General features: G+C 46.8%; 1 protein-coding gene across 2 annotated transcripts; it reads right to left on the bottom strand.

Moving 5' to 3' along the window:
- Positions 1 to 103,846: 103,846 nt before the first annotated feature.
- LOC138566960 (atypical kinase COQ8A, mitochondrial-like) lies at positions 103,847 to 452,963 on the bottom strand. Of its 2 annotated transcripts, XM_069644743.1 has the most exons (15): positions 452,811 to 452,963; positions 322,817 to 322,989; positions 289,782 to 290,045; positions 249,162 to 249,228; positions 247,911 to 247,988; positions 193,383 to 193,502; positions 191,642 to 191,727; positions 181,280 to 181,420; positions 156,621 to 156,702; positions 154,522 to 154,615; positions 154,023 to 154,164; positions 127,537 to 127,644; positions 125,837 to 125,902; positions 123,879 to 123,965; positions 103,847 to 106,047 (listed from the first exon to the last, which is right to left on the bottom strand). In XM_069644743.1, the coding sequence occupies exons 2-15, from the start codon at positions 322,985 to 322,987 to the stop codon at positions 105,763 to 105,765; spliced, it is 1,791 nt and encodes a 596-aa protein (XP_069500844.1). In that variant the 5' UTR covers positions 322,988 to 322,989; positions 452,811 to 452,963; the 3' UTR covers positions 103,847 to 105,762. The 2 variants fall into 2 exon arrangements, with proteins under 2 accessions (XP_069500844.1, XP_069500845.1); XM_069644744.1 differs by lacking the exon at positions 247,911 to 247,988 and having other exon boundaries at positions 452,811 to 452,946.
- Positions 452,964 to 576,716: the final 123,753 nt, after the last annotated feature.

The following is a 576,716-nucleotide window of genomic DNA, read 5'->3' on the forward strand; positions in this document are numbered from 1 at the left end:
CCATCATGCGGCAGGCTCGGCGCCACATGTTCCATCCCACCAACAGCATTTTAGGGCGCTCGCTCATATCCAAGCTAGCCACCCAGATCATTTCCCGCAAGTAAAAAGGAGCACAGTCCCTCCCGAACAACCTGTGTTCAGGGGTCTCCTCATCAGAGAGCCACCTAGCCACATACTGCAGTTGTGCCGATACATAATACGCCTCGAAATTAGGCAGTTTAATACCGCCTTTCTCATAGAAGTTCTGCAGCTTCCATAATGCAACTCTGTGTCGGGTACCATGCCACAAAAAGTCTCTGCACATACTGTGCAGCTTAACAAAAAACTTCCTAGGGATCATATAAGGGATATTGTTGAAATAATGCAAAAGTCGGGGCAGGACCACCATTTTAAGCATAGCCCCTCGACCCATCATCGCTAGGGGCAACCTTCCCCAAAACCTCATGCATTTCCCAATTTTTTCTATAGCGATTTCAGTGTTGTGCTTGTGTTCTTCTTCAATAGAGTGATACACGTCTATCCCCAAGTAGCGGAATGAACCTGTCGCCCACGGAATCTGCAACACAGGTAACCTCTCTACAGGCTTTCCCACGTACCTCCCCAGCGGGAATAGACAAGATTTTTGAGGGTTCACCGCTATACCGGACAGCTTGGCATACCGCTCCATCACCTCCAACACATACTGAAAATTTTCTTCCGGGTACCTTAGATACAATAACAGATCATCTGCGTACAAGGATATGAGATGCCTCTCCCCTCCTACCTCGATGCCGATCGGCTCATATTGTTGCCTGAGGTATATTGCTAGGGGCTCCAGGGCCAGAATGTATAACATCGGGGACAATGGGCACCCTTGTCTAGTGCCTCTGCCCAGCTGCCATCTCTCCGACACCACTGCACTCGTACGGACCCTGGCTAGCGGTTCGCTATATAGCATTCCAGCCCATTTAACATAGCCTGGCCCCATGCCATACCCACGCAGGGCCGCCAGCAACCACGGCCATTTAACAGAATCAAACGCTTTGACTGCGTCCAATGCCACAATCGCCATTTCACTGTCCTGACTGCACCCCCATTCAACCACTCGGTGGAGTCGTCTATGGTTGTGAGTGATGTTCCTACTCGGGACATAGCCCGTCTGGTCTGGGTGAATCAGCTTACCGATCACTCTCCGCATTCTGTTGGCCAAAACAGCTGTCAGGATCTTACTGTCCTGATTCAACATTGACAGGGGCCTGTAGGAGCCACAGCTATGTCCCGGTTTATTAGGTTTGGGGAGCGGTATAATAATCGCCTCCCTAAGCGACTCCGGCAACCGTCCTACTTCAAACGCCTCGTTGAGCATTTCTAGCATGGGTGGGAGCACCTCCTCCTCATACATTTTATAGAATTCGCTAGGGAACCCATCCGCCCCCGGAGCCTTGATGGTGGGCAACTGCCGCACCGTCTCTTTCAGTTCCTCAAGCATGATCGGTGCATCGAGCTCCTCCCTCTCCTCGTCACTCACCTTGGGCAGGCCTATGTCCTCCAGTACCTCATCAATCTCCTCTTGGCTGCTCCCCCCATCATCCTCATATAAAGCAGTATAATATTCCGCAAATGCCCTGTTTACTCCTTCTTGAGTGTCCACCGTCTCGCCCTCCTCACCGGTTACAGTTCGAATCGGGGACCTGGGGGCTTCACTCTTATATAGCCATGCTAGGAGCCGGCCCGTTTTATCTCCTCCCGCGTGTTGCCTTTCTATGTATTTTTTGTAGTTTAACTTACTGAGCCTGTCCCAGTGTTCCGCGCACTTCCGCTGTAATCTGAATGTCTCCTCCGTATCTGCCCCACCTCCCTCCAGCTCTTTCTCCAGTTCAATCTCAGCCGCCTGTAGTTCAGCCAGAACCCCACCCAGCAACCCCTTTGACTTCGCAATGGCAACCCCCCGCATCACCACCTTAAAGGCCTCCCATAGAGTGCCCGCCGACTGCACACTGCCAGTATTTATTTCGAAGTAAGCAATGATCTCATCTCTTAGATCCTCCCTGAAAACGGGGTCTTTGAGCGCCTCTGCCCGGAGGCGCCACGTCGGTATTCGCGCCCTGGGGGGGCAATACTGCCACCCCAGGACCAGGGGCGAGTGATCCGAGAGAACCCTCGCTTTGTATTCTATATGAGTACTCTCAGCAACCACGTCCGGGGTGGCAAAGATATAATCAAGCCTCGTGTGTAGCTTATGCGGGGCCGAGTAGTGCGAGTACTGCCTCCCCTCAGGGTGTTTCACTCTCCACACATCTGCCAAGCCAAAGTCTGCTAGCAACCTCTGCAAAACCCTGGCTGCTGGGCTGGGCCTGGCCGCCCCCCCATCCGACCTGTCTACTCCTGGATTCAAGACACAATTAAAGTCCCCTCCCCAAATCACCCCAGCCCCCACACCCACACTCAGCTTGGTACACAGTGTCCTAAAGTATGCCGCCGTGTTTTGGTTAGGAGCGTAGGTATTTACTATGCATACTTCTTTGTTCTCTAACAGCCCCCTAATTATCGCCAACCTCCCATCTGCATCCACAATTTCTTCAGTTAACTTAAATGGGACATGCGGCGCCACCCAGATAAGCACTCCCCTTGCATAGCCAGAGTACGACGAACCCACCGCTATCCCTTTCCATTTCCTCCCCACCATCTCCATCCTCTCCCTCGTCAGATGTGTCTCCTGCAACAAGGCGATGTCTATCTTCTGTCGCCTCAAGTACAACATAACCTTATTACGTTTCAGGTAACTGTTGAGCCCTCTAACATTCCATGTTAATATCTTAAGGTCCCCCATGGTCTATCGATGGTTCCCCTTCCCCTCCCCACGCAGCCCTCCCCCCCACACCAAACAGACTCTCAATAATAGAACTTCCACAAAGGCTCATATATAAACTTAAACACCCCAACACCCCAACCCAACTAACTGCCCAGCTCCATCCCTGGATCTCAGGCATACCCGCGTTTGGCTCTCTCTTGGCGACCCCAATCGAGAACCCGGCAGGGTGTCACCGCACTAACAGTGACCTAACTAAACTCTAAATGAGGGTATAAAGATCGGCCCCGGGAGGCTCCTACCTCACGCAGCAATCTCCGTGCACACAGCTCATGTTTCCCACCATTCAGGGCGTTCCAGCCGTCCAGCTGCATCAATGACTATAATCAAGTCCCACATTCCTCAATCCCACCAGTTCACCACTTTACTTGTCTCGTCCAGCTCCATCTTCCTTCTGAACATCTGGCTCTTGGGGGCAGCTCTGCATGTCTAGCCACCCCATGGCGTCTTCTGGAGTTTCAAAGAACAGCGTCTTGTTTTTGTAAAAAACCTTTAGCTTGGCCGGATAGAGCAGCATGTATTTGTGGCCAGCTTCCCGCAATCTCCTCTTGACCGATCCAAAGTTCATGCGGCTTCGCTGTACCTGCAGGGTATAGTCCGGGTAGGCAGTTATATTTGTTGCGCCACGTTGTATAGTTCCTCCCTTACGGAAGTGTTCAAGGATTCGCTCGCGATCCCGATAATTGAGAATCTTGGCAATCATTGGCCTGGGCGGGTTACCTGGCGGTGGCTTCCTTGTCAAGGCCCTGTGCGCCCTTTCCACAGCAAATCCCTGAGAGAGGTTCCCCCCGGTGATTTCCTGCAGCAGCATGTTTTCCACGTACTCCGTCGGGTTGTGGCCCTCAGCCCCTTCCGGCAGTCCGACGATTCGAATGTTATTCCTTCGAGCGCGCCCTTCTGCCTCCTCTGCCCTACTCTCCAGATTGCCCACTCGTTGCACCAGGGCATGTAGCTCCCGTTTGTGTGCAGCACAGTCCGCAGCAGTTGGGCTCATCTCCTTCTCCAGGGTCTCCGTGCGCTCTGCCAAAGTCCTAACATCCTGCCTGAGGAGGTTCACATCTTCCTGTACCGCCCCCACTTGAAGCTCCATCACCGTTTTCAATTCCGTCACAGCCAATTGAAGCTTGGACTCCCAGGCCGCCTTCAAATCCGCGATTGCCTCCAGGACTTCCTGGTTAGTACTCACAGTGGCCATTCCCCCTGCTGAGGTCTTATCCTTGCTCCTGGCTCCCTCGGGGCCAGTTGGCGTTCTGGTATATTCGTCCAGCGTAGGCTGCTTGGCCTTCGCTCTCAGGGGCTTGCTGGACATTCCTTCGGTTAGGAAAAGCTTGTCGTCCACACTTGTAACTCCAGGGGCGGTCTGCCTTATGCGACCCGAGCGGACTGTGCACCACACCCCAGACAGCGCTGTTTCCCAATGATATGCCCAAGCGTGTCCCCGCTCACCATGGCCTGTTATCTTCTGTGGAGCTTGGCTCTTAACTGACCACACCGCAGTCCACTTCTGTGCTCTTCTCGGGCCGTGGCTTCCGCTGCCTTCTTTCAACCCTCCTGGGGCGAGTGTCTTCCAGCGCCAACAGTACAAGTTACCTCTCTTGATGGGTGCTATTATTATGAGTTATTGCCCTGCTGCCACCTCACATGACTTTCATTGACTCATCCCCTAGTGCGGCTTCAGGCTCGCCACATTTCTCTGTGTAGTATTTGTGCCCCCACGAGCCAGCAGTATCTTTGTTTTCCACCTGTAATCCTCTGTTATGGCCTGCTTGCCTGTGTTGTAAATTTATTTTGTTTCCTTAGCAGGCGCGAGTACCACCTTCCAATCCGATGTCAGTTTCACACTCTGTTCTCTTGCCGGCTCGCTCCTCGCAGCTCCATGCTGGCCACAATGTTGCAACTAACACAATCTGCATTGCTTTTGCTCTGATGACTTCGCTGCTACTGCTACTGTTTCCGCATCCCAGCAGCTGATCTTGTGGCTCCTTCAGGCTTCAGACTACAGGCGGCTGCGCTCACAATGTCCCACAGCTGATCCAGTGTTAACATTGGGCTGCATACGCTGATTTCTAATGATAATGTATTTGCCGTCTATGTGTCCACTGCTCCCATTGATGCCCCCAGTCTTCCGAATACGCATCCGCTACTCCCAATTACCAACTCGTTCTGTCCCACGTCGCTGCTGGCTTCCACTAGTCCGGCTGCCTTTCACACTGCTGTCGTCTCTTTGTGCATTTACTTTCCAGTTTTCCGATTGTTCGTATTAGCGACAGGTTTCACTGCCTTAGCCTTCTGCAACCTCCTCTCCCGGCAGTACGGCTGATTACACATCAGACCCTTTGTTCAGTGGGCGCCATCTTGTTTTCACCCACCGCCCAGACACGGCAAGCTTTTTTCTTCCTCCGTACTTCCTTCTGGCTGTTAATTATCCCGAACTTCAGCCTGCTGCACACCTCATTTCTTCATGCTACAGTGGCTGTTTTTTTAGCACTTCACAGCTGACTTTAAATGCCTTTCATCCTCAGGATCATGTGCGGATCTGCAGGAGCTCCCAGGAATCACGTCCTACACCGCAGCCATTAAGCCACGCCCCCCCACTTTGGTCACTTAATCCCCTTACCCTGTGGTCCTGAACTCAGAAGCCAGAGTGTTGGGATGAGGTGTGACTCTGGAAAAGCACAGGTAAGTGCACGGTCTGGTGACTCCTACCTGCTCAAACTAGAAGGAGCTTTCTTTTACTGGCGTTGGCCCCATTTTTCCAAGGGAACGTGGTTCTGCTTCGCAAGGAAAATCCGGTCACTAAATCTTACAGCACCCACCATAGGGGATGAGAACAAAGTTCTTGTAGGCCGTTGCCACCATTTGAACACTAGGGGCATTAATTAAGACTCTTTTTCTGCCAGGTAAGTCACAGTGATTTACTTAGCTTGTCTCTCTTTCTAAGTTTCATTCCAAAGGGTCTGGCCTAGCCTGTCCTGTCGTAGACATTGAACACTAGGAAAAATGGCAATATAAGATTTTGTTTTTAACCATGCACAGTTTAGGGCCAAAATAATAAATTGATAGAGCCTAAACTAAAGTAGTTTGGACGGGTAATCTCCAGAATGTGAGCAATGCTTCAGGAAAACTCAAAGTTACTGTCCCCGAGGGAAATACAGCAATGTCTCAAACAAAAGACTGCTAGGAGAGGAGACTGCAAACATTTCTCAAAGAAAAGACTGCCAAGCCCAGGTCGTGGGTTCTCCCGACAGCTTTGTACATTAAATAAAAAGGGAAGTCAGATGTAGTTTTCCAAAACCAAAACTCTGTCACAATCTTCTTTCACAGTTTCAGTCTCTCATAACCTCCATGGAGGTTTCCCTTGGATGTCATGGGTAATGTGGGGAAGACTTCCTCTTGGCCTCAAATCCAAATGGGAGCTTGCTCTCTGGTCTGTTTTTCATGGTGTTGTAGGAGTTGCCCTTTGACCCAGGCCTTCAGGTTGCTGTGGACACCAGGGCACCGTAGGATCTTACCTAGGCTCTTAACTGTGCCCCTTTTCTAAGCATCCACTTGCATCACCTTAAAATCTCACCACCATCTTGTTTAATCCACCCTTTGCTTGCGCATCCCCTGGCGATTTAGGGTCCACCATCTTCACTTCACTACTAATCTCCCTCCTCTCGTTCAATATAAGAAGACCACCCTGTCCTCCAGCCGTTGGGCTTTTCTCTTCCAAATCTCTGTTCCTCTCTTTGCCCCAACCTTTTGGATCTCCGCTATAGCTTCCTGCTCTAGCTCAGTCTGTTCTCCTTTTCTGCCCTCCTCCAGCATTTATTTGGCATTTATTTGGCTTAAGGAAACTCAGGTATGTGGGCTTTGTATGGGGGACCTGGGAGTCACAGTTTGCTGTCTCTGTGAAGGTCTTTGATGTCTGCTGGACCACAACACCCCTGGCCCCCAGGTTTTGGTTGTGCTTGAAATACTCATGCACAGGCGCATTGGATGACCAACCACCAAGCAATCTGAATTGTTCTCCAGACCAGTATTGTCGTTCATGATCTCACTCTTTGTCAAGCACTTCACCAGTAGACATGACTCTGTGCCTAGTCTGCTAGTTATCGTTATTAGATCATTTGGAATCTTCAAGGCCCAAGAATGACAACTGTATTCCCTTGTTCCCTTCACACCTTGAAGCACTTCACTTGTGTACAAGCGTTATACAAAAAAACAATTACAACTTCCAGAACTGCGTCCATCACTTTTGAGTTCCTAACCCCCTCCTCTACACACATGGCCAGAAGACTGCACATACTTCGGCAGTAAGGGAGACCTTCTCTGACATCATCTCGGAAGTGCTCTGTACTGGGGATGGCTCTCCCTCTCAGCTTTCGGGTATGAGAGAGCCATGGTATAGAGAAGCCAAGATCCATCCTGTACAACGTCTTAAATGGGTAGGTGATGGATGTGGTAATCATGTGGAGAGTCCCAGCCTCCCACAAACAGAGGAAGGTGGGCTGGCTGGGGGTCCCCTCTAATCCCAGCCTTGGGTCCCGCTGCAATGCAGGGCATGGCCAGTGGTCACCTTGGGTACCTGCTTCCCCACAGCAAAGACCAGGCTGGGCACTTTGTCACAGGTCTAATTGCCTTATCCTTTCTTCAGGCCTATAAATCGGGTCATATTCACCCAAATGAGGACATTGTGCTTCCAATACTTCTCCTCCCAGGGAGGCCGATCTGGCAGATGTGCAAGCTAAGTGGATCAATGGATTATGAGTTAGCTTGATCCCACAGCTTCCATCTGAATCTCTGACTCTCCTAGTGTCTTTTGCTTTTGGTCACTTGGGGTCTAAACCTAGAGTTCCCATCCTTAGGTGGATTAGGAGGACAACCCCCCTTAACGTACAATCGTGCACGGTTTGCCATTCCAGCAGGGATTTAATCCCCCCTCTAGTTGTGGGGGCAGAAGCCACATAGGCTGCCTTTAGAGACCCTTCGCTGCTTGATATATGCTGTGTGATCATTCCTTCATTGCCCATTAGAAATGGACTTTGATTGGCTTATCTGCCTCTTTCGGGGTGAGTTAGCCATTCACCTATCTAGATAAAAATTCACTTGGTGTACTGCCATTGTGAGTTATGTGGCATTGGATCTCAAGAAGGTCGGGAGGATAGCTCCGGGGTAAGTGCTCACCTTGGGAACAAGATGATGCCATGAGTCAGATCCCTGGACAGGAGCTTGGAAGCTGGCTGGAGGAGTTTGCCATTAAGCGCCATATCAATGATCTATAAAATATAATACCATATATGACAAATATTACATACCTGTAATCACCTTTCTGATGCTTTTATCTGCTTAGATTCCCATGCTTTGCAAAGGCTGACGTCCAGTGGTTGGTGTGGAATATTACATGAATTGTTTTTTTCGAAATCGGAAAGGGACATCGACAGGGTGTGTTTTATAATACTATCCCTACTGTGACGTGTACTTTACCCATGGTCCTCCACGCATCAATGTCCTCAGTAGACTGTTTTGTTTCTGACATGTGGTTGTATGAAGTGTGTATTCAAGTACACAATACAAGTGAAGAAAGGTATAAACTGCATATGTTCCTTCTAATCCCAAAGAGGGGAGGAAGGTTGGGCGCATGTGAATCTAAGTAGATACAAGCATCAGAAAGGTGATTGCAGGTATGTCATATTTGTCTGCTGAGGCTTGTGTACCTGCTAAGAATTACATGCTTTTCATAGACTAGCAAGCAGTACCAAGAGAAGGAGATGGGTAGTTAGAAGGGACAGAGACAAAAAGAGGTCTTAATAAAGCTTGTCCTAGTTGAGAGTCGCTCCTAGTCTTTGTGCCCACACAGTAATGTGTGGGTGAATGTGTGAACTGAGCTCATTGCTGCTGCCCTCCAGAAGGCCTCTAAGGGCACATGTGGTGCCAGTACCACATGTAGAGTATTCTCTAGGTGTAAATGGTAGTTGTTTGTTAGATAACCTGTAGCATTGCTGTACGCACTTTACAATCCATTTAGAGATGGCTGCTTTGGAGACAGGATCCCCTTCCCTCCCTACAGCTAAGGAAACGAGGAACTGGTCTGTTTTCCTGATTGGTGTTATCTTTTCTTCGAATATCTAATGTATGGAGGGCTCTCTCTCCAGAGTTTTGTGGGGTTTGAAAAAATGCTGGCAGTTCAATAGATTGGTTGACATGGAATCTAGTAATGAATTTCAGTGCGAACCATGGGAGTGTTCTTAAAGCCACTGCTTTTATGTATCTTGACAAAAGGCTCAAAGACTAATCATTGTTGGAGGTCATTTACTCTCCTTATAGAAGTGGTGAATATAAGACAAGTGGCTTTGTAAGTCAGATCTCTGAGGCTTGCTTTATGCCTGGGTTTGAATGGAGGACCCACAAGCTTACTTAAGACAATGTTTAAATCCCACCCTCGGGGTGGATTTGTGGTCGGGGGGATAAATCCTCTTTACCCCTTCAATGAAGGCTTTGACGACTGCAGAATTCCACCATGAAACCTTGCTTTGTGTTGTAGTCTAAGCAGAAAGAGCAGCTAATGTAACGCTCACCTGGTATCCACGGGGACGTCACTCAGCCTGTTCTGACCTCTTACGACCTCTAACTCTTCCCTGGAGGCTATTCAACTGGAGACTGGGCCTGAAACACAGGATTGGTAGAGTTTAACTCCCTATTGTCTCTGTGTGCTTGAACCCCTTCTTCCCCGGGGTCCATCCCTTCCCTTTAATCCACAGCTCACCTTGTTTTCTTGGATAGTGTGCTCTCCATCCTGCCCTCAGCGCAGGGGCGTATTGATTGATGCAGGCTTGTTGCTGCCTAGTTACTTCAGTGGCAAGAGTCCGAAAGGTAAGTATAATATTTTGAACAGTTCTCTAACTTCGTTCCTTTCCTTCCTTAGATGATGGCCGGCGTCCGGGGATGGCGGCGTGCTGCAGAAATGAGTAGCGCTGAAGATGAGTGAGAGTGCGATGCGCGATGCACCCCTTTCGTATTTGCATTGAACTGAGTTCTTTTTCTGTGTCTTTTAGGTGCCGCGACGTTTTCAGCGTGGATGCCTGTTATGAAGAACAAATACGGTGGGTAAGCGTGGTATGCAGCGCCTCTAGATGTTTCCATGCTAACCTGGTGTGTCTTTTCCCTCTTGCAGATGGATGAGAAGTTCCGGAGACAGAGTTCCCCCAGAGCGGCTGGGATTAAGGTAAGCATTTGAAGCTTGTACAGTATTTAAAAATAAGCGAAGATTTGCAGAATGCTTACTAATGCCTTTTTTCTGTTCTTTTCCCTTTTCCTTAGGAAGCGGCGTGCCGGGATGGGAATGACACCGCCGAAGATGCCCGAAGAACAGAAGGAGCGATGACTGATGGGCAGAAGCGCCGCAAGGTAAGGCTGTTCCTAACGGTGTTCTTGTTCTTGCAGCAGCTGAGCGCAGAAGAAAGATGCAGGCCTGCTGGAGACCGATCTGAACACGGTGAGTGTCACGCTGCAGGTGCAAAAAACGCAAAGCATGTTTCTCAGCCTGGGTGTGGCTTAAATAGTCTCTGGGTATCCCAGGTGCCTTTGGGCTGAACCACACCCAAAAGACTAGACCGCACATGCAGTTCTGGGAACCGAAATATGTGGGGGCATCCATCTTGTCCCCATCAATGCACTACAAGTCCAATCCCCAACGTTATCCTATGGGAGTGAGTGAGTCTGGTGTCACAAGCGCCAAGTCTGACTCCAAGTGGGCCTTTGGAGGGATGGAGAGGCCCTTGAGGGCCATGTAGGTGATAGCGGCCTGGCTCTAGCCTGACATCTTGGAGGGCTGGGGACATGAGGGGCAGGAATCATGACAGCACTCCCCCCCCCCCAAGGCCCCTCTCAATGTGGCTCTTCTGTCTGGTCCTGGTTTGGTTGGATGGTTTTGATGAAATCGTCTAAGCAAGCGAGGTGCATGGATGCACTCACAAGGCTCCCATGTCCTGTCTTGTGGACCATACCCCTTCCAGTCTACGAAGTAGTATAATTTGGATCTGACGTACTTTGAATCTAGGATGTCCTTGACTTCGAATTCTGGCTCCCCGGCGACTACTACTGGCTGCGGTGGCGTTGCTACCCGGGTCCCAGGTTGAACAGGTTTAAGGAGAGACACGTGGAACACAGGATGAATCTGCATGTTTGATGGCAAAGCTAGTCTGACCGCCACAGGATTTATCATGGAGGTGACGGTGAATGGACCCAGGTATCTTGGACGGAATGTTCGGGCTTCTTTAATGGACACGTGTTTAGACGCCAGCCAGACTTTCTCCCACTTGGTAGTTGGGGGCCTTTGCTCAGAGTTGATCAGCAAACTTCTTTTGGCGATTCATAGCTTGAAATAGGTGTTCAGCTGCCCTTTTAAAGGTTTGAGAAATGGTCATGTGCAAGGTTTTGACTGCTGGCATTTCCAGGGTTGTAGGAACGTCCAACTCAGAAGTACGTGGGTGCCTGCCATACATGGTATAAAAGGGTGTCTGCCCAGTGCTGGTGTGTAGGGAATTATTAGAAGCATATTCAGCTATCCATAATAGGTCAAACCAGCTTCCTTCAGCTTGGTGTAACATGCAACGCAGATACTGCTCGAGCGTCTGATTGGTCCTCTCAGTTTGACCATCCGTTTGGGGATGGTGACAGGTGGATAGCTGGATGTCGATCTGAGCCATAGAGCAGCATTTTCTCCAGAAGTTAGATACGAATTGAGTACCTCGGTCTGAGACCAAAACTGAAGGAAACCCATGGAGCTGGACGATGCCTTCAAGAAATACCTTTGCCATAGTGGAAGCATTTGGGAGTCCCTTAAGAGGAATGAAATGTGCCCTTTTTGAAAATAGGGTCACGACCACAAGAATAGTGTTAAACCCTTGACTGAGTGGTAAGTCAGTAATAAAATCGAGTGACAACGTGTGCCAGGGTGCTGGTGGGATTTCCAATGGTTGTAATAGCCCAGCCGGTTTCTGCTTGGATGACTTGTTTTGAGCACACACTCCACAAGATAGGATGAATTGGATAATGCCTTTACGCCACGTGTGCCACCAATAATTTCGTTTTACCTTGGCTAGGGTTTTAGCGATTCCGGGGTGGCCCTCGATCAAGGAATCATGATAACCGGACATGACTTGTTCTCGTAGTTCTTGGTTTGGTAAGAATAAACGATTCCTGAAGTAGGCCAACTGATCTTTTATCATGTAATGTTCTCCTTGTGCACTCCACGTTTGTAATTGCTCCAGACTCATCAGGTTTTGGATTTCTACATGTAATTCTTTCTGAGTTATGATTGCTGTGATTCCTAGGAGCTTGTCACTCAGGATGATTGCTATTGGGTCAGGGGTCTGATACCCTTGCTCTTCTACCTCCATACGGGAAAGGGCATCGGCCTTCCCGTTTTTCACCCCTGGTCGAAATGTAATCACGTAGTCATATTCAGCAAAAAAAAAGAGCCCAACGTAGTTGTTGTGAGGATTGGGCCTTTGCCGTTTTTAGGTACTGGAGGTTCCGGTGGTCAGTTATTACAGTGATTGTGTGTCTGGCGTCCAAGAGGTAGTGCCGCCATGCCTTAAAGGCTGACTTAATGGCCAGGAGTTCTTTGTCTATGATAGCGTAATTGAGTTTAGAGGGTGTGAATGTACGTGACCAGAAGGCAACAGGGTGTAACTGGCCCGTTTCTGGGTCCTTTTGTGAGAGGACGGTTCCCATAGCCATGCTTGAGGCATCCGTTTCCACCAGGTATGGCAGATCAGGGCGAGGGTGGCGTAAGATTGGGGCATATGTGAATCTTGCTTTGAGTTCCTGGAAAGCCTCCTGGGCTTCTGTTGTCCACTGGAACTTTTTGTTGCTTTTCCTTAGTAATGACGTGATGGGATGCACAATTTGTGAAAATCCTGGGATGAACCGGCGGTAGAAGTTTGCAAAACCCAGCATACTTTGAACCCCTTTGAATGAATTTGGGGATGGCCAGTTCAGGATAGCATCTACCTTGTGTACATCCACTCGGATTCCATTCGGGCTGAGAATAAAGCCCAGGAATTCTACCTCGGAGACGTTGAATAGCACTTTTCGAGCTTGGCGTAGAGCTGGTGTTGACAGAGTTTCTCCAATACGGATCGGTCGTGTTTAATGTGGTCCTGCTTTGATGCGGAATGTACTAGGATATCGTCGATGTACACTAGAGCACAGACATCAATCAATTCCCGTAGGACATCGTTAATGAAGTATTGAAATGCAGCAAGCACGTTGCAAAGGCCAAAGGGCATTACTTGATATTCGTACAAGCCGTATTTGGTGTGAAAAGCGGTTTTCCATTCATCCCCCTTTTTTACGCGAACAAGGTGATATTCCACCCTCAGGTCTAGTTGTGTGTAGATTTGGGCATCTTTGACTTGATCAAGCAATTCAGGGATCAGTGGCAGGGGGTAGCGATTTTTTACGGTAATCTGGTTCAGTGCGCGATAGTCGATGCACGTTCTCAAGTCCCCCTCCTTTTTCGGTACGAAGAATAGAGGACTGTCTGCTGGAGACTTCGAGGGACGGATGAACCTGTTGGCCAGGTATTGGTCAAGATAGGCCTTCAGGTGCTGGTTTTCTGGTTCCGTGAGTGCGTAAATTCGCCCACAAGGGATTTTTGCGCCGGGTATCAGGTCGATTTGGCAATCATATGGTCTATGCGGTGGCAGGATATTAGCCTGTTCTTCCTGAAAGACATCTTGAAAGTCCTGGCATTCACTTGGTAGGGTGCTGATTGCCACAGTCGCAAGCGTGGAGGTTCTGGTGTCTATTGGTTGTTTCTCTTGGGGATAACATGTGTGGGCGAAAGTTTCGGGAAAGGCCAATTCTTTTGCTCGCCAATCGATTCGAGGATTGTGAGCTACCAACCATGGCATTCCCAAAATCAACCGGAACTGTGGTGCCTTAATGAGGTCAAAACGATAGATTCTTGGTGTACATCCTGGCACAGAAGGGTTAAAGCTGCAGTGCATTGGGTTACTAGACCAGAAGCTATTTCCGTGCTGTCGACAGTGGTAACAGTGTCGGTGGTTGATTTAAGGCGTAACGGAAGCCCCATCTTTGCCGCAAGATCCTGGTCAATGTAATTCCCAACGGCTCCACTCTCTATGTACACTCTTACTGCGTGCATCCGAGATGGTTGTTGGTGATTGATCAAGACCACAGATAGTGCAAAATGGGAGGTCTGTAGTTCACCTTCTTCGCTCGACAAGTGGACCCCTACACTTGACAGGCTGAGGAGTTTTCCCATTCCTTGATGGTATCTTCCTTGTCCGTGGCCCCTACCGTCCTCCTCGGTGCCTTCACAGGACACTCTTTAAAGAAATGACCTGACCTTCCACAGTACAGACATCACTGCTGCTGTCTCCTTTTATCCCTTTCCGCTTTAGTCAAGGGGGATCTGACCCCCCCGATTTGCATTGGTTCTCCTGAACCTTCCGTGTTTCAGGCAGTATTGTCCTTTGAACGCACATACATAGGGCGAGGGTCCGGTCTGATTCGATCTGCTCTTCGGTCCTGCAACCTATGATCCAGTTGAACAACAAGGTCAATGAATTCTGAGCAGTCTTTCGGCGGGTTCACTACTTGTGCGAGTACATCCTTGATCTCCCCCCGCACCTCCTGATGAAATAACGTGGTTCTCTTCTCCACTGGCCATTCTGCTTCAACTACGAGTCTATTTAACGTGGCTATGTATGTTAATAGGTCTTGATTCCCTTGGCGTAGGGACAGAAGTTCGTTGTCTAATGCCTGCCCATGAGTACGACGGACGAACAGCTTTTTCATCTCCTGCTGAAAGCCCCTGAAGTCATGCAGCAAAGGATCGTCTTGGGGTTCAAAGGGTACAGACCAGTCCGCGGTGCTGCCACTCAGGTAGGATAGCACAAAAGCGACCAGTGATTGGTCATTCGCAAAGGCCCTGGCCTACAAAGGAAGTGCAGGCGGCACTGGTTCATGAATGTTGCAAACCTCTTGGGATCCCCCATAAATCGTTCGGGCGGGTCCAAGGAAACTGCCCTAGGAAGGGTTATCTGAACGGGATTGGCTGATGGCGCTGGCATCGAGGGCACGCTTCCCGGCAATGATGCATGTCCTTCTTGTGACTGGAGAAGTTGCCGGCTTAAATCATCAGTGCGTTCTTTGGCTATCAGCTCTCTCCTCAGGGTGTTGGCCTCCTGCCTGGCTGCATGTACTTCGGAACGTAGCTGCCCCAACATGTGGGCTAACTGGTCGGTTTCTGACGTTTCCATGACGCCCAGGTGGATTTTGATGTGAGGCTTTGCATTCTGCAACGCTCACCTGGTATACACGGGGACGTCACTCAGCCTGTTCTGACCTCTTACGACCTCGAACAATTCCCTGGAGGCTATTCGACTGGAGACTGGGCCTGAAACACAGGATTGGTAGAGTTTAACTCCCTATTGTCTCTGTGTGCTTGAACCCCTTCTTCCCCGGGGTCCAACCCTTCCCTTTGATCCACAGCTCACCTTGTTTTCTTGGATAGTGTGCTCTCCGTCCTGTCTTCAGCGCAGCGGCGCATTGATTGATGCGGGCTCGTTGCTGCCTAGTTACTTCACTGGCAAGAGTCCAACAGGTAAGTATAATGAATCTTTTGAACAGTTCTCTAACTTCGTTCCTTTCCTTCCTTAAATGATGGCCGGCATCCGGGGTTGGCGGCATGCTGCTGAGATGAGTAGCGCTGAAGATGAGTGAGAGCGCAATGCGCGATGCACCCCTTTCGTATTTGCATTGAACTGAGTTCTTTTTCTGTGGGCCTCATCACGAGTTTGGCAATAACCCTTAAATGCGGCAGTCGCGCTATTACCGCCGGATTTAACGGTCTGCCAAATCAGGGTTTCGGCGGATTTCTCCCCAGCTCTGAGCTGGGGGGAAATCCGCCAAAAATCTGCGCTATTACCGCCGGCGAGAAACCCCCCAGCAGTAAGAGCGCGAAAATTCCCCATTGAGCCCAATGGGGAATGGGGCATTCCCGAATGGGCTCAGTGGGGAATGGGGAATTCCATTACCGCCAAACCCGTGATCCGGCGCTAATAGCGCGGGGGGGGTTGGCGGTAGGGCTAATACCGCCGGTGGTAATACCACTGGCGTTACCGCCCAACTCATGATGAGGCCCTGTGTCTTTTAGGTGCCGCAACGTTTTCAGCGTGGATGCCGGTTATGAAGAACAAATGCGGTGGGTAAGTGCGGTATGCAGCGTTCTCCTTGGCTTCCTTCTAGGGAGACCTGGAGCATAATTGTGGCATTTGGAGTTTTCTTCTGTGGCAAACAAATCTATGTATGGCTGACCCCATTGCACGAAAATGCTGTTCAAAATGTCTGTATGTAGCTCCCACTTGTATTCTGAGGGAAGGCTTGTCTTTGTGCTTAGTGTGTCTGCTAGATACTTGTTTTCCCCTGGAACAAGTTGTGACCCAAGGTCAATGTTTCTCTGGAGGCTCGATATCCAGATCTTCTGTGCTAGTCTAGACAGATTTAGTGAAAGTGTCCCGCCCCGTTTGTTGATGTATAACATGGTGGTAGGGATGTCTGTGAGAACGAGTACAGCCTTCCCTGTCAAGTGATTCTGAAAAGCCTGTAGTGCTTTGAACACTACTAGCAACCGCAACCCTAGGACATTGATATGCTTCTTTGCGAGTGTCTGTGTCCACATGCCATGTGCTGTATGATGGAGATAATGAGCTCCACAGCCTAGGAGGGATCCGTCTGTTGTAATTGTGGCTTGTGTTTTGGGGTGACAAAAGGTTTTTCCTTCTCTAGGTTGTAGTTTGTCCACCACTGAAGTACTTACACCACAGTTTGCAAAGCTACCAACAGATTGTCCCACTCTCCTTGTGCTTGAGACTTTTTTTTTTCCAGCCATTCTTGTATTGGACACATGCACAACCTTGCATGCGACACAGTGAAGATGTATGGTGCCATCATAACAAGAAGACGCATCACCTTCCTGACTGTTGCTTGCTCGATCTGATGCAGCATGTTCTGGACCCTCACGTTGGAGGGAAAGACTAACGCATCTTCTGTTCAAATTATTGCCCCTAGGAATTGTTTTACTTGACTGGGGACTAGGCTCGATTTTGTCTCGTTGTTGGAAAATCCTAGTTGAAACAAAATGTTTATTGTCACTTGGGTGTGCTGTTGATACATTTGCGGTGTGTCTCTTGTTCTGTACCAGTTGTCTAAATAAGGGTACACTGGGATTGATTGCCTGCGCAGGTGAGCCACTACTACCGCTAATACCTTTGCGAAAACCCAAGGGGCTGATGCAAACCCAAAGGGTAGTACTTTGAACTGGTAGTGTGCGTCCCCCACCTTGAACCTTAGGTGCTTTCTGTGGGCTGGAAGTATTGAAATATGAAAATATGCATCTTTCATATCTAGTGTTGTCATGTAGCCTCTTATCTTTACTAGAGGAATGACCTCCTGTAAAGTCGTCATTCTGAGTTTCAGAGGTATGACACATGTATTTGCAGGTCTCATATCCAACACTTAGCATTTGGGTCTTGCCTCTTTCTTTGGAACAAGGAAGTACACAGAATAATTACCCTAGTTTACCTTTGATGTGGGGACGAGGTCTATGGCTCTGTTTAATAGTAGAGATTGTACAAAAGCTTGGAGGATCTCCTGGTGTTCCAGAGACATGTTCTTGTGTCTTGGAGGATGATTGCACAGTCTTCCGAGGAACTCTATGCAATATCCGTCTCTGACAGTTTTTAGCACCCACTCCCGCACCCAGATCCCGCTCCCTTGTGCGGGTGAATAGAGAATTGCGACCCCTTATTGAGTCATTGCCTAGAGGGGGCAGCCGGAACCCTAGTGGACTGAGTTCTACCCCTACTATGCCCTCGCCAGAACTGCTTCTGAAAGGAGGATAGGGAGGTTGGAATTTGCCCTTGGCTGGCATACCATGAGCTGGTGCCCGCACTGGCAGAATAGCTGAACTGGGTTGATCTTGTGTATCCTTGTGCATGATAAATGCACTGGTTGCTATAAGGCCCTCTTTGTATAAAAGGTTTGTTGGCAATTTGAACTAGAGTCTTGAGGGTTTTGTGTTCTTTATTAGCAGTTTCCAGAGCGTCATTGACTGCCTTCCCAAACAGGACATTGGGCCTCATTACGAGTTTGGAGGTAGCCATGCCATTAATAAGGGCATGGCTATCCCCAAACCCGGGTCCAGGTCTGGGTTCCCTGAATGGGGAAATACCGGGCCATTCCGACCTTGGAGGGCCCGCTATTTCCTCATTCAGGGAACCCGGACCCGGTCCATCCCCATTCCCATTTGAGCCCCCATCGTAATGGGGCGGTAAGGGGTTAACGGCTTCGGCACCTTTACCGGCGCCATTAATCCGCTTACCGCCCTCCTCGTAATGAGGCCCATTGTCTTCTATGGGCAATATTGATCAGAGTGGCTTGTGTCTCGGGTTTGAAGCTTGAGTTCCTAAGCCACAACTATCCCTGCTGTGTCTGCAGTGTTAAGTTTTTTTTAATAATGGCATTAGCCGTTTGTTTGCCCTCAGCCAAAGTTTTAAGAAATTGTGATTGCAAAGTCTGTGGCACCCTGCTAACCTACTCTTCCACCTGATCCCGCTGGGCTCTGTTAAAGGTGGCCATTAGGGTTGTGTAATTTGCAATATGCCTTTGGTATGCTGCAGAAGTCGCAACCTTCTTACCGAGTGCCAACATCTTTTTGCTCTCTTTATCGGGTGGCGCTTCGAAGGAAGCTAGGGGGTCCTGCCCTTTTGTGGATGGTTGTAACGACTAGGGAATCAGGTTTGAGGTGACCATTAATAAAGAGAGGGTCCATTTGGGCAGTGTTAAAGTTCTTTTCGATAAGCAGGTTAACAGCTCTAGTAAGAGCAGGAGTAGATAGTGAAGGTAGGAGACGTCTTTTGATGGATTGTAACAGAGGGATGTACTGGCCTACCTGTTTTTTTCTCATTAAGGATATTATCTACAAAGTCAGTCTCTTCCTCTTACTCTTGTGTGTCTATTTTGAAAACATCTGCTGCTCTCTTTAAAATGTAGAGTAGCTGGTCATCGATGGGCTCTTGTGAGACATCTGGGGATGGTAAAAAATAGTCATCTGGCTCATCAGGATCTGTGTCTGGGTCGTCTTGCAAGAAGATGTCATCCTTCTCGTGCACATCTAACAATTCCAGACTCCTCATAGGGGGTCAGTCTGTTGTAGTGTGGGCATTTTTGCTGGAAGTCCCCCCTGCCCCTGCAAAATGTGTTTGCGCTTAATAGGGTGTTTGTTTAAAAAAAAAAAAATCAAACGAAAGAGGACATTTTGTCCATGGTGCTGTCGAATCTATTAGAGTACATTGTAGAGGGGAAAACGATTTCCTCCTTTTGAGCTAAATTAGACTTCTTTGGAGTGTCTCTGAAAATGGAGAGGTATCTCCTGTGTACCCTGACTCTTGTGTAATAATATTTGTCAAAACAGACTGTTTCGGTGGCTATTTCGGAAGCTGTGCTTGAGTAGGTGTTTGTGAATGAACGTTAGCGCAGAACCATTCTTGCTCAGCGTGTTTGTGTTTTGTGATCTGCGCCGAAGGATGAGCAATGGGTGCATAGGTCTACTGAGGCACCGAGCCACCTGCTGAGAGGCGAGGTTTTGCAGCGATTTGCTACTTTTCGGCAGGTGCACCGAACCGTGTGCTGAGGGTGTAAGATGTTTGCGTTTTGGCATCCTGTGGGACGCCTCCCCTTCAGTGCATTTAGTGTGCATGCTCTTGTCACCAGAGGAGCTCTCCACAGCACTGAGGGACCACTGCCTTCTGGAGCTGGGGACGAGTGCCTGGGAGTCTTCTGTCTCCCGCTCGGACGTTTCTCTGGCATCACTGGGGTCTTCCAATGATGCTTCAGCCTGCATCGCATAGGCTGCCCAGTGCTTAGACCATTGGTCTTTAAGTGTCTTCAGCCTAAAAGCATACACACCCTGCACAGAGTTTCCCGGTGGTCCTGAGGGAGGCAGTGGTTACACACGTCCTGTGTGTCCTTCCAGGGACAACATGGAGTCTTCTCCATGATATGCGCTGGAAGACAGCGAGACAGGATTAAAGGGAAATGGGAATGGAGGAATTCTCTAAATAAGAATGTAGAATGTTATCCCCCCCCCACTGTCCCTACTGTGAAGGCCGAAGGCTGAAAGTAGGCCGTCGAGGAGGTTGGTGAATGACCGGGCAGCTTTCCGCTTGGTCGAACTCCGCTGGGTGCATTAATCGTGGTCATAGAAGCTAGCGATAAGTATAAATAAGCAATAAAATGCTATAGATAATACATGCATAAGTCTCAGAAAAGAATGTTAAGTATAGCATGGAACTCCGTGAAATGCGACCAACACAATGGCAGGAAAAAACAATCCGAGGACCTTGATGCGTGAAAGACCATGGGTACAGTACACATCACAATAGGGATAGTATTACAAACACGCACTGTGGATGTTCCTTTTCGATTTTGAAAACAAGTTATGAAATGCTCTGCACCAACCACTAGATGGGGGCCTATACAAAGCATGTGATTCTAAGCAGATCCACAGACTCAGAAATATATAAAAACATACAAAAATCTAGGGCAGAATTGGTACTTTGTCAAGATTACTGTCTCTGTGGGACAATGTAGAGGCTCCGCCCATCTCCACAGTCCAGCCATTCGCATATATACACACACCGCATACACCCATTAAAAATAAACGCCGATATTATGGAGGACAGTAAACAGAAATACCTTACCTCGGCATTGAGCTTCAGTGAAGCGCAAGAAAAAAATCTAAACTGCATGTGGAATGGTACAGATGTCTCTTGCCGTAAGGGTGGGAGTGGCGAGCATTAAGAGCTCAGAAATGCAGTCTGTGAAGTGCAATTTGAAATGTCATCTTTGATTTCCTGGGTGTTAATCTTAGCAGTGCAAGGTGGTGGCCTGGGTTATGGTTGCATAGCTTACCATAACTGGCGAATATTTTTGGTTTTTCAATTTTACCTTGCAGCTATATCGTCCCTTTAACAAAGTTTTTTTTTCAATTAATTTCATAGCTTTTTATTAGTGCAACTTGAACATAAGGTCATTTTTTTCAGTGAATATAAGTTAGATGGTCCATTTGACCCAAGTCGCTGGAGGTTCAACTCCAGTTCCAAGCTACATCAGCAAGGCATTGTGGGAATGCAAATTAGCCCAAATGCAAACCTTTTTCTCCAAGAAATTGTCTTCGTCTTAGAAAACAGTGCTAATTTATACATAGCTTAAACAACCCAACACAGACATTTAGCAAGCCTGTGAGTACAACTACATACCTGGTTTGACCCTTATTGGGAATCATCAGGCCGTAGCCAAAGGCCATGGCTATTGCCTCCTTAATGTGTTCAAATATAAAGTGGGCACAGCTAAAGGCTGTGGCCACTGGTTCTGAGCAGTTACTGTTGAAATGTGATTAGTGATGTCATAGTTAATGTACTATGTGATGTCATCTCTGTGGTCAAAGGCTGCACAATAAAGGGCGCAAAGTTAAGGTGGCTTTAGATGAAATTCAATTTTTTGGTGTTAAGTTCTAACATCCCTGCAACTTAAGTTTTTTCTTTGAATTTCAAAGGATTCTTTTACAATGTATTGCTCACCTTAACACCCTTGCAGCTAAAGTTTATGATTGAATTTCAATTTTTTTTAAATTCCATAGACAATTTCCACACCACTGGCCATGGCATTCAGCCAGGTCCACTCTACATTTTAGAACACTACCACACCGCTAGCCAAGGCCTTCAGCCAGAGGCCTTGCCCACTGTATTTATTAAATCACTCCAAGACCACCCCCTTCTCCATCAAATATTTACAAAACGACTAAACAAAATAACCACAAACCACAAAAAAGCCTTGAGTCAATGCTTCCTGCACAAGTTGTTTGGGACCTGGTCCAAATCTGTCCAGCGGTTTGGGCAGTGCGGTCCGGCAAAAACCTATTTTTGTCTATGGCAAAATGAATGAGAAGTAAGCCGCAACTTTTTGACAAATTTTTGCCAAACTTTTCAGTCTTGGGGGCCGTCGCATGGGAAAGGTTAATAGCAATTCTTTTTTTCGGGTTTCCTATGGGAGTCAGAGTCTATATTCAGGAAAAAAAACGTTAGTTGCAGGTATGTTAAGGTGAACATTTAACACAGCAAAACCCCTGTAATTTGGCAGACAATTCAGGTAAAGCCACCTTAACTTATTGCCCCCTGTTGCGCAGCGTATGACCACAATGATGACATCAGATATGACATCATATACGATTTGACTAATAAATGCGTTGCTTACAATAATTCGATTTTCAAGTTTTAGGACTACTTTGCTTTACATAAAATGTATATACATATTTTTAAAGAAACTTTTATTCTACTGTAATTTTAAGGTACAGTTTATTCTGTTGTCATTTCTTTAAATCGAGTATATTGTCTACAGGTTGAAGTACATACAAAAATTTGTATAACAAAAAACAGTATAGTATATACAAATTAATTTTCTTCTGCGGGTTATCTGTTTTAGTGGAATAGTAAGTCATAATAAATTTAGAGAATAAATACCTGAAAGTAATATAAATCCAAATATATGTCTAAAAGTAAATCCTCATTTTCTAAGGTTAATTTCTGCATACTGGAACCTTCTGTGCCCTCGCCTCACCCCGGTGCGGTGCAGTTTGCTGTGGTGCAAATATCTCAGAAACGATGCATCCTAGGGCCTTGAGGGACCTTGAGTTTTGTTTCTCCCATCGAGATGCTTAAAATGATTCCCACCTTGATGTTTCATTGCTTCTAGGCAACCGTCTCATGTGTGCAAGGGCTGAAATCTGGGGAATGGGGTGGGGTGTCTACATGTAATGTAGGCAATGACGTCCGGAGGGTCCTGACAGGCAACTATGCCAAATCTGAGGCAGATTGGTGGAACGGTGGGGAATTGTGTAATCTGATGATTCCTGCGGAGTCCTCACAGAATCCCTGCCTAAAGTTTCCTCCCAGGAGGCCATGGTAAGGCAGCCGCTACCTGATCCTAATCTTGGGGGTTGGTATTAGCTAGGTTGGATCACTTGGGAGGAGAAGGCCCTCAAGGGAATCAGACAGCTCTGTTAGGAGAGACGCAGTATATATTTTCTTCAAAGTATGAAAAACCAGAGGGTGTTTCACTGCCTAAACCCCAGGGATCCCTTACTCAAGCGGCTAGGACACGGCCATCGCCTTTGGCTCCAGACCCTGGGGGTGGTCAAGTGTGGGAGGATCACTTGGGTGAGGTGTCCTCGGGGAGTGGGAGAGGAACGCCCGATGGCTAGACATGGTATCCCACCCTTTCCAAATACTCCTGTCCCATCCTATTTTATAGGATATTCCAACTTCCAAGATTCCCCCCTTCCCTAAACAAATGCTGAGCCGAGGAAGAAAAGGTCTGAGACTGAAAGGAGTACCACCCATGCAATACATTGGACATGTCCCACTAATAAGATCATGCAGGGTGAGGCACTTGATCTTAATTACATATACCTGGTACCTATTAGCTCTCTCCACATAGTTAAAAGGTGGAACACTGGACGGCCACCAGGGGGGCACACAGATGGAAGTCACCTGATAGCGCTCCTCCGTCACCCAGGCCTCCTTGCAGCATGGTTGCCCCTACCAATAGCCCCTGTGGTGATTTGAGGTCCCTTGGCATTTGACCACGGACCCCGCGGGCATCAGAGGGGCCAAAATCCAAAAGAAAACGGTGCTCCCCAGGTAGAGGGACAGCCTCCACAGGGAGTTTGCCATCCGGACAAGGAGGATCTGAGAAGGAGGGGCAGCTGCTCAGAGGAATGGAGACGCTGAGGTTGCAGCTGCCTTGCCCCAGGGGTGGGTCTGTCCTCCTCCCTCCAACCCCCCTCGGAGAGGTGCCGTTGGAGTCCAGTGGGACATGGGGGTCCACCCCACCTCCATGACAGAGTCTCCGGGGCCTGCAGGTGAGGTTAGGGCCCCCAGTCCTGGGGCGTCTGCCCACCTCTCCTGCCCTGACTCTGGGGCCGTAGGACTTCCGTCCTGAGGTGGAGGCTTCAGAGGATAATTGAGAGACAGAGCCTCCCCTCCCCCCCCGGAGCCCTCGGAGAGTCTGAGCTGCAGCTCCTGGATACAGACTGCCCGGGCAGCAGTGGTTCCAGCACAATTGACTCTATAATGCACAGAGGAAGCAGAAAGAGGTGAGGGCCCACAGTTCTGGGGGCGTGTGCCCGCACTCCGACCCGGGCCCAGGGGGGCATGTCCTGAGTGTACTCTTTGAGGCGACACAGAGTTGGTCGACAGTGAGGGTGGTTTGGGGCTTCCTTATCAGGATGCACCCTAGAGGTGACACTGCAGGGACATTGTGATTCCAGTTGTGCTTTGCTGTTGAGCTGTGGGATTTAAGAAATGTTTTAAGTATTGAATTGTTTAGCGATTTATTGTGGTCCAGGGGTAAGGGTGGGGGCATCCAAGTTGTAGTTGTTTCTAGGAGGGGTCCGGGTTATGGGCTTGTTTGGAGGTTCGGACTCGCCTGATGATGGTAACTGGGGGTGGGCCGGGCACCAGTGGGGGAGGTAGGAAGGGGGAATAGGGATGGGAACCAGGGGCTTGGGCAATTCAGTTTAAGGGGGAGGGAGGGACCATGTTGGGGAAGTTGGAAGGGGGGAGGGTAAAGTGTATATGACAAATTGGTGGTCTATTGTTGTGCATTGTCAGACATGTTCTGATGATACTGTTGTGGTTGAATTGCTTTGTCATTTCTTTTTCTGAAAATTCCAAAAAAACTGAAGTTTAAAAAAAGTCAAAAGTGGAACACTGAGACTCACTCTGGACAAGGTGAGCAAGGCGATGCATGAGAAGGAGCAGTTCTTCCAAGGTGACGGCGAACCAGGCAGAGCAGAGCGACAGCCCGAGGGACGGAACTGAGGTACGTAGAAACCTTGGACACCCCGGCAAGAGATCGTTATCTGTGAAGGGCCTTGAAGGTTGCGCAAGGAAGCCCTATCAGAGAGAAGAGACAAACCTCTTTTATGTTTCAAGGATACCAGCCACCCTCCCGGGTGAATGGCAGAGTTGGGCAGGTGTAGCAGCAGTTGTAGTATCAGCCTTGACTTCAGGATCAAAGCCGCAAAAGACAAAAATAATTAACACAGCCGGTGAGTTGAAAGCAATTAAAGTCTGGTCTGTGTTAAATGAAACTTGACGGAAATAGCATCCGATGAATGAAGGTTGTGCATGTGCCGATAAGACCCGAGAAAAAGCAAAGCATTGTAAAGTACTGTAACTTAAAGATGCAAAGTAACAGAGTGGTCTGGCGAAAAAAAGATTGCCCAATCAAAAAGTCTTCGTGAAATGTCTGATGCCGTAGAAGCGGCGGGAAGAGAAAGAAACTGAAATGCAAGATTTGAACTGTTAGGTTTGATCCCGGCAGTGGTAAACTTGGATCTGAGAGTCACTGTTGAACTTTAAAATAAGTACTGTGCTCGAAAGTACATTTACCAAGAGGCCTTCGTGTAGGAGAGAAAAAGTGGCGTTTCAAGAAAGAAGGTCGAAGTGGTCATGCCGAGATATGAGCAAAAGCCTCACAGTTTCAAAAGTCTTCGACAGTGGAAGGAAAATGAAAGGAGCCTTGCACCGACGGAGGGAAGCCAATCAAGGTGTGATTGAAGCTTGGGGAAGGGAAACCCACAAATTGTGATTGAAAGGTTTGAGCCCGGCGGAGGGAAACCTGTACTGAATTGGTAAGCAGAAGGAAACAAACTTTTGTTGAACTGTATTACAAGCTTAAAGGTGACCTGGGCTGGAGTGAGTGAAAGCCGAGAGGTCCAGCAGATAAATTAGTGACTTTTCGTGGAAGACTAGTGGGCCCTGGTCCACAAAATGAACTGCATCATTGTGTCCGAAGCCATAGTGTGTCGCAAAGGTCCAAGTGTGCCGCCTTACACCGTGCTACAAAACATGGGGAACAGAGTTTACTCAGCCATACTGACATTTCATCTGAACACTGATTTTCGTTTTTGCATTATACATTCCCTTTACACATTTGTTGTATTAGATAGAAGGCAGGCATTAGGTTTATTAGTATAGGCATTTTATTTTGACTAAGTACTGACTAGGTCTGTATTTTCTTTTTGTTTGATGGTCGAGACTACTCCTATCTTAGTTATAGGGCAAGATAGGAGTTTTCCAACCCCTTTTAAACCATCAATAAAGGTTTTGAAACTTGCAGCTCTTGTGTCAGTGTCTACTTGTGATACCATGTCTCCCTCACAAAAGGGAGATATTTCCATGATGCCAGAACATCCCAAAAGGACCAAAATTGTTGGAGGTGAAGACTGTTATACTAAACAGGGGATAAGTACTCGTAGGAATCAGGGAACACATACCCCTTCTTATGAGGGTTACGATTCCCCCTTGGGTGTGCACTATAAAGCCCAGAATCAATCATCGATTCCCTTACAAACTTCAGCTAAAAATATATTTCCAGAATCATTTAAACAATGTAAGACCTTTAGGCAAAAGAGCATTAGGGACTTCCAGTCCCATAATTCACTAAGTACTGGGACGAGGAAGAGGAGTTTCGAGGCGCAGAACTGCGATGTGCAGGCTAGTGGTCCTAATGACCCACTGCTGAGTGGGACTTCTGAATATATGGTGGCCCTTCAGGTGCAGGCCATTAGAAGAAGTGAGCAGCAGCAGTGGAAGGTGCAGAAAGACGACACTGGGTCCACCACAGTGAAGCTAAGACTTCATTCTGTAGAGGAGGCGCAGTGGGAAGCCGTGCAGCTGTGGGCTGTCCCTTGAGAGAGAGGAGCTCTCCCTCTACAGCATCCTGCTCTTGTGGTTGGCGTTCACCAGAGCACACGAAGGAAATCACAATCTCCTGTTTTAGCCATCGCAGGCAGCAGGAGTGACACTCGAGCTGTCAATCTCCAAGGACCCAACGTACGAAGATAAGACCGAAGCAGCAGCGGGTCGAGGGGACACGCAAGAGAAGACTAGTGAGTTGGCCTTAATAGGTGACCCTGCAGTGCTCTGTACTAGACCGCTGGCTGCTAACAGTCATATTGAATACTCAACTGATAAATTAAAGTACTTGTGGCCTAATATACAAACAAGAGGCAAGCGGGAGGAAAAGTATTGTAACAACCAATGCCAAAGTAAAGAAGGGCAAATAACTCCATAATAATCAGCATTGCCTAAGCCAAAGGAGTGCATTTATAAGAGAAAGGCAAAATCATTTCCCTGAAGAAAGATGTGAATAAGAGACATTGGGCCTCATCACGAGTTGCGCGATATCTCAACTGGGATACCGGCCAACTGTATTTGCGTTACCGCCGGATCACGGGTTGAGCAGTAAACATAATTCCCCATTCCCCATTGGGTCCATTGGATCCAATGGGGAATTTGCAGCGCAATTACCACTAGTGGAATTACTGCATGGTAATTGCACTGAAAATCAGCATTTTCCATTGTGTTTATCCCCAGCTCAAAGCTGGGGGTAAACACGCCATGCTCATGTTTGGGCAAAGCCTTAAATGCGGCGGTACTAGCGCTACCGTCACATTTAAGGGCTACAGCCCAACTCATGATGAGGCATTGTCAGTAGTTGACTGGTGTGGCAGTAGAAACCCAAAGGTGGCAGGACAGAACACTCCTTTTAGGAAGTCTCAAGGGGGGGATTGAAACATAACCGGCACTACATCTGGCAAACATACCAGTGGAACAAACAGCATCAATGTGTATTGCATCCTTATGAAAGAAGTTGTGAATTTCAATGATGGGGAAAGTCAAAGGCATTCTTTGAAGTTTGAAGCAAGCCACATTGCAGAATACTTTGCCATAGTAGAAGTAGGAGTTTTTAATCCTTGCAGGAGAGTATACCAGGAAAGGGATTTTTAAGGTTTGTCCTGGCAGGTTAGTGGACCAGGAAGGACATATTGAAGTACTGCATTGTGGTAGAAAGTGGTTGTGAAAAGAAAGTGGAAAGTCCACTAAGGTGTTTGATGAACTGTGTGGAAACTATTCGGACAAAACATTGTTGTACAGGAAAGAGAAAGTTGAAAACCATTGTTTACTAAAGCAGAGGCGTTACACTGAAATATTGACTGATAGTGTGAAGATAAAGCTTTGTGATTTGTTACACAAGAGTGGTGGAAATTTGACAAGTGTTCTGTCAATTGATGAACTTTGTCTGATGTAGAAAAATCTCATTGGGCCTCGTTACCTGGCTGCCGGTAGCCGTGCCTGTTGTACAGGCACAGCTGCCTCCGGTATTCATTTTTTCCGGAGCCCACAAAAGGGCAATTACCGGGTCATTATGATCTTGCCAGACCCGGTAATTGCCCGATTGTGTTTTTGGCGGGTGAGAGGCCCATTGAAATGAATGGGCGTGCAGGAGGCTTGGCGGGTGATTCAGCGCTTTACAAGGCAGGTGACACCCGCCAAAAGCGTGTGAGTTGAGACCTATGCCATTAGTGAATGAACATGTGTGCAAGTGTTTGGCTAATTAGTAAAAATCTGGTGGATGATTTAATCTTTTCTTAAAACAGTTTTATTGGAAAGTGAGAGATATTTTATCAAGGGGCACTAAGGGATGAAATGTTGTAGGGTACATCGTCTTTAGATAAGATTGAGGCGCGTGCTCTGTATTTTACAATTTGTTGCATTGTTCAAGACGAAGAGGTGATAACGGGGACTTCACCCCCCAGAACCACGTGCGCACGACGCCGGAAGAATGCGTAATTTCTTGCTGACACAGGCTTTAAGGGACTCGAGTCAGCGCGAGTCCTGTAATATGTTATTGCCATTAGCGAATGAACACGTGTACAAGTGTTTGGCTGATTAGAAAAATCTGTTGGATGATTTAATCTTCTTTTATAACAGTTTTAATGGAAAGTGAGTAATATTGTATTAAGGGGCACTAAGTGGTGAAATGTTCTAGGGTACATCACCTTTAGATAATATTGAAAAACGCGTTCTGGATTTTACAATTTTTTGCATTGTTCACGATGGAGAGGTGATAACGGGGACTTCATCCCCAGAACCACGTGCGCAAAACGCCGATATAACGTATCAATTCTTGCTGACACAGGCTCTAACTGACTCACGTCAGCGCGAGTCAGTTGATTCCTGTAATATTGTATTGCCATTAGCGAATGAACATGTGTGTGAGTGTTTAGCTAATTAGTAAAAATCTGTTGGATGATTTAATTTTTTAAAAAAAAAACAGTTGTAATGGAAAGTGAGTGATATTTTATTAAGGGGCACTACGTGGTGAAATGTTCTAGGGTACAACACCTTTAGATAATATTGAAAAATGCGTTCTGTATTTTACCATTTTTTGCATTGTTCAAGACGGTGAGGTGATAACGGGGACTTCATCCCCCAGAACCACGAGCGCACGACGCTGGTAGAACGTGTCATTTCTTGCCGACACAGGTTTTAACTGACTCACGTCAGCGCAAGTCAGTTGATTCCTATAATATTTTATTGCCATTAGCGAACGAACACGTGTGCGAGTGTTTGGCTAATTAGTAAAAATCTGTTGGATGATTTAATCTTCTTTTATAACAGTTTTATTGGAGAGTGAGAGATATTTTATTAAGGGGCACTAAGTGGTGAATGTTCTAGGGTACATCACCTTTAGATAATATTGAAAAATGCGTTCTGTATTTTACAATTTTTTGCATTGTTCAAGACGGTGAGGTGATAACGGGGACTTCATCCCCCAGAACCACATGCGCACGACGCCGGCAGAACTCGTAATTTCTTGGCAACACAGGCTTTAACTGACTAGCAGTCAGTTAAAGCCTGTTTAGGCCTGTTTGCGACCTGTGAGTCGGTAGTCGTCAGGACACGCTTATAATTTCCAGTTTTCCCTAGTAAGTAGACACTTAGGTAAGATGCCCCCTTGGGGGGAGAGATGGTTGGGTGGTGTTACTCAGCGCCTGCATCGGAGAGAGCTGGATTAAGGGAGGGGCAGTTTGGGTCTGAGGACCCTTAACAAAACTTGAATGCTCGGAATTGCTAAAGGAACTCAGGAGGCTAATGGGGAGAGGACCAACGAAGAGGAGCCCATAGTGATAAAAGCTGCATTAGTGAATGCAAAATCTTCTGTGGCACACGTGGTCTAGCTTGAGCTTCTTTTATTGACAGAAACTTGGTTTACAGAGGGGGCTCAAACCATCTATCAGAAATGAGTGCCCGAGAATTATAGCATCCAGACAATCAATCGAGTGGATAGGAGAGGGGGGGCATTGCAATAGTGTACAAATCCTTTCTCGCTATCTCACATATGGATAAGTTAGATTGGAGGAATGATGCCCAGATGGGGGATTTTATGATCACACTGTCCCACTCGAGGTCAGCAAAAAAGATCTTAGGGTACAGACCACCAGGTCAGGTAGAAACATTTTGGGAGAAACTGGATCTGTATCTAACGTTGGCTGGGAGTAAATAAAAAGGAACTCCTGTATGTAGGGGGCTGGAACATTTGGCTGGAGAGCACCACACATCCAGACTCAGCCCAATTAGCTGTGCTTCTGGATAATCATGGTTTGGAGATTATGGCCAGGGCAATATCACATAATAAAGGCCACTGTCTTGATCTGGTAGCAGCAAGAGGAAAGTCTGTACTATTCCCTGAGATGCTCCCAATATTATGGTCTGACCACTGTACCCAACTATTTGGGTTGGTTGGAAAGGGGGCGCAAGGAGAAGGTAGGGATAGTACTCAAGTGTGGATGCGAAAAACAGATGACCTGGCTAAAATTCTCGGAGAGGAAGTACAGTAGAGCTTAGCAGGTATTGATGCATGCTTCCATGTGAAGAATGTTTTAATCCTGGAATTGGTATCATGGAGGATATATGCCCCTTTAAAACTGAAAAAAACAAGAAATCCAAACCCTGGTTTGGACCTGCGGTGGCTCAGCTGCGTAAACAGTTAAGGCAAGGGAACAAGCTCTGGAGGTCAACTAACCCGAGTAAGGCAGCCTTCAGAGCTAAGGGGGTATTAAAAACTTACAAGGTGGCCTTGTTTGAAACAAAAAGAGATTTTTTACATTAGGAGATTGAGCAGGCGGCGAATCAAGCGAGGGCGGTGTTTGGCATGGTCTCTAGATATTGGAAACCAGCCTGCACCACAGGTTTTCTATCCCCCTCACAGGACCAAACAATTAAGGTTAATATCTTCTTTATGGAAAAAATTGTGACCATTCAGAAGAGCATTGCCAGTGAGAGAGCTCAGGAGAAATGGGGGGGGATCATATAAAAGAGGAGGATATATGGGAGAAAGAGGCAGTGAAAGAAGGTTTCTTCTTTCAGTGTGTGAGTGAGGAATTGATATACTCCCTGACTCTCCAACGGAAGCCAACTAATGTTCTGGCCTTTGCAATGCCGGCGTGTGCTGCCAAGCGATTGGTGGCTCATGTTACACCGTTTATAACATTATTTGTGAATAAGTCATTGTTGGAGGGCGAGGTCCCAAATGCTCTAAAAAGAGCATTGGTGAAACCCCTATTAAAAAAAAAAAAACATGGATCCAGTAGTTCTGAAGAATTATCGTCCGGTGGCCAATTTGATCTTGGCAGCCAAGATTTTGGAGAAGGCGGTGTCCGCCCAATTTCAGTCCTTTGTGCACAAAGAGGGACTGCTGGATGATTTTCAGTCTGGTTACCGACCCAAACATGGGAGGGAGACAGCGTTGTTAGCGGTACATGATGATCTGTTGGAGGCCGCGGGCGATGGGGGGTCTACAGAACTCCTGATGCTGAACCTGTCCACGACCTTCAACACAGTGGATCACCAGATTATGCTACAATGTATCAGAAATCTAGGGAAAGCATCTGAACAAGTAGTTAGATGGTTCGGATCTTTCCTGAAGGATAGAACGCAACGGGTGGTCCTGGGGGATTTTACCTCAGAGCTGGTGCTTTTGGATTGTGGTGTGCCACAGGGCTCATCTCTATTCACGTTGATCTTCAATCTGTATATCCGCCCACTGTTCAATATATTGAGGAGGTATGGTTTGAAGTTTCACTCCTATGCCGACAACACACAAATCTATATTGAGACAACACATATTGAGGATGCCTTTGAGAAAATCAATCACTGTATGGCAGATATCAACAAATGGATGGCATGTAATCAGCTGTAGTTGAATTCAGCTATGACTGAAGTGGTGTTCTTTGGCCCAAAGGGGAAAATGATAGCTGAGAGACAGGCTTCACCCCCTTTGATCTTGGGTGAGGAACTCCAGTTTGCTAAAAAAAATTAAGAATCTTGGCTGCATATGGCAAGAGAACCTGGGCAGTGAAGCACAGGTAGGGGCCAAAGTTAAGGCAGTATATTATTCATTGCAGATACTGAGGCATGTCCTCCCGTTCATCCCTGTAGAAGTTCATGCAGTGGTGGTGGGGGGCAATGATCAACACCCACCTTGATTATTGCAACAGCTTGAAGACAGGGTTTCCAGAAAAGCAAGTCATTAGACTACAGAAGGCCCAGAATGTGTCAATCAGATTGATTGGGCATCTAAGGAAGAGGGGTCATATATCTGCTCTCCATAGATCCCTTTATTGGTTAATGGTAGAGGATCGAATTCAAATTAAAGTGGCCTCACTGATGTATAAATGTCTCAATGGGCTAGCCCCAGACTATCTTAAGTGCTATGATTCAGGTGTATCATCTGAGTAGAGATTTACGCTCTGGAGACAAATTACTGGTTAGCGTACGGTGCTCTAAATTGGTTTCCAGGAGGGGACAGGAGATTTGGAGTGCTTGGCCCCAAATTGTGGAACCAGCTTCCATTGGAAATCAGAGCATGTCAGTCCCTGGGGCTGTTCAGAAAGATGTTAAAACCCTTTTTCTTTAGATAGGTAGCCTCAATCACAGATCGCACACATTGTTCATACACTGATAATTTCTCTTTAATAGTAGCCATCTGCACCCAAATACAGTTGTCTGTTTGATGCGCTATAGAAATATTAAAAATCAAAATCAAGTAAAGAAGGGCAAATATTTTGCAGTCAGTATTGCCAAAGCGAAGAGGAGGTAATACTGGAATTCACTAATAATCAGCTTTGCCTAGGTCAAAGGAAGGTAATTATAAGAGGAAGGGAAAATCATTTTCCTAAAGAAAGAGATGTGAATAAGAGACATTGGGCCTTATTACAACCCTGGCGGTAGCCGTGCCTTTCACACAGGCATGGCTGCCGCCGGAGTTGCATTTCTTCCGGCCCCTGGCAATGGCGACGTACAGGCCCATTCCAACCTTGGCAGACCCTGCATGTCTCCATTGCCAGGAGCCGGAATCCATTACTCCCCATTCCCATTGAGCCCCATGGTGCCGGTGCATCCGACATGCGGAGCTCGCGGGTGCATTTCTGCTCCCCAGGTCACAAGCGAGCACAACTCGTAGTTTGCCGGTCCGGGAACTACGGTACCGGCAAGCTTACTTAGGACAGAAGCTCTCCTTTTAGAAAGTTTCAAGGGGGGGGGGGGAACTTAACCTGCACTGCAATTGGAAAACATACCAGTGCAACAAACAGCATCAATGTGTATTGCATCCTTATGAAAAAAGATGTGAATTTCTATGATGGTGAAAGCCAAATACTTTTTTTGAAGTTTCAAGCAAGCCACATTGCAGAGTAGTTTTCAGTAGTAGTAGTATTAGGAGTTTTTATCCTGGCTGGATTCTCAGGAAAGGGACTGTTAGTGGTTAGCCCTGGCAGGTTAGTGGACCTGCAAGGACACATTGCAGTATTGCATTGCTTGGGAAAGTGGTTGTGAAAAGAAAGTGGAAAGTCCACTGTGTTTGATGAACTGTGGCAAAACCATTCTGATAAAATATTGTTGTTCATGAAAGAGATAATTGAACTTGGACTTGAACTTGGACTAGCAGATTGTAGTTCCAAAAAACCAATACATCCGTCTGATGAAAAAATGGTCTAGTTTTATTATTCCAAAAAATAGTAAAATTGTTGTTAGTCCATACATGAATATTACACCTCTTCATAGAAGGTTCATGTCTGCAGGGAACAGCAAGCGGACGCGTTTCGCCACGTTTCGTGTGGCTTGATCACAGTGACTGACTCATTACTATAACTTATTTAAAAAACACACTGCACATGTGATAACAACTTGTGATAAAAACAAACAAGGTGACTTTAACGTTTGCTTGTTGCTTTGGCTAAAACAGTACGGCCATCTCGGCTTGGGATAATAAATACATATGTCTGTATTCATCTTCACACAGTAATGCCTCATTAGGAAAACAGTTCGGGATATCCCCCTAGCAAACATTGTCAGTGTATAGTGCATTACAAGAAAATTACTTAATTATGCTTATTCATATCAAAAATAGAAAAAGTTATGAAGTTTTCGAATTGCATAATGCTTCTGTGCTGCACGGTACTTCGTAATGCATATCATCAAAGTCTTAAATGTGCATAAAATGCATAATTGTACTCTGCTAAAGTTATAAATAGGGATACCTTCCTGGCGAGCATTTGTAAAGTGCCTAGTCAATTGTATAGAAAAATCTTTATTAAACACGCTTACCCGTATCCCCGAACAGAGTATAAAAGATTGAAAATACCTAATTCTTATATGCTTATAGGATACCTCGTAACACAAATCATAGAAAACTCTTGTTAACACCATGCCATAATCCAATGATCTAACATATATCATAATTAATGACAAATAAAGTGCATGGTGTGTGCTGTAAATCCAGATAAAGATTACCCAATACATTGAAAATTGTCAAAGTTAATAGAATTCATACATCATGATGCCAACACCTAACAGATGGTAATTAGTATCTATATTACATGAGCCTATACGTGATACCCTCCCCTCAGAAAGTAATACCCTCCCGTATTGAAAGTAAAGTTTATACTCCATAATGCATATTGGAGTAACATTATTTGACCCAACCTGTATGAGACCAGATCAAAATTTGACCCGTGCTCTAGAATATAGCATTAGAGTCTAGGGAAAATGCCCTTATTCGAAAGGATTCAATACCCAACGATTGAGGCACAAAGAATCACACCAAGATCCTAACCCTTATGATGACACAAGATACCGAGAACTCTAAATTCTAGCACAGTGCTATACAAATTAAGATGGCATCATGGATATCAAATGTATACATTTTTCTCACCATTTATGTGCCTGCTAGGGCCATCTCTTTATTAGAATTCCAAAACCCCTTTAATGGATACTGTACTCAGTTAATACTGTGTGGTTTAGCTTTAGCAAAAGTATTCGGAGTTCTGTGAAGTGCAGTTACCAATCCTGTATCCAAAGTGGGCCGGAGAACAACAAAATTCCAAAAAGGGACGACAGAACAGCAGAGCAAAAGGGCAGAGAAGCATAGTAAAGAAAGGGAAACCAATATCTGGTATCCCATAGTGCTAGAGCAGTGGCGTAACACAAGATCTGGGGGCCCTCCTGCGAGCCATGCTGAGGGGGCCCCCCCAAAATCGGCAACAAATCACAAGTCGCGCTACACTCTGGGCCTGCCTAGATTACCATGCTTACGCAATACACACAAACGTGTTGCTGAAGGGGTATGCCACACACTGCACTAGGAGAAAGATATAAATAAGTCTTTTAATGCTATATACAGCACACTTTCTGAAAAGCCACAGTGTTTGCTATTGTTGTGTAGGGTAACACCAATCCAATACATGCAAGTCACCAACAGTGCACATGAACATTAATGCTTTGCTATTAAAAATACCATGCCACAATGAAAACATGTCCAACTGGCTGCACAATGTAGACCAGTGTAGACCCATAATAACATTACAGTAAAGCATGCCAGGCCACATTAAGACATACTTAGACTGGTTGCACCAAAATGCCAGTCGAAGCAATGAGACTCATCAAGAAGAGAGCCCACATTCAAGCCTGCGTCTCCGCGGCCTCCAACAACACAGCCAAACTCTTTAAAATCTGCAAGGAACTGGCCAATCCTGTTGCGGTTTCTACCTCTCCTGTTCCCTCAACAGGCCCTCTGTACGGCTTTGGCCTCTCGCTACTCTGCTAAAACTCAGGACATCCTGTCCACTATCTCCTCTTCCTCTCCATCTTCCTCTCTCTGCCCCCTTTGGTCATCTCTCCCTCTCCTCCTACTTTCTCCTCTTTCTCTCTAACACCTGACGAGGTTTCTAGACAAGTCCCATCTATGGAAGTGTCGTCAAAAATAGGTTCTCGCCTGCTCCTCCAGAACCATCAAGGACCACATTGACACCCTTGATCCAGCCTTGGCTGATTTCTGTAATCAATCTTTTGCCACTGGAACTTTCCCCTCCCCCAAACTCTTGGAAAAGCTGGCCAACTGCCAGCTTACTCTCCACACTGAATCTGTTGGTTGTCTCCATGACCATCAGTCTGGCTTAAAAGCTGCCAGAAGTACGGAAGCTGCTCTCCTGAACACCTGTGAAGATCTGATCTCTAACCTTGATTCCAGCATTCCTTCTGTCCTCATCCTCCTGGAACTTTCCTCTGCTTTCGACACAGTCAACCACGCCATACTGATCCATTGACTCTGAGAGAACCTGGGCATCATGGATCAGGCCCTGGAGTGGCTGACCTCCTTCCTCTTGGACCGCCCCTCCCAGGTCCAACTTGATCCCTTTCACTCTGCCACCTCTCTCTACATGTGGCGTTCTCCGGGCTCTATCCTCTCACCCTGGTTTTTCAACCTCTAGTTGGCCCCCTTGGCCCACCTGATCTCTACCTTCTCCTCTAAATTACAGTGTTATGCGGATGACACCCAGCTTTCCTCAGGCTCCTCTCAGCCTACTCTCTTCTCTCGCTCATTCCTTCCTGGTGTCATCTCCAACTCCACTCTCTCTTTCTCTCCTCTCATCTCGGACGTCGCCAAGAAGTCCCACTACCAGCTGCACCTCCTCAAAGGGACTCTTCCCTTTCTCACTTTCCCCCAAAAGCTCACTGTGTCTCCAGAGCTCTGGTTCTCTCTAGGCTGGACTACTCTGCAACAGCCACTTTCTCAATCTGCCTTCCTCTACTCTCCGCCCCCTGCAACTAATCCAGAACAGGACTGCGAGACTTATCCTTGGCCTCAAGCCCAGGGACCGTATCTCTCCAGCCATGAAATCTCTCCACTGGCTCTCGGTGGCTGTAAGGATCAAGTTAAAGACCCTTTGCATTGTCCAGAAGGCTTTGTGGGGCTGGGATCCGCACTACATCCAAAGCTCTCTTCCAAAATACCTTCCTTCTCGAGCCCTAAGGGTTAGATGCTTCTCCAGGCAGAGAGTGGGTGGTAGATCCTTCTCCCCTGCAGGTGCCTCCCTCTGGAATGGCCTCCCTACCCCTCCCAAACTTGAGCCGGACCACCTAAAGTTCCGGAAGCGGCTCAAAACGTTCCTCTTCTCCTCTGCTTTCTCTCTCTCCCTCCCCTGCTGACCTACCTGATCTACCTGTCCGCTGTACTAACTGGTTGCTTGGCTACCCTCAGGGTCTTTTTTGATCAGTCACCCTTGCACTGCCTCCGGGCCTACCACGCAGTTAGGGGCTGTAACTGTAACCCTACAGTCCCTTGTTCTCCTTGCTCTACCCAGAGCAGTGCTGCCCTGGCCGCACTTACTCAGAGCATTGCTGCCCTGTTTTCCCCTCCCCTTTCCCCTTGCACTTCTCATTCTCACACTTGCACGATCTGAATGACACAAGGCTTAGTAAGGTCATTTGTCTTGTCCTCCCTCTGTTTTCCTTCCCTTGTCATGTCGTGCCTAAAAACACTTGTGTACAGGTGCATTATATATGACTTATCATATAATTTTTTATCAAAGATGCCCAGAAAAATATACAGTGCCGCAGTAAGAAACAGCTAGACTGGCAGAACCCAAATGCCAGTCTAGCCAGGTAATTACAATTAGCAGGACTGCTTTATCAGATATTCCCAGTTAAAAAAAAGTAATACCAAACTGAGGAATGACTAGACTGTCTGCACCAAAATGCCTCTCTAGCCACTAATACCGCATATCATGCCTGCTTAGCATGGACATGAACGACCATTATGAATTATTGCACCCCAACCCCCCCGCTTCTCCCTCCCGTTCCCTACCCCAACCTCCAAAATCAGCTCATTGGCCCAGAATTATCTCCATGTCCCTCTTCCTTGTCCCAGTGCTTACGTATGAGGCTCCTTGCCTCACTGGTAAGTACTGGGATGAGGAAGAGTGAGACTAAGAGTAATGAAGATTACAGGTAGCTAAGTCAGGCATTACCTTCATGTACCTCTACCTTATCCCAGTACTTGTGTATGAGGCATAGTGCCTCATACACAAGTACTGCCTCATACACAAGTACTGGGATGAGGAAGATTAGGGCTAGGTGTAATGAATATTACCAATAAGTACTCAAGGCATTAAACAGAAGTAGTGGTGCAGCACCATTGAGCTGACTGGGCTTTAGCACTCTCCCCCACCCCCCATCTAAAATTGTGGGCTATGTTGACTTGACCTGGCTGACCTACAGAGAAGTTGCCGGACAGAAATGGACACAGATGTTAAACAGCACCTGGTTTCGCTGTTAACAAGGGCCCGGGCCAGCAATTACTAATGTACAGCATTTCACTGTTAGTACCTGCATTCAAATGCCACATTTTTTAAGCAATTGAAATTGTGATATGGGCTTAGTACTTGCATGTCAGGGGAGTGATTGGAAGGGCAGAGAGGGAACAGGAGACCAGTCATTCTCACAGCAGCCCATAAGTGGGTGCTTTCAGACTTAAAGAAGAGAGTGAACTGCTTGTAACATTGAAGCTGCACTAGAATAGTCTCATTAAAATGCATAAAGAAGTTAGATGCCCCCACACAAATAAGTTTGCTCCTCCGATCAACCGTGAAGTTAGTGCCTCTCCCAACATTTGAAGGGTTAGCTCCTTTGAAATGTAGGTTTTGTTGCGCCCCTGACCACAAGCACACACACCATTCACCATATATACACATGCACACCCAGCCATCCATATATTTAAGAGTGCACTCTTTCACCATACAGGCACACCCAGGCAGCCACCCATACATTTAAGTCTGCATCCTTTCACCATACACGCACACCCAGCCACCCATACATTTTTGTGCACCCTTTCACCATACACTCACACAGAAAATCACCTATACATTTAAGTGTGGACACTTTCACCATACAGGCACACCCAGGCAGCCACCCATACATTTAAGTGTGCATCCTTTCACCGTACACGCACACAGGCATTCCCAGCGACCCATACATTTGTGTGCACTCTTTCACCATACACTCACGTCATGGGGTTGAGGGGAGCCATAATACTTCAAAAATACATTTTCTTTTTGAAGTCACTCTGACTTCATAAAGAAATTATTTCTGTTAAGGACTGAACCATAACGGAAATCATTTCTTTATGAAGGCAGAGTGACTTCAAAAATAAACTATTTATTTTTGAAGTCATAGGGCTTCCCCCACCACATGACATGGAGGCCTCTAGCCTGGTGTCTTCATGTCATGGGGTGGGAGTAGCCCCCGGAATTCAAAAAGAAATGTTCTTTTTGTATTCACTCTGCCTTTATAAAGAAATTATTTCTGTTACAGAAATCATTTCTTTATAAAGGCAGAGTGAATTAAAAAAAAAAAGAAAATGTTGAAAAAACATGTTTTTTTCTTTTTTTTTTTTACTCCAAGTGGGGCCCCACTCCTAGAACATGTGGTCGCGGGGCCTCCGCACCGCAGGGGCTGCGGGGGCCCCTGTTACGCCAGTGTGCTAGAGGGCCCATTTGCGTAAATAGAACCCCTGCCATACAGAGAGAAAAAAAAGAAGAAAAAGCAAGAAGAAAAACAAGAAGAGAAGTAGGAGACAAGTAAGTAAGGAAGGCAGAAAAGTGAAAAGAAAAATAAAAAGAACAAAAAGGCACAGAAGACAAAGATAATTGAGTGAAATGCCCAAAGTGACCATGTCTCTGTGTAAAGATGTTCTGTACACCCCCAAGAAAGTATAAAGTTCTTCATCCACATTGTGACCACCAGGCTGTTTACTTTCATAGTCTATAATAAACCTGGTCTCTTCTTGTCGCAGTAGACATTCACAGGCCGATTCATGTAATTCCTCACAAAAGTGTCGCACGCGGCTGGTGCACAGCGTGCCCGTGCGAATGTCTGCGCCAGCCGCGTGCGATAAAATCAATTTCCGCGCACAGCATATTCATGGATTCTCGCCTCCAAAAGCAGACGTGGCGCAGCGACCCTGCAGCAGCGCCAGTTACGCCCCCAAGAACGCCCTCGCGCAAGGAAAAGCCATCAAGATGGCAAAACCATTGCAAAGGGCTGCGCCAACACTGTACCAGTTCACCGGACTGGCAAACAGCAAACGCAAAGCGGGGAACGCGTATTAGGGGTGTCTGGAACACACGTGCATGAGAAGATTCACACGCGATCGGGCCTGGGGGAGCATGTGGTTGTATTTCAGGGGTGCGCGAGAAGTTCCACAGGCGATTGGCCTGGGCGCGTGTATTTCAGGGGTGCGCGAGAAGTTCCACATGCGATTGGCCTGGGCGCGTGTATTTCAGGGGTGCGCGAGAAGTTCCACACGCGACTGGCCTGGGCGCGTGTATTTCAGGGGTGCGTGAGAAGTTCCACACGTGATTGCCCTGGGCGCGTGTATTTCAGGGGTGCGCGGGAAGTTTCACACGCGATTGGCCTGGGCGCGTGTATTTGCCCTGGGCGTGTGTATTTCAGGGGTGCACGGGAAGTTTCACACGCGATTGGCCTGGGCGCGTGTATTTCAGGGGTGCGCAGAAGTTCCACACGCGATTGGCCTGGGCGCGGGTATTTCAGGGGTGCGTGAGAAGTCCCACACGCGATTGGCCTGGGCGCGTGTATTTCAGGGGTGCGCGAGAAGTCCCACACGCGATTGCCCTGGGCGCGTGTATTTCAGGGGTGCGCGGGAAGTTTCACACGCGATTGGCCTGGGCGCATGTATTTCAGGGGTGCGCAAGAAGTTCCACACGCGATTGGCCTGGGCGTGTGTATTTCAGGGGTGCGCGGGAAGTTTCACACGCGATTGGCCTGGGCGCGTGTATTTCAGGGGTGCGCGAGAAGTTCCACACGCGATTGGCCTGGGCACGTGTATTTCAGGGGTGCGCGAGAAGTTCCACACGCGATTGGCCTGCGTGCGGGTATTTCAGGGGTGCGCGAGAAGTTTCACACGCGATTGGGCTGCGTGCGGGTATTTCAGGGGTGCGCGAGAAGTTCCACACGCGATTGGCCTGGGGGAGCGTTTGCGTGTATTTCAGGGGTGCGCGGGAAGTTTCACACGCGATTTCAGCAGGGTACGTGTATTTCTGGGGTGCCGGGGAGTCCTACATGTGATTTGGCAGTGTGGGTCCTCCCAGGTGTTCCCTGTACACTCTCCACGGCCCATGCAGGCAGCCCACACCACAGGGGGACTACCCTGCATCCCTGGTCATGTCCCGCAGGCAGCCCACCCAACATGAGCATGCCCCTCCGCAAAGGCACATGTCTCCTTGCACTAATGATCACCAACTCATGTCCCCACCACCCCCACCCCCCAGCACTGTGGGGCACCTGCCAGCAGGCCCTCACCCATGTCCAACTCATGTCCCCACCACCCCCACCCCCCAGCACTGTGGGGCACCTGCCAGCAGGCCCCCACCCATGTCCAACTCATGTTCCCCACCACCCCCACCCCCCAGCACTGTGGGGCACCTGCCAACAGGCCCCAACTCGTGTTCCCCAGCCAACATGTCATCACAATCTAGATCCCTGGTCCCTATGGTCAGCCTCCAAATGCAAAATACCCACCCGAGTATTGCATCCACCCACTCAGAAATGGCAATTACATGACAGAACACCAATTGCAAGTTTCGAAACAAACACATGTCCCTCACATACACCCAATGGGTGTCAGTGAATCTCAAAACCCATATCATGATATGCATGAAACCAATGAGATGATACTACACATTGAAGTTCGATAAAAAAAATATGTATTAAAGGAAACATAAATAGATTCAAAAATAAAGAAACAGAAATGGGAATGTACAAAAATGAAAAGAAGCATGTCCGTGAAAAAAAGCAAAACCAAAAATCATAATCCAAAGTAATGGTGTCCAAAGTCACTGTCCACAAAAGAAAATCCAATGGGAAATAATAATTGAAAGCCATTGCTCCATGGGTAAATTGTGAAAGAAAAATAAAATCCAACAGTGAACTATGTACAGACGAACAAGCCAGGGTCCATTATCCCAACAAAAGAAATGAAACCTATCTAACAACACTAACTAATAAAATAAACTATATACAAAAATGTGGCCAATGTCCAAAAGGTCCAAAATAAATCAAAAAACAAAGGAAACCTAACACTACCTACATAACTATGTACAAGGGCAGCGGGCTAGTCTGACGGCTCACTTTTGGATGTCCCGGCCCAGGGCATCATCCAACTCCTGCTCAATGTCCCGGAGGCGGTCCTCCTCCATGGCCCCGAGGGTCCGCAGGGCCGTCGACGTGTCCACCTCCAACCCCCTGCGGATTGCCTCGAGGCACTCGGCCCCCCTCAGGGCCCTCCGCATGGAGTTCTCCGCCCTGACCATTGTGAGCCGTGCCTCTTCCGCCCGCTGCCGCTCCGCATCTATGGCGTGGCCCAACCGCTGCCACACAGAAGACACTCTCTGTCCTGGGTCCTCCTGCCCTCCGGCCGATGCCTGCCCCTCCGATGTTGAAGGCCCCGAGCCTACATGGCTCCCACCACGTTGCTGCTGCTGCTGTGCCTCTGCCCGTGCACTGCCTCCTGCTGCCTGCACATCCTCCGCCGGCTGGGGTGCAGTCGTTGATGTGGCCACCCCTGCTGGACGTCCGACTCCCGACTGTGGCAGGGATGCCTCCTCCACCAGCCTGGCCGCACCGTCAGAGGCAGCTCCACAGGGCACCCAGGTGACTGATGGGTGGGAAGATGGCACGGAGGACTGGCGCGTAGGGGGTTCAGTTGAGGAGGGGGTCGTAGCAAGCCCCATCAAACGGAGGAATCCGGCCTGGGTGACCTGTCCCAGCAGGCTGACGTGGTCAACGAGCCATTCGAGATGACGTGCAATCTCCTCATGAAAAGACTGCAGGTCACCTCGCATGGCCCGTTGATGCAACGCCACACCAGTCAGGACAGGCTCAACCCGGACCCGGATAGCCACGTCCGCAGGCAGAGGAAGGCCAGTTGTCGTTTGCTCATCCCCTGCCTGAAAACGGGTCTGGACGTAGGCATCCCTGCTGGTGCAAGATGATGCAGGGACAGGATCAGGGACAGGATTGCACACAGGCACCTCCGCGGCGGCCTGTGCAGCCTCCTGTCCCTGGTCCTGCACTGCACCACTAGCACCAGTGGGATCCCCACCTCCAGACCCCGTCTCTGTTGCTTGCACGGCCTCCTCCTCCACCAAACCCCCCACCAACCTGGATGACTCCGTGCCATCTTCCCCCGTTGGGCCCTGTGGGGTCCCAGCTGCCCCTTCTGCTGCCGAGGAGTCCAACTCCAACCTCCGCCTCTTGGACCTCCCCCCGGCAGCTGCGGCCTGGGACGCGGCACCGGACTCCTCACTCCCCGACGAGATGACAACATGGGAGGGGAGCCGGGCCTTGCGTCTCCGGCTTGCGGTGGGATCCCCGCCGCTGTGCTCCACAGCACCTTCTCCGCCCTCTTCATCAGTTGACGCTGCAGACAGGGAGAAATAAAACACAGGCATCAGGGCACTGTACAATGGACACATACACACATGACAGTTGTACATGAGTGGCATTGGCAAACCTCAGACATGCCATCACAATCCCCAACACACATGTCATTTCAACTCGCACACATGAGTCATACCACAGCCATATCGCAACTGCCAGCACCATCCATACCCATGCAACAGCATGAGCAGGCAAAGCTGAGCCAGACATCACATGCAACACAGGAAGTGCACCACACATGTACACACACCACCACACTTGCATGCATGTGTACACCTCTGCCAAGTGTCGCAGTGTACAGATGGGCATCCATGTCACATCTGCCAATCAGGCTTCCACATCCCGCTGTCACATGCATCCATGTTGCATCACTGTTGCACCCTTGTCAAATACACACAAATGCACATGTACACAGTGCTGATACATGCAGCTGAAAACAACATACATGCGTGACATCACGGACATGTCTACTTACATACACATTCATCCAAACATGTGTGCCCACACAACTGCATCTGGCATGCAAGCCTACACACACAAGCACCATCCATGTCTCACACATTACAGCCCTCGCATGTGTTAGCCCCACGGCCCTGTACACCCCCACCCATACCTGACCCCATACAAACAGATGTGCAACCTGCACACTACTGAAACATCACCACACGCACAGCTTTCAATCATGATGCATGTACACTTACCGCTCGACTCCAGACGGGTCTGCCTCTCAAGGACCTGGACGTGGAGCGCTGGGGATATGCGTTCCAGGACCCTCATCTGAACTTCTGACAAGTGGCCCCGGCGCCCCTTGGCATCCGCTGCCTTCAAGAGGCGCCGGGCCTTGTTCAGGGTCCTGGACCTGAAGTCCTCCCAGCGCTTCTTGACATGTTGGAAGTCGCGGACTGCCACCCCCTCCGCGTTGATGGCAGTCACGATGTCAGTCCAGATCCGAGTCCGTCCTTCCTTGTCGGCGCGGGAACTTCCGAAGAGGGCATCATACTGCCCCAGGACTTGCTCCACCAGGACACCAACTTCGGTGGCACTGAAGCTGGTGCCCCTCTGCCTCTCTGGCCGGGGGTTGTCAGTGGTGCCAGATGTTGCAGTGCCCGACATGACAACCCCAGAGGCAGGAGTGGGTGGGCAACTGGGTCCTGGGGCTGGGCTGTGGAGCGATGGAATCCCAGTCGGAAGTCGTCGGTTCCAGCAGGGGTGGTCACAGCAACAGCACCCCTGGCTGATGTGCAGGCAGCAAATGGCAGGGCACGTGGGCAGCAGGCAGTCAGGCAGCAGCAGATGGCAGGTGGGAGCGTGCTCGGGGCTCTGGGGGGCAGTAGTTCGGCCTTCTGGGCAGGAGCGTGGTCTTCCATGTGCTTACGTGGGGCTAGCTTGATACAGAGTGATTTGGCACGTGAAAATTCTGCACGTCAGCGTGTGAATCGAGGAAAGGCCCTTAGCGCGTAAGCGCGTCAGCACGCATACGCGATTCCATTGGACCAAAGGCCCTTAGCGCGTATGCGTGTCTGTGACGTATCGCGCACGGGCGTTGCTTTTCGTGGGGTGCGGTGCGTGTATCTTGCAGGCGTTGGGGTTCACACGCTAATACTTCACAGCGGGTGGGTGTTGGCTACGCGTTCTTCTACACGCAAGGCAGACGGTGAGTGGTACCCTGCTCCCCCAGGCCCGATCACGTGTAAAACCACCCGCGAGCCCCTGAAATACACGTACCCCGCTCCCCCAGGCCCGATCGTGTGTAAAAACACCAGTGAGCCCCTGAAATACACGTACCCCACTCCCCCAGGCCCGATCTCTTGTGAAAACACCCTCGAGCCCCTGAAATACACGCGCCCAGGCCAATAGCGTGTGGAACTTCTCGCGCACCCCTGAAATACACGCGCCCAGCCCAATCGCGTGTGGAACTTCTCGCGCACCCCTAAAATACACGCGCCCAGCCCAATCGCGTGTGGAAATTCTCGCGCACCCCTAAAATACACGCGCCCAGCCCAATCGCGTGTGGAACTTCTCGCGCACCCCTAAAATACACGCGCCCAGCCCAATCGCGTGTGGAACTTCTCGCGCACCTCTGAAATACACGCGGCCAGGCCAATCGCGTGTGGAATTTCTCGCGCACCTCTGAAATACACGCACACGCTCCCCCATGCCCGATCGCGCGTGGAACTTTTCGCGCACCCCTGAAATACACGCACACAGGCCAATCGCGTGTGGAACTTCTAGCGCACCTCTGAAATACACGCGCCCAGGCCAATCGCGTGTGGAACTTCTCGCGCACCTCTGAAATACACGCGCCCAGGCCAATCGCGTGTGGAACTTCTCGCGCACCTCTGAAATACACGCGCCCAGGCCAATCGCGTGTGGAACTTCTCGCGCACCTCTGGAATACACGCACACGCTCCCCCAGGCCCGATCGCGTGTGAGACTTCTCGCGCACCTCTGAAATACACGCACACGCGCCCCCAGGCCCGATCGCGTGTGGGCTTCTCGCGCGTGTAGGACTTTGGCGCACATTTTTTTCCTGCGCAGGGACGCTACCGTCTGCTTTCGTGTGGCGGACATGTGCACGTCTTTGGCCGTGCGCTGTTTTTCCCTATTCAATTCCATGAATACGTGTTGTAGGCGAGCGTGTGGGCGTTCTGCGCACTTGCCTCCTGTACTTTCCCCGTGACGCCCACATTTTCACGAGTTGTTCCCCATTCTGCGTGTGACGCCCCGTGTTACGCCTACTTTTGTTATGTGCGCCGCGCTATGTGCGAATTCGCTGTGGCCTTATCGCACGGCGTTCGATGACCTGTGCGCCAGCGTGCGCCAGTGTGCACCGCACACTTTTTCAGCACACATCCCACATTTTGCGCGTGCACGGACTTCCAGGAATTGATGTGCGATGTTTTCTGTGCGATAATCGCACTTGCACTGCGATTTTCGCTATTTCACTGCGAATCGCACGTTTTCGCACGCGTGCGCCTTTTTTTTCGGCGCACATTAATTCCATGAATCGGCCTGTCAATATCACCACCTCTTGGTCCTTCATCAACTTTGTATATACCAAAGAAAATGAGATCTTTGTGATTTCCAGCATGCATTTCTGCAAAATGTAACCATTGGGTATGAGCTGTCCTGATTTTTTATAGCTCTAACGTGTTGTAAAATACATATTTTTAATTTGCACTTTGTGCTCCCAATATACCATTTAAGACACAGGCATTCCAACACATACACAACATATTCGGACGCGCAAGTGATTTTGCCTTTGATGTTGATAAGATTGCAGACAATAAGGTGAGGATACATATTGCAGTTGCGCGCATGTTTGCAAATTTTGCAAAGCCTGCACTTGAAAAAAACCTTCTGCACTTTTGGTCAACCAGTGGCTATTAAGTTCCGTAATACCTGGTGTCATAAAACTGTTGACCAATGTGTCCTTAACGGATATGCTTTTACAGAACGTTATATGTGCATGTGATTTGAGAGTCCTCACCAGATCATTATCTGTTTTCAGCAATTTCCAATATTTATTTACAATCCGTTTTATTGTGGGTGCATGGCTTCCAACGGTCAAGATCAGTCTAATGGCACGTTCATCTATATCTGAATTTGCTGCTATCGATGGTTTATTTAACACCTTTTGTCTATCCAAAACTTGTGCTTTGAGGTACGATCTTTCAATGATTTATTTCGTATATTTCTGTTGAAGAAATGCCAACGCTGTCATTTTACTGGCTAAATCATAATCTGTTATGTTCGTACAAATTCTTTGTATCCTAGTGAATTCCCCATAGGGAATACTCCAAATGAGGTTTTTAGGATGTCCACTGATGGCATGTAATGGGACATTCATGCCCATAGTTTTTCTATGTAGCTCACATACCACTTTTTGTGCTACTATTTTAACTTTGACATCTAAGAAGACAATTGACTGAGTACTGTGTTGTTCTGTAAATGTTAAAATGCACTCATTATTGTTTAGATGTTTAGCAAACTCCAGCCAATTATTTGTACTGCCATTCCAGATAATAAACAAATAGCGTAGCCATAAAACAATCCTTTCAGTGTAGATCTAATTTTCCTCAGTCCACATAATGAATTTTTCCTAGTAGCCCATGGTTAAATTGCCGCATGGAGGGGCAAATGTGCTGCCCACGGCGGTGCCCTGGATTTGCCAGAAAAACGAATTGTTGAACAAAAAAACATTATTCTTGAGACAAAGATCTATCATGACCATAATCAGTTTAGTATACTGCAAGAAATTCAAAGATACATATATATATATATATATATATATATATATATATATATATATATACACACACACACACACATATACATGTATATATATATGTAATTATGTACTATTCATATTTTTTATGGAATACCCATATTCAGAATTCTTATAATATATCCCAATATACAAGTGAACATACTTTCTTTTATATGTGTTTTACAACACATCTCATTTAGAAAACAATATGTCTATATGCTATTTTGATAATTACCACAATGGAAAATTTAAATCTATAGATTTAACATGTTCCAAACAATTGGGATTCAACAATTTTCTATTTCCATCTATTCCTATCATAATTTTTTTACTACTCTATATACATGTTATATTATATTTCAAATATCTCAAATATACTTCCCCCCAATCAGGTACATTCTATGCAATGGTCAATTTGAATTGCTTGGTATTAAGCAAAATTATAGGTATTTCTAAAGTATTACATATATTTTAAATTTCATCCTTTAATAAAGACTACAAATGAATGCTCCACAAGTACTTATATCATGCAAGTGTAGCCATGCATTGCTCTATACAATGTTCTCATTGTTTTTGAGTGTGCTGAAATAACACATGTGCCAAACATATTTTTTACATACCTAATGAGTAATCTCTTATCGGATGTCATATATGATGTAACAAGTGATATCACCAGGATATAATTAGTGATGTCACCAGTGATGTCTTCCATGATGTAATCTCTAATGTCATCCTTGTGGTCATACACTCTGCAACAGGGGGTCGGGAAAATAAGGTGGCTTTGTCTGAATTGTCTGCCGAATTTCAGGGGTTTTGTTGCGTATCATTTTTCACCTTAACATCCCTGCAACTAAAGTATTTTTCCTGAATTTGAAAGGTTTTGTTACAATTTATTGATCACCTTAACTTTTTCCAAACTAAACATTGTTTCATATAATATATTTAGATACAAAGTGTACCAAGTTGCCCAATTTATATTAATGTTAAAAGTTTGGTATTGCACATGTTTTGTATGTGAATTGTGAGGTGTGAGCATGTGCAACATCGTCTGTGACTCCATCCCACAGTAGCTACAGTATAGTGTATGGCATATATATGACATAAATTACTTACCATAATCATATTTCTGATGCTTGTATCTGCTTAGATTCACATATTGTACATAAGCCGACAGAGTGGTAGGTGCAGAGTATTGCATTCTGTTTTCGAGTTTCGAAAAAAGGGACGTCGACTGGGTACACTTGTAATACTATCTCTGTGTGACGTGTATTGTACCGATGATCCTTCACGCATCGAGGACCCTCCAATTGTTTTGTTTCTGACTAGAGGGAGCATGAAGTGATGCGCGAGTACAGAATATAAAGAAGATGTAAGATGTCTACGTACATTCAACTCCAAGAGGTGAGGAAGGCCAGGCGCATGTGAATCTAAACAGAAAGCATCCGAAATATGATTACAGTAAGTAATGCATGTCTTCTGAGGCTTGTTGATCTGCTTAGAATCACAGGATGTGTATAGTTTGGCGAGCAGTACCAGGAGATGGTGGTGGGATGTTAGAAGGTACAGTGGTAACAATATGTCTTAACACCACCTGACCCACCTGTGAATCACTGTTAGAATGCGCATCCAAGCAGTAATGTGCAAAGGTGTGACTAGAACTCTAGGTAGCTGCTTTACAATTCACATCTTAAGGTACATTTGCAATTAAAGCTAAAGTAGCCCCTGTGCCTCGGGTAGTGTGCACTCTGGGCGTAAAGGGTAATGTTTTCTTTGAAAGAGAATAACACATCTGGATGCATTTCACAATCCATTTTGAAACAGTCGACTGTGAGACAACATCCCCTTCTCTTCCAGTGGCTATGGAAACAAAGAACTTGTCTGTTTTCCGTAGTAGTTTAGTTTTATTTAGGTAATACATTACAGCTCTTCTGACAGCTAATGTATGGAGGCTTCTCTTTGTTGAATTTGTAGGGTTTTGGAAGAAAGTCAGAAGTTCTATAGACTGACTCACATGGAACTTAGAGATGAATTTAGGAAGAAACGTGGATGTGTGCGCAAAACCACTTTGTCCTTGTGAATGGTGACAAATGGATCTTGAACTGAGAGTGCCTGCAGTTCACTCACGTGCCCCGTAATGACCACAAGAAAAGCAGTCTTATAAGTGAGACACCCAAGACTGGTTTTATGCATTTGCTCAAAAGGAGAGCCCATAAGATTAGTAAGGACTACAATCAAGTCTGATCCAGGAGTTGGATTTGAAATTGGAGGGTGTAATCTTTTGACCCTTTCCATAAAGGCTTTAATGACAGGGACTTTCCACCGAGAAACTTTCTTTTGAGAGGTGGTGCAAGCAGAACGAGTAGCTGGATGCACTCTTAGTGAATTAAAGACTACCTCTGAATCATAAAGGTAAAGTAGGTAGAGAACAATGTGGGAAGGTTTGCAGTCAATAGGATTGATGCTACGTGATCTACACCAAATGACAAAGTGTTTCCATTTACTGAAACAGCAGTTTCTGTTACTAGGTTTACGTGCCTCTTTAAGAATGTCCATACATCTTTGAAGTAGATGCAAATGCCCAAACTCTTTGAATTCAGAGACCAAGCTGCTAATTCACTGTTTGAGGACAAAGATGCAGGGTTGATCCCTGATTCTGGGAAAGCATGATGAACGGGCATGGAAGTTTGACTGGACGACAAAGAGACAACTTCATTAGGTGTGAGAAGCATGTCTGCTGAACCCATATTGGAGCTATTAGCATATGTTTGACTTGTTCATGGTGCATTTTGTGGCATATCCTGTTGAGGAGATGAGTTGTCTGGGGGGGGGGGGGGGAAGGGGGTTGGGTCGCATAAGCAAATCTCCCTGTCCAATTCAACCACAGGGCATTCCCTTTGGATTTTGTCTGGGGATACCTGGAGGCGAAGTCTGAGCATTGCGTGTTCTCCAGTGTTGCAAAGAGATCAATATGTGGATGACCCCATTGTGTGTAGATGTTGGGTAAAATGTCAGCGCGCAACTGCCATTCATACTCTATGGGAAGTGGTACGTTTCAGCAAAGCACATCTGCTAGAAAATTGTGTTCCCTTGGAACATGTTGGGACAGCAGGAACATGTGGTTCAGCACCAAATTCCAAATGTTTTTGGCTACTTTGGACAGACCTGGAGAGTGTGTTCCACCCTGTTTGTTTATATAAAACATGGTTGTAGTGCTGTCCGTTAGGACTAGAGCTGTCTTCCCTTGTAGCTGGTCTTGAAAGGCTTTGAGAGTTTTGAACACTGCTAGACGCTCTAGCAGGTTGATGTGCTTGCTTGCTAGTGTTCGAGCCCACACGCCATGCACAGTATGATGGAGATGATGTGCTACCCACCTTGATAGGGAAGCATCTATCTGTGGTAAGAGTGACCTTTATTGCTGGTGTGGTGAATTATTTCCCTTTAAGAAGGTTTTCCCTTGACCACCACTGCAGATACAGAACTAAAGACTGTGAGACAACAACTAGATCGTCCCACTGACCGCTTGCTTTAGACCATTGTTTTGTGAGCCTCTCTTGCATCGGACGCATGCACAGGTGGGTGTGAGGAACTAGGTAGATGCAGGAAGCCATCATTCCGAGCAAGGCACATGGCCTGGTTATTAGATCTTTGGCTATGTATTGTGCAATGTGGAAAAGCATTTTTCGGACCCTCTCATTAGAGAGGAAGACTAGACCGTCCTCTGTCCAAAATAAGGCTCCAAGGAATTGTTTTACTTGACTGGGAATGAGACTTTACACAAAGGTCTCCTTCAGCCAGGCTCAGACTTCAAGTCCCAGAATGCATTGTGGTCTATTTCGCTTCCACTTCACAGCACCCCGTGGCTTTGGGAACTGCAGGAGTTCAAGTTCCTCCTCCTCCTCCTCCTCTTCTCTTGGTCTTCCTCCTCCTCCTCCTTCTCCTCCCTTGGTCTTCTTCCTCCTTCTCCTCCCTTGGCCTTCCTCCTCCTCCTCCCTTGATCCTCCTCCTCCTCCTCCTCCTCCTCCTCTTCCTCCTCTGTTAGCGGGTACGGCCTAATCAATACATGGACACCATCGTGGAGATTAACGTGTTGCTTTATTAACATACAACGTAGTAATGCCCCTGCGCTTCCTTTCCTCCTCCTCTTCCGTTTCCCTTAACGTCACTTCTGGCAATGACGTTCTCCTTTGGGAGGGCTGCCATAAAGGGGCAGCCTCCTGTAACATCCTCATCATCCTCCTCCTCCTCCCCCCCCTCCTCCTCCTCCTCCTCCCTTGGTCTTCTTCTTCCTCCTCCTCCTCCTCCTCCGCCTCCTCCTCCTGCTCCTCCTCCTTCCTTGGTCTCCCTCCTCCTACTCCTCCTCCTCCTCCTCCTCCTCCTCCTCCTTTGGTCCTCCTCCTCCCTTGGTCTTCCTCCTCCACCTCCTCCTACTCCTCCTCCTCTTCCTCCTCCTCCTCCTCCTCCCTTGGTCTTCCTCTGGCTCCTCAGCACCTTCCAGCATCCCCAGCTCGCTCCAAATACTGTTTCTGGCTACTGCCTTTATACTCTCAGCTAGAGTTGATTGGAGTCAGGTGTGAGTAGTTGTCCCTCCCTGCCTGACTCTGCCTGACCTCATTATCGGGACAACATGGAGACTGCCCTATAGGAATCCATGGCCAATGGATTCCTATAGGTAATCCTCATGACTCCCATCTGCCTCTTCTTCGTCCCAGTACATGGGTGTTTCAATAGGGGAATGGGATTATGGGAATTGTGGTGTTCTACAAAAAAAGGGATAAATATGTTGTAGATTTTTGTCAGGAAAAGAGGGTTGAATGTAGGGTTGTTGAAAAGTGGGTTTCAAGCAAAGAGAGGTAAAACTCATGTTGGAATTTAGAGATGGTCTTAGTTTTCCCTGATGGTTCTGCCTTTTCCTCACAGAAAGGTATGTGGGTGTGATAGGACTCTTACAATATCCCATGAGAGCTGAGGGGATGTCAGGTAGGGGTGTATCAGAACGGGAGGCATACCATGTCTAACCCGAGGGCGTGTCTCCCATAGTCCCCAAGGACCCCCTGCCCAGGTGATCCTCACTCGCTCATCCGCCTCCACGGTTGGGATCCAAGAGCGACAGCCCTCCCCTGGCCACCTGAACAAAGGATCACTGGGAATGACCTGGTAGAAACGCCTCAGGTTTATCACAGTAGTGCTTAGCTTCAAAATGAGTAAGGGACTGCCCCCCTCAGGCCATGTTGCTGTAAGTGGTCTTGTAACTTGGCCACACTTATTAGGCACCATGCCCTGAGGGGGCTGGCCTTTCCTCACTTTGAATCTAAGCAGGGTCAGTTCTGGTAACTGCATAGATGGGAGACCCAGGTCACCAGTGATTTTTCATCCTCAATGTCACTATAGCTGTAAACATATCTTTGTCTTTTTATTTTGTATAGAAGATTGCAAGCTTTGAGAACTCCCAATGTTTTTGGTTAATGCCCTGAGTGATTAAATGATTTGCTGAGGATCACACACTTTGGTTAGCCAGCATGCTACAACCCCCGTGTTTTATGGCCTGTCTTTTGGTGACTGTTATACATCACACAAACCCAACTAACCACATTTAAACAGCATATTAAAGGGAAATAAATAGCCAGCTGCAAAAATAATATATGCCCAGGAACTTGTGCCCCCTATAGTGAAAATCAAAAGCTGGCACCCATGACTATATGCACAGTAAGTGAACATATATCTTTAAGTGAAATATTCACTAGACCTACTCCTTAAACGAAAGTGTGCAAGACAATATAGCATTGGACTTTAAAAAAAAAGTATTGAACAGCAGAAAAATAACCTGAGAGAGGAAATGTTCCAATAAATATGCTGGCAAAGTGTTAAACGTTCCCACCTTTTAAACTCAGCAATCTGTTGTGAAATAGTCCCTGGAAAACTAAATCCCAATACGAAACAAGTGATTGTGGTCTTGTGAGTAAGCATCAACACTGGGAACATGACAACCTGAGTAAAATCCTGGTAGGCAAATACTTGAGCATGCATGCCAAACTAAAAAACAAAAAAAAAACCAAGGAGTTGCGTCTGCCATCTGAAAAAAAGTTACACTGTCCACCCACATGTGTACTTGACTGGTGCCATGAAATGCAGCCACAATCAGGGGAAAATAACTTCACCAGGGTCCAGGATTGCAAACTCTCTTGCCACATTGTGGGCAAATACTCACAATTTACATTCCCTCTCATCATTTCCCCTCCTCATCCGCAAGTCTAGCTTTCAAAAATACTCTGCTTTATAAAGCTAACTTGAAAAGTAAAGATACCATAGTGTCACTCAAATATATGAATTCTTATTGAGCTATGTTAGGCAAAAAGTGTACAATTGTGGCATTATTTGCCCCCCCCCCCATCTTGACTGTGAGACTACAACTACCAGAATGCAATAAAGCAAAAGGCAAAAAATAGTCTCTAAGTGCAAAACTTTCAAGGTATGACAGTAGCATGGTTACAAAATAATATGTGGATGCTGTGTGTTCTGAGATATTTAAAACTACGAAAGCACATGGCATTCAGGACTGTGGACGGTCTCCAATCCATGCAATAAACGGGACAGACACTGCTTAGTTTCAAAGTGAGGAAGGATCTAGCCCCCTTAGGTCATGTTTCTCTAAGCGGTCTATTAGGTAACATGCCTTCGGGGGCTGACCCCTTCCTCGCTTTGGAACCATGCAGGGTTCATCTCAGTTACTGCCAGGATGGGAAACTCACTGTTGCTATAAAAATAAAGACATTTTGTTTTTGTTATTATTGACTGGGAGACTACAACTACCAGAATGCAATTCAAAGCGGGACTGACCCTGCTTAGCTTCAAAGCAACAAAAGGGGCGGCCCATTTCTCTAAGTAGTCTTATAACTTTGGCTTATTTATCAGGCACCATGGCCTGAGGAGGCTGGCCCCTTCCTCACTTTGAAGCTAAGCAGGGCTGGTCCAGTTTACTGCATTGATGGGAGACCTGGATGGCAATCGTGTCTCACCCCCAACGTCACTATAGCTGTAAAAATATCTTTTGGGAAAAAAAACTGTGGGTACTGAACTACACATACCTTCTGTGATCCTGTATAGCCTCGAATTTAGGTGCGAATATCGACAAAACGGCCAGAAGAAAAATGCTTTCCAAGCCCTCACCAAGTTCCCCCTCATCTGTGCCAGCTCCCCCCACTCCCTGATATCCTCATCACCTACCCTGCCCACTCCCTTTCCCCCACAACACATGCTGTTTCTGTGACGCAGTTTGCTTTGAGATGACAGCTATTCAAGGCTATAGCCGAGGCTACAGAAAGCTTAATATTGCAAACTCAGCCCCTAGACCCCCTCCAACGCCCACACTTCACTTGGTGCCCTCTACCCCTAGCCTGATGGCATGTGCATATTTTCTGACCTGCAAATATCATTTTTCCTGTGTTTCATTTTCCTATAGCCGTGGATATCTCTCGCATCGAGAGAAAAACAATATGGCGGTCATTTCATTTCTTAAAAAAAACGGTTTTGGGTAAATCCCTGAGATATCTCTTATCTATTTTTGGGAAGGGGTACCCCCCCTTATCCTGCAAATATTTTAAAAAACGACTGTACAGAATAACCACAAACCAGGCATGGATCGCGAATCAACACTTCGTGCCCAAGTTGTTTCGTACCTGGTCCAAATCCACCCAGCGGTTTGGGTTGTGCGTTTTGGAAAAAAATGACCTTGTTTGTCTATGGGAAAATGAAAGTAGGCCGCACTTTTGGCAAAAAAACATTTTTGGTATGCTTTATAATTAATCTTTATGAAACTTTGCAGTCTAGGCGGGGCGGGGGGGTGCAGGTTTTTAATCACTTTTTCGAAATTTCAGCCAAAATCAATTCTCAAATCAAAAGTTATTACCAATAGAGTTTTGGGGTTCCTACGGGAGCCTGACTCAACTTAACTATAGGGTGGCTATCGCAGCCCTATAATGCTGTACCAAGTTGCCCCATTTGTTTTGTTAAAAGTTATGGACGTAGGCTGAAAACTGTGTTTTTATGTTTTCGTAATAACCTTTTCATTTTTTAACAAATTGCTTCCAAAATTTCCAGTTTGGGCAGACCTTTGACAAACGTTTGGTTTAGAAAATGTCATCCAAATTCATATAGCAAGTCAAATGTTCTTAGCCTCTCTGAACCTCTCTGCTGCAAAGCACCAAGACTGATATTAACCCCTTAAGTGCCAAGGACAAGCTATCTCGCCCTTGACATTACGTTTGTGTTGCCAAGGACGAGATAGCGAGTTCTTTTTGGCACTTGGTTGTGTGCTGCAAGGCAGCGAGTGCAGGGAGGCCCTGCAGGGTTCCCAACCTTTTCCGGAGTGAGAAGCTGTAACGCAGGCCAGCCAGAGCTCTGGGATAGTCAGGGGTGTTGTCCCTGGCCTTGGGCGGCTGTCTCCCATGTGGTTTGACCGTCCCCAAGCCCAGCGTTGGTTGCAGGGAGGCCTGGGACATCCCCCGTCCTTTCCCAGAGGGAGAAGCTGTAACGCAGACCAGCCAGAGCTCCAAGGTGGTAGTGGGTCATATCCCTGGCCTTGGGCAGCTGACTCCCATGTGGGTTGAACGTCCCCAAGACCAGCGTTGGTTGCAGGGAGGCCTGGGACATCCCCCGTCCTTTCCCAGAGGGAGAAGCTGTAACGCAGACCAGCCAGAGCTCCAGGAATGTCAGGGGTAATGTCCCTGGCCTTGGGCGGCTGTCTCCCACGTGGGCTGACCATGCCCAAGTGCAGCGGCAGTCTCAGGGAGCCCCGGCAAGGTCCCCCTGCCTTCCGGGAGGTAAATTCTGTAACGCCTCCCAGCCAAACCTCTAGGATGGTCAGGGGGTGATGTCCCTGGCCTTGGGCACCCGTCTCCCATGTGGGTCGACAATCCCCAAGCCCAGCCGCAGTTCCAGGGAGGCCTGGCAGGGTCCCCGACTTTTCCCAGAGGGAGAAGCTGTAACACAGCCCAGCCAGAGCTCCATGCTGGGCTTGGGGATGGTCGATCCACATGTGCGACGGGTGCCCAAGGCCTGGGACATCACCCAACCATCCTTGAGCTCTGGCTGGGTTGTGTTACACCTTCTCCCTCCGGGAAAGGACAGGGAGCCCGGCAAGGCTCCCTGAAACCGCTGCTGGACTTGTGGAAGGTCAACCCATATGAGGGACATCACCCCCAACAATCCTGGAGCTCTGGCTATGCAGCATTACAGAATTTCCCACAGGGAATGAATGAGGACCCTCCCGGGGGGCTCCCTTGGACTGTCGTTGGACTTGTGGACGGTGAACACTTTTTCTTTTCTGCCCACGTAGGTGCACCCACACATGTGAGGTAATGTTTTCATCCGGACACCTGTGAGAATGTGGGAAGGTAGGACATGTGTTGTTGGTGGCGTGTTTCAGCAGTTTCCAGGTGGGAAATATCTGAAAATTGTGTTTTTTTTCCTAAATATGGGAGTTTGCCGGGGCTTGTGAGTAATGCATTCTGGGGTGATTCGCGCAAGTCAGACCCCTGTGGATTTCCACAGGTGTCTTCATTTCTGAAATGCATGGGGTTCCCTTTTTTCCTTGGTGGCTGCGACACCCCAGGCCCAAATGTGTACTTTGGCTCCCCAAACCCTTAGGGGGCTTGCAGTGGTTTAGTCTTTTCCCTTTGTGCCCAGGTAGGTGCACCCATACATGTGGGGTACTGTTTTCGTTGGGACACCTGTCGGAACATGGTACGGTAGGACGTGTTGTTGGCAGTGTGTGTTGGTGGGTGGGCAGAGGAAAATGTCTGAAAATTGTGTGTTTTTTTGCCAAATTTCAGACTTTGTCGGGGGGTTTGTGGGTAATAAATTCTGGGGCGATGTCGCGCAAGTCAGACCTCTGTGGATTCCCACTGGTGTCTTCTTTTCGGAAATGCATGGGGTTCCCTGTTTTCCTTGGTGGCTGTGACACCTTAGGCCCAAACCTGTAGGTTGTCCACAAAAGGAAAATTCCTCAAAATCTGCTAAGCCAAAAGACTTGGGGTTACCAGTGGTTTAGCCTTTTCCCTTTGCGCTCAGTTAGGCGCAACCACACATGTGAAGTACCGTTTTCGTCGGGACACACGTGGGAACGCAGGAAGGTAGGACATGTGTTGTTGGCGGTGTGTTTCGGTGGGTTGCCAGAGGGAAGTGTCTGAAAATTGTGTTTTTTTGGCCAAATTTCAGACTTTGCCGGGGATTGTGGGTGATAAATTCTGGGGCGATTCATGCAAGTCAGACCTCTGTGGATTCCCACAGATGTCTTCTTTTCAGAAACGCATGGGGTTTCCTGTTTTCCTTGCTGGCTTCAACACCCGAGGCCCAAATCTGTAGGTTGTCCACAAGAGAAAATTCCAGCAAAATCTGCTCTGCCAAAACACTTGGGGTTACCAGTGGTTTAGCCTTTTCCCTTTGCACCCAGGTAGATGCACCCACACATGTGAGGTACCGTTTTCATCGGGACACCTGTGGGCATGTAGGACATTTGTTGTGTTTGCGTGGTTTTCATAACGTTTTCGAACATTTTCTGCTGCACTCTCATTTCACAAATGTGACCTACATTTAGTCACTGCTTTAGGCACTATACACTTCTGTAACCTGCACAAGTCCCCTACCCTTCAAAAGGTCTGCCTGTGCTCTTTCAAAAAATGTATGCGTACCCTTCCTCACCACATTTTTATTCTTTACTTACACATGCTAAGTACATCTGTTTAGGCCATAAACATAAAAAAACCTGTTTACCATGGCTCAATTGTTGGCTTGTGGTATTGCTTGTTTTGTGAAATATTACGAAAAATGTGTGATTTCCTAACTGGCAGAGTAGGAGGAATGTAGCGGGGAATTGCTTTTCTCAAAGTTCACAGAAGCCATTGCCTTATCGGGCCAACCATGTCCACCACATCCCTTTTTTTCTGTCCTTTTCCCGATTGTTGCCCAAAATATGGAATTTTTCCCTGCATAGTTGTTGCCTGATCTGTGCAAATCACCTCTTACTAAACTTGGAATTTTGTCTACTTTTCAGAAATGTATGCCTTTCTCTCCTCCTATTCAGCTTTCCTACCCTCCTCTTCCATTCTGTCCACGCATGTCCTATTGGAAAAAAAGGGCATAATCGCCTACCTCTCACAAAACAGCTGGTAACCATATGAAAATATGTCTTTTTAGTTTCCACTCAAACTGTTCTTGAAAACCTGGAAAATTGTGAATTCAGCACAGCAAACCATTTGTTCCTAGCTCTTACAAGGGAAAAAACACAGGCTTCTTTGTACATCATTTTATTGGCATTTTCTGAAAAAAACCCAAATGTTCTCCCTTTTTGGTTATTTTATCTCACCCCCCCTACAGCAACCTAGGATCCCTTGGTGGTGTTATGACCGCCTACATGTGGGGAAAAAATTTGGCTGGGATATCTCATGTAATAAAAAGTTACAAGGGATTGAATGGCGATATACCGAAATCACCAAAAATGGTCTTGGCACGGGGGTGGGGTGGGGGCGGTCGGGACCCTTGGCAGTTAAGGGGCTACAGGTTTTACGGTGCAGGGGGCATCCCGTTCTCTGTTGAATATTTTAAAAACCACTGAATGGATTTATCCCAAACCAGTCAAGGAATTTAAGTCCACGCTTTGAGTCCAAGTTGTTCCATACCTGGTCCATTTCCATCCAGCGGTTTTGGCTGTGCGCTTGAGCAAAAATGAATGGGCAGTGGGCCTAAACAGCGCCATCTAACTTTCTTAACGTTTTTAGATCTCTCCCAGAATTTCCTTTCGGGGGGGGGGGCCTTGTGCTCCCTCCCGTTTTCGCTCCTTCCAACTCCTAGCCCCCCTGCACTGGAACTCCCTATCTCTCGCAATCCGCTCTACCCCTACCTTCTCCTCATTCCGTACCTCCCTTAAATCTCTCCTTCTCCATTCTCCTCCTTGAAACCCCTTCCCCTTCCTGCTTCTCCTCCCCCTTTATCTTTCCCCTTGTATATCTCCCTCCCCACTCTCACCTTTTCCCCTTCCCTCTCCTTCTCCTCCTCCTCCTCATCCCTCCCCCTCCCACACAGTCCCACTCCACTACCCTCCCCATTCCCTACAGTTAATTGCTCTTCTTACTGTTTTGTTGACTGATTCATATTGTAATTTGCTTCTACCATTATATTGTTTGTTTTTCATGTATTAAGTTGTTCAATTGTGCAGCGCTTTGGTGTAAAGCGCTATATAAACAAATAAATACAAATACAATTTTGTTTGCACAATTTCAACCAAATCCATCATGCAAGTCAAAGGTTCTTAGCAATTCAATTTCAGGTTTCCTACAGAACTTGATACTCACCTTAACTATAGTTCAGTGGTCACTGAAAAAACCTTACTTAAGGTGCAGTTAAGTTGTGCAGATTGAACGCAACAAAACCTTTGAAATTTAGCTGATGTGTGAAGTCATGACCAGCTTAACTCAGCGAGCTCCTGTTGATTTTCCCCAAAATGCCATTTTGTATGTCATTGTGAATCCCTTCTCTTATGATATGTATGTGCTCATGGGCTTTGCAACGGGAACATGCCGGGTTAAGCAGGTGTTATGATGAGGTGTAGGGCTCTCTTGGATAATACACAGACCAGATGTGGAGCCATGTATATTGAACCAGGATACTTTAATATACATATGTAAAATTCCAGTTACTTGCAGGTATGTACATGTTTGCAAAATATCAGCCAAATCCGTCATGTGAGTCAAAAGTTATTAGCAATTCCATTTTTTTCAGGTTCCCTATTGAACTCGATAGTCAACTTAATCTTTATTTACATACATACATATATATATATCATACATTATTCACCGTAATCGTATTTCTGATGCTTGTATCTGCTTAGATTCACATGCTTTGCATAGACCGCCATCTAGGAGGCACGTCTGGAGTATTGCAAGACTTGTTTTCTAAAGTCCTTCAAATTGTTTAGTTTCTTGCACGAGAGAGCATGAAGTGTTTGTGTGGGTACACAAGAAGAAGTGTAAGGTATTTGATGTCTATGTACCTTCAACTCAAAGAGGGAAGGAAGGGTGGGCACATGAGAATCTAAGCAGAAGCATCAGAAATACGATTACTGTTAGCAATGTATGCCTTCTGAGGCTTATGGATTTGCTTAATGGATTCTGAGGCTTGTAGAATGCATAGTCTAGCGAGTAGTACCTAGAGAAGGTGGTGGGATGTTTGAAGGTACAGCAGCAAATGTTGTCCCACCTGTGATTCTTGTTTGGAATGAGCATCCAGACAATAATGCTGTGTAAAGGTATGTATGGAACTCCAAGTAACAGCTGTGCAAATGGCATCTAAAGGGACATTTGCAATAAAAGCTAAGGCACATGTAGTGTGTGCTCTGGGTGTGAAAGGTAGAGCTTTGTTAGAAAGGGACTAAAAGGGAGTAGCACATTTGAATGCATTTGAGATAGCAGACCTAGAGACAGGGTCCCCTTCTCTTCCAGTTGCTATAGGTAAAATAATTGTTCAGTCTTCCTGATTGGCTTTGTTTTGTTACAGTAAAATAGAACAGCCCTACTAACATCTAAAGTATGAAGGCTTTTCTCTGCCGAATTGGTTGGATTTTGGAAAAAAGTTGAACATTCTATGGACTGGTTAACATGGAACTTTGAGATACATTTTGGTGAAAAATGTGGGTTTGTTCTCAGTACCACTTTGTCTTTATGGATGGCAAGAAAGGGTTCTTAAACAGAGTGCTTGTATTTCACTGTCCCTTCCAATGGATGTAATGGCAACAAGAAAAGCAGTCTTGTAGGTCTGGTACATAAGACTGATTTTATGCATTTGCTCAAAGGGGGGAACCATGGGCTTTTTAAGTACCACATATATATACCATCCAGGAGTAGGGTTTGCAAAAGGTGGGTGTAACCTTTTTTACCCCTTCCATAAATTCTTTAACTACTGGCACTTTCCACCAAGAAAGATTTGTTTGAGAGGTAGTGTATGCAGGCAGTGCAGCTAAGTGGACTTTAAGAGAGTTGTAAACTAACCCTGTGTCCAAAAGGTAAAGCAAATATAGAACAATCAATTGGGTTGATGCCTTGAGTTTTGCACCAGATAACAAACCGTTTCCATTTATTGTAGTAGAAATGTCTGGTATTAGATTTGCCTGCCTCCTTTAGGATGTTCATACACCTTTGTGGTAAGTTTAAATGACCAAACTCTATGACCTCAGGAGCAAAACCGCTAGGTTCAGAGTATGAGGGCACGGATGATGTACTGTCCCCCTGATGTTGGGACAGCATGTTGCATGCACACAGAACCCTCACTGGTGAGCAAAGGGGCATTGCGAGTAGGTGTGAGTACCATGATTGACATACCCACATTGGAGCTATTAGAATGAGTTTGGCTTGTTCCTGGTGCATCTTGTGGACAACCTTGTTTCAAAGTGGTGTTGGGGGAAAAGCGAAGGCAAATATCGCTGGACGGTTCATCCACGGAACGTTTCCTTTGGACGCCGCTTGAGGGTGCCTGGACGCGTAGTCTGAACATTCTGCATTTTGTCAGGTTGTAAATAGATCTGTATCTGGTTGACCCCAGTTTAAGAAGATGTTGTGTAGAATGTCTTTGTGCAACTTCAATTTGTGTTCTGATGGAAGCTGCATGTCTCTGCTTAAGACATCGGCTAGACAGTTGTGTTCCCCTGGAATGTGTTGGGACAGGAGGAACATGTTGCATTTTAACACCGAACTCCATATGTTTTGTGCTAGTTTGGACAGACATGAGTGATGTGCCGTCTGTTAGGACTAGGACTGTTACCCCTCGAATTAGGTGTTGAAAAGCTTGGAAGGCTTTGAAAGCTGCTAACAACTCTAGAAGGTTGATGTGCTTCTTGTTAGTTATTGAATCCACTTGTCATGTGCAGTGTGATTGAGGAGATGTGCTCTCCATCCTGACAGTGATGCATCTGTGGGCAGAGTAGCTTGTACTGCTGGATGGTGAATGATTTCCCTTGCAGAAGGTTCTTTCTTGTCCACCACTGCAGGGATTGAATCAAGTTCTGTGAAATTACCACTAGATCATCCCATGGACCCCTTGCTTGTGACCATAGTTTTGCTAGCCACTCTTGCATAGGATTCATGCGCAACTGGGTGTAAGTTACTTTGTATATGCAGGAGGCCATCATCCCTAGTAGGCGCATGGCCTTCCGTGCGGTTATCTGACAACCGGCTACATAATGTGCAATTTGAAAAATTAAATTGTATTCCCTCTCCTTGGAGGGGAAGACTAGAGCATCTTTGCTTTGGATCTGGGCACCAAGAAATTGTTTTGTTTGACTTGGAACAAGAGTAGATTTTTTTCTTGTTGATTGAGAAACCTAGATTAAAGAGTAGGTAGATAGTCTCTTTGGTGTTTTGATGACACTCTTGAGGTGTCTTTCCTGTTATTAGCCAGTCGTCAAGATAAGGGTACACTGGAATGGACTGCCTGCTTGTGCAGGTGTGTGGCTGCCACTGGGAGTACCTTGCTGAATACCCTTGGCACTGAGCAGTTGCTGAAGGGAAGCACTTTGAATTGGTGCAGACTTTGAATCTGTGAGCTGGCAACATTGAATTATGGAATGTCGATGTTGCCATGTAATCGCCCTGTTTGAAGAGCAGGATTACTTCCTGAAGGGTAGTCATTCGGAATTGTGTGGTTTAACATGCATGCTTGCTGGACCAAGGTCTAACACGGGCACATAGTCAAATCCTTTTTTGAGAAAAAGGAAGTAAGTTGAATAAATACCCTTGTCTACCTCATGAGGAGGGACCAGATCTTTTGCTTCTTTTTGAAGAAGGGTTTGGATTTTTCTGAAAGAATCTGTAGATGTTCTTGATACATTTTGCGCTGTTTTGGAGGATGATGATTAAATCTAGGTATCAACTCTATGGGTACTCCTTTTGTCACAGTTGAGAGCACCCACTTGTCCAATGTTATCCCCTCCCATGTGTGGGTGTAATGTGATATTCGACCCCATACTGGGGTAACATGGCAGGGGACCTAAACTGGGTCATTGTTTTTGGGCAGTGGCACCTTTAAAGGCTGCCGCCCGAGATCTACCTCACCTAAACCCTCCTTGATAGGTGGGCTGAAAGGTGGTGGGTTGTGCCCTGTTTTGGCTGAATGTAGATTGAGAGGCTCTCGGGTAACGTTGGCCTTGAAAAAACCTACGTGCATTAAAGACGCCTCTTTGAACGTATGGTTTGTTTGAGATTTTGCCTAGAGACTTTAAATTCTCATGTTCTTTTTTGAACCTCTCAAGGGCGTCGTCTACCTCCTTCCTGAAGAGCGCATTGCTTTCAATGGACATATTTAATAGTGTTGCCTGTGTTTCTAATTTAAACCCGACTGACAGGCATGGCGTTTTAGTATGGTTCCCTCAGCAACAATTCTGCCTGCATCATCAGCTGCATCAAGGTTGCCTTTAATAATGTTATTTGCCACCCGTCTACACTAATATTTCGGTACGAATAGCTTTTGGGACAGAATCTACTGAGTTTGTATTTTATCCTAAAGGGACTTATTGTAACTGGAGAGCAGGGTTGTTTTGTTAGCAATTCGCACCTTGAATGCAGCTGATTTTGCTAACTTTTTTCCCAGTGCGAAACACTTTTTGCTCTTTTTATGGGGGTGCCTCAGTGAAAGCTAATGGTGTCTCTACTCTTTTGCGGGTGGTGGTAGTAACCACTAAGGAGTGAGGTTTAAGATGACCCTTGATGGGTCAGAAGGTGCAAGCTGCAAAGTCTTCTCTATTCAGGGGCTAACTGCCCCGGTGAGTGAAGGACAAACTAGAGATGGTTGTATCCTTTTTTGTGCTGACCGTAGTAAAGGTATGAATTGGCCTATTGCAGATTTTTCTTCTATCATTTCATCTACGAAATCTAGATCCTGGGGAACATTGTTTGTATTTTAAAGTGATCTGCTGCTCTTTTGAGTAGATCATTGTATAAGACCTGATCATGCAGTGGAGAATCAGCAACAGGCTGATCAGTATGTGGAGGTAAGGGGAGCAAGTATTGGTCATCATCATCATAAGTTTAATCATCCCCAAATTGATCATCATAATTGTCAGTATTGTCCTGATCTACATCAAAAACCTCATGTAATGAAAGAGTGGTAACATGGTGTTGTAAAAGGACACCCACCTGTAATGTGACAGATTTAGGTGGAGGCTCCCCTTGCATTATCTTCATTCGTTTCTCAGTTAGAGAATATTTTTCCATAAAGTTTACAAATGATGAGACTTTGTCCATGGTTTGTAGGAATTATTCTTTAGTCCAAGGATTTGAAGAATGGGTTTCTTGAAAAGGGAATGTAGCCTCTTTAGGGGTATGATGTGGGCTCTAACCTAAAGCCTGAGATAAAGGAGAAGTGGCTTCTGTGTAATGTGAAGTTTTGGCTGATGTATGGGGTTTTGTCGAAATTTGTGAAAGCGGGTGGGCATTGCTGTCGAAGCATGCTTGGTGGTGTGAGTAGTACTGGGGCAGGCGTTTGTTTCGGCGCATGTTTAGGAGAGTGCACTTTTGAAACTTGCAGCCTGTGTTTTATATGCACTGATGATCTAACGCTCGACGTATGTCTTTTTGTGCTGTCATGGTGCACACGAGGTGTGGGTGCAGAGGACTGCATTGAGCAGAACCGCTAGAGGAGCATTTCTGTTCCGCGTGGCCATGCTTTGACAAATGTTCTGTCCAAGGGCTAGGGGCAGAGAGAGAGTGAAATCCCCCACGTTTTTTATGTCAATGTGTCTCACTGTCACCGGGTGTGGTCCCCGTTGCGATGCCGCTGTCATTTCTTTCAGCAGGTGGGGGGGGGGGGGGGGGGGACAAGCACCTGGGAAGCAGCTGCTCCCAATTCATCTTCAGCGTCACTCTCTGCACTAAGCACCTCCTCCTCCTCTGACTCTCCGGCTCCTTCTGGCACCTCTATTGCAACCTAGCATGCATGGTGTGGGCTGCCCAACATTTAGTATTCCGGTCTTTGAGAGTCTTGGGTCGAAAAAGTTGGCTGGCAGCACAGTGTTTTACGTGGTGATCTTGGGGAAGGCACAGCTTGCAGACCTTATATGTGTCCTTTCAGGGATATTTTTTTATGGCAGATGGGGCAGAATTTAAATGGAGTGTTTTCCATAATAAGGGACAGTAGTAAAGGTAGGTAGAAAATAAAGGAAGTGAAAGGGTAGGCATACTCTAAGGGACACAGGGAATGTGACAACCCCCCTCTCTCTCCCTACTGTAGAGGCCAAGGCCTGAGGTAGGATGAAGCCACAATGGTGGTCAACGAGGAGTCTTTCTGCGATGCTCTTCGTCCATCAAAAGCGCTGCCAAGAAGAACCGAGTTACTCGTCGAACACAATACTAATTGTAAGTAATAACGATAATCAAAGGCTACAAGCCACGAGCTCCGCAACTTGCGACCGTCCACTATGGTGGAAAAAAACAATCTGAGGGGCTTCGATGTGTGAAGGACCATGGGTACTATGGACGTCACACTAAGGATCGTATTACAGACACATCCAGTTAACGTCCCTTTTCGACTTTCGAAAACAAGTCATGCAATACTCGGCACATACCAAAAGATGGCGGCCTATGCAAAGCATGTGATTCTAAGCAGATTCACAAGCCTCAGAAGTATACATACATATGTATTTTTGTTTTCAGCAGATGTGGGAGTGGGAAGTCATATCAAGCTTAACTCGCTGTTTTACCGTTTATGCCCCCTATATTGCCATTTTGCATGTCTTTCTGAATCCCTTCTCTTATAATATGTATGGGCTTTGAAAAAGGAACTCACCGAGTTAAGCTTGTCCTTACACCCACATCTGCTGAATTTCAAAGGTTTGGTTGCTTGAAATCTGCTCAACTTAACTGCACTTTAACTAAGGTTTGTTCAGTGAATTTCAAGGGTTTTATAATATCATAGTTTTTTTTAATGGGCCAATAGCGTCGGCCCTGTCCACTGTACATGTCTTTCATATCCACTAGTCGGGGCTTTTGGCCTTGCCCACTGTATATTTTAAAACACTACTGGTCCACTATCCATGGACTTCTGTCATGTCCACTGTACATGTTCCCCCAATATGTTTCTTTTGTACCGACTAGGTGTCTTTTGGGCCACTACTGAGCCACTAGACATGCCAAACCATTACTTTGTTGCCAAACACCCATTGCCCCATAGACGTAGAGACTGCACAAATGTTAAACCTTTTTCTTTCTAACACCTTATTCCTGCTATAATTTCACAGTAATCATTTCCAATAACAGAAATTCCTGCGGTAGAGTAGCAGTTTGCAGATTCCCACGATAACAGGAAAAATTGCTCAGAATTAAAGTTTTGCTCGACCTCACAGGCACTCAACATGTGTCCCCCTTTTTTTCCAGGTCCCCTCACTCCACGCAATTGCTTTTTCCCTCTCTAACCCTCTCCCATTAACCCCTATCAAAATATTTTTCTGAGCATGTCTTGGGGCATTGCGGCTGTAATCTTGTGAGATTCTTGCAGTCTTCCCCTGATAAATCAAAAATGTTCTACCCCTAACTGGCTCCTCAACCCACCACCAAATCTCCAACGTCACATGGTGTCTTCTTTCCTACTCCCAACCACTAGCTTCATGTGATTGCTATTGGTATTTATATGGTGGCTTCAGCCAGGCCATCTAAGTGCTGTGGTTCAAAACAATCACTGTTTCCATATGAGTGACTATATAAAAAGAAGAGTTTTGAGTCTCTTTCTATAGCAAGAACATTAGACTCTAAGGTCTTGGGGGAGTTAATTCCAAAGTTTGATGGTATACTTTTTCCTCCTCTAAATAGTGTTTTGAGTTCTCATTTGCGGCTTCTCCCGGTAATATCGCAGGAATCTCTCGCAACAAGCAACAACAAAAAGGAGACTTTATTTGTGAAAAGCCTCTCTGCTGCAAAACACCAAGCTGATATATACAAAGGTTTTAAGGAACAGGAGGCACCCCCATGTCAGTCGAATATTTTAAAAACTACTGGATGGATATACCCCCCGAACCAGTCAAGGAAATTAAGTCAATGCTTTGTACCCAAATTGTTTCTTGTTAGGTCCAAATCTGCCCAGCAGTTTTCACGTTACAGTTGTTCAAAAACTGCACTTTTGCTCTGTGCGGAAATGAGTGCGAGTAGGCTGAAAACAGTGTTTTTATGTTTTCTTAATAACAGTTGCATTTTTTTATGAATTTTTCCCAAAACCTTCAGTCGGGGGGGGGGGGTTATTGCTCGTCAAACATTTGGTTTAGAACATTTAATCAGAATCCATCCAGCAGGTCACAAAAATGAGTAGCCTCGCTCAACCTCTCTGCTGGAAAGCAACAAGACCAATTTAAAGGTTTTATGGTGCAGGGGGTACACCATTGTGTGTCAAATATTTTAACTACTGTATAGATTTACCCCAAACCAGTCAAGGAAATTAAGTCAATGCTTTGTGGCCAAAATGTTTCTTATTTGGTCCAAATCTGGCAAGCGGGTTTCACGCTATGGCTGTTCATAAACTGCACTTTTTCTCTATGGGGCAATCCCTTCTCCGTCAAATATTTTAACTACTGAACGGAATAACCCCAGACCCCTCCCGGAAATCCAGCCAATGCTTTGTGCCCAAGTTGTTTCGTACTTGGTCCAATTCCATCTAGCAGTTTTGGCTGTGCACTTCAGCAGAAATGTGACTTTCTCTGAGGTAAAATGAATGGGGATTAGGCCGTAACATCGTTTTTTTTTTTTAACTTTAATAACTTATTTTTTAACATATCTTTACGAAAATGTCTACGTCTGTTGGTGGAGGGAGGGGGGCATGATTGGGAGGTTGACAACTATTTTGTTTTCAAAATATCAGCCCAATCCGTCACTCGAGTAAAATGTTATTAGCAATTTATTTTTTGGGTTTCCTATGGTACTTGATACTCAACTATCGTGTGGCGACTGCTGCACTTATAATGTGTTTCGATGTTTTTCAAAGGCTTCATTCTATCCCTGCCTGAAGAATTGTGGACATTCCACAAAAGCTTGCAAATAAGAAAAATAAATTACTTTGTTAGCCTAATAAGATATCGACTCATTTCCTTTTGGATCAACATTATATTCAAACCTGGCTAACACTATTCAAGCAAACTGAACTATATATTTAAAAAAACTGTAGTTAAGGGACAGTTAAGCTGAATAGATTTAATGCAACAAAACCCTTGAAATTCAGTGGATCTGGGAAGTGATGATCATCTTAATACGGCGTCACCCCGTTGATGACCCCTAGGATCTAATGATGTTTTATTTATATAGCGTTTAGGACTAAGCGCTTTACATATAACACATATACATACAAAGTCACCCAACCAGAGTTGGTACTCATTTATCAAACTCGAAAGGATGAAAGGCTGAGTTGGCCTTGCCGGTATTCGAACCTGCGACTTGAACATCACACACAGATTGCAGCAGCAAGCGTTAAACCTGCTGAGCCATCTTGCCGGCCTCTAATTTTGTCTGTCATTGGCAATCCCATCTGTTATGTATGTGCTCAGGAGGCTGTGGGGGAGCATAGTTAAAGTTTTTTCAATTAATTGCAAGGGTTTTGTTATACCATAGTTTATTCAAGGGTCACTAACCATGGCCTTCGGCCGTGGCCACTGTACCTGTTGCACCAATAGGTTTCTTTAGGGCCCACTAGCCATGGCCTTTGGCCATGGCTACTGTGCATGTTCCACATAAAGGATTCCTTGCAGCCCACTAGGCATAGCACGGCCTTCGGCCATGCCCACTGTATATTTTAATACACTAGGTTTCTTTCAAGTGCACTCGTCATGGACTTTGGCCAGGCCAGTGGCAACTGCATGTGTGGCACCAACAGGTTTCTTTGGGGCCCACTGACCAGGGCCACTGGCACAAAGACCCATTTCCCCCTGCATAGTAGATGTGCTCACAACAGCATGCCCCCCAATTATTTATATTTTCCTCAGTGTCCATTCCCCCGATAATTACAGAGGTAATCTCGCGATAATAACGGTAATAACGCTTGAAAATTAAACAGTCCTCACAGGCACTCCCCCATGTCCCTCCTTCCTTTTCCCTAGGTCCTCCCACCCATCTCAGTTGATTTGTACCTGTGTGACCCCCTCCCATTACTCCCTTTCTCTCTTTGCTTCATGTGACACATTTTCGTTTGAGCGCGTTTTTTTATTTCTATTACCGCACAAGATGCCACAGGTATTCCCCGATAATGTGAAAACGTCCAAATTGTAACTTGCTCCCCAGACCACACCCAGCTCCCCAACTTCACATGATGTGCTCTTTCCCCCTCCCCACCTCTAGCCTGACATTTCCACTTGTTCCTCCTTCAAATAGCATTTTTTTTGCAGTTTTCGTATTCCCCAGATATCACCAAGGTAATCATCGCTCGCATCGAACCCCAAAAAATATGGCAAATGTTCATTTCTGAAAAGCTTCTGCTGCAAGGCACCATGGGAGAAATAGCTATATTTTTGGGACCCCGTCAAATATTTATAAAGTCAATGCTTTGTGCCCAAGTTGTTGTTTTTTATTTTTTCTTTCTTAATAACATTTTCATCTTTTATTAACAAATCATTCCCATAATTTCCAGTCCACGTGGGCCATGAAAGACCTTTTGTTTGGAAAATATCAGCCAGATTTGTCATGCAAGTCAAAAGCTATTAGCAATAGAATGTTCAGATTTCCTATGGCTCATGTCACTCACCTTAACTGTAGTGCGGCGACCGCTGCACTGATATATATTACTTGCCAGATGAAATAATAGCAAACAAAAGGTGTGTGGCAGAAAAACACTCCAATAGTTCATGTGTAACTAGAGTTAAGTAACTCCAGCGTCAAAGGGAATCTGCCTCTCATTTAAGTGTCAGAGGAATAATGGCTTCAGAATAGCAGAATCTCAGAGTATGATCATTGTTATACCTGTTCCACTGCTTACTATGACCATTGTATTGCCCTGAGAGCACAGCAGTGATAACAAATTACTCATCTGCCAGCACTGCAGATAAGGGGCATATCAGCCATGTTTACTCTCTAAAAAAGAAAATACTTCCAATTTAAAATGGGAATTTAAACTCTGGCCAAAATGAAAATGCAAAAGTAAGGACGCATAAAAGGCTACTCGTGCTTCTGCCTACAAAGTTCCCCTAATATTTCTGGATCAGTGGTACCAGCAGAACGTTGGCACAGGAAGGAGCTCAAATAATATTACTGACTTATCTATAGAGGAACTTTAAGGGAAAACATTTACTTTTTAATTGGTAAGAATTATTTGGTGGAAAGAATTACATAATAAATAAACAAACAATACAGATTACTAAAATATATTGGTTCTTACTAAAATATACCCTCAATTGGAATGCTGAATTACTTTTTACCTCCTGAAAACTGATTTTAATCAAAGCATCATAAAATTGGGAGTAGAACACTCCCACTTCAGGATCTCATCTGAAGCTATGCTTGTAAGCCTGCCATCAGAAACACACCATACAAAACAGACTAAGCGTTCACAGCTCAAACCCCACCGACACAGACAAGGAACACGCAAAAAAAAGCTATGAAACTTCCCAGAAATATCAGTTGAGGCTTTCGTCAAACTGGTAAACCAAAGCAACAAATCCGGCTCTCCTGAAGACCCTTGCCCCCCGGACATATACAAAACAATTCTCAAACAAGGAACCCCCATGGAATACCACAGGAACCTCCTCAATCTCTCAATCTCAATAGGTAAAGTTCTGCAGGCCTTCAAATCGGCTTATATCAAGCCGCTACTCAAAGACCCAACAGGAAACAGAGGACCTATCCAACTACAGACCCATCTCCAACATACCCTACATAGCCAAACTGCTAGAAACGTACGTCTACCAAATAACCCAAGAATTCATAGAAGAGCATTGCCTACTAGACCAGGCACAAGTTGGCTTCAGACCTATGAGAGGAACAGAATCGGCTCTCCTCTCAATATGGGACGACCTAAAAACAAACGCAGACTCGGACAACAGCACCGCCCTGATTCTCCTTGATCTGTCTGCAGCCTTCGACACTGTCAACCACGTCATCCTCATAAAGAGACTAGAAGGACTAGGGATAACAGACACTGCCCTACTATGGATCAAATCCTTCCTAACAAACAGAACAGAAACAATATGGGTGAAACCTTGTAAATCCAAACCCAGAGTCTCCACGTGCGGAGTACCACAAGGATTATCCTTCTCCCTGCTTCTATTCAACATCTACATGTACCTATTAATCAAACGCATCAAAAAACACGGCCTCACATGCTACAACTACGCCGATGATACTCAAATAATCTTCAACATACAAGACACCCGAGAAGAAAACACCACACTAGAGAATTGCCTTTGTGACATTCAACTGGATAAACCTCAACCATCTCAAAATCAACCCAGGCAAAACAGAGATAATGATTGTTTCAAAAAAGGGAGGTGACATCAACTACATCCCCTGGCCAAGAGAGCTCGGCACCACACCAGAAACATCATCAACTGTAAAAAACCTAGGGGTCCTGATGGATAACAATCTCACTCTGGAGCCACAAGTAAACTCGGTAATCAAGAAATGTTTCTTCATCCTGCTAGCAGCAAAAAGGATCCTACCGTTCCTGACGTTCGCCAACAAAACACTTACCATCATCGCTCTGATCATGTCCAGAGTAGACTATGCCAATAGCCTTTACCTGGGCATACCCGAACGACTTCTAAAAAAACTGCAACGCATACAAAATGCAGCAGCCAGACTCCTCCTCAAGCTATCCAGAAGGGAACACATCACACCTGCACTAAAAATACTACAAGGCCATGTGCATCACGCACAGAGCAATACACAAACAAGGCGCAGAATTCCTAAGCGACAAACTACGCCTACATCAACCGACAAGAACACTAAGATCAAGCACCGACATACGCCTGGAACCAAAACCCTACAACAGAAAAAAACTCAGAGGATCGTCTTTCTTTCACCAGGCACCCAAAACCTGGAATGACCTACCTGCGAACATACGGAAAACAACAAACCACCTAGCATTCAGGAAACTCCTCAAATCATGGCTCGTCAAAGCGTAACCACAACGGAGATGCACTAGAATGCCCAGACATTAAAACAATGATGAAAATAACACCAACCTCGGCCACTCTCAGATTGGACAAACACTCAAACCAAAGAACCAACCACTTGACAGAGCATAAGTCATCATGGAAAATAGCCACAAAGGAAGGCTGCAGAGACTGACCACATACCTAGACCCAGACGAAAGCCCTCAAGTGACTCTCCCACTCGTACGTACCGGACGAACATATCCAGACCGGCAGACACACCTAGATAGTCGTTGGCCTGCGTCACATCTGGATAGGATTGATTGAAGGATAACATGCCCGCGCCTAGAAAAATGTGAATGCTAGCATGTGCCACACTTAGAGTTGTGAACACCAGCCTGCGTGGCGTTCGGATGGAGTTGTGAATGTTAGCATGCCCACACCTGGACGGATCTCTAAACTCTAGCCTGCACCGCATCTAGATAAAAGTGTGAATGTTGGCATGACCGCACCTGGATGGGGTCCTAAACATTGGCCTGCGCCACGTCTAGATGGGAATGTGAGGGCCAACAAGTGCCACACTCAGACAGAACTGCGAATGTTAGCATGGTATAGGTCAGGTAACCCACTAACCAATATAAGCTCAAACTCTGCATACTTATCTAACTCAAAAAACTCACACAACCATCTCTCAACACAACAAGCCACACGCACTTCACAACACTGCAACAACACATAAGCCAGAACAACAGCACACGCGGACTGACTCTGATTCCCGCAACAAAGCTCAGCACCCGGTGTATACTGAGTTGAAGCTGCCAACAGAACACCACACCCCTCACTATCCTACTCCCTTCTTCACCTTACTAACCCATCCCACCTTTATCATTTACAGATCCGCCTAAGCGCCTGGGGACCAATTCCGTTGGTGACGGTGCGCGGTACAAATACCTTTAACATTTAACATCAGAAGGGAAATGTATGGGCACATAATATGTGTTATAGTTGGTTTTGCCCATCCTTCCTCATCCCTGTTTAAAACAATCTCATAGATCTGCTTTATGTGCAGCATAGCTCATAGGTATAACAGATGGGGTGCCTGATGTAAGCAGAGGTCCTTAGTCTGCAATGCACTGTTCGCATTTAAACAAGATGTGTGGGATGCTAGCGGCTTTAAACACAGAATACATGATTATATTGAAACACTCAGCAGTTGAGCATAGAAAAGAAAAAGAAAGTGCAGTTTCCGGGGCTGTTACTAGAAGTCATTCCCATTCCATGCAAGCAAACAACATTTTCTTCCACTGTACTGAATTGTATTTTGAAAGTGGCTCATTTGTCCTTCGGTCCCACGCCCACGCCTTACCTTACCAATCTGTGCAGACCTCTAATACTAGTTGACTGGGTATTGTAGTACCAAAACACTCAATGGGATAGCTGCAGTCTCAATACTTTGCACGCAAACAAATATTTAAAGCATCACCATGATATTATGGGACAGTTTAAGGAGAGGCATTAAATATCACAAAGCTACTTGCACTGTACACATTTATTGTTTGCAATATCTTTACGACTCATATTATTGGATTGCATTATAGAAGTACTCACTTAAACTGCGGACTACAGGGAAAATCTGAGTTGTCATAGCATTCAATAATGTTTCTATACAGTCGACCACTGAAAACTTGACGATGCAGATTACTTGAAAAGCATTGTAGATTTCTGAATATATAATGCCCTAATGGTAGGTATGAGTAGTGCCCGCAATAATTGTATAGCCTTAATGCTTTGACTGCAATGGTCCTTTCATCTTCTAGGATAAAGTTAGCATTGTAGGAGAGGCTACTCGAAATCATCAGAGGGATAATTAAACAGGTACATATGGTCACCTTCATATAGTGGAGGTAATGCAAAGGGGGCTATCCCAGGACATGAACACTAGTTAGTATAACGTAGCTTTCATAACAGAGAGCCCCATGGGTTTCCTCCCAGTCCCCTGGTTCTTGATTTCTCATTACAGCCCCTGGGTCTCACTCTCTCCTCCCAACCTCCTGGTCCTCACACTCTCCCACCAAGGCTACTTGGTTGCACTCTCTCCTCCCACGCTCCTGGGTTCCCCTCTCTCTATCCTCCATGCTACATGGGACTCTCTCCTCCCAGCCCCCTGGGACTTGACCTCTTCTTCTAGGGTCTCTTCTCAGTCCCCTGGGTCTTGCTGTCCCCTCCCAGCCCTGTAGGTTTTTCTTTCTCCTCCAAGCCCCCTTTGTTACCAGTCCCCTCCCAGCCCTCTGTATCCAGCTCTCCTCCTCCAAGCCCGGTCGGTGGTGTGGGTCTATCTGTCTCTCCCCCCTCTATGCTTCATCTACCTCCCAGGGCCCTGGGTTTTGTTCTCCTCCTCCCTCCCCTCAGCCTCCCGGGCCTCTCTTCCCAGCCTCCTGTGTTTATCTCTCTCCCTCTCTACACTGTCTCAAGTATCCCTCCAGTGCCTTCTCTCCCTGTTCCTCTCTCTCTCTCCCTAGCGCACCACGAGTCACCCACCTCTCCCCAAACAACCACCACCTGGGTCTCACTCACTCGGCCTCTCTCCCCCAACCCCTTGTCCTTTCTCTTCCCAGCCCCATGGGTCTCTCTATCCCCAGCTTTCTGCCACGGCCTTGAGGCTGCATTCCAGCCTTGCTTTGGATTTAGAAACCTCACATGTGCACTTCTATCAGCTGGTATGGCGATAGACTGATGGGCATAGCCCCCGAGGCTGGCTTGCATTTTTTAAGTGGGACTCGACTTTGGTTAATGCATACTCATAGGCAGTCCTCTCTCTGCTGGCCACACCCTGGCCCCACCCATGGGGAGTACAACCTTACCCTAACAGATCTTAGATATATGTGGGAGGTCTCTGCCCCCAGCCCAGCTCCTTCCTGCAGTTGTTTTGGACATTATGTCTGCACGCTCAGAAGAGTTGCTGAGAGAGCGAATGCTTCTGGCTCTGTGGGACCCCCTCTCGTTAATTCTCTTAAAAGGACAGGCGCTTCTGAGACAGTAATGTGACACACTCCTGATCCCTGGGTCTGGGATGGCAGAGGTAGCCATGGAATTCTCCCCAGGCTGCCACTGGACTAAGCATTACCCGAGGTGTGGCGGCATCCGGACCCCTTTGGCGGCAGCGCAATCAACCGGTAAATTCGGGCATGGGACTATGTGACAGGTCCCTGATGTTTTGCCCAACATTTTACATGTGAAACGTAAAAGCAAGTATGGGTCTGCAGTGTATATCACAAACGCCTATACCACAGAGAATGTTACAAATGGGGACTCAGACCATGTTGTGTGATCAATCGAAGAATAGGGGGTGAGTTTGCATCGATGGTCATGGTTGATTTAAAAGCTACAGTCTCCTAGTGAGCAGGTAGACACTCAGACCCATGAAAAGAGGATGCAGTGTGGGCTATCATTGAGACAATCTGTCCAGCAAATCGGAGTAGAACAAAGAGCTGGGTGACACTTGTTAAAACATATCTGCATATACCGCCTACCCGCTAGAACACTTTCAGATCTGGGAAGAAAGCAGAATAAGTCATTTCAGAGGCACCCATCATTGGAAGTTACCTTGGTGTGGAAAGTGTTCATCACTTAATAGGAACAACTACCTTTTAGGGTTGACTGAATGTGAAAGGAATGGAGCAACTCCTATGGTATTAATTCCAACACTAAGGCTCAGAGAGGTGAGATGGGCAGGGATTGGATTTGGATCTAGTTTTACCATGGCTGGTGGGTGATTTGTTAAGCACAATTGAACAGAGTTTGGAGTCCACTCGTTATAATCCCCCCCCCCTATCTGTTTTATCGCTATTGGATCCCCTTTGGGGGATGGTGGCAGCCCCAGCAGTATTACGTTACAAATGAACAAAGCTCCTAAAAAAAACTCAGACCATCTGCTTGGTTTGTTGCAGACTTTAGCAGTCAACGAGGGTCAACTAGAAATACTCGAGGCCTAAGGGAAAAAGGGAACCCAGAAAAGGAAACAGGCCAGGGTAGAATACAGGTTATTAATAAAAGTAAAGACACAGGAAGCACAGAATAGAGCATGATATGATATGGCATTTATAACGAAGGAGGCGCGACAAGACAAGGGAGGGAAGACAAAAAAACAATCCTGCTAGGCCTTGTGTCATTCGGATCGTGCAAGTACGACAACGAGAAGTGTAGGGGGAAGGGAGAGGGGAAGTGTAATGGAGAGGGTAGGGGAAGTGCGATCAGAGCAGCTTGGCTCTGAGTAAGTGCATCGCGTCTCTGGGTAAGTGCAAGGAGGCAGGGGGCTGTAAGGGGTACAGTTACAGCCCTTAAGAGCGGTAGGCCAGGAGGCAGTGCAAGGAAGACCGGTCATGGAGGAGCCTGGTACCCAGTGAGACTCTGAGGGTACTAAGCAACCAGTCGGCGTGGCAGACAGGTAGTTAGCAAGGAAACGAGAAAGAGAAGGCAGAGGAGAAAAGGAGTGTCTTGAGCTGCTTCCCGGAACTTTAGGTAATCCGGCTCAAGTCTGAGAGGGGCTGGGAGGCCACTCCACAGCGTGGCACCTGCAGAGGAGAGAGATCTACCCCCCACTCTCTGCCTGGAGAAGTGTCTGACCCTCAGAGAGTTGGAGGTAGCTGAGCAAAGGGCTGTAGAAGGAGCTCAGAGATGTGAGAAGAGAGCTTTCTGGCAGATTGTGGCCTTGGGTGTAAAAGATTATGAATCACTCTTGCAGCGCTCAATTAGAGTGGATAGGTGGTATTCCCAATTCCCCATTTTGTGTGGTTCCTAGTCAGACGGCAGAAGCAGTTACTTGTGTAAATCGGGTTCGCCACCTTTCTGTAAAAGGATGTCTTTAGCGCTATTGAGAAAGCGACAGTAATGCCCCAGGAACTTATCAGGTCTCAGCAAATCTCTTTAAACATTTAGTAGTTCTCTGCACCTGTGTCGCTTAAGGTGAGGAATGAGAGGTGTATCCTTGTTTCCTAGAAGATTTCAGATATAATCCCTGTTTTCAAGAAAGGCACAAGCAAATCACCCAAAAATAATGAATGTCTTCCTCGAAAGGATGAGACACGATTTTTGGTAAATCACTGCTAACGCTGGGTCTCGCTCTCTCCTCCCTGCTCCCTGTGTCTCGCTTTCTCCTCTCAGCCCCCTGGGTCCTGCTTTCTCCTCCAAGCCACCTGGGTCTCTGTCCCTCCTCCCATTCCCATGGGTCTCGCTCTCCATTCCCAGCTCCTAGGTCTCACTGTCGCTCCCCAACCTCCTGGGTCTCTCTCTCTCCAACAGCCACCTGGATCGCTCTCTGTTGCCCACCCCCGTGGGTCTCACTCTCCCCTTCCTCCTGGGTAAATCTCCCTCTTCCCAGCCTCCTGGGTCTTTCTTTCCACAAAGGCTCTTGGACTCACTCCATCCCCAGAGTTTCTCTCTCTTTTCCCATGCTCTCTCTCCCTAGGCCCCCTGGATCGTGCTAGCTCTTCACAGCTCCCTGGGCCTTGGTCTCTGCTCCCAGCCTTCTGACTCTTTTTGGCTTGTTCCACGTGGGTGATGGTCCTTCAATGGATTGCTCGAGGTTTAAGCAGATCAGTGGTGCCACAGACACTCTGATAGCCCCACCAAAAGCTCCAACCCTCGAGATACAGCTCTGCCATGAGATGTTAGTAGTTCAGCAGTACTGGATAGAAAAGAGGAATAACACCCCAACTTGCAAATAATTTACTACCAGACAAGTTGCCCTTATTTGTCATCCATTTACACCATTAGTCCTCAGAGACTACCTTTCACAAAAACAAATGTACGATACCAAAGTCTTATAGATTCATACATAAATCTAGGGCCCAATTGATACTTTGTCCAAAGTTCTTCGTGGGTCAGGGTAGAGATGCTCCCCATTTCCAGAGCCAAACATTCGCATATGTTCATCCGCTACATGATACTGGGGCCCAGATACATCAAACTACTGGACTTACAGACTGTGTCCTCGTAGTTAGCCTAACTGAGCAGCCTAAAAGCTGCAGGGAGAGAAGACTGGTGTAAAGGTGCAAATATAGGAATGTGCACACACAACAGAGGGTTTGAAATTGCCAAGAGCAATTGACCTACTGCTTGTAGGTAAGTACTTCCTGTTAAGCATGACACCAAGAGCTAACAGGATGCCACTTTTGACTCCCACGGCCCACTGGTGACATTCAAATGTTAGCTTTGTGACACAGACTGTCGTGTTTGGTAATGTGCCTTAAGAAGTATCAGGGACATTTCTAGAAGATGTTTAAACCATAATGGGCCATATACAAAGGACAAAGGGTTATAGTTTGACTCTTGTGGGATAGTTGGATTTGAAACTCGCTAGGTCCTTGCAGCTCATTCGCCAGTTAGCTTCTGCATACGCATACTGGGTAATGCCAGCTACCCAGGAGGGGCTTTCAGTTCATGCGCAGCAAATCCTTATTTCGATCACTAATCTATAGTTGTGCGAAAGTAAAAACCAAAAGACGTTTTTACAGGCAAGTTAATAAAAATAATTGTTCAGAATATAGGATAAAATCTGAATTGAGATCTCAGAAGGCCATGAAATGCTCACCCAAGTCCATAATGTCCAAATGGACTGTTAGTGAGGCTCACAGGCCTCTATAGAAACAATTACCCACTCAAGTCTCAGTGTTAGTCAACTGGTTAAAAGGTACCCATAGGAATCATGAGATCCATGATAACCAATGGGGTAGAAGGTGTGCACGCAGGCTCGACAACTAATAGGGACCTAAAGAACACCTTCCAGATCTAACCTATCCCCCTGGTTCTTCTACGCTTATATAGCTTCCCTAGCACGTGTGATTGCCACTTTCACATCGAACTTCCAGTGTTATGCGGATGACATGCAATTATCTTTCAGGTTCCTCACTCATATCTGACTGTCTGTCCACTATTCAGTCATGGTGTGCTGCAAATGACCTCTGCCTCAACACCAGTAAGACTGAGATCATTTGCATTGGGACCCCTGCTCCTGCTTTCCCACTCTCACTCTGGCCGGCCTCCCTTGGCCCTGAGCTCGCACCCACATGCGAGACTAAAAACCTTGGGGTCATCTTGGACTCCACTCTCTCCTTCTCCTCTCACATTTCGGACATCACTAAAAAGTCTAACTATCAGCTACACCTCCTCGGAGGCACTCTACCTTTTCTCACTTTCCCTCAGCGACTCACTGTCTCCAGAGCCCTGGTTCTCTCTAGGCTGGACTACTGCAACAGCCTCTTTCTCAACCTCCCTGCTTCTGCTCTGCTCTCTCTGCAACTTATCCAGAACAGAACTGCTAGACTTATCCTTGGCCTCAAGCTCAGGGACTGCTTCTCTCGGGCACTGAAATCCCTCCACTGGCTACCGTGGCTGCAAGGATCAAGTTCAAGGTCCCCAGCATTGTCCACAAGGCTTTCTGGGGCCTGGGACCTACCTATCTACAACAATGCCTACCGTCCTTCCCGAGCCCTCCGATCATCTACCTCCAACCTTCTGCGAGTGAGCCGGTTCTCCAAGCAGAGATCTGGAGGGAGATCTTTATCCTCAACAGGGGCCTTCCTCTGGAATAGCCACCCTGCTGCCCTCCATCTTGAGCCGATCTCCTTAAGTTCTGCAAACTCTTCAAAACTTTCCTTTTCTCTGCTCTCCCTCTACCGTGTTAAACTATCTCTCTGCTCTTTCCCTCTCTCCCTCCCTTTCCATAAAGCTTGCTGACTGGCCGCCTGGTGTACCTCAGAGTCTCACAGGTCCCTGTCACCCCTCACCAGTCCTCTCGCACTCGCCTCCGAGCCCTGCACTTGCCTCATCATCACTGCACTTGAACAATGATCCAAGAGAATGGCATCTATCTCCACTTACCACAGTCTCCACCGACTGGGTGCACTTGGCCCCCCGCACACCTAGGACTTGTCCTCCCCTCTCCACCTCCCCTTCCCCTGTAACCGTGTGTGCACTTGCGCAATCTGAAATTACCATGCATAAAGATCGTCTGTCTGTTCCCACATGTCTTCATTCTCTGCATGGTGGCGCCTTAATGCACTTGGAAAAACTGCAGAATCGTCGTCAGGCCTATTTGCTGTTATCTCCACTGTTAATTGTTTTATATACACTTACTTTGCCTGTGCAGATTATTATCGTTTCAGAATTTCAAGGGCTCTGAACGACTGTGGTTTTCCCCCTTGTTCCCTCCCTCCTTGACCGCTTTGAAACACTTGCCCTTGTGTATAGGCGCTTTACAAATAAATATCACCATTTACCATACCATTACATTACCAAGAGAGATGAAGGGACCCAAAACGAAGTGGTCCGGTCAGAAGGTATGCCACATCACTCCCCAGGACAAGAAACTGCAGATGTGAGCACTATTATCACCATCAGGGGCCAGTACATTTCTGATCTGAAAGGATCTTGCCAATGCAGTAGTCCTTTAGCCATGGAAGAATGGAAGCAAACACCAAAAGGTAAGGGAACCCCTAAACAGGCGATCCATGTCCAAATGTCTGCATGGAACAGCATAGGTTCAGAGCCTTCCGTGGTAGATTCAAGAGCAGCAGCAGGAGAGGTTGCAATTGTCATTTGGATGGACAGGGGTTAGCAGAGGAACCCAGCAGTTCCAGAGGAACTGAACCACTGTGCAGACTGTGGACCTCTAAAATGAGATTCAGTGAAAGGATGCAGTCTGAGGCATGCCATTGAGCAGTCTGTACAGGGAGGTCCTTGGAGCAGCAGTAGGAAGGTCACAAATGTCAAACACATTTGCAAGGTGAGAAAATGAAGGCCCTGATCCCAGAGGAATGTACCACCCCCCAATCCACCCAAAGTTAGAGGGATCCCACGAGGAAGGGCAGGGGACAAAATGGCAACTCAGCAATGTCTGAATAGTGACCCTTTCCGAAGGTCACAGTTCAAAGAAAGTGAGTCAGGACACAACACTGGGTGTCTCCAGACGTGAATGATGGTATCAGTGTTTCATTACAAAGTCTAAGTGTCAAACAAAAGGTCCAGCAAAAGCAACAGCCACGCTGGGACACCAGAAATATGTAGTGCTTAGATTCCTTAAAGCAGGGGTGCACAACTGGTTTTCATGGAGGGCCGAATGTACCTTTGAAGCTGCGCACAGTGGGAAGGTCTACTAATGTATGGCGTGGATCGGCGGAAGGGGAATCGTCAGGCAGGAGCAGGGCGGCGAAGCAAGGAAAATGAAATGCCAAAAGCATCCTGGTCATGAAGACAGCGCCCTCAGAGCGTACGTACTGTGATGAGGAAGAACAAGACTCCCCATCTCTCTACATGTCTCTCTCCGTCTCACTCTTTCTGTCTTTCTTGCCCCTCTTCCTCTCTTTCGCTCTTTTACTATCTCCGTCGCTCTTTTTCTGCCTTTCTCTCCCAGTGTAACTATTTGTATTGCACTTTTTCTTTCCCATATTCCTCTCTCCCTATGTTACTATTTCTGTCTTCCATCCTCTTTCCCCTTCTCTTTCTTTCTCGCTCTCTCTCCCATGCGAACAGGTGAGCCCCTGGAACCCCCTAGCCACTTAAAATCTTGAGCCTTGCACTCCTCTGCCCGCAGGCCCTGCGTGCTGCCTCGTACCCCCAGCCCCCTTCCCTCTACCAAGGAAGCAGGCCTAGGTGAGTTTACCCACGGAGCCTTGCCCCAGAGGCCTCCCAAACAATTTGAACACTGTAAACGTGTTTAAATGGCGTTTTTTATTCATGCGCTCGGTGCTACGGTAATCCTTCCCCATGCCCCCTTCCTTCCCCAGCCCAATCCTGCCTCCCAAACCTCCCCCTGCGCACTGATTGGCTACTTCCCCACATACCACCAACCCTCCCAGGACAGCCCTCTGCCCGGCAGCCCCTGCGGCTAAGGGCCCAAAGGCCAAGGGCAGCTCCTACGGTGGCGGCCCCTACAGTGGCGGCTACAGAGAGTGTCTGCAAGTGTCCTCAAGGGAAGCCAAATAAGCCAGCAACCAACAGACAAAACAAAATTGTAAGTGTGGCATGGGTGGGGTGTAGAGCAATTACTCTACACCAGAAAGCCCCTGCCACTCTGCCTTACCTTTACATAACGTAGACTTACACCATGCACACTTTGAGAGATTTGTGACCACCAGCCCAAATCTATTCATGACCGGACTGTAAATATTGCCTTGCATTATATATTAAAATACTTGGCAATGTTAACAAGTGCCACACCTAGAGAGAACTGTGAAGATTAACATGCGTCGCATTTAGACAAGAGTAACAAGGTTAGCTTTTGCCTCACTTAGATGGAACTCCGAACTTTAGCCTGCATCACACCCAGATAGAAATGTGAATGTTAGCATGTGCCACACTTGGTTGGAATTCTTAACCTTAGATTGCGTCACATCTAGACAGGATTATGAATGTTAGCATGCCTCACACCGAGATAGAAATGTGAATGTTAGCATGTGCCACACTCAGATGGAATTCTTAACCTTAGCTTGCGTCACATCTGGATAGAAATGTAAATGTTAGCATATGCCACACTTAGATTGAATAGTGAATGATAGCAGGCACCACACCTAGACATGATTGCAGGAACAGCAATGCCAACTGACCAATCCACTAACAATTTCATCCCTCTGCATACACCTCTCAAACGCTAACCAAACGCAGCCTTATACGCAGCAAACCGCACAAACTTCACTACACTGCCACAACAAAACAAACCGCACATAGACTTGCACAACAGCACACAACTACCGACCGTAAAACACCCCAAGCCCAGCAAACGGACCCACTGGGCTGAGGCTGCCAACAACACCTCACTGCTTTCTTGCACTTTTCCAGCTCATTCCCACTAACTCACCCCCCCTCTCCTTTTTCAGAGCCGCCAGAGCGCCAGGGACCACTCCGGTGGTGATAGTGCGTGGTACAAATATCCTTTAACATTAACAATGTTACTATTGCTGTCACTCTGCCTTTCTTTCTCTCCTCTCTCTCCCCTTCTCTTTCTTTCTCTTGCTCGCTCTCCCTCCCTATGGTAAAATGTCTCTCTTTTTCTGTCTTTCTATTTCTTCCCTTCTTCCTTTCTACCAATAATACTATTTCTGTCTCTTTTCCATCTCTCCCTTCTATTCTCTCGGCTACCCGCTTACTCTCTTGTATGTCTTCCCTCTGTATGAAAAGGACATGGCCTGGGATGACAAAGGGCAGAAGGCCCAAGTTGTTCAATGCAAATCCAAAGTCGTTTCTCAGGCTGGCTGGCAGCAATGGACACAGCAATCGAACCCTGGGAGCAAGAATAACCCCATCAAACATGCAATCAATCTCTCTCTCACACATACACTATCTATGCCCCTCTCCTGGCGCAAAGTTCCCCACCCCAACAACCACCATCCACCCACCCAGAGCGCCTCTTCACCCAGCTTGTGAAATGTGCGGGGATCGATCTCCAAAAACAGAGACTCACTCGGGGCATGCAGGGATATGTCCATTTCAAGGGGAATTTCTAGGCTTGGCTAAAACACACAAGGCTGTGTTATCTATGTCCTGTGCAGTGCGTTTTCTCTTTGGTCCACAGAAGACTTGATCAGGCACTGTAGGGAAAGAAGGGAAAAAGGACATGCCCACAATGCCATGCGTGGGAGGTGAGGAAGAGAGGTGGAATATGAAGTAGAAAACAAAGTTTCCTCAAGTTCGTGTCTGGGCTGAAGGCGGGATGACGGCTTTACAAGACACTTCTACAAGGGAGTCGAGGCCCTGCAAGGGGAAGATACTTTTGGATAAGAGTTTGGAGATGTAGTCCTGTTGACAAGTAAATATATGCAGGTAACTTTAAGTGAGGGAATTTAGTGATTCAGCTCCCTACTGAGTAGCAATCAATCCTTCTTTGTAAGCAAGTGGCTGACTCACCAGCTCATGATAATTGGCGATACCTCATCTTTATCTCCATTATAATGTATGGGGCATACATTATAATGGAGATGAAGAGAAGTTTAATCGCCGCTCGAATAGAGGTGCAGACTTGTCAGGAATGCCTGACCCCAGCAATGGTCCCAAGCAACTATTTACTTATGTAATTAAATGCGGCCAACTGCTTGAAGTGGGTCGTGTCTCATTACAAAAGTAAACACTCTTGGCGGGCCGCATTTTGTGGGATGGAGGGCCGCATTTGGCCCACGGGCCATATGTTGGGAACCCCTACCTTAAAGCATCTTGAGGATAACAGATCCAGCTGTCCCTTCCAAATAAAGGTAATGGAGCATCTTACTAAGTTCCTTCTGGTCTTCAGAGAGTCAGGAAAACAGGCTTTGGGTTCTTTGAGCCCATTCGCTCTTTGAGAAGTAGTTGTTAGCCAGGGGATGGTGTGTGTCGTAGCCCCTCACCTAACTGTACGTGCTTCATTCTACTGACACGTCTAAATATGCAACGCTTAAGAGCCCGCACTACTCGCGGGAAGGGAGACCTGCCGAATCATTGTACATGCGGGCTAACAGTAAGGGAGGATCTTTGCCACTTCCTTCTAATCTGTAAATGGTACCTGGATTTGCGGAGGGATATTTTAAGGCCCTTTTTTCTGAAAAACAACATTAGGGATTGTAAAGAGGCCTTGCACTTTATTTGGAACTGCGCGGACATGGATTTTATTTTTTACCTGTGTAATTATGTGAGCCAGGCTCGAACCAGACGTGGATGGAAAGGGCTAGTTTAGTATCCCTTTTTTAGGGTAGGTGGGTCATTGCGATTTGTATTGGGTTCGAGGGTTGTTCTGGGAGATTTTAAACATTGTTCAGTTTAATTTTTCTGTATCATTGAGGTTTTATTATTTTATGTTTTTGAATGCGTTTTATACGTGTATGTTAATGGAGATCAATTATTCATTCATTCAGGGAGTCAGAGCTTCACAGTCTGGTTTCTTGGTACCTAAATGATGCAGTTGCTGAACATCAGTCATCCTTGTGTCAAATCGTCTCTTTGGATGCTTCAGAATCAAATCCCAGCAGTTAAAGTACTGGAACCGGGTGTCCGTTTGTATGCCCAAACTGGACAAATGAGGGTGACCCAAAACTCCAATGATGCACTCATACACCATGCAAACATTTGGCAGCCAGCCAATTAGTGTTGGCCACCACAAAATGTTTCATTGGCTTTCTCATGGACAAATTCTGACGATGTAGATTCCTTAGGAATCCCAGACAGCTATCCCTCTCCGACACCCAAAGGCATAAACACAAAGTGTTTTGGCACTCCTGGAAAGGGCTCATATCAGGAAATGAACCTCCATGATCATTCCCGACTCCAAGTCAATCACACAAGATCAATAAAGTACAGCTGCCTGATTGCTAAATTTTAAACCTAGAGACTCCATTTTGAGAGCGTCCAGGAATAAAATGTTCTCCTGTGAGCTAACATGACTGCAAATAGTGCAGCCACTGTTTTAAAAGTACACTGCCACTAACCAGAGCCAGTACAACTATCTGGGTCAGGATACTGATCTACAGAGACTAACATTGGCATTAGCCAAGAACTTTATGGGCCGTATGGATGTCAAAGGGCAACAAACATTGAAAAGTGCCACCCCCAGTGAGATTTGGAGTACGTTTTTTTTTCTCTCCAGATAAAAGCCTTGAAACAAATTCAGAAAAATGTTCAGGGCACTAAAAACATAAGCAAAATTAGAATTACTGTCCTATAGAACCATTTCCAATACGTCTGATACAGAAGAAACAAAGTAAATGTGTCAAAAGTTTTCTGTACTCTGCTTATCTAGCCTTAAACAGGACATATATTTTATCATCACCACATTGTGGTGCTCTTTTCTTTTGCTAATCCACAACCTCCTAATTTATTTGTCTTTTACATGCACTGGTGATGAACGTATTTCGCGCGTAAAATATCATTGGCTTCAATTCTACTCCCATACACTTGCCACTATTTATACATGTGTTACGCTCACCTGGCTCCCACAGGGGCGTCGGTCGGATCTGGACGGCTGCGGTCTCCACCAACGTGATGCGTAGTGCAGAAATGACTGTCTGGACTGGCCCTCCTAATCTTGTCTGCTTGACCCATAGAAGTATTCTCCTCAAGTGGAGAGATGGATTTAGCCACCCGTGGATTCAAGTGATGGCACCCCCCACAGTCCTCCCAACTAATCACCTCTGAAGAGCCCTCTCACCAATCTAACCTTATATTCTTGAAAGATGAGCTCTCCATCCTGCATGGATTGCAGGGGCGCGTTGATGTCAGTTACTTTACTGGTTTGAAGGCGTGGGAGAGTTAGAGAGTATTGACTCTGAGGTTCCTGGCAGGGTCCGGTGAGTATCAAGTTCATAGAGTTCAATATGTCCGATGTTTCACTCTTGTCCCCCCTTCCTTCCTTGTGTTGCAGCTGAGATCGTGAGAAGATGCTCTTGTGGCAGCTGGTGGCGCTCAGGTAAGAGTCTGTATTACCCGACGCTGTCCGGTGAATGTTGCACGTGTTCAACGTGTTGTTTTCTCTCTCTTTGCAGGTGCGGCACATGAAGATGTGGAGAGTTATAGAATAATGCCTCCGGTGGTGAATCAGGTAAGTCTATGGTGATAAGAGTTATATTTGTTGGTTTTCTCGGCTCACCTTGTTGTTTTCTTTTGTCCCCCAGGTGTCCGAGTTCGGCGAAGAAATGATGGAGGCAGCGCCGAATCGAAAGATGCTGCGAGGACTGGTGAGTAAGGCGCGGTGCTGCAGCAGCTGGAGATGCAACGCGTACAGAAATTATGTTCTTTCCAGGTCCGTAGGCGAGATGGATCCGGAATCAGGTGAGGAATTCGAAAATAGTTTGTTTTCTAATCTTGTCCTTTTCTTTCCTCTTTGTTTTAGGAGCACCAGATTCGAGGCGGGCGTGGCAGAAGACTGGATGCAGACTGCAGGCACGGTGAGCGTTACGCTGCTGGACGCAGAATAACGCAAAGTGTGTGCTGCTGTTCGGGCGTGGTTTAAATAGCCTCCAAAGTAGTTCCAGGTAAGAAGTTCCCACGAACCACGCCCGAGTAAAAAATAGTCCCTGTAATAAAATAGTCCCATCAAGGCCTCACTTTGGTCTGGACTCACTTGCAGCATGGTCTGCATCAGGTAAGTAAAGTCTATGAGCCTGGCGCCTATGGCGCCAGGACTGAACCCAAACAGCCCCCAGGCGGGGCTGTTGGGGTTTTAATAAGTTTCTGGATGCCTGCTCCCGGAGCTGATGGGCTTGGTCCTGATGCCCGGGGGTAGGCATCATGACAACATGTAGCTCTTAAATATCCTTCATTTTATATTTTAATTATAGCCATTTTATATTTTAATTATAGCAATGTCACTTGTGACGAATCCCAAGTTGTTGTCACTGCTCTTGATGGGGGAGTCCCTTTCTATGAGGCTAGGAAGGTGAGGCTGGTACCCGCTAGTTCCCCTGGGAGTGGTACTCAGTGGGAGGATCTCATGGGGAGGGAGGAGCCTATTGAGAGTAGTGATCATCTTGGGAGAACACAGTATCCCTTTAACCCTCCTAGATTCTCTTTAAAACCTTCTCTTACCCACCCACCAGCTTCCCCAATATACTATTGTTCCACCTCTCAGGTAGAGATCACTGAAAATGAAAAACACTCATAAGGTATTCAATGACCCTTATGACACGAGGAGGAGGTCAAGAGTAATGAGGATCAATGCTGAGAACCAAGGCATGCACTCAAGTTGTCCGAATCAACTGATTGGTCCGCTGTCATTCAAAATGAGAGAGGGAACCAAACAATGGTGTCTTTTACCTCTCGGCATGGACCGAGAGCTCAGCAAGCTACACAGAGAATGTCAAACCCGAGAAGCAGAAGAAGTCAGGGAGAGGAGCTTGTCCGCAAAGGTCCCAGGAAGCAGGAAGCTTCCCACAGAAGAGACACTCTTGCCGGGGACAGAGGCTGGCGGAACACAGAAAACCCACTGTTGGGCTACTGGAGAGGATTGCAGAAAACTGGAGAAGGCTCCAGGTAGCTGGAGAAATCACAGACAATCCTAGGAGATCCGAAGACAACCGGAGGGCAACCGCCAAGATCCTGTAGGTATTAGGGTGGGCGAGCTCAGGGTTGGGCAGAACCAGAGAAGGCAAGAAACCTTAAGTAAAGTAAGGACTAAAATAAGGGAAACATTGCTCACCGTAATCGTATTTCTGATGCTTGTGATTCACATGCTGTGCATAGGCTGACATCTAGTGGAAGCTGCGGAGTATTACAGTTTGTTTTTCGAAACTCGAAAAGGGTCGTCGAATAGGGTGTGCCAGTAATACTATCCCTAGTGTGACGTCCCCTGTACCCATGATCCCTCACACATGTAGGACCCTCAGATTGTATTTTAACTGACATGAGGTAGCATGAGGAGTAGCGCGAGTACAGAGTATCCAAGCAGATAAGATAGATAAGACCACAAGCATCCATGTGCCTTCTCTCGAGGGGAGGACGGGCGGGTGCATGTGAATCTAAGCAGATACAAGCATCAGAAATACGATTACGGTGAGTAATGTATCCCTTCTGATGTTTGTGAAATCTGCATAGATCACATGCTGTGCATAGATTAGTGAGCAGTGTTAGAAGAAGGAGGTGGGATGTGAGAAGGATCATGAGCGAACAAATGTCTTGGAACTGCTTGTCCCACTTGTTTATCTGTCTTGGAATGAGTGTCAATACAGTAGTGCTGAGTAAAGTTGTGAACAGAGCTCCATGTAGCTGCTTTGCAAATACTGTCTAGTGGGACATTTGCAAGGAATGCCAGAGTGGCTCCTGTGCCTCTTGAAAAGTGAGCCCTGGGAGTAAACGGCAAAGTTTTATCTGATACAGAATAGCACAGTTGGATACAACTGACTATCCACCTAGATAGCGATCTTGGAAATGCGGTCACCTTCTTTGTCTGTGCGATGAAGGCAAATAACTGATCAGTTTTCCTTAGCTGTCTGGGCGTGTCTACGTAGTAGAGGACCGCTCTCATCACATCTAGTGTGTGGAGTTTTATCTCAGCTGAGCTTTTGGGTTCCTGGAAGAAAGCTGGTAGCTCGATAGACTGGTTTACATGAAATTTAGAAATGAATTTAGGGGAGAACCTAGGGTGGGTTCACAAAACCAGTTTATCCTTATGAATAGAAAAGAAAGGATCCTGCACTGACAGAGTTTGAATTTCACTTACTCTTCCTATAGAAGTGATAGCCACTAAGAAGGCAATTTTATAAGTCAGGTGTTTTAAACTAGATTTGTGCATCGGCTCAAAGGGGGGGTCCCATGAGCTTAGCAAGCACCACATTAAGATCCCAACCTGGCGGTGGATTAGAAATTGGGGGGTGAAGTCTCTTTACTCCCTCCATGAATGTTTTAATAACGGGTATCTTCCACCACAAGAGTTCACTCTGTGAGGTGGTGTAACCTGACAAGGCCGCCAGATGGACCTTTAGGGAGGTAAATACTAACCCTGCGTCTAACAAATGGAGCATATAGGTTAGAATGTGACATGAAGTACATTCTAAGGGGTTGATATTCCTTGACTGGCACCAGATAACAAAACGCTTCCATTTGTGAAAGTAACAGTGTCTAGTGTTGGGCTTTCTAGCTTCTTTCAAGATGTCCATGCATCTTTGTGGAAGGTTGAGGTGGCCAAATTCTGTGCCTTTAGGAGTCATGCTGCCAAGTTCATCGAGTTGTGCTGAGGATGCACTGTTAGCTCCTCGTGCTGGGAGAGTAGGTTGTACCGGCACGGGAGTTTGATGGGGTCGCACACCACCAGTTTGCGCAGGTGTGGATACCATGGTTGTCTCGCCCACATAGGAGCAACTAGGATGAGCGTCATCAGTTCCCTGTGGATCTTGTTCAACACTTTCCTCATCAGAGGGGTTGGTGGAAGAGCGTAGGCAAATATCCCTGACCAATTCATCCATAGGGCGTTCCCCTTGAAGCCTGGGCATTGCCGGTTTTTGCTTGTGGCGAATAGGTCTATAGTGGGGAAACCCCACTGGGAGAAGAGGTCTCCTACGACCACTTCATGTAGTCGCCACTCGTGTTCCTCTGGGAGGGCATCTCTGGTCAGAGCGTCTGCTAGCGAGTTGAGTTCCCCCAGAACATGTTGGGATGACAGATAAATCTTCCGTTTGATTGTCCATTTCAAAATTTGCTGGGCAAGCTTGGGCAGATATTGAGAACAAGTGCCCCCCTGTTTGTTTAAGTAAAACATTGCAGTTGTGCTGTCTGTTAGGATCTGAACTGACTGGTTGGATAGGAGGGGTTTGAATGCCCGAAGCGCTTTGAAGACTGCCAAAAGTTCCAGCAGATTGATGTGGTTCTGAGCCACCGTGTGAGACCAGAGGCCCTGAGCTGTGTGGTGAAGGTAGTGAGCTCCCCACTCTGCCAGGGAGGCGTCTGTTGTGACAACGGCCTGTATCTCTGGATCATAGAAGGGTTTCCCCTTGGTAAGATTCTCCCTTGTCCACCAGCAAAGACTCTGTACTAGTGTTGGCGGAACGACCACTAGATCGTCCCACTGACCACTTGCCCGAGACCACTGTTTATATAAGGGGGAATAGGGAACCTATATGGCCATCCCCCACTCTCCCTACTGATAGGGCCGAGACCAGAGGCCTTCCGAGGCCCGGCGTCCGTTGTAGCAGTCCCTGACGGTTGATTTCTCCGATCTTCACCAGCGTCAGTCTTCAATGTACGGTGGAAGGGGGAAAGGAAAAGTATTAACGCTAATTGAACTATAAAACGGCTTAGCGTGAAGGAACTCCGCAACATGCACCTGACTAGTATGGCAGAAAACAATCTGAGGGTCCTACACACGAGAGGGTTCATGGTTACAGGGGACGTCACACTAGGGATAGTATTACCGGCACACCGTATTCAATGTTCCTTTTCGAGTTTCGAAAAACAAACTGTAATACTCTGCAGCTTCCACTAGATGTCGGCCCATGCACAGCATGTGATCTAAGCTGATTTCACAATCATCAGAATTGAATATTTGCCAACGCATAGCTGCAAGCTTAAAGGGGTCGGAGTCTCCTATTTGGTTAACGCACCGATAACACAATGAGGGATACAAACTTCACACTTACGAATAGTGCTCACAGACCGTGGCATGCGAGTAAACCAAGGCTGAGGCACAAAGAGAACTGTGAAGCTAACCACATGAAGGGGGTCTGGGACCCACGCTGGGGAAGTGCACACCTGATGATAATAAAGAGAAACAAAGCCAACATGCATGGTTGACACTTGGCAGGAGAGTAAACCAAGGCTGTGGGTGGATGTGAACTCAACGAAAAGAAGCAGTGATAACGAGGACATGGAAAACCCCCACTTGGACTAAGGGAAGGTAGGGGGTACTGAGCAAGGGTCTGGTACCCACAACACTGCTTGGAAAGAGGCACCCAGGTTGCTGTTCTTCGTAGCAGCACCTGGGAGTCAGGTCTGCTCACAAAGGGTCTGGGACCATCAAGGCGGCTTGCAAAAGGTGTCCGTCCAGACGATTCTGTTTTGCCACAGACCCTGGGAAACAGGTCTACCAAGAAGGTTGGAAAGACCCTGGGGAAAGGGAATCAGTACCTTGAGTCTTGTGAAACATTGTTTTTAAAATGTTTTTTTTTTAAAAAAAATGTATTGTGCTTAGGTTCAATATTTGAACTTTTACACATATCCATTACAAAAATAACATTAAAACATGAATAATAAACAATCATATCATTTAAAAACAATAAAATACTTTCATCCTTTTTAACGCAAACATCATACTTTACTTATCATTATCTCTACAAAATAACAAAATAATAACATCCTACAAATTAATAATTCAGTAGCCATATAAAAATCTGCAAAGAGAAAAGAAAAAGAGAGGCATGGAATGAAAGGCTTTAAGACAATCACTGCTTTGAGTTAGTCAAACCAAGATTGTCCAGCATTCTTATCACTTCAGCGGTCAAAAACACCTCATTGCCTCCACTCAACCTATACCATATTTCATGAACCAGGTCCATCTTTCCCATCGTGAAAAATCACTTCAGAAAGCGCGTTCTAATTATTTTCAGAGCTGGCATTCGACCATAAGGTGGAATAGAGTCTCCTTATGTTTTTTTGCAATAGTGGCACACATCTATATTTTCAGGTGCATAAACTGATCTTTTAGCTAATATTTCTCATGTTGGCAATACGTTGAGACAGAAGCACAAAAATTGACTCCTTATTCTGGGGCACGGAAATTGCTTTAAATATGTTGGCAATGTTCCTAATGGTTTATCAATTCTGGCCCAAGTGGTATGAATTTTATAATTTCTAACCATATTAATGGTCTCAATCCATCTCTTTTACCTTTTTTTTTAACTGAGTCTGGGTTTTCTTGCAATTCTCTTCTACTCTTATTAGATTCGTATAAAATGGTATCAACAGTGTTGGCCATGTTCACAAGAAATGGGGAGTTACTTGACTCTAGCTCCTTATTCAAATTTTCAAAAAGAGTATTACTCATCAGATGAAATATTTTTTTCCACCAGGGTCAGAACTTTCCAATGGAACTAGTATGCCAGAGACAATAACCCCAATTCAAATCTAATTGACGGCATTGACGTCCCCATTGGAAGGTTCACAACCCTTTTCTATATATGTCCCTCAATCTTAACCCATGGAATGGTTAGGCTCACCGGGTTTATTTCCATCCCATACATTATCTTCCGGACCACCTTACCTACATAGTAGGTCAGCAAAGGGTTTATTGTAAACTTACAATATTTACTATGTACCTTCTTCATTTGGTTTATCAATTGCTCACTGTTGTTTATTATTAACTTGATACTGCCATCACGAGATGTTTTGTCCCATAACTGAAACCCTAGATAGATTAGCTCCTTCTGGGCAACTATCTTGATATTGTTTATCTGCCAATTATATTTTGCTCTGGCCATCTGAGTTTGGGTTAACTGAATGATCTGGCATTTCTTTTGATTAATAACTAAACCATTTCCTTCAGCATAATTGGTCATTTTAGTTATTAGGTGCTGCAGACCTACAGGTGTATAATTTATCAGGTCCAGATCGTCCACATAGGCCAACCAATTTATTGACTCTCCCCCAGTTTAGACGAGACCCGGCCAATATCTTTCATTGCCTGGTAGAAGTCTGCCATAAAGAGGTTAAATAAGCACATTGCCAAAATGCATCCTTGCTTTAACGCTTTAAATGTTCCAATTAGCATTGTTAATGCTCCTTTAGATTTCATTCTTATTTTAATCCAGGTTTTTTGGTGGATGTGTTCAAGTATTGCTAATAGCGAAGCTAGAATTCCCCATGCCTTTAATTTCTTCCATAACAGTTTTCTGTCGAGATCAAAGGCTTTGGAGAAGTCTATTAAAACCACAAATCCCGGTATCCGGCTACCTCTGTGACCCTTAACAAATCTATCCTTCAATACAGAGAAAGATGAAGCCGTTCAATGTTGTTCCCATCCCTTTTCGAAACCCAGTTTGTGCTTTGGGTAGGAGCTTTGTTTCCTTTCACCCAATCATTTAATTTCTCCAGGACAATTGTAGCAAATATTTTGCGTCCAGGCCCAGAAAGGCAATTGGATGGTAAGTCAATGGATCAGACCGGTCCCCTTTTTTGTGGATCAGTACTAGAATAGATTCCCTCCAGGATTGAGGGATTGTGTGTTTCTGGAGGATATCCTTAAATAATAAGTCCAGTAACACGGCCCATAGTTTTACATTGTTTTTAAGCACTGTGTTAGATAAACAATTCGGACCACATGCAGCAGACAGATGCTTTTGCTATAATTCTTTCAATGTCAGATGCCTCGAATTCTATTATCCACGGTTCGTTACCGTTGTCTACATTGCTGGAGCCTTCTGAGCCCATACCATTGTTTTCCCAATGTTTAATCCACAAGTCCTCAGACACACCTGTCGATTGCAGTGCACATTGTGGATGCTCATTGTCATTTATTATGGACCAAAATTGCCTTGTATCCTTTTTTATGAGTACCTCCAACAACATCTCCCCAGTTTTATTGATCATAAGTTGTCTACGGCCCCTTAGCCAGCGCTTATAGGTTAGTTGAATTTCCTTTTTTTAATCATATAGTTTCCTGTACCATTTTCATTAATTCTGAGTTGTCTCAGTTGATAATTTGCACTCCTTTTCTTTAACCAGACTTCTTTGTCAAAAGAGTATTTGTGTCAAGTATTTGTTGGACATATTGTGTTTGGAGTTTCCTGAGCCAGGAGAAACTTGTTAAAACCCTTGACTGAACAGTTATCTATCAGGATCTCACTGCTGGCATGCTCCACATACTTAGTCAGCTTTGCATTTAATGTCCTGCCCTTATTCCTATATTTTCGTATACGGTTTCCGCAGGATTCATCAGCAAATCTATCGGGCCTTTGGTGCCTGAATCATTTGTCTTTATCAGTAAGTGAGTAACTAGCATATTGTGATCACTCATTGTTTCATTCATGGCGAAATGGTTACACATGTCTAACAGCGCTCTCGAAATCACGACAATCAACTGTAGTTCGTGATTCCCCTCACTTCCATGTGCTGCCCATTGTTTTATTATTGGCCATTGCTTTATTCAGAATATGAAGGTACCAGGTAGTGCAGAGATTTTCCCATTCCTTCCCATTCACTCGGGAAAACAGCTTCAATCCAAGTCCGTCATTCCCACAATCAGTATTAAAAACTCCAGCTATCATCACCAGCCTGTCAACCTCACTCAGCCATTCACCCATTAATTGAAAGATGTGACCAATTAATCTAAGGTGTCTAGCTGATTATTCCAGTACACATTGAACACCAACAGCTTCCATCTCCACCTCATACATACCATCTCTATTTCCACAGCCAGAATACCTTCTATTTCATTGGATATTATACGTTATGACATTATTTTGGAGTTTCTTGTTGCCAGCAGTAGTCCACCCATAGGCCTACCTCTCTTTTGTTTCTTGGCCTCTTGCTGTAATATAGTAAACCCATCTTGGCACAACTTAGTACTGAGCCAGGTTTCAAGAAAGATAATGCCATACTCTTAAAAAATCTAATTTGCATCCTCAAAGCCTAAAAAGCTATTATATCCTCTTGTGTTCTAGTTTAAGCAACGTATGTTATATCACGGGTCAATAGCTTTGCCAGGCTACTGGCCTGCCTCAATAGAGTGAGGATAGTAGATCCATTAAGCACGATATTCAGATCAAAATATTGACATTTCAAAATACATAATATTCGGGTCTTGTGCGGACTTCGTCCTCCCATCACCATCAGGCCCCTTGTCAGTTTGTTGGCTTTCATGAAAAAATATTTAACGTGTTCTTCTTGGTACTATAAATTGTCTTTCTCCTTTGTTTTTTGTTGTGCACAAGAGATTCCTTTAGGTGATCCATTGGGAACACCCTGGGCTGATCTTCTGCATTTCCCACTATTTCCTCTGTCCTGTCCCAGACCTCCTTGTCTTTGTTTTGGTTGCTCAAATGTTCTGCCCCTGAGATCAAGTGTTCCGGGACAGAACCCTGTGTGAGCAGACTCTCCAGTTGTACTTGCTTGTGACATTCCTGACTCGTCGATATAGCAAAAAAGCGAGGCCCATTGTTTATTTGCATCTACCACCTTCATCCTTTCTTTCACCCGTTCTTTCGGGAGGCTTAATTTCCCCTGTTCCATGTTTTCTCGAACTGGTGATGGCGATCTATCAATACTTAGACCAATTGTCTTCATCTTTGGTGAGAACTGTTTTAGTCATTAGTCTCTCTTTGATTCCCAATTCACTCTTTTTCAGGGTATCTGACGAATCACTGTCCAATGTAATATAGTCCCCCACTTCTATTAGGCTTATTGAGTCTCTTTCTTTGTTCCTATCCATAGAGATCTTTTTCTACAATGGCCTCCATTACTGGTAACTTTCTTAGTTTACTGCTGTCTTCACCGTTGATTTTTTGAGCCTCATCCTTTTTTGGCAGCCACAGTCTTAAGTATTTTCTTGAATCTTTCTTCAATAGATTCCTCCAACCATTCAATGACTTTTTCTTTACTTTTCTTGAATTCTTTGGTGAAAATGTTGTTTTCTCCTGGTGTGCTTGTGTTGTAGTCATAGATATTTCCTCAGTCTTGTCGTTTGTTCCTACTGCTGTCTAACTTGTGCTCTGTGTAGGTTTTCGTGTGTTGAAGCAGCTAGTACTATGTCAATTAGGGTCGGCAAAGTACGTAGGAAGGAATGTTTCCTTGTTGCGTTTCCTTGTTGTGACAGACAGCCTTAAAGCACAGTGTGAGAAGAAAAATAAGATAAAATAAAATTGCTGTATCCGGTCCAGAATATAGCTTAGGTACGAATTCCGTTGGTGATCGCTGGTAATCCAGGGAAACTTGGGAAGAGCTTTATGGGGCATCACGTATACCGTAGCTCGTGGCAACTCCACTGGGCTTGCCGTGGCTTTAATTAGCAATGTCTGAGTGACACGGAGCACGGGGAGTGTGTGGAAAAGAAGTTGAGTCATGGAAGATATAATTCTTCCGGCTTACCTTACATATGCCTTACAGCTCCTTGCAACTCAGCGCCTCTGCACCTCGAACACCAAACACGCTGCTGCACACCACTGCTCTCCGCACAGGCTGTGTGTTGATAAAGGATCCTCCTCTTTGAAAAATGGAAACAGAAAGTAGACTCCTTGCACCACGAGTGTTCTGTCTGGCAGAAATTCACCAAACACACATTTCTGGATAAAGTTGGAAAGACTTTGGGGAAAGGGGATCAACCCCTATAATCATATGGAAATTACAAGTTACTCACCGTAATGACTAACGTGCTCTTTGTCCATAGTCCCCTTTCCTCCATACTGCATGGGTGTCCCTTCCAAGAGATGGGAGACAGAACCTTTTTCACCAGAAAAAAAACCTTCTTCCCCTTTAAACTTAGAGGCGCGCTACCCTGACTCCGCCCTCCGGTGCCACATCTCAGTCCCCATTGACGCGTCGACAATAGAATTAATTGGTGGAACGTATGGAGGAAAGGGGACTATAGACTAAGAGTACATTAGTCACTACGGTGAGTAACTTAATTACTCTTACGTCCCGTCCCCTTTCCTCCATACTGCATGGGTGATCACAACTGAATGTAGCCCCAGGGTGGAGAGGAGACCGTCCTTAAGCAAATAGGTTCCCGAGAAGCGCCTGTCCAAAAGCTGAATCAGATCTAGAGCCGGCATCCAAACAGTAATGCTTGCAGAAAGCCGAGGGAGTGGCCCAAGTGGCCGCCCTACTCATGATTTGCCAAGGGACATAGTGCTGGAATGCGATGGCCGTTGCCTTGCCCCCAACTGCGTGGGCATGCATGTTGGCAGGAAGCGCCCTGTGCTGGGCCTCGTACACTTCTTTGATGGCCGAGAGCATCCAGCGGGATATGGGGGCTTTGGAAGCCTGATAGCCTGGTCTTGAGCCTCCGTAGGTGACGAAACAGGGCATCCGATTTGCGGAAGCCCTTGGTCCTGTCCAAGTAGAACTTCAGGGCACGCCTGACATCCAGGCAGTGCAGCACTCTGTGGTTCGTCCTTAGGATCGGCAAAGTACGTAGGAAGGAATGTTTCCTCGTTCAAGTGGAAAGCAGACAGCACCTTGGGCAGAAATGCTGGGTGTGTCTGCAGGACTTCTTTGTCCCTGTGAAAGGTAGTATATGGTTCCGAGGCGTTGAGTTGATGTTGAGTTGGTGAGACTCCTTGATCTTGCAAATCACTCTGTGAATCAGCTACGTGGGCGGGAAGGTGTAAGCTTTCATGCCGTTCCACTGAAGCCGAAATGCGTCGCCCAGGGAGCTGGGGCCCTGTCCCTGCCAGGAGGCGAACTGAGGGCACTTTTTGTTGTGCCAGGTGGCAAAGCGATCCACCTGGGGATGACCCCACCTGTTGAAGATCTCCTGAATAACGAGGTTGTTTAGCTGCCACTCGTTCTTGTCTGCTCCCAAACTGCTGAGCCTGTCCGCCTCCAGTTTGGATTCCCCCCGGGAGGTGGACTGCCGTGAGGTAGATTTCATTTTCCAGGGCCTACTCCCACATGCTGATTGCCAGTCTGCACAGAGGAGGGGATCAGGTGCCTCCCAGCTTGTTGACGTAGTACATGATGGTCCAGTTGTCTGTCAGGATGAGGACAACCTTGCCCCTGAGAAGTGGTAGGAATGCTCTGAGCGCTAGCCAGATGGCGTTCAGCTCCAGCCAATTGATGTGGTATTCCTGCTCCTGTCGAGTCCAGGTGCTGTGGACCGAGAGCTCGTTCAGGGTGGCTCCCCAGCCCTCAAGTGAGGAGTCAGTGGTGATGGTGGCCTGCGGGTAGTACGGCCGAAAGGGCTTGCCCCTCCATAGGTTGCAGTCCCTGGACCACCATGTTAGGTCCGGATGGAGAGACAGAGGAACGTTGATCATCTCGGATTGGGAGCCCCACTCCTCGTTCCATGAGGCCGCGAAGTGCAGCTGAATCCTCTTCATCCACAATCTTGTCTCGTGTGTGGAACAGCTTATAGGACTGCCGCCAAGAGACCCAGGAGATGCTGGTACCACCATGCTGAGGTCACCTGTCTGCTGAGGAAGTGGGTGGTGGCCCTCTTGATGGCCGAGATCTTGTACTCAGATGGAAATACCTTCTCGGAGCACATGTCCCAGATGAAGCCCAAGAATGTCAGAGTCTGCGTGGGCTGCAGCTGCGACTTCTTGAAAATGAGCGAGAAGCCCAGATCGTGCAGTGTGTTCATAAGGGCATGGGAAGAGTGGTGAACCGCTTCCGGAGATGTAGCCCTGACGAGCCAGTCGTTGAGGTATGGGTAGATGTGGAGACCCTGCGCTCTGAGGAGGGCAGCCATCTGCCCCCACTGGAGACACGTGCACCCGAAGGGACGCGTCATGCCTTCTTTCCCTCTGAGGCCCCCCGCCCTTTTTGTTTCTTGCGCCAGTTCTGAGACAACGAGCAGTCTGGCTGCCGCAATCTCTGTTCCTAGAAGACGCAGATCCTCCATAGGTACGCCCCCTGTTGGAGCGCTGCTGTGACTGGGAGTGTGACTTGGGCGGTCTTTGTCAAGATGGATAAAGACTTGGCCTTTTGTGAGCTGTTTTTCTTCTTGTCTAGCTTCTGTGGTGGAGTGGAAGAGCCGCCGCCCCCCCCCCCCCCCCGAACGGTAGATCTAATATACATTCCTGGATGTCCGGGTTGAATTTCATGGCCCGGAGCCAGGCAGTCCTTCTCATGTCCGTGGCGATACAGATGGAACGGCCAGAGGTGTCCATATGGGCCACAGTGGATTCCATGAGGTCATGCGCCACCAGCTTGGCCTCTGCCAGCCCCGCCTTAAAATGTGATTGGCTCTGCACAGGGATTTCTGGGAGGAAGTCCGCAATTTCCCACCATAACCTCTGGTTGGCAGCAGCCAGCATGGCACCGCCATTGGCTTGACGAAGGTGCAGGCATGCGTTGGAATAGAGTTTCTTTTTGTACGCCTCCAAGATCTTCTCCTCCTTGCCTAGTAGAGCCGCAGAGGAGGCGGCTGAGGACGACTGAGGCTTGGAGTATAGTGATGCTGCAGCAATCAACAAGGAGTGTGGCTGAGGATGGGCCAAGAGCAAGAGTGTATCCCCCTCCATCTGCCTGTACTTGGCGTCCAGGCGTCGATTGACCGGTTGGGCCAAGTGGGGAGACTACATCGGTCTGCAGAGGAATCCCTGTCTTGGCAGAGGGCGTTGTGTGAGGACTTCAGCCAGAAACCCCTCTGCCGGCTGCCAGACCTCAGGCTGGGGTAGGCCCAGGTATTCCACCACCCAAGCAAGACGTTCGTGTAAGGCCCTGGCTGAGGATGGCATGTCCGAGTCCGCCTCATCGTCCGTGTCCTGCGGATCAGGTGGATCCTGCGGAGGTGGAGGAGTAGTTGGAGACGGAGGCTGGGGCACAGGAACCGCAGCCAGGGACTGAGGAGGCAGCTGGGGAGCCGGGACCAGCGGCTGCACCGGGGGGTGGGGTGCCAGTGGAGGGCACTTGTGGTGCCGCTAGCATAGTCGGGAGGACTTACCTGATGGCGTCCTTGAGGATAAGCCCCATATGAGGTGACTGCATGAGGCAGAGGAACCTCTTGGAGAACCCCTCCTCACTGGTCTGAGGGAGGGCTAGGGGGTACTGACGGGGTAGCCGGGGGCTGCTGGAGCTGTTGCATACCCTGTCTGTATGGACGCAGTGGAAAGCTGCCCTGCGCACAAGAAGGATAAGCTGTCGGCCACGTACCTGGTTGAGGCAGGTCCCACCTTGACACTCGTTCTTCGCCGAACTCCTGGAATGGCATTGGACGGGTGCTTCGGTTTGTTGCGGCGGCCATCATGTCGAGCTGCTTGCCACGTGCCTGTGACGTGTTGCTCGGCTCGCTGGGCCGAGCCTCCTCCAGGACTCTTGCATGAGGATCACAAGGCCTACCCCGCTCCTCGGGCCTAGGCCCAGTAGCTGCAACACCCTCGACCCGGGGTTCGGTAGAGCTGCGTTTAAGCGCCTCCTCAGATGAATTGCCGGTACTAGGGCATAGCCCCTCGGCCATAAGGGCAGAGCCCCTTGGATGACTATCTGGTACAAGAACCTTCCGGTCCCTCAACACTGCCACTGGGAGGATCCGAGGATCCCGAGGGCCGGTAGCTGAAGCAGCCTTGGTGCACATGCTGGTGCAAATACCTGAACGGTCCCTCCCACATGGGAGTCTCCTTGGGATGGAGTCTCCTTTGCGAGGTGCGATAGAAAATAGCGGCCCTACGTTGGGCCCTGTTCAGTGTTTCACAAAGTTCTTAAGGTCCTCTGGAGGCGACTCCTGGAAGAGCTCCCTCCACCTGGATAGTCTGTTCTTCAGCACTTTCTATGACAGCGAGCCACACGCAGAACAAGCTTGCCAACCGTGGTCTGAGCCAAGGCAACGTAGGCAGAGGGCATGGGGGTCTGAAGTTGGGAAGAGCCTGTTGCAGGATGGACACCTGCTGAACCTTGTGGAAGTCAACATGTGCCGGGGAGGAGCGTGGCGCCTGAGAACCGAGTACCTGAATGATAATAAGACAAAGAGAAGAAGTATCCGCGCATGGAATTACATGGCCGAAGCCAAACACAGGAGCGCTGGTGAATTCGGCCCGTTCCCGTCGACGTGGAAAAGGGGACTGAGGTGTGGCATCTGAGGGCACAGTCAGGGCAGCGCATGCTCCTTGGGCCGCACCCCCACGTGCCTCTAAATTTCAAGGGGAAGAGGTCTTTTTTCTGGTGAAAAAGGTTCCGTCTCCCGTCCCTTGAAAGGGACACCCATGCAGTATGGAGGAAAGGGGACGGGACGTAAGAGTACATTTGTTTGCTTTCTACACCTTTTGGAACTTTCATTTTTGAACTGCAAAGCTGGGCTGCAGACGGACAGCCAAGAGACATTTCCCATAGCACAATAAACTGAGTTCAGCTTGTGAGGAATAGGATAGGATTTGGACACAGGGATATTCTGACACAGACAGTTTACATTAGTTAGTTTTGTTGATGCAAAGAAACCCCTCATAGAGATAGGGTCAGTTAGGTTTTCTTCCAACTTCACCCGATTTATGTTAACAATAAAAGTCTATCAATCAACATGCCATCCTTGTGTCTATTACTCCTACACCTTCACACGCTTCATTTAGGTAATTTCTTTTACAAATAATTTTATTTGGTTTATTACAAACCTTTACAATATTTTTGTTGCTAAAAGTGAAAAACCAAGATTCGAAATGTAAATTTTTCATTGCTAAATCACTTATTTCTAAGTTTTTTCATCCAAGTTTTAGAGTCATTATCTTTATCATATATAAAAAAATGTAGGTAATAAGGAGAGGTTTGATGAAATGGTGCAAATGTATTTCAGGCAGTGATGCAATGATCTACACACTTAAAAGAGAAGCAACTGTGCATCTCTAAGTTTAAAGCTTTGTCAAATAAAAAACCCATTTCTGTTCGGCCAGTTATGCCCTTCCCACACCTGTCGTCATTGGATTATGCTTCCCGTTTATAGCGAGGACCCACCAAGTGATCTCTTCGTGCTGACCTTTACTGCATGATGCCTGGAGGCCACTGACCACTTCGCTTGAACAAGCACACACTCCTCATCCGCTGGCTGCCTCACTCAGTTTCGCCTTTTGCCCTGTGGTTTATGATGTCGCCAGAAAATGATCATGGCACAGGATCCTCGTTACTCCCATTAGCCTTCATTTCACACGCTCTGATGCCACCTGACATTTTTGAAAATGGCCTACCATTGGTTAATGACTATTGACATCTCTTCAGATGTCACACCCTCCCCGAATGTGCCCACGGTTGATGAAATGGTAACCTCTGAAAATATAGAATGAAAAGGCAAGAACGTTCAAAAATTTAACAAAACGTCCACAAAATGAAAACCTAAAATTTCAAAAGGCAGAGTAAACAAGAAAGTCTACTTTTAAAACAAAAGCCAGAGACTACATCGAGGAGGTGAGGTAGCCAGGAGTAGAAGTGATGAGTAGGTCTTTTGAGTGATCTGGTAGTACATAGAGGGAGAGGGGTTTACCAAACAATACCGTTCCTCATTGCTCTTCCTTATTCATACAGCATCTGGCTTGTTATTTCAAATGTTCTCTTCATTTAGTCAGCTTTAAAATCATGTTTTCTATATTTTTAATATGACTTTGAGCAACGGTTTTGGATCTAGATTTAAACTTTATAAACAGCAGTGAAATGATTGCACTGTGCCCCCCACACACAATATATTTTCAGGCAGCTGCTAAAAAAACTCACATTTATTTGAATTCTGTAGCGTCTGCAGTCACTGGATACTCGGTAAAGACGCTAGAGCCAGTAAGTACAAAAGTCGAAGTACTTTATTGTGTTACAGGGTAAGAGGTTAGGAGGAGGGAGAGAGGGAGCATGTAATATCCTACTAGTTTGGCTCCCACCCTGAATGTCCCAACTGACATTCCTGGAACCCTGAGGGAACCCAGGAATCCACCACTGCTGTACATTCCATGGCTTGCATTGCATAATGCAATGCAAGCACACACAACAAATTCTCACATTTCCAATGTGAAGAATTCTGTATCCCAAGGCAGTGAACACTTACACTCTGTCTAACATGGTTTCATTATTCTGCTAACACTTAATCGGCTTCATCGTAATCTTTTAATCAGTCACCAACAACATTTCTGATGGATTTTTTGGGAATGCACTCGTTCACAGATCTTTACCAGACTACTTTTGGAGTCTCATGTCCGACCTCCTTTCGCTTGTTTGCTGAATGGTGCAAAGATCTGCTTGAAATGTCAGACTGTTTCATCATTTCAGGATGACTACTTTTAGGCAGAGCTGAGCGCTTGTGATGGATTCACTCTTATTGCATGCCCCACACAGCACTGAAATAGATTTATGTACAGATGTGTAGTGGTCCAGACTGTGCAGCCTCCCAGGCTTACAATCCATGCACTCCGTTCTCTGTTACTATAGACCAGGAGTTTGCAATGTTCTACTGTCCAGACTACAGCTTTGGACTACAAATTTCATCAGCCCTACTCAGCATAGTCAATTGAAAGGTACCACAGGATTGGTCATCTAAAACATCTGGAGAGCAGCAGGTGGTAGGCACCGGTCTCTAGACTTTACTGTTCGATATCCTTTCAGAACACTCTCTCTAGGATCTTAAAAGAGAATTGTAGCATTACGAGCCAGCAGTCTGGCACTCTGTCTTCTTCCAGCCTCTGTCCTATCACACACTCCCCTTTCTCTGGCTTCTCTGAGGCACGGAACAGAGTCTTCTTGCAAACATTGAGAAACGTGCCTGACAATCATTAATTGCAAAATCATCCTTCCCATTCTACAGCCTGGCCTGTCTCAGCTCCCAAGTGAGCATTGAGCTAGGAGACTTTCAACCACCATCAGAAAGCAACTGCTAGATGCTACTGACATGTCCTCAGTGCGGACTGCAACCACTACATAGAACTCACATGTGTGCACCTCCACCCTTCGTGCCATTGGCATACTATTCAGTAAATGTGTCAAGAGAGGCTGCCGAATAGACGTGTATCATCAGTTCATGAAGCATCAAGCGTACGTGTCATGTTAGCACTGCTTTCAGAGTTGGGCAAAGATAATTGCCATGGATTTCTTTGTGTTTCAACACTCCCCGGTTTGACATAAAATAAAAAGGAGGTGCTGTTTTAACAGCTCACTGCTAGAATTCAAAGTTAATGGAGGTGGAATAAGCAGTAGTGATGTGAGGAGCTTGAATTGTGGCCGTGTTACTAACAGAGCTGAAATGAGAATGTTCCCTAAAAAGCAGAGGGCAGATCTGGTAGTATTGAGTTGCCACGTCCCCTCGGTTGGACCTCAAGTAAAACCGAGGTTTCATTGTAACTTGACGGTTCCTCCAACCGCATCTTACAATGCATCAAAGCTAGACGCTTGCAGGAAGAACAGGTGGACAGTTGTACTACTCTAGTTTGCCATGATCGCTGGAAGGGTTTCAAAGCAACCCTCCTCCCCCAATTTAAAAAAAAAAACATATGCACAAATGCACTGACATTTGCTTCTCTGGGGCCTGCCCCAGTGTACTCGGTTAATTCATGTACGAAGCCGTTAGCCACAGCCCGTCATTTCTGGAGGAAGAAGCAGAATCATTGGTTACACCTTCCTCTTCCCTCAAAAGCACCAAGGTGAGACACTAGAATGTTCCAGTGTTGCTCTACGCACGGAATGAAGATCCAGCAGCCATTCGACCTAAGTCTTTTCAGGCGTGGTTGCTATTGTCCCAGTACCGAGCATAGGCTTGATCAAACATATCCTTGCAGGAGACATGTGCCTGAAGCTTGGCGCAGATGAGGAAGGAGCCAGCCATCTTGCGGTGTAGGGAGTACGTCTCCTCAGGAGGCGGTGTCAAGCGGTGCTTCAGCATAATGGGGATTACACTGTGGATGCGTCTTGTTGTGGTCTGGCAGCCAAAGTCAAATGGCTCTGTTGAAGAGAAGGCCTCGCCTAAGATCATCACTGCATCCACATGCGCATCCATCATCGCCTAGGAGGGTGGAAAAACAAAATATCAGTTCTGGATCACAACGGGTCACCAGTGTATATCTGCTATTGACGGTCCACCCAAAAAAGAGATACATTTGCAAACATCATAAATGCAGCACCCTCTTGAGGAGTTAGCTTTGATCTATTGTGAGTGAATTAAGAGTGGGGAGGCTAGGAAGTAACATCAAAGAACAAGTTACTTACCAACTAGTAACTTTCTTTCGATTAGGTGTTCCTCCAATGTATTCCACATCTTTGACATGTAATGTCCACAGCTGTGTACTTTGGAAACTTTTTCGGCAGAGGGCGTCCTTCGTCGATGGCGTCAGGTCGATGTCCCTCGAAGGCCTTCGTCGAGGGCGACATCACTGGATATTATAAATATAAAGATAAAATGAAAAGAGGGGTGGAATTGCGCTCTACACCATTGAATTGAAAAACTATGATAAAAATGGTATTTTAATGACAACAAAAACAGCTGACACGTGTTTCGACACTCTGGTCGTCCTCAAGGCATGAAAGAGTCTAGTAAGCACGGAACTCTGTGAGAAGTAACTGGTAGATACCCGGAAATGTTTTGCCATTTGACTCTGAAGGCCATATTTCCAGGTATCTACCAGTTACTTCTCACACACAGTTCCGTGCTTACTAGACTCTCATGCCTTGAGGACGACCAGAGTGTCGAAACACGTGTCGGCTGTTTTTGTTGTCATTAAAATACAATTTTTATCATAGTTGTTCAATTCAATGGTGTAGAGCGCAATTCCACCCCTCTTTTCATTTTATCATTATACTAGTACCAACTATGTGTGGATAAGTTGGCGGGAGTTGGACTGCTGCTTACACCGCTTGATGTACTTTATCTTACCCAAGTTTGAGAAGTGACAAATAGCGCACAGGTGCACAGTTGCGAATCCACAATCCTTGTTTACCGGATGTTATAAATAGGATGAACGGCGCCCGTAGCCTCAGTTTATGTTTTTTCCCCCAGAACGTGTGGCACCAATCCAATGCCTGCTTGACTGAACATAGTTTTGCGGAAACGTAAGCTGCAATCGCATAGGAAATTCTGCAGAGGGGCAGGCTGGGAGGGCGATGTGGAATACGTTGGAGGAGCATCCAATCGAAAGAACGTTACCAGTTGGTAAGTAACTTGTTCTTCGAATGGATTGTGTCCTCCAAAGTATTCCACATCTTTGACAGACTACCAAAGCAGTGCCAGAAAATGGAGGAGGGGAAAGAATTCAGAGTACCCAATCAAATGGCAGAATAAAGAACCGCCTTACCAAAGGCCATATCTTGAACAAGGATCGTATCCAGCGAGTAATGCTTAACAAAGGTGTGGATAGAAGCCCATGTGGCTGCATCACAAATATTCCTAATAGGAACTCCCCTTTGTAGGGCTGTGGAAGTAGCCACACCCCTACTGGAATAAGCTTGCAACCCTTCAAGAGGGTCCTTACCCCCCAATCGGTAACATTCAGTAATGGTGAAGATAATCCACCTGGATAAGGTCTGCTTGGTAACAGCCTGGCCCAATCGGTGTTCAGTATATCCCACAAAGAGTTGATCGTCCACTCTGACCCTGGACATCCTAGAAATATAAAAGCTCACAAGCTCTCCTAGGATCCAACCTATGGAGTCGCTCCTCTTCCTTACCAGTGTGAGGAGGAGGATAGAAAGATGGAAGAACCACATTCTGGCTTAAATGAAAATCAGACACTACCTTAGGTAGAAAGGAAGGACGTACCCTCAGTACAACCCTATCCTTGTGAAACACAGTAAAGGGTGGCTTAGATGAAAGTGCCCGCAATTCACTCACTCTGCGAGCGGAAGTAACATCAACCAAGAACACTGCCTTGAAAGACAACAGTCTTAAAGGACAACAGTGCAAAGGCTCAGACAGAGCACCCATCAGGAATTTCAAAACCAAATTCAGATCCCAAACGGGCACCTGCAAAGGGGACGGTGGGAACACATTAGTGAGTACTTTAAGAAATTGGGAAATCAAAGGAATCTTAAAGTAAGAACATTCTTCAGGCGAGCGCTTAAAGATAGACCACGCCGCCCGGTAACCTTTAATGGTACCCACTTGAAGGCCCCTGTGGGCCAAAGAAAGCAAGAAAAACAAAACCACAGGAATGGAACACTGAAAAGGATCAACATTTTGTCCCCTGCACTAGTCGCAAAACTTATGCCAATGGCAACGGTACAGGGATTTTGTTGCTGGCCTCCTGGCCGAAAGCAACACCTCCATCACATCATCTGGGAGGTCCCAATCCTTATACCTCAAAATTTCAGATACCAAGCGTGAAGGTTGAGAGTCCGGACCTCTGGATGGAGAACCTGACCCCCCCCTCTTTTCCCCCGTCGCGCGAGAGCAGATCCTCTCGGTAGAGAAGACGGCATGGTGGGCAGGTGGACATTTCTAGAAGGTCTGGGTAACACGCTCTCCTGGTCCAATCCAGAACAATGAGGATCATGTTGGATCCGAACCTCCGTAACCTCCTTAACACTTCAGGAATGACAGGGACTGGAGGAAACGCGTACAGCAGTGGGAATGACCAATCCACTACGAATGCATCTCCTAAAGCTCCTCTCAGAGGAAATTCCCTTGAGCAGAATCTCTCGCACTTCCGGTTGGCACCGGTGGCGAAGAGATCCACTTGTGGGGTCCCCCAAGGGGGGAACATCTCCAGAAGTTCTTCCTGAGCCAACTTCCACTCGTGAGAGACCGTGCTCTGCCTGCTCAGAGCGTCCGCCGCCACATTCTCCTCTCCGGCCAGATGAACTGCCGAGAGGGTAATTTCCTGCTGGATTGCCCAAAACGAGAGCTGCATTGCCTCTCTGCAGAACGGGAGTGACCATACCCCCCCCTTTTTTGTTGAGGTAATGCATGACCACTGTATTGTCCGTCATGAGCAGGACACTCTTCCCCCGCAGAGATGGCAGAAAAGCCTTCAGCGCCAGCCTGATGGCCCTCAGCTCTAACAGGTTGGTGTGTAGTTTGGACTCCGACAGAGATCAACGACCACTGATGGTCAAGTCTGCGGCATGAGCTCCTCATCCTGTGAGGGAAGTGTCCGTCACTACAGTCACCTCCAGCCACGGTTGCCAAAACGGCTCCCCCTTCATAAGGTTCCCCTCATTGGTCCACCACAAAAGATCCTGGGAGACCGAGAGTGGAATCTGAACGGGATCCGACATCTTGCCTGAGAACTGTGACCGCTACATCTTGAGAACTCATTGCAGGGATCTCATCCTCAACCTGGCCTCTGACACCAGAAAAATGCAGGATGCAATGAGGCCGAGCAACCTCAAGAATTTGAAAGCCGGGAGACTCTGGGCATGTTGAAACTTGTCCCCTCCACCATCTGCACAATGTGATGAGCCCTCACCGTGGGAGGCGAGCACTACCCCAAGGACGTGTCCAACAGAGCTCCGATGTAAGCCCCGATGTACTGGAGCTGTTGGGAAGGTGTCAGATGCAACTTCTTGAAATTCAGGGAGAAGCCCAGCCTGTGGAGGGAGCGGCAGTTGAGACCGAGGTGATCCAATGCTTGCTCGGGAGAACGCGCACGGATCAGCCAGTCTTCAAGGTAGGGGTAGACGTGAATCCCCCCCTCGCCTGAGATACGCTGCCACCACCACCATTAGCTTGGTGAAGACCCTCGGGCGGAGGTCAATCCGAATGGCAGGACCCGAAACTGAAAGGTACTTCCTGTGCTTGGGATGAATCGGCACATGAAAGTAAGCATCCTGTAGGTCCAGAGGCACCAACCAAACCTGAAGTTGAAGGGCCTGGAGGACTTAAGAAAGAGTAACCATCTTGAACTTGTCCTTCCTGAGAAGTTTGTTCAACCAACGCAAGTCCAGGATGGGTCTCAATCCCCCGTCTTTCTTTGGAATCAAAAAATAAGCGGAATACCATCCCTTGTTCCTCTCCGCTACAGGCACCAGTTCTATAGCGCCTTTCTCTAGCAGGGTCAACATTTCCTGCACAAGGAGCGGATCTGGAAGCTTCAAAGAGAATCCCCGGTGGATTGTCGTGAGGCCACTTTAGGAAGGAAAGGCAGAAGCCGTGGGCTATGGTATCCAGAACCCACAAAACCGAAGTAATAGCTCGCCATTCTTCGAGATGCTGAGACAGCCTGCCCCAACCGGCGAACCATGGGACATGGCCTCATGACTGTTTTGGAGCGGCAGCGCCTGAAGGCAAAGAGGCAGCTGCCTGAACGGCTTTGGCACCTCGATTTCCCCGACCACCATGGGTACTTTTACGCTGAACCCTTTGACTGGCGGCTCCTCTCTTTCTACCAAAGGAGGAGTAGTAACGAAAAGAACCTCCTCTCCACTGCTGTGCCCTAGGACGAAAAGGCGGAGGTTGACGCACAGCTGCACTTAAAGATTTTGCTGCAGCTTTTGAGGTCTGCAACCTCTCAAGGCTCTTGTCAGCCTTGCTGCCAAACAAATGCGCGCCATCAAAGGGCATGTTCAAAAGATGGGCTTGCACATCCAGGGCAAAACCAGACTTCCGCAACCACGCAAATCTGCATATAACGGTGCTCGCAGCCATGGACCGGCTAACACTGTCGGCCGTGTCCAAACCCGACTGAAGGGATTCACACATGGCATCCTTGCCATTTTGCACAAGAGCAAGGAACCCATCCCTCTGTTCCCCTTCGGGAATATGCTCAGCCACAAGAAAAACACAGTTCCACAGAGTGTGTGAAAATCTTGCCAAGGTACAAGTGGAGTTGGCTGATTTTAGCGCCATACTCCCCGCAGAAAACACCTTGCATGCCCAACCGTCGAAGCGTTCATCGTCCCTATCAGGAGGGATGATGGGGTACGCCGCCTGCCTCGAGATGGCCGCAGCCACCTGAACCACCAAACTCTCAGGAGTGGGGTGAGTGGATAGGTAGCTGGGGTCGCTACCGGAAGGGCGGTATTTTTTGGTTAACGATTTGTTAACAGCTGGAAGAGATTGCGGTGACTGTCAAGCAGCTGCCACCCTTTTCTGTAATGTCAGATGAAAAGGTAACGCCGGGTCAGAGGACGGACCTTGATCTAAAATGTCCGTTAGATCATCTTGCACAAAAGCTTCAGGAGCACTGGACCAGCCCAGATACTCTGTGACCCTAGCCATGTAGCCATGAGCCTCCGGTAGGACGACTCAGCATGCGCACCAGGCTCGGGACTGCCAAATTCCACTTACGGAGAAGTGTCAAGGCCACTAGCATCACGAAGGGTTTGCCTCAACTCTTCTAATTGGCTATCCCCTGAAACGACAGGAGCCCCATCAGGCACAACAGGGTCAAGATCAAAATTTGACCTCTCCTCTTCCTCATAGATGTCATCCAGAGGGAGGAAAAAGTCCCGTCTCGGATCAGCCGAAGGCCTGGAGTCCATAACAGACCTCACAGACTTGAAAGTAGCCTTCCTAGGAGGATCCACATCACTAGGGATCTCCGATGGTAAATTTCGGCCAAAAGGTCTGGAAAGCGTCGAGGGCGCCGACGTCGACACGCCCAACGACGTCACCGTGGGCTGATACGAAGTCAAACCTTTGACGTCTGTATCCGACGGACACGTCGAAGCAGGTTTCTGCGGTCTTGCTGGAGACGAGGACTGAGACCTGGAAGCACATCTCTTGCGACCATCCAGCGCCTTGTCCGAACAGGACCTCTAAGGTTCCCGATGAGGATCGCGCCGAGGACCCAAGCTCAAAGGTGTGCGAGCCACAGATCGAGACTGTTTCTTGCCGGCTCCGTCAGAAGGCGTGGACGGAACTGTGCCCTGCGATTGGAAAATTGCCAACATCTGCTCCCTAAAGGCAGCCCATTCCTCCGGGGTCGGGACTTAGTCAGGCAAGTCGCTTTCCTCACGGCGCCATCCGAAGAGGAGGAGGGGGGGGGGGAAGGCGACCGGTGACGGGATACGAGGAGGACGAATGGTGGGAACTACTCTGGGACCGAGACCCCCGGGACTCCTTCTGATGTGGAGAGTCACCCCTCGAATCATCGGTGGAAATACCCTTGGCTATGGATTTACAGGACTTACTGGGTTTCGAACCCCTAGCTACCTGAAGCTTTCTCTTACGCTCCCGCAAGGCCTTAGCAGACAGCGACTGGCATTCGGAACAGTCATCGGTGTCGTGACTCTCACCCAAGCACCACAAACAAATGCGATGCGGGTCGGTAATCGACATTTTCGACTTGCAGTCCCGGCGAGTCTTGAAGCCGGACTGTGGAGTCGGAGGGGTTGAAGAAGAAGATATATTCACGAGGAAAACACGCGGCGTGCCGAGTCTCTGAAGCAAATAGTTTGCGAAAAAAATAGAACTGAGGCTACGGGCGGCGTGCATCCTATTTATAACATCCAGTGACATCGCCCTCGACGGAGGCCTTCGAGGGACATCGACCCGACGCCATCGACGCAGGACGCCCTGTGCCGAAAAAGTTTCCGAAGTACACAGCTGTGGACATTACATGTCAAAGATGTGGAATACGTTGGAGGACACAATCCATTCGAAAAACACATTTTACTGACAGAAAGGAGCAAACAAACATTTTCTATTAAAAGTAGTGGCAATAAAAACAATAAATTAACAGAAACTGCTGCAGTTGGATATATATCTAGTACTAGGTAACAGAGCTGAGAGGTAATAGAAGTATCAGGTGCAATATGCTTCAGTTGGCACATAGTGGGTTAAGTGCACAGCATGGATGAGGGGCACACTGCTCTATGAGAGGTCAGGCGGTCTAAGGTCACAGATTAGGAGAAAGGTTACAAGAAAGGCATGCACAGACCAGACAAGAGGACACTGATTGGGAGAATGTGAACACAGCATGTGATATAGGGATTAAACAGAGTGCCTTGGACAAAGTCTAGGTGAGAGAATCAGTGGGGTGAAAAAAATACTAAGTCTCCCGCATGGAGATTGCTGAAGAGGGGTTGAAGAGAAAGACCAAGTACTCCTCAGGACCCCTTTCTTATAGCATTCAGCCACACAGCTGCACCCTCTCTTGCAAACACCTGGCCTGTGGATGGGGCCTAGGTGGGCTTGAAAGACTGACATCAAACTGTGCTAACTGTGAGAAACCTGAAGGTGTCTCCCTAGATGGGCCCCGGGGATCTGTCATCCAGGTGGCTAGGACACGGCCATCGCTATTGGATCCAGTTCCTGGGGGTGGACCAGTGAGGGAGGATCACCTGGATGGGGGGTCCTCGGAAAGTGGGGCACCGATGGGTGAGACACAGTAGCCCCCCTCTTTGCACACATTTTCCCCATCCTACCACGTAGGACATTCAAAGCCACAGCCCCCCCACCCCCTTTTTCTGACACAAACACTTTCACACGACACACCAGAGAATGGACTAACACCAGAGCCGTTTACCTGACATGTCCCAATACAAGGGTCATGCAAAGTCAGGTAATTGATCAGAATCAAACACGTGACGGCACTTTCCATTCCCAATATGGATAAAAGGTGGAGCAAGAGAGCACAGTACAAGCAAGGCAGACCGTACGACGAGATAGCTATCCAGATCCGGCAATTCAAGAGGAGGAGAAAGGCAGTAAATATCGAGAGGCTGACGAGATACGACCTTGCCCTTTCCGACAAAACCCTGTGTACCCTCCGCTGAGAGAAACATAAGACAGAGGACAATAGCCAAGGTGTGCTGCTGCAGATGTCAACGGTACACAGAGTGTATTAACGCCGATAAGCCGGAGCGAGCAAGACTCCTGCTTCCGTGCTACCGGCCTTGACCAAGTAAAGAGGAAAGCCAAGCGGTTCATCACAGCCGGTGAGTCGAGGGGCGAGCTCATAAGAACCGGGCTGTGGTGAATGAAAGTCGCAAAGTGAGAACGTTCAAAGAACTGTAAAATTGTAAAGGGCAGACCAGCTGAAGAAGGGGGCCGGCACCATGGGGGTGCTGCTTCGAGAAACTCTGGCCGATCTCCATCGTAGTAAAACTGCAGAAACCAGAAGGCCGTAGGAGAGCCGCCAAGATAGGTAAAAGTGGTCATACAGGAGGTCAAGCAAAATCCCTGTATAGTCGAAAGCCTGTGATCTACAAACTATAAAGAGAGCAAGGGGAGTGAATCCCGCCACATGAGAAAGCAAGGGAAGTGAATCCCAAATACATTGAAAGTGAATGTAAAGATGAAGTTGGCAAGTGTGTACCCGGCCGAGGGATGCTGACGAGAAGGGAGCAAACTCTAAAGTCCCAAGAAACAGTGTGTTGATAAAGGTGAACCCGGCCGAGGGATGTCCACTGGAACCGTTTAAAAAGACATTAAGATTTGTGAGTGAAGGAAAAGCCATAGTGAACCCGGGGGAGGGAGGCTGAAAGTAAATAGGGGTCAGCGCCCGGAAGAGGGGGACCCAGGGATGAACAATCCTCACCCAAAGTAAAACAAAGAAACAAACTTTCATTGTTTTGAATGAACTTTTGTTTTGTTATTGAATATGTCAGGCCCTCAAAGGAAAGAGACTTTCAAGAGGAACAAGACTTAGCCATCGACGGTCCTGATAGCTGCAAGTGGAACTGTCGACTCGTGCTGGGAAAGCTTGAGTGTGTATTGTACTCCAAGATCCCATCTTACCCTGTGCTCAAAAAGTGGGGAAAAGGAGATCCAAGCTACTGCATCCTGACATTTTTGTGAACAAATATTTTTCTTGAAAACCATCCCACACCCTTTTTTGTATTCGTTGTAACGTTTGGCAATAGGTTTCTTAGTATAGGCCCTTTTTATGTGACAACGCCACAAGGACTGCCTTACTTTCATTTGATGGTCGAAGCTTGCTCCCATCTTAGATTTAGGTTTAGATTAGGCGTTTCCAAACCTGCATACAATTTAATAAACACCCTTGAACTGTGATCACTTGAGTCAGTCTTTACTGTTGCCACCATGAGTTCCTTACACAACTTAGTGAATTGTTCATTGTTGCAAGAGTTGCATTTTTGCTTAAATAAATCTAAATGATCAATTCTGATTCTCAAAATTGAATGGGAGACATAATCTTGTTTTCATTGGGGGAAGAGAGAAGAAATAGGCATGGCTGGTTTATGGGTTTACATCATGTACTTCTTGATGATATACTGGGCATTAGTGCTTTAGGCAGAGGAGGGCTCTCTCCTGTTTCACATGAAAGCCGAAGCGACCAAGATGTCATGAAACTGCCCTTGATAAACACATATATAGGACCCTGACAAACTGGATTTCTGACACCAAGTTAAAGAATAGTTCTTAAACGGTTTTGGGTGATAAGAGCACTGGGGGAAGGCCACACACGAGAATGCTGCCCTAGACTGCAACAGTCACACATAGGTGCACTCAGAACCTGTGTGTAGCTCCCTGTGTAATACAGGTGGTAAGAACAGTACATCCGTCACACAGAGGCAATGGTCTGTGGGCCCCCAGACCGTGACAGGCTGGACATATTGCGGTGTGCCACTACAAACAATCTGAAACTGCAGTTAGGCAAGGCCTGCCCCAAGAGCAGTGACCAAGAAACCATTTATGTGGGCAGTAATAATGGTGTTTTCACATTAAAAGGATGAGAAACAGTGTCCTTTAAATGTGCATTGAACAATATGTACAGCCATGTCTTTAAATGGGCTGTAATACATTCAGAGCCACAAAACTGCCTTGCCCCCTCCTCCCCAAACATTTGTCCTGCGTTTACTTCTTTGTTAGCACAAGTGGAATCCTCATATTGCAAACCATTCTTTCTGCCAACTGTGGTTCTCCTATAGTTAAAATTGCTTTCATTTTTCAGACTTCATGGCTCCCGGAAGAGAAGGAGGAGGAGGAGGCAGAGGAGGTGGTGGTGGAGGAGGAGGAGGAGGAGAATAACGCCCCCATCCTGTGACCCGATACTGGCCCAGTAGCTGCATCTGGCATTTGTGGACGTTTAATTATTTCACTTTATTTTATCATGCAACATTGTGTAACCCATTTCAATCCTTTTAATTCTAGTATCATGTTGTGCTGAAAAAGCATACATCCTTCCTGAACCCCTCCATGTATCCGTCATGGGTATTGTTCCAAAACCTTTGAAAAGCATAGCCATACCTTGGTTTGTAACACCCATTTTGACCCCGCCGTGTGAGCCTTTGAGCCTTTTGTTGCATCACCCTGTGCTTTCTAGAGCCTGTTCCTTCATCTATTTGTTCTCTGAGCTAGGCCTTGTGGCTGGGTGTTGTGCCCTGTGTTCTGTTCCATCATGCACCCACACTTGATTGCTGTTCTGGGGACTGAGGCACATGTGACCCCAGCTGCCACTGCCACTACTGCATGCCTGTCCTTTAAATCAAAGCCCTTAAGCCCCAGTAACTGTAAGGAGAAGTAAGGTTCTCCAGCATGGGGTCTTACATGGATTCACATGCTATGAATATTCCCCATCGTAAGGCTGGAAATGAACAGTAACATAAAGCAGTTTAGCTTTGGGCTACAAACTGCATAGTCGCTTCCATAGCCTATTGCTGTCACTTTCTGCCATACTGCCCCAACCAATGACACGCGTCCTTCTTTGCTCCACCCCTGGTGGCCTTCCGATTTTTAATGTACGTTTTTGTGCTGCAGTCCTTGAATTTCGCTCCTCAATTTCCTCAAGTATTTAGCCTATTTTCGATAGTTTTCTTTGCATTTTTTCTTCAGTCACTGTTGTGACTTGTCGGCAGTAGTGATCCGTTGCCGGTCTCGAATCCACCTTCCGTCAGATCACTACGTTGTGTGAGAACGCAAACTGAGTTTTGGGACTAGTACACGTGCCTTCTCAGAGGTGGCCAGAAGAATGTCTTTATGAAAGACAGACACCAAAAGTGTATTTACTGCCTGCACTCGGAACACGATGTGGAGGGACGCTCCATCTGCCAGTCTTTCTCCTCTAAGACAAGAAAGGATCGCCATCGGAGGCTGGCGTCATGGCTGGATGAAGGTAAGGCCTTTGATGGAGCATCTGTGTGCAGTAATGCCTCTGCCAGGGCTAGCAGGCCCAGGCCGGCGGTACCGGTTTTTATCACGTCTACAGGCTCATCGACAACTGTATGCACCATCTCTACGGTCACAACGCCCATCTCAAGGGTAGCATTGCCTCCAAGGTCTCTGTCAGTTCTGGCTGGGTCTGTTCCATTCAGACTACCTTCACCAGGTGCGCCTGTGCTTGGCATCTTTCCTAGAGGTTCCAGCAGAGAGAAGGAGGCACCACCAGATCACTCTTTTCTGCCAAAGCCCAAGAGGACCCTTCAGCTGCCTGCCACATCCCTCATTATATGCAGAAACCCAGCCAAACAGCCTTGCAACATTCAAACTGGAATCTCGCACTCGGGCTGCATTTCTTTGCTGGAAAGGGTTGCACTCAGCTCCTGGCCCGAACTGGAAACTTCCATGCATGTGCAGCTCCTGTGCATCTTCTAGTGGATCCAATGGTGGGAAAACCTACCTCCAGCAAACCCCAATCGACCAGCCAAGTCCTTTGAGAAAATCAGAGTGAGTAGTCGCAATGCTTAGTGGTGCCCCCATCTCCTCCATTATATTGTTTGTGAAGAACTTTTATTTATATTCCATTCCACTGCTTTTTGAACGTTTGTTGAAAAAGCTGCTCTGAATTATATGCATTGTATTGACCAACTGTGACTGTGTATATGTTTTATATTTTGAGTGTTGTGTGATAATATTACCTGCTGGATTCATTTCTATAGTATGTTTTTGGGCCTACAATTTGGGTACTTACCTGTCCAAGTAGAATCATTGTATAAAACAAAGGGGGGTCTGGGAATCTCTCTACCAGCACGAACACAGCCCAATGACCTGTTCTGAAACACGTGTATGGGGTTACTGATGGTACTCTTGTTCAGAGGAGAATTGCCTAGCATTTCGGCGCTGGACTGCCCCTGGGCAGGACAAAGGCTGATATGCAGGGAAATTTCTTCTCTGTGAAAGGGACAGTGAGCTAAAGACTTGGTAGAGTCTCTCCCAGGGGTTATTCACCCAAGAACAAGTCTTTGGGCTGTGTTCGTGCTGGTAGAGAGATTCCCAGACCCCCCTTTGTTTTGAATAGAATCATTGTATAGTTCACTGTGTGGACTCATTGTGGATCCCCGTTTCCTCTCCTGAGACTTAGCCTTGACCACTCTCCATGCTTATCTTGATCGGGTTTGGCTAAACTCCAAGAGTTCTCTGTTCACTATAACTAGGGTAGCCTCCTAAAATCTGACCACCAGGCCAGATTTTAGAAATCCATCTTAACAGGTACATACATATATTCTTAAGCTGTGTTCTCCTTGTGTGAAATATACAAAGTAGTGTAAAGGTAACAGTGAATGTTTGGAAATAATACAGTGTGCTGTATAAAGAATTATCTCATATGTAAAGTTTTAACTTGTTGTCTGTGGCTTTACCAAATAATGGTGATTCAGTGCATGACTAACTGTATTCTGCGCTGCAGACGTACTAGGATGAGTAGGGGCTAAAATGCCCACTCAGCCTGCTACAAACCAAGAGCCAACATAATCATACAGGTAAAACAGGCAGTTAAAAAGATATACCTCCTTCGCCTTTTGCAATAACATGAGCTGAGGGAAGGAAGAGCAGTCTGAATATCCTTCAGTAACGACCCAAACAGCAAAGCATAAGAGTCCAAAATAGAATGTTCAATCAATGTTCAATCAAGGTTCTAAAAAAATTGATATACTTTAATAAACCACAAAATAACTGCAAAATAACTAAAGAGAAAGACACTACCCAAAACACACCCCTGAAGAAAGAACAGAGCATAAGCAAATATAGCATGATGCAGCACTTGAGTAATGAATTAGGGGTGTAAGGCAAGTCAAAACCACAATGTTCTTTAAAAAGGATATGTTTTTTGGATGCTAAAAGGGATTAATGACCCAATCAGTCTCTTGAGGTCAAAACTGAACCAAGGCTTGTTGGTGCTGTTCCAGCAGTTTGAATCGGGTTTGACTGTCAGCGGTGTTGTCCAGACAGGGAGCAGGCATCGAGCCTGCAAGTTCGTTGCAGTTCAAAGAGGTGCAGATCACAAGGGTCACTAGTGTCGGCTCAAAAGTGACCCGGCTGGTGATGGCTTGAGTGCGATGTTCGATGATCACGGTTCGAAGGCTCCTTCAGAGTCTGATCGACTGCTGATTAAGATCTACAAGTTGCTGGTGGTTCAAAAATGGTGTGTGCAACAGTAAACTTCACGTTTGAGGAGGGGCAATGACTTACTCAGTTGGCATAGGATTTCGGCGAACTGGTTCGAAGGAACAGTTCGGCGATTGGGAAGCAGCAGTCAAGTTGTTATAGACAGGAGGCAGTGTCAAGCTGGGTTCGGACAGGGGCTCGCTGAGTTTCAAACGCAATGTTTGAGGAGGGTGAATCATAAGAGCCACCCGGGCGGTTCAATAGTTGGTTTGACTGCAAAGATGATGAAGACTGGACGCACGGTTCTACAGAATGGGTTCAATTGGGCACTTGAGGAGCTGTGGATCGTAAGGGCAAACAGGGTCAGTTAGCTGGTCGGTTCGACTGAAAAGATGCTGGAGACTGGATACGCAATTTGACTGGGTCGATACAGCGTTTGATGATCGGTGCTCGATGGACCACCAAGGATGGTTCGACTGGCAATGGTAATGGGCAGTGAAGATGCTGGCGGTTGGAGTGGTAGTTCAAAGGCGGCAGATGCAAAATGAGCGTGTAGTTCGAGCAGTGTGTGGAAGCTGTGAGAAACCAGAGGGTGTCTCACAGGCTGGACTCTGGGGATCTGTCATCCAGGTGGCCAGGACACAGCCATCACTTTTGATTCCAGTTCCTGGGGGTGGACCAGTGCGGGAGGATCAACTGGATGGGGGTACCTTGGGGAGTGGGTGTGGGACCCTAATGGTGAGACATAAATGAGTTTTGTGACCCCCCCCTTCCATGCACAAACACATATACATTCCCTTTACACACTGGGGAAAGACAGACTTGAACATGACCCGCTGTCGTTTGCCTGGAACAACTCACACCTGAATCCCCTTTACCTTCCCCACCTGGATAAAAGGCAAAGCACGGTAACACATTTGGAGCAAGGCAAGGAACGAGACGGAGCACATGAATTAGCGGCCTATTCCAGACTGCAGCTGAATCGAGGAAGCCGGCAGAAAGTCGTGGAATGAAACCAAGGAGGGAGAAGCCCTTGGGCCATTTGACAAGTAATCGCTGGGTTGTTGAAAACTCGGAAGCAGCACATGTGAGGCGGAGAAGTGAGGCCAGAGAATCCTGTAATGTGTGTACGAGATACCAGGGGCCCTCCTGCCTGACCAGTCGAGGGAAAAGTGCAGCCACCGTGGTATCGCCCTTGACTCCATGATGAAAGCCGCGAGCCGAACCTTGTATACAGCCGGTGAGTTGAAGTTAACTGTGTGAAACCGGGCTGCGAATGATCGAAGGTTGCGGGCGGCAACAAAGTGTCCTATGAAGTTGAATGTAAAAGGCTTTTGATAAAAGACGCAAATGAAAAGGGAACAGTGATAATTGTTTTCTGAACTTTGAGAAGTGAACGCATGATAGCGTAGCAGAGTGGTCCGGCACCGCGCATGTGCCCAATCGAAAGGTCTCTGCCTGAATGTATCCCGCTAACAGAACTTATGAAATGTGAATATGAGTTATGAGGAAGAGAATCGAAGTGGTCCTGCAAGGGTTTAAGTTAAACCCTGTGCACAATCCGAAGTCTTTGGTTTGAAGTGAACTGTGAAAGTGAAATAGGAGTCTGAGCCCGACGGAGGGGGACGCAAAGTGGAAGTAAAAGACGTTTGTTGCTTGAAAAGTAAACTCCCGAGGAAAGGAACTTTGAACAATCTTTGTTGAACTTTTGTCTTGTGAGGGAGAAGCCTTCCTTGATTTAGCAAGAGACTTTTGGTTGCAGAGAGCTGATCTATGAACTGGAACCGTGCCCTTCAGACGAACTGAAGTGTTCTCTAAGCCCAAGTGTACCGCCTTGTCCCATGGTGAAAACGTGGAGAAGGGGAATCCACCATCCCTTCATCCTGACATATTGTTTCATAACACACTTTTTGTTATCTACATAATTTCCCACGCTGTTTATTGTTTAGAAGTAGGGATTGGCAATATCTTTTTTAGTACAGGTCCCTTTATTTTGAGAAAGACACTATTAGGATTGGGTTAACTTTATTTTGATGGTCGTAGCTTGCTCCCATCCTTAAGATTTAAGTTTACATAGGCGTTTTTCCAACCCCCTTGAAGTTCAATAAACACCCTTGAACTGTGATCACTTATGTATGTCTTCACTGTTTGATACCATGCCTTCCTTACACAGCTAACAGGTTCAAACACACAGAATAGCAATTTGAGGTGGTAGAGTGCCACAACAGCTCCGGACGGTCCTGTGGGTTTGAACGGCGAACGGCTTGAATCACAGCTCACATTAGTTTGGTGGTAAGAATGCAGGTTTACTGTCTTTCTTGGTTGCTGTTGAGTACCAATCCAGGGGCTTCAGGATACGTTTTGGCCCTTGTTCTCCCAAGCAGTAGGGAGGCTGGTCCACAACTGCAGGAGTCTTACAACACAGTGAGGTCATTGGTACTGTTGTGGCTGGCAGAGAAGCAGGTCTTTTCCCAGCAGAAGGTCATCCCCAATGATCCCTGGGGATGGATAGGGGACAGAGCTCACCTCTGCCTTGAACACTCAGTCTTCACCTCACTACACTTTGGAAAGATCAACTCTCCCAACAGAGGTCCAATGAAATTTTCTTGCAAGATTGAAGTCTAAAATATGATTCAAAGAAGTGGTGTAGAACGGCTTCTTTTAAGGGTAAATGTCAACAGGGTATTGGACTAAAACTAGCCTGCTTTAGGGGTCCAATCCCTGTTCTTGAAAGAAGTGGACTTTGCCCATCTGGTCACCCAAAGTGCTTTGTGCAAGAGAAAGTGGAGGGGACAGGAAGGAGAGGCGGACACAGAGAGAAAACAAGATGGTGGAAGCTTCCCTCAACTGTACAGAGCTATTCTAGGCTACACTAATTCCGCCCCTCCCTTCTCAATATGATGAAAGGCCTTTAGATATGCAGCACCCTGGTGTGAGGCCAAGCCTTTTGGGAATGGGTGTGCCCCTTGATTCCTGTTCCCAGGCCAACTTCCTTTTTGAGTGACTGTTCCTGGGAATTGGTGTTACCTGCCCTAACAATGGAACAAAGATAGGCACACCCCTCCTCCCCACCCCCCAGGCTAGATTCCTTCCAGTAGGGCAAGACCCAGCCCGTCTGGAAGAAATACACATAACCCTTCCACAGCCTGCAGGGCTGACATGTGTGATATCAATTTGATGTGGCTGGAATGCTTATGAGCAGCTCCATGCACCATTCTCTATCTCAGGCATAGCTTATATTTAGAGTTTACCCTGCTACGAGCATGGGCTACTCATAATCATGATATTTCGGAAAAAGGCATGCATATTTTAAATGCCAACCCTGTGCTGCAGTGACTTGTGGTCACCACGCTGTCAAGAATGCACCTGTGACCTCATCCTGCTCTGAGCCACTGTATAGTAGGCGCTGCAATCAGGATAGTGATGCAGCAGGACACATGTGTACACCATGCTTTTGGGATGGAGCTCATGCAAGGGGAATCTGATCAGCAGATTACCCTTTCAGAGATGGAATTAGCTACATTATTTTATTAAATCAATTAAAAAAAATGTAAAACATGGCTTCTGCACTGTGGCCAAATGACAACCTGTCACACAGTGCCTTTGTTGAAGTTTACAGTATTTCATTTGGACAGTTTCAGTTGCCTCTGTATATCATTCTTATTGTGTACTGCCTGCATTTATTCCACCCTACTATTCAACCTGACAAAGTTTTCCCTATTGAACTGTGCAATTACTACTTTTACATCATCTCGCATAGGTCAGGATAAGCTGCTTTTATTCTGCCTTGCTGTATATCATTTGCAATTACCTTGAATATTATTCTTGCTTGCTGTGTATCACTTGCATTTAGCTTGCATGTAATTCTACTGTCTGTATAATATTTGCATTGACTTTGTATTGAATTCTGCAATTGGATTGAACTAAAACTACGTTCTGATCAGCATCTCAGGTGTCAGCCATCATCACCCTGTGTCTACAGTCATTCTTGCATGAGCATCACGTCTCCCATTACCGTGCGTTATTGTGAATGTGTTTCATTTGCGACAACTATACCACACTGTTCTTCATTGCCCATTGTATTACTGGTTGTGCTCCAAGGTCCCAATTCAGTAGTCCACTTCTTCCCCTATGCAGGCGTCCCCATTGGTGAGGCGTGCGCAGTGGCTATCACAAATATAGACAAATATCACAGACCACCCGGTATCTTTTCAAACTAGGAACATCATGAATGGGAGTCAGACAGTTGGTCTGAATCTGAGAGATCTTCTTTCAGAGGTATGCAAGTGAGAAGATTGAACTTATCCGATGTGCAAATGATTCTTTCCCAGGACATACAGGCACTTCAGATGCACCAAACTACATGGAAATTGCCCCATATCCCAATTGGCCAGTCTGAGCCGCACATTTAGAAAACATTATTAAGCTATCACAGACAGGTGCCGTCTTCTTAAGATGGTGTGGCATGGATAAGAAGCGAATAAACCAGAACCCGGAATGCACTTATTCTGCCAAAGCTTTAGGCGGCTTTCCAGAATTTTAACTGGGAGTCAAGCAAGGGGAGGGAGGGATTGCCCAGGTTGCAGAGACGTTTTTATTTGTCAGTAAAAAAAAAAAAAAATCTACCCTGGCGAGAGATACACATGAGAGAAAGAGGAGGAAGAGCCACTGACCTGGTTTTCAAAGCCTGTAAGAAAGTGCAGGTCAATGGACTTCTGAAGCACGCCTTCCCGGTCCCGGTCTGCAGCAGATTTAATTACCTAAAACAAGAAGTGACTGGCATTCAGTTAATACAGTCTCGACCAATCCTACCGTCAGGAGTCTGTGTCCTGAATTACCAGTCAAAGCGGACAAGCATAGCATGACCTTCACAACTAGTGAATTACATCTAGGAACTTTTCCATATCGATCAATAAGATTGGAGTACAACTCATAAGCTTACATGCCCCTAGTGTGCAACACATCTGGCGTCAATCCTCCATGGAGCTTATACAGTACTCCGACGGACTGCTGCAATTGCTGCTGGTTAAGAGAGGAACATTAAAACTAGGTTGTATTACTTTATTTCCCCCTAAACCAGGCCAGCCATGGATACACTTATCCTGACAGAGCTTGGATCTGAAAAGGCCTGTGCTTAAGGGATGGTACTCACTTCTTCAGTACTTGTCTTGATTTTAACTATTATTGGAACATAAGGTGAGGTTGGGAGCTATTCTGCAGTGATCTCTATCACTATAATTACATCCAAATCAAGCCACAGAGCGTCTCATCCAGGGCACACACAGAGGTTAAGAGCATATAAACTTCACTAGCAGCAGTGTGCTAGGAAAGTGCCAATCTACTGGATTGGAAATGCCGCCCAGGCCCAGAAGAGATGGAGTGTCCCCCAGCCCCTGTGATTCAGTGAACATTGGAGACCCCCTGCGTAATTTAGATGTATGCATTTCTGAATATTGTTTTTTGTCTTTCTGCAAAGCATATCGAAATGAGCCCTAGTAAATGGGGTTTCTGCGGCAGAAGTACAAGGATGTAATCAGTCATCTAATTTGAGCAACAGTAGGTTCAGAAAATCCCCTGACCCATAGGTCCTGCACTGGGCAGTGTCTCATGGTCTTCCAGAATCCTGCGCAGTTTCCCACTAAAGGCACATGGAGGTCTGGCAACATTCTAAAGCAAGTGGTTGACCGTACTAGAGTTTGGCCCACAGGAATGTTCAGCATGCCTTCCTCTAGTGTACCCATGGGACAGTCTTTTGACAAGGACCCAGACTGGGTAGAAGTGAAACAAAGTTCATTTGCTGATGACCTCATTGAAACCCATCTTTCGCCCTCTTTTAGACTACGATTTCAGTTTTTTGGGACTGAAGAGGACAAAATCCACTGTTCTTACATAACCTGTAATTACAGACACTCAATTTTGTTTCACTTTCCAAGATGTGTCTGAAGCCAAAATGGACCCAGAGGCACTGAAAGGAGCAAGGTTTGTGCTCAAACATAACCTTCCCTCACTAGATGCAGAGAGTTAAGATTAGAGTTTGGTCTGGGAGGACAGCCAATCCTCCCAGACCAAGTCTTGCTGGATTGGGGGGTGGGCGGATCTGCTTTGTGGCTCCTGCTTAAGGCTTTTCTGGTGAAAACTCTTACTTTAAAAAGGTAAGTTTTAAGTTTAAAAAGTCAGGAATTCCTCCTCCATTTCTGCCCTTCTGCAAGATAGTGCGTATCGATATTCTGATATAACTATGTAAGTGCCATTTTGCCTTTGAGCCTCCAATCTTCTTGAAAACGAGCCAATTAACCTTAACCTTAGGAACCCAGTGATATGGTTGGGAGGGCATATTGATACTCTCTCTACAGTGCTGATGCACTCACTAAAGTTAGATTGTATATTGACCAAGGGGTTTTGTATTGACTGCACCAGTTCCTGCTGGGAGAAGTGGAGATGTGTTGCTGGATGTCCTACATGCTCTCTTTCTCCCATCACCAACTGCTGCTGGGAGAGTGTGCGCTCTATATCCAGCCACCGGCCTAGCACCGTACCGCAGGCACAGCTCCCCTACTCCCACGCTTTGTCATGTTGTGCACCAGGGAGAAGGGATTGTATATTCCAGACGAGACAGGCCAGCAGGACAGACCTCAATGTACTGATCCGTGAACTTCTTCTCAAAGCTCCGAGTCGCTCCGAAGTCCAGTAGAGCAACCTGTGAAGACAAAATTGCAGATGGACCATCATTCCGCTGCCCATTCAGCCGCAAGGCGAGGAATACCTGGACCCACTACATTATTAACAACATTCTGCCACTTTACATCACCAGATATGTTTGAAATCGTGCAACGGTTGCTGTGATCAACTTCTCTGTGGGGACAATTTAAAAACTGACCAGCCTGCCAGACACTGAATTATTGAGTTAAAGTTGGCCAGGAGGCAATCCCAAACACCCTTCAACAGCTACAGAATCGTGATGAAACCATAAGCAGATTTCTCAGTGACCAAGATGTGTGGATTTTGGATTAAGTTATTTCATGGGTTATTAGGCAGGAATAACGCCCCAAATGGAGAAGCTAATCCTTATTAGTAATCATACTAGTCAGGTGGATAGGTTAATAGGCAAGGCAACGCTATCATGCATTAATAGAAAATATGCAATCCTTTTTAATTGGTCATACCCAAATGATCCAGCGATTGTCCACTGTGACACCCTACTCTTCAACTCCTCTGTACTAGCACCCTGAGGCCCAGTGTCTCACCATTCTGAATGTTCTGGCAGTCTGCATACCCATTTCAAACAACTTTTCAATAGGAGGTACCAGTCTTGGAAGCAGGCAGTCATGAATTTATCACTGGTCACAATCGAAATGTGAGGTTTGTCAGGGTTTATTGAGATCCAGGGATTGTGAAATGAGTCCAAGCAGCTTATGTGGTTGCAAAGTGTGAATGTTGGATGCCTATATACCCTCTTGCAGAAGACGGACTATTGCAGCTTTTGGGAGAGGCTCACCTACACCAACACCAGTGAGCGCCTGCGCTCAGAAGCAAACTCATGACTTCTTATCCTTTGCATAAGCCCCAGTTAATGCCTGCTCAGTACCCAGATCACAGTCTCCTCCGGTTCCCTGGACAGATGGTACTCTCTGCTTGGTCTACACACTGACCTTTACACACATGGTACCATGTCCTTCACTGACTCTTTGTTTCCAATTAGATGTACCTTCACATTCCCAGCGTTTGGCTCGCCACAAGACATCCCACCCTAAGCGTGTATTATCTCTCTCAATATACATTCTCAATTTAATCTTGTGTAACTGTATTTTACATACCCTCGCAAACATGGCTTCCTTTGGTGGGCTTACCTTGCCTCCCTCAGACTCAAATCCCTAACACAATGTACAGGAGGTACTTTTCTAGGCTTACGTCCTCATCTCACTCAGAGGACACCTTCCCACCCTCTTGAACTTTGTTCCCTCATAGGTCATAACTTCCTTTCCTAAGGCCCACGACTCCCATTGAGTTAATGCCATCTTAGCCACAGGCCATTTGCTTTAGAACAACATGTATCCTACCTCATTGAAGTCCTCAGCCACCTCATACAATGGGCCTGGTTATCTTCACCCCTCTGATGCCTCCCTCAATGAGCATGGTGATTATCAGGACACTGGCACACTCGCTCAATGGGCCTGGTTATCCTCAGCCCCTCGGCGGCCTCACAAGATTGACATGGTAGCTTTCAGGCCCTTTGTTCCCTCATAAGACCTGCATTGCTACCCCAAGTCCCTCAAACCACTCAAACAATAGGCTTGGATATCCACAGACCCTTAATTAATTCAAAGAACATACCTTTCCGCTCTGAGGGTCATAGAAGAAGTTGGACCAGTTGGGGTCGGTCTGCATGAAGCGAAACTCAAACAGCTCCCGGATGCACAGGTCCAGCACATTCCTGCAGATCTGCAGACAGTAAACAGCACAGAGTGTTACTATCGTCATCTAACACTCCTATGTCCTTCACAGCATTCCCTGCGATTCTATAGTAGTTGTTCACACACCTCTGTTCCAATGCTCCTCAGTGCGAACCCAAAGCACTCCCTGTTATTCAGGGCTTGGTTCCGAGAACCAGTCCGGCCAAGATAACCAAATCCTTATCCACAGCTATTACAGTATTGAGACCCAGACACTGCTCTGCCGTTGCTGTGGTATCAATGTGCAGAGTCCTAGATTGCCTTGGCATCCATGTCATGCCCTCTGAAATGTTGGTAGATAGCTATGCTTAGAATATAGGCAGTTATGTAGTTAGCAGACAGCAGTGCAAGTAGGACGGTAAATCACAAAGTGAACAATACAGACTAATCAAAGAGAAGGGACTGGGTGCCTTGGATATGTAACTCCACCTTAATCAGGTTACATAGCATCCTTTCATAATCAAGGACTGGGATCCCCTCTTTCAGTAACTACACTACAAATCCTTCTTCATATGTTGTGATTAATCAGGATTGGAGGTAAGCTTTGGCGTAATGGCAGAATTGCCTTTCTCCCTGGGCAGAGGCTGTGCTTGATGTCCCACGCCTATATTCATATGAGGTCCATTTAGGTGAATGGCACACAGAGGCAGGCCAGGCAGGGGCTGTCGACAAGTTATGTAGACTAACACCCACCAACCACCTGAGATACTGAACATATACTGGCATTTATATTAGGTTACGTGGGATTTGTGGGATTTGTGGGATTGCAAATCTTCCATTTACATCAGCGCGTGGTGGTGGCAATCTTCACGTGATTGTTAAATTCCTCAGCTGAGGCAGCCAGACATGGTGTGTATAAAGATTGGTATGGGGACAGTCGTGATGGGGAGGTCAGAAACCTAATGCTTCTTTGCATCACCTTCCAGTCAGGGTTTGATGACCTAAGGTGATGTGTGAGTGTTTGCATGAGTTGCTGTCTGGTGGTGTCCAATATGGAGGTTTGATACTTGAAGAAACCACCCAGCTGCTCCTAAGGACTGTGGTGGTTTGCGTCATTGGAGTTTGACAGAGTTGTTGACCAGGGGCAGGGAAGGCCATATTTGAAAACCTTGTGGATCTAATGTGTTCCATAATAAATGGAATGGGGTAAAACATGGCAGAATGGTAGGAACTTGACAAAAAGTTATAATATGCAAATGAGTACTACCATTAAATTAAATGCAGAAAAGCATACATTAGCAGAATAGAATAAGGAGTCATGTATTGGTAACTGTCATCATGGTAATGCTGTGGTTGCGATGTGGTGTGTGGATGGCATGGTCAGCTGCTAGTGCAAAGTGCGTGTATTGTTACCCCATGAAAGACTGAGCCGTGTTGCAGTCAGAATATTTGAGATTTCAGTGGCTCGTCAGCAGGGTGACACCGGCCACGAGACTGCCAATTCAAACCTAGGGCTTGCAAATGGTAAAGACAACAGTTTTCGTTTTTCAATAGGCAGACTGTTAGGGGAGGTTTCCTAAAGTCCACTTGAGGTAAGGCTTATAAAGCTATCCCTTGGGATGCAGGCCCCCAACTCTTAGTATAAGTCTGTACTACACAAAGTGACACACAGCCCCTTTTGTGCAGTGCCACTGTTCATTATTCTTTGGCACTGAGAAAAAGGAGCCAAAACACCACAAGACGGCTGAATCAAGGAAAATCCATTGCTGCAGATCCTTTCTCTCGGGTGCTGCCGTAGTAGCCCGCCAGACATCTTCCCTTTCGTCACCAAGTCCCAGGATCAGAACAAGGGTCTGCTACAGTGCAACAGGAAGGCATCCAGCTGGAACAAATTCTTCAGTTCACAAGTACTGTGGGGTACATCTACCTTTTGCCAATTGTGGTGCTTCCTACCCTGGGGAGTGCCATTTTACCCTCTTTAGAGTTGACCTCAACTCACTTGCACTGGCCTTTCAGATTGTGCTTTTTCAAGGTGGCTCCTCTTGAGCTCCTGTGATTTTCTATTTGAACTACTGACTTTTTAAAAACATTTTCTAAGAAGAGAGCATCAGAACTTTGAACTAGCCCATTGCCTTTGGCTGTCCTGGCTCCCTAAAGGCTCCCTTCTGGACCTATTACCTTTGGCAGTGCTTGCTCCCTTATAGGTTTTAATTGTTGAACACTATTATTGCTGAGAGAAAAGACTGCCTACATCCCTGTGGGGGAATCTAACTGTTTTTCAAAGTACAAAGTATGTTCTGGTCTAACTATAACCTTTCCCTCGTTATAACTCAATATGGCAAAGGTGATCACAATTAAGTGTTATTACTGACCTCAAATGACGTCACTCATAGTGCAGGAATATGTATAACATATGAAAGTTACTCACCTGCTTTATTGCTAAAATTGAATCCTAACTTTGGGATTAATGTTACTATTAGTTGCTACTTTTACAGATTGTCTAATTATCCCTGTCTATATATGGGATACATTACTCACCCTAATTGTATTTCTGAGGCTTGTGGATCTGCTTAAATTCACATGTTATACTTTAAGTGTGTAAGTGTTTACTTGGATACCTGTATTTAATGATTTCATTGTACAGCTCTACAGCTTACATTACCCATTTTAGGATAAGCTTGGCAAGCCAACTTGTGTAGTACAGGCCTATATTAAAAGGTGAGTTATCCAATACCAAGAGATAAGCCTTGTAAAGTCCCACACCAGTTGGACTCTACAAATTCTTACCTAAAATTTAGAAAGATAACACAAATAATAGGCAACCTGCGAAGGACTCCCTAATAGGACAAGCTGTCACACTGGAGCGACTCTTTGGCTTAAGGTAAGTTCTACTTTTAGCCCCACAGTAGCTTGGGTTAGAAGAAGTAAACGCAGCTGGATTCTTTCCTGTGCAGCGGCGACGGATCAGGTCTCCTGATGCCTCAGTCTGTTGACAAAAGGAAGAACTCTGAATGGGATGTCACAGCAACGGTCGTGAGGAGGGACTCTCAGCTTGGATTTCTACAGTCTCTCACGCCGGTCCGCGGTTTTGGTGCCTTTTATCAACTCCAACAAAGAACGGTTATCACCCAGTCGATCGTCCTGCCTTTTTCCGTCCTGCACTCTGGTGAGGGGACTTGGATGATCGGGATGGTGCCTTTGGCGGTCAAACTGCACCTCACCAAAGTTCTGGGCAGATTTGTCCGTGCCAAGATATTGCACTGCAAATGGGTCAGAGGTCTCCTGGTATTCGCGGTTTGCAGCCCTGGAAGATCACAGCACCTCAGGAGATGGCTTGATTTGTAGTTCGTTCTGGGCTGGTTGGTCCCACCAGCCAAAAGGAAGGAGTTGTCCTCTTCGGAGCTCCTCTGTTCGTAAGAAAATGGGGTCAGGACAGCAGTCGCAACTTCACGGTTACTGGAAGCGTCTGCAGGTGTCTGATCGTCTTCAGCCTCGGATCTTCTGTTCCAGTGGTCGACTTGCCTTCTATCTCAGGAACCTCACCTTATATTCGGATTTCCCATTCACTCCTCTGCAAATTCTCTCAGCGGTTTACAGAAAGGGGTGCGTGGCTGTCCAATCATGACAGGCAGCATCCCAGTGGGAATGGGTTCCATTCAGGCACTCTGGCAGACAAAGGACAGGGGAGTGTTAAACCCCTCCCCTGTTCCTGCCTTGGCAGGCACACTGGAGCCTAGGCAGGGATACCCAAGGGTGACCGCCAAAGGCAACACACAGACACCAACGTCCCCATCCCAGAATGGAAGAAGGGCTAACAAAGGAGAACCACACGAGAACTTGTGACCTTATTGTGCATAACCGAGATTGCGAATCCAGTCTGTCGTAAAGAATAACACAATAGTTGGTAGGACACGTCCACTGCCATCAGCCATAACTGTAGGGTTGTCACTGTGACTAGAAAGTCAGAGGCGCAGTGAGAGGGGGGTGTTAGTAATGATAAATCTTCCCGTCCTGTGTCAACCCCTGAACTTTGTGCTTTACTGGTGGATTATTTTTCCTTATACCCGAGTGGGAACCTTTTTCCACACTCAGGGCCTCATCACGACTTCGGCGGTGTCAGGCTGAGATCCTGGTGTCTGCGGAAGCTGCTGAACCCCCGACAATCCACCCAAAATGTGGCACTCTGAGCTGATAATATATAAAACCGCTCAGTTTACCTCACTTCTAGGGGGAAGGGACAAATTAACAAACACCAGGCTGGAAGCCATCAACTAGCTGGTTCTTTACCTGTAGTAAAAAACATAAACATATAATACACTTCATTACTCAATGGGTTACTATACTAACCTTAAAACTCTATATCCTTTACCAAAATAGTCAAAAAACCATACCTGGTACTTCTCTTCAGAATGCCCAGAAGTGATAAGCAGACAAGACTTCCTTACTTGTTGACCAGAATCTTAAAGATCATTCAGCCTTCTAAACAGGTCCATGAATGTAATATTTAACTTTGTAGTTCATCTTCTCTACCTCAAGATTCTTGAACAAAGTCTAAAGTTCTTTAAATAAGTTTAAGGAAGTTCTTTTATTTATTTTTATATTTTCTTTTTAGGCTGTCTTTTACTCTTGAACGATTTTAAAACTTGCGATGAAATCTTCACGTGGAAAAATCCAGCACACGCGCTAAAAATCCAAACCGCGGGTAAAACGCATACGCGCTGAAAATCCAAACCGCGGGGTAAACACATGCGCTTTAATCCATGATGCGGGAAATACGCACACGCGCCGAAAATCCAAACCGCGGGATAAAACACACGCGCTTTAATCCAGGTCGTGGGAAATACGCACATGTGCTGAAAATCCAAATAGCGGGAAAGACGCATACGCGCTTAAGTCCAAGACGCAATTAAACACACTCGCGCTAAAGTTCAACCCACGAAAAAATACGCACACGTGCAAAAACCAAATCGCGGGAAAAAGCACACGCGCTTTTATTTTATCACGTGACACTTCTGAGAGCTTGCGCGGAAGCTCCACATAGATTTGTTCTTGCGCAGATTCGAAACGCGTATTAAAATACACACGCGAACTCACGAAGCAAAACCCTCCCGTATATGAACAGTAAACGCGAGTCAAAAGTTCACGCCCGCACTACACTCTCACGCGCAGATTCACACGCGCAGGTTCAAGGTAACGGAAAAATCACACGCTAGTTTGAAAAGATACGTAGGAAAGAAAACAAACGTACGCGCTTCAGTTTTTAGATACAGGTTTGCGATTTCAATCCTTTAAAATGAATATAACCTTTTTACAAAGTTCATCAAAACATGGAAAGTCACTTATCTTGTGATTGAGTCTTGAAAACTTCTTTTCTCAAAAAATTTGAAATTTCTCACTCCTGTCCTGTGTATCCACGAACTCCATACACGACTCCTGTTATATTTTCAAAGATGCCGCTCGACTGCTTGAAACTTGACACCCCTGAACAAGTTAAGCAGGAGCAGCATAGCACACAACCTCTCAGCTGGGCAAAGACGATGAAAGGCAGTTTAGAATGTTCACTGTCCTCCCTATAAACAATCTCCAGCCAATTAGAATTTAGACTGAGAACCTCCATCTTGGCTTGGGGCACTTTCAATAGACTGCAATGAAGGTTAAGGGCAAAATTGACTGTTTTAAAATATAACCCATAATAACTTCCCAAAACCTTTCTATACTAAATATCTGTCTCCCCTGACCCAATGTAAATGAGTATATGATACTGTATGTAAAAGAATATGTCACTCCAACCTGACAGTACCTGACAGGCGGTAGCCCTTAAATCCGGCGGTAGCGCTATTACTGCCGGATTTAAGGGTCCGCCAAAGCAGGACTTCGGCGGATTTCTCCCCAGCTCTGAGCTGGGGGGAAATCCGCCAAAAATTCGCGCTATTACAGCCGGCAGGAAATCCGCCGGCGGTATTAGCGCACAATTTCCCCATTGAGCCCAATGGGGAATGGGGATTGACATTACCGCCGAACTTGTGATCCGGCGCTATTAGCGCCGGGGGGTTCGGCGGTAGGGCTAATACCGCCGGCGGTAATACCGCCGGCATTACCGCCCAAGTCGTGATGAGGCCCTCAGTCTTTTACTCTTTTTATGGGTGTCATTTGTAAGACTCTCCATGGTGCCTTTTTAATTTTATCTACCTTTGGCACCTATTGCCTATTTTTTATTTATTTATTTATTATATGCTTATAACAATTAAGTTTTACATATTTTATCACTTCATCACATAAATATTTCCATCTAAAATACTTTTCATTAGAATCATCACACATCTAATAATATAAAATATCTTTCGATAAATTTTAAAATTTCTAAAATCATCACATAACATTTCATCATATAAAAAATTATATTCAAATCATTTCCTTCTACTAGCTTTTCCCACAAAGTATGCATATTACAAGTATACATTGAATTGTCATAAATCATCAGATATTGTCTCCGTATTTTATCTAGACCCTTCGCACACACATAATATGGTGTGCTGTTTCTGAAACATTTATTCCACAAAGGCGACAAAACCTAGTTTCTCTGGGAATACCCACTCTGGCGCCTATTATTTCTAAAACATCGCAAGAATTAAATTTGACCAGCAAGTACCAACGAATGGTAGAGCAATTAGGGAATGCCACCTGATATTTAGGTTTCGTCACTCTTAATGTCAAGTGCTCTACAAATGCCCCACTGTTGGATTTGGTTACCAGATTTACTATTCTTTGTTCTCGGTCAATTTCACATATTCGTTTTTTCAGTTTACGATTTATCTGGGCCACAGAATATAACAGCCAACAGTGACTCATTGTTTATCAATTTGAGATAAATTAATCTCCATCTATCTATTGTTTCGAAATCAGTTTTAGTATCAATCACCTCATATTACTCCATCATTCGCACCATAAATGTATTATTAGCCTGCCATGTTAGTTTCACATAGAGCATGGCTGTAGACAGTTGCACTCTTCTTCTTACACTGGATATCTCGCATTCTAGCATAATATATTCATAGGGCCTGTTTTTAATGGGATGCTCTTGGCGCTCTCCTTTTAACTTTCTCTGGCTAACCTGGTTAGAACTACAGTTCCCAAGGGCAGAAAGGATCTTTGGATCCCTTTTACATTTTATTAGTTGAGATAAGCACCCCCCTCCTTTTTTGGAGTGCTGGGGAGATACTGGATATCCCCTTTCTCATTCTAAATGTAACATTTATGTTACAAGGACAACCTTACCCAATGGCTGGTGGCAGTGAATCTTTTTATTAATTCGGTGCACCTTTAACGCAGGCTGTTTCCCCGACCCGGTAAAGGCACCCATGGGTGCTCATTTTACCAAAATGCCCCAGTTCTTCTTTTTTCAACATTTTAGTGTTTCTTGTCCTTTCTTGCTCTTTCCCCTCACATCCAAGGTAGGAAAATTCTTTGTTTTAACTTAATCTTCGGCTGGAGACATCGGTCAAGCCCTGTCTGTGAAGGAAGAAAGGGAGGGAACGAGGTGTCCAAAACTGCACAGCCATTTGTCTTCCAGCCTGACTGCGAGAATCCAGTTCAAACTGGGAGGCTGGCTGTCCTGAAAGGACTGCCAAACCCTGTTTGGGAGAATTCTCATTTCTGTGCTAATTCCCTTCAACCTTAGAGACCCCAGGCTCTTTTGTTGGACTTTAGGACTTTGGAGTCCAACAAACTCCATAGGCATCTGCTTTTGTACTGTGACACACAGTACCTTCAGTGCAGTGTCACAGAGAAGTCCTTTGGATTTCTCATAAGGTTTAAATACCTTCTCTTGGGTGAACTACTGTTCCCAAGAGTAGTAAACTGAAATTGGATTTACTTACCTGTTTTTCCTATGTTGGTCCTGTACATCCCATTTTATGTGGAAGTACTGGGGGTTAGTTAGTAGCCCCTTTTCCTACTTACTCATTTAACATTTTTTATGTTACCCTCACTACAATTAATGGCTGGTGGCAGTGGTTTAATTTTCCTACCATTGTGTGTTTTTACCACAGGCTGAATCGTCAGCTGCAGTATTGCACCCAAGGGTGCCCATTTTGTCAAAATGGCCTGGTCGTCTTTCTTTGCCATTTCTTGCTTGTGAGTTCTTTCTTGGGTTTTACTCTGCGCACCAAAACAGGTTTAACCCTTTTGTTCATTTTGCTTTTGGCGGGCTTCAGTGCTGAAACATGCCTCTGGCTCCAGTCTGTCTGGCAGGGCAGGAAGCAAGGGAGGTGCCCGAAACTCCCTGTCCTTAGTCTCCTTGGTTACCTGAATGCACCCCGTGGTGATTGGCTGGCTGTCCTTGCAGGACAGCCACCCTGCAGTGTGAGTGACAGCTAGGCTGTGCATGAATGGGAGAAACCTGCATAAAAGGTGAGGTTTCTAGAACCAAAGACAGAGTCGACCACTGGACGAAACATCTAACGAAGGAATCTGGAAGAGAAGCTTGCTGCACCCTCCTGGACTGTTGAACTGCCCGGTGAGCGTTGCTGCTGTGCTGAAGCTCCAATTCTGAATCGACTAGAACAAACTACTTCTTCCCTTCGTTTGGTGGGACCAACGGACCTTGACCCCAAGTCGAACTGTGCTGGAAGACCTTTCACTGCTGGCTGTACTTCTTTGCTGCTACTGGAACCGAGTGCCAGGGGTCATGAAACCCAGAATCGAGTGCATCGTCTTTAAGCCGTACCTGAGCTCCAGGAAGATCCCGAGGACCCTCCTGAAGCAGGATAACCCAAGCCTGACCCACCTCACCAGACTGCTGGACCCCAGAAGCAAGGGAAGCCCATCAGGTGTCCAAGGACCACAGTGGTGTCATTTTCTGGAAGCTGAAACCGCAAAGTGCCACTGATCTGAAAAGAGACCGTAGCTGCCGCTGACCTTCAAAACGCAGTGCAGGAGTCCGCTAGATGTCCTTCCTCTTGTCCCCACGACTGAGGCCCAGCACACAGGGTCTGCAAGACTGCAACCAGAACAGAAGCCAGCTGGATGCTCTTCTTCAAACCTAAGGCACTGTGCTAAGGTCTGTAGCTTTCTTGTTCTCACTGGAGACTTGCAGTAGCTGTTTTTTGTAGAGTTAATTTCAGCTCTGCCCTTCACAAGCCTCACATCTTGTGGACCAACAGTGATTTTATCACAAACTCTGTAAACTTTGTGCAAGACTTCTGTGCTATGTATAGAAGTGCCTCAGCTCCTTAGACGTTGCTTAAATTGACTTTGGTTGTCCTGGCTCCGAGCAGACTCTTCTGACCCATTGCCTTTGGTTCTAACTGTCCCTCATAGGTGGTGCATACGTTTACCTTGCATTGCTGGGAAATATCTAATCTAGACTTCATTGGGAGATTGAAAAGTATTCACATGCTCTGAGAACCTGTTAACCTTTTTTTCCTTGCCTAATATTTTCCTTTTACACAACCTCAGAATTGCATTAAGTGTAAACAGTGATATATTAATGCCAAACACTGTCCTAGTAATTGAAGTCACCTCAGGGTGTAGGGAGTGTGTGCGAGGCATCCAAAAGGGGATCTACTTGCTTATCTTAAATCTGAGGTGTTCTTGTGAAGTGCATTTTTATTGTTGCAGATTGCCCTTTCTAAAGGCTTATTTAAAATGACTGTTAAATAAATAATTATTTTACTAGAAAACCTTGAGTGTAAGTGTTATTTGTAAGTGCAAGTGTTATTTGGAGACTTGTAATTGTAAATCTCAGTGTTGCACCCCTACAGCTCACGTGTATCCCTCTTGAGATAACTCTGGCTGCTCAGTCACTCTACCAACTTGTGTAGTACAGACCTATACCAACAGGTGGGTTACCCATTACCAAGAGGACAAGGCTGGTGTACTCTCCCACAAGGTTACTGCATCCAATCTTGACTAACAACCCCCCGCCCCAAGTTTGAATGTTGCATGAATGTTTGATTGGCTGGGATCCTGCATTAAAGCGTGATCCTGGAAGTTGAAGAGGTTGTCGACTACTGGAACCAAAACTGAAGAGGATGATGAAAAATACACAGCTGAGACAGTTTCCAGTGACCGGCGAGCCTGCTGTATAACCGGAGCCTGCTGTTCCTTCCATCCAATCGACCTGGGGACTCCGAAAAGGACGAACCCAGGCCTGAGCCTTGTGAAACCCACTAGACTCAAGTAGACCTGTATTCTGAGCCATTCCACATTGTGCTGCTACCTTGCATAGCTGCAATACCCCTATACCCTGGGACCTCGAGCTATTGTGATGTGCACAGTCTTCCGAATTCCAAATCTTGCTGAATCTTTGTGGGCATCCTGCTGAACCTCCAGAGATGTGAACCGAACTGAAAATTCTCCTCACCAGAGTGCTGGACCTTGCAAACGACAAGAATCCGACCAGCGACATTCAATCTTCTTCTGGCTCATAAAAAGAGTGCCAAAACCACAGAACCGCATCCAGACATGAAAAAACTCTTGCCTGGAGCCTTCTGCGTCGATCCTTGCTGAAAAATCCCATCCAGGGTCCTGTCTTCTGTCTTCATGGTAAGTAATTCAGAGCCTGGGTATTTGGCTGCAGATCCTGAAGTCGTCCTGCTGCAAACGCTTCTTCTGTCCTGAGGTACTGTGTTGGCTTGGGAATTACTTTAAGTCTCTTACGATTCCTGTGTAGCTTTCTGGTTTTTCCTGTGATTGGGAGTGTTCTCGTCCAGTGCACCCAGACTGCTGCTGAAATCCTCCTAGGGTGTCTTCTCTGAAGTCCCTGGACCCTCAACTAAATTTGAAAGTAGAATACTTACTTGTTCAACACTCTTCCCCAGGAACGCTGACTTTGCCTGCAACTGAGCCCTATCTCACCCTGCCTACAGCTGCGGCGTCCTAGATCCCTAGGGTCCCTCTTCTGGCTCTGAGAGAACTCATGTCATAGAATTGGGAAGGGCTGGATACTTAAAAGGGGACTGCCTTAAAAAGTAAAACAAGTGTTGAAAAGTTTACTTACTTGTAAAAGAGTTTGTTGGTAACTGTAGCTCTAAGAGTTAACAGTTACAACAGTTCTTACATACCTTGAAAGTGTTTTGCTGCTTGTAAAAGTATATGTAAAGTTATTACTGACCTTAGATATGTTTTGCTATTCTGAAAAGTATATATATAGGTTTTACCTACCTGGAATAGCTGTGTGTCATTCTGAATAAGTGTACTCAAAGTCTTACTTTCCTTAGAAACTGTCTTGCCATTTTAAAAAAAAGTAGATAGTAGGTTAATTTACTCACCTGTGAATTGGGCCCCCCTTTTCCCAAAAGTAATGCTGTTGGTTCCACTGTACTATTCCTGTTAGGATACACATGCTTGAGTGTCCCCAATTGGGTCTTGCCTCCCCTGACTTGTTAGCCTGTCCAGAATAAGTTATAGTTATAACTAGGTTATACTGATCCTTAAATTGCTGATAGCTCCTTTAAAAGAAAAAAAAATATATAGGTTTACTTACCTAGAATAGCTGTGTGCCATTCTTGCAGAGTGTTCTTTAGGTGTAGCTGACCTTGGTATGTATGGTGCAATCCTCAACTAGTGTAAACATTTCTTACTGATCTTAGACTGTGTTTCACTGAGCTGAAAATTAAGTTTAATTGTATATCACACCCCAAAGTCCGACTCCCCTAGAATAACTTATCCTGAATCAGAGTTATAGGTTTTTACTATTCCTGGAATAAGTGTTCCACTATTCAGAAAAGTATATTGTCCATCTAGTATACTAAAATTATTTCTTGCTGAGCGTCACGGTACAACTGATAGGGTTTACTACCCTGGCATTACTGAGAGTAATCTAAAAGTAACTATGGGTTTGACTTCCCTAGAGCTACTGTTAGGTATTCTAAATAAGGTCTTATGCTTTGGTCTGTGTACCTTCAAGCATAGTGGTCTGTTTTGATAAATGTGTTTAGGATGCTATAACCAGTACTTATCCCAAGACTTGGCCTATTTGCATTTATAATAAACCTTTATTTTTTTTAATAATACTTTTGGTTGTCAGTCTTTCTATTGAATCCTTGATGGACTACAGGTTCAACGTACTTCCCTACAGCCCTCTCTCCCTCATAAGACAGGCATGGCTGCTCTGTCTACGCTACCATCTACTCCGGCAGTACAGCCTTATACGAAGAGTGGAGTCTTGTACTCTCTCAGTTAAATGGTTTTACTAAGCTCTTAGTTGTACCACAGAAAAACGGTCCTAACGGGGGACTACTAGGTATCCCCTTAGCAATCAACATAAGGTGATGTGTGCTAATCTCTCATAGCATAACGTTTAGGGAAGAATACAAAGTATCCCTCTTTCCTTAAGAACAGTAGTTCTTATGGAAAGGGTCCCCAGCAACACTGCACATAAGGTGCTCTGTGCTGCAAAAGTTAAACACAGATGCCTTAAAGAGATATGGAGGAAAGCGGACTCCACAGTAAAGGTAAAACACAGAAAACAGAGTTCCAAAAGTCAGACTAAATAAGAATGAATGAGTGGAAAAAGGCTCCACTCATTCAGGATTGAAAGAAAAGGGACACAGAAGTCCAGCAAAAAGTGCTGGGGGTCTCACTAGGAGAGGGGATAAAGCATACAACTGATACATCCCCTCAACACATACACATTTCCCCCATATTGCAATATTTTTGACATAGCAATTTTCGCTTCATAATCATTGCATCAAATGCCATACGGGAGAAAAAAAGCACCAAATGCATGTTTTTAATGTTTTTTTAAAACCCATTTTAATAAAACTAAACCCTTTACATTTATACATTTAAAAAAAAAAAAAAACATTCAATACTTTTTTTTCTCGGTATGGCATTCGATGCGATTTCATTCGATGCCATGACCAGATACCCAATTTTCATATATTACAATTGTCTACAAAACATCCCAATAAAAGAAGTAGCATTTTACTAGTAATCTTTAACTTTTCTATACAGAAGTGAAACAATGACACAAGTTATGTACTTTAATTCAGGCCTGTTGTATCGGTTAAAAATCAAGTGGCTGAAGTTTTTTTTTTTAAAATCACATTTGGAACTGGTTGTTAGCTGCTGCAATTAAACAAGGCAAAAAAGGCTTAATGGGAAATAATTTGGAAAACAGAAAACTTACTAGGTGCAACTGGCCGTTTACCCTTCAGACAGGTGGTTTTTTAGGTCGAAATGGCTGTTTTAAAATCACCGGAATATGACAAGGATTTTGAGAGCACCGAGAACATTTCACCAGTCATGCTAATGGAATATAGGTCTGTGCACCTGCGAGAAATCACTGCCACATCTAAGGCACCACATCATTTCATGAATAAGTATTCCTTTCTTAAATGCTAGTGTTATACGCATGATTTAATTAGTCCAATCAATATTTGTATTTGGCCTGTGTCTCGCAAAATGCTCTGTGGCGCAAGAAAAGTGATGTGCAGGTGAAAATGGAAAGGTATATATCAGTGTGTTGCTTGAGAGCTATGGAAATAATCAATGTTACACAGAATGATGTCTTGTGAATAACAAAACAATTTACATACATGCACCACCTATAAATAGTTTCCCTTGCGCTCTATCAGTGCTATACATTAAACAAAGGTTCAACCAAGTTTACCTTCAGTGGTGTACACTAGAAATAACGTATTGCACGTAGAGTTAATCTGCTTCTCTGACGCATAAGGCCTTGCCTACTTCACATTCCAAATAATGTGCTCAGAAATATTGCGCATTCGTCGCAGTGATGCGGTAATCTTTGCATCCAGGCACCTCTAGTCACGCCTTTGTGGTAGAGAGCAAATGAAACCATCCAGGACGCCCCAGCGACGCCAGAAACTGTCCATTCATTTTGTTCGGAAATTCCACAAGGCGTCATTCAACATGGGAGTATAGGAGCGGTCAATAATGAACTCCTTATAATTGTGCCCCTCTGATTGCGCTGTCGTTGCTCTACTCTTCCGGCCCGGGAACCAACGCCATCAAAGTAAAGTGGAATTCAGATATGGGAACCAGTACATACCACCACTGCTCCTTTGTCTTATAAATATGTGATTTTTGGGCACCTCTTGGTAATCGAAGAAATGCTTTAGGCGACCCCACCGCAGGTGATTGGAGGAGGGCAGGGTAGGGTGCACGGCCACACACACAGTAAGGAAGAGTTGCAGGTTCCCACTCCCTGCAAAAAAGCTGTATTTTTCTTGATGCCACTTCTGTAATTTATATACGTATGTATTATAATATTTCCTCCCTGCCCCCCACCTGCCAGCTCCCTACCTCCCTGCTCCTTTTCACCAGGACACCCTATCCTTACCACAAAATAAAAAAGTGGTTACCAGTTGAAATAGTTAGTCTTGGTCTTACTGAAGCCTTGGCTTTTGGAGCAGCCCAGGTGAACTACTTTAGGTCTGAGGTCAGAAGGTATCACGAACCCGGGAGTCTCTGCTCTCAACCTCCAGAGGCCTTGGAGGATCTCTCTTCCTCCATGCTTCCCTTGTGGTTGAGCTAACAACTGCATGCCTTCATGACGCTCTCCAGGTGAAGTTTAATCTTGTAAAGACAGTTTTGGGAATGGTGGCTTTGGCCACCATGCGTAAGAACTCTTCACGGCCTCAGCTACAGCCTATAGCCCTGTTCGCCGGATATGACTGAGGCCAATGACGTGACAAGTGATCCGCCAGGTTATCTGCGCTAGCCCTGAACTGGAGCAAGACTGCGTAGCTCCGGAGTTGAAGTAACCACCTCTCTAGCCTAATGTGGGGTTGCCGTCCTGAGCCATGCATGATGGGCAGGAGGGGCTTGTGGATGGTGACCACAGTGATCAGGGGTCCGAAAATATAGAGGTGGAATCGGCGACAGCCCCACAGAACTGCCAATGCCTCCCACTCTATCTGCATGGGTGTGAGAGCCTTTCTCGCATAGGCTACTGGCCACCTTGCACCTTCCTGGTTGAGTTGTACGAGTACTGCCCCAAGGTATCCTGGACTAGCATCGACAATGATCTCTCAGAAGGCCTGCTAGGATTTATTTTTAAAAGGTATATTTGATCTGCTATTGGGGCATTCCAGGTGCAGTTGGATGACAACGGTTCCTTTGGGCCCCATGCCCATTATTTCTTTGTGAGTGCCAGCAACTATTCTGTCAGGTGCAAAAGTTCACAACACTGAGGAAGCTGTGTACCTCTGATGGGGACGCTGGCTGTTCTGCCTTTTTAATGTCTTATCTTGAGAGGGTCTACACAGATTGTTTGAACCTAAAACACAAACCCCAAGCAGCCACCTCTTCTCGGCATAAACTTACATTTCTTGTTGTTCAGTGTCAGTCCATGCTGTTTGAGCTGTTGGAAGACAGCAGATAATCACAATAAATGTTCTCTCCGACTAGGGATAGGTGAGCATGTCACCGATGATTAAGTGAGTCCTGCCAGCACAACCTGTATGGGGTGTTGGAACACTTCCGCAGCTCACGAGACTCCGAAGCTCAGCCAGTATCCGAAGAGGCCCATAGGTGATTATTTGTAGACATTCTTTGTGAAGTGGTTCCTGACGATATCCCAATTTCAGAGCTATTGTTGAGAATACGGTCAAACCTAGCAGGTCTACTAGGATGTCACCTAGTATGTGGCAGGTCTACTAGGATGTGGTGTCTACGGTCAAACCTAGCAAGTCTACTAGGATGTCATCTAGGGCGTGGTGTCTTTCCTGCAGAGGCCCGGTTTGGCAACCTCATGTTGACACAGATTCTGACTTTGCAGGACTGTTTAGGTTTTTGGGTCACAACAATCGCGAGAAACCCACGCCATAGGGCCATTTACTTTTGCAATTGTATTGCTTCTTCCAGTTGCTTGAACTCTGCCTCCACATTCCGCATCGTGTGGGATGGGATGGGGTTCTAGTGGCATAGTGCCACCGGCTGATCGTTAGGGTCAATGTACAGGCAAGCGTCTGCCTCATGTGGGATGGGTTCTAGTGGCATAGTGCCACCGGCTGAACGTTAGGGCCAATGTACAGGCAAGCGTCCTGCGGTTTTAAGCATGCCATTCCTTCAAATAGGCCTGGGTATGTTTGGAGGAATGACCAAATAGCACCCGGGTAGAAGGTAGATGCTTAAAGCAAAGTGGACCACCCCCGCTCTTTATCTGTGTCACAGTTTAACATGGTCTCTTTAGCTCCTGGTGGAGTCAAGGTTTAGCTGGGTGAGATAGTCCAGCCTGTGCCAATTGTGTATGAAATGCATCATCTAACAGGTGTGGGCAAGTGCCCCCATTTGTGAACACATGCATCTTGTGTGCCAGCTTTGATGGGGGCATGAGAAGCCAGAACTGTGTGGTGAGCACGACATTCACTGATGTCCCGGTGTCTATAAGCACCAATACCTGTTCCGACAACACTATCACAGAGCTCTGGGGTTGGCAACGCTTCTCTGCCTTTCCTTGGCAGATCTCGGAGATGAAGAATACCTCCCTCAAGGTCTGCCTCATTGTCGAGGTTCTAGCTTGATGCTTGGTCTTTGCTAGTGACTGTTGCCACCATGGACAGTTTTCGGTTCGTTTGTCAGTGTCGAGCTGGTTTGGCTGAGAGCTGACCAGGGAGCTCTTTGCAAAATGATTCGACTTGCCACATCTTCCGTAAGTTTGGCAAATTGCAGGGCATCCTGTCATGCGGGGAAGGGATCCTCCGCAGGAGTCGCATCTAGTGCATGACAGTTCTGAAGGTTTTGCTTCCTGGCCTCGAGATCAACCGGGCCTCTGCCTTGCTGCTGTGTGGCCGGGTGTGTCTTTATTGCATGAGCATCTCCCATCTTCATGGCTTTTATTGCCTCTTCCATGTGGGATGCTCGTGCAGTAGTTTGTGAGATCAGCTGATTTCCAAAGTGCATTGCACAGAAATATTGGTTTGCCTCCATTGTCTTCTTTGTCCACCAGCACACACAACATGGGTAGTCATAGGTGGGCGTGGAATGTGTCAAGGGATTCAGACACAAATTTACTACCGTGGTGTACCCGGAATCGTTCATATTCTTGCATACTAAGGGGTTGAAATATGCACAGAGGGTATCCTTTGTGGGTCCCATCTTCTGGCAGGAGCAACTCCTCCCATGTAGAACAGGAGCATTGATCTTTGTAGCATCATCCATCTCCCAGGGATGCAGTGAAAAAATGGTGTCCTTTGACGAGTGCCATCTGGGTCCTCGAGTTTCAGCGACACCAAATACAAATTCCAGGACTTGATTGCTTTGAAATAGTTGATGCAGTCTGTTGTCTATTAGATGCAGGGTACGTAGCGGGCGCTGTGCATCAACAGATGGGGGAGATGGCTGAGGATGACGATACACCATCACCCTCACCCTGATCATCGCTATCCATCATGGTGCCCTAGGATTAGCCCAAATCAATCTCTGGGGTGCCTTTGGTATTGCACTGCAGCTCTGGCCAACCAACACAGTTACTTATCAATTGGAACCACGTGATCTCTAGCACGTTATAACTTTTCCTTCTCCACCACCTGTGTGCCGGTAACATTTCATATTATGTTGGTTTTTTTGTGGCATAGTATTGTCTCTTGTTTTCGACATTTTATTCTTTTTGTAAGAAGTACGCCGCTGGTGTGGAAGATTGCTGGTCAGGAGGGTACCGTCAGGAGGGCTGCATGAGAAACCTAGGAGAGCTGCTGGCCAACACCCTGACATATACAGGATGGTCTCCTCACATGGACACGCATCACCAAGTGCACAAGCACTCCACATCGCAGAGGGTGGATACAGATGGGCGCGCAGCACCGGCCAAGAACCACGCCTGTGATGTCAGTTGTTTTAGGCCTACGCAGCAAAAGTAAGGATAAGGCCATACACACAGACCAGCCTCATGGGTGGGGATGGTGGAGGGGAGGGAGCGGTATAGACATGAGCTCGTCCAGGAATAGGTGGATTTTTTTTTATTGAACCAGATAACTCGTGACAGGGCGTCCAATGCCTGGGGCGTCTCATCTCAGAACATCTAGCAGAAGGCTTGGGATATAGTAGTGTCACGGTAGAATCCAAATCGTTGTTGTACAAATCAGTATATGATATTTCATTTATAACGCGGCCACACACGCGTGTTTCAAAGTGCGATGAGGCAAAAGGGGAGGGGGGGACAAGACAGCGATATTACTGGGCCCAGTGAAATGGAGATCGCGCAAGTGAAGGGGGATAAGTGCAGGACATAGGAACACACGAGACGAGAAGTGCAGTTAAGTGCAATACGACAAGTGATGAATAGTGCAGGTAGGGGGGACAGTAGAGTTACAGATACAGCTCCAAGTGCAGGGTTGCCGAGAGGCAGTGCAGGTACGAAACTGGGAGGTAGAGACCTGGGCCCATGGTTCTGAGGGTGGCCAGGTAACCAGTGCAGTATCAGACAGGTGATCAGCAGGGAATTTGAAGAGAGAAGGCAGAAGCAAAGAGGAAGGTCTTGAGCTGCTTCAGGTACCGGAGGATGTTGTGCTCAAGTTTTAGAGAGGCAGGGAGTCTGTTCCAGAGAGAGACGCCAGCAGTGGAGAGAGATCTGCCTATGGCTCGTTTCTTGGAAAAACGCCTGACCCTCAAGGAGTTGGAGGAGCGAAGGGCTCGGGTGGGAAGATACTTCAGAAGAGAAAGCTGGAGATATTTTGGTCCCAGGCCCCAGAAGGCCTTGTGGACAATGCAAAGGGTCTTGAATTTGATCCTTGCAACCACTGGGAGCCAATGGAGAGATTTCAGTGCTGGAGAGATACGATCCCTGGGCTTGAGGCCCAGGACAAGTCTTGCAGTCCTGTTCTGGATGAGTTGCAGAGGACGGAGTGTAGAGGTAGGCAGATTTAAAAAAAGGCTATTACAATAGTCAAGCCTAGAGAGAACCAGGGCTCTAGAGACTGTGAGCTTCTGGCGGAAGGAGAGGAGGGGGGAGGATACCCCTGAGGAAGTGAAGTTGGTAGTTTGACTTCTTAGCGACGTCGGAAACGTGAGGGGAGAAGGAAAGAGAGGAGTTGGAGATAACCCCAAGGTCCCTAGCCTCGCAAGTGGGTGAGGGGGGCAAGGGAGGCAGGCCAGAGAGCGAGGAGATAGAAGGGTGCTGGTGTGCCAATGAGGAGGATCACGGTTTTGCTGTGTTGGGAAGGAGCTAGTGCTTTTCTTCATTCCCAAGCTTCCCAAGCACTTTAGAATTAGGCAAGACTTCTGTTAACTGTTTTCTAAGCACTACAAGAGTCCAGGGGGGAGGTGGGTCAATAAATGGAGATAGTTAGGATTTAAATATAAGGTACAAATAACTATTTAGTGGAATATATTTGTAAAACTGTTAAAGTGTAGTTAGCTTTTCTCAAAGCACTGTGAATGCAGCCTGTGCTAAAAAAATAGATTACAGGCATTGCCTGGTGTAGGCTCTGCCAGAGCACCCGAGGTAACTCAGCAGCTGTTCCCTGTCCATCAAAAGCCAATGTAGACTAAACAATTCAATGCAAGACAAACAGAGTTCTATGGAAACAAGGTTTTTTAGGAGAATTACTGGACCAGATAAAATATGAGAATATTGAGTGAAGTGTTGAGAGTATGGCGGGAAGGTGTAAACTGTTTATAACAGACAATTATGCTAAACAAGAGCTACAATGTATTCCTGCAGAAGCAGCAGTATGTTAAGTAGGTTGTAACCTGGCCATTCAAGAAGGGGGACTGCAGCATGCCTTTTAAGGAAGAAGAACAGTTTTGGATGAGCTATGCCGGTATCCAGTGACCAAGTCAAACAGTATATAAAGGCGCCTGCTTGCCATCAGTCTGCAGGAGCCAGCCACGGAAGACAGAATGCTGGTTGGGGTGTGGAGGGGCAGAGTCCTCTGCCCCTCCCCCATCCTCATCTTTGTACGGATTAAAGTTTGCTATCCTTGCAAGATAGACTTGCAGCCTTAATTATCTAGAGGGGTGCATTTACTCTGGTGTGAGCGTGATTAGGGGTACCTGTATTTTAGGGGTACCCCTGTAAGTTGGGCTACCTTTCAGCTGGCATTCAGGCAGAGGTAATTGGTGGCGCACCACTCTTGGATTGCAGAGAGACAATCCGGGATGAGAGAGGGAGAAGGGGCGGCAGTAGAGAGCCTGAAAGCGAGCTGGGTGTCATCCGCATAGCATTGGAAGTTGGCGCAGAGAGCTACAATGCAGTGAGCGAGGGATCCCAGGTATTGGTTGAACAACCAAGGAGAGAGGTTAGACCCCTGGGGAACACTGCAGGTGAAGAGAGATAGATCAAGGAGAGGAAGGAGCCCAGTTGGACCTGGGAGGGTCGATCAGAGAGGAAAGAGGCTAGCCGGGCCAGAGCCTGATCAGTGATACCCAGGTTATCACAAAGCCAGTTGAGCAGGATGGCTTGGTTAACCGTGTCAAAGGCAGAAGAGGGATTGAGTGGGATGAGGAGTCCAGGTTGGAGAGCAAGTCTTTGCGGATGTTCAGGAGAGCAGTTTCCGTGTTTCTGGCTGCTCTGAAACCAGATTGATGGTCATGGAGACTGCCAACAGATTCGGTATGAGCATTAAGCTGGGAGATGGCCAGCTTTTCCAGGAGTTTGCCATGGAAAAGAGTGATAGAGATAGGGTTAGCCGGAAGGGAGGGGTCGGCCGAGGGCTTCTTGAGAAGAGGTTGTACAAGATAGTGCTTCAGGGGCGAGGGGAAGGTGCCAGAGACAAAGGAATGGTTGCCGTAGTCAGGCAGGACAGGGGTAAGGGAGTCAATATGGTCCTTGATGGGTTTTGAAGAACAGAGCAGAACCTGTTTGGAGGAGGTTTTCATAGATCAGACTTGTCTAGATACCTCATCAGGGGAGAAGAGAGGAAAGGCAGAAAAGGGGTGGGGGTGTAGGAGCCGTGGGGAGAAGAGAGCGTGGGGGAGGGGCAAGAGATTTAGAGAGTGTGGAGAGGATGTCCTGAGTTTTAGAGATGAAGTGGGAGGCCAGGGCCATGCAGAAGTCCTGGGATGGGACAGGAGAGGTAAAGACTGCATCGGGATTGGCCAGCTCCTTGCAGATTTTAAAGTGTTTGGCTGAGTTGTTTCTTGCCACAGAGACACAGGCTTGGGTGTGGGCTCTATTCTTGGGGAGGACAGAGAGTCGGTACTGCCTTTGAAGCAGCCTGCAGGTCAGTTTGTCAGAGGGTGTACAAGATGCCAATCATTTCCTCTCAGCCACCCTACATTTACCCTTAAGGGTGACGAGATCAGAGTCATACCAGGAATTGCACTTGAGTTTTGGCTTCATGCGGATCCGTATAACAGGGGCAAGTAAGTTGAGAGTATTAGAGATAGCAAAGTGGAGCTTGGACAGGGCTAGGTCAGGATGTATGTCAGACAGAGGCGCAGGAGGGGGAGAGAAGGGTGCATCAAATGCCTCAACTGACACACGCTTCATCGTCGAATGACTATGAAGGTGGGTGGCAGTGTGGGGGTGGGCTTGGCCTGAGGGGTAGGGAGAGAGAGAAGGGAGGAGAGGAGAAAGTGGTCACTCCAGAAGAAAGGAGTGGTTAGAGATTTAGTGAGGGGCAAGTCGGAGGAGATTAGAGCATCAAGAGTGTGCCCTGCAGAGCGATTCGGACTAGAAGGAAGAACAGAGAGAGAAAGGGAGTCGCAGAGGTCGTGGAAGAGTCCTGTGGAGGTACAAGAAGCATCCAGTGGATGTTAAAGTCACCAAGGAGGAGGAGTTGAGTGGTTGATGCCAGGAGAGCGGAAGTGAGGTCAGACCACTCTGAGAGGAAGTAGGTTATTGGACCATGTGGCCGGTAAATAGTGGCAACTGTGAGAGAGTGGTTAGGAGAGAGCGGGAGCCTACAGATCAGGTATTCAAAGGAAGAGTAGGCCTGCATAGGAATGATAGTGGCATGACTCCACTCCGAGGAGATCAAGGCTACACACCCCCAGAACGGTTGGATCTGGGCACGGAGAGAATCTTGTAGTGGTCAGAAAGGAGGGTGTCAAAGCTTGTGACAGAGCTGACCGAGAACCATGTCGGTGAGACCAAGGACATTGAGGTTCAAGTTCTTCACGGAGACGGCAGACATTCAAGGGGTGTTTGACAGCAGAGCGAGAGTTCAGAGTGGTGAAATGGATAAGGCTGCCATTCTTGAAAGGCTTCCGGGGAGGGGTATAAATCAGAGGTTCTCCCTGCAGAGGTGTAGAAGGAGCCAGAGGGAGGGCAGAGGAGGTGGGAAAAGAGGGCAAGGTAGCCGAGGCGGAGGAGGAAGGCACCAAAGAAGTGGCGGAGGGGAGAGGCAAGGGAGCTGAGGAAGGTAGATAAGGGCCAGCAGGAGAGGGTAGGACACTGATAAGGGAAGGGAAGCGTTGATCAAAGAGTAGGAGATTGGCTTGGGGTCCTTGGTTCAAGACACTGCCATTGAGGTAAACATTTAGAATGATCTTAGAGGAGAGGAAGGAGGCCAGGAGGGCCTCCCATCGGGTGCTACCATTATTGGGAGAGGAAGAAAAAGGAGAGAGCACAGAGATCATATGAGGAGTCCATAGGTTTGACGAGGGAACGACAGAGGATGTCAGGCTTTAGAATAGCTGATTAATGATAATATACAGTTTTCAATCGGCACACCCGATACTGGTAGCACCAAAGATCCTATGCAGGGAAAGTATATTATTTACTTTATATACTATATTATTTACTTTATATGACTACGAGCTTTAGACCCTAAAACCCTACTTCAGCAGAATGGAGTTTGTTTAAAGGGTATGCATTCTTGATCAATGCTGGACCATTTTGTATTTCAAAAAGACCTGCCAGGCAGTGGGTGCTTAGACCAGACCATTACTAAAGAGACCCTTTGATCTATAGCGGACAAGGTTGGGGGAAAGTGAAGAGGAGGGAAGAGGCCAGTGACCCAGAAAAGATGGATACTGCCATCTTGTGTATCATTTCCTTAGACCCCACATTACTTCCTGCAGAATTGGTGCTCTGGTATGATAGCAAAGGAGAGAAATAATTTTGTTTAAAAGGTTGGCTCCTGGCAAAAGGCTTAGAAATGCACTAATCCCCTGCCATGCTTTTGCTCCTCATTCCTAAAAATACTTTCTGGAACTAGATAGGATAGGAATCTAGATAGGATTGCAAATGTTAGCAAGTGCCACACTTAGATAGAATTATGAATATTAGCACCTGCCACATTTAGATAGAATTGTGAACATTATCCTGCGTCGCAACTAGATAGGACTGTGAATGTTAGCAAGTGCCACACAAATAGAATTGTGAAGGGTAGCAAGTACCACATTTAGATAGAATTGTGAACATTAGCATGTGCCGGACACAGACAGAATTGTGAATGATAGAAAGTACTACACTCAGATAGAATTTGTTGTGAACAGTAGCAGGCGTCACATCTAGACAGGATTGTGAATGTCGGTCAGCGCCACATCTAGATAGAATAGCGATTATCAGCCATTGCCACATCTACACTGCATTGGGAATATTACTGATGCCAGATTTAGATTGAATTATGAATGCTAGCTTGCTTCGCATATGGATAGGATTTTGAAGATGGGCCAATGCCACATTTTGATATAATTGCGAATATTGGCATGCGTCATATATAGACAGGATTGAGAATATTAAGCCGTGCCGGATCGAGATACAAATGCACAGATATTCACGCGCCACATCTTGAAAGAACGTGGAAATTTAGCACATCACTTCTAGATAGCGAGGCCAATAACCAACCCACTAACAATTTCACCCCCCTGCATACACCTCTCAAACTCTAACCAAACACAACTGTCAGGCAGAATTGCATGCAGTACCCTTTGGGACCACCACAGACAATTAGGACTACAGGTGTAAGTAAAACCAACCTTTGACATAAGTCTGTACTTACCAGTTTTTGGTAGCGAGCTGAGCAGCCAGGCTTATCTCAAGAGGGAATGTGAGCAGTAAACTATGTTACACAGAGGTCTTACAATCACAGTGCTTCAAGTAGACACTTACACTCAAGGTTTCTTGGTAAAACACTTATTCATTTATTACATAGTCATTTAGAAAACATTAACTAGAAGGAGGCAACTTAAGATCATACACAAATACACTTCAGTATCAAACCAATAAGATTGAGTAAATTAGGCTCCCCTGAAATAGGAGCAAAATGACATTTCAGTCACTTTAAATATGAGTACAAAAGGCACAAGTTAATAAAAATAGATCACAAATACTTTCTTAGGCAGTGCAAATCGTTTTAGTTCACTAGAGGACTCGATACAGTTCAAAAGGCCTAGGCCAAAGTCAATGGGCTAGTGTCTTGGATAGTAAAGAGCATTTCCTGTAGTAAACATTAAAGTCTTTGCCAAAGTTCTCAGAAGTAGTTTGTAGGAAAAAGAATCATATGTTGGGTCACAAGCTGATTAGGCCTGCAAGTTGGGAAAGTTTCACAAACTTTCACCGCGAAAGGTAAGTTCTCTCAATCGGGTTGGCACAGTACCTTAATATAAAGAAAAGATGCAGCTGAAGACGTTAGTTCCTGGCAGTTCCTGCAGATCTCGCTGTTCCTGAGCCTCAGTCGTGGGAACAAGAGGGAGGACGTCGGGGGACTCCTGCACTGCACGGGGACTGGTCAAACAAGCTGGCAAAATGGAAGATCTTCAGTTTAAGTAGCTGTAGTAAAGCACACAAGCTGGTGTTCATCTCCCCTAGTTAAACTTAGCCAGCTCCGAGAATGGTATCCAGGTGGCTTACGAGTTGATTGGTCCCACCAACTCAAAGGAAGAAGTCGTCCTTGAAGGGGCTTCTCTGTTGAGATGAACTTGGGAATTCGGACCTGCAGCAGGGCTTCACCAGGCAAACCAACGGTCCAGGAGTTGCAGCAGTCGTCCTCTTCCAGCTCGTCTTCAGTTCTTTCGTTCCAGTGGTCGACTCCGCCTTCCAAGCCAAGAGACTCGCCTTTTAAACAGTTTTCTCCCTTTCATTCCAGCCTAGCTGCCACTCACCAAGCAGTGTGGCTGTCCTTGCCGGAGAGTCAGCCAGCCAATCACGCCAGAGTGCATTTGGGTCTCCTAGGAGACTAAGCACAGGGAGTTTCGGGCACCTCCATCACTTCCTGCCCAACCAAAACACTCAGACACCAGAGGCGGTCTTCAGTCCTAAAGCCTGCCAAAGACATAGAAACAAAGGGACCAAACCTAGTTTGGAGCGCAGAGACAAACACTAGAAGAACCTTTCCAAAAAGAAACAGCAAAAAAAGAAGGCCGGGACGTGTTTAAACAAAGGGGCTTAAGGTGCCATCTTGAAAAACATGCCTCTCGCAATTCTTAGCTACCAGTGTTCGCGTTCGGGAAAAATCATGGTAGTTCTTTGTAAAACCACTGCCACCAGCCATTTTGATAGGAAAGGGTAGCATTTGACTGCTACATGAGTTTCTAGACACAGGGGATACTAGGTAACTCCTCCAGCCCTCTATTGTAAGATAGGGTATCCGGGGTCTAGGAATTTAAAAAGACTAGTAAAGTCAATTTAACTTTACATTCTCTGGGATACAGCAGTTTATCCCAGAGAAGGTATTTAAACCTTTTGGAAGTCTGGAAAGAGATCTCTGTGTCACTGCACTGAGGGTGCTGTGTAACACACATGAAAAGATGATGGCTATGGAGTTATCTTAAAACTCCATAATCAAAGAACACAAGAGTAAAATACACATCAAAATACATGAAAGAGTGGGAAAAAAGGCTCACACTCTTTCCAGGTAAAAAAATCAAGTCCTCAAAATCCAGCAAAGTTGCTCGGGGTCTCTAAGGTGAAGGGAATTAGCACATTTATGAGAATTCTCCCTAACAACAACCACAAACCTAATGCACAACAAACCGCACAAAGTTCACTACACCACAACAACAAAACAAACCACACAACAGCACATGACGGCTACCAACTGGAAAGCACCCCAATCTCAGCGAACAGTGTTAACCGAACTGAAGCTGCCAACAGCACATCACTGCTCTCTTGCATGTATCCCGCGCATTCCCACTAACCCTCCCTCCCACTTTCCTTTTCAGATCCGCCAGAGTGCCAGGGGACCACTCCGGTGGCGATAGTGTGCAGTACAAATATCCATTAACATTTAACTATTGATCTAAGTTAGCCCTGCCAGTGCTACACCGTTTTTCCTTATCCAGCATGGGTGGGTACACAATAGAAGCTTACATTTTCTGTTTCTGCCATGGGTTCTGACAGGCTTCTGAATCCCACAAGTTCATGGTGGGATTTGAGATCCCCGAGTGACCTGTGAAAATGTGATGGTCACTCAGATTGTATAGCGGTTGACCATCGAACATTTGCAAATCACGTTCTAAGATACAAAATAATCGATTTGTGGCATGACACCTGTTATAGACTCAGCAGCTTTTATTACCCACCATCTTGTGATTTGAAAGAGAAAGAATACGTGTCATTAATGAGCTCACCATGTTTCTGGTTTTCTGGTCCAGTCCATCGGCCTTGTCCAGTGGAAAGCCAGGAACAAGTTCAGTGGTGAGTACTCTCTTGTTGCTTAGTGAGTCGATCACTGATGGCACATAGAAGAACGGGTCATCTTTTACCAAGCGCCTGCAGTGCAAGAAAAGGATTGCGCATGTGACATGAGCGGAATGGTGTGCATAGAAGGCTGTGAAGGGGATGACCACACATCTCTGAATAATGAGTCAGACATGATAGGACTGCTGCTGAAGGTTTGTCTTGTGATTTAAAGCACAGACTGTAGGCCATAGACAAAGTTGTGAGGGAGCAAAGGCAAGAATCATTGGAGTTGCAGTAAGTGGAGCCAGAACAGTGCCTGCAGTGTGAATGGGGGATTCATGAAGCACCACCACAAGCCAAATAAACAAAGTGAAGGGGCTGAATCGAGGTGATGGCACTGCATGTGTAGGGCGGAGAGCAGGAAAAAGTGTGGTCATCCATACTTACTGGAATTTCCTGGTGCATTCTGCCTCCCGGTGATAATCGCACTCCAGTGCTAGCTCACGGCTCAACACTTCGATAGCATGCTCGGGAAAGAGCCCTGTCCAGCAAATAAATAAAATTGATGAAGCCAAACTGAAGATAGTTCAGAACAATCACTCCTCATGCATTCAAAGAAACACTAGAGGTAGCCATATGCAAAGTTGCATGAGAATCAAATGAGAACATGAAATCTAACTAACCCCAAAAGACACGTATAACAGCAATATTACAAAGAGAAGTCACAGCTCCAATGACATAACACCCAGCTAGTTACAAAAAGACAAATCTAACCAATTGTCAAGTAGCGCACGATGAAACAGCTCCTTAAAAACTGTATTACATTATTTCAACAGTGACCAACTTCCTACCACCACAAAAACACCAATTGTCCTAAAAAAGAGAATTTAACAAGGTGCCCCCTCCCCAAAACACTGGAGCACACAATCCGCAATAGACACATGACTGAAACAATCCAAGTAGCCACTTGTTGACGCATGAGAACAAATCACTCCAAAAAAGATACACAAGGCAAGCAGTCCATACAAGACACTACTAGAAATCAGTACCGCCTCCTAAAAAATAATAATAATAATAGAAGCCCACATCTATTCAAGAAATACAGAAACCATGGACTCCTAAAATACAACAAGGAACAATCATTCCCCAAAATATATAAGAACCAACATAGCCCCAAGAGCAACTATCCATGCGGAAATCTAAAAAAATAAAAAGTTGCTGATGAAAAAACGGCCATTAAATACCAAGACACAAGAGAACCACTCAATAAAAAAAGACAGCTAATCAGCCCTCCAACCAACCACTAAGCCAAAAGGTGAGAGGTAATTAATGTTTAAGGGGCAAGAGAGCAAATTCCTCTGTAGCAACATGAAGACCAACTATGCCACAAAATACACAATACATATAATCACTGATAGACCAGAGAAAAATATAGTTCCACTAGAAACTCTGCAACCAATTCTTCCAGAAGGGATACGTGAACCAGCAACTTCTCAAGAGACACAAACTCACAAATTGTTTACTTTTGTTAAATTTAGTTTAAGTAACTGGATCCAGCCACTAGATATAATAATGCACATCCTATAGCCTCATAGCAGTATTATGCTGCAAAATTAACCATTCTCCAAGAGAGATGACAACTCTCCACCTGCATGACTAGCCAAAGAGAGAAAACCTCTCTGCGATAGAATCAAAAACCTTTCAAGAGATATAAAAGCTGCCGTTTGACCAGACAAATTATTCAACAAATTATTCAACAAATTCCCAGGAAATTAGAAAACCAAACAGTTCTAGGGAGCCAACTTGTACCCATTTAATTAAATAACTATTATTAAACCTCTCCAAGAGATGAGACATGCAACTGCATTCCAGTTAAGGCTCTGCACATTAGAACAAACCCATCTTTTCTACATTACATATTCTGTAGTCCACCTAACAGGACAGACATGCACCCATGCTATTACAACATATTCTCCTCCCTGCCTCTGCTTCGCCTCTGCTTCCCTTTGTCTGTGGCATGTATGCCCTCCTTCCCATCCTCAGATCTTTAGCCTAGTTCTTTTTCTTTTACAGACCAAGATCGGGATATCCTTGCCGGAGCCCAATACACCAAAACTCGGACAAGCCTAGGTACTCTTGAGACTACAAATGTGGTGATTTGGCACAGTATAAAAAACTGTTATATCCCCCAATGGCTATAAGTATCTACCACTCTGCAAGAGAAATGCGATTCCAAAAGATGTCAATTTTTGGTCTTAAAAAAAAAAAAAGAACATCATACTGGATGGAAAAGGAGGACATTTTTTAATTCCACTAAGAAAGGCAATACATAACATGCATGAACTTTGCCAACTAACGAGAAAAGGTTTGCACGGAGGCAGGAATGGTGCCCACCATCACAAGTCATATTAGTGTATCCCACAGTGGACAGCCGGGGAGGGAGTCAGAGCCTTGGCATTTGCCAGGATCCTGTGTTTTAGCAGAATCCACTACCTGTGAGGCAACACAGCACTGTTTCCATGACAATATCCAACAGTACCCCATACCTTCTGGCAGTGCATTGGTCATCTTCATGAGACTCATCAGGTTGCGCACGTCACTGTCAATGCTCTGGGCAATTCCTGGGTACTGCAAGAGAAGACCAAACATGTCTGAGGGAACTTAACTCAATCCCAAAGGCATCAGTGATGTCAGAGTGGTGGCAACCTGGGAGCATGCTCAATATACACACAGGCATCAGAACCACTTACAGGGCAGGGTGCAGGCTAGCTGCCATGTATAGTCAGATGGGCTATGATATTTAGGGAAAGAAATAGGATTGATTCACCCGATTGAATGACCAGCCGCTAAATAGCACAGACTTCCTCTGGAAAAAACCAGTGTGGCCAACCATGGGCTAGGTTGCATCTGAAAATGGAGTATTTGAGCAAAAACAGTCATACGAGAACGAGAATGGCTCAGTGAATTTATCAACTATTCGGAAGACCGCTTGCCTCTTTTTTACATTATGCCGAAAGTGCACAAACATATGGAGAACCCTCCGGGACGCCCCATAGTTTCGGGGTGTGGTTCATTACTTGAACCAATATCAAAATACATCGATTATTTTATTAAACCCCTAGCAATGGCAACCCCCATTTTTCTCCTTGACTCAAGATATGTAATTAATTTGGTGGAATTTAAAACATTTGATTCTAGTACACAAATACTGGTCACTCTTGATATTGAGGTGCTCTATACAAATATACCTCAAGACAGAGCTATCCTGAGTCTAAAAACAATGTTAAATAGACAACCGTTACCACATGCTGTCCCTACAGATTTTCTTTGCAGGGCGGCTGAGTTGGTTTTAAAGAATAGCTTCTTTAAATTCAAGGAGGAATTCTTCCTACAATGTAAGGGCACTGCAACGGGTTGTACTTTTGCTCCCAACCTGGCCATTATTTTCATGGCCCTACTCGAGGAAGAAAACATTCTAGGGGTCTTCAACCCCTTTTAACCTCTTAAGTGCCATTGAGGTTCCCCCCCAGTGCCAATGGTTTTTTTTTAAAATCGCGGTATTCACCGCCCAAACCCGCCAGCATTTCCCCCCTCATTAACCCCTTAAGTGCCACCGACGAGCCGGCTCGTCGGTGGCAACCTGGAGCGGTTTTTACCGACGAGCCGGCTCGTCGCTGGCATTTAAAGGGTTAGAGACCAAATCAAGATATACCGACGGTATATCGACGATATATTTATGATCTGGGAGGGAACTCAAACATCCCTAGTGTCATTTATAGAATGGCTTAATGGTATCGACCTAGATATTCATTTCACTTTTGAATATTCAGTCTCCAGAATTGCTTTATTAGATTTATCTATTTTTGTTGAAGAAGGGTGTCTACGTACAGAATTGCATAGAAAACCCACAGAAAGGAATACTACATTAAACTATCAAAGCAAGCATCCTGCCAGTTTACTTCGCAACTTGCTTTATGGCATGTTCCTACGGCTATGCCGCAATTGCACGGACATTGCCAATTTTGTAAAACATGCAGCAATTTTGGAAAAAAGACTTTTGGAATGCGGGTACCCTAAACAACTGATAAAACATTCGAAAAAGAGAGCTCGATACACCAACCGAGACCAGCTCCTATTACCTAAACGCGATACTGAAAAAAAGGAGGAGCTGGTGTGTGTTTCAACCTTTTGCCAAAACAATAATGCCATCAGAGGCATTATTTTAAAAAAATGGCGTATTCTTAATGCCTCGGGCATCAGTTTGCCTAAACCGTTGTTTGCTTTCAAAAAAAGCAAACATTTGAAACAGAAGATGACTCGCGCAAGTAGAATGCCATTAAAAATTCCCACTATTCGAGACACTCATTTAAATCCAGTGGTTGGCCATTATCCATGCTCTTCGTGTATTGCCTGCAAATTTTCAAAGAAAACCATTTATTTTAGTGTGCAAAAGAAAAATTGGGACCTTTGTACATTTACCACATGCAGGAGTAAAAATGTTATTTATGCCATCCGCTGCCCCTGCCAGCTGTTGTATATTGGAAAAACAACTCGAGAGGTGAGTACCCGTATTAATGAACACCGTTCAAAAATTGAAACATGGAACTTAAATGCGCCCATGGTAATTCATTTTGTAGAGATGGGACACAATGCAGAACAAATACAATGGTTCTGTATAGAAAAGCTGTATGCCCAAAATCAGACTCAAATGATAAAAAACTTGGATTATAAAGAATAACTTGGGATCTTTAATTTTAAAACATTAACACAAGGTTTAAACACTTTGGAGCCTTGGCACCAGAATAATTAACATCAGCATTTTGAGTTTTCTACTCCTTACCTGTCTCCACCACAAGGGATTTTGCACACCCGCATAGCCGTGCAAATGCATGCCCATTTGGGACTACAGTGAGTGTAGGTCTTTAATCAAATTTAATGTTGGATCCAACTAATTTCTCTGTGCATGGTAGGGCTCCATGGTAGGCAGCCAATTGAGCAGCTAATTGCCCATGTCTATCCACGCAGGATCTTCGAATACAGATGAGACCACACCAGTTGTGGCCTCACATTAGATATAAGCCACTGCCTCTCGTGCAGCTCGATATTAGATCGCGCCACAATCAACGGCAGCATGTGTATGAAATAATGTTACTCTGCCGTAGCTACAGATTATTCCTTAAAGGAGGAATTGTCAGCCAAATTATAGTAATTGTCAGCTTGAGTTTTATCACTTTTGCCATAATAATCCGTATCAAGCGTTACGAGTCTCTACTCACCTTTGGGTGTTTACTTGTGCACGACAAGGCGTCGTCATGACATCGCAAGGTCATGTGACACAAACGCCGATCGTATGATTAAAGGGGACGCTATATCAGCTCTAAGCGAAAGCAACATAATGCTGCTGCCCGCACGCGTTTGTCCGAGCCCACCTGTTCCGAGTCATTTAGTTGGTAGTTGCTATTCGAGCAACACCCTGCTTTTGGCAAAAAGGTAAGGAGAAACTTGCTCCGAGCACCTTCGCTGTGGTACTTAGATTGCGGGCATGGATTAAACCAGACAGGCGAGGATGATGTATTGCTGTTTCTTTAAATATCTTGTTTGAAATTACAATACTACACTGACATGGGTCGTTGGGCCTCGACCTAACGGGTATATAGAATATATTTTTATTATTATTTCTCGTTCCATGTAATGACTAGTGGAATTATCACGTATGTCATAGAAAGATTTATGCTTGCCTGGCTATTTAGTATAGTGATTGGCCTCTTTGTTTCCTAACTTAGGGACGTACGATTCCTGTGTGGCCCAGCGAGAGATGCTCGCAGCCAGCATTTTCATCCCTAGAGCTGTGTTACTAACTTGACACTTTGGGTAAGCTCATATGTTGGGATAATTCACAGTGCAGATGGGATTTAAATGGAATTATACTTAATTATGTTAATAATCCCACACGGTGCTATCCTACTGTGAACTCAGTACATCTTTGGTGCAGGAACCAGTTCCTGGACACTGCCGATTCAAACAAACAGATTATTCTTGTAAACTTGTGCCAGTATAGCAAGCTTAAATACACAGGAAGGTTTATATGCAGATTGCTGTTCTTGAATATTCTACAACCATGTGGCATTTGTTTTTTGACCAGAGCTTGTCATCATGCAGCCTGAAAAAGTTAAACTTTTCTTCGCCTTGTGCTCACTATCCCAAAATTGAGAGGCTTTGATGTCTGTTACATTTAAAACAGAACATACCCATATACTGTAGTTTAGGACATCAATTTAAGTGGGTAGCACTTTTCCTGTCAGACGCCTACGGTTCGCTTCAGAGATGTGTACTCTGGGTGACAGCAGGTTACTGTTTTGTTTATACATTGATTCCTAATGTTGTATTTACTGTGCATCTGGTTTTAATACATTACACCATGTTTTCATCAAAGGAGAGGGGACTTATGAGTTCATGTCTCCCCTTCTCTCTTTTAGAATGTAATTTTGATCTCCTGAAGAAGACGTCACTATAATAAAGTATACACGTCGAAACCGGTAGAGAGAAACTTGTGATGAGGTCGTGGTTGAAGACTCTTGGGACCCATCTCAAGTTCTTGGCCACTTTTATTATCTGTTGTGGCTATGTATATTGATTTCACATTCTTTCTATAAACAATCCATTTGATGAATTAAATGTCATGATTTTTATAGATTCTACATTTTATACTCGTTGTTTGGGATGAGTGAATTGATGATTGACGGATGCTTGTGGATGAATGGGTGCACGCTTGAATAGTATGAATTTTATTTTATAGATGTGTTCTCAAAAGGTTTTTCCTGCTATGTAAATTTTCGCAGTAAGTGCAGATTAAATCATGAATTAAGTCATATTAAAAATGTATCCGGTCTAATAAACTCCTTTGATACCCATCTTCAAATTGTACCCTTTGGATATTTTTGCCGCAATTAACAGTTATATTAATACCCTAATCCAGAGCGTGGGGTTCTCTGTGTCTTTCAGAAAACATACCAGTGAGCCCACATGACAACCTCCATATTGGTTCCGACTGGATTAAACCAGTGCAGGTCCTTGGGCACTCACTTCAGGTGGGGGTCTAGGCTGAGTGGCAGTCCTAATGACCAACCAGTGTGGTTGGTCATCAGAACCCTCTAGTGATTAATGGGCTGGCATTTGGCCAGACCCTTTTTGTAGTGCTACTTAAGGCCCTGCCTCGTCATTCTCTCTCCTGCTCTACATATCTGAAGCATCAGGTCTGCTGACTGTCTGGCAGGGATTTTCCCCCAATTCCCGCTGTTTTTACGATTTCTCACTCATCCATTTGGCTCAGTGCAGTTATTTGGGCATATCCGGTTTGGGTTGTCTACTCCTGGGAGTCCAATCCAAGCTTGCTGAATTATCTTGCCATCTCCTCTTTTGCACCGAGTCAAGCCTTCTGTAAGGCAGAATCCTATGTAGTGCCCTTAGGGACCACTGCACAGAATTAAGACTACAAGTGGTAATACAAGTTCACCTTTGGTACAAGCCTGTTCTACGCAGTTAAAGTCGTAGCAGTAGCAGAGCAGCCAGACTTATCTCAAGAGCAAACGAGCAGTAGTAGAGATTACACAAATGACTACAATTACTGTGACTCTACACTGACTCAAGGTTTCTGGTTAAAAAAAAATATAAGTACATTTATTTTTAAACCATCTGTTCACAAAACACTTCACTTCTATTAAAATTAAACCACACTACACTACACAACCAATTCCCCTGGTGCAGAACAATTCAAAGGTAAATACCTGAGGATTGGACAGACCGGTGTTGTAAACCAAAGACTTTACCGGGAGTACATATGCGATCACTTTTTGACAGTAATGACAGTTCGGTCTTAAAGTTAAGTGTACCCGCGGGAAGAAATGTTACCGAGTCCAAACACACTTAGCACATGAATCAACACAAGAGAGTTGGGGATAAAAATCAAAGGCAATACTTTTGTCAAGGCAGTTAGAATCAGAGGACACCTTCTAACCAGTGGATAAAAGTCAATAGGCCTGCACCAGTGTCAAGTAAAACAGGGTTCCTGTTGCCAAGGATCACACGGTTTAAAACAGTTCACGATTCGAGATTGCCAGGAGTACTTGGATATTGTCAGAAAGGGAGGCAAAAGTTATAAGAGGGAAGGAAGAAAAGGACAAGTCTTTGGGGAAGAAGAAGGGTTCACCCCAATTCCTCGATGTCAGACACAGTACCTTCGGAGAAGAAAACTGGTGCCATGGCAGTTGTTCCTGTTAATTCCTGCAGACTCACGGTTAATGGAGCTTCAGTCATGGAGACAAGGACGACATCTGGAGTGATCTGCACTACCCAGAGATGAAGCCAGCAGCAGCGAAGCAACGGTGAATAAAAGGTGCGCTCCTTTAAAACAGGAGAGGCTCTTCAGATGGCTATCCGGACCACTACAGCTATGTGCAGCGATTTCGACCACGAAGAGGGTCCTCTGGCTGTGGAAGGTGAGCTGGATGATCCCACCAGGCTCAAGGGAAGAAGACTCCAGACTGGATCCTCTCTTGTCGTTTAAGGGTAGATAGCTCAGGAGTGCAGCAGGGCTTCACCGGGACTCGGGAGTTGCAGCAGCCGTCTTCTTCTCTGCTTCTCTTTGGTTCCTTGCAGTTCCAGTGGCGACTCTGACTTCCAGCGCAAGAGTCCTGCCTTTTATGCCAAAATCCCCCATTCACACAGCCTGGCTGTCAATCGTTCAGCAGGGGGGTTGTCCGGCCCGGACCACCACCTCAGCCAATCGACACAAAGTGTGACTTGGGTCTCCAAGGAGACACTTTGCAGGGGGTGACTAAACCCCTCCCTCACATTCAGCCCACCTAGACACCCAGACCCCAAAGGAGAGCTTCTGGACAGAAGTCCGCCAATGATCGGCGAACAAAAACAGGCAAACCTGGTTTGGCGCAAAAAAAAAAACACAAGAAGGACTTTAACAAAAAGAAATGGTGACTAAACCCGACCGAAGCAAAAATAAAAAGTATTTGGTCAAGAGGGTTTAAGTTCGAGGCTAATATAATAGCCTAAAACAGGGGGCGTGGCTTGGAGCCGATGGCGAGCGGTAGCTGATCTGCCGAGCTCCGGCCGAGACGCCGTTTCCTGATCCTTTTTCTCCGGCTCATGTGCGGCCCCAGCCCTTACAGAGGAATGCGCGGTTGGGGGAAGCGGTTCTGCATCTGAATAACCATTGGGCCCGCCGAATTGGACCCCCCAGATGCAGCTGTGGCCCTAAAGCGGCTCTCCCCCCCTGCCGCTCTGATCGGATCCAAGATGGCACCTCGCATCGCATAGCGGAGCCTATGAGGGGTATCCCTCCCCCAACGGATTTCCAGGTCGGGTGGGGAGAAGCGGAAGCACGAGAAAGGAAAACGACTTCCCTGGGTGCCGCCCGTCTGACAGAGGACTGGCCTGGCTCGGGTCACTCTACCGATCCAGCCCCACAAGATACCCCTCCCGCCTACCATTACTCTTCTGATACCCGACTCTGTGGGTCGCACAACCAGACACAGGGGCAAAACACAGCTTACGGCCCGAAATTTCGGCTAAGAAGAGGGCCTCACTAGCAACCCTGCAAGCGATCTATCCTTTGAGGCCTACGGCATCCGCAATCATCACCTCAAGATGGCCGCCAAGAATAAGACCAGAGCCGCCACCATGGACTCCTTTGTTTCCACCAAGCTGAAGACCCCCACTCAAGCCGGGGCCGGCTCCTCTGAAGTCGCCCGGACGGGCGAAGGGGTGGCCGCCGATAATCACTCTCAGATACTTGATGCCATAGCCTCCCTAAAAACGCATATAGACTCTAAGATCGACGAATTCAAAATTGATATCCAATTGATCCGCCAAGACGCTCGCAATTTAGCGGAGAGGGTCACGACCGTCGAACAGTCGACGGAGGAAACATCCACGACCACTACAGCCATGAAGTCAGAAGTTGCCCTCCTGAAGAGGAAAGTTGCCTTCCTGGAGGAAAGGGCGGAGGAGGCCGAAGGTCGGGCCAGACGGAGCAACATCAGGATCCTGGGCGTCCCAGAGGGGAACGAGGGGGCAAATACCACATCCTTCGTCGAAACCCTTCTGCTGCAAGAAATAGGGGCCGGCAAACTGACCCAGGGATTCTCGGTCGAGAGGGCCCACAGATCCCTCCAGAGGCGCCCTCCCCCTGGATCGCACCCCAGACCTATAATCGCTAAGATACTGAATTTTCAGGACAGAGAAACTATCTTACAGCGATCCAGGGAGGGGGGACCCATCGAAAGAGGGGACTCAAAAATTTCCATCTATCCGGACTACACGCAGAAGGTTCAGAGAGAGCGGAATTAATTTGTCCCGATAAAAGCTAGGCTCCGACAACTGAACCTAAATTATAGATTGTTATATCCGTCACGCCTCAGGGTCGTCCACAAAGAGAAAGTGGTATTCCTCGATAATCCAGAGGCAGCCAACATGTGGCTAGAGGATAATAACCTGGCGGATGGCAAGGACAACTCACGGAAAGAGGCCTAACTCCCCCTGATCCCACAAGAGACCCCCGAGTAACAGTAAGAACTATCGTACATGACGCTGGAACACAGAAGGTAATCCAACTTCAGTTTTTTACTTGGAAACGGCCTCGCTCGGCTCCGCCGCCAGGCCCTCGCCCCACCCCCAGCGTAGAATTCACCTGGTCTGGGCGCCTGCCTGACCTAGCTCGCGCCCGACTCCCGGATGGGCTCCAACGGCTCGAGAGCGCCTGAGCACCGCAACAACGTTGTAGTCGCTGGGCGCACCAGTTTGAGTTTTGTTATTAGTTTTATCAGTTACACAGTCTTCATGCTTCTTTTGCCAGCAAAGACCGAGATGGGTCCAGGACGCGACCCCGACGACCGGAATTCAGTGATATTTCCCCCGCAGCCCACCTACGGAGGACTAAAACAGAGCCGGACACCGGAGACCGAGTCCCGCATCAAATCCGAAACTCAGACCCGATGGCGGCACAGTTCACTGTGATGACATGGAATGTGAGGGGTATGGGCTCATACCTCAGACGCAATCGTATACAATCTTATCTCAGAAGGAAGAAAGTCTCAATTGCACTCCTTCAAGAGACTCACCTCACGACGGAGGCCATGTCCAAGATTGCAGACCGATGGGCTGGGACTGTGAGAGGGTCCCCATACTCCAAATACGCTAGAGGGGTGCTAATATGGATAAGCCCGGTTGTGCCCTTCCAGATGGAGGGGAGTGAACAAGATAAGGAAGGGAGATACGTAGCGATTTGGGGCACAATGGAACAGACCCCAGTCTGCTTGGTCAACTCCTACTTCCCACATCACGGAACACCGGCGTACTTCGCCACAATGATTACAAAGCTGATTCGGCACCGGGACCGCACTTTCATATGGGGAGGGGACTTCAATTGTGTTGCTGACGCAAGCACGGACAGATCGCTGCCCCCCCCACACCCGAGCAACCTTGCATCCCGTGCCCTGAGGGAAACTCTGGAGCAGCTCAATCTAGTCGACATCTGGAGGGAACACCATCCGGCCGATAGGATTTACTCCCACTACTCAGCCCCACACGGAGTCCATACAATAATTGACTACCTGTTTATCAACAAGGAGCTCGCCCCATGTGCTGCATCTACAGAGTATCTGGGCCGAACGATCTCCGATCACTCCCCACTGACCATGCTATGGCAATTGAGGGGCCCCAGACCCCCGATCCCCATGTGGAGGATGCCGACTGCAGCACTTGAAGATCCCGAGTTCAGGGAAGACCTTGCCGAAAAATTGGAAGATTACCTGGAAATCAACATGGGGTCGGTATCCTCCTGGGGCACATTGTGGGAGGCTATGAAGGTGGTGACCAGAGGGGAAATTATATCGAGAGCCGGCGGTACTCGCAGGCAGTTGCAGAGAACGCTCGAGGCACAGGAGGCTGAGATCTCCCGACTAGAGTCCGCTCACGACAACTCCACAGAGGCCGAGAATAAATTAAAGGAAGCCCGTGCAGAATGCCAACAAGCATGGGAAAGACTGGAGAAATTCGATTTCACCACGCATACCACCCGATCCCACAAAGAATCGGACAAACCAGGGAGACTACTGGCCTGGCTCTGCAAGCGGGAACACCCCAAACACCTCCCAGTGGAGATACGGGACGCCGATGGGACATCCCACACGACCCAGTTGGGGATCAATGAAGCCTTTGCCAAATTTTACACCGATCTGTATGCCCACAAGACGCAAATTCCTACTGAAGACATTATAGACACACTTGAGGAGATAGAACTTCCCAGCATCTCACTCGAGCAGAGAGAGGAACTGGAGATGGAGATCACTCTGGAGGACGTACAAGTGGCGATCAGGTCCCTCTCTAACAAAAAAGCCCCTGGCAGCGACGGCCTCCCACCTGAGTTTTACAAGACGTATGAGCCCATCCTTACCCCAGTTCTCCACGAGGTCTACCAGGAGGCATACACGAACGGGATTCTCCCCAACACCATGAAAGAAACCATAATCGTCCCTATGCTCAAGCCACACAAATCGCCCACCGACTGTGAGTCCTATCGCCCTCTGGCCATGCTAAACTACGATGCCAAGATCCTCACATCCATATTAGCTCGCAAGCTGGCCAGAGTTGTGGGATCCATCGTCCATGAAGACCAGAACGGATTTGTACCTGGGCGCAACACCACTGCTAACCTCAGGAGGCTACAGCATGTAATGGCTGAAACACACGAGAGGGACGAGGACCTGGCGGTGTTGTCGCTCGATGCTATCAAGGCCTTCGACTCCATATACTGGGAATGGATCAGGGAGGTCCTGAGAAGATTTGGCTTCGGAGGGGGCTTCATCAGGTGGATCGAGGTCCTCTATAATTCCCCAATGGCGAGAGTGAAAACGGGAAGAATGGTATCAGCAGCCTGGGAAATACAAAGGGGAACGAGACAGGGGTGTCCGCTATCGCCCATGCTGTACATACTGGGCCTGGAGCCGATTGCACTATACTTCAGGCAGCAGTTTTTCGACGCTGGTATCAAGGTGGGCACTGTACACCACATAATATCTCTATACGCAGACGACGTCCTCCTTTACCTAAGCACTCCCGAAGTTAATGCACCGATAGCACTGGAGGTACTAGATAATTACGCGAAGTACTCGGGGATCCGATTCAGCAGGAGCAAGTCCTCCGCCTTCCCCCTGGCGGGCCTATGCAACATTCCAGAAAGCAATCTTCCAGTGATAGGAATAGGTTGGCAACTGGTCAAGTTCCGTTATCTGGGGATCAACGTAAGCCATAACTCGCTACTCACGCACGAACACAACACTGAGGTCGCCATCATGAGTCTTCGACGCTCTATAAAATTCTGGTCCAAGCTCCCATTGGCCATGGTGGGCAGGGCAGCGATAGTCAAGATGATCGTACTCCCCCGATTCCTATATTTCTTCGTGAACATTAGCCATTACGTTCGACCGCCCTTCTTCAAGAAGCTGGAGGCTATTATCAGGGACTTCCTTTGGGGCCCCCACAGGCACAAACTGTCGCTAACTGTTCTCTCCCTGCCACACAAAGAGGGTGGAATAAAGCTACCGGATCTCCAGTTATACTATCTGGCTGCCCAGTTGAGTCACATAACGAAATGGCTCTCGGACGAACCTTCGGCTGAGACGGAACTACTGAGGCAATCCTCGAACAATGTGATCCCCAAGGAAACCCTGTGGCACCCCACACGACAATCCCCGGTCACCTCACAAGTGATTGACCTGGGAAGGAAGATATGGGCCAGGTCCTGCTACATCAGGCGAGTACAACATCCATACTCTCCGGATAATCCCATTTTAGCAGACACCTGCCGAACGGATGCAGACCTCTCCACAGCAAGGAGGTGGGAAGATGCCGGCATATACACATGGGGCGACATGTACGAGGAAGGAGAATTCAGGGACTTCAAAACTCTTAAGGCCGCCGAAGGAATACCCCCGGGCCAGTTCCTCTGGTACCACCGCCTTAAACAGACTGCCAAGAAACAATGGACCGGCTGGCCGGAGGAACCCTCCCCTGACCCTCTACTTCAAGAAATGCATGACCTCTCAGATGGCTGGAGACCAGTCTCCAGGCTCTACAGCAGACTATGCGACAAACCTAACCCTAAAGGCGAAGATCTGAGGGCGAAATGGGAAGCGGACCTTGAGACCCCGATCACGGATAAAGAATGGGAGAGAGCACTGATATTTCCCAAAAAAGTGTCCAGGAACACCAGATTCGGCCAGATTCAGCTGAACGTCCTGTATAGGACATACATGACCCCACATAGGGTCGCCTCCTTCAATAAGACATCCTCCCCTGCATGCCCATGGTGTGGGAATGATAAAGCGGACATGATCCACATGTTCTGGACTTGCACTAAGGCGATGACACTATGGTCCAAAGCCAAACAGACTTGCACGGACGCCGGAATGACGAGGTACGAATGGACCCCCGGAGAGTGCCTCCTGGGGAATTACCCCAGACCTAGCAAGTCCAAGCATACTGTCAGTCTAATGGACATCTCATGCATTCTGGCTAAGAGAACAATTGCGATGGCCTGGAAAACGCCGTCGGGCCCCAGGCATGAACGATGGCTCAAAGAACTCGAGAGATGGACAGTAGCTGAAACCAGGGCCTGGCAAGAAGGAATCATGTCAAGCGGCGAAACCGAGTGCAGCACCCTGGAATCATGGAAGGCCCTCCTCAGAGACATACACTTCAGCGCCGACCACAAACCCCCCTGAAATCTCGTAGCATCACACTGGCACTATCCCCTGATGCCAGCACTGGTAGGACAGCCTTTGTATGCGACCCCTCCTGCTTTCTGAAACTCTGGGTCGCAGGCCCTAACCCATCCATCTATTGTAAGCTCGCTGCAGCATGAAGACTGTTGTTGATTTGTTTGACCCTTCCCCTCCCCTATCCCCCTTGCACCGTCCCCTCCCTTGTTTGAACCACTGTTTGATTTCTCGTTGTATTGCACGTTTTTTTTTTTTTTTCTCTCACCAAAATCAATAAAATACGTTTCAAAAAAATAATAGCCTAAAACAGTACCACGTTTATATAGTATAATCTCGGTAGAAAAGTTAGGGTAGATACCACTGCCACCAGCCAAGTCTTAATGTTAAGAGAGCAAAACAAAGCTCAGAGAGGTACAGACAAGAAGGGGTAGCAATTAACCCTTTACAATACTCCATGTAAGATGGGGTGTACTGGGTCTGTAGTTTAAGTGACTATATAAAGTTAAAGGCAACTTTACATGTTTCTGGGGGATAGTAGTCAGCCCCAGAAAAATGGAGTCAGTGGGAAGTCTGAAAGACAACCCTGTGTTAATGCACTGAAGGTGCTGTGTAATGCACACAAAAAGTGGGGCTCATGGAGTGGTGTGGCTCCAGAGCCCAAGATCACACAAAAAATAGACATATACATGGCAAAACGCATGTAAGAGTGGGAAAAAGGCTCACACTCTTACCAGGTTGAAAAAATAAACCCCAGAAATCCAGCAAAGCTGCTGAGGGACTCACTAGGTGAGGGAAATTAGCCATAAATGAGAATTCTCCCTAACACCTTCTATATGCTGGAACCGTTTTCTGGGATGTTTACCACCAGGATCTTTTGCTTGGCCATGGGTCTTTGCCATCACCGAAAAGGTTTGGAAACACCTATACACTTCTTTGGGACTTCCTAGAATGCCCTCTGCTGTTATCCCTGTCCTGGGATAGTTTCCTGCTGGGCTGCCATTCTTTATTGCCTGCCAAGTCACCGGAATCCATCCTCACGGGTTCCCTCATCTTCCAAAAGTCTTTCTCTGTGGATCCTTCACTCCGGGCTTCAAGGTTGTCATTGTGGGAAGGCTGTTTGCTCTTCTTTTCTGTCATGGGGTCACTCAAGCACCTGGATTCTAGATCACGTAGAGCCCTTCTTGGAAAGAAGCCTTTACTTAGCCGGTTGTTTAGCCATGCTGGAGCAGTTTGAGGACATTGGGGCTGTAAGTACTGCTACTAGGACCAGCAACGGCCAAGCCAACCATTGCACTTTGGACCTCTACCTTAAACATCGACTGGGAAGATCTGAACTGGGCCGATTCTTCCTCTGGTCTGAAACAATCAACAGGTCTGAAGACCTACTCTGCAGCCATCATTTTTCCATGGTCTGCGTAGTCACCAGGTCTTCATTTGGCCTGCATCTGCCTGGAAATGGACTGCAGCTTTGCATGGGCTCCTTCCTGCCTCGGAGATGAACACTTTGCAGGTATCCTCAGAGCTCTGCTTGGTCCTCACTAACCTGCTGGTATGGTAATGTCTAACACAATGATAAAGAGCATACTGGAACCCTAAGTCTTGCCGCTTGGCTCCTGTGGCTTGCCGACCATGCCCTGGATGACGCCAAAGTCTGCAACTCCTGAGAAGTCCTCATGTGCTGCTAAAACTGAAATCAGGCCATCTGCACCCTGTTGAGGGAATTCCTGGAAGAGCCTGACCTAACCATCAGTGGATGCATCGAACCCACAGTCTGTATGCCTTCATTGACTTCATCCAGGGTGAGCCTCGTTATGCACACCTATTCACTGCCCTATGGTGTGTCTTTGGCGCTGCAAGTCGGAGATTCGAGGGGTTAAGATAACTTCCATCTCTTTCCATGCCACTATCACCATTGACTTGCTTTGGGGCGCGAAGCACTTCTCTGAAAAGCAGCGTCCTTAAACAGGCCAAAGGTGGTGGATCTGGGTCAGGAATAGGGGTAGGCGAAAATGCTGCCGGCAAAACTTTATTGGCTAAATTTTCAACAAATCCGTTCTCCTGCTGGGCGATGTTTCCACTTTTCTGCTGCACTGGACCTTTTTGTGCAGCAGAAATTGGAACTCTGTTATCTGTGTTTTACCTTTACTATGGAGTCTGCTTTCCTCCATATCTCTTTAACGGCCTCTGTGTTTAACGTTTGCAGCACAGAGCACCTTATGTGCAGTGTTGCTGGGACCCTTTGGGTCCTCCTTTGAGATTCACTGACTATCCCTAAAAACAACAGTTCTTAAGGATAGAGGGATACTTTAGATCCCTCCTAAAACTATATCCTATTATAGATTAGCACACACCATCTGATGTGGAATGCTAAGGGGATGCCTAGTATCCCCTTTCTCTCTGCTCCTGTGACTTTCTAGTCACTGAGACAACCCTATAGGTATGGCTTGTGGCAGTGGACTTGTTCTACCAACTATTGTGCTATTCCCTACCGCAGACTCTGGCAATCAAGCCATCTGCCCAGGAGAGAACATCGAGCCTTCTGCAGCACTTCCAACATGCCTGCATTCGGGCCGTTTCGGTGATAATTGCAAGATGGCTGATAGAAAAAACATCAAGATTCGACATGGGCCTAACAACCCTGCAGCCACCACTACTGCCGAGCCATCTGATTGGCTATCAGCAGTAGTAATGGGCTCCCAGCCCCGGAGCCAGAAGGCAGAGCCAGCCTTACACCAAGGCCCTTCACTAAGGCTCTCATCTGTGCCCGTCTTGGCCTGTCTGGGCTCTGGATGGGGTCCTAAACCGGTATGCGATGCCTGCCCTGCTGTCATGCTGCGAGGCCCTGGTGTATGGCTGGTGTATGAGGTGCTCGTCTCCGCCTGCCCCAGCATGGCTTTGTATACTCCAGCACCGGAAATTACTTCCAAAACTATTCACTTTGCTTCGCTTCTGGGCCCTTTCAATGGTGCACCATTGTTTGGGAAGTTTTCCTAAAGTTCTACTGGCAGTAAGACCTTAGCAAGCTATCCCAGTGGTTTGTGGATCTCCAACTCTTATTATCAGTCTGTATTAGCTCAGGACCTTGGTAGTGTAGCAGATCAGTCAGGCTTATCTTAAGAGGAAGATGTGAGCTGTAGGTAAGTACTCAATCTTAGACAGGCACAGCAAAGAAGCACTTACACATAGTTCTATAATAAGTATATATTTATTATATTTACACCAGAATCACTTTAAATACTTCAGAGGTTTACGGTAGACTTAGGAATACTAGATAATACACTTCAAAAGGCCCTTCCACTTTTGTGTTTGTTCGCAGTTACAGTTTTAGCAACGTTAGAAAGGGAAAAGACAATGTTATCATATTATCGGTAATTGCACACTTAAGCAGTTTTCAACAGGTCATACAGTAATGCATCTACTCTGCAAACACATATAGAAAAGTCACTTAAAGGGAGGAAAATAAGGGGTTAGTGCAACATGAGCTTAAATCAAGGTTCTAGAGACGGTTTCTTCACCTGGCAAGTCTTAAGTCCAAAAATACAAGCCTAGCTAAAGGCAGTTCGGAGAGGGCTTGAAGTCTTGACAAACAGCGAATAATAAAGAACTCCTGCAGATTGCTTCCAGTGTCTAGTAATAGAAGCAGCAGTTTAGCAGCTAACAAAGGAGACCTAAAACCAGACTTGAAAAGGGGACACAAGCAGCAGCTTGGGTCAGAGGTAAGAGGGGGTAGTCCTGGACACCTCTACGCGCACTCCAACACTCTGGGGCGACTTCTTGGAATCAGGAAAGCAATACATTTTTCCCTACAGTACCTTTGGTTTGAAGAAAGTTTTTGCGTTGGCTCCTCCGCGATGTGGCAGCTCTGGACCCGACCTACGGATTCCTTGGTCTGGTGACGAAAGGCAGGACAATGGACGGTGACTCTCAGCAGCAGTCTCGAGGGAGGACCTGTAGCTCGACTTTCAGCAACATCTTGGTTCACTCCGCAGTTTTGGCACGTTTTCAGCAGCGCCAACAAAGGACACGGATCGCTCGGTCAATCTTCTTCGCTTCCTTCAGTCCCACACTCTGGTGAGGGCATCTGGGCGAGTTGGATCAGATCTCTGGATTGTCCTTAGGGGCTGAGCACAGATTTGGATGGATGTAGCCTTTCCACAACGATGCACTCGAAATGGGCAGCAGGTCTCTTGGTATTGGGATTCTGCAGCTCTGGAAGCTCCTAGGAACTTGGGAGAGGGAGCGTTTCAAAGTAAGTCTTGGGACTGGTTGTTCCCACCAGCCAAAGGGAAAGAGTCCTCTTTGGAGCTCCTCTGTGGCATAGAAAATGGTGTCAGGACAGCAGTGGTTGCTTCACGGTCTTGCAAAGGGTCTGCAGGAGTCTCTGGTCATCTTCTTCAGTTACTTCTGTTTCCTGTGCTCGACTTGCTTTACACTCCAGAAGCCTCACCTTTTATACAGTGCCAGCACACACTCCTCTGAAATCTCTCTAAGCATTTTACAGCAGGGGCGTTTGGCTGTCCAATCAGAACAGCCAGACCGCCTGCGCGAGCTGGACCTATTCAGGTACTCTGGCAGACAAAGGACAGGGGGTGGAAGACTTCTCTGCCACTTCCTGCATGCCCAGACACCCTGGAGCCTAGGCGTGGATACCTACTGGTTCCCGCCAATGGCAAAACATACACACAGAACTTCCCCTCCCAGAAAAATAAAAGCGCTAACAAAGAACAACCACACACTAGTAAGGGGTACTTGGGTGCCCCTACTGTACACTACCAAGGCTATGGATATAGCCTGCAATACAAAAAATACACAGTAGTTGGTAGAGTCACAGGAGCTGAGAGAAGGGGGATACTAGGTATCCCTTTGGCACTCCACTGAAGGTGGAGCGTGCCAATCTCTCAGACTATAGAATTTTGGGAGAGACACTATATCCTTAAGAACTGCAGTTACTTAAGGCTATAGAACAAGAGTCTTAAAGGAGGACCCTAAGGGTCCCCAGCAACAAAGCCCATAATGAGCTGTGTGCTGCAGTAATAAAACACAGAAGCCTTTACAAGCTATGGAGCAGACAGACTCCATAGTACAGGTAGATTAAAAAAGAATAGAGTTCCAAAAGACAGAGCCCACAAGAATGAATGAGTGGAAAAAGGCTCCACACATTCAGGATTAAAAGAAAAAGGTCCAGAAGTCCAGCACAAAGTGGTGTGGGTATCACTAGGAGAGGAGATGAAGCACAATAATGATAAATCTCCCCAACAACCATCAGTGCTGAAACAATGTCATCATACATCACCGTATCCAGCAATCTGTCTCATCTCTAAAGGTAAGAAGAATACTGATTATTCTCCAGCACCCGACATGTTTGCTAAATTATGCTTGGACCTACAATGTTTGCATTGCCGCATTAGTGCTTTATCCGTTCTGCGGCAAAGCAGATCATCTCTATACCCTTTTATCCCACCCTGCACCCCCGCACTCGATTACACCTTGTCTGATACTCGGACAGTTCACATCTATGCCCACTCACCCTTAGCTAACCATTTGCCGATGATGCATAACCATGCCCATTCATTGCCATTATGGCTCCATGAAACACCTACCCTTCTGTCCCCACCCTCCTAGACCACTGGGTTTCCCCCTCTCCCACACTAGCACATGCTACACCTCTGCCATGCCGCCATGAAATGCTACTCACGGTATGCTCGATCTCAAATTACATGTCTAGCTGCATTTGAATGTCACATTCATCCCGCTGAAAGGGATGGTCCAGTAAAAAAATTTTATTTAAAAAATAGATGGGCAACATAACAAAAAAAACTAGCATTCTCTGTTTTAAAACTTCCTATGTAAACTTTTGAGCTATTCAAGCTCAAAATTCGCAAAAGCAAGCACATGGGCGTATCCATTTTGTGAAATGGAGGCCCTCCTGTGCTGGCTTTTGCTTTTGCGGCACTAATGAAGGAAAAGCCAGCCAGCTGTAGTAAACAAAAGCTACCGCTGGGTGGCTTTCCCTTCATTAGTGCTGTAGGCGGAGGACGGGGACCGGAGACCAGAGCAGGAAAGCTGCAGCTGAATCTCGGTAAGTGCTATTTATTTTTTTTAAAAAATAAGCACTAGCTGTGTTTTTTTTTCTAAGTTTTCCGGGCTGGAGGAGCCCGGAAAACTTAGAAATAAAATCGCAGCTTTAAAAACGTATTTATGTTTGCGGTCGCTTTTGAAGCGACCGCAAACATAAATACAACGTTATTGTATTGGAAAACGCTGCGGTTTTTCTTTCCAAGTTTCTCAGGCTCCTCCGGCTCGGAGGAGCCTGAGAAACTCGGAAAGAAAAACCGCAGCGTTTTCCAACACAACCGCGTTGTTTCTGCCTGAATCTGCTTTCCCATTTGGGGCTCTCGGGCAGGGAGCCCGAGAGCCCCAAATGGGAAAGCAGATTCAGGCAGAAACAATGCGGCATTGCGGAAAACAACCGCGTTGTTTCTGCCTGAATCTGCTTTCCCATTTGGGGCTCTCGGGCTCCCCACGGGGAGCCCGAGAGCCCCAAATGGGAAAGCAGATTTAGGCAGACACGACGCAGCATTTAGCATTTCCAGTTTGGGTCTCTCGGGCGCCCCAAGGGGAGCCCAAGAGCTCCAAATGGGAAATCAGCTGTAGGTAGAAACACTACGCTGCATGTAAACATAACCGCGTTGTGTTTCTGCCTGCTGTGGCTTTCACTTTGGGTCTCCGGTGCTCCCCTGGCCGGAGGAGCCTGAGAAACTTGGAAAGAAAAACCGCAGCGTTTTCCAACACAATAACATTGTATTTATGTTTGCGGTCGCTTCAAAAGCGACCGCAAACATAAATACAACGTTTTTAAAGCTGCGGTTTTTTTTCTAAGTTTCCGGGCTCCTCCAGCCTGGAAAACTTAGAAAAAAAACGCAGTTAGTGCTTATTTTTAAAAAATAAATAAATAGCACTTACCGAGATTCAGCTGCAGCTTTCCTGCTCTGGTCTCCGGTCCCCGTCCTCCGCCTACAGCACTAATGAAGGGAAAGCCACCCAGCGGTAGCTTTTGTTTACTACAGCTGGCTGGCTTTTCCTTCATTAGTGCCGCAAAAGCAAAAGCCAGCACAGGAGGGCCTCCATTTCACAAAATGGATGCGCCCATGTGCTTGCTTTTGCGAATTTTGAGCTTGAATAGCTCAAAATTTTACATAGGAAGTTTTAAAACAGAGAATGCTAGTATTTTTTTTTATGTTGCCTATCTATTTTTTAAATAAAAAATTTTACTAGACCATCCCTTTAATGCCTCCTTCCTCCCATCTCTTACTCCGCCTTGCACTCCTGGACCTAATTTTATGGCCCCTAACCAGGTCCTCACCTTGCTATCACAGCACCATGCAACAGCCTCCGGGCCCTCCCCTGCATTACGCTACACCAATATTCCTCCCCGCCATCCTCCTTCACCCTCCTCCCTTACCCCATGTCAGCAACCGAATGGACCGCCAGTGACCGCCGGCACACCCTCTGAGCTGCGATATGCTTCAGCCCACCTCCACCCATGCCTTCATCTCATCACACAGCCTAATGTCAGATGACCCTACATTCACATATTTGCAACACCAATCCAAGCCACTCCCACCTCCCGCCCTCTCCCTCACCTCCACTTTCAGACCTGCCACTTCTTGCTCCTCAACTAGCATCTTTCCCCCGCCCCACCATGCACTTACTTTCTGCCATCCCCCTATATAGCCTTCGCCCTCACCCCACCCCATTTCTGCCTTCCCTAGACCAGAACAATGTTGCCTTTACTACTGCCATCGGCCTCAGAACCAAAGCAGCCTGCGCCACTGCCTAAGTCGCCTTGCCCCTCCTACGTCTAACTCCCTTCCTCCAAGCCTTAGGCCAGAACAATGTTGCCTCTGCAACTGCCTGCTGCTTTACAGATGGAACCGGCATGTGCCACTGCCCTGAGTCTCCCTGCCCCTCCTCCTATTCCCTTCCTGCCAGCCTAAGGCCAGAACAATGTTGCTCCGGCAACTGCCTGCCCCCTGCTTTACAGCTGAACCGACCTGTGCCACTGCCCGGAGTGACCCTGCCACCACTCCTACTCCATTTCTGCCAGCCTTATGCCAAAACAATTTTGCCAACTGCCCGACAGCAAAATCGGCCTACGCCGCAGCCCTGTGTCAGCCTAACTCTCAACCCACGCCACCCCTGCCTGCCATAGGATTGAACAATGTTGCCCCTGCAACTGCCTCCTTCCCCACAGCTGAGGCGGCTTGCGCCACAGCCCTCAGCTGCCCTGCCCATCCTCCCACTCCATTTATGCCAGCCTTATGCCAGAACTATGTTGACCCTGCTACTACCCTCTTTATAGCAACCGATCCAACCTGCAACTCTGCCTTATACTCGTATAATGATGCCCCTACGACCACCATCAGTCTTACCATTGAGTCACCTGACACCACTGCCTTGAGCCGCCGGCTCCCTCCTCATACCCATCTCTGGCCAGCATCTTGCCAATACAAAGAGAACACGACCATTGTGCCGTGCCCCGTAACTGAATCACCCTGCGCAATTGCTCTGAGTGACCCTTGCCCCCCTTTCTTCACCTCCACCGTCTACAAAGCATTCATGGAAAGCTGCCCCAGTAACAGCCCTCGGCTCTACCAACTTGCCACTCTCACCTTATGACCCCCAGGCAACCAACCACTCCTCTTCACAGCTTTGTCAAGGCACCCCTTGGTTTACCAAACTGTGCTCCAGAGCCCCCCCTGAAATCCCTCTACACTACAACTCTCTCCCCATTTTGGGTCCAGCGAGAACCAATTGCATCTCTTCTCACACCTCAAAACCACCTCTCCCACCCAACTCCCCTTCATACCCCCCCCCCACATCTCACACCTCCCCTGCACCCGATCCACCGAAGGAAATAAGCAAGCACCTCAACAGAGCATTGATCAACACCTGATCTCTGTGCGCCCACGCCACCAACATCCACGACCATATTGACGAAAACCACCACGATTTCCTAACGATTACACCGAAACCTGGCTCCACAGTACCGCTAGACCCACCCTTACACTTGCTATGCCCCTAAACTACTCTATCCTCAGAATAGACAAAATAGGAGGCAGTGTTTACCTCATCACCAAATCCACTCTAGCCTTTAAAGAGACCCCCTGTTCCCCCCATTGCCTGGCTACAAACGCCTCCTGACCAAACTTCTTCTCAACCCTAAAACCACAATCTTTTTATCATCTACCGCCAACCCAACCACCAGAACAATCCAGAACTAGACATCCCCTTCTTTCTCTCACCCTTGATCAAACCCGCAACTAAATTCCTTGTCCTAGGGGACTTCAACCTTGGATTTAATGATGCCTCTAACACCAATTCTAATGACCTCACCACCTCTCTTAACGATATGCAGTTCTCCCAACTTGTCCATCAGCCACCCACTCCAAAGAACGTACCTTGGATTGGATACTCAAACTTAACACACCTTCTAACATCACAAACATCTCGCCTCTGCCATGGTCTGATCAATCCCTCATCGAGTTTGAGCTTCCTCCAACTCCTCAGCCACCCAACTCTGCCATCACCCAACCTCCCACCTTCAGCCATAATACCAGCAGGCTCATTGAAACCATACTCTCACCCACCCTCATTGAAACCCTGTCTGGAACCCCTCCCGCTGCAAATGACGCCCAAGCCCATGCATCCCTGATTCTCTCTGCCCTCGCTCACACCATGGACCAACACGCTCCACTGAAACCTTGTTAGGTAGCAATTAGTGCAGTCCAACTGGTGTGGGACTACAAAAGACTTACCTCTGGTATTAGGTAGCCCACCATTTAATATAGGCCTGTACTACAAAAGTTAGTAGTGTGACTGAGCAGCCAGGTTTATCCTAAGAGGGGTAATGTGAGCTGTAGAGCTATACAATTGAAATCAATAAGTACAAGTATCCAAATAACACGCACACACTTAGAGTTATATATAAATATTTCTTTATAATATACACAAGGTTTAAATTAGCATTCTTTAAAAGGCGTTAACTGCTAGTAACATTCAATCAAAGTTAGGATTCAGTTTTTTCAAAGACAATAAAAGTTGGTAAAGACTTTTTTTTATGCAAAAACATGTAAAGCACAAGGAGTGACTAGTAAAGTTCAGTATCGCACTTATTTTGGATACCAACTCAGTTATTGAGTTGTTAAGGAAGCAAAGGTTAGAACATACTTTCAACAGTTTGTAAAACAATTACAATCTCCCAAAGTGAGGCAGGTAGATTTGTATCCCAGCAATATTAGTGTCAACAATTAAAACCTCGAGGGAACAAGTACTACCAAAGCCAATAGGTTCACAAGGGTGCCGTTAGGGAGCCAGGACAGCCAAAATCAATGGACAAAGTCAATAGTTCTGATGCACTTCTTCTTAGATAAAGTCTTGACAAAGTTAGTAAGTTCAGAAGAAATCACTAACTCAAGTGAGCTACTTTGTAGAGAGCACAAGCTGGTAGGCCAGTGCAGGTGAGTTTGGATCACTTCCAAAGTGTAACGAAGGCACTTCCCAAGATAGGAAGCACAACTTATGGCTAAAAGCTGAATACCCCAAGCCCGACCTTGAAGAAAAAATGTTCCAGCTGGATTCCCCTTTGCTACGGCTTGGCAGACCATTTTTTCCGGGACCTTGGTCGTGGTGATGAAAGGGAGATGTCTGGCGGGCTCATGCAGCAGTACTCGGGAGAGGGACTCCCCAGCAATGGATTTCCTTTGTTTCAGCAGCACTTCAATGTTGTGGCGCCTTTTTCTCAATGAAGAACGAAAAGCTCTGGGTGGAAGTGGCTTGCTCCTTCGGTCCTGGACTTAGGCGACGGGACTCTCAGGTGAGGGGACTCTGGATCAATATTTCCTGCTTCTGTAGGGTCCTCTGGATGCCCATGAGGATTTAGATGGATTCGGACTTCACAAGACAAAGCACTCATCAATGATCACAGGACCCCTGGCATTAGGCTTCTGCAACTCTGGTGAGGCACAGCAAATCGGGGGATGAACCAAATGGACCCTTGTCTTGAGGCTAGATGGTCCCACTAGCCTAAGGGAGGAAGTTGTCCCGTTCAGGTCTTCCCAGTCAATTTGAAAATGGGGTCAACACACCTGCAGGGCTTCACTGGGCACTTTGCGGTCCAGGTCAGTGTTGCTGGCTTCCCTTCACGTCTTCTGCTTCGGATGTTCCTCTCCAGTGGTCGACTCTGCCTCTAGTCCCAAAAACCTTGCCTTTTATGCAAGTTCCCAATCATTCACAGTTTACGCTGTCAATAACACAGCAGGGTGGCTGGCCGGCCAATTGGAACTGGTTTCACTCAGGCACACCTAGAGACAAAGGACAGGATAGTTTCGGAACCCTCCCTCACTTCCTGCCCGTTCAGACACACAGGAGCCTTGGGCAGGCATTAGGGCTGAAGTGCGCCAAAGGCAACACACACAAAGGACTCAAACCTGTCAACTAAAACCCAAGAAATACCTCAAACAGAAAATGGCGAAGAAAGAAGACGGGCAATTTTGACAAAATGGTCACCCATTGGTGCTGTACTGCAGCTGAGGGTTCAGCATGCGGTAGAAAAGCACAATGGAACGAAAAAGTAAACTACTGCCAACAGCCATTTAAAGTAGTGAGGGTAGCATAAAAATGTTACACGAGACGATAGGTTAAGGGGCTACTAGGTAACACCCCCTAGCACTCCACATAAGATGGTGTGTGCTGGACCCACAAAGAGAAAAAGTAAGTAAAGTAAATTTCACTTTACTGTTCTTGGAAACAGTAGTTCACACAAGAAAATATATTTAAACCTTATGAGAAATCTAAAGGATTTCTCACTGACACTGCACTGAAGGTGCTCTGTGTCACCATACACAAAAGCAGATGCCTATGGAGTTTGTCAGACGCCAAAAACAAAGAAAACGCATAATCCAAATTAGGTCAAAACACATGAGAGTGAGAAAAAGAAGGTCTCACTCTCTCCAGGGTTAAAATTAAAAGTCTTAAATCCAGCAAAAGAGCTGGGGGTCTCGAAGGTTGAAGGGAATTAGCACAGAAATTAAAATTCTCCCTAACAGATGTTTACATGCAAATCGGAGGTGGAGAGAGCAGCAGCAGGGCCTTTTCTGACAACAGAAGACAGCTCAGACATTTGCAATGACAAAAAGACGTGTTTGAGTATGTCATGATCATTGCTTGGTTGTGTAAGATCATTTCCTAATCAATGTGAAGTGAATCTACAACGTTACCAGTCAATGAACAAGCATTATGTTCCTAGAGGCATGGTGAGCTAGACCTGTGTTGTGGCCAATGTACTGTATAAAGCAACTTTTCCTTCCACACTAGGAAGATGACTTTTCCAGACTTTGTCAATATATTCTTACCTGAACTTTCATGGCCACATCTCTCCCATCCTTTAGCCTTCCAAGATGCACTTGCCCAATGGAGGCAGCAGCAAATGGACGCTCCTCAAAAAACTCTAGTTCATTCTGCCAGTCGGGGCCTAGCTCCGAGTTCAGAACTCTCTGTTAAAAACAGAAAACAGAAGGGGGCCTCAATGAGCATCTGAACAAAAAGCCTCACATACAGCATCACATCCTAAACTCCCATAATTTGTAGAATACCTGTCCGTTTTACCCCTTAACATTAGGCAAATGTGTACAATAGCAACAACAAACAGGGAGCAACAGATATGCAGGAGTTTGCCCCTTATCATTTGCACAGGCGTGTTGATATGTTCAGATAGTCATCGTTAGCGAATGCCACACACAGAAATTTTTCTTATGCTGATTAATCTTAAAAGGAAGGGCACTTAGAGGCTGGACTCCGGCAAGAACCGAATTAAGATTCTTTTTAAAAATCATAGATAAATAGGTCTTCCAAAATCGCCTGCGTTTAAAATTAAAATAAACAGTTATTTTCCTAAAAATAACCTCATCAATGGGAACTACATTTTTACTCCCCGAAGAATTAAAAGTTCCAAAAGTAGCGAGTACTCCCATCCCAAGTCATGTCTGCTATCCTGGGTAGGAGTATTAACAGCTGCCAAATCTTTCCAACACATGGTTCTGTTAAGTCAATCAATTAACCCTCTCCCCATATACCATATTATTGGTTTCATTAACATAGGCATCCTGTATAGCAAGCACTTGGTAAGGAGTTTACAGCCTGCTTGGTGTCTTTTTGGAGGGATCAATCTTTGGTTTTAGTGCGATTTCTCATCTGTTTTTTGTGCTCGATTGCTCCTAGAGGCCACTGCCTTTGTGCTCCAATCCTTTGTTGGTTTCAGCCCTTTTTCCTCTCCACTCCGTTTCTAAGGAACTGCTCCAAGGGCAGCAGGCGAAAAGCAGAGAGTAAGAGCACCTCCTTAAGGTGCCAACCATCCCCATTTTGTCTGTTCGCCTGGCGCCCCAGTCCCGCAGGACTCCACACTCCCCTTCTACAGCCACATCCAGGTTAGGGACACTTCCCTTGCTCTTACAACTACTGTATTCTGCCACACCTCTATAGTGGTTACAAAGATGTTATAACTGGGTGTTTGTTACATTACATCTCACCACTTGTCGCATTTTGCCACACTTTCGCAGTTTAGATTACTATTTCAAAACTCGTCACCGTCTAAGTCTCCCACACTTGCATTATACCTCCCAAAGTTACCCAAATGTAGTGCACCACATTTTGGATTTTTCTGCTGTGTGGGTGTCACCATTCTAGAATTTTGATACTTTTGGGGTTACACCACATTTGAAAATTGACACAGCTTGGGTTGAATCGTAGCTGATTTTTGTTGCGGCGTGGGTCGCACCACATTAGAATTTCGCTGCTGCGTGAGGAGTCAGGAATTAAACTCTGACACAAGTGAGTCATGTTTTTGGTCAAGGACTTTTATTGGACACAAAAAGGGGTTGCGAAAATGCCTCTCTGACCCTGCTCTAAAGAGGAGTCTCCCTACATAAACCAAAAACTAAGGATCTGTCTGTCAGAATGTCCAAAACAAAACTGTCCTATGTCCTAAGTTCTATTCTGACCTTCACACTCTAATAAGGTATATTCTAAGGTGAAAATGGTAATGTCTTTGGCCTTGGGTGGTTTAGAAAATTGTTCAAAAAGGAAGAATAAATAACTGTTAGGTAAGAATTGGGGCATCATACTGTGTGAGACTACACAAGACTTATCTGCTTGGTATTAGGTAACCCACCTTTTGGTATAGGTCTGTACTACACAACTTGGTAGTGTGACTGAGCAGCCAGGCCTATCTCATGAGGGGTAAATGTGAGCTGTAGAGCTGTACAAATGAAATTCGTAAATAAATATTAATAGGTTAGTGGATAATCATTAGATATGCTCAATACATTTCTCCTTCACCCGGAGGTGATTTATTTGCATTTATATATCACACCAATATACTTTGTAGATACTGAGTTGCAGAAAGGAAGGGTTAAGGGAAAAAAAGGTTAGAACAGTTGCTCGGAAAATGTGAGATAAGCCTTTCCCCGTAGTAACAGTGTTTAACAAGCTACAACCTATGGGGGGATACGCAGTACCAAAGTCAATGGATTTAGAAGAGTGCCTTTAGGGAGCCAGGACAGCTAAAGACATTTGGACAAGTTCTGATGCACTTCTTGGATAAAAGTCTTGCACAAAGTTAGAGAGTTCAGAAAAATCATTGGCGGGACACAAGCTGTTAAGCCTGTGCAAAGGGAGCTCAAATCAACCCAGAAAGTAAGCATGTGCAAGTCTCAAGTGACGCAGCACAGCTGAAGGCAAGTAGGTAAGTACCCCCAAGTCTAAAAAAAGTACCTTTGGTTAGAAGAAAGGGCTCCAGCTGGATTCCGTCTTTCTACAGCCAAGCAGACCCTGGTTCCTGAGCCTCAGTCGTGGGGACAAGAGGGAGGATGTCTGGAGGGCTCCTGCGGCAGTACTCGGGAAGGTCGTCCACAGCTACGGGTCTTCTTCGGTTCAGCAGCACTTCGCGGTTTCAGTGCTTCGCAAACAGCACTGATGCAGAATAATGGACACCGGTTGGATTTTCCTTGCTCCCTCGGTCCTGCACTCTGGTCAGGGGACTCTGGATTGGGATTTCCTGCTTCTTGAGTGTCCTTAGGGTCTCCTGGAGTCGGCTCCTGGTATTCCTGCAGCGTGTCCACTTCCCGTGGCAGCTTTTTCTTCTTGGCTCTCGAGCAGTCGGCTCCACCATAATGGTCCCAGCCCTTCAGTCTCATGATTCACATGGAGAGGCGCAGCTCTGTCCCGCCAGCAGCACCCCTCGACTCTCTGCTTAAAATTTCCCAGTCACAGGTGTGTGTGCCCAACAACTACAGCCCTCCTTGTGCTTGTGGCCTCCTCCGCTCTACATTGCTCAGTTTGTCTTCCTTGTCCCAGTATTTTGGTAGTTATGGGAAAGGAAGTCCATTCTTGACAATTTGCACGATAAACCTGTGTAAACATTCTTAATGATTTTCAAGGGCAAGTCAGTCCTGGATTTGTACGTGGAAGTGAGAAGGAGTTTTATAAGTTTCACAAAGCAGATCAGAGTTTGAAGGTTGGTCTATGGGTCTTGGGAAACTGGTTTCAGAACCCTTCATAGGTGGAGGAAGAGACGTATGACAATAGGCCATGAGGGTATCAGTTATGGGAGGGTTATCATCAAGGGAAAATGGGGGATACCATGTTTCATCTGATGATGCCATGACACGTCCCTGGAAGGTGTCTCTTCCCCCCTCCCCCATGTGATCCTCGCTCATATAGTCGCCCCCAGGGCCAGGAGCAGGTAGCGGTTGCTGTCCCCATGCCACATGGGAGGAGGTCACCGTAGGGAAAGGAGTGATGACATCATCGGATTCATCATAGCTGGTTAACGCTGCTTTTGTTTTTAGCCACACTAGAACTGTACTGATTTGGAGTCCGCTGATTTTGAATTTAGCTACACTAAAATTGTAGCCCGTTGCTTTTCTATTTAGCCACACTAACATTGTACTGATTTGGCGTCTGCCATTTTTGAATTTAGCCACACTAACATTGTAATGATTTAGTTAATGCTGCTTTTGAATCTAGCCACACTAGAACTGTACAGATTGGGTGTGTTAGGGAGGTTTGTCAGTTGTATGCTTAATCCCCTCTCCTAGTAAGACCCAATCACGTGTTGCTGGACTTCTGGACCTTTTGAATAAGGTGAGCCTTTTTTCCCTCATTCATTCATATAGGTTTTGACTTTTGGAACTCTGTCCTCTGTGTTGTACTGTTAGGACAGTTTTTCTGAAGTCCAACTAAGGGCTTAGTAAAACCATTCAACTGAGGCAGTACAAGACTCCACTCTTACTATAAGACTGTACAACCTGAGTTTGTTGGTAGCGTAGACAGAGCTGCCAGGCTTATCTTAGGAGGGAGAGGCGGCTGTATAATCAGTACACATGAAATTGTAATACAAATGGCCCAATGAAACACTGAAACACTATGGGCCTGATTCGTGGAAGTGTTTTATAATGGTGCAATCCCATAAGAAAATGTTCAATGAATCAGGCCCTATGTATTGTAAAAAAATAAATGGTTTATTTAAATACAAGTACGTCCAGATAAATCTTGGGGGAAATAAGTACTATCACATTATATGTAATCACAATTATAAAAACACAACACTATGCTTGAAGGTACACAGACCAAAGCAGAAACCTTATTTGGAACACCTAACAGTAGTTCTAGGGAAGTCAAACCTTTTGATACACATTCAGTATAGGTCACACCTATTCTTGGGGAGTAAAAACCAAAGGTTACTTTTAGATTACATTTAGCAATTCAAGGGTAGTAGACCCTACCAGTTGTACCGTGACACTCAGCAACAAATCACATAATCAGTCAACTGGACAGTATACCTTTTGTGAATAGTGGAACACTTATTCTAGGTACAGTAAACACCTATAACTACTTTTGTGATAACAGTTATACTAGGTGAGTCAACTTCAAGGATGTTAATATTCAATTATAGGTGTTTTTCAGATCAGTGAAACACAGATTGAGATACGCAGTAACTCTTGGGACTTATTTTAGGATGGCACACAGCTAACTCAAGGTAAGTAAAACCCATATACTTTTTCAAGGAGCTATCAGCAACTTGGGGCATGCATACACCTAAGACTCTATTTGCGTCTGTCTAAAACAGACCAGGGAAAGCAAAACCCAATGTTACTCTTTATAAATGACTGAAGGTTATTCTAGGTAGGTAAAACCTAATGCAGACTTATTCTAGACAGACTAACAGCAAGTCAGTGGAAGCAAGACCCAGTTGGGGGACACTCATACAATTATCCTAACAGGAATAACAAAGTGAAACCAACAGCATTACTTTTGGGAAGGGGCACCACCAAATCACAGGTAAGTAATATATCATTTCTGTTAGAATGGCAAAACAGTTTCTAAGGAAAGAAAGATGTTACATATACTTTTCAGAATAGTGCAATACACATTCAAGGTAAGTAAGAACTTTTGTAACTGTTAACTCTCAGAGCTACAGTTACCAACCAACTCTTTTACAAGTAACTTTTAAACACATATTTTTCTTTCTAGGCAAAAGGCCTGATCTGTTGAAAGTCTTCCCTTATTCTTGGAGCACGAGTGTTCTCAGTGGCAGAAGGGGTGTCACTGGGGTCTAATGTCCAACAGGCAGTGTCAGGATAGGTTCTTAAATTGCAAAAGTCATCCTTAGGAAGACTGTTCGAACAGGTGAGATTTAGTTGAGAGTCCAGGGGCTTCACAGAAGACACCCTAGGAGGATTCCAGCAGTGGGACTGGGTGAACAGGATGAGAGGCCTCCCAATCACAGAAAACACCCCACAACTACACAGGAATCACAGGAGACTTAAGGTAAGTAAATACCCAATCCAGCACAGTACCTCAGCACAGAAGAAGATTTTGCAGCAGGAGGACATCAGGATCTCCAGCCAAAAACCCGGTCGGGGCCTTGTCATGGCGACTGAAAACAGGACCTTGGAAGGGACTTTGCAGCAGGGATGAACGTTTAAGGACCTAGGCACGGTTTTCCTCTTGGCTGGATGCAGCTCTGTGGATTTGGCGCTTTTTACAGGAGCACATAAAAGGACAGAATATCGCTGGTCGAATTCTCGTTGATACAACGCTCCAGCACTCTGGTGAGGGGACTTCTCAGGCTTGATTCGTGTCTCTGGAGATCCAGCAGGATGCCCACGAAGTTTCAGCGAGATTCAAAATTCGGAAGACCGTGCACTGCACAATGGCTTGAGGTCCCAGGGTATTGGGGTTCTGCTGCCCTGCAAGATCGCAGCATGGCGTGCGATAGCTCAAAATGCAGGTCTTCTTGGGTCTAGTGGGGCTCTGGGTCGGGGTCATCGTTTTCGGAGTCCCCAGGTCGATTGGAAGGAAGGGCTACTCAGGTTACACAGCAGGCTCTCTGATAGCTGGAAATCGTATCAGCCGTGTTTCCTTCCTCATCCTATTTGTTTTTGGTTCCAGTGGTCGACTTGTCTTCAGCTTCCAGGTTTGGAGTATTTAACAGAAACTACTGCACAACTTCTGCATTCTCTCCCTGCATTTTACAACAAGGGGCGGTCTGGTGCCAATCAGGACAGCCAGCCCCTCACTGAGATTTGTCACCATTCAGACAAGGAGGAAGACAAAGGGCTGTGGAGTTTTGAACTCCTCCCTCGCTTCCTGCCTTCACAGACAGACTGGAGCCTGGGCGAGGAGTCCAGGGGACTTTCCTGCCAAAGATATAAATAACACAAAGGAACTTCCCACCCTGGATGTCAGGGGAAGGAAGAAGGAAGGACAAGAAACACTAAAATGGCGATAAAAACAAGACAGGGCGATTTTGGTAAAATGAGCACCATTGGGTGCCTTACCTGCTGCTGTGAACACAGCCCGCGGTGAAGGTACACCGAATTAGTAAAAGGTATCACTGCCACCAGCTATTGAAGGTAAGCTTGTCCCTGTAACATAATTGTTACAGTTTTAGTGTGAAACAGGATACATTGTATCTCCCCAGCACGCCACATAAGGTGGGGTGTGTTGGTTTCACCAAATAAAATGTAAACGGGATCCAAAGATCCTTTCTACTCTTCGGAACTATAGTTCTCTCAAGGTTAGCCAGAGAAAGTTAAAAGGGGGCCCCCCCTAGGGCAATCCAGCAACAACAGGCACTTACTGCCAAAAAGTTGTCAAAGAGGATAACTTTTAAAAGACACTATGGAGAGTCTAAAAAAATGGCACCCATGAAAAGAGTGAAAGATTCTGTGAGTGTGGAAAAAGGTTCCCACTCACAGAGGTATACGGAAAAATAATCCACCAGTAAAGCAAAAAAGCTCTGGGGTTGACACAGGTCAGGAAGAGTTACCATTACTATGAAAATCTTACTTCACACAGTGCACTGTAATTATAAAAAATACTTTGGGAGACGGTTTTTTAGATGCGGAGGGAGTGCAATCCTTGATGAAAAAGAGTCTGATGTAATGGTAGGTTTCAGTTAAGGATGAGCTATAGGGTTTTGTCATTTCATGAAAAAGTCTCTTTAAGTTGAGGCAATGGGGCTTGCCATGTGAGGTTGAAATGTTGAGGATGAACATGTCATATCAGGAGTGGAAAGAATTTCATTAATTTTACAAGGTGGGTGAGCCTCTACGGTAGCCATCCATAAATTAGGTTGCCTAGAATCTGAAGATATCAATTAAATATTTGAATCATATATCAATTAAATATGCATGTGTGGTGCAATTGTGTTTATTTATGTGTGTTTATATAGAAAACCGATGGGGATTAATAGAAGGGCAATTACCTGTGTGTGGCTTCCGGACGCATACTAGCCAGCTTTCTCTCTTCATCACAAACAATGGACCCATTCATTCAAGCCAATACGCATTCTCACCATGGTGCCTAATCACTTGTAAATGATAGTAGACAAACCACTTTAAGCTCATCTGGAATTCTTCCAACTCTTAGCCCAGTCCAGACAGGCTTTTTTTGTCTTTTGAGATGCCATTTCAACACTAGCATTGGTTTTCACGGCTGTCTGTAGTGGCCTGAGCGGCTCCAGGGGGCAGGCAGCTTATCTAGATAATCAGTGGTCAACCAGGGCTAGGTTCACTACTCCTGGGCAAAAGTGGATTGGGGGGTGCCTCAGTGATTCCCACTGAACATCTATATGACACCACTTCTATAACTCCACTCATATTTGATCTTGTCCGACATTCTTATTACAATGACACTCAGATGTACGAAATACAGGTTCTGGCTGTGGATGAGTGGCTGTTGGCCAAGCTTCTGCAACTAAACACTAGGAAAACAAATATTATTCTACATGGGCCCAAAGGTCAGGACTTTCTAATTCCCAAAGCGAAACCTCCACGATCCTTCCCAAGCAAGAATATAATATAAATAAAAAATATGGCGGTTTAGTGGGGAACTAACCTATCCCGGTTCTCCAAAGTTAGATCTATGGTCGGCCAGTGATGCTGGAAAAACAGGACCAGGGGTATACAATAAGTTAATCTCCAGAGGAAATTGCCCCATGACCATATGGGCTTAGGTTTGATTAGGAGGATGACATGTGGGCCTAGGGAGCCATAAAGGGGGCTGTCGAAGGGGACAAATAAACATGGCATCACCTGGTGAATGGCCTAAGTTGGCTGGCAGAACGTGGGTGGGACTCTGGCAATTTGCGCCTGTGTTTCCATCCACATGATTGACCAAGCGCCCTTTCACAGCCTGCAAAGCGGTCCCATGATGCAATGTTGGAGGCAACCTCAGATAGCCCAAACGAAGAGCAGTGATAAGGAAGTGGTGTCCTACCACCCTTTTGGATGAAGACAGCTTCCAACCTCAAGGGGCACAACCAGGAGGAAGGATATTCTGGTCTGGAAAGACTGTGTGAAAGCAGGGGCGCACAGGGGAGTGGTCAAACATCTCAACAACTCTTCTGCTGAGGTGAGGTTCACAAGTCTTCTTGGCACTCTGCAACTTCCATTCGGGCATCCAGGAATGTTGAGCTGATCCAGTGTCGTTTAAAGTAGCTTCTTCCCAAGGTTGAACTCAGATGCTATCTTCCAACTAGCTTTTTACAGCCAGGTACGTTCTGCATCCATGTTTGTTTATTCATTTTTAATGCGCACCAGACCCAGGGATATCAGGGCGCAGCAGATTACGACAGATGCAAAGCTTAAATTATCTCTTACAAAACATAGGCACGGATACTACATATGTACAAATTAAACAATATTACAGGATATAGACAAGAGTACGGCAAATGCTCAGATTATACACACAGAAATCTATATACAGCAGACTTTAGGTTAAGGATATTTGATTGACTATACATATATAATACCGAGGAGTAGCCAGGCCTACCGGTCGGTAGATTTGAGCCAGTTGATGTAGTTGCCTCTAAAATTCAGGTATGGATGATCTTCCCTGAGTGGATGTGGCAGAGTGTTCCAGAGTTTGGCAGCTTTCACAGGAAAGCTATTGCCACCTACCTTAGTGAGTCTGAATCTGGGAATGGTGAGGCAGTTCCGGTTACTAAGTCTCAAAGGTCTGATGGATGTTCTACTGTGGAATCTATCCATGAGATAGCTGGCGGGGTTACCAGACATTTGGTTGACTGGACAAATGGTCGAACTAATTTGGTCGAAAGCCAAATGGTCGAATTTTTTTATTTTTTATTTTCACCCCTTTTGTGGGGGGGGGGTCCTCCCCAACCCCTTTTTTTCTAAAAAAAAAAACCTTTTTTCCCTAAACAAAAACCAAAAAAATACATATATAAATAAAAAATTCGACCATTTGGTTTTCGACCAAATTACATCGACCATTTGTCTGGACAGCAGCTGGCGGCAGCATTGTTAAGTGCTTTATGGGTGAGGGAAGCAGTTTTTAGGAGAATTATTTTTTGGGTCGAGAACCAGTTATTGTGGCGCCTAGTCACTGAGATATGTGATCTTGTGGTCACACACAGTGCAGCTCTTAGGGTGTTATTTTGGAGGATTTGTATCCTCTGAATGATACAATATAAAGGGTGTTGCAATAATCTAGCTTAGAAAGTATCAAGGCTCTGGCTAAGATCATGCAATTATCATTCGACAAAAAGGGTTTGCCTGTCCTAATGAGCCTACAGGTGTAAGCGGTGGCCACAGGCATTGACTTCACCTGTTTGTCGAAGGAGAGGGTAGAGTCAAGGGGTATCCTCTTTTCTCTGATTGGGCTATTCCCAGCCTCTTTGTGCTGGTGTCTCTGGATAGGCTCTGTTGCCAACATGTCGGTCCTGCTGTCTCCCAGAACCTATGGGCATGTCACTAAGGTGGCGGGTTACAGGAAGGGATAAAAACCTTGTCCACCATTTTGAATTGAACTTTCCCCTTGAGCAATAGCATGCAGGCTCTTGGCTTCTCTTGCCACACAGCTCGGGTTGGTGTCATGGAAGACTTCAGCTCTCCTCAAGACTCGCTCACTATTTGGTTGTGCACCCTTCTCTATAATCTGGATGAGTACTTGATGCGCGACTGTTTTGCACTGCTCACCACCATGAGGTTCAATCTGCTAGATGATGTTTACCAGGTAAAGCTCAAGAAACTGCCCAGTAGTTCTATTTGATAGCATGATTCTAGCATCAGGCGGGGTCAGAATACCATGCATGAGATGCTGAGGCTTTGAGAGAGGCTGTTTTGCACCAATCACATTAACTTCCTTCTTCTCACCAAAATATCCAATTGGCCACTTTTCTCCATACTTACCATCATCTGCTTGGTGGGCATGAAGTCAGCACCATGACGGACACGCTCGAAAATCTTCTGCAACGTTGGGTTGATGAAGGCATCATCTAGAGTGGACAGAGAGCAATTAGTAGGTGACTGACGGCTGATCTTCCCCCTTCTCTAATTGGGTAGTAGTAGTACCCTGCCAACCTTTGCAAGCCAGACTTCGAGGCACCTTGTACCTGCTTCGCCATGGCAGTTTTCTGCTTTTAGATTATTGTAATATTTATATGTCACCACATGCTTTGAATGGCAGCCTCAGGGCGCTTAGAACTTTGAGTAAGGGAGAAGAGAGCATAGCAAAACAAAAGAGTCACAAATCTGCAAGGTAAACCAGGGCCAAGCCTACAAAGACTTGTCATTATAGCACACACAAGTGTATCTCTTTGTCCCAATGGTGTACATCCATGCCCCCACCCAAAAAACGTTTATCCATATCCCCACACGTTTATTTTCTTAACAAGAATGGGTTATACGTGGTTTTAATGAAGTAAATTACTTTGTGGTAATTTACTTTGTCAGGATTACTTTGATTGTTTTTCCTGACGAAGTAAATATCCACCAATTAATTTACTCCGTTAAAACCACAATATATTCAAGTATGGTGTCTACATCCACATGTGAAGTTGGTATCTTGATCTGGTGGCTCTTAATGGCCACATTCCTACCTAATCATCTCTAAAAGGTCTCGTTTTGCCATCCATTCACATGCCAAGTTTTCATGACATGAAAGTACCTCTTACCGAATTAATCGAGCTACATTTTTTGATGTTCCCAGTATTGGGATACTGCCGTTTTAATGACCACATGTGAATGAACTACATTTTTTGAAGCGTTTTTTTCAAAAATGCGATTCGTTAAACAAACAAAATAAAAATATAAAGGTGGATTAGGGAAAGGGGAAAAGCCCAGTTATCAGGGTGACGCTTCATAAGGGGTACGTCAGGGCGAGAGGATAAGAATCAGGAGAATGCAGTGGTGAACCTGCAGGTTGGGAAACAGCATATTAGCAGAATATAGAGCCTGAGTAATGCCCATTTCAAAGAATGTATTTAAACAGTTTGACCATCTACTGTCCAGTCTTAATCCCATCTTTCTTTGACCATTTCCTAAAACACTGAAAGTACCACTTTGTCCTTTTGTCAACACTCTATGACATGACCATACCTGTGTCTGATGCCAGGAAATTAAGAGGTATGCATACTGTGGTGTCCAGAAGTGCCACCCGCGAGTAACTTTCTCCATTGTTTCTCTCAATATTTGGCTAACCTCCATTTCTGACCGGGCTTAAATTTGGGATACCAATGACTTTGTTGGAATGTTTTGTACATAACTCAGTATTCACTTTAAAACTACTGGCTACCCAAGAACACCAGATATCACCACCAACAATCCTTGCACGATGCATCAGCTGTGAGATCCCATAAATCCAAGCAGAAACAAGCATTTCCTCATCTTCCCGATGTACTCAAATTCCCTGTCAGCAGGCCATTTACTCCTTTTCCCTCCCTTCTTCTCACCACCCCTTTTCTTTCCCTTTCCATGCCGACAGACCCAGATCTGGTTACACCAGCAGTAGACACAATGCACACTGTGGACAAGCTTTGGCGATGGAAGGCCATCATGGTTGTAACTGGTGCATGGTTATCCCATTACATCTATGACTAGGTTCAATCACCCTTTCTCATGCTTTATACACCAAATGCCAATATGATCTTACCTTGGATACTCAGCATTTGGCCCAGCTTCAAGGCGGCTCCACGGACTTTGCATAGGGTGTTCACAATCTTCTCAGCACTTGCTTCGGTTAGGAGAGTGGTTACGTTCATACCTCGTCCATCTAAAAGAGTAAACACAAGTTTCAGGACCAAGATCCTATTACAGCAACACAGGAAATCAGAAGCAAAACTGGAGTACCTACTGTCCTTTTGCCTTAACTCAGAACTGTCTAGATAACAATTTCAAGAAAGACTAGATCACCCCTTACCCTAATCCTCCCTCCTCCATACTACTGAGAAACAGGACAAAATGGGCAGCAGAACACGTTAGCTATGATAACTAAGCTTTAACAGCATATAAATATGTCACCTTGTGATGCCGAACACCAAATTCGAGCCAGATCGCTCCATACAAGAGACACAAAATGGCCAGCATGAATTAATGAGAGGCACTGTGAGGCGACTAGCAGGTGGTTGACAGCACTTTGCAAAACAATATCATCACAGGTCTGTTCATTATGGACTATGCTAGGAGCTTAGTTAGCCCTGGACAGCCATGTCCTCTAGCACTGAATACTGAGAGGTACTGCTTTGGTGGACCAAGTTGATATCTAGGAATGATGGAAGGGTTCTATGTGATATTTCCGCATATTGAAGACCGAGCACAAATAAAATAAGAAATTTAGTCGACTTTGTGCGGCCCTCAATATGCCAAAATATCACATTACTTGATCCCAAACCCAATGCCCCCTTCTGCTCTGCCAGAAATACGAGCCCCCACCCCTCCCACACTTGTGATTGTCTTGTCAATCGGGGTGTTTCAGCCCCAAGCCTCCCTTCCTCCCACTCCACCCCCCCTTCCATGCCCAAAGCCTTTCTCCCACGCCACCTCCCACCACAGACACACTAGCCATGTAGCCCTTTCCCATGAGGCTAGGGAAGTGAAGCCGCTACCCGATAGTCCCTCTCCTAGGGGTGGTATAATGTAGGAGGACATCATGGGGAGGGACTCCCCTTCTGGGGATAAGGACAATCACATTGGGGTACAACACGTTACATAACATCACTCTCTCACATGCCTTAGTCCCACAGCCCCTCAATTGCCAACCACTATATTGAAAGTAAACCAGTGTATTTGGGTGGTGCCAGGAATACAACTAAGTTAGAAAGTACTAGGACGAAGAAGAACATAGAAAACATAAGGATTACTGACTTTCCTGGTACTGAGATAGGTGGCTCGCATTAGGAATACCAATTAGCCATTGACAACTGGTGTTGACGTTATGCTGGGGCGGAGAAAGTCCCATATGAAGGGAAGACTCGAGGTCTTCGCCTTCCTCCCTGGTTGGAGAACCTGTGAGTTTCGAATTACTTGGACTACCAGAGGAAAGGATTCTGCAGAGGTCACCAGCAGGAAGTTGAGAGTGTCTGCGACAGGTCCTGAATTGGCAGGACCGAGGTCAGCTGCAAGTAGGCAACGCAGTGGCACAACCTCCAGGAGGAGGTGACTCTGCAGCACCCGAACGTTACAGAGACTGCAAGAAGCCTCAACACGCGGAGACGCAGCAGAAGCAGAGACGTAGCCGTTGGCTGCAGGAAACGGGAAGGGGACCGACCCAAGTCCCTGGAGGGCCTGGCACCGTGCAAGCAAGTCACAGAAGTGAACGGGAAGAACAGGTGGGCCGGTAGGGACGTGGTTGGGGAGTTAAGAGGTCTCAGCTTAAGGCCAGGGCAAGTGCTTCAAAGGTCTGGGACCCCAACAAAAGAGTGCATCTGAGGGAATCAGAAGACCACTGACCACCAGAGAAGCGCCTGCGACCCGAATAAATGTAAAGATTGCATCAGAGGAAATCATCTTCGTACCAGTGGGGGTAAGACCACTGACTACCAGAGAAGAGTCTGGGACCCGAACAAAACTAAAGAGTGCATCTGAGGAAATCTTCCTCGTACCAGTGGCAGAATAAGTACACTAACCAGCAAAGAAGAGTCTGGGACCTCCACGAAAGAGAAGAGTGCATTCAAGGACATTTTCCTCGTATCAGTGGCAGAGATAAGCCCGCTGACCATTAGAGAAGGGTATTGGAACTTTGTTGATTCTGTGAAAAAGTGAAAAAATAACGCTCAAACATCAGGAGAAGTGAGTCATTTTCCTCGTGGGAAAAATCAAAGCCAGTCAGTACGCTGAAGAGGCGCCAGGAGAAGGGAGGGAGTCATTCCCCCTGGCATTGGAGAGTGTCGACATTCTCCTGGTATAAAACATTGTACAAAGTGCTGAAGTCACCAGCCAGGGCAAGGGAGTCATTCCCCCTAGCATTTGTGCTCAATAGGACATTTTTGGTATCATCATACCTACACCAGGTTAAGGGGGTTATTCTCCTGGAAAAATAACTTTCTGTTGAACAATATTAGTTTTAGTGTAAGGGTTAGAAGTAGGTTCTGACACAGGACGGTGGATTTTCATTTGGACAGGTATTCTGACAATTACTTGAGATTTAGTTTGAGGCAGGGAAACCCCCCTTTAGAGATAGAGATAGAGATAGTGAGGGTTTCTTAAGTCTTTAACCACAAAGATGCCACCTTTGTGTCAGTGTCCTTCTTCAACACGCTTGCACTGTCTCGAAGTGGTCTTTCTAAATCAGTATTTGAAGAAATCGATTTTCCATGACGTAGTGTCAATCCGTCGTGGGACGTGCAGAGGGGAACAGAACACAACGTTAAAACTCCAGCGTTCCACTGCCTTGGTGCTCCTCATTGGTCCTTTTACCCACAAGAGGGGTTTGGAGTGAGTTTCCTGTTTTTTTTTCACCTCGGTTTCTGGTTCTTCTGTTCTTCTGGACCCCTGGCTTGCTCCCTCACGTATTTAGTACCTGGATCTCCCAAATGGCCTTTGAATACTTGGTTTTTTAAACCCTTTTTTTTTGTTTTTTACTTTGCATTTGCTTCCTGGTTTGGGTTTCTTGAATTGTGCATCTGAATACTGTTGGAGGGTATGACAAACGTTGCTGCCTGTGAGGAAAGCCCACCCTGGGTGATTAAGGTTACACTTCTTACATTTGGCCTGAACTACCCAAAGTTATGGTAGCAATGGCAACATGGCCATGCATAGTCTAAGGAGGAAGGAGGGCTGTGTGATGCTAGAAATGCATTGGAGGGACAGGGCCTCCATGTCCTTGTCCTATAGTCCCTTATGTGTGTTCTGTGTTGTTTTCTGCACAGGAGTCCATGCGAGACTCATGGCAGTGCAGCTCTTCCTCTTTTTGGTTGTGGTGAACAGAGATGCTTGGGATTCCCTTATGGCACCCATGGGTGGGGTACAACCCTGTACCCCTAGTGTATGTTTTTGGGCACCTGTGTGTGGGCCATACAGCAGGGTATGGGCTGGTGGCAGCGCCATGCTGAATTTGACAGGTTCTCTGAGTAGCCTCCATTTTGGGATACCCAGGCCCTGCCATAGGAATCAGTGGATTCCTGATAGGAGTCAAGATGGCCCCTGTGGCTTCTTGGTTTCTATTACTGGCTACATTGTTTTCCCAAAGTCCTCGGAAGCCCTGACTCTGTTCCTTCCCCTGACTGGCTGTTCGGCGGAAGAACTATATATGGTATTGTGGGGGAAGTCCAGGGCAGAATGGCTGGAGCCTTCCCAGTGACTGTATGTTGTGGACCCTTGGGGGGACCTGGGTGAATGGAGTGTGACCAATATACATTCCACGTTATGGGTGTCTGTTTTTTTGTGTGTGTGTGTGTATGTGTGAGACACAAAGAATGAGACCGCCCTGCCTGAAACTGACATGAATGCAGTGTGGTGTGCTGAAAGGCTGGGTGCTTGCCACAATCCACATTCCTTGTTATGGGTGTCTGGGTGGAAGTGAATGGCCTGAATGCACTGTGAGCCTGATGGGCTGCCTACTTGTATGAATGCCCTTTCTGACTGATTGGCTGAGTGAGCCTGGCTCAGTATTGTGAATGAGGGACAGATCTGTATATCTGGGGACCTCTCACTTACCAGACTTGTTCTCAAGCTGAAGTTGAAACTTGAAGCTGCTTATCCTTGAAGCCCAGCTGAAGAAGAACTAGTTACTTTGTTCTTTCAAATGGATGTTCCTCCAACGTATTCCTCATCTATGACATGTAATGTCCACAGCTTTGCTGCTTCGGAAATTCTTTTGGCAGAGTGCGTCCTTACATCGATGGCATCGGGTCGATGTCCGTCGAAGGCCTCCATCGAGGGTGAAGTCATCGGATGTTATAAGTAGCATGCACAGCGCTCGTAGCCTCAGTTCATGTTTTTCCCCCTCACAACGTGAGGCACACATGCCCAGAACACAGCATCGACTGCACTTAGCCTTGCAGGACGTAAGTTGTAAAGGCATGGGAATTTCTTGAGAGGGGTAGGCTGGGAGGGCGATGAGGAATACGTTGGAGGAACATCCAGTCAAAAGAACGTTACCCGTTTGGTAAGTAAATTGTTCTTCGAATGGATTGTGTCCTCCAACGTATTCCTCATCTAGAACAGACTCCCAAAGAAGTAATAATGAGTGGAGGAGGGAAAAGAATTTAAAAATATCCAATTAAATGGCAGAGTAAAGCACTGCCTTACCAAAGGCAACATCCTGAGCATGTGAAGTATCCAGGGATTAATGCTTAACAAATGTGTGTATAGAAGACCACGTTGCAGCGTCACAGATATTTTTTACCGGCACACCCCTCAAGAGGGCTGTCGAAGTAGCGATGCCCCTAGTGCAAACCCTCCGGAGGGTCATTACCCGCTAACCGGTAGCATTCTGCAATAGTGAGGATAATCCACCTAGACAAGGTCTGCTTAGAAACATCCTGTCCTAAACAGTGTCCAGTATAGCCCACAAAGAGCTGGTCGTCCACTCTGAGCTTAGCCATCCTGGAGAGATAAAAGCTCAAGGCTCTTCTATGATCCAACCTAGCAAGCCTTTCCTCTTCCTTACTAGGATGAGGAGGAGGATAGAAAGCGGGGAGTACCACCTTCTGACTAAAATTAAATTCTGACACAACCTTAGGTAAAAAGGACGGACGTACTCTCAATACAACCCTGTCCTTGTGGAACAAAATAAAGGATGGCTTAGAAGAAAGTGCCTGCAACTTGCTCACTCTTTTAGCAGATGTGACTGCAATTGAGAAAACAGTTTAAAGTGTCAACAATCTTCATGGGCAAGAGTGCAAAGGTTCAAATGGAGCACCCATCAGAAATTTTAGAACCAAATTAATGTCCCAGCCCGGCACCTGAAACAGCGATGGCGGGAACACATTTATGAGTCCTTTCAAAAACGGAGTGATCAGTGGAATATTAAAATAAGAGCATTCTTCTGAAGAGCACTTAAATATAGACAGCACTGCCAAATAACCTTTAATGGTGCCCACCTGAAGACCCTTGTGGGCCAAATAAAGCCAGAAGGAGAGAACCTCTGGAATCGAGCACTGAAAAGGATCCACATTCCTTCCTCTGCACCAATCGCAAAACGTATGCCAACGGTAATGGTAGAGGGACTTGGCTACCGGCCGCCTAGCTGAAAGCAACACAACCATCACGTCATCCAGGAAGTCCCAATCCCTATATCACAACCTCTCAGAAACCATGCATGAAGATTGAGAGTCTTAACCTCTGGATAGAGAACCCGACCTCCCGCTCGCGAGAGAAGATCCTCTTGTTGGGGAAGATGCATTGGAGGACAGATGGACAAGTCTAGAAGGTCCTTGTACCACGCTGTCCTGGCCCAATCCGGAGCAATGAGGATCATGCAGGTTCCCGAACCTTCTCAACCTCCTAAGAACTTGAGGAATGATGAGGATCGGAGGAAACACGTACAGCAGCGGGAAAAGCCACTCCATGACGAACTCGTCTCCTAGAGCTCCTCTCGGAGGAAATTCCCTCGAGCAGTAGCTTTCGCACTTCCGGTTGGCACCAGTCACAAACAGGTCCACCTGTGGGGTTCCCCAAAGGGCAAAGAACTCCTGAAGGACTTCCTGAGCTAGTTCCCACTCGTGGGAGACCGCGCACTGCCTGCTCAGAGCGTCCTCTGCCATGTTCTCCTCGCCGGCTGGATGAACCGCTGATAGGGAAATTCCCTCTTGTATTGCCCAGAACCAGAGCTGCATTGCCTCCCTGCACAGAGGCAGTGACCCCTACACCTCCTCTCTTGTTGAGGTAATGCATTGTCACTGTGTTGTCCGGCATTATCAGGACATTCTACCCCCGCACAGACAGCAGGAAAGGCTTCAGCGCCAGTCTGATAGCTCTCAGCACCAATAGATTGATGTGAAGTCTTGACTGCGATGTAGACCAACGACTGCTGATGGACAGATCGTCGGCATGAGGTCCCCACCCTGTCAGGGAAGCGTCTGTCACCAAAGTGACATCCGGCAATGGCTGCCAAAAAGGCTCTCCTTTCATGAGATTCTTCTAGTCGGCCGACCACAGAAGCTTCTGCGAGACTAAGAGCGGAACATGAAGGAGATCCGACATCCTGCCCGAGAACTGGGACCATGGAGTCTGAAAAACCCACTGAAGGGATCTCATTCTCAAGTGGGCCTCTGGCACCAGAAAAATGCAGGATGCTATGAGGCCAAGCAACCTTAAGAATTCGAAAGCCAGAAGACTCTGAGCTTGCTGAAATTTTGTGACCATCTGAAGAATGATGAGCCCTGACCTTGGGTGGCGAGCACATCCCCATGGGTGTGTCCAAAATGGCCCCTATGTACTGTAGCCGTTGGGATGATGGCATATGTGACTTCTTGTAGTTGAGGGAGAAGCCCAGCTTGTGAAGGGAGTGGCAGGTGACGTTGAGATGATCCAAGGCTTGTTCAAGAGAACGCACCCTGATCAGCCAATCGTCCAGGTAGTGGTAGACGTGAATCCCTCCTCTGCTGAGATGCGCTACCACCACCACCATGAGTTTGGTGAAAACCCTCGGTCAGAGGTGAGCCCGAATGGCAGGACCCGAAACTGATAATGGGATCCATCAACTGCGAACCTGAGGCATTTCCTATGCTTGAGATGGATCGGCACATAAAAATAAGAATCCTGCAGGTCCAATGACACCAACCAATCCTGAAGTTGGAGGGCCTGAAGGATCTGAGGCCATCTTGAACTTGTCTTTCCTGAGGAACTTGTCCAAAATGGGTCGCAGTCCTCCGTCCTTCTTGGGAATCAAAAAATAAGGGGAATACCAACCCTTGTTCCACTCCACTACAGGCACTGGTTCTATAGCGCCCTTCTCCAGCAGGGCCAAAATCTTGTGCACAAGGAATGGATCCGGCACCTTCAAAGAGTGTCTCCCCAGTGGATTGTTGTGAGGCCGTTGGGGAAAAAAGGGAGGCAGTAACCATGGGCTATTGTATCCAGAGCCCATGCATGTGAAGTAATGGCTTGCCATTCTTTGAGCTGCTGCGACAGCCTGTCCCCCACCAGAGAACAATGGGACCTGGCCTCAGAGCCGTTTAGCAGCGGCAGCAGCAGTGCCTGATGGCAAAGAGGCAGCTGCCTAAGCGGCTTTGGCACCTCTACCTCTTCCACCACGAATGAATTTACGTTGGCCCCTTTGACTGGCCATCCCTTTCCCCTTTCCAAATGAGGAGTAATAGCGAAAGGAACCACCCCTCCATTGCTGTCCCATAGGACGAAAAGGCTGAGGTTGTCGGACAGCTGCGCCCAAAGACTTGGCAGCTGCATTGGAGGTCTGCAACTTCTCAAGGCTCTCGTCAGCCTTGTTGCCAAAAAGATGCGACCCATCAACAGGCATGTTGCGAAGACGGGCCTGCACACCAGGTGCAAAACCGGACTTCCACAACCACGCAAACCTGCGCATCATGGTGCTCATAGCCATGGACCTTGCAACACTATCCGTAGTGTCCAACCCAGACTGAAGGGATTCACACATGCCATCCTTGCCATCCTGCACAATAGCTAGAAAGCCAACCCTTTCCTCCCCTTCGGGAATATGCTCAGCCGCAAGTGAAATTCAATTCCACAGAGTGTGCGAAATTCAATTCCACAGAGTGCTAAAATTTTGCCAAGGCACAGGTGGAGTTGGCCGAATGCAGCACCATTTTTTTATTTTTATTTATTTATAGACTTTTAGTTTTGTAAAAGAAAACAAACTTTTTGTCATTCCCATTCCCAATCCCCTGTCCCACATCATTATGTATTTCACGTCTGGAGTTTTGCGGACGTGGGATGATCTACAGTTCTGTAGTTGTATTAGTAGTATTATCTGAGAGTTCCAGTATTTTCAACGTTTGTGGTAATATCATGTCCATAAAGTTAATTACACCACACGTTAGCTGCACATTTGTTCCCATAATCAAATGGGTCCACCATTCAACCACGTTACCATTTTTAGGGGCATAACGTTCTAGATGCAAGGAACGTTGGCCGTGATCTGCGGACACTCTATTAGATGTTTAGTGGATTCAAGCTCCTTCTGGCAGAAGCGACATTTGTCGTTCATTGTCGTAGAGTCTTTTATTCTCATCAGCTGCTCCTTTGTATTATAAAGATTAAGGCGTAGGTGCAAGAACTGATTCCGGTGGTAATTGGATGGAAATCTAGCCAAATACTTTGGCAGTACACCCATTTTTTGCACGCTCAGGCCTAAATCTATTGCTGAAGTTAATGCGACATGTTTTTCCGCATTTTTTATCAACTTCCATTGTTTGAATTTATCTCTTGCCAGTTGCGGTATCTTTATGACCAATGACATTTTTATGTTCGCTTCTTCTAAAATGTCTAATAATTTCTCTTCCCAGCTGTTTATTAATACGGCAGATGTGTCCTGGTTCCTATTGGCCAGAATAGAGTATGCCTTTGATGCTGGCGATATTCTCATTTTCCTTCGAAGTGCTATAGATTTCCACAATGCTATGGTATGTAGGGAATCCAGACCCAATTCGTGCCTCAATGCCACCATTGAGACGCATTGCGGCAGATGGAGAACTTTGCGCCAGAAGCAGCCCTCTAGTTGTGTCCAAAAATTTGCACTGATGTCCCACCCTGATTCGCTGCCAAAACATTCTGCTGGTGTCACTTTTTGCAAGTAAAAGGTCACTACAGGTTGAAGTGAGAATTTTCCATAATTTATGTGCAGTTTTCGTCCTTGCAAGGCAAACAGTCGCATACGAGAGTGGATTTCATTGGTCCAACTCCATTCTCTGATCGAGATATTAAAGGAGACGGCCAGGTATCGAATGGCATCTGTTCTGGATAGTATCTCATTGTATATTTTCCACTTGAAACTCACTTTTTTTTAATTTAGTTTTCTGTCCAAAAGCCATCACTTGAGATTTGTTCACATTAATCATTTGGTGATTAGCCGTTAAGTAGGTCTGTAGAGCTGACAGTGATCTTTGTAGGCCTATTTCAGTGCTATCGAGCAACACTACGTCATCCGTATAGATTATGTGGCTATTGTGAGATCCGTTTACTTTGGGAGGAAAGCACCGTGTTTGTGAAAGTGCCTCAGGCAAGTCAGCAATGAAAAGTTTAAACAGGGCTGCAAGAGGGCAACCCTGTTTTACACCCTTTGTAGTTTTTATTTCATCTGATAATTCGCCTTCTGCATTTAGGCGCACGCGAATGCTAGCATTAGCGTGTAGTGCCATCAGCGGTGATAACTCATTTGGGCAACCCCACGTCTTTAGTTTTTGCCACAGTAGGTTGCGATTGATGCTATCAAAGGCTTGTTTTAGATCAATAAAAGTTAAAAACAATCTTTTTTTGTGTTTTAAAGCATCTAGTTTAGCCAGATTTAATAGCAGCAGATTGAGTTCTACACCAACTCCTTTAGTAAACCCAGTTTGTCTCACGTCGTAGATCATATTATATTCTGCCCGTTTCGAGATTTTTCTTTGCAGGAATGTGGCAAATATCTTCCCCATAGTATCCAACAGCGCTATGGGCCGATAGTTAGCTGGGTCTTCTCGATTTCCTCTTTTAAACACCGGGACAATGATCGCTTTAGTCCAAGAATCAGGGATTTTTGATGTTTGGGCAATTTGGTCAAATAAGACTTTGATGAATTGTGCCTAATTTTCTTTATTTGTTTTTAGCATGACATTGGAGATCCCGTCAGGACCTGCAGCTCGTGATGATTTCAAATTTTAAAATGCTTTTTTAATTTCCCCAACTGATTCACTGACATCCCAGTTGCACTCTTCCAGTGTGGACTTTGGAAGGCTATCGGCATAGCCAGTGTTGAATACCGCGTTATAATGTTTTACCCAAGTGGCAGCGTTCACGCTATTTGCTAGGTAGTTTATTTGTTTTAGATTGCCACTATTTATGATTTTCCATATATTTGAGCTGTCTTTTTGAATTAATAGGCGCAACATTAATTCCGCTTGTTCCTGATCTCGTATGATGTTAAAGGACTTTATCCAATTTCGGTATTGTTGACGCCTTGTGGCTATTTGCTGTAACAAATGAATGACGCCAATTTCCTTCAATTTTTTCAAATCTTTCGCTAATGATTTTTTTGCTTCACATCATTCAGGACTAAACGGATGGGTGTAATCTCTAATCATCCTCTTGTTTGAACTAGTAAACTGTTTTAATAGAGATGCATATTCTACATGTCGCTTGATGGAACATGTATGAATGAAATCCATTGTCAATATATCGATCTGCTTGCTGTTTATTCGCAGTCGGTTTTGGGTATTATTGATGTCCAATTGTGCGGTATAACTTAACTGGTTTCCTGTGTTATGTGTATGCCAAGATAGAATGAGTACATTGTGGTCACTTATGGAGGATTTTTTCACGTGTAAATCTGAGATTAAAGCATGTAAGTTCTCAGACACCCACATGTAGTGTAGGGTTTTATTTATATCGCCTCAATGCCATGTTGCGGCTGCAGGAATATCACCTCTGATGCATCCATTCAGCAGTACGCAATTGTGTGTTAGTTCGTAAGCCCATTTCGTGCCACGATCAGAAGTTTCGGTTGGGATCTCTTGTATGTCATTTGAGTTGCGTTCTTTTATTTTGTCGAACCACGTGTAGTTTAAATCACCACAGACTAGTATAAATGGCTCGTCGAATGTTGCATAACAACTATCTATTTGCGCAGTTACAGACGCCAAGTATTCTGCGTCTGAAATCATTGCTGGATTCCAGTAGGTGTTTAATAACAGAAGATGTTGCTTTTGTGTATTTCCCAGTTGGTCGTACGTTGGAGATCGAAGCGTGATCGTTTGTACGAATAGGTTAGGATTTTGGATTCCAATCACTTCCTAACCTGAGGAATTTTTTATCATTGCGAGTAAACCAGAGAAAGGACGGCCAGTTTGATTTTTACCGGCCTCATTTAAGTAGATTGTGTAGCCGTCACAGGATGGCGTCTTTCTGAGCCAAGTTTCTTGCAGACAGATGAACAGACTTTTAATGTATTGAGATTTTCCTTCTTGAAATAAATGGGCAAAACCTCTGGTATTCCAGGATGTTAACAGTTGGGTCGTGCATCTTGACCCTGCATCATCCTATACGTTGCTTCTTTGTCTATTTGTGTCAGTTGCATACCCCGACTGTTTGAGTTGCTTCCTCAAGACTTCCCTTTTAGCAGTGTTAGACGTGTGCTGCAGGCCTTTTTCGTTGGTCAAATTGGGAGAAGATTGTTGCTCTTCTGCAATTGCTAAATTAAAGCCAAAGAACAATAGGTCATCCTTTGCATCGAGTAATGGTCTTGCTACCGTTTTTGTCCTCATGTGCAAGATTACCCAATCCGATCTTGACACGTTTTTGTATTCTACGATTCCGATGTCATCTGATCGGATATTTCGCAGTGCAGGTACATTGTGCAGCAGTCTCATCACATTGGCTCTATTTAGGTTTATTTCATTTTTATCCTCCAGAATGTTTTCAAGCTCCAATTTGCACCGACTTCCATTTGTTGACACCTGTTGCTCAGATCTACTTCGATTGCTTTGCTGTTTTTCAAGTTTCTCGTTTGCGCATTAGTGTATTTGGGGTTGAGTTTCAGTACTGGCTTTTCAGCGTTTGCTTTGAGTATCAGACCTGTCATTAGAAAAGGCAGGTTGGTCGTTTTCAAGTTCCAAGGACCGTACACCAGCTGGGCCCAATGGATAACGTTCATGTAGCGCGTTATTGTCTTTAAAGGTTAATTGTGTTGTTCCATCACCTTTCCTTGTCGAGTCAGCCCTTGCGTTTGGATCACCTTCTAATTCGTTGTCGTCTTCTACAGTATACGTAGATGGGTCACACAGGTTTATTGAATCGTCTGTAGATTGGTCAACAGATGGACTGATGTCATCACGTCCATGTTTTATGGTCTTTCCACGTTTTTACTACTTCAGGTCGTGGAGGCGTGGTCAAATTTCTTATAAATTTTTTGGCATCATTTGTGCGTGGGCGTTTTGGTGCTGGACCTTTTCTTGATGTTTTCAAGGTTTTGGATTGTTTTGCCTTCGGCATAGTTAGAGTCTTTGTTGATTTTATTGATTTTGCTGTTTCAGTAAATATATCAAAAGAGATATTTTTCTCTGCTGCTGTTGTGTTATTTGAAAAACCAGTCTGCGAGATTGACTTTTCATTATTCGCTGCTGTACTGGATTGTACAGAGGGTGCCTCATTGTTTACGGTTGTATTAATTTGGACATCAGTTGGTATGGAAGAGCGCTCTATTGTTTGTGTTTCATTGTTTGCCAATACAACGGGAATTGGAGCAATAGCATGTTCCTTGGTTATATTGATCGTGCTAGTGATTTTTGAACCACTGATCTCTTCTTCTGCTGCTTTTAACTCAGTTGCACTGAATGGCAACAGGAGATGGTCAAGTCGCACATTGGGCGATGGATTCGTGACCTGTTCAAAGTTATATTGGTTACAACTGCAAGACTCTCTCATTGTGTTGCCTCGGGGTTGTACAGCAACATTGTGCCTTATCCACTTAGTACATTCCACTAGAGCCTCGGCAAGATCTACTTTTTCATGGGCCTCCCTTTTTGTTATTTCGTTTAAACGAGAGTGCCATTGGTGTGTGGAAGCAACTTCTAAGTCTAGGCGACTGCTTAGCTGCTCATTACATTTTTCCATTGCCGTCAATTTGTTGTTTAGCAGTACCAAAATTGAATTTTGGTCACATACTGTATCATTTAGTGCTTCGTACAATTTCATGAATGGCATTAGTGCTATAGATGTTGCTGCTAGAACATTATTGTGAATCTGAATGCCAGCTGCGATGCAAATGTTTCCTTTCGTATTTGTGGAATTATCTACTGAGTTACTTACACTAGTTTCAAGATGCCTTTTTCCTGACAAATTGTGTTCATTTTGCCCTGTTTCAGATTCATCACAATTTTCCTTTTCCGTTCTCGATTTGCATCGACTTTTTTGCTGGAAGTCTTCTAACACGTCCAAGTTGAGAACATCCACTGTAGCAGTCGAGTCATGCGAGGCCACAGCTTTGTGGAATAAATGATTTATTTCTTTCCGCTGGGTGCTCACTTTGCGGGCTGGTGTTCGTCCCTTATCACGATTGTTGGTGAAACTGTCGTTTAAGCGTTCACGCATAAGGTGAAAATCTGCTTTTAAGCGTGCGGTCAGCCGTGCCTCGCGAGCGACAACATCATGGGACATTAAAGTACTCATTTTAGGTGTTAGCAGAGGTCGCGGCGAGGGCGCCGCATGCTCCTTTAATTCTAATACATCAGGCGTCTGGATTCCTCTCATTGACTCCTACATTTCCGCCAACATTATTTAAGGTGCATGGTAACTTTACTTCTAAGGCACTTGATTGAAATGCACCCTCGTGTGTGTCAGGCCTCGTAGCAATCTGTGTAATGATTTTTTGGTTTTCCTGTGTGTTAATGTGGCCATGCTGCTCAACATTTTGTTTTGTCAGTGCATCGGACTGCTTGGAACTTGTTTGCAATAGAGGTGATTTCAGTCTTCCAATTGATGGGGACCGCATTGCCAGCAGATCTGCGTCAGTTATATCAAACGAGAAGGTTTCCGATGCATCTAAGTATGATGTGGGTGGGGGCCCTAATGGGTCTTCTGCAAAGAGTTGGAGTTGATTTGGAAGTTCGCACATTGTGTGTTCGCTTTCACTCATTAGTAGACATTCTGTGATTGCATTTAGATCAGGAGTCAACTTCGGTTTCGGCGCTAACTGAAACAAAGTTTTTACAATCGGCTAGTGAGTGGCATCAATGTCAATATCGATATCGTTAATGGCTGCCGCTACTATGCCTGCAGACGCCGAAGAGTCAGCGGTGAATTCGACAACCTCGACAACCTCAGCTAACTCAGCTAACTCAGCCAGCTTGTCAGGCTTATCTGCCGGAGCGATACACAATCTCTCGTCGTGTCTTTTTGGCAGCGAGATAGCTTTCTCCAAAGTTACAGAAACAATTGCACGTGAATCGTCTCCCAATGGCAGCGTGTCGGCAATAATGCATTGTTCGCTTACCTTGGATTTTCCCAATTTGGAATGCTGCCTCCGCAGCTGTTGTAGACAATTTCGCGTCTGTACTCCGACGCCCAGTTGTGATGCCTCCAAGTCACCAGGAGGCATGTCCATCGTCTTGAGCACTGAAGACCTGGGGGCGGACTGAGGAGGACTGGGCAGACTGGACTCACTGCCGGACTCTGCGCCGCGCTCCGTGCGGTAAGAAGCAATATATAGTTGCAGTAGAAAGGGGACTGGATCACAGTAGCTGCAGCTCCTCAGGGACAGTCAAACGAAACAACCAGAGTTCTGGGCAGACTGGACTCACTGCCGGGCTCCCTGTCACTCCCACCTGCTCATGTGGGTCCGGGCCACGGACTTGTCTCTGTAGGCTCTCTCATTGCTCGCGCTCTCTGGGGGAGGCCTCCGTTGAGTTCCTGGGGGTGGCCTCCACTGCTCGAGGATCGGAGAAAAGACAGTAGAGTTTGGCTATCATACAGGAGGTGCGTATACCAGCGCTTAGTGGGGAATGGGAGGGTATGGTTGGCTTCCGGTTCTCGGGGTGGTGGGAGGCGACCTCCGGTCTTCTGCACACTCCTTCCCTGTCAGCGCGCGCTCTCTTCACAGCAGCCTCACCACCCCACAGCTGCCAGATCCTACGCACAAAACAAGCCCAACTGCCTCTCAAAAGAAGCTTGGCACCACACTCCCAGCAGAAAATAACTTGCACGCCCATCCATCTGTGCGATTATCGTCCCGATCAGGAGGGATGATGGGGTATGCTGCCTGCATCGAGGTGGCCGTAGCCGCCTGGACCACCAAACTCTCGGGAGTAGGGTGTGTGGACAGATAGCCAGGGTCGCTACTGGATGGGCGATATTTCTTTGACAACAACTTGTTAACCGCCGGAAGAGACTCCGGGGCATTCCAAGTAACAGCCACCCTCTTTTGCAAAGCCACATGAAATGGCAACACCGGGTCCGTGGATGGACCCCGATCCAAGATGTCTGTAAGGTCATCCTGATCAAAAGCAACCGGAGGCCTGGACCAACCTAGGTACTCTACAACCTTTGACATCAGTCTTCGATAGGAAGATTCAGCATGATCACCAGGCTCGGGCTTACCAAACTCCATCTCAGGAGATTTATCTAGGCCACTGGCATCATGCAAGGATTGATGCAGATCCTCAATCTGACTTTCCTCAGAAATGAGACATTCTGGAGCCCCAGGGGTCCCATAAGGAATACCAAGGGGCACATCCTCCTCCTCAGACCCCTCTTCCTCTTCAAAAATATTCTGGTGAGACTGAAAGAACTCCTTCCTAGGGAGAGGCGTACACCTCTTATCAGGGACAGGCTTCACAGACTTAGCAGCAGCCTTTCTTGGAGGTGCAACAGCCACAGGGTCTTCCACCAGTAGATTCTGCCCAATAGGCGCCGACAGTCCAGACGGCATCGGTGTTGACGTCGACAAAGGTGCCGAAGGCCTGATCGGGGGTAAAGACCTGACAGACTCACTCGATGGACAGCACCAATGGTGTCAACACCTTCTTCGACAAAGTCAAAGGCTTCAACGGTTTCGTTGGAGGCGAAGACCACGACCTGGACCTGGCATTTCTCTGGCGATCCCGATGCCTTGTCCGAATGGGACCTCAACTACCCGGGCTCGAGGGTGCAAAAGCATCGGACTGAGACTGTAACTTACCAGCTTCAACCAAAGGCGCGGACGAAACTGTGCCGTGAGATTGAAATATCTTTAACATTTGCTACTGAAAAGACTCCCAGTCCTCGGGGGTAGAGGATTTAGTGGGGCATGACATTTTCTTCGGGTAGTCATCATCCGACTAGGACGGGGAAGGCGAACGGTGACGCGGATTCCGGGACCGCCTCGACAAAGAGGAAGAGTGGCACGAACCACTCCGGGACCTAGATCTCCTGGACGTCTTCCGACGAGGAGACTCTCTCGACTCATCAGTAGACATACCAGTAGATTTGGATTCACGGGGTTTGGAAACACAGCCTACCTTCAATTTCCCCTTACGCTCCCGCAAAGCCTCGTCAGTCAACGACTGGCACTTCGAGCAGTCGTCCGTAGCGTGGTCCTCGCCCAGGCACCACAAGCAGATACGGTGCGGGTCCGTGATGGACATCTTGAACCCACAGTCCCGACATTTCTTGAAGCCAGACCACGGGTTCTTTGGGGTGGAAGAAGAAGACATAATCACACAATATGAAGTAGGAGACACGAGGCGCGCCGAGAACTCGAAGCAAACACATTTGCAGATAAAAACAGAACTGAGGCTATGGGCGCTGTGCGTGCTTCTTCGAACATCCGATAACATCACCCTCGACAGAGTCCTTCGAGGGACATCGACCCGACGCCATCGACACAAGGACGCACTCTGCCGGAAGAAAATCCGAAGCAGCACAGCTGTGGACATTAAATGGACAAGGAATACGTTGGAGGACACAATCCATTTGAATGTTGGCTGCTGTTCACTGGCGACAGAATCTGAAAGCTGCTGTATCTGTTGAGGACTGATCCAAGAGAGGACCTGTTTAGGAGACCACTCCCTGAGCTACGAGGGAACATCGTGCAGAAGCTGATCTTCAGCAAGGCACCCTGGAAGTCAGTCCCCACCAGCTGTCGACCGGAGACAGGGTCCACCAAGAAACACTGAAGTAAAGCATCAGGACATGGAGTCCGTCGACGTCCATCACCGTCGACCAGGGTTTGGGGGATCACTGTAACCTTGTCGACCAAAGCCACAATGCTCCACCATTGCCTATGAACATTTAAACCAAGGACTCCCTTGCCATCACAGTCGACCGCTTTGTCCCGCCAGAGAAAGTCGAGGTCGCTGATTACCGAGGAGAATAAGCTGGTGGGTTTCCCGCCACCTGAAGTCCACAAAGACGCAGACGAGTGAAGCTCCCGCCATGGTAGAGTCCCGACCGTCGACACCAACGCGGTCACTCGCTGTTGCTCTTTGCGGCACCGAACTCGGTCATCGAGGTGCACCGCACGCCTTGTCTATGCAGGGTAGTCCACGACCGGTCATCGACGAGCACAGCAGAATTGGAAAGCTGCTGTCCCTACAAAGGTGTTCACATTTTCTTCACGCCATCTCGATGACAGTGGCTCCTGATTTAAAGGGAGTCCGCTCACGAGCAATCTGTCGATGAGCCATCGGCAAAACTCTGCTAAACTCAGGTACATTAGGGTAGTGGATCAACTGCCGTCTTCAAGACTTCTCAGACCATAAACACTATGGCCATCTTCTTCAGCGGAGCTGATCGCGAATATTGAAATTGCTTATCTATCCATCCTCTGACCTCTAAAACTCTGCAGAATCAGCTTCTCAAAAGTCAAAGTTCACTTTGTAAACAGCCCCGACTGCGGTGGTTCAAACCATTTGTAAAAAGCCCACTACATTTAGATTCACAAATTCCCTATGTATATGTTTCCACGTGAATGCATGTTTAATAACCATCATATTTTCTTCACAGTGAGTTCTCTATGAACAGCCCTCTTCCTTGCACTCACATTAAAAATCTTCCCAGTCTCTGTTTCCACGTACTTCAGAGCACCCCATGCGTGAATTGTGTTATATATTTCATTTGGTAGTTTTAACATTTTATCTTTCTGCTCACGTGTAAGCTAATATGTATCGGTTCTAAACAAAAAGTAACTCCAAGTAACACTACAGTAATCTATCCCATCCATAATTAACTACATTGGATACATATGAAGTTGCAACACCATGCTCAGTCGCTGCCCCCCCACCAGTAATCCACCTTGCTCGTGGTGGCCTTTCCTGATCACCCCAACACCCCTCAGCACTCCACATAAGGTGAAGTGTGCTGATCTCACAATACCAAATGTAGAGAGGATACAAAGTATCCTTCTACCCTTGGGAACAGTAGTTCACACAAGGAACCCAAGAGAAAATAAAAAGGGAAGCCCAAGGGGCCCCCTACCAACAGTTCACAGAAAGTGCTTTGCGCTGCAATATAAAATGTAGATGGACCAAAATGTTATAGGAAAGTGTGATTCCAAAAATAAAGTGAAGTATGAAGAGTCACAGAAATGACTCCAATAAAATGAGTAAAAGAAAGTAGGGAAAAAGGTTCCCACTCACTCAGGAACAAATAAAAAGAATCCACAAGTCCACCAAAAAGTGTTGGGGGTCTCATAGGTGAAGGTGATTTGGCATAAATATGAAAATCTAGCCTAACAGGGACAGGAGAAGGGGACTTCGGTGGAGCTGGTGACAACTCTCATGCAGACAGACGTGCAGCAAAGGATCTTCATGTTCTGGCTTGTTGGCACCTTTTTCAGGCTTGGTGGAGCAGAGGTTGTTGCGGCAGTCAACTCTTCTCGATTCCTGAGTCCTCACCTCTGGAGAGGGGACTTTCAGGAGCGAGCTCAAGTAGATGCAGGTCTAAGAGGATGCCCTCGAAGTTTATGGTGAAACCGAGCTTCCAGAGACGATGCACAAAGGAGCAGCACAGGACCCCGGGGTATTGAGAGTTTGCAGGCCATGGATGTTGCAGCTCTTTCAGGGAATGGCGCAAATTGTAGTTCATCTTGGGACTTGTTAGGACTACCAGTCCAGGGGAGGAAGTCTGTCTTCTTTGGATCTTCCATGTCGCTTAGAAGGAGGAGGTCAGGACAGCAGCGGTTTCTCAACAGGCTCTGGGCGGTTATTGGAAATTGCTGGTGACGTCTTGCTTCGTCCTTATATGGAATCTTCTGTTCCAGTGGTCAACTGAGTTTCAGCTCCAGGACCTCAGAATGTATCCAGAAACACCGACAATCATGTCCCATGCACCATTCAAACTTGGCGATGGCTGTCCAAAAATGGTCTTTCCCCTTCTGTAATGGCTTGGCAGGCAAAGAACGATGGTCTGGAGGGTTGCCCCGAGCAATGCCAGTGGTTAAGATTCAGTCTAAACCTTCCAGCCAACACCTCTTTGTTTTTGCTTTGTCACCCCGAGTGGGACGGGTATGCCCAGATGTGGGTCCCGTGCCTGCTGGGCCTAGAGACCCAAGCTACTCCTCACTGATGAGCCCCAACAAGGGCAAAACATGTTTGGGGATGCTTGTGGTCTTGTGCAGAAGGGATGTGACCTAGCAGTTCAGGCTGGACTGCCCCTTTTGGGGTGGGGGCAAGCCTCATTTGCATATGGTCTTTGCCCTTCTGTAATGGCTTGGCAGGCAAAGAACGATGGTCTGGAGGGTTGCCCCGAGCAATGCCAGTGGTTAAGATTCAGTCTAAACCTTCCAGCCATCACCTCTTTGTTTTTGCTTTGTCCAATGGGGACACCTGGAAACAGGCCATGGTTTTGGGCCTTGTGTTAAATACAATAAATACAACTTACTTTGGCTACACCAAACCTACTGGATGGTTTCCGCTAGACATAAAGTACATCAATAATCAATGTAATGCAATCTACATTTATCCTACCGGTGCCACCAGTGTTGGGGCAGTTTTCTGAAGTCCAACTAAGGGCTTAGTAAAATCATTCAACTGAGACAGTACAAGACTCCACTCTTAGTAAAAGGCTGCACCACCTGAATTCATGGTAGCGTAGGAGGGAGAGAGGGCTGTAGAATCAGTACAAAGACAGCTCTAACTGTCACAAGTTTAACAGTTTGTGACCCTACAGATATTTTTCAACAACAAACTCTCTAACGTTGTGCAATACCTTTGCTATCTAAGAAGTGCCTCAGTCCATAAACTTTGCTCCAATTGACTTTGGCTGTCCTGGCTCCCTGCGGACTCTTCTATTTCATTGACCTTGATTCTTACTGCCCCTCATTGGTGATGCATTGGTTTTAAACTAATATTGCTGGGAAAGGTTTTTATCTAGACTTCATTGCAAGATTTAAAGTGCTCACATGCTTTGAGAACCTGTTTAACCTTTTTCCTTCCTTTAACCTTTCCTTTCTGCCAACCTCCGAATCTACCAAAGTATACAAATGATATATAAATGTCATTACTGTCCTAGTTAGTAAAGGCATCTCAGGCTGTAGGAAGTGTGCATGAAGCATCTCTAAAGAGTATCTTCTTGCTTTGTATTGATTCTGGAAAAATATTTTGAAGTTTATTTTTGTTACACATTGCCCTTTTTAAAGAAAGCTTATTTAAAAATAACCTTTAAATAAATAAATTATTTTAACTAAAAACCTTCAGTGTAAGTATTACCTGGATACTTGTATTTGTGTATTTCATTGGTACAGCTCTACAGCTCACATTTACCCCTCTTGAGCCGTCTAGCTGCTCAGTGACACTACCAACTTGTGTAGTACAGACATATACCAATAGATGGGTTACCTAATACCAAGAGCACAAGGGTTGTGTAGTCTCCCACAGGGTTACTACATCAATTCTTGCCTAACACTGCTGGCAGGCGGTGGGATAGACAGAATGGTTACATTGACTATTTGCTGTGCTTGTGCCCAACTAAACCAGCCACAAGGCTAAGCTTCATCAAAAAGTAAAGCAATTTTAACATGTCAAATATGGATAACTTCAATGAGGCAGCCCTGATTGTTCCTACAGTAGATCAAATGAAAGATGTGTGCAAAACCAGGGGTCTGACTCTGAAAGAGAAAACATGTGAATTGATTACAATGTTGTTGAATCACCAAAGTTTGGGTAGTAGGCCTGTAACACCTACTCACCCAAGTAATGTGGGAAATGATGAGGATGTCAGTTTAGAGTCTAGCTCCAATCTGCAAGAGGAGGTAGAAGGGTCTCAGGAAGAGAGACCCTCTCTGCCACAGCCTGCCATTATGCCTCAGCCTATTTCCATTGGGACCCCACAAGGTCCATGTAAGGCAGAATTGCATGCAGTAGCCTCTGGGACCACCACACACAATTAGGACTACAGGTGTTAGCCAAACCAACCTTGGGTATATGTCTGTACCACACAGTTTTAGGTAGCGAGCTGAGGAGCCAGGCTTATCTCAAGAGTGAATGTGAGCAGTACAAGTCATTACACAGAGGACTTTCAATCACAGTGATTCAAGTAGACACATACTCAGGTTTTCTTGGTAAAACACTTATTAATTTATTACACAATCATTTACAAAACATTTCACTAGGAGGCAACTTAATATTATATACCAATACACTTCAATACAAAACTAAGATTGAGAGACAGTTTAAGCTCCCCTGAAATAGGAGCCAAGTGGCAGTTCAGTTACTTAGAAGTGAGCAAAAAGGGACAAGATAAGTACAATATATCGCATATACTTGTTAGACAGTGCAAATAGTTTCAGTTCACCAGAGGAGTTCAATTCAGGTCAATAGGCCAGGCCAAAGTCAATGGGCTAGTGTTCTGGATAGGAAAGAGCAGTTCTGGTATGAAATGGTAAAGTCTTTGCAAAAGTTCTCAAGTAGTTTAGGCGAAAAAGAATCATATGTTGGGTCAAAAGCTGATCAGGCCTGCAAGTTGGGAAAGTTTCACGAACTTTCACCGCGAGAGTGGCGTTCTCTCAATCGGGTTGACACAGTACCTTAATATAAAGAACAAAATGCAGCTGAAGATGTTGGTTCCTGGCAGGTCCTGCAGATCTCACTGCTCCTGATCCTCAGTCTTAGGGACAAGAGGGAGGATGTCGGGGGACTCCTGCACTGCACGGGATTGTCAAAAAAGCAAACAAGAGGAAGTCAATTCAGTTCCAGTAGCTGTAGATTCAAGCACACAAGCTGGATTTCCCTCTCCCTGCTTAATCCCAACCAGCCTTGAGAATGGTATCCAGGTGGTTTATGAGTTGATTGGTCTCACCAACTCAAAGGAAGAAGTCATCCTTGAAGGGGCTTCTTTGTCGAGCGGAGCTTGGCAATTCAGACCTGCAGCAGGGCTTCACCGGGCAAACCATCGGTCTAGAAGTTGCAGCAGCCGTCCTCTTCCAGCTCTTCTTCGGCTCTTTCGTTCCAGTGGTCGACTTTGCTTTCCAGTCCAAGAGACTTGCCTTTTAAACAGTTCTCTCCCTTTCATTCCAGCCTAGCTGTCACTCAACCAGCAGGGTGGCTGTCCTTGCCAGACAGTCAGCCAGCCAATCACGCCAGAGTGCATTCAGCTCTCCTAGGAGACTAAGCACAGGGAGTTTCGGGCACCTCCCTCACTTCCTGCTCACCCCAGACACTCAGGCGCCAGAGGCGGCCTTCAGTCCTGAAGCCTGCCAAAGACATACGAACAAAGGGACCAAACCTAGTTTGGCACGCAGAGAGAAACACTAGAAGGACCTTTCCAAAAAGAAATGGCGAAAAAAGAAGACCGGAACCCGTTTAAACAAAGGGTTTAAGGCGCCATCTTGAAAAACATGGCTCCCACCATTTGTAGCTACTGGTGTTCGCTGTCGGGGAAAATCATGGTAGTTTGTTGTAAAACCACTGCCACCAGCCATTTCGATAGAAAAGGGTAGCATGTGACTGCTACATGAGTGTTTAGACATAGGTGATACTAGGTAACCCCTCCAGCACTCTATAGTAAGATGGGGTGTGCTGAGTCTAGGAATTTAAAAAGACTAGTAAAGTCAATTTAACCTTACATTCTCTGGGCAACAGTAGTTCACCCCAGAGAAGGTATTTAAACCTTTGGGAAGCCTAAAAGACAACCCTGTGTCACTGCACTGAGGGTGCTGTGTGACACATGAAAATATGATGCCTATGGAGTTACCTAAATTTCCATAACCAAAGAACACCAGAGTAAAACACACATCACAATACACAAAAGTGTGGGAAAAAAGGCTCACACTCTTTCCAGGTAAAAAAATCAAGTCCTCAAAATGCAGCAAAGTTGCTGGGGGTCTCTAAGGTGAAGGGAATTGGCACATTTATGAGAATTCTCCCTAACACTCGTTCCTCCCCCTCCCCCCCAGACTAAGGGACAGGAGGATTTAATCCACCCCTGGATGAATCTCCTTACTCCAGTTGGTCAAACATTCTGGAGAGACCATCAGCATTTTGGTGATTACACCCTGACCTGTGTTCAATGGTAAAATCAAACCCCTGTAGGCTGATTGACCATCTTAACAATTTAGGATTTCCCCCCTTCATCTGCATTAACCACCTCAAAGGTTGGGTCAGTCTGAATCACAAAAGTAGATCCATACAAGTATGGCCTAAACTTCTTCAGTGACCACACAATAGCAAAACATTCTCTTTCAATGGTTGCCCACCTTGTTTCTGGTTCCTTCAGCTTCTGCTGATGAAGATGGGGTGCTCCCTATCTTTCTCATCCAGCTGACTAAGAACTGCACCTATACCTGTATTGGAAGCATCTGTTTGCACAATGAAGGTTTGGCTGTAGTCAGGAGCTTTTCAGACTGGAGCTTGACAAAGGGCTTTCTTAAGTCCTTCAAATGACTTGTTGCACTCCTCATTCCATCTGACCATTTTAGGAAATTTGGGTGAGACCACATTAAAGGGAGAAGTTCTCAATTAAGTTCCTATAATAACCAGTGAGACCTAGGAAGGCTCTCACTTGGGTTTGACTAGTAGGGGTGGCCCATTCTTGTACAGCCTGTACTTTGCTGGGAAATGGCCTTATTTCACCTCCTCCTACCTCATAACCAAGGTAGACCACTTTGCTCTGACCAATTTGACATTTACTTGTCTTTATGGTGGGATGGGCCTGCTCAAGAGCCTGCAAAACATATCATAAGTGGTCAACATGTTCTTTCCAGGTAGGGCTGAACACTGCAATGTCATCCAGGTATGCCATGCAGAAGTCCTCCATCCCATTCAGAACTTTATTACCCATCCTTTGGAATGTTGCAGGTGCATTCTTTAATCCAAAAGGCATTACCTTAAACTGGTAGAGGCCTGCTGGGGTTGAAAATGCCGTTTTCTCCTTGGCATAGTTTGTCAGGGCTATTTGCCAATAGCCTGACGTTAGGTCAAATGTACTGAGGTACTTGACTGAACCAAGTTTGTCCAACAGATCACCTGTCCTAGGTAAAGGATGGGCATCAGACTTAGTGACTGCATTTAGAAATCTATAGTCCACACAGAATCTCCACTCCTTGGATACTGCCTTTGGCACTAGTGCAACTGGACTAGACCATGGACTGGTAGAGGGTTCTATTACCCCCGAGATCAAGCATCCTGTTAACCTCTTCCTTTATTTTTTTTATTTTTTTATTTGTGTATGTTTCAAATGGAACTTTACAAAAGAGTGTATGTGAGGGTTCGCTCATTTATTTCTGAAGATCCATGGGGCATCAACCCAACATTTTCATGGTTTGTTGGAGGGTCTTCACTAGTGCAATTTGCCAAGTTGTTCTATGTCCTTAGATCATTCTGTGCCACCATTGTTCCTCGTCCAGCTGGCCGTCGGTCTAAAAATGGTTGAGGTAGGCAATTCTTATCGAATGGTTTTTCGGACAGGATAAGAGCAAATGGCGGATCCTTTCATTTCCTGCGCCACACAGGCGACACTCACTTGTGTCTGAGGTGCCTCGTATTTGTTGGATTTCGTTAGTTTCCAGTTGGTTCAGTCATGCCCTCTAAGGATGTAATTGCGGGCTGGTCTACTAGGGAATTTTTTTATGCATCTCTGGAGCTCATTGAGCTTGCACTGTGTTTGCGGTAGATGGGCTAGGAGTTTGTTTGAGGCTGCTTCGTCTTGGGTTAACGACCAGTCCAGGTTTTTCAGTTTCTGGGTCACTCTGACCGGGTTAATGATTAGATCGTCGTCCGTGCAGGGGACTGAGGTCAATAGAGACTTGTTGTCGTTCTTCCAACTTGTTAGCATTTTGACCGTGTTGGTTTGCATTTCTTTACCTATCAGTGTGTAGATTTCTTGGCTACTTTGGATGGTATATTTACGGTAGAGGAGCACTGAATTTATTTTTATTGTGCCCATTAAAGACAGGAGGCTGAGTTCTCGTCTTATCGCGGGCATCGAGGTTGATTTAGGTAGGGACAAAACTGTCCTCCAAAAGAGGCCTTCAAGCCTTGGCCAGACTTTTTTTTGGTATCAGGGGCATTGCCTCAGCCCCATATGTGATGGAAGGGACCACTTTCATCTTGTAGAATTCGATTGCTGGAATGGTTGAAAATCTGCCAAATTTCAAGTCGATTGCTTTTCTTTGGGCTGCCAGGTTTTTGATTTTGGTTTTGAGGGTTTCTTGCATTGCAATTTCTTGTTCAGAGCTGTCGATGGTTACACCGAGGTATTTGAACTCTTATTTTTTCTATCTCGGTTTCCTCCAGATACCATTTGTATTTTTCAGATCTTTTTGAAGCAGACTCCAGGACCATTATTTTTGTTTTTTCTTTGTTGATTTGTATATTGTTTTCTGCAGTGTAGTGATGTAAGTTAGTTAACTGTCTCTGGAGACCTATCTGGGTCTGGTAAAAAAGGATAAGGTCGTCGGTGTACATGAGTCGACTAATTTTTGCGTTGGCCAGTTTCGGAGGAAAAGGTCTTCGGTTGCTCCAAAGTCACCCATGAACGCCAGAAACAGAGCCGGTGCGAGTGGTCATCCCTGTTTCACCCCTGTTCCAGTAGGGATTTCTCTGGAGAGGTGTCCTTGGTGGGTTAGTCGCACTCCAAGTATCTCTGTGTAGTGCTTTTATAGGCAAGAGGATCTCCTTTGGGCATTTCCATTCTTCTAATTTTGTCCAAAGACACGACCTGTCCACTAGGTCGAACCCTTGAGAGAGATCTATAAAAGCCACAAATGTTCTCGGTTTTCCCTCTAAGACCTTGCTATTTAGGGTACTGATGGTTAAGGTGTTAGCTGTCGTACCTACATTTTTCTTGAACCCTGTTTGGTAACTGTCATGGCATGGAGCTGTTTTGGCCCAGGCTTGAAATCTTTTCAGGAGTAAGGCGTCAAAGACTTTCCCAATACAGTCTAGAAGAGCTATTCGGCGCAAGTTCGAGGGATCGCTGACGTTCCCTTTCTTGTAGATGGGGACGATGTTTGCCTTAGTCCATGATGGTGGGATGGAGTTCAGTTGTGCGCATCTTACAAAGATTTTCTTTAGGAGATTTGTCCATTCAGTAGGGTTGTTTTTAAGGTCCATGTTGGATATCCCGTCTGGGCCGGTTGCTCGAGAGTTTGAAAGTTTTTTTTAGGTGGTCAAATTTTCTTCCTGGTCATCAAGGGAAAACCATCTCGTGAGGTTTTTGTCCCTGGGTTTGATTTCCAGCTGCGAAGGAGGTTTCAAAAGAGATGTGAAGTGGCCAATCCATTTCTGTTCGCCCATGGAATTGAGGATAGAGTTTTTTCTTGAAGGCGTTGTAGTTGTTAAGAGCGACCAAAATTGCCTGCCTTTGTTGCCACAAATTGCTTTCAAGATGTTTTCCGAGTCTTGCTGGTAAAGGTGGAAACCGTGGCGTTTTACCCAGTTCCTAAGGTTTTGGTGGCAGCTGTTATTTTTGCTTCTGCTTGTCTGGATGGGGTTTGCTTCATTTCCCTTTTGATTTTGCGCATTTCTTGTTTGTTTTTTTTCAGCTAACTGCATCACATGTATGGTTGTGGGTAAAGCAGGTGTTAAGAGTTTGTTTTGTTTTTCATGATGAACGGCACTAGAAGGGGCACATAGTCTAGTTTGTTGTTTGCTTCTGGGTGACCACTGTCGGAATATCTTTGAGTCAATTTTCTGACTGCAGCTGCTGTGAGTTTTAGTCAATTTCCCTGATTGTTTGTTATTAGCTGGTTATGGTCGCTTTCTGTCTTGCAAACCTCGAAAGTTATTATTTCCAAGAAGGGGCGAGATACGTAGATGTAGTCTATTGTAGCTCATAAAGGTGCCTGCTCCCATGTTGGTGGACGGTCTTTTTCCTCGAATATGGAATCAAGGTTTGACATATGTCTGGAGGACATTAGCTTGGACCAAAGGTTTCCTCTGAGCGGCCGCTGTTGGTTTGCTGAGTCTTCCGTCTTCGGCACAAAACTTTCGACATGTTGCATTGAGGTCTCTGCAAATTATGAGGTAAGACATCTGGAGCGTGGACTGTATATTGTCAATCGCTTTTTCCATCATTGATGTGTAGGATTTTGAGTCTGTAGTCGCAGGATTCCAATAGGTGTTTATGAGTGCAATTACTGGATTCAAGATGGCTGCCGGCAGCGAGTAGACGTGCCGATGGCTGCTCCCGCATCCTGAGGCCCTCGATCGGGACCCACCACCCCCCGAGGGCAATCGGCAGCTGCTGAGGAGCAGTGCTGCGCTGGGCGAGGCTGTGCGGCGTGAGACACCAGGTGCCGCGGACCCGGATCCCTTACAGCGGCGTGTGTCGGCAGCTGTGAGCGAGTGTCTACGCCTGCGGCGAGGGGAGCCGGCGACCAGTCCTTGGTGGGCGAGAGGGCCCCCGGCGTGGGGGGAGGGGCAGGCCTGCCTCCGATGTCTGCCCCCCCCGGAGGGTGGTAGCGGCGACTGGAGGGCGTCCCCATGCGAGCGGGGCAGCCCAACGCGGTCCCGTGGCCCGGGAGCACTCATTGGAGAGAGTGGGCTGCCCGAGACCCGGACCGCCCTACGGTGAGGAGCGCTGCCGGATTCCCCGACGGCTCAGAGGTGCGGCGGTGTGAAGAGGCGCCGGAGTGGAGTGCCGGGCGCCCGGGCAGGTGGGGAGCGGGCGAGCCTTCGGGGGGGGTGAGGATTGGAGGTGACCCCCCTTTGGCCTGCTCCGGACGGCAGGGGCGGCCTGAGTGGTTCGGCCGCCCTCAGGAGAGAAAGCAAGGCGGGAGAACAGACTTCTGCGGGCCCTGACCCGGTGCGTGAACTGGGGGGTGGGGGTCCCGGCAGAGTTGCATACCGGGCTCCTTCTCCACCCTGACGGCTGCAGAGTTCCCCTGGAGATAGCGGCTTTGGCGGAGGAACTGAGCTGGGGTCTGGGATCCCCTAGCTGGGACAGCCACAGGAGGGGGGGACCCTACTGACGCCGCTTGCAGCAATTAATGCCCCGACTGGGGGGTTGGCTGTGGAGGGGAGGCACTCACAGCGCTCTGAGAGGGACTTGGGGTGTGCAGCAATCTGCTTGGGATGGGGCGGACTTCCTTCTCCTGTGTCGACGGGCCCCCCAGAAGTGCGACGGAGCTGATGCCCTCCAAGCCTAGGAGTAGAGCGTTGCGCTCCAGCCAGCGGTCGGGGGACCCCCCGGGTACCCTCCCCTCCATGTGGTTGGCGAAGGAAGGCACGGGCATTGATGGAGCGGCTAATGGGCATCACAACATGCACGCAGCTCATGAAGAGGCCAGGAGCCGGGAACCTCTGACGAGGGGGGACTTCAAGGGTGAGATGCATGCCCTAAGCGAGACTTTAGCCAAAACCTTTCAGGATCAGTTTCAGCTGCTGCGATCCGATTTGAATACGGCCCTGGGGGAGCTGAAACAGGAGGTGGCCCACTTGGGTGAAAGAACGGACACACTGGAGAGGGGCCTGCAGGAAGTGGAAAAGGATGGTACGGCCAACGGGGAGGCTATCGATCGCCTGGACCTAGTGACTCGCAACCTAGAAATTCAACTGGAGGACCTTGAAAATAGGTCGAGACGGGTCAATATTAGAGTTAAACTCTTGCCGGAGTCGGTGGCGGACAGGGACTTGAAGGGAGAAGTTCAGAGAATTTTCATGGACTTGCTGGGCGAAGAGGACCCCGAGGCAATAGAGCTGGACAGGGTGCACAGAGTGGGCCGGCTCGTTCGCGGCCCTGACGCTAGACCCCGGGGTGTTCTGGCTGCGTTTGCGCGTTACGCCCAAAAGGAGGCGGTGCTGCAAGACGCCGTGAACCGGTCCAATATAAGGGCCAGGAGATCACTCTGTTTCAGGATCTGGCAAACAGTACCCTACTGAAAAGGAGGGCCATGCGACCTGTCCTCAGAGAACTCGCTAGGAAAAACGTCAGGTACAGGTGGACTTTCCCGTTTGGGCTGGTGTTCAAGTGGGAGGGTGTGCTGGGGGAGCCCACTCGACCCAGTCAATTCAAGGAGACAGGGTCAGACCTTGGGCTTGGTCGACCGTAGGGGATAAAGCAAGGAAGAAAAGGGCCCAAAGGCGGCCGCAGGAGGGAGGAGGGGTGGCCGCTCGAGGAGGGGAAGAGGAGAGGGAGTCCGGCCTAGGATGATTCTGGAGATATGAACTAGGATGAAATACTAAAAGGGGGTGGTGGGATGTTGGCTATTAGTGGAGTTGGGAGGTGAGCGGAGGAGCATTTCTTGGATCATGCAAGGACAAGTGAGTCCGGGGGTATGTGGGGGGTTTTCGGTCTGCCCTCCAAGTTGGGGTTGGGAGGGCGAAGGGTTGGGAAGGGGAAGGCTATTCTTTGGACGGAGGGAGAGGGGTGGTGGGAAGGGGGGGGGCTTGAATGGTGGTCACAGCACCCAACAGGGAAGCGATGCCCAGCGGTACCGGTAGCAGGGGCGTGGGCGAGTGTGGAGGAGTGGGGAGGGACCCTTTCCAGACAGAAAGGTGGGGATGGTGGCCGGATGCCTTCCTGAGCCTCTGGGAGGTCGACCGGTAACGGCACAATATGCCCGCTAGATACCTTTAAGTGGCAAACACATAATGTGAGGGGGCTCAACTCCCCCTTAAGTGCACGAAGCTGGAACAATTTGTTAGGTCTCACAAGCCAGATATGTTGGCGTTGCAGGAGACTCACCTGAGGATCAGGCTCGGCTGCGTCTTAAGGGTTTTCCCCTGATATGGTTCACGTCTGGCCCTACGAAGAGGGGGGGTGTCGCCCTTGCCTTTGGAAGGAGTATTGACTTTAAGCTGCAGGAGGTTCTCAGGGATAGTAACGGGAGATACGTGGTGGTAAGGGGGACTATAATGGATTCTTGCTACACCGTCGCGTCTATATACGGACCGAATGTAGGTCAAGACCAGTTCTTACGAGATACCCTGAGCACCATCGAGAATTTCGCCTGGGGCCAGGTGATTTTGATGGGGGACTTTAATTTGGCCTGGGATAGGGCTGGAGACCTCTCTGGACGCGGAGAAGGGTGGGGGGGGTAGCGTGGCCTCCCCCCAACTGAGGGAAAGGTGGGCAGGGGCTGGCCTCCGCGATGTTTGGCGCTCGCTGCGGGGAGGCAAGGAGGGCTTCACATTCCTGTCTGATGTTCACAAGACACAATCCCGAATTGATTATATTTGGATTTCCGCCAGTAATGGGAGGGGTGGAGTCGGTCGAGGTGGGCCCTCTAGGAATTGCCGATCATAGAGTGGTACAAATGGACCTGAGGCTGGGGAGGCGCAGGCCCGGGGTGTGGGGGTGGAAATTCCCGGGGGAGCTTCTAAGGGACCTGGTGATATGCAAAGAGCTGGACGACAAGATTCAGGGTTTCATTGTGCGAAACACGGCCACGGACACGAGTTTGAACACTAGGTGGGATGCTTTCAAGGCTACCCTGAGAGGGGACCTCATCGCCTTGAAGGCGGAGAGGAATAAACGATTGAGGGAGCTGGAGATCCAGCTAGAACGGGAGGTGGAGGCGGCTAGAGCCCAACTGCGGGAAAACCCCACGAGGAAGGTCTTTAAGGCGTATAGGTTGGCAGAGGGTCAACTAGGGATTCTGAGAAATAAGAAGGCGGAAGAAGCCAGGCTGAGGGTGAGGCAAACCTTTTACGCTAAAGCTAATAAAGCAGGCTCTCTCCTAGTCCTAGAGGGTAATCATGGCCCTTAGAGACCAAGGGGGTGGGCGAGTTACCCGTGCTGAAGAGATAAAGGAGAGAGTAGTCGAGTTTTACGAGGCCCTTTACTCCTCTCAGGGACCGGCCCCTCTCCCGCAGAGGGAGTTCTTGGGGAACTTGCCCCTTCCGCGGGTTTCCAGGGAGGTTGCAGAGGAGCTGGGCCACCCTATCACTGAGGATGAAGTAAGATCAATTATTGTCTCTCTCCCCCGGAACAAGGCTCCGGGCCCGGATGGCTACCCGGCCTCTTTTTATAAAGCATTTTCCCACCTTTTGGTCCCGCAACTGACGCAGTTATTCAACTCGTTTTGCGCCGAGGGCGGAATCACTCAGACGATGGAGGAGGCTAAGATCACCCTTATTTACAAGGTTGGGAAGGATCCGGAGGGATGTACCTCTTATCGTCCTATCGCCCTCATCAATACAGAGGCAAAAATCTTCACAAAGATATTGGCGAGGCGCCTAGAGAAGCATCTTCCCTCTCTGATTCACCAAGATCAGTCGGGTTTTGTAGTGGGACGGCAAACCGCTGATAACATTAGGAGGCTGGCTCATTTAGTAGAGAAGTCCCGTAAGACAGCCAACCCGGCGATCCTCTTGGCGCTAGACGCCGAGAAGGCGTTCGACCGGGTGGAGTGGTCGTTCCTATTCCAGGTGATGGAGAAAATGGGGCTTGGGGAGGGATTCATTAACCTGGTTGCTGCAAACTATAAAAATCCCACGTCCCGCATCCTAATTAATGGGGAGATGTCCCGGTCTTTTAGGCTTCGGAGGGGGACAAAACAGGGGTGCCCCTTTTCCCCGTTACTCTACGCTATCTACTTAGAACCACTTCTGTTGGCGATACGCCAGACAGCGGAAATCACTGGGATTCCCTTTGGAGGGGGGTAACATAGTAGCGGCTTTCGCCGATGATATGCTGCTCACACTGACCAAGCCGAGAGAATCTCTCCCAGCTTGCGTAGCGCTGCTAACTACTTTTGGAGAAGTTTCGGGTTTGCGGGTTAACTTCCAGAAGTCTGAGCTGATGAATCTCTCTCTGGGTGGAGGAGAGGCGAGGGAGGTAAGGGAGTTGTCCCCATTCAAGTGGAGCCCCTCTGGGTTACGGTACTTAGGCGTGAGGATCACCCCCTCACTGGCCGGTTGGTACGGCGCAAATTACGAGCCGGTGCTCTTAGCTATTAAAAAAGATCTACGGAGGTGGGGTACTCTCCCTATTTCATGGCTCGGTAGGGGGGCTGTTCTTAGGCTGGTGATACTCCCCAGGGTGCTCTACCTTTTCCAGGCCATCCCATTGAGGGTCCCGGAGAGCTTCTTTAAGAGGCTGGATAGGTTGACCAGGGGTTTTGTGTGGAGGGGGAGGGTATCGCGACTATCCAGACAGCTTTTAATGACCTCCAGGGAGAGAGGGGGCCTAGCCTTCCCCGAATTTCGTCGCTACCATGACGCGGCACAGCTCAGGATAATCAAAGAATGGTTTTCGAAAGATTACTTGAAGCATTGGGTGAAGATGGACAGAGCGGTGGCTCGGCATCATCTGGGGAAGTTCTCTGGCTCCCGCGACGGTTGCGACCTCCGCACCTCTATTTGAGCGATATTACGAAAAGCGTAGCGGATAGCTGGGATCGGGCTGTAGGGAGGTGGGGTACCACGACTTTTCCATCGCCGTTCACCCCTATTTTTCAGAATGGGGATTTCACTCCGGGAATGGAGGGTGGATCGTTTCTGGTCTGGGAGGAGGGGGGATGTAAGACCTTGAGGGACATGTTCATTGGAGATAGAGTGAAAACATTTGAGGAATGCAAAAAAGAGTTCAGTTTGGGAGAGAGGGAGAGGCATCGGTATTTCCAAATTAGGCATTGGGTGATGTCTCCGGTCATAAGGCTTGCGGCGACTGGTGATCTAACCCACTTTGAAAAGTTCTTAACATCCCATGAGGGCTCCAAGGGCCTTATCTCAGCCTTGTATAAGCAGTTAGAGAGAGGTCGCCCGTGCACTGGTTGGGCTTATATGGCTGACTGGGAGCGGCATTCGGGGGTCCGAATGGACCAGACTGACTGGGAGAGACTGTGGGCACGGATCCCCAGGATCGCGAAGGCCATCCAGGTGCGGGAGGTTTGGTATAAGTGCATGATGCGATGCTATTACACCCCCGCCCGTCTTCATGCAATGTACCCTGCTACCCCGGGGGAATGTTGGAGGGGGGTGCAGGGAGAGGGGTACGGCCCCACATATCTGGTGGGATTGTCCCGTCATCCAACCATTCTGGGACGGAATCAAACGGGCCACAGCCCAGGCTCTGGGGGGGGTGCCATTCGGGATCCTCTGGAGATTTTGCTGGGGAAGAGTGGGCTGGAGGAGGAGGGCGTAGGAAACGGCGCACTAAGGCGTCAGTGATATTCACCTTGGCGGCGATGACCCTCATTGCGCAGAGGTGGAAGGGGTCCGCGATCCCTACGGAGCAAGATTGGCTGAGGAAAATGTGGGACATCGTTTCGCTAGAGTGGGCCACATATGCCGCGGATAATAAACTGGAGTCCTTGCGCGCAGATTGGGGAGAGGCCTTGGACTACTTAAAGGGGGACTACCGAAAACAATGGTGCCCGCAAAGACTTAAACTCCTGGACATCTTCGGTTGAGAACTCAAGGGAGAAAGGCGGCTGCGGAGTGAGGCTCTTGGGTGCTGTGATACAGGGGCGAAGGGGGGTGGGGGGTTGTTCGACTCTTTCCTTTTCTTTATATTTATGCTCTTGTCATTGTTGACCTTTATTTGCTTTTTCGTAGCTAACGCAATAATAATAAAAAAGAAGTTTAAAAAAAAAAAAAAAAGAGTGCAATTACTGTTTTTTTTTTTTTTTTAAATTCGATTTTATTTGATTTTCAAAGTTAACATTTGTCATCAAGGCAAAACGAGGAAACATTTACATACAAGAATAAAGGAAAAAAGAATAAAGAAAATATCACCATCGTTTGTTTCACGCAGTGCAATATGGTTGGTTTACAATATGTAGAACTAGGAATGCCAAAAATAAGGGCTAAACCCTAGTTATTCCTTACTAATCTTAACGATTCTTCCCATCCCCCCTCCCCTGCCCCGAGAGAGACGTGTCGTGTTAGGAGTGAGGTGTTATGGTTGACAGCAAGGGTTTGGTCTTTGTCAGGCGCTTTTTCATACAAGGGTTCCACATGTGGGGGAATCGCTCCAGGGTTTTGGGTGATGTTTATGTGGTGATAGTGAGAAGGGTGCAGGCGCGTGTCAGGGAAATGGAGAACAGCACATTCCGGTCAAGAAACAAGATTCGTAACATTCATGATGGGGGGTCGTCAGTGTCTGATGTTGGGTGTTCAGTAGATGTATAAGCTCTTAAAAATTCTGACCATAGTAGTTCAGATTGTGTCGCTCTACCATGGAGGGATGCAGTGATTTTCTCCATGGTACAAATGTTCAACACCACATTGATCCACTCTTGTTTGGACGGGGTCGTGGGCGATTTCCATTTTGCAGTAAGTAAGGCTCGCGCCGCAAGCAACAGGTGGGGGGCTAGGCCACTCACCTTTAACCATTCCTCCTCATTTTTTTCAAGACTGAACAAGACTAGATATGGGTCAGCCGTTCTATGGATACCGTCAGTGTGTCTGATCCATCCCAGGACCTCATCCCAAAAAATCTTTATCTTCGGACACCCCCACCACATATGCCAATAGTCCGCAACCTGTCCACACTCACGCCAGCAGGAGGGGGAGGAGGATTGGTACATCTTGGATAGTCTATACGGGTCGTATTGCCAGCGGTGTAGAAGTTTGATGGAGTGGAGCTTATATTGGCATGATATTGAGGTACGTGAGGCCATGATACACATTTTGTCCCATTTTGTTCCACACATCATCATCTATTTCCGTTTCCATATCCTTTTCCCACCGTCGTCTGAGTTTAAGTATGGGTCCACTAGTCCCTTCCAGAAGTAGTTTGTATATTAGGGAAATCAATCCCTTCCTATCGGTCTTGGAGTCGAGCATTTTTTCGAAGGGGGTGAGATCTCTAGCTAGTTTTTCTTTCCACTCAGGTTTAGTCAGAACTCCCTTGATTTGCAAAAAATGGAAGGTGGAGAGGACTCCAATATTTAGGGCCTCTGTTAGCTCTGGGAGAGTAATGAATGAATCACTTCGGAGGAGTTGGCCTACCCTTTCTAAACCCGCGTCATACCACGCTTGGAACCTTTCGACATTGGGGATATGGTTGTTGATGCCCGGGGACCATAGGTGACTCAATGGAGATGGCCACGTCGTGATTCCCATCATTGCCGGGCCTTCTCGCCATATATCCCATATGGCGGCAAAGAGCGGGTGATCTCTTGTCCTTCTCAATACCCGGTTTCGTGGAGCCCATAACCATTCCCCGAGTGTTGCCGGGGCTAGATAATGATTATCCATCTCTATCCACTGCGGTTCTTTATGGTTGCGCAGATGGGGGACGAAGACACGTAATTGGGCAGCGGTATAGTACTTCCGGAGATCGGGAAGGCCTACCCCGCCTTTATCCTTGGGGAGTGTCAATAAAGAGTAGGCTATCCTGGGCCTTTTCCCCTTCCACAGGAATTTCAGGATTTCTCTCTTGATTTCTGTAAAGTATTGGTCCGGTATTTTAATTGGGAGCATCTGCAATTACTGTGTTTTGAGCGTTTGGGGAGCCTTCCCAATCTAAGAGGACTAACAAAATTGATAGGTTTGTGCAGAATTTATTTTATTTTCAGGCCTATTCCGTTTCTGCATGCCGTGACGAAGCCAGAAGGACGGCCTAGTGGGCCTTTTTTGCGGGAGCCAGAACCAGGACGTATCCGTCCAAACAGGTTTGTCTACTAACCAATTTTCTTGTAGACAAATGACGTCATAGGTTACTAGCTCTGCGTCACCCGGGTGGTCAGATGGAGGTGTCTTCGGGTGCTCCAAGAGCAGAGTTTTAGTGAATTTGACCTGCGGTCGGCTGGAGGGACGTCGATGTCGTCGGTTTGCCGACCTGCGGGTTGCTATTTTTTGTGGCTTTTAGACAAGGCCTTAGGGAGCCAGGACCAAATACCCTGAAGATTTTCTTTTAGTTGCAAGTTTTCCGGCGTTCTTTTTTTTCTGAGTTGTCATTGCACAGGGTTCGTTCTACTGACTTTTCGGGCGAGACCTTTTTGGTTGTGTTGCATGTGTTTGGATTGGGTTTTAATTCAACAAGTTTTTTGTGAGTTGAGCGTCTTTCGCTCCTTCTTTGTATTGGAGCAGAGTCGGATTTGGTTTTCGAATGACCTGAAGAGGGGATTTTGTTTTCTCTTTTATCGTGAGGTTGGTCCACTTCTTTCCTTTTCTTGGTCATGATGGTTTCCCTCCTTTGCAAGTACTTCTGAGGCTCGTTCCAGGGGATATGTGACCCTGAGGGCCAGGAGGGAGCGATGTTGACTGTTACACGGCTGTCAGGGGGAGTTGGAGAAAGGATTCTGTCAATATGTAGCCCAGTTTGAGTAATTTGTCCGCTTCTTCAGATATTTTAGTTTGAGCCCTCTTTGACGAGATATGCAAGTATGTCTTGGATCTTCGGTTGGAATGATAAGGGTCCACGATCTTCAAGTCGTCCGATTTAATCTGTCTGAGGGCAGGGAAGAGGACGAACATGGTCAGGACTCCTCCTCTATTGAGGATGATCTTGTCGCGATTTTCAGCGCATCGTTCTAATTTTAGAGACCAAATAGGCTTTTCTGTGTGCTTTGGCCGATAGTGATAGCTCTCAGTTCTGGATTTGTAGTGGGCAATTTGGTGTTTTGGCTTTTCAGGGGATGGGTTTTCTTTTTGCCTTTGCTGCTTGAAGTCCCGCGATGGTAAGTCTCTGCTGAATTTTCTGCCCCTCTCAGTGTGATTGGACGGGTGTCACAACTCAGAGGGCCTGTGAGTTGGAGAGAATGAATTTGTCCTTGAAGAAAACGATACTTTCCGTAGTCCATCGTTGGATGGTTTTCTTTTCGGAGGGAGATGCAGGCTTTTCCTTCTTTCTTCCAATGTACGAAAAGGGGGGCTGGATGATTTTCAGCAACTTGTCTGGGACGACTGAGATTTTCGCCTTCGGAAGTTCATTTTGTACTTTGGATTCAGCCCGATTTCTGATGGGTGTTCTTTTGGCCGATTCATTTGAGATGTTGGCTGATATTCATTGACTGTTCGTCTGCTAAGAAGTCTTCTGTTGTTCTTGGAGATTGATGATTGCATTTCTGTTTGGCGATCTGTAGGACAAGGCTGGTGCCTCGATGAGGAGTTCCGCTTCCTTTTTTTTAGTTGTACTTTTCTTTGACTGAGACGTCGTTGGAACATTAGGCGCTTGGTCAATGTATTCGGCCCGATTTTCTTTTGTTGAGGAAAATATTGAATATGCTCGATCTTTGCCATCACATTTTGATTTGTTTCGGGGACTTCTGGGTGACATGTCGCTGATGTGGATAACGTCTCTTTGCTCGGAGTTGCTGGCTTCAGCCATAGGCTCGGCGATGGGCTCCACACCTGTTGGTAAGGCTTTTGTTGGTGTGGTTGATCAAGCTTTACTTTTTGAGCGATGAGGATCCCTCTCTTGGTCTTGATGCACTGTGAGGTTGGGTGAATGGTTTGGATTTGTGTTGTTTATCTTTAAACGTTCATCCAAGGCGGTAATGTAACCTTCTAGGAAGATCAGTTTGGTGTGCATCGTCGCTTGTATGGTGGTGTGGTCTTTCAAGTTGTCGTTGATTGATTCATATAACTTTGTAAATGGTGCCAGGGCAATTGTGACCACAGGCATGATGGATAAGATGTCTAGCTTTTTTTTTAGGGTGACTCATTAGGGGTTCCCGGAGGGTAGATTTCTTTTTTAAAAGTCGAGTTGTTTGCACAGATCACATTCGTTGGCGCCTTTCTGACTGAGGAGTTATTGAAAAAGTTTTTAGAGTCACACTGGGCCCGGCTTGGTTTACTATTTGGTGTTTCTCTGATGTCACCCCCCTGGGAGTAACCTCTTGACAGCCTTTTGCTTGGATGCCTTTGACTTGTGTCTTGATTGTTTAACTAGGGCGGCTCTGGCGATATGGTATCTATGTCTACGACCTTTTCTGGTGGTCGCAGAGGTGGTAAGGGCATAGTTTGGCCGAGGTCGGCTGGAGGAGGCGCCAGGTTTGCATGAGGCGTATGTCTGTGCACCGGAGGGTTCTCCCCATTTTGGGGTTTTTCTTTTGAGGGCGTTGTGGGGGCCAATGGCGGCTCCCTTTGGTTTGAACATTGCTTGGCAGAGGGGCTCGGAAGTGGGGTTGGCTGTGTGCCGGAGGCCGGTGGTGACATGTTGACTTGTGACCGGGGAAGTGTGCCATGGTCGACTAGGCCTGGCTCTTGTGGCGAGGATTGAGGCATTTGTGGATCATGTAACTTGTTTTAGAGTACTTTGGCTTTCAGAGAGGGCCCACTGGGTGAGTCAATTTTTCTGAGGTGGTTGACAGATCTTAATTGCTTCTAAAATGTCAGCGTCTGTAAGGTCCTCCAAGACGCCCGGAGCCTGTGGGGCGAAGGCTTTAAAGAAGTCAGTTACAAGACTGGCTGTTGGCGTTTTGCCGGAATCCGGCATCCAAGTCTTTTTTGTTGCCCTAGCCCCAGGATTTTTGCTAGTGGAGAACAGTTGTTTTCTTTTTTTGTTGCTTGGTCTTTGTGTTTTCTTTTTGTTGTTGTCGACGCTTATTGCCTTTTTTGGTCGAGACGATCTGGCTCCAGTGGCGCTTTTTTTTTTTGGGAGGTTTGGGAGTTTGTGATGTCCACTAACTGGGGCGAGAGCGGAGGGTCTGCCACAAGAGACAGGGGCGAATTTGTGGGCTTTTGGAAAGTTTGAGGCGCCAAAGTCTTTTGAGATGGAAGTACAGACTCAGTTTGGCTTATATGGGTGTGGATAGTTGCAATGGTCTTGATCTTTGCAACTATCAAAAAACTTGATTTGACGTTGCTCCAGGCGGTGCCACTTTATTTCTGTCTAGGTTGCCTGGAGCTTTTTGGGATTTCCCGTTTGAAGACAAATCCGCTGACGTGGCTTGTGTGTCTGAAGACTGAAGCTTTCGTAGGCGAGGAACTGCTGTCGGACTAAGAGAGAAGGGAATGATCTCCTTCTGGAGTTCTTGCTCTGTCCTTGATGTGGATGAGGTGGATCCTCACTCATTCCTCTCGTGTCTACTCCCGAAGCTTCCCATGGAAGGAGTACATCCTCGAGAGCTCCCGTGCCCCTCCCCCTTTGCTCACGGCTCTCGGCCCTCCCTCCAGAGGAAGCCAGGAGTGCGGAAGAGGGAGCCAACGGGAAGCTCGTCAGAGGCGCTGCAGAGAGCGGAGACGTCACAGGGGTCGGCAAGCCCTTTCCCAGACCCTCGGAGTCCCCGATCACCGACTCTTCCAAGGGAGGTTTTGCAAACGAAGGTGAGGCGTCTTCTTCCATTGGACCGGCGGTCTTTTTTAGTCTTTGTCCACTAGTCGCCTCTGCACCTTTAGGGAGGTGGGGGTGATAGGTCTTTTTCAGGGATACGGTTGCTGAGTTGAGTGTTGTTGAGAAGGGTGCGAGGGCGCGTGATGCACAGCAAACTGCCTTCTTCGTTGTTTTCAGATTCAGTGAGTTTAGCGGAATCGGCAGTCTTGGCAGCCATGACAGCCAAGACTGCCACTCTTCGCCACTCACTGTTCCTTTATGTGGGTTCTGACACCCTGTAACCTCTGCTTTTTACAGGTAAACAGTCACCAGTGAGAATATCATGCTGCCCCCAACAGGTCAAGCCTGTTGATAGTGAAAACAGGGAGGCAAACTTATTTAACCGAAACCTGCACTCCTCCTGTTGTTCCAGTGTCAGATTGGAAGAGAGATTAACTCCTATTTTCTCATCTAAAGGTTGTCCCCTGAGGAGATTAGGTAGAGGGTCACTATCTTCCGCCTCTTGAGCTGAAGTTAGAAGCAAGGCTCCCACTTCTGGTCTGGTGACATTAGCTTTTAGACAGTTAGTGTGAAAGACCCTGGGGGCCACCTTAGAATTGCCTTAGTCCACCAGATGGTTGACCTCTCCAAGTTTTCCCACAACCTTGAAGGGTCCTATACATTTGTCCTAAGGCCCTCTGCCTTGTAGGCACCATAACTAAAACGTGCTGGTCTTGAGTAAACTCAACCATGTTGGCCTTCTGGTCATGCCAATGCTTCACCAGAGCCTGGCCTGCTTTTAAGTTATCATATGCTTCTGTCATCATGTGTGTCATTCTCCTCCGGAGACCTAACACATTGTCAGTGACTATCACTGACTTGGGTGAAGGAGCACTCTCCAACCCCTCCTTAATTAGGGCCAACGGACCTCTAACTGGATGACCATAGAGAAGCTCAAAGGGACTAAATCCAACTCCCTCCTGAGGGACTTCTCTGTAATCAAATAGAAGGCATGGCAGTAGAAGGTCCCACTTTCTTCTAAGGGGTTCCTCTAAAGCACCCCTCCTGCTCTTCATAGTACGTTTGAACCTCTACCAATCCATTTGTCTGTGGGTGGTAGGCAGTTGAGAACTTGTAGGTTATGCCACAGTTTTTCCACATGGCCTGCATGTAGTGGGACATAACGTTTGATCCCCTGTCAGAGATGACTTCCTTAGGAAAACCTACCCTGGTACAAATACCAAGTAGGGCCTTAGCAACAGCCTGAGCTGTAACAGTCCTCATAAGTATGGCTTCAGGATACCTAGTAGCATGGTCTACTACAGCCAATATAAATCGATTGCCTGAAGAGGTTGGAGGGTTTAAGGGACCAACAATGTTGATTCCTACTCTCTCAAAAGGTACTCCCTCCACTGGGAGAGGCACCAAAAGGTGCCACATTCTTGGCTCCACTCTTGCCAGATGTCTGACAAGTGTGACAGCTCCTACAGAATTTATCTATATCAGACCCCAACTTAGGCCAATAGAAATATAGAGAAAGCCTTTCCTTGGTCTTCTTGAAACTCAAGTGACCAGCCAAAGGCTTTTGGGTTCCTTAGTAACATCCTCAGCCTTGAAAAACAGATTCATACACTACAGTAATGCTGGCCCCAGTGTCTCTAATGGCAGGTGTCTCCTGACCATTTACAAGTACACTGCCCTTGTAATATTCTTGGTGTTACCTGGAATTGAATTATAGACATCAAAATTCTGCTGTTCCCACAGACCCAGGGAGACGAATGAAATATTGGCAGAGACTCCAATGGGGGTCTTCAGCCAGTACTTGAAAGTTACCACTTGCCACATGTACTTCTTTCTCTGTGGAGAAGGCTAAGGAGACAGTGTGGACCCCTGAAGGTTTACACTTGCATCTGGGATCCCCTTTCACATGGTCAGTAGACCCACAGGCATAACATTTTCCAAATATTTTGACAAATGGGAGTCTCTGCCGACCTCCCTCTGGTTTGGCACCAGAGGTTTCACTAGCCTGATTTGGTTTCCCTTGTGGCTTACCCTTCTTATGTTTAGGGCCCTCTTTTGGATTGGAGGTATTAGAATTCTCTTTGCCATCTTTCATTTGCTGGTTCCCATCCTCCTTCTTCTGAGTTGCCCCAGAATCCTTGTGAGTGGCCCTGTTGGCAACCCACAAGTCAGCAGCCTTTGCTAACTTCTTTGGAACAATTTCCTTAGAGTTAGCCAAGTGCTGTCTCAGCTCAGGAGAGCAGGCATCAAAAATAGATTCCAACAAAAGTAGATTTCTCATTCCTTCCAAAGTGTTAACTCTGTAACCCTGTACTCAACCATCTAAGTTTTTCAAACATTCACACACCCAGGTAGCTCAAGGGGTACCATCATGCTTTTTGAGAGCCCTAAACCTCTTAAGGTACTGCAAAGGGGTTTTCCCAAATCTAGCTATCAAAGCTAGCTTCACATTGTCATACTCCAATCTTTCAAGTTCCCCCGCCTCCATTACAACATCAGTTGCAACCTGGGGGAGCCTAGACAAAAGCCAAGGAATCAACTGATTCCCTGTGAAACCCTGAATCCCATAGTTCTATTCAAAAGCAGCCAATCAATCTAAAATATCAAGTCTCACCTCATACATACTCACAGCTTCTTTAGGCATGTGAGGCCTCTTAGGACTGGAAGACCTGGAAGACTCCGAGATAGAACCATTTTCAAGAGACAATTTCTTCATTTCAAGAGCATGATGCATTTCCATTTCTCTGAGTCTTGCATTTGGATTCTTTTGAACTCAAACTCAAGTGTCATTTTCTAAAGAGAGACACATTCTGGATTCAGTATTGGACCTGGTAGGGTCCCCGTGGTTACAGGTTGAGGACTTGAGGCAAGTAGAGGTGCCGTGGGGCCCACATCCCGAGACTCCTCTGACTCTTCTAACTCATCAATAACATTAGAGTTGGACTCTGAATCCTTATCATCCTTGTCAACATTATACACATTTGCTGAGGGGCTAGGGGTTATAGCTCTAACTCCCAGTCTTTGATGATTCAACAATTTCTCAATCAATTCATTTTTCTTGCCTTTAACAGATAGAGACCTGACTTTACACATATCTTTCAGTTGATCTACTGTTAGAATGATCAGGGCTTCCTGTTTGAAGTTATCCATATTTGGCATTATAAGACAATTGCTTTTCTAGTGGTGCTTAGCCTTGTGAAGGTTATTTGAACAAAAGTAAGAGCAGTACTCTCAATGTAATAACTATACTTTATCCTCACAGCTGTACACCAGTGTTAGGCAGAATTGCATGCAGTACCCTCTGGGACCACGACACACAATTAGGACTACAGGTGTTAGCCAAACCAACCTTTGGTATAAGTCTCTACCACACAGTTTTTGGTAGCGAGCTGAGCAGCAGGCTTATCTCAAGAGTGAATGTGAGCAGCACAAGTCATTAAACAGAGGTCTTTCAATCACAGTGGTTCAAGTAGTTTTCTTGGTAAAACACTTATTAATTTATTACACAATCATTTACAAAACATTTCACTAGAAGGAGGCAACTTAATATTATATACCAATACACTTCAATACAAAACTAAGATTGATAGACAGTTTAAGCTCCCCTGAAATAGGAGCCAAATGGCAGTTCAGTTACTTAGAAGTGAGCAAAAAGGGACAAGGTAAGTAGAATAGATCACATACTTGTTACACGGTGCAAATAGTTTCAGTTCACCAGATGAGTTCAACTCAAGTCAATAGGCCAGGCCAAAGTCAATGGGCTAGTGTTCTGGATAGGAAAGAGCAGTTCTGGTATCAAACGGTAAAGTGTTTGCAAAATTTCTCAGAAGTAGTTTAGGCGAAAGAGAATCATATGTCGGGTCATGTCGGGTCACAAGCTGATTAGGCCTGCAAGTTGGGAAAATTTCATAAACTTTCACCGCGAAAGTGGCGTTCTCTCAGTCGGGTTGACACAGTACTTTAATATGAAGAACAAAATGCAGCTGAAGATGTTGGTTCCTGGCAGGTACTGGAGTTCTCACTGTTCCTGCACCTCAATCGTGGGGACAAGAGGGAGGACATCGGGGGACTCCTGCACTGCACAGGATCGTCGAAAAAGCAAACAAGATGGAGTCACTTCAGTTCCAGTAGCTGTAGATTCAAGCACACAAGCTGGTGTCCCTCTCCCTGGTTAATCCTACCAGCCTTGAGAATGGTATCCAGGTGGCTTATGAGTCGATTGGTCCCACCAACTCAAAGGAAGAAGTCGTCCTTGAAGGGGCTTCTCTGTCGAGCGGAGCTTGGCAATTCGGACCTGCAGCAGGGCTTCACCAGGCAAATCAACGGTCCAGGAGTTTCTGCAGCCGTCCTCTTCCAGCTCTTCTTTGGTTCTTTTGTTCCAGTGATCGACTCTACTTTCCAGTCCAAGAGACTCGCCTTTTAAACAGTTCTCTCCCTTTCATTCCAGCCTAGCTGTCACTCACACAGCGGGGTGGCTGTCCTTGCCGGACAGTCAGCCAGCCAATCACACCAGAGTGCATTCACGTCTCCTAGGAGACTAAGCACAGGGAGTTTCGGGCACCTCCCTCAATTCCTGCCCACCCCAGACACTGAAGCACCAGGGGCAGTCTTCAGCCCTGGAGCCCAGCAAAGGCATACGGACAAAGTGACCAAACCTAGTTCTGCGCGCAGAGAGAAACACTAGAAGGACCTTTCCAAGAAGAAATGGCGAAAAAAGAAGACCGGGACCCGTTTAAACAAGGGGCTTAAGGCGCCATCTTGAAAAACAGGTCTCCCGTGATTTTTAGCTACCAGTGTTCGGGGTCGGGAAAAATCATGGTAGTTCGTTGTAAAACCACTGCCACCAGCCATTTCGATAGAAAAGGGTAGCATTTGACTGCTACAAGAGTGTTTAGACATAGGGGATACTAGGTAACCCATCCAGCACGCTATAGGAAGATAGGGTGTTCTGGGTCTAGGAATTTAAAAAGAAAGACTAGTAAAGTCAATTTAAGCTTACATTCTCTGGGGAACAGTAGTTCACCTCAGAGAAGGTATTTAAACCTTTGGGAAGCCTAAAAGACAACCCTGTGTCACTGCACTGAGGGTGCCGTGTGACACACATGAAAAGATGATGCTTATGGAGTTACCTAAAACTCCATAACCAAAGAACACCAGAGTAAAACACACATCAAAATACATGAAAGAGTGGGAAAAAAGGCTCACACTCTTTCCAGGTAAAAAAACATCAAGTCCTCAAAATCCAGCAAAGTTGCTGGGGGTCTCTAAGGTGAAGGGAATTAGCACATTTATGAGAATTCTTCTTAACAGTCCACAGTTGAGCCCAGAATATGTTTCTCTTGAAAGAATGAGATTAGAGTTCAAAAAGTTAAATGCCCAAGCTGAAGCCAAACATCAAGAGGTGAAACCAAGAGAAAGAGAGATGCAACATGAAATGGATATGAAAAGACTGTCCCTAGATTATGCTTCCATTTTAGGGTCCTCTAGGTCTGCTAGTTCCAAGAGTCCTCACCTGCCCAAAGAAGCAGGGAGTATGTATGAACCGAAACCTGATGTGTTGGATTGGCTGGGTACGTTTGAATACACCTATGGTCTTCAGTGAATCAGTGGGAATGATTTAATTCCATGGCTCATGTCTAGGCTGCCCCTTGCATGGCGGCGATGCTGTAATGGAGTTGGGTGCCATTGAGAGAACGGTTATGAATCAGTGAAGCTGGCATGAACAGCCAGATTTGGGAAAACTCCTTCCCAGTACCTTAAGAAGTTTAGGACCCTCAAAAAGATTGATGGTACCCCTTGGGCTACCTGGGTATGTGAGTGTTTAAAGAACTTAGATGGTTGGGTTAAGGGTTCCAGAGTGAACACCTTTGAAGGAATGAGGAATCTTTTTTTGTTAGAATCTATTTTTGATGCCTGCTCTCCTCAGCTGAGACAGCACTTGGCTGACTCAAAAGAGATTGATCCCAAAAAGTTAGCACAGGCTGCCGACTTGAGGGTAGCCAACAGGGCCACTCACAAGGACCATTGGGCAACTCACAAGAAGGAAGCGGCACAAGATAGAGGGAAAAGAGAATTCTAATTCCAACCATTCAAAAGAGGGCCACAAACATAGAAAGGGTAAATTCCATGGGAAACCTGGTAAGTCTAGTGAAACCTCTGGTGCCAAACCAGAGGGAGGTCAACAGAAACCCCCATTCCAGAGAACATTTGGGAAATGTTTTGTATGTAGGTCTGTAGATCATGTGAAAGGGGATCCCAGATGTAAGGGTAAACCTTCAGGGGTCCACGCTGCCTCCTTAGCCTTCATCCCTGAGGCAGAAGTTCGAATGGCAAGTGTCAACTTTCCATTACTGGCTGAAGACCCCATTGGAGTTCAAGCCATTGTTTATTTAGTGTCCCTGTGTCTGTGGGAACAACAGAATGTGGATGTGTACAACTCCATACCAGATAACATAAGAATATTATAAGGACAGTGTACTTGTAAATGGTAAGGAGACCCCTGCCACCAGAGAGTGGGGCAAGCATTACAGTGGTTGATGAACGTTTTCAAACCTGAGGATGTGGCTAAGGCACCCAAAGGTCCCACTAAAGGTACAGGAAGGCCTATCCACATGGTTCATATTCTGCCAGCTCTCATCCAGGACAATCATTTGACCGTTAGAATAAGTGTACAGAATGAAGTGCCTGAGAGTCCTGTTGGGAAATGCTTTGAAAACTCTTGGAGTTGTATCTAGTACCTCCAGGCCTCCCAGCAAAAGAAAGCAGGAGCAAACAAGATTGGCCAGAGAGGCTACCTTGAGAGACCCTCAGTGGGTGGTTGATGAGATTTTCAATACCCCCCAGTCCACAGGAAGGCCACCCTTCTATTTCCAAGTCAAAGAAAGAGACAAAGGGAAGCCCCAAGGTCTCTGGGAGAAAGGAAGGTCTTAAACCTAAACCTGTTCACAGGACAAGGACAGTCCCAGGTCACCCCAATGACCCGTTCCCCAGCGGAGGCTGAGTGGGAGGACCAACCAAACTCAACAGAGACAGCTACTGGTGACACAGAGCTGGGTGAAAGCCTTCCCTGCGTTGGAGATCTGGATCCTAGAGACCGTCCTGAGCTGCAGACTTTACTTGCAGAAGGTGAACCCTCTAGGGCAGACTTCAGCAGAGGGCAAAGAGAGTGTACCTCTCTAGAAGGTCTGCGTCAACAGACAGCTTCCCAGCTAGACGGGCAAGAGCTAGGGAAGCATAGGCTTTACAGGGAGGATGGCCTCCTCTACAGTGAACCTACTGAGTCTACCTCAGGGGACTACAGGAGACTGGTGGTGCCCCAGGGGGTGAGACAGAAGTTCTTACAGTTAGCCCACGAGATTCCTCTGGCTGGCCACTTCAGTTTCAAGAGGACCAAAGAGAGGCTATCAATGTATTTCTACTGGCCCAAGATGGGGGCTAATGTAGAAGAGTTCTGTAAGAGCTGCCACATTTGTCAGACGTCTGGCAAGAGTGGGACCAAGGATGTGGCACCTTTAGTGCCCCTCCCTGTGGTGGTAGTCCCTTTTGAGAGGGTGGGGAGTGACATTGTTGGTCCCCTAGACACTTCAACTTCTTCATGCAACCGATTTATATTGGTTGCGGCAGACGATTCTACCAGGTATCCTGAAGCAATACCTATGAGAACTGTTACTGCTCACGCATTGGGTAAGGCCCTCCTTGGTATCTTTACCAGGGTAGGTTTTCTAAGGAGGTCATTTCTAAGAGGGGGTCAAAGGTTATGTCCCACTACATGCAGACCATGTGGAAAAACTGTGGAGTGACCTACAATTTCTCAAAAGCCTACCATCCCCAAACCAATGGGTTGGTGGAGAGGTTTAACAGAACTATGAAGAGCATGACAGGTGCTTTAGAAGGTTCCTCTACTGCCATGCCTTCTCTTTGCTTATAGGAAAGTCCCTCAAGCAGGGTTTGGGTTCAGCCCCTTTGAACTTCTCAATGGTCACCCGGTCAGAGGCCTTTTGGCCCTGATCAAGGCAGGGTTGGAGAGTGCTCCTTCCCTACAGCCAGTGAGAGCCACTGCCTATGTGCTAAGCCTCAGGATGAGGATGGCACTCATGATGACAGAAGCGTCAGATAATCTGAAAGCAGGTCAGGCTCTGGTCAAGCATTGGCATGACCAGAAGGCCAACATGGTGGAGTTTACTCCAGACCAGCTCGTTTTGGTTATGGTACCTATAAGGAAAAGGGCCTTACAGGACAAATGGATTGGACTCTTCAAGGTTGTGGGTAAACTTGGAGAGGTCAATTATTTAGTGGCCCCTTGGGTCTATCACACTAACCGTCTGAAGGCTTTTGTTTTCAGAGCAGAACTAGGAGCTTTGCTTCTAGCCTCTGATCAAGAGGGGAAGGAGAGTGTGCCTCTCCCTGATCTCCTCAGGGGACAACCCGGAGATGAGACGATTGAAGGAGTAAAACTCTCTTCAATTTTGACTCTGAAACAACAGGAGTGGTGCAAGGCTCTGTTAAATCAGTTTGCCTCCCTGTTCTCACCGACACCAGGCTTCACCCCCTTGGGGCCAGCATGATATTCGCACTGGTGACAGGCACCCTGTCAACAGCAGGGGTTACAGAAGGTCAGGCCATGTAAGATCCTGTAAACTCCTGGACCCTCTCGCTCTTCAAAACCCCCTTCCTCCTCACCTGAGTCTTCTGTGGAAGATTTCTTTCTTCTTTCCTTCTTCTTGGGAGTCCTTTTCTTTGAGAAGAGGAATGGTCGTCCCCGGAAAGAAGCCACCCTTGGACCCTAAGAAGACCGGTTAACAAGGGACCCCCTTCCGAGAAACGCCGGTAGAGAGGAAAAAAGCAGTGCTTAAAAAAACCTCTCTGAGTGTTGAATGGCCGGTAGAAAGGAAAGATGTCTTGCTTCTTTTTCTGAAGATTCGGAAAGTTTGTCAGGTAAACAGAACAAGTGATTAAGGCTTCCAAAAATCGGAGTAATGATACTCGGAGACGTGGAGCTGGAGGATCATCCACCGTAGACAGAAGAATCCTGGAAGCAGAGCGGAAGCTCAACAAGACTCCGCCACCGGACGAAAGGGAGAGAAAACAAGAGTAAAAAAGAGAACCTGGAACTACAGAGGAATCCAAGGAAAGCGGTAAGTAAAGAAATAATAAAGGGAAAGCCAATAGCAATAAAGTAAGAAAAAGAAAAAAAACAGAGCGAGAGAGAAAGACAGAGACAGAGAGCGAGAGAGAGAAAAAGAAAAGGCAGCGCTGATCACACCGCGATAATGAAACCCAAGCGGTCAGCGAACGGCGGAAAGAATATAGGAGGGAAAGTAGAAGCAAAGGGAAGGGCAAGACGGGAGAGGGAAAGCTGGAGGAACCACAGAAAAAACTGTTTAGCAAAATGCTAAAGAGGACGAGAGAGCGACAGCAACCGGAGCAGAATGCAAAGGGATGCAACGCACCAGACAGAACGGTGGGCGTGGCTAAGTACCGGAAAGAAAACAAAGGAGGGAAAGACTAGACCGGGGAATAAGGAAGTGAAAACACCTAATTGGAAGTTTCAATGGCGGCGGAGCTTCCATCTACTCCATATCTGCCACGAAGGAGGGCGCAGACAGCGCATGACAGATCCCACATAAAGGAAGAGGTCAAGAAGATGTTATTGAGCCATCTACAAGTCCATGGGCTAGTCCAGTTGTACAAGTGCCAAAAGCAGGAACCAAAGAGTTGAGATTCTGTGTGGACTATAAAGCTCTTAATGCAGTGACCACAACTGATGCCCATCCTTTATGCAGGACAGATGAGCTGGTGGACAAACTTGGTTCATCCAAGTGCCTCAGTACATTTAACCTGACCTCGGGCTATTGGAAAATAGCTCCGACAGGCTATGCCAAGGAGAAAACTGAATTTTCCACCCCAGGAGGCCTCTACCAGTTTGAGGTTATGCCTTTTGGACTAAAAATTCACCTGCTACATTTCAGGGGATAGTGAATAAAGTTCTGAATGGGATGGAGGACTTCTGCATGGCATACTTGGATGTATTGCAGTGTTCAGCCCCACTTGGGAAGAACATCTTCACCACCTAGGATATGTTTTGCAGGCTCTGGAACAGGCCCATCTGACCATAAAGCCTAGTAAATGTCAAATTGGTCAGAGCAAAGTGGTCTGCTGTCACGACCTTATCTCCCTCAAGGGGACACGGGTGCTTACGAACCCTATTGGGGCCTCCTCGGATGCCCTGGAGCCAGTCCTGGCACTGCTGGCATAGTAGACACTCACTGGGACGGGCTTTCTAATGCCAATGGATTAGCATGGCCGCCCCCATGCGGAATACTGGAGAACTGTATGCTGCAGTCTAGCTTCCAGGGTGGGGCCCACCAGGGTGGGGCCCACCAGGGTGGGGCCCACCCCAAAGGCACCTGGGATACTATCTAGCTATTTAATCCACACCCGACCAAGAGCATGCGCTTCGCGTTATTCTGCCTTTGCAGCGTGACGCTCATCCTGCTCTGCATCCTTACCTGCTCAGCTTCATCCATTGTCTTCGGAGCCTTCATGGGCCTGACCAACGCCCCGCTTATCAGCTCAGCAGCATCCTTTGGCTTCGGAAGTACCCAAGGCAAGACCATCGCCATACTTACCAATTCAGCAGCATCCTTCGACCTCAGAGTAACCAAGGCAAGACCATCGCAATACTTACCACTTCGCAGCATCCTGTGGCTTCCTAGTCATCCGAAACAGGCATCATCTCAACTCTCTCCCGTTAGCTGCTTCATCTGTTCTTCGAAGCCGCCCAACTTGCGCTGCCCCCGATTTCTTCATTCCTTCGGGGGTTCCTCCAACTCCAGCCCGTCAAGGTCTGCAAGACAAAGTTAGCAGGTTAGTCATTTGCAAGGACGCTTTCAGCGCCGCATGGCGACTCAGCTTACCTGCTTGAAACAGTCTTCGGCTTTCTTCGCGACCTCCACCACCAGCAACAAGGACAAGAGTTAGCTCATATACCAAAGACTTATTCTCAACTATATACTCTCATCAATAAAGACACTAAGACTTACCTGAAGAAGGAGTTGCAGCCGGTAACTCCGGCCCTCGCCAATGAAGCAACTCGGCGGAACAGGCCCAAAATCGATGCGCCCCTGCCCGGAGTGGCAGGACAGAGAGCGCACCGTTAACATCAATAAGGTGAGAGTCGCCCTTAGGGAACCTGCACGGGAACGTGGGAGGTGGGCGATCTAGTAGGAAATCATCTAAGCTGCCCCTCCTGTCTTCTAGAACTGAATCTGCTTATCCAGGGGTCTGGGACGGGCGAGGGGTACCAAAGAGCCCTCAAGTGTGTGTCTTGAGACGTCCCCGTGGAAAAGAACAGGTGAGCGTTACATCTACCTCAAACATGAGGTAGGATGAGGTGAAATAAGGCCTTTGTCTAGCAAAGTACAAGCTGTACAGGAATGGGCCACCCCTACTAATCAGACCCAAGTGAGAGCCTTTCTATGTATCACTGGGTACTACAGGAACTTCATAGAGAACTATGGGACCATAGCTTCTCCCTTGAATGTGATCTCCTCACCCAAATTCCCCAAGAAGGTCCGTTAGAATGAGGAGCGCACAAAGGCTTTTAAAGGACTGAAGAAAGCCCTTTGTCAAGCTCCAGTCTTGAGAGCTCCTGACTACAACCTATCCTTAATTGTACTGACATGATGCTTCTCACACAGTCATAGGTGCAGTTTTGAGTCAACTGGACGAGAAAGACAGGGAACACCCTATCTGCTTCATCAGTAGGAAACTGAAGGACCGTGAAACATGGTGGTCAACTATTGAACATGAGTGTTTTGCCATTGTGTGGTCTCTGAAGAAGTTTAGGCCATACTTGTATGGTTCTACTTTTGTAATTCAGACAGACCACCAACCCTTCAGATGGTTAATGCAGAGGAAGGGGGACAATCCAAAATTGTTAAGGTGGTCAAACAGCCTCCAAGGGTTTGATTTCACCACAGAACACAGGTCAGGGTGCAATCACCAAAATACTGATGGTCTCTCCAGAAAGTATGACCGACTGGATTAGGAGATTCATCCAGGAGTGGATTAAAACCTCCTGTCCCTTAATCTGGGTGGGGGACGAGTGTTAGGGAGAATTATCATTTGTGTGCCAATTACCTTCAAACTTAGAGACCCCCATCTTTTTTGCTGGACTTTTGGACTTTTTAATGTTAACCCTGGAGAGAGTGAGCCCTTTATCTCACTCTCTCATGTGTTTTGTTTTGATCTGATTTGGATTATGTGTTTCCTTTGTTTTTGGCGTCTGACATACTCCATTGGCATCTACTTTCTGTATGGTGACACAGCACCTTCACTGCAGTGTCCCAGAGAAATCATTTGGATTTCTCATAAGGTTTAAATACCTTTTCTTGGGTGAACTACATTTCCCAAGAATAGTAAAATGAAATTGATTTTACTTACCGTTTCTCTTTGTAGGTCCAGCACACACCATGTTATGTGGAGTGCTGGGGGGTTACTTAGTAGCCCCTTTTCCTACTTACTCATGAGAAGAAATGTATGTTACCCTCACTACATTAAATGGCTGGTGGCAGTGGTTTAATTTTCCTATCATTTTGCTTTTCTACCGAAGGCTGAATCCTCAGAGTTGGAATCTCAATGGTGTGCTCTCCAAGCTCCTGGGGCCACCCTTCGAGCCTATGCACAAGGCCAGCCTAAAGCATCTTACCTATAAGACTGTATTCCTGGTAGCCATCACCGCCATAAAACGAGTCAGTGAGCTACAGGCTTTGCCTTTACAAGACCCCTTTTTCATCATACACAAGGACCAGGTTGTCCTCCGAACACATCCTAGGTTTTCATGCAAGTTCATTTCAAAGTTCCATGTAAACCAATCCATAGAACTTCTCACCTTCTTTCAGAATCCATCAACTCGGCAGAAAGAAGCCTCCATACACTTGATGTACGGAGGGTGGTCTTGTACTATGTGAACAAAACAAAACCCCTAAAGAAAATAGACCAACTCTTTGTTTCCATAGCGCCTGGTAGAGAAGGCGATCACATGTCAAAGGGCGCCATCTCCAGATGGATAGTCAAATGCATATAACTCTGCTATTCCCTATCCAAAAAGGTTATACCTTTTACCCCATGGGCATATTTTACCAGAGGTACAGGGGCTACCTTAGTTTTCATTGCAAACGCCCCTCTAGACGCCATCTGCAAAGCTGCTACATGGAGTTCCATCCATACGTTCACACAACATTACTGCATTGACACACATTCTAAAGCAGATTCACAAGTGGGACAAGCAGTTCTAAAACATCTCTTTTCCTCTGTACCTTCTAACTTCCCACCTCCTTCTCCAGATACTGCTCGCTAATCTATGCAGAGCATGTGATCTAAGCAGATCCACAAGCTCCAGAAGGGATACATTACTCACCGTAATCGTATTTCTGGTGCTTGTATCTGCTTAGATTCACAAGTGCCTACCCTTCCTCCCCTACTGGAGTAGAAGGTGCATGGATGTTTTCTGGGTTATCACTGTTCTGCTTTACAACATCTGTACTCATGCTATACTTCATGCAACCTCATGTCAAAAACAATCTGAGGGACCTCAACATGTGAAGGACCATGGGTACAGTACACGTCACACTAGGGATAGTATTACTAATCACGCCCTGTCGGCGTCCGTTTTTGAGTTTTGAAAACAAATCTTGTAATACTCTGTGATTTCCACTAGATGTTGGACTATGCAGAGCATGTGATATAAGCAGCTCCACAAGCTCCAGAAATATGTTTCTTTTATTTAGTGTTGCGTGATATCACATGCTAGTAGTAATTTCTCAGTGTTATATGGCCATAAATAAATAAGTACATTTATAACTGATTGTCAAAATTTGTTACATGAATTTTCACTGTGTGCACTCATTGGGGACCCCTTACAAGCTCACCTCCTCTTGAGACTTAGCCTAGACCACTCGTCCACCTACCGTAAACTGGTTTGACTACAGTTCCCAGAGTTATCCCTGTCAATAAACTAGGTTGGCCTTCTATACATCTGTCCACCAAGGCAAAGTCATGAAAAATCAGTCCTAACAGTACATATAACGCAACACTGCATTGGACACTGCCCGCAGGCATGGCTACCCACACACATCAGAATACAGCAAGGACTATGACAAAATTCGGTCGAGCCGTTCACATAATCCTCCGCCTACTTACACCAGATTATGCCTCAACACCTCTGACATCAGGATGCAGTGAAGACATATGACAAATTCGGGCACGCTGAACAAATAGTGAGCCTCTAGCATTCATGCCATCTCCCGACTCCTCTCTGCACCCATCCACATGCCTAACCGCACGTGCGGCTTTCCACAGGAGCCTGGCCAGCCTTGCTAAGCCTTATTTGGCAAAATGCAGACACACATCCTAATCTTATTCCTTGACCTCCAACACTCTGGAACTTCGGTCCACCGAGGGCGTTCCCACTGCCAGCGCATTGAGACTATAATAATGGTAAAAGGCACTATAAACATGACACATACAATACAATATCCTTGCAATATACTTCCTTTCTACAATCCAGACTTATGGTTCACCTTAACGGATCCACACACACTCAAGCTATCACAAACTTTCCTTTTACCTGACACATTAACAACCTCCCATTTTATGTTGCTCTTGCCCCCAATTTCCTAGTCGCTCTCCTTGTCCCGACTCCTTTTCCTCAACAAACTAAGGTCTGGACACCCCCGGCAGGGACACAATACTCCAACTTCGAAACAAGCCAGGTGCTCTGAGACTGCTATGCTATATGGAGCACTACAAAAGCCCTATAACATAACCGTTATATTATGTATAGATAGACTTCCTTGGTTTGCCTGCTAGAAGGGCTCAGTTGTGGTACACAAACGAAGGAGTTAGGTAAAGGTATACACTATAAAGGTTCTAAGGTGTTGTATGGACCAGCCAGTTTGAAGACTACCCTGGTCACAAGGTAACTTACCCTTTGTCGCCCCTTTAACCTGCAATGACGTCTTTGCCATCTCAACCAAAGCACCAACACCAAGGCTCACAGCCAAACCTGATGGGACAAAAAACAAAGATAATGGGCACAGACAGGGGAAATGGAAGCGACATTGGGCATAAAGATGAGAAAGAGAGGGCACACAAACACACACGAAAGGACAATGGGGACAAATAGGAGAAAATACATACTGGACACAAAAAGGGAAACTATCAGGACACTACACACAAGGAGAAAATAGCGACTAGACACTTGACACAACCGCGAAAAACAATGGGGACCAAGCAGAAAGAAAGGTGAAAAAAGAAGCTGTGAACATCAAACTGAGCAATCGGTGGATCAGCCCCTGACACAAGCAATAGAAAGAAGAGATATTTGGCATGAACAGAAATTAGAAGAGAGTTTGGCCACAAACCAGCAAAAGAAGACATTGTGGAAACAGTAAAAAAGAACAGAGGCATAGAAATAAAATAAGGAGAGAAGATATGCTGTTAACGAGCAGTAGAAAGAAGATGCCGTGGGAAGTTCTGGGAACAAACATTAAAATGACACTTGACACAAATAAGAAAAACAGAAAATACACTGAACAAAGATGAGATCATGGGCGCAAACAGAGAGCAGGCCCTGGATGCAGCTAGAGAAAGAAGATATTGGGCACAAAGTGGAAAAGGAGAAAGGACACTTGACACAAAGAGTGAAGGGAGTGGCGGCAACTAAGAACAACTGGAGAAACGGAAGAAATATTGGGCCGAAACAGGTATATAAAAAAAGAAGTGGGTCTGGGCCAAAACAAAGGAGGGTAGAAATACCATCTACACAAACAGAAGAATGTGAAGAGGCACTGGCGAAGTGAAGAAGAGAATCATTTAACAAGCAAGAAAGAGATGAGAACTGTACATAGAAGAGTAGAAGAGGACTGCTGCATGCAGAGGAATTATGTTGTGTTTGGGTTCCATACCCACTATAAGCAGTCCTGGCCAGTGCAAATGGGGCCCAAGACCCATAATCCTGCAACTGTGTGTCCAGTATATCTTTGGAAAGTCCTTCCTTGTAAATTGATCTTCACCTCCCGTCCCCCCCCCCAAACCCTGCCAGTTACACAATACAAAGGCCTTCTGTTTCACTGCCCAGCAGCAGTGCTGTAGACAACATAACGCAGTGTCTCCTCCCGCCATGACGTGAACCAATCCTATTCTGTGGGCCTGTGGTAGTATTATGGGAGGTTCTCACCTCCAAAGTTGGCCAATCTCCCAAGCCGCGTCGCTGGCACCTTCTTCTCCCGAGCCTTGTCATTGAGCTGAAACAACACAAGCAGCAGGGGGGGGCAAGAGTGAAAAACACCTTCTGGATATCATGCAGGAGCTGCTCATTGTGCCACCCTCACTCATGTCAATCCCAGCCAATGAGCACTGGATTCTATGTTCTCACTAAGCCCAACCATCCGCTCTATTAGATGGACCATAACATGGAGGGTCCTGAGCCAACAGAAGGCTGAGAAATTAGTAATCAGGCTTCTTGGCTACAAAAACACTTTCCAATAGTACCAATTGGAGCCCAACTTCACCTGATCCATTATTCGAGTTCCAACACAGGGAAGAGAGGGTGCAGGGCACAGATGTGAAGCGAAAGAACAGGATGGTTGTAAAAGCAGCAGTATAGCCAAGGTTACATCAAATGGTGGATAGATACATGCAAAAAGGTTCCCCATGTGAACATGCAATGTAATGTAATGCAAGAAATGTTTTCTTTTGTAACGTGTCTCCATTGTTATTTAATGGAGTCCCCTAGTATACCAGCTTTGTCTCCAGATGGTTGTTGATTTTGGGGTGAGTAATGTCCCTTTTGTTACACTCACCTGCATCCCTCACTTCGGTTGGGGGGGCACCACCGGTCAGTCCCTCTGACTACCAGTGCAGTGACATTTGTTTTTCAGCTTTATCAGTACAGTGTATCACAGGCCTCCTTCAGTAGAGGGCGGCACAGACAATTTGCGCCCCTTTCATTTTTCTTTAAGTAACATCCCAGTTACATTTGTGATGTGTACTGAACAGGCAGGTGGCTCTGAACTAATGCCCTTTTCCCAGTACACAGTTGCGCAACTTATTTTTTATCGTGATAATGCCTTAGGTACCATTTACTAATCTGCTCTGCGTGGCACAAGCCTTGTTCTTTGCGTCATGGTATAGGTTATTGATATTGATGTTTATATTTTATTTCTATCGTGCTCGTACACAAGTGTTTCAGAGCGCGACAAGGCAAGGGAGGGGAGGGGAACAGGGGAGAACAAAACAACGATCTTACTAGGCCCAGTGACATTGAGCACGCGCAAGTTGGCCACCTTCCTTACTCTTCGGGTCAGAAGTGTTTTTGGTGAGTGTGTTAACTGACTGAAACGGGGTGTTAGGACGGTCTAGTCCCAATCCACACTGCAGCTGGGGTATGTGTTTCTGCTGGGCTGAATGCGACGTGGCAGGCTGTCCCTGAGTGAACAGCATCCACCTGTTTGAATGTTGCATGTCCGTTCTATAAGTAGGCTGAGGTAGCCCCAGCCCGTATTCTGGATAGTAGGAGTGGACCTGGAGCCACTTCAGATTGGCAACCACAGGATTCTGCCATCTGAAGCTGAAAGATCGTCGGAGACCTGCCAGGTGAGTGCTGCTGCATCCAGCATTATCAAAGCCAACCGGGCACACATCTGCCTTCAAATCGACTGAGAGGGCCTGAAACGGGGGCCTTTATCATCTGGAGTGCTGGGGCCAATCAGCCTGAAGCCCTGCAGCCATTATTTTTCTCCAAGGTCGCCAGGTCTGCATTTTGCCTGCACTTGCCTGGATAAGGACTGCAGCCATCCTCAGTGCTCTGCTGTGACCTCTCCAACCTGCTGCTGCCATCTTCCTCTACACTAATAACTGGCCTCGTGTTACCCGAAGTCTATCCGTAATGATCCCCTGGGCCTACCCACAAACAGGCCAAATGCAGTATGATCGGAAGGATAGAACACAATTCAGAATATACTGCAAAATGAAAAAAATGTAGCAAAAACACACAAACATCTGTAGTCCCCAATATAAGCACAATAATTCAGTCGTGTGCACTAATGTCAGAGGGTTAACTAAATGAAAAACTGCTAAATGAAAAATATTCCCCTAAACACCCATAAACATCTACAGCTCCAATACACAGAAACACGCATTTAGTCATAAGCAGTAGGGCCAAAGGGACAAATAAAAATAATACAGTGAAATGAAATATATTGTACACAAAAAACAGATCTGATGATCTGCAGCAAAAAACTGAATTAAATGCATCCCGCACAAAGCACAAAAATGCTACCACCAGAGTATGACAATATTCCAGATATATTATGGGCAGTTTTCGATAATGATGTTGGCCTTATGTATTTAGCCCCAGTAAAAATAAAAATATGACAGGGAGCAATTTTTCCACGTATTCCTCAGTACAAAGTATCTCCTGAAGGTTAATCAGCCCTTGAAACAATTGTTTCTGACCTACTAAGGCAAGGGATTGTAAAAGAAACCAAGCAGAGCGTATGTAATAACCCCCTTTAACCAGTTTATAAAAAGGGGATACGAATTTGCCATACCGTCTTGTAATTGATTTGATATCAATCAACAAAATTGTAGTACCTCAATTTCCGATAGTTCCCGATATTATCACCATTTTGACTAGGATTCCACCATCTGCAGAATATTTTTCGTGCTCGATTTGAAGAGCGCATTTTTTAGTATCCCATTGCATCCGGATAGCAGATTTCTCCCTTGGTGGAAGAGCATATACTTCCACTAGAATACCACAAGGATATACAGAACGTCCAACCATATACAGTAGGGCACTTTAGGAACAGTTGGAATCCGTGAAATTGCCCGCATCTGTTACATTGATTCCATCCATTGATGATTTGCTTATTGCAGCTCCGACGGAGGAACTCTGCAAACATGCAACCTTATTATTGACATAGCTGGCTCATCATGGCCATAAAGCTTCTCTCAAAAAAATGTCAATATTGTAGACAGGAGGTAGCAGATTTAGGGTAGGAAGGTAGGAAACTAGCACCAGACAAAATACAAGCCATTTCCAACATGCTGCAGCCAAAAACACAGAAACAAGTTAGAGCACTGATAGGTGCTGCCTCTTATTGTAGACAATGGATACCTAATATTTTGTTTAATGTCAAGCTTTTGATACAACTCACAACCAAAAATGTATAGGATCCAGTGCCATGGACTGTTGAACATCAAGAAGCATTTGTTTTGTTGCGCACAGTGCTTTGTTCTGCTCCCGTTTTAGGGACTTTGGATTATGAAAAAGAATTTGTCTTGTTTTTTCATTAAGTTGATGGATGTGCTTTAGCTGTTTTGACACAGGAACATGGGGGAAGGAATAGACCCTGCGACTATTTTCCTCCACGTTAGACCCTGTTGCATGTGCTTTGCCTAAATGTTTACGAGCAGTAGCTACTGCTGCTTTGTCAGTGAAACAAGGTGAAGGTATGGTTTTAGGCCACTCTTTAACCTCAATGGTACCTCACTCAGTCGATGTCCTTTTAAATACGACTCAGACTATATATGACTACGGCCCCACTTACCAGATATGAATCTATATTGTTTGCACCACATTTCAAAATTAAGCGCTGCAACACACTCAAGCCCGCTGAGCTATTACCCATACCAAATCAGGGTATTGGGGACAATGAGGCAGCCGACCATGATTGTTTCTTCACAACTGAAGAAGACACCAAGGGCCGAATTGATTTGCGAGATATCCCCCTTCCGCAGGAGGAAGGAGAATTATACTGTGACAGGTCATGTTTTAAAATGCCCGATTTACAACCGCAGCATACGCGGTTTCTACTTTGAGAACTATAGTAGAGATCAAACAAATACCTTTTAATTCAGCACAGGCAGCAGAAATGATGGTCTTGATCCGTGATTGCGAATTGTCGGAGAACCTTTCTGTAAACACGCTCACTGATAGTAAGTATGCTTTCAGAGTAGCACATCATTTGGGGAAATTACGGGCAGAAAGGGGATTTCTGACTTCACATGGAAGCAAGATACAGCATGGTTCCTTAATATTGCGACTGTTGTCATCTCTAACACTACCAAAACAACTATCCATAGTTAAATGTGCTGCCCATCAGAAAACAAGTGACTGAAATTCATAAAGGAAACGATTTTGCTGATTCCTAAGCTAAACAAACAGCATTAGATTGTACCTCGGAGGATGTATAACGTTGAGAATATTAGAAGGGCCCAGGATTCAGGATGTATGTAGGAAACCTCTGTCAGCGTCAAAGAGATATAAGCAATGGCCACTGATGAGGAAATAAGGGTGTGGGAAGACAGCTTTGCTATACAGAATGAAGAGGGGTGTTGGGTCACAGGGTCAATAAAACAACGGATGTTACCAAATGCATATGTACCTTTGGTTGTGCGTATGACCCATGGACCCGCCCACATACAAGCTAAGGCTATTTGTAAAACAACTGGAGAATGTTTGGTGTAATTCATAGATTGCTACAACGGCTGAGAATGTGGTTAAAAATGTCATATGCCTAGAACATAATGTAGCTCGCAGGATATTTCCGCAGGAAATTTTGACCCTCCTACCTTCCCATTTGAAGTTTTGCATTTTGACTTTATTGAATTAGAAAGATGTAATAATTTGAAATATGTCCTAGTAGTAATCCGTGTCTTTAGCAAATGGGTAGAGGCTTTTCCCTTGAAAGACAGCACAGCCATTTCTACTGCGAAAGTCACGTTGAAAGAATATTTCCCCAGGTTTGGAAAACGCTGGGTAATCTAGTGAGACAGTAACCCCCAATTTATTGCAGAAGTAATAAGAAACATGTGTAAGGGATTGCAGATCAAAGAAATTTCACACGGCTAACCATCCTGAAAGTGCTGGGTTAATTGAGCACCACAATGGAATTTTAAAAAACAAAAACAGCTAAAGTGTGTGCGCACACAGGACTTAAATGACCAGACACTCTACCTTTAGCATTACTCTCTATGTGGACTAAAGTTACATCCAAATCAAGGTTGTCCCCTTATGAAATCGTTATGAGCAGACCAGTTAATGTTTGAGGTGCTCCTAGACCACAATCATTAAACGACATTGAGCACCCACTTCTTGTTGATTATTATAAACAATTGACTGAACAATTGCGTACTATTCACCAGCAGTTGAAGCATAGCTTGCCGGGCATACATTTGCGAGATGGACATCGGGTGGGACCTGGCGACCTTGTGATGGTCAAACACTTTCAAAGAAGCACTGCACTGGAACCACGTTGGCTAGGACCATAACAGGTGTTGTTGGCCACCCAAACTGTAGTTCGTGTAGAAGGGAAAAGGCACTGGATCCACGCTGCTCATATCAAATATGTTCCTTTGCCCTCACCCTCTGATGGAGATCATCCTCCGTCAGAAATGAAGGATTCTTGCACCCCTGTGAGTCTGTCAAAATCTGATATAAAGTCTTCAATACAGACGCCCACCTTGTTTGAAGACCATTCTAACGCAGGAGCGACCAGATACATTCCGAGACCCAGGAAGGAATAGGATCGGGCCCACCGGAAACCTACAAGTGCAGATCTGGTACTGATGTCATTCTGTACCCACCGGAAACATACGAGTGCAAGTCTGATATTGAGGTCAGCCCTGCACCCAGGAGAAATCAACGTGTCCTGATCCCTGTGCACACCAGGAGGTAACAGAGTATCTATGGACTGACGAAACCCTGCATTATGGAGTTTCATCCACTTGGTGATCAAATTCGAATAAAAAACAATGAAGTGACTACGGTCTTGCTCACAAAAACTATGGACAACGAAAGACTGAATAGCAATATTGACATTTTGTACGGTTTTAGTGATAGGACTGTCTGCCTTCTTTTGGTTCCTTGAACATGATTCTGTACATCTTTTAAAAGACCCTTCTTCCCAATGACACTGAAGCCACTACCGACCTCCCTTTTACCTCCCATGTTTTAACCCATACTCATCATCCCTTGAATGTATTTCAGAGATATGGCTACCAAAATAATTCATACGTACAGGTTTTGGACAAAATTCAAAAAGCTATTAATAGAACAAATTGTTGGCTTTGTGCACATGTCCCGCAGAGTGGAGTTGACGTAGGAATACCCTATTATGCAGTCCGAGTTCAGAGCTGTGTTAGGGTAGTAAAAAGAATGAAGCCCCTTCCCCAGAATATCATGATGGAAGGAATGCAAATTAAGGATTTAATGGATATTATATTGACGGTTTAACGGATTTAGATTTCTTATTCGAAGAATGAATTAGCTTAGGCTAAAAGGAGGGTTTGTTTGTTATAATAATAATATGCATTTTCTTAGCCCTAAGCCAATCCCTTTTTGCGATTAAAAGTCTGTTCCCTTAGTAATGTTCAAAAAGGGGTCGCATTTGTCAGTCTCACAGAATAAATCAAAATGGAAATGCGTTTGTGGCTTTTTCTGTCAGTCATTACAAGAAAAGACTTACTCCGTGTAGAGTGCATGTTTTAGCGGCCTGGCCTTCACTGATAAACTTAGGTTAAATAACATTAAAGGCAGGTCCTCCCATTCAGTCTTGTAAGAAAAGCTATTTCAATATGGTTTCATTCTCTTAGCTAAATGCCATGTAAAACCGGACTGCACTAAGCAGAGGTTAGTTACACACCAAGTCATAGTGTTCAGCCCTTCCATTTTTGTTAAAAGCACGAAAGGTATCTTTTAAAGGTTGTGCAAATAGAGGAACCATTGTTAGATTAAGGGCAGGTGTTTCTGTCTTTAAGGACATCAAACACAAGGCACCGTCGTGAACTGGGGGATAAAGCATGTGATTAAGCCATAAGCAAAGTAGAGACTCTTGACATAATAATAACATCTGCTGAATATGCAAAATTGTCCTACCCTCTTGGGATTAATTGGCTTATTGTGTATGCAGTTTAAATACATTACCGTTATTATCTTTTGCAAATGAATAACAAATTACCTATTTTGATGCAGGCTCAGCTTTGTATAAAAAGCAGCGTGGTGAACCATTCAGGCACTTCATTTGTACACTCGCAATAAATTGGTAGATGTTTGAACTGAGGTCTGTTCAAGTGTTTTTTATTTTGATGTATATTGTATATTACAAATTTGACCTGCAATCTTGAAACCCTATCTCAGATGTTCTATTTTGTTTGAAATATAGTGCTTACAAGTCTCAGGTTGGATAAGATTACCCTGGGAAGAGGAAAGAAGAACTATTTGTAACAGAAATAAAGGAAGAAATAATAAGTAATCAGACATCCTTGACAAGAAAGAAAGTATCCGTCCTTGGTTCAGAAAACCCCATGTTGAAAAGAAACAAAAGCCGAAAGAAGTGCTAAAAGAACTGCGTTAACTAATCAAAGAGGTTGCAAGAGACTATTTGAAAGTTCACTATTGATTGGAAGTTTGCAAGAAGTAAATCTCCAGGAGAAAGGAGTCCTTCTCCTTCCCTTAGTTATTAAGATAGTGGTAGGGTTCGTTTGGACTGTGGATGTGTTTTGTTGAGACATTCACCGACGACTGACTAGCACCTTAATTAGTTTGTTAGGTAGGGAACACCTCATAGAACGAGAGAGCGATAGGCATTATCCTTTTCTTTAATAAAGCTTAAACTTGAAATGTCTGACAAGAGTCTGCGTCCTTCTAAACCTTCTGAAACGCCACAGTAGGCATCGGATAGGCATTTGCCAGGCACTGCCTTAATAGTACTACCTGGCTAAAAGATGGCAACAGCTGGAGAATAGTTTGAGTACCTGGTCCTATAATATCAGTGGCTGTTAAAATCCATACAATTGTTGCCAAAGTCACAATGGTTACCTTTGCCAACGCTTCTTTATAAAAGGCCTTCAATGCAAGGAAGATGAGGATACATTGCTTCTAAATAAAGCGGCTGAAGGCACACTTGGTTAAGGCATTTGGATTACAATAGCAACTCATTTGCAGCACCAATTATGCCATACATTCTCAGAGGACTGCTTAGAATTAGCATTGGCAGGAACTATAGAGCACAAAGTTTAATGTTAAAAGGTATTTATACTGTGCACCGTCACCAATGGAATTGGTCCTCAAGCGGATCTGTAAAGCAAGAAGGCGGGGGGATAGGTTAGTCGGGTGAAGAGGGAGTAGGAAAGTGAGAGAAATGGTGTGCTGTTGGCGGTTTCAGTTCTGTTTTCACTGTGCGTGGAGCTTTCGGTGCGAGTATCAGACCGATGCAAGACCTTGTGTGCTGTTGGTGCGGTTTATGTGGTGTTTGTTGTTGTTGCAGTGTGGTGAAGTGCATGCAGTTTGTTGGGCGAGAAATGGTTGTGTAGATTTTTCGGGCGAGTTGGGTATGCAGAGATTTGGGTTTGGGTTAGTAGGTTATACATCCCAGTCTTTGCAGATTTTGTTCTATTTATCTAGCATTCCTGTAGGTAAGCTTAATTGCCACTTTCCTTTCCTCATTAATCTAATTATTATGATTGACAGAGTGGCGTGTTCCTGGCAGGGTTGTATTGAGCTCAGTGCATTTGTACGGGGCGTGCTGACCCCCCCCCCTCCCACTGGTATTGGTGCTGTGGATTAGCAGTCCCCTACTCTCTTGCCATCTATTCCGTCGGTGGTCTGTTGGTGCTTGTGCGTAATTGGAGTCCAGTGTGCTATTGATAAATTGTCCTTGTCCTTCCATCCTGGTCTAGCTCTGTGTTCATTTTTAGTTTGGTCCTGTCGTAACTATCTCTCGGTTGGCATGTTTGGTATGTCGTAGAGTGTGGGATCCGGGATCGGTTTCTTCACTCTTCATCGTTTCAGCTATGTATCGGCTCCTATGGGCGTAATTCTAGTTATGCAGTGAAGAGCCAGGATTTGAGGATGTTTCGGATATTGGGTGATTTCTTGCGCTATGTATGTTTTTGGTAAGTCGTTTCAGGTTTTTGGTGCGAGGTGAGAGAAAGAAGATCCTCAGAGTTTTCTTTTGTTGTAGGGTTTTGGTTCCATGCGGGTGTCGTTGCTTGATCAGAGTGTCCTTGTTGGGTGATGTAGGTTCTCTGAGGAACTCTACACATTGATTATGGATTGTGCGTGATGTACATTGATTTGCATTTGATTCACTGTTTTATTGGTAGCCAATGTAGTGTTTTTAGTGCTGGTCTGATGTATTCTCTTTGTGGTATTTATTTATTTTTATTTGTATTTGTATAGCGCAACATACAGCCCATGGGCATCGCGGCGCTTGCAAGTCAATGAAAGAAAGCTTAATTGTGAAACAGTGATACAGTCTTAGTTACAGGCATGTTAAGTAAGCAAAGATAGGCTAAGGCTTATACTTGACAAATCAAACGAATAGTCTGGTTTTAATGGCTTTACGGAAGGCCAGATGGGAGTCAATCATTCTGAGGTGAGCGGGAAGGGAGTTCCAGAAAGAGGCGACCATGGATGGGAAGCTACTGCCACCTGCGCGCACTCTCTTGCTTTTGGGCGTGGAGATCATGTTGGTGTAGGCCATTCTGGTAGGCCTTTGAGAGGAGAGTTTCTGAATTCTGGAGGCCAGGTAGGGAGGAGCTAGGTCATGGAGGCACTTGTGGGCGAGTGAGAGGGTTTTGAAAATTATCCTTTCTTTAACTGGCAGCCAGTGGACCTGCCTTCTTGTGGTGGAGATGTGGTCCCTCCTGGAGATCCCAGTGGCGGCCCTGTGTGCGTTGTTCTGGACCACCTGTAGTTTGGCAATGTTTTTGCTGGAGGTCCCTGCCAGGAGGGCATTACAGTAATCAAGACGTGAGCCGATGATTGCCCTAGCTATGGTGAGGCAATTGGGCAGGGAAAGGAAAGGTCTTACTGCATTGAGAAGTTTGGAGAAATAGGCCGATGAGGAGGCAATGGCGCTGATTTGTCTATCCATGGTCGGGTCTGAGTCAAGGTAGACGCCAAGTGTTTTGATCGTTTGGGAGACGGCAATGGGAATATTGTCGACAGCGAAGGTGAAGTATTGATTGCTTAGTTTGCTGAGGATGCATAGCCAGTTATGGGCCATCCACGATTGGATCTTAGAGTAGATCGAGTTGAAGGTGTTGCTATCGGCCTTGTAATCACCCGAGAGGGGAATGAGTACCTGAGTATCATCTGCATAATTAGTATATGAGATGCCGATGCCGTCCAACAATTTGAACAGTGGCCTGGTAAACAGGTGGTACAAGGTGGGTGCAATGCAGGACCCTTGTGGAACTCCGCACTTGATAAGGCTCGGTGTGGCACAGGCTGAGTCTGAAAAGACTTTCATAGCCCTGTCTTGCAGGAATGAGGTGATCCATTCACACGCTTTGGGGGAGAAGTTTGCAGATTTGGCAAGGTGGTGACAAAGTGTATTATGGTCCACCAGGTCAAACGCCGCCGATAAATCAAGGAGAAGGAGGAGCGCAGGTTTGCCGGCGTCTCTAAGGTCGTCCATTTGATTCTTAAGGTCAAGGAGAGCCATTTCAGTGCCGTGGCGGGGACGGAAGCCAGACTGTCGGAGACCTAAAAGGCAGTTGTCCTCAAGGTATTTCCGAACTTGCAGGTAGGCTGCTTTGTCCAGAATTTTTAAGAGGAACGGGACTGTAGTGATGGGCCTGTAGTTCCCTGGGACCAGTGGGTCGAGGGAGGGTTTTTTAAGAAGTGGGCGGACCCAGGCTTCCTTGAGATCAGATGGGACATGACCAGATTGGAAGGAGGCGTTAATGAACGCCGTGATGAAAGGTACTAAGGTGGGGTCACAGTCTTTAATGAGCTGTGCTGGGCACCCATCACCTTTACAATTAGAGGGTTTAATGGTTTTGAGGAGGGCAGCGACTTCAGTTTCGCTCATTTCCTTGAATTCGAAAAGAGTTGGTGATTTAGTTTGTGTGGTTTCAGGGGGGTCATTTTTAGGCTCAGTGAGAAGGAGAGTGCTTTTTGATGGGCGAGGATTTTTAGTTGAAGGGTGTTCAATTTGTCGAGCATGGCAGATTGAATGTTGTTGCACCATTTGTCATCTTTCGAGAAAGTAGGGGGGGGGCATGATGGCTTTTCCAGCTCCCGAAAGATGCTGAAGATTTCTTTGGTCTCTGATTTAGCATTGGCTATCCTGGTATTGAGGGACGATGCTTTGGCTTTGATGATGCTAGATTTGTATTCCCTAGATATGGCATCGAAGGCCTTTTTTGATCTTTCATTGGGGTTTGTTTTCCATGCAGAGAGTGCACGTCTCTTCTTAGAGCGGAGTGCCAGCAGCTCTTGAGAGAACCAGGTTTTGGAGTGTAACTTTCTTAGCTTTCCTCATGGTAAGAGGGGCGATGGTGTCAACGGCCTGGGCAAGAATGGTTCTGAAGGCCGTGGAGAGGATGTCAGGGTCCTTTGAGAAGGGAGGCTGCAATGAAGGCACTTCTAGGAGGGGGGAGATCTTTTCTGCAGTTAGTTGGCGCAAGCTTCTGGTGAGGGCAGCTGGGAGTGGGATCACAGGACCGAGAGACCCTGTAAGGGTATTGAGGTCAAACTGTAAGTAGTGGTGGTCAGATGGGAGTGTTGCCGGTGAGGCGCACAGAGCAGTTGTGGTGGATAGCCCAGTCGAGAGTGCAACCTTTGACATGGGTGGGTCCTGAAATGACGTGGGCGAACCCAAGTGTGGATAGGGCTTTGGCCAGGGCAGTGGCCTGGGGGTTGTTGAGTCCGAGGTTCAAATCGCCTAGGAGCAGGACCTTGGAGGATTTTTTCAGGTTATCTGAGAGGGCATGCAGCAGGGCGTCAAGGAAATCAGTGCTGGGACCTGGGGGTCTGTAGACTAAGTGGATGGTAATGGTGTGATTAGGGGATAGGTTGATTTTGAGTAGAAGGTACCAATCTCCCCGTCAATCTTTCTGACATTGAAACAGTCTTTAGTAATTAGGGCAACACAGCCGCCTCTTAGGTGGGGACGGTCTTGTCTGAATATGGTGTAACCTTCTGGGACGGTGAGGGTAAGGGCAGGGCCTGATGTCTCATTAAACCAGGTTTCAGTGATCATGAGGAGGTCAATGTTGTCCTGTAAAATGAGGTCATGGATATTTAGGGCATGTGCCGGTACGGAGCGGGCATTGACAAGGGCACATTTAAGGGTGGTGTTGGGCGTAAGGGTGTGTTTATCAGATTTGGGTGGTAGCAGGGGAAGGGTGGCGGGGGCAGTATTATGAGCAGGCGCAGCAGGAATCGTGGGCGCAATAGAGGTAGCAGGGGCACATAGGCTAACATGAGCAGCAACAATCATGGGCGCAGTAGAGGTAGCAGGGGCACATAGGCTAACATCATGAGCAGCAACAATCATGGGCGCAGTAGAGGTAGCAGGGGCACATAGGCTAACATCATGAGCAGCAACAATCATGGGCGCAATAGAGGTAGCAGGGGCACATAGGCTGAGATCAGGAGCAGGCAAAATGTCCAAGAGAGTGTGCGAGGTACAGGCGTTGGCTGCAGGGTGGCACCTAGCAAGGGGTGTCAGTGTTTTGATTTGGAAGTCCTTATGAAGTCTTGCGAATAAAAGCAGCCCAGATTCAACGAGTGGCGTGTCACAAGAGGAGGAGCAGGTGAGCGTGACAGGACCCTGATGTGTGACGAGGGAGCGAACGAGTCGCTGGTGAGCATCATGGTGGGTAGATTTAGTATCCGACAGTATGGGCAGGGTGGTAGTTTGAGGAGCAATCTGGCCGCCGCATTTTGTGTGTGTTGAAGCTTTTTTTTTTTAGAAGTCATTCAGGCATGCCCAGGTACATACTATTGGCGTAATCTACTCTGGACATGATTAGGGTGATGATGGTAAATGTTTTGATGGTGAAGGAATGGTAGGATCCTTTTTACCGCTCGTAGGAGAAGTAATCATTTCTTGAGTAGAGAGTTTACTTGTGGCTCTTGAGTGAGTTAATGTCACTACAGGCTGGACCTCCCCTATATGTATTTCAGTACAATAGTGGTGGCTTATAGGTGGTACTAGCGGCCAGAACTAGAGGGCGATTTAAGGTCCCAACAATGTTGGTTTCTGCGTTGGTTATATTTTATGGTGGGTTTGGGTTGTTTAAAGTACAGGTAGGTGCTTTTTTGGCAGCATAGACCAACTAGACTCATCTAACCCGACAACTGACAAAGATGGAACACTGCCTTGTCTTCAGAAGGGAAAGACTGAAGCAGCATGACTTAGAATGAAACCCAACAATTGTAGTGGCTAAGTGTGGTTAAAGTCTGATGCCAGAACAGATGACTGAAGGGCATGTGGGAGACGGGTCAAGAATGTAGACGGATAAAGTCAGGTCCTGGTCAGTGAAATAATCTTAAAAGTGCTGGGAAGAGCATGGAGGCTATTGGAAGTTTTAAAAAGTACTAAGATACAGGATATCTTGCAAAGAGGGCGTAGTTATTGAACTATTTGTGGCATTTCATTATTTTCATGTGGACCTTCAAAAGTTTTATTTACTGCCACAAAATCAACATCACACAATGGGTCAACTGATGTACGAACTTTTCAGGAATGTCAACAAAAAGGAGACTTTATGTGGGAAAATTCATAAATTGACTTGCAGGCACCAACACTAGAGGATCACTTAGTACACCTACACTAATACTCTCATATACAAAGCCCAAGAACAATTTGAAGTGAATCATTCTGCTGAGGTAATGCCTTTTACTGGAGAAACTCAGGCACTATGCTAATGTCACTGATTAAAGCATAAGCATTAAATAGCTCCATTGACTTCTTATGGCCCATGCTCGGAAAGCAATTAGTTCAAATGGTAAAAACAAGCGGCTGGTTTCATTCAGACAAGTACAGATGGGAGGGGGTGGAGGGGTGAGTGTAGACTATCATTTCAAAAGCGGAGTAGCAGGAGAAATGTATCATTTCTTTTGGGTCAGAGCAGCAAAACAGCACCCAGAGAAAACACTAATATTCCTGAAAAGAAACCAGTTTAAGGGTGTGACAGCAAGGAGGGCTCTGAGCAAGTCTAGGAAGGCATTACTCTTCACCTCTCTTCCAGCACCACTGGCGATCCACTGTACAGCAAACGCTTCCAGTCCGTTTTGCTTTTATGTCACACACCTGAGGGGAACACTCACTCCAGTCCTGCCCAGACCATCCCGGCACATTCACCTTCCAAACACCTTGTTATCTCTTCAGGGAGTACCTGGGAGGGGAGGGTGGTAGGATGCCGGCCAACATTTCCTGACGGAGTGTTCTAGATATGTAAGAATACCAATATGCTGGAAAGATGTTACTGTCTGAGTTGAAAACTAATGAGAGGAAACATTTTTATAAACCAATGTGGGCCACTAGCCTTTGTTGTCTCAAAATGATATGACATGATATATGATATGGCATTTACAACGTGCCTATACACAAGTGTTTCAAGGCGTGACGAGGCCAGAGAGGGGGAAGAGAGGGAAGACAGACAAGCGATCCTACTAGGCCAGGTGTCATGCAGATCACGCAAGTGGATGGGAAGGGGAAGGAGGGAAGTGCAGAGGGGCGAGGGGACAGTGCAGTACATGGGATAATAAGATAAATAACAATTAAAAGTACAGCCAGCAGGTGGCAGGTGCAAGGGTAAGTGCAGAGAAAAAGGTTTTAAGTGCTGGTAAGGGACTATAGTGACACAGAAACAGTCACCAAGTGCGGGGGTTGCCAGGAGGACAGTGCAGGAGTGCGACTGGCAGGGAGGGGGCCTGGGCCCGAGATCAGAGGGTGATCAGATACCAGTGGAGTAGCAGTGTCGGCCAGGAAGTCAGCAGAGGAGAGGAGGAGAAAAAGCAGAAGCAAAGAGAAAGGTTTTGAGGTGCTTCCGGAACCGGAGATGATTCTCCTCAAGTTTCAGGCAGGCAGGAAGGCTGTTCCAGAGGGATTCCCCAGCCGATGAAAGATCTACCACCAACTCATTGCTTGGAGAAGCGTCTGACCCGGAGGGAGTTGGAGGTGGATGAGCGAAGGGCTCGAGAAGGAAGATATTTAGGAAGGGAGAGTTGAGAAAACATGTATCGATAAAATCATGATATAAATCAGAATGAGAATGTAACGATAATTTGGATTCGGGAGCCAACTTGGATCTTAGCACAGCAACATGCCATATCATAACGGGAAAAACAAAGGAGAAAAGAACAAGAGACATAGTAAGTTTAGGGGAACAACGAAGACTGAAACATTTTCTGAAACATTTTCTTTATGGGTGGGGGCAATACAAAAAGGAGGCTCTCGATCTGTGTATCCCGTCGGGAGGGGGAGAAATTGCGATCTAGTGCAAGACTATTTTCAAGTTTGAGGGGCTTCCTTGCAAGATAACCTATCTGTAAAGTTTGAGAGGTTTTGAACTGCGCAATCCACTACCAAGCACGATTTCCTCTCTGGTTTGCACACTTTTCATGCCCCTCTGCTATGAAGGCCATATCATTGTTGGGACAGCTTTTTCTATTAGCCTGGCTAGAATATTGGTTCCAAAGGCGTCGCATGGTTCGAGTTTCCTGCCTTTTAGGATACTCAGGATTATATTCTTGGGATAATACCCCTATTCCTGTCTCTTTTTATTTTTTAACAGCTAGCATCGAGTCTTCTGGATCATAATACATCCAAGCAATCGCCGTTCTGCACAGGATGCTACATTCAGGTCTTTATAGAGTACTAGACCTCTCCACCTCCTTGGTGCTGGACACAGTGGACTCGGGAAATCCCAAATCCCTTTCTACCATGAAACGATAGAAAAACTTCACGTGCATGTCTGGTCTGCTGGTATGATCAAGGAGCCTGGCCACGTTTTGCCAGGAAGATTACTCTAGTTCTGCCATGTTGACTGAAAATACCCTTTGAATATTGCAGGGGTTGGTAGTGGTCTTTTCGAGCTGAAGCCCTTCCCCCCACCCTAGGAAACATCTAGTGCAAGTCTTCCTGTTTACTTTCCTTACCAGAATACCAGGGACTGCATCTCTTCTCATGCCACTGCTCTTGGCCTCCTGGTCTCTTAGTTACAGGAGTGTGGTCTCCTCCAGAAAGAACTGGGACTTTCGATTGGGGTCAGGCATGAACATCTAAAAAGACAGACGGTTCGGTTCCTACATCTTCCCGACATCATCCTCTCTCCTCACTATTTTCCACTCCCACCACATTCAAACATATCGGAAAAAAGAACTGGATGGTTGTTTTGGGTTCCTCCACCGTTACCACTAGCACACCTACATTTCTTCCCCTTCTCCAGTTCTGAAACTCATATGAAGACTGTACTTTTGCTTCTTCGGCCTGTGAATTCTTGGAGATTATTTGTGTCCATTGTTTTTAGAACCATTGGGCCCCACAGAATCGGCGATTTCTGACAGAACCTTCCGCGGGACTGCCAACCCGTTCACGTAATGCATACACTTCACAGGGATCTGTGAGAATCATGCTAATCTTTCTGTGGCCTCGTGTCCTGGGGAGCGGTGAACTGTAGCGTGGGGCGTTGATCTCTGGCAGTGTTCTTAAAGGCAGCCTTACCAGGAAGTACCGGCTGGACACACCTTTGGCCCATGTGGCGCTGGGTGGCTGGACTGAAAGCATCAGGATTTAAGGTGTTCTAGGGAAGAGGTGGGGAAGTTTGGGGGATTTCGGGGCACAGGAGATTAAATCAACACTTCTTTTGTATGCTCTTGTTGGGAGCCTGCTTCAGCAGTAGCGGCACCTGTGGTAACTAAAGAACTTTCCACTTCAGGGCTTACCATGCTTCCCTTTGGCCTCTGCCTAACCCTCACAGCTTTAATCCAGCACTCCTACTCAGTTCCCTTCCTAGTGGTTAATCTAGTGATTAATGTGTGATAGGTTTTCACTGGCTCGCCTTTCAAGCATTCTGCACTGCTGACAATGTTCTCCATTGTGCATCGCGTCCCCTGTGCCCAACGAGCCCTGGACCATTGGCAATATGCTGTATAAACATTGGGGTCAGACACCAGTCAGACAACAGCTTGGAGCACATAGAGCTAGAAAGAAACAATGGACTGGACTACAAGGATGTCTGGAGATTTCCCGGTGTGCCTCTGCACCATGAACCCCTTGTGCGGGTATTCACAATTTAGCACATCGCCACATAGTTTACTCGCTATGAGGATGAAACCCCCAAACAGATCTAGCCATACTGTACAGCAACTATGATATACAGATATCTGTTTATTTAAATGGGAGATGGGTAGCACTGACATTCCCTCCCAATGTGCAAGAGGGGGCCCTGGCATGAAATATGTGTATCCGTGAGGGTGGCCTGAAGCGAGAATGGAGGCACGATTAGCAACTCCCTACATATGCAGCCCTGCCAGTAGGGAAGTTATACTGCGATGGGTCCTAACTGGCTAAAGTATGACTTCTCTATTTCCACTGCCCTGGGAGAGAGGGATAAGTCAAGAGGCAAGCTAAAAGACACAATAAAAGAAGTCCAGAAGAAAGGATGCATGAAACTAGTGTAGTAAGTGAAATATATTAACATACAACACCCTCCCTGTCCCGTTTGAGTGTGTCAGAGAGCAAGTACGTATTTGTATCATGCACTAAGTGCTGATTGGCGATTATGTTAAGGAGACTTTGGGTTCTTGCTTGTAGAAACAGTGCAGTCTAGCATTCGCTCAGTCTCTGCTCCATCTCCGTTTTAGAGGGACTTTGTGACAGTAGGAGAGGCAAATGCAAGCACACATACCATGTGTTGGGAAAGATTCCTCTTTACTGCACCTTTCCTTTCATTTCTATGTGCTGCCAAACCTTTTCTATCTGACCTGCTCTTTTGGTAGTGCAGTGAAGCCTTAAGCTTCATTAGACTGACTTTGTGCTCATCTGTGATTGGGAAACTAACATGTCCTTCAGACTGTCAGTACTGGGAAACATTCCCTTAGTCTAGTTACTTTGTTACTACTTTTAGTAAATCGTTATCACTTGTGGTAACTTTTTATCACTGAACAATGCATCTTGCAATGCAGAACAATGAGGTACACTTTTTGCTTAGCCATTCACTAACACTAGAGGATGTTTGGTTATTCCAGGTGTGCTAAATGGACAGGCTGGTGGCAGCAGTTACTTTTTACAATTTTTTGTTGCTTTTCATTTTAGCCTTACTGCATTTACCGCGTTGGGCTACTAACGGTGGCAAGCGGTCAAACATGGCCATGCCACAAGGTTTTTCGCTTGTCCTTTGGCCTTCTTGTCTTTTAGTCTTCTTCCTGGCCTTTGAGGCCAGGAAAATACGTATATGGACTTCCAGTTGCCGGGAAAGCAAAGGCTTTTGGTGAGCTACTGGAGGGCTATGTGTGTTTGTTACCAGGAAGGGGGTTGGGGCTGTCTGGTCCCAATCCACAAAAACTGGTGCCAGTGTGTCTGAGTGGCATGCATGAGTTTTGCCGACAGTGGTCCTGATTGGACCATTGCTAGGGCGTGTGTGTGGGCCAGACCTTTCATTGGCTAGTGGGAGTCTCAGCTCTTACCTTTCTTTCGGGATAAGAAGAGGACCCCTGCACCCACTCTAGAGAGATCCTGGAAGAAACCAATGGAGCCAAGAATCCTGTCCAGATGCAAGACTTGCGAAGAGACCCTAGACCCTTTGGAAGAAGGCCTGGCGACAACATCTGCTGCTGTCCTGGAACAGCCCTGTCTTGTCGAAGATCTCCAGCAGTCCTGCGAAGGAACTGCAACCCTTGGAGTGGAGGGAACATCCATTCTCAACGTCAACTCAGAGTCCTGCAAAGAAGAGCCTTCGGAAGTGCCCCTGGATGGCCCAGCAGCTGACCAGCTCCGATTTTAGGCTACCGTGCTGCAGATGTCGCTTTTCCGAGTTGAGGAACCAAGGGGAATCTTCAGCTTGTGCAACGGAACTTACCTCTGCGAGATTTCGTGTCCTAGCATCAAGGGGGCCCAAGAGAGAAGGCGAAGTATGACCGCAACAAGTGAATCCCATTGCGTCGCGTGTATCAGTGGCCGTTGTCTGAAACGGCTTACCTGCATCCAGTCCTGCCCCAAGAGGGGCCCTGAATCGGGTTTTGCTGGATTTTTCAACTGCAAGACATTGCACCAGCATTAGTCACCGACTGGAGAAGTGCTCGATCCTGCAACACCTTGGATCAAAGGCTGGGGCTGTCAGCGGGAAAAGTGACCTTGGACCCTCTTCAACAGACCTGCCAAGTCATGTGAAGAATCTTGAGTACGGGGAGTGAGTAGTAGCAATCCTTACATGCACCCCTAACTCCCTTTTACAAGTTTTGATAACTTTTAGAAACTTTTGTATTGGTTTCGTTAGGTTTTTTATTTGTATAGCGCACACAGCCCTTGGGCAACTCTGCGCTTCACTTAGGCACGTGGTTACAATAAGTGTAGTACAGTAATGATATAAAGGCGAACATTAGGACTGGGTAGTGCAGCAGAATACATACATGGAAAAGCTTTGCAAATGTATGCAAAGAGCGATAGCTACAACAGGTACATACGAGGTCATGCAAAATGCAGCACAAAATATATGGTAGGGAAAGCTTGCCTCTTGTTATGGGAAACTACTTCCAGTATATATGAAGTCAAAGTAGGTACTGAGAATATGTCCGGGACAACTTGTCTCAGGTTACAGGGAGCTACATCAGGTACATCAGGTACATATTTGATCGTGAAAAGGGTGCTGCAAGGCAGCATCACACAAATACAAATGTCAATTAGGCTGTTTACCTACATGGCGCCTACCCCATGTTGCAGGGTGGCAGCATCACACAGATGCAATCACTCCTTCGCCTCAGGAGTCTTCCCTTCCCCCCTCAAGCACTCCCTTGTGCACCCCTTCTTAAGAAATCCTCCTCCGACCCCTCCTGCCCAGCTAACTATCGCCCAATCTCTATCACTCCGTTCCTGGGCAAGCTCCTTGAGAAACTGGCCATCTCCCAACTTAATCTCCATGCTGAATCTGTTGGTAGTCTTCATGACCACCAGTCTGGCTTCAGAGCTGCCAGAAGCACGGAAACTGCTCTCCTGAACATCCGTGAGGACCTGCTCTCTAACCTTGACTCTAACACCGTTTGTGTTCTCATTTTGCTCGACCTCTCTTCTGCCTTTGACACTGTCAACCACACCATCCTGCTCAACCGTCTCCGTGATAACCTGGGTATCACTGGTCAGGCTCTGGCGTGGCTGACCTCCTTCCTCTCCAATCGACCCTCCCAGGTCCAACTGGGTTCCTTCCTCTCTGACATCTTTTTCTCTACCTGTGGTGTCCCCCAGGGTTCTAACCTCTCCCCCTGGCTGTTCAACCAATATCTGGCACTTCCTGCGCACCGCATCGCTGCTCTCTGCCCCTACTTTCAGTGCTACCCGGATGATACCCAGCTCATTTTCAGGCTACCCTCGGCCTCCTCTTCCCCTTCCCTCATCTCTGACTGTGTCTCTGCTATCCAGGAATGGTGTGCTGCCAACGACCTTTGCCTTAATGCCAGTAAGACTGAGATTCTACTTATCGGCACACCCACTCCCTCCTTCCCTGCAGCTCTCTGGCCGGCCTCCCTTGGCCCTCTTCCTGCGCCTACCTGCAAGGCAAAAAACCTTGGGGTCATCTTCGACTCCACACTCTCTTTCTCTCCACACATATCTGAGGTCTCTAAGAAGTCACACTACCAGCTACACCTCCTCAGAGGGATCCTTCCTTTCCTCTCCTTCCCCCAGAGGCTCATTGTCTCCAGAGCCCTGGTTCTCTCAAAACTGGACTACTGTAACAGCCTCTATCTAAATCTTCCTGCCTCTACTCTTCGCCCTTTGCAACTCATCCAGAACAGGACTGCGAGACTTGTCCTTGGCCTCAAGCCCAAGGACCGTATCTCTCCAGGACTGAAATCACTGCACTGGCTCCCAGTGGCTGCGAGGATTAAGTTCAAAACCCTCTATTGTCCACAAGGCTTTCTGGGGCCTTGGGCCAAAATACCTTCAACTCTCTCTTCCTAAATATCTTCCTTCTCGAGCTCTTCGCTCATCCACCTCCAACTACCTCAGGGTCAGCCGCTTCTCCAAGCAACGAGCTGGGGGTAGATCTCTCTCTGCAGCAGGGGCCTCCCTCTGGAACAGCCTTCCTGCCTCCCTGAAAGTTGAGGAGAACCATCTCCGGTTCCGGAAGCACCTCAAAACCTTCCTCTTTGCCTCCGCTTTCTCTCCCTCTCTCCCCTGCTAAAACCACTGAACCTGCACTGAATCTGCTACTGGACCACTCACCGATCTCGGTCCTTGGCCCAGCCACCCTTCCCTTGCACTGCCTACCTGCACCACGGGACTGTCTCTGTATCCCACAGCCCCTTCTCCCGGCACCTACCTTGCACTTGCCACCAGCTGGCCCTATTATTTATCTTGTATTCTACTAACCTTTACTGCACTTTCCTTGCACTTGCCACCAGCTGGCCATATTATTTATCTTGTATTCTACTAACCATGTACAGCACTTTCCCCCTCTCCCCTTCCCCCTGCACTTTTCCCAGTCCCCTATACCCTTGAACTTGCGCGGTCTGAATGACACCTGGCCTAGTAGGATCGTTGTCCGTCTCCCCGTGTTACCCCCCCCCGCCTCGTCGCTCCTTGAAACACTTGTGTATAGGCGCGTTACAAATGCCATATCATATCATATCATACAAATGTCAATTAGGCTGTTTACCTGCATGGAGCCTAACCCATGTTGCAGGGTGGCAGCATCACACAGATACAAATGTCAATTAGGCTGTTTACCTGCATGGAGCCTACCCCATGTTGCAGGGTGGCAGCATCACACAAATACAAATGTCAATTAGGCTGTTTACCTACATGGCGCCTACCCCATGTTGCAGGGTGGCAGCATCACACAGATAGACATGTCAATCACCAAATGTCATATTACTTTGGCTTTGCCATTGCTTGTTCACACAAGCACTCCGATAGTTGGGGACATGTTTGTTAGTTACATCAACTTGTCCCCTAACCCTTCGAACTATTCATTGTACCCTAGAGACCCTACCTTCATTTTTTCCAGCTTCACAAAACTGTATGGAACTTTGCTGAACTTTTGGTCAAAAGGCCTCAGACATCTTAGGGATGGACCTCTGAAGTTAGGAGGGAATCTCTGAGGACCAGTAGTGTTTATAGTAATCTGTACCTTCCTTTCCGGGGTTTGATGTGTATTTTGCCCTACTCCAGTGATTGTGTATATGTATCTATTTTTAGTGTTGTGTGATATTAATACTTGCTAGTAGTAATTTTTCACTGTGTTATTTGGCCATAAGTAAAGACGTATGGTTATACCCGTTTGTCTAAGTGTGTTCCCTGACTGCTTCACTCTGTGTGCTCAATGTGGACCCCTTACAAGCTCACCACCTCTTGAGACTTAGCCTAGACAACTCTTGCTTTGCTACCTTGAACTGGTTTGGCTACAGCTATCCAGAGTTGTCCCTGTCTCAATAGTAGGTTGACCTTCTATAAATCTGTCCACTAGGCCAAAGTATAGAAAATCCGCCCTAACACCATGAAACATTAAAGACCAATGAGGCAGTGCTTGGCTATACCTTTTGTTACTGATTGAGCTTGAGCAAGCACTGCGCACAGGACCTTACATTTGCCTAAATGAGAATGGTTTCTTACTGTGTGGTGCTCCACGCCGCCCCAGTGGGTTAGGATACTTTTAGGCATGGAGGAATGGTCAGTAGGGGTACCATGTTCTGGGTTGGACTGCCTAAACTGGCAGAACCCTGGTTATGGGCACCTTTACCCATGCTAAGAAGCCATAGTTGGGACCCCCCCACCCCCCATCTCCCCCCGGAATACGCAAGACTTTTTGCACTTACCCGATGTGGGCAAAAAGTGCCAACCCACGCCTGAGGATTATGAACCCCTAATATAGCAAAACCATACTTTGGGTCTCTGTGTAGCTTCCACATTGATGCAGAACCTGCACCCTGTCATTCACAGTAGCCACAGTGTTAGCATAAAGGCGTCTGAATCCCACTACCCGCCATGACCATTGTGCTTTTGAAGACACTCTTACACTTCACATTCCAAGGTCTAGCAGTTCAGGCAGATACTGCTTGAGTGCAAACACACACTACTTAACTGTCAGTCATCATTCGCTTTCTCTCAGGTGTTCACTATTTCACAAATATGTCATGGTTACTCTGGCCCACCTTCGTCATTATCATTCTCGGTTGTCAGCTTTTGCACCTTTGGACAGAGGTTGCAACAGATCCTGTCTGTCTGGGGTCACTATGAAGGTTGGGAGCAGCACTAGGGGACACTTAAAATCTGCCCTCAGATCTCATTAACAATCAATGCCTATGAATATAGTTTCCCCCATAACCGAATAATCAGATGTGCACATAGGCTCCCAGTCCAAGCCCAACCCCACGCCCTGCCCTCTCTTGCCTTTTAGCTCTTTGAAGCAACATCTGTGCAGTGTTGATTGTTGCATAGTCAACCTAAAATTGATGCAGTCTGCTCTTCTTACACTCCCCTCCAGTCACCACCATCCCATTTCTCCCTGCCATTCTCACCCCCACAACACTTTGGAGCAAAGATTTTATTATAAAGCTTTCAGTATATTATCCTAGGCTTTTGATACCTTGTACTACTTGTAATGCCTATATAGGAATAAATGTGCTTGCAAGTAACCTTTTGGACCTCTTATTTCCAATTAGAGCTTTGACCCGCTCTCTGCATTCACTCCCACTGTTTAATAGGGGGCCACTCAAAAAAAAATGTTCAATGCACCGTTTGGTTTGCACCGTTTGGTTCCCAGTCTTGCCCTGTCTAGAAGGAACACTGGAGAAGTGTGGAAAGCCATGCCGCTGTGGAAAGCCATACCGCCCCCATAGTAGTCCATCCCCCCTGCTGCTTCTCCCACCGATATGCACACTGCTGACATGAAGATGACCCTCTCTTCCACCCCCAGACCAGAACTGATGAGGGCAATCCTTACCCAATGTCTCCAAAAAAGGAGTCAGACTGCAAAAGCCTGTGTTATGACGCTCCATCTTCAATTTGAAAGCCCACCAACCAAGAGTTTCTTTTATAATTTCCTTGCAAGACCAAGATCAATAAATAATTCAATCATGTCTTCAATTGGAGAAGTGATCACCGAGTCAGTTCAGCTGAGAGTGTTCCATAAAGACTGGTTCATCCTGGTTTGCAGTGCTCGTTTTTCTCAGATAGGAATTACTTGCAGAGTCTGGGATAAATCAACGTTTTGGGGGTAGCAGGTAAACTCTCTTAACTTGGACAGTCACATTGTTGGTAGTAGCAGTGGAGGTTTGCCGAAAAACATGCAAGCAGGTTTTGAATTAATTTCTTCTAAACAGTAGCCCCCTCTGCTGTAAGCAACAGAGCGGTTTGTAAAGTATTCTTGAAAAACAGATTTTAAAGTGGGGTAGTGCTGTATGCATTGCTCAGTCGCCCCATAGTACCTCTTCCGACATTCCTACGTCCACACTCCTTGTCCTCCTTCCTCTGTATTCTCTCTGTATTTTCCCCTTTGATTTGTAAAGCATTGAGCTGTTCACCAGCCAAGTTTGCACCCTATAATAGTCTCAAGGAAACATTAGTCAGTTTCCTCCTCTTGCATCATTGTAGATCATCTCCAGGTATTAAAGCTGTTCATTTATTCCTGACATTGTGAAATCAATTCTTTGTATAGGGAGCAAACAGATTAATCTATTGTGTTCACATAAGAACAGAGTCTATGGCACTGCCCGGTGGTAAATCAAGTATTTAGTAGGCCTGTCTGACACGTGAAAATCCACAGAAGGGTCAGCACTCCGTGCTTTCCAGTGGTGCTCGGCTACCACCACTGACGAACAACGGGGTCATATATACTCACACCCACCTTACGGTGTTGGGCAGCCACGTAAGCCTTACGCTTCAGAAATACTTTGCTCATGACACAAAATGCATTCACTGCCGCTAGTTGAATCCACTTCATTTATTTAAACTGATGATTAATTTGCCTGTCATATCAAGTAATCACATTTACTGTGCGTGATGCAACCTCCCAGGAAACTCCCTTCATGGAGGGAGGGACTGCAACAAAAAACATTAAAGGGAATTGGGTATTGGTTACTTCTAGAAGTGCCTTTTACACACAGGAATGTTCTAACTGTGCCGGCTTCCTGCCGATGATCTCTCCAACCTATGGCTTGGCACCACAATCCAAAGGCTCCAACAGGAACAGGAAACAGTCAGGTCACGTGGTGCAGTCTAGCTGTATTAAATACTATTGCAGCAATGTACATCAACAAAAGACTACATTCTGTGATGTGTTAATAATTAAAAGTGTTAAACCCAAACCATGTTCCATGAAATCAATTATGTATGCAATATCATTGAACTATTGTTGACTGCTCCTTAACGCTCTGCATATCAACTTCATGAAGTTCAAGAAAAAGTCCGAAGGGAAGTCCTTATTTAAACCACAAGGCAGCCGAGTGTTCTGGAAAATACCCAAAACATACCTCTCCATCTTAAATGTCCTTCTCCGTCAGATTCTTTTGGACGCCAAAGAATGCGTTTAAGAATTCAAAAAAGCGTTTGTGGCAGAGTATGCCTCTGGGATTCAAAATGGCTGGCAGCGAATGATTTAACATTCATAATGTGAATGTCCAATGTGTGCACAAGGTTAGGATTCTTTCTTTGGTAGCACGCGTGGATTGTCCAGCATTCCATAAGCCACACGGGCAGATCGCATATATGGTGAATTAAGTTAAGCATGTGGTAAATTGTATCAACTGAAGCAACTAGGAAGTTTAAGGATGGGCCCTTTCAAAACGTTATTTCAAACTAGACATGGCAGGCACGGGTAGGTGACTTTTTTGGTGCAGTTCAAATCTGGTTGTCATGAATGTACATCCAATAGGGCTGCTTTATCCAGAACAGTGCCAATATTTTGTTGACGTTTAAAGGCAGACCAGAGCTATGCATGGCACTGGACGCAACGTCCTCATCGGCTTGTCAAATATTAAAGCGCTGTGTTTGAATCTGCCAATGACGGGTCTACAATTATGGAGAACACCAGCATTTCTTGAGTTTGTTCCCTAATATGTATCTGTGCCATTGTTTAGGAGTTGGTTCTCGATTTCTGTACACTTTTGTCAAGCACTGTTTTAGGACATCCAGAATCTCTACAAGAACTGGTCACTGAATTCATTACCATGGCAAAAATCATCATCATCATTGTTCGACGAGATGACACGTGCCCTTAATAATTGTATGGTAATGCTTACATCAATATTGGTGCAAAGACACCAGTAATGATACATTGTGATCTGTAGACTTGCAAACTCGGGAAACTTTGAATTGATGTATCTGTATTTTAAACATCATATCGAAAAAAAACTGCTTTGTTTGAATAATTAAAAGGTAATTTTAATGGAATTGAATTTAAATCATTGACACACTGTGGTAATATTTTGTTCAGAGTTGTCTCATCGGGGGCGTGGCCAGGAGCAGAGCGATGAGGTAGTGAATCTCGGCAGCTCTGTGGTCCGCTGACTGACAACCTCCAAAAAAAATAAATAAAATCGGAAATATTCCGCAGCCGGACCATCTACCGATGGTACAACAGCGCCAGGACCGAGTGGGGACAACCTGAACCTAGGTTTTCCTGTGCTTAGAGGAGTTTATATGGCAGAGAGCGATCACTGTGCGTGACAGTGACTGTGGCCCGGTTGCAAGCCTAAATAATGGCCGCCTGGCGAACTAAGGGTGAGGCGGCTTCCAGAGGCGGCGGAGGAGCAGCAGAGTGCTTTTTGTAGCCGGGATTGGCGGTGGAGAAGCGATTCCCAGGACAGCGAGGGGCTACACCGGAGGGCGACCGGCAACAGGTGAGTGGAAGGCTCTGCAGAGACACCGAGCTACAGCAGCGGCGCTGCGGAAGGAGAACCTCAGTGGCAGGCCTCGCTGGGCCTGGGCAGGCAGAGAGGAGGTGATGGGCAATCAGGTATCCCTGCGTCGCAGACCTCTACCATGGTGAAGGGGCAACAAAAGAAGGACCAGTTTGTTGGAGCAAGGCCCAGGCAGGCGAAGCACAAGGGCGAGGCGGCAAGCAATCAAGAGCGGGTAATGGACACCCTGTAAGTAGCCACCATGGAAAACCTCCGAAGTGTCCTTGGAAGGGAAGATCCAAGAAATTGGAGTAGATGCAATCATGACACAGGCAGACATAAAGAAGATGAACGAAAGAGTGACGCACATGGAGCAAAGAGTGAGTAACATTGTGGATGCTCTGACTTTATTGAAGAACCAGGTTAGGGGCCTGGTAGGGGCAACCAGGATAGAATGCCGCTCTAGGAAATGTAGATTGGGGTGCCGGAGGGAGAAGAGGGCCTATGTATGGAGCTGTTCTTGGAGAGACTTTTTAGAGGACTTCAAGCTGAAGGGTGTCCTCGGATGCTGTCAAGAGGAAATTAGGAGACTAATTTGTCCTACATGATGTTCTTTCCTGCGAAATTGAAGGTGCTGGCAGATGGCAAATCTGTCTTTTTTCCGATGGTGGTGGAATTGTGGAACTAGTTGGAAACCAGGGGAGAAGCAGGAGGCTCGCAGAAGAGGGAGCATAATGGTGGGAAATGAACAGACAACTGGTGTGGGGCACGGCAGCTAGGACCCTCTGACTTGGGGGGTTGGGGGTAAAGGCAAATTACCTTGTGGGCCTTAAGAAGAGGGGAGCTGTGAAGAATCCTACGGATCCCTCACTGAAACCCTGCCTAAAGCCTCCTCCTAGGTGACCAGGGGAAGGCAGACGCTTCCAGATCCTAACATTGGGGTGGTGTACTGCAGGAGGATGACCTGGGAGGAGACAGGGCCCAGGGTGGTGAGGAGATTCTGTGGGATGAGACAGTATTTTTCCTCTGGAAGGAATAATCTTCCCACGGTCGCTAAAAAGGTAATGGCTTGTTGTCATTTTAATGTCCCCAGCTCTCATGTTAGATCTCAAATTGTGGACCTTAATGCGGTCAGATCTGAGCAACCTTTACCAAAAGAAAGATCCTTTTTGGTATCCCAAACTAAAAATCTTCCTCAAATCCAACGGTACACTATGAAGGAATGTGGAAGTGTTGTCCTTAATAAACTAGTTTCCTCTGTAAAGGGTAATCTTCACAGTGCCTCTCTTAATAACTAAGGGAATTAAACCTACCCTTACAAATAATTAAAATATGCTAAAACCTAACGTGGAAAGAAACTACAAGTCCCAGAATCCTAGAGGGACTGAGACTAGGAAGAGGCCTGAGGAGGAACGCAGTTGTCAAAGTCAGGCAATTAAGCCTAGTAGCCATTGCAGTAGTCAGGCAATTGAGGCTAACAGCCCACACCTAAAAATTATTCAGCATAAAAGGCCCCCTCAGGGAGAGAAAGGAAGAAGGAGTGGAAGGATCTGGAACAGGATCTGGGACGTTGACTGGAGTGCAGGCTGTGGTAGTGTTCGCAGAAGGAAGATACAAGGCTGAAAACCAGGCAGAAGTGGGAACACAAGAGGGACGTCAGAACAAGGAGACCGCAGATTTCACCTCCATGTTCTGAGAGAGTCCTGTCCTCCCAAACTCTGAAGTGCAGAGGTTGCGGATCGGAAGACCTGCTGGAGAAACAGTTTTCCCCATGTGAGCCTGATTGCTGTGGTTGCCGAGCTGTTAGCGTGTCGAACATTGAGGCAAGAAGTAATTGCCAAGTCTAGGGTCTCAGGAGTAGAGGAAACTCCCAAGAAGTGTGGACAGACTGAAGACACCTGTTCAGGAGAAGGGTATTGGTCCCCAGCGAGACAGAAGCAGTAGAAGGTGTAGTAGAAGCTGGAAAGGCAGTGTGACCTGCAGAGCAAACGCTTTAGAAGCCGGTGAGTGAAGCACAGTGTTGTAAAGCATTGTGCAAGCCTTGCCGGTAACAGTAACCAGCTCCTTTGCCACTCGCAGAAGAATTTCAGGAAGTAGAAGTGGACCGCTGTATTAAAGATTCTTTAAACAATGGAAATGTAACACACGCATATTGAGGAAAAGGCTTCTTGTTCAGGTAGGAAACCAACGATGATACAGCCCATTTTCCTTTAATGAAAGGCTGTTAATGCAGTGGTCGCGTGTTACTAGTTAAGAAAGGGGACCCTGCAAAGACCTTTGCAGAACAGTTAACAGTGACAATTTCAAAGTTACAATATTTATCGTGGGAAAACTACATTAATGAATGGTTGCGTATGCCTTATTTTGACTCCCCAAAGAGGCCTGAACACTAGCCTTTGCTTCTATGGGAATAGAATTTGACAACCACATTTAAAGCTTGAAAATGACATCAAAGAGTGGTCGTGTGTGCCCAATTGTGGTTTCTCCTGAAAGACTGAACTTTATGCTTGGTATACAAGTGACGTATCTTTCATTCACAAGAGTACAAGAATGAAGAAAAGAATAAGCATTGCCTAAAGCCAAGAGGTAGACCATTTTAATTGTGAAGCTGAACCTTTCTCAAGAGTTGAAAACAATCCAGCAACACTGGGAAGTTATTAACAGTTCATTGGCATAAACCGACAGGTATACAACTGTTGCCTGAGGCTAAGAGAGCAGCACCAAGGCTTCTGGGTAATTGTTGGGCTTAAAGCTGGCAGAAAGCTGTAGGTAAAGTTGGGGAAGGGAAATTGGCTGCTTGTGAAGAACATGTTTGAAGTAAACTCAACCTGTAATGCACAAGACTGTGGAGGCCAGAGAGAAGGGAGTCTTGAAGGCAAACACAGGTTACCACTGTTGACAGTAAGACAAGAGAGGATAAGAGGATGCCCCTTTGAAGAAAACTGTTGGAAGGAAGAGTGCCTAGCCTACCCGAAGAGGTTGAAGTATTGTCAAAGCTATCTTGTCAAAGTCTGTCTAAAAGTCATTAAAGTTGTGGCAGTAGTCCAAAGTATTGAAACTCTCGATGTACATTTGGTTGTCTGTAGATGATTCATGTTTTATTATATTTTTATTTATTTTGAATGTGCTGAAAGCCTGGGGCATCGGGGCATATTGCAGTTGTCAAAACCAAGGTGAGCTACTGGGGAACAAAAGTGACGGTTTTCATGGTAAAATAAGAAGTAATATAGTTGTTGAATTAGAAGCAGCAGTATTAAGAAGTCATCCTGGCAAATATACCATTTTGGCTGTTGAACCCATATTTCAAGGAATCCTAACTGTTAATCAAGAACTGTGTACCATTAACAATGTGGATGTTGCATTTTTCTTTTGAACTGTGGCAAATCTTGCTATGGGATTGACAAAGCATCGTGGCCAGGATTACCTTTGGGGCTATTTTGCTATAAGTGAAAAGTGGAAAACGTCACCAAAAAGGAGGAGATTTGTTGCTAATGGAACTTTTGGTAAAAGGAGGAAATTGTTACCATTGGAACTTTTTTTAATTAACTTTTGCTTTAACTTTACATCTTTAAGGACAGTGTTAAGACATTTCCTTTCCAAGGTTGAACATTGTGATGAAGTGACTTTAAATCGTGGGGAAGGGAAATCACACAGGACTTCAGAAGGTAATTTAGGAAATGTACTTATTGTTTATGTTCTGTTGAGTTGCCATACCTTTTATTTATGTGTTTGTTGTTTGTGTGGGTGCCAGTTATCCGGTATTAGAGTATGTTCCAATAGCATTTAGTATAGGCAGGGAATTCCTCAACAGAGTATGGCAAGTGAGGAATTTTGATACCATTTCTTTTTAAATAAAATGGCATATTTCAAACAGTTGTCCGCCTCGCATTACTGACCCTACACAGAACAGAAACTATGGGAGCAATTTGGTGTGGCTGAGAAGTCAGTGGAGCTACGAGCGGTGGCCAAGCACCCGAAACCATGCGGTTGTTTGCCCTGCATGGGGAACCCGGGAGGGGCAACAGGGCGCCACTGGTTATAACAATCTGCTTGAGCTGAGGAGGGTAGAAAGGATGAGCCACATTGCAGGGAGGAGGGTCAATGGGAGATGGGGGGTGGCAGAAATTGTTCTTTGAGAGGGGTGGTACAGATAGGGTGGCGAGATGTTATTGAAGGGATGGGGAAAGACTTGGGGGTGAGGGGGCACAGAAGTTGTTGGGAGGTTACAATTCAAACAGGTTTGTTGGTTTGTTTATGGTGCAGCTATTTTGAAGCTAATAGTGTGTTACGTAGCCCGAGCTGAGCGTGATTAGTGCAGAAAGGAGGGGTTTGGGTGCACAGGCACGTGGATAGCCGGGAGCCACAATAGTTAAAACTGGGACCTGGAATGTCAGAGGCCTGGGGAAGCGAGGGAAAAGAGTTAAAGTGGGAGCATTTCTGAAGCAGAATGCGATACAGATAGTGCTTCTGCAGGAAATGCATCTGTTATGCCCAGATCTGGCAGACCTCTGTTGTAAATAGGGAGGTAGAGTATTCAGGTCAACATATTCCTCCTATGCGAGAGGAGTCTTGATCTGGGTAAGGGGGGATACCCCAGCACACATTACGGACACATGGGCAGACACAGAGGGTAGGACTTTGATACTATATGGAACATTGGAGGGACAACCCTCTGTATAGTGAACTCCTACACACCGCACATTGACACTGAGACCACTGAGATCTACTTTAAATCAGTGCAGGAGAAGGTGGGGGTGGAGAGAATAGGGGGGGGGTCTTAATTTGGGGCAAGGATTTTAATTGCTGGTTGAATCCAAGTATGGACAGATCAGAGACATCTGGACCGATTAGGTCAAAATCTTCTGATTCACTTCATAAAGTTATGCAGGATTTAGACCTGGTATAATTATGCAGGGGATCCCATAGGGAGAAACAGGGTTAGTCTTTCTTTTCCCCAGGGCATGATCTGTACTCCCGGTTAGATAACATTTGTTGGGAGGGAGTATGTGCATTGGTTTTCCTATACAGAGAATCTAGGGTGGATATTGTCGGACCATGCGCCGTTGGTCACAGAATACAAATGGTCCAGCATGCATTCGGCGATACCATTATGGCGACTGAAAATGGAGGCATTGGAGTAGGCGCCCTTCAGAGAGGCGGTACAGGACGAGATTACTCAGTTCTTCAAAGTTAGCGAGGGGTCAGTGGAAGATGCAGCAGTTCTGTGGGACACTCTTAAGGTGGCCTTGAAGGGGGTATGTATATCTAAAATGGTGGGGTGCGTAGGACTCTCAATGAATCCTTGAAACAGGCGGAACAGAATCTTAAATGCATGTTAAATGCTAAGAGGCAAAACAGATAAGGGGACACCAGGCGTGGGAGGAATTAACTGAAAAATTGGAGCAGCATCAAGACCTGCAGGATGCGCTTCTTAGATACGACAGTGAGCGATACACCGTAAAGATACATGGGTAGGGGGATAAAGTGGGTCGCCTACTGGCGTGGTTAATAAGGAAGGAGGTGCCGAGAACTGCCATTACACAGGTCTATGACTCCGGGGGCACTCTGGTGACTTCACAGGAAGGGGCAATAGGGTCTTTCAGGAGTATTATGAATCCTTGTACAGCAGCAAGGGTCTATATGTGGAGGAGGAGGCAACAGATGTGCTGCATGAACTGCGGTTACCGTGGTTGTCGGGGGGCAAAAAACTCCATGCAGAGGAATAAGTCTCCGGGGACTGACAGCCTCCCGGTGGAATTGTAGCATAGTTATAGGGAGCAATTGGAAAAGGTGTATGAGGCAGCATTTGAGAAAGGGTTCCTCCCGGAGTCAATGCGGGAAGCACTCATTACGGTATTACTGAAAAGAGAGAAAGACCCTTTTATTGTGACTCTTACAGACCGATCTCTTTGATCAATGTGGACGCAAAGACACTGGGGAAAATCTTTGCGACAAGGTTGTGAAGGGTAGTCCCGGGCCTGATATATCCAGACCAGTGTGGGTTTGTGAGGGGCAGAAACACCTCAATGAACCTTAGACATCTCCACTATGTTATGAAGCACGTACACCTGGAAAAGGGGATATGGCCCTGTTGTCCTTAGACGCTGTTAAGGCCTTTGATTCGGTGGAGTGTGCGTGATTGTTTAAGGTCTTGGAGGCATTTGGTCTAGGCCCTGGAATAATACGATGGATCCAACTATATAAAAATCCCATGGCTAGGGTGAAAACTGGGGCAGGGGTGGGTCTCTCAACCCTGGGTACTCGAGAGGGGGGGCAAGGCAAGGTTGCCCAGCATCGCCCCTCCCCTTTGCCATGGCATTAGAGCCCCCGACTTGTTATTTCAGAAAGTGCGTGTCAGAAACAGGGATTGAGATTTGTTGTATTCGGCACAGCATCTCACTATATGCGGATGATGCCTTACTTTACATGAGCAACCCTCTGGTAAATGTATTGATTATGTTAAGAGGTGCTAGGGCAGTACTGAAGGCTGTCGGGAGTCCTCATAAATGCAGACAAATCTGTGCGGTTTCCTCTGACATCTATTAGGAGGAAAGGGAGAGAGAAGCTCTCAGATTGGGGCATTAAGTGGGAACTCGAATCCTTTCGCTACCTCAGGGTGCAGATTTTGAATTAAATAGAGGAAATGTTTGAATACAACACACGGAGGGCACTAGCAGGTGTGGGAGATGCAATTGACTTCTGCAAGACATTGCCGATATCTCTAATTGGGAGGTTAGCCTTGTGTAATATGGGGATTCTTCTCCGACTATTGTACTACTTTGTCAACATCCCATATCGAATAAAGAAAGTCTTTTTTAATATGCAGTAAAGTAGGGGAACTGCTGTGGGACAATGGGAGGTGACTCTGGGGACGCTCCGGAGGCCGCATCAGGATGGGGGATTGTCCCTTCCGGATTATGAGTTATATATTTTATGGCGGCACCGCTGTAGGCTACAAGAAGATGGGGTGATTCGAGTGAAGGGGAAGTGCAACTGTTACTGGGAACACTTCCAAGATACAGACAGGGAATCTTGTTGTTATGGGATTCTATAGGGCTGGTGAGATAGGAAAACCTACACAAGGTCCCGAGGCCAGTGTGGAGCAGACTGTAATTCCAAGGCTAATGGGTTGTACAGGGTATCCAGTCATTGCATCGAATACAAAGCATTGAATGCATTTTTTTCAAAGGTAAAGGTTTTATTAGAATTATACTGGGTTGTAAGGGGTAAAAAACAGTGGTTGGGGACCCCCCCCCCATTTAAAAAAAAGGAAAAAAATGAATGCAATGCTTTTTTTTGTTGCTTTTTTTAGATGCTAAGGCATTCGATGCAATCACTATAAACTGTTGTACAGTCCTGAACTCCCCCTAGGATTTAACAGCAGATTATGGGAGTTCGTGAAAAACATGTTTCTTCTCAGGTTGCGGAGTGGAGTATGGCGTAGATTAGGAGATTTTTTCGAACAATGGAAGGAGAAACATGATCTGCACTGGGGCTCCTTCCTGCTGTACATGCAGGTGGTGAAGAGTATGGCGGCCATGTGGGAGGGGATCCCGGAGGAACCAGGCATATACCCAGGATTACACGCCATAGTAGCACTGGGCGAGGGCAGGGGAGCCATATTGCGCGGCTATATAGGGGACTTCGGGACAGAAAAAACGAGATTGGATCTGAATGTCAAGGGGAAGTGGGAGAGGGATCTAGGGGAAGAGATAGCAGAAAGCACATGGGCACGAATCTGGGAGCAGGTAAAACAAAGTGTCTAGAAATGCATGTTTCCAGTTGATCCAATACAACTTCTTATATAGGGTCTATATGACCCCATCGAGGCTTCATGCCCTGGGCCACGGAGCCTCCAATAACTGTCATAGATGTGGAGAAAACTCGGCGGGCTTCTGGCATATGGTGTGGGGTTGTCCAGTGATTGCGCCATTCTGGGCAACTATGACGAATAAGATCAATACCCTGGAACAGGGACATACGGGTGCACACCAACTATCTGCTCGTTAGGACTGCTACCGGTTAGTTAAGATTTTCATATTTCTGATAAATCTTCCTGACCTGCATCAACCCCAGAACCTTTTGCTTTGACTAGGTAACTATTTTACCTTGTTCCTAGGTGAAGGGGACTCTTTTTCCCCTCTCACCCAGTCTTTTACTCTTTATGGGTGACCCTTTGAAGTCCCTCCATAGAGTACGGTTGAAGTTATAGTTTCCTACAACTTTTGGGTTTAGGCTAGGTTGCCCCTATGGGCTCCCCTGTTAAGTTCTCTTTCATGTACTTGGGTGAACTACAGTTCCCAAGTAGTAAAGAGGGATTTTCATCCCCCTTGACATTTTATATAGTGAGCCAGCACACCCCACCTTATGTGGAGTGCTGGGCGGATACAATGTATCCCCTTTCTTACCTACCTGTAACATTTTTGTTACAATTGGAAGTTTGCTTCAATGGCTGGTGGCAGTGGTTTTACCTTTATGACAGTCATTTCTACTTGCAGGCTGTTAATTCAGCCTCGTCAATGCACATAAGGGCTTACACTTTTAAAAAATGGTGGGCTCCTTTTTCAACATTTCTTGTGTGCTTGTAGTTTCTGGGGTCTTCCCCTACGATTCTAGGTGGGAACGACCTCAGTGGGAGTTTTGTCTTTGGCAGTAATCCTTTGTATTCCCTGCCAAGGCACCAGAGTATCTGAGAAGGCAGGAAGCGAAGGAGGAGTCCAAAGCACAGCCCTTTGTTTTTCGCCTTGCCTGAAAGGAGCCCAGTCTCAATAGGTGGCTGGCTATCGTCAATGGACAGCCATACCGGTCCTTTCTGTAAAATGCAGGGAGAGATTGCAGAGGTTGTGCTGTAGTTCCTGTTAAATACTCTGAACCTGGAAGCTGCTGTCAAGTCAACCACTGGAGCTGAAACCAAACAGGAAGATGAAAAAACGACAGCTGTAGCAATTTCCAGTGATCCGGAGAGCCTGCTGTTGGAGCATGCTGTTACCCTTTCTTCTAATTAACCTGGGGATCCCGAAAAAAAAGGACGACCCCGAACCAGTGCCTGGTGAGATTAATTAGACTCAAGAAGACCTGCAGTATGAGCCACCCCACATCATGCTGCAACCTTGCAGGGCTGCAATACCCCAATCCCCTGGGGCCTTGAGCCATCATGCGGTGCATAGTCTTCCAAACTCTGATCAAGCTGAATCTTTGGTGCCCTTCTCCAGGCTCTCCAGAGACACAATTTAAGTCCTTGAAGTCCCCTCACCAGAGTGCTGGACCAGATTAGAGACGAGAATCCGACTGACGATATTCAGTCTTCTCCAGGCTCCTGAAAAGGGTGCCAAACCTACAGAGCTGCATCCAGCCACGAAGAAACTGTTGCCTGGAGCCTTCCAGTGTCCCGTCTTCAGTCTTCATGACTAGGAATTCATCGACCAGGTTTTTGGCTGCAGATCCTAAAGTTTCCCCAGCTGCAAACTCTTCTTCTGTGCTGAGGTACTGTGTTGGCCGGGGTATTTACTTAACATAAGCCTGTGTGATTTCTGTATAGCTTTGGGGTGTTTCTTGCGATTGGGAGTCCTCTCATCCAGTTCACCCAGGCCCACTGCTGGAATCCTCCTAAGGTGTCTTCTCAGAAGTCTATGGACCCTTTCGACCTCTCTTTCAACCTCTCTGAAGTGAAATACTTGTTTGAATAGACTTCCTCAAGAACTCAGACTTTCCCTGCAACTGAACTATAATCTTACCCTGCCTACAGCTGGCTACTAGACCGCTAGGGTCCCTCTTCTGCCTGCCTCTTGCGAGAACTCATGCAATAGACTACGGAAGGACTGAATAAGAAAAGTATTCTGCCTTTTAAAGTATAACAAGTGATTAAAAGTTACTTGTGAAAGAGTTGGTTGGTAACTGCCCCTCGTGAGCAGTAGCAAAGGTTCTTACTTACCATCAGTAACTGATCTGCAATTCTGAAAAGTATATGTAAGGTTACTTTACTTACCTCTGAATTGGCTATGCCTCTCTCCCAAAAAGTAATGCTGTTGGATTCACTCAACTATTTCTTTCAGAATATTAGTGCATACATTTACCACCTGGGTCTTTCTTCCCCTGACCTTCTGTATAGCCTTTCTAGAAGAAGTCTGCCTTGGGTTTTACTTACCTTGAATAGCTGTGTGCAATTCCTAATAAGTGTATTGTAGGTTTTACTCACCTTGGTCTGCCTTGTTCCACCCTAAACTAAGTTAGAGAGTTACTGCTTACCTTAGTCTGTGTTTACTGATCTGAAAAGCAACTGTAACTGCCTTGGGTTTTAACTGCCTAGAATAGCTGTGTGCCATTCTTAAAAAGGGTTCTGTGGGTGTAGCTGACCTTGGTCTGCCTGGTGCAATCCTAAATTAGTGTAGAAAGCTATTGCTTAACTTAGTATGTGTTCCACTGATCTGAAAAGCAACTGTAATTGTATATTACACCATACGGTCTTTCTCACCTGGTATAACTGTGTGCTATCCTGAAGGTCGTTATAGGTTTATACTGTTCCTTGAATCTGTGTTCCACTATCCAGAAGAGTATCCTGATGAAGTGATGTCTTAACTGAGTGTCACTGCATGACTGACTGTGTCTACTACCCTTGATTTACTGTGGGGTAATCTGAAGGTAACTTATGGTTTTACTCCCAATGAATAGGTGTGTCCTATACTAAAAGGGTGTGATACGGTCTGACTTGCCTAGAAATAGTTTTTTTTTCTGTACATGGTCTATGCTTTGGTCTGTGCACTAGCATTGTGTTATGTTAGTATAATGTGTTTATGACTCTATGACAAAGTACCTACCCCAAGACTTAAACTTGGGCTTACTGTATTATTAATAAAACTTTATTTTTGTTACAATACTTCTGGTTGTAATTATTTCTGTTTAACCCTTGGAATACTACAAGTTCTTTGTACCTTCCTACAGCCCTCTCTCCCTCCTAAATTAAGCCTGGCTGCGCTGTCTACGCTACCCTACTAATTCTAAACAAAAGACGCATCGCGATATCTTGGAAAAAAAACACGGGCCCAGCGGTGCATGGACCAGAGATGGGGCTTTGCGGAGAGGACAGTATTAAGAACACAGATGGGGCCAGAGGAGGAACGGGGAGGCGAGGATGGATTGGGGACTGAGGCTCAATGATTTGAAATGGATGCCGGATTTAAAGCCACCTTGATCGATGCGGGACAGGATAAACGGGTCGGAGGGCTTTTGAAGGTTGGATACGGACACAGGGGTTAGAGGAGAGGGACGTATCACAAGGTTGAAAGGGCTTGGAATGGAAGGCAATGACTATGGGAATTATGGGAGTTCACAAGGGGAAAAGTGGAGGGCGGAAGGGGGGCAGCTGGGGAATGCGGTTGGGGATGGGATATAGCTGCACTTGTATTGGTTTATGCACCTAGAAATGCATCTACTGTTATTTTTATTATCGGTTAAGCGTCATGCACTATTCTATCCAAAAGTTAATAAGATAGCGGAAAGAAGGGAATGGGGGGAGGAGAGACTAGACTTGTGGGCTCGCGAGGAAGAAGTCTATGCTGATAGCAAATGATTGGATGTGCTGATAATACTGGGACCGAGTTGCAGGTTGTTGCTTTACTGCACTGTGAAAAAAATTAAACGGATTTAATTTAAAAAAAATAAAACAAATCTCATCTATATACAGGGCCCAATGTTTAACATCATGTTTCCACAAGGAATTGGTAAAGGTCGATGATTGTTCTAGACAGCTCATGGAAATGGTCTCCAGGTAAGACGCAACGCTAGCTCCCACACAAATAACCTGCATCATTGTGAGTAAAACACATGGGAGCTTGTTTTGAGCGAACTGTACCGGACGTTATCTGCATAAAAGCTTTGCATAAGTTTTTCCCACATATCATTTCCGGCACAGCTTATTTTCCTTGATTTGTACAGTGGAGAGGAGGGGCAGAACCTAACTTATGTTCCTCCAGTCCCCTCCTCTCTGCCATACAAATACCCCAGCATTTGTGCACAGCCGTGGATTTTCATGCTGGCGCAAATGCTGGGGATTTGTATGGAGTCCACCGTCCTTTTACAACAGCAAAAAGCAGGCGGACTCTATAGGGATTCATTGTAAACGCTGCCTGCCATGCATCCATATCAGGCAGCGTTCACTCAATTTGCACGGCGCAGTGCAAAAGGGGAGGGCAAAAGGCAGCGTACACACTTGTGCTCTGGCTTTTGCCCTTCCTTTTTGCACTCCTCTGTGCAAATTATGAAAAACTGGCAGCCGAGACCGGTGTACGTGAAGGTGTACACGTAACGGGTCCCAGCCGCCAAATTACGGGAGACTCAAAAATGAGCTCCATGGCTGGAGAGCTCATCAAAAGGTTAGCAAAAGAAAAGCAATTGCAACATACCCAACGCGGAGTCATTTTCATGTTTGCATTGCACTGCAGTCCCACCTAATGAAGACATTGCAGTACCACCTAATGAAGGCGCTGCAGTCCCACCTAATGAAGGCGCTGCAGTCCCACCTAACAAAGGCGCTGCAGTCCCACCTAACAAAGGCGCTGCAGTCCCACCTAACAAAGGCGCTGCAGTCCCACCTAACAAAGGCGCTGCAGTCCCACCTAACAAAGGCGCTGCAGTCCCACCTAACAAAGGCGCTGCAGTCCCACCTAACAAAGGCGCTGCAGTCCCACCCAACAAAGGCGCTGCAGTCCCACCTAACAAAGGCGCTGCAGTCCCACCTAACAAAGGCGCTGCAGTCCCACCTAACAAAGGCGCTGCAGTCCCACCTAACAAAGGCGTTGCAGTCCCACCTAACAAAGGCGTTGCAGTCCCACCTAAACAAAGGCGTTGCAGTCCCACCTAAACAAAGGCGTTGCAGTCCCACCTAAACAAAGCGTTGCAGTCCCACCTAAACAAGGCGTTGCAGTCCCACCTAAACAAGGCGTTGCAGTCCCACCTAATGAAGGCGTTGCAGTCCCACCTAATGAAGGCGTTGCAGTCCCACCTAATGAAGGCGTTGCAGTCCCACCTAATGAAGGCGTTGCAGTCCCACCTAATGAAGGCGTTGCAGTCGCGCTGCAGTCCCACCTAATGAAGGCGCTGCAGTCCCACCTAACGAAGGCGCTGCAGTCCCACCTAACGAAGGCGCTGCAGTCCCACCTAACGAAGGCGCTGCAGTCCCACCTAACGAAGGCGTTGCAGTCCCACCTAACGAAGGCGTTGCAGTCCCACCTAACGAAGGCGTTGCAGTCCCACCTAACGAAGGCGTTGCAGTCCCACCTAACGAAGGCGTTGCAGTCCCACCTAACGAAGGCGTTGCAGTCCCACCTAACGAAGGCATTGCAGTACCACCTAATGAAGGGATTATTCCAGAACCTTATGATTTTTGAATTTTTGAACTGCAACATGCACAAAGGACTACTTTGTATGAAGGGAATATGAAACTTCACTTTAAATACAAGTGGATTCAACAATCAACGGTGATGCCATGAAGTGTTCTTTTAGAAGTACATGGCATAAGTGATCAGCAAAAGGTAAACTGCTTCGTGTGTATCCGTATATCGGACCTCGGGGGGGGGGGGGCAGGCCATTGACCACACACACACACAGAGGCTTGGATTTCACCTGCACTTATAAATTGCCTGCGTGAATAGTTGTAGCATGTACCTTATGTGGTCACGCATGTTGCGCATGGAACGTTTAACTTCATGATAGGCTGTGGGGCAATGGAATGAGGTGCACGCAGACACGGAGGCCCTCACTAACGCTTTTGTTTCCCTTCAACTGCATGAGTTTAGGCGTCCAAGTCCTAGTATGACCAGTCAGGACGAGGACAGGGGCGGAGAGGGAAAGGGCTATGAAAGTTAGGAGGCCAGTGAGAGGTGGCGGCGCCCCAGGAAAAGCTGAACAGTACTAAACCCCTTACACCCGTCTATAGCCTCTGTGATGAAGGGTGCAGTGGCAGCATGGAGAGCGGTATTATCCCTGCTGTGTGTAATGCATTACCATCTGCTTGAAGGGTCGGTTGGCGTCGCGTTTGCACTCCCGTGCTTTCCGCAGGTCCTCCGGCGTCAGTCCGCCAATGGTCGCCGTGCTCTGGTGGTAGCGTCGCAGCGGCACCACGGCGGTAGGCCAGTCCTTCGCGGGCATAACAAGGTCCGTTCTCCTTTCAGGCCTCACATCAATAGACCAATGGGCACTGCGGCTTGCAATAGCTCCTGGTGCTGTGGCACAGTTCCGGCTCCTGGACTCGCACCTCTGAGGCAGGTCCTGCAGAAGGGACAGGGATCAGGGGTAAGTACACCTTGCAGCAAGTTTCATCCATGCTCTCTTCTCACAAAAACTCCACCTTGACACGCAACTATGGGAAATATCAGATGTGACTCTAATGGACATAATTTTAACCATTTAAAACAACATCCGAGTAGGTACTTTAGCGATTCAGATTTCTCGCCTGTAGGGGGCACACATCTCTGCAGCAAGACTTAATTATCCAGCAAGGAAACGAGCTTTTTCAAGATATCCAGAGAGTACATTTGCTCTTCCGGAGCACCTGAGGTCTGCTCCCACCCTCCCATATATCATCACATCACAGATAGGCCAAAGCGCTGCTGAACATGGAAAACACAGAACACTTCACACACATCTATATACATGTTCAGCTTTCTGTATGTAACTATTATTACCCAGACATTAGCACAAGACGCGCAGTCACAAAATTACATAAAACAACAAACCTGTTCTCGATCGGAAATAAGGATTACATCGAATATGGAGTCTAAACATCGTAAAACAGCAACGGAAAGTGCACAAAAGACATGCATCAACCATCTGGCACCATATGTAACGTTCTGCACAATTGGCAACATAAAAGAGCAGTAACAACAACAACAATTTCAACATCTTGTTGATATCTTGGCTGTGTGGCCACTTACATATTTGGCAGTGGTTTGGAGTGATAGTAAATTGCAAGGAAATAATTCAAATTGCCAACAGCTGCAAAGATCCTGGAGAGCGAGGCTCGGTTCACGGCACTTGAGGCAAGCTCTTCTACCGTGAAGTGTGTAAGTAACACGGCAAAGCTTAGGAATATTTTAGATCTTCGAGAAGAGGATGGGTTTAGGGACAGTTCAGCGCAGAGGTGTTCCCCGCCACCCACCCCCCTCACACCCCTTCCACCGCACCACAACACTGTATGGCCAAGTACCTAAAATGGGGAACCAATGTTAGGCACAGGAAATGACTCCCCTATTTTTGATTAGGATTATTTCCGCCTTTATTCAATAACTGTCTTAGAAGCACTAATGGATCAGGAAATGCCCCTTACCCGTGTGAAATGTATAGATTGGACAGCACTTTGCACTTCATCCTTCTTTTTGTTCCTTGTATGGAAAATGTGTATTTTGTTTATTTGTATAGCACACCGGGCCCAAGGGCATCTGGGCGCATATTTTAGGAAGCAAGTTTACGATTACATGCATGGAGCATTAGCAGGCTCTACCCGCTTACAGATAACATGGGGGTAGAACTAAAGGTCTGACAGAAATATATACAATGTAAAAACAACAAGCAAGAACAGGCAAGTGTGATATACAAGCAATTCCAGTGACAATTTAGAGCATAAAATATAGGATAACCACACGACAAAAAATAGGCACAGGAAGAATAAATTGCCTCTGTGCGAAGGGAATCTGCACAGAGCAATACAAGCGTTATATACCAGTGAGCTGAACGGTATAATGCTAAGGTGGGAGACAGAGATAGCATCCATAGTATACCGTCAAGTATATCATAGGGTTTGTGTTGATAGCCATACTTTAGTTTTGTTCTTAAAGGATTGGAAGGAAGGCTCAGCTCTGATGGCATTCGGAAGGGTATTCCAGAGCTTAGTGGCCAAGACCGGGAAGCCGACGCCGCCAGCCTTTTGTAGTTTAAACCTAGGGAGGGATAGACTATGGGCTTGGGCCGCTCTCATGGGCCGAGTGGATGTGTGGGGTGTGAGTCGGTTGGCTAGATAGATGGGGGCCTGGTTGGCCTTGTGAGTCAGGGCAAGTGTTTAAAGGAGATTCTATGCTTAACAGGAAACCAATGTAGATTACGACTGTGGTTGGAAATGTGGTTTCTAGGTATGTTTAATGCTGCTCTAATGGCATTATTCTGAATGACTTGGAATTTGTTAAGGTTAGGTTGACTAGTCCCTAGATAAAGAGCGCTACAATAGTCTATCTTAGACATAACGCGTGTTCGAGCCAAGATGGTACAGTTAGGAGTAGTCAGGAATGCTCTACATGCAGTGATAAGTTTACACATATAGGCAGACGCTGAGCTAACAGCATTGGTTTATCTGCACAGTGATAGTGTAGAGTCGAGGTAGATTCCTAAAGTGTTAGTGTCCTTGGATACCTTAATGACGCGGCCATCAATGATGAACGACTTGAAGGAGGGGTCAAGTTTGTTAAGACGTTGGTATGAACCCAGAATAAGGAGTTCCGTCTTGTCATCATTGAGGCAAAGTTCGTGCTTAGCCATCCAAGCCTGAATAACCATGTAGACGTCATTCAAGGCTTTGGTGTCCACTGCATAATCACCCGCGATGGGGAGGAGTATCTGGGTGTCGCCAGCATAGTTACTGTACAAGACACCCAGATAGTCAAGAACATCAAACAATGGCTTGGTGAACACATTATAAAGTGTTGTTGACACACAGTTGCCTTAGGGTCGCCACTGTGAATGGGAGCAGGGTCAGCCGATGCTGACAGAGAAAAGACCTGCATAAATCTGTTGCTTAAGAAGGATCTGATCCAGGCGGTAGCAGTGTCAGAGAAGTGGGCGGCTGCTGTGAGGTGCTGGCAGAGGATTTGGTGGCTAACCAGATCAAAGGCCGCTGAAAGATCAAGGAGTAATAGCAAGGCTAATTTTCCATTGTCTTTCAGTACTCAATCTGGGTTTTTAGGTCAATGAGGTCGGTTTCCGTCCCATACCTAGGCCAAAAAACAGATTGCCTTAAGCCCAGAATATTTTTAACTTCCAGATAGTCCTGGATCGGGAGGTAGGCAGCCCGATCAAGTATTTTAAGCAGAAATGAGACAGTGGTGATGGGCCTGTAGTTAGTATGTAGGCTAGGATCACGGGAGGGTTTTTTTAAGCAGGTGGATGACCCAGACGTTGTTTAGGTTGTCTGGGACTTTACCTGTTTTGAAGGCTGAATTTATAAAGGCAGTAATGAATGTGGCTAGATCATGGGAGGCCTCCTTGATAATGGGGGCTGGGCAAGAGTCGCCTTGACAGTTGGAGGGTTTAATTTTATTAATGATGCATTCAACTTCAGCAATAGTAAGAGGAGAGAAACTAAAAGGTTTAATGTTAAGAGTGGCCTGTGAGATAGCAGTCGTAGGGGTAATCAGTTGCTTGTCTGTCTGTAGACAATTTTGTTTAGTTTCGATTTTAGTTTGTAGGGTGGCAATTTTGTCCATGAGTGCTTTCTGTATGTTGGAGCACCATTTGCTGTCTTTAGTGCAAGAATCAGGGGGAGTAGCAGGCGATTGAAGTTCCTTCAGAATCTTAAACAATTCTTTGGTGTTAGAATCTGCTAGCATAATACGTTTGTTGAAGATATCTTTTTTAGCCTGGAGGATAGCCTCTTTGTAGTTGATGGAGGCTATGATGAGACCAATCTTATGGGCATCCGATGGGTGACTTTTCCAACGAGCTGTAGCACTGCATTTTTCTTTTCGTAGCACTCTCAAATGTGGTGTAAACCATGCGTTGAGATGTGCACAAGGTTTAGATTTCCTAAGTTTGATTGGGGCGATTGAGTTCAAAGCTGTGAGCATCAAATGGTTATAGGTTTCCGCTAGCGTTGAGGGGTCAGAACAGGAAGCTGACACTTTGCTAAGGGTGGGAAGAATCAATGGGAGAATTTTGTCACTTGTTATATCCCTTTTGTTCCTAGTAGGCAGGGCCGGTGCAATATTCTGTTTGGGGCATTGGACAGCTTCTGCTGAAGGTAATAGTATGATGGTCTGATCAGATGCTGGATGAATTGGTCTGGAGGCTAACGTTACAGTTGGAGTCGATAAGCCAGTCGAGTGTCCGCCCTTTAATGTGAGTAGATTCTGATTTTTATTTCCGTTTTTCACAAAATATGATAGAAGCCATTGCCTTGGAGCCATGTTCTGGTTGTTATGCCAGAAGACACCTCTAGCTGTTCTTTTGTTGCTTGTTTCCTTTTTGTCCTGATCAATTATAAAGACTTTAGCTTCCAGGCACCTCATGTGAGCTTGGTGTAGTCGAGACCCTCCTGGGCCTCGGTTTTTGTATTTCTTGCATGCCCCTAAGGTCCCCAGGCTGTACCTGCAGCCCTGTGTGCTCTGCTTCCTCTCCCTCCCTCCCTCCTCCCGAGTCCTGCCACCTCCCCTGATAGGCCAATTGCTCCATCTGTTGCCATGCTGTGTTGTTGCACCAGCCCCTGAGCGCCACTTCAGCTTCCCAGCACTTCAGCTGAGCTTGGTGTAGTCGAGACCCTCCTGGGCCTCTATTTTTTTTATTTATTGCTTGCCCCTAAGGCCACCAGGCCGTGCCTGCAGCCCCATGTGCTCTACTTCCTCTCCCTCCCTCCTCCCGAACCCACCCACCTCCCCTGATAGGCCAATCCACCTGGTCATAAGTGACCATTCCAGGGCAGCCCTCTGCCTGTGCAGCCCCTGCGGCGAAGGGCCCAAGGCAAAGGGCGGTTCCAACAGAGGCGGCTCCAGATCGTGTCTGCAGGTGTCCGCAAGGGAAGCCAGTGGCCAGCCATCAACCAGCAACTACTCTGACCAGTACGGTAGGAGCAGCGCAATTACTCTACCCTGGAAGCCTAACCGCTTAGCAAACCTATCTAAAACACTGATTATCTTCCACTGCCTCCCTCGCTCCCACACTATGAATTCTAGCTGTGTTTAGTATTGTACCCAACTGTTCATTTGACCCTCAAATCTAGCTGTTTTTAGAATTGTACTCAACTACTTAATTGACTCTCAAATTCTGCTGTTTAGGACTGTACTCAAACTGATCTGTTGGACGCAGGCCCCTCTCCCACTACACTGAACTCTCAAATCTAGCTGTGTTTAGGATTGTATTCAATTCCTCTGTTAGACATAGGCCTCTCTCCCACTATACAGGACCTTCAAATCCTACTGGTTCTCAGGATTGCTCTGAATTACTCAATTGTCTCTCAAAATCTAGCTGCATTTAGTCTTCTACTCAATTGTTCAATTGACTCTCAGGCCTAACAGCGTTTGGTACTGTACTCAATTGACACTCAATTCCAGTGGTGTTTGGTATTATACTCAATTGCTCTGCCAGGCGTAGGCCTCCCTCCCACTATACAGGACCCTCCTATCCAGCTGTGCTCAGTCACTACCTGAAGTCAGGCCTCTCCCGCTGTCCAGTCAACTCATGGAGCGCTGAATTATTCCTAAAACCCAGACCTTCCTCTAGCTACTAAGGGGTCTCGAAACCAGCTACTCGAACGACCGCCTGAGACCGTCTGAAACAGGTCCCCACCTACCCGTCAGGGCCCAATTGAAGCGTTAAGCATTACCTGCCATTATTGATCATCCACACCTGTGAAAGCAAGTCCCAACCTCCTGCGAACACCCATAATCTATCACTACTCACCTTATCGGAGTCCACACCACCCGACAGCCGAACGCCCACCTCCACAAACCTGACAGTGCACCCATAGGAAACACACCGGACAGGAAAGACAGACTGAACCTGAGAGCATCGAAGCATATCAAGAATAAAGAAACACCAATACTGTGCTTGCACAATAAATCACTGAGGACCACTTACCCTGCTACCACTGCACTGTGTACCAAAATGCCCCGACCGAGAAAGGGACGCAGAGAAAGAGCAAAATCGTGCAACAATGGCCACGGACACACAAAGCCAACAGCACCCAGCAGAAGCAGCCTCAAACTCAGGAAACACCCCGCCTAACACGGTTATCACCAGAACAAACCATGTAAGAAAAAAATCCTTATATTTTACACCTTACCTCATGACAACCACGAAGCGTTGCTACCTCAGCAACACTAAAATCTCAACAGATACAAAAAATCCCCCAAAACACCCAGAAAAAAGAAGGGAGCACCCAATAAGAGAGTGGGGTGATTCCAACTCCCTTACCCCTTACATCACAAGAACAGAGGGGCATCATCGATACCCACAACATACCAGACAAGATGACGAAGCCCATGTAACCAACAACCCTACCATTAACCTAACTGACCGATTCAATGAAGAAGAAGCCATCGCTGATTTTCAACCGATCGTCATCACTGGAGAAGCACCACAATTGAATAGCCATGCCATCAACCTAGTGGACCGCTTCAATGAAGAAGCAGCTGTCGCTGTTCTTCATCCAATCAACATCAATATGGAAACACCACGACGGAACAACTACAAACCTGAACAAGAAACAACCAATAAACAAAACCACACCAAGAAAATCCACTGTAATTTAATAAATGCAAGATCAATGTCCAAACATTCAACCGAAATATACAACCTCCTATCTGACAGAGGTATCGACATCCTATTTGTAACTGAAACATGGCTAGACAACTACAAGATCACCCTCAACAACTGCCTGCCTGATAACTTCAAATGCATCCAGGTAAACAGGAAAACTAAAAGAGAGGGGGGGCTGGCAATCATCCACGAGGAACTCCTGGCTATCAAACTGGAAGATCCATTAAACATCGATAAGGAACAAGTTACTTACCTGTAACCGTTGTTCTCCTGCATGGGTCTGGTATGGATTCACATGCTCATGAATATTCCCTGTTGTCAGGCCGGAAATACTCGGTAAGGAAAAAATCAGTATCAGTTTCGTTTCTGATCTGTCTTTCTCAGTAGTAACCAATCACTGGTCTCTGGGTCATACTGCCCCCAGCCAATGACTTCCCTCTCCCTAAGCCCCGCCTCTGGCAGCCATCCTCAGATTTGGTAGCACGTGAAGAGGCAGTATGACCAAGTGAAGAGCCGCAGAGGGGTAGGAGGGAGGGTTTGCATGTGAAGCCATACTGCCCCCAGCCAATTACTGCCCTCTCCCTAAGCCCCGCCTCTGGCAGCCATCCTCAGATTTGGTAGCACGTGAAGAGGCAGTATGACCAAGTGAAGAGCCGCAGAGGGGTAGGAGGGAGGGTTTGCATGTGAAGCCATACTGCCCCCAGCCAATGACTGCCCTCTCCCTAAGCCCCGCCTCTGGCAGCCATCCTCAGATTTGGTAGCACGTGAAGTGGCAGTATGACCAAGTGAAGAGCCGCAGAGGGGTAGGAGGGAGGGTTTGCATGTGAAGCCATGCCAAACCCATGCTGCAGAACAACAGTTACAGGTAAGTAACTTGTTCCTTCTCCAGCATGGGGTCTGGCATGGATTCACATGCTCATGAATATAAGAATACATAGCAGTACACACATGCACAACCACGGGAGGTGGCAAAGGCTCAACATTAAGCATTACATAAAAACTCAACATTAAGCATTTCCTACCTCCTCACCAGGCTCACCTTAGGCGAACAGGTTGCGCAGCACTGCTTGGCCGACCCTGTACTCCTCCCTGGAATCCCAGTCGACGCAGTAGAATCTCATGAAGGTGTGCGTCAACCTCCACGTAGCAGCCCTGCAGATGTCCAGCAGGGGCACACCAGACAAGAACACCGTGGTAGCAGCGATAGCTCTGGTCGAATGGGCTCTCGGGCGGCCGGGCAACAGTCGGTTTGCCAACCGATGACAGTGCATGATGCAGCTGGAGAGCCATCTGGAAATGGAAGCCTTCGAGAGAGCCTTCCCTTGGTTCACAGGTCCAAAGTACACAAACAGCTGTGATGCCATCCGAAAACTCTTTGTTCGGTCCATGTAGAACTTCAGCGCTCTAGCTACATCCAGCGAGTGCAAAGTCCTCTCGGCCGGCGACAAAGGCGACAGGAAAAAAAACGGGCAACACCAAGGGCTCGTTGAGATGGAAGTCCGACAGCACCTTGGGCATGAAGGAGGGGTGCGTCCTCAGCACTACCCTCGTATCGTGAAAAGTCAGGTATGGAGGCTTGCAGGAGAGCACCTGGATCTCTCCCACACGTCGTGCGGAGGTGATGGCCACCAGAAACGCTGTTTTCCACGACAGAAACTTCAACGGGGCCGAATGCAACGGCTCGAATGGCGGACCCATGAGCCTGGTCAGCACCATGTTGAGCTCCCACGCCAGGGCTGGTGCCTTCACCGGCGGGAATGATCGAAACATTCCTTTCATAAATTCCTTGACCAGTCGATGAGACCACAGGGATGACCGCCCTGTAGTCCTGGTATATCGGGAAATCGCTGCCAGGTGTATCTTGATTGAAGCGTGAGATAGTCCAGCTTTGGCTAGCGACAGTAGGTACGGCAATACTTGAGGGGCCGTAATCTGCAGAGGGTTAATCTTCTGTGCCCGGCACCAGATAGAGAACCTCTTCCACTTATGTCCGTAGCACTTGAGAGTTGAGGATGCTCTGGCCTTCGCAAGAACCTCTCTGCAGTCGGCCGGGATATCGTACCCTCCAAACTCTAGTGCTGCAGGAGCCAGGCCTGCAAGTTCAGCACCTCTGGGTCGTGATGAAGAATGGCGCCTCCTTCTCTGGAGAGAAGATCTGCGTCCGCCGACAGCTTGATGGATGGGGATGTCGACAAGTCCAGAAGGTGCGGGAACCAGATCTGTCTCGGCCACGCCGGTGCGACGAGGATCATCCTGCACTGGGAGTTCTTGAGCTGGTTGACGAGTCGGAGCAGCAACGGCAACGGAGGGAACGCATATAGGAACAGGCCATCCCAGGGGAAAAAGAAAGCATCGCCATGCTCCTCGGTTGGGGAAACCTGCTGGCGAACCTCTGGCACTTGAGTTCGCCGCCGTCACGAACAGGTCGATCTGGGGTTTGCCCCATCGCTGAAAGAGTCGGTCCACTTGGTCCTGGCGTAGTTCCCACTCCTGGCAGAAGCGCAGCTCCCTGCTGAGGGAGTCAGCAATGGTGTTTTTTATCCCTGCCAGATGAAACGGCACCAGAAACATCTCTTGAGCAACGGCCCAATGCCACAGATCCTGGGCTTCTCTGGATAGGGCTGGGGACCTGGTTCTGCCCTGCTTCCGGATGTAAAACATCCTGGTGGTGTTGTCGGTGAGGATCCTCACAACCTTGCCCTTGAGGGACGGGAGAAAGGACCTGAGGGCCCAGAACACTGCCCGGAGCTCCAGGATGTTGATGTGGAGCGGCTTCTCCTCCGGGAGCCAATGGCCTCTTGCGTGAAGACCTCTGGTGTGCGTTCCCCACCCCTCCAGGGAGGCATCCGTCATCACCGTCACCTGGTGGGGGGGGTCTGAAAATCTGTTCCTGCCGCCAGATGAGTGCGGGTGCCCCACCACCGGATCGCTCGATGGAAGGTCTCGTTGAGTAGCTGGATGGTCTTCGCTGTGTGTTCCACAGCGAGCTCCCTTGTCCTTGCGTGGATGAGCCAATCGTCCAGGTAGGGGTAGAGGGAATTCCCTGTAGGCGCAGCCGCGCCGCCACTGGAGTGAGGCACTTGGTGAAAACTCTGGGTGCCGATTTCAGTCCGAACGGAGGGCCTTGAACTGGTAGTGCCGCCCTTGGACCACGAACCTGAGGAACTTTCGGTGTCCTTTTAAAATGGGGATGTGAAAGTATGCATCCTCCAAATGCAACGACAACAGGAAATCACCCTCCTCCAGCTGTCCCAGCACGTGCTGGAGGGTGACTATCTGGAACTTCTGTGCCTTGATGTACTTGTTCAGTCGCCGCAGGTCCAGGATGGGTCGCCATCCTCCTGTCTTCTTTTTCACGAGGAAGTACCTCGAGTATACTCCGGAGCCCCAGAGCCTCTTCGGGACAAGCTCGATGGCACCTTTTTTGAGCATCGCCCTTACCTGCAATAGCAGTTGAGGGACGTGATTTTCCTTCCTGGCCATGGGCGGAATGCAGGGGCACTTTTTTAGAAATTCGACGGCATGCCCCTGGGCCAGGGCATCCAGCACCCAACGGTCGCTGGAGATGGACTCCCACACGCTGACTAACTTCGCCAGCCGGCCTCCCACCGAGGTGCTTCGGTCGGGGCCCGACACCACGGTCGGTTAAATCTTGCTTGGAGGACACCTTGCCGCCTTGGCCTCCCTGGCGATGACGGCGGGGTCCACCCGACTTGCCTCGTCCTCTATAGGCTTCCTGTGATGAGGAGCGGGCCGCTTGGCGGTACGTAGAGGAGCCACAGCCGAATCCCTTGGAGGCACCCTGCTTGCCTCCGGTGCTCCGAAAGGACGGCCTTCATTGCAGGAGAACGCCTAGGGCCTTAGCTGACTCCGTGTCCGCCTTGATGGCTTGGAGGGACTCATCCACTGTTTTCCCAAACAGATTGTTCCTGTCAAACGGCATGTCCAAAACCTTGGCTTGGATTTCCGCCAGGACGTACGTCACCTTGAGCCACCCTTGTCGTCTAAGGCAAACGATGTTGCCTAGCTGGCGGAAGCCGGTGTCGGCAATGTCCGTTGCCACCGTAATGGCGTGGTCCGACGCCACTTTGCCTTCTTGCAAGATCTCCAGGGCCTCGGCCCTCTTGTTGTCCGGTAGGAAGTCCAACAGGGGGGCGATCTTGTACCATAACTCCCTGCCATAGCGGGCCACGATCGCGAGGGGGTTGGCCGCCTTAATCGTTGTTGCCGTCGACGAGCTAACTCGTCCCATTGCGTACAGCTTCTTTCCGTCGTCATCCGGCGTGGAAGTTGACGTTGAAGCCGATCCCCCCCCCATGCTTTCTTCTTTGCCGCCACTGAGACGACAGAGTTAGGGGTCGGTTGTGCCCCAAGGCACAAAGGAGCCATGTCGGGGACCCGGTACTTCTTCTCGTACCGATCCCTCTTGGCCGGCGTCGTAGACTTATTCTTGAGGAGGGGGGGGGGACCCTCATCCCAGATGTCATCCAGCAGAGGCACGGCGAGGACTGTTTTCCTCTTGGCCTCACGCCGTTGGTAAAGGAAACCTTCCTTCTTCTCTTCGGGGCAGAGCAGGGTGGCGATCATCGCGTGGAAAGATCCAATCTCGTCGGGCGGGGAGGCCCGGGCTGGGGGCGATGGGAGCTCCGTCCCGTCGTGGCCGTTCCTGTGTCATCCCCAGGGACGGGGGACGGGGGACGGGGGCAAAGGTTGAGTAGGCCGCAAGGACTGAAAAGGCGGGGCTGGATGGATCCGTCTTCTCTTGTTTGGGGGGCTTCCCGCCGGGCCTGGCTCTGGCTCCTCCGTCGAGCCTGGTTCCGGTTCCTCCATCGGTGGTAAGGGCAATCTCGTCCTTATCTCCGAACATAAGGATTGTTTTTCCAACAAAATGGCCGCCGAGTTGTCCTGCGGCTCCAGAAGCGACGGGTGACTAGGACCCTCGCCGGTGCCGCCGTCACCTTCGTTGGGATCCCTCCCGTGGGAACGGATCGAGGCCCTCTAGGACTTCTACCAGCTCCTCCTCGGATGCTGTGTCGTTGTCCACAATGGCCACCGCCCCCCCCCTCTTATTCCTGCCAGGGTCTTCATGGGGGTCTTTTCGATGGGTCTGAAAGAGGCCTCCCTCTGGGGAGGCAGGGAGACACTGGGCCCCGAGGTCGTCTCTACTGGTGTAGCCTCCACAGGCTGCGCCAGGGCCGCCGCGACTTCCTCGATAGAGGCCTTAGCCGGGTGAATCAAGGCCTTTACCACCTTATGTGGGCCTGTGGCCTTCACCTCGGGGGGAGGGTCACCTTCTCGCTCCCCCTCCAGCCTTCCTCTTCCCTGAGCCAGAGCGTTGGCTCGTGGTTGATGGTGCTGGAGAGGATGCACCCTGCCTGGCAGCCGAGGAGCCCGACCGTTCAGCGCTCCCGGTGCCCGCGGACTCGCGGTGCTTTGCCTTCTGTTGTCGCCGGGGCACCCTCACAGGACTTAGAAGACCGCTTGGACGACGACTTCTTCTTCTCACCTGAAGGGCGCTTTCGTTCCAACCAGTTGGAGAGACGAAGGTGTCGATCCCCGATGGTCCGTTCCGACATGTTCCTGCAAAACGCACAGTCCTTCTCCACGTGCGTTTTGTCCTCATGAAGGCAGTAGAGACATTTCGAGTGCTCGTCCTCCTTGAACACATTCTGCAGCTGGCATCCAGGGCAAACCCTGAACAGCTTTCCGGGCGTCGAGCTTCCTTTCTCCTGGGCCATGTTCGGGTAGGCCGCAGAAAACTCCTGGACTCCTCCAAGAAGCATAACTCGACGAAATCTTCACCCTTGAGGGGCGTACAAAAATCCGACATGGATCCCTGTAAATCGGATGTAGAGACAGTGGAGCTTGAGCCTCTATTTGACCGGAAAATGAGAAATTCTCTTTGAAAAATGCGCGAAAACGCAGCAAAAGATCGAGAGCTGAACACGAGGACTCCCAACACGAGTGTGCGGTAAAAATCTGAGGATGGCTGCCAGAGGCAGGGCTTAGGGAGAGGGAGTCATTGGCTGGGGCAGTATGACCCAGAGACCAGTGATTGGTTACTACTGAGAAAGACAGATCAGAAACGAAACGGATACTGATTTTTTCTTTACCGAGGATTCCCGGCCTAACGACGGGGAATATTCATGAGCATGTGAATCCATGCCAGACCCCATGCTGGAGAAATGCAAATCCTTAATACTACGCCTATCAGTCAACCCCAAAACAAACCTGAAATTCATACTGATATACAGACCACCAACCTACGATGCAACCTTCGTAGACGACTTCACAGAAACAGTCACCATCCTAGCCATCAAGCACAATCATCTGATCATCCTCAGACATTTCTGGTTCGATGAAGAAACCACAACCACACAAAAATCTTTAATCGCCCAACTGGCAGCAATTAATCTACAACTAGTAAAAGGAGCAACGCATTCGGCAGGGCACACACTTGATGCAATCTTCGCCAATAAAGAACTCATTACCACGGCACCCCCAATTCAAATACTGTGGAGCACCTCATCATTTCATTCATAATCACTATGGCCGTTCCAATAAACAAGCAGCAAGACAAACCACCAATCACCATGAAAAGAAACTGGAGAACCATAAAAAATTCCAACCTAACTGAACTCCTGGACTCAGCAAACCACAAGCAACAAATATGGAAGAAGCTGACCTGGACAAAAAAGTAGCTTTACTCCACACCTGGATCGTAACAACCCTAGACGACATCGCCAAAGAAAAACCTTTCACTCCCTCACGAAAAAAACAATGGCAAAATGGGTCACCCCACTACTCAGCGCCATGAAAAGAAAAAAATGAAAACTAGAAGCAAAATGGAGGATCAACAACAATGCTGCAAACAAACTGAAATTTCTTCAACAGATCCCCCTCATACAAAAAGAAAATCCAAAAAGCAAAGCGGAAACACTACGATAACCAAATCTTCAAAGCACCAAACACCCAAAAAGAACTCTTCAAAATCATAAATGAAATTAAAAACCCACTGGGTTGCAACAACATGCCAATTCCATCAATGAAACTATGCAATGACCCAGGAGACCACCCCGCTTTTATTCAACATCTACTTATATCTATTAATCAAAATCATCAAAAGACACGGCCTCACCTGCTACAACTATGCTGACGACACACAATCTTCAAAATACAAGACACCCAAGAAGAAAACACAACACTAGAGAACTGCCTCCGTGATATATTCAATTGGATGAACTGGACCCAGCTCAAAATTAACCCAGGCAAAACAGGGATAATGATCGTCACAAAAAACGGAGGAGACATCAACTACATCCCTTGGCCAAGAGATCTCGGTACGACCCCAGCACCATCGCCGATTGTAAAAAATCTGGGGCTCCTGATGGACAACAATCTCACTCTTGAGCCACAAGTAAACACTCTACTCAAGAAATGCTTCTTTCTCCTGCAAACGGCAAAAAGAATTCTACCGTTCCGGTCATTCGCCAACAAAATGTCCAGAGTAGATTATGCCAATAGCCTATACCTGGGTATGCCCGAACGACTTCTAAAAAAAACTACATTGTATCCAAAAGGCAGCAGCCAGACTCCTTCTCAAACGACCCAGAAGAGAACACATCACACCCGCGCTAAAAATACTACTTTGGCTACCAGTAAAACAACAAATAAAATTCAAATCAATGTGCATCACGCACAGAGCAGTACACAACCAAGGCGCAGAATTCCTGAGACACAAACTACGCCTCCACCAGCAGACAAGAACGCTCAGATCAAGCAATGACATCCGCCTGGAACCGAAACCCTACAACAGAAGAAAACCCAGAGGATCCTCTATCTCACCAGGCACCGAAAACTTGGAATTACCTACCAAAGAACATATATGGAACACAATAAACCACCTAGCATTCAGGAAACTGTTCAGATCCTGGCTCTTCACTATGTAACTAGAAAACCACCCACAAGAACGCCCGCACCGCTAAAACAACAATGAATAAAGATACCGAGCCCGGTTCCCACCAAACAAGAACAGAATCCAAGGAACTCACTCCACGACAGAATCCAAGGAACGCACTCCACAACATACCATAAGGCATAATTAGAGATAGCCCCAAGAGGAGGACACTGACGACTGAAAACAGACAGATCAAGATGCAAGCTCTTAGACAACTCATCCATAGCATCCCGGCCAGTACCACACCCGAAGTTTCAGCAGACAAACTCACATAGATAGTAGGGAAGTGGACACCACAACTCCGACTCTGACACCCAAGGAGGACAATAGACACTCCCATCACACTATACATAGTTCACTAGAATACAACACTACACATCCATTGGAACACAACAGGGAGTGCGCAGCACTAAAACCTCAATTGTTCTGTTGGGCGTGGGCCTCTGCCATTATACAGGACTCTCAAATCTAGGTGTTCTGGCATCATTCAGGACTCCCAAAATCTAGGCATTCAGCCATACTGTGCTCCCAAAATCTAGGCATTCAGCCATACTGTGAAGATTAGCTGCAAAACACATAACCCACTAACGAAAAAGCTAAACATTTCGGTCTGCATACTTAACACACAAAAAACTCACACAACCACCTCTCGCAATGCAAGCCACATGCACTTCACTGCAACAACACATGAGCCGCACCAACAGCACACGAGGACTGATATTGCTCCAACACTTGCACCAAAGTTCAGCGCACAGTGTATATACCGAGATGAAGCTGCCAACAGAACACCACTCCTCTCACTATCCTACCCCCTCTTCACCCTACTAACCCATCCCGCCTTCTCGTTTGCAGATCCGCCAGAGCGCCTAGGGACCAACACCTTTGGTGACGGTGCATGGTCATGTATTACAGTATTGATATTCTTGTAATTTTTGAAAATTGTTTAATTTTGTCTTATTCAGAATATGAGTACTTTATTGAAATCACTGATTTTATGAATAAAGTCTACGATTAAGAACTTTTTATACTGTACTTGCTACTTAGATATTTGCCATTCTGTAGCACTGTAAATATATGGGGTTACTATTATACTATTCAAATGGTACTAAATGTAGTTTTCTTGGAAAGATAATTGGGTGCTTGCCACCGGGATTCAACCCTTTTATATGAAGACTAACCAGCAAGCACAACACGCAGGGCTAGCCTGTGTGGCCAAACAGAACATGTTCGGCTAGTACAATTAATGCAATTAAAAGACTTCAACGAGATCGTTCTAGATCTAGTACTATGCCATGGAAATATATGTAGTCTTCCCCTGTTTACTGGAGTCTAACTATCCCTGAATTCACATTGCCTCTTGAGCACATGCACCATTTAAACTGGTTCTACTGAAATCCATGTCGCCTGCTGGAGTTCTTAACCACAGGGCTAACTGTTGAATTCTATATATTGTGATGTTGATATGTAACAGATTCAATATAAATCTGAAATACTTGTATTCACTTAAATGTCAGGATGGTGTAACGCCTACCTTGCCCTATGCAAAGGGGGGCTTCCAAATTAAGGATAGTCTGTGTCAGTAAGTTTCAACTTAAACGTCTGTCTGTGTTCAAAACATATGCTTGCCCTCGAATCGAAAGCAAAACAATGTAGGGATGTCAACCATGAGCTAAACAGTGTTTCAAAAGTAAAGTACTCTGCTATTTCCAGCTTGGGGCTTCTTCAGCTCCCCTTCCCCAAAGTGCAAATAACTCCACCACAGTTTAAGTTATCGTCCCTTGATCTCAAAGTAATACAGTTCCACAAGAGGGCGCTAGAGTGCCGACCAAAATGGCAGCTCCCCTGTGAGCTCCCAAGAGGCTCCAAATTAATCCTGTGTAATCGCCGTCCCCCTGATATTGAGCAACCGGTTCCGTAACCAGAAGGGCTAAGGGAAACGGGTGCACACCTCGAAGCTGAAAATCACTGCAGTGAGCCCCTCCAAAACCTGGGATCCCTCGTGACCACCCGACTACACCAAGGCCCTGCAGACCGCCGCTCCAAGTGCGACCAGCCAGCAGACAAGACCGGCGGCACGCGGTGCCTCCACAAGGAAAAGCAGCGTCGCCACCGTATTACCCACGGAGTGGGCGCGTTCGGCAGCCCCGGAGCAGCAGCGGGGCACTCGGGGACACCGCGGCTCCAGCTGCTGGCGGTGACCTCTGGTTGGGCCCACCCCCCGAGACCCCTGAACAGACCCCGGAGGGAGGGAGGGCGCCGGTGGCTGCCCCCTCCCCCCCATACCCCCTCCCCGACACAAGCCCTGATAAATAGTGGCGGAGGCGAACACCCTGGGAAACACATAGCAGCCCACGGAAACGCGTCCAATAGAAGGACCCCCAGCAGAAAGCAGATGGCACCATAGAGGAGCATAAGCACTGTGACAACGGGAGAAGCAACGTGAGTTTGCAGTAAAGCAGATCACCCAGCGCCGCACACCCACAACGGCGTCAGCATATATCACTTTGAAACTCGCCCTCCATCCAGCGCCACGCCCTACTGTAAAGTGCAGCAACTAAACTCGGAAAACCTGCGGCTCAGCGCCAACTGCTGATCCCCACAGTGGGTGTGCCCAAAATCTACCAGAAGGTATCCTTAGCCTCCCACAGCGATTGGAAAGACTAGAGGTGGCCGGTGGGGGCTTTGCCCTCGACACCTGCCCGTGCCCACTTTGCCCGCACACTCCACCACAAAGAAAACCATAAACCGGTTGCAAGCCAATATCCGCCTGCGCAATCACGGAGGCCCCGCTGATGGGTAGATACTTGGCGCCCCCAAAAGAACTGAATACCCACTACTAAACAGCCTAACCCTACAAATTAGCGCCAACCGAATCTGCTGGACATCCTACATGCGCCTCACTGCCTGACTCCTCTTGGCCAACAGCCATTCTCAGATACGACCGGAGACATGAGAACTGGGCCCGGCATCGGACGCACAGCGCAGGGCCATACTACAGGCTTGGCACAGCCTACAACATGGGAAAATTCAGATAAATCCCAGCGCAAGCTTACCTTCGAACCCGGGGCAGTAGCCAAAACACCTAAGCCCACCAGCAGACCGGGATCACCCACGCAAGAGGAAACTCAAGAGGACATACCCCACCAATCACTAGACATTAAAGAGATCTTTCTTAACCTGAAAGCAGGGAATGGAAGCCTCGACTGCAAGATGGATACTCTGTCCTCTAAAGTGGATCAACTGCAACATCGTCTTGATAAACACACAGATAGAATCTTTACAGTTGAACAAAGGGTCTCCAACTTGGATGACACTGCATCATCATTAATAGCCAAGGTATCAACCCTAGAAGGCCAAACGAAAACAACCATGGCCAAAAACAAAGATTTTGAAGGTCGCTTCAGAAGAAACAATATACCTCTGGTCGGGATAAGTGAATGCCAAACGCAGCTGAGGATGGAAGATTATATCGAAAAAATGTGCACAGAACTGTTTGGCGCTGATGCACTATCCAAACAATTTCTCGTGGAGAGGGTGCACAGGATCCCGGCCACTTGTCCGGTCCTGGGGGCACCCCCACACCCGATAATAGCCAAACTGCTCAACTATAAAGATCGGGACACCATCCTGCGATTGGCCAGGGACAAAGGAGAGCTTCAGTTTGAAGGTGACTCCATTCAAATATACTCAGACTTCTCGCCAGCTGTCCAGGCACAACGTAGGTCCTTCACGGGGGTCAAGTGCTGCCTTCAAGAAAACCAGATACCCTACTCGATGCTGTTCCCTGCCAGGATCAAACATGGCGGGAAGGTCCAATTCTTCGAGACGCCAGAAGAGGCGAGCTCCTTCTTTGACCGTGCTGGCTGCAAACCCCCACCAACAACTGCAACCCTAGGCAACCACAAAGAGGCCAGGCCGGGAGGAACCCACCATGACATCACACACAGGTACACACTAGGAAATAGCAATGATCAGCAACTTCATCAGTAATTCAAACTCCTGATTTAAGTGTGGAGCCTCATACTGTGGGAGGCCACTAGCGCCCCAGGCGCAGCAATGTTATTTGTTTCACTATTTGGAGCGATATGCACTTCGGGCCAGTTGGGGGTTGGCCGCACTGGGGAGGAAATTTACCAAACATGAGGGATACGTGTCCCTGGGGTCTTGACCCCCCCGCCGCCCCACCACTTAAATTGCTTCGACCACATCACTATGCTAAACCAGACATTAACCACTGAGAACTGTCGTTGTGCCACCACAGAACTACGGGCAGCTTGCACGCCCACCATTGCCAAGAAATTAGTGGTCTACAATCCGCACTTGTCAAATTCAAGGTAGTCACCTGGAACATTAGGGGAGGCAATCTCCCAGGGAAGACCTGGAAAATCCTTCAACACCTCAGGAGACACAAAGCCGATGTGGCCCTGCTGCAAGAAATGCATCTTCTCCCTAACTCTGAGTCCCAGTTGGCCCGCGAGTGGGGCTGCCAGAGGTACTTTTCATCATACTCTTCGTACGCGAGGGGAGTCGCTATTCTTATCGATAGAAAAACCAATTTCAGCCTAATAAAATCCGAGAAAGATGAAGAGGGCTGAACGCTGTTAGTCAAGGGGATCCTGGCAGACAAGGAAGTGGTCTTTGTGAACTATTATGCCCCCAATGCAGATGGAGACAACAACTTCAACTGGGTCCTGTCCAAACTCGAGGGTTCGAGCTCTGCTTCAATTATCTGGGGTGGGGGGTGACATGAATACGCCAATCGACCCTGCGCAATGCCCAAGGCACATTGGTTCACACGGAAGACGAAAAATCACTAAGGCATTCCACACTTTCTACCAGGAACTATATAGCTCGAGACACACCAGCACTCCCGAATCCCTGCAAGGTTACCTGAATGATACCGAACTCTACTGGGTTGAGGGTGAACTCCGAGAACCTCTCAACCAACCCATCTCCCTCGAAGAGATTCAACAGGCTATGAAAAGCTTACCCAGCACTAAAACCCCTGGCCCTGATGGCCTAACCGGTGAATTTTATAAATCATATGCAGATACGGTTACCCCGCTTCTTCTGCGCGTATATGAAGAGGAGTTAGAAAAAGGTATCCTACCACCGACTCTTTGCGAAGCCAATGTCAACTTACTGCACAAAACAGGTAAACCACCCGAGGACTGTGCCTCTTACAGGCCAATCTCCTTAATCAATCTGCATAATAAAATACTAGCAAAAATCCTAACAGCCAGATTATACCCACTCATCCCGGGCCTGGTACTGGTAGGCCAAGCAGGCTTTGTTAACCAGGTGAAACACAACGTTTGGCATCAGAAGACTTTTTGGCGTAATGGAGGCACTTCACCCCTCACAAACAAGCAATTGCGGTACTACTCGACGTGGAAAAGGCATTCGACTGTCAAGTGGCCCTATCTCTTTGCAATCCTGAAACAAATGGGTCTGGGGAAATACTTTATTAAACTGATCTCTCTTTTATACAACCAGCCCCGATCGTCCATCAACCTGGGTAACACGAAGTCCACGCCCATAGACTTGCAGTGGGGAACCAGACAGGGCTGCCTGCTCTCCGTCCTAATATTCGCTTTAATCATGGAACCCCTGGCATCAGGACTTCGCTCCCGTCAGCTACAAAGAGGCCTCACTCTCGGTCCACACAAACTAATAATCTCCCTCTACGCGGATGATGTGGTCCTTTTCATTCGAGACCCGATCACCAACTTAAACCCCATCATGCACACAGTTATCAAATTCGGCAATGTGTCAGGCCTGAAGATTAATCAAACGAAGTCAGTAATATTCCCCTTAACACCAGACACTCTAAAATTCACAGACGATTAAGGGCTTGCATGGGAAGATGCTCATGTGCGATACCTAGGGATCATAGTGTTCCGCAATCATCAAGAGGTCTTCAAGGACAATTAAGAGAAGGTATTGAGATCCCTCCAAATGCAGACTGACCGATGGAAAAAGCTTCCGCTAACGCTACGGGGCAGGGCCTCGCTGGTCAAGATGGTGATTCTCCCCAAACTGCTACATCCGTTTGCTAACATACCGTTACTATTACCACAGACCTTCCTGAAGAAAATCAGGAGCCTGATTCTCGAACTTATATGGGCTGGTAAACCAGCAAGGGTAGCATACACAACACTTATGCTGCCAACACAACAAGGCAGTCTGGCGCTCCCGGACTTGGAGAGATATTACTGTGCAGCCCAGGCACAGTTCCTAAGCCACTGGTACACAATCCATTTCATCATACCGCACGTACAAGTGGAACGAGCCCTTGCATCTTCCAACTCACTAAGGGCAGTGATCCTAGGCCAACTTTCAGGGCCCCCAACCACGATGAACATAGTTCTCACCACAGATGCAATCTGGAGGAAACTAGCACAGAAATATGGCGTTCCCCTCTTGTTACCGATTAAGTTCATACCGGGAATCCCGCTAACTGCAGAGAAGGTCTTCCACCAATGGGCAGACAAACTAGAGCTGCGGACCATGGGCGACCTCTTCATAGACAAGTCATTCGTATCACCCCAGGCAGCCAAGGAAAAGGGAAGTAAGACATCCCTTGACACATTTGTGTACTTTAGACTACGCTACATCCTGCAAGCAGTCTTTCCAACCTTCCCACAACAACCTCCTACCTGGCAGCTATTGCACAATACTATCCAAGTCCAAGGCGAAGGTAAACTAATCTCAATGTTATACAAATCCCTGCTGACAGACACGCACCCCGAAATACCTGCACAAAGACAAGATGGGAAACGTCGTTTTCAACAAGATTCTTAGATGACAGCTGGTCGTATATCCTTTGACAAACTCAAAAAGTAGCGCTAAACACACGTTTCAAACAGATACACTTCAGTTTCCTCCATCAGACTTACTACACACCAGCCAATAAAAAACAGACAACGCCCGACTCGGAGGCCTCCCGCGAAAGATGCGGCGCACCAGAAGAAAACTTTCTTCACCTGGCATGGGCCTGCCCCACTGTGTCACGCTTCTGGTCACAGGTCCTGCAGACAACAGCAGCAATCATCGGAGAAGACCTTGCACCTGTCCCTGCCGTAGCCCTTCTTGGACTGACGAGGCACCTCTCCCCGGGGATGAGAAAACTAGCAGGTACTTTGATTCTGGCATGCAGGTTTGGCCCTAACATGGGGTAGGGGACCCGCACCCACCCTGGCAAACCGGTCATCACATACTGTCAAGATGTAGAAACAGAATACATTAGAACACTACCCCCTTGCATGCACTCCCCCCTGATATTTGGAGACCATATATCCTTTACCTTCTTTCTTTATCAGACGACAATACCTCTCTAACCCAGTCTCAAGGCTCGTCTTGAATGATCTAGCTAGACATTTCAACCACGGCCGGACCTTACTGCGAGTGAACACACGACAGCATTATATCCTTTGGTTGTAATGCTACGAGGAAGGGGGCAAAAGGGGGGGGGATCTTGGGGATGCAAATGTTGTTAAATCCACATGGATGTTGTAATGTTGTTACCTGTTGAAAACCCAAAAATAAAGTTTAAAAAAAAAAAGTAATACAGTTCCACACCTTTCTCGGCGTTCCCTTCCCCAAGGTCAACACAGTCTCATCACAACAAGTCTCGTGGTTCCCTTCCCCAAGTTCAAAGTAACAGTTATCACAGGAAAAAGGGTCTTGAGGCTCTGTCCTCAAGATAAGCTCCAACAATTCTTCACAGCTCAAGATTCCCTTCCCCAAGCTTTAAATGCACCAAGAGTAGTTTTCCTTCGTGACCCTTGGCACAGTTATCTTGATCTTTGAGCACGTAGCAACTCTCTGGTCTGGGGGCAGTTGTCAGACCGCACAGTCCACCCATCACAGGTCACGCAACCAGGAACCCTTAGGTCTTCTGCTCAGACATACGCTCTTCAGTATCTTGCCTCTGTGTTTCAATCTCCTTAATTTGGCTTCCTTGTTCTGTGCACATTTAGGGCCTGATTCATGGAATGTTTTCCTATGGGATTGGGCCATTATAAAACACTTCCATGAATCAGGCCCTTAATGTCGTACTGTATTTCAGGGTCTTATTCACACTTACATTATGGTGACCCTTTTTCCTCTTTATGCTAAGCTTTGCTCAAATATATAGATTATTGTCCTTTAAGCATGGGCTTAAGGTTTAATCAGTTCTATGTTCAACAAAGTTTCTCAAATTTGGCTCCAAAACAAATAATTTCTCAGACTTGACTTCAACTCCGCTGTCAGAGTCCTTAGTTCGACTTGGTTTACTACTTTCTTTCAGTTAGTTATTCAATATTGGCAGAGTTACTGCTTTCTTTCAGTTAGTTATTCAATATTGGCAGAGTTGCTATGCCTCACGCTTAATTTGCCTCTCTTGCATTCATGTAACATCACAGATTCATCTGTAACTGAAGCATTTATTCCTATGACACCGTTTTACACTTTCACAGCCCGCCCGGAGCACCCCAGTCTTTGGGTATCTTCCCCAGCACTCATTGGTTGTCCGGACCTCCTCTGGAGGCTCTCGCTGCAGTTCTCCTTCGTTCTCCCTGCTGCTCCTGGCTCAGCAAGCCCGACTCCTCTGTTGACTGGAGCTCGCAGTGACTTCGCCTCTACCAGCTCCTTTTGCTCCCACTTCACACTGGAGGGTCCCCACGGCTTGGGGATGTCGGTCAGCATCCCGTCTCTGCCTTGGGTCCCACCACGGCTGCCTCCAGACTACAGAGGAACACTGCTGGTCTCTGCCCAAGTTCCCCAGGTCTCTCTCCCTGTCCATCTCACTGTCTGTCAATGTATACACCTGTTGTCCTTCAATAGGCTGCAGGTGTATACCGTTATTCAATTCTGCCTGACTGATTGAGGACATGCCTGACCTTCATACCTTGCAGGCATCTTCTTCGTCCCAGTTCCAAAGTGGTGAAAAGGGGTGGTGTTCATTCCTTTCAGTTGGTTCGTCCTCGTCTCAGTACTAGAGTGGTGAGAGTGTGTGGTATTCATTACTCTGAGTCTCTTCCTCGTCTCAGCACTGTCAGGTGTCCCAAGAGGGGGTAAGAAGGGGAGCCGACCTATAATAACCCATAAAGGTCAGGCGAAGGTTAGTTTGATTATCACTAGGATAAGGGGAATTGCATGTCTCGCCTAAAGGAACCTCACTCCCAGTCCCCAAGGACCCTCCACCCAGGTGACCCTCCCTCACTTGTCCACTTCCAGGGTCAGGAACCAAAAGTGATGGCATTTCCCTGGTCACCTGCATAGAGGATCCAAGGGGAGTAGGAATGAGAATACCCTCTGGTTTCTCAGAATACGCATTTCATCTTGTAGAGCTTCTGCAGAACCATTCACTACCAAAACTTTCTGTGATGCTAAAAATTAAATGTACCCTCTTTTTGGTGGTTTAACTTATCATTATCCCTAAACAGGTGGCTGTCGGCGTCACCCATTTCCTGCATTAAATCACCCTTTAGATACTTCCAAAGCCAACAGTATCTGTATTTTATTAGAATCCATTTTACTGAGATTAATCCCAGTCCAACTGGGCTCACTGGATACAACTTCCATGGCCTCTCAATAGAAAATAAATCAGATATTCTGATGTGCGATACTGAGCCAATGATGCCAAGCCACTGATGCTATGCCACTCATGATACAGAGTCTCCAATGCTAAGTCACCATTGACAGTGACCCAATGAGGCGGAGTCACTGATGTTGCTATGTAAGCTATACTAAACCAGTGACCTAACCAATACATGACCAATCCGCTCACAAAATTGAGATCCTCATAACACCACGCTAATAACAAATCAGTGACAACACATCACCACTGATAACAGTGTACCTCTGATAGGATGTACGTTACAATACCGAATATGAAAAGCTTGAGTTACAGTCTACTTCCTCAGAGGGGTCAACTGCCCCCAGGTCTCTGTTCCTCAGAAGGGTGTACAGCCAGGCCCCTATTCCTCCAAAGGGTGTACTGCCAAGCCTCTGCTCCTCCGAAGGGTATACTGCCAGGCCTCTGCTCCTCCGCTGGGTATACTGCCAGGCCTCTGCTCCTCCGCTGGGTATAATGCCAGGATCCTGTTCCTGCATTGGGTGTACCGTAAGGCCTCTGTTCTTCTACTGTGTGTACAGCCTGTTCTCGTGCTGGGTGTAATGCCTGGCCTGTGTTCTCCTGCTGGGCATACTGTAATGTAGTTTGGCGCTGGAAGAAAATAGGCTATTTAAACAGCTCCTTAACCTTCCCAATAGTGCCTCAAACTTAGCAATTAAACTGGAGTTGGGCTGGTATGGGTAGAAGTATTTGATAAAGTTGCAACATTCATTATACTGGTTACAAATATGGCATAGTGGTAGGAGCCTGTGAATCAGATTTGTCTATTTTTTTGTGAAGGCCCTCGGGTTTAAGGCATTTTGCGAACAACCACATAGGAACTCTCCTGGGCCAATTCTTGATTTGCATATTGCAGTAAATACTCACGTCACTATGTTTTTTTTTACCAGATTTGCAGGCACGATTATGGAGACAAACTGTGGCCCTATGTCTTTGGAAGCCAGTATGTATAAATTGTTGATCTTTCCCCGCCGCCCCTGAGCCTACACTGTGGGGTGACTGATCAGCTTCTTCAAGAACACATGTACCAAAGTGAACGGTTTCCGAACAATGGATATTGAAAGATTAACTCACAGTTAAGGCAATAGAAATATGAGCAATACATGTGTGTACACAGCTGTGGTAGTTCAGGGTCAGTCAAAAGCCATTAATAAGTCTAATGCCTTTATTAAAATGTTTTATATTAGGAAGTAAACAACAAATGATTAAACATTTAATCCAAAAGTCAGCAACCTTCGCCGCTCAAGATATTTTGGACAGCGTACCTCAACATGGATTATGTTGGCTAGGGTTGATGAAAGTTGTAATCCAAAAAATCTTGAGAGCCAAAGGAGTAAATCCCACTCCAATGTATTGCATTCAAAATTTAAACCTGTTTAAATAGTTTTTTTATGACTGAATATGTAATAAGTCCCTACAAAATGTCAACATTATCTGAAAATAGGGATACTTGTTTTTAATCTAAAAATAAATCTATTATCTTTTAAGAAGGCTTTTAACAAGACAGACACATTTAACAATCCTAGATTTCAATACCATGCAGGTCCCTTTGTCCTCCAGTAACCAAGAAATAAATTACATTGCGTTAGCCTTTTAATGGCATTTCTATTGCAGCAGTGTCCATATTAAAAGAAAACTACAATTAGCTATGTTAGCTATGTTCCATACCAGTATTCACCCTACCTTTTGTAGCAAGAACCTAATAGTTCTATAGCAAAACTTATCTGACCAGTCCACCGAACTGATTTCAACTAAATGTAGGAGCACACCTTAACCCATCTACACTGGGGCAATACGGTAAAGGGGCAAAGGAGAATGTGTAAAGGGCAATAGATCCAATCAGATTTAGGTATAGAAACTTGTTTTCAATTGGCTACATCAATTAATGATCTTCAAAACTATCATTTCAACTAAAACAAAAGTATCAAAAGGACATATTTAATGATAGAAAATATAAAATCTATAAAGTGCTGAGAGTTCCTTTGGTGTGATATTTTAAATTACATGTTTAACAGAGAAAAAAGAAAACATAAATTTAATGAAATATACACTTTTCTCATACAACTTCAACAAATCTGAGGGAATGAAAAAAACAATCCCCCAGAAACTAAGTCTATTAGTGAGGCAAACACACCATATTTAATTAATATGGTGCATCTTAACAGCGATGTCTGCAAGTTTCAATGTAGACTCCATCAATTATTGGGAAAAGTCTTCTTCAGGACCTTAAGGGAATATTGCACCTACAGGTTTAACATTATTTTTATGTCCGAGACCGAGATACCTCAATTGAAATAAATTGTAAAAAGGTTTCTTTATTAAACATTTTTTTTACCTCAAACATCCATGGCTCAATGTGATCCAAGGTTTAATTTATAAACTTGGAGATAAAAAAAATAATGACCGCCTAGAATTCATAATCTGCTGTCATATATAATGTCATGATTTAGTGTGGGCTGATTTTTCATAATTGGTATCTGATCATTCTCACTCACCAATGATGGCGTCTTCTGGTTTCTCACACTATCTTTCCCTATCCTAACAAGGATGGTCCTCCCTAGCAAACTAAAAATAAAGGAAAAGAAAAATGACAGTGTCCAAAAGGTATCTGAACCTAACACTAATACATACAACCAAAATGTACAAGGTAAATAATTCTGTCTTCAGTTCAACAAAACAGTGCAAATGTTCGAACTTCTAGTTCTTACCAAGTATTCCTTGCAACCAGGGATCGGCTCCCTTCCCTTGATTAATTCAGGAAAACCCTTAAAAACTTTCCGATTCAACAAAGTTCTGTTCACTTCAACACAAAATGTCTTTTCCATCCAATGCGTCCTTCCACTTGATAAAGTAAATATCTCTTTCACAAAGCACTTATTCAAAAACCAAAGCAATTGTTTCCTCCACACAATATCCTTCCAAGGATCGAAAGCAAATATTAGAATATCGCAATTATTCTTCCAATGGAATATTTTTGCCAGGATAGCACAAACTGTAATGCAACAACTTGTCAGGATGACATGGTTAGCACTTTCTTTCCACAACACTTTTTTACCACAGCCACATTTCTTCAAAGTAACTTTCTTTCCTGCTATTCTCGTATGCCAGGACCAACTACAACTTGTCCCTTTCCTTGTTTACTCGCCTGCCAGAAAGAAAAACTCCTACTACTACAATTGGTTTCTTCTGTTAGTAGCAATATTTGTTCCAAGGTTTTCCACACCAGTCTCCCATGTGTAGAGGATTGAACAATGATTGCCTATCTTTAAAGTTTCTTGGCTGTTGGAGATGTGGGTTACCGATTTCCCCAAACTGGTGTCTCAGGAAAGGGGAACTGCGCTCATGTTGCCCTTTTGTTTCCTCGTTATAGCCCTTGGCTTTTGGCAATGTGGGTTACATATTACCCCAACTTGACATTTCATAAAAAGAGAACTGCAACATTTTTGCCTTTTAATTCTGCTTGCTCTGTATTCAAAATTGTCTGATATTAGTGAATGTTCTGTTTGGAGCACCCCAGGGTTTTTTTTTTTTAGTGCAGGCCAACTCACCGGCTTCTCTCAGTGGCTCCGCGTCACTCTTTGCTGTTGCAGCGGGCCTTCTGAGGATCAGCAATCCGGTTGACAGCTGTCCTGTACCTAGCACCACCTGCACGCTCCTTCTTTGGTGCTCCATCAGCTTTGGCGGGTCTCCGTGTCCTCCAGCACGTTGAGTGACTCGCGTCGGGAGCACGCCTTCCACAAAGCTGGGCTTCTCTTCCCCGCTATGTACCACAACTATGCTTCCTGCTGCGCATACTTTGCAAAATAGCACACCTTTTTTCCCTGTATCAGTTGCTGCTGGCACTCGCACTTCTGGCTCAGCTCCAACTGCTTCGGCCTCTCTCCCGGCGGCTTCTGCTACTCCTTCCCCTAGCTGTGGCTCAAAGTTCTTTCCGCAGCACCTTTGATCCTCATTACCTTTGTGTCCCTCTTCCTCATCCCAGTGCCACAGGCATTATGGATCTTGAAGTCCATAGTGGACTCGAATGTAACCAGAGTTTGGTGACGTTATGTGAATAGCGTTTCCATTGTTTGACTCAACCTTAGAATATGCCATCAATGTTTCAGGGTGAATAGAGGAATCATGAGTCAAAGGAGTTACTACTTCCTCCAGATACGAGTCTCCTCCCATGTCATCCTCCCTCATAATACCACCACCAGAGTCAGGATCAAGCAGTGGCTGCCTACCCCTGGCCACATGAGAGGAGGCCACTACCAGGATTGTAGTGACAATTTCACTGGATTCATCACATTCACGGTAGGCTTAGTCTCTGCACTGTCTTGTAGTTTGTTGAACACAGCATGGTAAAAGCCGGCAATTCAAACGATAAACCAGAAAATTAAGGTTGAAATTCTAAAATGAGGATCAGCACATCTGCATCCGCGGCCATTGTTATTTTTGATTCTTGGGCCGTGTGATCATTAAAAACTCACCACATATTCTATTGGAAGAACTTGGATGTATACTAGCTGACTCATTTAATATGCCATTGCGTGTCCTCCATTAAAACTCTAACCTCCGGGCCGTTTGGTTAACCAGATTCCGTTCTATAATTGCAGCGCAATAGCGATCGGCAAACAGAAACAGAATTTTCTTGATTGGGTATTTATAATGCGCCTATACAGCAAAAGGTGTGTCAAGGCGCAATAAAGTATAGATAAGCCAGTCTACATTCACAGCTTTTTAAAAATGTAATTAAACTCTACAGTCCAAAAAAGCATTACCCGCCGCAAACAATGGTACATATAAGATGTATCCCAGTTTTATAAAATTTGTGATAAAGGCTAAATGCAGCCTAATTGATGCCATTCATCCTGATCATTCAGGTCCAGAACATGGCTTTGAAGAGTGTAAATCCAAAACTGTTCTCTGCATGCATGTTCCTGCTCCAAATTGTCCCCCAAGGAAGTATTGATTTTCTAAAAAATCCATCATTTAAGGTCATCCGAGCTATGTGAATGTTCTACAAAATGCTGGACTGCAGGTTCCGTCATATTTGTTTACGAATTTTAGATCTATGCTCCCCAATTCTAGTGTTTGCCCATCGTGATGTCTTACCCACAAATCTTTTGGCAAGGGCATAATTTAAAATAAATATATTTATTACCTGTGCTATGTGTTTTTATTGGCCATTGTTCACCTGCCAATGAAAAAGTGTTGTGTTAGGAAGTACATTTACAGACACTGCTGGACCCGCATAGAAAACGGCATCTGATGGGTTCCAAGCCCCATGCAGTATGCAAAATATTAATGGGATTTATGGGGTTTCTTTTTGCAGAGACTAGAGATTTTCTGAGACCATGCCTTTTTTTAAATGCAAATACCAAGTGCTTCAATGTTGATTCATTTAGTTGTAATAGATTACAGTTCTTAATAATGAGTATTTTGTATTGCATTACTATGCTGGCAAAATGTGGTAACACATACTACGTTATCTGGAATATCTTTTGTTTTTTGTGAATGTAACAACGTGTTTCTATCAAGGTATCTTGGTTTTTTCTCAGACTTTGTCAATCAAGTTTTAGGGTATTTAAAATTACAATTATGGAGGATTGTTCTTCAAAATCAGATACAAGTGTGCAATTACGTCTAGCTCTAACCAGTTGGCTGAATGGAATGTTGTCTTTTACAGATTGTGGGTGGTAACTTCCATACTCTTGTATTGCAATCTGTTGGTTTTCTAAAGAAAGTCAGTCTTCTTTCTCTTTGAGAATCAAATCAAGAAACAGCATCCGCTTTGTATTTGTAGTGTAAAGAGAGTAGTGGTGCTAGAGTAGAGCGAGGAGCATTGGTAGTGTTTAGGAAGAGAAGTAGTAGCACAGAGGGAGGAGAAGCCATACGGGAGTAGAGAGAGGAACAGGCATAGTTTGCAGAGAAAGGTGTGATACTATGGGAATGGTAGGGAGTAAGGTTGAAGAGCGGAAGTAGACCATAGGAGAGAGGAACATTGTAGGGACAGAGAAGGAAGAACTAAGGGAGGGACGGTGGACGGAGATGGAGGAGAGAGAGCAAGAAGAAGGAGGGGTAGAGAGATACAGGGAAAGGAATCGTAGAGCACTAAGGACCAGAAACGGTTAAGACCTGTACGATGGGGGGCACAACCCTGAATATTGTTGGATAGGAACCCTAGCTTGTTCCCTGAGGGAGGCTGAATAGCTCAAGCATTTGCCTTTAGGTCATCACCAAAGCTAGATAGAGAAGGCCAAAAGGAAAACAAAATAAAAGCCTTGAAATAAGTTGGGATGCTTGAAGGCCATCTGTGAAACAAATTACTTTGACAAGTTTCACCAAGCCACTGGAATGGACAATAAAACATTTTTTGGAAAAAAAAGTTTACATTGCAGCAGTTCTTTTGTGAAAATACAACCATCATGCTGGGAAATGTAGTTTCGGTTGTAAATTTGGTTTGCTACTGAAAACTTTGGTAAAGAAAGTGAAACAGAATGCCACTGTGGCGTTAAATAAATGCCCTTGTACCATTACGTATGGGCAATCTATATTCTATTGCGAAAGAAAGTGATACAGCAAGGAATTGATGGGGCAAACCATGATACAGGAGACCTATAGTGGCCACTTTGTCACTTCGAAACTGTTACAAAGAGGAACACGTGTTGGGGACCTAGAATGATGCATAATCATATACGAGAAGCTCTATGAGAATCCATAATTATGTGCAAGGCATGAAATAAGCAGTGTCACATTTGCTATGCAATTCTGTAGGTTTGCTAATCAAATGAACACTTGTATAGCAAAGTTAGCTATTTAAGTTGCCCTCTTCAAAGAAAGCACAGCTTGCCCTGTAGTCCTCTCTTGCCCTTGAGGCTCTCTTGACCCTCTTTTCACTGTTAACGTCAAGTGCTAATGGAGGGAAAGTGCAGCAGTAATAATCTCCTCCACTCTGTGCCAAAGGCATGTGTACGAGTGCTAGGCAAGAATTTCTGTTTCAAATAATTGCAAACCAGAAGTAATCGGGATGATAATTTTATTAAGCTTTCTATATCCTGTCTGGCAAAGACCAGTACGTGTCAACTTTATATCTTTTAAAAAGGCAGACACGCAATTCCATTCCTAAAATGTGAGTTGTTACATAATGTATAATTACAGTATTGATACTGTAAAACACTGCATCATCTCCATTCTTTATAGTAAAGTTTAGGTTAGTGTATCTGAATTTCATAATGTCAACTAGATTTCATTTTGTTGGGGAAGATGCATCATGTTGACTAGTGAACTTTTGAAAATGTACATGATCCCATGATGAAATACTTTTGATGGCAAACCTAGTTATGTAATCTGCAGGTTGCATAAATCTTGCAACTGGTACACAACCCATGACTGAACCCATACTCCTTGAAATTCTACATTAACACCCTGTTGCTTTATACCAGGCATCCTGAAAGTGAGATGACCACAAACTACAATATTCCACCTAGTTTGGTCAGTTCTCTGCCTGCTAAGCAATCCACTCTTCTGAGTCTTTCTTTCCTCTTGCATAGTGAATACAAAAAGCAAACTAAATGTTTATGCAAAGGAGTGATCAATATTTCCACCAGTCTGTACATCCGCAGATCTACTGTAATACCAAACACTGTAGTTAGCCTCTAGAGCTCGCTTTGCTTTATGATTGTATTATATATTACCACCCGCAGGAAACAGCTGGCCAAACTGTTTTCAGAGCCTTTGTGTCCATTCATGTAGCTAACCTTTTACATTTTACAGACACTCACCTATGGCTCGTAAAGTCTTTTTTTCGCCCATTCGAGTAGATTTTATGAACACCGAGCAGCATTTACAAGAGATGTTTGAAACTTTTATTTAACATGTACTTGGTTTGCAATAAATGTCCACTAACAGTTTCACTGTGCATGGCTGGCCTCTGGGTGGCAGCAGTGTGCCAAACATTACGTGGGTTTGTAGTGGCATGCACCATTTTACAGAAATCACATTTTAAATTTGTTGTCCTCCGTTGCTATGGGTAAAGTGCATTTCTCTTAGTTTGAATAGGTAAACCAAGTTACCCGACCTGCAGGTCTAGCCTAAGTTTAAAGAATTTGCAAGGCCCGACTCCTCTCACTAATGTCTTATAATAACTGGTGACATTAACAATACAAGTACAAAATTGCTAATCAAATGGGTATGTTTGCTAATCAAAAATATTTTGATTAGCAAACTCTGCTAATCAATTTTTGAAAACTATGCCTTGATGTGTTATTAATATACGCACTGTCACCCATGAGCATTTAAGAAACCACCTTCAGATTACTCAGAACAGACTTCAGCATGGTTTATTTCACTATAAAATGGTAACAAAGCACAAAGATCCAGAGTTCCTCCTGGGATAATGACAGCTAAAGTAGTTTCCTCCATTACCCGCTTGACTCCCCCAATTGGTAGGTTCACAACTCTTGAAAGCTCTTAAGATTCTCTCAAATAGTTAGTTTATTGTCAACATGCACTACAATGATCTTAGCTTCACAGAAGATAAAGTACTATTTTCAATACATCTTTGTGTGGTGGCTACCCTTGCTGAATATTATATACCTTATGCAGTGCCACCACGACTGCTCAGCAATCACCACTCTAAGGGCAAGGGAAAAGCTTGCATGAAACCTTATGGCTTCGCTGTGCGGGTTGGTGCCTCTCACCTGCTGAACAAGCAGATGCGAGAATCTATCCCCCAACAGATCACCCCCCTCCCCCAGAGGCTGCACCCAGTTTCTTTCAGAGCTCCAACAGCAGCCAAGTCCTCAGCATTGGGTATCGAGGCTATGGAGCTTTCCCCGTGTTTGAAAGGTTCATACTGCAAAGAAAATCACGAGTACCATGAAACAAAAACCGGTTTAAATAATACGCTGTGCCATTCACTTATGTGCCAGCAGGCAGATACTAGGCAAATGTCCTAACCTTCATTCTCCTTTCGACAGGATCCAGCTGCCGACGGAGAGGACTTGCATCCTGCTTTGCCACCTCTGGAATGTAGACCTCCACAAGTAAACTTCTCAGAGGGGGGACCCCAAGCTCCGCCATGGTCCTCCTGCCCACCAGGGGCAGTCCCCTCTTCACCAGTGAGGCCATTCCTGCAGAAAGACATGTATGGAGAGTATCAGTATTTTAGTTCAGTCGCCATATACAAACAATTGGATAAGTGGGTGAGTGCATATAACAAATTCGGGCATTAAATGCTCATCACAAATGAATCAGGCCATTTAGTCTATCAATCTTAGAAGCCACGTAAACGCTTTGTGTTTTTTACTTGCAACAACTTCGGACCTCTGTCGGAGGGTCCTGAATTCGAATACTGTTCTTCATTGAGAAGCCCCAGCATACAATGACTGGTCAGAACTCAAGTTCTTGTGCCTTCAGTCAATGTCCACATATGGACTTTTCTCCTCCACATAGTGGAGTTCATTCAGTCCTCCGTTTGAAAAAACGGTTAACCCAAGTAGATATAAAAACATGGCATGGGTGAGACTACTGAGAATAAGTAAATAATTTGTCATTTACATAAACAGAGGAAAAAACAGAAAAATGACTGAGCATTAATATTTGCGAAGTTCAGATGTGTTGACAGATTTTGAAACTAGAACTATGAAAATCGGAAAACTCATAGTAGTAATTTCGCTATAAAAGTTGCCAAATCCACCAGAAGCAAATGTATAATGTTCAACTGTGCACTAGTTGGATCTTGGCTTTCCAGTACATTGCGCCAAGGGTGAAAGTCCTAAAATAGTTCAAGACACCCACTATTGCACCAGCATTTTCGTAGAATTGGGATGACCAGATTTCAAGACGGAAAACCGAGACAGTCAACAACATAAAATGAGGACTAGATCCCCCCCACAACCCGTCCTTCAACCATGCGCCAATCCCCACAACCACCCCATCTGCCCCCCTTAAACATCATTGTCAGAACGGCTCCTGCATATAAATAGCATGGTTTCGACTGTGGATATAAGCATAATAATAAAAAGGAGCTTTTAGTCTGATACAAATTACAGGCCTTTCTGTCTATGCGTTAACCAACTGGTCACTGTGGCACAATCAATTAATGAGTTTGGCTGGCACCTGTAAGGTTGGGGGTTCGAGCCCAGCCTGCCATAGAAACATTCAGAGTATATTGTAATGTTTATTTCCTTTATAATTGCTTCCCACCATCCCTTTCCCCAAAACAGGGGCAGCGTTTTTAAATGATTTGTTTTTTTTTAACTCACGGGAGGGGGACAGAGGGCTGAATTCCTAGACTGTCCCGGCAAAACCAGAACCAGTACATCTTGAAACAGTGCTGAAAATGGGTATGTCAGACACCACAGTATCGCGGGGCGCAAGGACGGGGTGGTGGAGGGCAGTTGAGTTACGACTTGACTTGGAATGGAAATATCCCAGCAGGTCAAAATTTCCATCTTGCACACAACCATTTCCTGCAAAATTACCATTTAGCGATTGCACGTGGTTGTGATGCCAACGTAAACTCTCCTGCAAATATTGGGAATAGAGTCTACACTCCAATGTTCTAAATATTTACAACAAGCGCAGCGGCACTTGGTGCACGTTGACCAGTAGTGGTGTCTGTGCAGGCCCGCCATCTTCGTGCTGCACCATCTTTGCACCAGGGTGAAGGATACATCCACCATGCAGAGGCAGGCAACCTTATGCTCATTCTGCCATCAAACCTCTATGGAAACAATGCAATGGCCTGAAATGCTCCCAACACTAAATTCAACATAAGCCTCTCTATGACTACAGTGTTCTCATGGTTGCTAGAAATGGCTGCATGTTTAATATGGGAAAAGCATTATTGGATATATGAAAATCCCTAATCCCTTCGCCACTTGGAGAGCAACTGCTTAAGTACTTTGAAATGTGATCTGCACTGTAACTCTGTGTTGTTATATAGTCTGGAGTGCAGAAAACATTTATAACACAGATCAGGCTTTCTTGGTGGCGCTGAAAAGCAGTACAATCCCAGCCATACACTGCAAGCTACAATACTCATTTTACATCTGTCCAATGTTCAAATAACTACAGGGTTTGTGCTATGGATGAGGTCCTGTTTCGGACCATTGCAAGTGTACCTGCAGACAAGCGTGGTGCTTGAAATTACTTTTTAGATTGTTACTGTAAATGCTGGATTTCGGAAGAATCATGGGACAGAGACTGCTCTTTTAGCACCAAAATCCCAGCTGCTTCAATCCTTGGATAACAGTCAAACATCCCTGCTTACGGACCTCTCGGCAGCCTTTAGCCTGGTGGATCATTCCATCCTGACCACCAGGTTAAGGGACATTGCGCACTTCTCAGATCAGGCCACTCAATGGATCACCCAATTCCTTAGCGGTAGACAGGTGAGAGTTGCTAGTGGGGTAGCAGAGGCGAAACCAGTGCCTCTGCTGTATGGGGTTCCTCAGGGAGCTTGTGTATCACCATGTCTCTACAACATCTTCATGGTACAATTTTTCCATATATTAGAACAAGAGGGGACCATATTTGCCAACTACGCAGACGACACACAATGTGTCATCCCTATCTCAGGGTCACATGGTATTGATGAAAAAAACATCAATAAAGCTGATCATGTGATCCATACTTGGATAGTCCTGAATGGTCTGGCGCTGAACAGCGAGAAAACAGAGCTCATGATTGTTGGCACTGACATAAAACTTGCAAAATTAGGTCCGATGTTCAACAATTTTAACATCGACAATTGTAACATTAAGGTGAAGCATAAAGTGAAGACACTAGGTATAATTTTGAACAAGAATCTGAATATGAAAGCTCAAGTGAACAACCTAGTTTCTACCTCATCTTACTATATCAAGTTACTACGACATCTTCACCGATTGATATCAGAAAAAAACACAGAAATCTTAGCCAGAGCCATCATTGGATCCAAAATGGACTACTGCTGCAGCCTCCTAGACGGCATTACGCAAGCGGATAATACCGCCTCCAGGTCATTTAGAATGGCGCAGTGAGGGTTGTGAAAGGCTGGAGTCGTAAGGCTCACGTGTCTGAAGCAAGACAGAGCCTGCATTGGCTTCCTGGTCAAGAAAGAGTACATTTCAGGATGTTACTCATCACACACAAATGTATTATGGGTTTTATTCGCAACTTATCTAGTAGAAGCCATTACAAAAAAAACATAGCTCCAGATCTCTAAGATACAAGAATAGCAACCTTTTAAAAACCACTTGCTGCAGAACTAATAAAGTTCGCAATGGAGCTTTTAGAGGTTATAGGTCAAAAGGTTTGACTGAAAAGGATCGAATCAAAAAGGACCGAAAACAGAAGGGTTGAATTTTTTTAAAAAAATGTTTTAATTTTTTTTTCTGGAGGCCCCCCCCAAACCGCCTTTTTTGTGGCAAAAACCACTTTTTTCCCTATATGAAAACCCCAAATAAAAAAATATTTAAAAAAAAAAAATTCGACCCTTTTGTTTTAGGTCCTATTGACTCGACCCTATGGCATTCAATCCTTTTGGATCCGAACCTTTGACCGGACACCGCTTTTAACATAGCAGCTCCATTAGGTTGGAATGTCCTGCCCCTGGATCTCAGGATTATTGAGTCCACAGACATGTTTAAGAAGAAACTGAAGACACTTCGATTCTGCTAGTCTGCTCAAAGCCTCATCACCCTGCAGCATGATCTCGGACTCCCCTCTTCTATGTGTCTTGTCTTGTTCTACGTTTTGTGTCCTTAAGCCTTTGGGTACCTGGAGCGCGGTAGAAATTACAAAACATAAACAACAAAAACAATGAATTACCCGGAATGAGTGGGGGTCTGCCGAAGTTGCTCCAATCCACATGTAAACTCCTGATCTAACCCGCCCCAAAGACCTTTGAGAGAACGTCCCCTTTGGCCAGTTTGACAAAACAAATTCACCACCAGGTTCCATGCATATCTGCCTACATTCCAGAATAAAAAACCCAGAAATCTACATCACCCAAGGGTGGACTGGGAACCAAATGTGGCCCTGGAAATAATTTTCAAAGTGGCCCCATATTAGACATTTTCAGTAAGCCCACTTGGAAATAAAATAGGCTACCACACAAAAGTGGACTAGGGTGCAGAAGCTTACTGGGAAATCTCAAGAGTTCCCTACAGGCGAGTCCACCCCTGATGTCACCACAAGGCCACGCCCACACTTTTGAAAGGGGGTAGTGATGTGGTATCGGGGCTAAAGTGTAACTTAAATTTTTAAATAAGAGTGGACATATTAATAAATGTTGCACTCCAATCACAAATAAGAATGCACTGTGAACACTTCATGATAACATGTTTGCATGATATTTTTTTCCTACACCCGATTACGTTTCCCCTTGATTATCCCATTGGGATAGAACATGAAACCCCCACCTGTGGCTCTGCCGTGCCCCGAATCCATTCTCTCTTCTTTGTTTGGGCCATAACTTTTGGCTGTCTGGCTCGGCTTGTGGTGGGGGCGAGCTAGAGCAACTCCTCACATCTTTCTCAGCAAAGTCCCCTTAAACAGAGTCAGATCATCTAATGTCGCCTTAAGGGCTTTATGAGATCAGCCCCCCTAAGAGGAATTCTCTCTGGGCCTTTGCCCAACGTCCCCAACGATGTGGAGCTGCAGATCCCAAAGAGAAGAGTCTATTTCAAATTGGGCGCAAAAAACAGCAAAAAAGGAATTGATTGGGAAAAGCGGAATTCTAATTGTGCACAGTTCCGCTCCCTCCATCTCAGCCCCCCACTCCATACACACAGGAGAGTATGGTAGCAGCCCTGAGAGTCCACAGTGCACGCACAAGCAGCAGAGCGACACATGGAAGAGGAAGGATGGTGCGAGAAGACATGAGGGGACACCGGAAAACCTGGAGAAGAGCGTTAAAAACACGAGTCTCAGGGCTAAACCCAGTGGTTAGGCGGGTATGGTTCCATTTCCTCTAAACGCCAAATATCACACAAAGGCAGTCTGTCAATCACCCCCGCACCACAACGCGGAACTGCCTAGGAAATCCCGCCAAACAACTACAGCTCAAAAGGGGAGTGTATGCACCATTGACCACATCTTTCCCGATCATACCATAATAAAACAATGGGCATGCATGCAGCTCTCTTATCAGTTGAGAAAAGTAAGTAAAACACTCAATTCAAGCCCAACTAATACACAGCACTGAATGTGTATTTAAGAGGAAACCCCAATGAGCCTCATTACGAGTTTGGAGGTAGCCATGCCCTTCACAAGGGCATGGCTATTCTCAAACTTGGGTCCGGGTCCGGGTCCAGGTCCCGCTGCTACTTTCCTAGTCTGCTCGCAGGTGCTGCTCTGCACGCCTGGTCTGACCAGGTATCCAGAGCGGCACCCGCGAGCAGACTAGGAATGTTGTGGCGAGGTAACAACAGCGCCAGTAGCACTACCGGCGCCGTTGTTGCCTTACCGCAACACTCCTAATGAGGCCCAATGTCTGATAAAGCATAATACTTCAAAAAGTACTCCTAACAACTGCGTAAATTGGCTTGTATATGTTGGAATTACATCATACTTTTTTTCGTGTTTCTGAATTTTAACAAATTGTTTTCATTTTTGAAATAATGTAGTATGTTACAGCACAGCTATAGCACGAATTGTGAGAAACCTGAAGGTGTCACACCCGCTGGTCCCACGGGATCTGTCATCCAGGTGGCCAGGACATGGCCATCACTAGTGGATCCAGTTCCTGGGGGTGGGACCAGTGCAGGAGATTTACCTGGAGTCGGGGTGGGGGATTTTCAGGGAGTGGAAGAGGGGCACCGGAGGGTGAGACGCGGTATCCCCTTCCTTGTGACACCTTCTACCAATCCTACCCGGTAGGATATTTAGAAATTCTACCCCCGGCCCTCTTTTCCTTCACGAACAATTTCTCACATTGTGAAAGACAACAGACTAACACCCGAGCCGTTTACCTGACATGTCCCAACACAAGGGTCAGGCAAAGTTTGTTTGTTTGTTTGTTTGTTTGTTTTATTTAGTATAGCGCTCCAGACCCAGGGGTAAATGGGCGCTTAAGGATAGGTTACATAATTACAGTAAATAATCAGTTATACAATTGTGGCGTTAAGATGCCAAATATAGAGTATACAGGCAGGCAGTAGGAGCATTTCAAGGTATGTACAATATATACAGTTGGTGCAGGTCTAAGACAATCATCTATTCAAGGTATGTACAGTAAACGCAAGTGGGACTGAGCTTAATTTATCTGGGGATTTCCTTCTCTAGAAGCCAGCTAATGACTGATCTTCTGAACAGTTGGAAGGATTTGGTCAATTTAATACTCAGTGGCAAGGTGTTCCAGAGTTGAGGGGCAAGGACACTAAAGCCAGGCAATTGCTGATAACTACACACACCTGAATGCCCTTTCCCTTCCCCACAGGGATAAAAGGCAGAGCACAAGAGCACACTTTGATCAAGGCCGAACGCACGAGGAAGCAGCTATTCCGTGACGGCAGTTCAAAAGGAGGAGAAAGGCGGTGAGAACTGAAAGGACAACCAGGAGGGAATTGCCCTTGCCCTTTTCATCCCAGACCCGCGAAGCCTCTGAGAAAGGAAACGCAAGACCAGGAATCGCAGCTGGCGAGTGGTGTGACGGATGTCAGCGGTACAAGGAATCCTCCGGCACCGATAGCCAGGTCGTGGAGAAGCGGCTGTCATTGTGGTTCCGTCCTGGACGCCAGCGGCAAAAGAAATGCCGAGTTCAGCACAGCCGGTGAGTAGGAAGAAATCGATAGAGGACCGAACTGTGTTAGGCTCAAGGTTGCAGTGGCAACATTTGTATATGAAGAAAGAAGATAAAAGACAAGAGGTCTTTTGTGAGTGAAATTAGTACCAGAAACAGAGTGGTCCCGTGCCACGTTGGTGCTCATTTGAAGGACTCTGGTTGATGCCCCTCTCCTGAACCAAGAGAATGTATTAAGCTAAGATTGGGGAAACTACCAGTAGCAATAGGCCTTAGGGGAGGCCGGTGAGAGGTGTCAAAGCCCCAGAGACGTTCCTCCATGAAGGAGGGAACGGGGAGAACGGGAGGAGCGGGATGCCAAAAGGAAATGGTTATACGAGTGGAGAAACTCATCCCAGGGAAATTGTTGAAACTCCAAAGTTGATAAATCTGAACTGTAACAAAATAAGAGGGAACTTCATATGTAAACCTGAGAAAGAGAATTTTAATCAGTGGATAGGACCACCCTGGGAAGAGGAGAGAAGATCCCAACCCTCAATAGGTATTAATTGGAGAGTAGTGGATTAAAAAAAAATATGACCAAGATAAGTATGAGCTAAGAAGGTGACATGATAAAATTCCTGAAGGGATAATTGTCGTACATGGCAAAACAATGTGGGTGTAAGGATGAAACAAACTTCAGAAAAGGGCGCCTGGAAAATAATCCCACAAGATAAAGGGAAGAGTCAAAGATCTTATCCAAGAATTGCAAGCCCCGGTACAGAAGGTGGCTACAGACTATTTGAAAATAAGGTGAAATATTCTCCTTACACAATTTAAATAACATTAAAAAAAATGTGAAACTATTCACATTGTCTAGTAAGGATCATTTTAGTGTGCCCCCTGTGGCAAACCGGAAGGAGTCGTTGGACTAAGAACTGACATGTTAAGTGTGTTTTTATTATTATTACCACTATGAGGGAGATTCCCTGCCTAACCAAACTAAAACTAATGATGCTTGTCGATTTCCTAAATCAAATTGTCCTTAGTCCGAAATCCTAATATCTAACTGGCCCTGCTACTCAGGAAAAATAATAAAAAGAAGGAAGCCTGTACCAATAGCCTCTATCCTTGGCTCTGGCCTGGATCACTCGTCAAACAAAAAATTTAAAAAAGTTTGTCAAGTCTTGGATCTTTTCCAAAACAAGAAAGGTTTGTAACAGTTTCAAAGTTTATTCTCCAGGGCTCTCCGAAGCCATTTTGCCCTCTGGTCGGCTTACTCTACTGGGGTTTCACTGGGGTGTCGCCCATATCTGGCATTTGTGTGTTTCAGGCTTCCGTAACCTTCGTGGCTTTTCCAGCCTCTATGATCAATGTCTCTTGACTCTCCCAGCCTCTCCAAAGCCCTTTAAGCCCCAGCTAGGCTTGCTTTACCGAGGCCTTGGTTGGACATCTGCCCTCTTACAGCCGTTGGGTTTTCTTGGCTCCGGTAACCCTTGTTGGCCCCTCAGCAGCGTTACATCTTTAGGAGTGGGCGCTTCCCTTGCTCTGCCCAGCTTGGCAATTGTTGCACGTCTCATATGGAGATCGGGAATCCGACTTCTCCACTGTGTATAGATGCGTTATAAATGCCATATCATATCAATGCAGTCTGTTCTCAGCGTCAGTTAACTGGCCCAGACCCACCACGGCTTCCTTGTGGTCACGCCACCAGTCGAAATGGCCTATCGTCTCCGTCGATGCTTCTGCTTCTGGACTGCTCAGCCTTCCAGTGTCTTGCTCGGGGAGCCTCGATGGCCAATCCCGTTCGCTCTCCACACTACCGTCAGCTCCACGGTCTAGCATGACTCCACCCCTCCAGGACATCCTTCCGTCGGAGGTGTTCTTCTGCACTGGATTTTCTCTCTGTGATTCAAAGTTCTCTGTGTTTTTATGTACGTCATCAGAAAGAAAAGGGGTGTGTCTGCGTTTTTTGACTCTGGAGTTCAAGTGAGATTCAAAATTACCTTAAACCAAAGAGTTTGAGGAAATGTCCCTATTCGGGAAGTCGAAAACAGAAGTAACAACAGTCTTCCAATTCCCATGTAGGCGGATAGCCTACGCTGGACTGGGAGTTCCTTACCGGAATGGGAGTCCTTGTTCTCATGAGGGGGGTCACTCCCAGTGAGGTCCCACTTGCCCAGACCCCTAGGTAGAGTCTTGCTAAGCAGGCTCACCTCCTGAGCCTCAAAAGGGGTGGCTCCCCTCTGGGGAGAAGGGACGAATATTCCAGATTCGTTACACCCCTTGCTCCAATTGTTCCTTTCTGTTGTACTATTTTTAGGAAACATTGCACAGTATGTTTATCAGTTGACTCCACATCCATAGCCTAAACTCACTGGCTCCACTGTGACTTTCATTTGAAATTGCTCACCCCGACATCAATGTTCTCTTTGTTAAGCCTTGCTGCTGTGGACCATCTTTCTCCACAGCATGCCACCTGCTTGCTGAAATGGCATATTGCCCTGCAGTTCCTTCTGTTTGGTACAACTTTCTGCATGTTCCCTGCACACTGAAGTTAGTTTTAAAATAAAAATGTGAAAAACAAGCTTTTCAAAAATTTCTTTGAAGCTTTTATGTTCCTCCTTTTCTTTAATGTTTGTGCTATATAAGGGGCAGTCACATATTTTACATGCACTCGCTTTAATCAACAACCCCTCTGGCCTTTACCGCCCAGGACGCGTCTAATAACTACATATGTTCCACTCTTCATGTCTGTACGGGACGCCGCCCAGCCCATATTGCTTAGACTGTCTTTACTGTATTATGCCTGTAAATGTAATCAGCGCCCAGATACGCTACGTTCGGCGCGCTCTACAAATGTAAAATAAATAAATACAAGGTTAAGCCAACCCCCTTGTGCAGTTGAAAGTCTTAGACACATTTTGGAAACAAAGTGAACTGTGTTTTGGTGGCAAACATGAACCCGACTGAGGGATGCCTACAAATTGGGGTGAATAGTAGCACACCTGTGCACATTGTGACAACAAGCGTGAACCCGACTGAGGGATGTCCATGGTGAAGTTGTGGGTCTGAGCCATACTGAAGGAGGCTAATGTTGAGAGAAGGATTGGAGCCCGGCTGAGGGGGGGGGGATCCAAGGGTGAAGAGTAATCGTCCAACGTACAGATTGACAGAAGGAGCTTTTTGTTGTGTTCTTTAGGATACATCAGACCCTCTGAAGCAAGAGACTTTGCATAAAAGAGACTTGGAGACAGAAGGCCCTTATATTGACAAAGGAACTGTATCCTTGTGCCAGAGAAGCCCAGGAGTGTGCTGCGGCTCAAGAGTCCTGCCTTGTCCCGTGCTAAAAACGTGGGGGAAGGGAGACCCTGCCCATAACATCATGAATTATCATTTTGTGAACACTTTTCTTTTCTTGTGAACATTATCCCACACCATTTTGTAGCATAGCGGTAAGGATTGCCAATATTTCTTTTTTTTATTATTTTTTAGCATAGGCCCTTTTATTGGACTAGACTCTACTAGGACTGTATTATTATTTGATGGTCGTAGCTTGCTCCCATTCTAGCAAGTTGTTTGTCCTCCACAAGTACCCTGCTGGTGAAATCTACCCAATTTTGCCCAGTTATTGATGCTAGAGGAAAGGACCCTCTGCCATGCCTCCACGTCCATCCAATTATAAGGACTATAAACCTGACCATAAACAAACAGTGGCTGCAACTGCTTTGTGTGTAATCCTGCGCGCCCTTTGATGCTATGAGAAAGGACCCCCCTATGGTGCCCCAGCGTTTATCTATGAGACCTGACGTTCTGGTTGCATGGCAACCATAAACAAAGAGTGACCTTGAAGGTGAGAAGGGCACAGCTGAGCAAGTCAGGTTCTAGGTTAAAGGGGACAGTCCTCAGGCCTTCCTTTAAAAATAAACTCGCAAAGAAGAACCTTCACAGCCAGGATAGCATCAGGGGACAGCACGCATTTGCAGAAATGCTACAGAACATAGCTCCATAAATTATGTTGTAGATAAGGAGAACCTCCTATACCATCGAAACGTTACCAGGGTGAGCATCATCTTAGAAATACGTTTGAAAACAGAATTCAAAGGGAAGACGAATCAGTGGAACAATTCATCATGTTCTTAATGGGACTGTTGAGTATGTGCAACTTTGGGCCGCAGACATAAGAGATTAGGGGACCAGTTCATGCTTGAGTGCAGGGACAGCAAAATAAGGTAATAGCTAGGGTCGAAATGTAATCCAGACTTAGAAGACGTTTTACGGCTAGCAAAAGAAGTGGACCATACGAATAAGTGTTTAAGAGCTTTCAAGAAGGAGGTGCTGCAGCACAAACCAAGTGAGTAGAAAGGTGAAAAGGGTTGCAAAACGGTGGCTGTTATTGCTGCAAAAGTTTAAAACTTCGAGCAAACAAGGCCAAGCAGTCAATACAGTAGACAAGTGCCTTCAGTGGATTCTCACAAAGAGGTGCAATAGGTGTGATTCGCCAAAGCATTTCGCCAATAGTCTGTGCTGTCTGGCCCTTGATGTCAAATGCACAAGTTGTAAGAAGAAAGGGCATCTGACCAAGTGTTGCAGATCTAGCACCATTAATATAGTTGATGAAATGTATGAGCACTCTGAAGAAGCAGTATTTACAATGGGAGCTGAAGAAGAGGTGGACGGCCGTAGGGATATGTTATAAATTAATGGACAGAAACTTGAGATGATCGATTCAGGTATGAAGTGCACCCATCTCCCAAGAAAGAGGTTTGACCATTTATTTCCAGGAAAACAACAGATGGCGGTGGACATTAGGTCTGTGGTTTATGGGGGAGCACAAATAAAGGTGGCAGGATGACAACCTTTGAGTTGAAAGAAAGGGCAGCTCCTGGGAAGGTATGGTACTGAGGGAGGATCAGTTCCCCCGTTAGGTTGGCTTCAACAAAAGAGGCAGGGCGATGAAGTTGAACCCAAATGGCGATGAACATGCTATCCATTGTGGAGACAAATATTCAGAGAAAGGGCAGGATGTCTGATGCGATTCGTTCATTGGATCCACGATCAGTTGTTCACAAGGTCAGGAATGAATGTTCCCATGCCAATTAGGGACAAAGTGAAGAAAGAACCAATCAAATTATAAAAAGACAGTGCAATTGAAAGTATAGAGGCATCTGAGTGGGTTTCACTTCTGTTAATTGTTGCCAAACCAAATAGAAAGCTGAGACTTTGTATAAACCTCAGATCACTTAACAGATGTGGGCTACCTGATAGGCATCCTCACCAAAACATAGCAGAAACGCTTTAGATGTTAGGGGAAGCGTGCGTGTGTTCTCATCTTTGAAGCTCACTTCAGTGTACTGCCAGATAAAACTTCATCAAAGTTCCAAAGAACTTATACGGGTTTCATATCCCTCCGAGGGTCTCTTCCAGTTTGTTTGCATGCCGTTTTACCCAATATCAGCATCAGCTTCAGTGTTTCAGAGAATAATGCACTAAATATTCCATGATGAATCGGGAGCTGTATGCTTCCAGGACGATGTATTAGTGTTTGGTGAAGATCGGAGAACTCATAACGAGAGGCTATGTAAAGTTATGAAAGTACTGGTTGAGCAGATCTCACACTAAGTGAAGAAAAGTGCAAATTCAGTCAGAAAGAGATCGACTACATAGGCCACACGATGTCTGCAGCTGGCATAAATGTCAAGCATAAATTGGTCAACAATATCAGAACGACAGTTGAGTCACAGAATAAGGAGGAACTACGATTCTTTCTGGGAATGGCTGAATATTACTTGAAATGTGTACCACATTTCGCAGATAAGACAGTGAACGTTGAAGGACCGCTCCACATGAGTGAAATATGAAATGCGCCAATGAGTTTGCCGGCCCTGGAACAAACACTGTTCTTAAAAAACTTCAAGGTAGGATGACAAACATTTATATCAACATGTGCCAGCAACACAGGACTAGGTGCTGTGCTGGCACAAGTTGAAGGAGACACGGAATACATCATTGCATTTGCATTGGCTTTGCGCGTTCTCAAATGTGCGGAAATCAATTACTCGACCAATGAGAAAGAACTTCAGACAATCAAATGGTCAACAGATAGGTTCAGGACATTTCTTTGGGGATCGAAATGTACACTCCAGAAGCAAGGCTTGGATAGAGTATCCTCAAGGATAAGGAAATGGTTGATTTCACTTCAATCATATGATTTCATTGTAGAATATGTGCTGGGAAAGAAAAATATCCCTGCAGACTTCTCGTCGCGTATGCCGAAAGATGGGGAGGATGGCGGTGATGAAAAGGAAGAAGATTGAGTCTTAAGTATTGAACAGAAAATGGTTTCGAAGGATGAGTGGATAATCAATATGGATAGTGATGAAGCTTTGAAGGGAGTGAAGAGTGAGTTGCAAGAGTGAGGGACCATAACAAAACAAAAAGGGTGCGGTTTTAGGAACTTAGAGGATTTGTGGACTATCGGAGATGAATTGCATGCGGGTGGGATTTACATTGTGAGGGGTGACAGGATAATACCTCCTTATGAGGTGAGGAAGAGAATTGTGGAGGTGGCCCATAAGGATCACCAAGGAATCACCAAGACGAGGCAGACTGTATGCTCCGATTAGGACTTGTAAATAGAGAGACCTTTAAGAAACTGCATTCATGTGAACTGAGTGAAAGGAGTTTAAAGTCCAGAGAGAGTCCCATGACACCAGTGACAATACCTCACATGCCTTGAGAAAGGGTAGGCATGGACATTGTAAGACCCATTCCACGCCATGGTGTACTCAAGTACTGCATTGCACTGGTGGACACACTATCCAAATGGGTGGAAGTTATGATAATGAGGAACGCAACGATGAGAGAAGTGATCGAAGTGAAGTGTTGACTGATAATGCGGTCCAAATTAAAGTGTAGGGAGATGCATTCATAGTATAGTAGCATATAGGTTCTCACTGCATATTGCCACAGGAATGTCTCCATTTGAGATGAGTTGGAAGAAAGCCAAATTGTAAGTTATGTCCTCTGTGGTTGAAGAGGGCACGTTGGACGTAGCAAAACGTGGATGATGCAAGGTCACATATCAGAGAAAGCCAAATAAGTAACACGATCAGGTATGATGAGAGAAAGACTGTGAAAGAGTGTTTTTACGGGAGAACGAATATGTGAAGCTTAAACCATCCGTCCCACTAAGGGAGGGACCCATGCAATGATCTAGACTACTTAAGGTGGAAAACGTTTTACATAACTCTCTCAAGACTGAGGTTGGAATGTAAATAGTGTGGTCAGAGTGAGACTAAACTGGGGTTGTGGTAGAGTTGTGGATGACTTGGATAGTAGTAGGGATGTGGATGTGTCGAGTGCGAGAAAACAAAATACAATTCTGTTGGGAAGTCAAAGACCGGTCAGACTCATGAGGCGACTGGAGAAGTGAAGGCTTTGTCATTTGTTGATGAAGGGGAGGGAGCGTAGTATGTTACAGCGCAGCTATAGCACAAGATGGAATGTGGGGCTGGAGGATCTAGAAGGCGATGACGGAAGACTGGGAGTTGGGAGGGACTGGGTATGGGACGGTCGCTGTTCTGCTAGTGGGTAATATGGAGAGGTACTGAAAATGAAATGAACCTAAGTTTTCCTCCTTTCCCGCAGTCCAGTTACTTCAAATTTCTATTTAATAACCCATCATAAAGCACTCCCTACTTATTCTAGAACTGGGTGAATTTACTATTCTAACTTCAGGTCCAGCACAGGGCCAGTTAAGTGGTTGATGGTGGCAACCATGATTAATCATCCACTTAATACAAGACTGGGAGCCCGATATACAAAAGTGGTTTACAATGGCCCAATCACATTAACATGGATCTTAAAGAGCAGTCGGGCAAGTTTGTTCCTTTTTTAAAACCCGCTCTGTTCCACAATAGAAAACTTTGTTTTTTTATGCGTAGGCAGGTTGTGGAGGGGTCTTATAAACTTTTTGAAGCTGAAAAACTTTTATGGTGATTCAGTGAACTTTACATCACCTACGGCCTGGATTTACAAAAGCATTTTAAATTGATGCCATCCCATTGAAAAATATTTGTTTGGATTACTTGGAGTTTCACAATCAAGTTTGCGCCATTATCCAGATATTTTATGTCAACATTTTGGCATGATAAAATTATAAGTATGTCGGCTTTGTGCAGGAATTATACTAGTGGGAAATTCCTTGCTCTAAAACCGACACTCAAAAATGGGCATAATCATTGACAACCATATAGTCTGGCTAAAAGCTATAGGACGCGTCACTGCACCAAAGTCAAATGCATTGACTTATATCAGGCTGACTCGAACCTATTGATTTTAGTATTTACAACAGTTTCCTGAGCCCCCACTGCTCGTTCCTGCTGATTTTCCTGCTGGAGTGTACCCCAGGCACCTCCGGTTTAAGTTCCATCAAGAACCGCAACCCATCTCTACCCAAAAGCGGATTGCGGGTCTCAGACGCCTTTGCGCCATCATGGCCTCCCGCCTACTCAAGCCCTAACGTGGGGGCGCTCTTCTGTGTTCCACTGCTCCTGCGACACTACTCCTTGCCTGCTTAAGATCGGACAGCGGGTCGCCATTGCGAACTGTTCCGGTCGGCCGGGCCCCCTGCTCCTGCCACCAATCGCAGTAAGTGCATCCACCAGTTGCGAACTGGTCTGGGCTACCGGTCTCCCTGTCCCCGTCACAATTAGCAGTGAGTGCATCCGCCGGTTGCCAACTGGTCTGGGCTGCCGGGCCCCCCGCTCCCGTCACCTATCACAGTAAGTGCATCTGCATTTCACTCCCCAAGGGCTCTCCCTTTTCCCACTCTGGACTTGTCTGCCCGGCGTTCGTTTGCGGGGCTGCAGCGGTTGACTTCTAACACACCCCCTCCTTCCTGAGTCCGTTGCATGCTCTAGTTCTATCAGCAGGCCACCGCGGTGCACTGGCCTGGGCCGCTGGGCCCCACTGCCCCCGACATCTACTGCTGTGAAGTGTACTTGCGTTCCTCACCTCCAACGGCTCACCTCTCTACCTGCACGGATCCCGATTACACTGCATTTGTGTTTGCCTGGGCTGTCCGGCCTCCCTACTCCTGACATCTATCCCAGAGAGGTGCACCTGCGTCCCACACCTTCTGTGACTCTCCTCTGCACCCGTTCTGAATCTGACAAAGCGGCGCTTGCACTAGTGCTGCGGTGGTCGACACCCTGCTACCCTCCTCTACCTGAGCCTGCACTGTGCGCTGTCCTGACAATTGTGCCCCCTGCTCCTTGTGCACATCATTCGGTGTGTTCCTCGGAGCTAACTGGGACTGCCGAAGTGATCGCCTGGCACATCTTCAGCATACCCCCCCTTCTGCAGCTCCTCCGCCTGTACACTGTGCCCCTGGCCTTGCTGCGAATCGGGTGGCTCTCTCCAGTCCTGCATTCAGCTAAGTTGAGCCCGCCACTGTCGACACTGTACCTCTGCGCTGTGTTCGTTTCTCCTAAGATGCCACCTTCCTCCCTGCTGTTGCTGTTCTCCGCGCCCCTTGGACTTCTCCTCCCGCCCTGTCACTGGTTGCTGTCTGGCGTCTCTTCCACCTCACTCTCCGCATCATCTCCCCGGACTGCATTTGTACCTCTGCGCATCATTTAATATGCTGCAGGCTGCATCTATCTCATCAGCCCCCTCACCCTCCCTTTCTGATCGATCTACTGCTCCATCCCTTCATCATCTCTCTCAGCTCAGTATCTCAAACCTCCTCATCCCCAACTGACTTGCCTGCTCCCCTGTACTCCCTTGCTACAATCTCCTGCCTAGGCCCTCTAGTTCCCGTTCTCCCACACTCCTGTCACGCACTCTGTGAGGTTTCCCTCCTCCTGTCCAAAACACACCCTACGGCTGCCCCCTCTGATCCTCTCCCCACCCCTCTGATTCCCAAAATCTACCCTCTCCTCATACCTTACCTCACATCTTTCTTCAATATCTGTCTCACCTCCGCTACCTTTCCATCAGATTTCAATCATGCTACTAGCATCCCTATCCTGAAAAAAACCTCTGCTAACCCCCTCCTGGCTTCCAATTTTCGTCCCATCTCTCTTCTACCATTGCTCTCTAAACTCCTGGAACGCATAGTCTATTCCCAACTCTCAGCATTTGTCTCCAACCTCTCTCTCTCTCTCTCTCCTCCGCCCTACTCAATCTGGATTCCGTCCCAAACATTCCACTGAAACTGCTCTCACCTCCGTTTTCAACTCCCTCCTCACTGCTCGCTACTCCAAGCATTCCTCTGTTTTCATCCTCCTAGACCTCTCCGCCGCCTTTGACAACGTCGATCACCCCTTACTCCTCAACACTCTTTCCTCCTTAGGTCTCAAAGGCTCAGTCCTTAACTGGTCCTCCTCCTACCTTTCTAACTGCTATTTTGCTTTGGTGTTCCCTAAGGCTCTGTGCTTGGCCCTTTCCTCTTCTCACTTTACACCTCCTTTCTCGCCCCAATCATCTCTTCCTTTGGTATCTCTTACCATTTCTATGCTGATGACACCCAGCTTTTCCTCTCCTTCACTCCTGACATACACCTAAAACTCTTTTCCTGTCTCACTGCTATTAAAAACTAGATGTACTCTCACTTTCTCGCCCTAAACACTGATAAAGCTAAAGTCTTATTCCTTCCTGCTAACACCCTTCCTCCTCCCCCCTCCCCATTTCTGCCTCTGCCCACAATCTAGGCCTCCACCTTGACTCCAACCTCTCCTTTACTCGCCATATCTCTTACCGCCTGAGCTCGTCACTACCACCTCTACGATGTTTGCAAAAATCCAATCCTTCCTCACCTTCCATGCCACCAAACTCTTAATTTCTTCCCTTAGCTTTTCTTGTCTATTCTACTGTTCTGCTCTCCTTTTTGGCCTCCCTGCCTCCCATCTTTCCCCCACTTAAATCCCTCTACCACTCTGCAATCCGCACTCCCTGCTCCCTCTCTCCTCATGACTCCATCGCCTCTTCGCTTTCCTCTCTTGGCTGGCTTTCCTTTCACTCTCAACTTAAATTCAACTTCCTCTGTCTTGTTTTTAAATCTCTTTATGATCTTGCCGCTCCCTACCTTTCCTCCCTCCTCTCTTTACTCACCCTCTCGCCCCATCCGTTCTGCTGACCTCTTATTTCTCACTGTTCCTCCCTCACCCTGTGCTCCTTCCCGCTTCGGTTTCTTTCAGCTCCTTGCCCCTCTACATTGGAACTCTCTACCGCTTACTATCCGCTCCATCTCTTCTTACTCTTCTTTCTGTTCCTCCTTAATATCCCACCTTCTTTATCCCCCTGCCCCTCCCAGACAGCTCTTCACTACTTTGCTTGTGATTGTTCCCTATCCAGGTCTTTATCTAATGATCTCAGCAAATTGTTCCGCTTACTGTTCTTGATTATTTGACTGAAGTCTTGCACTTATTGCTTCTAATGTATTCTTGTTGTTCTAATGTAAAGCGCTTTGGTTTAAAGCTCTGTATAAAATCTAATAAATACAATTGCAAATACTTCCGGCAGAGGTGAAAACTCTCCTTTCCTGAATATTTATTTTATTTATTGTTCGCTTGTTAGGCGCATACACAGTACGTCAATTCTGTTTCAAAGTGCCCATAGGGAAACGGGGAGGGAACATGGGATTGAAATGATAAATACAGTGGAGGGAAACAAACATACTATGCCTTGTGAGGATTCAGAACATGCAAGTGCAGCAAGGAAGAGGGGGCGAGTGCTGAGGCGTCCAAACTCATGGGTGAGCAACAGAAGGAGTGCATGGTATGATAAGTGCTATACAGTCGGCGCTGCCTTGAGTGGAAAGGTGCGAGCCTCCAGGACGGAGGCTGGAGGGTGCCGAGACAAGTTCTAAAAGGTAGACAGAAGCTGCTGCGAATGGGTGTGGAAGGTCAAGGGCCAGAGGATGGATAAGGGCCCTGAACACCAATCACAGCAACTGTGAGATTAGCAGGGCAGGGAAGAAGGGAAAGAGGAAAGTCTTGAGGAGCTTCCGGAATTTGAGGAAGTCCTGTCTAAGACGCAGAGGAAGGGAGAGGCTGTTCCATAGGATGGAGCCTGCTGATGACAGAGATTGGCCTCTTACCCACTGTTGAGCGAAATGCTTTACACACAGAGTTAGTGCCAGAGGAACGTACAGGTCTAGAGGGAGAGTATTTAGTAAGATAGAGTTGCAGATAGCGTGGTCCCGGGCCCTTGTGCATGATGCATAGGGACTTGAATTTAATAGGTGCAGTCACCGGAAGCCAGTAAAGATGTTTTAGGGCAGGAGAGATGTGGTCCCTGGGCTTAAGGCCAAGGATAAGCCATGCTGCCCTATTCTGGATTAGCTGGAGGGGTTGCCAAGTGGAAGAAGGTAGATTCAGGAGGAGGCTATTGCAATAGTCAAGCCTAAAGAACCAGGTCTCAAGTAACATTGAGCTTCTGGGGGAAAGTGAGGAAAGGGAGAATTCCTTTGAGAAGGAAGAGTTGAAAGTCTTCTTGGCAATGTCCTGGGTGTGAGGGAGGAAGGAGAGAGAGGAGTCGAAGATGACTTCAAGGTTTCTGGCTTCAGATGAAGGAGCAGGTGGGAGCCCATGGAGGAAGACCAGAGAGAGGGGAAGAAGGAGGGCGCAGGGGTCCCAATGGGAAGGATCTCAGTCTTGCTGGCATTGAGGCAGTGATTGTTAGAAGTGCACCAGTACTGGATGGCAGATAGGCAGTCAGTGATGATGGAAGGAGCGAGAGTAGGTCAGTAGGAAGTTTGAAAAAGAGTCGAGTATCGTCTGCATAACACTGGAAGTTGGAGGAGATGAGGAGTGCCAGCTGAGCAAGGTAAATACTAAAGAACCAAGGGGAGAGTTGGAGCCCTGGAGGACACCACAGGTGGAGAAGGAAGTAGGAGAGGAGAAGGTGCCCAAGACGACTTGGGAAGAGCAGTCAGTTAGGAAGAGGCCAGCCAGTCCAGTGCCTGTTCTGAGATACCAAGGGTATCGTGGAGCCTTTGTATGAGGATGGAGTGGTTGACCGTGTCAAAGGCAGAGGAGAGATTGAGTAAGATGAGCACAGCTGGGGAGTTAGAGTCCAGAGATGGAAGCAGTTCTTCCAAGGTGTTCCAAAGAGCAGTTTCCGTGCCTCTGGATGCTCGGAATCCAGATTGGTCACGAAGACAACCAACAAGTTCAGTGTGTGAGGTGAGTAAAGGCCAGCTTCTCCAGCAGTTCCCCCAGGAAGGGGGTGATAGAAATAGGGCGTTAGTTGGCTGGACAGGTACGGTTTGCTGAAGTTGTTTCAGAGGGGGTGCGCACAAGGAAGTGCTTGAGGGAGGTTGAGAAAGATCCAGTGGCAAAAGAATGGTTACAGAAACCAGCGAGTGCGGGGGCAAGAGAGCCAATGTTGTCCTTGATGGTTCTGGAGGAGCAAGGGGAAACCTGTTTGGAAGAGACCTTCATGGAGCGGACAACTCTGGTAACTTCTTCAGGCGTGACATGGACGAAGGAGGAGAGGGAGACTGAGGAGCCAAGGGAGTGAGGGAAGGATTGAGTGGGTGAGTAACAAGGGTGTTCTAGATGTCCTGGGTTTTTGTGGCGAACTGTGTGGCCAGTTCGTTGCAGAGGGCCTGGGAAGGAAGAAGGGGGGGAGGAGGAGACGGCAGACGGGTTGCCTAGTTCCCTGCAGATTTTGAAAGGTTCAGCTGTGTTGTTGGAGGCACCAGATACCCTACCAATACTCTACTTGGCCATTCTAAATAGGCGTCTCATTACCTCCCTTCATGTGAACTGGACGCCCAAGGTTCTCTCTCTGAAAGTGGATCCATGAATTGTATTATTTTTTTTTTTTAAAGGAGTTTATCAACTCACCATTTGATAGCTCTTTGTTGCACCAACACTGACAAAATGCTATCGTTAGCAGCCTAAAGCTGTACACGTGTTGATAAATGGAACTAAACCAGGGAAAGGAGAACTGCAGACTGTACAACCAGAGCCGGCCAGAGACATGGGAAGACTGTGCGGCTTCCGAGGGCCCTGTGGTCGCAACAGCCCAACAGGCACCAGCTACCTGCCTCCAGCATATAAAGTAATATTGTATTCAAGAGGATCTGTGCTGTCTCCATGTACAAGGTTCCTTTTTTCTTATTCCCCATAAGGCAACGCGTCACCTCTCAACCTTCTGCTGAGCTGCTCAAGAGACAAATACCTCCCTCCTAGTGGCCCACCAGGCGCTGCCGGCCCCTTAAGTACTGCTTTTTTTTGCGTTCCTTCTTTAAGCAGAGCATTTAAAATGGGAGGAGTTTACAAGTGAAGGCTCATTTAAGAGAGCATGGTTTTGGACAAGGCCGTGTTAAGAACTGCAAAGTGCCATTTTTGTATTTTGAAAGCACACACAAAGCACCAGTTAGCTGCCTAAATCTATGCCCTCCTGCACGACGATTAAAAGTATTGCACAAAACTGTTTTAAACAATCTGCATTATTTTCCCATGTTCATGTTTAAAACACCAAAAAGTGTTTATTTTAGGTAGAATGTAAAATGTTCTCACATTATATAAGGAGCTTGCCTTTGTCAAGCAATGAAACAAACAGATAACGCATCATAACAAAAGGTAATGTGTGAAAAGGCTAAGTCTTGAAAGTAAATTTTCAAACTCCATGGGCCATTTTTTGCATTCTGCTGAATTGCATTCTGGTATTTGTAGTCTTCCATAATACTGCCACAATTGTACACTTTTGGGCTAGCATATTTCTATAAGGATTGATATGTATGTGCGAGTAATTTACTATGGTTTGGGTACTTCTCAAGTTATCTTTATGAAACAGTATTGTTGAAAGCCAAACATGGAGGGAGAGGGGGAAATGGCGAGAGGGAAAGTGAGTCAGCAATATGTGCACAGGATTGGGTGGGAGAGGTTGCAGTCCTGCAGACTGGACGGGTTATTTTGTTTTACCTGGTCGTGGCCCTATACTGATTCTTGGAAGGGTTGGTGGGGGTTGTCTGCCTACTTTTTCAGAGGGCGGACGCAACACCTGTTGCGTGTTTTTGAGATTGTCATTACAAAAAAAATAAGTTTGCTTGCTCAAATGTTGGCTAAAAGGATTTCACCCCAGGTTGTCAGGTTGCCAATACAGATGCTTAACCACACGACCACATAAGAGTGTCATTAAAGCACGTCTCACATTTGAATTTTGTTTTGCATGGAATATTTCGTTATAAATTATTGTGTTTCTACTTTGCCAGCGTAGTTATTGGAGGTTATCGTCTCAGATTATTTTTCGGGGTGATACATTTTTTGAAGACAAATGCTAATTTGTCCTGTGCACTTCTAAGGGGAAAAGTCGATTGCACTACATTTGTATATTTCACTTAAAGATGTGTTCACTTAATGTAAATATATTAATGGGTGGCAGCTTTTGATTTGCACTGCGGGACAGAAATTCCCACACTGAGTGACGCGAAGGAGTTGTACCCATCCCCAGGTCGAAACAACACATTTTGCAGCACGAATAGGAAAAAAAGCTTTATGATTTGCAAGAAAGCCTAAACATACAACAGTTCAGCAACAGCCACCTAACGTGCCGAGATGTCTTTGCAGCATTTGGTTATAGCATCCCATGCTTCCCTCTGCTATCCGCAAAACAGATTTGATCTGCCCATCTTTTCCAATCAAGGGTCTGGTGGTCTATTAATGAGGCTTCCTTCCCATTTTGAAGTGAGCAGCACTTTCTAATTTTGCAAATTACATGCTAACACTTACAGAGCCTGAACCCATCAGGAGAGTAGACAAAAACATGCCACAGCCACTAATTTAAAGGAACATTTCAAGGAGAACAGGTGCCACTAAGCCCGCCCCATCCCCCCTACTCCGCACCTATGCATTTATTATTGAGCACGCCCCAAACCCACACAAACGTTTTTTTTTAGGACTTGAGCCCTGTTCATTTTGTTAACATTTGAAGATCTGAAACATTCCTTACTTCTCTACCTCAAAACCTCGCAGGGAAATAGGCTCTATTGCACTATGATGCAATCCCGCAGTAGACGCAACCGTCCTGTCTGCCCCAGGCCCAGTGGCCCCCTACTTGACTTTCTTGGAACCTGCTTGGAACCAATTTCTTTTGACAGCCAAAATATTCCTCATCTGTAGTTTCTGAAATAAAAGCATTTTGCTAGCTTGGACAATATGGCAAAATATATACGTATTAAAAATAAAAACAGTTGGGAAATGCCTGCAAACACAGCTGTTAAATTCAGTTAGCAAAAGACAAGCAGCACATTTTTTCAATGCCTCCCACAGTCAGATGGTGTTTTCAAACAAAAGTTTCAAAAATACCTTTTACAAACAGTAGATCTAGAAGTTACATCTAATGAGGTGTTCAGGTTCCTGAATTGTAGAATGGTCTGAAATCCCAGCTTCCACACTTTACCAAAGTGTCTGCTCCCTGCCAAATCCTTATACCTCACACCTTATCTGCCAAAATTGAAAGACTGTATAAAAGGTGTTCAGCTCAAACGGTTTGTTACTTAAAAAAAAAAAAACTCACTCTTGATATTTCCACATAGGTCAATATTAACAATGACAATGTTTTATACAGGACTTTATTAGCCTCCTGCCTTACTCACGCAAATAAGGGGGCGCCCACACACCTTTTGCTGCCAAGGGGCCCCGCAAATTCTAAGGCCTGCGTACTGCTGTCATTTATCTGCATACCCAAAAGAACATTTCAGGGAACTACAGGCGAAAGAAGCAATGTATGGTTTCAATGTATTATTTAAAGTATTGTCTCTACGTGGCCTCCATTTTTTCTATTGAAGGCTTAAAATGTCTTTCATTGTTTACTTTTAGCTTAAAACTGGACAAACAACTATATTTTATGCATATCTCCGAATGCTTTATAGAAAAAAGACAAATAAAGGAAGCCGAACAGAACTCGTGGGTGTATTTCAAGACCGAAGGCCTCCTATGGTCTCTGTGGTAATATCCTCTTTAACATGACTGGCTCCCAATAAAAGGAGCCCTGCAGGCACATGTGTAAAAACCACGGCAGACTCCATAAATGGCACGTCTGTCTCTGTCTCATTTTGGGGCTGCAGGCTGACTCTGTGACCACGGTAAGGCAGCCCCCGCTGGTCTGTGTGATCACACATCAGTATGTGTAACCTCGGTGCCCTCAGGCCACGTCCAGCCATGTGACAACAGACACACTGTGTTAGGAATGATTTTCTATACTCCGGCCTGGTGGACAGATGTATAGAAGGCCAACCTAGTTTAGTGACAGACAACTCTGGGAGCTGTAGCCAAACCAGTTCATGGTAGGTGGACGAGTGGTCTAGGCTAAGTCTCAAGAGGTGACGAGCTTGTAAGGGGTCCACAATCAGCACACACAGTGAAGTCAGGGAACACACTTAGACAATCAGTTATAAATGCACTTATCTATGACCATATAACACTGAGAAAAAAAAAAGACTACCACCATGTAATATTAATACACAACACCAAATAAAAGATATATTTTGATTGTAAGTGGAGTAGGGAAAAATACATAAACCCCTGAAAAGGAAATTATTATTATGCAGCACTACAGGTCTACAGAACTACCACACTATCTTTAGAAGTCCATCCCTAAGATGTATGGGGCCAATCGCCCAAAGGTTCACCAAAGTTTGTATGGGGCCAATCGCCCAAAGGCTCACCAAAGTTCCATATAGTTTGTGAGATGGGAAAAAATGAGTGTTGGAGTTCTGGGGTCCAATGAAGAGTTCCAAGTGGTAAAGGACAAATTATTCTAACTAACAAAAGTGTCCCCAACTTTCAGTGCTTGAGCAAGCAAGCAAGCAAGCAAGCAAGCAAGCAATGGCAAAGCCAAATCGGTTGTAAAACTTAAAGTCAGCAAACTTTCAAATGGGGAGTTAGTGGTTCAGGTAAGTATCGTTACAACGCACTCTCCATACTCTGATTCTTCTTAGGACTTGGCAGGTCTTGTTAAGAGGGTCCAAGGTCACTTTTCCCGCCATCAGTTTAAGCCTTGATGCCCAGGGACTGCAAGTTCAAACACTTCTCCGGTCGGTGACAAATGCTATTGCAAGGTCGGTTGGAGAATGCAGCAGAACTCGATGCAGGGCCCCTCTCAGCACTGGAATGGACGCAGGAAAGCTGTTGCGGACGACGCCCACCAATGCACAGCGACGCAGGAGGATTCACTTGCTGTGGTCAAACTGCCTCCTATCTAGGGTCCCCTTGATGCTAGGACCACAAAGTCTTGCAGAGGTGAGTCTTATAGCAGAGGATGACCATCCCCCCAAGTTCCAGGCCTTAACTCAGAACAGCGACGTCTGCAGCGCGGTAGCCTAAACTCTAAGCTGGTCAGCCACTGGGCAGTCTAGGGGCACTTCCGAAGGCTCTTCTTTGCAGGACTCCAAGCCAACGCCAAGAATGGTCGCAGCTCCTTCACAGGACTGCTGGAGATCTTCAATAAGACAGGGCTCTTACAGGACAGCAGCAGAAGTTGGTCACCAGGCCTTCTTCCAACAGGTCCACGGTCTCCTCGCAAGTCTTGCAGCTGGACAGGATACTTGGCTCCTTCAGTTTCTTCCAGGATCTCTCTGGAATGGGGTCCCCTTCTTATCCACAAAGCCAGTTAAGAGCCGAAACTCCCACTAGCCATTGACAGATCTGGTCCACACACACCCCAGCAGTAGTGCAATCAAGACCACTGGTGGCACAATGCATGAATACCCCTCAGACACACGGAAACCAGTTTGTCGATTGGGACCGACAGTCCCAACCCATTGCCTGGCAGCAAACACACATAGCCCTGCAGTAGCCCGCAAAAAGCATCTACTTGCCCGGGTACTGGAAGTCCATATAAGGAGTTTCCTGGCCTAACAGGCCAGGAATAACTGTTGTAGACAAGATGGCCAAGGGGCAAATAAAAAACCTTGCAACATGGCCACGTTAGGCCACTAGCTAGTTAGTAGCCAATCGCAGTAAACACGTTAAGTCTAAAACCAAGGGATATGGGTTGTTTGACCGTAGTCAGTTTGCGGCATAATGGATAGTGATCGATTCCGCCGCAACTCTGTTTGACCTTCAGTCAAACAACCCCAACCCCCTGCCCCAAAGCAGACCTATATTAATACCCCCTCCCCTACTTAACTTCTACACAGTCCCGGGTACTCCTTGCACTGCCTCGCTGCGTCAGTTCTGTCCCTCAAACAGAGGTCAGAGCCAATGCTGCAGGGTCCCCTTTTTTCTCTTCCTCCCCCCCCCCATGTCAAGGAAGCAGGGGACACCCTGGCAACCCCCAAAGCCTATTATATTGAACATAGGGAGCGGGGGATTACCCCCGCAGCACCTGTTCTTCAAGTTCGGTATATTAGGCTGCAAACAAATGGTACTACCCAAGTTCAAACAAAACGTCCATACGGACAGTTTTATTTGAACAAATTGGGTAATACCAAACAAAATACACCAAAAAAATGCAAAACAGTAACTGCTGCCACCAGCTTGTCCCTTAGGCACACCTATAGTAACCAATATTCGTCTGTTAGTCTAGAGCAGTGGTCTTCACACATTTTTGGCCTGGCCCCCCCCTGAGCAAAATCTGGGCAGGCCAGGCCCCCTCAAAAATGCCAAATGGACAGTATGTACAAATGGCTATCAACTATTGCGCACCATCACTGCACCCTACTCCCAGTATAGTCCCTGGGCTCTTCCACCTGCTCGCATCACAGTCGCTGGGCTCCCTCGTCCCACTCCTACCCAGTCCCTGGGCTCTCCCCACCCCATCACAGACCCTGGGCTCTCCCCACCCTGCTCCGACCACTGTGCCATGGCTCAAACCCATCCTGCTCCCACCACAGTCCCTGGGCTCCCCCTACCCCATTCCCAACACAGTCTTGAGGGCCAGTAGCGGCTGGTGAATTTTTTAAGTGTAGGGGCATAAATATTTCCCCGAAAATGCCATAGCAAACGAGCACAGCAGCGGGGCCCGAATCAATCAAGGGGGGTACGAGTGGTTTTCCGCCTGTGAATTGTTTTAAAATAATGGGTTAAAATGTGACATTGTAGTGCATACTTTAAATAAAAATGGATAAAAAGCCAAGCAGTTTGCAATTGGTGCTGCGGGTCCAGGGGGCAGGCATGACATTTTTTACTGCCCATCTATGATAGTTGGCCAGTAAAAAAGATACCATCCTTGTCCCCTGGGCCGCACTGGCTCCAACACAATTTACATGATTATGTGTATATGCAAGGCGCTGGGGTGCCAAGAGGGAAAGCATGGTATTTTTGACTGGACATTATGATAGATAGCCAGTAAAAAAAAAAAAAAATACCATCCCTGTTCCCTGGGCTCCACAGCGCCTCAGAAGGAGAGCTGTTTTTGGCAGGTGGGTGGGGGGGGGAAATTGTGCAACAAAGGTATTTAAGCATTTTAAAAAATCCTTTGTTGTACAACCCTCCTTTCCCCCTGTACCCCCACTCGCCAAAATCAGCTCAACGGACCAAAACACACACACACACACACACACACACACACACACACACACAGCAACAACTCTATCATTCACATGCACACCCATCACCATACACTCACACATAACACAAGCATACGCATATTTAAATAAAAAATAAATTAACATAAACGTACCTTCAGGCAGGCCTGCGTGTGGGTGCTGGAACGCCCCGCTCCAGGCTGCTCTGTCCTCATGTGCGACGAGGCGCAGGAGCTCCCCCTCGCACATACAGACATGCAGTGCCCCAGACAACATTTCCAATGAGCTATGCAAGGCTGGCGAAACAACGCCCCCAGCCTTGCATGGCTCAGTGAGCATGTGCGGTTGGGAACTGAACTGTCAAGTGTTTCCCTTTGACAGTTCAGCCCGCCCAGGAGCACTCGGCCAGCTGGAAAAGGCAGCTGAGGGAGTGCTCAGCGTTGCACTCGGCTGGCTCCTTGGCTCCTCCATTAACAAAAAACACCCCATTGGGTACTATTCAAACAGTCTGTGACTAAAGAAATGAATATCCATTTGCAACTGTGGGACACTTTTTCATTGGTGCCCGAAACAGTTTCATGCTCAAGCCAAGCCGACCATGTGAGCCGCCCCTGCCCATTTCCTCAGATCTAAAATGTTTGTTTTTTTACTTTTCATGCTGGACTCTCACACCCCCTCCAGGGATGTGGCTGCATCCCCCTGCGGGGCACCCTCTAGGCTTAGAAGACCTCTGGTCTACACCAAAGCAGAAAAGTCTACCGCATCGTACTGCATTGTACAATGATAAAACAATGTTTCGCAGTACTGACAGCTCGAAAGACATGTCACTTTCCCCATGATAAATCAGCAAAAGCCAGTGTAGTAAAGCTGAAGGCTTCACTGCACTACACAAAGAGCAGGTCAGATTCAAAAATAAAAGCAAAACATTGGGGGTCCATAGGAAAGGTGCTGTAAAGAGAAATCTTTCCTAACACACTGTCAAGTCAGGATGCCCACAGCAGCCAACTAAATCAGTGTGACCACAGCACTATGATTTTCAGCTGTGTGATCACAGCGGTTTCCTGGCGTGCTGGGTCCCCCCCACAGCACTGATCAGGCTGGCCTGTGTGACCACAGGTCCAGCACGCAACAATAGCGACGAGGGGTCTCTGTAGCCCCACAAAGCTGGTGTGGGCGTCCCTATTGTCTGTTGTGCCCTCTGTTTCAGAGTTTCAGTTTGATGGTTGGAAGGAGAAGCGCTGTTGGTGCGGTCCCCCACGCTCGAATTTCACTGCGGTCAGCAGTGGGAATATGCTCAGTGATCAACAAAGGATGTGAGCTTGCTTAGCAGTCTTCTTCATTTACTCGTCCAGCAGCCAAGTAAATGGTCATTACTGAATATCAGCTCCTACGTGGACAGGGAAATATTGGGAGTCACACACCCCAACCCTCTATCGATGCAGCTGAGTCTGTTGGGTGACAGCTGGAAGGTCTACACAAGGAATCGCCTCCCATCCCTCTTGTTGTAGCTAACGTGTCATCGGCACGTCAGCCTTCTCCCAACATGGCAAAGCCCTCTCTGAAGTCACAGAAAGGCAGTCAAAACCTCTCTTTTTTGTGTTTAAAGATTTTATTTACACCAAATCATACAAGGCATAAGAGGATTGTAACATAAATATTGAACATACTGAAAATAACATATGTACATTCAGAACTCGCCGTAGAAATACATGTAGGCCTAGCATGAATAGGAGGTCAGTGTTCATTAAAAACCCAATTTTGTATCAGTACGGGAGATGAGACGTACAATAAGAACAAAACAGAAACAGAACATATACAGAAGGGAGGCCGGGAGTGGCAGAGAGTAGCATTGGGATAATGCGCGAAATTTGACTTACTGAAGAGCAATTAAACAAGCATTACACAAGCTAAGAATTCAATAAAAGGTTTCCATTTCAGTTCATGTTTTAGTATTAAAGACGAGTAGAAGTGCTGCATCTCTCTAATCTATGAATATTGCAAATTGAGTTCCACTACACTTTGTAATGAAGTTGGTTCAAATGTTTCCAGTTAGACGTTATGGTTTTAATGGCTATTACAATAAAGAGATTGAACAAGAAACAATTATTCTTATCAATAACATCCTTTAGAATAACACTTCCAGAAAAAAGAACTTGAGGACAAGAGTCATTATAAGTTGAAGAGGTCTGAAAGCGCATTCCATACAGTGAGCCAAAAAGGTTGAATATGTTTACATTCAAGAACCATGTGCTTAAAGGAACCTGGGGATTCTAGGCAATTCCAGCAACTGTCACTTTTCATATGGCCACATCTAAAGAGTAAGGAAGGAGTAATGAATACTCTATGGTGGAAGAAATATAGGGTCTGCAATAAACTTGCTGATGTGGTGACTCTAGATATAGGATTCCAAACTTTAGGGCATTGTAGTTGATTGTCCAGGAGAGCACAATCTTGCTGCCAAGCCAGATAGCACTCCCGCTTACTTTCCAAGGGAGTTTTCTGAAAGCGTTTTGTAAAACAGCGAAGCAGTCATATTAGAATTATAGAAAGATTGTAGCCTGTCAACATTATGAGCAGTGTTTTACATATCAAGGAGTTGGTTTTCCATAATTGCATCAATGATAGATACATAATAATGCTGCGCCCCCTTATATCTCCGCTAGATTCTCTAAAGGAATCTCCACCTACCACACGAGAGCATCCAATGATCTTTGCCTAGAAGTATCCAGGTTCAAACTGTCCACAGCTGGAGGAGCCAGCTTCCCAGTCAAAGCTGCCATTGCCTGGAATAGACTACATACTGCCTTTAGAGAGTACCAGCCCTACTCTAGATTTAGACCCAACATTCAGAACTGGCTGCGCATCGAGGACAATTCACAAACCTAGACCTCTCACTGAATGACACCCGTCTCTGACATCTTGCTCCATGATTCTGTTTGTACTGGTACCTTGTATTTTAAATTCTTTGATTCCATGTATTTATATCTTGCTTATATATGTATTGTAATAACCATCTGTTGTAACTAAGCTCTAAATATTTTTATAACTGTTGGTGCGCATTATCAAATAAATAAACAAACAAATGTTTTGTTGCAAGTAGGAGATCGGGACGTGAAATCTAGCAGCAAGTTCATTAAAAGTTAACTGGGATTACTTGCACAAATAGCTGATCAAGATATTTAATACCTAGAGAGAGCCATGGCATCCAGAAAATGTACCTTTTCTTAATTTTAATTAATGGATTAAACCAAAGGTATGGCGAAATATAATGGGAGGAGTTTGAGGTGTGCGAAAACACATGGTTCTAAGGCAGCGAGTAGATAGGATAACACTGGTGCACTGAATAAATCTATTTTTCGTCTTGATGAAGTAACAACCAGCAAGAGGTAGATGGGACATCATAGCTCTCTCCAGACATAGCCAATGAGGTACAACATTAGATTGTTCATGAGTAAGCCACAACTGTACTCGTTTTAAAATAAAATCCACATATTTTTTTTAATCAGGAAATCCTACTCCTCCAGAGATACGTGGTTTCGTAAGTTTAAATAAAGATAGTCTATGTCTTTTTTCCCCTAGAGGAATTTCATCAATCAAGAATCTATGGATTTAAAGAGAGGAGGAAAGAGGGATTGGCAACATATAAAGGGAATACATAGTTGAGAAATCATAATTTAAGACTCTAATCTACCCCCCCCAGGAAAAGTGAAGAGGGGGACCAAGAGTTAGTAAATTCATGTATTCGAGTTATTAGAGAGCCAGTGTTATGTTTGATAATATCTTTGATAGGGGCGCAGATATGCATGCCGAGATATTTAATGCCAGTCACCATCTCATCCCTGAAGTTTGGAAGTGGTGGTTGGTACAATGTGCATTAAGAGGTCAAATTTCTGATTTGTCTGTATTCAGTTTATATCCTGAAGCTAAAGAGAATTGCGAAATAATGGCAAGGAGAAGAGGTAAAGAAATATCTGGGCCTTTGAGGAATAATAAGACAATCTGCATACGCCACAGATTTTATCTGTACATCACCACATATTGTTATTTTGTCCAATTCCTTCTAAGAAGGGTTCCAGGGATAAAATGAAAAGAAGTGGGGAAGAGAAAACATTCCTGGCGTGTACCTCTGAATAAGGGGAAGTATGAGGACATTTGCCCACTTATAAATATGGCTGTCTTGGGATTTGAATTAAGTACTTTGATAATGGAATGAAATGGGGAATCGAAACCATGCCATATAAGGGCTTCAAACATATAATTCCATTCAACCCGATCAAAAGCTTTTCCTGCATCGACAGCTACTACAGCATCAGGGTCTTTGGAGCCATGGATATGATCTAAAATGTTCAAAAACAGCCTTATCTTGGAGGAGGATAGTCTACCCTTAATATAGCCTACTTGGTCATGTTAATTAAGTTGGGTAGCAGAGGAAGGAGTCGATTTGCCAAGATCTTTGCAAACATTTTACAATCTGTGTTAATAAGGGAGCTAGGTCAGTAACTCTGAGGTATTTCGGGATCTTTCTCGGGTTTAGGAAAAACTATAAGCATAGCTTCTAAAAATGAGCCCCATGCTTTGTTGTCTAGGATACATTGAGAATAAAGCTCACCAAGTTTAGGTACTAAAAGGTTATTAAAATGTGCAAAGAAATCAGAGGAACAACCATTAGAGCCAAGGGCCTTCCTTTTTTTAAGATCCTTTATGGCTTTGTAGATTTCACTAGAAGAAATAAGGTTATCGACAGTCTTTAAATCAACTATTGGATAAGTAGTGTGAGGTATATTTTGAAGACATTTCTTAATGTGTGTGTTGTTAGAATAGGCCTCGGACGTGTATAATTTCTGGTAGGAGCTAGAGAAAACTTTAATAAATTTCTTATCTGAAAAGGTTCTGTTACCCATTTCGTCGTTGATGACCGCAATTCTGTTTTTTTCTTTTCTCTGTTTCAGGTATGAAGCAAGAGACTTACTTAATCTATTAGAAAATTGAGACATTTTTGCTTTATATTTTAAGAAATAAGCACAAGCACAGGAATATTGTGTGACAAACTTATAAATTTGCACCCTGAGCTTAAAGATATTAATTAGAATTGCTTCAGAGTTAGTATGTGTATATTGAGATTGCAGGGTTTTAAAGGTGCTTGAGAACATTGTCTGATTCTTGTTTAGGTTTTCTCTTCTTATTTGCAGCAAAGGATATAATACAACCCTTGAGAACCACTTTGTAGCAGTCCCAATTATTAACAACAGATGTATCCTGGCTTTTGTTCCCTGAAAGACATTGTAGTAACGTTGTTGGGTAATGAAGGGTAGGAATGATTCATCTTTTAAGAAGGCCGAATTAAATCTCAATCTATTGGACTTGCATGTATTTTGTGTAGAGGCAAGTTGAATGTGAACCAGAGCATGGTCAAACAATGCTATACACTCAATTCTGGCATCCAAGTGAAGACTAGCGAAGTATTTCGAGATGAATATATAGTCTAATCTTGATAGAGTCTTATGATGGTTAGAAAAGAAAGTATATTCTAAATCAGAGGTGTGACTAATATGCCGGGTGTCAACAAGACCCAGTTCTGAAACACAGTTTGTGAATTGTATATGAGATTTGGTATTTTTAAAGCTCACACTGGATTTCCTATCAAATAATGGATCCATAATCTTATTACAGTCAGCACAGATAATAAGATAATAAGGATTGGACAAGCAAATGTGATTTTTAAGTTGCGCCCAAAAGGAGGGATCAGGCGGTGTTGGGCCATAGATGTTCAAAATAGTATATTCAATGGAATCAACTAGTATTTGCTGTGCTAGAAAAAACCTGACCCACTCAGTGACGTTTGAGTATGGCAGCTTCTGCTTGCGAGAGGTGAGTTTCCTGAATACAGGCAATCGGTGGCTTAGCTCTATTTAGGCGCAAGAGTATTTTCTGTCTTTTCACAGGGTTATGCAAGCCTTTAACATTCCAAGAGGTTACACTGAATGACATTGCTTACAATAGAATAGCACATATATCAGAGTATTTCAGCTTATACACGCAATTGTTATTGTAAGAGAGGCTGTAACTGTAGTATCCAACAAGCTATTAGATAATTGTCTTGTATATAAGGTTTGAATTGTCGGCGCACATGATGATAACAGAAAGGTAGAGACACACAAAAAGGAAATGGAGAGAAACAAAATCAATATGGATAATATACAACCGTGAAAAAATGACACCAAACATGGTTGTGACCAACAGGGTCCAGCCACGTCGATCCATAGAGCAAAAAAGAAAATTGAGGTTGGAGAGCCACTGAAGATACAGCCACCTTTGCAACCCGCCCTGGTGGAAAACATTACAAGAATAATCCATTGTAACTATTTATAGCATTATGTAATGAAAATCAGGCCGGTAGTCTTAACGTGTCCATATCTTCTCCTTTATGGTTTTGAATGAAGTGTCTCAAGACTATTGGGTTTTGAAAAGCGGAAGTATGACTGTTAAGGGTAACTTTAAGAATGGATGGATGTATGATGCCATATGTCGCGTTTTGCTGCTTTAAGGCTGGTCTGAGTGCAAGTAGTTCTTTCCTTCTGGCGGTTGTTACGTTGGATACAACCTGGGTAATAAAAATCTTTACCATTGTCTAGGATACATGGTATTACATTCAACAGGCAACCATCCTCCCATACCAGCCAACCCCACCGCCTGCGGCCCCTACACAATCAACATTCGACTCCTTTAGTCCAATATCACCCGACCAATTTCTCAAACTTCTCTCTGCCCGCAAACCATCTGGCTCTCCGCTAGACCCGTGCCCGGCCACAACCCTCAAAGAAATTTTCGCTTACACCTGCGCAGGAGAACACGCAAGATCCATCATAAATGACTCCCTATCCTCTGATATTTTTCCCGACGCATTCAAAACGGTTCATGTCAAACCGCTATTAAAAAACCTTCCCTCGACCACCTCGAACCCAAAAACCACCACCCCACCTCAAACACCAGATTCCTTGCCAAACTCATTGACCAAACCGCCTACTCCCACTAAATGCCTTTGTTGAAGCCAACAATCTCCTAGACCCCTCACAATCAGGTTTCATAGCTCGTCACGGAACTGAAACCACCCTAACTTCAATCTGGGATGACCTTAAAATCACTACAGACTCCGCGGGATGCGCTGCATTAATCCTTCTTTACCTATCCGCCGCCTTTGACACAATCAATCACTCAATCCTCCTTGACCGCCTCCACTCCCTAGGAATTTGCGGAACTGCTCTCAAATGGATAGCTTCATGCCTCAAAGATAGATACCAAATAACAATACTCTCCACCTATTCCTCCCAAGCCCGACCAGTCGACATGGGAGTCCCACAGGGAGCATGCCTATCTGCCCTCCTGTTCAATCTCTACTTGACCACCCTCCCACCAATAATTTGTTCACACAACATCCTGTGTTACAACTACGCTGATGACACTCAACTAATTCTAAAACTCCTGAACTCAAAACCCAACTGCCGACCTGACCTCACCTCTTGCCTCCTTGACATAGAGCTCTGGATGACACAAAGCCACCTCTTGTTAAACCCCTCCAAAACCGAAATCATGATATGTGGTAACTCAGAACTTCTTCCACACCCGCTATCCTGGCCATCCGACATTGGCAACTCACCGACTCCCACTAACTCTGTAAAAAACCTTGGATGCACCCTTGACTCCGACCTAACACTCTCGCGCCAAGTCAACAATGTCTCCAAGTCCTGCCATTACCACCTTAAAACTCGTAGGCGCATCTTTCCTTATCTCTCCTTTCCCAACACACTCTCAGGGGTCCAATCAATTGTTATATCAAGACTGGACTACGCAAACCCCCTCTAACTCGGAGTCCACGCTTACCAACTTAATAAACTTCAAAGGGCCCAAAACGCTGCAGCCAAACTGCTACTCGCGCTTGGCCCGAGAGACCACATCTCCCCAGCCCTTAAGACTCTGCACTGGCTTCCAGTGGCCCGAAGGGTGACTTTCAAAACCTTATGCATTTCTCATGGAGCATTCCATAAAACCGGACCTTAATATCTCCAAGACAAGCTAAAACCCTATCACCCTCCACGTCCTCCAAGATCAAGCTCAGCCGGCCTCCTAGTCAAATCCAAAACAAACTCAGCCAAATTAGGCGGATCATCATTCTCAGCCTTGGCCCCCACGCTGTGGAACACTCTACCACCCCACATCCGCCTAACAGAAGATCTAATGTCCTGCCGCAAACTACTGAAAACTTGGCTGTTCCCCTAAAACTAACCCGTACGCAATCTAACCAAAACGGAATAACAGCAGCTCAATGACATCAATCCAACAAACTACTAGTTCCTGAATAACAATAAGACAAATAACAATACAACATCAAGATCCATGTGAGAAATCGACAACTAATAATCGCTAATGTAAACTAAAAGGACAAACTGAATAGAATGAGTAAAGCAGACCAAAGCAGTAAAGTATATAAAAAGAATAAATTTTACAGAAACAGTAATTCAGTTTAAACTCGTGGAACGGATGTGTGCACTGGGTGGATGAACGCATTGAGCAAATGAGTACGTAGATCGGATGAGTGTACAGAACCGATGAGTGTCCAGAACCGATGAGTGTCCAGAACCGATGAGTGTCCAGAACCGATGAGTGTCCAGAACCGATGAGTGTCCAGAACCGATGAGTGTCCAGAACCGATGAGTGTCCAGGAGCAAATGAGTGTGTGGAGCAAATGAGTGTAGAGCGGACGATTGTGTAGAGCGGACGATTGTGTAGAGCGGACGATTGTGTAGAGCGGACGATTGTGTAGAGCGGATGAGTGCGTAAGTATGGAGGAGTGTGTAGAACACAGGAGTACATTGAACAGATAAATGTGTAGAGCGGATGCGTATAGAGCGGACGTGGCTGCAGAGCGGATGAGTGTAGAAGTGCGGAGGAGCATGTAGAACGCAAGAGCAGATGAATGTGCTGACCGGATGAGTGTCTAGAGCGGATGAGTGTCTAGAGCGGATGGGTGTCTAGAGCGGATGGGTGTCTAGAGCGGATGAGTGCGTGGAAAGAACAACTGCATAGAACGGGTGAGTGCGCAGAGTGGAAGAGTGTGCAGAGCAGAAGAGTTTATAAGAGAGGAGGGGTAAGTAGGAACGGAGGGGTGCATAAGAGTGAGTGTGCCCATAGAGCGTGTGAGTTGTGTAGAATGGGTGAGTTGCGTAGAGCGGAAGAGTGCACAGAGCGGAAGAGTGCACAGAGCGGAAGAGTGCACAGAGCGGAAGAGTGCACAGAGCGGAAGAGTTTATGAGAGAGGAGGGGTGAGTATGAGCGGAGGGGTGCATAAGAGTGAGTGAGCCCATAGAGTGAGTGAGCCCATAAAGCGGGTGAGTTGCGTAGAATGGGTGAGTTGCGTAGAGCGGATCGGTTGCGTAGTACGGATGAGTTGCATAGAGCGGACGGAACGGGAAAAGTATGTGGATGAATGGGTGACATATATAGATAGAACGAGTGATGTATGTTGATAGAGCGGGTGATGTATGTGGATAGAACGGGTGACGCGTGTGGATGGAACGGGTGACGCGTGTGGATGGAACGGGTGACATATGTGGATGGAACGGATGACGAATACGGATGGAAAGGGGATGCAAGTGGATGGAATGGGGATGAGGTGAATGGAATGGAGAAGTATGTGGATTGAACAGATAAAGTAAGTGGAAGGTATGGAAGTAACATGTGAAAAGTATGGGTGAAATATGTGGAAGGTACAGATGAAAATATGGACGGGTGCATAAAACAACTTAGAATTCAAATTCGGAAAAGATCGAAGTACATGATCAGATCTGAGGGCATGAAACGGACTGGAGTGCGTGGAAAGGACGCAGAGTGCGTGGAAAGGACGCAGAGTGCGTGGAATGGTCTAGATCACATAGAAATGCGCGACATACATGAATGGTTTGGAAGACATGTAACGTTTGAAAGAGCAAGTAAACCATTTTATCACATCACTATGCTTACTCTCCTCTTTACACCACCACTCAACTAGAACACAGAGATACTATGACACCATTCGGTATAGCTGTTCTCATACCAACATCCGCCTCATACTCCACATCACTCTAACTAATCACTGCTGGTTTCACACTCCCCAGCCAGGCGTGCTCCTCAGGCCTAACACAGCCAGAACCAGTCTGGATAAATCCTGCCAGAACGAACACATACCCCTGATCTCTCAAACAACACACCTACCGCTATGAAGCAGCTATTACACGAATGCCACACCAGCTGCATACATATCCAGTGCTCACAAGCACCTTTGACTCTCTCTACTCTCTCTACTGATCTGAACTTCGGTTCCCGAGGGCGTTCAACCTACCAGCACCTTCAGACCATACCAATGGTACATAAGCCGCTACATAAATGCAAAATAACATAACATAACATTCCAAGAGTTGCCTTTTTAGTTTCGCTTTTTCCAAAATAAGCAGCATGTGTCAATAGTTCAGTAATGCAAAAACGAGGGTTCTTAAGGAATTGCTAGAAGATTGTGCAGAATTAATTGGACCTATTCAGTGGTCTCTTTGGATGTTCAGTTGGACCGACTTTGGTAAATCCAGGAGTTTAGTGACCATAATATTTAGAAACAGGATTGGATCATCTCCTTCAGTACCTTCAGGAAGGCCTACATACAATACATGGGTAATTTCTTCTGTTTCGGTGTTCCATGTTCTCTGCTTGTGTTTGCAAAGATTTGACTGTGTTTTCAAGTATAGGTACTCTACCAGTAACATCCTCAACATCACTGACTCCTCTCTCAACCTCGGTTATTCTTGTTTCAAAAGCAGACCATTTGTCATCAAGCTGCTGTAGTTTAACATTTGTGGCTTCCATAATCGGTTTCAAACCCCTAATTTCGGTGAGGATAGCTTGCATTGTTGGGTCGAGAGATTCTTCCTTAGGTGTTGGTGATTCACTTTTCTGCCTCTTAAGAGTATCAGAAGGAAATGAGGGAACATCTTTGATTTGCCCTTTTTTGAAGCCATAATGAACTGTGCAATATAGCACCATCGATATAGCTGGTAAACCCATGATTCTTCACTTGTATCAATGAAAAAAGCCTGTAAAATTAAGCTGACAGACTTTGGAGAGTTCTTTTGTAAATGAATGGCTTATGTGAGAAACCCAAAGGTGTCTCAACTTAGTCCCTTGGGATCTGTACCCCAGGTGGCCAGGACAAGCAGTATCAGAAAAGAGTGGTGGCAGACCCGAATGGGGCAGTGAGAGGGCAGAAGCCCTTTAGCCCGTTGTATGGTGATTAACTATCTCCGAATGGTCAGCGAACAGCACAAGCAAAACCTAGCAGGAATACTGAGCGAAGCTTTGAAATCTGTGCCCAATATCCGGGCCCTCCTGGACGTCTGCTGGAGGCAGAGAGGAGTTACAGCCGCCAGTGTATCATCCTTAGCTCGAGGAAAGAAGCCACAGATAAAGCAGCTTCATGTAACTGGTGAGTTGGAGGGAACTGTGAGATACTGGTGTGCTTTGAAGCAAAGGCTGCGAGCAGCAAGATTGTTGCAACATGAATAGCTTTTTGAAAGGCCCATATTGAGAGATGCAAGTGAAGACTAAGCGGCAAGAGGGAGTTGCTGAGCTACGAAAAAGACTCAAGGATATGCTAGTGTGGAGTGGTCCGGTACCTGGACTGCCCAGTCGAAGGTCTCGGATGGGGGATCTTTGAGTGAAAGTGAAAGTGCAGAACTGAATGAACTGAATTCAAAGTGGTCATGCAAAGCTCACAGCAAAACCCCTTTGCACAATCGAAAGGCTTCGAACTTCTGGTTGATCCTTTATGGTGAAGAGGCTTGAGCCTGATCGAGGGGAGACTTTACTTGTGAAACATGTGTGAGAAAGTACAAAGTCCATGTCAAAAGGAAGAGAAAGGTCGGAGCCTGATGGAGGGTGACCTGAAATATTTGTTGTTTGTGAAGTTAAAGCAATTGAACTGTACAGTGCATATTCACTGAGAGAGAGACTTTGCTTAGGAAGACTCTGCCTTGGGTAAAGGACTTCTTCCACGTGCCACGAGCTTAGAGTGTACTCCAAGCTCGACTCCTGTTCCGCCTTGTCCCATGTTGAAATGTGGGGGAGGGGGAAGCTACAGTTCAGCAGTCCTGAACTACAAAACACCATGGACCTTTTCATTTAGCTATATACTGTTTCTGTTATAAAGGTCATCATCCCACACCCTTTTGTTACATAGAGTAAGGTTTGACAATAGATTTCTTTAGTATAGGCCATCTTTGTTTTGACACGACATGACTAGGACAGCGTTTTCTTTATTTTGATGCTCGCAGCTTGATCCCATCGTTAGCAATTAGGTTTAGAATTGGCGTTTTCCAACCCATTCAAAGTTCAATAAAAACCCTTGAACTACATTCCTTGTGTCAGTCATGCATCCGATACCATTCATTCCTTCCACTTAACAACAGGTCCAATAACAGAGCTGCTATATACTAGCAGAGCAGTCTGACGTTGAAATCCATAGCCTCGTGGTGTTTCCAGCCATAAACCATGTGTAGAATTATACTTGACAGTATAATTAATATATAGTATAGGGATAAAATTCCTTTAGTGGATGTATTAACCACGAGTTTATGTATGTATATCAAGTTTACAATGTTGTGAGGATTGGTTATTATTTATATTACACGGGTCCAGAAATCATGTCTAGTGTTTCCTTTCACAAACAAATGTGGAATAGATAGCAGTCCTACATACTGCAATGATAGGTTTCACTCAGTAAATGAGGTTATAGCGTTATCCGTCAGAATGAAAACTTAAAATGTCCACCATGTGCATCTGCTTTTATAAAGAGCCTGTGTTATACAAAAAAACGTGTTACCAGCAAGTAATCGCTGCTGCGTCATGCCCGACCCGAGCAGTTGACTGGAGACTCTGGCTACCTTCCTCCCAGAACGTCGCTGTCGAAGGCCTCGCCCATGGAGCAGTTGTAAAGAGGGAACAAGTTGGCGCCACTACCTGAAAAAAGCACCACAGACCACCCGGGATAAAGCAGGTAATTTCACAGTTGTTTTCATGGATAGTTGTTTTTAGTTCATTTTTAGTTTTGAAAAAGTTACAGTAAACGCCACCGGAGCACATGAATTATGCGACCTTCTTCATCGGCGCTTGGCAATGCCCCACCAGTCAAAACCTCTCTAATCCCACTGTTTCTACAATAATACTATATCGCGGCCCGTTGCATGAACAGACGACATGTACGTGCACAGGATACCACTTACTCAAGGGGGCAACACCCTGCACCTGCGCTCGGTGAAATGGAAAGGAAAATAATTATGCAGACTTTGCAAAAATCCTGAGGAGACTGAATCCATTAGACACCTGCTGATGCACTGTCCTGCCCTGCACCAAGCCAGGATTGCCTTTTTTAGCCCCCTGACGGCAAACTCTTTCGTCTGCAATGAACTAACTTGGTGGAATCGCCTTATTACAGGTACAAAGACCCGATGGCATACCACAGTGGCTAAACTTCTGAATTTGGCAATAGACAGAACATCACAATCTGGGCTTTGCCTGTTTAATATCAACAGACTGTTGTCCAAACTTGATCGGAGTCTCTGTCGGGATTTCGTCGAGATTCCTTCTGGTTGGAAATCACTTTTGTAAAAATCTTTTTGGATTATATACAAATAAAAATTAAAAAAAATATAAAATAATTTTTTTAAAAAAAAAAACTATACTCAATACTATCATCATAGCACGTTCTGGGATGGGCGAGGTGGGGTGTCATGCAGGGTGGGCGTGGGACTCCAGGCCGTTTTGGGGGAAATATTTCTTCGTTTTCCCTGGCAAACAGGTGCTTTTTGAATTTTTACGGTTGCAACAAAATGACTACTGCTATGTTGCATGTTCAGGGAACCCAGAAAGTGATTGGGTCTTTACTCTGAATCAGGTTTGCATTGTCCGTTTTTAAGGATCTGTGTAACCTGTTTATGGCAAACATTTTGCCCAATGTTCTTATTACAGCTGCATACCGAGGTGGACCCGGCCATTTCTACTTCTGCATAGCAGGACAGTTCCTCAGATATTAAGGCGCGTGTAAAGTCCGTACGTAGCAATCCTAAATCGACACCCAGTCATTCCCACAGTTCTCCTCTGGGCAGGGATTGGAGCGAGCCTGGAAGGAGGCCCTGTGGCTTGGGAGGAGTGTAACTCCACTGCTTGTCCCAGGCCAGGAATCCACATCTCTTCCCTCAGGCAGGAGTTTGTTTTGATGAACTTGGTGGCCCACATGAGACAGTTGAACTACTCTGGGTAGCAGGGGTGCACCAATCTCTCAGGGAGAAGGCCTTCGGCAGTTTCCCAGAGTTCACCCGGACCAGAACAAGCTCATCACAGTTTGCCGTGACCTTTTGTTGTAATGGCAGTGAGCCTCCAGAAAGCCCTTACATTTTCTGAAGGATGGGTTGGGCGTGCTTCTGTTTGCAAAGGCACTTGTACCCAGTGGCTATTACCTCTTTGTTCGACATCGCTTTGGGCTTGGCACTGGAGGCCAGGAGAGTGATTCTGCTGTTGCTGCGCGAGGGCGGCGCAACAGAAAGTCTGCAGGATTGCAGGCACCTGGCCTGCAAATGATCTGAAATTCATATTCTTGTAGCCAGGCACCCATGCGAGAAGCATCTTAGGCGCCCCCCCACAACTCATCCACACATTTAACACCTTTTTGCGTTGCATGCTATGCTACACAGCGACCAAACACATCTACAATACAGACAGTACCCCACAATCGATCTAAAAACCCACAAGAATACACACAGTTTGTGGATAAAGGTCAAATAAATAAAGTAACTGCATCTTACAAATGTTGAAAACAGAGTAATATGGCCTAGGAGAAAGTGGCCCAATTGTGGACAGGATAATAATAGGAGCCCATCATTTACATATGATTGGCAGCGCCGGCACATGAGACAGATGAGATACTTCTGATGGACAGCCTCTACACGCAAGAATGAATTCTGTTGTACAGTCCATACATTGATAACTGTGACCGACAGCCCTGCACGTATTGTGCAGATACTCGTGACTCAAAGGTCCTGACAGTAGGAAATGGAACAGAGATACACTTGATTGTGCACAAAAGGCACAAACGAAAAGCACACTGAAAACGTCTACACAAAAAGGCAAATGACTAAAAGAAGCATCTAGCCAACAGCTCCTGAAATATGGTACATACTTGCGTGACATGCAAGACACATGGTAACCACATCTGACAGCCCCTGTATATGTAAAAATGTAGACCACGCAATCATTATAGGGACATGGTATGCTACGCTGTAAATACATGTTCATGTGATGGATGGACAGCAATGGTCTGATAACTGCACCTAGACCAGTGAGCCCTAAATTGTGAAAACCAGAGACATTGTGAAACAAGCCAAGGAGAAAGGTCAGTAAGCGAACTGGTGATGCAATCCAGAAGGCGGGTCGGGTTCACACACTGTTGTGTTGAACTTTTGAAAAGGCTGAAACAAGTATAAGTGGCTGAGTTAAAGTCTTGGGAACGGGAACCCTGAGGATTGTGTGGAACTGTATTGCTTTGAACCTGAGAAAAGTAATCTTGAGACTTTTGTGGAACTTTCTTGAACTTGGGGAAAGGGAGCTGAAAAGGAAGCTAAGAGCTAATGTGTTAATCACCATTTCTTTTATTATTGACATCCCTACACATTGGTTAGCTTTAGTTGTGAGGGCAAGGATAGGTTGTGGACACAGGCAGACTTTTACGTTAAACACCTTGACTCAGACTTTCCTTAGTTTCATTCATGTAGGGAAATCCCACTTTAGCATAGGGCAAGTTAGGCCTTCTATCATCCTAACATTTGATTTAATATATTATTTTATTTTGAACTTTGAATCTGTTGTGTGCCTTGCGGCATGATGCCTTCACAAGGGCTGGAGGCCGGAGGAGTAGTAATGATTAACGAGCAGATGGGCAGCTAGCAAAATGTCAAAGGGTTTATGGCCTGGTAGTTTTGCAGAAAGCAGATGTAATCTCTTAAGGGGATGGGAGCTTGCAGAGGGGTCGGGCCATTAGCTTTTGACCAACAATAAACGTGGGGTGAAGTGACGCTCGAGGCCAGGATGACTGATACACCCTGTGTTTCCTCAGGATGTGGCCAGAGGCCATGAGTGCTGAATTGGTAGTCGTATAAATTAGAATGTTCCGTACACACCAGCAGGATGGGGTGGGTGAGATGGTTATCGACAGTTCAAAGGGAACCTGTTTATTATTCTTCTCTGCATGATTGTTAGAAGTATTTGTGCAAACTATGTGCAATTAAGTTTAGGGTTAATGGTTTCAGACCAGCTCTGACTTGTAGTAAATTCTGTTCGTATATGAATGTGTAACGTACTATGTCCTGACCTACCACGTGTCAAATCCCATAAAGGGGTGTGTTGAACACATGAGCTGAAGATGGTGATTAAGATAACTGCGACCAATGGGAATGAAGGAATTGGAGAAAGATTGGCTTTCTTTGTATAGGTTTTGACCAATCATGTATGGGGGTTGATTGTAATAGAATATATGGGAGTGTTTTAACTGTTGCAAAAATGTATATAATGTGTCAACTTATGTGGTTCGGCGAGACTCTGGTTAGTTTGACTCTACAGAGTCATCTAGCCCCTCCCCGGATTATTGTACAATACACTTGCTTTATGCACAAAAGTGCACTCTTTCCTTAAGTGATGGGCCTGCTTTAGGTTAAGGTGATTAGATGCCCATCCATACACTGTGTTGCATAAAAGCAATGGCACCAGAGGGGTTGTTGATTAAAGCAAGTGAATGTAAAATATGTGACTGCCCATTATATAGCACAAACATAAACAAGTAAAGAAAAAGGGGGAGCGTAAAAGCTTCAAAGACATTTATGAAAGGCTTGTTTTTCACATTTTGAGTGTGCAGGGAACAAAAGCTGTACCAAACTGCAGAAACTGCAGAGCAAGGTGCCTTTTCAGCAAACAGTACCATGATGTACACAAGGACTGTGGCGAAGCCAGTGTTTGCTAGCTGAGAGCGAGGGAGCGTGCTTTGGAGAAAGATGGTCCACGGCAGCAAGGCTGAACAAAGAGACCGCTGATGTCAGGGTGAACAATTTCCAATGAAAGTAACCGTGGAGCCAATGAGTTTAGGCTATGGATGTGGGGTCAGCTGATAAACGTACTGTGCACTGTTTCCTAAAAACAGTACAACAGAAAGGAACAATTAGAGCAAGGGGTGTGACAAATCTGAAATATTCATCCCTTCTCCCTGGAGGGGAGCCACCCCCTTTGAGGATAGGGAGGTGAGCCCGCTTAGTAAGACTCTCCCAAGGGTCTGGGCACGTGGGACCTCACTGGGTGTGATCCCCCCTCTTGGGAACAAGGGCTTCCATTCCGGTAAGGAACTCCCAGTATGTTATCTGCCTACATGGGAATTGGAAGATTGTTACTTCTATTTTCGACTTCCCGAACAGTGACATTTCCTCAAACTCTTTGGCTTCAGGTAATGCTAAATCTCACTCGAACTCCAGTCAAAGTGTGCCGACACAGCCCTTTTGTTTCTGATGACGTACATAAAACCGCAGGGAACTTTGAATCAGAGAGAGAGAATCCCATGCAGAAGAGCGCCTCTGACGAAAGGAAGTCCTGGAGGGGTGGGGTCATGCTAGACCACAGAGCCGACGGTAGCGTGGAGAGTGAGTGGACTGCCCATCAAGGCTCCCCGAGCAAGGAACTGGAAGGCTGGTTTCCTGAACAGCCACGAAACCGAAGCATAGAGAGAGAGACGGAGACGGTAGAGAGGCTGTCTCTCCTGGTCGTGTGAGCACACGGAAGCCATGGTGGGCCTGGGCCCCGTTAACTCACGCTGAGACCAGACTGCAGTGGAGAAGTCTGATCCCCCATCTACATATGAGAAGTGAAACAACTGCCAAGCCGTGTAAAGTAAGGGAAGCGTCCACTCCTGAAGAGGTAGCGCTGCTGAGGGGCGCACAAGGGTTACCAGAGTCAAGAAAACCTGAAAAGCTGGAAGAGGGCAGACGCCCACCCAAGGCCCCGCTAAATCAAGCCTAGCTAGGGCTGAGAGGGCTTTGGAGAGTCAGGAGACATTGATCATAGAGGCTGGGAAAGCCACGACGGTTACAGGAACCTGAAAAACACAAATGCCACATTGAGAACCCTATAACGTAAACTGACCCAAGGGCAAAATTACTTTGGAGAGCCATGGACAATAAACTTCGAAACTGTTACAAACCTTTCTTCTTTTGGAAAAGATCCAAGAGTTACAAACGTTTAAATTCTTTATTTGAAAAGTGATCCAGGCCAGAGCCAAGGATAGAGGCTATTGCTACAGGTCTCTTTCTTTTTGTTATTTTTCCTAAGTAGTATGGCCAGTTATGTATTAGGATTTCGGACTAAGGACAATTTGATCTGGAAATTGACAAGCACCATTAGTTTTAGTTTTGTTAGGCAGGGAATCTCTCTCATAGTGGTAGGGGTAGACTGATGTTTTACTTTTTATCTTCAATAAAACACACTTAACATGTCAGTTCTTCTGGTTCACCACATGGGGCAAACTAAAATGATCCTTACTAGACAACGTGAATAGTTACACATTTTAAATTACTTTTAAAAAAAATGTGAAAAGGAGAAAATGTCACCTCCCTCTGCTCATGAAAAAGCAAACAAACACTTCACGCTCTACTTTCAGGTCATCAGTCCAGACCCCATTCACAAATACCTCAGAAACCTTTGAAAAAAGCACACCTCTTTTCTCTTGGAAATTCCAGTGCCCTGTACTAGTCCTGCTGTGCCGTCTCTCCAATACCACAATTAGTACATTGCAGTTCTTCAACTTTCTGCCAATGGTTCTGCAGCTCGGAACGACGACTGGCAAATCAGAGGCTCACTGATCCTCATCGGAAACTCCTTGGCCCAGCCTACAAAAACATTAATTAAGGTTGTGCTTTTGACGCTGTGGGCTTGAATGTGTCAACCTCAGCTCCTCCATACATATGTACCACATGGCACACATGCAAGCCGAGGCCGAGTAGAAGAAATGTTGCTTTAGAGTTATTTTAATATCTTATTTTCAAATAGTCTGTAGCAACCTTCCGTACCGGGGCTTTCAATTCTTGGATAAGGTCTTTGACTCTTCCCTTTATCTTGTGGGATTATTTTTTCAGGGCTCTGTTTGATCCTTACATCCACATTGTTTTGCCATGCACGACTGTGCCAGATATCTTCTCTTGGGTGGGTTATCCATTCAGGACTTTATCATGTCACCTTCTTAGCTCAGACTTAACTTGGTCATCTGTTTTTTATCCACTACTCTCCAATTAATCCCTTTTGAGGGTTGGGATCTTCTCTTCTCTGCCAGGGTGGTCTTATCCACTGATTAATATTCTCTTTCTTAGTTTTACATATGACGTTCCCTCTTATTTTGTTACAGTTCAGATTTATCAACTTTGCAGTTTTGAGTTTCAACAATTTCACTGGGATGAGTTTCTCCACCCTTATAACGATTCCCTTTTGGCATCCCTGTGCTCCCGTTCCCCCCCTCGTTACCTCGCTCTTCATGGGGGAACGTCTGCAGGGCCATCCGTCGTCTCAGGACCTTCCAGCTTGACTTCACTTTCTCTGTTATCTTCTCCGTTGGCGTCTCTTTGGCAGTTTCTTACTTCCCTTTCGTGCTACTGTCCGGCATCCCTCTTGGCAACCAGTGCCATAGCGGACACCTCCACGGGTTTGTGTTGGCGTAGTTGATTGGGCTCGGCTCCCACCAGAACTACTCGTGGTCAATGATTTTGGGTTCTCGGAGGCACCCATTTCTTGCCGATTTGGTATGTAGTCTTCTCAGCTGACACTGGAGTCTGACACTCCAATTCAGAGTCATTCTGAATTCTACACGCTACGCGACTCTCGTTGGCACCGCCTCTCCCATGCATTACTCTACCAGGGGACCTCCCCTGCTGCAGTAATATTCTCTCTCTCCTCAATTTCAGCATGTCCTCACCCTTAAACGTCCTTGTCGAGGTTTTTCCTTAAAGAGACTGCTTCTTTTCTCTGATACTCATAGTGCATGTTTATTTATTTATTTATTTGTATTCATTTATTTATTTGCATTTGTATAGCACGCTTACAGCCCAAGGGCATTCGAGGCGCTGTTACATGAAGTTTGTAGGAAATTTTGATTAAGTGGATACAGGTGACCGAAGCAGTCTCTAGGTATAGGTAGGTCGCTTTTTACAAGACAAGTAAGTAATTACATACATGAAAAGTGAGTCAGCAATCAATATTACAGCAGAGATAACAGAACATATACGAGTTAGCAAAGCAGTTTAGACAAAAAGCTTGGTTTTGATGCCTTTGCGGAATGCATGGTCGGACTCGATCATCCTTAGGTGGGATGGAAGGGTGTTCCAGTGTGATGCAGCCATCATGGGGAAGCTTGAGCCCCCAGCGCATACTTTCAGCATCTTGAGAGTGATGACCATGTTAGAATACCCCTTCCTGAGACGTCTTGTGGATGTGTGTTTAACGATTCTTTGAGCAAGGTAAGGTGGGGCCAGGTCATGAAGGCATTTATGGGTCAGGGGGAGTGTCTTGAATACGATCCTCTCTTTGACTGGGAGCCAGTGAGCCTGCCTCCTCACCTCGGAGATGTGGTCTTTCCTTGAAGTGCCCGTGGCAGCCCTAAGGGTGTTGTTTTGCACCAGTTGGAGCTTGGATAGGTTTTTACAGGAAGTCCCTATGCGGAGGGCATTGCAGTAATCAAGCCTTGAGCCAATTATTGCCCTAGCGATGGTAAGGCAATTCTGGAGGGATAGGAAGGATCTGGCCGCATTAAGGACTTTGGATTTGTAAGCCGAGGAGGAGGCAATGGCGTTAACCTGTTTGTTCATGGTCAGATCCGAGTCTAAGTAGACTCCAAGTGTCTTGAAATTATTGGATACCTTGATGGGAGCGTTGTCAATGGTGAAAGACACGTACTGCTGGTCAAGATTGCCCAAAGTAGTGGGTGAACTGATCAGGAGGATTTCCGTTTTTTCACTATTGAGGCATAGCCAATTATCCGCCATCCAAGATTGGATTGTGGTATATGGTCGTGAGGGTGATCATATCCTCTTTGTAATTGCCGGTGAGTGGGATAAGCACCTGTGTGTCATCCGCATAGTTGGTATACGAGATGCACAAGGAGTCGAGGATACTAAACAGAGGTCTCGTGAAGAGGTTGTATACGGTAGGCGCAATGCAGGAGCCTTGAGGGACTCTGCATTTGATGTGGCTAGGGGTGGTACAGGCTGAGTCAGAGAAGACTTTCATAGCCCTCCCTTGAAGAAAGGAAGTGATCCAGGCACAGGCTTTGGGGGAGAAGTTGGCTGCAGTGGCGAGGTGGCGGCAGAGGGCGTTATGCTCCACCAAATCAAAGGCCGCCGACAAGTCAAGGAGCAATAGGCGTGCAGGTTTGCCCGAGTCTCGAAGATCGTCCATTTCATTCCTTAGGTCAAAAAGGGCCGTTTCAGTACCATGTCGTGGGCGGAAGCCAGACTGCCGCAGGCCAAGTAGATGGTTATCTTCCAGAAATTGCTGGACTTGCAGGTAGGCTGCTTTGTCCAAGATTTTTAGGAAGAAACGGACAGTGGTGATGGGGCTATAGTTCCCCTGAACCGTTGGGTCGAGGGAAGGTTTTTTAAGGAGCGGGCGAACCCAAGCTTCCTTGAGGTCCTTGGGGACGTGGCCAGTTTTGAAGGAGGTGTTGATGAAGGCAGTTAGGAAAGGTACGAGGAGGTTTGCTGAGTCTTTAATCAGTTGGGCCGGGCAGGCATCGCCCTTACAATTAGAAGGTTTGATGGATTTTAGCGAAGCCATGACTTCAAGTTCCGTCATTTCTTTAAAGTCAAAAGGGGTGGAGGAGTTAGACTTGGTCACCACAGGCAGGTCGCCGTGCAAGTTGGCTACGAGAAGGCTAAGGGCTTTTTGATGGCCCCGAATTTTGGTTTGGAGAGTATTCAGTTTGTCTAGCATAGCCGACTGAACGCTGTTACACCAGTTTTCATCCTTAAGGAGGGATGGCGGGGGAGTGGATGGCTTTCCCAGCTGTCTAAGAATGGTGAAGATTTCTTTGGACCCAGATTTCCAATCATTAATCCTAGAGTTAAATGATGCAGCTTTGGTTTGGATGATGTTGGCGTTGTAAGTTTTCAAGATGGCTTTGTAGGCACTCCTGGTTGCATCCGAGGGGTTGGCTTTCCAGGCAGAGAGTGCTAACCTTTTTTTGGCGCGTTCGTGAAGCAATTCCTTAGAGAACCAGGCGTTGGAGTGTTGGACTCTCTTCGCTTTCTTAAGGGAGAGTGGGGCTATAGCGTCAATAGCTTGGGTGATGATGTCTTTGAAGGTGCTAGCTAGAATTTCAGGGTTTTCGGAGAAAGGGGCCTGCAATGCGGGGACCATTAGAAAGGGTGCAATGTTTTTTTCAGTGAGCTTACGTGAGCTTCTTGCGAGTGCTGCTGGACAGGGGGGAGTAGGTTTAGAGGAGCCTTTTTTGGATAGAAGGTTGAATTGAATATAGTGGTGATCAGACCATGGGAGAGGCGCGTTAGCAGTTATTTGGATGGTGCAGTTATGCTGACTAATCCAATCCAAGGTGTGTCCTTTAATGTGGGTTGGTTCACTGATGGTTTGGGAGAAACCTAGCGTTTTAAGGGCTTTGTTCAGGGTATTGGCATGAGAGTCCTTAGGGTCGTTGAGGCCTAAATTCAGATCGCCCAGAAGCAGGACTTGGGAAGTCTTTTTGATGTTGTCAGACAAGGAGAGGATGAGGTTTTCCTGGAAGTCAGTATACAATGTGCATGGTAATGGTGCAATTGTGGGAGATGTTAAGTTTAAGTCGGAGGTAGTCACAGTTGTGACTATGCGGACCTTCAACCTCCCTAATGGCAAGGATTTCCCTGGCGGTGAGGGCAACTCCCCCACCTCTCTGGAGAGCACTGTCTTTTCTAAATATTGTGTACCTTGTAGGGATGGCAAGTGACAGAGCAGGACTAGAACCTTCATTGAGCCAGGTTTCTGTGATTATTAAAAGGTCGAGGTTATCCTTGATAATGAGGTCATTAATGTCAAGGGCACGAGCTGGTAGTGAACGTGCATTAATGAGTGCACAATTGAGGGTGTTGTTAGGCAGAGGAGTGGGGGTAGGCAGAGGCAGGGGCTGAGCTGGGGGTGCAGGCATGGCTGGGCAGGCATCGGTGGCACGTGCGGGTAGTGGCAGGGGCACAGGCATAGGTACTTCATAGTGCACAGGTGGGGTAAGGCTAGTAGCATCAGCATCAACGGGTAATGGCATGGGCATGGGCACAACAAGGTGTGCAGGCATAGTAGGGCTGGTAACATCAGCATCAACAGGTAATGGCAAAGGCACAACATGGTGCGCAGGCATAGTAGGGATAGTAACATCAGCAACAACAGGTAATGGCATAGGCACAACATGGTGCGCAGGCATAGTAGGGCTAGTAGCATCAGCATCAACAAGTAATGGCATAGGTATGGGCACAACAAGATGCATAGTAGGGCTGGTGACGTGAGGTATGGGCATACTGGTGGTGACCTGATCCGCAGGAGGGATAGTGGGCACAGAACAGCCTTCCACAGTATGGGCATGTGTGTGTGGGGCACGCAAGGCGGGCCTGAACAGAGCGCCATTAGTTAATGTCAGACCCCAGCTGATCAGAGAGGGTGATCCAGCATCTTTGGTGAGGTCAGTGTCAGTGGAGCAGCTGAAGCATATATGCATAGGCTGAAGAGGAGTCTTTGAGGTAGTCATGCGTTGTGTACAATCCATGTAACCGGACACGTGGGAGAGAGCGGCTTGCATTTTGCTTGAAGCATGTGGGGTCGCAGAGCGTGTGGAGGGAGCAGCGACCCTCGTTAGGTGCTGTGTCTTGGACGGACATGCGCACATGGAAGGATCCTAACCCCCAGCCTTGAATTGTGAACTTGTGTGCAGGGTAAGTAGGAGATGGGGGAGGCAGGGCGGGTGCACGACCGGAGTCGCAAATTTCTGATGTGACAAGGTGGGCTAAAGAGGGTGGAGTGGCCAGCGTTTCCCCTGGGGGGGGATACATGCGGCAGGCGATGACCCCTCCGCAGAGTGTCGCAGCCTTACCTTTTGTTTTGCAGCAGGCCCCCCTCGGACACCGTCGAGCATCGGAGAGCAGCAGAGAGGGGCAAAGGCCTTATCCTCAGGCCTTTGCCCAGAAGCGGCTTTGCCTGGCGGCGAACCTCCTCTCCCTTTAAAGTGGGAGGGGAGGGGCTGCAGGCCGCGGAGCGCCAGTCAGCTGGCTCAGGCTCAGCTGAGTTGTGTCCTGAAACCATGGTGATGCGGCAGGGCTGCTCCTGTTTGTGTATTGCGGTGGATGCCACGTGGATGATCATGGTAGGGGACCCTCTCGTATCTGCTGTTGTGGGCGGGTTGGTCGTCCTGGGTCCTGGAGGCATGGTGAGCTCTCGCAGCAGAGCTGCAGAGAAGGGGCAAAGTTCTTATCCTCAGGCCTTTGCTCAGAAGCAGAAGTTAATGTGGTCTTCAGCCCAGTCTTGGTTTGTATTGCTGTTAAGCATCTCAGGTAGTTCCATGTATGCCATCATGGGAGAGGGGTTTAGGGAGTTCTTTAGAGGAATGGGAGTCCTTGTCCTCTAAAGGGAGAGTGCGGGGGTTATGGGGGGTGAGTCTCTCCCAGTGAGGTCCCACTTGCCCAGACACCTAGGGAGGGTCTTGCGGAGCATGCTCACATTCCTAGCTTCAAAGGGGGAGCTTGGGTAGAAGGGACGAATTATCGATTTGTCACACAGTGCTACCCCAGAGGGGAATGTGAGGAGTCAGTAATGCAAGGCGGACAACTGCCTTCTCAATATTAGACATTTTATTAAAGAAAATGTTTGAATTCCCTACCTATTCTAAAGGCTAAAGGAACAACTCCTAACACAGGCATAACTGGCCCTCACACTAAACAACAAAACATTCAAAGAATATAATAAAACAACATAGGAAAACACAAGAATCAAACAATATCTGGATGTCCTTCACCTGTCCTGGGTATATCCCTTCTCCAGGTTCTAAAGTCAGCTTCACAATGTTCAAAGTAAAGTCTTGAACCAGTTCTTATCAGTTCCAAGTCAAAACAAACGTTCATCAAACATAAATCCACTGGTAACAATTCTCTGGTTTCCGTTGAAAAGACCCCCTTCCATTTCCATCCAAGAAAATAGCATCAATGGTAATCCTGGATCTCTTCTTTCCAAGATTATTTGCCACAGTTCAAAGACTAGGTATAGAACAACTTCTTCTTCTACCACTTTACAATTGGTTAGGACCTCTACTGTACATTTTGTATAATTTTCAGGATGCTTCTCTTTGAGTTGCTGCTTCCTTCTTAACAACCATCCTTCTAGTGTTTCTATGAGAACAGTCACCTTGTTTGTCCCCACAGTATAGCACTACTCCAAACCACTTCAATGTGACATACACTGACAGTATTATACACCACCACCACAGTTCAGGTACTTCTGCTTCAATGTTATATTTGAGGAACTGTTAGGCATATGATGACAAGACACTTTAACCTCTGCAGGTAGGCAAGGCACTCTTCCTTTCTATGCTCCAAGAAAAGGGCCGCCTCTTTGGCTCCTTCGTCCATCTCACTGCCACAAATATAGCCTGCCTCTGCCCCAAGACGGACTTCCTCTCAGCTTCAGCAGTTTCCTTCATCTGCTTTACAAGCACCCACCTCCCTTCCCCAGCTTTACACGCACCTTTTGTTCCAGCAACTACCCCAAAGCTGTAGTGCCACTCTTTCAGCTTCAGGTAACAATGGCACACTTGTATCAGGGGCACTGGACCTTTAACAACTTTACAAATTAGGTGGATGGGTTTAAACAGTACTTGTTTCACTAGGAAAGTGTTTGCATCTTGGCTAAGGTGATGCTTGTTCTCCTCGTCAACTTCTAGGCTAAAGAATGATTGTTCAGGATACTATAAGGTTCAGTCATCAAGGGAAAACATAATTAGGCACACGCAACCACTCTTTAAGATAGATCTTTAACCGCAAAGTAATTGTGTTCTTGTATAATATCACCAATGATTTCAGACTTTTCTCGGGAAACACAATTGGCCGCACGTGACCTTCCGTTGATGCTGTATTCACTTGTAACTCTTGTGAAAAGTCAACGTTCGCTTTCGGAATGGTTTTAACAAATGTTCCCTTTTCAACCAAGGACACACAACCACTCCGGCAACAGTGAAAATGTTCAACAATGGATGTAATGTACTTTACTTCTTAACCGGGCACCACAGCTTTCACAATTAGTGCGCGCTTTACATTTCAATTGTTAGAGTTGGACTTCAAAATGAAAAACGGTTTATACTCACTTTAAGTATGCGCAAGTTCAATCAATAACAAGTTTATTCGGATATAATCCATGAAACACGAGCACAATAAAAAAAAAAACAACCACATTAATACCGATACAACTATTAAAACACTCAGAATACATCAAAAACATGCCTAAAACAACAGAAACATACTGTACAATACTGACGTCCTATGACAGTCCATTCAGTTAAAAGTCTCTACAAAAAAAGAAATTCTTGCTTGCCAGGCGCTCCGCAAATAGTTAAGAAAGCCCCAGGCTACAGCACATGGCTCTGTCTGAAGCAAAAACATTAGCGCTGGTCGACACTGGGTGAATTTCCACTGTTTCAAGATTGATAACAATGCCTGTATTCTAATGTCTTTATAATAGGGACACCATAGGACAAAACACAGGAGGTCCTCTCTAGGCGAGCCACAACATGGACACTCTAAATTTGGGGATGTCTGTGCCAGCTCGCAGTGTTTGCATGCAGTAATAGCTAATCAAAACGTGCTCTTGTCAAAATCCAGCGTTGAGCTGGAACGTCACCATACATTAAGTATGATTGCACAGAGTCCACTTTTGTGACAATATCATGTTTCCTATTTGAGGCCAGAAACAACCCTGTTAGTTCACATCTTTCATTGACTAACGTGCAAAAGTTCCTTTTATAAGCATTGCTCACCTGTCGGGTCAGCATGTTTGTTGGTCTAAAAAGGCCGGGCGCATTCATATTCATTATGCAGTCTGAAACGTGCTTCAACCACGGTATCTTTTACACAAAAACTGCATAACGGGGCTTTGACCACGTTCTGGGGTCGGATCGTATTGTTAACCAGTGTTCTATAGGGGCACAATACCAATCATCTTCTAGATGTTTTACTCCGAGCTCGGCATGAACTGCATGATTTGGGGCCTAACTCGGTAGGCCCAGTAACCTTAAAAAAAAGAAATGTCTATGGTCTGTAATGTGGCAACATTCTCATAGCCCCACAGAGAGGCCCCATAATTAGTAGCTGCCTTCGTCTGAGCATTATATACCTTCAAAATTATTCCTAGTGGTTTCCCCTGACACATTTGCATGAAGCGAAGTGCCCCTCCCATTGCCTGCATCATTTTAGTTCTGTCTCGATATGCGTGACGCCCCCTACCAATTTTCCTCAAACCGTATGCCTAAATAATCAAACTCTTGCATCTTTCGAATTAAGCAACCGTTACTGTATATTCCATGCATCCTGATTTTTTTTCAACCTCTCCCTGCCCTAACAGCTGATTTTGATGTATTAATTTTCAAATCTAAGTTCACCATGAAATCAGTGTAAACATTAGTTTTCGTAGGGCATTTGGAGTTCGGGCAATAATAACAGTATCATCTGCATAAGCTAAAAGGGGGAAAATTTTGTTACCCATTCGTGGAAAATCTGCCTTAGATTCTACAAGTGCTTTATAGAGACCATTTGTATAAAGTATGAATAAAATCGGGGGCAATACAAATCCCTGACGAACTCCTGTAACCACATCAAAATAACTAGGCATTGTCCTTGCTCCCCTATAGCTGACACATGCCCTAGTGCCTTCATGAACCAACCGCAGGACCCTCACTCACCCATTCGGGCACCCTAAGGACCCAAGCACCAGCCAGAGTTTGGTTCTATTAACCTTGTCAAACGCGGTGCTTAGATCCATGAAGGCCAGGTAGATTGGCTCAGCCGTCGCATCGAAAGAATGAGTCCCCAACAAGTACACATTTAGGGCCTGGTCGCATGTCCCAAGACCTGGTCTAAAACCATACTGTACTTCAGCCAACACTGATTTGGCTGCAATCCAGGTATCAATATAACCCAAGCATATACAACCAAATATTTTAAAAGAAGTATCCAGGATGGATATCGGCCAACTAAACTAAACTGTACACCAATGGACTCCCACAGTCTCCCTTTTAAATATTGGGTACATTATTGCGTCTTCCCACAAGGGCGGAAATTCCCCCATGTGCAAAAATGCATTAAAACATATGTTCAACAGCGGGGCCCATAGATTCCCCTCCCCCCCGGTATAGATCCCCAGGAACCGTATCAGGACCAGGTGCTCTATTGTTTGCTTGTTGAAGGATCACATTTTCTACTTCCCTTAATGAGAACTGGATCAATGTACCCTGTAACCCAACAGTAGGCCTCTCTACCAAGCCCCCATAGAGAGCTCAGAAACGGGCCACCAACACCTTAGGCTCGACGTGTGTTTTCCTCAATGTATGCTCTCTTTTAGAAAAGGCGGCACTTCCGCCACAAACTCCCAAACATTTTTGGAATCGTTTGTGGAAACAACAGTGAACAACTCCTTCCAAGCTTGTTGCTCCAAATGTGCTTTCCTTGTCTTCACTGTTAATTTATATTCGGCCCTGGCCCGAAAAATCTCTCCCCTACAGCTAGCCGGGTCCTTCAGGCCCTTCAACAAACACTTCTTCCTTTGTTTACATCCTTAGTCAAACTAACTGTTCTTCCCCCATTGTTCTTTTTAAAATCAGATTGTAGCTTGTTTGTAAGGGATCTCAGCAACTAACATTTTGAAGACTCAAGGTTATCAAAAATGGGCTAAATTAAGTGCAAGTTTGGGGACACAAGTTTATGCTGTGTGGCAAGTTACTTTAGAGCCGGTTACAGTTACCGGCAAGGCTTCCTGAGTGAACCTGAACACCAAGCTTCACTCACCAGCTCCAGGAACACTGCAGTTGTGGGCTACCTCATTCGGCCACCTGCCTCGACTTCTACTACTACTTTGGGCTCACTTGAGACCCACACCCTTCTGCAGCAGGGGCGTCTCTGGTACGGCCACGTTCAGTGGGAGTCTCCTTTACTCCCCAGTGCCTCGGCTTGCCTTCTGCTTCTGGCCTCTGGCTCCTTCAGCACAGTAACGGCTTTGCCATCAAAGCAACTCAGTGCAAATTGGGAAAACGTTACTCTCAGCCAGTCTTCTTCTGTGGAACCATGGCAATACAGGTTTTGAGTTCACAGGACCCTCTCAGAACTTGCAGGTGAAATCTGCTGTCTCCACGTTCCGGCGTCCATTCTGTGCTCCCACTTCCTTGTGAATTGCCTTGTGCTTCTCTACTACCAGCCTTCCAACTCCTGCTCTTGCTCCTTCCTCCTCTCCTTTCCTCATCCTGCCTTTTATGCTTCACAGGTATGACAATTAACTTCAGGTATTAGCCATTAGTTTCAATTGCCCGACTCCCGAAACAGCTATTATGCTTAATTGCCTGACTACTACATCTACATGCCTCTTCAGCCCTCTTACACGTCTCAGTCCCTCTAGGATTCTGAGACATGTAGTTTGTTTCTTTAAAATTAGGTTTCTCTACTTCATGAGTAAGGGTAGATGTAATTCCCTTAGTAATTTTAACAGAGCGACTTTGAGTTTTTACATTTATAGAGGAAGATGGTTTAGAGAAGACAAACATTTCCGCCATTCTTTGCAGTGTACCCTTGGAATTGAGACAGACATTTAATTTTAGAAACCAAAAACAGGTCTTTCTTTTGGTATAATATGCTTTGTTGTTACAAACTTAGGGTGCCCCTCCTTAGTTTTAATAGGTGGTTCAGAGACATTAAATGACAATAAGCCAAAACTCCTTTTGGCACATTGTCAAGAGTCTCCCTACCAGAGGAGAAATAAGTCTCGTCCCAAGGAATCTCCTCATTTCTCTGGGCCCCGTCTCCACCCAGGTGATCCCTCCTGCCGTACACCACCCCCACGGTTGGGATCAGGAAGAATCTGCCTTCCCCTGGCCACCTGGGAGGAGACTTTAGGAAGGGTTTCAGTGATTCTACACAGGGAGAAGGGCCCACCCCGGGACCTGTCCCTTCATTATCGCGCCTAGAAACACTGGTGTACAGGAGCGTTACAAATGCCATATCATATCATTATGTACCGCATTAGTGTCTATTGTACCACTCTTGATCACCCCATAGTTGAGTTTCAAGGTACTAGCCAGTTCCTCAGTTTTCTCTGGAAAGCTAGAGCTACCACCATGCAGAGCGGCAGACAGCAAGAGAACAGCCAACAGCAGCCTCCAGAGAGGGACCACGTACTAGCACACCCCAACTGGCAGCTACAGGAAGAACAACTACATGACATTGCACAGCCGATTACACGGAGTGCGTGCGCAGAAAGCCACAATCCACTCCCGAACAAAACAGTTCACCTGTGACAGAGCCCTAGAGCAGCTCACCAGCAAAGACTGCAATCCCATGGACATTGAGGGCATGAACTGCAGCATTTACCATAGCAGGCCGCCATTGTTGCACTGTGCATGAGAGAAGGGGTGGGGCTTACATCTCCTCGTGTGAACTTCGATGTTTGTAACATCTACTGGACAGGGAAAGCATCAGCATGGAAGAACCAATGGAGGCGGAAGAGGGAGGATAGAAGGGGCCACAGGAAACAGGAAGGTGTGGGTTGTTCGGATGAGGTCAGGGGAGGAGGAGGCAGTTCAAGAGAACAGAAAGGGGAAGACCGGTTTAAAGGAACTTGGGTGCAATTTATTTAAAAGGTGAGGTATTGGTGGGTTTGAGAAGGTGGCACTGCTTTGCGAGTATGCATGTAAGTGAGATTGGCAATGGGAGAGAAGGCAGTAAGTGAAATGGTCCCTGAGGGAGAGAAAGGAAGACGAATGAGGAGAAGGTGGGGAGGAGTAATAGTGATGTGGAAGACGGAGTAGTAGTGGTGTGGAGGCGGTAGTAGTAGAGGAGAGGAGGTGGGAGTAGTAGTGGTGTGGAGGTGGGAGTACTAGAGGAGGTGAGAGAAGTAGTGGTCGTATGGAGGTGGGAGTAGGGGCAGTGAGAAGAAGGGAGAGTAGTAGCAGTATAGGAGGGGAGAGTAGTAGGAAGTAAGCTTGGAGGATGTAAGCAGATCACAGAGTGGAAGTTCGGAGGAATAGAGGAGGAAGAACCGGGGAGAGAGAGGAGAGACGATGGGTGGAGTAGGAGGGAGGAGAAAGGGAGAGTGACAGCGAGATAACAGGATATGAATATCAGAGCAGGGAAGGACAGGATAGTGTTGAATCTGAGTGTCTGGAAGGCACACACAATGAAATCAATCACATAGGGATGTCATTGTATAGGAACACTAGATTGTTCCTTGAAGGAGGCTAGAGATAAAGTATTTGCATTTAGGCCATCACGTTGAGCTATATAGGATTTAGGCAGCAGGGGTACTGATCAATAGTGACCAGCATGGGGTGTAATGAAACCTGGGTTAAGAAGGGACTGACTGTCCATTACTAGTGCCCTTTTTAAAAATCAAAATATAAGCTTTTAACTGTCTCTGGGAGTTGGTGAGTTCTTGAGGCCATCTGGGACAAGTGGAACTGATATTGTCCTACCTCAAGAGAATCCAGAAAGGTGGGTATGTTGATATCAGGCATATCTGTATAAATTAATCATGCACACACAGCATAACTATTTGACCAAAGGAATAATAAACTGACATCACAGATGGGCAGAAAAGATATGCATGCTTATACGGCTGATGCCTGGAGTCCAAAAGAGGGGACAAAAGACAGCGTAGCCTTAACCGTATAAGCATTCTCGTTCTCACAGCCAATAGGAATAAGTTGTGTGTACAAAGGGAGTCACCCCAAAAACCGCAATTCACACTGGTTAAATCACAGCAAAAACTATTGGCGCCGATTCGACGTTACCCCACTGTCAACACAAATGGAATTTTAACTGAAACCATGTTGGACCTACAAGAATATTTCTCCTCATCATCCAGCAACGTGTGGGAGTGGAACAACAGGAAGGTATTTGTTACGTTATTTGAATTTATACCTCGCACTGCAGTAATTTGCATGGTCTCTAGGCGCTCTGGCGGATCTGTAAGACAATGGGTGGGTTTGGTTAGTTTGGAGAAGAGGGGAAGGCAAGACTGTGGTGCTTTGTGTTGAGGTTGCAGATCAGATGTATCCTGAGCTCTCTCTGCCTATAGGCTTCCTTGAAGTGAATTGCAAGAGGCATCAAAAGCTTTGTGTCCAGAGGGGTGGCCTTGAGTCTATAATGTGGGCACGTGTTGGCCCAGGGCAGAGTACGTCAGTTGTAATTAGAGGTGTGAGTTTGAGGTATTCAGGGTTTTTGTGGAGCCTTGATGGATGTCTTCCAGTCATATCTTCCTTTGCCCTATGAGTTCTAGGCAGACGGTCGAGTGTCGGTATGGCATTCTCTTAGGTTGAGTCTGTGGGTGGGCGTCAAACTATTGCAACTTGTCTTTTCTGATACTTGGAGTTTGTGGGTTAAACTAAGTTTTTAGATTTTTTTCTGAATATCAGGTGTTCCTTCTGGGTGAACATTTCCCTTGGAGACGTGTTCAAGTGCGTGGCCACAGTAGTGCAAAAGGCAAAGCCTCTGTCTTTCTCTGCCAAATCTTCTGGTTTCTAGTAGGGCGTTTCTTGATCTAGGTCTCTGGTTAGGGAGAGGGGGTAGAGTGATATTTTAGTTTGGAGAGATTCTGCTCCTTCACCTTCAGTGCACCGTTAGTGCTCTGTGGGCAATGCAGAAGGCCTTAAACGGAATCCTTTTTTTGATTGATACTCAGTGGAGTGCTTGGAGGGCTGGGGGGGGTGTGCTCATTCCTGTTGAGTAGCAGTAGTCTGGTTGCTGTGTTTTGGATCTGTTAGTGATGGGAGACTTTATTTTAGAAGCAAGTTATTTTACAACCAATATACACAGTCAGTAGGTAGGGCAATCACGTTCAAACATTTGATTTTATACGTTATATATAAAAGTAGAGCCCACTCTCGTATCATCCCCTCAGTTCATCATGCTCTTCAGGGAACTCAACAGGAGTGGGGGTGGTACACAGAAGTGACCACTGAAAATAAATATTTATCGGATGTTTCTATTAACATGTATCTGAATCCTGAATGATCAAGTGTCCTGGAAAAATGTTTGATTTGCACAAATAATAATGTTTCATAATCAATTCCAATGTTAAAGCAATGACTATTTGAAGTAATTGTTAAATTTGGTGTAAATTACCATGACGAAAAAGGAAGGTGGGGGTGATGTATGAAAGGGTCTTGAGGTAGCCTCATATTTTGTGCTGCAAACCATATTGTCAGCTCAAATTAAATAATCTACACATATATTTTGTTCAGTACCTTGTTCAAACCAAATTTATTTGAGAAATAAAATAGAAGTAGTGTTGCATCAAAACTGTTTGTTTTCTGCCCCAGCAGGCAGTGGGAATGTCTTATATGGTCATTAAATTGGGGGCACTCATATCCGTAGTCAATCCAATAAAGGGTAAACAACTCTGCTGTTTGAGTGGGTTGCTAAACCTCCAGGAGATGGGCGTCACCCTTTGAAAGTCTTACAACCATCCACGAGGCCCTGCAGCAGAAACTAAGTTCCTCTCACCTTGCAGCACCAAGGAACTTGCAAACGGTTCCTAGGCTGGATAGAAGCCATTTTGGCCATTCTGACTGGCCATTCTGATTGGCCCACAGATGGTTGTATAACTACATCACATAACAAAAAGTCCATTAACATTCAGGCATTTTTGCCACATCCTGCCTTTCGATAGGACCCAGAGTACCTTTTGAGGAGCCTGCAGTAAACGTGAAGTTCCCGTCACATTGTACCATCTGTAACAGCTTCCTGGACCAGGTGGAAAGCATCTTGCCCATTTTCAATGGCTCCCAGAGGGTCATTTGAAATACTCCCTCCCTCCTTAGCCATCGCCCTAAAACAGAGGTCTGTAACCTTTGGCTCGCCAGAAGTTTTAAACTACAACTCCCAACAACCCTAGCCTGAATAGTCAATGGTGAAGGGTTACGGGAGCTGCAGTACAAACATCTGGAGAACCGCATGTTACAGCCACACCAAACCTCATCCATCGCTTTCACCTTCTGCAAGCAGCACCTCCACCTCCCCCATTGAGCTGTACCTGAGACTTTGGAATGCCCAACCTCTCTGCGACAAAATTTCCTTCCTTACTGACCACTCAACTCCCACTAACCCTTCGTCCTCAGGGATGTCCATGAAACATGCATCCCCCCCACCCCATCTACATGACACTCCCACTCTTACTGCCTCCCACATGGACTCAACTACTTTTTCCCACTTCTCACACCTATTTAGTTATTTAATTAATTGCTTTTTTATAACAAGCAGAATAACCCGAGTTTGGTTTCTAAGCATGGATCCAGGATTCAAACCTCTGTTGCTCTGCATGGTTTGCTTCCAAGACCAGCGTGTTGCCCCTGTGCTATCCTCTGTTCACGAGAAAGCCACTGGTGTTGGCTTCATGATCAACAATGATAGAGCATCTGCACCCCTCTACTCATCTAACTTTCTCCCCTTTTCTCTAAAAACCACTGTGGTTAAACTTCTTGCATCAACTCCATTACCATAATCACCATACACCATGCCCCTAGAGCCCACTAAATCTCTTATTCCATGATCTTGTTGTCCTCCTCCTCAAATATCTGACCACTAATGTACCAGTCATACTAATGGGGGAATAACACCTCCCCCGACATTATCCAGGGCCACAAACTCCAGTTGAACTCCACTCTCTCGTCACCCGCCATAAGCTTCCACCCCACAATCGTGTGAATTTACTGTCATCTTCTGTCAATTCTCACTCAGTTTATTTGCCATCTCTGTTGACCCACGCTCTTCTACACTTCACTATCTCTGCCCACCCCCAACTCTCTCTTCGGACTACTTAAAATTACAAAATAAATACTCAGTCTATGTCCCCCTACATCAACCAAGTTAGGACTTACCTTAAAGCTCTCTCCACCTCTTGCCGACACCAATAAACTGGTATTTCTGGTGCTGGCATATCCCTTTGCACACCAGTACCCCAAATAATCCAACTGCTCTTCCCAGCCATCCAAAAGCGGAAGAGTAACGTGCTCTTCAACCTGTGCTTCTTGTGTGAATCCCACTCATCTCCTCTGCCTGCTTCCTACAAGGCCCACCCTAAGGATCCAATACCAGTGGCAGAACCAGAACTGGGGCCACAACCTGTACAGAAGGTCTAAACAACGGCGAAAAGGAAAGAAAAATGAATGTTGGAGAGCTGACAAACAGCAGTTAGGTCGATTCAGAGGGAATAAGCAGCAGAAAGACTGACAAGGGAGGATCATCAGAACCAATGCCATCACACACAAGGCACATTCAAATAACCCATAGCTAATAAGTGACCGAACTAAGGTGAAGACTTTCCTGCAGAAGAGAGAACATTCCTATTTTCCTTACAATCCCATCCCATTTGCTTCCCCGTCCTAACAGCCTCTCCCAACCAAACCCTCTTTGACTCTGTCCCACCTAGACATCCCTCCCTGGTATAACGCCAGTATGGCCCTGGCTCCATTCATCAGCAGCAGTAAACAAAGGACCTTGCAAAGAACATCTTGTATCATCGCAGAGTTCCACTTCCTCTTTTCCTCTCACTCTTCTTTGCCCTTTCTGACCACCCCGTCCTCACTGACCTTCGCTTCCCTCATTTCGCCCTATGCTATTTGCGTGGAGCAGGCTCGTGTGGCCCAGCTTGCATTTTCAGGGTTCAATTAATTTTTTTATGTGTATGCAAAGGCCAAATCGGGCGGAATTCCTGGCATGGAAATCTTGAGATCGATGCTTTTAAGAGTTCAATGCATCACCACATCAAAGTTTGCGATGAGATGTTAATTTAGTTTGTTTGCATCCTCATTTTCTGACATGTACCTTATAGATCAAGCCAATATTGTATGTACAAATGAGGCATAGGAAGTGAAAGTTGCCCACCGCACTTTGTCCAAGTGGTTAAACACAAACTTTTGGCATCAGAATAGAGCTGGGCCTATGACCTTCCCATGATCCCTCACCATTGTTAGGGCTCTGCCCGTGCCTCGGGCCGCTTCACACACACGCATACATGCACTCACACACAGAGAGATGGAGACACGTCTAACGCTGGTGAAGTCCCAGCGGCAACTGCTGTACGGGACGCCTTCATTGTAAACGCGCATGCGCGGCCCGGAAAGAGGCTCGCGCATGCGCACTCCACAACATCCCTTCTTTTCTTTAAACAGAAACAACCTTTAACAACATAACTTCAATCGGTCTCAACGTGAGTCAATCAGCAGAGCCTGATGTAGGCTCAGTCTCCTGAGTCCATGATATAGCCCTTGAAGCGCACCGGTGGATGAAGTCCCTGTCTCGCTGGGTAACGACCGCTACTCCTTTGGGCCGGCAGCGGTACGAAGTCGAGGGGTGGTATGTCCGCAGGCCTGTCTGCCTCGGGGATATCTGCACTACGCCTCTGATCTTGAGGGGTCCTTCTGCGCTCCTTCCCGGGACGCACCTCTTCTTTCTTGAAGAAGGACTTGTTGCGAGTTACTGCCCCTCTCTTGCTGGCCGCGGTTTCCATTGCCCCTTTTATGTGGGTGACTGTCCAGGGTTGCGGCTTATACGTGAGCGATAATTTCCCCTCCGGTCGGCGGTTCTTGACCAGCACAGAGTCCCCAACAGCTACCTCCTTTTCCCGTAGGCCTCTCCTCTCACTTTCCTTCTCGTTCTTGGCTGCTCTCTCTTGTCGAACCCTGTCGTCCTTGATTACGCACGGCTCGCGTCCCTCTATCTCTGGGATTAGCCCCCTCGGGCAGCGACCAAACAGTGCTTCAGTTGGCGCAACTCCTGTCGATTGGTGGGGCGTTGTTTTGTATTCTCGAAAGGAATTCAAACATGTTCTTTTTCAGCTCGCTTCCTCCATTTGCCGAGATGCAGAATATTTTATTCAATGTCCTCATGAATCTTTCAGCTTCTCCATTCGCCATGGGCCAGAGTGGTGTTACCTTCCTGTGCTGTATCCCCCCCTCTCCTTCATGTATTGTGCAAACTGGTTTCCTGTGAATGGTGGTCCATTGTCTGAGCAGAGAACAGTTGGGAATCCATGAGTTGCTAACATCTTTTCAAGTGCTAAGATGTTGTGATCACTTGCAGTGGAGTTCACTAGCTCTACTTCGGGGTATCTAGACCACTGGCCGACAACGGCCAGGAAGTACATTCCCCTTCCGTTCGAGCCAAAGTCTGCGTGAACTGTACGCCACGGAACTTCACTCCTGTCAATGGACTTTATGGGCGGTGCCCTTTCCGCTGGGCTTGCTGCTTGACACGGTAGACACCTCTGCACGTGTCCTTCAACCTGGATTTCTAGGTCAGGAAACCACACCTTTGGTCTCAGCCGAGCTTTCGTCTTAGCGACACCCTGGTGACCAGTGTGTGCCAGCTCCAGGACTCGGGATACCAGTGTGTGCGGGATAACAATCTGTCTCCCTCGCAACAGTAGCCCATCATCCGAGATAGAGAGTTCATCTCTTACCTTCCACAAGGCTTGTAGATATCTCTGCGCCCTCTCCTCTCGCCTCGTGTTGTTGTTCAGCACCTCCTTCCATTCTCCGCTCCGTATGGTTGACTGTATGATCTTGAAGACTTTGTCGTTGGTGGATTCTCTGGCTACCACCTCCCTTGACAGAGCCACCTACATGGCCCCTTCAACAATGTTGTGGACGAACTCCTGACACTCCACCTGCTCCCCGGGACCTTGTTCCCCTTTGTTGTTCGGGTGGCGAGACAGGTAGTCAGCGGGGTTATTTGTTCCGGGCCTATACACCAATTTCACTCCATACTCCATGAGAGCGAGCATCCAACATTCAATGCGTGGTGGGGGCTTTGACAACACACCAGCCAAAATTGGTATCAGCGGTTTGTGGTCGGATACCACCACTACTGGTTTCCCTAGGATGTAGAGGCTAAAAATGCCAGCAACCCCATAAAATCGCCAGTGCTTCCCTTTCAATTTGTGAATATCGTCTTTCGGTGTCTGTCAGGGCCTTACTTGCATAGGTGATTGGTCGCATGTTTCCCCGGGCGTCCGCTTGCAGGAGTACAGCTCCCAACCCCACCGGGCTGGCATCCTCCTTGATCCGAGAGGGTATTCTTTATATCCTAGAACGCCTCCTGCTCCTTTTTGTCCATGTCCATGGCACATCGTTCTTTGTCAGAGCACGGAGCGGCTTGGATGGTGAAGTGAGGACTTTTATGAAACGTCCACAATAGTTCACCATCCCGAGGAAGCTGCGCACCTCAGTAGGAGACTGAGGCGCAGCGGCCTCCCGGATGTCGTGGACTTTCTCTGGGTCAGGTGATATCCCATTTGCGTGAAATATGAATCCGAAGAATCCAATGCGATTCCGGAAGAACTCACATTTTCCGCGATGTAGCGTCAGGCCCAGCTCATTCAGTCTCTGCGGTGTCAACTTTAGCCGTTCATGTGTTCCATTTGCGATGACGCAAACACAAGAATGTCATCGCTCATGTTGAGCACTCCCCTTAGGCCTTCTAGCGCTCCTCTTATCGTGTTTTGAAACACTTAGGCGGCAGAGGACACGCCAAAGCTGAGGCGCTTGAATTGATAGAGCCTTTCGTGGGTGGTGAATGTTGTTATGTATCGCGAGTCCGGGTGTAGATCTAGCTGATGATACCCGGACCGCAGGTCTAGCTTTGAAAAGACCTTGGCCCCTTGCAACTCACTCACAATGTCGTCCAACGTAGGCGTGATGTGACGTTCTCGTTTTATAGTGGCATTGGGGAGTTGCATGTCCACACAGATGCAGACAGCACCTGGTTGCTTTGGCTAGGGCGCTACTACAATGGGCGAGACTCAGGGTGTTGGTTTCTCAACTTTTTCAATGAGGTCCATCTCAATGAGCGATTGGAGCTCCTTCTCTACTTGCGACCTGAGGTGGAAGGGTATCCTCCAGTGTTTGAGTGCTGTGGGTGGTATCGTCTCATCGATATGTAAGCGTACTGGGGCCGCTTTTAGTTTGCCTACCCCTTGAAAGATGTTGGTAAACTTGCCGAGGAGTTGTTCAATATCCGCTTGATACGCTGCCAGTGTAAAGTGCACGATGTTAAGGGCCTCCGATGCGGCGCAGCTCAGGAGCGAGTGTGGGCTGACGTCAGTGACATAGAAACACGCCTTGATTGCATTCGGGCCATGTGTCACTGGTGCAACGAATACACCCTGTATCGGCAAAGGCGTGTCGCCCCCAAATGTATAGATCCTCGCCTTTGATTTGTCTAGCGGCAGTGGGCCCAGGATGGCTTCGTAGTGTTCCGTGGCCAACACACACACACGGAGGCCCCTGTGTCAATCAATACTGGTGTGGGGGAACCCTGAATGTCTACGACACAAGTTGGTTGTCTCCTTTTCTTGGCTCCAGTGGCAAAGTTTGAAATAAAGAAGATCTCTTTGTCATCTTCCTCCTCCTCAGCAATGTTTAGTCTCGGAGCTTCCTGTTCCAGCGTGGCGACACTCTGCGGCCTCCTGAAACTACTCCTCGTGGGTCCTCTGTGCATCGTCACCGGAGATGCCGCTCGACACATTCTCGCGTAGTGACCAGGTGTACTGCACTTCCCACAAACCCTTGTCTTTGCCGGGCAGTCTTCCGTGTGTGGCAAATCGTACCCGCAGTACTGGCATACTGCTGGGGATCCCTGTGTAGAGGATGCCTCTTGGCGCTTTTGGCTCCAGCGTGCTTTCGATGGGGTTGATTTCCCTATGGCAAACGCTTCTCTTTTGCACGGGCGTACTGCAGCGTCCATTTTCGCGCCTCTGCTCTCTGCAAGCTCATACACCCTGCCATTGTCCAGGATTTGCGCTAATGTTATGCCTGGCTCACGCAAAATCTGCCTCCTTAGCTTGCTGGAGCTACATCCCTGTTATCAACTGGTTCCTAATCATTACCCTCCTCATTGTCCGACCTGCAAGTACTCGACAGTTGACGCAGTCGTGTGCAAAACTGGTCCAGGGACTCATCGCGTTGTTTCTCTCCACACATCACAAATCTGTCAAAATCCACATTAGACAGTGGGATGAAGTGGTTTTGGAGCGCAGTTTTGACAGCAGGATAGGTCACTATTTGAAGGTTCAAAGACTCATAGATGCGCAATACTTCAGTACCTGCCGAGTACAATATTGTCGCGACCTTCGCATCATCATCGTCCTCCCCTGTCGCTCTGAAAAACATGTCCAATTTCTTTATCCATATAAGCCACTTGGGCCCCAACTTGGAGGGTGGGCCGCAGGTATCGAATTCCTGCATGCGTGCCAATGATCCATGCTGTCACTGGGCTACTCTTGCCGACGCTGCCGTCTCGCCATCGCTGTCAGCCATGCCGCAGGTCGCACAGGCACCTCACTCCGAGATAGAGGCCGCAAATCTGTTCCTCCCAGGTGTCCCACGTCGTGGACCCCAGACCTGGGCGTGTAGACGGTGAAATATGGTAGGCCCCACCTTCAGTGACTTCTGGTGGTTGGGTGCCTGGGTCTGGTCAGCATGCTCTCCAGCAGGTAGCGATGAAAGGGTCCTCACAGACCAAAATCGCGGCCCTCTGGACTGGAGGACCACGAGGGTTCCAAAAATTGTGTAATAACAGTTCCTCAGCCTGTGGGCAACGCACGAGCACCCTCGCGGGCCACAACACCGCCACGAGCCGAAAATCCAAGATGGCAACCCGTTATCGTGTCGGGTCCGGGCTGCATCGGAGGAAGGGCATGTAATTGATACACTCGCGAATTAGCCTTCTCGTAGCAGCCGTCCTCATCGCCAATGTTAGGGCTCTGCCCATGCCTCGGGCCGCTTCACATGCACGCATATATGCACTCACACACAGAGAGATGGAGACACATCTAACGCTGGTGAAGTCCCTGCGGCCCGGAACGAGGCTCACGCATGCGCACTCCACAACGTAACAACCATTAACTATGGTTGCAGGGGCTGATCGGAGCTGTAGTCCAAGAAATATGGAGAGGCAAGGGTTTCAGGGCCCTAGACTACAGAAACACAAGGCGCCACCATGTTGCTTTCAGATTGTAATGCCATGTCCGAGGAAGCGTCACAAGCAGATCGTAGTAAAAGACAAACTCACCTGATTGGCCAGCATGGTGGGGCCTCAGTTACAAAATGTCTATTTTCTCTCCAATGTTCGTACTCACAGCTTTTGCAATCAGCGTATCCTCAGCTCTCCACGCAGCCACTAGAATTACCCCCAACACACTTTATGGAGTTTTTAAACAAATGTCTGTCTTGGTGCAATATCAGTGTTTGTAAGTAAGCTGTTCTCCCCAGTGCTTTAAGTGGCCTACCAAATCGAGCAGGGGCTCTTAGAGGGGCCTGAACGAAAATGGGCATGGCCTGGCAGGGGGGCGGTGCCAAAATTAAGAGGCAACACTTGCCTCAGCTTATGCCACGCTCAATTTTGTAAAAGGACCGTGGCCTAACAGGAGGCATTCAAATCAGGTAAGTGTTGCCTCCTAATTGTGGCACCGACCGCCTGCCAGGCACCACTTTGCATCGATGATCACCCTCGTACCTGAGGCGCACGGGTGAGGATCCCTGCATTTCTAATAAAAGGGGTGCCTTGCAGGGGGGTCTGTGCCGCAATGAAAAGGCAGGCAGGGATTTATTCCTCAAGCCTGAAGCTCTAGGATATACGCGAGAGCTTCAGGCTTCAGGCCTTGGCTTCTAGTGGGCTGGAGTTAGCAGGGCACGAAGCCAACGAGAGAAGGCCAGGAGAAAAGGCCTCCTGTGCTCTTTGCAGCTCCGCTGCGAGCACGTTTCCCCACACGCCAGCTGGATGCCTCATCAGCTGTTCTCCTTTCCTTCGGAACAACCGTGTGTTCCGAGGAAATCCCTGCCGCCTGGAGGAGCCACAAAATGGATGCCGTTGCCATGGAGACCTCGACATCAATAACTGCTGCCGCGCAGTTCACCGCCGCAGGCCCAGGCTCCCATTTGCTGTGTCCGCCTGCCCGCCCCTCCCCTCCTGCTTTAAATGGAGGGGGAGAGGGCCGAGAGGCGAAGCCGACGAGAGAAGGCCAGGAGAAAAGGCCTCCTGTGCTCTTTGCAGCTCCGCTTCGAGCACGTTTCCCCACACGCCAGCTGGATGCCTCATCAGCTGTTCTCCTTTCCTTCGGAACAACCGTGTGTTCTGAGGAAATCCCTGCCGCCTGGAGGAGCCACAAAATGGATGCCGTTGCCATGGAGACCTCGACATCAATAACTGCTGCCGCGCAGTTCACCGCCGCAGGCCCAGGCTCCCATTTGCTGTGTCCGCCTGCCCGCCCCTCCCCTCCTGCTTTAAATGGAGGGGGAGAGGGCCGAGAGGCGAAGCCGACGAGAGAAGGCCAGGAGAAAAGGCCTCCTGTGCTCTTTGCAGCTCTTCGCTGCTCATCTGCCGTTTGCCCGAAACCTACGCCGCACCCAGAAGGTAAGAAGCTCTACCCTTGCAAGCTTCTCTCCAACCCCTGCACCACCTCAAGGCGCTTCAGGTTGCGCGCCCGTACTTTGAAAGCTGCCTTCAGTTCACAGCCCATTCCCACGAGTAGCCGTAGTACGCGGCTATGCTCACGCACTGTACAACCCTCCTCACTCGCTGATAAGGCCAGGCACCCCCGCAAAACCTCAAAGCCTGCATCCACTTCAAGTACTAACAACACAGCCACCAATAAAGTACTTAACTTTTCGTATAATTATACCGCCTCCATAACCAATGTGATTACAAATGTGTCCACCACCGCTGAAATTGTGACCCCCAGTGTACAATCTGTGATTTGCAATTCTTCTACCACCATTTTGAATGCTAGTGTGCCAAATGCTATACCACATGTGTCCACCACCTCCGAAAATGTGACCCCCAATGTAAAATCTGTGATTTGCAATTCTTCTACCACCATTTTGAATGCTAGTGTGCCAAATGCTATACCACATGTGTCCACCACCTCCGAAAATGTGACCCCCAATGTAAAATCTGGGTTGTGCATCTCCCTTAACACCCAGAGCTCAACCCCCCCCCTCCACCAAACCCTCTCTCATCATGAACCCCCTCTCAGGCACTACTGAACCCCACATGAAATGCGCCATGATTAATGCTAGGACCATCAATGCCCACGCCCTAGACATACACGACCTCCTAACCTCCCACAACCTAGATCTACTCATGATCTCAGAAACATGGCTACATGAGGCCTCCGGCCCGGCACTATCCCTCGCCCTACCCCCTGGCTATTCCATAACTAGACAAGACCGCCTCTCCAAAGGTGGAGGTGTAGCAATTATTGCCAGAGACTCGCTCTCTATCAGAAAGATAGAGAAATCCCTGACCAACAACAACAGCGACTACCTCCAAGTTAAAATAACCCCCTGTCGCCATTGCACCATTACTGTGCACACCATTTACCGCCCTCCAGGCCCAACAGGAGACTTCCAAGCCTCTCTCATCCACCTCCTCTCCGACAACCTCAAAAAACAGTCTAAAGCCATTTTCCTCAGGGACGTCAATCTAGGGCTCCGGGATAGTAAGGACGTAGCAGCCAAATCCCTTGACTCTGCCCTCAATGCTCTAGGCTACAAGAACACCATCCTTAGCCCTACTCACACTCCGGGCAGAACGCTTGACTGGATAGCACAGCATAATTGCCCACTCATCATTACAGGTAACAATCCCACCCCGTGGTCTGACCACCAGATCATCACCTTTAGCATCCTCACCACTAGCTCCCCTGCTGCCCCCTTGCCTCAACCGCGCCCACCTTGCCTCGCCAGAAGCTCCCGCCAGCTCACTAAGGAAAGACTACTGCCCTTCCTCCAAGGCCCAGCCTTCAGACCACCTTTTTCATCAGACCCAGAAACACTCGCAACAACCTATGATACTGCCATCAAAGCAGCTATCAACTCCATTGCCCCTCTCAAACCACGCAAATCCAAACCCACTACCCATTCCAACTCTTGGTTCACACCTGAGCTCCTCACACTCCGCAACGAGAAAAAAGCTGCACTCACACAGTGGCAAACGTCCCACTCTGAAAAAGACAAGATGATCTTTAAAGCCCTATCCACCAAATACAAAAAGGCAATCACCCAAGCAAAGGACAAATCCTTTGAATACAGAATCTCGGAAGCCCAATCTAGCACAAAAGAAATCTTCGCCATTTTCAGAGAGCTCGAGACACCCACTCCAGTCCCCCAGAATCTCACCAAAGACAAAGACTGGTGTGACAAAATACAAACGGCCATGCAAACCAAATTAAGCCTCCTCAAAAGCAAAATACTAGCCACTAAACAAGCCCTACCCAGTAGGCATATCCCTATCCCATCACCCGCCCCGGATCCCCCCTACTCTTCTCCTAAAAACCCATCCAAGAAAAAGACATCATCAACATTATGAGGAACATCAAGCCCTCTAACTGCAAAGGTGATGCATGCCCAGCCTCCATTATCAAAGACTGCACGGAAGCGCTAGCGCCCTTCCTAACAGCCTTTGTGAATGCCTCCTTTACCACAGGGAAAGTCCCCGCCTCCCTCAAGGAAGCTTGGGTCCGACCTCTCTTGGAAAAACCAACTCTCGATCCCACCACCCCCAACAACTACAGACCTATCACCACTGTCCCATTCCTCCTCAAAATTTTGGACAAAGCAGCCTACTTGCAGGTCCAGCACTTCATTGAAGAGAACAAACTCCTTGGACTCCGCCAATCTGGCTTCCGCCCTAGACACGGGACCGAAACCGCCCTACTTGACTTGAAAAACCAAATGGACGATGCTAGAGACATGGGTAAACCAGCACTTCTCCTACTCCTTGACCTATCCGCGGCATTTGACCTCGTGGATCATGGCATCCTATGTCACCACCTTTCCTCCACCGCCAAATTCTCCCCAGAGGCCACAGCTTGGATCACCTCCTTCTTACAAGACAGAACCATGCAAGTATTCTCTGACCTAGCCACCGCATCACCAACTACTATACTTTGTGGTGTACCCCAAGGCTCCTGTCTCTCCCCCACCCTGTACAACATCTTCACACGACCGCTCTTCCTCATCCTCGAAGCTATGGGCATCTCATACACCAACTACGCCGACGACACCCAGATCCTCCTCACTCTCACAGGTAACTATGACATCGACTCCCTGACCCTCAACAACCTCTACAACACCATCTAAGCCTGGATGGCTGACAACGGACTATGCCTCAACTCTGACAAGACGGAACTCCTCCTGGTAGGTTCCCCCGACACGCTAAAAAACCTAGATGTCCAATTTAGCCACTTCACCATTGACTCCATTAAAATCCCGGTCTCCGATTCTGTCAAAACTCTGGGAGTCTACCTGGACTCCAGCCTATCCATGGATAGACAAGTCAACGCAATAGCATCCGCAGCTGCATATCATGCTAAACTTATCAACGCAATCAGGTCCTTTCTATCCAAAGAGAACTGCACCAACATAGCCAGAGCCATCACCGGCTCCAGGCTAGACTACTGCAATGTACTCTTTCTAGGAACCTCCAACAAAAACTTAGACAGACTACAAGTAATACAGAACAATGCTCTCCGGGCAGCCCAAGGCATTGCTAAAAGAGAACACATCTCTGAAGCCAGAAAACTAGCCCACTGGCTCCCAATAAAGGAAAGGATCGTATTCAAAGCCCTGACACTGACACACAAGTGCATTCACTTCACTGCTCCTGCTTACCTTTCTCAAAGGATCCACCCTGTCTCCACCACCAGGCCAACCAGATCCCCGTACACCAACATGCTCTCTGTGCCACTAGTAAAAAGAGTAAAAGCGGGTGGATCCAGCTTCCCCTACCATCGCGCCCACCCTCTGGAATGCCCTACCTCCCACCATCCGTGGCGAGGACTCCCTCACCACCTTCCGCAAAACACTGAAAACTACCCTCTTCACATAAGGACCGACACATCAGCACAAATACTTATCATTTATGTTTATAATATATGCCCAAATGCAATATTTGTAACAACAGTATGATTTCCTGTACTACTCATAATGTGTCAACAATCGCTATCATATGTACCATGTAACTAAGTTATTGCAAGTAACAGCGCCTCAATGCCCCTGGGCTGCTTGCGCGCTATATAAATTTAAATTAAAAAAAAAAAAAAAAAAAAAAAAACACATAACGGAGCCCCATTACTCCCCAGTCTTAGACACAATTGTCATAGCCTGCCGGGGCTAAGCCCCAGCCCACTTGAAGTCATGGTTCTTCCATTTGAGAGTCCTATATTGGGGCATTTGACCAGGGTCTCCTTATTCTAAAACTGACAACCCTATGTAGAAAAGGAAAGCCTACCAACCGGAGAACAGAATTTAATCCCAAATCTTTCTTTGATATCAGCAACAGGAATGCATCGCCACAACACAGTGCCCCACTTGTCTGTGTGGATTATGTGAGAATCCTGAGGGTATTCTCACTTCTGAACCCCTTGGATCCTCTGTGCAGTTGGCCAGGGAAAGGCCATCGCTATTGGATCCTAAACCTGGGGGCGGAGAAGCGAGGGAGGATCACCTGGGTGGCGGTACCTTGAGGAGTAAGAGTGGGGTATCCTTGGGCGAGACATGGTATCCCCTTTTCCTACTGACTACCAACCCAACCCTGCCCCAACCTCTATGAGCCATTATAAGGCACCTCCACTCATTTCTCCACCACTGACAATTGACAATACTGGGACGAAGAAAGAGGCAACTAAGAGCAATGAAGACTATGCTCTTTTACCACTCTAGTACTGGGACGAGGAAGATGCCTACTAAGAGTAGTGAAGGTCAGGCACGTCCCTTTAATTGTGGTCAGGCAAAGTAGAACAATCATCCACACCTACAGCCTGTTCCAGGACTGCAGGTGTAGAAATGGAGCCTAACCCAGTGGGGCGGGGGAACGAGAGAATGACCACCAGGAGGCTGGTGCAGGAAGCAGAGGACCCTTCATCCTGGCATGGGAGTGGAAACTCCCTGGAGCAGAGCAGGAAAGGTGAAGGAAGCCGTGCTGGAAGGCTGCCCCTTTCCTTTCACTTCAATGTGCTTGTTACCCTGTGGTGGAGGACCACCCCAGGAGAGTGTGAGGGGCAGGAACGGGTTTGTGTCCTCCTTCATGGTGCTTTCACAAATGGTGTTGGAAGAGGGATGCAGCTAAACCAAAGAGAGAAGGCCGCGTGATCTGTGCTGCAGAATCAACTTTCAAAGCGACCAGCGAGTTTCCAGAAATAGAGAAACCTGGTGCACGTGTGTTAACTTGAATGTTTCTTGAAATACTTTGTTTCGAAGTGGTCACGTGTAGAGAGATGCACGTTTTCAAAGGTCTCCGGACATTGAATGGCTCATTAAAGGGAAACTAACAAATGTACTTGTCAATTACTTAACTAAAAAGAGATGCTTTATACCGGAGTGGTCGAGTGTGGCAAAGCACACGTTTTCATAAGTCTCTGAATGCTGAACAAACTAATTAAAGTGAAATTACCACTTTTATTTGTGAACTATTAAACAAGGGGAAATATTTTACATTGGAGTGACAGTGGGTGGCAAGAAACACGTTTTTAAAGGTGTCCAAGCGTTGAACGATCTAGTTAAAGTGAAAAAAAACTATTGAATCAAAAAATGAAGGGAAAAAGAACCCTAATCTCAAGACTTCATTATTGAATACCGAATTGAATTAAAACTTTTACCATTAACCAGATGAAAGTCAATAATAGGAGTGGAAGTTTAAACCCAAGACAAACTATCATACAGTGAAGTGCTAAAATGAACATAATTTTAAACCAACCACGGTATGCTGAAATAGAAGGTGATTTGTAAAGAACAGTGACTTTGTTTTCAACATGTGTGAAAGCTACAAAATCAACCAAGCTGTGTATTTGACAACAACATTTAACTAAATTGTGGAAGACAAGAACATTTTGTGTTTTAGTGTGACATTTGGAGCTTAGGAAGGGAAACCTGAGTTTTGACAAAATGAACACTTCAAGGCTGTTTGAATTATATGACTTGGAACTTGGGGAAGGGTACCCAGAGTCGTAACTTGGGGAAGGAGACCCTGAGATCTGAAGAGACTAATTGTTTCTAACTCCAAGAAAGGGAAATTTGAGACTTTGCTATGTGAAACTGTTTTATACTTGGGGAAGGGAGCTGAAGAAAGCTGCGAACTGGAAGAAGCTCAGGACTTTGTGTTAAACACGGGTCTTCTTTGGGTTGCCGACATCCCTGCACATTTTATGGTTATAGATGAGAGGGCAAGCGTAGGTTTTGTACACAGACATTCCTAAATTGAACTCTTTGACTCCGATTTTCCTTAGTTTTAGGTAGGGAAATCTCACATTATCATACAGTAAATTAGGCTTTTCTCCATCCTGACATTTAAGTTGATAAAGTTTATTGTTTTGAAGCTGGAATCTGTTGGCTGGGTCCTCCTTCAAGATGCATTCAGAGATGGTCTTAGAAGTGGGATGCAGCTCCACGAATACAAGTTGGAGGACCCTAAAATTTGAAAAGTTGAGGGCCAGAGCATCCGACCCCTCAGTAGCAACTAAATGTTCTATCGGGTTTGATATCTGCAGTAGTAGGAATGAAACAATTCCCCCAGATGAAAGACGATGAATACCCACTGACCTAATAATGATTCCACCCCCAATACCTAAATCGGCCTAGCACCTAAGTTAGGGTTAGCATGAGAATATGGGATTGATGTTTTAGCAGTGGTGATAGACCCAAATTTCTGATGTGATGTTAAAGTGTTGTTACAAAATCACGGAAAGAAACCCTTTCAAGTTTCCCAGTAATAGAAAGAGCAATGCTTCTCGGATTTACAGGAGAAACAGAGTAGGAAAGCCTTGATAGGGAAACCCCATGGTCTGGGGCTGCGAATGAGTCCATGGCCTTTCCAACCCAAACCCTGAATTGGGAAAAAATATTCAGGGATAATCAACTACCCCTCCATAATTAGCCACAGCTCAAAGAAATGATCCCTTTCTGACCAAAGCCTTTTCACAAGTGGTTTCAGAAAGGGATGGACATGAAAGAGAGAAGCCCATTTTCCTTCCGAAACAAGGGTTTCTCTATAGATGAAGCACCTCCTCTGAGGATAAGGTGAAACTACATTTGGTGATCCCAGGGAGTCATATAAAGATGGTCTTGGAGAAAGCTGTCACATTTGACAGAAGTTCACCGAGACCACTGAAAACTTCAAACTTATTTAAGAGAAAGTTTCTTCTGATTTGGAATAGACGCAGACATTAAAACTATAATGCAGACATGCATGACTTGCCAGAAAACGAGCATTCCCATAGTATTGGACTGTTCCTCTAATGGATTAAACTCTCAAGGGATAGAGGTTGGCCAAAACTTTTTCTATAATTTTGGGGGGAAATAGCAACTTTTCCAACCAGAGGGATCATCCGATAGGTGACGTTTTCCAGGCTTTGAACACAGAGGCTAGCCTTCCTATTAGGAGGTCTGTAGAAGGGAATGACTTCCATCTTTTTTGTCCTCATGATTGTCGAGTTCCAGAGAGAGACAAAATAATATCGCTTTAGACGTACAGCTTGATTTTCCCTATGGTTTGGGCATTTATATATTACCACCTAAAGGAAAAGGATCACAGCTACAGGCTATGCTCTCATGAGCAGAGTTCAAATGCTGTCTCCTGAATTTTTCTGATGACCCCATTGAGATCAAACGTGGAGAGTTAATAGGAATTCCGAAGTATGAAGTCTCATACGAACCTTCTTCCTATCCAACTTCGAGAGAGAGTTATCGGAAGAAAGTCTACGATAAGGAGAGGCAAAGTCTTACCTCTGATCCTTTAGAAGAAGAAAAACAAAGATCCTGTGGGGGAGGTATATTGTCAGAATTACCCACTACTTCAGAAAGTTTGAGAATCCCAAAAGTTAGGGACAAAGAGGATGAGTACTTAACCTCACTTAATACTTTTCAAAGGGCCCTAGAGAGTCACAGTCAGTCATCATGTAATGTTCCATCTTCCCCATCAAAATTACTTGATATCCATCTTCATCAGATGATGATATCTTTAGGACAAGGGGCCATAAGAACTGAATCCCTGCAAGAACAAGTAAAGAAGGGAGAGTACAGGCAGTAATAAACCCATTTCTTGATCCATATCAGAATTGTTACTCTTGTAAAGAGTATGGGCATATTGTAAAAAGTTATCTATTGAATGTAGGCAATCTTCCCAACCTTCCGTCATCCAGGGAACCCGATCAGACTCAAAGAAGACCCAATGGGTTTTTATATACAAACGAGAAAACCTTATATAAAATTTCTGTTATCGTAGAGAAAAAATAATTCGGGCAAAATTAAGACACTGGAAATAAGGAGAGTGCCATAAGAACAGAGTTACTTCCCCAGGGGTGGAAAGAAGTGGGAGAAGAGAGGGTAACTTGTTTACATGGCCATACAAAAAGTTACCCGTTAACCCAAATCTCCATTATCATTTTGGGAAAGAAAATAGATCCGACTGTGGCAGTGATTTCAAGTTGCCAACTCAATTGCTCCTGTGGAGAGATATAGCCCAATTTGATCAATGGTTTTCGCGGGTAGCCCACGTGATTTCTAAAAATTCTATAGTTGGACCTCCTTGCCTTATGAAACTAGAACCTCCCCAATTGAAACGAAAAGCTAGTAAGGTGGAATAAGTTACTTTGTTAGAGACAAACTAAATATCCCAACAAAGAGTATCCAACCTAAGGAATATGCTGGGTTTCTTGGAGAGTCATCCTGGTTGCTCCACAGAAGAACCCTGAGAGGATCAAGAGCAAGATGAGGTACAATTCTCCTCTAGGTTTCCCTGTGAAACAGCCCTGGCCAACTCGCATTGGGAAAGGATATGTGAGAAACCTGAGGGTATTCGCACTTCTGAACCCCTTGGATCCTCTGCCCAGATGGCCAGGGAAAGGCCATCACTATTGGATCCTGACCCAGGGGACGGAGAACCGAGGGAGGATCACCTGAGTGGCGGGTTCTTGGGGAGTAAGAGTGGGGTACCCTTGGGCGAGACACTGTATCCCCATTTTCCTATCGACCACCAATCCTGCTCCAACCTTTATGGGCCATTAGTCTCCGGCGAGGGCGCAATCCGAATGAAAGCCATTCTGATTGGCCCTCGCCGAGCCATTACCAGGCCGGGAATCCCTCAGTCGGGATTCCACGGCCTTTGTCCCCGGCATGGGGCGTGGCAGCCCCTCAGCCAATGAGGATGCTCAAAGCGGGGCCATCCCTGCTCCGAGCCTCCCTGTGGCTGAGAGGCTACCTTCACCCCCCGCCAGGAACGGAGGTAAGGCTTTTTTTTTTCCTCCCCTTTCCTCCCTCCTCCCACCTCCCTACCCCACTTACCTTCTATCCCTTGCTCCCCGGTGGGGGACGATGACAGCCTCCTGCCGTGTGGAGACTCGGAGCGGGGTCTTCCCCGCTCCGATCCTCCTCATGGCTGGAGGCTTCCATCATCCCCCGCCGGGGACCCAGGCACTTTGTTTTTTTCCGCCTTCACCTCCCTTCCGCCCTCCCAACCGCACTTACCTTCTTTTTTGTCGGGAGCGGACGCGCTGGAAACGCTTCTGTTTCCAGCGCGTCCACTCCCGATGGCCGCCATGGAAAGGGAAAACAGACTCTGTTTTCCCTTTCCCGGCGGCCATTTTCTTTGGCTTATTTATTTATTTTTTTTTTAAACGCTGCAGCGTATGGGACCAAAAAAAAAGAAGCTTTTAGTAACCCGGGCGCACAGTTTTTGCAGGCCACCTTGTGGCGGGGGCATTACCGACTCTGGTAATGCCCCGTGGCCTTTGCTATAACTATGGGCCCCGGGGCATTACCTGAGTTGGTAATGCCCCTGCCGCTTCAGGCATTTTGCTTTATTACAAGTCAGCTCCCCTCATTTCTCCACCACTGACAATTGACAGTACTGGGATGAAAAAGAGATAACAAGGACCAGGAGGCCGGTGCAGAAAGCAGAGGACCCTGCAACCTGGCGTGGGGCCGTGCAGCAGAGCAGGAAAGCTGAGGGAAGCCGTGCTGGAAGGCTGCCCCTTTTCCTTTCACTTCAACATGCTTGTTCCCCTGTTGAAGGACCACCCAAGGAGCGTCTGTGTGATCTGCGCTGCAGAATCAACTTTCAAAGGGACCAGTGAGTTTCTGGAAATACAGAAACCGGGTTTGCGTGCGTTAACTTGAGCGTTTCTTGAAATACTTTGTTTTGGAGTGGTCGCGTGTAAAAAGATGCACGCTTTCGAATATCTCCGGACATATAGCATTGTACTGCTCGTAGTGTGTGAAGTAACAATCCTAAGAAATGTACGTATATTTATCTTCCTGCCTTGTTTTCAACTAATCTCCCTCTAAAGAGTGCATTAGGTAAGGTGATGACACCCCTGTACTGTGGAACGGTTTGAATGAGGGTTCTGAGGATGGCACCACTAAGAGGACAGGTAAGCCTCTCACGACCTGAACGTGAAAGGGATTGCACTACACGTCATCTTGTTGGAACTGCACCCAGAGAAACTGTGGAGCACTTTGCTGCAAAACGTACCTATGTTGCAGCCCCCCTCCTTCCTGGCCATATAAGACACTCGCTCGCTTGTCACTTTACAGTAATGTGTTCAACACAGACCCAGTAACATACCGTTTAACTCATGAATATCAAAGTTGCCATGCTTAAATCCTGTTTCTTTGTTCGTGTGAATCATATGCCAAGCTCTGTACTTGCCCAGTAATCCGTTGAGCAAACTGTGCAGCGCCAAAGCACAGCAGGTTTCTAAAAGAGGGCAGATCCCGCTCTGTTGAGTTAAATAGTTCATTCAATTTACAGTGGTTGGTAACTTATACGACTAACAGAAACTACAAAGTTAGGTGGCAGCATTTCACAATACATCGAGCCCTGTGTGCTCACTATTCCATAAATCGTGCTGTTTTCACAATTTAGTGCAAGCTTCCTTCACTCCATGCGTGTCAAGGACCAATGTCATTTTCGTTTTCTCTGGTTTTGGCCTGAATTGGGAACATTGTCGGGTGGTGGATAAACACTGCTGAAGAGAAGAGCCCTGTGGCGCTGCCCGATGACTGGGCGCACACGCGACGGCGTGACGTTGCACGCTGCTGCGTGCAACATAAATAAACGGGGCGTTCCCATCCGCGACACGACCGGGAAGCCCGAAACGAGAGGACGTCTCCGGCTGAGTCCTTCGGGGTTGAGGCTTACGGAAGGGGCTGGGGAGTCCCGACCAACCCCCAACAGTGGCGACAAGTGGGGGAAACAATGACTGGGCCCGGCGGTGACTTGACTGGCAATTTTTGTGTATTTGCAGCGAGGTCACCTTGAGACTTCGCTCCGGCCCGCAGGCCGTGCGTTACCCACGCGGCTGGCGGCCATTTTGTGGATCAGGCCGTGAAACTTCTCCTAGCTCCGGTTTGAGCTGAGAAGTGCATCCAGGCCTAATTTTTGGAAATCCTGCTAGCAGGCAGTGATACCTGCATGTGACTTTGCCCAGTTGGTGATTTGGCATTTTCCTGGGTCTCCTACGTCGAGTGCAGGCAAGAAGGAGGGCTACAATGGCTGGGCCTGCATAGCCCATATTTCTTTCTTGTCCTAATTTTTGGAACAGCTGGAAGCTGAGGCTTCTCTTCATCTTCTTCATCATCATCATCATCATCATCATCATCATCATCATCATCATCATCATCAGACTGGTGGCCTCACTGATCTTCATCCTCTTCATCATCACAGAGGTGTGGTGCAGCAGCTGTCTTTCTTCAATGGTGCTAGCTGGAGGCATTTGGACTTGGTGTTTGAGTTGCGGCCCCTGTCCTTCACGCTGGGGGTGCCTGTGCGCTCGAACAAATGAGTGATACTGAGGACCAGGACGGAGTCGCGGTGCAGCGGCCTCCATGTGCGCCAGCAGCACCTCAAGGTTTGCTGCCTCCAGTGCAGCCGGCACAGCAGCCTCCAGGTGGTCAGGCAGGCCCTCAAGGTCCTCTACTTCCAGCGCAGCCTGTGTCAGCACCCGTTGTTCAGCAGATTCTCCCTGTTATGGCTCAGGTACGTGCACAGGCGGCTCTGCAGCCCATCCCAGAGTTTGATGTATCGGGCCCACCTTCCAGCTTGGGGCCCAGATGGAGGAGGTGGGTGGACCGCCTGGACATGTACTTTCGGGCTGCCCAGGCGGTAGATGATGATACCCGGCTGGCAACTATGCTGTACTCGGCAGGTCCATCTGTCCAAGAGACTTTTGAATCGCTCCCGCCAGGGGATGGATCCTATGATCAGGCGAAGGCCGCCCTGCAGGCCTACTTCCTGCCTCTCGCCAATGCGGATTATGAATGTTTTGTCATGCTCTCTGCCAAACAGAAAGACGATGAGACTCTGGACACTTTCTATGGGCGCCTAAGGCGTCCCTCGCTGGCCTGCGCTTGGGGTGATGCGGAGGACATGATCAGGACGATGCTGATTCAGGCTTGCTCATCAGGCAAATTAAGGCGCCAGGTGCTAAGGGAGCCTGGAATTACACTTCAGCGCATCCTTGAACTGGGGAGGTGCCATGAGGTGTCGGAGGCGAGTGCTGCTAGAATGGAGGCCGGGTCGCGCCCCATCAAGACCGAAGAGGTATGTGCGATGTGGCGAGGTGGCAAGGGCACCTGAAGACCTGGCGGCAGTCCCCGGGATCGAGCCGGTAGGGCAGGAGAAATCTACCAAAAAATGTGGGTATGATCTGCCCCACCCTGCTGAGTGCCCTGCGGCTGGAAAGACCTGTGGACGGTGTGGGATGCCAGATCATTTCTCGAGGGTCTGCAAAGCCGCAATGCCAGTATTGGTACCGAGGGGTCGGGACGGTCCAGTCTCAATCGCCAGGGTCGACCATCCAACGTCGCTCAGGTAGATCAGACTGAGGAGGATGCCCAGGTGGAGGAGGCTGAAGAAGAGGAGGAAGAGAACATCTTCTTTGTCTCGAGTGTGGGGATCCTGAGAAGTAAGAACAGGAGACAGCCAAGGTGCGTGGTTGAGGTGAACCGATCTCCAGTCCCTGTGCTTGTGGACACTGGGGCGTCGGTAAATGTAATGGCCCGTGGACACTATGATGCCATGAACCAGCCCCCCAAACTGGCTGCTCCCAATGCCCGAATTTTTGCCTTTGGTGGTGTTGACCCCATCCCTCTGGACGGTGTGTTTGTGGCAAAAGTAGAACATGAGGGCTCCCAAATCACAGCACGATTCTACGTGACACCGGTGAGCACCAACACGCTGCTCAGTTGTGCTGCAGCAGAGGCCCTCGGCATCGTCAGCTTCGCATACTCTTGTCTATTTGGAGGACATTAATGACTTGCTCGAAAAGTATGCCGTGCTGTTCAAGGGGATCGGGCAGATGGCCGGTGACCCAGTGAGGTTACACATTGATGAGTCGGTGCAGCCCATTGCCCTGAAACAGGGTGCCGTTCCACCTCTGAACTTGTCGACAAGGAACTGGACAATTTGGTCAATCTTGACATTATAGAAAAGGTGGAAGGCCCGACACCCTGGGTGTCCCCAATAGTGGTGGCACGGAAGCCTAAACAACCCAATGCTGTGAGAATCTGCGTCGACATGAGGCTCCCGAACAAGGCCATTAAGAGAGAGAGGCACCTCACCCTGATGATTGACGACATTGCGGAGGTACAGGGCGCTCCCTTCTTTTCGAAACTGGACCTTCGAGCGGGCTATCACCAGGTTGTCCTCCACCCCGAGTCGAGGTACATTACCACCTTCACGACACACCGAGGGCTATACCGCTACAAGAGACTAAGCTTTGGTGTGTCCTCGGCGGCGGAGGTGTTCCAGAACATTATTTGGGGCGCCCTGGCTGATCTACAGAGCGTTTTAAACATAAGCGACGACATCCTGGTGTTTGCCAGAACGGAGGTAGAGCAACTGAGGCGGTTGGCGAAGACGTTCGGAAGACCGCAGTCCTTGGGACTCACCCTCCACAAAGAGAAGTGTGAATTTCTCAGACCATCGATAGAATTCTTTGGTTTTGTATTCAAAGAAGGGGGGGTGTCTTCTGATCCCCGGAAGGTGCAGGACATAAAGAAGGCGCAGCCTCCGGAGTCCGTTTCCGAGGTGCGAAGCTTCCTAGGCATGGTCACATACTGTGGACGATTCATTAAAAATCTGGCCTCCAGATCGGAACCGCTCAGGGCACTGACCAGGAAGGATGTCATCTGGAACTGGGGCCCGCTAGAACAGGCGGCTTTTGATGACATAAAGGGTGCCCTGACGGCTGAAGACACCATGTCCTTCGATCCTGCGCTGCCTTCAGAGATCATCGTCGACGCCAGCCCATTCGGCCTGGGCGCTGTGCTAACACAAATTGACAGTGGCGGGGGCGTCTGCCCGGTGGCATATGCCTGCAAGGCCCTGTCCGATGCGGAGCAGCGATACTCACAGATCGAGCGTGAGGTGCTGGCAGTACTGTGGGGATGCCGGCACTTCCGGCTCTACGTCCTTGGACGCCGGGTGACAGACCACAAGCCGCTGCTTCCCATCCTAGCAGGGTCGTCATCCAAACCACCGGCACGCATTGAGCGGTGGATGCTCGCCCCTTTGGAGTATGGAGTCACCTTGGTATACCGGCCAGGGGCGAACAACGCTGTAGACTATCTTCCCAGGCACCCTGGGGCGTATGCAGGCGAAGTCCAGGACGCATATGCAGAAGAAGCAGAAGAGCACGTCCGGGTGGTGGTGGAGGCAGCTGCAGCGCAAGATGAGTGCTTCCAGATCCTAAGACACTCGATGCAACAGGGCTCCTGGAAGTCGGTGCTGGAGGCTCTGGCGGGGCGCACCCAGGACGCCAGGACCGGACTTGAGCAACTATGGAAAGTCTGGGAGGAGTCATCGTTCTCGACATTTGGCCTTCTGCTCCGCGGATATCTGATTGTGGTGCCCTAATCGAAGGTGGACGAGGTGATCGCTTTGGCTCACCGGGGTCCTCAGGGTGCCGCCAAAACCAAGGCACGCCTACGGCTGAAGGTGTGGTTCCCTGAGCTAGAACGCAAGGTGGATGACTTTGTGGCAGCCTGCGTTTGGTGCCAGGCGGCATCTCCCCTGCACCGGGAACCTACAATAGAGACAATTCTGAGGGGGACGCGCCCTTGGGAAATCGTTCATGCCGACTTTGGATCCACCACCATGGGCACCCATTTCCTAGATCTGGTCGACGAGTACTCTAGATACCCTGAGGTGGAGTTTGTGGACTCTGTGGCGTTTGAGCACGTCGTGGTGGCCGTGGAGAAGGTGTTTGTGGCCCATGGTTTCCCATGCACGCTGTGCTCGGACAACGGGGCGCCATTCCAGAGCGAATGCTTCTCTGAGCTGATGGAGAGCTATGGGGTGGTGCACAGGAAAATCATGCCCCTCTGGCCCCGGGCCAATGGCGAAGTGGAACGGCTCATGAGGACTCTAAATAAGATCTTTAGAATTGCTCAGGGGCAGGGGCAGTCACTCCAGAGAGCCCTGTACCAGTTTCTGAGGGAGTACCGCACCACGCCACATGCATCCACTGGAGTGGGCCCGGCTGAGGCATTTTTCAAGCGGTGTCCTCAGGGTTTGCTACCGGAGGTAGGAGAGAAAGAACCTGGGGTGATCAATGACCAACAGGTCGAGATGGACCGGCGGCTGAGGATCGAGCAAGAGAACGCTCGGAGAGGACTTCGCCCGCAGCGGCTGGAGCCTGGCGATGAGGTGTTCATTCGGAATAGGCATCCCCATGGGAAGCTCTCCCTACCATATGAACCGGAACCGCTGGATGTCGTTGCAGTCCGGGGATCCATGGTGACTGCATCGGACAGACGGTCGGCGGTAACTCGCAATGTGAGTTTCTTCAAGAAACTGCGGGATCCAAGAACTTATCCACCTCCTGATCCAGACCCAGGAGAGATCCCTGAGGACAAAAGGGAAACACCCTGCCTGCCTGAGTCCCCGGCCCGGGGCATGCTCCTGGACAGATCACCCGTGCCGGAGGTGAGCAGGAGGTACCCCCAGAGGGCTGGGCGAGGGAAGCCTGCTCACCTCAGCGATTACGTGTTGGGTCACCTGGCTGTTTGTCCTGAGGATGAGGACTGTTAAGTAAGGGGACCCGGGTGGATGTCAATAAAGGGGTGTTTTGAACATGGGGTTTTCGTAAAGTGTTAAGGATTCATTTTGGTTTGTTTTGCAGTGTCTAGTGTTAGCATTGTTATTGTTCTCCTGGAAAAAGGAGGAGTGTGACGCTGCCCGATGACTGGGCGCGCACGCGGCGGCGTGACCTTGCACGCTGCCGCGTGCAACATAAATAAACCGGGCGTTCCCGGCCGTGACAGAGCGACCGGGAAGCCCGAACCGAGAGGACGTCTCCGGCTGAGTCCTTCGGGGTTGGGGGCTTACGGAAGGCGCTGGGGGTCCCGACCAACCCCCAACCCCCAACAAGCCCGCTGCAAGGAGAGCGTGTCTTCTTCCTTCCTTCTCTCTCACCCCATGGCTAGGCTATAGGGCTGGTGGTGCTGCTGCGCCAAAGAAAAGGATCAGCTGGTGCAAGAGGTCTCCCCTTCCCTCCAACCCTGTGTGAGGACTGCTACCACCTGGGTGATCATAGAGGTGAGGCATGGAGTAATGGGTGTGTTGGCTCCTTGAATCAAAACTGGAAGGCCTACATCTCCTTTGTATTTGAATGTTCTGTATGCGAACATGCTAGCCAAAGTTCCTACTGTTCAGGGGCGCCGAGTACGCGGGTGCTCTGGGGCCCCCTTCAGGAAAGGCCAGTGGCATGAAAGTCCCCATATGTTACAATGGCGATGTTCATTACCTAATATCTGGGCACCGCCAGGGAAAATCATTAGTTGGCTTCTGTGGGAAGGGGGTGGACACCGAAGAGAACGAAAGGGAAGGAACGGCAATGGAAAGTACAGTCCACAACACGGGGAACACGAAATTGCTTGGATGGTGCAGGACAATGTAGCCACAGGAGACAGAGGGGAGACATGATGAAAGCACATTGAGAAGAAGAAGGCGGAGGAGAGAGTCAAGAACGAAAACTCACCAGAGAGGGATACATTACACCAAACAAGAGGGCTCGTCGAGCCCCTGCACCGCATTTAAATGCGACGCCCAATAATTCCAAACACAGAACTGCACCCACGATGGAAACACGGATGCCTCTTCCAACCCCTTGCCACTGAGCGTCCATTCCTTCCCATCATATGCCCTTAACTTCACATTCTCGTGACCTGTCCCTTGCAATTATTTAGTGAAAGGGACATTGTTCCTGCCTCCCTGCCAGCGGAGCGTCTGACACCAAGATAGTAATTTGGGAATGCATGCATCGACTAACCCACGACGGCCCAATGATTAAATATCAATGGAAAACAAAAGCGCATGGTGTAGGTCCAAGATTGACCAGAAGAAAATAAAACGAATGAAAACAATGCATATAAACACTACTCGCGATAAATGGACTTTTCTGCAAGAAAGCATACAATCCAAAAATGTGCATAGCAAATGCAGAGCAGAGATCAAAAGAGCAGCCCTGGTTTGGGTACTGGTGGATACCTGGACAGTGCACAACAACGTGCCAATTGCCTCTGGGCACCGGCAACCCCAGGTTTGGGGCGGTTTATAAACGGAAAAATAATGTCCAGGGAAGGCTGCACGTAGCTTCAACCGTGTAATACGCGGACTACATCACACACATCTCTGTGGAAGGTGCATTAGCCAACCGAGGTACTTTATTGGCTTTCCAGTGCTCGGTTGTGATCGCAATCCCATTCCAGCCGCAGCAAAAACGAGTGCGTAGGAGAGATCGAGAGAGAGAGAGAGAGAGAGAGAGAGACGTGCCCTGGGAAGCGTCAGTTCGATGGGGCGGGATTCTGTTTTTATTGCGCGCAAACAAGGGATTGCGAAAGCTGCTGATTCGTGTCTGGTTTGCCCGCTGCGAGGCGGGGTTTAGTCTGGCGTTTTCTTTGCGTCCTCTTGAGGTGGACTTCAGATGGGTGCGTGTGTGCTGCGCATCACGTCCACACACGGGCCTCGCGGGGGGCAGGGGGAGAGGCGAGGTGGGGAGTAATGGGGGCTCGAAGAAGACGTCCCAGGCGGCAGGGTGGGGCAGAGGGGCTCTCAGCAGGGTACGGAGGATACAGCGCTCACGTCCCACATGGAGCAGGTGACCGGCCTTGGGGGAGGGGTGGAGGGTAATGAAAAGGGCGAGTGGGGGGCAGAAGAACACTTCACAGGTGCAGGGTGGAGCGGGGGCTTGTCCCCTCAAGGTGCACACGTAGAGGCGGCAGGTGACTCGTCTTGGAGGGGGATGGGGGTGGTGTGAAAAGTATGAGTGGGGTCGCGAAGACGACCTCCAATGCAGTGGCGTCGCCAGGAATCAAATTTAGGAGGGGCACAAGGGGGCGCCTATAAAAGGTCAATGTGGGAAGTCAGAAGCACTCCAGAAGAGAATCTTTGGTGCACACCAATTATCACACCCACTGCGCCTCCCCTCCCATCAGAATGTAGGCACTAAACCGTTAAGTCACTAATGAACCATCATTAGTGCACTCGATTCAGATTGGAGGGGCTGCTCTTGGCTGCAGGGGGAACTTAACAGCCTTTCCTTCTTTGTGTGGCTGCATTGATTGTGGCCTAACTGCTGACAGTGCGGAGAAAGTAGCCCAGCATGGGGCACAAGGGTGGCCCGGAGTTTCAGAGGAGGGGCCGACCCCCGGACCCCCAGCCTGCCTAGCAAACGCCACTGCTCCAAAGGGCTGGGGACAGGGATATGAACCTTCGGGTAAAGAGGGTAGAGCGCTCTGGGCACGTCACACAGGGAGACCACGTTCTTTGCCACGCACTGCCTGTGGGGCAGGGCGAGTGGGAGCACAAAGACGACCGCCTCCCAAGGGGCATTCTCTGGAAAAATCTTAAAACAACGGAGATAAGAGTATTAGCAGCTGCAGGCTATCAGGGGACTTGTTTATTGGGCTCTGCACAGTAAAACAAAGAAAGGTAGCCAGCAAGGAACTGAAACTCTAAATGACCACTTAAGAAAAGCTTTATTTGTCAGAGTCACAGTTTCCCCCGCCCCTAAGGTGTGGGGGCCCGTTTCAATTGAACATGAAACGAAAGGCACCAACGCCAGGCCGGAGGGCACAATAACAACCTCCCAAGGGGCAGGGTGGCACACGGGGCCGACCACTGAATTAACAGGAGCACAAGGGCCCGTCTTCTGTGGTTCAGGAAGGGATGACGAGTTGAATGGGCACGGACGAGACCACCAGAAGGGACACGCCAGTGGGATGGGGTATCTGGTCGACCCACTGGAAGATAAAAGGTGGGGGGGAACGGACAGAGAGCGACCTTTCTAGGGACAGGAGGGTACTGCAAGTGGTTGGCCTTTCAAGATGGCCCCAAAAGGTATGCGATGACTCCACAGCAGTGAGGGGTACTGGGACCGGACGTGGGCCAGTGCGGATGAAGGCACAAGGTAGAGGCATCCGTCTCACCCGAGAACAGCCAGGGAATTTGGGTGACGCGTGGCAGGCCCCTCACATGCACGCTGAGGAATGCTGCCCTGCGGAGATGGCCAGACCCGGAAAGGCTTCCTCCAGAGTCAGCGGACGAAGGATGGTCTAGAAAGGAGTGTTGTGCCCCCCTCATCCGTTACCCATTCTCGTGAGGAGACACGTTTATTCCCAAAAAAATAAATAAATAACACACAACTACCAACCAACACCCAACAACAAAAATAGGAAACAACAGGCCTGCCCAGCGTCAACTACGTTCAGACCACTGGTACCAGTAAAGTGTCACAAGAAGGAATTTGGATATTATTATTGCCTGATATGAAGAGGAACTTTGATAAAAATGCATCTCTTAATTTGCACGAATATCTAGGTGCAAAGTATGGATTTTAAAAAAGGTAACTGTAATAGAGTTACATTATATTTTTATTCACCCAAAAAAATACTGCCATTGAGAATAATTTTATTCTCACCTCCAGCCCCCCCCCCCCCGCTCAGTCCCCCTAAAAGAGGGCGTACAATATTACCACTTAAAAATTGTACCTGGAGTCCTGTTCCAGCAAACAGTGCGGGCAGAGGGCTGAAAGTCAGCGTCAGTGATAAAGTGGGTAAAAGAAGGTCTTCGTGGGTGGTAGGGATGTGGTTCTCTGCACCGCTTCAAGGAAATGGAATAGGCAGGCTTAACACCCAGGAGACCAAGGGGCAGGACATATCCCAGAGCTTAGGAAATTCACAGAGGGTCAATGCCAAAGTTTGACACTGGCAGCAGACAGTGAGGGCAAGATTGGTTAGCTGATCCCTAAGGGGCAGTAGCTGGCACCAGCATGGCCAACCGAACAGAAACAACAAAAAACACTGGAAGGAACCAAGCCCCCACCCACCGAACCGCCGGTTGAAAGATCAGGGCAGTGCAAGACTAGCCCAACAGGTTCACCTAACACAACAAATACACTGAAGGGGTAGGACGGCAGTGGCCCTGGAATCTTGCACTGTGGACAACATCAATGTCCAAACACTTGTACTGCCAGATTTTAAAGCAAAAGTGTATGGTGCCATTCATGGACGAGTGGTGTAAACAAATGTGCCCCCTAAATTGCCCACCTCCCACAGAGGCACCAATACAAAGCTTGAGGTCGTTGGCATGTGTAAGAATGGATTGTGAAACAATACTGTCTGATAGGCATCACTCAAGAGAGACCATTTTATTTCATAAGTCACTGAGGCCCACAGGCATCAGGGCGCACCAACATAGACACAAGTGAGATGGACACAAAGCAGACGAGACACCAAGAGCTCCAGCAGGATTAAGAACAGGAAATAATTTATTCAAAGATGAACGTTTTCAGTTTACGACGAAAGTTGAGATGGTTTTCCTGTCTCATATTAGAAGGAAGGGATTTCTATATTTTAGCTGCCACAACTGAAAGGGATTTACCGAGGCCATTGGTCCAATTGAAACAAAGATCTTACTAACCCCATCTCAGAGGAGCGCAGAGATCTAATCGGGACACAGGGCAGAATCATGGAATTTAGGCAAACGGGAGGTTCCATAAAGACAGTTGTGTACCAATATCGCTGGTTTGAAGGATATACAAGCAGTGATGGGAAGCCAGTGGAGTTAATGCCTACTCTTATAGATGTGGTTCCGCTTCGATCTGCTTTTGACAATTCTAACTGCATCGTTCTGGGAATTTTGAAGTTTAGACAGGCATTTCTTATTAGCTCCAATCAAAAGTGAGTTCCAATAATCTAGTCTAGACAAGATTATGGCCCAGATAATAGAGCTACAGGTTTTCTCAGATAGGAAGGGCCCATTGCACCAGATACCCTGAGGGGGAGTTCATAGCAGCCACCACAGTCATCCCCAATCTCGAGAAGATACAGATTCAGTCAACAAGGACAACGGCATACCCTTTCAGGGGCAAGGCTTCCAGACATTCATGAACTCACTGGGGATCAAGCATAAACGTGTCATACCCAGGTGGCCGAGCGAAAACAGCAATGCAGAAATGTTTATGCAGACTCTCAATAAATCGTTCCCGATTGCACATCCCAAGTCGAAACTGAGGCATGACCAGGACCCTGTACCACTTCTTAAGGGAATGTCACAGCATGCCTCACTCCTCGACATGGGTCATTCCATCCAAGCCTTTGATGGGGAGAAGGATGAGAGCCGCTCTGTCAAACCACCAGACTGATAATGAGCAGGTTTGGGTCAAACACATGGCAGCAAATACAAATGAAAGCCAACGGCATAGTTCCATGAATGTTGAGTAGAAGGCCCTTAGGAAGGAAAGTCACCCCACTCATAAATAGACTATCATTTGAGCCAACTGCCTGAAGAGTCACAGTAGAAAGAGAGTCCATGGTGACGGTCAAGTAAGGGACCCACACAGTAACAAGGAACTGCAGCTATTTCAAACAACTACCCCTGAATGCAGAGGCGGGACCAACTGTCCATCCTTAACTGTGCAGTGAGGGGCGGATCCAAGGGACAAGTAGACAAGACAACAGAGCACGCAGAAGTTGCACAGGAGGGTCGCATGAACGGTAGCAGAGACAGGAGATTCATGAAGACTCCTGGGAGAGAATAGACGACCAAGGAGTTTTGTCATATGATCAACAAGTCCCATATCCTGAAGACTCTTGCTAGCCAATGAGAGCAGGGGAAAGCCCCACCATAAGGGTTTCAAGACTCTATAAAATGGTGCTATATTTTTTGTTTTGTTTTTTATTTTATTGGTTTATTGCAAACCTTTACCAAACCATTCACAAAATTAATCATATCCTTTAGAAGAGGGCAAGAAAAAGAAAAAACAGTCCAGACATATAAAATCATTAAAACTAAATATTAACGGAGGAAAAAGGGGGGGGGGGAACGGAAGAGCACAAACTACAACTATCAACAACTCCAACATTCCCAAACAATCCATACACTAATGCTCACACAGCTTTCGCCCAGTTGCTATCTTTCTACACATCACTCACACCACTCCCCTGTTGCCCCATATATATCCAACCCAAAGATAGAAAGAAGAACAGTTATCCCAACCCCGCACATTAAATTCAACAGTGCAGAAGGGTTTCCTAATCATCATTTTTATCCTTTGTCAAGCCCTCAAGAAATGTAACCACCGCAAATGTCAAGGGTAAATAAGTTCCCTGTAAAAATCTCTGCCACCATTCATGCCTAGTCCATGTAGGAGCTAATGCCATTTTGTCTCCCAGGAATTGGCTGCGCCTAGCGGTCAAGCCTGTACGTGTGGCTAGTAGATGTTTCAAAGACCCTGTTTCATCGGATGATTTACAGAATCAGCATCTCATTTCCCTCAGGGACAACAGCTTACGGGCAAGTAGAACCTCTTTGGTGTGGTAGAGGTTCAAATGAACTCTCAGAAAGCTAGTCCTAATCCCAGGGTAGGGGCACCTTTCAAGATATTTGGGTATGACCCTTAGCGACTTGCATTGAAATGCATGGTCTTTCATCAGGGCCAGCCCATTTAACTTTGATTGTGTAGATATCCACATTGTCCATTTACTTTCATTTTACTGCTACAGGGTTACATATCAAGGCTTCCACAGAGGAGCCCAGATCCCACAAGGTATTTACACATTTCAATTTCCACAATTTCAAATGGTCCTGGCCCAAAAATAAAGGATTATCACCCAAAATACTCAATTGAGGGGCTGAGGATGAGAGTACTCTTTTACAGAAAAGAGATAAGGATTTCCATACGCAGACCTAATACAGAGACGGCAGCCCCAGTTCAAATCCTATACAGGAAGCTGGAAGACTTCTTGGAAGGCGCAATGTACGCTTCCAAAATGCACTCTCTAGTATTCCCTATGTACGACATGTCAAGTTCAAGGTAGATTCGGATCTGTATGTTATTATCAGGATCGCCTTTTGGGGTCAGGGAGAATTTTCCGAATCTCCTATGCAATAGCAAACCCTGAGAGGTAAGGTTTTTGATCTTCGATCTTAGCAGCTGTGCCAAGGGGCTTTTTGCTACACTTTGATTTACACAGACTCCTAAATAAGTAATGGTATAAACACGTTCCAAGGGATTGCTGTTTCAGTGCCATTTGAAAGCTTGTGTATGCTTCTTTCCCAACTTCCAAATAAAGATCAGAATTTTCCCAACATTAACTCTCAATGTATTCTGGGACACAAGAATGTAAGGCATCCAGGCACCTCTGTAACCCAATCGGGGTTCGGTCGATCAAGAGGAGGTCATCCGCATAGATGATCCACGGAATCGGTATCCCATTGATTTCGGGTGGAAATCCCAGAGCATCCTTTAACCACTCCCCAAATCGGAGATATATAGATGGAAAAGGATGAGTGCAAGCGCACACCCTGGCTTCAATCCCTTATCCACTTTAATAGCCTCTGATAGACTCCCCTCCTGATCCAGACGCACCTGGATTGTGCTGTCCTAATACAATGCCTTCATTGGCTCAGCCAGATTTTACAGACAATCCCACTCCCTCAATTTGGCCCCCAACCGGCCACGATCAACAGTGTTAAAGGCTTGCTCCAAGTCAATTGAAGCTACATACAACTTAGTTTTCCCCTCACTGGCTTGGAGCTTCAGTAGATTTAGCAAGAACAGGTTCAAGCTAGTACCTATGCCCTCGACAAAGCCCGATTGTCTTGGGTCTTGGTGGCCCGAGTCTGTGGCCCATTTTGTCAAATGACCCAGCAGGATAGTTGCAAGAACTTTCACCGGGCTGTGCAACAATGCAATTTGACAGTAATTGGCCAGTTCTGCCCTGGATCCTTTTTTAAAAATAGGGACAATCACCGCTTTTTTTCCAGCTTGGAGGAATCTTTTTTTCTCTAAGGATTTCATCAAAGAGAATATAAGCGAACTCTGACCATTCCTCAGCTGCCATCTTCAAAGCATAGTTGGGCAGCCCATCTGGGCCGGTGGCTCTCGATGTACTGAGTCATAATATGGTATCCAGCGCTTTTTGTTTATGAAGATTCCAGGACCATTGGCCAGCCTTTCTTTCTCGAGGAATCGTTGTTCAGTTAAATTAGACGTGAAGAGATGCCCAAAGTGGGAAATCCAATCGTGTTCAGCTACCATTTGTGTTTGAAGCACCCTCTGGGGCGTTCCGATCTTATTTAACCACTCCCAGGTAATCCTACAGTTCTTTTTGCTCAGGACATTAAGCATCATTTCACCATCAGCCTGCATTCTCACCATTCTAAAATAACGGAGCCAGTTCTTGTAACGTTGCTGTCTCCTTTTTTATCTCTGCCCATTAATCAAAGGGATCTTAAGATTATTAATGTCCTCCAGTTGAATATTGAAATTATGTTTTGAGCAAATTCTGATCGACCTCCTTTACAACCTACTTGCTCATACCGGGCTACAAGTGGAAGATAGACATTATTAATTATGTCCTGTTTTTATTGTAAGCCCCTTCAGTGGTTACATAAGTAATATCCAGTGGGACCATGCATAGTCTATTTCTTCCCTGTGAAACTAAAACCTTTGCGGTCTTGAGAGACACCAGTCTTATAGACAGAGCGTCCCAACGTACCCGCAACAAGTCGTGATCACTTTGCTTAGACTCCACAATAATCAATGACTCTATTCTCTCCTGAACATTACGGGAAACAAAACAATAGTCGAGGTCTGCTTTCGCTGCATCACGACTCCAGGTATGGCTAGCTGGGCTCTCTCCAGCTGCATTGTTATTTAGCATAAACAGGTCTCTCGCTTTCATTTCATTTCCTGGAGCCAAGAGTTCAACATGGTATTACTGCCCTCCTTCATTCCGTTCCCCCCCCCCCCGGGTTCTATCCCCTCAGCACTCACACTATTGATATTAAGATCTCCCATTCAAAAAAGATGGGGATCTTCATTATTCAGTCTAGCCTCATCAATTGCTTTTGTCACAGAGGTTATAAACACATCACAGGACACGTTCTTCCGGGTTTCAATAAAGATTAATACAAACCTGATGTTTTCGGGGGGGCAGAAGCCCCAATGGGCAGTTGGGTCATTGTAACCTGCACCCAGGGATTAGGGTTTTCATGGCTTAATATCCTTATGCGGGTATCAATCTTTACAAGTGTCAGTAGGCCCAAAAATGGAAGGCCACACCGTCCCCTTTGTGCTGGATTTAGAAGGGCCATATATCCCTCGCAAGAAGACACTTCTCGAAGCCAAGTTTCCTGGAATAAAAGTACATCATAATGAGACAAGTCTGTAATGAGACCAGTCTGTTGAGGCATTGTTCATAAGATGCAGACAACCCTGGGTGTTCCAGGAGCCGATTTGTAGATAGTCTGCCCCTAACTTTGCTGAGCACTATGGTTTTCAGTAGGCACCAGCATGAATCCACGACCAATCATCTTCCCGCTGAGACAGTGCCACCCTTGGAGAGCAAACTTCCACCTCCCGTTCACTCTGTGGCCTCTTGGAGAAAGTGATTTTCAAAAGGTGCGTTCGCCTCCGACAAAGGAACCGCTTCTTCTGCATCAGCAACAATATTGCTGAATTTGATGGCCCTCTCTTGGGTGCGCTCTCCAATTCCCAGTGCCTCTCTATCCAGGCCTCCCTTCAAAATTCCTTTAGGTTTCTGAGAAGATTCACAAGGGAGGGAGAGATAAATTAAAGCCCCGAGATCGAAAAGCCATGGACGAGTTCCAAAGAGTTTTCATAACTTGGTCTGATCTCAGGTGGAGCAAGACCCAGACTGTTCTATTTTCTTGGGCAAACTCCACAACCCGTATGTCCTTAGAAGAAAGAGAGCGCAAGGCAGGTATATGATGGAGAAGAATCATCACATTCGAGCGATTCAAAATTAGGCCATCACGTTCACATCTGTGCTGCTCCAGAGATAATATTCTGGGGGACACTTTGGGTAGCATCCAGTATGACTTCTCCCAGACTCTTTTTCCCCTGAGGCATTGGGACTTTAACAAAAGGAGGCGGCTCCGCTCCTGTCGGTCCAATTGTTTTACCAATAAAGATCTTCTCACGTCCAGGGTCATAAAGGATTCATCCACCTCAGACGACACACCGTGTTGTTGAGGACTTGACAGGGTAGAAGCCGGCAAACTCGCCCGGCCCACAAGCTGCCTCTGGGAGATGGACTTTGACTGTACTGAATAAATATCTTCTTCCAACTACTCAACCGAGGTTGATAAATCTAAAAAAGGAAGTGGAGTCATTTACACAAGATTCAACAGCCTCATGTCCATCTTCAATAGATCTAGAGTCTTTCGATATAGACTCTCATAGTGGGACCACCGGAAGGATTTCGTTTGTCAGGTTCTGCTCTGAGGGAAGCTGGATCCCCTTCTCCGGGCATTTCAGGTTTCTTATAAATGCTCTCGAAGAATACCATGTTCTTTGTTTTAATCCTTTGGAGAAGGGCCCTTCCCTGTTTGGCTTTCCGTTTTTTATTGAAAATAGCATATGTTAAATCAGTGGACTGCCTGCCCCTTGAAGTTTCTCTACTGGAATTCGAGGACCCGGCACTGGGATGCTCCTGATTTAGTGGCCCTTGTGATACGGCTCCCAGATCCATTGCCCGATCAAAGGAAACAGATTCCTCATTGCATACTGCCATAACAGGGGCCAATTTGGGCAACTTACTGCCAGGGGCCTCCGTCCTCCCAATAGGTGCCCGGCACTTGGGCAGTTCACTTCCCCTCACAAGGCTTTCACCTTCCTTATCCGGGAGGTCCGGACCCTCACGCCGATTCACCTTCTCCCCTCTTATTGGAATCATTTTTGAGGGGGGTCCAGATGCTTGCAGAGCCGGCCCATCCCAATCAGGCCAATTGCTCTGCTCGGTAGATTTGGGAATCCACCTGTGTGACTCCAGAACCGCTTCCATCAGAGATCTTTTGTTTGCCTGCTCCATACGAGCCATATCGCATAGCCTACTTTGCCATCAAATGGAGGCGTCCGCTTCCTGATCTAATCGCACCTGCATTTTGTTAGAGATTGGTTCTAAATAAATCAATTTAGAGTGGACCATAGCCAACAGGGTGGCTATGGTCCTTAAAGTCCTTGCTGATGGTTTCAAAAAGCTTCATGAAGGGGGCCAACGAAATTGATAACGATGACATGATAAGAGCTTGAATTTGCTGAGAGGATTGGCCGCCAGCATACAGCATTCCTTTAAGCAGTCTAGGAGAACAAAAAAACGAATCCCTCAGAGTTGAATCATCCGTAGCTTGCATAGAGTCTGTCAAGATTGCAGATAGTATTGGTGAGCGCCCCACAGAACAATCGGGCCTGGGGAAGTAACAGACTGATTTATTGTCACTACCCCAGTCCCCATCCTGGATTTAGGGATGGAGATTGCAATGTCTAGTGTAGTAGTTCTCAGCATGAGATGACGCTTTCCTGGGCCCTACAAAAGCAGTAGTGCTTATAGGCCCGCCTCAGCAAATGGGGGAAGCCAATTGCTTTAATAACTCATTCACCTGGGTTGATGGGTTATTCCTTTCCCAGTTAAGTTTTCATTCAGAGAGAGGCCTGAATAAGGGCAATGTCCGGGGATAAACAGAAAGCCAGCAATGATGAAGACACAGCCGAGTCGCACTGATCTCTAAAGGTAGCCGCATTCTCCACCACAGGGGGAACTCTTCAGCACAGGGCACTCTTTGTTCATATTAACCATGGTTTCACTCACAGACCCCACAGAAGGACCTAGCCCGCTGCCTGAACCCATAGGCGGAATTAGCCCGCTCGGGCGGTCAGTCTGCGGGCCTAGCAAGGTTGGAGCCTGGGGGGCCTCTCCAGGCAAAAGTACTGAGGTGACACCGGTTTCCACACCCGCAGTGACAGGGACCAGGTCCACAGCACTACTCGAGGAGTCCCTGTTAAGCGGGCCCTCACCCATCCAGTCTGCCAGATTCTGCCAGGATATGTTTTCTCTGCCTCCCCAATTTCATTCCACTCAAGGAGGCCGCTTTAGGGGGTAGCAACAGAAGGGAACATTCCTCCGTCCCAGACATAAGAGGCGTAGCAGAAATTGGGCAGAGTACAGTAGGTGCTATACATACTGTGTACTGAAAAATGTAAATTCAAAAGGTTAGATCGGGGTCAGCTGAAGAGGTCTCAGGGCAGCTCGGCTTCCATTTCAACATGTTTGAGGAGGCCCCTGCCTACAGCTTGGAAAAACAGTCTAAGGCCCCCATGGGGTGCCTAAACTACAATGGAGTGAAAAGGATCAAGTATGGAGTCAACAGCTGCAGATCATCACAGTACAGGCAGCCAGCGGAGAGCTGAAACACTAAATACCCGCTGGAAAGCCATTCATTGCTGCATTACCGGATGGCGCTAGTGTAGACGAAAACAGATTACAAAAGGCAACGTAGTGATAAGAATATTGCAGGGGGGCGACCAGTCTGAGAGCGCCAACAAAGGCAGCCTGTAACCTGCCAAGCCCACATTTAATGTCCAGAACTAAAGGAGTGTGTCGCTGTGTCATAACACTGCCAACACGGGGCAGCTGCTTCGGCTCTCTCACCCCTCTGTCCCTAAAATGGTACAAGAAATATATGATTTGAAAGTTCATGATGTTGTGGCACTTATTTGGCAGGGAAAGGGTGTCACAGTGTGGTGTGTGATGAAGCTAGCCACCGTTAGTTGGGCAATCACTGCGTCGGCTCCTTGGTGTCCCGTGTGGGGGAGGGGAGGTGGGATCAGGGATGGCAGGCAGACTGCAGGGGGGGGGGGGCAGGCTCGGAATCAGATTTGCCATCGATCATCCTCAGTCAGAGCGGAGAACAAGGCACAGCAGGCGCCCAGGACTGACAGCCGGGTGCATGCAGTGGGACAAGAAAGCAAACAAAGGCCGCGCAGAAAAGACTGGGACCGACTAAGCTACGATAGGGCAGTGCAGGGACCCAAAGGGAACGGTGAAGGTAGGAGTACACACCGCTCGGCGAGGTCCCAGGCAGTCAATAAAGAACAGGATCTGCATACAAGAACGGACCGGGGGGGGGGGGGGGAAGAGAGATAGGAGGGTGCGATTGTTTTAGCATATTTAAACTCTTGCACAGGCACGAGTCCAAGGAAGAGGAGAAATCGGGCCCGCCGGCTCTCCAGTAGCAGAAGAGGGGCACAGGCACATTACGGGGTTTACCCATCAGCTGCGAGGAGGCCATGGTGGGGGGGAAATGAGGTGTTCATTCAACTCACAGATTTAGTGTAAGAAGCAGGGAAGAAGCCTGTGGCCCCATGTCCTGGGACGCCTGGTTTTGCATATTAGGATAGGTTTCGCTAGATTGTCCAGTGGTAGGCTGTGTCATGCATGTCATGTCCTGGTTACACTAAACTATGTTGCGAATCCAGCACCTGCAATGCGTTATGAATTCGCCTAGGCCTCACATCCGACTGCCCACTGACACCTCAGACCAGTGTTGGCAATGGACGTTATTTACTGTGGGAACCTGTCAGCTATTTGGGGCGGGGGCGGGATGAGACGCTGTTCTCACCTCGCCCCTTAAACATTTGCCACACAGAAGATCATTCCAACCTGAAAAATAACCCAAGATAGGAGCGTTTGCTGTAGTATTACTGTCAAAGTATAAAAAGGTGCACTCATTTTAAAACGTGCCTGTAGAGTAACGTCCTAAGGAGAGATTTCCCAGGCACCCGGACAGGAGGTTATAGTGCTTTTAAATCTAGGTGCCTCGAGTCGACCCTGGTCTTAACGATCTGGGTTCAAGTCGTGGTTTTGGCACCGTTTAAAGTTCAAACACACAACTAAACCAATCGAAGGCCGCAAATTGACGTTTACGGATCCGGGGACACACTTAGCCTTACGGGTGTTCATGCAAAACAGCAAGACACACAGAGTAATATGGACCATTGATATCTGACCCTATTCTGCATGCAGTGTCCATATGGAGATCATGAACGTGCCACATGTTTACCATTATGCAATTCCATTTATTATGCAATGTCGGACTTGGTCCTCCCACAATGGTGCAAACTGGCACACCCAGTGTGTTTTATTAGAACTGCCTGCTCAGCTTCTCGCCTTCCTTTTCTGTCTCTCGGCGCTTGGATGCCCACGGGCTTTGGCGCGCTACAAATCGAATAACATAACATAACCCAGATTGGCAAAACTGCTATGGAACCATACAAAATGGAGACGAGTGAGCTACAAAATGACACAACACAGTAACAGTGAACAAACCCATGCTCTACCCTTCACAAGGCCAGTGGCATACCATTACCTCTCACCCATTTCAGGAGTGCTGTGGCCAGAAAGGGCCATCGTGGTCTCTTGTTGAATTCAGCACAGAGATCACCAGCAGCGCTCTCTAAAATGTGAGGCATGAGCAGTTTGGTGCCGCGCTAAGAGCATCATGGGAAGAGAATGCAATGTGATGAGGGATGGAAGCAAAGGAAGCAGGAGTTGCTGACAGACCTGGACTGGCCCACTGGACAGTGCCCGAGGACTGACCTAGCAGGCAACTATGGGCCCATTTTCACAACCAGTGTGGGCGCATTCGCGTCTCAATCCTCGTGCGGCTTGTTGTTTGGTGCCTGGAAAGGTGGACTGGTATTATGAATGCTGTAAATGTGGTTTGAGATGGTTTCATGATCCCCCACTGGGATGGAAATTAAGATTGGAGAAGCAGGAGCGATCGGCAGCTCATGGGAGTCCAGCATTAACCAGTGGCCATGAGCTACCACTGGGGAACCAGGAGCTAGTGCATAGCGGTAAGCAAATCTAACCTTCACAGGAGATGCCAACTTATCGTTTTGCCCATTATTTAGGACTCTCTATTCTTTAAACGTGGTATAGATGTGTCCTAATGTTTATTTATAGATTGTCCCAAATGCACAGAGTTAAGTTCACACAGTTGTGTTTTCTTCCGCATCAGTTGGCCTGGGGAGGCAAAAGTAGCTCCTAATCACTGCTGGTGGCATGCTAACCAGGCCCCTCTAGGCTACAAGCAGGAGCTAAATATATGCCCTATAGAGGGGTATACGGCATGGAGGTGGGTGAAAAAAAGCTCTCACTGAAGGAAAGGCCAGATATTGAGCAGCAGATAGTGGGAAGTGTCTGAAGAAAGGGTGGGCCATGTATCAGAGGTCGCCAGCCTCGTATTATGCAAAATGGGCAAATAAGCCCAACAGAAAGAAATCTGAAAATCCTCCCAGCAGAGCATAGCAAAGAATGAACACAGGGCTTGCCCCCTGCCTTCTCCTACACAGCTCTTTTGCTAGGCTTGGTCGGATCAGTGGTACCAGCAGAGCATAGCAAAGAATGAACACAGGACTTGTCCCCTGCCTTCCCGTACACAGCTCTGTTGCTAGGCTTGGTCGGATCAGTGGTTGCAGCAGAGCATAGCAAAGAATGAACAAAGGGCCTGCCCCCTGCCTTCCCCTACACAGCTCTGTTGCTAGGCTCAGATCAGTGGTACCAGCAGAGCATAGCAAAGAATGAACACAGGGCCTGCCCCCTGCCTTCCCCTACACCGCTCTGTTGCTAGGCTCGGATCAGTGGTACCAGCAGAGCATAGCAAAGAATGAACACAGGGCTTGCCCCCTGCCTTCCCCTACACAGCTCTGTTGCTAGGCTCAGTTCAGTGGTACCAGCAGAGCATAGCAAAGAATGAACACAGGGCCTGCCCCCTGCCTTCCCCTACACAGCTCTGTTGCTAGGCTCGGATCAGATCAGTGGTACCAGCAGAGCATAGCAAAGAATGAACACAGGGCTTGTCCCCTGCCTTCCCGTACACAGCTCTGTTGCTAGGCTCGGTCGGATCAGTGGTAGCAGCAGAGCATAGTAAAGAATGAACACAGGGCCTGCCCCCTGCCTTCTCCTACACAGCTCTGTTGCTAGGCTCGGATCAGTGGTGCCAGCAGAGCATAGCAAAGAATGAACACAGGGCCTGCCCCCTGCCTTCCCCTACACAGCTCTGTTGCTAGGCTCGGTCGGATCAGTGGTAGCAGCAGAGCATAGCAAAGAATGAACACAGGGCTTGTCCCCTGCCTTCTCCTACACAGCTCTGTTGCTAGGCTCGGATCAGTGGTACTAGCAGAGCAGGGCCACAGGAAGGAGCTCTAATATTATTACTGGCTGGTTTCAAAAGCAACTTTGAAAAATAACGTATCTTTCAATGTGCATGAACTACTTGGTGCAAAGAAGTACGGATTACAAAGAGACACCTGTTTACGGGTGAACATATGCTTTTCTATGGCATGACTCTCCAAACGGCGTGGACTAGAATTCCCATGACCTTTCACCATCAACTATGCTGGGTATATGGTTGATGGGAGGTCCAATAAAAAACCTCTGGAGAGCCAAAGGTTGCAAAGCGCCCCTATGAAAGCAAGACTGCATTGCACGCTGTTCCACCATTGGCATGGTGGTAGAGCCGATGCTGCGGTTAAGACAGTGGCATACATTGGAAATAAAATTAATAGTTGACCTCCTCCTGGTGCACATGAGTGATTTCCTTATTCTTGGTGTACCATTTGGGGTACTCTTTTACCCAGAATAAGCTAAATAAAGAAACTTCCAAGGTCTTTTGTGCGGGCTCTGAAACCTTCAGAACCTCTCCTTTGTAGTCGGTGCTTACAGGAAGGCCCGGGCACTACACCAAGCAATTGCCTTTTCGCTTGCATGATGTGCAGAGCAGGAAACTCCAAGAAACGTATAACTCGTTTGGAGGAGATGCTAGAGAACTTTGGGGTGCCCCTGGGGGACAGCACACAGCAGAAGTTCAGTCACTGACTGTGCTTGACCTACTGGCCTTGGTAGCTAGCGTACCACCAGAGCAGACGGGCAAGCTCAAAAGGCGTGGCAGCAAAGGAGAGAGGCACATGGAAATGAGAAAGCCGCATCAGATATGGACCGCTGCAAAGGGTATCAGGTAATAATATCGCCACATATATGGTCGCCGTAAAATATAACGCCGGGAAAATGTTGTGGCGATATTATTTGGGTGACCATATATATATGGCGATAGGGGCAGAAAAAAACAAACAAAAAAAAAATACATTACTACATGGAACCCTGCAAGTGTGCCAGAAGGGCAGCGACACCAGGGCGACCTTGCTGTACAAACATGGTTCTTGCAATGACTGGGGATCATAAACCCCAAACGTGATACACACTATGCATAGTACTCAAAGGCCTATCAGACCGCTTTTGGACAGTTAAGGTGGGCTGTACAAGTTACTGACAGGGCACTCATTTAAATCTCAGAAGTAGTTTAGTTTTCTACCCAGCAGGGGCCTTGTGATTGGCATGTGAAGTTGTGCACAGGAGGGCAGCCTGGCACTTCGCCAGCAGCGGAGCCAACATAGCATTCTAGTTGCCGAGTGACCCTGTGGAAATTGAATATTAGTTTCAGCATTGACCCTTTGTGAGTAAGCAGACTACCAGAGATGCATGGGTATTAAGACTCAGGAGCTTGCTTTGTTGTGACTGAAACTGAACATAAGGTTAAGGAGAAGCATATTGGAGGCGGGGCGTGATCCACAGTGTTCCAGATATGCATTCTTGTTCACAAATGTAAGGTTCTGTAGTGTGGTACCAGATGCAAAACTGTTCCACCACCAAATCTGATGCCTAGGCCCCAAGAACGGTGTAGCAATAAACACGCCCGCTCTCAACGCCCCATAGACGCTTGCACAAGAGACCACGAATCGGGAGACAAATAGACCAACGAAGCCTGCAGTCCTTGCTGAGGCACACCACAATAAACTCGCCCTCACCCATGCACAGCACATGCTGAGACCCTCTCACTAGAAATACCAGGAATAATAAGACCACGCTGCCCGCACTGGACAAAGATCGCTCCAGCCGAACAACTCTGAAGACTACGGTACGTATATCTCACACCACATCTGTGGACACAGGCCGCAGGCACGGCCAATCATCCATGCACCGTACAACGCAGCTACGGCTATGCTTTCCGGTCGGCTATGCTTTCCGGTCTAGCAGAACATATAGCCGTTCACACTGAAACACCTGACGTGCCTCAAAACCTCTGCCACTAGCATACAGCAACTACCTACGAAAAGAAATTCGATATAGCTGGCCACACATCGATTCTCTCAACAATAGCACTCTATCACAACCTCCAACAGCGCCCAACGACGTGGCTAGCCTCTTTCTGGGTTGCTTAGTCGAGCCAAGCCAGCCACCGAAGTCCTAGACCGGCAAAAAGGCACACATGCATCTCATAATCCAATCTTCTTAGAATTCTCCAGCATGCTGACTACGGTCACCAAGGGTGTTCCATCCGAAAAAGCACATTGAGCCCATACAAATGGGGAAAGAGCGCTATATAAATAACGGAATACAATACAATATATGAATATGTCATCATTGGGCGTGGAATTGATAGCAAAAATACATCACGGGGTACATACAGGCCAGTGTGGAAGGCGATTCTGAAGAATAAGGCTCTGGGACGAGGCAGAATGAGGCCCACATCATGCGATGAAGCCTATAATGGATTGGATTGGGAGGGAGCTGATCCCTGGGAACAAGAGCAAGGGAACAGATCTTTCAAAATTATCATTTTTTAAAAATGGTATTGGTTTATTTCTAAACTTATATAAAGCATACAGTGCATTTAATACATCACAATCTTTAAAATCAGACAAAAATGGAAAAATGAATAGAAAAAGAGACATTTCACTATCCTTTACATCACTAATTTAATTACATATGAAAGGCATCAACCAACAAAATTATTCCTGCTACTCTTTCTACATCTCCCAAATCTTTCTGTCATATTCGCGTCCATCTGGCCGTGGAGGACTGGTATTTGTACCGTTCATCCTTTGTACTTGCTCCCACTATTCTGACTCTTCCAGTCTTCTACTCGTTTGAATTCTCATATACATCCTTCTCTAAACCTCATCCTATCTCTTTTCTACTTGTCCATCGTCCACCTGTTGGGTCATTCTTGGATGAGATTGATAGCCTTCTTTCTTTTATTCTTCCTTCTACTATTCCTTTCATTCTCGTGGGAGACTTTAATCTCCATTTATCTTGCGTACATTCAACTCCCCCAATTCTTGACTCCCATTTTCTTTATTATCTTTCTACGCCTTCCTCGCATGTCTCAGGCTGTTGCTTAGATCTTATTTTTACTTCTTCTACATCTTCGATATCTGCACTTCCAGTCTATCTCTCTAATCATCATCATCATCATCATCATCTTTCCTTTTTAGTATTTCCATCACTTTCTGCATCTGATTCTTCTCCTCCTAGTAGAACATCTTATTGTCGGCGTGACTTACACGATTTTAATACTCGTTTGTCTCCTCATGTACTGCGGCTCTTCCAACTCATACTTCTCTTGCCACCTTATCTGCTGATGAGGCTGCCTCTACTTTGTCATCCTCTCTTTCCTCATCTTTGGACGCTCTCTATCCTACCACAACATTCTAGCCTTCTCGTAAACCCCCCCTCAACCATGGCTTTCTTCTCATTTCTGCGCTATGCGACGTACACTGCGTTGCCTTGAAAGACGCTGGCGCAAGTCAGGTCAGAGGGGAGGGGGGGGGGAATCAATTGGGTTATTCTTCGCTCTCTATGATGCTTTCAGCCAAACGTTCTTACTTTTCTGACCTTTTACATAATCAACCAGCTTATCCTAAACGTCTATTTCAAACTCTTTCACGACTTCTTTCCCCTTCTACACCAGATCACTCTAGTAATTCTACTTTATCTGCTTCTGACCTCGCTCTATTTTTCTCTTCAAAAGGTGGCATCTCTTCATACTGCTGTTGAGTCTTCCATTTCCCCTATTGCTACTACTGTTTCTCTTTTACTGCCAAACACTGTTAGGGAGAATTCTCTGTTTAGGCTGAATTTCCTAACCTAGTGAGTCCCCCAGCAGCTTTGCTGGATTTCTGGAGTTTGTTTTTTTCTCCTGCCAACATTGAGACTCTTTCTCCCACTCTTGGACACGATGTGTGGTGTTCCTTTGAATGTTAGTGTGTTTCATGGGCTATGGGGTCTTTTACTCCATAGGGTCTCATATGTTTTTTTCTATGTGTGTTACACCGCACCCTCTGTGCAGTAACACCGGGGCGTCATAGTGACCCCCCACCATAGACTCCATACCCTGGGACTGACTACTGTCTCCCAGGGCATGTAAAGTCACCATTGGCTTTACTAGTCCCAAATTACTAACAGAACCAGTACAAACCACCATATTGTGGACGTACTGGTAGGGGCAATTCGATTGCCCCTGGGTCTGTTGTTCGAGGGGGTACTTTCCCGTCCCCCCTCGTTGAGTTTTGGCTGGTGGCAGTGGATACTACTTTTTATATTCAACTGCGAATATATCTCTATGGGATTTTCCCATTGTTCGAGGCTAATACTTTTTTAACATAGCCTCTAACATACCGCCGGTTTATTTATTTAATATTAATTCACCGGTTGGTATTTTCTGCCAGAACTCGGTTTTAAAATGGCGTTTGTGTTCGCCTCTGTAACTCCAAACCAAAGGTCGAGTCCTTTGTTCCACTTTTGGCGGGCTTCTACACAGAAGCCCTCCAAAGTGGTGCCTCTCTGTCTGGGTACCACGGGGGGTGTAGGAGGGGGTTTAGGCACTCTGGACTGAGTTGCCTTGGCAACTCAAGTCGCACTCTTGTGTGATTGGCCCAAGCATGTTTGATTGACAGCTAGGCTGAATGAATGGGGGTTTCTTGCATAAAAGCAGGGCTTTTGGGACTGGAACTTCAGAAGTCGCCACAGGACCTGAAAATCCGACGAGGGAGAAGCTGAGCCGACCTGCTACGACGACACCACCGGTGGAGCCCTGCTGAACCGACTCACCACTCCCCGACGACAGAGGAGATCTCCTGGCTGGAGAGTCTTCTTCCCTTGACTGGTGGGCACAACCAGTTTACCTTCTTTGCTCGCATCCCAGGACGTCTTGTGGTCGAATTGCCCGTGCCAAGCACCCCGGCAACCGGATAGCCACTTACCACTGGATCGCAAATAAAAGGACCGCTCCTTTTAATTGAGAACTCCGCGGTTGGTTTCTTCCCTGGCAGTGCAACGGACTCCCGTTTTCCTCCACGAGAGCCTCTCTTCCCCCGGACGAAGCACCGACTTGCACCCGCTGCCAGGAACCACTGCCCCCGCTGGAGCGTTCTCACCATTTTTAAAGGTACCGTGTCCGCCAGGCATCCCTTTCTAAAGATTGCTACAAGGTAACAATAATCCCTTAACCTTCTGGACTGGGCTGGCCGCCTTGACCATCTAACTGGTCCCTTTCTATTGGTCCAACTCTTTCTGAACCCTTGTGAGACTTTTGGGCACTTTCAACCGTGTGACCTTGGACACATTTCGTCTGGAACCTCTTAAAGTGGGTCCGGCCTTGTTAACTTTGACTTTACGGTTTTAATCTGCCTTCTTCTCCTACTGTGTTCTTCCGAAAGTGTTGGGATCTGTTTCTATCTTTGCTCTGCCTTTCTCTCCCTTTTTAACCGATTGATTAGAGTGCCATCTTCGTTAAGCGCTCACCGCTGTCTGAAAGTAAGTGTTGCTTTACTTAAGACTTGTCTAAATAATCGTTGAAGGGAGTGTATATCTTTTAGTGACCGTGTTTTTGAACTGCTTAATATTTGTGACAGTGTGTTTAACTAGATGTGTTTTTAAATAAATAATGATATCTCTTTTACACCAAGCTCTGGTCATTGTTTGCTTTTTCTACTGTGTTCTTCTGACATATTGTGAATACTCTGTATACTGCCTAACTCTTCTTGAGAGAAGTCTGACTGCTCAGCCACAGCTACCAGGTAAATCTGGGTGGTACAGACTGCTACCAATTGGGTTTACTGCCAACCACCTGTAGTCTTAAATCTTTTGCAGTGGTCCCAGAGGGAACTGCACAGGTTTCTGCCTAACAAACACTACTATTTCTTGTTTCTCACCAATTTCTAATGAAGAGACTTCTTCCTTATTAACTCAAGCTCATCCCACTGCTTCCCCACTTGATCCCATTGCTTCTGTACTTATTCCTAAAATGTATCCCTCTCTTGCATCTTATCTAACTTCCTTTTTTAACAGTTGTCTTTCGACTTTTCTCCTCCTCTTTTAAGCATACATCTATTCATCCTATCTTGCTTCCAATTTTTGTCCCATCTCTCTTTTGCCGCATCTTTCCAAACTACTTGAAAGTTTAGTCTACTCTCAAGTTTCTACTTTGGTTTCGTTCAATTCTTTTCTTACACAGTTTCAGTCAGAATTTCAGCATTTTCACTCCATTGAAACAGCTCTTCTTTCTGTCTCCAATTCTTTACTTTCTGCATGTTGCTCTAAACACTCATCTCTTCTTATCCTTTTAGATTTGTCTGCAGCTTTTGATACTGATCGATTACCCTCTTTTACTTTCTTCCTTTGTGTTTTCTAGATCTGTTCTATCTTGGTTTAGGTCATACTTATCTCAAAGGACATTCTCAATCTCTTGAGCGGGCTCATCCTCTGATACACTGCCACTTGTTAATGGTGTTCCTCAAGGCTCTGTTGTTGGACCTTTTCTTTTTTCCCCCCTCTATACTTCTCCTTTGGCTGAAGTTATCTCATACTTCGGTCTATCTCATCATTTCTACGCAGACGACACTCAACTTTTTCTGTCTTTTTCCTTTTTCACCCCTGAATTTCGTGATAAAACTTTGGCACGCTTATTAGCTATCAATTAAACACTGCCAAAACCGAGGTACTTTTCTTTCCTGCAAATACCATTCCAACTACTCTTCCTCCGTTTATTTCCTTTACACTCCACCAGCTCGCTATTTCCTTCACGGCTCGTAACTTAGGCCTTTATCGTGACTCTGATTTATCTTTCACACATCATGTTTCTGTATCCTCACACGCTTGTTGTTATCACTTGTACAATATTTGTAAAGTTTGTCTGTTTCTAACTTCTGAGGCTACTAAACTTTTAAATTCTTCACTTATTTTTTCACTACTTTTTTACTGCTCAGTTTCTCAATTTGGTCTTCTTCTCTCTTGTCTTGCACCACTGAAATATGTCTTTAATGCTTCTATTCGACTTCTTTATCTCCTCTCTCCTCCTGACTATTGTTTACTTTCTTTCTACCCTTGGTTGGCTCTCATTTAATTCTCAACTTCAATTACATTTTTTGTGTCCTGTTTTTAAATCTCTTCACGGCCTGGCCCCAGTCTATCTTTCTTGACTGGTATTCTATATTCCTTCGCTCCCATTCTCAATTTCCTCTTGTAGTCCCTCGTGCTCCTTGTGCTCAATCACACTTTTGCTCTTTTTCTCTGTTAGCTCCGTTAGACTGCAATACTCTCGCATTTTCTCTTTTGCTCAATTTCTTCATATTCCTTATTCCAAGTCTCACTAAAGATGTATTTTCTCCAATCTCGACAAACAAGGTTGATTGCTTTTACGTTATTTCATTTTATTGTACTGTCTTAGGACTATGTACAGGGCTTTGGCTTAAGGTGCTATATAAATTGCAAATAAAACATAAAAATACAGATTTAAATGTAAAACAATCAAATATTTCTGGTGAAATAGATCATGCTATGAATTAATTTGAATTTAGCTAAAAAAAAGTTACTGATTGCATTAATAATGAAGTGGGCTGACCGGATGAAATGCGTTCCCAAAACACCAATGTATTAAAAAAGCACACCTCATAGACTTACTAAAAGTACTGCAGTCTTAGTTTTCGCAGCGAACAACAATCGATACATAAATGCTTCAAGGATTCCGATACTAGGCACAGCTTTTCTATGATGAAGCTGGGTCAGTCAGTGGCATTTCTGGGGCGGTTGATCTCCATGTTCGGCCCAGTATGTCTAGCGTCAGAGAAAAGATGATCAACAGGTTATATGCGAGAGCTCTTAAGGTGCCCGAGATGGACATGGGAAAAGAGTTTAAGTGATTTAAGAGGGATCAAAAAGAGACAACATAAGGGTGATGAGAGACTTGCACCAGTGCATATTCTGAAAATGTTTTGGGGAATTTGAGGAAAGAGTAGGAGGGGGGGAGGGGGTTATTTGAGAAACTCTTCGGTGAGAGGCCAGGTTATAGATGTGCTACAAAAGTCACTTGCCAAACTATGCTGGAAACCCAAGACTACAGAGCATATTCTTTTTGGGTGGGGATGTTTCAAAGATGGTTAATTTAGGGTTGAGTGGTGCTGGGAATGGGCAGATGGTTTCAAGGGAAAATATTTAGGACACGTGTTGGACTTAACCTTTTCCCCCATCTGCTCTGCTCAGTATGCATGTGATGTCAGAAGAAAAGGAAGTCTACTGTGAATACCCGACTTGCTACTCATTTTCAGAAGCAAAAAGGGCTGGCCCGGAGGCATATTTTGTTACAAATATTACATTCAGAGTATTTTCGTAGCATGACCCCTGCACGCCCTCTCACTTCAAAGGGCAGAGGAGAGCTACACATGGCACAATGGATCAGACATGGCGGGGAAGGGTGTTGTACAAAAGCATGCTGTGGTGTTGTGGGTACGCACAGATAGAGGGGAGGCAGAGGAATTGGGTTATCTGCACATGGCTAAAACCATACATGAAATCTGAAATTCTTTTGGCCAGGGACTGAATATATATAGGGGACCCGATTTCCTTCTGGGCGGTTAGAGACTTGCCTACAGGTCTGTAGGTGCATTACTGGAAGACAGATGTCCGGGTCTTTCCTCTGTTGCATACTTCAATTCCTGAGCTTTGCTGCATGTGGTACGTGCAAGTGTGCCGCTGCTTAGTCAGCTTTTCAAACCGGTTATTGGGTTTCTTTGTGGTGCCTGTGTCATAGATGATGACAGAGGTCTCGATTTGGATGCAGGCCTGAAGGAAGAGCCGGTGTTAATCCCTCGGGTGGCGCAATGTGGTTTTCCACTGATGGGGGCTGGGGGAAGGCTGCTCTGTGGATTATCACTAACAAGAGAAAATAGTGACATCAGGGAGTCGTGCGAGAGGAGCACACCCCCCCCAGGTTCAAGGTAAGGGCTTGATAGAACGTGTTTTAAAATGTATTTGAAGGACCCTAGGGTCAGGTGGTCCGTACCACCTTTGTCTGGTCACTGTGGCTCCAGAGGGCAGGGATGAAACCAGAAGCGGTTAATAAGGCAATGAAGATGGTGAACGGAGAGGGGAGGTCAAGTTATGGGCTGGGCTGGGATGTATTAAATATGCTATCAATGTTATGCTGGGTTTTAATAAAACAAGAAATAAAACTTCTAGCTATAATGTGTGAGCAGAATGTGCCATTTCAGCTAAAAAGCCACACAAGCACAGCACCACCCATTAGCCCTCAATGGAAGCTCATTATAAATCAGAGCCACACAGCAATGCACTAAGAGTATGCACATTAGTTATTAGTTCAAAAGCTCCCCTTTCTGCTCCTTAGAAAACGTGTGTCTTAAAGGACAGTATCATGTTAGACATAGTTCTCAAAGATGCAAAGACATTCATGGTCCTCCCTTATTTGGGGACTGTCAGTGTGGTGTGCGTGAAACCCTTCTTCTTCTTGGAACCTGTTCCATCAGGTATTAGGATGTGCAGTTGAAGCAGAGATGCGTGGGGCAAGGAGTTGACCTTTGTGGGACAGTAAGGTGTGGGAGAATGTGAGATGGTGCAGAAGGCAGACCTTTGGGGGGGGCCTGGGGGGGGGGGGCAGAGGGTAGGAACTCACTTCCCCAGGCACGATGAGTGGAGGGTAAGATGGAGCAGAGTGTCACAAAGCAAGGGCTTAGAGAAAAGGTGGCATGGCTCCAGGTGAGCTAAAGCTGGGGGGCGTGACTTATTTAAGAAAAGAAGGGATAAAGACATGATAAAAAGAGTGTACTGGTGTGACGTGTGTATGATAGGGAGGGAAAGTTAAAGGGGAGTGCTGAAGTGTGTGTAGTGTATGGTATGGAGGGAGAGAAGAAATGGGTGTGCTGTTAGAGAGTGTGTGTTTCAATACCATCTGCCCCGAAATTGTTGCCCCGAGAAATGCATTTGAAGAAAGGTGAAAAAGCAACAATTGGAATGTCAGAACGGCTCACAAAAAACTCTAGTGCATCCAAAATAATGCAGCAAGCATATTCCTGAGAGTAAACAGAAGAGACAACATCACACCAACCCTGAGAAGCCTACACTAGCTACCCATAAAAAAATAAAACAACGCATTAACTTGAAAGCCCCCTGCATTGCACACAAATCACAACACAGCCAAGGATCTGAATTCCTCCAGGCCAAAATCACCCACTACCAACCAAGAAGAACCCCAAGATCAAGCGATAACCTCTAAATCGAAATGAAACGCTCTGAAAAAAAAAAAAAAGTATTTCTCCTGTCCGATCGCCAAACTATGGAACTCAATCCCGAACAAAATAAGGAAAGAAGATCCCCTTCCCTTCAGAAAAAAATGGAAAACCTGGCTATTCAACTCACTGAGACTATCATTAAAAACGGGCACTTCCCAAAACTATCACCACGGACCCAAGAACATGATGGGACATTACGTGTCCTTGAAAACAACCACATTGTACTAACCACCCCTGCTCCTCACTCCTCTCCAGCATGCCCCACATGACCCAACGGCCAGCCCTACCACACACAAAACACACACATCTGCAAAAGAACAAGCTGCCGCAAAACAAACAACCTAGACACTGGACGTTGCACCTCCGGACACAATAACCACAGTGTGCACAATCCAAACACACTCAGAAAGCAGACACGCACAGGCGCCAGTTTCTCCAACAGAAGAGCACAACACTTATCATATCCATCGTCCCTCGCCAACCTGCCCAACCCACATTCTTACACAGCCACGGGAACGCCTGGAGACTATGCAAACAATAGCGGTGTGCAATGTAAATCAACTCAACATAACAATTCCTCACAAAAGAAACCGATTCTTCAAACACAATGTCGGGAATAAAATATGGGTTGAGCCCAAATTGTTACAAGAAATAACAAATATATTTAGAAGAGATTTATGACAGTGTCATTTGACAAAAAATGAGCTCTGCAGTGACAACCTATAGATATTCAATTATTAATGCGCTATATGCCTTGCTGCAAAACAACATGGTCCAATTTGGAGGAAATGGATTCCCTACATTAACCAAACAAGAAGTACTCGAACTTCTACAGTAGAAAAAAGCAAATAACACTAAAATGATCATTAAAACTACAGTTTACATTTTTTTCTGAACCGCAACTCATCTAAAGCATACCAAAGACATAGAAACAAATTCTCTCACAGACCTCAACAAGTTACTATACAACTTGTGTGCAGCATAATAACATCCAAAGAAAAAGAGGGGGTTCAAGAAAGGAATATGGCCTGCACACACAATATTACTTTCACTAGAGCACCTTAATATTGCCACTAAAACAATGTGGCCGAAACATGATATAGTTGTAGGGATCAAAACAAGGCTTTAAAGGAGCGGGCGCAGCAAGTAGCTCTGGCATATTAGACATCAGCCAGCAAGATGGAGCAACCCCTGGAGAACAAGGGGCTGGATCACAGTGAGCAGTAGCTCACTTCCACATGAGATGCAAACTATAACTATGTGCGCATTATATACATAGCCAATCAAGCTTTGAATATTAACAAGATGTATCGTAATGCCCCTTTGTAACCCCTAAAAAAAGTATGAATGTCACACTCGTATCTTTCTATGGTCTTAGTGGGCCGAGGGTTAAAAGGGAGGCCATAGTATCAACCCAACAAGGCTCCTGCAGGCTACAAGCAGGAGTTACACAGCTCCCAGACATTTCGAACCCTGTAACTGTAGTCGGGAGAATCAACCTCCCTTAAACAGAAATAATAATAATATGTAACGTGTACTGTAAGTGCAGTTATTACCAGACTACATTTAGTTTACTCTTTGCATGCTGGACGTTGTGGTTTCATAGTAAAATGATGCGTCTAACAAGTACCAGCAAGGATGCCAAGCGCGAGGCCAGATTGGCAGAAGGCAGCGTGCATGACACTGTGCCACTTGACAGCCATGTGTTTTTGTCTATGACATATTTGTAAAGCAACTCCTGGTCTAGGTGGAAAGAAGGTATTAAGGGATCCCAATGTTTGGAAATGTAAGCAGCCATTTCGTCTAGGCGCGCCTACACCAGTACCAATGCTAGATACATCTGTAAGGATGCTGGGACAGCCCAGTATCATCGCGTTATAGCCGTGCTCTTCCCACTGAAGCTGCAGCAGTGAGTGCAAGTGGACAATCAGGAACAGCTGGGTTACAAACAGCTTCTTCCATGATGCCCGTTTGGGTTTAAAGTGTTGGCTATTAAGTGGTGCTTCAGTGCCACCTATTAAACCAAAACTATTTGCCAAAGAGTTCAGATTGGGTGTGAGAAGGGAGATATGCCCCCCTTTGTGGCTTCGGCTTTACCCACTGCCGAGGGCCATGCTAATCCCTATGGCTAGTCCCACCCGCTAGTGTCTTCCCTGCCCAATATACACTGCCCTGGCATCTCTTTGGGCCAGCTCCGTCTTGCAATAACATCAAACTTGTATGGAACGGTCATTGTTAAATCCAAGCAGTCTTCTGAAAATAAGTAATGACTAACTTGCAACCGTAGAAATTCCTTCCCCGAGTGTGCCTTCAGCCACTTCACGTTTAAGCAATACGTGTATCCTCATATCTGTGCTTTGGATTAATGTCCTGGTAAAACATTAATTGGCAAAGTCAACAGTGTTGTCTTTTGTTACAGGCATCCGGTCTGGATATGCCAGGCACACTGCCATCATATGCCCAAGTCCTCAAACCATTTGCCTGCTGTTGCCATCTCATAGCCAGGTAGTGCCAGTATGGAAGTGTCTGGCAAATGCCTATGCTATGCAAACACAAAAGCCAAAACTGTTGGCTTTGCCAATGGGGATTCATAGCATAACTGAGATGTGATATGAAAACATACAGTATCGAATGGTGAACCTGATCATTAGTTGATACTGACTGGCTTTTGACCAATCACACGCCAGGAAAAATAACTGGGGTATGACAATCATTGCCTGTGTTTGTATAGTGCCACCCTCAAATATTAACTGTTCCCATATCTTTAAAACAGTTGTTGCGCTTAGAAGCAGCCATTATGTGATATCTTTACCCAGCAATGACCTGGAAAGCGGTAAAACGGGATCGTTAGCCCCTACCCCCTTTTTTTATGCCTGCCTTTTTCAAAACGTGAAATTTGTCAACAGTGCATTGCTAACTATTATAGGTAGTTCTATGCCTCCAATGCAGGAACAGCACTGGCTTTTCAACCCCTGGACCTGCTGTGCCACCTCCATTCCAGGGATCCGAGTTTGTCCATGCCACCTAATCACGGATTAGAATGTGGCCTTTGATCCGCGGCCCGCCCACCGCTGCTTCCGGCCGAGGTGGCCTCTCTTTTAGCAGCAACGTAACCCCCTCCCCCTGGTCAGAAGGGCAAGTAAGGGGCTTGTTTACATCACGGAAAGGCGCGGGGCCAGTTTCAAACAACATGTACCCTTCTTTTTGTCCGTGGCTCAGGAATTCGATTAGGTCATCCACCCCCACACCTAAAAATGTTTAAACATGATGTTAATTACTTGTATTTTGTCTTGTGTACACAGTACTACTCCCTAAGAATTTTCTCAGTAGAGTTACAGGCAGGCCTCCAGATAGGTGTTACTTGGCCTTTTTACACAGTCAAATCTTGGAACGAGAACACCTTTTCTCTTTCCACGAGCACAAGTACGCAGCAGCTGAGAGCAGAGGGCAGGGCAAAGGGCAAGTGACTTGACAGAAGGCCGAGGACATCTTTTAATTTTTATCTGTCTGGACGAAGTTGCAAGTCACAGAGGAGAGGTCTGAAAATGGGCATTTTTTTGCTTTCAGCTGTGTGCACTGAGTTTGCACACAGTGAGATAAGGAATGGCTTCAGTTCAACTTCTGCTGTGTTTGTTGTCTGAAGATTATCATGGAGAATGGAATTATGCATGCGTATTTATTTTCCTAGCTTTTTAGGATCTTGTCAGTATTGGGATGGAAACATAATTAAAACTGGAGAAGTATCCTTTTGTACAAATGATGCTTTTTCCACTGAATGCACGCTTGCATTGGACACACGTATCAAGTGTCTGTGCAGTGTGCATTCATTATTGTGCATTTGTACATATTAAATGTGTAGGAGAAGGTATTTTATAAATGTAATTGTTTGAAGCCAGACATCTTGGCTACACAACTGTTTTGTTGATAATGTACTCTATTTGTTTTCAAGTTAAGTCACGTTTTGGTGAGCTGTTGCATGTTTACTAGACTCTTGCGGAGGCTAATCATTTTTACTCTTGCATTTTAATTTTCACAGTCTAATTATACAAACAGTGGGCCTCATTGCGAGTTAGGTGATGCGGTAACAAAGGGACAGTAGTTCCTTGGTGGCAACAGAATCACTGTAACTGCACCACTGAATTGGCAGCAAAACAGCTGCTTTAATGCCAAACTCGTAAAGAGGCTCATTGTGTTTAATACTACCACCTCAAAACCTTAACTGGGTCACGGATGAGTACGCAATGTCTAGTTTAAACCTCCATTAAACCTTAACTTGGAGCCAATGCCGTAAATGGTACTATAAATGCGGTTCCTCCAACCTCTAAGCACTGTGAGACTTGCTACATCATTCAATAGTAAGTTCTCTAACCAATGTAAGGCTAACTCGGTTCAGCCAACATTTGACCACAAGATTATAGATTTTAGCACTGAGCATTCCATACTGTAGTATTCGTTCAAGGAAATTAGGACCTTTCATTAATCATCAAAAGACCATTCTGCTATCAAACCTCAAAACACATAATACAAGTCTTCTTGGCTTTACTTTGATATGATGTGGCATTTATAACGCACCTGTACACAAGTGTTTCTAGGCGCGACAAGGAGGGGGAAACAAGGGAGGACAACATAACAATGTTACTAGGTCTTCTGTCATTCAGATCACACAAGTGCGGGGAAGAGGGAAGGGGAAAAGTGCCAGGAGGCAAAGGGGAAGTGCCGTTAACTCAAAAGTGCGGCCAGCAGGTGGCTCATAAGTGCAGAGAGAAGGGACTGAATGGTTGCAGATACAGACCCTTAAATGCTGGGGAGCCCGGGGTCAGTTTGAGGGTAACTGGACATGCTGGAGTCTGGGCCAGAGTTCAGAGGGTGACCAGGTGACCAATGTGTGGAGCAGTCAGGTGCATCAGCAGGAGAGAGGAAGAGAGAAAGCGGAAGCGAAAAGGAAGGTCTTGAGATGCTTCCAGAACCGGAGGTGGTTCTGCTCAAGTTTGAGACACGCAGGGAGGCTGTAGCAGAGGGAGGCCCCAGCCGAGGAGATAGATCTGCCCCCAACCCTCTGCTTCGCGAAGCGTCTGACCCTCAGAGAGTTGGAGGTGGATGAACAGAGAGCTCGAGAAGGAAGAGGTTTTGGAAGAGAAAGTTGGAGGTAGAGCAGCCCCAGAAAGCCTTGTGGACAATGCAGAGGGTCTTGAAATTTATCCTTGCAGCCACGTGGAGCCAGTGAAGAGATTCCAGAGCTGGAAAGATATGATCCCTGGGCTGGAGGCCAAGGACAAGTCTTGCAGTCCTGTTCTGGATAATTTGTAAAGGTCGAAGAGTAGAGGCAGGAAGATTTAGAAAGAGGTTGTTGCAATAGTCCAGCCTAGAGAGGACTAGAGCTCTGGAGACAGTGAGCTTCTGGTGGAAAGTGAGAAAAGGAAAAATACCTCTGAGGAGGTGCCGCTGATAGTTCAACTTCTTAGAGACGTCAGAGATGTGAGGAGAGAAGGAGAGGGTGGAGACAAAGATGACACCAAGATTCTTAGCCTCACAGGAAGGAGCAGGAAGAGGGCCCAGAGTGGGGGATGGCGGAGGGGGGTAGAAAGAGAAAACAAGAAAGAGAGAGAAAGAGAGAGAGTCAGTGAGAAAGGAGGTCAACCAGGCCAGGCCTGATCAGTAATACCAAGGTTGTTCCAGAGACAATGTAGCAGGATGGCATGGCTGACCATGTCAAAAGCAGAGGATAGATCAAGGAGAATGAGGACAGAAGGGAGATTAGAGTCACAATTGGAGAGCAAGTCTTCACGGGTGTCCAGAGCATTTTCCGTGCTTCTGGCAGCTCTGAAGCCAGAATGGTGGTCATGGAGGTAACCAACAGATTCAGAACGTAGATCAAGCTGGCTGATGGCCAGCTTTTCCAAGAGTTTGCCCAGGAAAGGAGTGATGGAGATCGGCAGATAGCTATCTGGAGAGGACGGATCGGCAGAGGGCTTCTTTAGAAGGGGTTGCACAAGAGAGTGCTTAAGGGGGAGGGGAAGGAGTGGCAGGTCAGGTTTATGATTGGCCAGGTTTGTTTAGGTCTTAAAATATATACAAAAGAGATCAAATGTGAAGAACTTTGTAGAGGAATAATGAAATGTGTATGGAGTAACTTTTTCTCCTGCATAATATTAACATCCCATTTTGCAACATACTTTAGGAAATTAACCAGCTTTAGAGTGGCTGGTAGTTGGTACATAAATAATGTTGTTCTTAGGTTGAATTCCCTCTGAATTACGATTTGCTACTACATGGACCGTTTCCGATTCCAGAAGCAGAGTTAGCCTAAGTATTTCAAATAGTACCTTTATAGCACTGATACTGACTATCTGTGAATCGCTTGCACTGCAAAGGCAATTAACTGTTCCTGTTTGTGTAGGGGGTTCTCCTACTGCTGTGTGTTTATGCTGTACCCTTTCTATGCAAGAGGAGCTTTAATCACTGTGGCACATGCTGGACATGTTCTTTCTTAGGAGAAATTGGACTGCCAAGGCCTTTGTTGCTACTATTCCACGCATTGCTAAGGCCCTTCATTTACCTGTTCATTATGGGGCTGCTTGCATTGCTCCATCTCATGTAACTCCTATTATATGAAAGTGGAATTTGTACTGCTGTGACCTATAACTTATCTGTTCTATGTGTGGCAATTGCGTACTGTTGAGACCAGCAACATTCCTATTCTGTGTGAAGAAAGCTTTATCTACTGATCTATATTAAGCGGGGGAGTGTTCAGTCCTGCAGACTATGCTATACCGGTTCATTATGTTTTGAGAATCCACAGCGGAAACCTATTCCTTATGTGCTCTGCGTGTGGCAATCTCCTGTCTTTGCTTTGCCTTGCCCCGATTCACACTTATCTCTTCTACAAGACAAAAGCTTACATTGCGGGTGCTCTTGGTCGGCTTTCCTGTTCGTGTGGGCGAAACCTGCAGTTCTTCTCCAGCTGGCCTGTTCTGTGTGAGCGAAGCATTAACAAGCACATGCTACTGCTGTAGCTACTCCTTGAATGCAAGGGAAGCTTAGAGTGTCAGTACTCATCTCTTCCATTTGCGAGGGTGCTGTCCTACTGCACCCAATGCTTCATCTGTTAAAATTGTGAGAGAAACCTGCTTTTCTGTCATGATGTGGAACGCTGCTGCATGATGAGTTCCATAATTTCCTTAGGATAAAAGCGCTACATAAAGTGACAAGTTATTATTATTAGTTATTATACAATTTAAAAAATGTGGCCTTGTCTGCTGGATGTCGCATGCTTTGGACTCTCTTGTGAAGGAGAAAACTTATTTTGACTCCCATGAAATATAATTTGCTCTCAAAGTTTAAAAATAGGGTGCAAAATACTCCTCAAAATCTAATCTTGAGCCCTGGTCACAGGGTGCATCCATGAGCAAGGTACCGTTGGGGACCACAGGGGTATTGTGCAGACACAAGCAACGTGCACTCTGGGGTGCAAGACCTCAGAGAGGCTACAGGGCATAAGGGGAACGTTAAATAACGTCTAAGTAGTCTTACACCTCGGGAACAACAAAAAGCATATGGGGTCATGAGACAGGGGTACCAGACAAGAGTAAGAGATCACAAGACTGGGTACCAGTAATGGCAAGAGATCACAAGACTTGTTCACGGTCTGTTTTCAGCCTCTTCTACCTGGGAGGAGCCCAGTCTCTGGAGGACATAAAGCAGAGCGGTGATCGAGTGGTCTGTGATGGCTTCCCAGCATAGTTTAAGTGTAGTTTGCCATGTTTGATTCGTACTCCTGAAAGTGGTAATTTAAAAACTCCTGGGCTGTATTCAGATCACCACGGCTGCATTAATCATGGGGAGAAACGGGAGTGCCGAGCGCTCATTTGTGTGTTATCTCCACCTGGTGTACTTTCCGGTTTGCTCTTGACCCTCCGGTCTGACTCTGTGGTTCTTCTTGAAACCTATTTTGTTAAGCGGTCTTGCTTAGTAAGGCTGCCAATTTAAATCGTCCCATTACGGGATGTATGCGCTACGCAGTAAGGTGGCTTTTAAAAAATTGTATTTGGCTAATTCAAACCTTTACAAAAGGAAATTCACCATCATCACAAAATACATTAAAAAAACAGATAGCTCTACATTTAGCACAACATATTAAAAAAAAAAGAGATACATTCACATCAAATAAAAGAAATACCACCAATAATAGAAAATTGATAAACCAGCCAGAGCCAGCCCTTCCCGAATATCGAAGTTTTTTCGAGACAGTGTTTCCATATCAGATCTTCATCATAGAGATATGGGTTCATTGCTAATGGTTTCAGGAACTTAGCTCTTAGGCCCTGTAGTGAGGGGCATTCGAGAACCAAATGCCTTAAGGTTTCCAACTTTGTCATACAGAACCTGCAGGAAGCTAAATCCACCGGAATAAAGGATCTCCTGAGTTGTATTTCCCCAGTAGGGAGCAGGTTCCACCTCGCCCTCAGGAGCATACCTCTATAATGGCGGTAAGGGAATTGTAACAAGATCTTAGTCAAAATTCCTCTTCGTCTGTGCTCATGATTCAAACGACTCATCGACGAGTAGGAATGGAATACATCAGTATTCTGCGACCAGTCATAATCAAATAGGGCTCACTTTGTCCTCACAGGGTTAAGGATCAGGGTTTCCACAGACATCCCAATCTCATTTAAAATGAGCTCTGACCGAACTCTGAAGGCCTTTAGTACAGAGGAGTTGTCCAAGTTTCGGCTCATTAGTTGATGAAGTGAGTCAGGGATGGTGTAATGATTTTTGAATAGAGGACAAGCGGAGCCCATTGAACCAGAGCCCACAGCGACACCGCTCCCAGCTCAAAACGAATAGCTGAGATCGGTATTGCGTTAGGCACGCCCAGTATTCACCTCCATATTTTCCCCTCAATTCTGTTCAAGACTTTACATAAGTTATCCAATCTTAATTCAAGGCCATAGATCAATTTAGGCACTATTTTTCCTTCATAGAACATCATTGAGGGTTTGAGGGAGAATCTACCAAACTTACGATCGATTCGGATAACCTGGGCTTCTAAGAGTTTTGCCTTGTGTAGTAAGTAGTAAGATCTCATTTGCTGTTTTAAGGTCTTTACAAGCGGAAAAATGAAAGCCCAGGTACCGTACTCAGTCCGCCAATTTCAGCGGCATGGCTCCAACAGTACATGCAGGTCCTTTAATTGTCCCTTTCGTTTTTTTGAAGGCAAGAATCTAAGTTTTATTGGGTTAATAATTAGCCTGTTGTCATTGGCAAATGTCTCAAAATTATTTAAGGATCTTTGCAACCCAACTTTAGAACAATCAAAAATCAATACATCAGCATATATTAAGCATACAATTTTTTCGGTACCAATCTTTGGGGCAACCAATCCCTCTTTAGCCAGCGATAATGTCACATTAGAGAAATACTGGGTAAATAACCATGGGGCCAAGACACAACTTTGTCTCACCCCCTGATAGGATCGTATTCTCCTAGATATGTCCCCTTTTTGATTTAGTCGGACCTATATGCCACAGTTTTCGTACACCCCGCTGATAAGTCTTAACAGTCCATCAGGCAGGCCCCACTTAGTTAATTTGGCCCACAATCTGCCGCGGTCGATAGAATCAAAAGGGCGGTTAAATCAATCGAGGCCATATACGGACAGCCCTTAGGTTGCAGCCATACCTCCTCTTGTATACACTGAAGTGCCAAAGCCATTAATATTTGTGGAATGTCCCTTCCTGAAACCGATCTGGAATTGATTCAGCGGGTGGTAAATAGATGCCCACTCGTCCAAGTGTGAGAGCAGGAATGCCGAAAAGATTTTACAGTTGGCATTGATAAAGGAGATTGGTCTATAGTTGCTGGGATCTGTCCTGCCCCCACACTTTAAATGGGTATCACATGTGCCGTATTCCAGGAGATTGGAGTGTTCCCAGTAGAGATAATATCTCTAAATTGCAGGTACAGCAAATTTGTCTACAAATTACGATCTCCCTTAAAGGTGTACTTTGTGAGGCCATTAAGGCCGGGTGCACGAGAGGACTTACATTTGGATATTAGGCCATAGATAGTAAACAGATCCAATTGGGGATCCCATGTAGCATTTCCCTTCATTGGGATTACCATCGCGCAATTGATCATAGGGAGCCCGAATCTATATTCATAGTATTTCACCCACTCTTGTTCTGAAATTGATTTGAGCTGAGTTACAGCATAATTAGGGTCTTGCCAGTTAATAAGATACCAAAACTCGCTGACATCAGCTTTAATCAAGATGCCAAGCATCAATTCTGCATCTTGCTGTAGGGTGATATATTTACGAGATTTGCAGAGATTCCTATAGGACTGTCTTACCTTTCTAATTAATTCATTACAGGTAGCCTGTTTAGAGTTATTGGACTGTATCTTACGGATTTCCCTTCTCATAGATCTTTTTGCTTTAGCTGATTCAATGCTAAAGCCATGAGTATGTCTGGATAGTTGTTTACATCTACTCCCCTGACCTGCCCTTATGCCAGTCACTATTCCCCTAACAAGTTTTTGAAACTCATTAGTATTAAAACATCTAATCTTCCACTCGTAAGAGGGCAGGTCAAGTGCATGCCCTACCCTTAAATTCAGCAGAGGTATATTCTGGTTTGTCCATTTAACAGCATTCCCAGCCACATTAGCAGTTACTCGCGGTTGGGACAAATATTCCCTGGTGCTTAGCAACAAATCAATTGAAGCTGTCAAAATAGAATGGTCACTCCAATCAGTTTTCATCACCTCAAAAGACTGGCAGTGTTCATAAGAAAAGAATCTACAGAGATTTAGTCGATCAAAGAGGAGCTTAACCAATCTAATGGAATTGGACGCTCTTCCCACTAGTGGTTGGAGACCACGACCCTCGAGCCCTACCTTCCACTTGCTGCCCAGGGATCTCTTTGCTGAGTCACCACCAGTTAGGTCTTCCAAGTTCCATAAAGGACCCTGGGGGTCACAGTCAGCATTGAGATCACTGAGCACCATAACACTCCCATTCAAATTTCTCTCACTCCAGGTATCTATGGTGTCACCTATAGAACTTAGGAAGTCATCCAAAGATGCAATCCCCTTATGCCAATATATATTGATGATCAAGAGCTTAACCCTATCATCACAGGAGCAAAGTTCAATTGCCAGTGCCCCAAATGGAAGATTTTCAACTTTATCCCCACTTAAGCCTGATGTGTTGTCAATTGCAGTCAGCAATCCCCCTGAGGGTCTGCCGCCAATACTTTGCCTAGTTGGACAAATACCGTAAAGCCATCTAGAATAGGGGCAGAGGTAAGCCATGTCTCCTGGAGACAAACACAGTAAGCCAGTCTCAAATTATACACAAATTCCTGATTAGTAAAAAGATGCACATTACCTCGGGTGTTCTAAGATTTTACTGTTAATAAAATCTCCTCCCGGGCAGCTGTCGAACCAGTACTCTTATCACGGTGCCAATTTTTGCCACAGGGAGGAGATTATAGTTGCCCAATCTACATCTTTCATTTCCCCCATATCCACATTTTTTGATAACCCCGATTTTCCAGGTATACATAAATTATATTTTATGGCATGGTGAGCAGTTTCCCTCTTCTCCTCCTCCACCCGCTGGACTTCCATACAAATCACAGATAAGGCCTCCTTCTGGTTAAGCATTGGTGGTTCAGTGGTAAGGTGGTATTTGATCCTAACAAATTCCCAGATGCTCACTTGGGGGTGGCCTTGGCCAATGCTCTGGACATTCCAATAATACCCAGAAGCGAGACAATTACTGCTAATAATTCCACCCGGGTTAGTCTCCAAAGTAAGGGTCCCTTCACAGTCAGGACAGCGATTGCGATACAACCTGATTCTTGCCAAGCAGGTGGAAAGTTTGTATCACACTCAGCTATGCTGGCTTTTGAAACCAGCACCCCTGCCAGCATACCACCCATGTGTGACTTGAACACCAGCATGATTAATTCTGTGACAATGTCTGGGATGGGCGTGGAAAATGGACACGAGAGAGGAATGGGCCGCAGTGTCACATCAGTATGTCCCTTCATCTCATCTTTCTCACTCTCCCTCTCTGTATGCATCTTATTCTTTAGGGTTGGATGGGCCTTCTGCTTTTGCCGACAAAACCATAAACAATGACTAAGCCCAGACTTTTTTCTTCAACAACTACAAAGACACCTATGGATGCCGGAACTGCACCGATTCTTTGTGCTTTGAACTTTACTTTAACAAACTTGGTTAAGTCCTTTGAACTTTTGCATGAGGATTACGCCAATTCCAATGTTAACATGATGACGATTCTAAATAAGTTATCTTTTTTGGAAGGTTTTATATTGGGATTGGCAAAATCCACTTCCTTCCCACAGAGCAAGGATTTGTCACATTCTGTTATGAGTGTTGGAAATCCTGTTGATAACAGTGTGGAGTCCCTGCTGGTGTGTGATCAGAGTTTGAGGGAAGCTGATGGGTTAGTTGTTGACGATAAGGCAAGCGATTTCCCTCAGCAACAACACGAGACGGTAAATCAGGGTAAATGTGAAAGGCCAGTGATGTCAACAATCCCCCTCAAGCCCTGGTCATTGGTGAGGGGTCTACAATTAGGCAGGTTACCCAAACAAGTCACTACTAAAAACAAAAATCATCCAAACGACAATATTAAGCTAATCCAGCAGGTTGCTATGACTAAGAAATAAAAAAAATATGAAAAGTCTCACCAAAGTTAAAAACAAGGGTTCAAGAAAATGTTTGTGCCGATTACATGGGCTCATAGGAGTGGAAGCTAGTACAAATGAAACCAGTTGTATTCTGATGACAGACGTACTGTGGGTAATTTGGAGATGGGAAGAGGGGTGACAAACCCTGGGCAACACACAGCTGCTGAGATAAAATCCTAAAAGGAATTGTTATCCATACCAAATAAAGAGGGCAAAAAAGGGTGTAAACCGTTATCAGGTAAACGGGCTATTACCCACCATTTGAAACCCGCTAATAGTTGTAAAGAGTTTTCAAATTTGTTATTGGATTTGAGTATCTTAACTGTATATCCTGATGACCTTGGTGACATGGGTGAAGGGGTTTCTTTTAATGACCTCGGTCAAGACATGCACTGTCCCGGTATGCCCGTGAATGAAATGAGAATTCCCGAGTCACGTGATGTGGTAAGCATTGACTGTAGTCAGCCTAGGAATAATGGAATATTGCCTCCCTTGAAGACAGTGTTTGTGGGCCGTTCACAGGGTGATGTAGACAGTAGGTTTAGTGCTAATGAATTTGGGTTAGCCAAATATTGCACAACTGTCCCTATAACCAAACGGGCAGGAGGGGGGAACGTGGGGTTGTTCATAATTTTGGAGGAGAGGCGCCACATTATCACAGAACGGTTAGCCGCCAGTCCCTCCAACCAAGGCGCCCAAGTAACAGATGTTGCAATCTTGCCCTCACCATGGACACATATTGAGACCTTTGTGACTTTGGAAGAGAGACGCAGCAACATGGGTATCCCCAGGCGGGATGACTTGAAAAAGCAATATTCTGATAGACCAATTTCCAAAGGGCAAGGTCACCATAAATGGTATGGTAGGTTCCACAAGGACTCCAACTTAGTAGTTATCCACATTGATTCCTCCAAAATTACACTGTACATGGAACTTTTTTTTAGGACTATGTGTGGTTCCCCCCCTCAACAGGCAGTATGTGCTGACTCTAACGAAATACCACGGCTGAGATTTTTGAGGACCTCAGACATAATGCAGGTTGAATGTCAACACTGATAGGGTTGATTTAATTCAACTTTATGTTTGCTCTCGAATAGTGGCTTTTGAAGAAGCCAATTATTTGCATTAATATGGTTTTGATGTCTTTGAACAGTTGCCCTCCCCATCTCCTAAGGAGGGTCTTCTAAGGTTCCAACTTTCAATGGTATTGAGTCAGACAAAACTGGTGGTTTGACACCTCTAAAAATCTGTGTTTCAAATCATTACGTAGATAGTCGCTGGATCACTTTTAGGGGTCACGGACAAGAGACTAGAACGCAACCAGATGACTGGGAGCATATCACATGAACCCTACATACACAATGCCCCGTGGGTTTCGGGGACAACTGAAAGAGTGGTATAAAATTGATATGTTGGAATTCTGGGGGTCATGCTCACTATAGGTTCTCATTCTTTGACATTTTTTGTGGGGATGCTTATGACATTGTGTGCTTACATGAGACGTGGTTAGAGGTTATACCTGTAATTGATGGTTTTACTACATGTGTCGTCAAAGCTTGGCGAGGTTCTAAAAATCATCCCTACGGTGCTCTTTTATGCGCGGTTCAAAATAATCTAGGATACCATGCCACCAAGGTTGAGTTGAATAATCCTGACATTTTTGTTGTTAAATTAGGAGGTTACTTCTGCTATAGCCGAAGTTAGTTCCATCTTTATTCTGATTAATGTATATGTCAATCTCAAGAACTGTTCAATCTCACATTTTTTGACTCAATTATCTGATGTATTTGCTTACTGGCTGAAGAGTGCAACCCTTTCTTTTTTACTAATGGGTGATTTCAATAGTGAATGCCTGGAGGAATCATGGTATGCTCTAGAACCACGCTCAACCAAGAAATCAGCTTTGCGTGTGCGAGGTGTGCTTATTCTGGCAGAGCTCGATCTTTGGGATATGCGCTACCTAAATGGTGGCATAGTGGGGGACCAGCCACCGCAATTCACTTGGAAAAGTGCAAAAGCAAAATCGACTATAGATCATGTGTTTGTTTCAAGTGGCCTTCTACCGAACTGCTTAAGTCTGATGGCTTAATAAACATGAGCTTCAAATCCAGCATGGAAGTTTGGTCGCTATTCCTATGTAATTTTTTTCAAATATAATCCACTGCCACTCTATTCTGTTCTCATGGAAGGTTGCGCATATAGTTGTTATATTTTAAAAAGGGGATAGAATGAATCCCATCAACTATCGACCAATTTCCTTGTCAGTAGCAACATTTTCTCAGTGCTTGTTTTAAGAGACCTGGAAGCCTGGGCAAATAGGGCTTGGCTAGTCGATATGGCTCAATCGGGGTTCAGAAAAGGTGTGGGTACATCTTTGAATTGTCTGGTCTTGAAGTTTCTATCTGGGATAGCCTGGGCTTGCAACAGAGTGGTATTTTTTAGTTCTTTTGGATCTGTCGCAAGCCTTTGACTGTGTCAACAGAGACAAGCTCTGAAGCAAACTGAGGGATGCTGGTTGCCCAGGTAATTTGCTTAACATCTTGATTGTCAGGCATTCAAATACCAGAATACGAATCATATTGGACCGAATGTTAACTTCACAGAGTGGCTAGTGACGGATCGTGGATTCAGACAAGACTACATTTTGGCGCCTTTTCTGTTTAACTTTCACATCCACGATTTCTGTAAATGCCTCATTCTAACACCCCAAAAACTGGTCAGTTCCATCTACAGTTTATGGCATATGCAGATGATATAATATGTGATCAAACGGTTATTGGTCTGCAGTGGGGTATTGATGCTTTGACACAATTTCTGGCTGATTTGGATCTGACAGTTTATGCAGCAAAAACTAAAAGGATGATCTTGAAACCAAATAGACAAGCTCGTAATAGAAGTTACAGTTTTGGATTCTTGTTAAATGGAGTAAAGATCGAAACAGTTATGAAATTCAAGTATCTGTGTGCGCTATTTCGAGAACTTAAAACAGAGACGACACACTAAGAGCAGATGCCTATGATCACTTGTATGTCCGCCCAGTTAAGAGCGTTGGATAATCGTTTTGGGAGATTTTCAATTAAACCCATGATCCCGTTGTATATGCAAAATAGTGTTCCTAGATAGAGTTCATAGAATTCTCTATGTAGCCCAATCATTAGATGATAGTGCTGCGTGGGACAAAATCAAGGCTTCTCTGTGGAGGAAGATCTTGTCATTAACTCGGGGAACTTCGATTTGTGCCATTCGACATGAGTTGGGTCTCTAGTCTTTAGCAGCCTGTGTTGTGTGCCAAACCATGCAGCTATATGCCAAGACTCGGTTGCCTCCTTTTAACTCGCTATTTCAGGTAAATATGCGAGCGGTTGATTCAAGAAGCTGCAGGGTTTTAAACAAATGGGACAAGGCCGGTAGGAACTATCTTCTGAGAAACGATATTACTGTAGAAGACTTAATGTATGCACCTAATAAAACAAAGTGTAGACTATTTAGGGCTGACTGGGTTGAAAACCGTAGAAGACTGCTAGGGCTCAAAGTGTCTGGGCATTTCCTGTATGACATCAGAGCCTTAGGTTGCTCGCCTTGCCCGGGTATTTTTCAGAGCCGCCAGAGCGCCAGGGGACCACTTCGGTGGTGATAGTGCGTGGTACAAATGTCCTTTAACATTAACAGTAGACACGCGTCGCTCCATTTTAGGAAACAGTTTTTAAGATCACGTTTTAATCTGTAGCTAACAAATGAAGTAATTGGTGCTATAATGGGTAAACCCCACTCCAAGAGAGGTTGTAGATTATGCGGGGGAGATGCGGAAACTGTGTGAGACATCTCGTAATTGACTGTCCCTGTTTTATAGCTCTCCAAATTCAGGCGTTTACGAACTTTGTGAAATAGGGGGTGTGTGTCAAACATCAGAATATTTTTGGCACTATATTTTAAGCTCAGAAAGAACACGTTTGAGTATTGCAGTGATGAATTGTTTACTAATTGCTTTCAAGAAATTTGGAATACCTGGCAAAGGTTAACATTTTAAGTGCATTGATGATTTTCTCTCATGTTGTGATGTGTTTGTTTTATTTTTTAAATGTGTTACTTGCTATTATATATTACTTTTGTTGTTTTTTTAAATTGTTTTATGAAATTGTTTTGCAAAAGGTTTAACTTGTTTAAGCCATATTGCAATAAAATAAAAAATGTTACCAGGCTCCTTCTTTGGGGAGATTGAGGGGTTGGGGGGGATGCTGTGTAGAGGGAGGGAACTAATGAAAATATACTAGAGCAGTGCAATCGTGTACTAGCCCAATGTGTTGCCAAGGAAATGTTTCACAAAGTCGTCTCATATTACCATGTACTGAATACTTTGTGACACATTATTCACTTCATCCCATTCAAAAGAGGGCCACTGGGAAACCTCCAGATTGCCCTACAGGCCAGTCCACTACTGGAAAAAAGGGCTAAGTCAGTGTGTGCTGTCGTTGCTATGCCAGTCCGACCACCAGAACCGACCGCACCACGGCCAACTGCAAAGCACCACCGCCAGCCCCGCATGCCCCGCTTGAACCTGCAGTCCCTCTTCAATCACCGAGCCCTGCAGAGGTGCAATCCCCTATTACCCTCCCCTTTTCGAAATATGTTAATGAGATATGCATGTTATGGAAATGATATCTATAAATAAAGTCATCTTTATCACGCTCTTCCTAAACTGGGCTTCCAGATGCACCCCGCGCTCGTGACCATGCCACTCTATTCAGCCTCATGTTTACTAACTTGCAAAGAGGAGCGCCCTGACCTCACGGGTGTGTGTGTGTGTGTGTGTGTGTGTGCCTGTGCTCCTGTCGTCAGCGTGCTTCTTGTCAGCCCTTCATGTTCTGCCGATCCCTTTCTTACCTACAAACCCCAGTGGATTTCTCCTCTCGCCCTAGGATCCAGTCCTGAGTCTCTCTTCACCGTCCGGAACCCAAACGTTGGCTGTCTGCTCCTTACTCCCCCACAGTGCCTCAGCTGCTGCCTGCCTGCAGCAGCAGGCACGGTGTTGCTTCTCCTCAACTCCGCCCCTCTACTGCAGCGGCCCAATGGGATCACCGGACTAACTGTTGGTGCAACTTCTCTGAGCACGTATGACATGTAGGGAGGCTGGGAGTGAGACAAAGAGAAGCTGACGGGGGAGGGGTGAAGCATGGCAGAAAAGAGACTCGGAAACGTACGCAACGTGTCCCCACTCCCCAGAAAAGAAAACAGCAAATATAGCTCTCAACCATTTATGTCGCAAAGGCGGGTGAAAACACCCGATTTTATTTTTGGCGGGTGAGAGGCCAATTGAAACAAGTGGTCGTGCAGGCGGCTTGGCGGGTGAGCCAGCTGTTTACAAGGCGGGTGACACCCGCCAAAAGCGTGTGAGTTGAGAGCTATGAAAAAACGGACTGAATACGGGGCCAGTCAGTGTGTGAAACACGGTGCCACAAGAGCCTGTTTGCCACAATTTACCTTTGGGTGTTCAAGTTGACGCAATTCTGCCTTAGCGTGGGCACTCAGCGCCTTGCCTCCCCCCCCCCTTTATCCGTCCCTTTCTTACCCCCCCCCTCTACTCCTAATCAGTCATACCATGCAAGCAGTAGAAAATTGACACGACACCAGTTTGGGTTGGAAGGTTAACATGCCTCAGCAGCTTTATTTGCATAAAGTCTTGGAGTTATCTTACAGGCGATCCGTAATTCACCGTCACCGATACACTATTCCGAGTGCGGTTACCTAGGGCTCCCCCCCCTCCCCCCCAATCGTACTCGTCCGGTGGACGCCTCGGATTGAGCCCGGCCCTGGCTATCCCCCTCTCTCTACCCCGGCCGTAGTTGCAGTCAATTATGTGTGCCCCCCATTTCACCCTGCCCCTTGCTAGGTCTTGTAGCGGGTGCCCGACCCCCCGCACACTTGCCCCGTGTCCTACGGGCTCTAGCTAAAACCGGCAGCCACGCGGTGCCTCGCTAATGTTCAGGTTCCTATACCGGCACCATACTAGTGCCCTTACAATTTCCTATACCGGCACCATACTAGTGCCCTTACAATTTCCTATACCGGCACCACCACAAGTGCCCTTACATTTTCCTATACCGGCACCACCACAAGTGCCCTTACAATTTATTTACGTATCCGTATTTGGGCCGGCACCGCCCTCCGATGCCGGCCCCCACTTTCTGCCTGCCTAGTTGGCCGTCGCTTGCGACGTCCATCTAACCTTTTCTTGCCAAACTCTGCTCAGCCCCCCCTACGCCTTCGCGTAGTTCCGGTTATTGGCATCCTAGTCCTACCCCCGCTATGCCAAACCCCCCCCAGGTCTCCCTGCTGTGTCCCCGAGCCCCCCAGAAACATCGCCATTCCCTCTCACTCAAGGCGCCCCCCCCCTCCAACTGCCGCCTTAGCAGGTGTCCTCCCCCCCCTTGGCTGGTGTCATATCTCTTCCTGATTCCCTGTCCCTCGTACTGTCTTCCTTTCCCAACTGTCTCCCCCATTCCCCCGGTCCCCTATGCTGCGCCCCGCCAGGCCCCCTCTTTCCTGTCCTTGCTGGCCCTCCTTGTCCGAGCTCCCCCCGCCCCCGATGCTCCTACCTTTCTTCCTCCAGCTCCCCCCTCTTGCCCCTCCCCCTTCGTGACGACTTACCCCTGCTGTAATTTTTGGTCCCGGTAGCATACCCCCCCGTATTCTCCTCTTGTTCCCCTCCAACCAGCTTCACTTGCTGCCCTCTTTTTAGTTTGTGGTTCGTTCCCCCCCCCCCCGCAATTTGGGTCTTGGAATTGCCTCCCAAGTCCCCTACATCCCTCCCCTTTTTCCCCAGGGCCTCCCCCAAGCCTATAGCTCTTGGGGCGCCGTGCATCTAAACTCTTGGCTGCTCGTACCCCTGTGGGTCTGCTAGCAGTGCTTCGTAAAGGGATCGCAATGTAACTCCGCTGGGCGACCTGTAAGACAAAAAAGAACATTATTCACATACTTTTTATCGGGAGGGTGGGTGGGAAAACGACGCAGCTCTGGCAAGACGGGAAACCGAGGGAGGATGTGTGAGTGCTCACACCAGCACGGGCTTTTATGCCCGGCTCCTCCCCGGTTTCCCGCCCTGCCCCTGAAGCTTTCGCGCCCTGCCGGGGGGGGGCGGGTCCCCTTTTCGTCATCATCCGCCCCCCCGGCGCATTTTCCTTACAGGCCTGGGGGGAGGGGAAGGGCGGCCTGTACCGCCCCCACTAAGGGGCGGCGCCCGCCATGCCTGCTTTCGCTGGCGCGTTCGCCCGCCGTAGCGTGGGCACTCAGCGCCTTGCCTCCCCCCCCCCCTTTATCCGTCCCTTTCTTACCCCCCCCCCTCTACTCCTAATCAGTCATACCATGCAAGCAGTAGAAAATTGACACGACACCAGTTTGGGTTGGAAGGTTAACATGCCTCAGCAGCTTTATTTGCATAAAGTCTTGGAGTTATCTTACAGGCGATCCGTAATTCACCGTCACCGATACACTATTCCGAGTGCGGTTACCTAGGGCTCCCCCCCCTCCCCCCCAATCGTACTCGTCCGGTGGACGCCTCGGATTGAGCCCGGCCCTGGCTATCCCCCTCTCTCTACCCCGGCCGTAGTTGCAGTCAATTATTTGTGCCCCCCATTTCACCCTGCCCCTTGCTAGGTCTTGTAGCGGGTGCCCGACCCCCCGCACACTTGCCCCGTGTCCTACGGGCTCTAGCTAAAACCGGCAGCCACGCGGTGCCTCGCTAATGTTCAGGTTCCTATACCGGCACCATACTAGTGCCCTTACAATTTCCTATACCGGCACCATACTAGTGCCCTTACAATTTCCTATACCGGCACCACCACAAGTGCCCTTACATTTTCCTATACCGGCACCACCACAAGTGCCCTTACAATTTATTTACGTATCCGTATTTGGGCCGGCACCGCCCTCCGATGCCGGCCCCCACTTTCTGCCTGCCTAGTTGGCCGTCGCTTGCGACGTCCATCTAACCTTTTCTTGCCAAACTCTGCTCAGCCCCCCCTACGCCTTCGCGTAGTTCCGGTTATTGGCATCCTAGTCCTACCCCCGCTATGCCAAACCCCCCCCAGGTCTCCCTGCTGTGTCCCCGAGCCCCCCAGAAACATCGCCATTCCCTCTCACTCAAGGCGCCCCCCCCCTCCAACTGCCGCCTTAGCAGGTGTCCTCCCCCCCCTTGGCTGGTGTCATATCTCTTCCTGATTCCCTGTCCCTCGTACTGTCTTCCTTTCCCAACTGTCTCCCCCATTCCCCCGGTCCCCTATGCTGCGCCCCGCCAGGCCCCCTCTTTCCTGTCCTTGCTGGCCCTCCTTGTCCGAGCTCCCCCCGCCCCCGATGCTCCTACCTTTCTTCCTCCAGCTCCCCCCTCTTGCCCCTCCCCCTTCGTGACGACTTACCCCTGCTGTAATTTTTGGTCCCGGTAGCATACCCCCCCGTATTCTCCTCTTGTTCCCCTCCAACCAGCTTCACTTGCTGCCCTCTTTTTAGTTTGTGGTTCGTTCCCCCCCCCCCCCCGCAATTTGGGTCTTGGAATTGCCTCCCAAGTCCCCTACATCCCTCCCCTTTTTCCCCAGGGCCTCCCCCAAGCCTATAGCTCTTGGGGCGCCGTGCATCTAAACTCTTGGCTGCTCGTACCCCTGTGGGTCTGCTAGCAGTGCTTTGTTTCAGGGATTGGCCTGTGATTCCTCCAAGACTCTCTGCTGGCTGCCGGCGGCAGAGAGTTCCCCCCACCCCAGCTTGCTTCCACAGGGCACTCCCTGTATTTTAATGGCTGGCATCCTGGGAGGTGCCCCACCCCCCACTCGGGCCTCTCATACACATCCCGCATTTTTGAAGTGCCGTCATCCATTCTGATGACGTCAAAGCAGTGCCCACCTCGGACAGGTGGGTCCCGTCCCCTTCAAAATACCCTGGTACTTTTAAAGTGATGAGGGGATGGCGAATCCAGAAACATCCCCCTGCCTGTCAGAGAACAGCCCATGCGATTATTTGTTTAGCGAGGGATGAGAGGGGGGGGGGGCAACAACAGATAGTGCTCGGTAGTGTTATTTGTGCCCTAACCCTTGCCCCCCCACTTCGCTGTGTCAGGGTCTGTACCCCTTAATATTATGGCTCCCTTACTTCCCGTATCCCCAGACCGAGCACCCCCATTCCCCAGCCGCTTTCTGCTCGGGGTGAGTGGACTAGAAGCGAATGTGTGGTGCTCCGAGTGGTCTTGCCCCCCGGCCACGATGGCCTGTGGCCCCCCGGCTCGTGCGCACTACTATGTGCCCTCGGCTTCCCCCCCTCCCCCCGAGCACCCCACTCCCCAGCGGCTCTCTGCTCAGGGTGAGGGGGCTCGTAGTGTCATCGGCTTCCACACTAAACATACTGCCACTTGTGTATACTAAACATACTGCCACTTGTGTATACGCGTGTATAAATTTCCTAGTGCATGGACTCATGTGGCGTTTACTAGCAAACCTTACCTCACAACATAAATGCCTGATCGATGGCCGACCACAACACGCCGCGCGTTCTTACCTTGCCCAGCGTACCACTTGTAACCATACCCTAAATTACCCCTCCCTTAGTTGCCCGTTACCCGAATTACCGCTCCCTTCATTGACCTCACATGGTTGGAAACTTACCAAAACTCTGCCTAATGTCATACCTCTCTCTTCCTGTCATGTAGGCCAATCTGGTGTCGGTCGTACACTGTTTAAAGCGTGTAGTACATTCAACCTCTAGTATTGTAGTTCGCCACCGGCCACTCAGGCACACTCTACTGAACATATGCCTAGACGAACGTGCTTCTTTGCCTAGCAACGGATGCCGCACCATATGCCCAGAGTATGCTGAGCCTGGTGATGTTCACTAGTCCTTCGATTATCCCCGCTTTTCCTTACTCCCACTCCTTGGTCCCCCGGCCCCATCCCAAAATTACATACTGGGCACCCCCCCGTCCGAATCTTGCCCATACTCTTGAATGATGGCCTCAACACCTTGGGCAAGACCAGGCGCCATGGCGACGCTCCTTCCCGTCTGGAACCGGGCCCTCGCTCCTGGCATGCGCCCTCAGGCACCTCACTGACCCCCACCAGCTCTTCGGGTACCACAGGACCCCAACTTGAACAGCAGCACGCACGAAGCAGCAAAACAAGTGCCCTTAATGTGACCCCCAGGCTGACCCTGCATTACCAGCGGGCCCCAGAGCCCACCCCCATGTGTGCCTGGCAAATAACACTACGGATCTGTGACCCTGTCTGCTGCGCACGACCCTCGCTCACCTGTACCTTTGCTTCTTTTTGACTGGAACCGAACCCTGCTGGCGCTGGAAAACCCGGAAACCTGGCCTCGAACTTCTCCACTGGCGCTACGGCCACTACTGCAAACCAATTCGACGAATCCGGTGGGGGCAGGGGAACTAACACGGCTCCAAATGTCAGAATGTGGAAGTGAAACTGCATATATGGCCTACTGGCTGTGCTGATGGGATGAGGTACCCACTGGTGCTGAATTTGTACTTTTTTTTTTTTTTTTTTTCTTCTCCCCCCCCCTCTCTCCCCATTCATTTGGCTAGGGCAGTCCCTTCTACAGATGTCGTGTCCCCCCCAACATTTTTTGCAAAGTTACCCCTTGACAACATTCACCCTAATGACACCACTACCCGAATGTTCTAAGTGTGCCTTAAACCACCACAGTCCCAGAAAATCAACAAACAAGACCGCAGCGTTTTGTGTGTTGCCATCACGCCATACTGAATGTGTGCCTGTAACATGTGGCGTGGCGGCCACCCTGGCTAAAACAGTGTTCTCCTTAATTCGAAAAGAACGTGGCGCGACGGGCACCCAAACAGTTACACATGAGGCGAAATGAATGCTGGTTCATGCCGCTGTCCTAACCTGCGGGGCCTTCCCAACACCCCATCCCCAACCACACATGAGGCGAAATGCATGCCGATTAATTGCCACAATTCCTAAAGTTCCAAACTTGCCCCGCCGCATGGAGCTCTACACGCGATCCCTGGGACGCGGTATCATTCGGCACACTGGTCCAACCGGCACACGGGTTCGGTGGCCTGCAAAGCCGAAACATACACGTTTGGAAACTATGAAAATGATGCCCATTATGAGCCTGTTGCAAGATCAGGCCAAACCCTTGAGTTAAGAATTTGCAGAGCAGACCAGTTACAACACGTTCACATAAAGAGGCGGCCGTAAAGTCAAAACTGTGCAGATAAAGGTAAGAAATACCCTTCGAGCAAAAGTTACCAGGGAAAAACCTAATTCACCTCCACTTAAATTACTCCTGCGCCTGTGTCTGAAAAACCATCCCAACAGCCCTGGCATACAATTGCACCGCCTCGACTACTAAGTTACCTTACCCTAGCAACATGCGCCACGGAACCCCTGTGCATCGGCGGAACCCCTGTGCATCGGCGTGTTGCAAATAACGTGCGGCGCGAACCACAAAACCCTCTACTCACTTGGCTTGCTACTATTAGCCCGCCTCGCGCCATGCTCCCTAACGCCTGTCGCACCGCGGATGACTGATTCCCTTTCCCATATCTCCTTTTGTAATGCGCCGCACCCTTGTGCTGCCTGCCCCGTAGCCACCAAGCCCTAAGATCCACCTGCGTCGTTATGTTGGGGGCCATTCCGCCTGCAAGATGATGGCACACAGAACGTCCCGCCTGGTGACTTCTCTAACATGCACCACCTCACTCTTTACTGCTAAGAGCGCCTCGAAGGCACCCGTCAACCTCTGCACTAAACTATTTCAACGTAGCTGTGTAGGAGAATTGTAAGGTCGCTGTGTAGGCCGTACCCGTACCTCGCCTCTAAAGTACCAGCACCTGTTCAATGGAAAGGTACCACATTTGTTATCCGCCCGTCTTGCCTCAAACCCAATCCCTCACTGTCCCATCCGATAAACATACCAATTTGTCTTCCCTAAATTACATCACTTGACTTCCATAAATTACATATTACATCCAACGCTGTAAAATGGCTTTATCCCCCCGGCGTAATCTTTGTCATACTCAGCACGCCACCGGGCAAGGGCATGCCGCTCAGTAAGCTATGCATATTAAGCAGTCCGTAACGCGCTCAACTGGGCCTTTAGTTCGAATCATCTCTCCGGTACTAAAACACCTCGCATTGCTCTTTACAACCCATCCGGGGCCAGCTGGCCATCTCTCCACACATGGCGCTCTCGCATACCCCCACTATGAATGCAAAGCGTTCGTCCCATAACAAAGGCGACTACGAATTCCAGAATGCAGTTGGGCAAACAATCAGGTAACGTTGTACCGGAAGGCGGCCTGTAACTGGCCTACCCTACCGTGTCTGCAAATCCCTTTCAATTTCAATTCAGTGTTAACCCGGCTGCCTCTGTACTGCGGCCGTGTAGTGGTTAAATTGTGTGCTGTTTCCCTGGGCTTTCTTTACAATCGGTTGCCCTAACTTACAACGCCCATTCCCCTTCGCACACCACGTTACACTTTCCGACCACTGTACTGGCCGAAGAATGCCTTTCAATTTAAAATGACTTCCTACGTTACACGAAGCATGCAAGTATGTTATCTACTAAGCCTTACCAGTCTTTGGCGCAATCCCGCCAGTACCTAGAAACGCCAAAACGGCACGGGACCGCAAAATCCCCCATCTTTTTCCATGTACTTCTTTCGCGAGAGTTAAAAGGCCCTTCTTACTGCCTCAACCCATACACATCTCCCGAAGGGAAACGCAGCATACTTTCCTACTCACAAGCAGGACTCAAAGCGGCACAGCGACCGTCCTTCCATAATGCATAACGGCTACTCTTTTGCCCTCCAATACATCCGCCTCGTGTACCCTGCCTGTAAGTGACCCGCCATACACATACTTATTGCAGCTAACATTACTATTACGCCAAAACATACGCCCAACCTCCCCTTTCCTCCCTGACTGAAGACCAATCCCAAACGGTGCGGTCATTACCTTTGCTCTCTCTAAATCCCTCGAACTCCTCATCTGCCAGGAACCAGAAACACCCTCGCTGGGACACTGGAACCACCGTGCTGCATCACACGAACAAGAGCAGCCCTCCTTCCATCCATCTGGGCAGCAGAACGAAATCCTTCTTCCAGCAGGAAAACGACGCAGCTCTGGCAAGACGGGAAACCGAGGGAGGATGTGTGAGTGCTCACACCAGCACGGGCTTTTATGCCCGGCTCCTCCCCGGTTTCCCGCCCTGCCCCTGAAGCTTTCGCGCCCTGCCGGGGGGGGGGCGGGTCCCCTTTTCGTCATCATCCGCCCCCCCGGCGCATTTTCCTTACAGGCCTGGGGGGAGGGGAAGGGCGGCCTGTACCGCCCCCACTAAGGGGCGGCGCCCGCCATGCCTGCTTTCGCTGGCACGTTCGCCCGCCGTTTCATTTCCTCCCAAGTGCAATCTGTACGTATATATCTCTTCAGGGGGAGGGGGTGGGGGGTGGGAGGGTGCATGGGCCAGTTGGTGTTTTTCTAGAGTCCACCAGCCCATTGGTTCCCGCCCCCCCCCTACAAGTCTTTCCTGGGGAAGCAAAGGAGACCAAAACTAGGCCCCCACACAGTGTTGACACCTATGATGACATCATTGTCAGATACATCGCTGGGCATAGCGTGGCCTACTACATAATGCATAATATCTGATATACTTTGTTTACACACAATGAAATGAGAGAGACCTTCTGAAAGGTGTAAACGTATTACATTTTTGTAAACACATGGTCGCTTTCTTAGAGGCTTCCTATCGGGCGGCCTCAGCCCTACTCAGGCCATAGGAATGCCTGGCCCAAAAACATCGTCCTTTCCCGGGTGGCTTTGCCAATCCCGTTTTACAAAGTCCACTGTCAAAACCGGTGAGCCTTCTCACTTTCATTTCCGTTCTTGCGAGAACAGCCCACCCTGGTATCCGACAGCCAGTTCAGTCACTCCCATGTAGCCAATGCAGCGAACAAGGCCACTGTATCAGTTGTTGAGGAGTGCCAACCGTTCCTAGTGGTATCAGTGCCCGTGTCCCCCCATCCTGGCTGATGCAGCCTGTGGTTCGAGCTCGTGGAAAAACCGCAGCGTGCCTCTTTCTCTGGGACCGCCCTTTTAACTCTGCCTGCGGCAGAAAAAATTATTAGAAATAATGCTGCAATCACCTATGCGTAAATGAAAACTATTAACAATTGTCAGACATTATACAACCTGCACCAAATTGCAGAACAACATTTGACCCTACCCCTTAGCAAACACTAAATAATCCTTTCCTCCTCTTCCTTCACTTACAGCTTGGGTGGGAGGGTGGCTGCTGCTGCCTGGGCTGCAAGAGAGGCTTGGCCCTCTCAGCCCAGCTATTTGTGCGCCCCCAAAGGGCTAGCGATTTCCGGCCGGACTCAAGGCGGGACGCGCACTCCGCCCCCTCGGTGTAGGAGGCGAGTCCACGGATGGGGTGGCCAGAGGGGTGGCCCACTATGCCAGCTGCCCCCTAGCGCCCCCTGTGTGGGCTGGTGCACCTGCTGAGCTACTTCAAGATTCATTTGCTGTGGGAAGTGGCCCCGCCGCCAAAGGCAGCAGAGAAGAATCCCCCCTCACGCGCACAGGTGGGCACAATTCAGATTTTCCAGACTAACGTGCAGGAAAGTCATAATTCTATTAAAGACATGGATGCAAATTATTATACTTTGCTCTCTCTTATTACCACTCGAGCAGCATAGCAAACCAACGAGTTCTAAACATATCACATTAACATTTGCGGATTAAACACTTTCTAAAAGGACAGTCTTTAGATCAAAACTTGAATGTCCACAAGTGTTACTTCCCTCCAATCCGGGCACGCCTCCTCACATAACTGTCCTCGCATATACATACATGCCAGTAGCACCTGGGAGGGATATTTCATTAGAAAAATCGAGAGAAATGGATTTTCCAATAGGAATGCATTGGGGATATAATTATTTTAGCAAACAAAGGGGGGTCTGGGAATCTCTCTACCAGCACGAACACAGCCCAATGCCCTGTTCTTGGGTGAATAACCCCTGGGAGAGACTCTACCAAGTCTTTAGCTCACTGTCCCTTTCACAGAGAAGAAATTTCCCCACATATCAGCCTTTGTCCTGCCCAGGAGCAGTCCAGCGCCGAAATACTAAGCAATTCTCCTCTGAACAAGAGTACCATCAGTAACCCCATACACGTGTTTCAGCCTTGTTGGGCATCATCAGTGAGGTGAAACTGGTGCCTCTCTAAGAACAGTGAGCAAGGGGTCCACGTCTGGATCGCCCTGTTAACTTAGGGTGAAACCCAAAGTTAATTTATGCAAACAAAGGGGGGTCTGGGAATCTCTACCAGCACGAACACAGCCCAATGACCTGTTCTTGGGTGAATAACCCCTGGGAGAGACTCTACCAAGTCTTTAGCTCACTGTCCCTTTCACAGAGAAGAAATGTCCCCACATATCAGCCTTTGTCCTGCCCAGGAGCAGTCCAGCGCCGAAATGCTAGGCAATTCTCCTCTGAACAAGAGTACCATCAGTAACCCCATACACGTGTTTCAGCCTTGTTGGGCATCATCAGTGAGGTGAAACTGGTGCCTCTCTAAGAACAGTGAGCAAGGGGTCCACGTCTGGATCGCCCTGTTAACTTAGGGTGAAACCCAAAGTTAATTTATGCAAACAAAGGGGGGTCTGGGAATCTCTCTACTAGCATGAACACAGCCCAATGACCTGTTCTTGGGTGAATAACCCCTGGGAGAGACTCTACCAAGTCTTTAGCTCACTGTCCCTTTCATAGAGAAGAAATTTCCCCACATATCAGCCTTTGTCCTGCCCAGGAGCAGTCCAGCGCCGAAATGCTAGGCAATTCTCCTCTGAACAAGAGTACCATCAGTAACTCCATACACGTGTTTCAGCCTTGTTGGGCATCATCAGTGAGGTGAAACTGGTGCCTCTCTAAGAACAGTGAGCAAGGGGTCCACGTCTGGATCGCCCTGTTAACTTAGGGTGAAACCCAAAGTTAATTTATGCAAACAAAGGGGGGTCTGGGAATCTCTCTACCAGCACAAACACAGCCCAATGACCTGTTCTTGGGTGAATAACCCCTGGGAGAGACTCTACCAAGTCTTTAGCTCAGTGTCCCTTTCACAGAGAAGACATTTTCCCCACATATCAGCCTTTGTCCTGCCCAGGAGCAGTCCAGCGCCGAAATGCTAGGCAATTCTCCTCTGAACAAGAGTACCATCAGTAACCCCATACACGTGTTTCAGCCTTGTTGGGCATCATCAGTGAGGTGAAACTGGTGCCTCTCTAAGAACAGTGAGCAAGGGGTCCACGTCTGGATCGCCCTGTTAACTTAGGGTGAAACCCAAAGTTAATTTATGCAAACAAAGGGGGGTCTGGGAATCTCTGTGAAAAGGACAGTGAGCTAAAGACTTGGTAGAGTCTCTCCCAGGGGTTATTCACCCAAGAACAGGTCATTGGGCTGTGTTCGTGCCTTACCACCAACGAGGCGACCCGATCCAAGGGCTTGAAATAAAACGTGTTCAAGGTCGATTCATTGGACCAATCGGCTGCCTTCATTATGACTTGGAGGTGCACTCTGCTTACAAGGGCTTGTGAGGCCATCACACCTCGCACTGAATGAGCTCTGAGACTCTCTATGTCGATTCCTGCTTGGAGCATGATCCATTTGACCCACCGGACCAAGGTGGTCACTGACACCGCCTTGAAAGGCTTCACAATGCTATAAAGGCCGCTGGCCGCTCTCACCAGGGCACCTGAGCGGATTAATCTTCATCTCATATTCTTTGAGACTTCTAACTGCGCACAACTTAGGCTGCCCCGCGAAACTCGGGAATGACACCAAAGTGATGGCCATCTTGGTCATCTTCCTCAGGTGAAACGTCACTCCCTCCGGGGAGAAGGACTTGCTATCCACTTCCAGCGCCCCTATGTCTGATACTCTCCTGCATGCTACTAAACACAGAAGCATAGATAGTTTGGTATAGAGCTCCTTCCTGGTCAGCTCGTGATTGCCTGGCTACCTCAGAAAAAACTTCAACACGATATTCACGTCCCCCAAACGTGTTTACTTCGGTTGGGAGGTCGAATGGCCTTTACTCCCTAGAGCAGCCTTGAGACCAGGGCGTACCCCCCTTTAGGAGCACCTGCTATGTGCCCGTGCCCCGCTGAGATGGCTAACTAGAAGGTATTGACAGTCCTGAATGCCCTCCTGTGTGCGGCTCGGGCTGCCAAAAAAACTAACACATGAATCACATCCACTGAAGCCGGATCGATGTCCATAACCAGACACCAATCACGCTACTTCGCCCAGGCTGCTCTATAGCATTTGGTTATTTTGGGCACAAAGGATTCTCTAATGAGGTGTCAGCCTCCTCCGATAGGCCCAACTTTCTCCAGGCACCCCTGAAATCAACCAGGCCACCAATCGAAGGGTCCCGCCAGCACCAATGGATGGGGAAGCCGCTCCGAATCCAGAAAAATTCCTGGGTAATAGATTGTATAATCGCATGACAGATCCAGCAGATCGGGGAACCAGGCTTGACTCTTTCAAGCCGGTATGACGAGCACCAGTCTCAAGCGTTGCCTGCTCGCCTGCGCTAGTGTCCTCGCTATAATTGCGAAATGGCAGGAAAGTGTAAACTGGCTTTGTGCCCTATTCCTGCAGGAACGCATCAGTTGCGGCTGCCTTCGGGTCCGGCCTCCAACTGAAAAAGCGCATTAGTTGTCGGTTGAGCCCGGATGTGAACAGGTCAGTCTCGTAGGGTCCTACCCAGCTCATCAGGCTGCGAAAGACTTCCTTGTCCATCTGCCAGTCGCTGGAGTCCCTCAAGTACCTGGAGTTCCAATCCGCCACCTGGTTTGCCTACCTGGGCAAATACTCTGCTGTCACACTGATCTTCCTGGCTAGACAGAGGTGCCAGAATTATTTGGCTATCTCTGCTAGCATCCTGGACTTTGTTCCGCCCAGCCGATTGATGCACCTTACTGCTGAAACATGTCCATCTTCAACAAGACGCAGCAGTGTACTTTGTCCTGCGTGACACTCTGGATTGCAAAGTAGCCATCTAGCAGTTCCGGGCAATTGATATGCAGCCTGGTTTATGAGGGAAACCTGCACCCCCCGTCGGGATTGCTCCCCAGCGGGCTCTCTAGCCCCTGCGGCTGGTGTCCGATTCTATCACTAGGTCCGGTTGGCAACCGAAAATGGCCTCCCCAGTGCATTCCTCCATGTGCTGCATCCACCAATGCAGCTCTGTCCTTGCCTCCTGACTCGGTGGAACCTTGTGCTGGTACGATTGGCCCAGTCGCAGATGCTGTATCTTCAGCCGCTGCAGTGCCCGGTAGTGCAGAGGGTCGGGGAACATTGCCTGGATGGAGGACGCAAGCCTCCCAATTCTCCTGGCCAACTCACTCAACAGCACCTGTCCTTTGGAGAGAATACCCTTGATTTCCTTCCTGAAGTCCCTGACTTTCTGCAATGGCAGACTCAATGTCACCTGCACTGAGTCTACGACAAACCCCAGGAACTCTATCCTCCGGGTGGGGGTCAATTGGGACTCCTCCCAGTTAACCACACACCCCAGCAGTTGCGCTGTCTCAGCCACCTGCTCTTGTAGTAGCTCAGAGTCCTGTGACATAATGCATATATCGTTTAAATAGACTATCAGCCGCAATCTGCGCTGGTGCAGCTCTGTGACTACCAATTTTAGTACTTTGGTAAAGGACCATGGCGCTGAGGACACCCGAAATGGGAGGCAGGTGAATTGCCATATCCGACCTTCCCGTAGGAACTGAAGGAAACACTAGTACGGCTCGTACATGGGGACTGCTAGGTACGCATCTCTGAGATCCCTGCGCGCTAGCCAATCCCCCGCCTGTAAGATGTCTCGTAGTATGCCTTCCATCTGTAAATGCTGATAGACCAGGAAACAGTTGAGTCCCCAGAGATTTATGACAGACCTTATCTTTTCCTTCCTCTGCACCAGGAAGAGATTGCTCACTAAGTCTTCTGCTCCATTGGTGACTTCCCTGATAGCCCCTTTCCTTAAAAGCTTCGAGACTTCCTCTGACACCAGCCCTCTCTCCTGTTCGGAGAAAGCGAATGGTCTGGGCAGTTCTGTCAGCACAAGCTCTATGTGAAACTCTAGTTGGAAACCGTGGACTGTACATAGCATCCAAGCATCTCCGATGATCTCACACCATGCTTGCAGGCACGTGGCCAACCTGCTGCCTAAGGCAGGATTCACACTGCTGGCGCTCTCTGCTGTGGCTTGTGCTCTCACCTGGGTTATTCCCTTGTCCTCCATTGGCACCTCTCCAGTCTCAGTCTCTGCCTCTTCTCCTGCTGGGAAAGAAGGGGTTCGGTCTCCATGTGTCCTGTGCCTGCCAGGAACCCCTGTAGGAGGACCTTCCTCCTGCACGGCAGGCAGAGCGTCCTCGTCCTATGCTGGCCGAGCCAAAATCCTTAGGGGCAAACACCTTCTTCATTGACACCTGCGCCTTGTCCAGTGCCACAAAGGACTGCAAAAATGCACAAACTTTGTGACATCTGTTATATACTGTAAGGAAGGCATTGTATGAACATTAAGACGCACACAAGTTACCACAGTTCAAGGGTGTTTATTGAACTTCAACAAGGGTATGAAAAATGCATATCTAATCCTAAATCTACAGATGGGATGCAATCGAAGACCATCAAATAATAATAATGCAGTCCTAGTGGTGTCTTGTCAAAATAAAAGGGCCTATACTACAAAAACCTATTGCCAATCCTTACTTCTAAATACAAATAGTGTGGGGTTAGTGTCTATGAAAAAGAAAGAAGTGTTCACAAAAATGATATGTCAGGATCTTCAGGCCGTTGGCCTCCCTTACCCACGTTTTCAGCATGGGACAAGGCGGTTCACTTGAGCGTAGCTGTGAGAACAACGTAAGCACTAACCTGTTTGACTGTTCCGGAAGGAGGCAGGTGAACAGGTAAACCTCCCAGAAAATTCTTGTGGCTCCGTTTGGGTAACCGGAGAGTTAGGGGAACCCTCCAGGAAATCGGCAATGGGAAAATACCCTCTTGGGACAGAGAAACCCTTGTTTTAGCAGAGGCGGAATGTTGTAGCGAGGACTTTGAATGCTTCTGGCAATCCGATGTTGACAGGCTTCAATGATCAAGCATAACTTCAACATAGCGGCAGCAGGTGAGGGAGAAATGAAGAGAGAAGCCAGCTTAGGTGAAGAGGAGAGTCCAGAAGAAAGGAGGAAGGGAAGGGGAATCGCACGGAGCGGCACAGGCTCCAAGAACCAAAGGGAAACACAAGAAAGGGAGAAATCACAAAGCAACACGGGCTTCGGGAGAAATATAAAAAAAACATAGGTTAGACTAGCGTTAATGCCACAAGAAAGAAGCAACGCATTGGTTTACCGTTCTGTAAGCCCTTATGAGCTGGAGCTGTCATCTGTTTCGGTCTTCGGTAGCGGCGTGCCGCCATCTTGAGGAACATCTAGCATGCGTGAAGTGGTACAGAATGCAGGAGCTGTTCGCTGCCATCTTGGGATGAATAATGAATAGCAATATCGATGTCTCACCCATCAAGACCACACCGACCAGCAAGGGTGCTGCTGATTCCTGACAGTAGCACAATCTTTAGCACAAGGATACAGTTCAATCACTAGCAACAGGGCCTTCTGTGCCCAGGTCTCTTTGCCTATCAAAGTCTCTTGATTCAGAGTGCCTGACAAAACAAATGAAAAGTCATTTTCCTCTTACAAGTACTCAATTCAGGTGATTCACTCTTCACCCCGGATCCCCCTCAGCCGGGCTCAGATCCCTTTAATACAATGATCGTCACTTTGGATCCCCTTCTTCTGGGCTCAGACCCTCTTTCACAGTATTCATAGAATATTCTTTCTCTGGTTGTTCATGGTTCACTCCGGCTCCCCCTCAGCCGGGCTCAGATCCTCTTCTTAATACAATTAGTCTCCATCAGCCAGGTTCGGACCAATTTCAGTTAGTATCAACTATTGAAGACTTTCGAATGTGCACAGGGTTTGGCTTGACCCGTTGCAGGACCACTTTGATCTCACAATTCCTTTTTATATTTGCCAACTTTCAGTTGGATACCTAACAGAGACCTTCGAATGAGCACCCACGTGGCGCCGGACCACTCTGTTCACAGTATCTGTGTTGGCTTCAAAAGATCAGTCCCTCATCCGCTGTTGAATTATATTCACGTCCCTTCTCTCATAAGCTTCACACACAGTTCTCTTCAGTTTTCTCTACACAATGTTGCCACTTGCAACCTTAGCTTTAACACAGACCGCTCTGGTATCAGTCTCCCCAACTCAACGGCTGTGCTGACTTTACTGGTGCTGCTTTGTTGTGGGAGCCAAGGACAGTACCACAGTGGCAAACGTCTGGGGCTGCAGCAGATGGGGACAGCGGTAGAACCAAGCTGTAAAAGTCGTCAAAGTCAGCAGTGATTCAGGACATCAGAGAACAGGACAGCCACAATGGGCAGAACAGTGAAGACCAACAGTGACACAGGAGGTGAGAGCACAGTGCATGAGGCACCTGTAGATTCCTAGAGACCGTCGCTTAAGCCCGCTTCAGAGCCAACTGATAGCATGAACTGCGTGTGGTACGTTGACATCACATTTATCATAGATATTGCAACCAACCCGCTTCCCTGCTAAAAGACACGTTTCACCAACGTTAATCCTGTGCTTTGGAATGGAGCGCTACAAGTGTATGAGACTTTAAAAATAAGCCCAAGCAGGAGCTCCAGCAACACAGGGCTATGCGCGCCCACTGGTACAAACAAGAGCAAAGCGAACGCTGCTGCTGCCTGTGATATCAGAGCGAGCGCCCCACAACCAGGGTGCATGAGCTCTAGTTGAAATGACACATGCACGTTAGCACACAGCACAAGCATTGTATATTGATGTTGTATAGGCAACCCGCCTTCCGTACTGCGGTCCTCTCGGCTCAGTACAATACTGAGTTTAGAAAGAGGCGCAATTTGACACAAGAATAACTGTTCTCAAGCTACAAGTTTAAGCTTCTTCATTCAAGTTGACACATGCTGAAGCACTACAAAGAATATATCAACAATATATATTACATCGCCTGCTCTAGCGGCCCTGTAGTTATGGTCAAGTTGCTCAACTCATAGAAAGAGCACTCTTTGGGAGTGGCTTATGACCCCCCTCCCAACTTTCCCCCCAGGCGAACCCTCACCAAACTTTGCAAAAACATTATACGCCCCCCCTCAGAATTATTCTGCAAAGTTTGGAGTGGTTTGGGCCACGGGGGGCAAAGTTATAGGGGGGGTCCCAAAATGTGTGGAAATCCTCATAGACGCAATGGATTTAAAAAAAAAGATATATGTTAAATGTTAAAGGTATTTGTACCGCGCACCTTCACCAACGGAGTTGGTCCCCAGGCGCTCTGGCGGATCTGCAAACGAGAAGGTGGGATGGGTTAGCAGGTGAAGCAGGAGTAGGATAGTGAGAGGAGTGGTGTTCTGTTGGCAGCTTCAACTCTGTATACACCGGGTGCTGAGCTTGTGCGAGAGATGGTTGTGTGAGATTTTTGAGTGAGTTAAGTCTGCAGAAATGCTGAGTTTTTTGTTAGTGGGTTATATGAAGTTTAACATGCTAACATTCAGAGCTCTGTCCAAGTGTGGCGCTCGCCAATCCTCCCAGTCTCATCAGGGTGGGCGAAGGGGTTACGCCTGGCAGGGTTTTAGGTTTGTGTGAAGCGCTCCCTGTGCTGTTCTAACGTGCTCTGTTAGTGTTCTAATTGCTCCTCGCCGTTCTATTCTAGCGAGCTCTGTAGGAGTTCTAATGCTGATGGATTGATTAGTGTGGGTTGGGTGTCTATTCTCCTCCTTGGGTGCTGGAGCTGGTGTTGTGGTCTCCTCTCACAGACCTTCTATCTAAATGTGTCTGCTGGGGGTTTTAGGTTATGGTACGGCCGGGAGGCAGTGGATGAGTCATTTAGGGGTTTTCGTCTCAGTCTGAGTATGTGATCAGGATATGGTGACCTCCCTTTTTGGCTATTTCCCATAATATCTTATGGCCTGTCGTGGGGTCCGTTCTTTGGGTTCTGTGTCTGTCCATTTTGGGAGCGACCAAGGTTGGTGTTATTTTCATTTTTGTTTAACGGGGTGGGCATTCTAGTGCGTCGCTGTTGTATTTACGCTGTGAAGAGCCATGATTTGAGGAGTTTCCTGAATGCTAGGTGGTTTGTTGTGTTCCGTATATTCTTAGGTAGGTCATTCCAGGTTTTCGGTGCCTGGTGAGAGAAAGAGGATCCTCCAAGTTTTCTTCTGTTATAGGGTTTTGGTTCCAGGTGGATGTCGGTGCTTGATCTCAGTGTTCTTGTTGGTTGATGTAGGCGTAGTTTATCACTTAGGAATTATGCGCCTTGTTTGTGTATTGCTCTGTGCGTGATGCACATGGACTTGAACTTTATTCGCTGTTTTAATGGTAGCCAGTGTAGTATTTTTAGCGCAGGTGTGATGTGTACATGATAACACAAAAGAAAGAAGGATAGAACAACAAATAATAAGGAAAACACAGCACAGCCAACCCCAAACAATCTGGAGAAAAAGAACGACCTCTGCATAATAGGAACACACTGTTAAGTGTACAGAGACACCCAGCAATAACCACACCCACACACAGGATCAACGGACAATGGAAAATATTCTGGGTCCTGCATTCTTTCTATCTACCTCAAGCCTGTGGTGAGCCCATCATCAGATGGAAGGATCGGAAGGAAGACTTTCTAAAATGTATTCTTTCAGTATCTGGTCCCAATTACTCTTTAGAAAGAAAAGATGCTGTACTATATCACTGTTTAGGACATGGAGGCCCAGAAATATTAAGGAGACTTCCTGAACCAGCGATGGAAGAAGGATTGAATATAAGTTATTTTGATAAAAGTATTTTTAAACTGGATAAGCATTGCAAAGTGAAAGAGAATATAATTCAAGCGAGATATACGTTTGCCACTAGATACCATCGTAAAGGAGAAAGCATTAAGGAATTTCTCTCTGTTTTAGGATGCTTTGCTGTAAAGTGTAAATTCAAACCATGCTGTCAGGAGGAGCACAGTAGAGATCAATTAATTACCAAATGTGCGGAAGGCAAAGTGAGAGAGGAGCCGCGGAAGGTAAAAGACCCTGATGTTGAAAGAGCCATATAAATAGCTAAGAATGTGGACCATACAGCGTCTTGACATCAAAGAGTTGGTCAGGGAAAGCAAAGACAATTCTAGGAAGTCCCTTGAGCAGACTGAAACCAGCGTGGTAAGGAAGGATAAACCTGGCAGTAAAATAGTAGCAAGGGGAGAATCTGCACACAACAGAGACGAAAAAAATGAATGGAGATACAGAGGGAGAGACAAAGATACTGATAGAAACAGAGGAAGAGGAAGAGGCTTTTCAAGTAACAGAAGAGAAATGTCTGGTGGTTGCGGAGGACCTCGATCATCCTTTAGGGGTTGCTATAGATGTGGGAGTTCTGGTCACTTTGCAAGAGACAGAGAATGCACAGCATTACACATAGAGTGTAGACGCTGTGGGAGAAGAGGACACATATCCAAATGCTGTTGATTTTGGAATAGAAATGTAGGATTGATAGGAGAAGACAGCAATGACTATGAGGAGGTGTATGAGGGGTTGAATGTTGTACAAGTAGTGGATGCAGTGTGTGAGATTAAGATCAAGAAACCTAAAACTTTGATTCGAGTTAATGGCTCGCTCATTGAAATGCTGGCTGACAGTTGTGCATATTACACCTTGATTAGTAAGAAATCCTGGGAAGAAAGTCTATCCAAGTGCTTATTGAAAGAGGCCAGGGTAAAAGCCAATGTATATGTTCAAAATCCAATAACAATAATTGGAGAATTAGATGATACATTGTCGTTCAAAGGGAAAACCACCACAAGCAGCTTATATGTGACTAATGTGGGTGGGAATGTATTGTCTTGGAGCTGTCAGGCAGCTCTTGATATGCAGCTGGATCCCAATGGTAAATAATAGGTGTACATAATGGATGTATTGTAGTGACAAGTACCGTACAAGAACATGCTGCAATGGAATACCAAGAATTTAACGATAAGAAGGTAGCTAAGTGGTCTCCTAATGTGTTTAGACCTGATGTTGGGTGTTTAAAGGGATTTATTCACAGAATCGGGCTCAAGAAGAATGATGTTCCATTTGTTGGCAAACCTGGGCCTGTGGCTATAACATGTAGAAAAGAGGTAGAACTAGGAATTGAAAGGATGCTTAAGGAAAGGACCATTGACCGGTCAGAGACATCAGAATGGGTTAATCACATTGTGATTGTACAACAGCCTAATAGATCAATAAGGTTGTGTATTGACCTCAGACAAGTCAACAAAAAACATTGTGACAGAGAGATTTCCATTACCCAAGACTGACGAGATGATTGCAGATCTGAGTGGTGCCAAGATGTATTCCCTGTTGGACCTCAAATCTGCTTATCACCAGATTAGGATACATTCTGCCTCTCATGATGTGCTTACCTTCATTACACATGTTGGTATTTAAATGTGTCAGGATGCCGTATGGCCTATACCAGCGGCTAGTGTTTTTCAACGAGTGATGCACAATATTTTAGGTGGTTTAGATGGTGTAACCCAGATGACATTTTGATGTGCAGGAAAGACCAAAATGAACATGATGTCAGGTTGCAACAAGTGTTGAAGAAATTGGAGGTGGCTGGAATGATGTTACCTTTGGACAAATGCATATTTGGGGTGCCACAAGTAGACTATTTAGGCTACAGTCTATCTGGAGATGGAGTTCGGCCCAAGTTGAGCACTGTGTGGGCCATAATGGAAATGCAGTCACCTAAGATCAAAACTGAAGTTTCATCTTTTTTAGGGATGATTGAGTACTATGCCAAATTTGTAAAAAATCTGGCAAGTAAAACTGTGAATATGCAAAAGCTGACCAGACGAGTGAAATTTGAGTGGGATATGAGATGCGAGGAGGAGTTTGTAAGGATCAAGAAAGACATCATTAAGACCCTGGTTGTGCAAGGATTCAGGGATAGTACACACACCATTATATTTACTGATGCCTCAGAGCTTGGTTTAGGGAGTGTTCTGAAACTAGAAGATGGAAATGGTTTGCACAATGTCTGCCCACATGAATCCTTCTTCCTCTGTCCCACCCTCTCCCCTCTTCTCTTCACTATATACTCAGCACTTATGCTATTCAGATATGTCTCCTGACCTATATAATAGCTACTTGTGTGTCTCCCAACCCCCTCATTTTGGCATTTCCTTCCTCTCCCCCCCAGCATTATCTGAAATGCCATCAGACCTAGTACGATAGTCGCTTGTTTTGTTCTTCTCCTACCCCCATACCCGTGCCCTCCCACCGCTTGTAAAATTCCAGCACTACCTCAATTGTCAGGCATAGTAAGGTAGCCACTTGTCTGTCTCTTATTCCTGCCAACCCCCCCTCCCCTCCGCATCAATGTCAATAACTCTTACTCTTTCACTAATGTCTCCCTACCTGTTTGATAGATTTGTTTGTCTCTCCCATCCTCATTTGTTCTCCTACCTCTCCCCCTCCAGCACTATCTGAAATGTCGCCAGGCCGATTATGATAGTTACTTTTCACATTCTGATTGTGTCAAGGACTTGTAAGAATGTCACTGTATTCTCCCTTGTTCTCTCCCTGCCTTGAAGCGTTTGAAACACATTGTGTATAGGCGCTATACAAATAAACAATCAAATCAAATCAAATGTACATAAGTGCACATCTAACATGTAGAATCCTATCAGCTTGTGACATCATAGAGAACTTCATGATCCCTGAGCAGCCCACAGAATGTTAAGTTTGGAAAGCTGACAGTTGGAAGCTGCTCAAGGATGAGAAAGGCTGCAGCCCTGTATCACTAATATTAATAAAGCTTTTTACTTTACCATCATCATCTATGATGTGCTACCTCAACATCCTTGATGAGTGCATCTCCAAGAGGCACCCCTTCGATGAAGCGACCACTTCTGACGCTGCCAATTCCCCCAATTTGGGTGCGATTTTTACTCGGATGGATCGCCCTTGGCACCCATCCTGCCAACACCTGTGGGCCGATTTCGCTTTTGAGCCACTTGGCCTCCTCCGCCATCTCCATGATTTTGGTGAGCAGCACCAGGACAGCCAGCAAATTATCCTGGCATGAGCAACAGGATCTATGGATTCCCTTCCTTATTTCTTTTGCATTTTTGGCCATAAATGTCTGCATTTTAGGGTCAATCACAGGTGTATCCACTTGTCACAACTCAGGGATTGTTTTCTGGTCGTTGCAGATAATACCTCCCCACTCTTTTGGGGAAGTTACCTTCACTCAAGGAATATGAAATCTTTATGGTGATGTGCCAAAGACTTCCCTCCCAAGAGCTCAGCCTACAGGGATCAAAACACCTGGCAGGCCGGGGGCTTGAGTGAAAAGGCCGGAGCAGAATCATCAGAGCTAGAGAGACAAAGAACAAAACAATTGTTCAGGTAATGCAGCCAAGTAGTGCCGGAAAACAAACAGCCAACACCGCCCACAATTACCCACTCTTACCTGCTCCGTAGAAACAATATACCAGTAACCTACTAGTATCGAAATGCAGAGACAAGGAGGATGCCTGGTGAAGGGAAGGTGTGCCAGTATCCTAGGAACACCACGGTGAAAGCAGCAAAGCATCCAAAAGGTGTTCAAAGCAATCCAGAGTTAAAGCAGCAGAGCGTCCCAAAAAAGTGTTCAAAGCAATCCAGAGTTTAAACAGCAGAGCATCCCAAAAAGTGTTCAAAGCAATCCAGAGTTTAAACAGCAGAGCGCCCCAAAAAGTGTTCAAAGCAATCCGGTGTTAAGGCAGCAAAGTGTTCCAAAAGTGTTCAAAGTAACAGGAGCAGACAAGGAAAAGAAATGAAATGACCAAGGAAGCAGGCGTTCACCTCACGCTAGTTCCCTTACGGAAATGTTCGGGTTATCAGGTCACCAAAACTTAAGGATTCAGAAATGGGAGGTCAATAATGAGTAAGCCGGGTTCATATAATCCAAGGGGGACGATCGAGGGAGGCAGGCGTCGGGAGGCAGACAAAGACAAGGCAGAGACAACAACTTGATTCGAGCGCCGGGTAGTCAAGGATTTAAACAGGAGTCCGGGAACAGAAGCTCGTAACTAACAACAGTTTAGGAGCACCCGATCTCCGAATAGCCGGCATTTAAATACGATCCACAATGAAGGAAACACCACAACGTAGTGCACGTGTCACGTGACTACAAGTAGCAGGAGTTGTGGGAATTGTAGTCTCAAAGGGTTCTGCGTGTCGGGTAGCGCTCGGACAAACGCCATGGTAGTCTCCAATTTAACAGGGATGTGACAGTACCCCTGCACAAAGGACAACATCTTCTGTGTTTCTGTAAGCATTGCAACCAAAAGGCACGCAACAAACGGGGTGCATTCAAATTAGAGGCCGATTCCCAGGACCTGTCCTCTGGACCGTACCCCACCCAGTCAATCAGGTAAGTTCGAACCCCTCGAAAGAGGCGAGTGTCCAAAATCGCACGTACCTCATACTCATCCTGTCCTTTGACATTGACTGGGGCTGGGACAGCAGGCAACCGTGTGCCGGGAACAAAAGGGCGAAGCAAGGAGACATGAAACACAGGGTGCACCCGCCAATGAGGTGGAATATTTAGACAAACAGTGACAGGGTTGAGGCACCATAGGATGGTATAAGGTCCCACAAAACATGGCAAAAGTTTCCTTTTGCCCCGAATGGCCAGGTGCTTTGTAGAGAGCCATACACGGTCGCCACAAGAATACGAAGGAGCTGGCGAGCGCCGCCTGTCAGCTTGCATTTTGGTGCGACGTTGCGCAGCTTGCAGATGCGTTAAGACCGATTTACGGATGGCGAGCAGAGAATCCCTCACAGCATCAGCTGCGGGGAATTGTTTTAGGGAAGGCAAGACAGGTGGCAGAATTCTAGGGTGTAGTCCATATAGGGCATAAAACGGAGAACAACCAATCGAAGAGTGCTTGGAATTGTTGTAGGCAAATTTGGCTGCACCTAGAAGCGATAGCCAGTTTGATTGATGCTGTAGACACAGACAGCGAAGAAACTGTTCCATGGTACCATTGGTACGTTCGGTCTGGCCGTCTGTCTGAGGATGGTAGGCCGAAGACAAGCGAGCATCAATACCCAAGGAGGAAGTGAGAGAACGCCAGAAACGTGAGGTAAACTGAGACCCTCGGTCGGAAATCAGGACCGTAGGCAATCCAAAAAAGCGTATCACATGGTCAAAAAACAAGCTGGCTAATGTAGAAGCAGTATGTAATCCTGAGCATGGTATAAACCGAGCCATCTTGGTAAAGACGTCCACTACCACCAGAATGGTGGACATTCCCTCGACACAAGGGAGTTCCACCTCAAAATCAAGGGTAACCATATGCCATGGATGCGGTGGTAATGGCATGCTCATTAGAAGACCTATGGGTTTACCCGGCTGTCTCTTGCACTGAGTACATATGGCACACTTAGAGACGTACTGTTCGGCGTCCTTCTTCATACCCGGCCACCAGCACCATCGGTGTAGAAGATCATAGGTTTTGGCCTGGGCAGGATGAGCGGTTAACGGGAGATCGTGGGACCATTCGAGAGCCTTCCGTCTGGTTTGGTTGTCAGGCAGGTACAGTAGACCCTTAATATACGGAAGGCCGGTGATAAGTTCGGCGCCCATCTCCTCAAGAACAGGAACATGATCCCTAGCCCACCTCCTTAATCCGTCTAGGATGGATGGAGAGACCGAACAAACACATACAACAGCCCCTGAGGGTAATACCGGGGTAGTCTGCTTCACAGTTTCCATATCCGTACCAATGCGGGTTAAAGCGTCTGCCTTTCCATGTAATGGACCAGGGCGATATGTCACTATGAAATCAAACATGGTGAAAAACAAATGCCAACGTATCTGCCTGGCATTGGTACATTTCGCATGGGATAAGGCCTGGAGATTTCGATGGTCCGTGTACACAGTAATCGTGTGCCTGGCACCTAAGAGATGGTGTCTCCACTCCTTAAATGCCACCTTTATTGCCAGCAGTTCTCTTTCCATAATCGTATAATTACGTTCGGCCGACGTACGTTTTCGAGAATGGAAGGCCACTGGATGTAAGCGTTGAGTAGCGGGGCAGATCTGTGATAGGATGGCCCCTACTGCAACAGCAGAGGCATCAGCTTCCACAATAAACGGGAGAGATGGATCAGGGTGCTGCAATACCGGAGTGGTGGTAAAGGCTTCTTTCAATGTCTGAAATGCGGATTGCGCTTTGTCATCCCAAAGGAAAGGGACGTTCGGACTGGTTAACCGGGTTAGTGGGGCTACTATCTCGGAAAAGGAGGCGATGAAACGCCTATAGAAATTAGAAAAGCCCAAGAAGGATTGGAGAGCTTTTACTGAGGTTGGGTCAGGTCAATCCAATACTGCCTGGACCTTGGAGGTGCACATAAGTACTCCCTTTTGGGAAATTTGAAACCCCAGGAACTCCACAGAGGATGCATGGAACACACATTTCTCTAGTTTTGCAAAGAGGGAATGCTCCCTTAGACGAAGTAGGACAGAGCGCACATGTTGTACATGTTGAGACAGGGATTCTGAATATATTAGGATGTCGTCCAAATATATTACGACGTAGCAATCCAGCAAGTCTCTGAAGATGTCGTTTACAAAATGTTGGAATGTCGCAGGGGCATTGCAAAGCCCAAAGGGCATTACATAATATTCATAGAGCCCAAATTTCGTCTTAAAGGCAGTTTTCCATTCGTCCCCCTTTCGTATCCTTACCAAGTTGTATGCTCCCCGCAAGTCCAACTTGGTGAAGATAGTAGAGGAGGTCATTTTATCGAGGAGTTCCGTGATGAGCGGCAGTGGATATTGGTTTTTAATCGTGACTTTGTTGAGGGCCCGATAATCCACACAGGGGCGTAAGTCCCCTTCCTTCTTCGGCACGATAAAGATTGGGGAGGCCGCCGGAGAACGGGACGGAGTATGTGTCCTAAGCGCACAGCATTGTCCACATAATCCCGTAGATGTTCCTCTTCCTTCTGAGTGAGCGAGTAAATACGACCATGTGGAATTACTACCCCAGGTATCAGGTCAATGGGGCAGTCATAACATCTGTTTGGGGGCAGTTTTTCTGACAGTCCCTTATCAAACACATCCGAGAACTCCCGGTATTCCAATGGAAGTGCAGGGACTGGATTAGATGACATGGCGCTGACGGAAGGGACGCTAGTCACCATCGCTAGGCAAGGAGAAAATGCTGCTACATCATGGGATCCAAGACATTTCTGTATGCAAAAACAGGAGGAGAACCGCACTGTTTGTTCAACCCAATCAATTACAGGATTGTGAATCTGTAGCCAAGAAAGACCCAGAATTATGCCGAACTGAGGGGCCGTAATAAGGTCAAAGGTAATGGATTCCGAATGACCTTGTGCGGTGGACATTTGTAGTGAAGCAGTTTGCTCCGTTACTTGTCCAGATACCAAGCAGGAACCATCTACTGCATGAATGTCCTCAGGTCGTGTTTTGGGAAATACGGGTAGTCCGTAATGTTCGGCCAACTTGAGATCCATATAATTCCCACTAGCCCCTGAGTCTATCATTACAGGATTGGAAAAGGTTTTAATGCCAGGAGCCTTGAAACGCATAGCAAGGTAAACATGTGAAGACGGAAAACAGTTATCCGAGCCCGGGTTCATTTGACTCGTCCGGAAGGCCCGGTTTAAGGACGAGTCTTGGGGTTTCCCGCCAACTTGGCAGGTCTTTTAGGACACAAACGAATAAAATGACCTGACTGGCCACAATAGAAACACAGGTTATTCACCGCCCGTCTTTCTCGTTCAGTTTTGGATAACGGACCCCTGATGGCCCCGATTTGCATGGGTTCGGCCTCGCCATGGGAAACAGGAGTAGTTCCATCTGGTCGGGAAGAGGTGCAAATATCGGGGTACCGACGTTCGCCACGCCTTTGCCGAAGCCGAGCATCGACTTGCAGGACTAGGTCGAGCAATTCGGGAAAACCAGGCGGAAGGGCGGGTACCACTGATAGGGCGTCTTTTAGGTCATCCGACAAACCTTTATAGAAAACAGCCACTTTCTTCTGTTCTGGCCACGTGGTCTCAGCCGCTAATTGGTTGAAACGAGCCAGATAAGTCAAGAGATCTGTCTTGCCTTGACTAATAGCCAAGAACTCCAAATCCGAAGTTTGTGCTTTGTATCGCATATCAAAAACGCTATTCATGGCTTGGATTAACCTATCAAAGTCATATAGAGCTGGATCATTAGCTTCCAGCAAAGGATTAGCCCATGCTGCGGCAGAGCCACCTAGATGGGAGAGAACGAAGGTCGCCTTAGTGGTAGCGTCTGGAAATGCCAAGGGACGACAAAGAAAGTGAAGGCAACATACACCTTGGGATCCCCCAAAAAGTGTTCGGGTGGGGCCAAAGGAAAGGGCCCAGGAAGGACAACTGGAGCTGGAGCCGGAGGGGGTACAGGAGGAGGTGCCACTGCAGCGGCATCACCAAATTCCTCATCATGGGGTAATGGCTGCACGTAGCTCTGTAATACATCCATGCGTTGATGTAAGGTCACATGTGCGGATGCCATATCGGTACGTAAGGCAGAAAAAGCCTGCATGAGAGCTGCCATTGGGTCTGATGCAGCCTCCATAACCAATAGGTGTTTTTGTAAGGCTCCTAAATCTGTCACAACTCAGGGATTGTTTTCTGGTCATTGCAGATAATACCTCCCCACTCTTTTGGGGAAGTTACCTTCACTCAAGGAATATGAAATCTTTATGGTGATGTGCCAAAGACTTCCCTCCCAAGAGCTCAGCCTACAGGGATCAAAACACCTGGCAGGCCGGGGGCTTGAGTGAAAAGGCCGGAGCAGAATCGGCAGAGCTAGAGAGACAAAGAACAAAACAATTGTTCAGGAAATGCAGCCAAGTAGTGCCGGAAAACAAACAGCCAACACCGCCCACAATTACCCACTCTTACCTGCTCCGTAGAAACAATATACCAGTAACCTACTAGTATCGAAATGCAGAGACAAGGAGGATGCCTGGTGAAGGGAAGGTGTGCCAGTATCCTATGAACACCACGGTGAAAGCAGCAAAGCGTCCAAAAGGCGTTCAAAGCAATCTAGAGTTAAAGCAGCAGAGCGTCCCAAAAAAGTGTTCAAAGCAATCCAGAGTTTAAACAGCAGAGCGTCCCAAAAAGTGTTCAAAGCAATCCAGAGTTTAAACAGCAGAGCGTCCCAAAAAGTGTTCAAAGCAATCCGGTGTTAAGGCAGCAAAGTGTTCCAAAAGTGTTCAAAGTAACAGGAGCGGACAAGGAAAAGAAATGAAATGACCAGGGAAGCGGGCGTTCACCTCACGCTAGTTCCCTTACGGAAATGTTCGGGGTATCAGGTCACCAAAACTTAAGGATTCAGAAATGGGAGGTCAATAATGAGTAAGGCGGGTTCATATAATCCAAGGGGGACAATCGAGGGAGGCAGGCGTCGGGAGGCAGACAAGGACAAGGCAGAGACAACAACTTGATTCGAGCGCCGGGTAGTCAAGGATTTAAACAGGAGTCCGGGAACAGAAGCTCGTAACTAACAACAGTTTAGGAGCACCCGATCTCCGAATAGCCGGCATTTAAATACGATCCACAATGAAGGAAACACCACAACGTAGTGCACGTGTCACGTGACTACAAGTAGCGGGAGTTGTGGGAATTGTAGTCTCAAAGGGTTCTGCGTGTCGGGTAGCACTCGGACAAACGCCATGGTAGTCTCCAATTTAACCGGGATGTGACACCACTCCCCTGTCCGGCTGCAGGGGTCTGGGGCACTCCACCCGGAGGTTGCTGCAAGCTTCCTTTGACAATTGCATCTTGAGGTGCTGACTCAGGTAAGTCGCCACCTTCCTGGATGGCTCCCACTCTGCTGACCTCGGATGCACTAGGAGGTCGGGGGTCAAACTCCCTCTCTGAGTGTTCTGACTAGCTATCGTGACTCTTACGCTTGCCCTTCACTTTCTTAGGCTCTGAGATGGACCTTGATGAAGTTTTCTATGATGTCCGACCCCTCATCCGCAGAATAGCCAGGAGTGCTGCTTTCGATCTCACCCATTCGCCCCTCCTCTGGGTCAGAGGGCACGTCCCTGTGCAAAGCACGGTTCCTGGACTCAGGCAGTCTCTTTTTAGAGCGCCCGTGCTTGCCATGGCATTTGGGTGGTGGACCCGGAGGCAGGAGAGGGTCAAGGCACTCTCTGCCCTACGGGTCTTGCGCTTCTTGGCGCAGTCTTCCCAATGCTCTCCTTTGCTATTCACTGTCTTCTGCGAAGGCTGAAACGCTCTGGGGCCCTGTGAAAAGGAGAGCCAGTCTTGCAGCAGGTCTGCTTTGCTGGTACTAGGCCCCATTCCTGCCCAGAGCAACATTTGGAGCATCCTCGCCTGGCCTACAGACAGCCAGTGTGCGCTTGATGGTCCTGCCCATGGGGACTCTGATCCAGAAGTGGAGCCTTCGCCATACTCCATCATCTTGCTGCCTGTGCACTGCGTTTTAACACTATAGGGTGCTGTTAATATGTGGCAGCTGGATATTGTTCAGGTTTCTCTGCCCCGTCAGAAACTGGCTGGACAAAAACTGTAACACGTGGCCGTACTTGTGCAGTATATTGCACTCTGCTGCAATAGAAAGTGTAAGTACACAGGCTGTATGTGAGGTTGTATCTCTCACTTCCCTCAATGGGGGCGTTGAAAAAAACACTTTCCACGATTTTTAGGGAGAATTTCTCTTTACTGCACCTTTCATTCCATTTTTATGGACCCCCAAACCTTTTGCTTGAATATTTTATCCTGATCTGTACTTTTTACAGTGCAGTGAAGCCTTGAGCTTCACTACACTGTCTTTTGCTCATCTGTTATGGGGAAACTGACATGTCCATCAGGCTGCCAGAACTGGGAAACAATGTTTCCCTTAGTCTTGCGACTTTGTTACTACTTTTAGTAACTTGTTATTACTTGTGGTAACTTGTTATCATTGTACAATGCATCTTACAATGCAGTACAATGGGGTACACATTTTGTTTTGCCCTAGAATAACGCTCACAAGATTTTTGGTTACTCTAGGTTTGCTAAATAGATAAGCTGGTGGCAGCACTGACTTTTTACCATTTTTGGGTGTGTTTCGTGTTAGCCTTACCGCGTTTGACTACTAATTGTGGCAAGTATCCAAACATGGCCGGGCCTAATGGTTTTCACTTGTCCTTTGGCCATTTTGTTCTTTAGCCTTCTTCCTTGCCTGTGAGGCCAGGAAAATCTTTATATGGACTTCCAGTGCCCGGGAAAGCAGAAGCTTTTGGTGGGCTACTGGAGTGCTCTGTGTGTTTGCTGGCAGGATGTGGGCTGGGACTGTCTGGTCCCAATCCACAAACTGGTTTGAGTGTGTCTGAGTGGCATGCATGAGTTTTCCCACCAGTGGTTCTGATTAGACCACTGCTGGGGTGTGTGTGTGGCTAGTCCTGCTATTGGCTAGTGGGAGTTTCGCTCTTAGCTGGCTTTTAGGATAAGTAGAGGACCCATGCACCCATTCTTCAGAGATCCTGGAGTAACCTGAAGAAGCCAAGACTGCTGTCCAGCTGCAGGACCAGTGAATAGACGGGAGACCCGAATGAAGGAGGCCTGGCAACCAACTTCTGCTGACCTGGTGGAGCCCTGTCTTGCTCGTGATCTTCAGCAGTCCTGCGAAGGAGCTGCAACCCTTGGAGTGGAGGTAACATCCATTCCTGACACCTGCTCAGTACCCTGCGAAGCAGAGCCGTCGGAAGTGTCCTGGGACCGTCCTGTGACTGACCAGCTCTGAGTTTGGGCTACAGTGCTGTCGCCATTCCGAGTTGAGGCCTGAAACTAGGGGATCCACAGCTTGTCCTACAAGACGGAATTTTGGAGTCCTAGCATCAAGGGACTCAAGATAGGAAGGAAAGTCTGACTGTGACAAGTGAGATCCTTTGCGTTGCTGTGCTGCAGTGGCCACCGTCCAAAAGAGCTTACCTGCATCAAGTCCAGTCCTGAGAGGGATTCTGCATTGTGTTTTGCTGCATTCTGTCACCAAGAGTCCTTGCACCAGCGAAAGACACCAACCGGAGATCAGCTCGAACCTGCAGCCCTGTGAATCAAGGACTGAGGCTGACGGCAGTCAAAGCAACCGTAGACCTTCTTCAATTGACCTGCCAAGTCCTTGGAAGAATCGGAGTATGGGGGGTAAATTACATGGGTTCTTACCTGCCCCTAAACTCCCTTTAAAAGTTTTCCTAACTTTTACAAAGCTTTTACTATACTTTGGTTTTACCATAGCTTGCTGGCGAAGCATTCCAAATGTTGGGGACACTTCTATTAGTTAGAATATACTGTCCTCTAACCCTTGGAACTGTTCATTGGACCTCAGAGACCCTAGCTTCATTTTTTCCTGCATCACAAACTGTGTCAGTACGTCCCCGAAATTTTGGGCATAAGTCCCCAGACAATTTAGGGAAGGACTTTTGAAGATAGGGTTAACTATTTGTGAACATGTAGTACATAACCTAATTTGCACTTACCTTTACAGGGCTTTGATTTGTGTTATGCCCTACTTCAGTGACTGCATATATATAATCTATTATTGGTGTTGTGTGATATTTGTACCTGTTAGTAGTCATTTTTCATAGTGATATTTGGGCATAAATAAATAACAGTATTTTTTTACATACTGTGTACAGGAGGGCAGAGCGACCTCTGATGGGCCCATGGGATCAGAGCTCACCCTCAAGTACTTTAAGATGAGATAGCTGCACCTTGTGGAGGATGGGGTGCAGGATTCTCTTACTCCAACACTAATCAATAAGGCCTACTCAATTGTTTGACAAAGGGAAGTCTGTTTAATGACAAGTACAAAAAACGGGGAAAGAAATGGAAATCAGCAGTGTTGTGATCGCCTGTCTCGCTTCAACTTCCACGATCTTCAGTCAAACAGTAACATTTATACCCAAAATTTGTCATCCTTGACGTGCAACACTCATAAGTTTGTTATACAATTCTATTGGTCGGAAAAGGTAATTTATGTATAGGTGCTATATCTGTATATGGTAACATAGCATGAGGATTGGATAACTCTTATCGGGTGTGCGTCTATGCCGTCCGTCAACATCACTCGTGATAGACGTCACTACAAGTACGACATCTAATTAGTTCTACAAGCTATGGGACGCTAGATTATTTGGTCCATTGTGATTGGGTAGGTTACACCACTACGCATAAATCTCCACTTTAATTAGCAGCATGCAGAATGGACACCCAGATGCGGAGTGCCCCAAGATTCACTCTGCCTCCCTTCCATCAATCAGTACTTTAGGGCTGTGTGTCAATTAGTTGGCTGAGGACGGCCTCGAAACTGTAGCTTCTTATCAGGATAAGTTATGACATCCTCGGGTTCTGGGTGACATCAGACGTTGGTACATCTTCGCACTTGGCTGATCATGTGTCTGTTCACCATGAATCTGCTTCATTATCCTGTTATTCGTGTATTTGATTCTTCCATAGCCTCGCCACCTGCCTGGGGCCTCTTTATCTCGACCTTCACTGGCTGGCTGGTATGCTCTAAAGTTTCGATTCTTCGAAGCTGCCGGTCTCCTCCCCTCTTGGAGTTGACCTCAAATTCCCAAGCATGAGCTACTTCTTACTGAGTTTCGATTGCGCTTTCCCCTTCTGGCTTTGGCTGGAATATGAATCTTGGCCTGTTTTATCCCTTGCGGCCTGGGCTTAATTCTGCTTTACAATATAAAGTCGCACTGGTATAATGTGCTTCATTGAGGTAGATATATATTGGCGCTTGCCGCTCTATTCTTCTACTAAGCATTGCAAGCAGTACCGTTTCCTTGACTTCTTGCGTTCCAAGCCTATTTACAGGCATTTGTTAGTTGCATAGTTTCATCTCACTTCATGGTTACGTTTCTTTATATGTCAACATTGTTTCTTCTTACACGTCCATTACATCATTATTCTTTGCATTTCGCCCTTGTGTGTCATCTTTCGATCGTCATTTATGTTCATCTGTACGTCTGTCTGGGCTCTTATGTCGTCACCATTTGTCCTCCATTAAGGCCCTCTGGGTCTCTTCGGGGACAGTCTGTAAGTAGTCTTCACTTCATGCCCATACATGCCAACCCTCCTGATTTAGGCGGGAGACTCCCGAATTTGTCGTGAAAAATATTGCTATTTTTCACGTTCTCCCGCCTAAAATAAATCTTTGCCCAATACATTCCTATGGGAAAATCTTTGTTTCCCAATTTTTCGGATGTAATGTCCCGCACAGGTGGGTTGAAATGTTGGCATGTATGCATGCCAGCTGCTGGTACGGTTGCCTCAGCGGGTACCGAGCTGCCCATGGTTGTCTGGTTATAGGCACTTCAACAGGTATTGCTCTTCTGATGGGTACTGGGCATAGGCCCAGTGCAGCTCTCTGTTGGTTCAATTGTTACTCATACATCAAGTACCTTGGTGAGTATGTTCCTGGTACCTCAAACTGTGGGGCTGGGGTGTAGGCCATGTCTGGGACCTCCTCTACACTCCCCCCTGTGGTCGGTGCATCAACCACTTCTGCTTCCTCCTTTGGATTCGTCTTACTTGGTTCTTCTGTATCTTGTTCATCGCCTTCTGGGTTTGTACATGATGGTGTGAACGTATGTCTCTTTGGAGTCCATATTTTTATCACTCCTTTCAGGATTCCTGCTGTTTTTACGTGTTCGTCTTTGTTCCAGGTCATAAGCTGGCATTGTCCATTTGGGCTGCAATAGATCCATTTTCCTTCATACTTTCTTCGTTTTCTGGGACCACACAAACTTTGTTCCTTCTGGCGCAAATTCGCTGGCCTTCACAAAGTCTTTTATTTCTTCATCAGTCAAGTCTCTGGGCTTCCATCCTGGTTCGACATCGACCATGATTTTCATCCTAATGGCTTTCTTCGCAGTTTTCTGGCACTGTGTGATGATTATCTTGATAACAGAGAATCCTAGCAGTATCACTACCAGTAAGGCTCCCAGAAACTTGAATATATCCACCATCCACTGTGTGACCCATGAGAATAGTGCTCCAAACAAGCTGTCTTCATCCACCTCGTCGGTTTCGTTGATCATCTGGTTCTTTAGGTTCGTCAGCATACTTATGGCTTCTGTTAGGGTTCCATATTTTTCGTCATGTGAAGGTATAAATGTGCAACAGGATTCTCCACTTTTTGCGCAAACACCTCCATCCATCGCTGTGATCATGTCAAGTACATATCTGTTCTGGAGGGTCATCAATCGGATTGCTCTTAGTTCTTCTTTGATCGCGTTGAATCCCTTTATGGTTGTGTTGATGGTCTGCAATAACTCCCATCTGGTTATCTGCAACCATTTAGTATTTACTCCAATTTGGATCTGTGGCAAGAGTATTGTTCTGAATACTGACGAGGTGAGGCTAAACAGCCTGTGTTCATATGGGATTGCATAAAATGCTTCTTCTGATTTGGCAGAAAAGTAATTCTCTCTTTTCATTCGGGATACCAGTTCCACAGACCTCTTCTTCCTTAGGTGAGTATATGCTTTCGGGAAACTGTTAATACTGAGGTCACTTTTTGGGATCACTAATGCAGGAATGTGGACGTTCATTAGTGTGCATATGCCTAGCCAGTTTTTCGGTAGTCTTATATATGCCTTGGATCCACACACCCAGTAGTGATCCATAATTACTGTGGTCCCGGGAGCTTCAAAGATTCGTCCACAGTTTTGATTCTCCCCCATCTTCCTTGTGCCATTGTTTCTGAAGCACAATTTCGGGCTTTCCAGTGGTACTATTTGCAAGGGTCCTCCTTTGTCTTTGACCCAGGTCAGTAACTTTACCAACTTTGGCCATAGAGGTTTGTACAGTCTTTGTGAGTTTTCTATCGCTTCTCTGCAGGCTCCAAGGACCATCCAAGCTCGGCAGTTCACCACTCTTTCTTCCCACCCGTTTGGGGAAACCACTGTTCCCCAGATCTGCATTTGGCCTCTATTCTTCCAAATTTGAGCCTCTTTTGCAGTCTTTCCTTGGACGTTCAGCCTCGGGTTTATTTCCCATCTTGTTCCTGATCCTTTCACTTCAGGCTTCTCGTACCTGATCACGTGATTCTTAGTGTGCGCTCTGTTTCTTGTCTTGATATCCTGGACGTAACCGTCTTCATCGGGATACTCTGTTTCAGTTGCCCATATCAATGAGGCATCTCTTCCCATAAATTGTCCTCTGGTGTTGCACATTGCTACGTGTGACATACAGTGTGCTGTAGGGACATCGATTTCCACAGCCACAAAGATCTTGTATTTTCCCATGCTGTATGGTAGAAGTGCACAAATGAAGCATTCTCCTTCAGCTTTTCTTCTTCCGACCTCTTTCATGTGTTGGTACCAAATGTTGTTTCCTAAATGTGCTGTGCTGTGCTGTCCAGGTAATCGTTTAGTTCATTGCTATCTTCGTGTGGGCTTCTCTTGATTCTTAGTATCTTTTTGTAGTTAGCTATAACTACATCTCTAAACGTGTCGGTGTGACTCTTCCTTGCTGGAGGACTCTCGGGCATTCTGGTCTCTGTGGTTCTGTTTTTCAATTCCTCCTGTAGTCTCCTTGCTCTGGTTATAAACGGGAATAAATGATCTATCAGCATTTGTGTCCTTGCAGTGAATTCTCTCGTAGCAACTTCTGTCTTCTCAAGGGCTTTTGCTATATCTCTTTTAGTTGGTCTCTCACTCGCTTCTTTTTGGTCACCTTTATAATTTTCTGGGACCAGTTGTTCGGTAGGCAGTCTCGTACCCTCTGTTGTCTTTGTTCGAGGTTCTGTAGCCATTGACACTTGCCCTTGTTCGTGTGCTGTCATGATGCCTGACCCCGGGAAGCCAGACCAGGCCCAGCAACCCCGGAAGCAGGCATCATGCCATTTGGAGCATGCCCAAAAACCCCAGTTAGGGGCTGTTTGGGTGCAGTCCTGGCGCCTATGGCGCCAGGCCCATAAGGATAAAATCAGTCCTGGCGCCATGGGCGCCAGGCTCATTACAGAAAACCTACCTAATGCAGACCATGCTGCATACTCACCTGGTGCAGACCATGCTGCACGAAGCCACAAGCCAAATGGGATTAGGAGGGACTATTTTACCTAAGGGACTACTTTTTTCTCGGGTGGGGGCTGTGGAAGAATACTTATCTGGGACTTCTTCCTAGGCTATTTAAACCACGCCCGGACAGCCACACATGCTTCGCATTATTCTGCATTCTGCAGCGTAACGCTCACCATGCCTCCAGCATCTTCCAGTCTTCAGCCACGCCCGCTTCAGTCCTGGACCACCTGGAAACAAAAAGAAAGAAGGAGAAGAGGTTCAAACTTGAAACCTTACCTGAATTCTTGAACCATTGCGCCGTCGATCTTGAAGAAGGAGTCATCGCATGCGCATCGTCACGCACCTCGCAGCGCCGCGCTGTACTCACCATCCAGTGCAGCTTTTCCTCACTCCATCGCGGACCCTGCATTTCCAAACCGCTCTCCGATATCTAAGGGGACAAGAAAAGCCAGGTGAGCACTGGAATGCAAAAGGGGAATACAAGCTACCCCCAAAGATTTACCGGATTACCACGGGGGTACTCACCTCATCTCGGGTCGGCGCAGTTAACTCTGCATGACCGCCGCACCCCGGCCCCTAAGGGGAAACCACTGGACACTACAAGCTACCCCCCAAAGACTTACCTGATTTACCGCAGGGGGTACTCACCTCATATCGGGTCGGCGCAGTTAACTCTGCATCATCGCCGTACCCCGGCCCCTAAGGGGAAAACCACTATAGACTTACCTGACTCTCACCAACTGCCCTTTGGACTCTTCGTGGTGGTTAAGTCGGCAACCTACAAGGAATCGGAAAGAGTGAATATCAGACATTTGCACACTTACAAACTATTGGATCCTAGAGTCAATACTGGAACTCACCAATTCCTCCACGCCAGTGAAGTAACTGGGCGTCTACGCGCCCCTGCGCTTGATGCAGGATGGAGAGCTCACCTTTCTAAACCATCAGAAAGATATTCATACGAGCTGACAATGAAGTAAGTGGGGGTGTCCAGTCAGTCATCTCGGCTTTACGTGGCACCAGGCCAGTCCAGATCGACGTCCCCGTGGGAGCCAGGTGAGCGTAACAGAACGCAAAGCCTACCCACAAATACCCACCTGGGCGTCATGGAGACCTCGGAAACGGATCAGTTGGCCCAATTATTAGGGGAATTAAGGGCCGAAGTGCATTCCGCCCGTCAAGAAACTAATGCCCTCAGGAGAGAACTGATAGTATCAAAAGAACGAACCGATGATTTAGCCAGACAACTATTGCAAAGCCAGGCTGGACAAACACCTCTACCAGGACTCGGGGCAAGTCCAGCTCCTGTACCACTGAGTAACCCGGTGCAGATAAATCTACCTGGAGCCGTTCCCTTGGCTCCGCCTGAACGCTTTGCCGGAGACCCAAAGAGGTTTGCTATATTCATGAATCAATGCCGCTTGCACTTTTTATGTAGACCTGGAGCCTTCCCGAACGATCAGGCCAAGGTGGCCTTTGTGCTGTCATATCTCAGCGGCAGTGCGGCGGATTGGTCTATTCCACTAGTCAATCAGGATGACCCGATTCTTCGAGATTTCCAGGGTTTTCGAACAAGCATGGAAAGACTATTCGCCCGACACTCCCAAGGACAGGCTTTGGATAATGAACTTTTATCCTTACGGCAAGGTAATCAGGATCTTTTATCTTACATTGCAACCTTTAACAGATTAATAGTGGAAACCGAATGGCCTGAAGCCAAGCGAATCACATTATTCCATCGAGGGCTCCGAGGAGAACTCAAAGATGTTTTAGCTCAAATAGTGAGCCCGCCTCAGGACTGTGCTGAATATATAGATTTAGTGGTCCAGTTGGATCACAGACTTCAAACCAGAAAGGCTGATCGAACCAAGTTTGAGAATAGGGTGTTGATCAAAACCCACGTAAACTCCAAGGGGGTAGATGCCCCAGAACCTATGCAACTTGGGGGGGGTTAGAGGACCCCTAACGCAGAAGGAAAGAGAAAGAAGACGACAACTGCAATTATGTCTCTATTGCGGAGCTACCGGTCATTTCCTTCGGAACTGTCCAGTAAAACCACCCAAGAAAACTATAGGAGCAGCAGACGAAAGCCATTTAGAACCTGACTCAGGAAACAATCAAGCCCGGCAAGTGTAGAGGTCCGCTTGCTGAGCCTAAAGAAGGACACTCTGACCTCGCATTTCACCATACCCATGATCCATAGATCCAGAGCAGCAGTCACGCATGCACGCGGTAAAGGCATACGGTGATAGTGGAGCCATAGGAAACTATTTGGACTGTGAATTGGCTTCCAGGATGAATTTATCTCTCATCCGAAAGACCACTGCCGATGTCTTCACCACAGTGGATGGCACGGAAATTGTCTCTGGGCCCGTAACTCATTCCACTGCAGAAATGACATTGCTGGGTCAAGATGGGCACCGAGAGGTTATTGTGTTTGATTTGATCAAGGCCCCACAGTTCCAACTGATACTGGGAATACCTTGGTTGGAAAAACATAATCCCTGCATTGATTGGCGAGAGAAGAGACTAACCTTCCCAGAATGTGCTCACACCTGCTACCCTAAGAAAACTCAAAACTCAGTCCTGGCCCCAGTAATCCTAGCTGCCACGCAATTACCTACTGATTACCAAGACTTTTAGGATGTCTTCCAAAAGGAACAGGCAAACACTTTACCACCTCACAGATCGTATGATTGTCAAATAGATCTTATACCGGGAGCACAACCACCTTGCAGCAGAATCTATGCCCTTACGGAACCCGAAAATCTCCACTTACGCCAGTACCTTGACCAGTACCTTGCGAATGGTTTCATTCGCCCGTCCAAATCCCCTGCATCTTCAGCTTTGTTCTTCGTACCTAAAAAGGAAGGCGACCTTAGAACATGCATAGACTACCGCGCTCTGAATCAGATAACCATCAAAAATCGATATCCATTACCTTTGATCCCTGAACTACTAGACCAGGTGAAGGACGCTTGTATATACACTAAACTAGACCTTCGGGGGGCATATCATCTGGTACGTGTCAAAGAGGGCGATGAATGGAAGACTGCTTTTCGCACCAAGTACGGATTATTTGAGTACCAGGTGATGCCTTTCGGACTATGCAATGCACCAGCAGCCTTCCAATTCTTCATGAATGATGTCCTCCGAGAGCTCATCGATGTTTGTGTGGTCGTTTACATCGACGATATCTTAGTGTAACGCTCACCTGCTTCCCACGGAGGCGCCGACCCGTTCTGGACTGCTACAACTTCTTCCACGGTAAAGTGTAGTGCTTGGAAGATGGACTGGACTGGACCCCCAAACCTCATCTGTCTGGCCCGTAGAATAATCCTTCTGTAGATGGGAAAAGGGAGTTAACTGTCTGCTAGATTGTGTGTGAGATTCCCCCCTTTTTCCCCTTCTCACCATCCTCGAACCCTAGCTGTGCCTTCCGCAGACTCTCACCTTAATTTCTGTATGGACAAGCTCTCCATCCTGCTTCTGACGCAGGGGCGCGTAGATTTCCAGTTACTTCACTGGATCTCGGATTTGGCAATGGTTCGATGTCTGCTTGCCTTTACCAAAATGCTGCCGTAAGTATATAGTTCCAAAGATCAAGTCTTATTTGTCCCTTGGCCTTTGTTTAATTTTCAGGGACTAGGTGAGGAATCCGTGTGGAGGAATGGATTCGCCGAGGTAAGCTCAGGTGAGTACTTTTAATGAAGGTGTGCCGTAGTGGTTTGCTCCGACACCTTAATGAGTGTGTCTTATTTCCCCATAGGGGCCGGGGTACGGAAAAGCCAGAAAAGCTGCTCCGACCCGAAAAGGGAACTGAGGTCCCAACAAAATTCAGGTAAGACTTAAGGTGAGTAATCTGTCCTTTTGCAATTAGTTCGTTGCTCACCTTGTTTTGTCCTTTTTCTCCGTAGGTCTTGAATGCGACCGATGTCGCCTATGGGCGCTGAAAAGGTTACCGGCGCCACGTGAAGGTAAGTGGAAGCGGCGCGGCAGCGTGAGAAGCGGAGCGCTTCTAACTATTGTCTTTCTTTTCCGTAGGTGCTGGGATGCGGCCGATGTCGCCTATGACCGCTGAAGAGCTTGACAGCGCCACGTGAAGGTAAGTGGAAGCGGCGCTGCAGCGAGCGATGAGATGCATTTCTAACCCTTGACTTTCTTTTGCAGGATCGACGAAGTGAAGAATCCGGATGCTGGATGAAGGTAGGTAATGTCCTAATGCTTGCCTTTCTCTCCTTGCAGGTGTTCCAGGTGCTGGCGGGCGTGGCAGGAGCCAGGTTGCAGGAGCCAACTCGGTGAGCGTCCTGCTGCAGATGCAGAATAACGCGAAGCACGTGTGGCCATCCGGGCGTGGTTTAAATAGCCTTGGAAGAGCTTCAGGTGAGTGTTCTTCCACTGGCCCCACCCGAGTAAGAAAAGAGTTCCTGAAAGAAAATAGTTCCTCCCCATCCTTAGTTGGCTTGGAGCTTCAGACAGCATGGTCTGCCTCGGGTGAGTATGCAGCATGGTCTGCCTCAGGTGAGTTCACCCAAGCATTTCCATATGTTCTGCCATGATGAGCCTGGCGCCTATGGCGCCAGGACAGATGCCTTTTATGAGCCTGGCGCCAAAGGCGCCAGGACAAGGTCCAAAGAGCCCCTATAGGGGTTTGCTGGGTCCTGCTTGGTGAGTATGAAGTCTGCTTCCGGGGACGCTGGGCCTGACCTGGCTCCTCGGGAGCAGGCATCATGACAGCACTCCCCCCCAAGGCCCCTCCCAAGGTTGTTTTCCCCGGGGGTTTTGGTTTGTCTGGGAAGGTCCGGTGAAATGTTTTAATTAACTGAGGAGAATGTACATGGTCATGGGGTTCCCATGACCTCTCTTGAGGCCCGTAACCCTTCCAATCGATTGATAGAAAAACCTTGATCTTATCATTTTAGAATCTAAAATGTTCTTCACCTCGAACTCAGGTTCTCCCTCCACTTGAATGGGTTCTGGAGGCTTGATTAGTCTGGTTCCAGGTTGCACAGGTTTCAAAAGTGACACATGAAAAACAGGATGTATTCGCATATGAGCTGGCAAATCCAGTTTAACGGCCACAGGATTGATTATGGCCGTAATGGAATATGGTCCCAGGTATTTGGGATTAAAAGTTCGAGGTCCTTTGAGTGATAAGTGTCTGGTAGCCAGCCAGACTTGGTCCCCAAACTGGTACTGAGGTGCCTCACTTCGATGCCGATCAGCACTTTTCTTGTATCTTTTCTTGGCTTGTTGTAAATGTTCAGTTGCTTCTTTGAAGGCTTTGGTAATTGCGGTATGCAGCTGGTCCACTGCGGGTGTTCCGAGATCATGAGCTAGATCCAGGTCAGAGATTCGAGGGTGAAGCCCATATAAAGTGTAAAAAGGACTTTGCCCAGTTCCAGAGTGCACAGAATTATTATATGCATATTCAGCTATCCAAAGAATGTCTTTCCAGTTACTTTCAGATTGTTGCAGCATACAACGTAAATATTGTTCGAGAGTCTGGTTTGTTCTTTCTGTTTGACCATCGGTCTGGGGGTGATGACTGGTTGATAGTCTTACATCGATTTGTGCCAATTGACAACATCTACGCCAAACGTGGGAAATAAATTGGCTTCCTTGATCTGAAATCAGCACAGACGGAAATTTGTGTAACCGGACAACATTTTCAAGGAATTCTTTAGCTAGAACCGAAGCTGAAGGTAAACCTTTTAATGGAATGAAGTGTGCCATCTTGGAGAATAAATCCACAATAACAAGAATAGTGTTATATCCTGAACAGGGAGGTAAGTCTGTAATAAAATTCAATGAAAGGATGTGCCAGGGCGATGGTGGAATGTCTAACAGTTGAAGAAGACCGGCTGGTCTTTTCTTTTGGCCTTTATTTTGGGCGCACACACCACAGGACATCACAAATGATTTTACATCTTTTCACCAAGAAGGCCACCAGAATTGTCTTTTCACCTTTTCCTCAGTTTTGGCAATGCCGGGTTGTCCCTCTATTAGTTTATTGTGATAACAAGAAACAGCTAGCTTTTGTAAATCCGTGTGTGGAAGAAATAATCGTCCTCGGAAATAAGGTAAATCGTTATCTATAGTAAAATCAGATCCCTTTTGAACCCAGTCCTGCAAGTCTGTTGGGTCCAGGAGTTGTTTAACTCTAGTTTGGATATTTTCTAGCGATTGTGAAGAAGTTATACCTAAGATCCTCTGTTTGGGAATTATCGGCACAGGCTCTGAGTTAGTGACTGTGTCCCCCATTCCAATTTGGGATAGAGCATCCGCTTTGCCATTCTTACAGCCAGGACGGTAGGTGATTATGAAATCAAATTCAGCAAAAAACAGAGCCCAACGGAGCTGTCGAGATGACTGAGCCTTGGCGGTTTTCAAGTACTGTAAATTCCGATGGCCGGTGATCACCGTGATGGTATGTCTTGCGCCAAGGAGATAATGTCGCCAGGCCTTAAAAGCAGATTTAATCGATAACAGTTCTTTGTCTGTGATGGCGTAGTTAATCTCGGGAGCCGAGAATTTTCTGGACCAGAACGCAACGGGATGCAGTTGGTTAGTCTCTGGGTCCCTTTGAGAAAGGACAGCTCCCATAGCTAGACTGGATGCGTCGGTTTCGACGATATAAGGGAGATCCGGGCGCGGGTGTTTCAATACGGGTGCAGAAGTAAATTTAGCTTTTAGTTCTTGAAAGGCTTGCTCAGCTTCTTTAGACCATTCAAAACGTTTATTTTTTCTTAAGAGTGCAGTGATGGGTTGAACCACCCGTGAAAACTCCGGAATGAACCTGCGATAAAAATTGGCAAAGCCAAGCATGCTTTGAACACCTTTTACAGAGCTGGGGGATGGCCATTTGAGGATAGCATCCACTTTTCGTGAGTCCATGTGGAATCCTTTAGGTGTCAGGATAAAACCTAGAAATTCGACTTCCGTGACATGGAAAACACATTTTTCAAGTTTAGCAAATAGTTTGTGTTGGCGCAATTTCTCGAGGACTGCCCTGACATGGTTTCGATGATCAGATTCTGAAGAGGAGTATACAAGAATGTCATCGATGTATACGATAACACAAACATCGATGAGTTCCCTGAGGACATCGTTCATGAAATATTGGAAGGCAGCCGGTGCATTGCACAGTCCAAAAGGCATAACTTGGTACTCGAACAACCCATATTTAGTGCAGAAGGCAGTTTTCCATTCATCGCCTTCTTTGATTCGCACTAGATGGTAAGCCCCCCGGAGATCTAGCTTGGTGTATATGCAGGCATCTTTCACTTGGTCAAGGAGTTCAGGGATCAAAGGCAAAGGTTATCTGTTTTTGACAGTTATCTGGTTCAGTGCGTGGTAGTCTATACAAGTTCTGAGATCGCCTTCTTTTTTTGGTACGAAGAATAAAGCCGAGGATGCAGGAGACTTAGACGGGTGAATAAAACCATTGGCTAAGTACTGGTCCAGATATTGTCGTAAATGAAGATTCTCGGGCTCGGTAAGGGCATAGATCCTGCTGCAAGGGGGTGTTGCACCGGGTAGTAGATCTATCTGGCAATCGTATGACCTGTGGGGTGGTAGAGTATTGGCCTGTTCCTTTTGGAAGACGTCTTGAAACTCTTGGTACTCTGGCGGTATTTGCAAACTGACAGGAGTTACGGTAGCTAGACCAATGCTTGTATTTCGCGGATAGCAGGTTTGTACACACTCTGGAAAGGTTATCCTCTTTGCTCGCCAATCAATTTGAGTATTGTGTGTTTCCAACCAAGGGATTCCTAGAATTACTTGAAATTGCGGAGCCTTGATTACATCAAACACCATTGCCTCCCGATGCCCGTCTTGACCCAGCAATGTCACTTCCGTGGTGGAGTGAGTTACCGGCCCAGAGGCGATTTCGGTTCCATCCACAGTGGTGATGACATCTTTATTGGTTTTAGGGCAAAGAGGGAGGTTCATCCTAGAAGCCAATTCACGATCCACATAGTTTCCTATAGCCCCACTATCGATGTATGCCTTAATTGCATGCAACCGTGCAGGCTGCTTTGGATTTACGAGGACCATTGGCATGGTGAAGTGCGAGGTCAAAGAGTTGGTTTTTAAGCTCGGCAAGCGGACCTCTACGCTTGTCGGGCGTGGTCGTTTCCCGGCTCAGATTCTACCAGATCTTTATCCGTGGCTCCTACCGCCTTTTTGGGTGGTTTTACAGGGCAGTCTCGTAAGAAGTGTCCTGAAGTTCCACAGTAGAGGCACAATTGCATTTGCCGTCTTCTTTCACGCTCCCTTTGGGTCAAAGGTCCCTTGACTACTCCAATCTGCATAGGTTCAGTAGCATCGATACCCTTGGGGTGAACCTGGGCTTTGGCAAAAACCCGGGTTTCAAACCTGGACCGATCTGCTTTTCTGTTTTGAAGCCTGTGATCCAGTTGGACTACTAAGTCAATATAGTCCGAGCAGTCCTGGGCTGGATTTACGACCTGGGCCAAGACATCTTTAAGTTCTCCACGTAGACCTTGATGGAATAGCGTAATTCTCTTATCCTCGGGCCATCTTGTTGCCACAACTAACCTATTGAAGGTCGCAATGTAAGCTAAGAGGTCTAGATTACCCTGTCGTAGAGATAGGAGTTCGTTGTCCAGGGCCTGTCCCTGAGAATGCCTCGCAAAAAGTCTTTCCATACTTGTCTGGAAGGCTTGAAAGTTCTGAAGGATCGGGTCGTCTTGAGTAACCAATGGGATTGACCAATCAGCTGCGCTGCCGCTGAGATAAGAAAGTACAAAGGCTACCTTGGTTTGGTCATTTCGGTAAGGCCCCAGGTCTGCAGAGGAAATGCAATCGGCATTGATTCATAAATACTGCGAATCTTTTGGGATCTCCAGCAAAACGTTCAGGCGAGGCCAGTGGCACGTTTCCAGGTAGATTGATTTGCACTGGATTAGTTGACGCCACAGGGATGAAACTACCCCCTGAACTTGGCAGAGGAGTTTGACCAGCTTGACTCTGCAACAGCTGGCGGGCAAGATCATCAGTTCGTTCCTTTGACACAATTAACTCCCTCCTGAGGGCATTAGTCTCCTGGCGAGCGGAATGAACTTCGGCCCGTAATTCCCCTAATAGCTGGGCCAGCTGGTCTGTCTCGGAAGTTTCCATGGCGCCTGAGTAGGAAGTTATTGGTAGGCTTCGCGTTCTGTAACGCTCACCTGATTCCCACAGAGGCGCCGACCCGTTCTGGACTGCTACAACTTCTTCCACGGTAAAGTGTAGTGCTTGGAAGATGGACTGGACTGGACCCCCAAACCTCGTCTGTCTGGCCCGTAGAATAATCCTTCTGTAGATGGGAAAAGGGAGTTAACTGTCTGCTAGATTGTGTGTGAGATTCCCCCCTTTTTCCCCTTCTCACCCTCCTCGAACCCTAGCTGTGCCTTCCGCAGACTCTCACCTTAATTTCTGTATGGACGAGCTCTCCATCCTGCTTCTGACGCAGGGGCGCGTAGATTTCCAGTTACTTCACTGGATCTCGGATTTGGCGAGGGTTCGATGTCTGCTTGCCTTTACCAAAATGCTGCCGTAAGTATATAGTTCCAAAGATCAAGTCTTATTTGTCCCTTGGCCTTTGTTTAATTTTCAGGGACTAGGTGAGGAATCCGTGTGGAGGAATGGATTCGCCGAGGTAAGCTCAGGTGAGTACTTTTAATGAAGGTGTGCCGTAGTGGTTTGCTCCGACACCTTAATGAGTGTGTCTTATTTCCCCATAAGGGCCGGGGTACGGAAAAGCCAGAAAAGCCGCTCCGACCCGAAAAGGGAACTGAGGTCCCAACAAAATTCAGGTAAAACTTAAGGTGAGTAATCTGTCCTTTTGCAATTAGTTCATTGCTCACCTTGTTTTGTCCTTTTTCTCCGTAGGTCTTGAATGCGACCGATGTCGCCTATGGGCGCTGAAAAGGTTGCCGGCGCCATGTGAATGTAAGTGGAAGCGGCGCGGATGCGTGAGAAGCGGAGCGCTTCTAACTATTGTCTTTCTTTTCCGTAGGTGCTGCGATGCGGCCGATGTCGCCTATGACCGCTGAAGAGCTAGACAGCGCCACGTGAAGGTAAGTGGAAGCGGCGCTGCAGCGAGCGATGAGATGCGTTTCTAACCCTTGACTTTCTTTTGCAGGATCGACGGAGTGAAGAATCCGGATGCTGGATGAAGGTAGGTAATGTCCTAATGCTTGCCTTTCTCTCCTTGCAGGTGTTCCAGGTGCTGGCGGGCGTGGCAGGAGCCAGGATGCAGGAGCCGACTCGGTGAGCGTCCTGCTGCAGATGCAGAATAACGCGAAGCACGTGTGGCCATCCGGGCGTGGTTTAAATAGCCTTGGAAGAGCTTCAGGTGAGTGTTCTTCCACTGGCCCCACCCGAGTAAGAAAAGAGTTCCTGAAAGAAAATAGTTCCTCCCCAGCCTTAGTTGGCTTGGAGCTTCAGACAGCATGGTCTGCCTCGGGTGAGTATGCAGCATGGTCTGCCTCAGGTGAGTTCACCCAAGCATTACCATATGTTCTGCCATGATGAGCCTGGCGCCTATGGTGCCAGGACAGATGCCTTTTATGAGCCTGGCGCCAAAGGCGCCAGGACAAGGTCCAAAGAGCCCCTATAGGGGTTTGCTGGGTCCTGCTTGGTGAGTATGAAGTCTGCTTCCGGGGACGCTGGGCCTGACCTGGCTCCTCGGGAGCAGGCATCATGACACTTAGTATACACCTTATCAGAATCTGATCATGTAAAGCATGTCCGAGCAGTCCTAGAGAAGTTACACCAGCATAAATTATATGCTAAACTGGAAAAGTGCATCTTTCACACTACAGAAGTGGAATTCCTTGGATTTATTCTGACCCCGAGAGGAATCAGGATGGATACACGTAAGGTGGACGCAATTCTTAATTGGCCCTCGCCAACTTCAGTCAAAGGCGTCCAAAGCATGCTTGGCTTTGCCAATTTCTACCGCAGGTTTATCCCGGACTTCTCACACATTGTACATCCCATTACAACGCTATTGCGAAAGAATAAACGCTTTGTATGGACAGAGGATCGCGAAAATGCCTTCCAAGAGTTAATAGCAAAATTCACATCTGCCCCTGTATTAAGACACCCGCGCCCTGAGCTTCCATACATAGTGGAAACGGATGCATCCAGTTCAGCCATGGGAGCAGTGCTCTCCCAAAAGGATCCCAAAACTAACAAGCTTCATCCAGTGGCATTCTGATCAAGGAAGTTTTCGGCTCCCGAATTAAACTATTCCATTACAGACAAGGAGCTGTTAGCCATCAAGTCCGCCTTCAAGGCTTGGCGACACTATCTGCTGGGTGCCAGACATACCATCACGGTCGTCACCGATCACCGAAACTTGCAATACCTAAAGACAGCTAAGGCCCAATCTTCGCACCAACTCCGTTGGGCATTGTTCTTCGCCGAGTTTGATTTTGTAATAACCTATCGACCAGGTTGTAAAAATGGTAAAGCAGACGCCTTGTCCCGAATTGGAATGGGAGAAACAGAAATAGCCTTAGAGCCTGTACCCATAATTCCCGAACAAAGGATCCTTGGCCTGACGTCCATACATTCACTGGAGGACATTCAAGAAAAGATCCACCAGCTCTTGATTTAGTTGCCTTACAGGACTGGGCCAAGAAAGGTCCAGAGTATTCTGTCACCGATGATTTACCTTATTACCAAGGCCGGCTATTTCTGCCACAAAAGGAACTACAAGAACTTGTCATTTCCCGGTACCATGATACTTTACTGGAAGGACATCCTGGTATTGCAAAAACTGAAGCCAAAATTAAGAAACAATTCTGGTGGCCCACCTGGCGCAAAGATATTAAATTGTTTGTCATGTCTTGTGGCATTTGTGCCCAAAATAAAAGTCAAAAGAAAAGACCCGCTGGACTATTGCAACCTTTGGATATCCCACCCACTCCTTGGCATACCTTGTCATTAGACTTTATAACAGATCTACCCCTGTGCAATGGCTTTAACACCATTTTAGTTATTGTGGACCTTTTTTCCAAAATGGCTCACTTTATTCCTTTAAAAGGGATACCTTCAGCTTTAGTCCTGGCCAAAGAATTCCTTGAAAACATTGTTCGCCTACACGGCTTTCCATCCGTGTTGATTTCGGACCGGGGCAGTCAATTCATTTCGCATTTTTGGAGAAAATGTTGCCAATTGGCGCAGATAGATGTTAGGCTTTCCACCAGTCACCACCCTCAGACCGACGGTCAAACAGAAAGGACCAACCAGACTCTTGAGCAGTACTTGCGTTGTATGCTACATCAGTCTGAGGGTACTTGGAAAGACATTCTTTGGATTGCCGAGTATGCGTACAATAATTCCGTACACTCGGGAACCGGACAAAGCCCTTTTTTTTACCATCTATGGACACCATCCTCGAACCTCGGACCTTGATTCGCCCCAACACTTGGAGATGCCTGCGGTGGACCATCTCCACACTGTTATTACACAAGCCTTTAAGGAAGCAACTGCACATTTGCGAAAGGCTAAGGAAAAATACAAGAAAGATGCGGATCTGCACAGGAGTGAAGCACCGCAATACCAGATAGGGGACCAAGTATGGTTGGCCAGTAAGCAGATCCCACTCAAGGGAACACGGACCTTTAACCCTAGGTATTTAGGACCTTACTCCATCAAGGCCATCATTAACCCGGTGGCTGTCAAGTTGGACCTACCTGCTCATATGTGGATTCATCCCGTTTTTCACATATCCCTTTTGAAGTCAGTACAACCAGGAACAAGACTAACCAAACCTCCGGACCCCATCCTCATAGACGGAGATCCCGAATTTGAGGTTAAGAGCATCTTGGACTCAAAAAAAGTGAGATCAAAAATCTTTTATCTAATCGACTGGAAAGGCTACGGTCCTCAGGAAAGGTCTTGGGAACCTTGTGACCACGTGCATGCACCTCAATTAGTGAAGAAGTTCCACCGAGAATTTCCTAACAAACCAAGGCCAGGGGAAAGAGCGACTTTAGGAGGGGCCTTGAGGGGGAGTGCTGTCATGATGCCTGCCCCCGGGAAGCCAGACCAGGCCCAGCAACCCTGGAAGCAGGCATCATGCCATTTGGAGCATGCCCAAAAACCCCAGTTAGGGGCTGTTTGGGTGCAGTCCTGGCACCTATGGCGCCAGGCTCATGAGGATAAAATCAGTCCTGGCGCCATGGGCGCCAGGCTCATTACAGAAAACCTACCTAATGCAGACCATGCTGCATACTCACCTGGTGCAGACCATGCTGCATGAAGCCACAAGCCAAATGGGGTTTAGGAGGGACTATTTTACCTAAGGGACTACTTTTTTCTCGGGTGGGGGCTGTGGAAGAATACTTACCTGGGACTTCTTCCTAGGCTATTTAAACCACGCCGGACAGCCACACGTGCTTCGCGTTATTCTGCATTCTGCAGCGTAACGCTCACCGTGCCTCCAGCATCTTCCAGTCTTCAGCCATGCCCGCTTCAGTCCTCGACCACCTGGAAATGAAAAGAAAGAAGGAGAAGAGGTTCAAACTTGAAACCTTACCTGAATTCTTGAACCATCGCGCCGTCGATCTTGAAGAAGGAGTCATCGCACGTGCATCGCCACGCGCCGCGCTGTACTCACCATCCAGTGCAGCTTTTCCTCACTCCATCGCGGACCCTGCATTTCCAAACCGCTCTCCGATATCTAAGGGGACAAGAAAAGCCAGGTGAGCACGGGAATGCAAAAGGGGAATACAAGCTACCCCCAAAGACTTACCGGATTACCACGGGGGGTACTCACCTCATCTCGGGTCGGCGCAGTTAACTCTGCATCACCGCCGCACCCCGGCCCCTAAGGGGAAACCACTGGACACTGCAAGCTACCCCCCAAAGACTTACCTGATTTACCGCAGGGGGTACTCACCTCATATCGGGTCGGCGCAGTTAACTCTGCATCATCGCCGTACCCCGGCCCCTAAGGGGAAAACCACTATAGACTTACCTGACTCTCACCAACTGCCCTTTGGACTCTTCGTGGTGGTTAAGTCGGCAACCTACAAGGAATCGGAAAGAGTGAAGATCAGACATTTGAACTCTTACAAACTATTGGATCCTAGAGTCAATACTGGAACTCACCAATTCCTCCACGCCAGTGAAGTAACTGGTCGTCTACGCGCCCCTGCGCTCGATGCAGGATGGAGAGCTCACCTTTCTAAACCATCAGAAAGATATTCATACGAGCCGACAATGAAGTAAGTGGGGGTGTCCAGTCAGTCATCTCGGCTTTACGTGGCACCAGGCCAGTCCATATCGACATCCCCGTGGGAACCAGGTGAGCGTAACATGTGCATTCAGTGTGTGAGTGTGTGTAGTGGTAAGTGCTACGTTTTCATTCATTCCGTGCTGACCCTGTCTCCAGCTTTTCTCTTCATTTGTTACCTCAAGTGTATATGCATCACTGCTAATTACATTCAATTTTAGTTTGTTTACTTTACCATCAGGTTTTCTTGGGACTAGAATAACTATATAGGGTCTAGGTGCTTTCGTGGGACTCATGTGTAGCTTATCCGGTGGGTGCACTGAAATTGGGACGCTTCGTGCACCAATGCAAAATGCAGGTCTGATTGTTAATGACAGAAAAACAATGATAATCACTATGCATATACACATAATCGAGCAGTATGAAAGTTGGCAGCATTTCCTTCCAGGGAAGCGGGGGCGCCTCTCTGTTTGCGGGGGGACCAGGTGACTGTTCTGGGCCCCCATCTCAATCATGTCAATGTCAGTGTTTAATTCTTTTCACTTACTCCGTTATTGTTTCTAAAAGGTTTTCATCATAAAGTGTCTTGTGCTTCGTAAGTGTCCCGCCTCTTGCGGGTGACAATTGTCTCTGGTTACGGGATGCAGTTGCCTTGCTAGACTATGGAAAAAGATTAGATTATCCCCTTTGGTGAGTCACATTTATTGAGCATATTCAAAATAGGTCAATTCCCAGTCCACCCCCCGAATTTGCTTCAGTCCTGAAGACATGCTGGGTCCTGTTCAATGTAAAAAATGGAAAAATAGCAATCAATTCAAATCAAAGTCAGAAAAATACAAATAAAAAAAAATAGACATAAAAATAAACGGAGGAGTTCTCGTCTCTGCTCTCGATCTGTCCATCGGCGGAAAGATGAAGAACTGTGTCTTTGTCTCCTGGACCTGTCCCTTGGTGGAAAGATGAAGAACTGTGTCTTTGCCTCCTGGATCTGTCCCTCGGCGGAAAGATGAAGAGCTGCCTTGGTTTCGATCTGTCCCTCGGCGGAAAGATGAAGAGCTGTGTCTTTGTCTCCTGGATCTGTCCCTCGGCTGAAAGATGAAGAGCTGCCTTGGTTTTGATCTGTCTCTCGGGGAAGGTTTCACTGAAATCTCCTTAGATACTCTCTTTGAAAGTTGGACAGCTCCACTTGGAGCATGATTCCATGGAGGAGTGTTCCCATGTGTACGACATTAGCTGGATCTCTGATGAAGGTGATGACATCAACCTCGGCAGGTCTCCCCACCATTTCTGGAAAGTCAGTGACTAGACGGAATAGGACTTGTGAGCCAGCCGGCTGTCCTCAGGTGAAAGGGACATTGTCCTGCTCTGCTGGGTTCTGGATCACAGGCCTTTCCTTTGACGTGAACAGTCTCTACACTTTCCTGCTGCGTGGATTGCGACCACGTAGTTGAGCTTGATCCACAGCTGGTTCAAATGTTCAGTGTTTCTTGGATCTCTAATGTAGGTAAGTGTGTCCATGGTTCTCCCGATGAGTCCTGGGCATTCCTCTATGATGCGAAAGAAAAGTGTATATGTGAGTTCATCTATGATCACCTACCTGCGGTGGAAGCATTTGTGTCCTTATCACTGTATTTGTGCAACTCACCGAAGGTTTCCGCGATGACAGTTAGCAGTTGCCGGATCACCTTCTTGTTGGCAGGATCTTGAACAAAGTCTGCGACACAGGTTACTCTCTCTACAAGTGATGGATATGATATTACCACTAACTGGAAGTAGGTGAGTACATCCCATGTGAGATTTCTGCTGGGAGGTACCATAAATTCTGTGAAACAAAGTCTTGGTGTTGGTTGCTTCAGGACACTGTTTTATGCTCTTAAAAGAAAAGTCTTTAGGTCACAGTCTATCAGAGTCTTGTTTTCCAACAATGCTTAGGTGTGGCTTGATTTAAAAATTCGTACTATCAGTGCGTTGTGGCTTAGATGCGCAATTCTCTTCTTCACCCTGCAACTGCAATGCACAGAGTGTCCATTATGTCCTCATCCCCTTTTTTGCTTAGAGGAAATGTCCAGTTTATGCCACAACTTGCAGAGGGGTTCCTTTTCTTGGCTTTTGCTGCTTATGCGTCCTTCTTCCTCGTCATGGATCTTGTCTGCACATGCTGAGGTTCTTCCCCGTTGTCTGTGATTTCTCCCCTTTGGGGTGCAGCTAGACGGAGCTCACCGATATAAGATTTAATGTCATTGAGGAAGATCCATGCTCGCCTGCCTTGCAATTTAACGGCTGACGGAGTGCAGTCCTCTACGATGAAAGGGACGTTGAATCTTGGCTCGTCCCACCTTTTTCTTGTGTGGTTCTTTACCAGCACGGCATCTCCAAGGAAGATGAGAGGCGCACATAGACCTTGAACTGCGTCTGTTTCAGCATCTCCTGCTGTGTTTTGTGCTGTGTTGCACCCTTTTCGTCGTCGCTGTAGTTGGTCTGAAATGATATGAAGGCTTGATGTCATGCAGTTCAGGTATTCCTCCAGCTCGGTTCCCAAGACCTCTCTGGTTGCCTGGGCATCACATCTAGCTCTACCTCGAGGGGTAAGGGGGGTGTTCATTCTCCATCCCGTGACTATCTCGTGCGGCGTAAGATGATGGTCGGAGCCTGGTTGGTTCCGAAGAGCATACAATGCCAGTGGTAGACAGTGCAGCCATCCCCTCTTTAGAGTAAGCTTCAACTTGGCTATCCTTTCCTTTAACAAGCCGTTGAGCCTCTCACAAACACTGTTGCCTTCCGGATGATATGCCGACGAGAACTTGTGTTTTATACCAAGCAGCAAGCTAATCTGCTCAAAGACTGCGTTAACAAAGTGAGCCCCGTTATCTGACCTCATCACCTCACATACCCCCCATCTAGGGAACACTTCCCTCATCAGGAATTTGGCAGCACAGGTTGAGTCTGGGTGTGTACAGGGACCTGCTTCTATCCATCTAGAGAATGGACACACCACTACAATTAAGTACCTGTACCCATTACACACTTGAATCATGTCAACATAGTCAACATGCAAGTGCTGAAAAGGCCCATTAGGCCGGGGGATGATTCCTCTCACTACTTTTAATGTGTGCCCAGCGGCGAATTGCTGGCAGATTATGCAATTCACTGAATGCAACATGCTCCGCTAAATTCTGTATAAATCAGTCTTCTACGAGCGTTGCAGCAAGATTTTCTTTTGACATATGAAATGGGTAATGCAACTGTTCCAATGCTATTTTTAGTAGGGCTACAGGCATTACTGGCTTACCAGTGCTGTCTTGCCGCCACAATCCGTCTGAGGGGTTTAAAGAACACCCTCGACGCTTCCACAGGTTCTTTTCATCCTGCGGTGCCTCCCCTTGAAGCTCCATCGGTTGAGTCTGCCCCATATTACTGTAGGCCTCTGGTGTGGCTCGAGCTACCCTCATTCATTCACGGGTGCGTGCCACTTCTACTTCCATGATCGTCTCACTTTTAGACGCCATACGCTTGGCCTCCGCATCTGCTGCATGGTTTCCAAGTGACACGAAATCTGTCCCTTTCATGTGGGTGGCGCATTTCATGACCGCTATGCCCACTGGGAGCTGTAGTGCCTTTATCAGCCTGTCCAATAAGGCTGCATACTGCACTGGCGTGCCGTCCGCTCGGATGTAGCCCCTCCTTTTCCAGCACCTACGTGCACTGTTGGCGCCACATAGGCGGAGTCGCTGTACACCATTACTTCCTGATCTGCGTGATTCTCAATGGCGAGTATCAACGCCAATAGTTCTGCAGCCTGTGCTGAATAGTGAGATGGTATTCGTGCACTGACAAGTACTTGAAATTCCGTTTGCTATGTGTTTTTTACAGCCACGCCTGTATATCTTTGCCCGTCTTCTTGGTCGATTCTCGAAGACCCATCAATAAAGACGATTTCCCCTCCCGCCAGGGCATTTTCTTTCACCCTGGAGATTTCATCAAAGAATTCTTCGTAGTTCGCACAGTCATGTATCGGCTCTCCTTCAGTGACTGGCTCAGCTATGAACGTAGCTGGGTTTACTGTTTTACATCAAACTATTTTGATTGATGGATTAGATATGTAACGCTCACCTGATTCCCGCAGAGGCGCCGGTCTTGACCTGGTGAATGCCGTATCTTCAAAGGTGATGTGTAACACACGGTTGGCTCTTTGGGCTGGACCTCTGTGCACTGTATGTCTGACTCGAAGAGTAAGATGTCTGCAGATAGAAAATATGGGATTAATGAACTGGGGTTATTGGGTGCCTCTCTCCTCTTCCCTTTCTCTTCTCCTGTAGAACCCCAAAGGTTAACGCCCTGACCTTAGGTAAGTGAACGCCGAGCTCTCCATCTGCCTCGGGGCAGGGTGCCGTAACCAGTTCCTTCACTGGATAAGGGTGCAGGCCTCTTGACCTCAGAGGACTGCTGTCCGTCGTTAACTGCACGAACGGTAAGTTCTGGGCGCTTCAAATGTCTTAAAAGTCTTTTGTAATGATATCTCTTGTTTTGCAGAGTTCCGGCGATGGCGGATGGCGGGCTGATGAGAGTTGAGGATCGAACCCGCGTGAGGAATAGAAGCGCCTGGAAGCACGTAGGTAAGCGCTTGTAGCCTGCTTCACGATGCGCACTAACTGTCCCTTTTATCTTGCAGGTACAAGTTCGGAGCTTTAAAGAAGCTGAAGGGTGCTGGAATACCCACTGGATTCGGCGTGGGAAGGAGTAATGGCACGTGAGTAATAAAGTTGCCCAATGTCTTTTAACGCACCTTCTTTTGTCTTTCAGATGCGGGATGCAGCGCCGAAGGCCTCCGGAGCGTGCGAAGAGCTGGTAAGCTTTTGTCTTTCAGATGCCGGAATGCAGTGCGAAGACCTCCGGAACATGCGAAGAGTAGGTAAGCCTTTGTCTTTCAGATGCTGGAATGCAGCGCGAGGCGTTGGTGACAGCCGATGGACCAGGTAAGAGATGCGCTGCCACTGAAGACCGTAGTGCTAACCTGTTCTTTCTTTGTCTTTACAGGTGCTGCTGAAGACTGGATTCCAGGATGGTAAGCCTTTGTTTCCTTAGGCCCAGGATCAGAAGAAGAAGACACGATGAGCGTTCTGCTGCAGAGAATGCAGAATAACACAAAGCAAGATTCATCCATCGGGTGTGGTTTAAATAGCCTCCTGTAGTGCTTAGGAGTCTCCTTCCACAGCCACGCCTAGGTAAGAAAAGAGTTCCTGCTTTCCAGAAGAGTTCCAGTGTTCTGAACCTAGGGAGTGGCTCCTGCCCCACCCAACAGGAAAAGTAGTCCCAAACAGAAGAGGATCCGGGGTTCAACTGGCAGGTAAGTAAGCAGCATGGTCTGCTGCAGGTAAGTCCACCCAAGCATTATGAGCCCGGCGCTTCCAGCGCTGGGACTGGGCATCTTTATGAGCCTGGTGCCACTGGCGCCAGGACAGGGTCCAAAAGGTCCCAATTGGGACTGGCTGGCACTCGGAACCGGGGTTATGGGTCTGCTTCCAAGGGAGTCAGGCAAGTCCTGATCTTTTGGAAGCAGAGATCATGACAGCACCCCCCCTCAAGGCCCCTCCCAAACCGGGCTTCTCCGGGGGTTTGGGCTTGTTAGGAAATTTTCGATGAAATCTTTTGATTAGACGAGGCGCGTGGACATATTCTGCAGGTTCCCAGGATCTTTCTTGGGGACCGTAGCCTTTCCAGTCAATCAGGTAAAATAGTTTAGATTTGGAGATCTTGGAATCCAGGATGCTTTTGACTTCAAACTCGAGTTCTCCATCAACTAGAATAGGTTTTGGAGATGTAGTTAGTCGGGTTTGAGGTTGCACGGGTTTTAATAGAGAGACGTGGAAGACCGGATGTATCTTCATGTGAGGGGGCAAGTCCAACTTGACTGCTACTGGATTTACTATGGTAGTGATGGAATAGGGACCAAGGTATCTTGGGTTGAATGTGCATGGTCCTTTTAGAGGTAGATATTTGGTGGATAACCAGACTTGATCTCCTACTTGATATTGGGGGGCTTCCTTCCGATGTTGGTCTGCTCCTTTCTTGTATTGTTCTTTAGCCCTTTGAAGGTGAGAAACGGCTTCCTTAAAGGCTTGGGTGATTGTAGAATGCAGGTGGTCTACTGCTGGTGTTCCAAGATCTTGGAGTGGATCCAACTCCGAGGTTCGAGGGTGACTACCGTATAAAAGAAAAAACGGGGTCTTCCCAGTTCACGAGTGGACAGAGTTATTGTAGGCATATTCGGCTATCCAAAGGATTTCTTTCCAAGTTTTTTCAGTTTGTTGTAGCATGCAGCGCAAATACTGTTCCAGAGTTTGATTGGTCCTCTCGGTTTGTCCGTCGGTTTGAGGGTGGTGGCTGGTCGAAAGTCTCACATCAATTTGAGCCGACCGACAGCAACTTCGCCAAAAATGAGAAATAAATTGACTACCTCGATCCGAAATTAGAACTGAAGGAAAACCGTGCAGTCGGACGATGTTTTTGAGAAATTCTCGGGCCAGAGTTGCTGCTGTTGGTAAGCCTTTGAGTGGAATGAAATGCGCCATCTTGGAGAATAGGTCCACGATTACTAGGATCGTATTGTATCCGGAGCATGGAGGTAGATCGGTGATGAAGTCCATAGAAAGCGTATGCCAAGGGCGAGGCGGGATGTCAATAGGGCGTAAGAGGCCGGCTGGTTTTTCCTTTTGACTCTTGTTTTGGGCGCATACTCCACAGGACATTATAAAGTCTCTGATATCTTTTTTCCAAGACGGCCACCAGAAGTAGCGCTTGATCTTTTCCGAGGTCTTGGTCATACCGGGATGTCCTTCCATTAAAGAATCGTGATAACAAGAGATTACCTTTTTCTGTAAATCTGTGCTGGGCAGGTATAACCGTTCTTGGAAATATAATAGGTTGTCCTTCACCGTAAAGTCCTTTCCCTGCAGATGCCAATTCTGTATGTCTGCTGGAGTTACCAGTAGCCTGGCTTTATCCTTAACTTCCTCTATGGATTGTGTGGCGATTACACCTAGAATTCTTTGTTCGGGAATGATAGGTACAGGTTTAGGATTGATCAAATGTTCTTCCACTCCCATCCGAGAAAGGGCATCAGCTTTACCGTTTTTTGTACCAGGTCGATAGGTAATTATGAAGTCAAACTCGGCAAAGAATAGTGCCCAACGGATTTGCCTAGAGGATTGAGCTTTTGCGGTTTTCAAATATTGCAGGTTTCGGTGATCTGTAATCACAGTAACGGTGTGTCGGGCCCCCAGAAGATAATGCCGCCAAGCCTTAAAGGCGGACTTGATAGCTAGAAGTTCCTTATCAGTAATAGTGTAATTGATTTCAGGAGGCGAGAATTTGCGGGACCAAAATGCCACGGGATGCAACTGATTGGTTACTGGGTCCTTTTGTGATAGAACTGCCCCCATGGCAAGGCTCGAAGCATCAGTTTCAACGATGTAGGGGAGTTCTGGGCGAGGATGTTTTAAGATCGGTGCAGAGATAAATCTAGTCTTCAAATTCTGGAAAGCTTGTTCCGCCTCGGTAGACCATTCAAAACGTTTGTTTTTCTTTAACAAGGCGGTGATGGGCTGGACTATTCGAGAGAATTCGGGGATAAACCTGCGGTAAAAGTTAGCGAAGCCTAACATGCTTTGAACACCTTTTACGGAGGATGGCGATGGCCATTCGAGAATTGCATCGACCTTCTTTGAATCCATACGCACTCCGCTAGGTGATAATATGAATCCCAAGAACTCAACTTCAGTCACGTTGAAAACACATTTTTCCAACTTAGCGAAAAGTTTGTGTTGACGCAATCTCTCGAGGACCATTTTCACGTGTTTCCGATGTTCAGTTTCCGATGAAGAATAAACGAGGATGTCGTCAATGTAAACAACAACACACACATCTATGAGCTCTCTGAGGACATCGTTCATAAAATATTGAAAGGCGGCCAGGGCATTGCAAAGTCCGAAGGGCATGACCTGATATTCAAATAGCCCATACTTGGTGTGGAAGGCTGTCTTCCATTCATCGCCCTCTTTTACTCGTACCAAGTGGTAGGCTCCTCTAAGATCCAGCTTTGTATATATGCATGCTTTTCTGACTTGGTCCAGGAGTTCAGGGATCAAAGGTAACGGATATCTATTCTTAACGGTGATCTGATTCAGGGCGCGATAATCTATACAAGTTCTAAGGTCCCCTTCTTTTTTTGGAATGAAGAACAAAGCTGAGGAAGCAGGGGACTTGGAAGGACGAATAAACCCATTCGCTAGGTATTGATCCAGGTATTGTCGGAGGTGAAGATTGTCAGGCTCGGTGAGGGCATAAATTCTACTACAAGGAGGAGTAGATCCAGGTATCAGGTCTATCTGGCAGTCATAAGACCTATGAGGAGGTAGAGAGTTAGCCTGATCCTTCCGGAAAAAATCTTGGAATTCTAGGTATTCAGGAGGTAACTGGGGAGCCTCCGAGGAAATTGCTGCCAGTGCAACACCAGGTCGAGGGTGACAAGTAGAGACACATTCTGGAAACTGAACCGTTCTTGCTCGCCAATCGATCTGAGGATTGTGCTTCTCTAACCAAGGAATTCCTAGAATAATCTGGAACTGAGGGGCCTTGATCACATCGAACACGATCTTCTCATGGTGTCCATCTTGACTTACTAGCGTCACTTCTTGGGTGGTATGTGTTACTGGTCCGGAGGCTATCTCCGTACCATCCACCGTAGTAATGACGTCCTTTACAGCCTTTGGACAAAGAGTCAGATTCATCCTCAAAACCATTTCATGATCCACATAATTGCAAATGGCACCGCTGTCGACGTAAACTTCAATCGCATGTAATCGATCCGGATGTTCAGGGCTAATGAGGACCATAGGTATCACGAAATGCGAGGTCACGGAACTGGTTTTAACGCTCGGCAAGAGGACCTCTATTCTTGTCAGGCGAGGTCGTCTCCCTGCTCAGAGTTTGTGACCCTGGTAACTGCAGCTCCTACTGCCTTCTTGGCTGGTTTCACCGGACAGTCTCGAAGAAAGTGCCCCGAGTTTCCGCAATAGAGGCATAATTGCAGCTGTTTTCTCCTTTCCCGCTCCTTTTGTGTTAGTGGTCCTTTCAGGCCCCCTATTTGCATGGGTTCCCCGGAGTCTACTCCTTTGGTAGGAGTTGGTGGTTTGGAAAATACTCGAGCATCAAACTTGGAACGATCGGCCTTCCTGTTCTGGAGTCTGTGATCAATTTGAACGACTAAGTCAATATAGTCCGAACAGTCTTGCGGGGGATTCACTACTTGGGCTAACACATCTTTGAGCTCTTCACGTAGACCTCTATAAAACAGCGTAATCCTTTTGTCCTCAGGCCATCGAGTTTCCACTATAAGTCTGTTGAAAGACGCAATATAAGCCAAAAGGTCTTGATTACCCTGTCGCAATGAAAGGAGCTCATTGTCCAAGGCCTGCCCCTGTGAATGTCTTGCAAACAGTTTTTCCATACTGAGCTGAAAAGCTTGAAAATCATGGAGAACCGGATCATCTTGATTAACTAGAGGGATCGACCAGTCTGCCGCATTGCCACTAAGGTACGAAAGCACGAAAGCTACCTTAGCTTGATCAGTTGGAAAGTCTGCTGGCCGGCATAAGAAGTGCAACCGGGACTGATTAATGAATACTGCAAACCTCTTTGGGTCACCAGAAAATCGTTCGGGCGGAGCCAGAGGTACATTCCCAGGTAGGTTGATCTGCACTGGGTTCGTAGAGGATGTTGAAGGAAGATTTGCCCCTGATGCGGGTAACGGAGTTTGTCCGTCTTGTGACTGTAGCAATTGTCTAGCGAGATCGTCTGTTCGCTCTTTGGAAATAATCAGTTCCCTTCTTAGAGCATTCGTTTCCTGACGGGCTGCATGCACTTCTGCTCTTAGTTCCCCAAGTAACTGGGCTAGTTGGTCGGTATCCGAGGTTTCCATAGCGCCTGGGTGGGAGTTTTGCGGTAGGCTTTGTGTTCTGTAACGCTCACCTGATTCCCGCAGAGGCGCCGGTCTTGACTGGGTGAATGCCGTATCTTCAAAGGTGATGTGTAACACACGGTTGGCTCTTTGGGCTGGACCTCTGTGCACTGTATGTCTGACTCGAAGAGTAAGATGTCTGCAGATAGAAAATATGGGATTAATGAACTGGGGTTATTGGGTGCCTCTCTCCTCTTCCCTTTCTCTTCTCCTGTAGAACCCCAAAGGTTAACGCCCTCACCTTAGGTAAGTGAACGCCGAGCTCTCCATCTGCCTCGGGGCAGGGTGCCGTAACCAGTTCCTTCACTGGATAAGGGTGCAGGCCTCTTGACCTCAGACGACTGCTGTCCGTCGTTAACTGCACGAACGGTAAGTTCTGGGCGCTTCAAATGTCTTAAAAGTCTTTTGTAATGATATCTCTTGTTTTGCAGAGTTCCGGCGATGTTGGATGGCGGGCTGATGAGAGTTGAGGATCGAACCCGCGTGGGGAATAGAAGCGCCTGGAAGCACGTAGGTAAGCGCTTGTAGCCTGCTTCACGATGCGCACTAACTGTCCCTTTTATCTTGCAGGTACAAGTTCGGAGCTTTAGAGAAGTTGAAGGGTGCTGGAATACCCACTGGATTCGGCGTGGGAAGGAGTAATGGCACGTGAGTAATAAAGTTGCCCAATGTCTTTAAACGCACCTTCTTTTGTCTTTCAGATGCGGGATGCAGCGCCGAAGGGTTCCGGAGCGTGCGAAGAGCTGGTAAGCTTTTGTCTTTCAGATGCCGGAATGCAGTGCGAAGACCTCCGGAACATGCGAAGAGTAGGTAAGCCTTTGTCTTTCAGATGCCGGAATGCAGCGCGAGGCGTTGGTGACAGCCGATGGACCAGGTAAGAGATGCGCTGCCACTGAAGACCGTAGTGCTAACCTGTTCTTTCTTTGTCTTTACAGGTGCTGCTGAAGACTGGATTCCATGATGGTAAGCCTTTGTTTCCTTAGGCCCAGGATCAGAAGCAGAAGACACGATGAGCGTTCTGCTGCAGAGAATGCAGAATAACACAAAGCAAGATTCATCCATCGGGTGTGGTTTAAATAGCCTCCTGTAGTGCTTAGGTGTCTCCTTCCACAGCCACGCCTAGGTAAGAAAAGAGTTCCTGCTTTCCAGAAGAGTTCCAGTGTTCTGAACCTAGGGAGTGGCTCCTGCCCCACCCAACAGGAAAAGTAGTCCCAAACAGAAGAGGATCCGGGGTTCAACTGGCAGGTAAGTAAGCAGCATGGTCTGCTGCAGGTAAGTCCACCCAAGCATTATGAGCCCGGCGCTTCCAGCGCTGGGACTGGGCATCTTTATGAGCCTGGTGCCACTGGCGCCAGGACAGGGTCCAAAAGGTCCCAATTGGGACTGGCTGGCACCCGGAACCGGGGTTATGGGTCTGCTTCCAAGGGAGTCGGGCAAGTCCTGATCTTTTGGAAGCAGAGATCATGACAAGATATGATCACTTGATGTGCAGAAGCTCTCTGAGATGTCAATGTGCCTTTTGGTTTTTCTAAGATGGCAAATAATGAGTGCTCGACGTATAACATCATGGAGCATCCCATTACAATGGTTGTCGCCTTCTGTATGGCGAACGCTGTGGCAGCTAAGCTTTGTTCGCATGGGAACTGGCCTCTCGTTACTGGGTCCAGGTTCCCACTGTAATACGCCAGGGGCTTGTACCCCAACGAGGTTCTTTGGGCAAGTACTGCCGTCATAACGCTGCCATTCGTATGCGATAACAGGTACAATTCCTCTGTATAACTGGGAATCCCAAGAACTGGAGCTGCGCAAATTGCTCTCTTGAGTTCTGCAAACCCTTTTTCCATTGCCTCAGTCCATTCAATTTTTTCTTTTGTCGCCTGGGCCTTCTTTAGGGCCTGGAGCAAGGGTTTGGTATACGAGCTGTAATTGAAGACCCAGGCACTAACATAATTGCACAGGCCTAAGAAGCTCTGCATTTGCTTTATCGTTAGTGGCTGAGCCGTGTTCATGATAGCTTCAGCCCTTTCTGGGGTTACCTTTTTCCCTTCACATGAGATTAGCTGGCCTATGTACAGCACCTCTTGTTGACAGTATTGTAACTTTTCTTTGTCAACCTTGTATCCTTTCTCAGCCAGTATATTCGGTAGCTGGATAGAATCGCGCCTGCATTGCTCTTCAGTGGTGCTGCAGATCAGAATGTCATCCACATACTGCAAAACAACACTGTCTACTGCAATATTGCTTAGGTCCATTTGTAAGACTCTGTTGAAAATGGACGGGGACTCACAATACCCCTGTGGCAACCTTGTACTTTTCAGGCGCATTTGTCTGAAAGTGAATGACGTCAGATCTTGTGAGTCACGGTGCAGCTGGATTGAGAAAAAACATTTTTCAAGTCAATCACCGTGACATATTTCGCCTCGATCGGTATGTTACACAGGATTCTAGATGGATTAGGGACTAGAGGGAACTCGGCTTCGACGATATCTTTTAATGCTCTTAAATCTTGGATTAAACGCCAAAACCCTCCCTTTGATTTCTTGATGGGGTAAATCACCGTATTACAGGGTGATTCTGATGTCACTAAGATGCCCTGATCCATCATGACGGAAATTGTCTTTGTGATCCCTTCATCCCCTTCTCTGGACATGGGATATTGTCGCTCTCTTGGTAAAATTGCTCATGGTTTCAGTTTGATTTTCACTTCTCCCACCCCCGTTAGGAGGCCTACGTCATAGGATCCTGTAGTCCATACTGAGACAGGCACCTGGGCCATGTGGTCATTAAAGTATGCGGGACAGATCAGCACCAACATCATTCTCTGTGGCACTTCTCATTTGATCATTTTGACCCAGAATATGAGACTTACTTCCACCCTCGTCTCTTCCAAGTCAGGGTGTTCTTCGAACAGATCGTCATCGGTGACGTCAGTCACTCGATACCCTTCTTCAATGGCGATAATCGCACACCATTGCCTGCCTTCGTCATGGTACCCTTCGACCCATGCTACTTTCCCCCTCGTACTGCTGCAATATGTATCGTCAAGGGAAATACTTGTCCCCCTTCTGCATGCATAGGTATTCTTGGTCTGAATAGAAACTCGTCAGGGGTTCCCATGGCCCTATCTGCAAGGCCTGGCAATTCCGCCATGAGCACACGCATGCCATATGCGAAGACTTCTGGTTCTAATGGTATAGCTCTCATGGCTATGCGTCCTGAGTATGCTCTGATCATTTGGTACACGTTTGAATAATGCATTCCAGGAGTGGAGCATACTATGCCTTCCTCCGTGAATGAGATCTTCGTATTCAACTTTGTCATTAAGTCTCGACCCGAAATGTTTACTGGGGTCTGGCGTGAATATAATAAGGGAACATTCATCTCACATTCTCCTACAGAGACTGGGAGGTTGTCCGTAAAGGGAATTCTGCTGTGAGCTCCTGTAAGGCCTGGCCGGACAAGGAAAACTTGCCTTCTCATATGCATGAGCGTGTTGCACCCGTGTCAACTAAGAAGGAATATTCTTTCCCCCCTATGACGACATTCACCCTTGGTTCCCTGTTAGGGTCTGGTGTCACTGATAGGATAGAACACACCAGAGTTCCCAGTGAGCTGTCCTAGTTCATGTATAAGTTCGGTCCACTGTATGCTTGTGTATTTTGCCTCCCCTTCCGGAGTTTGTGCCCTGAGACATTTGCGGTGGTGCCTGTTGGGATTGTCCCTGTGGCAGGTTCCCCATGTTCGAGGGTTGAACCCCTTGCTGTGCACCTTGCTGCAAGCTCGGCACTTGCTGCTGCACTGTGTGATTCTGTGCACTGCCCTGTTGTGGGATAGCAGGCGGATTCACTGTGCCTGCTCCCATTCCTTGACCATTTTGCCACGCGCCTTTGCTTCTGCACGAGTGCGCCACATGTCCTGTCATTCCACACATCCAACACACTGGCGGTGGTCGAGCTATCTGTCCATTTGACATATCTGGACTGCCCATCTGTACGTTTTGAAAGCCTCCTTGATTATTCTGTTAACCTCCCTGATTACTTTGAAACCCTCCCTGATTACTCTGCGATCCTCTTCCTCGGAATCCCCTTCCCCTCGGGTAAAATCCCACTTTACCCTGGTTATTCTGCGGCGGGTTAGTTGCCTGTTGTACGTTCGGTTCAGCTGGGCTTGTCAGCATAGCTCCTTTGAGAGCATACTTTGATGATTTCCTTTGCACCAGCTTCGCTTCATCACCCTTACAAGTTGCCTCCTTTTTTCGATTCTTTTCTTGCAACAATCTACAGTAATGTGCAATAGTCAACTGTATTTCGGCCCACGGTTTAGCTTCTACTCCTACCAATTTCTTGAGCTGTTTTTGCACCGGTACAGGCAACCCTTGGCACAAAATATGGTATAATTCAAGGATAGATTTCATCCAAGATTCAAGCGTTTCGAGCAGCCAGGCGTCTTGGAAATTCTGGATATAAATCAACGGATCTTCTGACTCCTTCATTTTTCGAGTCATTATAGCTCCCATATCGGAAGTGTCCAGGTCCAGCACTCATAGCGCTTTCCACACTGCGGCTCTACAGTTAATAAATGGCGCTCCATCATGGGTAGTGTTAATTATGGTTACACCAGGGTACCCTGCCCGCTTCTACACATCGTCTGCTCTCTCACCAAGTATGGCGATCAGGAGACCCTTAATGTCCCCTATAGCTAACGTGACACCCCCTGTCATTTTTACTAACTCGTGTATCCACTTCCCGGCTCCCGATGTCAGCATTGGAAGCTTGTTTTTCAGGTTCTCTCAATCCATGTGTGACCATGGAATATATTGAGGTCTTGCTCCCCCTTTTTCTAGCAGCGGAAATTTGAATGCGCAGCCTTCCTTCTCTTTCCCCATGGCATTGCTGTTTATCTCTGGGGTAACATTCCAGCATCGCCATCTACCAGGCAATGTCCTCAATCTGTCTACATAGGTGGGTGCTGGCACCCCCTCTGACCGTGGGGTGTTCCGTCATGCCGGCCAGGCTGCGCGGCAAACTCTGATGCCCTAGGCGCGGACTCGTTAGCGTCTGACCATCGCACCCCCTTGTCCCTTGGGAGCCGCCTTTCGCGCCGTCTCCCTTCTTCATTTGTCTCGTCCTCCGTCTCCTCTCTGGAGTCGTACACTGATTGTTCCCAATTTACGCAACTCCTTACATCTTCGTCGTTCTTACTAATTTCTAGCCTGTCCAAGGACAGTCTCCTGCTTCCACTATTTCGGGTGACATCCTCTGTATCATACAGCTGAGTGCTTTTCAGGCGCTCGTCTTCTCTTCCCCGTGGGAATTTGATTCTAGCCCCATTTCATCATATATTTTGTCGATCGTTTCCGCGATGCTTCTGGTGTCGAAGTCATCTTCAATATTTGCCCCACTTGTGCCTGTTACTGAGTCATACGCAGGCAAGAATTCTTCAATGTCTTCCCATTCTACAACAGGATTGGGTTTCTTAACTTCCTGCTCCAAATATTCGAGATCCCGTGCCCTCTGTCTACGCTTACGTTCAATATCATCATCAACTTCCTTGCGCTTCCTCGCTTCTTCTCTAGTATTATCTTCTTCCCTTCTCCTTTCATTCCTACATTCATTTGTCCTTCTAACTTCCTCATTTTTCCGTCTCTTTTTTCTCTTTTCACATACTCCTTGCTCTTCTTCCAACCTTTTCTTATTCTGTCTGTAGTGGTCATAGGCTGCCTTCTGTTTGCGATTGAGCTGCTTTTCTTGCTCTTCGCAATATAGCTGTTCTTGCCTCAGCCTATCTTTCCTTTTTATCCTTTCGTCCCTTCTTTCCTTCTCCTTTTCTTTCTCCCTTCTTTGTGTCTCATCAGACTTCTCTCTAGGTCTCACATCATCACCTCCTTTTCCATCGAGTTTCAATAATATCTGTCCTCCCATTCATTCGTCTTTTGCAAATGCTATCTCATCAGCTCTATCTTCACTTCCTTTCCATTTCTTTCCCTCTCTCTCCTTATCGAGAGGTGCACTAATCTGTGCCTGGTCCTTCCTTTCATCATCGCTTCTCTCCTTGTCCCTTGGGACTGCGGAGTTATATTAATTTCCGGCTCCTTCACCTTGATTTTGTCACTACTGTACGTAGGTGACTCATACGCGGGGTTGCTATATCCCGTGGCTGCCTTGAGCTCTCTTAGCGGGTAAAGTCCCTCTGACTTACTTCCCTCGATTTCTGGCTCAGGCGGGGCTGGTGGCGCGTTAGGCGTCTCACCCCCCTCTGTGCATACATTTAATATCCAGTCTGCGGGTGGCTCCTCCTCCTTCGGCTGTTCGAACATATTCCAAAGTTCTAGAACAGCGAGGCGTTTCTCTAGTTTTTTACCTGTATAGGTGGCATGTAGATAAGTCGTCATATGCTGTAAAACGGCTTTAGATAAGGACCCGTTCTGTAGCCATGGCATAAACATCTTGTGGGCGGTACCCTTAACCCACTCGGTGCTCTATTTCTTAAGCTTGGGTGCATGTTTAGGTAGTTGCTTACATAAGTGGGCAAGTGGTGTAATATCCTCCATGCTTGGGTTCTATTTCCAACAATATTTTCATGCAATTTCAATACTCTCAACAATTTGAGCGAGCACCAAATACTGAAAGCTCCAATCCAATCTTTTCCGCCAAAATGTTATCTGATCAATTCACTCGAGAACATCAATCCATGTGCGATTCCCTCTCAGTTACAAAATCGCATAAAACCCAAACAAACAACCAATGATACACCATTCTTTGCATGAGACATACAACAGAACACGTACAATAGACACTTGACAGACCAGACAGACACCAGCTGGACAAATATATCTCTGCCTTCTAATCAATACCCCGACATGGGCAAGTGGTGTAATATCCTCCATGCTTGGGTTCTATTTCCAACAATATTTTCATGCAATTTCAATACTCTCAACAATTTGAGCGAGCACCAAATACTGAAAGCTCCAATCCAATCTTTTCCGCCAAAATGTTATCTGATCAATTCACTCGAGAACATCAATCCATGTGCGATTCCCTCTCAGTTACAAAATCGCATAAAACCCAAACAAACAACCAATGATACACCATTCTTTGCATGAGACATACAACAGAACAGGTACAATAGACACTTGACAGACCAGACAGACACCAGCTGGACAAATATATCTCTGCCTTCTAATCAATACCCCGACATGGGGTGTAAACAAACCCCCTTAAGCAAGTCTTTAAACATGTTCGTATCCTAATCGTCCCCTATTCATTGGGCTCTGAGTTCACGTTTCTTCTGACCGCTATATTAAAGCGCAGGAATAAGGCGAATCGTCTCTTTTCCTCATGTGTCCTCCCTGGTATCCTCTGTTTTCTCTCTGGTGCCCCTCCCGGTAACCACTGTTTTCTCTCGGGTGTCCTCCCGGTAACCACTGTTTTCTCTCCGGTGTCTATCTCGGTAACCACTATTTTCTCTCGGGTGTCCTCCCGGTAACCACTATTTTCTCTCGGGTGTCCTCCCGGTAACCACTATTTTCTCTTGGGTGTCTATCCCGGTAACCACTATTTTCTCTATTACGCTCGAGTCATTATCCCCTTATATATATATATACAGTCTTCTCTACTTCTGACTATTTTATTTTCCGTCTCCCTCCGTTACCTTTTCCCTTACTTGTTCTAATGCCTACAAGACATTTGCCAAAATATTGACTTTTTTGGTTCACTCACCGCTCGCATGGTTCCTCTCTGGATCTTTGGGATCACCGCCCCTCCTTTACCGCCTCTTTCGGTCTTTTCGTCCGATCGGCTGCCCGTAGGAATGAGAAGGGTTATGCTCTGTAGGGCAGGTTCCTTCAGACCCACTGCAGTTTTTATGGACTTACACTATCATTGTCCACGGGAAGCTACTCAGTCTACTCAGCCGAATGGCGAAGGACTTGTGATATTGCCAAAGACCTAGAGTTACTTTGTGTCGACGGTCAATAGGTGTCTTATCAATAATTAATCAATAATCGATGGTCAAAACCATCCTCACCACTACCAAGTGTACAGGAGGGCGGGGCGACCTCTGACGGGCCCATGGGATCAGAGCTCACCCTCAAGTACTTTAAGACAAGATAGCTGCACCTTGTGGAGGATGGGGTGCAGGATCCTCTTACTCCAACACTAATCAATAAGGACAAATCAATGGTTTGACAAAGGGAAGTCTGTTTAATGACAAGTACAAAAAACGGTGAAAGAAATGGAAATCAGCAGTGTTGTGATCGCCTGTCTCGCTTCAACTTCCATGATCTTCAGTCAAACAGTAACATTTATACCCAAAATTCGTCATACATGACGTGCAACACTTATAAGTTTGTCATGCAATTCTATTGGTCGAAAAAGGCAACTTAAGTATAGGTGCTATATCTGTATATGGTAACATAGCATGAGGATTGGATAACTCTTATCGGGTGGGCATCTATGCCCGTTCCTCTACATCACTCATGATAGACGTCACTACAAGTACGACGTCTAATTGGTTCTACAAGCTATAGGACCCTAGATTATTTGGTCCATTGTGATTGGGTAGATTACACCCCTAGGCATATAAATCTCCACTTTAATTAGCAGCATGCAGAATGGACACCCAGATGCGGAGTGCCCCAAGATTCACCCTGCCTCCCTTCCATCAATCAGTACTCTAGGGCTATGTGTCAATTAGTTGGCTGAGGATGGCCTCGAAACTGTAGCTTCTTATCAGGAAAAGTTATGGCATCCTCGGGTTCTGGGTGACATCAGACGTTGGTACCTCTTCGGCCTTGGCTGGTCACATGTCTGTTCACCGTGAATCTGCTTCATTATCCTGTTATTCGTGTATTTGATTCTTCCATAGCCTCGCCACCTGCCTGGGGCCTCTTTATCTCGACCTTCACTGGCTGGCTGGTATGCTCTGAAGTTTCGATTCTTCAAAGCTGCCGCTCTCTTCCCCTCTTGGAGATGACCTCGAATTCCCAAGCATGACCTACTTCTTACTGAGTTTCAATTCTGCTCTTCCCTTCTGGATTCGGCTGGAATATGAATTCCTTGCGACCTGGGCTTAATTCTGCTTTGCAATATGGAGTTGCACTGGTATAATGTGCTTCATTGAGGTAGATATATATTGGCGCTTGCCGCTCTAGTCTTCTACTAAGCATTGCAAGCAGTACCGTTTCCTTGGCTTCTTGCGTTCCAAGCCTATTTACAGGCATTTGTTAGTTGCATATTTTCATCTCACTTCATGGTTACGTTTCGTTATATATCAACATCGTTTCTTCTTACACGTCCATTACATCATTATTCTTTGCATTTCGCCATTGTGTGTCTTCTTTCAATCGTCATTTATGTTCATCTGTACGTCTGTCTGGGCTCTTATGTCGTCACCATTTGCCCTCCATTAAGGCCATCTGGGTCTCTTCGGGGACAGTCTGTAAGTAGTCTTCACTTCATGACAGCTGCTGGTACGGTTCCCAGAGCGGGTACCGAGCTGCCCATGGTTGTCTGGTTATAGGCACTTCAACATGTATTGCTCTTCTGATGGGTACTGGACATAGGCCCAGTGCAGCTCTCTGATGGTTCAATTGTTCCTCATACGTCACGTACCTCTGTGAGTATGTTCCTGGTACCTCACACTGTGGGGCTGGGGTGTAGGCCATGTCTGGGACCTCCTCTACAACTGTCTAACTGTAATTCGTAATTCCCATTATGTGTACTCATTGTGGACCCTTTACAAGCTCACCACCTCTTGAGACTTAGCCTAGACCCTCGTCACTGCTACCCTGAACTATTTTGGCTACAGCTCCCCGGAGTTGTCCCTGTCACAATATAGGTTGGCCTTCTATACATCTGTCCACCAGGCCAGAGTATAGAAAATCAGTCCTAACTATGATGTGAGGCCGTATCCGTATCCCTCACTGCACACAATGCGGGCATTGAAAAAATGCACTCCTCACGAGTGACGAATGCGGAACGAAGGTGCTGGTGAATGGAACTGCGTAATCTTATTCCAGTGCCGGCCTCCTCATTCCGCGACGGTGCACAGCTATGCACTGTCACAATTGGCAAGCACGCACTGCGGGTGAAAACCGGTGAGGAATAATCCTCCAGTCGCATGCTCGCGCTCACGCTCTCCGGAAGAGAGCTCATCTAATGTTATCTAGCCTTGCGCTATCCGAACACGGCTAAAGCTATAAATAGAACCAAAGCACTTACCTTCACAGCTGCTCAAGCAGCAAAGAAAGAGGAGTAGACAGGATATCTGAGGACAGTTATGTGAGGAGGCTTGGATTGGAGGGCAGTATCAAGTGTGGACCTTCAAGTTTTGATGTTGAGACTGTCCTTTCAGGAAGTGTTTCATCTGCAAATGTTAATCTTCTATGTTCAGAACTCGTTGGCTTGATATGCTGCTCGAGTGGTAACAAAAGAGAGCAAAGCATAATACAAGTCTCTGTTTCTTGACATAGAATTGAAGGGCTGGGCAGAAGCAAATAGACATTATTCTTGCAACTCAAAGCTCAGGATCCAGGACTGGCCACTGCACTCTATTAAAGAGTCACTTTATCTGCCCACCCTGGAAATGCACGTGAAAGAATAAAATTGGACCTTGAGTCCAGATATTCAAAGGGCCGTTTTTAGGACCTGAGAGGCCCTGTGCAGTTTAAGACATCCTGTGTCTCTTTTTGTATTGATATTGCCACAACACGAGTGAGAATGCAAAGAATACCACATATAAATAAAGTGGGCAACACCCAAACACATTTTTAAAGCAATCAAAATTAGTATGTAACTAAAGTTCGAGTAATGAATATTTGGTGCAAACCAACACTGCTTTCGCACAATACAGTAGCATCAAGTCCAAATATAGATAAAGGAACACACCCCTTAGTGTTGGGTGCTCCCATGCAGTTAACTGCTTTAGTTCCACTTAGTTATTAAGTTGATTCATAAATGTGAAGAATTATAGATATCCAAGCATTCATGCAGTTCTTTAATGGAGAACACCAAAATAGTAGTGGAAACATAAGACAAATTCCAATGTATTTCCGACCCCACTTGTCCTTAGTCAGGCAAAATCTGTCCACCCATGCTGAAAGGCCTTATGGAGAGTGAGTCCCTAAGTGGCTGCAAGGCAGTCAATCTCTTGATGTGGGCCCACATATGTACATGCCCATAAGGTGGGGGGAGTGTGAGGAACCGAAGGGTATTCTCACTTCTACTTCCCTTGGGTCCTCTTCTCAGGTGGCCATGGAAAGGCCGTCGCTCTTGGATCCTGACCTTGGGGGTGGAGAAGCGAGAGTATCAGAAGCCTTTGTGGGATATTGTTACCCCATTCCTTTTGGTCAGGATACCATCAGGAGAAATGACAAGCCTTGATGACCTGGAAGGAGAGTGAGGAAGAATAAGGGGCCCACAGGAAAAAACATGGTATCCCCCTTTAATACTGATAACCAACCCAACCCTACCCCAACCTTTATGGGCTACTATAAGTCATCTCCCCTCATTTCTCCACCACTGACAATTGACAGTACTGGGACGAAGTGGCAACTAAGAGCAATGAAGACTATGCTCTTTAACCACCCTAGTACAGGGACGAGGAAGAGGCCTACCAAGAGTAGCGATGGTGAGGCATGTCCATTGTAGACGGCAGAGTGGAACAATCATCTACACCTGCCAACTGCTGAGGACGGCAGGTGTATAAAGGGTGCCCTGCCCAGCAGCAAGAGAGACAACGAGGAATGACAGAAGAAGGACCAGGAGGCCAGTGTAGGAAGCAGAGGACCGGGACTCCCTGGAGCAGAGCTCGAAGTCTGCCCCTTTCTTTTCAATTCAACATGCTCATGCCTGTGTGGTGGAGGACCACACCAGGAGTGTCTGAGGGGCAGGAACTGGAGCCCCGACACTGAAGAGAGAAGGCTGTGTGATCCGCGCTGCAGAATTAACTTTCAAAGCGACCGTTGAGTTTCTGGAAATAGAGAAACCCGGTGCACGTGTGTAAACATGAACGTTTCTTGAAATACTTGGTTTCAGAGTGGTTGAGTGTAGAGCGATGCAGGTTTTGGAAGGTCTCCAGACATTGAATGGTTCATTAAAGGGAAACAAACAAATATACTTGTCAATTACTTAACTAAAGGAGATACCTTTTTGTATCAGAGTGGTCACGTCTGGCAAAGCACATGTTTTCAAAAGTCTCAGAACCCTGAACAAACTAATTAAACTGAAACAAACACTTATATTTTTGAACTATTAAACAAAGGGAAATATTTTACATCAGAGTGAGCGTGTGTGGCAAGAAAAACATTTTCAAAGGTGTCCAAACATTGAACTATATAATTAAAGTGAAACAAACAATTATTGAATCACAAAATGAAGGGAGAACAAATCTTAATTAATTTCATTATAGAATACCGAAATTGAATTAAAACTTTATTACTAACCAGATGAAAGTTAATAAGAGGAGAGGAAGTTTAAAATCCAGCCAAACCATCATACAATGGAGTGCTAAAATGAACATAATTCTAAAACAACCACATTATTCTGAAATATAAGGTGATTTGTAAAGAACAGTGACTTCTTTTCAACATGTGTGAAAGTTACAAAATCATTCCATCTGTGTATTTTACAACAACATTTAACTAAACTGTGGAAGACAAGAACATTTTGTGTTTTCTTTTGAAGGGTTGCATTTGGAGCTTGGGGAAGGGAACCCTGTGTTTTGGCATATAACAAAACTGTTTGAATTATATGAATTGGAACTTGGAGAAACACACCCCGAGTCCCAACCTGAAAATACTAATTGTTTTCTAACTCTAAGAAGAACTTTGAGACTTTGCTTTGTTGAACTGTTTTATACTTGAGCAAGGGATCTGAAAAAACTGCAAGCGGAACCAAGCTCAAGGCCTTGTGGTAAACATTGGATTTTCATTTGGTTGCTGACATCCCTACACATTGTATGGTTATAGTTGTGAAGGCAAACATAGGTTTTGGACACAGACAGATTCCTAGGTTGAACTCTTGGTCTCAGACTTTCCTTAGTTTTAATTAGGTAGGGGAATCCCACCTTAGAATAGGGCAAGTTAGGCTTTTCTCTATCCTGACATTTAAGTTAATAAAGTTGATTATATTCAAGCTGGAATCTGTTGTCTGTGTCCTCCTTCATGATGCCGTCACAGATGGTGTTAGGGGTGGGATGCGGTTCAACTGATACAAATTGAGGAACCCCTATGTGATTAGTAATTCAAAGAGAAGTAGTGAAGGATATTAGTGTGAAAGTTCAAGAGCAGTATAAAGTGTTGGTGTTAAAGTCGGCTATTTCTTTGCAATTGCATCTCCCAGTTAAGTGGCAAGATGTATTCTATAAAACCCAGATCTTCCTTGATACTCTTATTTTAGCCTCTTGTGACTTAAGGCACAGGAATAATATCTGGTTGTCAGTTAGAGAGTCCCAAACCTTCTTTCAACCCTGAGCCTTGTGTCCCATAAGAACAGGACAAGGGATCTCAACCATCTCCTTTCCATCCTTTCCCATAGAGCCAATAAAAGAAGACCTGGAGGTAAAATATGATACCACTGAGGATCTAGAATGAATTTTCGATCTGATTCTAATGATTTAAGTGATTTAAGTGATAACATATCTTCTCCCAATACAATGGCATCTATAGAGGTGGTATTAGCTAAACTAGCTCAACACCATATTGAGGCAGAGAAAAGACTACAAACAAGGCTGGAAAAACTCATAGCTGCCCAAGAAAAATCCACCAGTCCCCAGGGGTCTTACAGCCTTACAAAGAGGGGGACGATCTAGGGAATTGTTTTCAGAACTTTGAACGGATAGCTCACCAATTCAACTTGGGGGATGATCAGAAAACCTGGTATTTAGTCCTCCTTTTGAAAGAAGAGTTAAAGACACCATATCAGCTGTTGAATCTCCCGGGAATTGCATCTTTTGCTGATATTAAAGAGGGCTCCTACAACGGGTGGGTTAGACTGGTCATTTCTAACGCCAAATAGTTTGAAATTTCAATTTGGGTCCTGGGGAGACCCCAGTTGTTCTTGTAAGCTTACAACAGTTTACTAATTCTTTACCCCCTTCACTCCAGCGAGTTGTTCTATAAATAAATAAACCTACACTTTCACTAGCCATCGAAACCGCCCAAACATTGTCTGATGCCAACACATATTTTCATTCCTTACATAGACCTCCTTACATAGACCTGTGGAGAGAAGAGAGAATAAAGGCCCCCCTAAACTCTCCATTTATCCATTAAGAGAGGGTTGAGCTTCTTTACCAGTCCTGAGATCTACATAGCAGAGAGAAAGTACAAATAGAGAAGAGACCCAGACCCAAAACTAGGGGTGAATTGAAGAGAGAGAATATTAGAACACCAAAACCCCAAATGTTGACATGTGAAGATAATATGCGTATGTGGGGATCAATAAATCTACCCAAAGCCAAACCCAAATTCAAGTGAAAGGAATAACTACCAACTTCCCTTCTGCCGTCATCCCAGGGTATCGAGAAGAAACTATTATCAGAACTGACTTCCCTAATTTCTCATTATTGTTACATGAGGTCAATGTGACAAATCAACTTCCGGGGCACCAGTGGTCCAGTGATGAATATCGTTTTCTAAACCATCAATCAACCCCATACCTCTAGTACACCAGAACGGATCCGAACCGATTGGAATACAAGTAAATTAAAAGAACTCTGTGTCCAATTTTGGTAACGCGGATGGAACAGCAGGCTTATCGCTGCAATGTCGTGGATCGGTAGTTAGTTGCAACACAGCGAAAATACAATTATTACCCAATGATAAAAGGGACTGTCCAGTCAAGGTTGTATACAAATATCTAGTTTATTATTACTACAATAGACAGTTCTAGCACACTACAATTACAACCCACACCACAAAGGAACACAGAGGACAGACAGTTTCACAAAGGAAAGGGATGCACTCTGGATACTGACACAAGGGTAGTTGGTAAAGTAATGTCTTATAGTTCAAGATTATTTGGTTTCAACACCAAATGGGCAAAGGGTCGTAAATGTCTCTAGAGCCCTTTGGAGAAGGACCAGGGGGGGCAGAGCCCCAATGTACCCGGTGCTGAAGAAGTTCTTGGTGCTCGACAGCGTTGAGGCGGTTCCAGGGCAGTTTGCAGCCCGTGAGACAGAGTTAATGGCGGGAGACAGCTGCGGCTACCAGGCGGCAGGCAGTTCGGCCAGCGAGGCTGGATGAACGTCTGCAGGCTGTCCAGAGTGGCGGCTCAGGACCATGAATCGTTGTCTCTGTTCTGGTTGGCGGATCTGGAATGCTGGTCGAGGCATCTGGGATGGCTCTGGTGACTGCGGCATGACAACAGTCAGAGGTGCAGCTGGATGCGGTTCGGGGACTTCACTGCCTCAAAATTGTCCTTAAAAAAATGGACGATGGACGATGCTTGTGTGGCACTCCTCTTAGCCTCTTCGCAGGGCTTGTGTCCTTTCAAGGCGGACAGCCCAAAGCTCAGGAGGGCCGTGCCCTTTGTCTGGAGACTCTCCAGCGCTTCCCACCTAGGAAACCTGCTCTCAGAATCTAGCAGGGCACACTGTTTGCTGGCTGGGTACCAGTTCTGGTGCTGCTGGACGGGTCCTCTGAGTCCGGTATCTCCCTCTGTTCCCCGGGAGATGTTTAGGGGAGGGATCTTGCTTCCCTCTTAGAACTCCTGGCCTTCCTTCACTGCCAGAAGATGTAAGGCAGACTGTACCTTCAGCTTGGGTCCAAATGAGTCCTCCTTACTCCTTGCAAAGTCTTCAGATGATCTGATCAGTGAGGGGCTCAGCCCTCTTTTAAAGCCAAACGGGCACCAATGATTGGTGCATGCTAAGCCCACCTTAATGAACCAATCCTGGGTCCCCACCAACAATATTCATTGATGCTTCAGGACAGAATCAGAGCACTTGGCAACAGACAGGGGAAGGATGACAACATATACTTCTAAGTCCCATCCATCTTCCTGTCTGCTGTACATCAAAGTGTCTCCCTAATTAACTGAGCCCTATGCGGCGCTAGGTCACAACATGTCCCCCTTTGAAGTAAGGGTTTTCAGGGAGACTTTTGTCTCCTAACATTCACATACTTCCCTGCTCTGAAAGGAGTGGTTCCAGACAGGACATTCACTGCCCTTTCATACCAAGGAGGGGTGTTAGTACCAAGTTGACACATTGCATTACAAAGAGGTATTGGTCTGTGGTCTCCATTGTCACTTCCTGCACCCAGGTCTTCCCTGAGGCCTGCTAATTAACATTCTACAGTATTCGCCGGCACCAGCAAGGTGTAACAATGGAGATGCAAATCCATGGGGCCTTGAAATGCTAATCAGACTGCCCACGCCAGACGCTTTGATGTATCCACAGCTGTCAGGTGTCAGCTACACATGACAGGGGAGGGCGGCACTGGCAAGTGTGTCCGCCCAGAGTACATGACTATTTTTCTGCTGTGCGGTGAGCGTGGAAAATATGTGCGGGAATGGTCCCATATATTATCTGGAGGTTGATTGTCAGGAATAAGGGTTGGCAGAGACGGGGAGTGATGAAATATGCATATTAAGATGCAGGAGTGTGAATAGGACGTTAAAACTACAGTTCCCAGCAGCCTCAGCATGCCGGGTAGTCCTGCTCGCACACGCATTGCCAGCTGTTTGGAATCAAGCACAGCTTATTAGCAGGCAATGGCGAGTGGCAGGTGTGGCTTATTTTGTTCGGTGGACTGTTCGGAAGCAGACACGACGCACGCCGGAAAAAGCATGATGGAACGCGGAACAAATGCAGCACGCTAACGGCATCAGGAGCGGCAGAAGGGACAGCAGAACGGTTGGGTGAATCACGGCACGGCATCCTTCGTCTGGGCAGTCCCACGGGGCTCCCAGACCTGAGATAAGTACTTTGGGGGAAATGGTTGTGGTTCACTGAATTCCCACGGGGCTCCCAGACTCAAGCTAAGTACTTGGGCTAACTGTGTGCGGGCATATGTTATATGTGCTGTTCTAAAGCAGTTTTGGTTTGCTACATCAGTGATTTATGGGAGCAAATGAATACGGCTCTGGGCAACGAAGCTCACGCCTAGTGCATGGCAGGCGGAATAGCCGGCGGCCACCCCAAGGCCAGTATAAGGCCAGCTGCCCTGTTTGCCCCTGTTCGCCGCTGACCGGCGCGTGGCGCTGACACCGTGAGTGATCATCTGTACCCTTTTCCGGCGCCTAACAAGATAGCCCTGTCCTGAGCCTGTCAGGAGTCGTCCGGATCCTGGGCCAAGAACTCTGCCCTCCTACTGAAAAGTACCACCATGGACCCAGTGACGCCTTCCTATTTACTGATGGTAAGCCCTCACTCCGCTACCCTCTCTAAATGACTCCCATCTATTGCAAATGCGTTTATGCTCACGCATGTGACCTTTTAGCTCATTCTCATTTTACCTCCTAGGAATGTCTGTTACACTAAAGTATCCCCGCCCTGCGGCTATCACGCACGGCTACACAACGTCATAACTGTGTTACTTCCTATGGCTCCCTGATCACTCTTAGACCACTCTGTAATTGTGCTGTGCCTATGGTTGCTTGGAGACCACACTGCTATTTTGTTGTGCCTTATGGTCGCTTAGAGACCACACTGCTATTTTGTTGTGACTAATGGTCGCCTAGAAACCACTCCTGCCACCTGTAACTTGTCATTGTGTGCCCTGCCTAGAGACCACATTACTATTTTGTTGTGCCTTATGGTCGCTTAGAGACCACACGGCTATTTTGTTGTGCCTTATGGTCGCCTAGAAACCACTCCTGCCACATGTAACTTGTCATTGTGTGCCCTGCCTTCGATAGCTTGATAGTAGCACTAGTCTATGTGCCCTGCCTTTACTAGTAGCATTAGCCTACGTGTGCCCTGCCTTGTAATAGCTGTACCCAGACCATGTGTGCCCTTCAACCTGATACTGTGCGCCTTGCCTTTGATAACAGCATTAGCCCACGTGCCCTGCCTTGTGATAGCTGCATTTAGACTATCTGACTATCGCATTCAACACTCGTGTGCCCTACCTTGACTATTGCTTTTAGCCCATTTGTGCCTTACCCGCATTAGATAACTGTGCATTAGATTATTAGCAATAGATAACTGTGCCAGCCCTGATCACCCTCACTCCAATTTTGGCTGTATTTGATTCTCTAATCTAGTTGTGACGACAGACTTAGTTTCTATGACCTGCTACTTTGCCTGCTCACCTAGAAAATTATACTAATTAGCCCTTCACTTAGATACAGGATACCCTACACATTATATAATGCACCTTATACTGTCCAACCTAGTATACTTGGGCACCTTACTCATACTACTGGGACTACACATTATGTCGCCCTTTACAGTAACTGCAACACAACAACCTATGACACAATGTAATATAGCCGAGAGAAACCTAAGATTACGAGCACGACTACCTAGAATCTTTGATCCTCTCATCAAATATGAAACTAACAACAATCGAACCAAAATGGCCACTGAACCCATTCTCAAACTTAACTCTCATAACTACAAAAGGCATAACAACCCTCAAATAGAGAAAAAGGCTGCACACCCACAGCATCAATAAATATTGCCACACTCCCACCAACAAACCCCATACCCAAACTTAAAGGAGCCCTAATAAACACCAGATCTTTAGTCGCCCATGCCATAGAAATATCTGAAGTCATCTCTACTGAAGACTACGACTTCCTAGCCATAACAGAAACTTGGCTGCATGAGGCATCAGGCTCAGCACTATCCCTAGCTGTTCCCAACAGTTACACTATCCTCAGAACGGATAGATGTGGAGCTCGAGGTGGCGGACTAGCCATCATCGCCAAAACTAAGCTTGGGATGAGACTTACTCCTTCACCAACCATTGAATCTTGTGAGATAATGTCTACTAAGACTCCCACAGCTAACTCTCAAACTCCTAACCTCCACTTGATATATAGACCTCCAGGTCCCATCAAGACCTTCATAGAAGACCTATCTACCATCCTTTCAGAAAACCTCAAAGATACCACCCAATCAATACTACTTGGTGACCTTAATATTGGCTTCAATGATATCAAAGACCCACAAGCCATTGCAGCATCCAACACTCTAACTGAACTGGGCTACATCCAAAGAGTGTTTGAGCCCACGCATATCAAAGGGAGAACCCTAGATTGGATTGCTGACCATAACTGCAAAATCTCAACCCCTATTATCTCACCTCAAATATGGACAGATCGCCATCTAATCTCATTCTCCTTGGACACTACTACCCCTAAACTGCAACAACCTTGTGCACCACCTGCACTTACCAGAAATAAAAAAAATATGACACTAGACAAACTACTCCCCGGCATCATGCCCACTTTGAACGCTCTACCTAGCAACCTTAACCCAAACGACTTAGTGGAAGAATTCAATAATATTATGAACAAAACCCTTGATGATATCGCTCCGCTTAAGCTCAGAAACAGTAAACCACAGAGTCACCTGAACAACTGGTTCACCCCTCTCCTAAAAAATATTAGATTAGAAAAAAGGAAATGGGAAAATATGTGGAAAGCCTACCCCACTCCGGAAAATAAACTGAAATTAATCAACATTTCATCTCAATATAAAAAAGAAATCATCTCAGGTAAACAAGAGACCTACAACAACAGAATTACACAAGCCAATTCAAGCACTAAAGAATTGTTCTCCATACTTAGAGAACTGGAAAACCCCATAACGCCTCAAGATAACTGCCTCAAAGATAAAAAATGGTGCTCTGAAATCCAGCATGCATTATCTAACAAAGTCCTAAACCTTCAAAAGAAAATAGAACTAAAACGAGAGACTTTAGCCTCTAGCACATTACCCTCTACTAAGACGCTCTCCAACCCTAACCTACCACCCAATTCCACTTCTCCAAAGTTTCTATATTAGAGGTGGAGAAAGCAATACTCGGCCTAAAACCGTCCAACTGCAAAGGTGACCTTTGCCCAGCACAACTCATCAAAGATGCCGCACGAGACCTAGCACCGTTTATCACAAAGTTAATTAATGCCTCCTTTACCACGGGCACTATCCCGAGTAACCTAAAAGAGTCCTGGGTGCTTCCACTCCTTAAAAAGGCAACTTTAGACCCAACCATACCCACTAATTATAGACCGATTACTACCGTACCGTTCCTCTTGAAGATTCTGGATAAGGTGGCATATATCCAAATCCAGAACTTCCTGGAACAAAACCAACTACTAGGCTCCTGGCAATCCGGCTTCCGTCCAAGGCACGGCACAGAAACTGCATTGATTGACCTAAAAGCCCAAATTGATAAAGTACGAGATTCTGGAAAACCAGCACTTCTCCTGCTATTAGACCTATCTGCCGCATTTGACTTAGTGGATCATAAAGTCTTGTGCAACCACCTAGATACAGCAGCACACTTCTCCACTGAGGCTATAGTGTGGATCCAATCATTCCTTAGTGACCGTACCATGAGGGTCTTCTCACCCACAGCAGCTGCAGACCCCATTGTTAAGAAAGGAAGAAGGCATACTATGGCAAAAGGGACAATGCACACAGTTGCACTGTGAACAACTCTGAATCTAACCACGTGTATATAATACCCAAGTCTTGTGTATATATGTAAAACCCAGGAACGTCAATAAGGTAAAACAGTATTACCAATCTAGGAAAAGGGATGTGGGGTAAACACTTAGGACCTCCTTATGACTGAAAGGAAAGTCGGCAAACTCTTTACCCACTATGCTCTTACAGATACTGACAGCGCTAAACCCACGTAGCGGGCAAGCAAGGACAGATTCTGTGAACTGACAATCTGTAGAATACTGAATAAGGAAATTATAAACAGTACTCACGAGGACCGGAAAGACCACTTGAATGTCAGTAAATTCACGAACCCTGTAGATCAAACAGGGACCCAGAAGGCTGTAAAAGCAAAGGGTTAAAGATAACAAAATACATAAACCCTAGTAAAAGGCAAGTCTGAATTGTGATAATAAATCGTGAGGAAAACTAAAAGGGGAACACTCTGGAACTTGTAACAACAAACCCACACCTAATAATCAATGGAAAATGAATGCAGAAGTGTAATGGAAAACATGGAGTGGAATCTCAATAAAGTAGGATCAGGAGCAGGGAAAATGATATACATAAACCCTAGTAAAAGGCAAGTCTGAATTGTGATAATAAATCGTGAGGAAAACTAAAAGGGGAACACTCTGGAACTTGTAACAACAAACCCACACCTAATAATCAATGGAAAATGAATGCAGAAGTGTAATGGAAAACATGGAGTGGAATCTCAATAAAGTAGGATCAGGAGCAGGGAAAATGATACCACAAAAGGAAATCTTTCCCACCCAATCCAAGGAGAAAAGGCTGTACTAATTCTACAAAAGTAAATATTAATACATCATGCTTTTCAGTAACCAGGACAGCATAAAGGGACAGAAAACACCGGCAGACTGGGCTGCATCAAATAGTAAAGTTCAGAGAAAAGCTGTCTGCAGACAGAGGAAGACAGAAAGGTAAATTCAGAAAGCATAAATCAAATAAGCGCATAAATCCGAAATCCAGGACAGAGGAACAAGATACAGGAACTAGTAACTGGGCACAAAGCTAGAAACAGGAACTAGGTACAAGGCATGGAACTAGGAACAGGAAACTGAAACTAGATACTTGGCACAATATCTATGAACAAAGAACTGGAACTAGGAACAAGGAACTGGAAATAGATACTTGGCTCAATATCTATGAACAGGGAACTGGAACTAGGTACAAGGCACAGAAACTAAGTACAGGAAACAGGGACTAGTCACAACAGGAACACTGCTACAATGACCAGCGCCGGACTGAAGCAAACTGAGGCTTTTAAAGCTGCTTAACGAGCACACCCCTCAGGCGTGCCGCCTGCTGCACCTGCAGCCACAGGTGTTGCCTATCCTCCTCCCAGCGTTGTGCTGCAAGGGAGGAGATGATGCAGTGAGTCAGGCATTCTGGGAAGCAGGAGGTGAAACAGTGAGCCAAGGCATTCTGGGAAACATAGTCATTTGATTTAAGTAGCATGCCGGATGCCAGGGAGGAGATGAAGCAGTGAGCCAGGCATTCTGGGAAGCAGGAGGTGAAACAGTGAGCCAAGGCATTCTGGGAAACATAGTCATTTGATTTAAATAGCATGCTGGCTGCCAAAAACCAGGAATGGATCCGGAAGGGAAGTAACTGGGAAAATAAGGTTTTAACGCTCCACATTCATCAGAACACTGTAGCATAGGGTTCGAAGGAAATGTCCAGTAAGGAATAAACCCCAGAACATGCCCCCAAGTGGCGGGGACGGGAACGAAGGGAGCGAGCCGTGACACCCATCCCCATCACCTGCAGCGTGCCACAGGGATCTTGCGTTTCACCAACGCTATATAACATCTTCACTAAGCCCCTGTTTGATGACTTGGACCATCTGGGTATCACGTATACTAACTACGCTGACGATACCCAGATCCTCCTCCCACTCACAGGGGATTACGAAAGGGATTTAGCACTGGTGAACAAAATTTACACCATCGTTCAGGCATGGATGGCAACCCATGGCTTATGCCTGAACAATGATAAAATTGAGCTTCTTATCCTAGGTATTGCTTCCCTCATTAATAAACTAAGTACAAACTACTCCTCCTTTATCATCGATGAGAACTGCATACAAGTAGAAAAAGAAGTAAAAACGTTAGGTATCTACCTTGACTCTACCTTATCATTCTCCAAACAGGTAAATTCCCTAGCCTCATCAACAGCTTATACATGTAAATTAATTAGAGCAGGAAAACAATTTGTCGTGAATCTCCCCCGTCTCACCTGTGATCGGGATCTCCCTTGTTCGGCCGCAGGACTCTTGTTCGGGTCTTGAATAGGCTCGCCCGAGACTCGTCAGGTTGCAGGACGCGTCCAGAGTTCCGGGAAGTTCGTGGTTCCAGGGTATCCAGGATTAGCGAAGAACGAGTAAGTAGGGGGGGAAATCCGGGAACAGGATAAAGGCAAGGAAGGAAGCAAGAGGATCAAGGAAATCAATGTAGAGAGTAAGCACACGTCGGGTCCCTACCGAAGATAGCGTTGAGACGCGCGGACCCGCAGGGGCGTGACCAATTTATAGTACGTGCCATGACGTGAAAGCTAGTGCGTAGCACGGAGCTTGGTACGGCCATGTTGGCAGGAAGAAGGAGTACAAGCCCTTCGTGACAATGACCATGAGGTCCAGAAGGGGCAATTTCGCCGGGTCATGACAGCATGCCCCCTCCGAAGACTGGTTCCTCCAGGCTTGCCTGGGTGAATAAGATGGAATCATCTGAGCAAACGAGGGGACTTTAAATTAGAAACTGGTTCCCATGTTCTCTCGCTAGGGGGGTATCCTTTCCACTCGACCAGATATTGTAGTCGACCCCTCCTATACCTGGAATCACATATCCTGGACACCTCATATTCCAACTGGTCGTCCACAACCACAGGTGTGGGTTTGAAGGGTTTTCGAGTAGAACTAAGGTAGGGTTTCAACAGGGAAGTATGGAAGACTGGATGTATCTTTTTCCAGGAATCCGGGAGCTTAAGTCGGAAGGAGACAGAATTGATGACCTCCTTTATAGAAAATGGACCATAATAGCGAGGAGCTCATTTGTTTGGTCGTAGATATCGAGGTATCATTTTCGAGGCTAACCAGACTTGATCGCCAACTGAATAGGAAGGTGATGGTCTTCTCTTAGAGTCCGCATATCTTTTGGTTCGAGTCTGGGCCTGTTCTAACTGATCCTTTGCCTCTCTTTGTAAGTCGATCAGCGTCTGAATCCAAGAGTCAAGGGTAGGTACCAGAGTAGATTCGGTAAGAACTGATGGTAAAACAGACGGGTGATAACCTTGACTGCAATAGAAAGGGCTGATCTTGAGAGCTGAATGATCTGAGTTATTGTAGGAGAATTCGGCTAAGGTTATTAGGAGAGACCAATCGTCTTGAACCTTGGTGGCAAAACAACGAAGATATTGTTCCAGGGTTTGATTTACTCGTTCCGTTGCCCCATTGGTTTGTGGATGATAGCCTGAAGAAAGGGCACGTTGGATTCCTAGAACACGACAGAGATGTTTCCAGAATTGTGAAATATACTGAGGTCCCCAATCCGAAATAATCTTGGAAGGAAGGCCATGAAGACGAAAAATATGTTCCAGGAAAATTCCAGCAAGTTCCGAGGAAGATGGTAGTTTATACAATGGTGTAAAATGAGCTAGATGAGTGAACAAGTCAATGGTTACCATAATGGTAATGTATATTCTCGGGAAGGTGGTAATTCAACAATAAAGTCAGTGGCAATAACTTCCCAGGGTCGGGTTGGCAACGTAGGTTGTAGAAGCAGACCCGCCGGCCTCTGATTATCGTACTTGTTCTGACTACAAATAGCACATGTCTTGATGTATTGAACTACACTGGACTTCATCCCTGGCCACCAGAACTGTCTTTGTATAAGACGGAAGGTGTTGGTTACTCCTCGATGGCCGGAGTGAAGAGTATCATGGCATAGATTCATTACCTTCTGTTGAAGTTCTTTTGTCGGAATGACCACTGAATTGTTCTTGAATAAATATCCTTCCTTGATTGTCAGACGCCAGGGATTTTTCTTCGATATGTCCTGCCAGAGTTCAGATAATTGAGTCTGTGCTCTGATTTCTTCCAGGAGATTGATCGCTTGAGCTACAAAGATTGTGGGTGGAAACATTTTTGGATAGATCTTATCCTCCAAGGGAACATAGTCGGGACACCGAGAAAGGGCATCGGCAATCAAGTTTTGCGATCCAGGAGCATCTGAAATTTGAAATTGATATTGAGCAAAGAAGTAGGCCCATCGAGCTTGTCTACTGTTCCTGCACTCCATGGATTGTAGGACCTGAAGATTTCGGTGATCAGTACGGACTTGAACTGGATATTTAGCACCCAGGAGTAAATGTCTCCATTCAGTGAAGGCATGACGAATAGCCAATAACTCCTTCTCCAGAACTGAGTAGTGAGTCTCGCTGGTGGTCAGGGTCCGTGAGAGATAAGCAATGGTATGTTCCAACTTATCATCGGATTCTTGTTTTAAAACTGCTCCTATGGTGTAATTGGAGGCATCAGTTTCCACTAGAAAAGGCCGATTTATGTCAGGTTGGGCCAGGATGGGGGCCTGGGTGAATTCTTCTTTCAAGCGTTGGAATGTCTTGTCTTGTGGTATAGACCAGTTAAATGGAACGTCTTTCTTCAGGAGATTAACAATGGGTTGAACAATCTCGGAAAAGGTGGGAATAAATTTCCGGTAGAAATTGGCAAGCCCCAGGAAGGATTGTATTTGCTTAACAGATGTTGGGGCGGGCCAAGCCAGTATGGCCTTTACCTTTGAAGGGTCCATACTAATTCCTTCTGAACTGAGGACAAATCCCAGATAGTGAACTGATGTGACATGAAACAAACATTTTTCTGGTTTGGCTAAGAGTTGATTTTCACGGAGACGTTGAAGTACTGCTTTTACATGTTCTTCATGTTTCAAGGAGGCCTTGGAGAAGATCAATATGTCATCCAAGTAGACGATAACATTGAGAAATAACATGTCAGAGAACACCCTATCCATAAAACACTGGAAGACTGCGGGAGCATTGGTCAGACCAAAGGGCATGACTAGGTATTCAAAGTGACCAAAGGGTGTTCTAAAGTCTGTTTTCCATTCGTCTCCTTCCCGGATACGGATCAAATGGTAAGCACCTCGGAGATCCAGTTTCGTGAATATCACAGCACCTCTCACAGCTTCAAGGATATCCGAGATCAGGGGTAGAGGGTATCTGTCTTTCAGGGTGTATTGATTTAGGCCCTGATAGTCCAGGCAAGGTCTGAGCTCTTTAGTATCCTTTTTCGGAACAAAGAACAATGAAGCACCAGATGGTGATTTTGAAGGTCTTATGGTGCCGTTCTCAAGATTAGTGTCTAGGTATTCCCGGAGGGCTCTCTTTTCGGGTTCTGAAAGGATAAACATCCTGCCAAAGGGAATCACTGCTGAGGGTTCAGTATCTATGGCACAGTCTTCGGGTCTATGTGGAGGTAAGGCTTGAACAATGGCAGTAGAGAATACATCAGAATACCCTTGATAGATCTCTGGAACTTGTACAATATTGGAAACCATGAGTGGTGTCTCTGGACACCTTGGTAGACTTATAGGAGCTGTGACTGAGGTATCCAGGTTTAAACAATGGTTCATACAGAACTCCGAGCCCAGGAATAAGGATCCGGCCGTCCAGTAAATATATGGATTGTGCCTTTGTAACCAGGGCATGCCCAGAACCAAGGGGTAATGGGCTGATTTCATAATGTCAAACACAATCCTTTCTTGATGATGATTTATGGAAAGATGGATCTCCCTTGTTTGCAGACTTATGGGTCCTGAGGAAAGAGGTCTTCCGTCAATTGCTTCCACTGGCTGTGAAAAACGTCTTGCTTCATATGGAATGTTATGACTTCTTACCCAATCTTGATCAATGAAGACTGCCATTGCTCTGCAATCCACCAAGGCCAGTATGGGGTAGACCTTGTCCTTGGATGGCGATAAAAAGGCCTGTAATATCACCAATTTGTTTTGTCCAGGAGAGTTCAAGGATGGAATTGATGTGGAGCAAACATCGCTCTCCCGAAACCTTGCTCCATTTAGGATCGGGAGCTGGCGTTTCCCGAGCGTCGGGGAGGAGCCAGAGGACACTCTTTAACTAGATGTTTATCTGAGGCATAATACATACATAAGCCTGTGTGTATCCTTCTTAACCTTTCCTGCGGGGAAATTGGTCCACGAAAGGCTCCGAGTTGCATGGGTTCAGAATCAGTGCTCGGATTCTTGGCAGATTCGGTCCTTGTAGTATTCTCTGGGGAGTTTCTTTGAATTGAGACTTTATTCTTTTTCTTTTCGGCCTTTCTTTCTTGGATTCTGAAGTCTATTTGCATAGACAAGTCCAGGAGGGCCTGGAATGGACTAGGACGTGCCACTCTGGCTAATTCGTCCTTAATCTCTTCATTTAGACCTCTGCAAAATAAGGTAAAACTGGCTTCCAGGGGCCAGTCCGCCTCTTTGGCTAGCTGTTTGAATCTGGTGACATAGGTCAACATGTCTTGGGATCCTTGTTGGAAGTCGAGTAGCTTCTCTTGAGCACCGTGGACCAGCTCTGGACGTTCGAACATGGTCTTGAGTTCCGTGATGAAGCCTTCATAATCATCCAGGAGAGCATCCCCTGAATTGAGTAAAGGAGTGGCCCATGTAAGGGCATTACCGGAAAGATGCGATATTATGAAGCCCACCTTATCCCTAGGAGTTGAGAAATAGTAGGGCTTGAAGGTAAAATGTACCAAACAAGAATCCAGGAATACACATAAGTGTCATGATGCCTACCCCCGGACCACCAGGACAGGCCCAGCACCCCCGGGAGCAGGCATCATGCCCTCGGGTAAAAGCCCAGCGGCCCCTAATAGGGGCTCTTTGGACTTTGTCCTGGCGCCTTTGGTGTCAGGCTCATGTTGGACATCAGTCCTGGCGCCATAGGCGCCAGGCTCATAAAAGAGGGTGTTTGGTGCACTTACCTGACGCAGACCATGCTGCATGAAGCCTCAAGCCAAATGAGGCTTAGGAGGGACTATTTTATCAAAGGAACTATTTTACTTGGGTGGGGACCGTGGAAGAATACTTACCTGGAACTTCTTCCAAGGCTATTTAAACCACGCCCGGACTGCCACACGTGCTTCGCGTTGCTCTGCATCTAGCAGCTGAACGCTCACCGTGCCTGCTCCTGCATCTTGCCTCCAGCCACGCCCGCTTCGATCTTGGGATACCTGAAAGGAAGGAAGGGAAGACAAAAGGTGAAAACCAAGAACTTAATCTAACTTCCTACCTGTGTCCGGAACCATCACGCCAGCAATCCTGAAGATAGACATTCTTTAAAAGCATCGCGCTACTTTGCAGCGCCGCGCATCACTCACCTGCCTCGTGGGCTCTTCACTATCCACCGCGACCTTCTGGGCATTCCGCCACATCTCTGCACCTGCAGAGGAGAAGAAGAGACAAAAGGTGAGCAGGAGGAACAAATGAGGAAAGCCTGATTTTCTGTCACAAGACTTGCCTGGCCATATTTGACGGAACCACTCCTCATTTCGGGTCGGCGCCACTTCTTGGCCTGGTACCGCACCCCGGCCCATAAGGGGAAAAAAGAAAGACATTACTAGAGGGATTCAAAGACATTTAAAGGGATCATTTTATCACAAACTCACCTGAGTTTATCTCCGGCAATATCCCTCGAAGCATCACTTCCACTCTGCACCTGAAAATAAGGACAGATCGCAGGTTAAGAAAAGCAAACAAAGAGAAGACTCTACTCTGGAACTTTTTAAACTGCATACTTACGGCATTTCACCTTCCGAAACCAGTGAAGTAACTGGTCAAATACGCGCCCCTGCACCAGAAGCAGGATGGCGAGCTCATCCATTCAAACATTAAGAAAGATTTTTCTACGGGCCAGACAAGCCAGATTTGGGGGTCCAGTTCAGTCGGTGTTTCGAATCCTGCGCATCACGCTTGAAGAGGTCACAGCTATCCAGACCAGGTCAGCATCTCCGTGGGAGCCAGGTGAGCGTTACAGAACGCGAAGCCATCCTACAAATTCCCACCCAGGCGCTATGGAAACTTCTGAGACTGATATGTTGGCCCGATTACTGGGGGAATTACGGGCCGAAATACATGCCGCTCGTCAAGAGACTAATGCCCTCAGGAGGGAAATAATCGTATCTAAGGAACGAACTGATGACCTGGCTAGGCAGGTATTGCAAGGTCAAGCTGGGCAAACCCCTCTACCTGGTTCCGGGGGGAATTCTGTTCCTGTGGCTTCAAGTAACCCTGTGCAAATCAATCTACCTGGAAATATGCCGCTGGCCCCACCTGAACGCTTTGCTGGGGACCCCAAACGGTTCGCCGTATTCATGAATCAATGTCGTTTGCACTTCCTATGCAGACCTGGGGCCTTCCCTAATGACCAGACCAAGGTAGCTTTTGTGTTGTCATACCTTAGCGGCTGTGCTGCCGATTGGTCAAGAGACTAATGCCCTCAGGAGGGAAATAATCATATCTAAGGAACGAACTGATGACCTGGCTAGGCAGGTATTGCAAGGTCAAGCTGGGCAAACCCCTCTACCTGGTTCCGGGGGGAATTCTGTTCCTGTGGCTTCAAGTAACCCTGTGCAAATCAATCTACCTGGAAATATGCCGCTGGCCCCACCTGAACGCTTTGCTGGGGACCCCAAACGGTTCGCCGTATTCATGAATCAATGTCGTTTGCACTTCCTATGCAGACCTGGGGCCTTCCCTAATGACCAGACCAAGGTAGCTTTTGTGTTGTCATACCTTAGCGGCTGTGCTGCCGATTGGTCAGTACCACTGGTTACTCAAGATGACCCAATCCTCCGGGATTTCCAAAGATTTCAAGCAAGCATGGAGAGATTATTTGCTCGACATTCTCAGGGACAAGCTCTCGATGATGAACTTCTATCCCTGCGACAGGGCAACCAAGATCTCCTCTCCTACATAGCAACCTTTAACAGACTAATCGTGGAAACTGGGTGGCCAGAGGATAAATGAATCACATTATTCTATCGGGATCTACGTGGAGAACTTAAAGATGTCTTGGCCCAAGTTGTAAATCCGCCCCAAGAATGCACAGAATATATAGACTTAGTGGTCCAATTGGATCACAGGCTCCAAAACCGAAAAGCGGATCGGTCCAAGTTTGAAACCCGGGTGTTGGTCAAGACCCACGTCACTCCCAAGGGTGCCGATGTCTCAGAGCCTATGCAAATTGGAGGGGTTAGAGGACCTTTAACCCAAAAGGAACGTGAAAGGAGGCGGCAGTTAAAATGATGTCTTTATTGTGGGAACTCTGGACACTTTCTACGAGATTGCCCGGCAAAACCGCCCAAGAAGGTGGTAGGAGCCGCTGATAAAAACCATGAAGACTCTGTTTCGGGAAACGACTCGGCCCGACAAGCGTAGGGGTCCGCTTGCCGAGCTTGAAAACTAACTCTCAGACCTCGCATTTCATTGTGCCAATGGTTCCCGTAGATCCGGAACAGCCTAAGCGGTTGCATGCAATAAAGGCATACATCGATAGTGGGGCTATAGGAAACTATGTGGATCGTGAATTGGTCTCTAGGATTAACCTCCCTCTGCGTCCAAAAACCAGCAAAGATGTCATCACCACAGTTGATGGAACTGAAATTGCCTCAGGACCGGTAACACATTCCACTACTGAGGTGACTCTTATTGGTCCGGACGGCCATCGGGAGGCAGTTGTGTTTGACGTAATCAAGGCCCCACAGTTTCAGGTTATTCTTGGAATTCCTTGGTTAGAGACACATAATCCTCGAATTGATTGGCGAGCAAAGAGAATAACCTTCCCGGATTGTGCACAAACCTGCTACCCAGAAAATCTGAAGATTAGTCTAGCATCTGTAAACTCTGTCTCCATGCAACTACCTCCGGAAACCAAGACTTTCAGGATGTCTTCCAAAAGGAACAGGCCAACACGTTACCCCCCCACAGATCGTACGATTGCCAAATCGATCTGGTGCCCGGTGCACAACCCCCTTGTAGCAGGATTTATGCCCTTACTGAACCTGAGAACCGTCATTTGAGACAATATTTAGATCAATACCTAGCCAATGGTTTCATTCGCCCGTCAAAGTCCCCGGCATCCTCGGCTTTGTTCTTCGTGCCCAAAAAAGAAGGCGACCTTAGAACTTGTATCGACTACCGCGCATTGAACCAGATAACGGTTAAAAACCGTTACCCTCTGCCTTTGATCCCTGAACTCCTTGACCAGGTGAAGGACGCTTGCGTATACACCAAGTTAGATCTCCGGGGGGCTCATCATCTGGTGCGAGTAAAAGAAGGCGACGAATGGAAAACGGCCTTCCGTACAAAATATGGTTTATTCGAATACCAGGTGATGCCTTTTGGGTTGTGCAACGCGCCTGCTGCCTTCCAATTCTTCATGAACGATGTCCTTCGGGAACTTATCAATGTTTGTGTTGTCGTATATATCGATGACATTCTTGTGTACTCCACTTTGGAATCTGATCACAGAAAGCATGTCTGGGCCGTCCTTGAGAAATTGCGCCAGCACAAACTGTTTGCTAAGCTGGAAAAGTGTGTTTTCCATACCACCGAGGTGGAGTTTCTTGGATTCATCCTGACACCTAATGGGGTCCGAATGGACTCACGGAAAGTGGAGGCCATTCTCAAATGGCCATCTCCTAGCTCGGTAAAAGGGGTCCAAAGCATGCTTGGTTTTGCCAATTTTTATCGCAGATTTATTCCGGAATTTTCACGTGTAGTACAACCCATCACTGCACTCTTGCGTAAAAATAAACGTTTCGAATGGACCAAGGAAGCCGAACAGGCCTTTCAGGAATTGAAAGCTAAATTCACGTCTGCACCTATTTTGAAGCACCCGCGTCCCGATCTCCCATACATAGTCGAAACTGACGCGTCCAGTTTAGCCATGGGAGCTGTCCTGTCTCAGAGAGACCCTGAAACCAACCAACTGCATCCTGTAGCATTTTGGTCCAGAAAGTTCTCACCGCCTGAGGTAAATTATGCAATTACCGATAAGGAATTATTAGCCATTAAGTCCGCCTTTAAGGCTTTAAGGCTTGGCGGCATTATCTTCTTGGTGCCAGGCACACCATCACCGTGATCACTGATCACCGAAATTTACAATATTTAAAGACTGCCAAGGCTCAATCATCACGTCAGCTCCGATGGGCTTTGTTCTTTGCTGAGTTTGATTTCGTAATCACTTACCGTCCCGGCTGTAAGAATGGAAAAGCAGACGCACTATCTAGAATAGGAATGGGAGAAATAGACACCAATTCAGAACCTGTGCCGATCATTCCCGAGCAAAGAATTTTGGGATTAACCTCCTTACAAACCTTTGAAGACATTCAAGCACGAGTAAAACAACTCCTGGACTCTACCGCCTTGCAGGATTGGATCCAAAGGGGGTCTTACTTTTCGGTCAACGATGGCCTACCTTACTTCCAAGGATGCTTATTTCTGCCAGAAAAGGAATTACAAGAACTGGTTATTTCCTGTCATCATGATACCCTGATGGAAGGACATCCTGGCATTGCCAAAACTGAGGAAAAAATTAAACGACAATTCTGGTGGCCTTCCTGGCGAAAGGATATTAAATCATTCGTGATGTCCTGTAGAGTTTGCGCCCAAAACAAAGGCCAAAAGACAAAACCCGTCTTCTTCAGCCTTTAGACATTCCACCAGCGCCTTGGCACACCTTGTCACTAGATTTTATCATGGACCTGCCCCCTTGTAATGGATACAATACTATTCTGGTTGTGGTGGATCTATTTTCTAAAATGGCTCATTTTATTCCGTTGAAAGGATTACCTTCAGCTTCTGTCCTTGCTAAGGAATTCCTCGAAAATATCATCCGCTTGCATGGATTCCTGTCCATATTAGTCTCCGACCGGGGAAGCCAGTTTATTTCACATTTTTGGAAAAGGTGTTGTCAACTGGCACAAATCGACGTAAGACTCTCAACCAGCCATCACCCACAGACCGATGGTCAGACGGAGAGAACGAACCAGACCCTTGAACAATACCTACGGTGTATGTTGCACCAATCGGAGGGTAATTGGAAGGATTTGTTATGGGTGGCCGAATATGCATACAATCACTCAGTGCACTCTGGAACTGGACAAAGCCCCTTTTACACCCTACATGGACATCACCCTCGTACTTCAGACCTGGACTCTCCTCTGAGCCTTGAAATGCCCGCAGTAGACCATTTGCATTCCACTATAACTCAAGCATTCAAGAATGCAACTGCCCATTTGCAACAAGCGAAAGAGAAATACAAGAAAAATGCAGATCTGCATCAGAAGGAGGCGCCTTCATACCAAATAGGAGACCAAGTATGGTTGGCTACCAAACATTTATTGCTCAAGGGACCTCGAACTTTTAATCCAAGGTATTTGGGCCCTTATTCGATCAAAGCTATCATTAATCCAGTGGCAGTCAAGCTCGATCTGCCAGCTAACATGCGGATTCATCCGGTTTTTCATGTGTCACTTTTGAAACCAGTGCAACCAGGAACCAGATTAATAGAGCCACCAGAACCAATTCAGATAGATGGGGAGCCTGAATTCGAGGTGAAGAACATTTTGGATTCTAAAATTTCAAAATCAAAACTTTTCTATCTAATTGATTGGAAAGGGTACGGGCCTCAAGAAAGGTCTTGGGAACGCAGCGACCACGTACATGCACCTCGGCTGGTAAAAAAGTTCCATCGGGATTTCCCAAACAAACCGAAACCTCCAGAGGGAACGACCTTGGGAGGGGCCTTGGGGGGGAGTGCTGTCATGATGCCTACCCCCGGAGCACCAGGACAGGCCCAGCACCCCCAGGAGCAGGCATCATGCCCTCAGTAAAAGCCCAGCGGCCCCTAATAGGGCTCTTTGGACTTTGTCCTGGCGCCTTTGGCGCCAGGCTCATGTTGGACATCAGTCCTGGCGCCATAGGCTCCAGGCTCATAAAAGAGGGTGTTTGGTGCACTTACCTGACGCAGATCATGCTGCATGAAGCCTCAAGCCAAATGAGGCTTAGGAGGGACTATTTTATCAAAGGAACTATTTTACTTGGGTGGGGACCGTGGAAGAATACTTACCTGGAACTTCTTCCAAGGCTATTTAAACCACGCTCGGACTGCCACACGTGCTCCGCGTTGCTCTGCATCTAGCAGCTTAACGCTCACCGTGCCTGCTCCTGCATCTTGCCTCCAGCCACGCCCTCCTCGATCTTGGGATACCTGAAAGGAAGGAAGGGAAGAGAAAAGGTGAAAACCAAGGACTTAATCTAACTTCCTACCTGTGTCCGGAACCATCACGCCAGCGATCCTGAAGATAGACATTCTTTAAAAGCATCGCGCTACTTTGCAGCGCTGCGCATCACTCACCTGCCTCGTGGGCTCTTCACTATCCACCACGACCTTCTGGGCATTCCGCCACATCTCTGCACCTGCAGGAGAGAAGAAGAGACAAAAGGTGAGCAGGAGGAACAAATGAGGAAAGCCTGATTTTCCGTCACAAGACTTACCTGGCCATATTTGACGGAACCACTCCTCATTTCGGGTCGGCGCCACTTCTTGGCCTGGTACCGCACCCCGGCCCCTAAAGGGAAAAAAGAAAGACATTACTAGAGGGATTCAAAGACATTTAAAGGGATCATTTTATCACAAACTCACCTGAGTTTATCTCCGGCAATATCCCTCGAAGCATCACTTCCACTCTGCACCTGAAAATAAGGACAGATTGCAGGTTAAGAAAAGCAAACAAAGAGAAGACTCTACTCTGGAACTTTTTAAACTGCATATTTACGGCATTTCGCCTTCCGAAACCAGTGAAGTAACTGGTCAAATACGCACCCCTGCACCAGAAGCACGATGGAGAGCTCATCCATTCAAACATTAAGAAAGATTTTTCTACGGGCCAGACAAGCCAGATTTGGGGGTCCAGTTCAGTCGGTGTTTCGAATCCTGCGCATCACGCTTGAAGAGGTCACAGCTATCCAGACCAGGTCAGCGCCTCCCTGGGAGCAAGGTGAGCGTTACAGTAAGGTCTTTGTTGAACCGTCGTATTTATCAACCACTCCTCCCAATAGTACGCTGTCCTTGTTCGCGGAGTCACGTGACAAGACAAGCTGTTTTAGCGCCGCATTCTCGGCTTTTAAATTCTGCATCTCTGTGGAAAGTTCTTGCATTCCGGGCATCAGGTCCTGAATAGCATTCTCCATGGTAGAATCCGTATTGATCGTTTGGCGTCTCAAACTGTTGTAAATCTCCCCCCGTCTCACCTGTGATCGGGATCTCCCTTGTTCGGCCGCAGGACTCTTCCTGTGGATGGTTCGGGGCTTGAATAGGCTCGCCCGAGCCTCGTCAGGTTGCAGGACGCGTTCAGAGTTCCGGGAAGTTCGTGGTTCCAGGGTATCCAGGATTAGCGAAGAACGAGTAAGAAGGGGGGGAAATCCGGGAACAGGATAAAGGCAAGGAAGGAAGCAAGAGGATCAAGGAAATCAATGTAGAGAGTAAGCACATGTCGGGTCACTACCGAAGATAGCATTGAGACGCGCGGACCCGCAGGGGCGTGACCAATTTATAGTACGTGCCACGACGTGAAAGCTAGTGCGTAGCACGGAGCTTGGTACGGCCATGTTGGGAGGAAGAAGGAGTATAAGCCCTTCGTGACAATGACCATGAGGTCCAGAAGGGGCAATTTCTCCGGGTCATGACACAATTCTTATCCCAGCACAGTTGTCTAACATTAGCCAGAGCCCTAATCATCTCCGAACTAGAGTACTGTAACGCATTGTACATAGGAGCCACTAAATCCACCATTAACAAAATTCAGATACAGCAAAACAATGCCCTCCGAGCTGCATTGAACATTCCCAAGAGAGAACACATTTCAGAAACAAGAAGGAAACATAAATGGCTCTCCACCTACGAGAAAATCAGACTCAAAACTGCATCCCTCACATACAAATCACTTTATAATAAAGCCACACAATACTTAAAGGACAGATTCACCAGAACACACTCCACAAGACAAACAAGACTAGCCAACACCAATCGCCTCCAAGTACCCAGATTTAAACTTGCCACCATAGGCGGAGCTAGCTTCCCAGTCAAAGCCGGTCAATTGTGGAATGAACTACCCATCACTGTGAGGCTAGAACAATCTTTTACCAAATTCAGGCAAAATGTGATCAATTGGTTGACGACAACAAATGTTAAATGAATGCATGAACGTGCTCCCACCTGCCTGTTACCTGCCACATGTATTACATGCCTGTAACCAATGACCTTGTAACCTATAACCTATAACTATGCTCTAAGCTGTACATCTTGTTGCCTTTGCACCCTTATACTCCATGGTCCGGTGCGCATAATAAATACTAAACAAACAAACAAACAAACAAACATGGCTAAAAAGGACTCTGGGAATGCTGTGCTAGTGCAATTAACTAGTGGGGCTCCATATCTGTTGTGTATGTTGCTTATGCTGCCCAAAGGGCCATGTGTACTTATATGATCATGTGGGAAGTAATCCCTATTGTTTGTTTCAGTCTGTCGCTTGCTATATGTGTCATGGGGGCATAAGTCAGGGGTAGTACATGTATTAAGGTCTACTATTGCTTATGATAGGCAGGATCTGGAGGTTATTGAGTAGTACGGTAATTGTACTACTAAATGGTTTATGTGTTAGACAGGTTAGGGTTTTTTCCCCATGCTTCCCCAGTCCTATCCACTGTAGGAGTTCCTTACCCTCTATCCGGTGTTGCTAATTTCCCCTGTCCTATCCACAACCTCTCCCTAACCCTCTTCCCCCATTGGCTGCCACGTGGTGCCCTGTTATCGCCTGTGCCAACCACAGTGGGAGGGTCAAATTCATTTGGCTTCCGTTGTTCGGCGGAGAGTGTCGATCTCTCTTCCCCTCCATTAAGTTGGGTTGTGACATTGATCTCCCATCAGTCACTCTTTTTAAATAAACAAAAATCCAAAAGCCCAGGCAAGTGCACTCTCCCTGTGCGGATGGTCGAATTCCTAACAGTTAATCCTTCCCAGACCTCATCTTTTCCCTCTAACACTTGCCGAAATGATACATTTGAAGCAGATAATGATGTATGGGACTAGTTACCTCAGGGTTTGGTGCACGGTACAAATAAAGAAACTAAACTAAACTGAGATCCACAAAAAGTTACAGCAGGAATCACCCTCTCAAAACCCTACAACATCAGTCCCTTGTGCGGGAGGGCGTTTTTCTAGGGGATGGGTATGTGAAAAACCTGAGGGTATTCTCGCTTCTAATTCCTTTCGGTCCTCTTTTCAGGGAGCCAGGGAAAGGCCATCGCTCTTGGATCCTGACCCTGGGGGGTGGAGAAGCGAGGGAGGATCACCTGGTTCGAGGGTGCGTGGGGAAAGGAAATACAGTATCTTCAGGTGAGATGCTGTATTTCCCACTCTCCATTTTGTGATGAACCCTCACTATCAGAAGTCTTTGTGAGATATTGTTACCCCATTCCCTTTGGTCAGGATAACATCAGGTGAAATGGCAAGCCTCGAAGACCCAAAAGGAGGGTGAGAAAGAATAAGGGGCCCGTATGGTATCCCCCTTATCCTACTGATAACCAACCCAAACCTGCCCCAACCTTCATGGGCTATTATAAGTCAGCTTCCCTCCTTTATCCACCACTGACAATTGACAGTACTGGGATGTAGAAGAGGCAACTAAGAACAATGAAAACTATGCTCTTTTATCACTCTACTACGGGGATGAGGAAAAGGCCTACTGACAGCAGTGAAGCTCAGGCATGTCCCTTTAATTGTAATCAGGGAAAGTGGAACAACCATCCACACCTGCAGCCTGTTACAGGACTGCAGGTTGTGAGACCGGCATTGTATCAAGACAGACATAGACTCAAAGATATTCATTTAAAAACCTTTATTGACTAACGTTCCTTGGTTGGTGTAACGCCTTACTGGCCCTAACACTAAAGGGATGGCTTCCTTAACTGATGTTTCTAAGGGCCGTTGATGTCTGAGAGCCCAAAATAAAATCTGCCTGTGTCTAAACCTATGCTTGCCCTCACACATTAACAAAAATGTGTTAGGAAGGCTTTTGAAAACAAAAAGTAGTGGTTCAACAAAAATAGGAAACCAGAATTGGTTTCAGGTTGTCTTCTCACCAGGTGTAGAATGGTCAGATTCAAAAAGATATGAGTTCAATGAAACATGGACTACTCAGAAGGACCTTTTCCATGGTTCAAACAACGTCAATGTCTTTATGCCTTGGGCTCCTTTCCCCCAAGCTTTAGTCCTTCCAAGTTCAAAATATAACCAAAAAAAAAACAAAGTACTTCTTTAAGCGTCTCAGGGTTCTTTTCCCCACGCTTCAACTGTTTCAGTAGCACAAAATAATCAAGATTCCACATTGAGAGCCATCTAAAGGTTCCCTTTCCCAAGCTTAGGCCTCTTTCAAGTTCAAACACAATTTCTGCTTGTCAAGAGGTGCCCTTGTTGCATAAACAGTTCTTTCAAGGGATAGCATCACAGACTTTCGAACACGACAGGTTCTTTGCTCTTCCTAAGCGCGACCACTCCAAGCTTTAACCCCTCTTTTTAATTTCCTCCCTGTTCCTCTCTGTTTTCCTGTCTTCTTACTGGCACCTTTTCCAGCTTTCATGTGCATACTTGCACACTTTCCACTCTGCAGGGTCACTTGCACCCTTCTCTCTCATTTTAGGTCGCTCGTGCCTTCTTTATTCTAGTTCTTTCACTTCGCGCTGCTTGCGTGTTCTGCTTTTCTTACTTTCTCTTATCTTGTCACTTTTCTTTCATTTCACTTTGCTTTACTAGTTTCTTTCATTTCCTTCTTCCTTTCCACTGGGTGCTGCTTAATGCATTCTTTTTTCGTCTTCTCCGCTTCAGTTAGCCGCATGCTCCTGAGTCTCTCTCTCTCACGAGACTCACCCGGGCAGCAGCACGTCGACAAGCGGTCCCTTCTGGTTGAGTGGGCTTGAGGTCAGGTCTCACCACCTGCCCCTCAGGCACCCTTGGGGCCGGCACAGGTCCCAAAGGGAACGACCAATGTTACGACCGACAATAGCAGCTTGCAGGGTGCTTCGCTCTGGCTCCCTGGAGACACGGCTCCCTAGTCACGCTGCAGCCCCTCACCAATGCTGGGCCAGTGTCTCGGCATGCTGTTCTCCTCTGGGTCGTCGATCATGCTGCTCTCTGCTCGTTGGCTTCTCTGGTCCAGACAACATCCCCAGCTCGCTCTGCCACCTTTGTAGAACCACACCTTTTATAGTTGTGAAAATAGTGAAGTGGAGTCCGGTGTGAGTGATAATTAGTAAGCACCGGACTCTGCCTGACTCCATCAATGGGACAGCTTAATTTCTTTCTACAGCGGGTTTCCCTTACACTCCCCATGTTATTCCTATGGGAAATCTTCACTACTTCCAGTTGCCTCTTCCTCATCCCAGTATTTGTTGTAAATGGGGAGGGGGAGATAGGACAAGACCACTGAGGGTATTTGCAGGGCACAGGTTAAGAAGATGGTGGTGTCTGTGGAGAAGGGGAACACCCAGCTTGATTTATTTTAGGGCAATTCCCCTTTCCCCATTCCATCTTTCTTTACTGATGATTTGTAATAGTTGGACTGATAGGCATAAGAAGTTCTCTGGCTTAAGTTAGGGAATGACCTATTTATGTTATAGCCAAACAGATTCTGGTTCCTCTGGTTCCTGTGTTTTCCTACCTTTGTTATTCCATTATAATTGGATTTATCATCCTTATCCAAGAGAGGTAGACCTGAATTTGTTTTTTTTAAATTTATTTTTATTAAAATGTTTTATTGGTTTAGTAATCGAGAACAAATATATTGTTAACAAGATATCATAAAACCTTTGATATTTACAGCATCATCATCGTGACAATCACCTTTACAATCTAAAAGAAGGAAGCCACCATAGGTAATAACCCATCCGAGTCCACCCTTCATAGTTCATAAGCCATTTGCTTGTGCGAGTTCATAGTTCTCACTCTCAATTTGTCCACTTAACAGGGTGACTCATTATTTCCACCTCTCCATTTCCTGCACAAATTCTTGCATTTTCATTACAGCAATTACCAGTCCTGTTTGCACTTCAATTAGAGACTTACAAGCCATTATCAGATGCATAGGACATTCCACCAGTTCAACCACTTTACAGAATCTGCACCACGGATTTAGAAGCCCGGCTATCTTCCTCCTCCACTGCACCTCCCTAGTGTCTAGAATGTTTAGACAACATATAAGGAGTATATCTCGAATCTTTGGGGAGGGGAACTTTTGAAAGTATTTGGGAAGCACGTTCAAACCTTTTCCATCTTCAATCATTATGCGCCCCAATTTATCTTTACCACATCGCTCTTCAGTATCAATCCAGTCCCAGGCCTGGGGCTTCTTCTTGACCTTTGACGGATTGCACATTAATTCATCAATCTTAATATCTCTCCCCTTCAAAATTTGCTCCACTTTCAATTTCCAACTACACCTGAATATCCTATAAAGGCGTCAGGGATGTCCTCTTGACCCCCTGTCACCCTAAGAGGATACCACATCTCACCTGAGTGTCTCACAGATGTATTAGGCCAGACTCCCCATACCAGGTGATCCTCCCTTGCTTGTCCACCCCCAGTTTTGGGATCCAAAAGTGATGGCCCACCCTGGCCACCTGAATATAGTGTGAAAAACCAAAGGGTGTCTCACCCGTTAGTGCTCGGGGACTTGTTATCCAGGTGGTGGTACACGGCCATCCCTTTTGGATCCATTCCTGGAGCTGGACCAGTGTGGGAGGATCACCTGGGTGAAGGGCCTTTGGGGAGTGGGGGTTAGGCAGTGTCAGGAATCTGGTACAAAATCCCTGCTCTAAAGTGAAACTTTGTTTCAGACATAAATATCAGGGTAAAATCAGCAAAAGAATATCCGCTGGTAACCACGCCCGTTCTTTGCTCCAATGGCGCTCTCCATCCCTGTCTCGATACATATTGCCATGGAGACAAGGAACACTTTTGTATACAAACCATGCACCCGGAAGTAATTGACCAGCTGCGGGTCGTGTCGCTCAGAGACGCGTGCTTCGCACTATGTAAACCCGCCCCCTGCTGCAATCAGGTGCTTCTGATTGAAGTTGCGAGACCTTTGGTCCTGGCTTAGTTCCGTCCTCTCAAGACTTTGCCTGTTTGTCCTGTCCCAGTTTATTTCCTTTGTTTCCTGCTTCACTACCCTGTTCCCTTATTCCCTCAGCTTGCTTCAATCCCTCTCTTGGCTGACTTCCCGGCTCCGACGCAGACTTCTGCTGGTTCTTTTCTGCCTCCCAGATTTGTTTCTGTTCTGCCAGCAATACTCCCAATCTGGATTGCTACACGGACTGAGTCTGCCTTATCCTTTGAACCTTACGTTTCCTGCACGTTGACAGACCCGGAGTGTTACACAGACAGAATTGCCTCACCCCTGCTCACTACGTTGCCCACACGTTACCACACCTGGAGTGTTATACGGATTGCTATTTCATACAAGTCTGAACAGTACATTGTCCTCACATTTTGTTGTTTGCCAAGACTCAACAGGCTGCGCATTTCTCAACTACCATAAAGGCACTGTCCACGCCATCTAGGATTCCTCTTCCATCATCTCTTGTGTTCCATTAGCACCAGGACTAGAGACGCTTTCTGAAGGTGCTTGAGACGTCCTCGTGATGTCGGGATAGGCTTGGAACTTACCTGGACTTACCTAGGCGTCCTCGTGCCGTCGGGGTACTATCTTGGGATTGAACCTTGCCACCTTATCCTGCCGGACCTTTGGGACAACAACACAGAGACACACCATCCGCTGTCAAATTCTATCATGGTAAGAAACTGCACACCTGTTCCAGATTCTGTTTAGTTCTATCTTGTTATCATTTTGACCTCCATTGGTTATCTGTCATGTAATCCAGTATTTGGATCCTGGTGACATACCATCATCGCCCAAGACTGACCTGCTCCATTCTTGCATATAATCAAGGTGGATCTCTTGGTATTGGGGGTGAGGGGTTCTTCAGTATATTGATTTAGAGCACTGAAGTTGTCCTTTTCCTACAGCCAGTGAGTCGTGGGCGTGTCTCCTCTTTCCACTGTGAGATCTCTCTGTTTCTGTTTTGAACAGCAGAGAGTTACAACCGTAGGAAGAATTCTTCGACTACTGTGTGGGCTCTCTGAACCTTGTCCTCTCCTAGTTGGGTGACTCCTATCTGACGTTTGGGTCTCAACAAGCAGCTGATGATGAGACGCAGTATCCCCCCTCTTTTGTTTATCTAACCCCTCCTATTCTTTAGGATTTACCAACGTCACAACTCCCCCCCTTTTTACCCAAACACTGGGCAGGGGAAGAGGGTGACTGAGAGTGACAAATTAACTTTCACACATCGTACTGGACATATCCCGCTAATCGGGTCAGGCAAAGTCAGGCACTTGACGCTAAGTGCATACACCTGATACCAATTAGCTTTCCTCACACGAATAAACAACAGAACTAAAAGACGCACTCTGAGCAAGGCAGAACACAAATATGAGCAGAACTTTAGGGGCGAAGGCAAAGCTACTGGAGCACAGCAACAGATCAAGGGGTGAGAGCAGTGGGTCAAAACCCCCAAGAGTTCCTTAACGGAGGTCCCTGCCTCAGACAGTCCATAGAAAACACGTAGAGAAGGCCAGATCCCACAAGTGAAGACTGCATTGTGTTTAAAGGATGCAAGCAACGCTCCTCACACCCAGGTGAACAGCAGAGTTGGCGAGGCGAGGCCAAGCCTATGGTACTAAACCTGACTCGTGAATCGGATATCGCAAAACCAAGAAGGAGACACACACAGCCGGTTAGTTGGCAAGCGACCTGAGAGACTGGTGTGTTAAAGTTTGAAGTAGCAACATTATATTGCAAGTGAAGGTTGCACGTGTGTGGATGAGACGCGGGGAAAGGCAGACCTGTGAATGAACTTTGAAGTAAAAGATAGCTGCGAAATCAGTTATACTAAGTAATGGAGTGGTCCAGCTAAAGGAAGTAGCCCACTCAAAAGTCTCAATGAAAAGTAATTTATTGGAAGCAATAAAGCGTGTGAACATCAAAAGTGAAATAAAGAAGTTCATCTCCTAGAGAAGGGGAAAGTGAACGTTGAACAGTAAACTTTGAGTCAAAGTGGTCCTGCAGTGGCCTGAAAAGTAAACCACACACATTCGAAAGTCTTTGACATCTGAAAGTGGTCTGAGCCTGACAGAAGGATACCCGAAGTGAAATAAGCTTGGGGAAGGGAGCCTACCTTGAAGGTTTGTGTTGAACGTTATCGTGGGAGGTCTGAGCCCACCAGAGGGGGACCTTTGTGAACCATTTGGTTGAAATGTTATTTTGGAAACGGAGAAAAGAGAACTAAATGTGGAAGGCCAGACGGGCCTCGATCCACGTTCTGGAACTGTTTAGTGTATTGGAAGCCGAGCCAGAGTGTGTCATCCTGCCTACAGGGACAGCCTTACTTCTTGAGGTCTAATGTGGGGAGGAGAGCTGGTTTAACCACATTTATTCATGTGAACACTGATTTTTCCTTTTGCATACATTTCACCTATTTACACTTTTTGTACAAGAGATAGAGTAGGCATTAGGTTTTATTAGCATAGGCCATTTTGATTTGACAGACTCCACTAGGACTGCTTTATTTATTATTTGATGGTCGAGACTACTCTCATGTTAGGTATTGGGCAAAGTAGGAGTTTCTCCAACCCCAACAATTTCCATGAAGGTTTTACAGATTATACCCATTGTGTCAGTGTCATACTTGTGATTCCATGCCTCCCCTACAATAGAAACCTTGGGGCCTTCCTTGGAGAAGTCGCTCAGGTTTCTCACAAGGTGTATAAATGGAGCCCTGCCCAGCAGCAAGAGAGACAACGGAAAACGACAAAAGAAGGACCAGGAGGCTGGTGCAGGAAGCAGAGGACCCTCCAATCTTGCGTGGAAGTGGGGTTCTCCTGGAGCAGAGCGGGAAAGGTGAAGGAAGCTCTGCTGGAAGGCTGCCCCTTTCCTTTCAATTCAACATACTCATTCCCCTGTGGTGCAGGGCCACCCCAGGAGTGTCGGAGGTGCAGGAACTGGAGCCCGACAATGAAGAGAGAAGGCTGTGTGATCTGCGCTGCAGAATCAACTTTCAAAGCCACCAACGAATTTCTGGAAACAGGGAACCCCGGTGCTCGTGTGTAAACTTGAACATTTCTTGAAATACTTTGTTTTGGAGTGGTAGCGTGTAGAGAGATACACGGTTTTTAACGTATATGAACATTGAATGGTTACTTAACTAAAGGAGATACTTTATATCAGAGTGGTCGCGTGTGGCAAAGCACACGTTTTGTTTAAATCTCAGAACGCTGAACAAACTAATTAAAGTGAAACAAACACTTATATTTGTTTACTATTAAATAAAGGGAAATATTTTACATTGGAGTGACTGTGTGTGACAAGAAATACGTTTTCAAAGATGTCCAAACATTGAACTACATAATTAAAGTGACACAAACAATTATTGAATCACAAACTGAAGGGAAAAAGTAACCTAAGCTCAAGATTTCATTACTGAATACCGAACTGAATAAAAACTTTATTACTAACCGGATTAAAGTCAATAATAGGAACGGACATTTAAAATCCAGACAAACCATCATACAGTGAAGTGCTGAAATGCCCAGAATTCTAAACCAACCACAGTATGCTGAAATATAAGGTGATTTATAAAGAACAGTGGCTTCTTTTTCAACATGTGTGAAAGCTACAAAACCATCAAGCTGTCTATTATTTGACAACAAAAATAACTAAACTGTGGAAGACAAGAACATTTTGTGTTTTCTTTTGAAGTGTGGCATTTGGAGCTTAGGGAAGGGAACCCTGAGTTTTGACAAAGAACATTTCACTTCAAGGCTGTTTGAATTATATAACTTGGAACTTGTCGAAGGAGTCCCAATTTAGGGACGGAGACCCTGAGATCTGAAAAGACTAAGGGCCTCAATATACGGTAGGCGGTAACCATGGCGCTATTAGCGCCATGGTTGCCGCTGGTATTTTACCGGGTCCGCCTTGGTGGATGGCGGAATTACCGCCCTACTCCAAGGTGAGCGGGGGCGGTAATTCCCCTTTCACCAAGGCACTTCCCCATTCCCATTTTTGCCCCCATAGGGCATAATGGGAATGGGGAAGGCGCTAATTACGGTACCGCAAATTGCGGTACCGTAATTAGCTCCAAGGTCCCTTTGCGGCACCCTACTTTAACGGCTGGTAAAACCAGCCGTTAAAGTCGGGTCCCGCAAAGGGAACTAGTAGTATGGTGGTAAGGATTTACCGGTACCAGTGCCCTTACCGGTACCGGTAAACCCTTACCGCCTAACGTGTAATGAGGCCCGAATTGTTTTCTAACTCTAAAAAGAACTTTAAGACTGTTCTATACTTGGGGAAGGGAGCTGAAGAAAGCTGTGAGCTGGAACAAGCTCAGGACTTTGTGTAAAACACTTGTTTTCTTTGGTTGCTAACATCTGTGAGAAACCTGAGGCGTTTCTCATTGGTTATACCCAAGGATCCTTTGTTCAGGTGACCTGGGGAGGGCCATCGCTCTTGGATCCAAACTCTGGGGGCGGAGGAGCGAGGAAGGATGACTTGGGCAGGGGGCCCTTGGGGACTATGGGAGACACACCCTTGTCTGAGACATGGTATGCCTCCCGTTCCGATACACCCGTACCCGACATCCTCTCAGTTTTCATGGGATATTGCAAACAGAGTCCCATCATACCCCAGTACCTTTCTGTAAGGAAAAGGCAAAACCATCAGGGAAAACAAAGAGCATCCCTAAATTCCAACATGAGTTTTACCACTCTTTCCTCAAAACCCACTATTCAACAACCCTACATTTAACCCCCTTTGCCTGACAAAAATCTACAACCTTTTTATCCCTTTTTTGTAGAATGTAGAACACCACAATTCCCATAATCCCATTCCCCTATTGAAATACCCAAGGAATGGGACGAAGAAGAGGCAGATGGGAGTCACGAGGATTACCCATCGGAATCCATGGGCCATGGATTCCTATGGGCAGTCTCCATGTTGTCCCGATAATGTGGTCAGGCAGAGTCAGGCAGGGAGGGACAACTACTCAGACCTGACTCCAATCAACTCTAGCTGGGAGTATAAAAGCAGCCACCAGAAACAGCATTTTGAGTGAGCTGGGGATGCTGAAGGGTGCTGGGATGCGAGAGGGAGACCATTGTTGCCAGAGAAAACCTGGAAGGCCTGGAGGAGGAAAAACTGCTTAGACACTGGACTGGTGAGCACAGGGGAGGCTGCAGTGTGGAGTAGAAGCTGTGCCTTCAAGTGGTCAAACTAGGGTCAGCTGGGGCCACCTGGTGGCAATCACATCAGATCTCCTCCCCTGGGGCAAACCAGAGAGCCCAGGCCTTTTGGGGGCTGGTGGTAGGACCCTGACCTCAAGCCGAATTTCCCCTTTTTTCTCCAAATGCTCCCAAACTGTGAGAGTGCCATTTTGAGGGGGCGGGGCAGTGTGAGCAAAATATGCAGAAGTGCATTATGGGACTTGAAGTCCAAAAACAATGCTCATGGAACACTCGAGGCCACCTTCATCTCTACCAATCGACAAGAGCTCAATTAACAAATTCCGAGATTATATGCCTCCAAGAGACATGGTTACACCAAAAACCAGTATGCGATGGGTACACTGCCTACATGAATCCGGCGATCTGCTGGCAAAAAGCACACCCCTCCGTCGATCTCTTAACATTTATCAAAATGGGCACTCACTTAAATGTATTAGAAGCACAAAACATCAACCCCTGGATCCAAAGACTTATTGTACAACAAGATCGGATTCCTGGGAAGAACTCCAGACAAGATCCTCTGACAACCAGCCACACTCAATACATGAGTCTTTTCAATCTATACTGGAATCCCAATAAAATAACTGACGATCTCTTCTTAGACTCCTTTTTTACAACAATGGACGAAGACACTCTGAAATATCCTGGTATCACAATTATCACATGCATTGACCTGAACATACATCTTTTCTCCTCCAATGGTGAAGAGCTTGCAGAACATCTGCTCGAATCCTGTGCCCAGCGATGGTCTAAAGAAATGACATACAGAAGCATGAATCGGCTTGACGCCCTTAATGAAGCCTCCAGCTCCCTGATACCAACATGGTTACGTGGAACTAGTACTGGGAGCATCGACTATATATATCGATCAGAGAATATTAAAGATCCCTTACGCCGGATGGAAAACATTGCCACAAAGGATAGCGACCACTATATCTTGATTAGATCGTGGTCCAACAGCAGAGAACCACCACTGCAACTACACCTACCAGAGTCGGAAGCCAATTTTAGGGCAACGATATTGAAGCTAACACAACCCGAAACTAAGTCCCTTCTGCATATATTTAAGAACGCAACGATGACAGACGAACCAAACTAAACTATAAATGGATATTACAACATTTCCACCAAGGACCAGCTTCCATACACACTCAGAGAAGTGAACACCACCACGCATACAGCCGCATGATCATCCTGAGGAAAAAAGCCCTAACAACTCAGATCAAGCAATTAATGAAACAACCTAATACAGCTAAGTATAATAAGATCAAACAGATTAAACAAAGACACGAGAACTGGCTGAAAAACGCGAAGATGACTCTTGAACAAAATGACGCAGAGACCATGTTAAGACCTATGGGTACGAGGAATTCACAAGACCTCTGGAAACCGCTGAATGAAACAACAAATAACCTGATAATATGATTTCTGAGGCCCCTGAGACAAGTTGGATAAATCATTACCACCACCTTTACCAAAAACGTTTACCAGTCGGCAACGATTAACCAATAAGCCCGCAAGCTAACTGGACGTTTGAGTGGGACCCTGCGGATATAAATGATGCAATATGCCAACTAAATGTATCTCGGGCCCCTGGACCAGATGGTCTATGAAATGCCATTATAAAAAATAACCCTGACACATGGGCAGCCTTCTGTATCCACTTATTTGACTTGGTAAATCATACAAAACATATCCCTGCCTCATGGCAAAGAACGATAATAATCCCTATCTATAAGCAAGGGCCAACTGAAAATCCATCTAAGTACAGGCTCATTGCGCTATTAGACCCTTTGGGAAAATTCTTTGCAAACATCCTCCTCCTCAAACTGAACAAATGGGCCACCACAGCGAACAGACATGCCACCCGTCAAACCGGCTTTGTAAAAAACGTTGGGACCAACATCAATCTACTCATCCTAAACCTGCTTAAACATGAAACCATCAGATCCAGCACTCCTACATGTGCGGCCTTCATTGACCTGCATCTCGCCTTTGACAAAATCAACAGAAACATCGTATGGGAGAAATTGTCAAAATGGGGCTGGCCAAAAAACATACTTGAACCAATAAGGTTGCTATATTCAAATACACAAGTGCAGATACGATTAAGCAAGAGTGGCCTTGTAACGAAACCGGTAAATCCATGGCATGGGTTTAAACAAGGCTGCCCATTGGCTGCAGCCCTGTACAACTTGTTTACCTCAGATTTTGAAGAGACAATAGCTACCCCACAAATGAATCCACCAAAATTAAACTCGACAGCAATCCCAATGATACTCTATGCTGATGATATTGCAATATTTGCCAAAACACCAAGAGGCCTACAGACAGCCCTGAACAATATTCAAGAATACATGGACAAACATCAGCTGGAAATAAACACCAAAAAGACTAAGATCATGACAATATCTAGACTATTGGGCCCCACTCAGAAAATACCATTGTTCTTTCTACGTAAGGAAAAAATTGAGCAAGTTCAAACAATCAAATACTTAGGGGTCTGGCTCAATAAATCTACTGTCGAGCAACCATGGATTGACCATCTGAAAGGCAAAGCACACTCTCTAGCGCGTCAAGGACTAGTACTTCATAAAAAATGTGGGAAATATTCCATTAAACCAATCGTAACTTTTTACAAACAAAACGTCGCACCCATCCTGACATACGGCGGAGAGTCAATGATAAATTTACAAACAACCGTATGGGACCAACTTGAGCGAATCGTTTGGACAAAGGTCTTAGCCATTCCAAAATCCATTCCATCATCACGAATTCGATTCGAACTTGGCCTGCAATCACTGCTATCAATCATACGTTGGAAACAACTTGACCTTCTCAGAAAAATAAGCAATAACGAGAAGATTCCAGCCCTGACCATTCTCCGCCCAATTGCTGGAAACATTAATGCAATGGCACTCAATCATGAAAGGATAAGAGACGATATATCAATCGAAACTCTACTTTGTAGACCCCAAAAGGCCAAAATCCAAATCGCAAGACTCGACTGGATATCAACGATAAAAGAAAAAGGTGGATACAAACTTACGTTGAACTGCACTAGCGAAGTCAGAGCCCTAAATGTGATGCCTCATTACCTCAACCTGTTTCCTGATCGTCTCATCCGGGACACTTTTATGCAGCTTTGCCTCAACGCTCTTCCAACACAGCAAATTATTGGGAAAGAACGCTACTGCCTAGATGCCGAGGGGGCTATGCAGGCTAGCCTAGCAGAGAAGGAGAAAGATGGCATATAATGCTATAAGGTTACCAGCGGGCCCTTCTGGGTGAACAGCAGAGTTGGGGAGGCACTGAGGCTATAAAGGGTAACAGTGTTTGACTCCAATATCAAACAGATGCAATAAAGGGAGACACCTAAACCCAGCCAGTGAATTAATTGAAGCAGCAAAAGTCTGGTCTGTGGTTTGGAGTGCTTGCAACATTAAATGTGAACTTTGCTTTATCAAAACTACACATACCAAAAGGCCTTGTATTTAATAAGTTGTGAATCGAAGTTGTCCTGCAACGGTTCAAGCCAATCCGTGAGCGCATTCAAAAGTCTTCGATGCTTGATTGAAATTGGTCCAAGCCTTGCTGAGGGAGACTAATTGTGTTAAAAAGGGATCTGAGCCCAGCTGAGGGTGATCCGGACTGGACTTTGAGTCACCCAAAAAGAATATCCTGCGAACATTGTGGAAAAAGCATCTGAGCTCGAATGAGGGGGATCCAAAGGGAACAAACATTGTACTAAAGAGATCTGAGCCCAACTGAGGGGGATCCAGGTGAATAGTGAATCACCTAAAGTGAATACTTATGAAAATCCAAAAAGGAAAATAACTTGTCGTTTCTTTGGTTGCATCAGGCCCCTCTGAATGAAGAGACTTTGAGAAGCAAAGAAACTTGCGTACAGAAGGTCCTGATGCTAATGATCGAACTGTATCCTCGTGCTAAAGAAGCCAGAGACTGTGCTACGCTTGAGTGAACCGCCTTGTCCCATGCTGAAAATGTGGATAAGGGAGGCCAACTGCCTGAACATCCTGACATATCATTTTTGAACACTTCCTTCTTTTGTCATAAACACTATCCCCCACAATGTTCGTATTTAGAGGTAAGGATTGGCAATATGTTTATTAGTATAGGCCCTTTTATTTTGACAAGACACCACTAGGACTGTGTTATTATTATTTGATGGTCATAGCTTGCTCCCATTTGTAGATTTAGGATTAGATAGGCATTTCTCTAACCTTTTTTAAGTCAAAAAACACCCTTGAACTGTGACCACTTGTGTCGGTGATCTTACTGTTGATATGATGGTTTCCTTGTACATACCTACATATTGGGGGTCATTACGACTTTGGAGGTAGCCATGGCGCTATTAGTGCCATGGCTGCCTCCAAAATCATGTCCGGGTCCGATCTGGTCGAGTGGGGATTTACCGGGACATTCCGCCCTTGGCGGACCCGGTAAGTCCCCATTCCAAATGCCATTCCCCATTCCCATTTGAGCCCCCATAGGGCTCAATGGGAATGGGTAAGGCGCTAATAACGGGCCCCCAAATTGCGGGCCTGTTATTAGCTCCAAGGTCCCTTAACGGGTCCCGCCAAGAACGGCTGGTCAGACCAGCCTTTCCTGCTGGGACCCGCTAAGGGACCTCGGAATTGGGCTGTAAGGGATTACCGGCACCGGTCTCCTTGCTGATGCCCAGTATCCCTTACCGCCTAACTTGTAATGACCCCCATTGTGTGGTTATAGCTGTGAGGGCAGGCATAGGTTTCGGACACAGACAGATTTTTAAATTGAACTCTTGGACTTTCCTTAGTTTTAATTAGGTAAGGGAAATCCCAATTTATCATAAGGCAAGTTAGGCTTTTCTCCATCCTGACATTTAAGTCAACAAAGTTGATTATTTTGAAGCTGAAATCTATTGTCTCTGTCCTCCTTCATGGTGCCTTCACAGGAGCAAGATAATTCATGGGTAGAGCAAGAGCTGAACCAGGGGCTCTGGCTTGACTCAAAAAGCCATAGCTGGGCTATCCCCCATTTAACCCCTCCTACCCCAGACCTAGAGTAAATAACTATTTACAAAATAAGGTACCACACAAACAATTTATATTTTTGGGAAACAAACCGATCACACTTATGGTTGTCAGCAAACAAAATGTGGGGCCATTCCAGCCTCCTTTAGCGCAATGTCCTAAAGCATCTTTAAGGTGTCCCTTTTCCTTTTTCTGGCTTTCACCAGTATTTTATTGTCCATTTATTGTCCAGAGCTCCCATGCCCTAGCTTGGAGCGAATAAACCTGGGACCACTGCATTCAGTTGATGATTAGTCTCAACTGTCCGTAAGGGGGTTAGTGCCTGTCGAGCGCGGCCATCGGGTACCGCTTGCAGCCAAAACCGCAGCAGAAAACTCCTCTCAAGCTAGGACCATGCTTTGGGGGTGGCTTCCCCACTGCCCGCAAACAGTAAACCATACTCACTTAGGCATCATGAAGTAAGACACAGTCAACAGATTAACTTTTCTAAAATAACATGGTTTATTTCTTCAGTGTCAGGATGGAGTAAGGCCTAACTTGCCCTATGCTAAGGTGGGATTTCCCTGCCTAAATAAACTAAAGATAGTCTGTGTCATGAAGTTCAACTCAAATGTCTGTGTCCAAAACCTATGCTTGCCGTCACAACTAAAGTCATACGATGTGTAGGGATGTCAGCAAGCAAAGAAACAGTGTTCAAAATTAAAGTTCTGAGCTTCTTCCAGCTCCTGGCTTGCATTTCAGCTTCCTCTTTCCCAAGTTCAAAACAGTTCCACAAAAAGGCCTTGGGGTTCCCTTCCCCAAGTTCAAAACAGTTCCACAAAATCCTTGGGGTTCCCGTCCCCAAGTTCAACACAGTTCAAAAAGTCTTGTGGTTCCCTTCTCCAAGAAGGCAGCTCTTCTAGCTTCAAAGTTCAGTCAAAGCAATTCTTTCAACTTTCCATTAGTATTCCAACTCAACTTTGCAACCTTTCAGGCTTTTCAACAGTTCACATAACTTTCTCCTTTCTTTAACCACTTTTACACTTGTTAGACAAAACAGCATCAGTATCTTGACTTTCCTTGGTTCTCTCCAAGAAGGGGTTACTAGGTCTAGGTGCAGTTCTAGGACCACACGGTCCAACCATCACAGGTCGCGCTGACAATAACCTTTCGCACTTTGTTATGTTCACATGTTCTCATTGGACTTCCTTGTCAACACAGGCTTCCTTTCTGAACCTGTGTCCGTAGACCACTTTCAAATATGTCTCTCCTTTAGTCTCTTGACCCTGCCATACCTCACTTTGTGGTGTTTAACTCTTGTCTCCGCCTTGCTTTCACCGTATCCAATAGTGCTTTTCATCTGCTTTTCACGTGGTTCATAAGCTCTCATTGCTGGCTTTCACTTTGCTCATACTTCAACACATTGTCCATAAATGCTTATCACTTACTTTCTCTGTGGTTATCAGTGCACATGACTTTCTTTTCACTTGTACTGTATTTTTATAAACTTGGCATAGCTTTTCCTTAGTTCGGTATTCAATAACTCGTAAAACACTTTGCAGCTTGTTTGGTATTCAATATGCTTCCATTCGGTTTCCAGACCCATTCATTACATGCTTTTATTTGATCGCCCCAAATCTAGCCCGTTGAGCGCCCTGGCATGAGTGCTCCCTCTCTGTCACTCACCGGTCTGTGGCTGCTACCCCGGGTACCTTCAGTTTCTTCTTCGGCTTTCTCTCGCTCCCCTTTCACTTGATGGGAGCTCTGGGGAGCAGCACTCACCTCTTCCGACACTTGCTGCTGCTTTCTTCACCTTCCTGGAGTCTTCTGTGTCCCCCAGCTCTGGCTGGGGACATACAGCACAGGGATCTGTAGGGCTGTTGACCCTCTCGTGACCCACTCTGCCCTCAGCGACTTTCTGCCTCTCCTGCAGCGATTGGCGTCCTTTTCAAAGGCTCATCTCCTGCTCACTAGGCGGGTTTCTCCTCTATTCTTGCCTGCCTCTCCATGTATGCACCTGTAGCCTCTGTATTGGCTGCAGGTGCAAGTCCCTTGCCTGACCATAGTTAGTGTTATTACTGGGACATACCTGACTGTTATAGTGATGCTTCACAGTCCTCTTCCTCGTCTCAGTACCAAAGTGTTGTGCACAAATGGAAGTGTGCATTAATCCCAGTTGCCTTTTCGTTGTCCCAGTCTTAAAGATATATGGATGTGGGACCGTGGGTGTGTGTGAAAGAGGGGAAGACTGATAATACCCTACAAAGGTGGGGGGCAGGGTATGGTGTATCCTGACAAAGGAAAGGGAAATACCATCTCCTCACTCCCCATGGACCCTCCACCCAGAAGATCCTCTCTCGCATATCCACCCCCAGGGCCGAGATTCAAAACTGGTGGCCTTTCCATGGCCACCTGAGAGGAAGACCCAAGGGGAGTAGATGGGAGGATGATCTCAGTTTCCTCACAGCAATCAACCTTTCTCAGTGACACAATTGTTTGTATGAGAAAAATGTCTTGCCCTTTGTCGGTTGGATGTACACCATTGTGCTCAAAATGCTCTGGGTGCTGACCCAGTAACCAATGCCTAATAAATCTAAAGCTCTCACTTTTTGCAAATGTCTCCATGCTCCTGTTTAACCCCCTTCTAGATTTTTCCATCTCAGCATTCAAGAGATGCCTGCCACTGTTTCCTAGGCACTATTTCAGACCAGAAATGTCTGTGCCCAGCAGCTGTTGTGCCAAGATCCTCAATGCCACCTGCATCTGTGCCAACAAACATCTCCTCCCTAACCTAGCAAGGTTGTTCCCGCCCAAGTGCACAATCAAAATCTGGCCAGCCTCACTCGCAGCTTCCCGTGCACTGTGCACAACAATTAGTACCATCTCATGCCCAGTGTGCCCAGCCAAACCACTTCTGTGCTTTTCATCCCCATGTTGACAAGGCCATCGCTTTTGGATCCAGTTCCTGGGGGTGGACCAGTGCGGGAGGATCACCTGGGTGAGGGTTCTTCGGGGAGAGGGACACTGGATGGTGAGATGCGGTATCCCATCCCCTGTAACACCTTTACCCCATCCTACCCAGTAGGATATTTAGAAACTCTACCCCCCACACCCATTTTTACAACACAAACACTTTCTCACTGACAGCCCGCACTGAGGGAAAACAGACTAACACCCGAGCCGTGTACCTGACATGTCCCAATACTATGGTCAGACGAGGTCAGGGAATTATCGACAATCACTCACACCTGACTTCCATTACACTTACCAAACGGATAAAAGGCACAGCATGAGACCACACTCTGAGCGAGGAAAGGCACACAAGGAAACAGCAGTTCCTTACATTGTGTGTCAGAGGTTCCCAGGGCCCTCCCACATCAATAATCAAGGTGGGAAGAAGTGCCAGCTGCCGTGGTACTGTCCTTTATTCCAAGAACAAAGCAGCGCCAATGAAATCAAGATGGCCGGTGAGTTGGGGAGACCAATACAAGACCGATCTATGTTGAAGCAAAGGTTGCAAGCAGCAACATTGTGTGGCGAGCGTTGGAACGAACATTGTTAAAACGCATGTGATAAGAGATGCAAATGTAGCTAAACTGCTGATGAGTGATTGAACTTTAAAGCAAGCTACAATACCTTTGACAGTGGTCCAGCACCGCGTGGGTACTCAATCGAAGGTCTCTGTAAGTTAGCCAGCTGAGAAGTGGTAAAAGTAGATCAAGTTGGTCCGAGCCTGGCAGATGGAGATCAATTGAAAGAGAACAAATAAATGTGAATCAGGGTGGTCTTGCGACGAGTCAAGTCAAATCCCACGCACAGTCAAAAGTCTTCAATTTCGATGAAGTAGAGAAAGTTTGGAAAAGCACATGGATTTAGTCCAAGCCTGACAGAGGGAGATCAATTAAAAGCTTTGTGTTAAAGTGGGTCTGGGCCCAGCAGAGGGGGCCCCGGGTGAATCAAAAATCACCCAAGAAGCTGTACATGAGAATCCTGAAGAGAAAGGAACCTTTGAATGTTTGTTTGTCGCATCAGTCTCTCTGAAGTAAGAGACGTTGAATGGCAAAGAGACTTTGACTTAGCAGGCCCTGATACTGAGATTTGAACTGCATCCTCGTGCTGGAGGAGCAAAGGACCGTGCTAAGCTCAAGTGTGCCGCAGGTGCCTCCCTCTGGAACAGCCACCCTCCGTCTTGAGCCTGATCTTCTTACGTTCTGGAAACTCCTCAAGACCTTGCTCTTCTCCTCTTCCTTCTCCCTCCCTCTACCTTGCTAACCTAGTTTTCTGCTCTTTTACAGCTTGCTGACTGGCCGCCTGGTGTACCTCAGAGTCTCACAGGTCCGTGGCACCCCGGCCGGTCCTCTTTCTCACTTGTCTCAGGGCCCCACACTCTCTGCACACTCTCAGCACTTGAGAAATAACCCAAGATAGTGGCTCTCTCGTCACGTACCCCAGTCTCCACAGACTGGGTGCACTTAGACCTCCTCCCTCCCTGTGACCATCTGTGTACTTGCACGATCCGTACGCACCATGGCTGACGATCGTCTGTCTGTTCTCCCTTGTCTTCAGTCCCTCAACCGCACTGGTAAAACTGTAGAATCGTTGTATGCCCTATTTGCTGTATCTCAAACTGTTAAATGTATATTCCACACTTACTCTGCCTGTGCAGACTTTTATTGTCTCCGAAGTTCAAGGGCTCTGAGCGACTGTTTCTTTTCCCCTTGTTCCCACCCTCCTTGAGAGCTTTGAAACTCTTGCCTGTGTATAGGCGCTTTATAAATAAAGAATACCATACTATGTCCTGTGCTGAAAACGTGGGGAAGTGAGGCCAACGGCTTGAATATCCTGACATATCATTTCTTGAACACTTTTCTTTTGCATAACATTGTTTCCCACACTATTTTATATTTAGAAGTAAGTATTGGCAATAGGTTTATTAGTATAGGCCCTTTTATTTTGACAGACTCGACTCAGACTGCATATTATTGCATTATGATGGTCGTAGCTTTCTCCCATCTTTAGATTTAGGATTAGAAAGGCTTTTTTCAAACCTAATTGAAGTTCAATAAACACCCTTGAACTGTGATCACTTTTGTCCATCTTACTGTTTGATACCATGCATTCCTTACAGAATGTGCAGGACATTGAGCAGCCCATAGGCATACACTTGTCAATGTTGAACATGCCCTCCCACTGAAAGGCCAGTAGGTGGAAACTGTCGGGGTGCACCAGCAGGAGCCGGAACGCAGATTTCATGTCTTTCCTGTCCAGCAGGGCCCCCTGCCTGTGCCAGCCACTAGATCCATAGCATGGTTAAACAAGGCATAGTACACTGAGCAGTGCACAGGGTCAAGCCAGTCGTTGATAAACTCCCCTTTTGGATAGGAAGAGTGTGTATCATCCTAAACTTCCCCTGCTCCTTCTTGGGCACAGTGCCCAATGGGGACACAATTAAATTGGGCACTGTGGGGTAAGGGGCCTGCCACCCTGACCAGTTCCAATTCCTTCCTTATTTTATCCTTAACCACTGCCGGCTGTTTTAATGCTGACAGCAAGTTATTTGCAACCCACACCGTCCGCCGCCCTTCATAAGGTATCTGGAAACCATCCATGAAACCTTTGTATAGTAAATTGCACTTTTTGTCCTTCGGATATTCATTTAAAACCTCATGCAGTACTAGTCTGTCAACCAGGGAGGGCCCTTTTGTCCACTTGGGCCTATCAAGCGCCTCTGTGTTGCCCTCTACCTCTGCCCTCCCCCTCGGACCTATAACATTTCACTGCTGGGTGTCCAACCCCACACGTGGAACATTTGTGGGTAAATCTGCACTTTGTCCCCTAACTGCACTAACCCCAGATAAACAACCTGCAAGAGTTGTCCATCGCTCTTGCACCCTCTGTCGTTCTTGACCCCTGACCTTGAGCATTGCTCTTGTGAGCCCCATCCTTTCCCCTTGGCGCTGGGGGCCTTTTCGGCCTGTTGGCCTAAGTAAATGAGGATGCGACAACGGAGAGGATCGTAACGCCTTCTTTAATCACCTTCTTCATGCATACTAACTTTTTTCTCCCTTAGCTCCTCCCCATACTACGTCATACCCACGTGGTCTCTCTGCCTCTTAAGGAGGCAGGAACTCATAAGATCAACCCCGGAAAAATGTCCTAACGTCCGTCTCAGCATTCTTCTGCTAGGCGCGGTGGTCTTCTGATGGTGTAATGGGGTCTTTCACTCCTCTCGCTGGGCATGGCAGCTCCGCCTGCTTCGTCCGGCTCCGCTGCCCTGTGTCGGTCTTCTTCAGGGGAACCCACAAGTCATCCTTTGGTTCCCGCAGCTCAGGATCAGGTGGTGGAAGTCTCTCATCTTCCCTCTTAACGAGGTGCTTAAACTGGGAGCTATTCCTCGTGACTTCTCAGTCTGTATTCTGAGCCGTCACCATGGTGCCTTTTATGGACACAATATTGAGTTGTCTCTGCGCATAACGGGCATCCGTCTTCTTGTCCATTGCTTGTTGTACCAGAACTTCATCACCCACTTGAAAGTCTTTGGGCGTTGCCCTTCTCCTCAGGTCGGTGTCTATCCTTGTCTTCTCCTTTCTGTCAGTATCCCTCCTTACAACGTCAGGATCTCCACCTTGCTGGCTAGGCGAGTGTCTCACGATGCAGGTGCGCACTGCATATCGTACCATTAGTTCTACAGGCGTCTAATTTGTGGCTTCGGTAGGGTGTGTTCCTGTAATCTCGTAGTAGCCGGCATAGCGATTCATGTGGATTAACGCCCTCAACGCAGGCTCTCTGAATTGCCTTCTTGATGGAGGCCATAAATCGCTCAGCCATCCCATTTGCTTGTGACCATCTGGGGGTTATCTTCTGATGGGTGAACCCCATGAGTTTTGTGAAACTCATGGCCATTGTAAGGAGGTCCATTGTCAGATTTGATTGTGCTTGAGATCCCCCACTCACTAAGTACTTCGTCAAAGATTGCTACTACGTGGGCATATGCCATGGTTGCTACTTTCTTGACAATTGGAAACCTTGAATATTCGTCAATGAATAATTGGAGATACTCTCCTGATTCCATGGGTCCACAAAAGTCAACTGCTACTCTATCCCAAAGTTGCTCCGGCATGTGCGTCGGTTGTAGGGGGTCTGGGCCTCTGCCCTCGCCGTGCACTGACATGCTAGGCAAGTTGTTACCCATCTGTCAACCATATAGTCCAGGAAGGGAAACCACACGTGTCACTGCAGTTTCCGTTTCGTGATGTCGGCTCCCCTGTGTCCTTCGTGGGCCATCTTGATTACTTCTGCTCTGATGGTTGCCGGGATGGCTAGTCAGCATCCTCTCAGTAGGATGGCTTGGTCTTTAACAGCAAGTTCTGTATGTATCCTTGCCAGCCTGTCCATCTCCTCTCTGTACACCCACGGGTGGTTTTGAACAGCTCAGCGATAGTCTTTCCACTTGTTGTTTCGTGTCAAGCTGATTGCTAATGCCATGGATGGGTCTACGGCGGACGCGACCTCTACCATTACGAGTGAGATCGCAGGTGGGTGAGCATTGGTGGCCACATAGTTAATATATTCCGTGTCACCTTCTCTGGAGATTGGCTTGCCTGCCAGGTGATGGGACAGGCAATCTGCTGGGTTGTGGTCACCTCCAGGCCTGTGGATGATATCATAGCCATACTCTTGTAGTCTAATGCCCCAGTGCTCAATTCTGGGAGGCATTTTGGTGCGTGGTTTCCCCAACAAAGACTTGGTGGTCTGTGATGAAATTATGGAAGTGCTTGCAGGCCCGCACTGCCACCAGGCTCTCCTTTTCAGCCTGTGAGTATGGCGATTCGGGGGCGTTCAGTGCCCTGCTGTGCCTGGGGTGTGAATCTGGGCCGCTTGTCTGTGCCAGGATGGCTCCTAGCCCCACAGGGCTTGCGTCCATGATGATTTCTGTGTGCCAATCGGGGTCGAAGTAGGCCAGACGACAGGCTTCGGCCAATGCTGTTTTAATAGTATTAATAGTTTCGAACGCCTCTTGACATTCAGCTGACCATGTGAATGTGCCATCCTTCTGCAGAAGGCATCATAAAGGGTCGGTGATGGACTCATAGCGGGTAATATAGCGTGCACAGTACCCTTTCATTCCCAGAAAGGATCCTACATCTGCCACTTGCGTCGGTTCTTGCAGCTTCGAGATGGTGCTAACCATGTCAGGGTCTGGTGTCATTCCCGCCGCAGAAAAAATTTGACCAAAAAACTTCAGTTTGGTTTTACTAAATCTGCATTTTCCAATGTTGAACGTCAGTCCTGCTTCTTGGACTGCTGTGCATGTCGCTATTAGTGCAGCGTCGTGTTCTTCTCGGGATTTTCCAAAGACGAGAAAATCATCACTGTAATTCAGCGCTCCCTGAATCGGTCTGATCACCTGCCTGATTGCCTCCTGAAAGATTTCAGCTGCCGAAGAGATGCCAAAGTTGAGGCGTCTGTAGTGAAATAGGCTATCATGGGTGGCAAAGGTGGTGATGACCCTCGAGTCAGGGTGTAGTTCCAGTTGGTGATACCCTTGGTTCAGGTCCAATTTTGAGAAAATAACAGATTTGCTGAGCTGCACAATCATGTCTTCAATCCGTGGGCTAGGGGGCCGCTCTCTTTGCATGGCGGTGTTTGCCAGCCTCATGTCTAGACACAGTCTTAACCGGCCACCTTCCTTGGGCACGATGACTAGAGGTGACACCCAGGGCTTGTTGCCGGCTCAATGATGCCATCATTTAGAAGTTGGCTTAGTTCTTTCAAGACTGCTTCTTGTAGGTGGAATCCTACTCTACTGGGATGTTGAGGCACAGGCCGGACTGAAGTACCAATTTGAAGTCTGATGGGGGCTCCTCTGAGTTTTCCTAGTCCCGCACATAGCATCAGGAAGTTGGCTAAGATTGTCTCCTTCGTGATGAGGTTTTTTCCCATGATGGCAGACTGTATTGTGCATACGCTTTCCTTCTTGTCTCCTGGTGGTGCAGCAGAGTGAATTACATCATTTTCATGAAAATGGATGTCAATTAGGCCTACACTGGATGCAGTATGGTAGCTCAATAGGCATCATCCTTTTGTCAGGCTCCGAATTACATTAATGACGGTAGCTACTGTTAGCCCATTGTGCATGAGGTGGTGCTTGAAATGCCCTATGAATCGAAGCAGAAGAGCTGCACCCCAGTGAAAGATTTTTGAGTTGGTTTTGGCCAATGTCGGTTTCTGGGGGATCTATAGGAACTCTTGTTCGCCCATGATGTTGACGGTGGTGTCAGGGTCAACCAGAAAGCAAAATCGTCTATTTCCAATGTTGACGGCTATCCTGGGTGCCTCCCTCGCCTCTCTGTCATTCAGGATGTGGTTGACATAATCGTCTTGGTAGGGCTGATCATAGTCATCTCTTCCACATGAGGGTGCAAATTGCTGGCGCATACTGTAATCTTGATATGTTTGTGGGGATCTGTCGTATTCATCCTCGATGGGTGGGGCTTGGTCATAGGGTTCGAAGTCCTGGGCGTAGTCTTCGGGGTGATATTCTTCCACCGCCCTTATATATCAGCGGGTCCCAGCTGGTAGGGTCTGTTTTGGTATGATGGGCCCTGGGGGGCTCTATTATACATTCTGGGCTTTGGCTGTGGATTCATCTGTGGGGTGGGAAATGGTCTGCCTTCACTGCAGACGGATTGAAAGTGTCCCTTTCTTCCGCAGTTGCCGCATCTTTGGTGGAGTGCGTGCCATGTCCCCGAGTGTGGGAACACAATACCACATCGGTAACACTGTCTTTGTGGTCTGAACCCTGTTTGGTTGAGTCCTCTGTGGGGTGCAGCAACTCTGTCGCCAGATTGCTGGTTTGTTGGCTGGATTGCCATGATGAGTTCATCCTTGTCTTGCTTGGAGCTGGGTGCACCAGTCATGGATGCTGCCTGTTTGTCCACTCTTTCAAAGATTTGTGCCAGTTCGTTCACTTCATCAATCGAGAGAGGTTTTTTGAGTAGTTGTTTCTTCAGAGTTTGAGACAGACACCCCTCTATCGCTCGTAACCTTATTGCCTCATCCAGAGAGAAGGCATGGAATTGGCAGTGTGTACCTTTTACTCTCAGGTGATTGATGAATGCATCTATGGTTTCTTCGCCTCTCTGCGTGCATTGATTAAAAATGTAGCGTTCATAGTCTTGATTTGGTTCAATCACAAGCTTCCTATTCAGGGCACTTATCAGTGAGAGGAAATCTGCCTGTTCTTCTGGGGGAATTGTCTTGACTATTGCTTTATTTCACTGCCAACAAGGTTAATAAACATGTCTTGCAAATTTGGTGACTTTTCTTCACCTGCAGCTTTGATGAAGTGGTTAAAGTCCTCCATCCATTCAACCCATCTTTGCCCTTTGGCGGCTTGTGGGGTCATGGTGATCGGGAGCGGCATGCGCAGCAATGTAGATTTTGATCTGGGTGGAGGGTGTGGTGTCTCATGGTTGCTCATTGTGGCGAGTGTGCCATTTGAGGTAAGTGTGTCTTCCTGGGAATGAGCTTCTTTGGCAGTTGTTTGGGCCTTCCAGTGCACGTGCTGCCTGTGCGTGTGTTCTGGTGCACATGCTTCTGTGGGTCTCTTGCTGGTGTGGTGGCTGATCAGGCTGTGGAGGTTGGGTCTCTTTGCCCTGGTATTTAACTATTAGTGTCCCTTGGGAGCACCTGGTGCGTAGCTGGTCCAGTGCTTTGGCACATGACGAGATACTGTGGGCAACATGTCTGGTGCACGTTTCTGATCGCAGTGGTGGGTAGTTGTCTTCTGGGAGTGACAGGTGCTTCTCGGGCGGCGCGCGTGTCTTTCTTGTGACTGGGCTTCTGATTAGCATTGCCTGTTGAATGGAAGGAGCTCAGCTGACTGCTCGCTCTGTAGCAGCCGTCGTGTGAGGAGAGCCGGCCGTGGAAGCGCTGGGATTGCCGTGGATGAGCGGAGATGGAGGCACATGCAGTTGGCTGGCCGGAGTGGCCGTTGTGAGAAGGAGGCAGGGCCTGATGGTGGTGGGATCGCCCGTAATGTTCCATGTGTTTTCTCGTGCTCCTGCACAAGGGTTGTCAGGGACCGCTGGTGGATTGCCGCGTGATAAGGATGGTGGGTGGCTGTGTTCCACACCCATAGCAAGGAGTGTTGCAGCACTGTGGTGCGACTGGAATGTTCTTTTTTTTTCTTTTTCACAACTCGGGATCGAGCAAGGTGGTGTGCTGCAGGATCGCTGGCACCCGGAAAGCGCGGACGGCACAACAGAGCGAAATACTGGAATTGTGGAGGGCGTGGTGGTATCACCCGCCAGTCAGGAGGGCTCTGGGTCACGAAAGACCGCCTCATCGACAGTTGTTAGGCCTGTTGGCCTAAGTAAATAAGCACGCGACACCAGAGAGTATCGGGACGTCCTTTTTAATCACCTTCTTCATACATACTAACTTTTTTTCCCTTAGCTCCTCCCCCATACCACATCATACCAACGTGGTCTCTCTGCCTCTTAAGGAGGCAGGACCTCATAACAGGGCCCTTGACGAAAAAGGGTTGCCAGCTTCCTCTCTGGTTGGGCTCATACCTACAGAACCACGCATTGCGTGTGACCTTCCCCCTTCACCACTCACCTGGCTTTCCCCCCATGTAGGGCACCCAACCTTCCATGTCCTTCTTATCCCATGTCATATCGGGCAACAGCACCATCTTGGATCTAAAGTCCTGGTCGTAATCTATCCACCAAGTGGAACCATACCTCCTTTGCACATTGACAATTGTGTCCCTGTATTTCCATAACGCAGCTCCCTGCTCAGGAAACCTTTCCATCATTACTGCTGCCAGCAAAGAGAGCGCCTTGTTCCAGTTAGCTATAGGCTGTTATGTCGTCAGCCCTCGGCCTGTGCGCGGGGGCTGACAGAATGTTAGCAGGCCGCGCGGCCTGGTGCGCAGCTCCAGCGGGAGCGAAATGACGATGCACCCACACAGGTTGCTGGTCGGCCCCGGAACTGCCTCCCGAACGCGGGGGCGGGGCTTTTATTTAGGGCGCCCTGCGTCACCGCGTAGCGGGACGCAGGGCGGAACTCAACATTCCTCCTTTATTATAAAACAAACAAAAAC

The sequence above is a fragment of the Ambystoma mexicanum genome, chromosome 2p (genome assembly GCF_040938575.1).
Source record: "Ambystoma mexicanum isolate Mex_15411 chromosome 2p, UKY_AmexF1_1, whole genome shotgun sequence".
Classification (NCBI taxonomy): Eukaryota; Metazoa; Chordata; class Amphibia; order Caudata; family Ambystomatidae; genus Ambystoma; species Ambystoma mexicanum.

Coding starts and splice junctions, on each gene's coding strand:
- LOC138566960 (XM_069644743.1), bottom strand. CDS start 322,987: ATGGCCTCACTGGTGAAGAGGGGACTGCCCCTGGTGGGCAGGAGGACC. Junction 123,966..125,836: donor TCACGGATCAGTACATTGAG/GTCTGTCCTGCT, acceptor TTCTTGTTTTAG/GTAATTAAATCTGCTGCAGA. Junction 106,048..123,878: donor TTACAGGCTTTGAAAACCAG/GTCAGTGGCTCT, acceptor CCACCCTCCTAG/GCGATGATGGATGCGCATGT.